Source organism: Acanthopagrus latus, chromosome 15 (assembly GCF_904848185.1).
Source record: "Acanthopagrus latus isolate v.2019 chromosome 15, fAcaLat1.1, whole genome shotgun sequence".
NCBI lineage: Eukaryota > Metazoa > Chordata > Actinopteri > Spariformes > Sparidae > Acanthopagrus > Acanthopagrus latus.
This window is the reverse complement of record NC_051053.1, coordinates 22,824,695-23,401,410: the sequence shown is the minus strand read 5'-3', so window position 1 is coordinate 23,401,410 and position 576,716 is coordinate 22,824,695. Positions and strand designations below refer to the sequence as shown.

Here is a 576,716-nt window from a genome sequence, read left to right as displayed (position 1 = left end):
ACAATGTGTTTTCAGTTACACCAGCTGATTAAACCTATTCTTAGGACTGTCTCCGAACACACTGTGCAGACTGTGATTGACAACCGCCTGAGTTATTTTTTGTTCACACATTAGAACAGGACACGAAACATCTCTACGATCCTTTGAAGTACACAGTGTTTGATAACCTCAACTAATCTGAAGCACAGCTCAGGATGAATCTGTTTGATTTGTGTACATTACATTTATCATGCGAGGCCCAACGGAAGAAATGGAAGTCTCCATTAAGAAAACTCTTTAAGCTTTTTGATGAATTAAAACTGCAGCTTCAACATTTGACAATGTGAAGACCGAACTGCTGAAACTTCACCAACATGTTGGTGTCAAAATCTAATCTTCTATGGCTTGAGTTGCGTATCATCCAAAGGGAAACAGTAACCAGATTCAGACAAAAATAAATGAACTGCAGCTCAAAATGACACCAGTGTTCTCCTTTAATTTGCATACTAACACCACACTTCCCAACTGTCCACTGACTCATCCTCATCAATGGGAAGATTTACAAACCACAGGAATATCAAGGTCTCAAATCAAAGCCAGGAATGTGAAAACGGAGAAGGGAACAGCACATTACCATGACACCGCCATCTCCCATGTGGACATACGGGAGAAGGGTGACACTACAGGGGGCTCTGGGTCTTGTCGTTAGCCAGGAACGAGCTGCTCTCTCTGGGTTATCAGCCTTCTCCTGTGACCCCCCAGTGGAGCAGCAGGGCTGTTCTGTTGTTTCATTATCACAGAGGTTCACGTAGCATGGAGAGGCGCCATCATTATCCATCAGGCTTAATGAGACTATCTCGCTGCCGTAAAAGGTCAGGCAATTACTGCTGGTGCAGTTTTCAGCCTGGAGACGCGAGGTGGTTGGAGAGGGATGGAGGCGAAATAGATAGTACACACAGCACACCCACACACATACACACAAACAAACACACACAAGTCTGATGATTTTCATGTTCAGTATCTGGGTTCCATCACTGGTATCTCAAAAATATCAGCTGAGGAAATTTCCTTTTTTAAAATTTGAAATTTTATTTATCTTTTGTTTATTATGTCATCAATAATTTCTCTGGAGGATTTTTTATTTTATTTTTTACCAACCTCTCTGTCTTCTGTGAATGTTTTTTAGTTTTGCATCTAATACAGCTGCTGATTGGTGGATGTCTCCGCAGAAGAGCAACTCTCTGTAGAATAGCAGGTGACTTTTTCCGTCATCTGGATCATGTGCACTATATGACAAGCCTGTAATTGGATCAGGCATTGCCACTTTGACCTGTGGCATATGACATCACCTCGAAGCTGTGCACGTGTGTCTCACACAGCTTTAAGCATAAGAAGCCATAGCTTCAAACAACAAGGTCTCAAAATATACACGAGTGTACCGATAGAAACCTTCCTACATTTAAAACCAATGGAATCTGTTAAACAGACTATTGAGTAAAAACATTCTAAGATCCAACATTTCCTATGGTGGACATTTCTGTTGATTTCCATCAAACCAATTAGATATTTTTCCACATTATCAAAATAATCTTAACTCATGATCCATTTACTGTTAGAACAGCATCACAGTCTTGAGCAGCAGGAGTTTTCTCCGTTGACAAATCCTTCAGGTGGTCCTCGAGGGCGATCATAACCTCCTGTTGCTGTTCAAGGATGGTTATTGACCTTTGACCTGACGGGCCAATTCTAGACGTGGTTGAAATTTTGGCAAAAGTTAGTATGTGGACCATGAGCTGAACCAGCCCGTCCTCATCAGAAGAATGACCATATAGGCTGACTGTTGACTCGTTTTTTCGATCTATATTTACGTTTCTTGTTGGGCAGCAACCTCGAGTGGCCGTAGTATTTATCATGACAGCAAAGGAGAAAGTCAGGAGATTTAGTATGAAGAGCAACACTGTCCACATAGGGAGGACGGGGATGGACGCTGTTTGTGTCCAGTGTGACACCAAAAGACAATGGTGAATAACCATGACATATCTTAAGTTCAGTAAGTTACATATTTATTATAACTCAAACCACCATGTTTTCCTATACCTAACCAAGGACTGGTACGCCTGTCACTGCTGCGGTACTCTACAACAATAATGTTGTTATTTTGAGAACAGTGATGTATGTTTTGGGAGTCACTGGCAATCAGCTTATTCAGTAAAAGGTTGCGTTTAGTTAAACGGAAAGAAAATCTGAAATAATGTGTTTAACACAACATCTTTGCTGTTGGTTAGAAGCTGAACAACTATCACAGTGGATTTGTTTACACTGCTGAGGTGGAGAACTGCTCATTGTGTTTTCATGTATTTTGTGATTAAAAAAAAAACAAAAAAAAAACAGCCAGCTATACATTATCCCACACTCAATATGCAACGTGCATGCATAACCTTTATCCCGTCCTCCCAGATAGGCAATGAGGAATGATGATAACTCCTCAAGTGCCGAGACAACAGCAGAACTGTAGAAATGATCCCCCTCTATATTGCCTCTATTTCAACTTACAATAATTTAACTCCAACTTGAGTCTCTGCAATGACAAGATACCTGCAGAAAAATGTTTAAGAAAAATAGCACCCCTCCTTCCTCTATCATGGCGCTATCCTGCCTCCAGAGCCACAGGCGATCCTGGGACAGCTTTATGCTCCTCTCGCAGAGAGTTTGAGCCACTGGTTACAGTGTTTTAACGGCTGGATTAATGGGGTGGCAAGAGGGGCCATAAATTGATAATATAACCGCTGAACATACTTGCCAAGACAATTAAGATAATACAACTGGAAATAGAGGCCCCATGAATCGCCATGGTAAAGAGCAATGGCTGCCTTACGATGATGCGCGCCCTTGAGGCCTTAAGCTGGAAAGTGACGTCTCTGTTCTTCTACGTGTGAGCAGCGATAAACGCCTGACAATCACACCTGATGGTGAGTAAAAAAAAGGTCTCATATACGGGTAACTATTGGAGAGCCTTTCACTGTTTTTAGTGTAAAATGTGTGATAATGTCATCCTCAGGTGTTAGAGGACTTATGTGTCAAAAGAATCTAAAAAGCTTCAAAGGAAATGTCTTTTTTACATTCCTTGGAGTAATTTGTCCTGTCAAAACACCATCCAGAAGCACAGCCATAGTTTATTACACGGGGGCTTGACATTTCAAATGCTATTACAGTGAGTAGAGTGTCCAAAGGTCAATGTTCTTGTCTGTCATTAACTATGTGGCTGCGTTGTGGAGATGGAGAGCTCATATGCTGAATGATCTGAACACAATTTGCTTAATACCACTCTCATCTCCATCTGGCTCTTTCTCTTTTTTTTAGCCTGGAAATACACAATAGTTTTTGTCAATCCGTGCGAAGCAGACTAAAGAGCCGAGTATGCATTCGCTGCCCCCTTCTGAATAAAACAATGTGCAGCTTCAATGGCATTGGTAAAAAAAGATGACTCTGTTGCACCTTTAATCACAGAAAGTGACACTCCTCGTGAAGATTAGCGGACTGATCCGGGAGCGTCCTTCCATGATCGTTATTCAGCATCTGTGAAAAGGTGGCCGCATTTTGTCTCCTGCCCCCACCGCCGTCGACCACCATCCCGGTGCCTAACGAGCATGCGGCGACAAGCGGGTAACAAAAACAAAGGCGTAATAAGAGAGTGAAAAATGATGCGGAGCGCTTGTAATGAAGATGAAAAGACTTGCTCTGATGCCTAATGAAGATACATGCCCGTATTTCTCTGACACAGTACTAATTACAAGCCGGGTTTCCATTAATAGCTCATGAAATATTAAGTTCCATTAGCTAATAAAAGCAGACTGCAAAAACTAATGCAGGCTCACTGGAGCATTCTGAGGCAGGTAAAAGAGATACAGTATGAGGTCTGGGTTTTATCGCTGGGAGCAGAAACGATGAAATGTTCCTCTTCATTATTATAACTCAACACTTATCAAGACCGAGGTGGAATTGCTCTTTTCCCTGGTTATTGCAAAAACATAAATTTGTCAAATATATGTTTATGGTTTCACAGTAAGGTCTAGTACGCTACTTGCTGAAGCAGGGATGTTTTCTAGAGATATTTTACATTTATCTTCCTAAACTCCATCCTTTTCTCCTCTGTTTGCTGCTCACTTACAATGGGAAATTGAACACATTACACAAAATAACACCAGTAGCTTGGAAATATAGAAATGCAGCTACTTCTTTCCTCTTCAGCCGTTACCCATGTTTATCTAATAAATGGCGTGTAATATGTGAAAACAATTAGAAATCATAGCATTTAACAATTAGCTTAATGTACATAGCCACACATAAAGCATGGCAATCCCTTCTGCCCAAACAACGTCTTTATTAATTCAGCACATTTAACCAAAAATAACTCAGACACATCCTCTTTTCCTGCTTCTCTGAACCCGAATCCATGAAGAAATTCAGGGAGAATAAAAGGATTTAATCATTCATGGTTGGCCAGTAATGATCGTGGGACTTGGCGTTATTGGTAAATTACAATGAATGATCAGAAAGCCAGGCCACCTCTCGGGTCCCTTCAGCTCCAAGGCCCCAACAAATGAGAACGGAAAAGACCCGTAGTCGGTGAGTATGGGCAGCCCTGCCAAGCACCCGATTGATTTTCTTATTTTCGTGCCGGCAGCCTGGCTCTGAGGAATGAGTTTTAATTCTGGCAGTGCATGATTAAGTCTGCTTGTGCTTAACGGCAGCCTGCTCAACTGGAAAAGTGGACGCGGTAGAAAGAGGCGGAAAGAGAGTGAGGGTTGTGAGAGTGAGGAATGTGTGAAGGTTTGCTTTAGTGAGGCTTTATGTTTGTGTCTTAATGGGTGTCTGTGTGTGTGTGTGTGTGTGTGTGTGTGTGTGTGTGTGTGTGTGTGTGTGTGGGTGGTGGGAGCTGCGGTTGTTCAGAGGGCCTGAATGGCACCTGTCAGGCTCTTGATTAACGAGGCCCTCTGCCCTTCAATTCCCCGGCCTGTCACTCAGAGAGGATGCATTAATCTTCATCGCCCGCTTGTCAGGTCAGGGCCGGTCCAAGACACCCACCAGTGTGTGTCTGTATGTTTGTGCGTTTAATGTGTGTCTGTGCGTGTTCGGACACTGGTTGAAATGCATTTCAGGTGTGTAAGTGCATGTAGTGTTCGTGTCCTTGCGCGCGTGTGTGTGAGATTAAACGCGTTTGAATGCATTCTTGAGATTGCTCGGGTGAAGCAGGAGGGGGGAGGTGTTTGAAATGGGAGAGTTCAGTCGAGTAGCATCAGGCTGGACAAAAGTACAATGTCACAATGGCAAGGGCAAAGTGTCAGCAATCATAAAAATGTTTATAATTAATATTTGGCCCATCAACATAATTTATTAAGATTCACAGGAGCATGTGCACTCTGTAACACTCACATCATTCCCTTGTGTGAGAGGTGAGAAGAAAGGCTGGGATGATAGGGGGGGGGGCTCATCGCTAGCAAGAGTGTATGTTTGTGTCAGTGTGTGTGTGTGTGTGTGTGTGTGTGTGTGTGTGTGAGGAGACAGATGGAGAGCAGGGCCGCCACTCCTGCCAGCCGCCACTCGCACTCAGCCAACCAGCACCCCACCCCTGAACCCTCGACACGATCCGTCCAACCAATCAGACGAGCCCATCCGCAAGAGCACCGGCCAATCGAAGAGCCGGCAGTTCAATTAGAGCATAATAAAGGGACATTCATCATTCAATTAGGCATCTGTCACCGCGCCACAAAAGGGGAAAAAAACAAAAAAAACTTGGAGATGCAGAGAGACAGAGCGAGAAGGAAAGGGTGAAAGAAGAAAGAGGAAAGGAGAGGGGGAGAAACAGGGAGAGAGGATGAAGATAAAGAGACACAGGCGATAAACAAACAGACGTCCTAAGAAAAGGATGGATAGAAAGAGAGATAACGCTAACTGAGAGCTGGGACGAGAAAAAGAGAAAGTGAAAAATGCAAGACGTGCAGAGAAAGAAAAACAAAGCAGAGATGCAAAATATTCATAATGTTAATTACAGTGCCATCGCAGTGACACTGTTATGACTAACAGCCAGCTCTGGTGTAATGAGGAGCAGAAAAAAACATTGCATCAGGACATCAGAGACATATCGGGGAGATTATCTGATGCTGAGCGTATTATCATGAAAACTTTTGCCATCAACAACTGCAGAAAAGTTCTTCTGTAATCAGCCTCTGAAGACTTGTTCTATTCTAATCATTCCCAGTAAAAATGTAGAAATACAGAAATACATGCCGCTTACAATTTGGGCATTGAAGTACGCCATGACGATTACATACAGTAAGTTTAAAGACATATCCTGCATGTGGATCATCATGTAACACAAACAGATAAGACCATTAATCAGGACGACTGGATGCATTTATACCACACCAGTGGTTTTGTTTATGTTTTTCATAATTAAAACCTTTCCTGCTTGAAAGGAGGACGTCTCCACTCGTTGGGGTTGTGGTTGTGTCTGTTTGTTTTTCTTTAATCATACAGATGACACTGAAAGACACACAGAGCCGCTCAGCTCTGTTTATTGCTGAAGATTATACCTGATTCTGTAATAAAGTCAAACATAAATTGCAGTGGAAAGGCCTGTTTCTGCTACAATCTTGGCTGTTTTTGGTCATTAAACTGATTTAAAAATGAAATGTGGTACTATATTATTCATACTAATGCATTAATATCAGACTTTTTGCTTTTGCTAGCGTCTCCTTCTTTTTAAATGTTTGTCTGGTCTAAAATAATTGTATTGAATGTCTCAGAGTAAGAATTCTGACAATTGGTTCCAGCTTCTTACAAGGTGTGTGAGCCAATAGTAGCCTGTCACGCTGTTGTTGTCCTGACATTAACTAGCTAGCTCTATCAACGTTAACGGTTGTTGGCTTGCATATGCAATGTTTATGTCTGCTAGCTAGCACAAACTGTGGTGGTGAAAGGGGAGAGAGATGGAAGGCAACATTTAGCAGCTGAATGTTATCAAGCAACAAACATCAAACACTTTTAAAAGTTAATAATCATCAGTCAAAGCATGTTGAAATGGCCGGTCAAATTCTCTTATCTACGTCTCTTGTCATACATACTCCAGATGACATATGCTCCATATATTGATTAGCTGTTGGCCAAGTTAGGTCGATGACTAGTTAATTGATGGTTAGAGCTAGGAACAAGAAGACTGGCTCTATTATCACACATGTTTCATCACTTACTATTCCTGCAAAACAAAGTCTTAGTATGTTGTTTAATATGTAAGAAGAAATAATGTGATTAGCCAATAAAACAGTTAATCAAATGTGTAGAAACTGCAGACAAAGAAACAGCGAGTTCACTTCTTCATGTGTGGAGTGCTGGCTTGCTCCTTTGAATATGATCTTATAATTTTTTTTACGAAAACCATGAAATAAATTTGAGCAAATGGCCTGAATGAGGGATGTGCTGCTGTAGCAACACTCTGTAATTCAGGCTGATATTTCATTATAAAATCCGGCCTGGTGAAGCCTTAAATAAATACTTGTCTTTAAAAAACTCATCTTATCAACCACGCTCATCACATTGTCTCTTTCTCCTCTTCCATCTCTCCTTCTCCTTGTCTCTTTCCATCCCTCTCTGCCTCTCCCGTGCCAGCTGTCTCCAAACCCCTGTGGTCCTCCCTCCTCCTCCTCCTCCTCTCATTCCTCCTCCCCTCCGTCTCTCTCACCCCAGTCCCCAACCAAGAAGGAAAATGATCCCTAGTAAATAATATATCAAGATAAATGATAATTGCTCCGATTTTTTTGTGCGTTCCCCGTCACTTAATGAGCGCCATAAATTAGCAATGAATGCTGCTGACAGCGTTTGTCAGAACACAGTCAATGCAAATGCGCCTTGGCATCCGGATGGTTAAAACTTCTTCTCCGCGTTTCTCTCGGAGATGCATCCTTCAATGTGAATTATACAACAGATCAAAGTTCATGTGAGAGTTAAGAGCAAAGTTCACTTACTTCTTGTGTTCTGCAGGAGAAATGAATCCACTGCTGTCACGTTTACAGGCAGGGACGATCTGTGAGAGTCAACAAGGCAAACTTAGAATTAAGAAGGTCAGAATGAGAGGGAAACTGTATCTTTCATGATTGTGATTTGGCCTAAAATTCACTCCACTGCATATACAAACCATTTAGTGTGTTACAGTTCATTATTCCTCATTACTTTTATAAATAACTGAAAATATCCTGTAATATTATGTCATGGTAAAAAAGAAAAAAAACCTTAATAACACTAAAGCACACATATGCATGCTCACATCCTGTACAGTAATTGTAGATTGGCTGTGGGTGAGCACTCGCTCTTAAGCCCTGTCCCTCCGTCCCTGTCAGACATCAAACGGGGGGCCTTGGCCACAGATCGCACACGCGGGCGTCCCCAGAGACCGCCTGATTGAAACCTGGCAACAGGACCAAACAGCTGCTTCAAACAAAAGACATCTGCATATTTCAGATTTGTTTTTCATAAATTAAAACCGCAACCTGCCAAAAATCTGGGCGAGGGAGTCTATCGACTTGTGTATAATTAGATAAAGTTTACAAGCTTTGAAAGTTGGAAATTAGCATGAGGTAAAGGGGTGCTCACCAGGGAGAGAGGGGGGACCCAGCTTACAGGCATGTTTCTGCCTTCTTTTGTAATGACGGCGAGGGTGGCGGGGGGTTGCTAGCTGTTCCAGCTAAGGGAAAACATACAAACACAACTCCTCCGGTGTCTGTTGGAGCCACAACAGTAGCTCAGTTCTGTTGTTCTTGTCTGAGAGCAGCGAGCTGTCAGTAGGTGATGCTGCTGGCTGCAGCCAATTAAAAACTGTCTGGCTTTTTTGGGCTCTGCCTTTGACCCAATGACACCTACTGTGCATTTGTGTGCAAATGCATGTGCGTATCTCTGTTAAGCTCTGATGCGGCCCCGTGTGGTGCCTTTATGGGGTCAGATAGCGAGCTGTTTCACTTGTAAAAACCCCTTCAATTATTCAGTGAAGTCAAGTCTCCCCTTTATCTCCCGCTTGTCTCCTGGAGTGTTTGGGGACAGCAGGGAGAGCGAGGGCGAGAAGGAGAGGGAGGGATACATGGATGGATGGATGGATGGATGGATGGGAAGGCGCGGATGTCTCCTCAAAAGCATTGCTGCCTAATTACTAGCTCATTTAGATCAGCAACCACAGTTATAAATAACCCAACAGCTGGCGCGATGGAACCAGACAACACCAAACACGGAAACGAAGCACAATATCACAGTCAGCTGAAATAAGCGCTGGAATGATAATGGTGTCTGTGGTGCGCGGAGAGAGTCCGATGTGTCTCAACATGGTTGTGCTGTTTACAATCCAAAAAACCCTCAAATGGGCCCGGGGTAAGGGTGAGGTTACGATATAAGAATAGATGTTATTCTGGAGTTTCATTCCAAAACGTCTTCAACTTATCAAAAGCAGATATATTCTCCTTATAATGTCTCATTTTATAACTAAATCTTGTGATATATAAGAGTTGTTGGTCATGTTTACTGAATATTTTATTTCAGTTAGCAGGAAACTTTCAAACCTAACTTAGGAGTTGAAATGAAGGTAAACATCCTGAAAACTGTTCTTCCTATTCCTGCATGAAATCCTTTGTTTGTTGTCAACAAAAGCATTTTCATGGTGTTTGTCACAAACTACCTCAGCCGGTTGAATGAAAGGTGTCCAAACAACAGCTTATATATATTCCTTTGAATTTCAAATATTGTCATCTGCGTATCCCCTGTGCTAAAGAGAAGCGCTTTTTTAAAACATTTCTCGGTTTGTGTTAAAGCTCCAACGAATGTGGCGCTGCTTCTTCTGTTAAGTGATTATACAGACAACTTGGGAGTGATATAATTACCTCAAACATGGCAACCCTAGTGGTGGAGCTTGTGGAGGTGATAATATATGGTAATTACCAGTTTCTAGGGCTGAACAATCTGGAAAGAATGTATTTAAGATAAAAGCATGAAAACAACCCCGGCAGCGTTTTTACATGTACAGCGTGGTGTTTGCACTGTAAAGGAAGACAATGGCTGTAAACATTTAAGAAATGGTAATGAGATAAATGCTATATCCCTTCCGGAGTACACATGTATTTTTGTTCATAGACATACAGCGTAACAGCCCTCACAAGGAAAAAGGATTAAACAATGCAAAGATTAAAATCTTTATACCCAGAAACCAAGTAAATAAAATGAGCGTCTAGACAGCTCTAATTAGGTCTTGATTGAAATTAAAAGTTTATTGTTATTTCACCAAGTCATTCTGTTCACTTGAGGGGGATCAAGAGTCATTCGTATCTATTTATCTCAGCCAAAAAATACTATTAAGTGTCTGCAGCATTTTTAACTTCTTTAAGCGTCTCCAAATGAATGAGACAGTTCCCTGACATCAATTAATGAATGAAAGGATTTTCTCCCAATTAAGCCCTGAAATTTCATTAACTGCTTAATGGCGAATGGTGACTGTCAAATCTTTGCCACAAACCTCGACCGGGGAAACACAACTCTCAGACTGAACCCTCGGCGAGCATCAGGGGAATGTCGGTTTTCAAAAGGTATTCATTCAGTCGGAGCTCTTTGAGGGAAAAAAAAAAAAGCCTGTGATACAGTGGATCTGCTTTGGTCGTTGTCTCTTGACGGACATTTTGGCAGCAGATGACGGCTCCTCAGTTTGAGACGAGGAGACTAAAACACTGCGGCTCTCTGTTAGCAAACAATGGGCAGGTTTCTGTTTCAGCAAAGTGAAAGACCAGAGCGGGAAAGGTGATCTTCATGTCCCAGAATGTACTTGCAGAAATGAAAAATCTGATCCAGTTTTCCATCCTAATATTAAAGATATATAATATTACAATATGTAATATTTAAAGTGATGTGTCATATGGTGGTTCACTTTGACAACCGCCTACAGAGAACCTGGTTCAGGATAAAAAGAGAGCAGGTAGGTGAGATTAAGATATCAATTTACCGCATTTATCTTTATGCCGCTCATTTTTCAGGTTCGCTAACGCTCGACTGTTTAAAGGCCCTTCGAGTCTATCAAATAAAAACTTTGCCTTGTAAGCAATCGCTGTCATTGCTACACCACTGTAGCTAATTTCCGACATCTCTAAACCCAGAGTGGTGGAAGGACTCGGGGAATAGATGTTAAGAGTGGGCGGTCCCCCCTGTTGTAGGAAACTCCGGTGAGGGGTGTTCGCCATATGCTCGCCGGGTTCCGAGGGAAAAGGGCTCAGAGGATAAAAGTGAGCGCGGCAGCGACGGCCCTCCATCAGTGTGTTCAAAGCCTCCATATGAAAATGACTGTGTACAAGACTTCTACTGAGGCCAAATTTAGATCAAAGGCAAACCCGGGCAGGAGGGGAACGGAGGGAGGGGGAACAGGGCTGGTTTGGGGCAGACGGGGAGTTGTGCATGAAATGGAAGTTTGTGCAATGTGATGAGCAAATCTGTGTGTGCATGGGAATGTTAATAATAATAAGTGGAGAAATTTGTCAATTTATTTTTCCCCTTTACACTGAGGATGTCAATACCAAATTGGAGCTGTTAACTTGTGATGTGACTTCCAGCTGGGTGAAATGAAGTTGTGTCTTTTCCAGGTCACCGAACTGGCAGTTTTGTACTGTACGGACTCTGTACAGGATTGAATTTAGAGGATGTGACATGTGGCAGGAGATGCAAATTAGCTTTTGATGTTCTAAGTTACAGCATATTTGTTTCCTAAGTTTCTCTCTTGCACTGCATGAAAAAAGCACGGTACCCATCGATGTTAGCTGACTATTTAAAAGGCATTATAACGGTTTTTGATCGTTTTTTTTTTCCATAACATCTACTGTACATAACACTGTACCGTAATTTAATCAACCATTTAATGTATTTTCAAAGTCACTCTTAAACTCCAGTATTTTAAAAACCTTCACAGAGAACAATGTGGATGACTCTAAAACGTTTAAGATAGATTGGTGGTGTGCTATACTTTTCTTGCCGATTATAACTCCTATAACAAGTCCAAAACAACGACATTTGATCTCTGATATAATTTCTGACTGAATATATGTTTTTAGCAGAGTCTATATAGTAACAGCTTGGCATTGTTGTTTTTACATCCATCAAGGAGGTTAAGTATTCACTGTGTCCTTTCATCTTTTGGTTGGTTTCGCAGCAAAAACAAAAACTACTAAATGGATTTCCAAGAAATTTGAATGGAGGATGGGCCTAGGTCCAGAACCCCATTAACTTTTGGTACAGAGCCAGGAATTCTCCTGTCTTTCTCTGACATTGAGAGTTTTTCAAAATGTTTTAATTCATTTTATTTCTCACAGAATGGTGCATGGATCTTGATAAAAAAACAACAACATGCATATTAAAGTGGCTGGTGTCTTTGAGTGAGAACAATTTGATGCAGATCCTGATAAAATCTGTTATTACCTCCACAACAAAATGGAGATTATGATTCAGACTTTTTGGTCTTGTAGTGGCTTTCCCATATTTTATGAGCTTATTTGTGGTAATGGGTGGTTTAAAATTTAGAGTGACACAAGACAATGGAGTTTGATGTGAAGGTATACACTCTACTGAGGGCCATACTGGTTTTGTAAATGTTACTCAAACTAGTCTAAACAGTTCATTTGTCGCACTCCATTTTCAGTTGTGGATTAATACGTATTGAATGTAACGGTGTACGACAGATTCAAAATAACCAAAGTGTGCGTGGGATTTTTTTTAATAGTTTTTGGATACACTATAAATAAAGATGTGCTGGACGTTGGCTACACATGTAAAATGTGTTCATAGGGTCGATTTATTGTTGGGTTTTATCTTTTCATGGGACGTGTTGACAAAAAGAAAATCACAAGCCTTATATTATAACCCTTTGTCAGTGTAAACGCTTTCAAGAACTGGCTACGAGCTGAATCACTGGGTTTTATCATTCAGAGCAGAAGCAGAACAGCGCAAATTTATTTATATAAAAATGTTATTGACTTGCAATACATATTACTATAAATCGCAATCTTAAAGCTCCTGATCTTACTGATGGAGCGAACGCTAACACTGATATATGAGAGGCTCAGTCGGCGCCACTCCTCTCATCTTTCTTCCATCTCTTCACCTCCTTCCCTTAATCTCACTCCCCCCACCCCAGCCTCCTCCGCTTCGCTCCTCCCTCCTCTCCTCCTCTCTTCCTGCCTCTCAAGAGAGGAGGTCACATGCTGCAGACCTGCTCTGTGCCATCTGGCTGACTTCCTGTCATCCTTACCCCAGGAGAGAGTGGCTCTGCAGGGTATACCACGGGAGGACTCCCCCTCCTCCTCCTCCTCCTCCTCTTCCTCCTCCTCCGACAGGCCCCCGCACACCTGAGCAGAAAGGGTGAGAAAAACACACAGCGAGAAAAACAGAGAGAGAGAAGAAAGACAAAGAATACAGTAGGGAAAGGAAGAAAGGATGGTGAATAGAGGAGGAGAAAGGAAAATTAGAAAAACGTGCAAGCATAAAAAAAAAAACTAAAACTTTTAAAACTGATTAATCAAGACAAATTTCAAACCATGTGGTTTTGGAAGAGAAAATAGTTCTGATGGCATGATAATGACAAATCAAATTTCACCACCATCAGAATGCTGAGGGGCAGTTTTTATGTTATTATACGTTTCATAATCAAAACGAGGGGAAGGAACAAGCCTCCACTTTCCCTTTAATCAGAGACGATCATGAACATCAAGTTTACATTTTTTTTTTTCCTAAGTTGACATTAACCAGGAAAATTCAAAAACATCATTAGAGAAACTGTGGTTGAGTTTCCGTTGAGGTCTTTTATGAAAGCGTAGCCCACTTTGTTTGACGCCTTCTCACCTTCCTCTCACACGTCTCCCTCTGACACAGGAACATAAGAATTGGTTAAAAGCGCATACATGCCAGATTAATCTTAATGTCCCACCCATGGTCTTGCATATTCATATAAATATAACATGACTGCCGCTCACATCTGAATTTATTGGTTTTCCTCCTCCGCAAATTAGGGGGCCTCCAATTGATGAATATTTTAGCACATGTGCACTCTGCGGGACATTTATCATCGGCTTTGCTATTATAAACAGAATAAATGAGCAGTCGAAGTAGGCTGCTGCTACAGTGTGCTGCACGCGGGCACACCGCCCCTCTGCGCTCTCCTGCTTCAGCCTTTCCTCCACGACTGCGTTGTCTCAATTCTGCAAAATGGCTTCCTCCTCCTCCGTCTCCTCTACATGTACACCGTGTCACCCGGCACATATGGATAAGGGTTTACCGTATATTTGCAGGTAGGCCCCGTAAATGGTGATTGTGGAGATCATGGCAGAGAGGTCTTGCACCTAAACTGTAACACCTAAAGCAGAGCTGCAGTCAAGACAACCTTAGTTGAATCTATGTTAAGTGAAGCCCTAAGGGGGTCGAGACAGAGGTTAATTGGATATACTAAAATTATGTTATTTCATTACAGACATTAAGTTTTGGAGGTTAGCCTAATAAAAAGGATGAAAATTTTTAAAATAAAGGTATTGCTCAACTCTGAGATTGTTTTTTTTTCTCCCCCTCATCCTTGTTGCTACGATGATCACACTTTCTGCACGCCGCTCTCTAGAGATCATCCGTCAGTCATATAGTTTGCATGGTACTGCTGATGTCTTTTCATCGGATTTCTGTTGATGAAGTTTTCCACGGGAGTTTTCTCTGCTCAGAACAGGAAATATTAAGGAATATCTGATATCAACATAATCCTAATGAGACAAATTATGCTCTTATTTCATTATTTTGACACCCTGCTCACTGAAAAATGTTCTACAGTGTTACCCGATCCCTTGCTGGTACATCCAAAACAACTGGGAAAAGGAAAGCGTGTCAGTAAATGTTTGACTTGTTCAGAATCCTGAAATCAAACCAGTCATGTTGGCCTGCAAAATAACAGAACACAAAGCCAAATCGAAATGAGTCCTGCTTTGATGTCCTCCTCTCATCGTCCTCCTCTTCATCTCAACCATCCACTGCTTGGTGAGAGTGCAGTTGGACGCCCTTTAGCACTTCCTTTTAGCCCCATGTGACCAAAAGGGGCTGCTGGGATTTCTTGCAGAAGGACGCCAAACCACCTTAGGCTGCATCTAACCACTGCTGAAGCCCACTGATCTGACACTGCAGAACCAGGCATTGTATCAAATGCTTTCATTCACAGTCCCAGCCATTGGCAAACACTGTGAAATGGGTGAAATCCCAGCCTGGTGAAGCTGGCACAGAAACCCAGCTTCCTGGAACCCTTCCACTTCAGAGAGCTCTGCCACATGCTAACTGTCATCCACGAGGCACTGCTAGCCCAAAGGGGGGGTCTGGCAGAATGGGTTTTGGGGGAGTAAATGGGGGGGAGTGGTATAAACACTGGGATATACCCTTCACATACAAACATGGAAGTCAACACGGACTCCTTGGAGGTACAGCACCAGAGGCCATGAGAGGTGGTTATTATTTATGCAGACACAATTCTGAGTTGAGCCTCATATTCTCCAGCTCGTCTCACTCACCTGGCATCGGCCCAGTGAGAACAATCCCTGGGATGTACAGCAATGATGATCCCCCCCCACCTCACACACACACACACACTCACACACCTCCTTGTCCTCATTGCTGTCTACGCCTGGTAGATCCCCTGGCATGTTCGCTCCTCCTTCATAAACACTAGCAGCTGCTTGGGCAATTAGCCATTAGCTCTTTACTTTTTACTATAATACCCGGTCCTCAGAAATCTCCACAATTAGCTCCTTAATTGCTTCTAAACAACCCAGGCGTAACCAGTAAATGGAAGAAGGCAGTAGGTAGTTAGGTGAAGAGACAGGCTTCTGGGAGAGAACTGAGCTAGCTTGGAGATTTCAGGCTAAACCGCTCTTCCTCTCTCCTCCCTGTGCAGCCGTTGGCAATTTTTTTTCTGCCGTGACATGGCTTGGAAAGGCTCGTAGAGGAGGAGGACAGACAAAGTAGGTAAAAACACAAGGCAGCGGAGGGCTGATCCCTCATATTCAAATTGAAACTGACACATCCATGCCCTTTATTCTGTGGTCTAACTATCACTTTTGAGAAATGCTAACATTCAGTGTGACAGGAGGTGTTACGGTGACTTTTAGACGGGCAGGAGACTGCACCCCCCGGGCGTGGATTTGTGTGGCAGCGTGGTATGACACAGCTCGCTTGACAGAGCAATGGGGATACCCCCAAGATTAGCTGAATGCATTAAAGAGAGGCATGAAACGTAGCTAACTGTTGATTAAATCGCTGTTATATCCACACTGGCAGTTCCAGTTAACCTGTTTAACAATGACAGTTGCTATGCCACTAACATGACAACAGCCTATTGGCCTAAATATGCTGTGACATCACAACAGAGATCTTTGGACAGGAATGGATCAAAAGAAATTACTTTTTTTTTTTTTTTAAAAGATGTGAGTGCTTGTATGATTATTTGTTAATTAATTAGTCAAAAGACAAGAAAGTGTTCAAGTCATTCCTTAAGCTAAAATGCAAAAAGGTCACTGATTCTGGCTCCTCAATTGTGAGGAATTTGCATTTTCTGCTTCATAGCTCCTTTAATTTCAATACCTTTGAGAAGATATCAGGAGTAATACATAAGATGTGACATTATTATATTTTTAGATATTTAACAGATGACGAAAAAGCATTTTTTTTTTATCACTGAGTTTTGTCCGCCTAATATTCTGCTGGTTGTTTGGCTGTATGTTGAATGTCTGACATGTGGTCTCTCTCTTTAATGCTGACCACTAAAATATTTATACCAACAGAGTGTTTTACTTGCTTCTGATTCACAATATAAGAGCTTGCCCGGAAAAGGTGACACATGTTGTAGTTGCCCTTGAATCCCATGCATTTATCGTTAGCGGTGGCTAAATATCTGCTGATGTTTTGATGAAAGAACAATTAGGTTTTAACCAGGGAAGTGGAGGCTCCGGCTACAGGTCGTCTGCTTCTAACGGTTTCTGGCGCTCAATCAAAGAAACACAGTTGATTGGCTTCCCCAATTGATAAACTGCTTCCAAATGAAAACAATCAAAGCAGAATCGAGTATAATCAAGCATAGTAATTCACTGCCGCTTGTGTGTGTGTTTGTGTGTGTGTTTTGAATATTACAAAATACTATTTCAGCAGCACCTCAGTAAAACATTTTTTTTGCACATATCTCTCTGAATCCAGTTCACACTCACACTGTATCTCTTTCTCTCTGTCTTTCACACACACACACACACACACACACACACACACACACACACACACACACACACACACACACACACACACACACAGAGAGTACCGAAGGAGGTATACAAGCACCATCTAGTGCTTTATTCTGGAAATTGCTCTGCAGGATGTCAGAAATGTGTGGAAGTCTCCAGGTCTTTTGAATTTAGAATATTTGTTGTAGCCGATTTGATGTCAACATCAACAGTGCAGAACGATGGAACATTTATATTGCATCATGTATTGAGAAGGAGATAAAATCAAGACTATACCACAAATGACACTGGGCAAATCTCTGTAATACACAATAACCAAACTATTTGATTTTTAAATCTCCTCCTAACTAAGATGAACTGTTTTACAAGGAAAGACAAAATGAACATTTAGCTAACAAATGACTTAAATATCATAAAATCTTCACAAATCTCTGGTCCAATGTTTGGTTCCCTCCCAGGAATAAGTGGCTAAAGTTTCTTATTTTTTTAAAACCAAATTTTCATTCTTGATCAAATGACTCATAGTGTTTTCAGTGGAAACTCTGAATACGATGTGTGTGTGTGAATAACAGCGACATTCATCATGTACCTCCTTCCTCAGCGTTCTCAGATAAGAGGATGATGATGGTGGAAACATGGAGCAGTTTCAACAACACAAGGACTTATCTGGAATCATCAACTCACATGTCAGTAACCCGTTTCCACCGAGGCAATCGCTCATTTGACTGACTTGAAGATGTTCTGGCTGCATGCCAAAAGTGTTTATTCAGCAAAATGTCAAACACGTTTTCAAGGATTGGTCTTATTAAGATTCAGCTGAGCACCACACAGACTCCGAGACCTGATTCCTTTGATTCTGACTCATGACCAAAATAGGCAACAGCTAAGAGTTCTCTTTTCCGAACCAACATTTCTCAGGTAAAGATGAATATCTGTCTCCACCAGCTCTGAATGCACAACTATTTAATATTCAACTCCTTAAAACAAAAAAAGTGATTCCTTATACTTTCTGAAGAGAAAAATAAAAAGAAAGAGGGACTGAATGAAGAAAACATATGATTTCAAACTACACTAGAATTGGACGTCACCTTTGACAAGTGTAATTTAATAGGAGGTGTAAATCTGGATGTGACTTAGATTTTGTTTGCTCTCTAAACACACTGAAAACGAGACATAAACTAAGTGACCCATCAGCCACCTTGGCTCTAATGCCTTGCCGTCACACTAACACTCCTGCTTTATATGAATAGTTTCTTTGACTTGGAAAGCAGCTATCACTTTTGAATGGTTGACACAAACATCCTCGCCTTTATGTATCTCAGTGAGCTGCATTCAAGACTCTGACATGTGACTGTTAGCACTGACAGGGTATCTTGTGACCGAGGTTTGAAGTCCCACTCCACTGAAAAATGTGTTCTGCATGTATTCACTTCACTTAGATATTTGACCTTCACTGTGCAGAATGATGAATGTGCAGAGTTTGACACCTCAAGGCAGTTTACAGGGGAAGAGTCGCGGAGTGCTCACCTTAAGTCTTAACGAGGACAAGTACGTACAAGTATCGTTTTGGGACGTCACAAAATTTCGGAAGCTAGTTTGGAGGCCAGTAAAGGACCGGTATGAAAGTTAAATACATGTGATAAGGAAGCTTAAAGCATTTACCACATGTACACTGAGATCAGACTTTTCAGTGAAGGAGGAGACATCTTGTGTTCAGCTGTAAACCTTCAGAGATTAAAAATATCTGCATGTTTTCTGGATATGAGGAGACATAATTTTAAGGTTTTTTAAAAGGTATCTGGACAGTTTTGTAGAAAATAATTCAGAACAAATTATTATTCCAAGCTGAGCTGTTTTTTTGAAAATTACTTTTAAAAAATGCCAGTAGATATCATGTGCCAGTATTCTGCATATCTAAGTGATTGAGAACAAAATGGGACACTTAATCGAATTAAAACTAATTCAGATGAAACTTTGAAGCAGATGAGGCCAGTTTCATCCAAGATTTTCCAGTCCAACTTCCTTTTTCTTTTTCTTTTTCTTTTTTTTTGGTCCGTTGACAAAATAAAATTCCAATATATTTACAACACTACAACACGTCTGGAACAGGATGTACGAGTTGTGGAATTAAATCCATCACTGTTCATGGTATTTGTATACGGACATAATGTATCAAGGTGGAGACAGACTACATAAAGACCTATATTGTACAGTACTTAGTAAACTCATATCCTCACATTCACTCTATTATAAGCTGCCCTGCTGTTATCTGATCATAACTGAAAGGACAACACTAGTTTTTGACAAAGACAAAGTAAAGGCTGATATTCAAAAACACAATTGTGGTCTGAGCACCATGTCAAACTCAACAGACGGTTGTTGCGTGTTCAGTGCCAAACACCATGTAATATGAATTTTGCGTACAAATTTGTTTGATTTACACGATAAACATTTGTGAGAAGTGTGACTGATTTATTTGACAACATCCGTGCAGTCCACACAAACAACAGCCTTCAAAATAAGTCTCATACGAACAAACAAGCTTCAAGCCCAATGAAGCTCACAGCCGAACATATGGGTATACCTACTTGGTACCAGTGCAGTCTAGCATAATATTTACTGTACTGCTTGCAACCAGCCAACAATAATACAAGCTCAGATTTAACGCCTGTATTTCATGAAGATCCCAGATAAAGTACAGAGTCTGGGAGCATAAATGTGTTTTGCTGCCTCCATTTCGTCGAAAACTTACTTCTACCTGGAACAAGTGAAGTGATAATTGTTTTTTCAGAGCAATGACTATGTTGCCAGAAACTGACAAGATGATGATGCACATTTTGTTTTTATATTTACTGAAGCTCTGCACTCTGAAGCATCGGTACACAAGTCTGGGAGTCCAAGCATGATCACTTTTATTTCTACTCCAAGGTAAACATCACACTGACATGATGTGTGAGGACTACAGGCTACAGCGGTGTTTCGCTTTGAAGCAATATGGTGGTAGGAAAATTGACAGACTGTGTACATGTGTTTATCTATGGTATAGAATTCTACAGTATTTGTTTTAATAAAATACATCACAACATCAAGTTTCATGTCTGTCAGGATAAAATACACAACTAAAATTAGTTTGGGATATTGGAATATGGGTGAATAGTCGAAGTGAAAAAGTCGAAAGAAATGTGTCACATCATTTTTTGGAGCAAAAATATTCACAAATTACAAAATGAAAATTCAGATAATTCGCAGAATAAACCAGCAAGTGAACCAGTAAAATACAGGAGTGTATTTTGTACACAGTGTGTACTGTGAAACCAGGATGTTTTCTGAGACGGTTATCATTCCATGAAAATCACACACTGCTACAAGTCTAGTGAGGATGTCTACTGTATTGTTTTCCCACCAAATACTCTGTCATATATTATTTATTCATAGCTTTTCTCAGCAGCAGTAGGCTGTTGTGGAGGCTAAATGGGCTCTGTCAGTGTTAAATTGCTATTTATAATTATGATGCCTTGAAATTAAAGTGATATTTCTATAGCACTGTTAGCTGCAATAAAGCTAAAACAATTTTATACTGATTTACTTTGTTTATATGTGGCGGTCCCTTCCACCATCTAAAAGAGTATTCTGGGGACCTAATTTTCCTCCAAGAACAGCTTGTTTATTCAGTCCTTGAAAAAAAAAAAAGTTCTGAGTTTTATATATATATATATATATATATATATATATATATATATATATATATATATATATATATATACCTAATTAATATTGTAAATATTAGAGTTCTTGTATTTCATTATTTTTTCTCCAAAACCACAGAGTGCCCCTTCAAGGTATCTGCTATCAAAATGACTGAAATATCAAAAGTTAATTTTCTCACAATAAATGTAATTAAGTATCGGAAAACAAGTCAGGGTAAATTAAAGATACATTTCTGAATATAATGGGTCAATTTTATCAACCTGATCGATCATTGGATTCAGCATTTTTCTGTGTTTCTATGGAATAAATTAATCAGTTTGGCTGTGAAAGTAACTAGAGTTATCAAACCAAAGTAGTGGAGTAGAACGTACAGCATTTGTCTCAAACATGTCAAATTTAGTCAAGTAAACAACAAGAACCTAAAAAGTATAGTACTTGAGTAAATGTACTTATTTACATTCCAATACTGCCACTGAGTAGCTTCAAAATAAACACAGTGGAGTTAAAAGTAGACTTATTTCTCACTGAAATGTGGTTAGCAAGAAGTATTTGCACAGTTTAGTGCGGGCTAATGTTAATTAACGTTAGCTAACGGTTGTTAGTTTGAACCACTGCTAACGTTTTCTCGTCTGTTCTCTTGCTGAATAAATCTATGTGGCTTTCCTGAATCAGCTTATAGTCACATTTTAACTGTGGGATATCATTATTTTCTTCGACAGGTATTACTTAAGTTAAATACTAACACTTATATTTTCTAACGTACCTTCCAGACCTCGCAGTTCAACCTGCCTGCTGTGGCCGCCGTCGAACGGGCAGCGACAAAAAGTAAACCCTGCCCGGCATCCGTAGTTTGATGACGTCGCGGCCAAAGATGGCGGCTCGCAGCGGGTGAATGAACTAAAGGCGAAAACACAACAAAGGTGTTCGCGAAAACATGCACGAAGTTTGAATAGAACGTATCATCCGTGTTGTTTTAATCTCTTCGAAGCCGTCAATACGATAATGCTCATCAGAAGCTGCTTCGTTCCTGCTGTTTTATTGGACCATGTCCGAGTCTGCTGGCAACCCTGAGTTCACTGAGCTGTGGACGAGTGTGTCCAAACTTTGTGACAGCAAAACACAAGACAAGAATACAGGACAGCAGATGCCTGGCACAGCGACGTCAGCCATGCGTAAAGGTGAGGCTGCAGATCGATTGAATGCAGGCACCGATCTGTTGCTTAGCATGTGTTGTCGAATAACGGTATAAATCTGATGGCATGAAAACATCTGACGCTGAAAGTGTACATGGAGGAGTGGCAGCGGCCATCAGGCGATCAAACCTAACGTGTGATAGAAACAACATGTTGTCTGAACTTTGTCATTAATATCACAGTGCACACAAATAGCCCAATGTTGTTTTTGTTCCACGTAAAGTTGTGAGTTGGATAATATTAGAATGGATAGTGTTTGAATGTATAGCTAATCCTTACATTTGTTGATGTGAATTTAAATGGCTGTTATAGCTGTAACACTGTTAAGTTAAAAGCACTAAAATATAGTAGATATACTGTTGATGATCTTACGCGTGCTTTTATGATATAATATTTGATTTGTGATTGACACACAGATCTGCAGAGTCCTAAGGGCCGAGGCTACAGCAGATACCCCGGCTTGAATAATGGGGATTCTCCAGGTGACGTCGAACCATCGCAAGACATTATCTGGGATTCCACGTCGCCCACTCAGGCTAATACTGGTAAACAACACAGAAATCACATCTGAATGGCAGGTGGCAAGATGCACACCGTCTGAGAATGTTCTTTGTTATTTTACTTCATGACCATCAGATATGTGGAAGAGAAATAAACAACCATGCATGTGAAATAAAAAATAGTAATGATGTTACAATTATGCCATATTTAAGTATTTGTTTGTATCTGTCTCCTGAATCAGGGCTCAGGAAACACAGAGTTGTGGAAATATCTGACATTGTCAACCGAATCGCTCCAAAGGTCAGTTGTTTCACCTCCCCTTTCTTTTAACACCAACACCGTCAAGTTCTGTGTGCTGTACTCATGCGTTTAGAGTTCATTTTACATTTGGAAGAAGATTTGTTAACTTTTTGTTTGTGTTTTAAACAGGATGTGAAACGGAAAGGGACTGACTCTCCTCTGCTGCAGTGGATAGGTGACAGCGCCATCCCGTGCACACCGGACATTCCAAGGCCACGACTCAGGAAGAAGTCGTCTCGGTGTGTAATCAATTTAATGACCTGTGGCTTTATTCCTGACATAAACACCAAATGCAAGCATTCTAAGTCAATTTTACTGCTAGCGCTATATTATTTTTTGCAATTTTTTTGTCTTTTCCTCATCAATCGTTCCACCTCTACAGGCAGAGCAGCGTGGACGACCTCTTGAAGCTGGCCAGGCAGTTTGATGAGAACATGCAACAAGACAGGGAGAGCTCAGCAGAGCTTAACGCTGTCAACAACAACCTCAATGAATGTGGGAACACTTCCAAAACAGAACTGACAGAGACTTCGTACCCTAGAAATGTGAAGGATCTGAAGTGTCCATCGTCATCGGATCAGGTGGAGGCAGAGCTGCACGCTCTGTTTGACTGCTCCACTCAGAAAGTCAGCGGCCGGCTGAGTCAGGGCTCCTCAGCGTCAGCCTGCTCACAGGAAGTAAAAGGTCAACCAGCGACTTCAACTTCAGCTGAACCCCGACAATCGGTACTCAAGCCGGCTGACAAAAAGGGATCTTGTGGTCTTAGTGCGAACAATTGTGATGACTTTGATGACGACTGGGAGAATGACGACCTACTTAATGACTCTTTTGTGCTGGAGATGACCCAGAATCCCATCCAGCAACCTGACACTGACACTAAAACCACCTTGCAGTCCAACACTAAGACGAACATCTCTGCGTGCAAACCTACTGCAAACACAAACTCTGCACATCAGCCTTCAAATTTGCACTGCAAGCCAAGCCACAGTGCACTCCAGGAACTTTGTCCTAAACCAAAGACTACCAACCGAAGCACTTTCAAGTTAGAGCCCAGTGCTCACTTCCAGTCCAAGATGGCTGCCAAGGAGGCCTCCAAGTCCAGTTTCACTGTCATACATCCTAAACCACAGATGTCAGAGCAAAAATCTACTACCACAAAGACACCATCTACTCCACAACCTGACAAGATCACGACTGATCAGAAGGAAATTTGTGTAGCTGCAGACTCTGTTAAAGACATTACAGACAGCTTATGGGGTGATGATGACGACGAGCTGCTCTATCAGGTATGTGACAGCGTGGAGAGGATCTCCAACAGCCAGCCACAGCAAGTGAGCCCCAATAACTGCCAAGAAAAACAAGATCCTGCTGAAGACAGACAGCGAAAAACCACCACGCCTCTGCCAATCGACTCGGCCTGGTCTACGAATCGCGCCAGCGCTAAAAGACAGTCGCCATGTGCTTTTGTTCGTTCTAACTCATTACCGGGGACTAGCTGTGAAGCCGTGAACTACAGAGGATGGAACGTTCCCATGAAAGGTGCCAACAACCAATCACGGATGTCTCAGAGCCTCCCAGGAAGCCACATGAGTCTGGGTGCGTTCAGCCAGCGTCGAGATTCATCTGGAACTTTCCAGGCTGGAAACGCTAACGTGGACATGGAGCCACGTACAGTGACAGCCGGGGCACCGCAGAAGTTCAAGTCGCAAAACACAGCCTTCAAGAGAAATGTCTCTGACTCAGCAGTTATAGGCAACAAAGGTAAGCTGTCCGAATGTCAGTTATTTTCAGAGCTTCCCACAGAGTAGCCCTGTATCGGTGGCAGGGCGTCAGTGTTAATAACCAGGAAGAAAGACTCAGAAAATAACTCACAGAATCATTTATTCATCTACATTGTGTTGCTGTAATTATCCACATTAATAGACGAACGCTGGCTTTGCCTCGCTTCCATTTCTCTCTCACTGTATGCATCTGTTGACTTCATCAGCAGAGTGTTCTCGTCTACATTGCGCGGCTCTAATTCTTCTTCTTTTCCATCTTCTTTAGTGTTTCTCTGTGGATCACAAATCGACTTTGAAAGGCTGTGCTTGTTAAATCAATGAAAACAATTTGGCTTTGTATTTATTGGCTCTAATTTTTGCTGACGCTGATAAATAGCTGACAGTATGAAATTGCCATTATTAGGCCAATCATTTATCAGTCTGATGCATCACTAGCCATCAGTACAATTTATGAACACTTACTTGTCTTCCAAACAGAATAGATTAGTGTCTAAACTTCAAGAAAATGCATTTGACAATCAACATTCAGCACATCATGTAACAACTGAAGGCCTGTCCATTAAGACAAAGTTCAGTCAGAGCTGAAACTCTTCTTGTTAGATCGTTATTTTGTCTACTTGATGCATCTTTGCAGCTCTTTTTCATCTAGTATCCTCAGCAGTCTCTAAGACTGGGTACTGAAGTAAAAACTCACAAGTTAAACAGATGTCACATGTTGTTCTTATAATCATTGACAGTTCAGTGCATGTGCACATGAACAATTCTCCCCCGAAGCCAGTAAACACTGTGCTATGGATTTAATTTGTGATGCTGTCAGGAGTCCAAACCTCAGGAAGTTTCAGTGCCAATGAATTGCAGACCGAGTTTTTTTCTGGACATTGTAGAATGATTTTTATTGTACTTTCAAATGAGCTTCACTACGGTACCCACTGATCTAAGATATGGTAGCAACGATTTCATGTTAACAGGTTCTGATGTAGGGCCGACTTCCCGTTTTCTCCTCAGGTCTCTGCAAGTTTTTTAATTCTCAGAATTTCCCGGCAAACCATATTCAGTGTTTCCAGTCACTTTTTCTCACTTTCCTCTCTCCTTTCCAGTTTTTGTCACAAGCCAGATGACGGGGAAGTGCTCCGCAGCCGAGATCGAGAGGAAGAAACAGGAAGCCTTGGCCAGGAGGCGACTGCGAATGCACAATGTCCCAAAACCATAGATGAGCTCTGAACAAGCCTTTACAAAACTCTACATTCCACAGATGTTTAACAGAATATAATCTCAGATATCATCCATGATGGAGGTAAAAGATCAGTGGTAGATCACTAGGTTTGGATGCCTAGCTTGATTTAAAGACATTTATTTAAAGAATGACTGTTAGAGCTGCTGGATGTTTTTGCTGCTACTGTAAAAACATTTTTACCAGAAGGGAGTTTGATACTTAGTGTCAGATCTACGTCAGTCTACGTTTACAGTAAAAAAAAGATTATTCTGAGCATTTTCAACCTTTGACTGAAAAATGGTTTACATCCACTGAGTTTAAAAAGAATTCCAAATGCTTGTTTTCCTTGTTTTCCGCTGCTGTCTGCCGATGACTTCCAGTGAACACATGAGACATTTGCTGTATTCTCTGCAGTGTGTTTGATAAGACAGATTATTTGCCTGCATCCTCAGTGTCTCTGTCAGTTTTTATGACTTTGTAATCAGAGGAACATTTCTTTAGTTGAAGTAAATTAAGACAGTATTTTAACACAATCTTTTTCTTTTCTCTGTCTGTGTACTTGAAAACAAGCGTGCCATGATTCAGCGGATTTTGTTTTGTTAATGTTTCTCTTGTTCTGTTTTTACTGTATTTTGTTTGTTCATGTGCACGTTCGTCATCATTTCAATTTTGCACAGTCAGAATCAAGTGTTAATGCTGTAAGACAGTGGCATGGCCTTCCTCTGTAGGCACAGTTTGATATGTTATGCACCTTTCCGAAATCCAGTGGCAGTAAAAACCACAACCATGGAACGGAATGTTTTTATTCCCTCTGGATGAGACTGAAGTGAGGAGGATGGCTGCAGTGTTGATCTGCTGTACGCGGTGTGTGTAGGCAGGTGAGACAACAATCTGATACAGATGTTGGTGAGCTGTTTGTTTCCAAATTAGTGCCTTAATACATGATGACGTATCTGATCCCAGCAACATGAAGGACGTCTCCTTATCTATCTGTAATGATGTTTAAGCCTTCTGTTTACTAAACACACTTCATTGCTTGTAACTGTTTCATTTTACTGTTGTTTCAGTTGTCTGACTCTTTTCCACATTTTCAGGTTGTTACTATTATCTGTTTTTTTGGTCTCACCTACCAAACCCCAAGCAAAGAAATAAACATTTGTCACTTTGAATAAACCTCCACAATCTTAACTGATATGGATTCATTTTTGTAAAGTTCTTAAAATGCACATTAAACACCTGAACAGACGCAACACTTGTGTTTGTCTGGTAGCTGCACGCTGAACCTGAGACTTGGAGAGAAACAAAGATATAAATATGGAGCTAAAGATGTTGACAATATCTGTTCCAAGTGCAGTTTTATATCTCAGCCATGACAACCACTTAAGCCCACGCGTGTAAATGAATACTCCACTGACACTGGCCTGCCAGAGATATCAGTGATCATCAGTGCAAGAGCCAGATTGTTGATTGTTCAGGTGAGTATTCAGGTGTCATGGTCCCCATAAATTCAACGTGAAGCGACCAGCGATCCGGCAGAAAGTCAACCTGATTCTTGGATTAGTTGGGGACAACCAACTCTGTGCTAAAATCTCCTTTAATCAGTGTTTGTCGGGCTTTAAAGTTCTGATCCAGTGAGCTGGTAAAATGTTTAAAATCGACGCAGTAGAGGTCGAGATAGCCAGACTTACACAGGCTTTAAAGGGCAAGTCCACCACTTTTATACATTTGCATGTGTTTACAGGTCTTGAGAAGTACAGCTGCATATGAGGCTCCCGAGGAAGCTGCATGTAGTCTGCTAAAGTGTTATTCTGTGGCTAAGTTGCATTGTGGGTAAGTTTTAAAAGGAAAGAATAAAGCTTGGATTAATAAAAGGCGATATCTCTGGTTCTGCCTACATTACCCACAATGCAGCATAGCTCCTAACATCACTGAAGGGAATTTATCAGATTACATGGTGTTACTGTTTAAATCTCAAACCTAAATCAAGATAACACTGATGACATCATCAGGGCTGTCTGTTTTTTTTTAAGTCCCTTAAGAGCCACAGAGGTCGATGGACAGCTGTTTTCACAGGCTGAGCAGCGCTCCTGACTGGACCTTGTCAAAAATTGGCCTCGTTCTTCATAGACGTCTTTTTTGCTGCATCATTGGCTCTCACTTTTGTATCACACAGCTGGTCAGGACTGAGTGTACCTCCATCACTAACCGCTGTGTATTTCAGGGCTGTTGACAGCTTGAGCAGATATGATGCCTATTTTTTTTTGCAAACACTCAAATCTGTTTTCAACAAGTTGCTGCCAGAAAAAGGAAGACCATTGTGGACGCGCAATAGCCTCAGTGTGGAGCGTATCATTGTTATTAGTCATGAGGGATTATTTTAATATGGGGGCTAATTTGTCCTCTGGCCTCTTATCACTCTCCTCACCTGCTGCAGTGTGTGAGAGTAACACAATGATCCTCTTTGTAATCCCGAGAGAATTCTTCAGTGTTCCTCCCTCAAGCCCATCCCGGGTCTTTACATGCCTGTGAGTTCCCAGGTGTGCGTGTGTGTGTGTGACGGGTGGTCTGCAGGTGTGTGTACCGGAGTATTTATCCCATTCCAAGCACGTAATAGGCTCCATCCTCCTCCTCCTCCTGCCCTATCTGTCTCCCCCCCTCTCCACCCAGTTCGACTGTAAATCAGATGGCAGGGCAATTTGGCAACAGCATAAAGGCCCCTGGTTTTTATGACTATGATTATGGTTATGATGATGACTAGTATTTATTTCAACTATCTGATGAAACCCTTGGCTAAAGCTAACAGGTGTCGAGCAGGTACAATATCGTGGTCGCTGAAGGATCCCTGTAATGTCGCCATAGAGAGCGAAATATCGCCCGCCAAACAGAAGAATGGGCTGTTTCAGCGCCCACTCGTCATGCCGTACATGGGGCAATTTCTGATTATTGGATGGGAGTGGAGCGCCACAACGTCCTCTTTGTAGAGAGAGAATGATTTATGGCTGTTAGTCAGGCATAAGGCAGTAATTGCCGCAGTGACGATTATGTTACCATGGCACCTGTTTAAACTGTCCATTCTTATGTGAATGTTTTCATTTTTGGTAGACGGGGATTTGCAGCTTGAAACTGATGTGCGGAGATGTTAATTGAAGTTTGGGAAAGGGTCTGGGGTGGTGTGCTAGCAATTTAGGGGCATAAGAAGAGAACATGACGGATGGATTAGTGTTGTGATATCTGATATATGAGGGAAAGTTTGTTAGAAAACCAAAACAACCTGGAATATTTTCTCAAACATGCGATCCAAGAGTCTGTTAAGCAAATCTGATAAATAAACTCAAATGTGTTCTGATGATATTGTTAAAAAAGACTTCTGCATGTTGCTTTAAAAACAACATACTGCAAAATAGTAGCTGGCGCTTCATGACACACTTCAGCCCATGAATGTGACTCTTCATGTGCACAATTAGCACCCAGTAATGATGATAAGCACCCTGAAGGCAGAGCAGCTCGGAGGTGGTTGTTCTCTGACCTCTGACCTCACCTGTGTGGGTGCTGAAGTGAAAAGAGGATTTCTCCTTCATCAGTCGGAAGAATATCTTTGTTTAAACCATGCTGTGTCGCTGTTCCAGGACTCTTATAAAGGATACGGCAGGAAACAAATCTCTTGGATGAGTCCTGAACGTGTTCTTTCTCCCTGATAAACTGCTGTGAAGGTGTCATTAGGAAAGACAACACACCTCCAGGTACGTGTCGGCAGGTAAACCTACATAAAGCCCGGTCTTTTGATCTGTGGAATAGATATGACCTATCATTACTGGAACTATATATAAGAGGTCAAGTTGTAGTGTAAGTCATGCCGGTTAATAGAAAACATTCGTTTTTATGAATGGAAGTTTCTCTTTAAATATTCAAGTCTATCTTGGAGGTTATTTGCTATCTGACGTTCACTGATGAGCGACTGTAGCTTTCCCACATTTTATAAATCACAAACGACTTCATACAGAATAAAGCTTAAAAAAGTCAGAAAATAAATAAAACCTGACACAATAAGAAATGATCTCAATGACAAAAGAGCAGGAATGACATGAGGTGTGGGTTGTGAATTACTTTATGAAACTGATGTTTCCAAATATGTGTTGAATTTCGTGGTGTTTTATTTATTCATTTTTTAAACATTTTTACAGATATAATGATGTGTTTAGTGTTTAGTCTGCAGTTTTTATCTCTCCGCTGGGGGGGTCAAAGGTCAGGGTGAGCAATAGAGCAGCATAACTGGAATCAGAGGCTCGATGCAGCTCATCACCAGAGCAAAATGTTTTCATTTCTGCAAACCATGTACACATTCATGTGTATACATCAACAACATGTTTACGTTACATGTGTATGATAATACATTGTGGGGATGTTGGGGTGGTGTAGGATGGTGGTGGTGAAACAGCCAGGAGTGAAGGTTGCCAAGCCACAGACCGCTGTCCAACATGGCGTTTCAACATCTGTAGGCATGAAACCACTGGATAGTTTGAATCTTTTTCATATTCCATGTCCCACTGGTCTCTGGGCCTAAACCTAACGAAACCAGCAGTGTTGTCACGAAATAAAAAGAAAATTGAACCTGAAGGGACGTCAAGTTTCAACAGATCCGTGGTCTGCAGAAATTGCCAACATTAATTCTAGCCATTGGGTTGCTTGATCTCATTCCTCACCCCGTGCACTCTTCCCCTGTTTGTTCATTTCAATGGGAGGTTGACTGTGCCAAGCTAAGCAAAGAGCTAAAAGGGAAAAATGGACCATAAAACCCTCTGGCAGTGAGAGTGCTCCAGTGCCGACTTGTGTTAATCCGCTACTCACAAATCCAGAAGAAAAAATAATATTAGATCCCATCTTTCTTGCATTCTGTATCGCAAATGTCATCTGGTTGAATGACTTCAAACATCCAGGGGAGTCAAGTTTAATTTCACAGTGTTAGCGTGACGTCCTGTTGCCTTATGGGTGCAGTTACCTCACTTCCAGCCTCTCCAGAAGGAAAATGCTGTTTCGCTAAACTGCTGAAAGCACGAATAAGCACTGTCAAAAACTTCCATTTTTCTAGAGATCCGAGGCGATACTGTTTCAGGAACCAGAGCTGGAAGAGTAGCGTTTATTCCCCTTTTGTTACCTCTCCTCGCCGTCTGTCTACACTCATCCCAGCGTGAGGCTGAAGTGGCGGAAGTGAGTAATGGGACCTGGAGGCGTACTAGTGCGCTGGATTACCGATGCATTTGCAGTAGATTAATATGAGCCAAAATTTTTCCAAGGGCATCCAAACAGACTCCAAGAACAGCAAACATAAATTAAGCGTCTTTTAGAAATACGACCTGAGGTAGCTATCGCCTCCTCAAGCCGAGTGCAGCAAAGCCATTGGAGATAGCATCTCTAATCACTTTCCCATGCTGCGAGGCCGCGCCGCGGAGAGCCTGAACGCCGCTTTTATCACTCGCAGATTACCTCCCAGTGTATGACTAACACATATCACACATACATCAGCTTCTTTTTTTTTTCCTTCCATCCCCTTCTTTACTCTCAAACTTTGGCTATCTCTGTCTCGCATCTGTTTGTATATCTGTGTCCCTCACCAGGTCCGTCTCACACACACACACACACACACACACACACACACACACACACTGAGAGGAGGCGGCGTTCAGCACTGTGGCAGCCTGTCAGCAGCGTAAATGACCTGTGAAGAGTTTCACGGTGCGTGTCATTAGGCAGCTTTAGATTTGTTTCAACAGCGCTTTACCTGAGGGCTCCATTCATGGGCCCCCAGGTATGACGGCCATCCCCGCTGGGGGGGAGGAAGTCGAGGGGGGGGGGGGACTTGCCAAATTCCCCCCACTCCCTCCATGGAGGACAGTGATGGAAAGCCCATGAGCATGATTGGGCAATGCTTAAGTCTGGAGTTCAAGCTGTTCAGGGAGTCGAGCGCTGCAAGAAAAACATATTTTAGATCTTTGTCTCGACACATTTTGTGTTGTGTCTCCGGAGCTGATTTACTCATATTGATTATCTGTTGGTTAACATGTTTTGCTCTCATGAAACTGAATCTATCAGGATGAAAAAAGTGAATAACTGGATTGTAATCAGATCTGGAGGAATATTTAGGCGAATGCATTCCCAAAAACATACAGTCTGTTGTTAGATCCCTTAAGAACCCATTAGAATCCTAATATACTTTTTGAAAGGTTTGTAAAAATATAAATATTGACAGTCAGCGCCAACACTCCTCTCATCGTCCTGCACACTGCTAGCTGCACACTCAACTGAGCTTACTAGCTAACGGCAGCTAGCTGTGTTAGCAGCAGTTAGCATCAATGTTTGGAGTTGTTTAGAGTGAAAACTTGACAGGTGGCCAGTTCTTATATACTGCACCTTTACATCTGAACAGGTGAAAGCTTGAGATTTTTTAGGTTTCAGCACTTTCCAAAAAAACATTTTCTTTGTTGTAATGTTGAATTCTCTGGTCATGTACAGCATTAATATTGGAATCCTGATATATTGCTTTAAATGTGCAATATGTTGAAGTTTTTTTTTAAAACATTTAGAAATTAAAATGAGGCACAATATGAAGAAACAAAGACAGACGACCAGTTCTTTAATATTCCACCATTAAGTGTGAAAAAAAACATGTTCCGAATTTTGGTGATTTCGACAGTCGTAAAGAGTTTTCTATCTACTTGAGTCAAACCTTTTAGTTTAAAGCAATTTACAACCAGTTAATCAGTGGAATATACATTTTCTGAGAAAATAAGTCATTTAAAGGTCAGACTCACCCAGACATAAGAGCGATAAGGACTAAGGAGTTGTCTACCAAAGTCTTGTTTTTACAGTCTAAATCATTTCTTTGGAATGGAAGGAGTACGAGAAAATATACTTCTTGTGAAGGATTTATTAGCCCACTGAAAGCTCTGCCATCAACGTTACTTTCTAAAATACCTTGTCTTGTTCACTGTTCACAACTGAATTATCACTTTTTAAAAAAATCTTCCCAATCCAAACCAAACCCGTACTGATATCCCGGCATCGCCACGCTTTATTAAGCGTGCTGATAAGGGAGTGCAGACTTAACCGTGTTTTCAGAAACAAGACTCTCCTGCACACAGCCAACAAATATCCCTGTTGCCACATTCCTCCGGCCTATATCTGCCAACACCTTTGCGCTACAATGGCTTTGGCCCTTTTTCTCCCCAGCCCGTAATAGTCAGCGTGGGCTGTAATGGTCTGTTGACAGGTTTAGGCTGAGGTAATTTTGTTGCTGGGCTTTACAGTGAGGTGCCAAATCTTCCCCTGAGGGAAAAAAGGGAGCAGCAGATGCAGGAAAGCTAGCTATTAGCTTCCTAATACTCTCTTTGTTATAGAACAACTGTTTTCACAAAACTTGGGTGAGAAGAAGCCTGCAAATCATTTTTTATATCCAAGGCTTTCACACAATATGAGCTCTTCTGTAATGCCTTGGAAGATAATTGCAGGATTAGTTGTTTGCTTCCTCGTACAGTACGACACTCAGTACGTTAGCCGGGTGCTAAAATCTTAAGTGGTGCTAGCTTCTGTGAATTGCGTGCTCTTGAGTTAAAATGGCTCCCGCTGTGCAGAGACACAGTTCATTATTTGAAGCAGGACTGCATAAAGAGAGGCCAGCTGAGTGGAACTCCAGCTGCCGGACACACACACACACATACACACACACACACAGATGCAATGCAGAAACACCAAGGAAAATGCAAGGGAAAGCAAAACTGGTGAGGCCAAGAGGTTCCCTTTGCAATGTGCAAAGTAGATCAACCAGGCACGCACACACACACACACACACACACGCACACAACATCCACAAGCACCTGCCAGCTGACCATCTCCTGTGGGACGGAGGCCCCAGGGTAACCCACACTTTGGCCGTTCTGACCTTCTGGGGTCGTGCTGGGTCCTGCCTGCGCCTGCATGCTGATGGTGAGCAGCTAATGATGGCCGGTCTTTGTCCCGATCATCATCTGGCTCTCATTTAAGGCGGGTGGAATAAGGAATGAGGCCGCGTTACACAGTGTTCTGACCCTGGATGTGTTTGTAAAGGTTTTGTAGCCAAAACGGTTGGAATGCTACACACTAGCTTGTGAATATAACAACATCTGTTGTAAAATGTCGACCTGTCGAAGTGTCACTGTTTCGGTCTTTGGATTTTTCTATATATGGTTTGAGTTTTACAGCTCAGGCCAAACATGGACGTACGATGAGAACTGGACACAGCATCAGACATGGAGCCCCGTGTGTGAAACAATAAAGTTTGACTTTGGACTCCTCATCCATCGTCCATCCAAGATTCCTAGATTAATCTTTTACCTTCACTCAAGCTGTATTCATACATTTATACATCGGGTTCATGATGAAACCCTTAGAATATAGCAGGGTTCTCTGGAAAACGGCTTTGGCAGGTTTCAGGTTCTGTCAAACCTCTTATAGGGGGTTCTCAGTAGAACCTTCTAGAAGTTTTCCAGGTTTAATCTTTACTAAAGAGTCCGGGGTGCACGATCAACTGTGGATGGCTGAGACTGCTATGTTGAGTTCTAGTCCCCTTCTGACTTGAAGAAGGAAAACAATATGTAATCCTGTGATTTCCAGACTTTCTAATTGTTATCGGACTGAACGGATTGTATCATGATGGGGAAATGAGTCATTTTGTGGCTGTTGTGATGCTCAAATAAAAAAAAAATGTATCCACCATGTTCCAGCTGCTTCTTTAATTAAGTGAACTAGTGCATCAAGTGACCTTGGATTTCAAAACAAAATGCTGTTGTTGTCACGCTCATCCTTTCCTGTGTGCCGGGAGACAATAAACGCTACCAGGCACTCCGTGATTCAAACAGCTATTGTGAAAGTCTCCATGACCTGAATACTGAGGCACTGTTGTCGAGGAGAAGACTACCTGCCGCGCCTCCCGGTGGTCGGACCGTGTAAAGACCCTGCGTCAAACACCCCTAACATTCACTCTTTTCGTCCTCATCATAATTCCAATCTTGACCCTGACAATTACATCCGACCTTAACAAAGCTCCCTTAAACATGTGAGGACTGGCAGGATTCTTAACTTGGAGATATATTGATTATCTTTCTTTCCTTGTGAGTCATTTTCTAACTGTAGAACTACAAGAACACACAGACACAAACACATGCTGCCGCCGCTGCCGCTCAGAGCCCGATGTTGGTCCAGGTCCAGCGCTCAGTGTTGCCGGCTCATTGTCACTAATCCATTTCCTGACTCTGATAAAGTATGACAGATAGAAGAGGTGTAAAGAGGCACACACGGACAGAGGATCAACACCCTCTCACACAGTTATAAGACGATAATTCTTTGTTATGTTCACTAATGTGCGCCCTTCTCCTATCTCCCGCTCACAAACACAATGTATGCCAAGCAGAAAAGTGAAGAAAAGGGATGCCAGCTCAAAGCGAAGCAGTGTTTGCAGCACAGTCTTCTCCTCAAAGGCAAATTGGGAGTCCCCAGTCAAATTACTCGAGCTGTTTCCAAATGCAAATATGTGTTATCAAATCAACAAAGCAACTAAAGATGCAAATCGAGAGATCCGTGCTGCTCGTTTAGCATCTGTTGGGAGGAAAAAGAAATGAAACATTTCCATCAAGGCTTTGCCCTGTGTTTTCTCCGCCGAGAGCACGGAGAACAGATTTGTATGTTTTTGTTTGAAGACTCGGTTTTTTGAAAGTCTTCACAAGGAGCCGGGGCCCTCCTGGCAGCGTGGGAATTCAGCCTGCGTTTAGTCTATGAAACAGTCACGTTTTGTTTTTTTTTGTTGGGTTAGCGAGTCGCCAAGTTTGCAGAGAGGTTGGGAGCAGGGGAGACATCTGAGCCAAGATGGAGGGGTTCATCCCTGAAGCTAATATACGCTCTGCTCCAGAATGGAGGCTGGTATTAGATGTCCAGGGTGAGTTAGCCTCACACTTTGTATTTGGCAGGAGTTGAAGGAATTCATCGTTCCCTTGCTGACACACTCTCCTTCTTTGCACGTGTGATCTGTTTCCCTTCATGCATCGGGAGTGGTGTTTGAGTTTTACTTAACTAGGAGGCATGCAACAATACAAATATGGTAAAAAGGCTGATAACCTACTAAATGTCAGAAGTGAGTGCAGTGGGTAGGTATTCTGGAGCTCTTCAGTGTTATGACAATGAGACGTCACCCTGCTGTCTGGGTTGTGTTTTAAGGTATTTCTTCTCCAACGGGCTGCACGTTGTGGGGGTTGATGGGGAAGACAGAAGAGCGCACAACACATCCAACGAGGTCATATATCAGTCGCGGCCCTACAGCATCGCAGACGCACGAGGAGAGCATTTTCTGACAGGTCAAGGTTATTTATAGAGCGCTGTCAAAGTTATAATCCACGTGATTTGTGTTTGCTTTTTGTTTTGGCCACATCTTCGCTGCTAATCATCACGGCTGTGCTGGAAATCTTCTTCCCGTTGTGGAGTCTAACCTCCCACTTCTGTTGTCTGCTGCCGTCAGCAGCATCAAGGACATTACGCTGTGTACCGGAGACGTTTCCTGAAGTGTCCGAAATATATTCTGCTTGCATTTTACATAATGTACATAACCCACCGATTGTCTGCATGAATAAGGGGTGTCAGGATGTGCCAGTATTGATGATAACTGTTCCATTAAAAAAAAATAATGTTGTCAAGTCACTCACAGAGATATGACGATACTGCATGCTAGATTATTAAGTGTAATTTTTCTTTTTGTATGCGTTTGTACAGTTATTGATTCAGACTCTCTGCCCACCTCCATCATTCGTACTTTGGGAGTAAAGGGCTGTCCACGCCGAGAGCGATCATCTTAACGACGACGATAACAATAACCATGTGAGCGTCCACGCTGATGAGCTATAATGTTCTGTAAACAGAGTTGCTAAGCATGCACTGCTGCCCCAGCTGTGTCGGCAGCGTAGGACAATGGATATTAATGACCTGTTACTGCTAGAAGTTGAATGGAGGAACAACAAAAAGAAAATCCTCAGAAGGAAATGGTTTTTACGAAACATGAGGAGTCAGAGGATCAAACACTGTAGCTGTCGTCTTTTGAAGACACAATTTAGAGTCGACATTAATTATCCTGGTTCATTAAAAGGACATAAAGAAAAACTTTAGAGACACATCAGCGTCGAGGAGCGTTTATCAGTATGTATCAAGTAAAATCGTATTATTTGGAGCCTTATATTACATTATATAAGCATTTAACAGATTGTATAGATATCTGAAGCTAAATTATGAGAGTCTCCTTAATGCCATCAATTTGTTAACACAAAAGAGGTCGGCTACAGCTGGAAACCAACATTATACAGTAATTGCTCCCACGACATTATTTTGTTGGTAAATGTCCCCAAAAATCAAGCTGATTGATGGCCCAGGAAATGTGTGTGTACACTGATCGGCTGTCAATCACTTGAGTAAGAAAGATTTTTAAAACAATCAGTTTATTGTTATTGTTATAAATACTGTTCTTGGTGTAACTCATTTGTCAAAAAAGGAGCTAAATCGAACAATAAACCCAGTTAAAGATGAATTTGACTATCAGCGTTTTTTCTCTTTTTCTGTAGATGTTGTGATACTATCACTGTAAATCTGTTTGGCCACTAAGACGTCGTAGTGTCGCTGTGATTTCATGACAGCTGTATATAGACTCGTCGCTCTGTATTTGCATGGTCATTTTAATTTACCGCATGCGCACCAACTTTCCTTTCACATCCCATTGCACTGAAAAGTCATTTCCCATTTCCCATTCTACATTCTCTTCCATTCTTTTACTTCTATTGTCCTTCTCTCTGGCCGTGCGTCTATTTCTGTGAGAGCAATTTTAAAAACCGGAGTCAAATTCCTTTGGTTATACACACGTAGCCTACTTGGCCAGTAAAGCCAGTTCTGAAAGACCACAGACTATTCAAAAGCAAAAAAAAAAAAAAAGCTTTATATACTTTACATGCTGTATTGTATTACTTCAGCAGACCAGTGCTTTGCTTAAAAAGGCGGTTGGTGAATTAAAGCAAGAGTATGAATGAGGGCAGCGACAAATCAGTCCGAAAAGTGATCTTGTGTGTGTTTTTGAGATCAGCCAGCAGAGAAACACATGTGACCACCTCACCCCCACGTTGGTTTGTCTATCAGCGGTGTCGAAACATGCCCGTCCCGTGTCACACATGCCACCTTGACATATAAGGCCTGTTTACATGCTGCTAACCCTCCCCACACACACACACACATACACACACACATACACACACACACATACACCGCCCACACACACCGCCCACACTAAAGGTTACCATGCTGGGATTTTAATCTACATGTGAAATGTGCTCTCCTACGCTTCTTCTTCTGTCTTGTCAGCAATCTGGCTATTGCCCCCGTGATTCAGAGAGCCTCGCTTTATTGATTGAATGGGTTTTAGTCTGGAACACACACACACGCACACACGCGGAAACATACATCCATCCACGTACACACACACTGGTGACTTTGTTGCAAATGGAGGGAGGGAGAGGGATGAGTGTCAGGCCTCGCGTGATGGGCGAACATCAATCATTGCCTGTCAGCCTCGCCTTTTTTTTTTTTTTTTTTCTCTCCGCCCCAACCCCCCGCCTCTCCACCTCCTCTCACTTTTCTTCTGCCTCACTGATCAGCCTTTGTTTTGAGTGGTGGTGTGTGTGTGTGTGTGTGTGCGTGTGTGTGCGGAGAATGCAGTCGGACCACATGGACAAGACGCCGTTCTGTTTCGCAGGTGTTACCGTTCTCAGCCCGCCAATTAAGTCTTGTGTCGTTTGCTCTCGTACCTCCGGGTCATGACAAACCCGATGCATTTTAATACGTTTTACATGTGAGAGGCATTAGGGACCTGTTCTGCCACAACAGAGGGAAAATGCCGGAGCAACGTACCCGGCCGAAAATGTAGTTTCAATCTGTATTTGTTTTTCTGACATCTGTTATACAGTATTAAAACATATAATGCCAGAGAAATGTGGCCTATAATTTATGTGAAAGTTGTTTTTTTTCTTTTAAAACGTGGAGTGACGATCCTACAAAATAGACCTGAAACACTATCTCAGTTCTCTCGTTGGCCTCCTGCATTCTTGCCATGTATTTCTGCCCAGGATGCAGTTACTGCCACTCGAGACATCTTAGAGGGGTAACTCACGTGGAAGCTAGCTGGGGAAATAGCCACAGTTAGCTTCAGCTAAAACTAAACCTACTTTCCCTGAATTGTGATTTGTGGAGTAAATAAGAAATATCCATTCAGATGTTCAGGTCATGACCTCTGACTGTGACCTTTAGTCTCTGAAACAGTCGCATGTTTTTTCTGTTGGGTTAGCGAGTCGCCAAGTTTGCAGAGAGGTTGGGAGCAGGGGAAACATCTGAGCCAAGATGCTGACACACTCTCCTTCTTTGTACCTGTGATCTGTGTCCTTTCACACTGTTCATATCTTACCTGTTATTTAAACACATTATGCCAGAGGAATGAGGCCTTTGTGCACTTCTGTAATTGCCTCCTGCAAATGAAAGCTAACTTGGGAAATAGTCACAGTTAGCCTCAGCTAAAACCAACGCTTCATTCCCTGAGAAGTTTTTGCAGAGTAGATAAAAAAAAAAAAAACATCCATCCTGATGAACCATCTTGTGAGTCATCATGTCAACATGTTGAGGTCATGCGTGGATTACCACATTATGACATGCAGACACACCCATCTTCCATCTTGACCTTCATTTGTGTCTCACCTACACACCTGTCAAGTGTCGTATTGTGTCTTGCACAGTGTTGACGCTATTGTGCTGACAAATGTGTCCACAGGCAGGCAGACAGACATATAAACACCTGGCAGGATACTTTAAAACCATTTCCGTATTAGTCACTTCCACAAAAGTTGTCTCCAGGAACACAATCTGTCAAAGTGAAAACATTACCAGCGGATGCTGTTGCGACTAGTAATTAGGCAGCTTAATTAATTCATGACGGACAACAAAGAAAAACAGCAAGACTCCTGCTAGCAGCTAGCCTAGCATGAAGACATGTAGCTTAGCAGATCTCTCTATAATTCTCAAACTCTCTGAATTTCTACTGTGTGGATTTCGTGGCAGTGATGTCGTGGGTAAAAAACTAAGTCTGTTTGACTGTTTACCATCAAAACTTTGCTGCAAGTGTTTCTGCTCAGAGGCTCTTTTGTTCTTCTCTTCTGTGGTGAAGGTGTTGGCACACTGTGGGCTCCACTGGGACCTGTTAGAGTCTGAACTGCCTCATGTGATGTCATGTGAGTCAGCGTAGGTTGGAGATGATGACTTCTTTTTTTTTTCTTTCTTTTAAATGCAGGTGTGTGAAGTTTATCAGACCTCAGTGACCTGCTGCTCACCTCTGTAGCTAGTACACATGGTTACATTAGCCGCTAGCATCATACATGCAAATCTCTGATAACATTGTCAATGGGTGAGTTGCATTATGGGTAACAGTTTTTGACAAGAAGTAGAAGGTCTGGAATAAAAAAGACTGCAATGATTTAATTTGTTTTTTTAAACAACTTTCCATTGTGACGCCTGTTGATAGTCTTGCTCCAGCCCAGGACAAGATGACCTCCAAAGACTCGTATGACCCAGAACACTGACCTGGTCCGGCCTTCCCCGAGTCTGACCAATCCATCGAAGAGCAAGGTTGAACTGGTGGGAACTATTTTAATTGTCCTTTATTGATAATTAGTTTTTCATCAAATAAGAAACATATTGATTTCATTGCAATAATACTTTTAAGATGCATTACTTTTTTAAAAAAGGAGCCTTTTGCAGCACGTCAATATAAATTTATATTTATCTGTGGCTGTTTCTTTCCATTTGCCTGTCTCTGTGTCCATCTGATCGTCTGTGTGCTTCATGGTTAAGATTTCAGAGAAACCGGAGGATAAGAGCACATCCGGAACTAATAGACTTTCCAAAGACTCCAGCTCAGAATATGACGATTTATGAATCGGCCCGGGACAAGTGCTGCGTCTGTTTGTCAGGGAAACATATATTTCTTCTTTTCCCTTTTTGGAAATATGGATTTGGCCGTCCACCAGTCACTGGGAGCGCGTTCTCTTCATGTTGTGCCAAAAACTACAGCATGCTTCTCGTTCTCTGTTGGTCGTTCTGACTCTATTTGTTATTATGCTTTGTTTTGTGTGGAGAAAGCCCCAGTGTGTCTTATTTGTAATGGGTGCCAGGGGCCGGGGGAGATGTGTTTTCAATTACCACTTGGTAGAATGACTGATGGTAAGACAATCAAGTACAGAACTGCAGCTCAGTGTGTGTGTGTGTGTGTGTGTGTGTGTGTGTGTGTGTGTGTGTGTGTGTGTTTTCATCCATGTGTGACTTTGTTTGTATGTGTGGGAGCCTGCATGTGCAAACTGCTTTGTGCATGTTTGTGTGTGCATGCTTGCATCTTTGTTTTTTTTATGCGATTGGTGCTTTTCCCATATTCTGCTTTCATTCAACATTGTTGGGTCAGCAGTGCCACCACTGCAACAGACATAAACGGAATACAACAGAACTAATTCAGGGATTGTTCTAGCCCCAACACAGAAAAGCAGAAAAAGAAAAGACCAATGCTTAGAATTATCACTTTTATCTATTAAATTCCCAAATGATCCTTCAGGGATCCCCCAGCAAATCAACTGTGGTCCGATGTTAGACCAAAACCTGGTGACGGATATGGAACCAGAACCCACAACAAATCCTCATCACATGGAAACACTGTTAGTCTAATACGGAGGGATTGTCCTCACAAAACCTGACCTGGATTGACACAACATCCCACAGCTTGCCTTGATGATCTGAGTTTTACAGAACAGCATAAAACAACAGCTATGGTGGAACCCGGAATTATATCGGCTCAACCGTTACAATCCGGACAAGTTCAAAGTCTTTACTTGTCAGAATTGTTCTGGAGATCTTTTCCGTCTGTATCCATGTGAATGTGATACAGTAACAATGTGAGTATTTCTACTCTTTGCGTCCATCCTCCACATCCCCTATTTATGGAGATGAAGAGTGTTTCCCTCGGTCCCTGTGTCCCGCTGTATTACAGAGCCCTGGAGTCTGCTGTTGACTGAAATGTCCAGGACACAGATGGAGCCTATGAATGATTAATCACAGGTGATGTAGTTCACAGCCACCCAGTCACAACTCCGAGGTGTGTACAGTTAGATGTGAATGATGATTTATCTTTATGTGTGTGATATATTTAACAACATGTTAGAGTTACCGTTTTCCTGCTGGTCGACAGATTGCATCACTTCCCTGCCTTTTTTTGTTTGTTTGTTTGTTTAATTATAATTACCCCAGCATGGCTGAATGCATCATATGAGCATTTTTGACTTGAAAACCAAGCACACACACGCACACACACACACACACACACACCCATAAACACACAATGCGACAGAGACAGGACATATTAGAGCGACGTATTGTATATTTATGAGCCACGTAATGCATCACATTTGCTCCATATTCATTTGAAATATTAAAGACCTTCCTCTTTCCCTCTCTGGAGAGAAATGACACAATGCAAGAGCTCTGCAAGTTTTTTTTTTGGGGGGGGAGAAAAATAAGATTGCAGTGCATGTTGAAGAACAATGTTAGAAGAAAAGAAGAAAGAAGAAAGAAGAAAAACGTATTTGTTTGACAGAGTTCAGTGGAAAGTAGCATCTGATGGCAGGTTTACTCAGAAGTAAGTGAGTGCTAATTAAAAGTCACATGACATGCATACAAAGTATTTGATATACATGTGACATACGGACAAATATTAGGTGACATCAGGATTTTAATGAATTGAAACCATTTAGCAGGAAAACCTTGATTTATGGTTCCTCCATTCAGCGCTCCCTGTCTTTCCTCTGGCACTACAACAGTGACCTCTAGTGTGGCTGTTTCCCTCAAGACCTGGAGGCAGGATTGATTGTGCAGCAGCAGCTGCAGCAGACCGCAGTACAGTGAGGATTACAGCAAAGTGAGTCACCTCAGTGACAGAAAAATGAATTTCACTTTGACTCTTTTGTGTTATTCTGCTCCGTTGGGTTTCCACACCAGTGATGGCGACGTGTCTCGACCTGCAGCCTTTCATTTCGCAGTAGCTGCAGGTGATTTGCTCGCAGCTTCGCATGAGTCAGAACGAGATTTCAAAATAACGTCCCGTGTTTGTTTTACACTGCTTGCAAAAACCAGATGGACGGAGTTCAACCCAGGCAACAAACGCCAGGAAGTTTAGACGAACCTCTGGAAGGCGTCTCAAAACAATGCAGCACACTCGCTGAGTGAAAAACACAGAAACCACAATAATATTATATTGAAATACTTGTGTATGATGGGCAGTGTTCTGTGCAAGGCGCGAAAACTGAATTACATTCAAGGTGATAAATGGCGTCACACTAAACCATGAATCTTCTGGCCTGGTTTTTATACACATGCGTACGTACACACTGCAGGCAGCTGCACACGACGCCAACAACACCCGTGTGACAACAAACTCCCCACCACTACAAATGTCAACCGACCCCAAATCACTGCAAACTCCTATTTCTCTCTCTGTCACGCTCTCACACGCACACACACACACACACACACACACACACACACACACACACACACACAAACTTGTTCTCCACCAGCTAGGCCCTTTAGCCTGAGGCTCTCCACAATGAAATTTTCATGCAGCCATATGGAGGAGTATTGGTGATAGAGATTTACTGTCAGGGCTGCACGTCCCGCTGGAGAAAACAAGGAAGCCAGAACATATTGGCTTCTGTAAATCAGAGGAGGAGAGGAGACTGATGCCTCTGTTGACGATGGAAATCTTAGCAAGAACAAGAAGTATCTATATATATATGAGTGTGTGTGTGTGTGTGTGTGTGTGTGTGTGTCTATGTTTGTGTTGTGCATGCTTGTGCGATATTCGTGTCAAAGTTCAGGCTGAGCAGGTACAGTAGCAAAACAGGGCAAGTGTTGACCCCTATTCTTTGTCGTGGTATTATGAAGGAAATGGAGGAAACGGAGCTCAGAGGCTTTAAATTGACCGTGAACTTTAGAAAAAACAACCCCCCCCGTGAGAGGAAAGGTCAGTGTTGTTGGAGGACAAAGAACGCTGACTGATACCGTGTTTGCAGTGATGCAACACCTCCTCTTCGGCGTTGTCCGTGACTGTGTGTATTCATTTACGTTCCGCAGCGAGCTTAACCGCTTCTGTGCATTAAGCAACAGGAGCAACAGACGGGAGGACACAGAATGTGCGTATATTCACTCTCATGCCAAGAATTAACAGTATTAAATTTGTTGTGTATTGAGATCAAACATAGATGTTTTTAGCTTATCTCAGCATGAAGACTGAGAACAGGGGGAAACAGCTAGTCGGCTCTCTTCAAAGTTAGAAAATGGGTCGACCAGCACTTCTAAGGCTCCTTAATTAACATGCATCTTTTGTTTAAAGGTGTAATACCCAAGATTTGGCCACCTGTTGAATTTACACGCCAAACAAATAGGGGGCAGAAGTGTATAATGTAACGCAAACTGCTGTAATGTAGCTGCTGTCAGAGAGTTAGCTCACTAAGTCGTGCAGCTAGCGGCTCAGAGCACCAGGCTGGGACAAGCCAGTTAGCATGCTAACTTGAGTAGATATCTCTGCAACACATTACACAGATAAACAATGTCAAAACTGTTATTTCCTCACAGTCTGTTGATCGTTTTAGTTTTCAGATAGAATTTTACATAATGCACCTTTTTGTATTTGTACACAAACATAAATGTACGAATAGCAATTTTGTGTTTCATGGGAAGCCAGTGATGCCAGTAGATTCTTTCTTGGTGAACTTCAATTTATAAATAGTCAAACAAAAACAAAAAATACTATATTACCAAGACAGTGCCAAGACGTGGCAGTACAGAAGGTGAGTAGAAGGAAAACAGTACGAGAGAGGTGATAGCTAAATCTTTTAAAATGACATACTATATTTTATCTGGGCGATGATTTAGTCCTCAACCTTCAGCTGAAGCACACCGAAAAAGGAGTTTGATAAATAATTTCTTTAGTCAAACAGTGTTTTCATTGGTAAGATTCACCACAAAATACCAACTTTGCTTTCGGAAAGTGTTGCTTTGATCTCAGAACCCCCTCCTCCCTCTCCGTGTTCCAACCCAAACGCTCCGAGACAGATCAGCGAGCAGCGCAAATGTGAACCAGATTCCCAGCGTACAGGAGCGGGAATGCTGAGGGGGATTATGGCACATGGCAGTCCTTCCTGATAGCCTTGTTAGCATGCATACATGCTAATGACTGGCTTTAGGATGCATGGATGATTAGGCAAAGACAAGTTGGCGGAGTGTTGACGCTGTAATGAATGTGTGGGCTGAGAAAGGAGACTTAGAGATTGGAAGTTGTTTGAAAGGAGGCAGAAGAAGCCTATAGGCTTAGAAGATTCATTACAAAGCAACACCTGCTGCCATCATGAAAGTTACAGAAGGCTAATAAAGCTCGGCCTCGGCACAAATGGCCTCACTTTGGATTGTATTAAGCAATGTAGCACTTTGTCTTGACTTTATTGGCTGTTGAATATTTGTTAAATAGAAATACTTTCCATTATTAACTGTCCTGTGAGCTAATATTGTTGGAGAGAGATATCAGATAAGGTCACGTAGTTCAATTGAAAGTGATTTGTCTTGTCGTATTTATTTGTAGTTGTGTCGCCAGCAGCCCGTTAGCTTAGCTTAGCTCAAAGACAAGAAACAGGGAAGCAGCTAGTGTGCTAACTGCTGGCTGTAGGTTCATATTTAACATGCAGAATGAGAATGGTCAAGCTAAAGACCTTTTTGACGGGACATTATCATACCAACAGTACAAGAGTGGTTCAAGAAGTGTGAGATGGCTGCTGGGGACAGCGCTTTAGCATTTGTTGGCATGAAACCACTGGATATTTTTAGCAGCACATTGGGACTTTTCCCAGCTGTATTAGAGGCAACAAAATGTGATATTTCTGACGAGATGTTGGGACATTTTCCCGCTGTGAGTGACAGCAAGTCCAACTATTTTTGATGAGTTGTTGGAACAATTTTCACTGATCAGACGGTATTTCTAACAAGACTTTGGGGCATTTTCCGGCCTTGTTTGTGCTGAAAAGTCCCAGGTAAGCCAAAACATTTTCATTCCAAACTCCTAAACCTAACCAGACCGTAAGCACTGAGTTGTCACAACATGACATTGAAGACTGAACATAAAGAAACGTAAACACATTTCAAATGTAAAGTTTCAAAATATCTGTCAGTTGTCTATGAGATTGATTAATGTCATTCCTTCCATGTCAAATCTTCTGCTCTTTGTATCCAGCATAAACAGGGAAGTGTCCCCCCACCTCCCTTCTGTCTCTCTCTGTCTCTTTCTTCTTCTCTCTGAACTGAACCTGAATCAGTGCCAGCGTCAGGAGAACAGTGTAAACATCCAGGTCTCAGCTCAGGGCCGGCCGGTCCAGACCGCACAAGGCCCCCAGCCTCAACCTCAGCCAGCACATTCCCCCCGCGTCACTCAAAGAGCACAACAATCACGTCTTTGTCGGCCGGTGATTGATGACACACAGGAATTTCATTCACGGCCGCCCCGTGTTTTTGGGTTACCGTGACGACCAGGTGAAAACAGAGCACATCGAGGGTATTGAGTTTCCCGACCTTGATCACAGGGGAAGAGGTAAGAGAGGGGGGGAAAAAAAGGAGAAGCAACAACGAAGAGGTCACTGTAGAAGTTAAACATACAGCCATAGCTGTTATCTTAGAAGATAAGCGCTGGGAATTGTCTTGTTGATCGTTCACAGGTCTGAGCTCACCGTGCGACGCGCCACACGGGTGACGTGAAATGGAAGATTTCCGCCTCAGGGTTTCCTTTCTTTCTTTCTTTTTTTTCCCCCTCTCTCGTAAGTCATTCAGATTTTTTTTTAAGATAATTTGTTTAGGGTTTAACAACTTGCCAGGGATTATTTTTGGACAGTTTGCATCAGTTTTAACACAAAGAAAGTACTCAGGCTCAGGGAAAAGCCGAGCACACATCACTTATCCACGTAAATAAGGGCTCCGTCTTTCCCCGCGCGCACACACACACACACACACACACACACACAGCTCTCATGCACACACACACGCACATTCATTCACATTAAGCACACTCGTTTAATGGAAATAGCTAGTTGGTAAAGTGCACCATTAAGAGAGACGAGAGCCTGAGCATAACAAAGCTCTGATGCAATATTCATGCCTTCTCATTCTGGGCTAATGCTGTTTTCCTCCATTCCAAAGCAATGGATTTGCACATAACATGTCTCTGTAAAGAGTCTTAAAGCGTACGTGGAGGAGTTTTTCCCTCGGAGCACTCGATCACCTCGGTCCACAGAGGGTCATTAGGAATTTGTTTGTTCACATACTCATCTGATAGACGTGGACACATTAAACGGGAGAGGTCAGAGCCGCGGAGAGCAAGTTAAGTGTTCGGTCGGCTTTCCCAAGGGCAATTTACCAGAGACGGACACGATGGGCATCAAACTTAAAAGTTTGTCTTAAGTGCTCGGTATGGATTTATTTAGGTCAGGCAGTCAAAGCTACTTTCTCAATATAATGACCCAATCAGAAAGCTATGAAGTTGACTGGCTGTGGACAGCAGGCACACCTAATAGCTATTTTGTGTCTTTCATTCAAATGTAATTTACGTGTCAAGCTCATCGGTGCGCTCAAAGACCTTTTAGTGCCAATGCCGTCGGCGTTACCTGGAGGCAAAACAAAAGCAGAAACTATAGGGGAACACAAATCATCTCAGAGTAGTTGGCTACAAACACACTGAAAGCGTCATCTCTTTGTTTTGAAGGGTGCAGGAATCGAAAGTGTACAGGTAAGCTACTTCTCCTGACATGCAAGTGCAGATCACTTTCAAGATACATAAATATGGCTCATCCGGCATAATCCAAGTCCGTGGAAGCCCCGAGATCCCAAATTGATTTGAAAATAAGTTATTCACACCCTCATCATGAAGACAAGCTTGTGAACCCCTCACGCTTTTAGCTCTAGGGTTATGCTGGACGAGTCATTTTATAGTTTATTTCATTTGCACTTTTTCTATTATAAGAGAAGTTCAAATCTAATTGAACTGTTGATAATGTAGATAATGAATAGATTAAAATGTTTGGGTGAGGCAACTGTTGGCATCCCACACTTATACATATTCAGAGGGACTCCTATTGGCTAGCTGCCATGTTCCAAGGAATTGTTTTGCCTGCACCTAAGCTCCGCCCACAAGAAGACGTCATTGTGTTTGCTGACAGAAAATGTGTCTGTACTAGTTTTGGTGTTGGTGAACTCATACAGAGAAAAGAAAACCCACATCCATAGCATTAGAGTGGTGTTTTGCACAAATGTCTCTGCAAACAACTCAAAACATTTTCATAGCTCACACAAAGGCACAATTTGACCCTATGACGCACTATTACTGGCTAAAGCACTGGATGTGTTTCTCCAGAAAACTAGAAAACTCAGATTCTCTGGAAGATCACACATCATTTTCTTTATGTTTCATCATTCCCAGCACAACAAAGTGATGCTGGGTATAAGTCAAATCAATGCCAGATGTACAAATAAAGAGCTTTTGTTCATTCTTTTAAACAGAGGAACAGAAAAAGGAGCTGACATGATAAGGTAATAATAAAGACTGACCTTGGCGTTCACACCTGATCAAAATAAAGTGACTCTGGCTCCGATCCAGAGATTCAAACCCAGAGAAAAATATCAGTAACCTGCCAAACTCTCCTGTAACCTGGCGGAAACAAAGGCCTTTTAGTGACATAGATTTGCTGCTAATAAAGCACTCTGGCATATTTTAGCCTTCATCTGCCGTGCAATAAATTAATATATTAAAAAAGGTTGGATATCCTCATCTGAGCTCCCATCCAGATATGAATTATTCACCTCAGCACGGCTACTCCATTATGTGGCTACATTAGGCCGCTCTCTCTCTCTCTCTCTCTCTCTCTCTCTCTCTCTCTAGCACACACACACACACACACACACACACACAGAGTTACATACTGTGCATGTGAACACACACAGACGTTCATCCACATGCACGTAATAAACTTTATTTATATTTATATTGCACATAAATACAAATATGCCATATAAATGCAGTAAACACATGCATGCACACAAGACATCCGAGCACGCCGAGTGATACGGTCGATCAATAAAAATCTTACCATGAGTGTGGAGACACTTCTCTCTCTCTCATGGGCACACACACACACACACACACAGAAAGCAAACAGTGTCCTCTTTATCTCCAGACTTGTAATCAGTGCCATGTTGACATCATCTCTACTCCCAACCGTGTACACACCGTAACCTGTCATTCTAGAAAGTGTCATTATCGACTTCCCTCTCGGTTTGAAACACCACTCCTTTATCTGGAGTTAGTTGTTATCAGTTTGTTTGTTTTGCACACAAACCGCAGGCAGAGTACAGAGGGAGACGCGAGGAAGCGACCTCTGGCAAGCCCCGGACGGATGATGACAGCTTTACGGCCCCTGATTGGAATACAACCATCAATTATGGCGCGCTGCACGTAAAAGTAGACTGTATCAGACTCGCTCGGTATCTGATCACGCTGCCAAAACAGCCACACTGACAAACGGCTGAACAAAATAGCTTGTGAGTCATTTCCGCTTTCATCCACACGGACATCTCCGAGATATAACGTCGGATCAATTGTAGATATTAGAAAGAAATGAACAGTTATATGATTATAGCAAGCAGTCGAGTCCATACCAGATTAAAATCTTCAATCATTCTCACTTCCAACACATCAAATATAGCAGCACGATCAGCGGCCTTAAGATTCAAACTATGACGCTGTTTTGGACGTGAACTGCATTCGAGCTAGAAATAACATATGTGCAACATGCAGTTGGAATTTCAAAATAAAGCTTGATGACAAACATTTTACATATTAGGGCTCAACATGAAATGGTTGCAGTTGTTTAGCTTTAGGTATCAAAACTATTTAGGTAGGTTTAGGCATGAAAATATCGGTTAGGTTTGGGATCAAACACTACGTGGTTAGCTTTCAGAAGTCTAACCTTTTGGTTAGGTTTAAACACAAACTATACTGCTTTGGGTCTCTTCTCTCTCTCTCCAGCAAACCACCGCTTCCTCCCCCATCTCTGACTCTGAATCTCACTCTTTATACTACTGAGCTGGAAGGGCGCTTCAAGAGAAGTAACCACAGGTCCTGCTGTATTTGACACGTTGGGAGTGACAACATGCTGTTACGTTAAATGCGTCATCCTTCAAACGCTGCAAATACAAAAATGCAGACTGATTGCTTCATCCATTAAAAAAAAAAAAAACTTTCCCTCCACAGAAAACAAAGCTGAAGTTTTTCCCCTCCATTTTCTAAGAGGACATAAACTTTTGAGAATAGCCCTTAAGTCAGTGATTAACTTTCTCCCCGTCTGCTGCAAGCCCAGCATGCCTGAAGTTCCAGTAGCACCGGCAGTGTGATGCATTACACGACGTTCTTATTATGGCCACCTAGGGTTTTCCAACAGCTTGTACGGTCCGCGGTGAGCCTGCTCTCCCGTAGCGCTCAGAGGTTTGGGCACTGCTGCTAGCTAGCACCAGGTGTGAGGAGAAAGTGGAGCTCCCTTTCCCTCTCTTCCTCTCTTCCTGCACCGCCACATGGATCGCAGAGCCAGAATTTATTTTCGTCAGGTACGAATGCACGATGAGCTAAACTGGGCTTCTTTACCTGCACCTGCGAGAGAACAAGAACTTCTCTGGCCTCAATCCCTGTCCCTGCTTCTAAAACTCTGTTGCACACGGCCTTTTTATGCAGTGTTGATAAGAGAGAAGTGAGATAGATTGTCAGCAGTGAATGTTAAAGACGTAATATGTAACACCTCCGCATTCCTTAAGTTTTTTATTTCCTGCACGTTTTTTTTCGTACGGCGCAATCACAGCAGCTTTGACTAAATGAGAAAAAAAAAGAGGTGGACTGGAGAGGAGACTGTAGATTCGGGTGAGAGTGGAGCTGTAGTCTCAATCCACAGCATCACCCCATGAAACATGCATGCAATCAACAAGGTCATAGCTCCACCGACAGTTTCCAGCCAAACTCATCCATCACGGCGAAACTGGATCCGCGGGGGCCTCCATTCTGGCTCTGCACTGACCAACCCACCCGCACAGAACGGTCCATCAGCAGCATGCTAACACTAACAGGACTACAGAGCGGCAATACGATACATGATAAGCTTTCTCCTAACAGCTCTTGGACCGGTTCCAATTCTTTTTCTTTGTTTTCATTTGGGTTTTTTTTTTTCTTTCTCCTGCACCCCCTGGTTCAAAAACCAAAAGGCATTACCTCAGCCTGGATGAGGTGATGACTGAAATGTCAGTGGCTGGAACATTAACGTGACATGGCGTAAAAATTTCTAAATGAAAACCAAGGAATGGCACTCCGCGGGCTGCAGTGTTTCAACATGAAACCCGGCTCCCCTTAATGTGGTCGGCGTTTTGAAGCGAACAGAGCGGCTCATTTGATGTCCGGCTCACTCGCTCGTTTGCTTTAAATGGGTGGAAATCAATTTGGAGCAGTAACGCAGACAAGTTGGTTTAGCTTTGGATGTTTTTTTTTTGTTTTTAATTCTCTCCAGTTCCATGTGGTGGAAGTCACAGCAAACAGTGAGGTCACTGATGATGGACTTCAACAGTATAATAATGAGCAGGGCTTTTTGAATTGTAGGGTTATCTATCTATCTATCTATCTATCTATCTATCTATCTATCTATCTATCTAAGAAATTCCTACACTCTTCCACTTTAATTACACTCTCTTCCCTGATGCAGTGTTCGTATCAATCTCTTCCTTCCCTCTCTGTCACTTTCCCTTCGACAGCTTTATTTGCCTTGTCGACGACCACATATAATAAATTCGTGCCATCTACGGTTAATGTTTATTCTTTGTAAGAGAGCTCCCCGAGACGAACCAATAAAAAAAGCCAGATTTACTGCTCGCTGAAAGCCACGTGGAGGGTTATCACGAAATTCCAGCACCCCTTCCTTTTGCCTATCCATATGCAATGGAAGCACACGTTGATGCCGCGCGCACACACACACACACACACACACACACACACACACACACAGGCTCTCTCGCTCGGCTAAGGTAATACATTTCAATACGTCAGTTAATCCTCTTTTCCCCCGGCATGGGAAATGGCCAACCCCTTAAATCAGCCACAACACCGGACTCGGTGCGGCAGGAAGAGGAGCTGCTGTATCCAATGCCCCTGGCTGACCCTCTTTAAATAGGATGTCTGGATGTGTTATGGGGGCTATTGTTTCCTATAAACATCTAGCACCGGGGCAATAACAATCGCATCAGGCCAAATGAAGTTATCTGAGAATGGAATTAAACTCGGTGTGACCCCGCTGTCTGCTCGGCTCACAGGCCCTCCATTAATAATGCCTAATCTAATCAAGGAGCTAAGATGGATGGATGGGAGGCCTGTGTGTGTGTGATAGTGTGTGCGTGTGTGTATGTGTGACAGTGTGTGTGAATGAAAGTGTGCAGGGAGGTTTGACGTCTGCACATACGCCTGCGTCTGTACTTACATGCATGCTTGTGTTTCTCAGTGTTTGTTTTTCTTCCGTATGAACATGCTGGCGCGTCCTCAGCTTTTTTGTGTGAAGTGTGTGGGTGCGTGCCTATATCTATCCATATGTGTGTGTTCCTGTGTGCGCGTGTGTGTGTTGCAGAGGACCAGGGCCAATGCCAGGCTCAATGCCAGACCAGAGTTCTTCTGTTCAGGCCCCGACCAGACCCATGCCTGCTGCACCGGGCTAATGAACACAAACAGAAGACGGAGGAGAAAAAAAGGGGAGAATATATGAATGTGTGTGTTTGTGTGTGTGTGCGTGTCCTCGCGGGGGGGGGGGGTACAGAGGAAAAGGGGGGCTGATAAGGAAGGAGAATGGACAAAGGAGAGTGGAAGACAGACGGAGAGAGAGAAAGAGGACCACCACATGGTTTCATCCTCTGTTATCTCACTCTTGGCAAAGACATGCCCTTGTAACTGATAGACAAATAACCCTACTGTGACTGATAAAGCCTGGTTACAGATGGAGAGAGGGAAGGAGGGAGGGAGGGAGGGGTAAAGAAAGAGGGAGAGCAAAGAGGAAATGAGGAAGGAAGGAAGGGAGGGAGACAGGGAGGGTAAAGGAGAGACGAGGGGAGGAGACGAGGAGGGGCGGAGGGAGGGATGAGAGATCGTGGGAGTGTGGAGGGCAGGAAGTAAGAGATGGGGAGGAGGAAGGAGGGAGAGAAGGATGGAAGTGCACACAGACAGAAGTGTACAGAGACATCAGTCATTCAGTGAGACGGTTACTGGCAGAAGACGACCTCCTCTGTCCAAGAACTGTTTGTGCTGATGAGACCAAGCTCAGTAAATGTGACAGATCAACATTTAACAGGAAACGTTTGAAAACACGATCACGTGGATCTGCAGTGAGACAGTTTTATAATCTGCCTACATGGTCGAAAGTATCTGGACAACAACATACTGCAGAAAATAAGTTGGTTCCAACTTCTTCCCTGGTTTTGAAATGATACGTTCAACAATCAGTAATGTTTGGGTGTCCAGAGTCTCGTATTGAGCCGTGTAGTGTACACACTGGTTTCCTGTACGTCCATGTTTAACTTTCGGAGGACCACATTTTCTCATATTTATTGTCCTAAGCTGTGTTTCTACCACAAGAAATCTCCGCAGGGACCTTAGAGCACCGCTGGGATCAGGCTCTAAATTAAGCTCCAGGGGCTTTATTTTAAATCCCTTCAGGTCCGTGCTCGAGGGGATCGTTCGTTCAGTGGTCAGGCTTACAGTGCCGAACATTTCTGATTGGCAGAAGACTCACAGTATTTTATTTCAGCTTTCATTTAAAAAACAAAAAAAAACCTGCAGCAGCAAACCTGTTTGTTTCGCTCATGTTGCTTTAAAACATCAATGCAGAATCAACGAGCACAGATAATGATGCCTGTTTGATTGATCTTGATCTTCAGATAACAAAAGAAACAGTCAACAATGGGCCGAAAGAACTTTTTAGTTACTTGAGAATATAGTTCCTGAGACTAAAACTTTCAGGTGATTTGGGTGGAAAAAAAAGACATTTAAAACTGTGTCAAGACATAACATCAGAGGATGTGTAAGTAAAAGGTGAAAGAAAAATTGTGTTTCGATCTTGTGATGACCGACCAGCTTGTTTTAAGTGAAATCTTTTTATCCTGTTAGACATTTGTGCAGAATTTTGTTATAATTTTCAGAAGAACTGTTGAATAATCGCCCACAATGTGTCCTGTCTTCTTGACCTTTGACCACCAGAATCTAATCAGTTCATCCTGGAGTCAAAGTGGATATTTGTGCCATATTTGAAGAAAGTCCCTTCAGGTGTTCTTGAGATATTGCGTTCACAAGAAGGAGACGGACAACCCCAAAAAATAAAAAAAATGCCTTTGGCCACAGCGATCGCTGGTACAGAGGCACAAGAAGGAGGACGGGTGTGAGTGCAGGATGTCAACGTGTTGAGTAAAAAAGGATAAATAAGATGGATTTTAAGGAACAGTGAGGACAATATAAACAGGAAGTCTGCAGGAGGACAGAGAAAGTGCAGTAAAGTCAGACAGTGAGAGAAAGAAAACAAAAACGAAGAGAGAAGCAGCGTCGGGTTCAATAGCTCTCGGAAAAATGATTGCTACAATAATAATCTGCTTCCTGCTCTGTTGATGGAGAGAAATATGATGTTTCCCAACATCTGAGGGATCGAGACGTTTCTAAATGAGAGCCAGACCGGCTTCAAATAGTATTATCAAGCACTATTGATGGTTTGTTTAAACTCACTGAGAGCGCCAGATGGTGAGATTTACCACAAAAGACAATGAAGAAAGTCTCAACCTAGAAATAAGAAAACAACATATCTGATGCCTCATGTGTTTCTGGACAAATGAGAAGGTTTAAACTGAAGTCAGCGGGCTCGTGTGATGAGTGCACAGATAAATATAACTGTCTACTCTACGTTAACTACACATTTCTCAACATGAGGTTCTTCTTTTATGTCACTGTGTTCCATCTCTCCCTCCTCCCTGCATGCTGCTGGTGCCTTACATGCATTATGTTTGCTCCTGGTATGTATGATGTCACTGAGCTCTGGTCGTTGAGAGCCGACTGCCTCTGAAGATGGTCGCCGGCACATTCGTCCAAATGGGTTCAGTGCGGGCGCAGGTGGATCAGCAGTTCCACATGTTCATATGTTTTTATAAATGAAGCATCATGAGTGTGTGGTCACGCTGCATGTGGGTTGAATATTGTTTGAGGATGTGACGGGATAAATACAGTATCTGTGTTTTGGAGAGGGAAACAAAGTCATGTGTCGCTGTTTATGTTGAGATGCCAGGTGTAAATAAAAACCCACCTACAGGAACATCAGAACCAGACACGATCTGGAGACATGCTTCATGTTCACTTCAGGTGGAGAGGAAGTCTTCGGTCTGTGAGCCTCCTCAGCCCGTCACGTCTCTCTCTCTTCTCTCATGCCCTCATTATCAGCCCTGTTTACATTCATGAGGCCGTATCTTTATATCATCGCTCATCTTTTTTATTACACGCTGTTTCAACTCTGAACCGTGTTGGGAGTCGCTGAGCGTTCCTCTTTTTCATGGGAACGTAGCTTCTATTGACTGAATAAAACTCACAACCTGTAGGCAAAAGTAAACTTATCACGTGTGTCTTTGTGTTCATGTGAGTCTGTACTTAAACACTTCAATATGCTGATTATTAGGAAACTAAATGTGCTGCCTTCATTACAAAGGGGTCATTTTGTTTCTAGATCTCAGCACTTACTGTGGTGACTACAGTGTTATCATGGTTACTAGATGTTTTTACCAGATGTTGAGAATATTTATGGTTGTGGAGATACAACTGGTCTCAACACTTTATTCCAAATCAGGATGATAAAAATGAACTCCCATGCCTCCTCAGAAGATACAGCAGGTTGGAGATGTGCATGTTGAAGATGATTTGATGAAGAGTTCACTCAGTAGTGCTGCAGGGATGACGTACTGTTATAGGCTGGCCCTGGAGGTTAGCATCACCCTGGTTCCCTTGACAAAAAAGCCAGTTGGCGTTTTGGATTTTGGAGTATTGCAGAAGACAAGTTGTGCATGACAGTCTTCGCAAAGAAACTCCACTTTTATGAATTTTAAGGCGGAAATCCAGTCATCAGAAGCAAAACGCGAATGCAGGGTAATGAACTTACGTCAGCACCAAAGCGTTAACTTTACTACACTTTATTTTAATTTCTTCCAGCTGTAAGTTGTAAAGTCATAGTTAGAATTGTTTGCAACTGGAATCAGCCCATAAAAACAAACCAGTGAGTAGACGAGTCTCAGTGTTCATTGTGATGATGTTTAACAACCTCTGTAGTCTCATTCAGACACCCAGCAACACTTGATGCTTTAGGTGGAGGGTATCTGACGACATATCTGATAGAAAAAACATAATAAAAGAATCTTTCGAGCTCAAGTTAACCACAATACCCATTCAAAAAAAAACATTGACTTTGAGACAATTAAACCAGAGGTGCAAAGTGAAATATATTTCCAGGACTCATTCCTGCAGCACTGTTTTTATTTGTTGTTTGTTTCTTTTTTTTTTTTTAAAGAAACTCCTTTTCTCGCTCCTCTAAGGCACATATGCTCGTTCACTCCTGATTTTATTACCGCATGGAAGTCTCTCTCTGACAAAGAGGGTTTTGACGTGCTAAATGAAATGAGCCGGGATAAGAAAGTGCACGCCGCACTACTTACAGTATAAAAGATGGCCTGTGCTGCTGGAAAAAGCATTCCAGCGAGGCTAACTACTCGGGGCACGTATTGGTCATGACATAAAGAATCAGATAAGCTCGCCGGCCAGCTTACCTTGCTGTTCCTTGTTCGGCACTCAGCCTCTTCCGCCCCTCGCCTCCTTCCCCTGTCTGACATAAACAACTCTCTAATTTACGACCAATAATATCCTGATTCAATCACCTGATTGATTTTGGACTTGTGTCCCACTAATAAATCTCAGCTCTTCTTCTCTTATTGAGTCCTCCATCGGATCTCCACACTCCCCCACCCAAACACACACACACACACACACACACACGCATACAGTATATATATAGTCTAATGGTATTAGAAAATCAAAGTCTCTCATTTTGTCCCAGTATATCTGCAGGGCCTGGTAATAGATCTGGCTCTGTACTTATCCGGAGAAGGGAGGAGGAGGAGGAGGAGGAGGAGGAGGAGGAGGAGGAGGAGGAGGAGGAGGACTACAAGCAGGGGAAGGAGTGGAATTAAGGGGAAGAAGATGAAGAGGATATAAAGAGAAGTAAAATGGAGAGCATAAGAGCAGCAGATATAGAAAGTTAATCAGGGTGTGTAGGGGTTCAGCGCGTGTGGACTGAGGCTGAATTTACTGAATTAGGACATCTTTATCTGGTCGGCAGCAGAGAGACAGGAATAGTAAACCACAGCAGGCCGTGGTCGTAAAATCCTCGGCTCTAAAACAGGCTTTACTCTGCTGTGACTCAAATCACTGCAGAGAGAAGCATCATCCAAATATCTCAAACAGGACGGAAAATGAACGGCGAATTGTGTGGTCTGGTCAAAAAATGTCTGTTTTCTCTCTGTGTTTGATTACTTCTTTTTTCAATATATGCTTCTTTTTATCATTTAGTATCACAAATTATCATTAATTCCTCCAATTAAATTTAATAGCAAGCCACAGGAGGCCACGTGATGATTTTAAAGGTCCCATCAAACGATTAGCTGAAGGCTGTTTGCTTCGGCATGATTAGATACTTCCTGTAAAAACAGGCCACTAAGGAGGAACTTTGTGGTGGATATTGATCGCAGTCGCCAATAGCCCTGAGTGTGACTAAACCTGCCATTCAACGGCAAAAGAGAAAATTAACAAATCAGAGAAGACATAGACCAGTTTCAGGACAGGGAATTCAGTACCCAGGTGGTTTTCTTGCCGGGTTTGGCTCCTGGTAAGGAAAAACGACAGCTAACTAGCAAACAGCAGCTACAAGAAGCAGCAGCTAGCGATCAGTTTCACAACAAAGAACAACAAAGTCCATCAGTAAACTCCACAAATCACATCAGAAAACACTGAGATCCTGTTTCACCCAAATCAGTGAATGAAGTTTGAAAGTTATGATGTTGTAGAAGTTATAAAGTTTTTAATTCTTGAGGCCTGGTCTCTAGAAACACGCCTCTCTTTTTATACATCCATGGCAGAGTTATAAAAAGAGAGCGCTTATTAGATGCAACATTTTAATTTGCCCCTGAGAGCAGGATGATTCATCAACATTATATATCATTTCCAGGAAACTCTAAAATAACTACTGATACTAAGGCATAGGAAAGAAACACACCAAGATATATGTGATTAAAACATTTAAACTTAACAGCAGACATGACCCTCAGTGGGTTACCATTTCCATCTGAACTAAATTCAGACATTTACCTGCAGTATTTAGAAAATTTTGCACAGTAACATGAAGATATATAAATGTAAATTGTGTTAAAATGCAACAACACAACAGTAATTGTGTTTTAAAATCAATGATACAGACACAAACTTACATAAAACCTATTTTTAACAACATTAAAATAGTAGTGTTATATTTTAGGCTGATAAAAGTCGTATTTAACAATCCCTTAAAGCCGATACGCTGACAGTCACATAGCACAGCTTGACATCAGTCTCTGCTGATGTTGTGCGCACATTCATACATACATTCACGGCTACACACATGCACGAGCCCCAACCACATTTGAGTTCCTGTCCATGCACACGTCAGCCAGTCCTCTTGCTGTGCACCTTGTGGCCTCCCCCCACGCCCATTAATGTAATTAAATTCCACTACAAACTTTCCCTTTGAAACAAATTAATTAAGATGCTATTATTTAGCCATTGAGAGGTTAATGACCACCATTAGCAACAAAGGCTACATCCACCATCATCAGCTAAACTTGGTTATTTGGTCCATTTTGGTTATTTACTGAGCCGGAGATTGATGGCTCCCGATACTGCTCGTGACGCTAATTAGCTTTTAAAACATAACACACTCCATCACTGCTCAGGACTCACACAGCAACTAGAGAACAATCTCATCATCCATTGCTCCTGTCTTAACATGGAGGACAGTGAAGGAAATGGCATTTAAAAAAGGACATTTTCTCGTCTTTTTTAAGTGGGTATGTAAACGTTTAATTCCTACACATGATGCTTCACGACTACACAATTATTATGTAGCGCCTGGAAAACATTTAAAAATCTTTATGAAGGCTTTAGATGAGATAAAGTTCTCTGTTTTGTTGGCAGTAATATTTGTTAGAAATGTTTTCTAATCATGACAACAGGTATCAAATTAAAGAAAAAGATGTGTTTCAATTTGGGGGATTTGTTCAAGGAAGAAGACACACGGTGGTCATCTTTTCAGGTTTTTTATTAAAGGACAAGTTCACCCCAAAATGAAAGGTCATTATCTACTCACCCTCATGCCGATGGAAAGTCAGATGATGTTTTGTAGTCCACAGAGTTTCACAACAAATTAGCACTGCAGCATTCTCCTAAACGCCCGAAGTAGATGGGGACTTGTTTAAATAAAAACAGCTGAAGTTCCTAAATTGATTTAACATTAACAAACATTGTGAATGCAGGCAAGATCATGCACCTGCTTCAGACGGTGTGCATGCTAATGGAGGTGTTTAGGAGAATGCTGCAACTCTGTTTTGACATGAAGCTCCAGAAATGTTTTGTGGAGGATAAAACTTCTCCTGACTTTCCATCGGCACGAGGGTGAGAATAAATTGACTACATTTTCATTTTTGAGGGAAAGAGACAAATAAAAGAGTGGCTCCTTTTTGAACTGCTGAGCTTCTTCACGGTCTGACGCAGAGAATATCGTGTGCAGATCTTGTGTCACACCAAGTGAAGCAGCTAATCCACAGTGGTGACAACAATAATCCCTGTTCCACAAACACACAAACGATCCCACCCATAACACTGACATATTTAAGAGACGATAACATTTTCCTTCCCCTTTGTTTCACACTTCACAAAGTTAAATTAACGGCCAGGCGTCATGATGTCATTGAGCCGGGGTCCGCTGGATGTTACGCCCGGCCCCATCGGGCCGCCCGATTGGAGCACACCGGCGCGGCGGCCAATGGGAGCGCTGGTTGGAGTCACAGAGGGGGACGGATGAGTAATGGCCTCACCAGTAAAGGGCACTCAGATGACATTGTGGGGATAACAGAAGTTATTGTCAAGCGTTTACACTGCGGGCGATTTACGGTCGCTCCATAAATGTTTATTAGCTTTTCCTCTATTTATAACTTTTGAACATCATGATGGGCCCGACTACGCCCTTGTGTCTCTGCACTTTTATGATCTGGGTGAACGAACCCCGACGAGCAGCACTGTGGGATCTGTGTGTGCACGCTGTGTGTGTGTGTGTGTGTGTGTGTGTCTGTTTGTGTTTATGCAATTAATGGCACCTACAGTGTATCTGTGTGCATGTATGTATTTTCACAAGGCTTGTATCTGTCACACCCACGCACACACACCCGTGGCCTCTCTCTCTCTCTCTCACACACAGCTGTTCTGCAGAGGCATGTGATTTAAGATGGATGGTTATGACAGGTTGTTATCTGCGAGCGTGTAAATCAGCACAACTTTACATCAGGAGGAAGTCAGAGCGCCACAGGGGCTCGGATTCGTTTAAATAAGGAAGAAGAGGAGGAAATACTTTCACTGGAGGACGGTTAATGTTTCCAATTAATTATTTCTGCTCAGTATCGTGACTTTTAAACACTCTGTCAGGGAAATCACATCGTCATTTGCTCAACTTAATTTTCACATTTCTGAGATAATGTTTTTTTGTCCATATTATATTACAAAAGTGATTTTAATATATAGGTAGAACTCCATAATACACCCCTCAATTTATAGTGTAATTTCCCAGTATTTACCATGTAATTTGTTTTACAGTTTACTGAGTAATTTCACTTACAGGTTCTTACTGCTACTTAAGTTTAAGTACAGGGGAACAAGGCAGCAGCACTTGGAAATTCAAGAAAGAAGAAAGAATAAATTATAAGATAAGAATCTTTGTAAGCACTGGGTAACTACAGGGTACTTTTGAGAAAAGATGAATGTATTTTCTAAGTACTACACTTCTGGTTATACTGGATAACATAGCCAAGAAGTAAACAACAACATTCTGATGTACCATAAGTAACAGTCCAATGTGACAGAGTGACTAGTTGTTGAATCAGTTGTTATAATGACAAACTGTTGACTGACAACTGTTATTGTGAATTCAAGGTTAACACAAACTCTGGTCAGATGCAGAACTGTGATCATATCTTAAAGTAAAGCACATCATGCAACCTCACAACCTTCAGCTTGAGTCTACAGAGCCACCAGTGATTCATCGTCGGGGCTTCGACCTCGGGGCACGGCTCATTTTTCCTGCACTGCAGGTTGCTCGCTGGTGGAATTATTCAATTTGAAGAAGCTGCAATTATAATAAGACGAATATAGTTTCAGGTGATTATTTTTAACACAACCTCCCGCAGTGATGTCATCCTCACAGTCATCCATTACAGAAGCAGGACACCATAAAAAAAAAAGAAAAGAGAGAGAGAGAGAGAGAGAGAGAGAGAGAGAGAGAGAGATGCCCCCACGGTGTCTAAGTTTAACTACAGTATGAGTTTGTGCCACCACTTGTGTTACCACTGTAACACGAGCGCGCGGCAAAAAGTTTTGACACTCCTGTTGACTGATACACATGTTTGCTGAAGGCATGAATAATGGAAAGAGGAGAGAAAAAACAATATTATATGAATAGTCAACACGGTAAGTATACTTTTTCAGACAAACCCAACAGAACAATGCTCTTCTTGACTGTCCGAATGCTCAAAAACATTTATCCACAGATTTACAGACCCTTCTATCACGATGTGAGCTTCACCTGACGATGTAATGACATGGAAACAACACTACCACCCCCAGAAAACTCAGCCCCACGTCTGCACGGATAACTGAGCTAACTAGCATGTAATTGCTGTTGGTGATACGCTGCCTGCTATTTGTTTGGAGTATGAATTCAACAGGTGGCCAATTCTTACACGCTCCCTCCATTAAATACATAGAGCGGCTGATTTCTGCTCATGTTCAAGAATAAAAACCTTCAAATTTGAGCATCAGATGTTTAAATCTCGTAGAAATCCTTCCCAAGAAGCGTGTCTCCGTGTGAGGGACTGATAATTAACTGATTGGCATTAGCAGAGCAGGGCAAAATGTTCCTGCATGCGATGCCCTCAGTCCCCCCTCCATCTACTTGTCATGCCGAAGGTACTTCTACAAATTGAGGTAGCTGTGCCGTTCTCCCTGGCCGCCTGCCTGCGAACGTTAATCATTGGCTCGGGCTTTTAAGTGCGGGCCAACTGTGGTCATCTGTGACAGCAGAGGTGTAACTTTATGAAATAATTACTTCACAGGCCTTCGGAGTATGTTGAGGGCTGAAAATAAACAGCACTAGGGGAGATGTGGGGGGAGGGAAGAGGGGGAGAATGGAGAGAAGGCCAGCGAATGAAATGCAAACGCTAGCTGCTCTCCCTCCCCGGGACGGAGATTTATAGGAGATGTACATGACATGGCAGCAGCTCGGAAGAAACCTCTCTCTCTCTCCTCATCTCTCAGCTCTCTCTCTTTATCTCCCCCTCCCTCCCTCGATCCCATCGCAGCTGTTCCGGTCCTGGCCCACTTGCTGCACCTGCCCAGAAAGGCCCTCGATCAAGGCTAGCACAAGCAGATCTAACAGCTCTTAAAGGGACACTGCCGCTCTTTAAAGCACAAACTCACTCCCTCCTGACTTTCGCCAACCGAGCCGGGGAGATTCCCTAAAATTTACAGCATCATCCTTTACCCCTGAGTCACATGATTTTTCCGAGCTGGCGCTGTACGGACAGAGGTTGTCTAGCCCCAGTCCCGGTGTCTGGGCTTCCCGGTTGATTTATATGACCGAGAGGCCGGTGAAAATCATCACCGACTCCTCGTCCCAGACAGGAAATCAAAGCGAGGGAGACAGCATAATCAGTGGAGCAGCCTGACCTGGATTCAGAGCACTCACAGCCTTCACGGCAGACGGGCCTGGCTGGACTTTGACATCAAAATTTACGGATGTGAAATACAAGAACATGTTTGTGAAATTATTCCAAAAGGTTAAGGGCGATAAAGTCTGCGCACACAACGCACAGCAGACGATTAAATGTCCAGTGCAAAGGATTTAGAGCGATCTCCAGGCAGAAATGGAATATAATATTCATAATTCTGTTTTTTATTGGTGTATAATGACCTTTAAAAAAAAGAACTGTTGGGTCTATGTTACCTCGGGAAGGTGAAATGAAACATTCGTCTTTGGTTGGAATCTGCAATCTGGACCGATTCTGGAGTGGGTCCAGAACGCAGTCCTCCCGCCTCCAAGTGGGCTGCGATGTCGTCGAAAACCCTACATTTCCTGATGTTGCTGCTTCAAAATTAAAGCTTATAAATGGCTAAAAAAGTGAGGACTTTTATTGTGGAAAATTTATCGGAAATGAAACATGTTGAACGTTGATTTAGCAAAGCTTTGTTAGCGGCTAGTCTTCAATAATACTGCAGGAAGGAGGAGTGTTTACTGCCCTTCTGTAATAGAAATGTAAATCCCTGCCACGCTGGGCTGACGTACCGAGTGGAATCGACTCAGGCTGAGCCAGCACATGTGTGGAAAAGCCCCACTTGCTGATTTATATCGTACAGAAAAGACTGTAAATGAATGGCTGCCTGAAATACTCAACAAAAATGTACACAAACTATTACGTGCAAAGGAAAAATGGTACGGTCTTTCTAAATTTTTAAATTATGACCGTCTTTTTCACTCGTCTAGATGCTCTTACGTTGGCAAAAGTGCTTATTATTCAGAAAAGGTTTCCTTGTAATTGATATTCAGTAACTCGTGAAGAAACTGATAATCAGATACGTGAATATATTCTGCTGAAAGATGAAGCTAGCGGTGATTGTGAGGCCGTCTCCACCATGGTCGCGTCAGATCCGAGTTATAACTGTCTGTCTCATGAGCGTGTCAGTGTTTATGTATGTGTTTGTACGTCTGTTGAGTCCACACAGAAAAATGCTCAATACGTGTGTTGGTGCATGCAAATGTGCACGTGTGCTCATGTATCTCGCTGAAGAATGTGCCTCTTATTCTCGTTAGAGCTCTAATGTAGCCGCGAGCTGACAGACTGCCTCAGCCGACCGCCGTGTGCATTAAAGTGACTGAGGGAAGATAAACGCACAGTACCCAGATTAAAGTGACAAATAGACTCTGCATGCAAAGTGGCAAAGGTAAATTGTGTTGCTAAATGCGAGTGGAGACAGTTTCTGTGACTCCAGCGCCCAGACTGTCTGTGATAAACGACGGATAAGTGCTAAAGCACCCGAGCCGGAGCCACTAAATTTCACGCTGCCCTCTGACCACTTATTTCCCTCCGAAAACATCAGAGGCAACGCGCGGCGTAAATCAAGTAAATGCACTGATATGCAAAAATGCATTGCGTTTTAAATGAACTTCTCATTTCTTTTTTTTTTTTTTTCCTTAGCTGAGTAAGAGCGGATCTGTCGGGCAGAATATTTCAGGGTAAAGATTCAAATGTGAAGATGGAAGTCAGGCAGCATTTGCTTCAACTCGCGACATTTTCAACACCTCAAAGGCTTCAGAACTATGTTATCATCAATACCAGCTTTATGCTAATTACAAATATTAATAACAAATCATTGATTTGATCAATCTGGGCTCTATCTTAAATTATTTTTGATCCTCTTGCTGTGTCGAAGGCTTTAATGTTGCTGCATCACCGACACGTCTACTGCTACTCAGGAAATAGCATGCGGTCCACACACATGCTTCCCCTACAGTTGTCTCCGTATCGACACATTAACGTATGACAGGTATGTTGTAGCCGACATGATCACAGCGAGGCCGGTCACCCAAATCATGTCTGCATGTTTCCTCCCTCTCACACGACGGGTCACGAAGCGACCCACCAACGCGAACACGGCGTCTGACACTCGAGCTGTAGTTGTTGTAACAGGAGCGGATCAGTAGCGGCTTTGACGGTTGTGAAATGAGTCTGAGCTGTCACCAAAGAAGACGGGCCGGGTGGCTGTTGTCACACGGCTTCGGCAGTTAATAGTTAATATTAGAGGTGAGAGCGGTAGCCAACAAGAGCTCACTGAAGGTCGGCTGGTGAGCTATTATCATGCTGCAATAAACTGACTGAGCTGCCACAGGAAAACATTCTTATACACGCTAATCGCTGGCTGCAGGATTTTGCATTTGATTCTTCCAACAATCTTGAAAAACAGAAGTGAAGCGAGAGGAATATCTTCAGTGTTTCCAAAAATGCAGGATCCTACACTTCCCACAATGCAACTTAATGATGTCCCACTTCAGGTTTCAAGTTTAGTTAGGTCAGTTTGTATGGATATATCTCAAAATCACAAATCACAGTGCCTCAGTGGGCTTTACAGTGTGTACAGTGTGCAACATCCTCTGTCCTTAGACGCTCAATGTAAAGTAAGGGAAAAGAAAAACTTTTTAGCAGGGAAAAAAAAGGAAGAAACCTCAAGAAGAGACACAGAGGAGGAATCTTTCTCTCCATAAACAGAGCAACAAAATCCCAGAAAATACAGATACAGAGGTGATGTTAGGCAGCTATAACCACGTGATTAAAGTTTAGGGAAAAACCAGTTGTCATTAAATAAAGTGTCTTCTAGAAAGAGCCCAGACACACAGCTGGGACGGTGATGCAGGTGAACACACACACACCTGAACAGCTTTAGTCACTGCAGCAGAAGTTCAGGTATCATCAACAACAGCACAGGTGTCATTATTGCTTCTAACAGCAGCGCAAAAGTTCAAAAACAACGACAGGTGGCTGATCGCAGATAAGGCCGCGGCAGGAAATGTCGATTTACTGCCTCATTTGCATCTTTGAAACAGAACTACCTGTGGCTCACCACATCACACCGTCCTCTCCGACTGCACCTGCGCCTCGCTAATTCAAACACACGAAGAGGGAGAGACGTGCCAGAACTATTCTGGCAAGAAAAAAAAAAATGCATACCAAGTTTTGCATATGAGGTAAGAGGAGCATGTGCCGGTGTGTTACACGGAGCAGGAGGAATTATTGATGATGAATTGTCTGGCAACAGCGTCCAACGTCAACAGAAGACGCGGTTAGGCACAATTAGAGAGACATGAGATTAACGTTTGGAATTCATGTCGAGGGTTTGAACAGAGTGTCAAGTCGGAGAGACGCAGAAATGAACACGAGCGGGTAGAAACAGCAGATTTAAATGTTCAGTATTGCCTTTAAATCAAAAAAAGATGATGGATTAATATTTCTATTTATCTTTGCGCATCTGAATCTTTGACATATTAATTTGTGGGGATGGACTTCTGTTTCCGCTGCGGCTCTTTTGTGTGAGCGGCCCTAAAGCAGCCAGACTAAACTTCACTTATAACGCATTTATTTCCTTCACCCACATTTCGCTCAGTGAGAAGAGGCTGTCATGGACGAGGCTGACAATGTGGAGTAAGACTAAATAGAGGCACAGCGCGGCGGGGACATGAAGCCATCAGCGCAGTTGTTTGCACAGATTCAGTGATGTTATTCTCGCCTGGGAACGCTCTGACAGACCCGTAAACACGCTCATCCACGTATTACTCAGCCTTCCTAAATTAGAGGCTAACTCTGATGACATGACCCGCACCTCACTTTATCCTCGTGGTCAGTCCGCTTCAACATGGATATATATATGTGTGTGTGTGTGTGTGTGTTTGAAGATGTGCTGCTCCTCCATGTTGTGCGTCGGCATGCGAGTGTTTATATGTTTCGACACAGACCTGCCACTTTGGCCTTCGGGGCTGAAACATGAACCAGCGGAGCAGAGTTGACGTCAGGACCCAGCAATCACCAGGAGCCGGCCTCCCAGCAGACTCGCCTCTGACCGCATCAGTGTGGCCTTCGGAACATAAACACAGTTGATTTAAGCGCTGATACAGACATATTAAAAGGTGGATGAACTACATTTTACATTTGGCCTTTAGACATGTAGCTGGCAATCTCGTCCGCAGTGACATTTGTTTTGAGTTTTCTCTTAGCGATCACCGGAAGGCGGAAAAAAAAGAAGCCGTCGTGTTTCGAGACGTTTTGCTTTAATTTTGAAACGAAGCCACTTTGTTCTTTGATGAACGGCAGCAGGAAATAACTGAACAGTTGTGTGTTTAAAGATCATTTATTACTTAATCATAACATGTGATGATGATGTGAACTGGGCCGCGCTCAGATCTAAATTTAGTGGTTTTAAGCGTCTTGTGGGAAATGATCCTCCTGCTTTCTGTGGAGACGTTGTAGACTACAGGTAAATAAGATATAAATTATAACAAGCAGATGTCAGGATGAGACAATTTGTGTTTTAGAAGTTTTCAGAAATGTTGTTTAAATATCCAAATGAGGCAATATCTAATTAAAAATGTGCAAATTTACTTAATATTCCTGAACAGAAATCCAAAGCCTCTTGTTTTATCTTAATGAGTAATTTTACTTTTGCTGCTTTTAGTATATTTTAACGTTAATACCTTTGTACTATCACATAAGTAAACATTTAAAAGCATGACTTTTACTTCTGCAAAGTGGTTTTGCCACCACAAGATCTTTTCCACCTCTCTAAAATGTCACGTATAATCTTAACCCTTGACAAGTTGTAGAAATCGTCTCCTATTAAACTGAAATTTAAGCCTTAGCAGACTTTATCTTTTAAAAATACATTGAATTAATGAAATAAGGAATAAATAATAAATAAATCCGTCTAATGTTTCCCTTTCATTTTAAGCTGAAACTAAAAGAAAGGTCTGATCTTTCCCCCTCTTGTCATATTCCCTCGCTTCCTCTCGAGAATTTTATTATTCCCACTCGCGCTCTGAATCACTGAGTTTAACACAGAATCGCAGTATTGATTTAACCCTGAGAGAGTGGAGGGAAACTTTTCCCGACACTTTTCCACTTCAGATGTGGTATAACTTAGCGCGTGACTTCAACAAAGGAGACATTTTGTTTGAGTTAAAGAAATTACAATGGAACAATTAAAATAAATCTCGACTTGAACTTCCATTAACCTCGGCTCGGTTTGGGTTTCAGCTCTCCGGGCTCCGAGGACGGAGGCCCTTCATTTGATTTATATCGTCCTCCTCCTCTGCCTGAACTGGGAGTCAGGGAAAAATTACATAGTTTCACTAAAAATGACTGCAGATTAAGTCCCCTCCCCTTTTTCTGATGGGGGGAAATCTGTCCTCCCTTCTTCAAAACTTCCATTAGTTTGTGCTGTAAATCTCCCAACAACAGATTAGATCAGCAGCGGCTGGACGGATCGTTGTTTTGGTCGCTTTTTGCTCTTTCAAATGTCGGAGCCCAAAATCTGAAGATTCCACAGAAAGACTCCTTCACACACTGTTAAAGATCCTGAAATGTCTTTTCTGCTCCAGTGGAATTTACTGTTGTTGTGGATCTGCGTTTGTTTCTGCTTATACGTCACCTCAAGTCTCAAAAGTCTGAGGCTGCATCTAAAAGCTTTATTTTGATTAAAAATCTAAAAATAATGTATCATAATTCATTTGTTGATTACATTTTGTGTTATTAAAGTGAATTTGCAAAGTTGCTTGTGACTAAAGTTGTCAAATGAATGTAGCCGAGCGAGATTTGCCTCTGAATTGTTGTCAGAAAATGGAAATTTAAAAGTCCACGCACAAATTGTACTTCAATGCAGTACTTGAGTTAATGTAATTAGTTACTTTCCACAGCTCAGACGTACACACTCATATCCACGTAGGTAAACTTTAGTGTGCACTGCCTCCCAGTGGGACTCTTGTATCAGGGCCGGTCTCACTTCCTTCATTAGACGACAAGGAAATTAATTACCCAGCAGAGTTCGGCGAGCTAACAATAGGAGCCGCACATCAAAGGGATAGTCTGAACATAACCATTAGACAGGTGCAACATTCTCAAGCACACAATGAAGGCGAACTCTTGGCCTTGATCAGCGAGTCGGCGTCTGTCCTTGATCGCTGCCAGGGAACTTAAAGTGCGGTTCTGCATGAATCAGTCCAGGAAGACGCCACGTGAAGCATGACAACCGCACCAGCCAGCGCCGGTATGGACTGTTTGCAAACAGGAACGAGCCGGTAGTCTGTTTCTCCCTCCACTCCCGCGGCCCCAGCTGTGCAAGCGCCTATTTTAGACATCCAAACTGCATGCTGGGAGACACTGACAGCCCATGAGCAGCGATCAGCATGTGTCGCCATAGAGGAGTGTCTGTGTGTGTGTGTGTGTGTGTGTGTGTGTGTGTGTGTATCAGGGGTGTGAGCTGACGATATTATTACTAATTATTAAAATAACTTCCTGCCACCTGTCTTTCTGTTGCCTCGTGCCAAAAAAACAACACATAGTGATGAAACTGTTGAAGGTACTTCAACAAACGCTGACAGCTGATGTGGTGAACGACTATATTTAAAATGATTGCATGATAACAGTTTTATATTTAGCCGCTATTCATTTCAGTGAGTGCTGTGGAACAATGGAGATTCACTTTAGGTATAGTGAGGCTGGAAGCGCTGCTGTAGCCAGTTTCCGGTGAGCCTTAATGAGAAATCCTCTGACGCAGCCGACACAGCTGATGTCCGGTAGCACCACCTGAGCTCCTGGTAGCTTTTATGTAGAGAAGTAGCGCCACCTACAGAAACTTAACCTCTTGTTAAGCATCTAACATGCAAGATACATGTAAGGGAGCAAAAAAATAAGTGTGTTGGTCATTTTAACTTTGAGTTTAGAGGCTCGCCTTCGAACACTCAACACTAAATTGCTTGCAATGACCCACAGCACGAAGATGCTAACACAACAAGAAGCTAAGAGTCCTGTCATAGCATCTGATGCTGAAGCTAACGTTACCTGCCCAACAGCACAAACCTTGTGCTGTTCTAATGAAATTACTTCCTGTCAATGACTTCACTGTTGAAAGGAATCCTGGTAGTCTGTCCCGAGACAGGAACTGCACCAGAAGTGGTTTTGAGTCCTTCGCCAGGTGTCTGTCAGCGCGATAGTGTCACAACAATAAACAATCCGGTCTAGAAACATCACAGGTGTGTAGTTTCGATCACAATAAAGTCTGAGTATGAAGAAGGGCGAGGTCTTACTGATGAACACTGCGCTCATATCAAGATGTTGACAGGCGGTGTGACTGCTGAGATCTGATTACAAGATGGTCAATGTTTTTCAATGGAAGTACAGAAACATCTGTGTTGTTACTGTAACTGTTCACTTTTCTAACTAGTGAACTATATTGTCGTACTGGTGAATTCATGCAGATCAACATACGTCTCCAGCAGACATCCTACCAACAGTTTTTCAGAAATTCTTACGCGTCTTCTCTAAGCATGATTTCAGTCAGCTGTACCTTTTGTCTCTGGGATGCTGCGTTACACAGAATAAATCTTCACAGGAGAAATATTCAGTGTGCTGTGATGAAATGACATATTGTGACACTTAGAAATATGAGAACTCATTTGTACTTATTCCTATAAAAGGGAAAAGGCAAAGTTGTTGTTAGCGTTAAGTCTTCTTCCTGAAAGCTGTTGGAGTCCTGAACCAACACCTGAAGGATGAACATAAACTATTTTCTCTCACAAATCCATCTTGAGTCATCACCCTCTTGCCCCGGATCATTCCGCTCCTACTTACATCCAAATCCTCAGCCGCACTAAGTACCAGAGCTCATGTAACTCACGCCGGCACAGATCTGCCTCGCCTCTTTAACACCTCCTCTGACCGGTCAAAGTGCTGAGCCAGCGGGTCTACGCTGAAATGAAACCACTTTTAATGTTGCAGAGTTTTAATCCGTCAAATTGTGCGGGCGGGTTGATGAGTCACGGCCCTACGGACTTTTTATTAAATATCATATGAACCACAGTCTCTGGATCCTTCCTCACCACAGCTTGTCTTCAATGTATACAGCATTTACACATTTATGTTCACACGTGTTGTATTTATTGAAAGATTTATGGAGGTTATCCCAAAAGAAATTTAAATGTATGACTGTCTTGAGAGGAATATGTAGAATTTGAATTTCCCCTTCAAAATCCAACTCGTGATGGTTGCTGGTCTTTCTCAGCTCACCACTGATGGTCCTCATCAGAAAAACGAACACATAGGTTGACTGTGAAAGCAGCTTAAAATCACATATAGTTTCTTGTTAGGTGGCGACCTCTAGTGGCCATAATATTTATTAATGGTAAAGGAGGAAATCAGGTCAAGTAGTTAAACGTCCAAATAGACAGGAGGTCAAAGACAGATGGTTCGGGGTAACGAGCACACGACTTTCACCTGGAGGCTGCTGTTTGTGTCCAGTATGGACACTTAGGTGAAAACATGATGTTTTCCCAAACGTAACCAGGTAGTTTTAGTGCCTAAAACTCAGCAAACATCCGGTGCAGGACGAGTGTCCGGTGCTTCTGCTGCAGCGGTCATGTCAAAGTTTAATCTGCCAGTCATGTAAAATGTTTATCGACCGGCCTGTGCTTGTGTCACGTGGTGCAGCTCATCATAAATGCTTAATTAGCTGAGCACTAGCTTGTGTTGTGTGGTCTACCAGCATAATTTATGGTCTGACTTCAGATCATCAAAATCACCGTTTTTCTTCTGTTCAGCCCCGTTCGGACCTCAGTAACAGCACAATGCATGATTAATGTGAGATTTGTGACACACAGATGACGACTATTCTCGTTGTTCCCCTCTCATGTTTTAGATATGCGCTCTGTAAAGTTTTATTGAAGATATTATTATTATCACCCATCACTCCTTCCATCCATCTCCCCAGCTGTGGTGCTGACCCTGCAGACCCGCTGTGACTATCTGTCAAAATGTCACCTTTACAGCTCCATGGGCTGGAAGACAAATGGGTGTAAGTGTCCCTGCTACTCTCCCTGGCACGACAGGGACACAGTGCCAGGCATACCCACTTGGGCCACAACTAGACCGCCTCTCGCCAAAGTACAAGACGGCGGTGTTTAAACCCACTGCTATCTGTGAGCAGAGACTGAGACGCTGATATTTCACACTGTCTTGATTTCCTCCCAGGTTATTCGATGCCGGGGCTGGCAGCCATGTTGGAGCTGTAACTGCAGAGGGAGATAAGTGTCGTGACTCTGAGGTTTCATTACCGCCTGCACAGTTTAGCACTGGATAGCATTAGCTGTTAATGGCCCTTCTAACTAAAAGGGGTGATTCAGACAGACAGCATTCAGCCCATAAAGCCACCACGGAAAGCATCTCGACTAAATAAGGATACGCTCTTAAAACGCAAAGGTGTCGTTTTCAACCCTCCGTGTGTCGCCTTTCAGACAGCACGCATTTGTGTCACTTTTCAAGAGTATTACATGTGTAACGACACACACTGATACAACAAGTTATTAATGGTTTGTTGAAAAGTAGCACATCCAAGTTAAGTCTCGAATTAGACAGATGGACGCATGAATATGCTGACAGACCGACTTATGAAGCCTCTGACACACTCATGATGGACATTACTGAGCTCTAACAAGACAATATGTCCTAACTGAAAGACTTGTAAATATTTTATCTGTTTCGATGATTAAACATCTGTATAATCTCATCAAAATGTTGTCATTTTACATCTTATTTCAAGTGCTTTTCGCGTCATCAAACCCACAGCTTTGTTTGTGGTCCTATGGCCGGATGGAAGTCATCAAGACGAACAAACTATATTAACTTTAAGAGTTGCCTTGACGGTCGTGAGATGAAAGCTGTACCTCGGCTCATCTACGAGCACGTAACAAAGTTAGAAAAGATCTGATTACGAGAATCTAAATTTAGCTGAGCAACTTATCAAATCAAATAAAAAGAAAAAAACGGATGTACAATCAGAGTTCGGGGCTGCTAAGATCTATTATTTAATAAGAGAGCCCCGACGTAATCTAAAGTGTATCCAAGAAATTTGCTGCTGTGCACTGATGTTCTTGAAAATTAGATCTGTCTTATTTGCTTTTTATTCATATGCCTAACATGCATGTGTGTGAATTAATATATGACATAATTTCATTGTTCTGCTTGACTCTGCTCAATTTGTGCCTGTAAAATGAAATGAAGATTGTGCGTGTGCTCGACTGTGTGCGAGTGTAATAGAGTATCAGCAGGGAATATGACCAGTTCCACGGCGCTAATCCCCCTTTTTCCATTCGCTTTAACCACATACAGTATGTCAGCGTTTAAATATGTAGCTGTGCATTCCAGAGAGGAAGGAAGTAGACATTTAATATCCTCTTAGTACCAGTATTTCTGACTGTTATGGTTGTATTGTAAACAACATACTTTGGTGTACTGTTAAACTGTTCAATGAAAATATTTAACTTTTTTCTCTAAGTGCTCATGTTTCAAGGATGCTGTATAAAAGAATCGACCGCCTGTCAAATTCACACACCAAACAAATGGAGCATATCACTAGAGTAACCGCTAACTGCTGCTAGTTGAGCTAACTAGCTGCTATGAGCTAGTTAGCTCAGTTAGCTGTGCAGCTAGTGGTTCTATTAGCTGACAGACTGGGAGCTCGGAGGACCAGCGTAACGTTGTGTTGATAAAACCACTAGCATTGGAGCTGTGAGCCACTGAGAGGAGGATGTTCTCAGGGTCCTGCAGAGAATCCTGATGAAGGATAGGACCAGAACTGGAGCCGAGCGGGTGGGCAACAGAAACAGGCTCAGTAGCTTCTTACAGAACCGGTTTAGCGACTGGGTGGTGCTGAGGTGATTTAGGCTACAGTGGATAAAGTGGCATGACACAGAACGCTTCAGGGCAAGCTAGGTAGCACGCTAACTTCGGTAGATATTTTTTGCAACGCAATACTTGACAATGTCTTCAAAGTAACATTAAAAATTGTTATTGTTTCTAATTTATTTATTATTTATTATTAGTTTTATGTTACAATTCTTACATGTACCACCTTCAAACCATTTTCCAAGTGCAACACTGAAAAGAAAAGAAAAGAAAAGAAAAGAAAATTATCCATCCAGAGCAGGAGGTTTTCTCTAGACCGTGCAGACAGTTCAGTGAAGTCTCTGGCAGCATGACACCTTTTTACACCGGCTCTCTTAAAAGACCCAAATCTTAAATTGAGATGTTAAACGGGGCCCCAGATTGGCCTTTGACAGGGCAAACATTTACTGTATGCCAAGTTATGGGCTACTGTGTACTGCCTGCGTATGAGCCGTACAGTGAGGTTTTCCATGCTGTAAACTCCAGTGTAAAAAGGTCAAGGGCCGCTTGGACGTGTCGAGTGCATTTGGCAGCACATAACAGGCATCGTGTCTCTCTGATAGATAATAAAAGCTAACAAATTAAAAAGCCCTGTGCAGCTCCCAACACTGCTGACATTTACACGCTGATCACCCTGTTTATGGCCACGGTGTTTGCCAAACCCCGGCTGTTGCCTCGACATGTGTCAATGACCCATTTTCCTCCCAAATATAGTCAGTTATGTTGCCGTCTTTGCACTTGTGAGAGGGCCTACATCAGGAAAGGTCAGACGTGCACTTAAAGTAATCTCTATAGATATACACTGAGGTACGGGCTGCTCACATCCAGAATCAGTTTATTACGATCAGAAACTTCACCCTGCTGACCATGAAGAGTTATTAAACAGATGTTCAAAACATGATTTCTTAAAAAACTCAAAACAATAGCGGTCCAGTGGCGCTCTGAGCCCGTTAACCATTAAAACTAGCAGATGCTGATGTGCCACCAGCTTCATACGCCCTCTTAAGTGACTCTGACAAGGCCCGATATCACCTAATGCCATTCCGAGCCTCTTTGATACGGTGATATATGGCGTACGCACGGTGCAGGACCATAATGTCAAAACATAGCACGTTGTCGGCAGGGGATACAGGCTCAAAGACTGTTTGCGCGGGTTCACAATGTTCTGCGGCCTTATCATTCCAAGACTAATCCTGCTTGTTCGTCCCTGGACTGGCTCACAAACAGCAGAGTCGGGTTTCTGGCCGTCCTCGGTCTACTCTGGGACTGTGATGACAGGGGACAATCCTGTAATAGAGTTCAGCTCTTATTATCGACATGCTGTAAAAGTGTATGAAGCTGATTTTCATGGACTAACGCGGAATGTCGGCCCGTTTATCACGTCGGATCTTCGGATTGATCCGACTCATGGTGCATATACTGCTGTTTTGCCGTGTGCTTTGCTCACTACAGACATTTTCTAGATGTTAAAGCTGTAAATCAAAAGCTGGAGAGTATAATCAGCAGTCTTTTTAATTGATTTCAATTAATAAGAGTTAGTTGACCTTTCTTGTCATTTGCTGGTCTCAAGCAAGTATCACGAGCTGTGATATCTTGCTTTTATCACACAGATTGAATTATTTTTAAGATTTTTTAAATCAGTAAATTCCTCCAAATTCTTCATCAGAGCCTCCTGGAATATGATTAGGATCATCAGCTTCTGCCTCCCTGCAGGGTTCTTCTGCACTGACGTCTTAATCAAAGCTGGTAGAAAAAACAAGACGCGGAAATAAAAAATAAAAAAAAACTTTGTGCCATGTGCACGCACCCTAAAATAGGTGGCCACCCTCATAAAACACCACCCTACCAACCCATCCTGCATGGTCTCTTGCTGCCCTCTAGAGTACCACTACACCTCCCTCTCTCTCTCTCTCTCTCTCTCTCTGTCTCACACACACACACACACACACACACACACACACACACTCACATCAACACACACGCACACACATATTCACAGTCACAGCAGGGTTCCAGACCACTTCCACTGATCCAAAGAAGTCATGACTTGCAATCTGTCACAGACGTGCAGCACTTCAACATTTAGTGCTTAGAGTTTATTTCATCAGGCAGGATGTCGGGAGTGACATGTTTAAGTGTCTTTACTAGTAGAAGTATGAGTAGAAACAGTAGTAGAAGTATTACAGCTACTCGTAGTCCATGAGTGCCTCCGCGGTGCGTTGTTGTAATAGTTAAAACAACTCGACGGCGCCTGCGGTCCAGGGATTCATCTCTCCCTTTGCATAGCTATGTGGTGATGTCTTCATCAGCGAGGCGTGTAGCGAGCTGCTTCCGTGATCCGTTTAGTGTCAGCAGAAGTCCTGCACGTCCCCCCAGGTAAGCCTCTGTCAGACTCCAGACAGATAAAGCAGTATGAAGAATAACAAAGCGGACGACGTATCCCAGAGTTCCTCCTCGAGGCGACCGGGCAGTTTGTTTTTGCCCAAGACCTGTCAAACTCTGAAGAACGGCTTAAAGAGGGAATAACCCCCGAGAGATGAGCGAGCGGCGGATGACGGAAAGCAGACTTTTTTTTTAAGCCGTGAATGTGCACAATGTGTTCTAGCCTGAAGCCCTGACAAGTGTTAATCATATCAGAGATGTTTACAGGACTGAAATATAAGAAATCTATCTGTCAGTCTCTCCACAAACGGATTTTATCAGATGGGAACTTTTGCATTCATAATGACCTTGTTTCAAGTGGGATGGTGTTGACAGGGACACTGTGGAGTGGCCTGTTTTTTTGGGAGGGGTGTGTGTGTGTGTGAAGCTACTGAGTGGCCATCCAGTGCAGGCAAGGTGTCAGACGGCCTCTCGGGCCCTCAGGCCATCTGTTAGGGGTCCTACTTTAGCAGGGGAGATGTGTGGCCGTTTTCTGCTTAATTAGGTCCAGTAAACAGGCACTCATCAAAAAGCAGCTGCTAACGTCCCCATTAAGGCACACACACACACACACACACACACACACACACACACACACACACACACGAGGACACACAAACAGACGTGCTGGAGAGATAAAAATCACACAAACACATCAGTAATAGCTGTGGTGATGATTAAGGTCAGTCCGGGGGGTGAACTCCCTCACCTTCAACACTTGACCCACCCACACACTCACACACACACACACACACACACACACACACACACACGAGAAAGAGAGAGCCTCCCACTGCTCACACGTCTTATTACAAAGTTGAGACGTGATGAGATGTTTGTCGGCGCTGTGTGTTGGACGTGTGTTGCACATGTGTGTGTAAAGACGGAATAGTTGCCACATTATCACCTCAGAAAAAAAAAGAAAAAAGAAATTGCAGGGAGCTCGAGAGTGCAAACAATCAAACGCTTAATAGCACAATTATGGAGCCTGCACAGTAAAACAAAACAAGCCAACAGGAGAAGCATTTCCACATCTCACACCCCGACCTCCTTGTTTGTGATTTCACACAACAAAGTTGTAAACTGGAGGGAAATATACTTAACCACACTGGACGCTTGCCAAATTTCCATAGGGCATTAGCAACCAACTGGTGCAGGCTCATTAAAGAGCAGAGAAACCTATAACCATTAAAAGACCATTAGGCAGCATGTAATTTTGTGGAACTAAATGGCGGAGAGTAATCAAAAGCACATGAAGCCCAGCTGGGCGACTGGGCAAACTGTTTCGATTAGGGAGGAATCCATCATCGACAATGGCAGCTTTTTGGGGGGTCAATTTTCCCGTGCACTCTCTTCTTCCCTTCTGTCACTTTCACTCGCTCTCGCGCTCTCCGTTTGCGGGTTTTCATGCTCGTTGTCGAGGAGCATTGTTACAGTTACAGTTAAAGCTGCAATACACATCGTGCACGTGTACAAATACACCTAGATCTTAACACTTAATCACAAAATGAGGCTGAATTTCATCCATCCCGAGAGGAGTAACACGGAACATTAGCAGTATTAGTCCAAATTAAGATCACCAGCGATAGTCGGGATTCGAGAGCTAAGTGAAAACTTGATTTTCACAGAGTGCAAACGGTTTCTTAAATGACTAACACTCACCAGCATTACGCTGTCTCATCGTCCTAATGTGTTATTTGATATAAAAGCAATCACAGGCGATTAGCGTCATGTGACCTTACATGTATTTTCAGTGTTAAAGTATCTGGGATGTAACTACTGGGTGGCCTGTGGTGGCCACGACAGAATCTGCAGATCTTACAGTGACAGATTTCAGAATGAAAGACTGATCTCTCCGTAGCTTAACTTAACCAAAAGGAGCAACACATGAGGACTGACCTCTCGTCAAAAACTCCCTGAATGCTGCGTCTACAATTCAGGAAACAGCATTGTATCAATAACCTTCTTCATCAGCCATCAGCTGCACATAAAAACTGACAATTCACATGCATAAAGGTTTAGTCACCAAGTATAATCGTCTGATTTTTTCACCCGGGGCAACAGCACTTTAGAGAAAGGCAGCCACCCCGAGTCTTGTAAAAGTCGTGTCAAATTCTCCGCCCGGCTCCCTGTAGTGGTAAACGGCGTCCAGGACTAAGTTTATTACGTGTAAAATGTCATTAGGCCAGTCAAGGCACATATTTCTCAGGCCGCTCTGGCTTTCGGAGGCCGACGTGACAGGCCAGACTCTGATTAGTCAAATTAGGGGAGAATTTGAACTGACACGCCTTTCAGGGGTTAAATCAAGTGCATGCCACCTTGTTTCAATCAAACGGCGTTCACACTCGCAGCAGAACATTGGGAACATTCATCCTCAGGTCGTAAGTATGCTTTTGGCCTGTGCAGAGAGGGCCGCTGAGAAAAAGCAGGTTTACTGAGCACATCCAGAAATTCTTCACAGGAGCCAAAAAAAAAAAAAGAAAGAAAAGAAAAGAAAGAAAAAGAGTCAACTGATGACAATATTCTGACAAGTAAAAGACATTTTGATGGAGCAGACAGTTGACCTTCCACATTATGAGAAAAGGGAATTAACTGTTCACCAATACACGTAAAAGTGACCTTTATTTCTCTTAACAATCCTATAAAAGCAATGTGTCTTCATTAATCTTTAACCAGACTTTGGCTCTAGTGGTTTGTCTGTTGGTAAAATGTGTGTCAGGACTTTAAACCAAATCTACTTACTGGTAACCTGAATCTTAACAGACTTATTACAAATGCCACAGTGGAATAAACGCACATTTTGGATTGAATGACAGCGATGCTAGGTAAAAAAAAAAAAAAAAATCATTCTTCACCAAGAAAGCAGGAAACTTGGCCAACATGTGGCCAATAAAGCTCGTCTGCCCAGAAATGTCCACAGAGGCTCAACGTCTCACAGTCGCCATCGACAGGCAATCGTGTTTCCATGCTTCCCTCCCCTCGTTCCTCTAATGATGTGATTCTGTTTAATGAAAAACATTTGCACTTAGCAACTTCTGAATGAATGAGGCGTTTAATCCAGCCATTCATAGCCATCCAGCTCTTTTTTTTTAAAAAAAAAAAGGCTCCAGGAATAATACAGCTAAAGCCAAGCCAGAGACCACAGTTCAAGACTGTGTTTCAACATTTTGTAAGTGTGAAACCACTGGATGTTTTTTAAGGAGACTTCTGGACAGTTTTCAGCCGTGTTTGTGGCGATAAGACAGGTATTTAGAGCCAAAACATGAGCTTTTCCTCACCCCGACCCAATCGCCGTAATGAATGTTAGCCAAGTGCGTGGCAAGTTCAAACTGAACGTTTCTTTATGTTGCAGCTTCACGTTTGTTTAGAATGAATTTTCCATTTTACTTTCGTCACAACACTGTGCTTATGCTCCGGTTACATTAAGGCACATAAAACACTCGGTTCTGGTTCAGAAAAAACATCATGGTTTGGCATCAAATACCTGTTTTTGTCATCACAATCACAGATGGAGATACTCTGACTTCCCCTGAAAATTAACCAGTGTCGGCAGCAGGAAAATATCCGCGGGTGTCTTTAACAATTTCCAGTGTTGTAACTCTAACTCTTGGTGGACGTTTGGCAGCCTTGTTGTCTGTAATAACGCCACGACTGCCCCCTCCACCTCCTGATGTCCAAGTCAGCTAATAAGCTTAAAATATTTATGTAAGATGTCACTTTTGCTACAAATGTCAAGCTCGGACGTATCTGTGGTTTGCAGAAAGGTTAACTGCTGAGATTATAGCCCGGCGACTGGCTGCTCCAACAGTTTGTGGCGACGGATGCTGGTATTATAAGACAAAACATGATCTCTTCCTAATGGCGACCAAGTGGTTTTTGAGCCTTAACCTAACCAGACAGAGCAAACATACAGCAAAGATATGCAAAGTTTCAAAATACTGGTCGCGTGCAGAAAAGTACACTGCAGATATTCACCCTCAAACGCATTGACCGAGTTGTTTCGAGTGTCTTCTGGCAACGAGAGCGAAGCAGAAAAAGGTATTTAAGATCGAGCATGACAGCGAGATCATCAAGTGTAAGAATTGGAGGAGGAGAACGAAGGAGGATCTAATATGTCAGTGGTGGAGAGCAGGGGAGGAAAGCGGGACATTAAGGGTTTCTTCTTTCAACAGCTCATTTACTTCAGCCACACAGCTGTCTGTTTAACTAGTCGCTGCACATCGGAAACATCAGGGCTTCACACACTCGCCATTCTTCACAATAAAACTGTATGGAGGCCATGGTGGTGGGAGGGGAATACCAAACCTGAGCTCACACTCGCTGGCCTGCGGATGTTCCCCTGTAACACTCACCTTCACTGTGAATACGACCATTTGCTGGCTAAAAATGTAAATGCATGTGTTCAGGTACCTTGAGTTTATCACTTTTAATTTGAAGGAGTGCGCAGGACAATTTGAAGAAATGCAAATTTACCCCGACAGAGTATTTTATTTGCTCGTTTTTGTAGAGGACAGATGTTGCAAATCCAACTCAATTTGCTTGATTTCATTTATTTTACAGAGTCGCTGACATCCAGCCAAGACTTTAACGTGCAGGGCCAGTTAATCTGCGAAATGAAGGGGAGAAAGTGAGTGTTCGCCTCGTAAAGGTGCAAAAGAAAGTAAAGTTGGAAAACACAATTCATTACCGTCCAGTTTACAGCCTCTCAGAGTTCCTGACAAAGCTCTCGGTTTGAGGCCGACGCTCTCTTAAATGTTGTTTTTATGTTCAGTACGTGCTGCAGCAGAGACGCCACTTCATTTCCAGCACGAGTTGCTTATTTTCTGCCTCCAGATCTGCATGAACAGGGCATCTACATAAAAATGATGAAGATTACTGGTTTCCAAAGTAGTTTTATTAAGTTGTGTTAACCAAGGTCTGATTATGCTGATCTAAACAGCTCATCAACATTCAGAGTTTTAATCCTTCATGTTCTTCAGGGTGTAAATGACACTATTTTGTATGTTTCATAATTTATCTAGTTTTCATTGATGACTCAGAAAGAACAATAAAAACTGTGTAATTAAAAGTGTAATTAAAGGAGATAACACAGTACAGTACACAGAAGCCCTGAAAGGCAACTGACAAATGATTAAATCTAGTGACGCTTTTTAACGATGTAAACAAAATTGTTTTCCTGTTTTATTGCTTAAAGAGAGACACTTTTCCAGGATAAACCTTCTAAATTCCCTCAGCTGTCATGACTTCCATAGAACTGTGATCCCAAGTTTACAAAGTGTCACTTTGCCTGCCGTGCTCAGATTAGGTAAATTGTTAATATTTATATTCATATTGCGATTGTCCCTCGATGGAAACATCTGGAGGGCCAAATAAACAGTGCAGCTCTGAGATAAAGAGATTAACAATTCAAGTAATGTTTTCAAATTACAGGACATCTGGTTTATTTAGCAGCACTTTGTTTTTTCAGCATCATTCAATCTTAATTTCCGAGCATCAACAGTTCCTCTCCTGCGGTGAATGGACCTGAGAGTGATGGCGGATTCTGGTCAACTTTCTTTTTTCTCTTGTGTTCGTATCATTTTTCATGTTGTATTTTTAGCAGTATAGATTAGATGATTTTGCAGCAATATTACCTTTGTGCCTTTCATATTATATGACCTCCTAAAGGCTCTGGTGTTACATGCACAATTGTAAAGAACATAAAATGAAAAAAAAGGGATGTAAATGTTAAATTGAAGCGCTCAATAGAAGATAATTGGAGTAACAATTCCTCTCCTGCAGAAAATGTTATATTAATTTATTTAGAGTTCCTGTTAGTGAGATAATAATGCTGTTGCTCTGACCCATGACTCCTCAGTATTGATATTACATGAGACACAGCCATGCTGTTCATTTTGATCTCATCTACACACCCGCACGGCTGCTGCATCATGGAATTAAATGCAATATTACCACGTGTAGCTTGTCACAGCGATGCTCTTATAATACAAATGATACTGTGCTGTATTATGTAATGACAGCTATTACTCATACAGTATGTCCTTATCATCTTTAAAGAGTGGCGGAGGTTTAGCTGCAGGGTGCAATCATGTGATGCAACTCCTCTCACCTCTCTGATGAAAAAGACCAGAGAGAGTCAGCTAATTATTTCACATGTTCCACAGGTAATAAATTGTGGGGAGTCAGGTGAAAAACGACAACTCTGAGCTCGTTAAGGACTCGGCGCTACACAGATTTTGGCACTTCAGAAGGTTTCTGTCCATTTGAAGTCGGGGAAGGAACGTGGTGAGTTTCATTAATTCCAGGCAGGAGAACAGACACTCTTTATAAAGGTGGATGAGACAGAAGCAAACTGGTGTTGAAACCGAGCATGACTCCTCACACGGGCGGCCAATTAAAAGCTGAGCATGTTCGCTGCAGGACGGGTGTTGAGCTGCTGTAATCAACGAGAACATGAGCTCGGTTGCAAGTACAGATAGTTATAAAACTGTCTGGTGGATTCCAGCTCTGAGTATTTAAGAAAGTGTAATGGACATCGTTATAGTCATATACTCACAATTACACTTCATCATTATATTAAAAATACTGTGAGAAAATCGCTGATGGATCTGTCTTTGGCACAGTTTTGGTGACCCGAACATCATTCTGTCCTCTCGCTGTCTGAAGAGAAAATAGTTTAAAAATCATTACACTGACGAAGAGTTTGGATCCGGGTCCAAAGTTATAACTCTCAAGCTTAAGTTAGCTGATATCTGTGTCACACCGACCGAGTACAGCGCCTGCAGCACATTAATAATGATATTAAAGTCATCAGTTTGGCTTTCTCTTTACCTTTAAAATATATACGGGGCTGACAGATAGAAACTCCTCTGCTGTTTATAAATGTGAGCTGTAGAGCTGCCAAAAGGTCTGTGCTTCAAACCCAGACCTCCTTTCAACGGCTGAATTATACATTCTGCTCGGCAGCGGGTTGATGTCTGACTTAGAAAGACTGTAATAAAATTGTGCTTAAACATAGTTCCTGGCTGACTTCACTCCCATAATATATATACACATTTAGAGGATGTCAAATCTTAATGGAAAGTTAAAATGTATTCATCTGCAATTAAATGCAGTTTTAGAAAAAAGCTGGAAAGGGTGAAAAGCTCAGTGGATAGTCACTGTCACAACGGCATCTTACACGACACTCAGAACAAATCTTTTTCATGTGTGCTGGACAAATTTTACCTACAACCGAAATATAAGAAATGGAGAAAAACAGTGTCAGGATTTAATGGATGACCAAACCGTCCGACAAGCAGCCAAAAAAAGGTAATTCATTCATTTTTTTAATTCAAGTTTTGCACAACTGTTGGCTCCATATTTCCAGCAACAGTGGAGGCTTTGACTAAGAGCTGGGACAATCATTATAATCCCATTATGTTCTTATGCAATGTATATGTTGTTTGCTGCTCCAGTAAATAGGCTGGACCTTACTGTGGATAAGAACCGCTCTGCTCAGCTATTAGCCAGAACCTAATGTGATGCTAGCAAGATTCAGAGTCAACAACATCGCGGACGGTTGACAGTAAATATAATTGATGGTGTGTCTAACAGCAAGACTTAGCAGCTAGCCACCCATCTCCCACTGTCCACAAATCAATATCAAGACTTTCACAAAAAAAACAGTCCCTGTCTACAGTCCACTGCAGCTTTAGCAGTAAAAACACCTTCCTGTGGTGTAAAGAGCGTTACGACTGAATAAAAGACTGGCTGCTTCCATTTTTCCACCAAGTCAGTGGGAGGTAATGTTCCTATTTGTTAAAAAGACAAGCATGATTATGTGTTTATGAGAAAGTGTATATGGCCAATGAGTAGTAGAGCAAAAGGTGTCTATTTATAACAGATGGAAGACTTAATGAAAGATTGTTTTTAATGTCTGTGGTCACATACAGGCAACTAGAAGCACACTCAGACTACACACACACACTCACACACACACCGTACTTTGGCATTAATGTTGCACATCAAATTGCCTCCAATTTCCTTCTTTCTCGAGAGCAAGTGGGCAAACAACCAAACAGTATTTTATCCAGTGTAACTGTATCGCCTACCGCTGAAGTACAAAGGAAGTTGACTGTGAGCGATCGTGTCGCAGCAGAGCTCTTGTTCAGACGTCCTGACAGCTGCTGTGATCAAACATGTCATCGTTCAGACACATGATGGTTCTCTGTGCACCCCGTCATCTGCAAACACATGCACTCACTCAGCTTTAGCTTAAGCTCTGAGTCACATATAATTACCAGGTACACATTATAAAACCATATATAACAATTCAAAACATTACATCCTTTGTAAAATAAACTCCAAACAAAGATGAACATCAGTCAGTTTAACACTGAATCAGTTGCAGTCTTGGCCGACTGTCTAAGATTACAGGATGCTGACATTTTAAAGACATTTAAGCAAAAATAATTCAGTGGTAATATTGAAATTGAGACTTTTCAGTCTTGCAGTGCAGATCAGAGCAGCCTCACTGTGGCTATTTTACGCAATGGAACAACTCCATCTGCGCTCCTCCCTCCCTCCACCTCCTCAACAGTGTCTGACGGGTGTGTCCCTTGGCTGCGTCAGGCACTTAAGCCCCTGACTATTCTGATTTACAGGGATGAAAAAAGGGGAGTTAAGACGTTAGTCGATGAACTACAGCTACGCTAGCTTTCAGCGCTGTCCTCACTTCACCATAATAGTATTTTACCGCCGCCCGACAAAATTTACCACTGCTTCTAGCTTTGGGCTCGACATGTGCGGGAGCTCCAGCCAAAGATGGAAAAAAGACGGCCAACAAAGTGTTTCTGTCCCAGACGACCACAGACAGCCGCTGCAGACACGACTAACAGCACGCAGACAAAGCAAATAATGAGGATCTGACATGACAAAGAGTCTGATGTCAGTTATATCGCAGTCATGGAAGATCTCCAGGACTAATTTCATATTATGGACGCAGTAACCATTTATTTTTTTTAATATGGTGCTTCAGGGAAATAAACAAATGACACAGTAGGTAATGATGACCTTTCAGCCTTAGTATAAGTGATACTTGTGTCTTTCTATTTAAAGGTTATGTACACAAAACAGATAAATAGGATCATTGCTTGAATCTCCCTCCTGAGTCCTTCCAGCATCAACCTCTCACCACAGATTCATCCCACATTTCCACATTTGACTTCAGCCCGTGATGAATATGGAGCACACTGAAAGGCGCCACTATGCACCCGTACTCACACTCACTACATCATATCTGGAGTAAAGAACACAGTAATCTAATATCTGGAGTTTCCCCTCGGTCCGCTGGAGTTCCCACCCACCCCGAGGTCCACCCTTGGCTTCAGGCCCCATGATTCACTGAGGACAGGAAAGGCTGAGTGGAGACATGTAATCCATTACTGGAGGAGACGGAGGAGGGTGACGGGGAGGATGAGGAGGCAGGAGTGGAGATGTTGGGTGATATGTGGGACGGAGGACTGGAGGAAGGGGATTTTGCTGGTCTCTGACAGTCCATAACACGACTGCCACAGACAAAGTGGGGATGCTGCGGCATGGTTTTGGTGGAGCAGAGTAAAACATGTCTTCATTTATTTGAAGGGAACATTTCTCAGCACAAAATATGTGTATTACTCATGCAGTTAATTGAAATCAAAAGTGCGTCCTCTTCCTTGTTCTGCAATAAAAGAAACTAACAAAGAAGGAACCAATAAATGAATGAATACAAAGGAAACAACATCTGGCACCACGATGGAGACTGAGAGGAGAAATTTGCAAATGATGGCTAAACAGACTGAAACTACAGAGTTAGAAAAGGAATTCATCATCCAATCACCAGAATAAATATTAGCAACGTAAGTTTCTGCACAGATATGTTGTAATTTTACGTTGCTTTAGGCTCAGTTTTCAATTTCATGTTGTGACGATGGTGCACTTATGGTCTGGTTAGCTTTTGGCACTAAACCCACTTGGTTATAGTCTTAAGAAAAGATCTCATTTTGGCTTGAATTACCTGCTTTTGTTGCCACAAACACAGCTGGAAAATGTCCTGACATCTACCAAAGACATCCAGTGCTTTCATGTCTACAAATGTTGACATGCCATCTCAAACAGTCGTCTCTTGTGCCACAAACACAGGTGGAAAATGTCCTGATATTTCCTTTAAAATATCCAGTGGTTTCAAGCGTATAAATGTTGAGGCGGCGTCTCAAGCTGAGGTTTCTCACTTGGCTGCGGTTGCGCCCGGCTGTCGCCACAAACACAGCTGGAAAATCTCCTGACGTCTCTTTAAAACATCGAGTGCTATCATGCTTACGAATGTTGAGTTACCGTCTCCAGCAGTGGTCTCTTTCTTGGCTGCTCTGTCATCCCGCTGTTGCCAAAACTGGAATTGCAAACCATGGTCTCTTGCTTGGCTGTTGCAACAAACAGGTCTGTACATTTCCTGATGTTTTGTTAAAAGCATCCAGTTTCTTTAGGAAAATGTCCTGACATCTCCTTTAAAGGGGCAATATGTAAAAATTCGAGTTTTAGTTGCAGAGATATCTAGTTGACACACTAACCTGCTAGTCCCGATCTGTCCCGTCGCATAATATCACTCCATGCTTGGCTAACTCAATGCTAATGGCACCTACATGAGAAGTTAGCAGTCACTTTGCTCTACTACTGCTACTATTGCACCTTTAAAAATATCCAGCGGTTTCATGCATTTAAATGTTGAAACACTGTCTGTGTTGAGCAGTGGTCTCTCACTTGTCTTGCCAAGCTGTAACACCACCAACATCCCATCACTCCCTGACATGACAGACACATGTAAAATGAATATGATTTGACATATAGTAGTTTCAGTATGGTGCATATGATCCTTGAGGTTTTTAATGTGTCTGTGGGTTGCTGATTTGCAAAATGCCAACTTTGAATCTGCCGACTGGGCTGGAAATTCAGTATTTTTATGACATAAAGAGACACAACAAACAAGTCCTGAAAGACAGATTTGTAGCTGTGTTTTGTCCAAAACACGCATCAGGATTTTGGGTTCTTCATCCCTCAAATACAAGTATAGCATTCGATATTGCCATGTTGAACAGAATCCTGCTCAACTGTCTGTTTATTCATGGTTTAGTCATTCCACCTTCCTGGAGATCTCTGCCCTCCATGTTTAAGATGTTTCTCTGCCTCAGCACGCCTGATTCAAATGAACGGCTCGTTGTCAGGCTTCAGTAGAGCTTGATAACGAGCTGATCATGTGAATCAGGTGTGTTGGAGTGAAGCAGGAGGCCTCCAGGAAGAGGACTGAGAGACACCAGTGTAGTGCATTCCTGCCTTGACCGTAACAGGCCTCGTCTTTCACCAAACTCTCCCACTCTCCTCGGCACACTCAGCACAAAGTGTTGCCAAATACCTGTCAGGATGTCTCCTGCATTGTCTCGTCTCAAGCTGCAGACGTCTTCATGTACGACCTCGACTCTTCCCGCTCAGTATCTGTCGCTCCTCACCTGCCCAGCGACTGTCTCCTCTGAAGAAAACACCTGTTGACCCAGCTGCTCCTAATCAGCAATCAGTCTGAGTATTTATAGAGGGCAGCTAACAATATGGCTACCTTTGTGTTGCCTGTGAGTCATGTGTAGCTATTCGTGTCTGCCCGGAATCGGTTTTGATTACCTGTTGCCAGTTTTCCTCCTGCCAGGTTTTTTTGACCTGCCAACTATAAGCCAATAAACCAGTAAAGAGCCGTTTAAACTACCTGCCAATGGCGTGCCTGTTGTTTCTGCTTTGGGGAACCAACAATTCAACAGCTGTAGCTTTACCAGCCACAAGACTTCATCACATGTGAGAGCTGTCGTATTTAACGTTCAATTTAAATTCTGATTTCAGGATGTGGAAAAAGTTAATTAAGGAAGTACTGTAGCGTTTGACGCAGAGATTTCCGGCTATTAAAGTTTTGATTTGGACATTTTTGTGTCTTATCTCCAGTCGACAGTCAGTTCGTTCCCTCTAATCATGAGCATAGGTATTTCCAAATCTGTGCCAAATATTTCAGCTGCCTAACCTCGGTCATATTCTAAAAGACAATGAGCTAACAAATAACCTGTGATGGTTGACTTGCTCAGCCAAAATGTTTTAATTCTTGAGCAGCACACGTGTGAAATGTGTCAATCTCGGACCCGACCCCACCTCTGTCACCCAAGATTTGACTCCTTTGCTCCAGAGGATTCCTGCTGCTCCGTGGTGAGTTGTCTGTTTTTATTTATATCGACAGGGAGGAGAGGTGGAGAAAGCTGAGATGATGAGAAGGAAGGATACCGACACACCCACCCGACACATACTAGGACACGGCACTCCAGAGACGTCCTGCACCTGCTGTGGCCCCTGGCACGCAAGGCTCATCTCCACAAACACCTCATATATTATAGACACACACAGCTACACACACACACTCACATATGCCAACTGTGTTTCATCTCTGTCTATGTTCGTTTCTTTGCTTTCTCTCTTTGCGTCTTGTTTTGCCATCCTCATCTTGCCTGTGCGCCGTCCATATATTCATAAGCTGGTTGAAAAGACGGAAAAGTTTATTTTCAAGAGAGAAAAACTGGAACCGTCAAGTTCACCTGTCAAATTCAGGAGCTTGTTCAGCGGCCTTAAGCTTCAAAATATGAAGCTCTATTCACCTCTTGAGCGTCAGTTTTGGACATGAGGCTTTGCAACAAAACATTACATATTCTGCCTGGTTAGACTTTCAAAATAAAGCTTGCAGAGCAACAGTTGACAAATGGTTGTGGTTTAGTTTTAGGTTTAGGGCCCGAAAATACTTGGTTAGGTTTAGGAAAATACTTTAACTTGCTTAAGTAACACAACTTAAAGACCAACCACCGAGCCCTCCACACCTCCACACTGCGCTTCAAGAAGTGACGCTAGAGGAGGATCTACAACAGCAGCACATTGACGGACTGACACACGTACAGACAAATCAAAGCGGTGCATTGTTTATGCTTTTATTTTGGGTTAAGTAAAGATCATAATAGAGCAATTAACAAGATAAATACTGGAATTTTTCAATTATTGTGGAGAAAACTGGGATAATGAAGTGTTTTACAGATATTTCTAAGGATCTATCTATCCATCTGCTTGAAACAGGGGAAAACACAGAAAACCTGGACATCTGGTCACCATAAGAAGAAGAAGTCTGATGCACAAAAGCAGAATCACTTCAGCAGTCAGAGAACAACAGATCCTACAGAAGCAGTAAACGTACTTCAGTGTGAGTTATGCTGTCGTCAAAGTGAATATTCTGCTCTGAGACAATGATGGTGATGATCATTTTGACGTGCGGTATGATGAGCACCTTGATCCGCCCCGTGCATCAAGTTTCATCAAGCATTTTACAAAGTGACAACACTGGATCCAGAGGGTACACCAGACACTCTGACTGCCATCACCGCTGCAATGCTGACAGCTTAATCCTAAATATCTGATTCAAACGATGCCACATCCCATTTTAGATCCACTCCCGTCGTTACATCAGTGAACTGCTGCCCACATTACAAATAAAAACCAAATGGACTGATCCAAATCTACGTCCATGTGCTGGATTTAGTTACATGGGCAAACCGGAAATTTGCTACTTCACGTTTTTCTTTTTCTTTCCTTGGTATGTGGTCATTTATACAGTTGTGGTATGTTTTTAAAAAATGGCTGTTGGGGCAAAAGGTAATTACCTGTCTGGAAAGCTCCAGTCCTGTGTGGAGTTGGGCCAGTTCAGTGGATGGAGGATGGTGAGCGAGGAGGGGTTTGTTTATTTGTCAGACGGGGTTATTACCTCTGTCAGGCCCCCCTTTGAAATCCCAGGGTTTTGAACCACTGATGGCGACGTTAAAGCAAAAGTGTTTTCTTTTTCAACTCCAGCCTCAGAAATCTCAAACAATAAACAGCTCTGCTCTGAAAGCTAATATTTTTCGAATCAGATATTTATTTAAGAGGCACCGCTGGACGAGCTGCAGATTATTTGTGTGATCAAAAAGCACTTTTGCGCTGTTCTGGCCCGCAAAGCTTTCAAGTGGAGCCCGCGTTCAAATAAATATGGAAAACGGCCTGTAGTTTAAAATCACACACAGATGATGGGGGGGTGGGCTGATGTGTGGAGTCACACGCCGTGGGAGCTCGTGTGCTCACTGCAGGAATATAAATGGAGTTTTTAATTGTTTCTGACTCAGGTCTGTGGGCCGGGTCTGGGTAAAGCCAATTAGGAGACTGGAGGAAACAGTGAAGGATTGTCTGCGGAAAAGGGGCTACGGCGTTCTGGTAGGCAGGCAGACAGTCGACGTGGCTGTGTGTTGCCGTGCACGCATGCTGAGACTACTGGAGCACACTTTGTGTCTGTATCCGTCCGTGTGCATGTGAGTGCTTTTCTGTCTGTGTGAGAGACCGAGTGCCCTTTGAGTTCAGGGGAAGAAAATGTCATATGGCATATCTGATTACATGTCGCAATGTTTTTTTGTACAGTATTTAGCTTTTTTTTTCTTCCCCCCAACCCCCTGAAACTGAAAGCCCATGGCCACTACAGAAGTATCTGGAGATGGAAATCAGACACAGAACTCTGGACAGACTTGGAAGCGAAACAGAGGGAAAAAGCAATGCCGAGAAACCAGCTCTCCAGTTTTATGTGACTTTTGTGGTGCTTGAATTTCACCCATTGTTTTGCATAGTCAAAACACTGTTTCAGGATGAAGGGAGAAGCGGTTAGTAAAATGTACTCTTGCAAGAAACTTCAGACAGTTTGTGAGGTTGATTCTTCTTGTATGTGTGTCACTTCTGTGTCACTGAGACCAGACTTCTGTATTTTTATTATATTTGGCATTTTTAGTTACTCTGAAACTGAAGGACAAGATTTGTGAGACAGACACAAAGAAGCAGAACAACAGGAGCGCCTCCATGTGACACATGTGTCATGTGTGCTTTTTTGTAGAACTCATGTTGTGAATTAAGTTCCCTCTCTTCTCTACTCCCACTATTTAGTCTATGATTTCTTTTTGTACTATACTGCACATGAATGTTGTTGCAGAATGGTGCTTTTTAATAAAAAAAAAAACCTGACATCATCATTGAAAAAAGTTGTGCCAAAATATAGGGGATCTGTGTAGCCGACAACTTTGCTAGCTGTCCTCCGCTGTAGCTAGCCACCATTATCTTATGAGCTCATAAATCAATTACTCATAGACCCAGTAGCCATAGCGTTTGCCTGGATGTCGGGAAGTTACTACAGGCAACATTGCTCACTTCAACCTCATTTTAGGACAGAGAACTGGTACTGAACACGGCCTCTTTGACTGATGGAGGTCAGTTTGAAGACGGGGGTCCAGGATGGAGGCGATTTACAGCAGTTCTGACCAGGAATATGAAAGTAGATGCAGGATTATTTCCTTTCCCGACATGCTGTAAGTTTATTATATTAGACTAGACTGAAAGCTAAGAAAGCTTGTGAAACATAGCGACTGCCCCTGGGAAATATTTTCAAGCTGAAACTCGCTTCTTGTAGTTTAGTGGTATTAGGAGACATACAGGCCGGGGCTAGCTGGTTAGCATGCTAACTTAAGTGTTCTTTGACATGACATAAACACTGTTGTTTCTTTTCATTCTGTTTCTAATGTTTGTTCAGTTTTGAAATGTTTAAAACTATAACTCTGACCATATCTTACAAATTGCCGCTCGTTTATGAGGCTGCTTAGTTAGCTTTGTGTAGCTTTTGCCCATAAACCACAAGAAGGGAAAAAAATCTTAACAAAAAAAAAAAAAATTGCCCCTTGAGATTTGAAAAACAGATCTTTTTTAAAGTCTTTCTTACAGTTAAACAATGCATTCTTCTTTTAACCCTCCTCCGATATGATTTGAAGTCACTCTCAATAATCACATTCGTGATGAAAAATGTCAAAATGCTTCTCCACCGAAAGCTGCAGAGCTGCTTGTTCTACTGAATTATATTTTCAGTGCGAGGTTGGCGAAACTAAACAAGAAGTCTCTATTTATACCTCGTGTATTCACAATGCCGCGTTATTATAAATAATGAGGTCCCTGAGGTTTGCATTCTGACAGTGTGGTAGTTGTTACTAGCAGCCATTTAGCCACACTGAGCTCCCTGGTGGCCTTAAGACTCCAAGAAAGAGAGCACCAGTGCTGCACTCACTGCAGCTTAAAAGTATGTTAACCTTCTGTGAGAGTATGTACTGTATGTCCACACAGGTGTAGTGAAGTATGAGTGAAGGTATGTGCCCTGCATATCTGAATGTGCTGCGTATATATGAGAGTGGTGGTATACAGTGTGTGCTCTGGTTATGTATGTGTGCCTGAGGGTGTGAGTCAGTGTGTGTATGCTTTTGCAGTGCATAGATTTAAATCAGAGTGTGTGTGTGTGTGTGTGTGTGTGTGTGTGTGTGTGTGTGTATGCAGAGGCAGATGACCTGATTGGTGGCGGGGTGGCCAGCTGGTGAGGGTTAGTGTTTCCTCTGGCATGAAAACTCTTTGCTTGGATCATCACGGTAACCACGGAGGGGGGATGTGTGTTTGTGTGTGTTTATGTGCAGCGAGAGGACACAGACACTATTTTTGTGTGTGTGTTAACATATAAAAGCGCATAATCGACCATTAGTGCTTCAATTTATGGTGTTGATTGCTTTTTCGTTACCTTAAATCAAAACAATCGTAAATAACTTACATGAGAGATTTTCTTTACCCCCAACCAAGTTGGACGCCCCCAGATCTCTGAGGCATTCAAGTAATTTTGCTGATGCTTTCATTCAGAGCAGAAAAGTTCTGCGTGCAGCTTCAATTCCAGGACTAACATCATTATAATCAGTCCAGGGTCTGAGCCACGATGTCGGAGAATTATGTGTTTTCATACTATACATTATTGCTGCTCCACACGTGTATGCTGTGCAGACAGTATTTCAGACGGTGGGTCTGAATATTTTAGGATGCAGTAAGCTTTCTGTCGACTGGCACTTTCCTCTCCAGTTTTAATCCTTCTGGATCCCTCTGTAAAAAGGACCTATTTGTAAGAAAGCTGATTTTTGAATCTCATTCCCAACTGTTAGATGGGCTGGCCGCCATCCCAAAGCATCAGTTTTTGACGAATTGGGACAATCAAATTTTAAAGGATATAAATCTTGTTTTTTCGCTCTTCAAAAGCACTGGCACTGCTCTGACTGAGGTGACCAATGATGGCCTTTACTGTGATGTTGATACAGTTAACCACAATGTCATAATCAGACTGAAAAACCATGTTGAGATGTTGGTTGATGGGTTCATCCATTATGCAACAGGTTGTTCTTTTTAAATGCCTGCATTTGTAAAGCTCCCTTTTTTGGAGTTCCTCAGGGATCTATTCCGGGTCCCATTTTATTACATTTTTACTAATAATTACATTTTTACTGTTACTAATTACGTGCTACCTGTGGGACAAATCATACATAGACATAATATTATCATTGCTACGTAGATGATACGCAACTATAACCCAATAAAACCTGGTAGCCCTGATGTACCTCCATGAATTCTTGTACCTGTGATCTGCCAACTCCCTGTGAGCCTGCTATCACTACTTTAGATCCTATTGCACATCCCTTAAGGTTAATAATACTGAAGAGAGTATTCTCCAGTTTGATGACAAACTTGCTGAATTAGCCGGGGATTTGCAGATGGTCATTTTTTTAGCTTATGGAAATGTTATGGAGCGTAAGTAAATATCCTGAGGGCCTCAGGGCCACAGTGGGAACTCTGGGTTTATAATTTGTACATTTATGTTATATGATAGAGAAACATAGACACACACATATGCAAATGCACAATTTAGTTAGCTGACTGGGTAAATGCATATTCTTCTGTGTTGTTTTAATTATTTTATTGACTGATTCTGACTGTTTGTTATTGTCATGAGAGGCTCACTGTAGTTCCCATCACATAATTATTCTCTCCTACACAGATAAATCTCTCACAACACTGTGAGCATTTTTTCCACTCTTGCCAGTAAAGTGTTTTTAGACACACCTACCAGTATGTCCTGTATGTCATGTGCTGCCAAATTGAAAGTTTGTTCTTGGCCTAAACACACCTACGACACACTAGACTTCAGCTTTGGGGTGGAAGAGCAGCCGCCCATCAATCGGACGGTCAGTGGCTCAATCCCTGCAGTCTGGTGGCACTTCCATTGGTGTACGACTGAGTATGAATGGTTATTACTCCTAATCAGCAGGTGCATGATGTGTGTGTGAAAGGGTGAATGTTGTTGTAAAGTGCTTTGAGTGGATCGTACGACTAGAAAAGCACTTTATAAATTCAGTCCTTTTACTACAGGAGCACAGCTACTCTTTTCTCAGATTCACTTTCTCCTCTCTGTCTCATCTCGCATATTCAGGCCGGGGACCACCCCTCCCTTTGTTTCCGCTCTGTGTGCATCTGGCCGTGGGCTCGCTCTGGTCTGACTCTGGGCAAGGCAGGTCTGCCTGAGGCTCTTACTGCTCACCTGCTACTGTCCTGCAGGATAGTAGCAGGTAGAAGACATAGAGATACAGAGAACAACCTTCCCTCTGATGTAAACTCTACAACCCATTAGTATCAACTATTTAAATCAAAAAGGGCCATAATAAGATTAGCACGAACATGTCTCAAATACACTTGATCAGACAAGTAATGAGATTTTCTTGAACATCAGTGTTAAAAGTAATAAACGGGGACAGGAAGACATCAAAGTTACACCACATATCACAGGGCTGTGAAATTGTGTGGTTAACATGTTGGCATAAAAAAGTGTCTGCTTTCACATCCAGCAAAGACCTCGCTTTGATTTGGTGTCAACTCCTCAGAAAAATATCTGGGTCTTTGGCTACGTCTGCTCAACCATGTTCACCAGCCAGATGTTGACTCTGCCCATCTGTCATTCGGTACCTGGCAGGTAGTCTACGGTATATCACCGCTTTTTTTGGAAGAAGTGTCTGCCTGAAGGGAGTTTTATGTGAATCGCTTCGACTCTGTCATACAATAAATGTCTGGTAAAAACCAAAACATGGAGTAAAACAGGACGGAGACAAAGTACCATTACACACCTTCCTATTATTTGGCAGAAAAATATCGAAATGTCAGACAAAGTATCAGACAAAGTTCAAGTTAAAATAACTAGTATTTTATTCATTTTTTTATGAATGAAAATACAAATTGTTGTGGTCATTTCTTTGGGCCACAAGTTGGTAGTAAAAGAAAGTTAGAAGGACAGACCAAGCAAGTGAAATAATGGCGAGAGAATATAAAAAGCATTAAGTGCTGGGGGGGTGAAGGTGTGAAAGACTCAGAAAGAGAATGCGATAACATAATAAAGTAGATGAACTGTGCGCACCCACCCTGAAACCACAGCACTGTTGATTTTTACGACAAAATGGAAACTCCACTTTTGCTCTGATTTATCACCTACAAGTGAAACAGTCTCTCTCTCTCTTTCACTCACTTTCCCAGTTTTAATTTAATTTGTAGTGGTCAAGTCGCCGCCCATAAACAAAGCACGCACCAATGATTGATGATGCAAAGACACACCCTCTCTGCCTATTGTGTGAGTGTTTTTGGAAAAGCCATGAATTGTCAGTGGATTACATGCTGCACACATGTGACAATGCTGCTGTGGTGAGATTTTTTTTTTTTTTTTTTCCCAAGCTGGGTTTTTGTTCTGTGTTTCACGGAGGGCAGTGGGAACTGATGAAAAGTCCTTGGGAGGTGTTTGATGATGTGATGGCAAAAGGTAAATGTCAATGCATTCATAGGACGCACAAACACATTCTGTACACTCTCTTTCTTTCTCTCTCTCTCTCTCTCTCACACACACACACACACACACACATTCGCTAACACCAGAACTGCATAGAGCCACCAGCAAACAAGCACACAGAAACCAAAAACACACAATATATACTTTTCACTATTTTGTCCCTGACACACCTAATTCTGTGGTAGACCAACTTGAATGACAACACAGCACACACAAGGGAGAACTGACTGACCTTCACCACCACAGACACAAACATCACTTCATCAGCCACCTCGACTCCGCCGCAGGCCGGGCGGCGTTTTGTCAGAAGGAGGCTGCAGACGGACAGACAGACGGAGAGGAAGCAGGCCGGCACAGTGATACTGCTAATGTACAGTATGATCAGAGAAAAACCTTCTGCAAACCTTAAAAAATAAACGGTACAAATCAAGTTTTGGTAACAACATTATTAAGTACTGAATGTATGTGTTTTCTGTACAGTCTACATTTGTGGCATTGACTCTGTAGGAGGTACAGTTAAGGTTGGATATCGAACACTAGCAAAGCCAAACCTTGGTTTGGTTGGCGAAAGTATCTAGTACGAACGCTCCATGGACCCCACAACACGGAAGATCCGGGTCATCTTATAGCTGGGAAGACGAGTTCTTTGGGTTTCATGAATGACTGAGCAGCTTTTATAGATATAAATGGGGCTCTGCATCCAAAGCTGTATCCAGGTTTGAGTGAAATTAGTTTAGCTGTTCTGAAACTCTGGCTCTCGGTGTAAATTTGCACTCAACTGGAGGCTCACCTGGACCGTTTCTGGAGGCAACATCTTACACAGACATCCAACAAAGTTAATGTATGAAATCAATCACAGAAAATGTAAAAAGACCAGCCCGCTAACTTGAAATTAACTAGAGAGCATTGCAGCCATAACCAATTTGTATAATTGGTGCGACTCTCCTGATTTCCAGACTTTGAAATCCATCATCCGTCCATCCTCCTTCAACAAGACAATCAGTGTTCAGGAGCCGTAAGAAACAACGAATGAATAGTGAACAAAACCATGATGTTTTCCTAAAACCTAACCAAGTCAGTCTGGTGCCTTTTCTTTTGAAAGCGTGACCGGATGCTGTTCATTTGTTACAGCTAATCCAACCACAGAATGACACGGTGTTGTTTTCACAGTCAGACGAGGCCAAACGCAACAGTAACACAGTGGAGAGGCCGGTCGGTTATAGTCTGGCCTGAGAGCAGGGCTGGTTCTTTAATGTTAAGAATCCAACTGGTATCAGTCTAAACTCTAATGTATCAGCTGACCTTTTTATATCCCCTGCAGCTGCATCCACACACACACACACACACACACACAAACACATGAACACATAGTGCGGTTGGACTCTCTGGTTCTCCGGGGGGCAGTTAAGATGGTCACGCCTTTCCCTCTGTGCCACTGAGGCCATGCCACTGTCTGTTTCAAATTTAACATGCCCCCTCCTACACACACACACACACACGCACACACACACACACACACACACGCACACACACACACAAACATATTGAGAAACACACATGTAAATGCTTTACACTGACATTGCCTGTTTCACATTACAAACACATACATTCATCTGACACTAACTAACTGACAAGCACGCAGAAATACAGAAACACACGTACAAATGCGCCCGCACACACACACACACACACACACACACACACACACACACACACACACACACACACACACACACACACACACACACACACAATGGCTGTGTCCCTGTCTGTTTGACATTAAAGCTGAGTCCCTCTGCACCAGAAGGCAGTTGTTTATGTAGATATAAACTATTGCTCTAATTACCCCATATGTAGTCCTCCAAAAACAATGACGCTCTCTGATGAATATTTAACGACTGAGCTCTCTCTCTCTCTCTCTCTCACACACACTCACACACACACACACACACACACACACACGAATGCATAATAATGATATGTGTGCACACTTTCTAACACCACCTGATGAGAATTTATCACAGACAAACAGTGAAAACAGCTCATCCTCTCGTCTCCTCTGAGGGCTCTGATATCTGAAAACGTCCCTGGTGTCAGACTCCCCTGCAGGAACTCACTCACACCTTTGCCACCAGATTAGCTCTGGTTATGAGCTGGTCTCATTCAAGAAAGTTACCTACCTCGGTGGTATTTTGTAAATCAGCTTGTGTTTCCATCAGTTTTGAGTTGAACCATTGTAACTAACGGTTGCTCAACTAACAGCGACCTGTAGAAGGGGACACGCCGACTTTGGTTCTCACTCTTCAAGTCAAGGATAAACTGGTATTTGTTGGTTGCAGCTGGGAACCAACTCTACAGGTGCTGAACTCATTTACTTTACTCAAAACACTTATGGTTGTGTGTGTGTATAACCAACATTCACGCGACCACCTGAGCGATACGTGAGAACTGGACCCGCAGCATGTTGTGCTTGCTAACTTTGCAGAAACGAGTGTAACACGGTGAACCTTACAGAGAGTGAAACCAGAGGCGTGGAGAGTGATATTTGTGAGGGGCTATCAAGATTTTCTCCGTCCGTAATTAGTCAGCATCAAAGAGGCAGATGACAGCTTCCTGTGAAGAGGCCGGAGAGGGGAGAAGATAGATTTCAGTCAGACGTGGTTAAGTACGTTAAATACTTCCAAGATTTGCTCCCGGGCGTGCAGGCACGCACACTCAGATGCTTCTCGCAGAAGTGTCACATGTATCATCAGGCTATTAACAGATTATCCAGAAGTCAAGACAGCTTGGAAGCAACAATACAGTGTTCAGGGTGCAGGATGGTTATAAAGATGGGATGGGCATCCCATGAAATTCAGATGATCAGTCTGTAGTTGCTTCTCAGAGAGACATACCGAGAATGGACAAAGCTTGAGAGCAGAGTGATTTGGTTGATCTTCATAAATCTTGATGTGGTATCATGTTTTTGGGTGCTGTTACTTAGTAGATTATTGCTCTGTGCATAATGTCCATCTTAGTGGAAAAAATCCTGATAAAGCCAGTCCTTGAAGATGAATATCTCGAGCGAGCACACCGACTCTACCTTCTCCTCACTCCTCTCAGACTCTTTACCGGTATTGTTTTAGTGTATAAGCCTCGCTCGGCTCCAGCAGACAAATTTAGGGTCCTTCCTCTTATTGAATTTCATCCAGAAGCGATATCATAACCACAGAAGACTGACTGCTACCTGGAGGGCTCGGATGAACTCATTCAGCTGTGATTCAATGACTCACACATCTCCCCTCTCTCCCCGTGTTTGCTTTAACTTCTCATCTCTCTTCCCACCTTTTTCTTTGTGGCTGTCTCTCTCTGGATGTCAGCCGTCTGCTCCCTTGGTCCTATTCAGCGATGATGGTTTATTTAAAGTTATTAGTGTGGTTTGTTTTGCTCCACTCTCTCTCTTCCTATCGCATATTCTCTTCTTTCAAGTCTCACTGCTCATTCTCATCCATCATTTCCTCCCATTACTATAAAAATATTTTAACCAGGAGAAACACACGTCGCCTGCAACTGATACCAATGTGCTTTATAAATAAAATACACAGATAATTGTACTGATTAAAGCTGCAAGATCCTACCTTTTTAAGTTTTAATGTTTTTGTTATAACTTTGTTTCAATGATAGACAAACTAAATACAAACATAAACCATTTTAAACATTGCACATCTGTACATAAACAGCTGTATGGCAGAATAATACTCTTACACCAAGCAACAAATGAAGTATAGACAGATTGAGGACAGTCAGTTTTGATATTTTAGATAAATACAGACCCTGTTGGTAGCTTCTGTTTCCTGTAAACTCTTCTGATTTCTTCTGACAACTGTTTGGATATTGGATTAATATTTGCTCAGCATCCATTCATGACATCATCTCTCTTTGCCTCACAAGAACAAGTACATTTGTCGCAGTGTTTCCAGTTTGATTTTAGGATAAGTAATTATATTATGCACATTTTTTTTTTGCTTTAAGTTTACATTTTTTTGTTGTTGTCATGTGTGGTTATGTGTTTGTTTTCAAAGTTGTGGCCATTTGTGTGTGTAACAATATGTTTGAAAGCTGTTTGTATATGTATATATAGCATGTATATACATGTATGTGCTGTGAGTGTGCTTGTGTATTTTTCCACAAACTAAAAGTGATTAATCTCAACACAGTTAAAAGGTTTAAAGCACGGTTTATCTTGACCTCCTCTCTTTCACTCATCATATATAAGAGGGAGTTTATTTTCTCTTCTCTGCGCTCCGATTTGTCCGAGTTGAGGAGAGATTGCGGCCGTGTTGAGGAGTGTAATATTTCGGGCCACTTTGACCTCTAACTGAATTCCAGCGTGCGCCGGTGGATCGTGTGTCCTGATGGTCAGAATGGCAGCTGGAAAATCCAAGAAAACATGGTTGACCAACACCATGGGCTTGTTTATGAATGTTGGTTTTGTAGGTATGCCTTGAAATATGAGTGTTTGTGCGGGAATGAGTGGGTTGATATTTGCGAGGTTATGGGTTCGCTCATTGTGAGTGTTCTGTCACAACGTTGTAAAACTTCTACTCGGCAGATTTTCCTCATCAAAGCTCGTGAACAATATGTTTTACATTTAACAATTTGGTTTTCAGTGTTGACTTTTTGGGGTTTTGTGCAACAGAATCCACCACCAGTTACAACATTAAAGACAGAGAACGAGTTGAAGGTGACTTAACTGTTCATGTCAGGGTTCACTGATGTCCTTCCATATCGATTACGTGACAGGTACTATTTCTGCATGTTTGAACACCAAATTGCCGTATCCTGATATATTTACTAAATACCAAATTTCAATCAATTTCCAACTTCGTCTTGTGACAACCCTGTGCCTGTGATTTAATTAGGTTTAGGCAAAAATCCACTTGGTACGGGTTCGGAAAATGTCATGATTTTGGCTTGAAATACCTGATTTTGTCTAGACTTCTTGTCAAAACTATCTTTACATCATCACCAGAAGCACTGCTGGAAACTGTCCTGAGGTATCCTTAAAGATATCTAGTGTCCAACTGTGGTCACTGGCTTGGCTGCCTTCTCACCTGTAACTCTACCACCGTTCGCTTCATTTCCTGATATGAAAATCAGGTCATAAACATAATGTGAACATGATATGACACATTTTGAAATTGAAATGTCAATCTGATAAGCGACACATATAAACATGACTGAATATCAGTGCTTTGTCAACATTCTACCCTGGTGACTGGGCTGGCGTTGTCGAACGAAGGAGAGAAGCGTTCAAAATTTAACAAAGATATAAATGTGTGGTTTTAGGGTCAAATGGCAGAAAGCAAGAGAGAGAAAGTGATCTTACTGTCATGCAAGTTGAGATCTTAGGTGCAGTTGGTAAAGAAATACTCAAAGTCGCACAAAGACGCCCGTCCCTGCCAATAAAGAACAATCACACAGAAGCCACTGATATCGTAAAGCGATAGCGAGGCAGTGAAACCCTCAGAGGGATGAACTCAAAAGCTAAACAAACCCCACAGCGCCAGAACCTTTTGCTCCGATCCGTCACCTTGTAACCCAGATCCGACAACGCTACGGAGCGCCGCCTGGTGTGCCACCTCAGGCGAAGAGGCCTGGGCGGGTTTGTAAGAGAGGAGAAGACATGCTGTATAGAGTGAAGTCTGGCCCAGAGGGAACGACAGGCCTGCCCTTCCCTGCACCTCCACCTCCCCACTGACCTTTCAAAATACAGAATACAATACCGGCAGATACCAGAGCTCCTATCTCACCGGGCTCTTAAAGAGGATCAAAGAGGACCTGGACCTGGAACACACACACACACACACACACACACACAGCAAGAGTGTGTAGGGATACACACAGGTACAGTAGATGGAGTGCTTACAAATAACATTAAAGAGCAATTATACTTTAATAAACACAAAAAAACTAAAAGGTGAAAATTACAGCAACTAAACACAGACAAATTTATAATAAAAGTGGCCACCCACACACACACACACACACACACACACACACACACACACACACACACACACACAGGTAACATATGCTCCCTCACACACCTGCAAAGACACAAAATCACTCCAATTACATGTGTCTTCTTTCTTTACCGCTCTCTCCCTCAATGCAGTCCTGAGGGACAGAAGATGGGAGCGATAGAGGAGGAGAGGATAAGAGGATGAGAAGGGTGCCCGGAGCCAAAAACGAGTTGGTTTTCAAGAAGAGAGTCATCTAAGCTGCCAGTCTGCTGTCTTTCTCTTTTGGAAACAGTTAATCCCCGGCCATCTCCCAGCAGATATGATCCCTCGTCTGCAGGAAACTACCTGCATGAATAGAAGCAGGTGAACTGTCTGGGGATTCTATCACTGCAGGAGCGATTGGATTCCACAAATACAGAGATGAGCTTTTTTTTTTTTTTGTGTCATGGGCCAGCGGAGATATCTCTTCCAAAGCAGGTCCAGTGATCACAAACGTACCTCTGGTTGTACCTCTGAAAATGTGTGTGCCAGGCTGAAATGTGAGCACATCTGTGTGTATGCTTGGTTGTTACAGGCTTACAGATTACAAGCCTATTCAAGCACGCTCGCTGATTCTCTGCTATGGTAAGTAGGCTGCAGGAGTGAGCCGGGTTCTACTTTTACAAGTATTCAGAATGGATAACAGACGGCCTGAGCCAGACAAACACTTTGATGATACCGACCCGGTGGGCCTGAGCTGAGAGTTAAATGCTCAGTGCAGGGACAAGAGTCAAGACAGTGAGACTTTGTGATACTCATAAGGAAAGGCGAGTATTACTGTCATTATTCTTGATATAACCACATGTTCACCTGCATGTGTGGAGTGAGTGGAGACAGAGTTGGTCTTTGTACTTTTGTTTTAATTGCAGTCATCTGTTTAATTTTAGGTTTTTGCACTTAATAATAAGTTGACTGTTTTCACTGTTAGAAGTTATTTCTACATATTTTTTTCAGATGGTTGTTGTGAGTGAGACAAGGCAGATTAGGCCCGATCCTGGCCATGTTTAACAAGTCATTAAAGACTTCATGTCGCTTGCAAAACACCCTAATCTTTACTGATTTGTGACATTCATTTGGCCCCTTTCACAGCAGACATCATGACATGTATCAGTGGGAAAAGGTGTGATTACTAACAATAAATGATTCCATGGCCGTATAATGTCCACGCTGCTCATCGGCATTCCTTAAATGGAAACAGAAACGATTGCAAGATGTACTTTTTATCATACTGTTGTCTCGTATTGTCATGTGCATATATGCCGGTGCATTACAGGCTACTCAACACAGTCGCCACGATAAAATTTTGGCAGTTGACGTTTCTGCAAATCAACTACAAGCACCGGATGTTTCAGAGGAGACAATTCCTTGCAATGTTTGGTGCAACAAAAACTTTTTTTTTTGATGACGTCAGTACATCTACAGCTGAGTTTGTTGGTGTTTTAAGCCAAAACATGCTCTTTTCCTTCCAACTGTGTTTTTTGTGCCTTGGCTTCGTGGCACATGTCAGTTGAGCAGTCAGTATTGGTCATACCTGTGTACTGTAGTGTTCTGTCACAACTGTGTCGCTGGGGACAAAACTTACTGCTTCAACTGTTTCTGCTGCATGTCGATAAGCACAGGTGCGCATTTCGTCCGTGTGTGTGCATATTTCAACACGTATAGGGGTGTGTGTGTGTGTGTGTGTGTGTGTGTGTGTGTGTTTGGGTGCGTGTTCCCCCATGTGATCGTGGTTAAGCGATCATGGTTAAGCAGCTGTGAGGGGGCCCCCAAGTCTTTGGGTGGTCTCGGCCCTCATGCATAAATTATTACCTCAGTCTCCTGCTGCTGGTCTTGGACTGTTTCGGGGTCACACTTTTTGAGAGCGTCCGCCTCCTGTAACTCGTACCAAACTACCATGAATATAAGAAACATGGCACATCAGATTGGATAAGTTTTGGATTTTCTTAGATCAGATTTTATTCCTATCTGGGCTCAAAATATTTGACAAATTTAAAAAAAAAAAAATGCCAAAAATAAAAACTTTATCTGAGAAAATGAAATTCTGTTTGGTTAAAATGATTATATTCTATAAAAAGATATAAGTACTGAAGGTCTAGATTTTATTTTTAAGGATAAATTGAATTTATAAGAATTGTTTGTACATTCATAGCATAATCCTGTCTATAAATCTTGTTCTTTCAGTACTCTTATAATTCCACAATTCCACATTATAATACATTACGTTTCTTTTGTGAGGACAGTTTTATGACCAACATGACAGCCCCTATAGTCATTGAGAAAAGAGTCAAATGTTGTGTTTTATCCCATTTAAAAACAGACAAAAACACGACACATTCACAGACCTCTTATCTTAAATCAAGCTATTTGTGAATGTACTTTGCTTTACTGTATCTGACCTTCTGTGAATAACATTTTATTACGGATCAGTTTGCTTGTTTGGCGAAAAGTGGTGAAATAAATTTGGAGCTAAATCACCTTGAACAGCCGTGCAAACTTGCCCGATAAAGTTTGATGTAATGAGAGAAACGATGCATTCTGCGTCGTTATGCGCTCATAATTAGCCAAAGTTTATCTAAAACGACTTTCATTCGTCCATAAAACTGAGAGCGACCGGCCAACTCTGAGTCTTTGACTGACACTTGAGACGATAAAGAAAACACATGCTCGGATAAAGCACACAAACAAAGCGCCACATGCTTCTAAAAACATCGCTCGCTGCATATTTCGCCGGCGTTTAATCATTCCCATAAGTATAAAAATTGCTGTTATTATCTTTGGCTATTATATCTAATTGTTGCCATAGCTGATACAATCAGAGATATACTGGGCCGGAATGTGCATGTTTCAAAGTGTTCGCGTGGGTGTGGATGAAAGTGTGTGTTGTCAAAGTCTGTGTGTGTGTGTGTGTGTGTGTGTGTGTGTGTGTGTGTGTGTGTGTGTGTGTGTGACTTAAACAAACAGAGCATGTTTGGGAGGAATGTGGTGTGTCTGGAGATTGCAGGTCTCTGAGAACGCAGCACACTGGTGCACTTAACATAGTTGTTCATCAGCAGCAGTGTGATAGGAGTCTGTCTCTCTCCAACACGCACAGGTGACACAATGCACACACACATACACAACACAACACATCACAACACACACACAACCGAGCAGTTCCCGCATACTTTCCATGAAGACGCACAGTGAGGAGTCAGCACTACCACGTCTCCCATTTTAAAGGATAACTTCCCCCAAAAATGAAAATTCCGTCACATTCTTATCACAATTATGCCGATAATGTTTTGTAGTCCACAAAACATTTCCCAAGCGTCACAGCAAAACAGTGTTTCAGCATCCCTCCAAACAACTGAAGTAGATGGGAACTTGTTTTAAAGCATAAAAAAACAACCAATAACGATGTAAAATGGATTAATACAGTTTGTCTAGCATAATGCAAAACTATCGAAGCCCTGAGACCCCAAATTGATTTGAAAGGACAATATTTTCCCCCTTAACGTGCAGCTACAGTCAAGATTTCAGCTTTAAAAGGGTGTAAATAATGTCTTTAAAAACAATTTGGGCTTTGGGCTTCCAGACACTTGGATTATGTTGGACACGCTGTATGGAGCCGATTTACCTTCTTTTTCAGTTGTTTTTTGAACATTTTAAAACAATCACTTCAGAGCTGTTTATCAATGAAGCAAAACAGTGAGGAATCTTCCATCAGCATTACATTGTGCGTACATTACGACTGAATACCATTTCAGGGTGAACTTATCCTTTAAAAACCTTCTGTCATCATCAATCACTGTCAAGTCTAGCCAGGTCGGGTTAAATTCCTCTAAAAGTGCTTTTAGCCAAAGTTGGCCTCAGAAACACAGAGACAGATAAAAACAAGAGCTGCACAGTAAAAACAAGAGAGAACAGACAACTTACAAACTCCACCGAAACTAATTCCACCATCCCCGGCTCACCGCATGCTAACTCAAGTAAGCCCGGTCACATAATAAAAACAATGATTCTTTGAGCAGCTATTACCACCATTTCTCATGAGCTGACATCAATTGTTTTGACTCCATCAGAAATCAAATGGAACCATGCTCTTGGCGTCTCACCGAGGTTAATGCTGCAGCTTCGGCGCCAATTCAAAACATGGCTCTCCACCAAGGCATCCACTGCGCTGCTGAGTATTATCGAATTCCCAGCGACACTTCCCTCACCGCTTAAAATGCAGAGTGAGATTGGAAGTAATGCGCTCAGCTGTGTAGGACAGAGATCAGTCTGATACTGTGAAAAGATTGCAAAGGCACAGGGGACGCGCAAAAAAAGAAGATTGAAGATTGTATGACTTAATCATTCATGAAAGAAGGCAGTAGAGAAACATTCAGGACCTATTCAAAAACACTGAGGGGTTTTATTCAGCCCTGGCTTCTCTGTCCAAGTTCTGAGCCTCATTGGGAGTGATAGCATTGTGATGAAGCCAAGTTTTTATGAGCTCTGGCCCTTCGTGTTGACGATGGGATCCCTTTATAGCAGAACGACTGTTTTTTTGCTAATGACCTCTGGTTACTTTAGCGTTAGCATGCTGACGTAGCAAAGGGAAACAGAACACCCACAAAATATTTGGACTCCGCTTTGCTGTTTGAAAACGACTGAATAATGAAACAGAAAAAAAAACTCTAATAACTATTGTCTGTCATCAGACACCATTGAATCGCAATAAAAGAAATAAAAATGAAAGAAGACGAAGAAAGAGAGGATCATTCTTTGTGCTTGTTTTCAAACCCCGTCACAGGGAACAGATGTTGTTCATTCTGCTTGGCTGTGCTGAGGAAGAGCACCAAATCGTGCTGTTTTCAGCCCAAATAGCTCACGCACAATTACTCTGCCGGGGATCTGTGTGCGTTGGCACGTCGCTGCAGTTCCCCCTTTGTTTTCTTAATAATTAGCTTGTGTTTTCACAGGGGGTTTATATGTGTGTGGGGAAGCCAGCCTTTTCAAGGCTACTTATAATCTACTCCCTGGTCTCCCCACCTCCCTCCCTCTGTCTTACCATTCCTTAATCTCCTCCACAGCTTACCTCACCCATCCTACCTGCTTTTCTGTGTCTCTTTCCCAGTGCCCAGAGCCAGCATGATGGATGAGGGAGGGTTCAGGTGTTCTTGCTGCAGCTCATTTGAGGAGTGAAATAAAATGATGAAAAGTGGCACCGTGTTTGCATCATTAGCTTCTTCTTTCCTGGAAGGTTTGTGAACTCTGGAGAGGATCAGAGCAGTGGTCATGGAGAGTGCTGGGTGACTTAATAACAAGGCATATGGCCGCTCACACTGTGTTAATATTGAATCTAACAGGGCATGGCTTGAGCAAAGAGTACATATAAGAAGATGTTTAATAGACAGATAAGTCATATTAAACATCTTTATTATTTAACAGTATCTTTCAAGCATTCACCTGCCTATTTCTGTTAATCCTATGTTCAGTGGTTGTCTGGTGATGATTAGCTGTTCTTGTGTTTTTCTCGGAATTGGTTTGTAAATCGAGCAGCCGGTGGCAGAGCTGATCCAACAGACACCAGTGTCTCTGGAGGATGAATGACCCCGAGAGGAGCAGCAGGACATCAAGACAGCGGTTGAAGAGGTCGATGTGTTGAAAAGATGAAGAGCGGGATAGTGACGAAGAGGCTGGTCTGTTTACCTGCAAAACTATGGCTGAGAAATGGCCGTATCAGAACACAACATCAACAGAGATAACAGCTCCAGTCAAGAATATAGAACGCAAGCACTGAAGCCAACAAATCACAGGCAGAGTAGGTCAGGTCTAACATTAAGTCCAGTGGAATCGTCCATTTAAAGAAGGGGGCCATAAAATAGTTAGTTCTCACTGCAGTTGACAACTCTCATATTAATGTTCATTAGTTTAAAATGGACATGTTCAGTTCACTGTTAAACAAAAACCTGAGCACGTTCATGCACTACTGTTGCACACATTTTTACAGTGTAAAATGTTTTCTGATTTCGGGATTATCGGGAACTTAAAACAACAGAAAGTATACAAAGGTGTGCTTTTTTAAACTTTGGTATCATCACTTCTCTGCACCTAATGTGTGTTCAGCATATGAACACAACTGTTAAACACACTTCCGCTGTCAGTCAATAGTGGCTGTGTTTGACCAGTGGTCGATATGCTCTGTGTGAGCCAATCTCATTGATTTTCCACCTGCTCTGCCGCCTCGATCACCTTGACCCCAGTGGGGTCTGTTCACATGGCCTCTGTTAATTAAACTGAACCAAGGACATGCGTTTGATAAAAACTCACATACGCAGATAAAGACACAGTCACTTAGACACTCTTGGGAGTGCAGCTGTAGTCAGCTGGCTCACTCACACACACACATACACAAACACACACACTCACACAGAGACATTTTAGATGTTACAGAAGAAGCTCTGTGACTGGAGGGTCACCGGTTCAATCCTTGAACCATCTGGGAAAATGTGGGTAGGGAAGGTGAATGAGTAACTGCCGTTAACAGCTGCTGCAGGAGTTCCCTCAAGAAAATCATTTCCAGGGCAAATGTTGGGATAAAGACTTGTCTGTTTTAGTTGGTTGAAGATGAAGTATAAATATAAAGTGAAGAGAATGCAAGACATGATTAACAGTGACTTTGGGCTGAATGATGGCCGTCATGCCTGGATCATATTTTTATCCGACGTCTGTGAAAGCCAGGTGGCTGGAAACCAACTGCTGCTGTGGAGCTGCTTGGCGTCTGACAGTACAAGACTGTGCAGAGCTGCTCCCAGGTGTGAAAGCATAGAGCTGTGTGAATGTGGTGTTGATGTTTGGTGAAGAGACAGTGTACGCTTAGTTGACTCTCAATAAATTGTTAAGCATGCACATTCTCTCACTCTTTGTGTCTCTCTGAAGTTGTTTCTGTGTCGTGTTGTGAGAACTTCAGCCGAGTCTGAACCTTCGCTGAAAGGCTGCAGCGGCTGGAAACTGAGTAACTGCCGTTTAAAAAATTAGCCATCAGGATACCCACTTCTGAATGGTAATGTTCCTGTTTCCAATTGAGGCATCCGTACCGAAATGCATCTACCCATGTCACTGTGGGACATTGAATTAAAAGGTCTCCCAAAAGGGAAATGCACAGAGGAATCTGTGGAAACTGAGGTCGCTGGCGATGACTCGGCTGTCCCGCCCTCTTTTCCCCAGCTTGGCATTGAAATCGACCAAACCCTCAACGCAAACTGACGTCAAACACATTCGACAGTTGCTGAGAATCCAAAACCCACACAAATATCATATGGAGCAGTTCTTCTATTGGCATTAGTTTCATGAGCTCTTTCACAATCTTTTCAGTGTAAACACTTTATTTCCCAAGAAGTTGTCAACTATCTTGCCTTTATGGGCACAGATGAAGGCGAGATAAATAACAATATTTGTGTATTAAAGTGTGATACTGTCTAGTAAAAGAGGGTTGTGGGCAAATCTTATGGACATGTTGCTATAACAGTGCTGAAATATCGTATTTTATGGCGACAATTTATGTCAATCAGCGTTAATTTAGCTCAGTTAGCTGTTCAGCTAGCCAGAGTGGTGGGTCAATTTTACATGCAAAACTTTGTTCTAACTTTAATCAAAGCTGTTTTAATTGCCAAAAGCTTTGCTAATACTTGTATGTTAATATGCATTTTCAACACAATCTCCATATTATTCATATTTGAAACAGATATACCTTAAATATCTGAATTCCAGAGGAATTGGAGTATACAGTATTGTTGCCGTTCTAAGTGAACTGGCCTGGCCCAGGCCGTGGATGAGGCTGTGGGAACAGGGTCACACCTGCAGTGGCTGGCAGCGGTGATAAACGATGTTGCTTTAAACTTTAGAGACCGTCATTTTTGGGAGCCGCTGTTTACCCTCCATTGAAGTATAATAGGGGCCTTTGAAGGCTCGAAACGCCGGGGACAGAGGCTGCCCTCTGTCTGATGTTTTGAAAGGAGGAGAAACTAGCCCTCGATTAGCTAATGACACATTCTGCTTCGATTTGCCATAATAGGACAGAGCAGCCCTCTGACATTTGGACTGGCATTTCCTACTCCGGCTGCTTTGGAAAGTTTTCTCACAGCTTTCAGCACTCGAGCTCGGATGAATCAGTTCGGGACAATTTTTGCAGAAATTTCACATTTTTTTTATGATGGAAATCAAGATGGACAGACATGTGTTTAAAAGATGGTCCTAAAAAAGTGTGAATGCTCAAAAAAAAAAAAAAAAAACACCTCTGTCTTTACTCTGTTACTCATACGCCGAAGCCGGACAGCTCGCGCTCTTCAGTCATCGCCTTCCCTTGAAAAACCCTTTAACAGTACTTGCTGTATCAGACACCGGAGCTGCCTTTTCATGCTAGTTTGGAGAAGTCATCAGTGGATCCTCTTACCACCTCTCTTATCAGATGAGGCTGCATATCTGGGTGCTCCTCCTCATTTGTCTTTTGGGCCCCGAAGCGATAAAGTGACGCGAGAATGACAGTCTAGACTGCAGCTGTCTCGGTATGAAGCATTCCAAGGCTTCAGTGAAAAGCACTGTAATCTCTCTGCTTCACACACACACACACACACACACACACACACACACACACACACGGACGTTCATTAAAACAAACACAGCCACAGCAGATACATTCACATGCACCGCACCGACAATTATATGGGTGTGTGCACGCAGCCTCATGCACAGAAAAAACAGCCAATTGATGTTAATCCAAGCATGCAGTGGCTGTGTATTAGATCATGATTAGCCCGCAACGCCTGCAGCAGGCGGAACGTAGAAGATCCAGATTTTTTTTTTCCTTCTTCTTCTTCTCCTTTTTTTTTGTTAGGGGATTTATGCGGTTAATAACACTGGCAACTTTTATTGAAAGTCTTATATCAACTGTCATTCAAGTTTTCAGTTTCTACTCAACGCATTCTGATTGTACTTGTCATGCAGATTAACAGCCATGAATAGACTTTTGTGGGTAGAGTGTCGTCAATGGATACAAAAGTCAACAAGCCTGTGGGCTGTAAACATGCGCTGGTCCACGTTTTGAACGATTAAAACATTAAAGTCTGCATATTGAGGACATTTTGGCTCACTTTGAAACACTTAATGTATGTTATTATAAGGAACTATCCACGTAAAAAGACAGAAAAGCACTAGAACACATGCTGTCGACTTTCACACACCTACATTTTCATCAATGAAAATGTTTTGTTTTTTTTTCATTCACAAGGAAACTTCTCCTCCCTGAAATCAAGTCACTTCCCCTCAGCTAAACAACCCCAGAGGAAAAAAAAAGAAGGTTGCAACCATAACAAATGGGTTTAAATAGCAACCATGCAGCGACAATCTCCTCACAGAGCGGTGCATTGTGGTTGTCATTCATCACGCCGCCGCAGCATAACGTGGGACTTCCACAACAATTACTTCTGTCATTAAACTCCCCGTATTGTTGTCGTTTTCTCATGTGATAAGGGTGATTACCGGCCAAGCGAGGGCTAATCTTCCCCAATCTGCTCTGCGGTAGGAGGAAAAGCAAACCTCAGCTTGCCACTCAAGCCTGACCAGGGGAGAAAAGCCTGCACTGCTGTGTTGGACTGCCCCCCTGTGGCTGCTGGGAGGGACTTTTAATCATACTGTAAACCTTCTCAGGCTGTTACACTTAAGGCTGGATGAAGAGCTCTGCCTGGGACTCCCCGAAGGCTTTAAAGGCAAGATTTGTGCATACATTGTGAAACAGAATTATACCATGAATATATACATGACGAGGGACACCTTTTAGATAGATAGATAGATAGATAGATAGATAGATAGATAGATAGATAGATAGATAGATAGATAGATAGATAGATAGATAGATAGATAGATAGATAGATAGATAGATAGATAGATAGATAGATAGATAGATAGATGTGAGGCTGAATTACATTTGATGTTTACTGAAACAAAGAAACATGTCACCCAAATGAAACATTGTGGGTCATTGCTGTGTGGAGCTCTGTGGCACAGAGGAAAATTGCAGCTTTGTTCCCATCAGATCGTAGCCTTAAAATGTTGATTTTTTGTTTCTTGTGAGTTATTTGAAGTGAAATCGTGTTTACTGAAGCATTAAAATAAATGGCTTAATTACTCTATAGCCTGATGGATGTGTTTTGCTGAATTTCTTATCATTGCCCCCCTTTTAAATCTGGCTAATTCACAATTTCAGCCCACAGTGTTCCTTCTGTGCATCATTTGGGATTATAGCATCTGCAAAAAGTCTTAAAGGGGATGTAAATATTTAGTAGCGGGGCACATAATCTCTCCACTTCCCCTGCAGTCCAGTCATGTACAGTATATGGACACGGAGCTGCTCTCACAAGCTCTTTTACTCTCTCAGGCTACATCATTCACATCATCGTAAAAGCGGAGGCCCTTCATCACTTTACAGTACCCAGCGCTACCGTTAGCCCCGGGCTCTCACATCAAGGCCTGCAGCCTTCCGCCCCACACTAGTTGTAAACCCGGGCTCTGAGTGTAAGAGGGAAGAGGGATGAGAGGGGGTTATTGATGTGCTATAAACCCCGCTTTTTATCGAGGGAAGGAGGAAACTAGGTGTGGGGCGAGCAGAGGAGGCACTCTAGCTGCCCATTTCCAGCAGGTGAGTCAAAAACAACTGAGGAGATGTTGCGCCTGGCTGGTTTTTGTTGTTTGTGCGCTCAGGAGCCCCGTAAACCACAACAAGCTCGGAATTCAATTTGCAATTTGGACAGGCGTGTGAATATTTCCCCACTGGTTGAAAATGATATTTGATTCAGACAGACCACTGAAGCTCTGTTCATGAGGATGATATGATATCACGAAACACGCCATGATATCCGTCCTGACAATTCAGAACTTCAGGCTGTTTGGGGGTGAATTGTTGGATTCATTATTATCCACCGAGTTTCATCTGCTACGCGTGTTAAACAGTTTTATCATAGATGTATCACAGTGTCGGCTGCCATGAGGTTTGATTCGGCCCACTTGAGGTTTCTAGCAAAAGAAATCTAAAAAATGTATCAAACATATCCCTGTTTCTTCTTTGTTGTGAAGTAAATGTTCATAACCTCAACATGCTGTGTAATGGTTTGGGCTTTTATGTTGATTTCTGTTTTATTTTGTAAATTATATCCATGTGCCTCGTGTTTAATCTTTCACTTCCTGTCTTTGTCTTTTTCCCGCCCTTTTTCTATGTTACACCTGTATTTCATCGGCCGATTGTTCCTGTGTGTTTAAGTCTGTGTTTTCCCATCGCTCTTTGTTGCTTCGCCCCGGTGCTTTTTCCCACTTTGTTCTCTGTGGCTTGTGGTTCGCCGTCAGTTTTGTATTTCTCTGTAGTTTTTTCCTTGGACTTTCCTTTGTCTGCCTTTTGTTGTGTGGGTCCGTCTTTGTGTAAACATACACGGTGGGCAGGGGGACAGATATTGGATCATGGGATCTTTCTGCCATTTTGCATCTTAACAATCCAGTTCAATATCTGTTTGCTTGTGGCCCAGAGTCAAGCATTAAGTTTCAGTTTGGGCCCTCAAAGGGAAAAAGTTGGGGAGGAAAACCCCCATGTAGTACTGCAGTATCTACAAATGAAGACATGTGATGCTAGATGACATGACTTTGCAAAACGATATCAGTTGACACAAGCTGCATGCAACCTCATCCATCCAAGATATTCCTATAAACCGGCACACTGTTGTAGGACAACATGACAACAGCGTTAGCTTCTGTGGAGAAAGAAATGTGAGATTCAGACTTTTTTTTTTTTCTTTTTTACGAGACCTGGATGTATGCCCTCATCTCCTTCTCCAGCTGTTGAGCTCCAAGTCTCACTCTTGTCCTGAACCTGTAACACACACACATACACACTCCTCTTCCTGCACAGGTATGCATACACACAGGTACACACACACACACACACACTTGTGCATGAGGGGAAAAAACAGAAAGAAAACACGTATTTGGTGACCTTGTACATTTCTGCATGAGAACGTCCTTTTCACACACAAACACACATGATGGCACACACACACGCACACACGCACACACGCACACACACACACACACACACACACACACACACACACACACACACACACACACACACACACACACACACACACACACACACACACACACACACACACACACACACACACACACACACACACAGTCCTTAGGGCGATCATTTGTCATCTGGAGAAGAATTTACAGTCATGCTCTTTATGCTGGAGGCTCGGACTTAAGGCATTCCTCTGGAAATTTATGTCCAAACAGCTGTGGTCTCATCCGCCTCTGTGCGGACCTTGAAGACAACGCTGTCCCAGGAATTATGAGGGGGATCCAATCCATTACACACCTCCAGTCAGCTCTTGAGTGTGCGTGTATGCACGTGTAAGCCATCTCCTCTGTGTGTCTCTGTGCGTCTGTCAGAGTGTTTTCCTACTTTCACAGTGTGCTCGCAGCTGCCTAACTCCCCGTGTATGTATGTATGTGTGCCTGTGTGTAAAGGATTCCGAGATGGTTTTTACGTTCAGCTCTTTGATGGCTGAATGGTTATCCTGTGGCTTTATGCATCGGAAGCCCACAGTTTAAAGGGGGAAAGCCCTGATTTCACATTGCGGCCATATGGGCTGTTATGTTTCCCTCTTAAAGCGAGGGCCGCAGCAGAGGTAAACACCAGGCCACAGTAATAGATGAGGTTTTCTAATGGCCACAGTGTGACCTCATCATATAAAGCTGGTGTGCACATGGGAGGAGGAAGATGAATAATCCATTTTTAATATGGATGTTTGATTTTCGGAATTCTATTTATTCATTCAAAGCAATTTCCACACATTCAACTACAGACAGGGAAAAAAAATACGCGACATTTACTCACAGATCTCCTCTCAGCTATTCCCTAGATTTGAACCTTCACTACCCCCCGAGCTTCATTCTCTAAAATAATTTTGTGTTTTCATTCCTAATGGCTCATTTAAGTCTGATAGATGTCAGGCCAACCCACACTCATTCTGTGTGTGTGTGTTTTCCTCTGCAGATTCAACACACTGGCAGCAGTAAGGTAATGTAAAGGCTGGAAACTCAATAAAGTGTGATGATGATGTGATGTGTTTAGCGAGGAGGGTTCAAGGCCTCGCTCTGTGCGTGTCTGCAGCATGCCGTCATATTCTCGTACTGCCAAACCCCCTCTGGGATGTACAGTAGTGGAGGGGGAGAGAAGGTGAGGGTAAAAGGGGAGAGAGTGGTGAATGGCGCATCAGAGATTCAGGATCTTTCTGATGATTTTGTCCAGCTCCCCCCTTTTCCTTTTTTTTTTTTTTACTAATCATTGATGACTTTGAAAAATCCCAGAGAAGTGAGAAGTGAATGAGACTCTCTGGAGCTGAACTGAGCGGTAACACACTGCAGAAAGTAGGTGGGTTAGAAAAACAGAAAAATGGGTCAACGCATTGTGTCAGATTCATCTTTCACTATCAACATGTTTTCAGTTTCTGGACAAGATCACTGAGATTAATAACTAACACAGAAGTGATGCTGACAGCAAATAAAGACAGTTTCATCAACGTAACAGTGACAACACGGGGGAAATGGGGGATAACAAAGATGCAGACAAGAAGGTATTCTAATTGTATGAATGTGAATCTAAAGAGCGAGACTCCTGTAAATGATTGTTGTCTTGTTATTATTGAACCATTTTATTTTTTCCGTGCATAAACACCCGTGACATGCAGTCTGTCTCATGCCGTATGTCTCCTGTGGAAATTAATAGTCATGGAATAAGCACTCAGATCTTGTACTTGAATAAAAGTAGCAATAGCAGTGTGGAAATAAATACATTCAATGAAAGAAACATATAAGCATCAGAACATGCTTAAATAATAAATAATCACACAACATATTTTTTTCCTGTTTTGTTTGTGACAAAGCAGCTAAAAACTTATGTAATCAAAGCAACCTAGTGAAGTTAAAACTACAATATATTGGAGCGGAACTATGAAGCAGCATATAACAAATACTTGAGCAGAATAAGAGTTCCTCACAATCACACTTGAATTGGCCTATAGTATGTGAGTAGATGTATTTAGTTACTTTCCGTCACTGGAAGTTCTCTGAGCTCCAGACAGTGGGTCGGTGTTTGTTTTTTAAGTGTTTTCTGTCTGTTATGGCATTTTTCTCCACCACTGTCACTCAATTCATCACATGAATATACAGCATCTTATTTATAGCAGGTAATCCTGTGTCCTGGTGTTTCATGATTTACAAACCTGAAGTGCATCAGCCATTACAAACTTTAAAAACATTTGATTGCAGCGTGCGCTGCAGGGAAAGATGAGGTATTATGTAGTCGCTGGAGCGAGCTTTGCTTTGAATAAGTGGGTGAAACTGAGAGTGAGCGAAGGACGGACGCTGCAGCTTTATTCTGTCTGACACACCAGGAATTCCATGCAGTCATTTGTGCCACTTTCGATCCACCTTGGCCTCACTGACAGAGCGGCTGATTAATCATGATAACAATGTTTTCCTTTTATTTAGCCCTCACCTCCCAGCGCTGGGACAAATTGCTTTCTTCGAGAGTCAGCAGGTGAGGCTGAAGCTCGGACCACCGGCGTGTCCAGCAAAGACTAGGGATAGATTTCTTTTTAACTCTTTCAACACAGTGTTGTGTTGCTGTTGCAAAAATCCAGAACTGTTCCATTTTACAAGTGGACTGAAAACCACCAAACGCGAGAGAAGAATATACAATTGTGCTTTATTTCTGTGACACAGTAAACTTATTGATAAATGCTTCCTTTCCCTTAAGAATCTATTACTGGCCCTTCCAGAAATTACGTCAGCTTAGCTGAAGTTGATTCACATGCTTACTGACAACTCAAATCTAAAGAAATGGCTAATGTGATTCAGCCAGATGTGTTGAAGCATTTGGAACAAGCAGGTTAAAGCTGTCTACTCTGGAGGAGTCTGAAGGAAGGCTGCCTCTGCCTTCGTGTTGCCTCAGGAGGTCATTTGGTCTGATGCCTTTTGCTCCACATAATATAAACTTCCTCACCACAAGCTGCTCACAAACAGCATAAATAAACAACCCCTGGACAAACCGGGCTTTGGAGCTTGTTAGGGTGCACGATTTCAACATGAGAGTTTGTTTGTTCAAATTTGCTCGCACAGTGACCCAACTCCTTTATACTGAGCACATGTGGGGAAGAGGGCACGGAGAGGCGAACATTTCAGAGGGGGAGGAAAAGTGGAAAAATCCATATTTTTCCAATATGCAGCCGGGGCCGTTCATCAGGCAAAGTTTGACACATGTCTTTTGAAAAAAGTTTGAAACAACAACTTGGTGGAAAAAGTCGGGTGGTTTGGCTAAACAAATGTCATCTCTGGAGAGCTGCTGCAGGGAGGATGGGAACAGCAAAGATGATGAAAAGAATGAAAAGATAGATACATTCCTGAGAATCTAACTCACTGCCGCGCTGTTTCCTGGGCTTGATTAGAGGGATGCAGTGACTTGCGGGTGCCTTAAGATTAAGATCTCAGCTGTCCAGAGGGGAATTACAAAAAGGAAGCAATATGAATGTCTTTATCAAAAGTGACATTGGTTTTTATAAGAGGAAGTCTCATTACGGCGCATGCTTATACTGTGCAGCCATGCAGCTACAGCACTGTTTATGATGGTAACAAAGGCCGTTTTGTAATCAGAAGGTCACAGGACTGACCGAAACGAGGGCCCGTCCAAATTACTACCGTGATTTAAATTCTGCTCGGCTCGATTCTTTTTTAGTAGAAAACAGTTTTAACCATTTCCTAAAAACTACTTTCCTTGGGTTTCTTGTCTTTCTCAGTATTAAGCCTCATCATTTGAGACAAAACAGCTCTGAAAGATTTCCTGCATGTAATGTCAACCATATGAACATGTGGTTATGAGGATTATGTAAAAAGTTAAAAATACCAATCTTGTTCACTGAAGACCGTCAAGAACAAATACTCCAGTGAACAGCTGACAGGATGTGTGTAGGATTTAGGGGAACCAATTTGAAGAAATTAAATAAAACCGTCATGCTTTTAAATCTAACTGTATGGGTCGGCTGAGATGAGGAGCGCTCACATCTTTGCAATATGCAATCTCACCTCTAGATGCCACTAAATCCCCTTTATGGAACCGACCAGGGTGCAACCAAGGCTTTAGGTTCATCACGCTTCTCTAATTTGTAACCCCCTCATCTGTTGTCTCCTCCTGCCTGTGACTCAGAAATTGATCTCAGTGCATCAAACTGAAGGATGTCCCAATTTCTAAAGTGCATCTCGGAGAGAGAGGAGCGAGAAGACTTGCTGGGGGAGCTGTGAATGAGGATGCACAGGTGGGACCCATTACAGAAAAAACACAGCTAGAATATATAAACCATTGTGGGGCCAGAAATCTACAGATGTTGCTGTGTCGTATCAGTTGTATCAGTTATCAAAATCATTGCAGTTCTACCTGCATTCCCTGATGACATTTCACCGTGATATTATCATTATTGTTGCATTTTGCCACATTGTCAAATCAAATATCACTGTAATGCTCATCTGAAGACTAAATACAGAGCTAGGCTATGACAAAGCAGTGGACAGACAATGAAGCTGTGCCACACCATCATATTCCACTGACCTAAGAAGCAAGGAGAGGAGGTGAGGAAAGGAATCAAGGATGTACAAACTGAGAAATATCAAGAAGGGTTTGTACAATCAAACTCTACTCGTCTGTACTCAGCATTCAGTGGGTGGTCATGTTAACGTATCAAGCTACTGCAATTGAATACGGCAATCAGACTGCTGGAGGACAAAAGAAAAGTTTCTTTTTCACAGCAGTTCCAGTTGTCTTAGCAGGAAACTCACAGGTGCAAATAATAACATAAACGACGGCTCCAGTATATTCAAGCCAAGCTGTGTAACCATGACAGTGTGAGTGAGCCCACATGAACAGTACCATGAATATGAAACTGATCAGCTTAATGGAATTCATCCATCATAGATTTGATTACTTACACACTTCCTTCTCCTACTGTGACATGTCAAAATGTGAAACAGGCCTACTGGAGAAAGTTGAAAGCTTACAGTGAACTGTTTTAAATAAGATCGGAATTAACATTTTTACCTCCAGGTGCAATATATTACATGGGGGGGCGGGGGTGAGATAGAAAGAGTAATTCAAGCATCATGTTTGGTGAGTATCTTTTTTTATACAGAAGTCAGTCCCAAAACCAATACAGCTCTACAACTGTTTGATCAATACAAAGTTTGACACATGGCACGGTGTGATAAAACACACAAGCTGCTTCAAAACAGAAAAATTAACAAAATTTTTTTTTAACATTTCTTGTTTATCTAAAAGAAGGATAATGGTAAATGACAGATTACAAACCCAAAACTATGTTTTTACTCACCTTTTTAAAATAAAACTGGATTTGTTTATGGTGCCCTGCAGATTTACACTCAAAAACTCAAAAATGAAGTAAAGCTACAAAAATAACACAGCACTAAATCATTAAATTCTGGTGCAGTGTCCATCATCAGTCTCCATAAAAATCTTCAGTAAAATCTTGGATGGCAGTTAGCCTTGACAGGCTGTTTGACTGGTGAGCAAACACCTTTGTGTAGTCTCATGTTGCCTTGTATGATTCCTCCATGAAACAACCTAAGAAGAGTGTTTGTTGTCCCCAAAAAAGTGGTCCAAAAATCTAGTGGGACCGTCTGTACAGCTGCACTGTCTTTTGCTTCAGCTCTGTTTTGAACGCTTTGACTGTGTGGTGTCAGGTGTTGTGTCTGCTGCTTTCTTGACCGCTGCTTTTTTTCTAGGATCTTTCTCGTTTGGTTCATAGAGAGCATTCCTGACAAAGCGTGCAGCCGCCCCCTTATCCAGACGGCCAGCTTTCCTCTTGTCTGTGATCTCTTTCACTTTGTTCATGTACGTCCTTATTCGCTCCTGAAGAACACAGAGTGTTACACAAGAATTACACAATGCGCACAAATTGAGAGGGTGAACATATCAAAAGGTAGTGCACAGATAACATACATACCAATTCCTGTTTGATTCCATGTTCTCTGGGATTTACTCCTTGTGTAACCAAGTACACTGTAAACAAAAACAAAAGTAAGACTACGTATCCTAATGATGTTAAACATTTTACTGAGACTCTGTAATTCTAAACCAGATACATAACATGGAAAATACACTGCCTGTATCTCACTGCTGCCATTTCCTGACAGTCTTTGCTGAACATGTACAGCCCACAGCCACTATTTAAACCTTTTAGCACATTTGCATTAATGTCTGATTATGTATGTGGACAACTAAATTATGGCAAAGTAACAGAGTGGTAGGAGTCCAAGATGAAATACATCTAATTTACTGTGTTTAAAAAATCCTTAGCATGGCATATAAATTAAACGAGATAGATTTGGTGCATGCAGACAAAAAAAATGAAAACACATCATGACAGAATATAAAAAAAAACTCAAATGCCACCTGTTTTGAATGTATAATTCTGCAAATTCACAAAATAACCAAAGTGAATCATAAATAACTTACTCCAGAATAATGAATTAAGGGTGTAGGCAGACATCAGATCCAACTTGGCTTGGTCCAGAGGGTCCAGCTGTCAATAAACCAATTTCAGAAAATGCAGGTAGCCTTTACAAAAATGCTATTAACTCTGAAGTAAAAGAAAAATGTTAGTATGCCCAAGACACTGGGTCGATCTGGCACGGGTAGATCTCAGCATCACATTTTATGAGATTATTGTATATGTTTATTGTGAAAAATGCGATTCTTCAAAGTAAATACCAACTTTTGATTATATCTGAGTTTTTGTCTTACTAAATGTGTGGTTATACTGAAATGCAAATGCAAGTTCACCTCTGTTTAATACACCCATACAGCGAATATGTTGGTATCACAAGTGACATTTTGGCTTTTATTATAAGGGAAAGAACAGAGACAACCAATAACACTAAGGATGGCTTTGTTGTTTAGTTGGATTATCAACCCATGACAGGATGTACATGTCATGTGTCTGCTTTCTTTAAATCTTCGCAAGCTTCCAGTGATTCACAGCATCCTACCTTTTGCAGCAGCTCATTTCTGGGCATCGACATCAACTTATCCAACATGGATTTGACAGAAGAAACTGAGGAGTCGAATCCAGTGAGCTGGTCGTCTATCTCATGGGGGTAGTCTTCAGTTCTGCTGTCCGCTGCCATTTTCCTGTGAAGTAGTGAAAATCATATAAAGCTATATACTCCCACAGTCACATAATTGTTTAATGTGGCTTTAAGAGACAGCAAAAAACTCCATTTCTACTCTGAAATGTTAGCTTGGCAGCTAGTAAGAGAGCTAGCACATGCTGCTAACAGGAAAACGGGCGAACATTTAGGTAGCATGAGCAGAAACAGAGACAATTATGAATTAGTATCTGTCAGGCAAGACTTGTTATCGGTTAAATGGTAGTACATGGAATATGAATTTGACGATATTCGATGTTAGCTCCCTCTGCTTTACCTTCAGCACGCAGCACGCTTCAGCCGACAGGAAGTGACGTTGAAAAACAACTTCTTCTTCTTCTTTTTCCTCTTCTTCTTCTTCTGCACTCTACCGCTGTCAGCCGTATGGAGGAGCGAAGCGTTAGCTAATAACACTTAGCTGATAGATATCCGTGGTTTTAGCAGAATTATTTAAAAACAAGACGGTTTTTGGTTTAAGTTAGTTTAGCGAGATATCAAAAGACATGCCAATGTTACTTTTTTCCTATTGAAAAGTCTTTTAAAATATTTTTTGCTAACTGATACAGCTAGCTAACTAGCATTAGTCAGTGGTGTTCACGTTACCATGGTAACCCGCGGTGACAGTGCAGCGGGAGAAGCTGAGTTTGCAGCTAGGATGACAGACAGCAACTTGCCAAGTTGGACCGTACACACAGTTTGCTGCTGAACCAGCCGTGAAAGAGACTTGAGACATGGACAACTGTGATTTGGAGAAACTCTCCGTCTCTGGTGCGAAGCTCCATCCAGCTTTCACACCAGATGTCACAGACTATAAAGTGACAGTGGAGAGCAGTGTCAACAAAGTGACCCTGGACCTGATGACCAGTGACTGTGGAGCTTCATACAGTATTGTGAGTCATGTCCTCAAGCTTTAATGTCGTTTTTATCTCCTCACATAAAATAGAACCTGTTTATTTATTTTTTTGTATTTCAGCTCTGCGGCGATGGTTCCAGCACCATTAAGCTGAATGATGGGTTAAACAGAGTAGAGATCGAGGTGGTAGCTGAGGATGGCACAATAAAGAAGTACTGTGTGGAAATCACCAGGCTGTCCGCAAAGATCGCAGAACTCAGTAATCTGGATTTGGAAGGAGATATTCAGCTTTATCCTGCATTTTGTTCCAAAATATATGAATACAGTTGTGAGTACAGGCTTCATATGAATAATGATAGTGAAAAACAAAATATACTACATATTTCCTTGTTGTTTCTGATCTTTGTCGCTGTCCATGTAAACTATTTTTCTGCAGGTATTGTTCCCTTTCATTGCAGTGCTGTCACCCTACTTCCCAAGGTGCTGGACAAAAACATAAAAGTTACAGTGAATGTGGAAGACAGCTCACAAGTCCCTCTGAATTTTGGAGACACTGTGGTGGAGATCTCGGTCTGTTCAGCAGATGGCAGCAATTCACAGGTAGGATGAGACATGAGAAGCTGACTGCTGATGTGATTCAAGGCTTTGTGTGTGTTTTATCACCTTTACCTACGCTTAATGCACACCTTTTGTTGCTCCAAGTTTCTTATAATGTTGTAGGGTTCATAATGCTGTGCTGTCCTCCCACAATGGTTCATTTCTTTACAGCTATACTAAACCTCAAGTCCCCCTTCTCTGTCAGGTGTACAAAGTGTTGGTGACGAGAGAGCTGATTCCCATGGCAGTGACCTTCACTGATGAGAAGCAGCAGCTGGACTATGAATGTCCAGTATCTCTGACTGCTTTATATAGACCTGTGTCTATCAACCACAGGTAAGATTTGAACAGGGAGACACTAATATGAGATCAGGACTTGAATCAACATTGACCACCTTTATCATAACCCTTTTACATCAATTTTTGAAACAAGTGCTTTACAGTTGATGCAATTGTAAATTAGAAAGAAACAATGTTCTACTCCACTTACTTTACTTAATGATAGCCACTGAAGTTTACAATTTGGGATTTTTTAATTCATATCCATTACAAGCTTGCAAATTTTCTGAGCACAGCGATAACAACTCTCAATAGGTATCAAACAAAGATACTAAACCTTCAGTCAACACATTACACATATTTACATACAAAATAAAAATACTAAATGTTGCATTATAGCCAGTGAAAAGTTAAAAAAAAATTACATATTTTCCAAATATTATAATTAATGAATAATGTTAAATGAAATTAATTTTATATATGTCTACAATTAACGTTTAAAAATGGATATTCAGTCATTATTTACACACCTCCATGCTGATGGCTTAGAATACACATACTACCTAATGTGCTGGTTCAACGGTAGTCAAGATCTGTCTGATTCTCTTGTTGATTCGCAGTGACCCAAAGCACATCTTCTCAAGGCCGTATATTGAGATGCTGGCACGAAGATCAAAAGTCGACCCACTTAGCGACTGTCCTCTGGGAGACGGCTGGAAGGTTGTTGAACTGGACCTCGACAGGAGGATGTCGGCTGCTCTGGTCAAGTGCTTCTTCACTTACAGAGGTGAATCCGGGAGTCTTTGCTCCTAAGAGAGATTTGTCTAAAGCACAGCTGTTGTGGTGGGAATACTCTTATTGGTTGTTTTAAATTCAGAAGAGTTATAGAACCATTATTATTTCTGAAGCTTTGTGTAAAAGCAAGTAGTATAGAGAGGATGAAGGTAATAGATTTCTAACCTCCTCCTCCCTAATAAGTTATTTTACATTTCTTTTAGAGTATCTCCCACCATTTATGTTCTTACACAGGTAACCTGCTCTCAGAGTAAAGAATCCTTTGACTCCACCATTAGATTTTCATGGAGCTCTGCCTCTAAGAGACACTTATATAACCACATTGTTGATATGCCAGGTGCACTCTGCCTCACCTCTCTGCAGTCCTGATTACACCACCTATGCTATCGTGTAACACCATGTTACTGTAGCCAACCATTATGTTGCTGTAAGGAGGGTGATATTATTACTTAACTAAGGTCTCATGTATCTAGCTGCTGTATTTTATATCCAGCTTTCTCCTGTTTAGTCAGACGAGTAATTGATTTCTATACAACCAAGGCTCCTGTCTAATGAGTTTAAACTTGAAGAGGTTACGTCTGGAGAATTATACAGTGCAGATAGTGGCACTTGTTTACTTTGATAATTAGAGACAGTTCTTCCATAACTCAAAATTGCATATTTATCCTCTCCACTGTAGTGCCATTTATCCATCAAGATTATTTTTGTGTGAGTCAGAGAGTTTGGGAGATATCATCCAAAGAGATGTCTACCTTCTCTCAATATCATAGAATTAGATGGTACCAAAGAAGTACATTAAAAAACAGCAATGATTCCTTCCAGAAATAATGAACCAATTACTTAAGTTGTGAGCAGTTCAACTATTTTCTTTCTACCACAATCCAGTCAGAAGGAAGCGTGCATCTACTCATGGATAGTTCATGCTTGTGACAAAGTTAGGTAACTCAGTTAGCCAACTTTTGTGAGAGGAACAAAATGTATTTTTGGCTGAACTGACACTTTGAAACTTGATTTCCTCAATTACTGAAAAATATTGAACTGACCCGAAATTTCTTCTGTAAAAAGGACATAATCACTTAATAAAACTAGTCACAAATGTTCATTTATATGGAATCAAGTCAATTTTTTTTTACAGAGCACAAAATCACTGATGACATTGTCTCAGTCAGCTTTACAGTCAGTATACTGAACAGCACCTTCCATCCTTCAACCCATGGTTCAAGCAAAGAAAACTCCCTACTGGAAAAAAAAACAATAAAAAACCTTAGAGCAGAGAGGAAAAAATGGAGAAAAAAACCCAAAGAGGAGCCACGGAGGAGAGATCCTGTCCTCTCCCAGAACGGACAGGCAAAATCACCGTATACAGAAATACAGACACAAGATAATAAACAAGAAGAAGTATTAGAATTAATACTGATGCTGATACAAAATAAATTAGACTGTTAGATAACACTTTTCAATAGCGGCATACAACACTACAGTTTACTTTAAGTGTGTGATTTATTGTGTCTTTGATTTTTTTTTTTTAACAAAGGATGTGACAGTGTGATGAAGCTGTCTGAGCTGGGGTCACACTCTCTGGACTGTCCACACAAGCCCACAGGGGAGCTTGATGCAAAGGTCAGTATGAATGATTAAACGGTTCTCTGCATCGCCCGAATCACTGCCACGCACCGACCTTCACTCTGCTCATCGTTTATTTACAAGTCAGCTCTCCCTTCACGGTGACTAAGTGCTGGATCACTCTCCACCGTAAAAGTATCTCGTGTTTGTGTGTGCGGTGGTAGAGTGGATAAAACTGTAATGTGAGTGTGTGCAGTGCATGTGAGTACCCATCCTTTTTATGTATGGGTGAAAGGTTGCATCAAGGTTGTGTCAGTGTTTGGACTTTAAATCATTATTATACCTTGACTAAGATTCACCTGGTCAATCCAGATGAAAGCGTTGATATTTTATTAATTAAATCTAGTAACAGCATCGTTTATTTTCAGGATGTCACAGAAACAAGTTGGTATAAGAAGCACTTTGCATCATCCAGCTGTTTGGAAATAGAGACTAAACACAATGTCGAGGTAAAACATCTACAGTATTACACTAAACCGCATTAGTTACACCACCTTAGACTCAATCGGTTAGATAACCAATGATTTATGCATTATTTGTCTAATTTGCCATTTGACACTGTTATACTGTATATCACATCTTCCATAATATCACATTGCAGAAGAAAAAGATCTTGTGTCTTCAGCTATTAATTAAATTAAAACAGTAGTCTAGGGTAGAAAAGATTTCTTTCCCATGAAAAACCACATTCGGATATAATTTAAGTAAGAGCAAAACCACATAATTATGATAACTTTCTTAGTTTCGTAAGTGGGAGAAAAGACTGCAAATGACAGCAGGAGAAGACAGTGTGGACAAACTGTGTGCCTTGGCCCAACATCAATTGAGACTGTATCGAAAACACCTGCCGAAACCAGGTATGTAGCACTTTCCAAACACCCCCTGACTCCTGTAACCCTCTCAGTTTCCATTTTTATACTTTTTCACAATACTTTATAAACGTTAAAAATGCTTTGTTATTTGCCTTTTTAAATTAGAAGAATAATTTCCGGCTGATCTGATGACAGAAAGAGACTGAAGGCCAGAAAGAAAGTCAATAACATGCATTCATCAAAATTGTTTTCAGTTCTCTCTCTCCCCATATCTAAATCACTATTCATTTTACCAGAGTGTTTCCATGTTTTGTGATTTTCATCCTCAGTTAAATAAAAAGTCTGGTGAACCCCTGGCCAGGTGACAGAGGAGTCATTTCCCCTCTCGCCTGCCTCTCACAGCAGCTCAGCTTCAGCCATTTAAAAATACATGAAAATTAGATATTTAGCAGTTGCCTCTTGAACTTCCTCCTCTATCTGATGTGCCAGGCACTCAAGTTACTGCTCATCCATTCTCAGCTACTCGTGCCTTGCTAATTGTTTGATGACTCAGAGACGTGACATCCAAGACTGATCCCAGGACTGAATGAAAGTCACTGGAACCGAACGGAGAGGTAATACAGGAGGCGGAGAGACAGAGAGTTGGTATTACACAGAAAGCATTAGAGACAGTTAATCTCCAGTTCACTGTCTGACTGGATCAAAGGAAGAAGATGACCGACAAGTGTTGCTCAGTGTTACTTCGTTTTGTTGCTGTAAAACACAAAGATCGTGTTTTATCACTTGTGTAGATCGTGTCAAGGACAAAATATGATATAAATGAAGTATGTTAAAGCTTGTTCATTATTAAGACACTATATACTGCTTATAGCACAGTATATTGTTATTAGTCGCATGCGTATGAGACAGGCCTGCTGAACATTTTTATTAGCTGAGAGGACTTTTTTCATCCAGTTACAGGATTTTGTAATTTGATCAGCGAAGAGTTTTAACACAGCAGCATTATGCAGAATAGGTTTGTTGGGTGTGTTATGCAGTTTTATCTGGAATATAAAAGCTGTGATGTTGGTGCAATCTGACAGATAAAGGGCGCTCTTTCCAAGGCGAGCTGCACTCTCTGAATATTTAATACAAAGGACGCATGCAATCATTCATAAGTGAAAGAGAGAAGGCGGCCAAATGGGAGATCCTGTGAATTGTTTGGGCTTAAGTAAAGCAGAAACTCTGTTCGAAACAATAATGGAACAGTTTAATTTCAGAGTGAGACTTTTTCATTAGAGTGTAACGCAGGAAAGAACCCAGTTTGTTGAAGTGGCTGTTTGTCCGTTCTGACCATCACTACATTCTGTTCTCAGTTCTAATCATGATTGGTTCATATTATCCACTGTTTTAAAAATACTGACAGTTAAAGTTATCCACTCATTAAAGCAACTTTTTCTTAGTTTCTTAGTTTTCTTAGTCAGAGGAATTGCTACAGTTGAGTTTTTGTATTTCTTATCCACATCATTCATCGGTTTCTGACACCTAATTCATTTGTGCCGAAGTTTATTACCTTGTTTTTTTTGTTCTTTTGGAATTAAATCTCTAAATTATGAATGACCCCGAGCTTTTAGTTTGATTTCTTCGTCACATAGTTTGATTTCTTTGTCTTCTTCAGGTGGAGTTATAAGACTTTAAATTTTGATAATGTGAAATAATCACTCAAGAAAAGGTTTCTCGCCAGATGCTGAGATTTCTGGCTTTCCAGCCTGTCGTTTCTGGAATGAATCCTCCCTGCCCAGCTGGCACTGCAGCTCCTCACTGATGGATGACAGTGCTGCGAGAAAGCAACCAACGTTCCAAAAAATTTGAAACTTAAAAAGCCTCATTCTCAAACCAATAAATAAAAAAGTAGTGAAATTGTTGCACTTGTTTGGACTCTAATATTAAATATTTCTTATATCAGTTAAATATGATAGCTCTCTAGAAATGCTGTTTTTCAGCTTTACATTGATGCAGATTCCCTCACAAATATATGCAAATACTCTCTGGTCTTATATGTAGATTATATACCACACTGTTTATCTCCACAGGAGACACGTTGCAGTATGAGGACGGCCAGTCTCCTCTCCATAGCTTGGAGCAGGCTGCTGTCCACTACGCCTCAGCTATCAGACTCAGCTCCAAAGACGCCAGACTCCACTTCCTGCTGGGTGTCGTTCTGGAGGAGCAGCACTACGCTACAGAGATGTTCGGCCTGCAGAGGAAGGTACAAGGTCTTTGGTGGTGTGTTGGGAAGTTCTGCGCAAAAGCCGAGCAACAGCAAAATGTCCATGACTAGAGAGTTTCTTTAAACGTCTGGCAGCGGCTCAGGACAAAACTGCCTTCAAGGAGCACGCCTGAGAGACTTGGTGACCTGGACATTTAACGCTTCATTTTTGAATGCTGATAGTGATCCGTATTTTTGTTGAAAATGGTCCCTAAATATGAGAATAGGTAAAGCAACCTCTCACCTTTGCGTTCCATCATCTCCAGGCTGACAAAGATGATTTCAGCGATGCCAAGTCAACGGCACGTCAGGATGACATCCTGGCTGTGTGCAAACTCCACGGTTACCTCGGCACACCAACCGTACAGAACCAGCTGCAGGCCTTGGATAAAGAGTATCAGCTGCTCAAAGAGCAGGGACAGTCCAGCAAAGCGGACTACGTCCAGACACTCTACGTCTGGCTCTCCAAGAAAACTGGCAAGGTAACTGGAAACAATAGAAACTGCCACGGGTTCCAAATGCAGTGATTACAAATCAACATATATGGTAGATGAAACTGAAACTTTTCCCCCTCTTGTTGAAGGATAACAGTGCAGCCATGCAGGATGAAGAGACCTCTGTCCACAGGGCCCTGATGAAATACCTGGATGCCTGGTCTTTGAGTCCTGACAGCTGGGAGTACAACCTCCATGTAGGAAGACTGCTGCTGCTGCAGGGCAGGAGCAGGGAGGCCCTGCAGCACCTCCAGAGCGGCCTGGCACTGCGCCCCCTTCATCCTGGTCTCAGGTCAGGTCATGGAAGTATGGCTGACAATAGAACAAGATGTCCTGTTGTCAGTAGCAGTGATAGTAGTAATAATAACCACAAGTAATTAAAAGCTATCCAATAAAGGATATAGGTGCTATAGGAGTTTTATCACGCAAAAAAAAAAAAACCAACCTCAACTGAAATATAACCTTCAGAGAGCAGTCTAATTAGAAGCAAAGCTGTGCTGTGCCTGACAACCAATTAATCTTGAAATTGATTCTCACAGCCAGCTGATGGAAAAATAAATATTTCAGCTCTTGTTAGAAACCCAAAAGCAGCCCTTTGTTCAGATTGGAGCTCAGGCGTTGACTTGTTGCTAAAGAGGTGAAAGCAGTCATATCCTTTTTCTGTGTAATCGAAACGCCAACTTCTCAACCTGCTGTTCAAATGTCCTCTTCTCCATAACCCCTGTATGATATCATATGATCATACAGGGGTTAGAAAGTGGAAAAAAAACTTGCAGGTCTGGCACTCTAACAGGGTAAACACAGTCTAGATTAGCATGTAAATGTACAGTCAGAGCTAGTCTTGTCTTCAACATCTCTCCTGTGTTGCCTTCATTTTGTCAGATACTTCACAGGCCTGGCTCTGAGGCCTCCGAGGACACAGAGAGGGAAGCTGCTCTGTTCTTACAGCAGGGACTGGAGCACTTTGTCAGCCAGCGCTGCAGCAAGAGGTTTGCATGTTTGTGTGTGTGTGTGTGTGTGTGTGTGTGTGTGTGTGTGTGTGTGTGCGGTGGAGGTGGAAGTGGATGCGTTCAGTGAGAGAGTGTAAGGGCACGACGGTGTCAGTAATGTAACAGGCTGTCTGTTAAAGCCTGCAGGAGAGAGAGTAGGATAGTGAAAACACTGTCATAGGCCACATAGATGATACATCCTCTGCAATGTCAGACATTCGAACATTTTATGATGCCTAGCTTCGGATTTTTGAGGCCCGGAAATCCAAATTCAGGCAAACGGAAAAAAGGGAGAGAAGATAGATAGAATAACACCTAGTACATTTTTTGTGATTAACAAGTTTTTTTAAGATCACAGAGCTGTTGTCGTTGCCTTGGTTTTTTCTCTGTTTTCATGGTTTTGTCTCCAGCTGGGTGGAGCAGGATCCATCAGACCCTCTGTCCAGCCTCAGCACACAGTTCCTGCGTGGCCTTCTCAGTCTGGGCCAGCTGCAGCAGAGGAACACACTGTCTGGGAAGGCCATGAGTGCAGAACAGGTCTATCACACGTATGTTACAAACCAAAAGTTCCTTTTGAGTAATAATTTGACTTTTATATTTACTTTTCTACTCAGTGTTTGTGTTGGATCTCAGCTCCAATTAGCTGTCTCACTCATCTCATCAAAAGTCTCAGCATTCACACCAGTGGGACCCAGTTTAAGAAGTGTTAAAGCTGTGTGTGTTTGTCTCTGTGCTGGAATGCTTCAGCGTAGCAGTGCTGACTGCCCAGAGTGTGAGTCAGTGTGTGTGTCGCGGCGAGGCGAGCGGGCAGCTGGAGTGGGTGCTCCTGGATGCTCAATTTGCCCTGCTCCAGAGGCTGATCCAGCAGGGCGAGCGCCAGGCCAAGGCTGGCACAGAGAGGCAGTCCCTGGTGGCAAAGAGATGCCAGGCCCTCACAGCTCTCATACGCCTCACCTCTATCGCCCCCTGTCAGGAGCTGCTGGACATGCAGGAGCGGGTAGGAGCACTGAATTAGGTTTTTAGATTGTTTTCTGTTTTGCAAAGTTGATCACACGACCAAACTCTTCCAGTGATTGGGGATGCTGTCCACTGAAGTACATTAGCTAGTCTTTACATTTAACGTTATGTCAGAGAGAAATCAGACATAATGTTCTCCCTGCTCCTTCTCCCTGCTCACTGCTGTCTACAGGCGTGCCAGCTCGCAGTAGTGACCACACCGCGGGACAGCCACGCCTTGTGTCTCTTGGGTCTGGCACAGCTGGCTCAATATGACAACAACCCAAATGCAGACAAGTCAAAGGAATTCATAACTGATGCCTGCCTCAGCTTCAAGGGCAGCATTGAGCTGGAGGACAAGACTCAGAGTGGAGAACCACCTGAACAGCTGAGCAGTGAGTCTGTGGACTGTATTTCCTATTTTGCAATAAATGTGTCCCTGCTGTTCACTTTACACTTTACATTAAACAGTTATGATTACATTTTGGAAATTAACTCCTCGCCCACATAAACCATTTCCTGTTTGCTCAGAACAAAAATGGTGGCGTGACCGGCAGCAGGCTGAAAACGAGAAAGCCGCGGCACAGTCCAGCACCCCACCAGCAGGAGTGAAGGGGCCTTCTGACACCAGTGTGGCCAAGAGAGGAGCCAAGCGAGGCAGGGTAGGACCTGGACAAGGGCGGTTGGCAGCAGCTGGAACCAGAGCTCCTGTTCCCTCGTCCTCAGCCCCCACCAGGGGAGGGAAAGCCGCCCGACCTCCAGCCAAAACCCCTGCAGCCAGGTGAGTCACACTGGGAGCTTAAGTCAAGCGTCTGGCAGACCTCTTCTGTGGTCGTGTGTGGTTGTTTGCTGGCATTTATTTATTCATGGATGATTTCCTGTGGATGCTTACTTTTCTCACTTCTTCCCTGCTCCATATTCATGTCACGTACAGACACAATCTTTTACTCAGAGTTTGTCAGTCTGGGTAGCTTCACTGGAACAAATCTGTTGTTTGTTTCCTAACAGAGGCTGTATGAAAAGTGATTTACCTTATTAAGGAGGAGGGCCACACTTGAATATATATGTTAGAGCACAAATTTAACTTTTTGATTAGTTTCAGAGTTTTGTCTTCTCTTTTCTTTCCTGTAGGGGGAGAGCTGGAGCAGCAACTAAGCCAGATAAATCCTTCAAACCTTCCAACAACGGTCCTAAACCCCAGCTCCCTGCCAGCAAGTCTAAACAGGACTGTTGCTCTGATACTGCTGATGCAGTAGAGGGTAAGGCATGGAAGTAGCATTGAGATTAACATACACAGCAGATGAAAGACCTTTCCCCAAAGTCTCTCATTTCTCATTTCTTTGTAAAATTGTGCATCTTTAAACGTCTTTTTCTTTATGGGTTCATCGAAAGAGGTATTTATACTCTGTGTGTTTTAATTGTTGTTTCAGAGCCTACTGTGGCAGAACAGAACGTGGTAGGTCCGGTGAACCGCAGGTCTCATACCTCACGGCTGGGTCTGGCTCGCGCCCTCTCCCGCTCTGCAGACACCCAGGACCAGGCGAAGCAGCTCTACCAGGAGGTCATCTCCATGGCACCGGGGGTCAGTTGTTATCCGTTACATTTAGATTTCAGGCATTTCCTCACTGCTTTTACAATGGCTATAAAGTTACTCCTGGTTAATGAATCAACTGACTGTTTAGGTCCACGATGCCTACAGTGAGCTAGTTCAGCTGCTGGAGCCATCAGACCCTCAGGCAGCAGTGGAGGTGTACTGCAGGTTCCCTCTGAAGCCTGCGGCCGAGCAGAGCTTCGACGATGCCTACATCTCAGGAGAGATCGTCCGCATACTGATGAGGCTGGAGCAGTACGACCATCCACAGCTGGGGCCCAGCCTTGTAGCATACGGCAAAGTCATGGGACTGAGTGAGTACTGTTAATATTATTATAAATACTTTAGACATAGTTATAGTTACATTAGTCTTGGAAGCAGCAGTAGTACTGTTACTAGCAAGGGATAAGTATCTGTACAGTTGTAAGTGGATGGATACTTCTACTGTTTAACATAAGACTGAATGATTAATATCTGATTTGTAATATTTGAGGCAGATGTGAACAGAACCAGGTAAACAGAGTGCACATTATGATCTGCAGCCACAGAAAATAGGAACTGACTCTCATTCTTTTTAGTAACTCTTAAAATGGGGGTCATCTTTACATCATTCTGTGACAAACTTAGCCCATATTGAATGCCAATCATGTGCACACTATTAATTGCAAACCTAACGTGTCTAAATGAAGTGTTGAAATCATGCAGCCAGGCCCATGTGACAGGCTATGAATAGAGAAGTATTACATTCAGCTGGTGGGATGGCAGATAGTTGACATGTTACATAGAGTGCATACATGCAGCATGATGGCAGATGAGTAAATAAGTAAGCAAGTCAGGTTAGGATCATTTAATTATCTTACCATTTGTGTGAATGGGTTCTTCTGATGTGGCTGTTTTTTAGGCTGCATAGAAAAATACATCGACATCTTAGACGGAAAGGCCATGAGCAAGCTGCTGAAGAGTGTCTACGCGAGGATCCACGACAGACAGGAGGACGATCAGGACCTGCAGGATTTCTTCAAGTTCAAATGCTGGATATGAGAACACTTGTGAACCTTTAACAAGTACCTATATTGATCTTTCTGAAGTTTACTGACTATACCAAAAGACACATATTTCTACTTGAGCTGATGATACTGACACTTTCTGTTCATAGATAAAGAAATCCTCTTGACTTTAAACATTTAAACTTGATGGCATAATGAAGCCATGCATATTGGATAGAGGACACTGAGAGAATGTCCATCTTTTTCTCCAAAGGCATATTTAATTTGAATTCTCAATAAAAATGATATATCAAAAGCGACAACGTTAACAGACAAAACTGGAATATTATAATGTTCAACGAAACAATAGTGCAACAACAACAACAGGTGTTTCAGTGGGTATCCTACAAAAATGGAAACCGATAAAAGACACAAAGTCTCCATCCTTAAAGTGTTATTCCACGCCAGCGGCTGTATGACTCAGAGGTGTTTCTCTGCTCTGCAGGGTGACACTGTCTGCAGGCTCAGCCAAACACATTTTTCAGGGATCACATTTAACAGAGACAAAACAAAATAACCTCAACAAAGGATTTCCCAGTTCAAAGTCTAAAGATTAGTATCAACTGTATAAAATCTAGATAGACCGCTACTATTACCAGCAGTAGGAAACTATTGTCTTCTGCCTCATAAAAAGAGCAGTAACTTCTCTTCATTTGGGTCGAGCTGCACAGAACTTCCTCATCTGCCTACTTTTTCACACTGCGTTGAGTTTGGTGACAATGAGCACGCGGACAGACTGGTCGAATCCTGAACACACACACAGGCCCTGCTTGTCGGGGCTCCAGTCCAGGCTGGCGATTGGTTGTGTGGACAGAGTGGCGTTCTGTAAGAGGTTGACGGAGCCAGCTACACCCACATCCACGCCATCAGAGTCCTTCTTGCTCCTGTGAGCTGGATACTCACTGGAAATGACAGAAATATTATATAGATTAGTTTATAGTAAAGCAGGAAATCTGATTTGTGATTAAACAACCTTCATGACAAAATACTGTTTTAAGGTCAGTTACTCACTATTTCCATAGATGTAAGTTTCCTGCCCCCCCTGCAGTCATGAAGATGTCCCTGTTTTGAGGTAAATGCCTCACCTGCCAGATGGTCGACTTATGAGCCTAAAATAAAGAACAGAGATTGTTTGCTTTCCAAAATAATTCACAGTGTGTTCACAAACATCTGCTGCTAACACTGGAAGGTATCGGAGCCCAAACATGTAATTTGCATTGCAGTGAACCACATTGAAACCTGACAGCGTGTTATCCAGTCTACCTGTTGTTGTGGCTTCTTGTTTCGTGGAGGAAACAAGTGGTGACCGAGGACACGAATACACACTGCTCAAAAATGTGGCCATACGTGGTCAAGAACACCTCTGAATATGGTGACTGGATGTCAAATGCACACTCGATGCATCTTGGGGACATTTGCACCTGTACTGAGCTGTCCACTTGTGATCAGATGGTGTGAATAGCAGCCTGTGATTCCTGATCTCTCTGAAGAACTGGACAAATATTTATGATCTCTAAGACCTCCGAACACTTGGTGAGCTGGTTTGTGCCCTAATGTCAACTTAAGTGTGTTTCTTTGAGCATTTTCCCACAAAAAGCTACACCTCTCTCTCCACACTAGCCTGTGTCATTTTTGGCCAGTGTCACGAAGCCACAAAGAATGTTAGACAAACACAACCTCAAACACTTCAGCTGTGAAAACGGTCAAAGCGACTTGTGCCCCTTTTTCCCCGTGAACCGTGTAATTGTAAAAGTAATACTAATAATAATAACCTTTTGACATTTTTCCCATACATGGGAGCCAAACGTCCGTCTGGCTGTCCCCACCCAGGTCAATTACCTTTTCAGAAACAGAGGCAAAGCCCTTGGTGAGGTGCTGGGTCCTCATGTCAAAGACGTGGAATTTTCCCTCTAGTGAGGTGGCCACCAGCTTGTTCATGTTGATGTCTTTCCTGTCAAACTCCACACTGCATACCTGAACATGATGTAAGAAAGAATAACAGTCACTCCCTCTATCACATGGCACGGCTCCACCACAAACCACTTTGTGCTGAAATGGACATAATGACCCCTGGCTGGTTCATCTACATTTAAGATGCGTTGAGTAAGAATGAAGACTGAATAATAAAAAGAGCGCTTTGTATATGGTGTGTGAAGGGAACATGCATTAACCTCAGACTTCCTCTGTGGTTTTATGTACAGTCTAAGTGTTGCTGGGAAGTCATTTTCAGTTCTGTCTGCACGTCTCGTCTGCGTTATGATTAAAGTGAAGGTTGCAGTGCAGGAGAAATAATGAATGTTTGGACAGTTTATATTAATGAAAACACCAGTTCTTAATATGAGGACTACTTTTTGTGTTTCAGAGCTGAGCTGACTGAGTCACTGTCGGTCTGAGTTCCCATTTTTTTCTCTAAATGTTTGTGATTTTTCCCTCTGTGGTGCCATACTGGCTACGTGACTAAAATTAAAGAGCTTAACGTAATTTTAACAGCTTAACAAAAAAATCACCTCACCCCATTTTTTATGTTGGTTTCCCACCGTAGAGACATATTCCGCAAGTCAAAGAGTTTGATGTCCCCGTTGTCATAGCCAGCACACACACAGCGGTCCTGATCGTTGAAGGCATGTCCTGCAGGGAGAACAGTTTTCAGTCACGATGGTAAAGGAACACTTAAAAAGCTGGTTGCGATTTTAAATCATCAGGAAATTATATGAACTACCTAGAATGGATCACAGAAAACAGACCAAGACTACAGGCTGCATTTTCACTGGATCATTGTGCTTTGCCTGTTAATTTGTTGTTCTTTTGTTCTGTGAACAGGACAGCGCCTGAGAGTGGGAGGATAATTGTTTTCCTTATGCACAACCAAGAGAAACTCCCCCATCTTTTGTGTATAATGATGTATCATTGTGTGCTTGTAAAGTAGCTGTCTGAAACAGGACCAGTTGCATGTCTAAATAAAAAAAGAAAAAAGAGTGTGGATGGAGTTCCTTTGAAAAGATGAAAATTTAGATTTTACACACCGAAAGCGACAGTCCAGCAGTCCCTCTTAGTTTCGCCTTCTATGGGCTCCATGTTGGCTACAGGTGAATCCTTCTGCCTCGGATCCCACACCTTTACTGTCCCTGTAACGCATGAGGACAATGTGATATTTTAGCTAGCTTCTTTTTGTCATTGCTTTGAAAAAGTTTTTTTACTGGGATGGTTGTTCTTACCATCTCTGCTTCCAGTGACTATCTCAGGTGCACCGTCGCCAATCCCGAGGCCGCCAACACCATCAATACTATTTACTATCTCTTTGTGGGCCTTTACAGTGTACACTGGCACTTCTGGCATCTCCAGATTCCTGTAGACAACAAGCTCAGTGTGAACCTTCAATTAGTTTTTTTTTAAATACTGAATACGTTTTTCAATTTAAGTCAACTACATTTGATATACTTAAAAAAGCTATGAATTTAGTCCTTTCAGTATTTCATGCCAGGCTATTGCTAGCAAGACATGGGTGGTGTGACGTCAAAAGATGTGGATTACATACCATATATTGAGATTTCCTTCAAAATCCCCAGTTGCTATGTGTCTCTGTTGAAGAGAGGTGGCCCCAAATGTGCCACACTTTATGGGTTTAGGTCTCTCTATCTGAAACATATGGGGAGGAGGAAAGAGACAATGCAAAAAGCAATGAAACAGCTGCAAAGTAGGAACACCATTCAATGTTGAGCAACTTGTTAAAGGCAAAGTTTAAAATCTAAAAGTGTGGGAAACTATAAGAGAAACAAGAAATGTTTCTGACAGTTGATGTAATTGAAAATGACCCAGATTTAACCAAACACTTGCCAACTAATCAAACCCAAACTTCTATACACTCTTTAAGGGCATTATATTGACTGTCATTCAGCTGAACGTTGGTGTCAAGCTACATATCATAGGAATATGTTGACTTAAGTTTAAGACGTGCACTGTATATTAGCAACAGTTCTGGCATACCAATATAAAAAGGAAAATGATTTTGTATATGGGATGGTCAAAAACTTTGGCTAATGCCTGTGGCGGTCTTCATGTTGGCTGTTGCTATGGAGACAATGACCCACCAAGACTTTTCTAGAAACCTAAGTTAAGCTAGCTAACTCTGAATTAAACCGTTTGCATGCTGTATTTTCGAGAGTAAAAAAAGGGGCAACGAGAGCAAACAAGAGTCGAATGTGAACGTGTTGTCTACCTCCTTGATAAGTTGAGCCTCTCCGTGCTGAACTTCATATATCTGCATTACTCCGGTTCCTCTGGGAAAGTTCCCCAGACAGACAAACTTGGCGCTGCAGGGAATCCATTTGCTGTCAAACACGGTGTAGTTCAAACTCTTCTGAATGTGCGCAATGATCTGAGGCTTTGACAGTGGCGATGACATCTCTGCTGTCTGGGGGATATTTAGTAAAAACGGTTGAATTTTCCTGATTAAAAAGTACCAAGAGAACCGTGGTGAGGTTCACTGCAGCTCGCTGCCAAAACAGATGACGTCGAGACGCTCCTTCGGCTGAGAGCGTGGCTGTCTAGTGATGTGCCTGATGAAATGTTCACCTCCCCGGTAAACTTTAACGTGTTTTAGATAAATATATAATATACCTGGATATTGTTCTCATTTAACTTAATTATATTACCACAATGGGGTATTTTTTGTCGATTCCAACACCAGCATTAATCATTTTCTCTCTCCAGGCGTCGACGCTGTGGCTGTTGGGGTCCTTTTCGTTGCACGAGGACAGTTTCATGCCTGTGTGGCCGTCGTCCTCCTCAGATTCGACTCTAAAATCTCACTTAAAACTATTTTAAGGATGGAGACTGTTGAAAACACAACCCCAGCCGCTGGAGCTGCCATGGAGACTAAGGATGACACAGACTCTTTCACAAAAGTAAAGTCTAAAAAGACTCAGAAACGAAAACGTGAACAAGATGGAGCGGGCATGGACACAGAGGAGCCCGTGGCCTGCAAGCGGCCGCAGTTTCCCCCGATTTCAGGCGACAAATTACGGGTGAGTACCATCCGTGTGTAAGTGTCTTGTGTCGGTCTTAACCAAAATGAGGAACACAAAGTTGTTGTCAATGTTACACATCTCCATAACCAAGTAGACAGGGGGTGGTTTGCGCTTGCGCAGTGAAGACTTGTGACAACATTAAATAAAGATACTGTATGTTGTTGTGGCAGCACAGTGGGGAAGCAAAACATAAACTGATTGTAACTTAGTTGTTTCTGCACTTTTCTTGCAAGATTGTGATACTTTGAATTGTATTTCTCCTGATATCACTACACAACACCCAACACTTCTCACATGCAACAGCTGCAGTTACTTCCTACTTTGCATGATATCTTTCTAAATGCAAAACATTGGATAAGCTTGTAAGTAACATCTATCCTGTGGGTTAGATAGGGAGGGTACATGGACTGCCAGACTCTTTATTATTTGGGTTTTCCCAGCTAGTCGTTGTAACAATGATTAACTAAAGGTGTAATTCAGATCAATCCTAATCAAGTGCCACAGATTACAGCTGTCAATGTTGTGTCCTTGGTGTTTAAGGGACCAGATGAGATGCGTAAGATCGCTGTCCCAGCTCACAGATACACCCCGCTGAAGGACAACTGGCTGAAGATTTTCACACCCATCGTAGAGAACCTGCAGCTTCAAGTTAGATTCAACCTCAAAACTAGGAATGTTGAAATCAAAGTAAGTTTCCCCAGCACATCCAAGCGGTTTCTGACAGTTGTTTGCCTTTTTGCCACTTGTACTGGATTTCTCAGGCTGCAACAGTTCTGTCTACAATGTGTCTAATATTCCTTTTTTCTTTCAGACATGCAAAGACACACAGGACATTGGGTCGCTCACAAAAGCAGCAGATTTTGTCAAGGCGTTTATTCTAGGATTCCAGGTTGAAGTAAGTACACGTTTGCTGAACTGTGCAAGTTTTCATTTTTGCAAGGTATAGCTATTCTTAACAGGTTTCTCAGTCGGTTTTTTTTTTTAAAGTATGTGCATTTGTTGAACAAACATAACGTTTGGAGCAAGTGGTGGCGATCTAGACTGAACTCTAACAATATTCGATTATAAACAAATATTTATTTGATTGTGGATGTTTTTGTGAATGTCCCTGAACCTCAATTGTTTCATGTGTTTTTTGGTTTGTGATGTAACACTCACGCTTTCTCTTTCCAGGATGCTCTGGCTCTCATCAGATTAGATGAACTCTTCCTAGAAAGCTTTGATGTCACGGACGGTAAGACGGCACCAACGTTGTGCTTCTGTCTGCTCTGAATTTGTATATTTTATATAACGCTTTTTTCTTTTCTTTTTTTTTTGCTGCTACTTCAAAATGAACTCGGTGTCCAATCTCTGTCTATTTAATTTAATTTAATTGTACCTCTGGTATTGTCTGTTTTACAGTGAAACCTTTGAAGGGAGACCACTTATCCAGAGCCATTGGAAGAATAGCAGGGAAGGGAGGAAAAACCAAATTCACCATTGAAAATGTCACAAAGACTCGCATTGTGCTTGCAGACACGTGAGTGCTCTTCACTTGTCCTGCCACACAACTGGAAAGAAATGTATTTATGTCTGTTAGTTTCGGAGCTCAACTACAGTAAACAGAAGTTTGAGCATTCCGTTTTTGTCATGCCATGTCCAGAAAATATCTACTTTGAACTAACACTTGTTTTCTTTTACATTTCAACACAGGAGACTCATTTACTTGTTCGAAAATGTTCTGATTCACAATTGTTTCTTTTACTTGAGTCACTGTTGACACAAAAACTAAAAACGGCATTGTGTTTAATGCAGGAACAACTGTGAATTGCAGCTCAATTTAGGACTATCATGCTGTTGTAAACCACAGATGAATGTTTAATTCATGAAGCATTTAACACTCCTTCATCTCTCTCAACAGAAAAGTTCACATATTAGGATCTTTCCAGAATATCAAGATGGCCCGGACGGCAATATGTAACCTGATCCTGGGTAAGAAACATTTTTTCTGTGTAACTGACAAACTGTACAACAAAGGTTGATGTCATTTGTGGAGTAAAACTTCATGAATCCACATGTGGTGCTGAGAATCGACCTTTAAAAACCCCTTTTTGCCCCAACAGGAAGTCCACCTTCGAAGGTTTACGGCAACATCAGAGTGGTGGCCAGCCGGACTGCTGAGAGATTCTGAAGTCTTACTAACAGCTGTGTGTATTTATCTTTCCTCCCGTCGGCTGGTGGAATTCCCACTTTGATCTGCGTCAATGAGTAAAGACTGTTGATTCCAGTTTGGACTGACACCTCAGGTTCTTCTGTTATGGCTTCATGGTGACACATTTTTGGATCCACTGACCCAAAACATGAGGCAAAATCATGATGTGGATAAACCAAGTGCATTTATCTGTAAATAAATAATTTCAATCCCTACAAACAAATTAGTTTAATTTTGTTACTAAAGTGTATGAGATGTAAGATTTTGGAGCAGAAATTAATTCATTAATACTTAAAGATACTGTATTGTATGCTGCCACTGTGGTTCCGGTCAGTAACATACTGAAGGGAAATGAACTTTAACAAAAAAATATATAGAAAATCCAATACTTTCAACATTTCAAAGTTTATTTAAATTTTTAATTTTCATACAGTATCAAGTTTCCAACAGTCCCACAGCATAAGATGCAGCATGCAGAGAAAGGAAAAAAAAAGGTTCTCAAACTTAAATCTTCTCAGTTTTCCCCACACAAACTAAAAAGAACCCAAGTCCCTCTGAGAAAAAGAAGCACTTACAAACTAAAGCGCGGTCTGAACTATACAGAGAACAGAGAGCCAGAACTGCATTTAACAAATACTTATATACAAAAGAAAGAAAAAAAAATCAAATTTTCCCCTTTTAAGCTGAGTACAGTGTGTGGCAGTTTGAGACAGGATCAGATATGCAACTTTTACTGGAATAGAAGCATCTCGCTGACCCGGGTAAAATACAAAAAGTTACATGTAGTTCAGTTCATTTGGATTACCTCTCATAATATGTGTACATTTACCAAAGTTTGGCAACATCCATATTGTATACCATTAAATTCTTAAATATATATTAACATCACCATCCATGTGTAAACAAGAGGATTATTTCAAAAATTGATCTACATGCACAACAAAAAATATATTTCCATGTCATGCAAGCACAGGGAGGCCCAAGCCGTGCAGAGCTTTGGGATGAGGGACAACAGAGCGCTCCAGATTCACATCTCTGACTGAAAACTCTGGTTCAAACCAGCAGTCGGCCTCCGAGGCAAAACGAAAAGCTATCCTGATGCTGTTTTACAGTAGGAAGCATTTTTCCCTTAGAAAGTCGAATTTGGTTGATCTTTTTAAAACGTTTTTTCTCCCTGTTTGTTTTAGTGGGTGGGAGGGGGAGAAAACGAGGTGTCTGTGACAGGACGGGAAAAAAAAAAGTGGGAGAAGAAGCCAACTTCTGAAATGTACACTTTCCAACCCCGCCCCCAAAAAACTACAATATACAGTCTATCCCCATTGCACATTGATCATGCCAACAACGTGTTAAGATGTTAAGTGTTCATGTTGCGATAAAGAAAACTAACCCGCCCTGCACTGTACTGAGGAAGTATTCAGGAGGGCTCATGAGAAGCAGAGGCTTCTCCTCTTGCTGTTAAAGAAGAAGATGAGCACACATTGATTACCTAATATACACATATTAGTTTAAAAAACGCTGCCTGCAGATAAGTCTCTTAAAATGCTATACACTCGCACAGTGTTCACGCTCAAAACTATCACCCTCTGTTCTCAGCCAAGCCTGTCAGTCTCTTTTCTTTACATTAAGTCTTGAAATTGTAATGAATTCAGTTCTTTTGTCAGTGAGTGTGGAGCTGTTTTCTTTGCATTGCAGACTGTCTCATGGATTCACGCTGTTAAATGCTTCATCGAGAGTAAACCGCGCGTCGGTCTGCAGCCACAAATTACTTTGGAAAAGACATTTTCTTGGCATTAATTAGTCTACCTATAACTATAAGACAGGAAATGAGGATGATCTGCAGCAATATAAACACATTCTTCAGGATGGATGGAACTAGTGACCTTAGCATAAAAAAAGAAATAACATTAATTGCTCTGCTGAGAGTGTCTGCAAGCGTTACACATCTAATCCAAACTGCTTGTATGTTAAGCTAAAAACCGGAGGACAAAAAATCGGAATTTTTAGTTTTGCACCTTGCAGATGGAAGTGTCACAAGAGCGACAGCGGTGATGATGGGTAATAACTTGGACTGGTTTCTGGATATGTTGTGGTTGGCACTTCATACCCTACTTTTCTAGTTGTACTGTAAGTCAAGTGTTAAAATACTATTCACTTCCCCTCACGAGACAACCGTAGATATACTTGTATTTTTTCTTCTTTATAAAAGACAAGAACAAAAAATAAATATCAAAAATAACAATTAACAAAAAAAAAAGAGAAAGGATGAAATATGAACAAGCCCACCAGCCTCTTCACTGCGCCCCCTTTCTCCCCCCTCATCCAAAAAAATCGGAGATGCTCTTGCAAACGACAAATAGCTGTCCTTCAGTCTCTTATAAAGTGCAACGACCGGGTTATTGAGAAGATTTATAGTTCAATAACACTTCAAAGTTGGCTTCATGAGGCCTGTGGTTTCTGAAAGAAAAAGTGGCTTCACAGAAAGAGAGAGAGAAAGAGAGAGATGAAGAGAAAGAGAAAGAGAGAATACTTCCATTGAGTTACACAGAGAGCGTTTTGCCAGACGTCTTGAGCAGATCTTAAGAGATGGTGGAGAAAGCGGCTGTCGAGGAGGAAGGGATGGGCAGGAGGGGGGAGGTCGGCCAGCGGAGGTGCGCTCACACGTCCACCACCATCTTTTTGTGTATATCGAGACCGCCGACCACCTGGAAGCAGACGGAGATACATCTGTTAATGAAGCGCTGTCACAGGGAGGAAAGTTGAGCTACTATTAAGGAAATAAAATCAAAATCGCACAAAATCACTGATGGCTGGTTTTTATTTAGCTCCCTCAGCTTCATGGTCCCGGCTCTGGATATACTCTTTTCATATCGGACATTTAAAATTCTCATCGCAGGAAAAAGTACAGGTGTTACTAATCACATTAAGCATTGCTCAGTTCCATTATGTGTCCTGCTGAGTCATGACAGGGAAGCAGAATTAACTGTAGCGGCTCCTCAGGACTGCTAATCTAATTTCTTGCTGTCACGGAAGATTTAAGTCAAGCTATTATTTCGACAAATCATCTCCCAGACCATAAACGACTGTCACCAGAGAGGACTTGAAATGTCTTGTTTTGTCCAACACCAAAATATATTAATATTTAATGAATGTAAAACAATAAACCATTACATTAAAACATTGCAAATTATACTATTAAAGAAAATCACCAGAGAAATATTTAACAAGGTGTGAGCAAAATCTAAGCAGCAGACAAGGTCAACTGTGCAGTAGGAGTCAAGCTCAAAGAACGAAAAACAAACTCAAATCTATATTATTGTGGATCCTGCTGCTTTTTTTGGCAAGACCTGACCTGCTCTGGAGCCACGATTCCTCAGTCAACTGATCTAAATGGAAGAAGTGTTCACAACCGCTGATGATGATTGATTTCCCTCCCACAGTCACCAAAATAAATATTGGGAGCCACATATCTTCGGAACATTCTGACACTTAAATTGCCTTTTTTTGTGTGGAAAATTTGCGATTGAATACTTTCCCACTGCTGGAAGACAAGTTACATCACAAATGCACCAGACAAACAGGGAACAGTAGGAGGCAGCAGATCATAGAACTTTTCAAACTACATCCAGAAGACGTGAAAACTAGTTTGAAAAAGGTAGCTCCAAAAACACAGTGGGCATCATATCCACTGCTGCTCTTTGCTAGCAACATCGGCTACCATTAGCTGATTAGCTAATGGCTCAGTTAGCCATGGAGCCAGTGGCCCCGGAGTCTCTCTGGACCAGGACCTCAAATCAAAAGGGGCTTAACTCAACTCAACTGGATTTGGCAGCCTTGAATGAAAGTGAACGCGGCTGAACAAAGTCTCCAAAACTGACTGTGGTCAGTCTGGGCAACAACGTCCACTGAGGAGACAGGAAGTGTAACCCACTTCATAACAAAGGCCCAGCTTGTAATGGGTCATCTTTGTTATACAGAATCTTTGACCCAACCAACCAAATCAATGAAGGCAACCAATCTGAGGCAGAGCGGGGAAGCTCTCGCCAAGAAATGTAGTTTGATCCTCAATAACACCACACCTACACGTCACAGTCTCCAGCCAAGCCGACAGTGGAAATCTGCTGCAGAGCAACAGAAGACATTATACAACACGCTGAGCAGTCCTCACTGTAACTTTGCCAAGGCTACTACTGCACACCATCCAGCCTCTTCTCAGTAATGACAAACTCAAGTTGGATCTTGACTGTGGAGACCCCCTTCCCTCGAGGAAAAGTCTGTCAGCGCTTCACGACAGTTCAGTTTTACCAAGAAGACGTTTTATTATCCTGCTGAAATCTCGCAGCCTCACTGGAGAGTTGAACACTCTTTTCATTATGCGAATAAAAGCCATTTACAGAAATGTATTTTTACACCCATTGTGATATTTTTACCCTCTTTGATTCAGTTTCTTTCACCCTACAGAGCTCAGATCAAAACCACTATAATCCAGACTGAAATCATGTCACACATTCTCCTCCCTGAACCTTCAAGTGTTTGAGCCGTCGCGCTTTGTTGGAGGAAAAAAAAAACGGAAAAAAAAGGGATCCAATATTCTCCTGCGCCGTCCTGGAAATACACTCCCCGCAAGAACGACAGCCTTTTTTAGTTCAAGGCTCCGGAGACGCAGCCATCAAATGTGGGCCTTGTGTCTGTCAGCCACGACTGGTGCCTTTCATTTCAGAATCAGTCTCAGATCCGCTGGGGTCCGACAGGGACGTGACACATGGATGATACTTTTCAACAAGAGAGAACTAATTGTGCAGAAGGAGGGCTCTGTTTGTCCTCTGATCTGAAATTCGATAATTAAATCATCCCATGTACCGTCTATCTATCCAGTGTTTTAATCAGTGTGAAAGCAGTGTGACGGCCATGCAGTCACAGATTAGTAAAATCTTGGATCTCAGTCTTAATTCTGTGGGTTTTGTGACTGTGACCAGAGCAGATTCACAGAGTAACCCCACTATAATACCGTCATCTCTCCAGGATGAACTCATTTCTGTGTTTCCGTGACCTGCATAACAGTAGCGGCATCTTAATTTGATCTACATCGAACTCCAGTAACTCCATCAGCCATCCATCCAAAAATATACACAGACTGTGTCGCTTCATTCCTTCAATCCTTTGACTGCCTCCCTCATCGGATCGCTCGACTCTTACTGAATCTTTACTTTGACTTTTAGAGACGTGAGATATTAAATCTTCACTCTCAGCCTGATGGATGTTTTCACTGGGCTTAAATAGTTGTAACGCACAGACGACAATCCACAAATACGAAACAAATCAGAAGAAAAAGTAACTTTTTTGAATGTGTCTTGGAGACCATATCATTTCACCGGTGCAGCATGTAAAGGATCATCTTTGTTATTGACAATCTTTGGCTTTATTGAATAAAGTCCTGAATGTGGAGTTCATTCAACAGAATACCATCTTGATTGTGAAGGTTAACACAACAGAGTCGCTGCCTGTTTGCCGTGCGTCTTTTCCGAGCTCGCCCTTTCTCACATGATCATCCCAGGATTTTGAGAATTACGTGAAATTCAACAAATTCAACAGAATTTCATCAAACACACTTCTGTTTCTTTCTCATTATGCATACAAGCTCATTTCACACATTGCAAATGTCGTTAGATAAGATTTGGCTGAAAGGAATCAATGTGAAATAAGTCTTTTATTTGTTGATTTTTATTTGGTTGCTGTGCTCCTGTAGTATAACACATCCAAAGTGCCAGCTCAGTAGTTTTAGTGTCCCATCATATGCTGCAAGAACTCAGCAGCCGATGTTTATAGCCCCTGACACCATGTTTCAAAAGGAGGCGTGAAACTGAAACCCCGTGTTGTCGAGCCAGAGCAAAAATCTGTTGAGTTTTTTTGCCCCTTTGACATTTGCCTTCATCGCAACAACCCGCATCAGCAGAAATGTCACCGCACCCAAAATACCCCGGGAGGGCTCGGACTTACTGCACAGAACTCTTCGAAGGATATCCTGCCGTCTCCGTCCTTGTCTGCGTTGATTATGGTTTTGTCCACGATCTGCTGGAGCTGCGTGTCCTTCAGGTTGTTGCCTACCATCATCTTCAGCACCTGGAAGAGCTCGCCGTTGGAGATGTAGCCGTCCTTGTCCATGTCGTAGATCCTGAAAGCGACTGTGGTGCAGGGCGTGGTGGGAGGAAGGGAGGGACAGAAGCAGGGGGGGACGGGAGGGACGATCAGTTACAACGCAACAGCTACAGATCACCAGATGCTACCACAACTTGTCTTGGCGACAGGAAACGTTTGAAAGACTTTACATTGAGTCTTTCGCCTTTACATGTTCCTAAACGTTGTCCCTGTCAGGGCTGAGGAATATATCAGCATTATATTGTTATCTTGATTTGATACTTTATGTTTATCATCTTAGATTTTGGATCTTGTTACATCCTCTTTTTTCTTTTTCCTGGCTGCATTAGAATAACATGTTGTAATGTGCTGATGTAACCAGGATGTTCTACTTGTTCTAATACTTGCCTTTACACACCGAGTCATTATATCCACATTACTGATGATTATTTATAAAAACTGTAGATGTTGTTGCTTTACTAGCCCTCAGCCGTTAAGCCAAAAACTGAATTTTAAACACCGCTCAACAATCAAGAGATTTTATCCCCAGTAGCTGTTTATAGCTGCAGCAGTGGGGGCAAGGTGAGGCAAACAGAACAGGGGAGGCACGGGGGACAGGACGAGCCGACACGTTCTGGGAATAAGAGACCGACCAAACGTGGTTTATTTTACTTACATCGAAGCTTCTGCTCCTTGTCCCCCTTGACGCTGAACTGCGAGACTCCCTCGATGAACTCTGGGGGAGAAGAGAACAACAATCAGAGCTGTGGGATTTACAGCTAATGTAACCTGTGAATATGTTCTTTATGATGGGCCTTATCATCGCCAGAGCTGATTAATCAAATCAACAAACGGCACAGAACATAAACTGAGAGTCAATCCACAGCTATAGAAGAATATAGCAGCGTATTATAACTCATTTCTCAGCTCTTATTCGATGATAGGACATTGTCAAGTTACTATTTTATGGACATCTAAGAATTCAGATTTGTGGAAATGAATTTTACAACATGGAAAGCGTGTTGTAACGTTCATCTTTAGTTCCCCGTCATGTATTCAGCTCAGAAAGTAGATTTTTCTCCACCATTCAAATGCAGAGTACTTCTGTGTCAACATGATCCTCTGCTAGTCATCATCTCTATTACAGTAAATGAGATTCGGATCACGCTAAATGCTAATGGACCTTGCTACAGCTGGAAAACATAAGCCCCTGCACTACAGTACATTAATGCAGTATTAACATGAACCCTTATGTTCGCTCATGCTGCCGTCGTACCTAAATGACGTGCAGTATTCTCAAAGGTCTTAATGGTGGATTAACTTCCTGTACTGGCCGTTCCTGCTAGTTATGTTTCAGTGGTTGCTGCTGACTAACATGGTCCAGTATGAATGAAAACTCATATCTTCTGCATATCTTCTTAGCTGTTGCTGTTCTTTGGGGGGTTTCTACTGACTCCAGGTCAGCAGAAGTTAATTCTTGTTTAGAGGCTTTAGGGGTGCACAGGATTGTTATCTTGCACACAGTCCAGTTCAGACTTTTCTCTGTGATTTTTACTGATATATACAGTAAGTAATACATAAATAGTCATTATCACATTTACTCAGCACACTTCACTTAACACCCTATTTATTCATGTGCATGTTGGTCACTTGCACAGAACCACAAACAAGTAAGTAAGAAAGTGAAAACCTGAATGGCTTCATTTCAATTATAGCGCTTCCGTCTGTCGATGTTCATCAACTGGTGGAACAAAGTCCAACCCTTAATTGAAGCCACTAAATGGCAGAAATGTACATGTTCTCATACCAGTGTTGTGTATTTTATTCATGATTTTGATCAACAGAGGGGTTTCTGGAACAAGATGGGAGGGAAAACAGTGTGAGGAGGTGGAGTTTGTTTTTATAACCAAGTTGTTCTCAAGCGTCAAGTTTTGACCTCCTTACATAGTTTTGATAAACAAACATTCATAATCTGTAACAAAATACTCTGATTTCAAGTGAATGCATTTTTAATCAGTTAAATTCTGACCAGCCATTAATTGATGAATGATGAACTAGTTTGTTGAGCTCCTGTTTCACAGACATGATGTTCTCATTCTGGTCAATTTTAAGCTCATGTCTCTGGCGCCTCTGTATCTGATACCACTGTTCTGTTTTGGGATGTGCTTGCTTCCCCTATGCTTGCAAGGAGTGGCGAGATTGGAGCCCAGATGCCAAATATCAACTCAGTGCACTCTGGATTTAAAAAGCAAACCCATTCCAAGTGTTGGCTGGCTGAATTTCACACTGTAGTTAAATATTACAGCCTAAACAGATGAGTTATAATGACTGTTATAGTCAGATTACTGAATGTATGTCTTCTTTAGTGCTCTGCTGAAGTCACATTAACATATAAACTGTGAAAACAGCAATCCAGAGTTCAAAACACTGAATTTAAAGTAAGACAACTTCAAGAAAAGCCCTTCTGAGTTATGATAAAGCTGTGATAAAGTTTGGCAGAGGGCCAGCTTGTTTTACGATATCAGCAGAGTTGTGTTATCTCTTAACAGTTCACAGACGAGCAAAGCTGTAAACTGAAGAACTGGGTAGTTCCTGCAGTGTTTATTGCATACCTTTAAAGTCCACCTCTCCGTTTCCATCCGTGTCGAATATGTCGATAACTCGCTGCACCAACGGGTTCTGTTGGAGCTCCGGCAGCGACATGAACTCTTCCACGCTGAGCGAGCCAGAGTTATCTAGGTCGAGTTTCTTAAACCTCTTGCCTAGCCGCTTAATCTCATCAGCATCGACTGCACAAAGACAAAAAGAACAAGAAAAAAAAAAAAAAAAGAGGGAGAAGATCAGGATGAGAAACTCACAGCTGATGTGTAAATATTCAGACGATGTTGTTAACCATCTCATAAATCATCCAAACTGTACGGAAACAAATCATGAAGTGGGTGTGGATCAGATGCACGGCGCCCTGATGGCCTAAGATGACTTCCCTTTATGGCTGCTCTTAGTTTAGGAGGCTGAGAAGAAGAAAATGGACGAGATAAAAGTCAAAGCGCCGGTGCACTGTCCACCTACAGCAGCCTTCTCCGAGGACAGATACAGAACCACATACGACACGCAGGTGGATGATCACGCAAAATATAAATACCTCTTTACAAAACACCTGCACGAACAGTCATCATACATTTTAGTAGCCATCACCACTTGCAACTAGGTCAAGGACACCACTTCCGGCCTGCACAGAGCCACAATAACCACAGTACATTATGTTCTGCTTCTTTCCACAGAGACCTGAAAAAGGTGCAATTATTGAGAAAGCTCCAACTGCTAGATGGCGAACATTACAAGAAGCCAACCCCGTTACTGCTCCGACACTGAAACGAACACTGCACAAAAAAAAGAAAAAGGTAGGAGCTAAAACACTGAGAGACAGACCGACAATACATAGATACACCTTTTGAAAACTTACATACTTTGTTGTCTCCTGGTGCTTTTTTAGCAGAAGGTGTCCGGATCTTTACCTCCCCTGCCATCTGAAGCAGCCCTAACTCCCTGACCGGCACACTGGACAATAGCAAGGAGTAATCCAGAAGCAATAACAAAGCCAGTTGTTAATTACTATATAAGCTCATTCACACACAGTCACGTGAGCCCATCAGCCAACCACAAACTACTACTTCGCCCGCTTTAATCTGGGGTCCTAAATGAGCATCGGGCTATCTATTAATCTTAACACCTTGCTCACAGAGCCAAGGAGCAGTGACAGATTTATGAGACACAGGATTCAGTTCGTTCCAGGTCCGATCTGGTTTAATGACCTCGGTGAGGACAGAGAGTTCCGGTAAACAACAGGCTCTATTTTAAATTCACCTCATAAAAAAAAAAAAAAAAAAAAAAGATGTGGTCATCCCATCTTTATCTCTCTTTGCATGATATAATAAAAAGAGCAGAGAGAGGGAGATGGGTGTGGGCTCTGTTTTGGGTCTCTGACATGCTGTGCTACATCAGCACGATGACTAATCAGACTGTGAGTGTGGTGGAGGAATGGAAGGGAGAAAGTTTGGACGAGCAGCAGCAGACGCGCTTGTAGGTAAGAAACCAGGCAGCACAGAGGAGAGTAACCTCTGCAGTCTGCTGAACTCTACATCGACGCTGCTGCACATTTATTGTCCTTGGCGCACCCAGTCGTGATGTAATGTTCCTCTACTGTCGCTAAAGCCAAATGGTAAAGCTCACAGGAAGTTACTTGATAACAAAGTGAGTTGTTATTTGCTTAAGGTGCCGTTAAATCACTGAAGGGCATCGCGTGCAAAAAAAAAAAAAATCAAACGGTGACGATATTATACGCAGTAAATGCCTGAACTTAGCACTCGTTTCAAGCAGTCGTAAGCAAACAGTGGAGGAGATTTTCTTAAAGCAAAAGTGGCAAAATTCACTTGTTCTAGCTTCTTAAACGTGAATATTTGCTGGAATATATTTGAACTGCTGGTCACTGTTAGTGGGGCGGCACTGAGACGAGGCACTCGAGAGCTCAGAAATCCACCATCTGGCAGCGTTTAACAACTTAAACAAATCGTCCACAGGCTTGTAAAGGAAAGTGAGCGAGGCGGAGAATGTCTCATTTTTCACGTCACGTTACAATCTGCTCACATATGTCCAATAAAAAAAGATTTATACCAGTTAATTGCTACAAATGGTAACACAGAGCCCCTTTAACTTGAGAGAAAAGAGAAAACCAAGACATTAAAAAAGGACTATTACCATTTGAAGATCTTATTGTTCCCCCTGTATGACTGATAGTTGGAGTAAGAACTTGAATTAATTCCTGTCCTATCGTTCCTCGATGGTAATGCCCTTCTTATTCATGTTCAGCATTAACATCAGTCACTGGTAAACTGTACCTGTGTTCCCTGTAAGCACCTGGTAAACTGAATTGGTGTTGCAAAAAAACGTTGCAGCCTTTCGATCAATACGCTTAAGCTAATAAGCTTCTTGTCCTGTACATCAGTAGGAAACACAGCCGCTCGGCACACAGTGAATGTTTGTTGTACTGTGTGGACCGGGTCAGTACTTTACCACTTTGTTTTCATGCTCCTGACTGCTCCTGATAAGTGATGAATACTCACACGAGTACAGAAAATCCGATTTACGCCACAGGGTTTCTGTCTCGACTCAGGTGTGAGTTATCAGAGCGGAGCACACGGCGGTCCTCTGACTCAAAACACTTCCTTATCAGCAGCCTCCTGTTTCCTGTTCACAGCTCATGACGCACAGCTTAGCTCATGGTGGTTTAGACCTGTGGGGGGGAATCAATGCCACAGATAATCACCATACTGGCTTTAGTGCCCCCTTAAGCCACGCTTATTAAATCAAGGTATCCTGTGGCACAGCTGGATGTGTCTTTTGTTGGTTTAAGTTACACATGTTCTTTTGTGATTTTCTTGTTCTTCTTTCTGACACATTTCCTGTAGTTACCACACAGACCAGCTGAGAGAACAGCTCTTCCTTTTGGTTCCCCAGTGACTTTATGGTTAAAAAGCACCAGGTGCTATTTTCAGCGTTGCCTCATGAGGAGAAAATGGACCACTCAGGTATTTCAGTATGAAGAGTTCAACTTCAACACCGCAAATGCCATTTTGTGAGGGGCTCTGAAGAGTCAATGACAACAACGAGTAAACATTTAAAGCTTCGATGGGACGCCAGAAAGACGTGAGCTGTGTTTCTCTGAAGAGCAGCGATTGGGCAGAGCCAAAGATTTAGAAGACGTCACTTTTGTCCTCACCTGAGTGAAATCCCGTCTGCTATGACTTTGACTGGGAACCTTCGTTTGCTTCCATATGAAAGGAGCATTGCAATCAAAAATATTATCCTACCTCATGTTCGTGCACTGGACCGCAAGATCACCAGTTCAAATCCCGGCTGTTGGTGAGGCAGTGTAAGGCTATTTCTGCATTTCTAGCAATGTACATCTTTGAGCAGGAAATCCATTTTCTAGTTATTAGCTGCGGCTCTAAAAATATGAAAACACTTGTCACTCTGTAAACTGCCTCCAGGAGAACTTCCCTCCACACAGCAGATGTAAAGCTTAATCTTCCAAACAGGCTCTCTGTCACAGTTTAGCTTCCTTTTGTTGCCACACAGGCAGGTCAGCGGGATAAGCTGAAAAAAATTGCTCTGACATTTACAATGCAGAGCAAACTTTCGGTGCTGCCGTCGCTGAGCGGGGAACATCTGAACGCCGTGCACAGATCCCTTCCTGCTGTCTGGAGCTGCCAAGTGAGTAGGTACATGGATTATTCACGGTAGCAGGGACAACAGCTTTCTCACAGTCTGAGTCTCGCTTCCAGGTCTCGAACCAACAAGTTCTGAGTCTGCCAGCATCACACACAGACGTGGCTCTCCGTTGAGCCAAATAAAACTTGTGATTAAGACTTCTGCTATAGGAGTTAATTCAGCAGACTTATAAAGCATATGGCTCGTACTGGAACCTGTTTTGGTAAGGTTCCTAAATCATACCATCGCTGGAGGTTTATGGCCACTGATGACAACCAATAAACTAATGACGTCCTCTGATTTACCTGTCATTATCTCAAGCTCTCATGCAAACTCTTTCCAGTGAGGGACAATTCCAAGATCACCAGCTTTACAAGCACTGACTGCCATCATCCTTCGCTGCAGCCAAAATCTCAAAATCTGGTGCGATGACAGGTACTAAGAACTGTCCATCAAGTAAACCCCTGTTGAGTGTTGGTCTGCTTACAAGAGGAATGAAATGAAAAATTAAAAACTGGAACAAAATGTCCCTGTGCTGACAGGACAGGTGATACAAACGTGCTCTGCTCAAATGAGATGCTTTTATTTTACAGCAAGGTTGAATTTTTAGCCAGCATGCACATTCTTTCAGCCGAACATCGATGAGACAGACGTCTGTTCCCTGGTTGCTCGTACTACGGCAATATTGGCTGTTCCGAGTGAGATGGTCTGTTTGTATGCTGACGCATCCTTTCTCCTAAAAAAACCCTCAAATATTCCCAAACTGCTGATTCACTCCTGAGAGGGAAGTAAACATCCTTATCATCCTTTAATGGCAGTAGCACTGTTTGAATGTTCAGGGCAGACAAAGCAAAACAGGATCATGATATGAATCCATGTTTTCATTTTCCAATGGACAGTTAAACACCAGTAGATTCCTTGCTGACCACCTCTTGCAGACAGATGTGTTTGTAACCCCCAGTGACAGTTCATCACCTGCATGTTTGCAGCAGGTACGGCTGCAGTAATGAGGGCGATACTGGAAACTGACATTCAAACACACACCTCTGTCCCTCGCTGCTAGTTAGAATATGGATGATGGTAAAGAAGAGCTGCAGATTTGACACAATGAAGTATATAAACAGTAAACTCTTTTTTTAATTAAACTTCACAGTAAGAGAAAGGGATTCGGCTTTCAACTAAGTGCCTTTCATTACTTTTATTTGGTATTTTAAAAATAACATAGCGGAATAATGTGGACAAGGATGCATTTATCATCAAATGGACCATTCAAGGTAAAACCGTGCAAAAACAAATTTCAGAGCGCTGCACAATCCTAGCAGCTCCTCACACTGCTATGCTAATGAGCGGCTCTGAGGGAGACCCAATGTAACTGTGAGATGATTATGATAATCTCATATACTCCACCGCAGAGCACAACACACACACACACACACACACACACACACACACACTTTCATAAGCACTGCATGCACTCTCAACTGTGTTACTAGGCAACTGGAACCTGTTAGCCCCCCAAAGTAACCCACACATACACACACACACACACACACACACACACACGTACAAATACACAATGAACATTCAAACAATGGTTCACGAGGTGTATGCATGAAAACACATGCATATGTATGTTATCAGCTCTTGGACAGACAGGAGGCTCACACTACGTCTCACACACAGAGAAGCATCAATTATGAAGACAAAACGCTGCAGTGGTTGGCCAGATGGTTCTTCTTCTGGTCCACAGCTAATTGCTCAATCGGGTCCATTAGAAATATCAATACTCAAGCTGCACAATCAATATTTTGCTCGATATTGCGTTTGTGATGTGATTCATGAGAAGTGGCAATGATCATTTTTGCATCGCAGTTTTAAATATCGCTAAAAAAACAACAACAAACTATTAATATAATAATTATGTGATATTTGTCAGGGTCTTAATCAATCATATGTGCTGAATTGGAGGGTGTTTACATTGTTATGTTTACTGCCGACTGAAACTAGAGGGGAAATGTGCATAACTTCATGATCGTAACAGTACAGAGAGCAGGGGGGGACCTGGAGCCTCTGGTGTGTGCTGTTTGCTTACTAACGTTAGCGCGAGGCTCATCTACTGTAAAGTAATCTGGCTGCTTGGGTGGATAAACGCTGCATGAATGACCCGAATTACCACAAATTATCACTTTGGTTGGTCAGTGGTGAATACACCACTGAACAACCACCACTGCTGAAGAGAATCAATCTGACATGAGGAGGTAATGTTTAAACGTTTTATTTGTGTTAAGTTTGGCCTTGGTTGCTGATATCCCCATCCCGGAAGCAAATAGTTTACCAAAGGAAACGGACCGTTACCTTGAGTAAACATGGATTTCCCTGAGTTTGAACATAATGTCAGTACACAACCAAACAACACTGAATTCCAAAATAGTTTTACATTTGGAGAACAAGATTTGTAGGCCATCACATCTCTGCAGCACTTCTTTATAATGCTTTAATTTTCTGTGTTTTGGATTTTACACTTGGCCAAACTGTGATTAACACCAGTATTTTTGTAAAACCCTTTGCTGCAAGCTGTCAACAACCTCATTTTTATGGGCGGCTACTCCGACTCCACACTAAACGCTCTGCGTCACCCTGCAAAATCACTGATGCCACAGTTTGACATGGCAGTTAGCTCGAGCTAACCATTACACTGCAGCACAGCTGTGTGAACAGAAAATCTGCTAAGTGCAACTGTCTTCTCCTCCCCATTTTTGTTTAATTATAAAACACAATGTTCCCAAATGCCATTAATGAATTTGTCCTCTTAAGCATGCTCAGCCCTCCAATGGTTCACCCTGCCTGCACATTAACAGAGACATGTGACTGCATTAACACGGCCAGCCTGAACTGAGACGAGCAGGGGAGGGAGTGATACACAGAGCGACATTCAGTCGGCATGTTACTGATAATTACAGCCTAGACCCGGCTGTATATAGCTCCCCAAACCCATGAGATAAGGTGCGAGGGTGGGTAAACATGAGAAGGTTACATGCACAGCTCAGTAATTACACAAGGTTGACACATGACACTGTGCCAATTAGCATAATGGGGTTGTACCAAGCCAACGAGAGTGGAGTGTCGGCAAGGGAACTTATATGATGAGTGACTGATACACACAGATACAGGCTGTTAAAAGAAATATATAAAAAAAAAAACACTTCGGATGTACTCCAGTTTCTTTAATCTGTGGCCCAACAAAAAAATTGGGTATGCAACCTAACATTGGTGAAAGTTTAGTTATTAATGAGCTCTGACAGCATCGAACATGCATTTTGGATGAAGTGAAAGTACACAGTTTGAAACAGGATCTTCAAAAAAGACACTTTTCTAGTCTTTTTTTTTTTTTTTAAATCAGTTAGCCACAGAACAGACTCTGGTTACCCCTGAATTAGGAAAACAGGTCATCTAAGTTACTAAAAAAAGATGCGCACACACACACACACACACACACACACACAAACACACATATCCCTTCTCTCTCTTGCTCCATCCCTCAGTCTGATCTCATGTAGGCCACTAATAAGACGAGGCCATACAGTCGAGTGTGTGGCGCACAGAGGACAGCTCCAGCCAACTCGTGCATTAGGCTGATTGCTGTAGGTGCTCTGATAATGTACGGCTCGCCTGCACAGACCAAACTGAGGACGAAGCAGGGAGGCGCACTGACGGTGTATATATTTATAGTCGTGCCGTCATCAGAAAAGCCCCGACTCTCCCCTCCAGCAGAGCCTCTGGCTCCCACCCTCAGGGAAACCCCTAGCAACAAGGAACTCCAGCGAGTGGCCCGCCGTTTATTTTGGGCGGCTGCAGACAGGCCTGCGATGGTTTCAGGCTTGTTGCTGCGCTTCTCTGTGAAAGTGTGATGGTGGTGGGTTTGGTGTGTGTGCGTGTGTGTGTGGGGTGAAGAGTGATGGAGCAGAGTGGGTGTGTGTGAGCACTTTAGCAGAGTGTCTACGGATGTGTGCGTGCATGTGTGGTTTGTGTGTCTCATTATGCACACTCCCACAAGTAGGCTGTTAATTTTGCCTGATCTGAGCACAGCTAAGCCAGCAGGGGTGAAACGCTGCACTGATGAGAAGATACAGGGGCGACCTCTTTCATAGACCAAGAGCCTTCCGTCACGATCCATCTTATCAAGACGATCTTAAGATACGAACTTCTCGTTGATCTTGCGGAGGTCAGACAGAGTTAAGATTTGTCTGACAGCAGGCACAGGTGAACGGGTGTGACACCTTTTGGGATCACGTCTCATTGAGGGGCAGTAAGGTGGAGGTGTAGCGCAGTGAATCTATCTGAGCAGCAGGCCAGAGCTAATATCTTCACAGCCAATACCGGCCTGTCCAAGCACTTGATGAGCTGAACAGCTGCTCTGTCGGTGGAGGGTGAGAGAGAGACAGAGGGAGAAAGCCAGAGAGAGAGAGAGAGAAAATGAAAGAAACAAGTGTTTGATAGAGGAAATCATAGTAGCAACTGTGAATATTTTGCAAAATTTCAGGAACTTTGTAAATCTCTGCCTGTAATTATGCATTCATTCAATATTCATCTTTACTAATTCTTCCCAAGTTTGTCTAGCGACCAATTTTTAAAAATATTTTTGGAAAAAGTCTGTCGCCTTCTACTTTTGCATTTCTCTAAACTACCAGGTTTTTTTTTATCCCAGCATGTTTTATTAAAAAGGAAAAAGGAAGCCAGACAGCAGCAAGACAGCAGCAAGACAGCAGCGAATAAGGACAGACAGCTCGAGGGTGAGAGACACAGACTGGCAGAGAAATAAAGAGACTCTGTAAATATCCCAGACTGAATGTGGAGTCCTTGATGGGTTCAGTTCAGGGTCATGCATCATCCAGATCCACCTCCCCTCACCATGGTGGCGTAATCCCAAGGCAGGAATGCCTGGAAGGCCTGGCAGGCCAAGGTCCCGTCCCTAAAGATGTTACAGTAGTACAATCTAAGTACGGACAGGCCGCAGTGTGTCTCTGCGCGCTCTAACGACGAGTGTCTTGTTGCTTGTGTTTATCTGCGTCTGGGCTGAGCTACATTGCAACACAAGGACAAAGGTTATCTTAAAATGAGACATTACAGCTGGGGTTAGTAAGACTGTAGAAACCAGTAAGAGCAAGCTGAATCTTGAAAGTGTTCAACTTCAACCTCTTCCGTCCAGAGCGTGCACTGCCTGACTACACCAACACAAACTTCTCCATCCTCCATATAGTTTCTGGTCTACAGCTCAGGGTCTGTGTGCTTTGTGCTACTCAGTTAGCTGCTGAACAACATCTCAGCTTCTGTGTACTGGGAGCGCAGAGCAACATCATCATCGCTAAACGTATCCAACTACCTGGTGTTTCTCTTACATGTGGGAAAGAACCAAACATATGAACATAAATATTGAACATGGCTGCTGTCGATGGCACTTTCTTTGCCATTCTTGTGCTACTAGCTCACTGTTAGCTTGAACAAAATATCCACCTAGCCTTGTGAAAGACTCCCGTCACGTGCAGTGAGGTGTATCGGTAGACAGACGGGTAGTCTATCCAATCTTTTGAGACAATCAGCTTATTAGAGGCCTTAATATCAAAACACCTCTTTAACAGCAGCATCTCTGATGTTAACACAGCAATTCACGTGTGACTCTGAGATATGATGAGGTCAATCTAAACAGCAACATAGTCCCTGAAGTGCACTACAGCAGGACGCGTCACCGTCTCAGCGCTCATTAACCACCAGCAGCAGCAGCAGCGGAGCCATTCTGGTCTGGTTCTTAATAACCTCACAGTGAAGAAGGTGCAATTTGCACCTAAGCGAGCAGCGAGAAATCTGCATCTCCTGGGAGTGTTCAACAACACACGGCTGTGTCATCATCATCATCATCATCATCATCATCAGGTAGGGAAGGTGAAGGAGGCAGACAAAGAAGAAATGTGAGTCACATCCTCAGCTCCCCTCCTCCTCCTGAGAGCAGAACATGTCTGGGCAGACATCTTATAAACTTGACCAAGAATGTGTTCAGAGCTCGATTCAGAGATTAAATCTTTAAAGACCCAGAGACACACCATTTGGCTCTCTTAACAAAAGGTATTGTGGGTAAAATCTCTTGTTACGTGAATGGTTACCAATGTTATAGTATTGTATCAAGTGAATGTGATGTCTTTCAATGTCAGTTTTTTTCTCAGAGAATGAGACCTTCAGGTTTTTCCAGAGCCCTCTACAGCTGCAGCAAGCAAACAGTGAAAGTACTTACAATGCGAGCACATCTCCAGGGGGTAACTGGCTTCATTTCCCTGAAGAAAGAGAGAAACAGAGGTGTCAGTTCATGTTTTAACTTCATGAATTACATGTGATATATCTGCTTTACATATATTACGTATGATAATACAGCTGACAGATATCACAATATTATTTGAATGGCATATCTCTCAGCCATATCTGAAACAACATCCTTTTTGCATTCCAATGCCTGGCAAAAGTGTACGTTTGGTCCGTATGCACACCCACAAACAACATGTCTAACTTTCTCAACAGAGTTTATTTTATTCCACAATGTGTTTTATATTTTATGCAATTCGCCTGCCAAATCATTTACAAGTCAAAACTGGGAAACACCAAGTTGGTTCTCATACTAAGAGCCTGACATTATAAAACTAGAATTGCTAAAGTAGAAACAAGCATCTTTTCCTACTGAGCTGACAGTCGTTTCCTTGTTTGTCAAATAAAACAATGGCACCTCTTAGGGGAGATAACCGAGCCCAGTGATCTGTGGTGAGTGAGCACTGGATTCATTTACATACCACAGATTTTCTCACAACATGAAAAATGCAAATAACAACGGTAACATCCAGCCGTGTTCTCTACTTCAACATTTAGAGATGCAATGATGTCTGCAGAAACCGGTTGTTGATGTTATGAAAACTCCTGAAACAAAAGGAGATGTTACATCGTGCCAATCGACAGAAACACGATCGGTAACACAGATGGATTGAAACTTCAGCCAGTATGTCGCGTACGATGTGTGCGGATGTTGAAATGTGGTATTGTGCATTCCTGCGAAGCCGTGGCCTTCTGCTCTTCCCTCCTGGCGTGTCGGGCATGTGCAAGGATGTGACAGCTTGGTATTAAAGAAACAAAACACTCGAGCTGAGTCATGCTGAGTCGAGGCTTTTGGAGAATGTGTGCGAGCACTTCAATCAAGATCAGAAGTCTTCCAGCGCGAGGCTTCCCTGCTCATCTTCACTGTCTCGAAGCTGCGAATGTTAGTGGGCAAACGTGTCCTTCAAGTGCTGCAGCAGATTACAACAGAGACATCAGATAATACCACAAGTCAGAGCTGGCAATACAGCTATTTTATATTTACAAATACTATCACTCTGTCTATTTTGCATTTTGCACTTACAACTTTTTCTATTTTTATAGGAAAAACCTTTGGATATTGGCGCTGTATATGAATATTTCGTATTTAATAGAAGTCAAATTATCAATATATTTATATACATACTTCATATATTGCAGAATAGGGGTCGACTGATATGGCTTTTTCAGGGCTGATACCAAAACTTATTACTAGAAATCAAGGAGGCTGAAAACTGATAGAAAGTACAATTTACTGAAGTAATCCAAGCACAATTTTGAGGTACATTACTTGAGTATTTCCATGTTCGGCTACTTCCTCTCCACTACATGTATTTGATAAATTAAGTTATGACAGATTAAGATTATTCAGTATTAGGATATTATTTGTGATCAATCAGATATCGGCTATTAATTAGTTTATTTTATAGGCAATCTGATCACCGATACCAATAATCAGAAAATGCTGAATATGACCACTAACGATCAGGGTCAATAATCTGTCAGCCTCTATTGCAGATATGAGATATTCTATAATCAACAAGATCGAGACATTAACCAACATTTTGAAAAACACCCTTTTGCACAATGTTAAAGAAGTGAGGAAAATAATCCTCAATCCCTCCTCTATCCGGATCCACACCGTAAATTAAAGAGGTTTATTCTGGGCCGAGACCCATCCGCCATCTCCAAACAACGACCCAACCCACAAACGGACTCAGGTGACAGTTACAGGTGCTGGTGTGAAGTCTCAGTGTGGACGAGGAGCAAATACAATCCACTTAAAACAGTTCAAGTGGACATTTCAAAATAATGTTTTGCTCAAACCCCCTTGAGGCTGTTTCTCATCTGTATGTGCAGCCTCCTTCATATCATACATCGTGCATTCCAAGTGAACCATGCTATCCAGAGTCACTGCATCGTGTGTCCGTGTATTTGCGTGTTTGATATTGGCTCATGCTCAGCAGCCACATCTGCATCCCACCCCATCCAACACTGCAGTGTCCACTGAGCCGGAGTCTGGCTGCTGGCAAAGGGAGGCTGAACACGCACATGAGGGCCAGTGAGGAGGAGTCCCTGTTGCAGAGAGGTGGTGGGGGGTGACAGGATGGGAATCCTTTGGCTGAGAAGGAAAGAATCCCCCGGCCAGCGAGAGCGAGCAATCGACCGGCATTGTGTCGCAGTTCCATCGAGGAATATGAAACTGCGCTTTGCAAATTGGACTACACACAGAGTCCAGGATGCCAGCTACTGACTGCAGCAACAAACACTTATTTGAATATTTGTGTCTTTTAAACGAAGTGAAAGACACACTATCTGCAGCGTCTCGTCTCTATGCTACAACTACAATCTAAAGTCTGAAATTCTGCAAATGGCACAAACAGAAGTAAAACATTTGAGCCGGAGGTCCAAAACCACAAAAGTCTGACTAAAGTCCCATTTTCCCCGGAAAGATTGGAGCTGAAACGCTGAAAGTTAAACAATGAATAAATAAAAGCCGGCCATTTGGGCTTTCATTGCACAAAATAACCACTTTCACACTGTAACCTAAAATAAATTACAGCAAACTGTAAAATGTTTGATTTTGAAGGTGATAAATTGATTTTTGCCTCAGACAGCATGAAGAATTAAAAGTTATGCTGCAGCCAGAAATGATTCTAATATCATAATATTTCTTTACAGATTCATAGAGATATAGTGCTAAAACGAGAGAAGGGACAACTTTCCTGCAGAACAAGAAAGAAAGAATATTTCTCATGCATCATGACAGAGAGAGAACAAGCGCTCCTCATGCTGACACACAAATACACTAAACACACTGACCTGGCTAGAAAAAGCACGTGGCAGTTGTGTCATCTGCTGGCTAATCTCTGTGCTGCCGTACAACAGCAGACTTACTTCAGAGAGGTTGTGGTATTTTAGGAGCAGCGAGGAGAAAGAGGTGACGCAGGATTAGCCGGGACAGCGACTTAGCATCTGACACCCTATCAGGAGAGCGGAGTCAGCCATCAGAGGTTGACATATGCGTGGTTTTCCTCCATGGAACGACAAGTTGGCTGTGGACGGGCACTGCCAGTGTGAGGGATTGAATTCCAGTGCAGCTCAGTGACACCAAAATTACTGAGGTTGGGTGTCTCATTGCCCGTGTGGCTCAGAGTGACAACGTGATACTTTATTGATCTCTGTTGGGAAAAGTCCTTTTGTTTGCTAGTATACACCGAGCTCACTCCGCTACAGAGCTACAGCGACTCACTAGAAGACACGCCAGGAATTTAGATACAAGGCCTTCAACCAGTGTCCAACCAGCAGTTTCAAGCAGAGGCTCTCTATCAGAGCTAGTATAGTACAGTCGGTGCTACATGTGTGGAAAACTGGAGCACATCTTTGCAGGTGGCCATGAAGAGGTCATGCTGCAACAGTAGGGCCAGAAACATGGTGAACACATGTACACAAACACACACGACATCGCGTGGCCCAGCTGGCACGAAAGCACATCCACCGAGAGAAAACTCAACGCTCACGAGGAGGTCGTGAACGTCAGTCGAGGGCCGATACACAGCTCATCTGAGCATTTCCAGGACCACATGGTTTTTAACACAGTGAAAAGTAAACAGACGAGGAGAAAAGAGAAGGTGACTCTCATAAAAATGCTGATACATGCAAACAAGTCCAGCTAAAGCTTCATCATGCTGGTATGAGCCATGGTTGCCATGCGGAGCCCAGGCAGAAGGGTCAGCCAGAAATCACTGGGTAGAACTGGGACTCTTGGTCTTGGTGTCTTTTTCAGAAGAGCTCAGAAAATGCAGAATTTGAATCAAATCATATCTGCATATGAAGCAAATAACCAATTTAGCAACTTACTGTGTTGAGTCAGAGTTTAAAGGTGCAATAACTGCTGCTTACTGGAGCGGTCATTAGCTAATAGCTCGGTTAGCTGTGCTGCCAATAAGCTGGACTGGGAGTTTGGGGAACTGGGAGAAAGTAGGTGTTAACATAACACCAGCAGCACAGGAGCTTTAGATCAGGACGGATCAGGGCTAGCTGCTTAGCATGCTGACTCCAGCACTTTGCAGCACAATACACACAACATGTCAGATCTGTTGTCCACACACTAAACAGAGGATGTATACATGTATTCTACAATTCACATTACGATAACAAAACCAATTCCTGCTGTTATTTGTTTTAAAGTGTATTCTCTGTATTGATGAATGGCTCATAAAAGGTGAACAAAAGAAATACCTTCACAGAATTATGGGTAAATGAGTGCTGTGTGACCAAACCCTTAACTAAATGTTGGTCGTTTATGTACAAGCTGTAGGGTCCCTGGAGGTGAAGAGACTTACAGCAAAGCAGATTTGCCATTGAGGATTACAGGTTTACTAAAGGCCCGCCTTAGGTCACTGGTGTGGCTAACGAGGGGTCAGGAATAACTCTCGTCATGTCTGCTGTAACAAACCACTTCACGCAGCCCTGGTTGAGCTTTAGCTGCCCCTTTACGTACCAATGGAGCGTGGCAGGTGTGGTGCTCATACGTATACAGAAGCAGAGGCAGTAAAAAAAAAGAAAAGACGCCTCGCACACACCGAGAGGAAGAGAGGCAGAAAGAGAAAGAGAGAGAGAGAGAGACTCGTGTTGGCTCATCAATAATGCATGCTTCATTCAGAATCAATTAGGCCTCAGCACACAAAACATGTTTTGCATAATGAAGAGTCTGGCAACGTCGCTGGTTCAGCAGCGACGCTACGGACGACCCAAAAACACGGCTAATTATAGACCCGCACCCAGTCATAACATAACAGACTGGGGACCAGTGTACGTTACGTGGAGCTGCTGCAGACTTGGATGACTTCTCTGAGGCATCTTTGGCAGCAGGACATGAGAACGTAATCTGCTAAATCGTCTGATAGCATTAATATTTGATTAGCAGCATGTGGCTGTTCCGTCATAACTTGCTATTCTCAAGTTGAGAAAAAGTTGTAATCCTCACCCTTTATTTGTTGCAAATAATTTCCAGGTAGTAAAAAAGAGCAAGAGACTTCACCAGAACTACTTCAAAACAACTACAAACAAAAACCTGATATTTCTTATCTGTCATTTATTCAAGGCCAGTGCGCTTTCTCAGTTACACCTGTCTCCTCTCTCACAGTCACACACACTCCTACACCTGGAGGCTGCCTTATCTGACACTTTTCGGGAGGTGGGGGGTTAGAACCACAGTCACGGGCACAGCTCTGGCATGAGGCAGCTGCGAGCGCTATTCATTCACGTTCCTTTCCAAATGTGCTGAGAGGCAAAGTCACGAGTATAAAGTGTTGGCTGGTAATGTTTCTGCAAACACGTTCATGTCTGGATTATATTAACATGTCTAAAAGTTGTTATATCACGCTCACATGATGGTGGAGGAGTTGGTGGTCGAGTTACAGGTGAGAAAGCTGCCAGGCTATTGACCGCAGCTCGAGACTGTGTTTCAACATTTCTAAGTTTGACATCAGACATTATTTTTAAAGGAGACCTTGGGACAATTTCCAGACGTGTTTATGGAGATCAAAACAGGTATCTTAAGCCAAAACATGATGTTTTTTCTAACCCTACCCATGAGCCTAAATCTAACTGGAGCAAAAGCGTCAACATAAAGACAATTTCACCATGCAGCAATGTACATCGCCAACATTTATTCCAGTGACTGCACCCGGTGCAGACATTAAATGACTGTGGTGCCTTCTGGTGCAGTCAGCGTAACCTAGAACATGCTGGAATGGAGCGATGACTTGCATAAATCCTAAAACTTAATACACACTGCTGGGTCTGCACCAGGCCAATCAGCACAGTGCAGAAAATACAGAGCAGAGAGGCATGCATCATTCCCTCACTCCCATCTATGGTGCCTGAGATATTAACACCACAACGACTGAAGTGACGGACATGTCAGACTGATCCTCGATCTGATCATGACAGCAAACATCAGACCTCAGTGTTTATGTGTGTATTTATGGTCTCATCAAAAACAGCATCCAACATCCTCTTCTCTTAGTTCTCGGCACGCTGGGATCTGCTATAAAACTGTTTCCAGTACATCTCTGTTATAATGCCAACAGGTCAGAAGTGTCTGTTTATCATATCCGTCTACTGAAAAATATGTGAATTCAGTGAACAACGTGCTGGACTAAATTCCAGAGGGTGTCAGAGGCAAGGTTGTTGTTTTATAAAAGTATGTAAGCCATCTCTCTCTAAACAACTGTGCATGTTACAGGCCTCCTCAATCAGCTGCTGACTTTATCAATACTCAGAACGGAGAGCAAGTTGTGCAGAAACCATCCAGATGTTTCTGGATCCTGCAGCTTTCTCTCACCTCAGTATCTGAAGACTGAAATCACAACAGCAGGAGTCTGCGATCAAATGACATTCAGTGCTCAACAAATCTCATCAATTATGACAGCAAACCTCAGAAAGTACAGTATGTACTGAAAACTACTTTAACAATCAACTGTTTGAGTCAATTTCAAGAGGAATACTAAACATTTCCAGCTTCTCTAATGTGAGAGTTTGCAGCTTTTCTTTTTTCAGTAGAGTGAATACTTTGTGTACTGGACTGTTGATTGGAAGAAAAAAAAAACATGCAGTTTGTGCCAACAACCACATATTTTTGAAATCGGGTCATCTCCAGCCATCTTTGAGAAAACCTGGTGTTTTAAAGCAGAGAAGCAGCCCCAGGACGTCTCCAGCCGTCTTTTTGGCAATCAAGACACGCATTTTATGCCAAAATGTGTTCTTTTCCTAATCCTAACTAAGTATTCTTTGTGTGTAAACCTAACCAGATCATTCAAAACATACACTTTAAAACTGAACCTAGTGAAACTTTCAACATATCTGTGGTTTTCAGAAACGTAAATTGCTAACATATTTAAATCTTTACAATTACATTTTTGTGTGTGTGGCTTGGCATGTTTTCCTCACAGTGCCTGTTATATTTTTGGTATGTAAAGTGTGTTGTGTGGGTCTTTCTTCCCTGCATCGCTCATCTTGATTGGGTCAGGGATCAGAACCCTCCCCTCAAGTATCAAGCTCGCCATATAGCCGGGCTTCATGACAAACACACTCAACCCTCTCGAGTCGCAGCAGAGAGTAAAGCTGAGCTGTGATTTCAGATTAGTCTTCTCCACTTTCATTTTTCAGCCCAACTTTATACAGCGAGCAAAACCCAAGCCAATAAACCAGCTGACGCGATGTCATTAATAACCTGATATGATATTACACGGAGCAGAAGCCTGAGAGGCTATGTGCAAGAAAAATTTTAATATGAGCTGCTGTAGGGTTACAGTCATCTTTCTTCCTGCACAGATACGCAGTTACCTCTCCCTGTAAATCTTGTTTTGTAATATCACCTCAGTAGGTTGCTTCTAGGTTGATGTGTGTGCATTTCTGTGTTTGTATGTGAGTCAAGGATCTGCGCCAGATTTAGGAGTCAAGTGCAAATATGAAAGTAATTACCAAAATCTTCGCTGCCTGAAAGAACTCTGGCAGAGCTAATCTTCTCAGCCATTTCTATCCCTGACTTTAGCTTACCTAGACAGGGTTTTCAAGGCCCCGTAATGCTGCGTAAACTAACAATGCTTAAATCGTCTTATGCATTAACCTAGTGGTTATAAATTTATACAGTATTTACCAAGTGCTCATTTCTATACCGGGGACACGCTGACTAATGCAGAGATACTGGGAGCTCCTGACAGCGAGAACACAATGATGACAGTGAGCACAGGTCAGAGAACAGTCAGTGGATTGTATATATATCATTTAAATACAACTAAGAGCCCAACAGGGACACTTAGCACTGAAAATCTTGTCGCCAATGTGCTCATTTTGTCAAGAATGCTCAACTGATCTGTTACTGGATGAATATTTTAAACAGGTTACATAATGAATTTATTGCCTGATCACTGAGAGCTTTCTACAGAAACCACCACAACAATACCATCTATGAGGGATGTGATGATGTTCAAATAGCTTCTTTTTTTTTTTTTCAGCTCAAGGCTGACCTGTAATACTTCAAAGCTTCTACTCTGCCTTCGTATTCGACATCCAAATCCGTGTTTGAACGCTTCCTTGGTTATCATGGCAAATCATTGGGTGCATTGAAAAAGAGCCAAAAGACTGACAAAGAGTGACAAATTGAGCTCCTCTAAGAAATTCAATTGGCCTCAAACCCACGCACGTAACTACGTGGGTGCACTGAACAGTATCCGTGAGTGGAAAAGCGTTCCCATGACAGAGCTTCTCTGTTCGGCAGTCACAAACATTTTCCCACGAGCAACAAGTACGATCTGTGACGAGAGCTCAGCGCTCGCTCTTCAGGTTGACTCTTCAGACTTGCGAGGCTGGGAGTGAATAAATAGTGGCTGATGTCTCACCTCATGTGCTCGTCACTACACAGACCAACAATTAGTTTAGAACCAAAATGATCTGGTTGGTTGGAGGTAATCCTCGTATTTCGCCGTATCAATACTCCCAATCTACGTGTGTTTTTGTTCGCCTCTCCAACAGCGAGTCTCACCTCTTCCTGAAGTAAATTAACTTAGATGCTGTTGCTCTTCACACACAGCACACAAGCCTTCCTTATATTCATCTTTTAATGAAATCTATAATTGTATGCCCTCAAAAGTATGTGGTAAAAAAAAGTTTCCCAGTGGCATTAAAATAACAATATCTTTCAAGGTATTATATCAAAGTTAGAAATTCAAGTACCGTTGCAGCACTGGTCTCAAGTGAACCGTATAATACTCAAATACAACAATAAAGGATCTCTGGCAATGTTATTCCCCCACGAGTAAACCCTCTTCCTAGACAGATCAATATAGGATCTCTGAAAAAGAACAATAAGCCCAACATCTCCAAAGCTTTCCCTTCAACTCTGCAACCAGCAATCGTCAAATGCATCGTGTGCTCCAGACTGCTGCAGGCAGAGGCTATCAGTAAACTAAGTGATAATTACATGCAGAACATTTGATGTCTTGAATGCTGATGAGGCAGAAACAGAAAGGCGATTATTAAGGTTGTTTTAATCAGCCAAAAAAAAAAAAAAAAAGTCAATCAGCCACAAACTCTGCTTCTCGCCAACAGGTTAATTTATCAAGTAGGTGTACGAGAGAAAACACTAGAGATCCATCTTACTGCGCACCTCTTCGCCTCCTCCTACATCAGTGTCAGTGTCTGGAATCAATTACACATATAAATCCATTCTGACCAACTTTTGCACTAACGATGAACAGTTAAACGTCCCCCTCAACAGCAAGTCAACCTCAGCAGGCCGTCTGAAATGTTACTTCAGACCCCATTCACTGTTAGTGAGAACAAAGACCGACACACCAGACACATATTCGATTGTTTGCTGACAGGAGTGTGGCCTGTGCCAGTGACTGCTGGCTCGAGTGCAGTCCGGCACTGCAGCGTCCAGCGGGGAGCATAAATCCAGATTGAGTGGGCTGGCTGGCTGGCTGGAGGTGCGGCGTGGATCACGCAGTGTTGATCATCGCTTCTGCCGGTGGTTTGCCGTGGCTTTTATCTCTTTTACATTAGCTACGGCTCGATCCGTATGTGGGTGGTGCTTGATTGCTAGGCAGCATATGGTCCCCTTAGCATCAGATCATTCCACTGCATGCTTAAGCAACCGTGTGTGTGTGTGTGTGTGTGTGTGTGTGTGTGTTGTTGTATGTTTGTGTGTACACCCTGCCACCAACTTCTCCCTGCAGCTGAGGAGAATACATTTTGACAGGCCATACGTCGGCACACTATCTGTACTCCGTGCGTGCCCTGAGTTTCTGGCCTCTGGCAGAGAGTTGAGACTGCTGCAGGGGAAATGTACCGAGGTGCTCCGAGCATTTCAGCGTACCTGTCTCTGAGTGTTTATTTTGAATGCTGTGTCACAGACAGAGGATGCTTCTTTAAATTCTTGGCGGTTGTGAGTGGTGGTGTATGAGTTTCAGGATGTAACCTCAGGGACTGTAACCTTGAATGGCAATGCTATGTTAGCTGGTATCCAACATGTGGTCTATTCCAAGAAGCGGGTGTACTTAGCGATGTGGTTTTGCAGGACCAATAACATCAGTCAGTGCTCCAGATTTGAGGTTTTACTCAGTAAATGTGTCCAAAATGAGTCAGTAAACCTGTTTCTGAGAAGAGGCTTCATGTGACTTCATACTTTGTGGGCTGTAAAAAAAAACAGATCTTTTAAGAGATTTTGTGAAAACACAGCCAGCTTTTTGTTGACAATGATGCTTTTTCAGGTGTCGCTTGACAAATGCTTGATTTGTTTTTAGGTCAATCAAATCATCCTACACCGACGCAGCACTTCTTACATACTGTGTGGAGGATGTCAGTCAAGTTGTTTTTTGGTTATACAGAGAATTTGGATCGAGATAAGCAGAACATTTCACTGACCAAAAATAAACTTGTCATCGGTTTCACACTTTCTAATGGCGACACAGGAATAGGCCATCTGACAGTTTAAGATTAGATAGTGATGGATCTTCAAGACATCCACACTCAACTTTTCAGACGAGAGATCCAGGTAGAACAGAACTATGTAGGCTTTACATGGCATTTCCTTGGGTAATATATTGGAAACAATTCAAGATAGGAATGGACCATCTTTAAAGGGACTCTGTGGAACTTTTGTGCTCCTTTTTGCTCCGAGACAAAGCACCCAAGAACTTGCATAAAGTTAAATCCGTTGGACTGACAAGGAAAATCTGATCCCAGTCCTTCAAAAGGAAATCTCCAGCAGCGTTAAACATCTTCATTAAATTGTCTACAGGTAACCGAGAGAGACAAAGAAGGTCTCATGTATCAGGACACCGTCAGGCCTGATAAATATCATACATCCCTTTATTTAAAACATCTAGGGTTGGGTGTCGTTAGAAGATCCTTCCATCAATTTTAACAGTAACACTACACATACAGCCGATCACCAGCACTATAATACCACTTTTCCACCAAAATGAACATTAACGCCTATTAATCCCATCCCCACAGTCGAGTCTATGGTTTGCATCTGAGGCGTTACGTTACTGATCACCGGTTCACGTCACAAATGCGCCGCAAACAGTTGTACAACAATACAGCCATTGTGAAAGAAGCGTCTGTGAAACGCTGGAGACATTACAACACCAGCAAAATGACTCATTTGACTGACATAATTTGGGCCATTCAGTCCGATAAAAGTTGGAAAGTCTAGAAGAGCAGCGGGATTAAATTATTTGATCCCCCTGCAAGTTGGGCGGCACGTTTCTTACACTCAGGTGTGCATAACCTACAGTTTAGCAATCTATTATTTAAATACACAAACGTTAGTTTCTATTATCTGCCATGAAAGTCAGTTAATTATCATTTATTGTATCAGCTGGAAGTCTTCAATCTATGGTTGGATAGAAGGGATTTGTGCAGATAAGAGGCCAGCAGAGGGGACCTACAGAAACCTTCAACACTTGAAAACGAAGCTGCTCTTCAGTCTGGTGGTACGGTAACAACGCTAAAACAAAGTTTACTTCTTTTCACCTTTGTCATCTTTTGTGCAGAAGCGTCGACAGAATCACCTAAAAACTGTAAAAATGGGCTGAATCAACAAGTGTAGAACAAGCCTGTGCAGCCAAACTCTATACAACCCACACAAATAAAGCTTCCTTTAGATCTTATAAAGCACAAATCATTACACCTCCAACAAACTGGTACATCTTGCAGACCTTCTACCAACACTGTGCCATCAGGAGCTCGATAACTGACCAGAGAATCGATCAGTCTTCAGTCTGCAGCTGCACTGAAGGGATGTGTGAGCATGAGAGCACCGAGGAGGGTATAAATAAACCTACAACTCCAAGCTACGCCCTTCCAATTGGTTTAGTGACAGATAAGTTGAATATAGATCCAGGCCTGGGCTCCCATTGGTCACTTATTGGACAGCTACCGGTTACCAGGCAACTCAGCCTCACATATACAGACATGTATGCGCTGCAGAGTCCAATTAATTAGGACAGCATGAGCCAGTGGAGTGGACCTGTAGTAGCAGCCTCCGGTAGTAACACAGATGAACATGTAGCCTCGGCCTTGTTCAAATTAAAACAATGTTGCTACTATCAACACAGCAGCGTGCTGCCCTGCGCACACACACACTCACACACACACACACACACACACACGGATACAGTGAAGTTAGAGAAGCTGCACAGACGTCTCCCAGCCCTGTGCGTAAAACTGTGCCACCAAAAAAAAAACTCCAAAACTAATTCACCACAGGGCCTCGGTGCCGATAAAGAGTGAAGGCTGTGCCGAGGAGGGATAAGAAAAATATCTGGGCCACAGGCTTCCAGGCTACTGTCAGCCCGGGGGCAGAGCCACAGAGAGAGAGAGAGACAGGGAGCCAAAAAGTGGTTGAGAAAGCGTTTCCTTCTCTACGTGCTCGACTGTAAAACTCACAGCAAAGCGACCAAACACCAGAAACAACAAAAAAACAACAACTTGACCGACACGTTGAGGCACAAGGGGCCTGGCCCCTCTCCTCCTCCTCCTGCTGCTGCTGCTGTGTGTGTTTACCAGTCGGCGGAAGAGGGTTGAAATTACGAGGGCGATTTCTCTTTTTTTTTGCCCGCTTACCATCTTTGCAGGTTCGGATGATGAAATCCAGGCGACGAGAAACGGAAAAGAGGTACAACAACACGGAGGGGAGGGGAGGGGGAGTCGGTAGGCCCGCCGAGTTGTGGCGAGAAGAAACGCGCAGAAATGTTGGTCTCGGTGCTCTCCGAGGTTTCTCGTCCCGGATTTTTAGACCCCACAGCTCCAGGCACTCTCTTCTCCGTCTCTCTCTCTCTCCGTAGCCGAGGCTTTCACCGCAGTGGCACAGGGAGGGAGACCCGCGGGGAGGGGACAGCGCGCGGAGGAGGAGGAGGCTCGGTTTGACAAGCAGGCGGTGGCGGAGGGGAGGAGACAGTTCAGTTGTACTGTACATCCGGGTGCTGCAACCTCTGTTTATTTATATTCGTGCCTTCTGAGGAGGTTTGTGCCAGTGCGCCCCCCGCCGGTGGTGTGGACGCGCTGCAGGGAGGCCTGCGGGGCATTAGCTGCTGCTGGCTTTTCACCCTGAACACAACTGGCAGATGGACTTCATTTCATGTAATCCCTGTGGCACTAAGTCTGCTCATCAATAGCGCAGACTTTGCCTCATAGCACAGCCGCTAAACCCATTCTGAGCATTGTAAACCACAGGGGAGAGCTGAGGTGGCTTTAAAAGGTGCAGGAGAGCCGGAGTGAAAGGAAAATCACAAGATTTATTCAAAGAGCACCTTTAAACAGAGTAAAAGGGCTTTGACAGAGCAAAGGAACATCACAAAGCAGCTTCTCCATGACACTCCCTGTGCAAGTTACATACTTTGCCTTAAATAAGACATATAATGCTCATTTTCAGGTTCATATTTGTATTTCTGGAATAGGTTTACATGTTTTAATGCTCAAAAAACGTATCAGATTTCTCAGCAGCACTGTATTTCTCTCCTGTCTGTTTTTATCTCCTGTCACTTTAAGGCCCCAGTTTCTTCTGATTGGTCAGCTCACACATGCCTGAGCAACAGAGCAGCTGTGCAGAAGTAGCATCTAGGTTTATATTACTAGGTGTGATTTAAAGAATTAAACCTGAGGCTACTCATGAGGCATTCAGGAGCTGTATTTTCTGTGGGATAGAGGAGCTTCTGTCGGCCTTTGTCCATTTTTTACTTTCAACATCTTTTACATGCACGAGAACATATGTAACGCTGAAAGAAATGAAAACAGGAGGTCATATGTTTTATGAGCTGTAGGAGGTACAGTGTGTGTGTTCGTAAGTGCTTACAGTTGCAGCAGAAGAAGGTGGTACATGTAGAATTATACGGGGTAAAACAGGATTTTCAACGTTTGAGACTGTTGGCCTCCCTATGTGTCCTAATCCTCCTCACTAATAATGCTGTTTTTGTGCAGATTTTGTGTATTTCCGGAGGCCTTTATTATTTTCTGACTCTTAATAACAGTAAAATTCCCCCAAACCAGATCACACACATTTAGTCTACTCAATGTGAGCTCCTTATGGCTAAAGTTATATTTTTTCACTTCCAGTTTGGAGCCCCACTGGGAAGGCCCTCCTCCTACTGTGGAGACCTCGAGTAGCCTATAAAAAAAAAAAAAAAAAAATAGTGACTCAGCAGTAGCAGAGGATGCACATCCATTACAGTATTGATTTAGAGATCTGCAGATTTAAAGCGCTGTCTGGATTAAACTGGACTTCTTGAAGGAGTTACAGCTTTTACACATCTCTCTCCCCAGCAGTGTTTTCCAGCTCCTCTTTGGGGATCCCGAGGCGATCCCAGTTCCCAAGAGATATATAATCCCTCCAGCAACCTCTGGGTTCGGCCCCGAGGTCTCCTCCCTGTTGGTTGGTCTTAGAAAATCTCTAAAGGGAGACGCCCAGGAGGCCTCCTAATAACAAGCCTGAACAGCCTCACTTTGAATGTGAGATCACTTCAGCTTTAATCAAAGCTGAACACCCTCCAGGTTGAATAGCAGATTTTGCAGGAAACATCCAACTCTCGCTTTCTGCAGGACCTCATATGTAGCCGTCAACTCAAAAGATTACTAACATTAGCTTTGCCAAAATATGTCATATTTAGGAGTATGTGATGATGTGATGGAGTCCTGATGAAGACCTGTTGGCATTTTTAATAATTGACCTTTTATTCATTCAGACACTGTGATAAAGGCTTTTAAAATATGTCTTTCCTGATTTGATTAATTTTCTTGTATTGCCCAAAGTGTCTCTGGATTATGAACGTCACATTTAGTCTTTTGTTGATGTGATGAATGTCTTGTAACGATCATGTTTGACCTGTTTGTTGATTCACTTGAAGTTGCATAATTCGTTACTTGAGTTGCCAATACTCTCTAAAATGCATCTCATGTAGCTCGTAGGTTTATACTGAGTTAAATGAACACATGCGCCACACAGAAAAGGTTTGTCTTTTTACTATTAATCACATCATAAACAAACGACACCTTCACATAAAAGGTCAGAGTGATATGTAACATCTCAACACTATATTGCACCGTTTCATTGTTGTCTTATACGTCTGAATTCTTGCATAGTTCAATTCAAAATGTCAACTTCTACCAAAAAATACACACACAAAATTATGAAAACATTTTCCAAAGGTTCACTGTACAAAAATACTATTTTTTTTGTTTGAAAATATTATGATTTACCACAATAAATAGAAAAAAAATATTATAAGATCCGTCATCAACAGGTTGTGTTACGTTCCAAATACATCGTTTTTGCCTTAATAAACACAAATATTCATGGCTAAGTCCTTTGGAAGAGGTAGAGAAAGAAAACAAACAGGAGCACAACTTCACCCCAAATACAAAAGTCCTACTTCTTACAGACACACAGCTACACAGAGAGTTCTCTCCAAAACACCACGGGCCCTTTTTTTTTTTATTTATCACGGTGGTGAAGCGATGGCAAGTTCACTTCAGCCACTTCACCCCCATCGCTTGTCTCTGTTCAGATCACACACGTTTCCTCCAAGATACAAGTTTTCAACACATAACATTGTTATGCAGTAATGAGTTTTGTTCCTGTTGATCCCGACTTAATCTTCATTTCTGGGTGAACTCATCCTGAAATTGCCAGCAACTGTTTTTGACATGACGTGAATTTCGTGACAATGTCTGATGGTCATTTTGGAGTGAAACTCCTCACACACAGACAAAGCTTTTAAAGTACACAACACAGATAAACACATCTGTACAAAGAAACACACTCACACGTATACAGTACTGTGCATTACGTAAGTCTGAACACACTTAATGGGTCACCAGATGCCACGAAGAAAACATTTACGTCATTAAATCCATAAAATAAAAACAGATTTTATGTCGACAGCAGGTTGTGGAGACGTGCCACATGTTCCACTTCACACCTGAGTATGATAAATTGATTTTGACGCATTTGTTTAATCAGAAACAAACAAAATCATCGAAACCTCTCTGCAATTTAAATATTCTGCCATAAATATATATTACTGTGATTTTCACTGGCAGTAAATCTGATGCATGTTTTCCTCCACAACCAGCTTTAGATTTTCTGATATCAGAGAACAAATAAATCCTTTTACCGACAAAAAGAAAAATGTCTTAATTTCACCTTGACAGACTGCGATTGGAAACGTCACCTTGTGTTTCTTTCTTTCTTTTTTTTTTTTTTGCAGAGTACACCTGAATATATCCAACGCCGCTCCTCCATCAGACAAACATCTCCTTGTTGATCCACATGAGCGTGCGCGTGTCGTTGGGTTTGCACTCGTACTCGATGCTGTTGAAGCTGTTCCCCCACTGGCAGTGGTCCCTCTTGTTGTAGTTGTAGTACTTCACCTGCCACACCGTCTCAAACAGCCCCACCTCTGTGAACTGAAGGAGAAACACGTGCACAGATGAGGGCATGCACGAACACAGACAGCAGACGGATGGAAACACAGTTAGAAAGCCACACTTATATCTCCATGTGTGGAACCACGTGAAGGTGAAATGAAGAGCGAGCCGGGACAGATGGATACGTGCACTGACAAACATGCAAACACACGTCGTATCATCCCAGAGGCCCGAGGCTGTGAACAGATGGACGTCAAACCAGATGAAATCATATTGGTAGGATTTTTATCTAATGTTGTGAACTTGTCTGTAGGTGCTCGTTCTCCTTGAGAGGTTAAAAAAAAAAAAGAATCGAAAACTGTAAAAATTCACTTAAACGTATTTGAATATTTACATCAGAACAGCTGCAGAATTAAATGTCGTCAGCGAACGTTTCAACAAACCGCTGACACATTCACATTTATATGTGTCATAGGCTGCCATGCTGACAATTCTAGACCACGTGTCATATCGCATTCAGACTACATGTTACATGACCTGACTTTCATATCAGGAGGTGGAGGGGATGGTGGTGGAGTAACTGGTGAGAAGTCCGCCAAGCCAGTGACCACAGTTCAAGACTGTGTTTCAACATTTTCAAATCTGACACCACTGGATCTTTTCAGCAAGTCGGAAGCCAACAACTGTAACATTATTTTTGTTTGGTTGTGAGAGTGAAGCAAAACTGGAAAACAAAAAGTGCTCGTCTGCTCGTTGCTGCCGCTGATAATAAAGCCAACGATAAAAAAATAAAACTTTCGCAAGAAAATGGTCAGATCAAATGAAGATCCGACCAAGATAAATTAGAACAGAGTGGAAAAAGAAAGAGGGTCCGCCTGCTTAGTTTCCCAGTATCAACAAACAAGGTCTTCATTCTGTGTTGTCGTATTATATCTAATATTCGTACCTGTATGCTGATTTGAACCGGTTGCCTCTCTCCACTCTTAGTGTGCGCCACCCCCTCGGTGTCGTACTGGCCCGTGTAGACCACCGACTGCGGGTCTTTAGACTGCTGCTCCAGGGGGAAGGTGACTCCGCCCACGGTCATCGACCTGCAGTCGAAACGCAACAGATTCATTAGTTTATCCTTAAAAATCCCCTCCAGCTGTGGAGAGGGTCGGGTGCAGATCCAGACCTTCTGGAGGAATAAACACTCAGAGTCACTTTGGATTTGTCTCAGATCTGGAGTCAGTTACTGACAGGAGGAAAGTTTAGGGATTATTAATTCAAGGCGAATAAACACACATGATTCTGCAGTCGAACCCACTTTCCTGGTTGCTGCTAAAACCTGATGTGCCTCAGGCATGAACAAGGTCACGTTTAAAAGTTTTATTCACGTTATCCTGGAAGTAGCAACAGGTGACCAAGTGAAACGCACCGTAAATTTGAGTGGAGTTGAGGGTTTCTGTATGTTTGAACCTTGGAGATAGTCAACAACATATATAACAGAAGGTCTGGTCATTTTTTATACATTTTAATGAAGAATCTGTACATATTACATCTTTGAATAAAAGCTCATGTGAGTCACCATTACAATAAATATAAATAAACAAGATGTATCTAAAAATGTGACTGATTTAAAGCATTAGAAAACAACAAATGCAATTTAAACGCATCGATTAATAGATTATAATCCCAATTAATACATGCAGGTATTTAAAAAAAACAAAGATTGCTACAGTGGATCATCTGAGAGCTTCACACACACACACACACACACACACACTGATGCCAGGATGTCATGGTGAACTGGGTCCACAGCTGCGTCCCAGCATGCCCCAAATTCACAACATCTCCCATGCATCATCACGTGTGACCTATTTTTTTTTTTTTTTTTTTTATAGCCCAGCCCAGACCGATGTTTAGACATCCAACACTAATCCTTATTTGGAGATGCATGTACAGCAATAGTCATTACATAATCATGATTGTAGGCAAATCACAGGAGGGCGGAGACACAAGAGCCCAAACGTGAAGTCCTAATCTGTGTTGGATTTAACGTGCAGCCAATTGGGGGTTTATGGTGCCTTCACGGACTCCTCGTAAACGCCTACACCCGAGCGCTACTCTTGGAAATACGACTTGTTGAGCGCCCAGTGCGGGGATTTTAGCAAAAATAAAATAAAATAATGACACAAAGCAATAAAACGATGCTTTTATCTGATGTTTTCTTTCCGTAGAATTAGAAAATTAACAACCTCTTAATTTTTCTCCCACTCCATGTGCGTAAAGATCGTTTATTTCCCACCGCGCGTCCATACAGTCTTGAAATCTGCATTTGGCTTCTCAGAAAAAGACAAGACGCTCTAAGGTCGCCACCAGTTCACCCAAGGACTGAACCTCAGCCTGTGTGTGATTATTTGTAGGTATTTTGGCGATGAAGCGGACAGAGACTCCGTTGTATCCACTGTACTTTCACTTTATAGAGGAAAGGCTTCCCACCACAGTGACTGCTCACATTTCAAAGGTTCTAGCAGATTAAAATGTCGCTATTATCGAGAACTATCGACATTATTCTGGAGGCTCGATAGTCACGCTGCCATACTCATTATTAAATTAGGTCCACTGGCTAAAGGTAACTGGAAATATTGGCCTGGTCCTGGTTCTTGTCTGAGGTGAAGACCACGTCGGGATTAAAGTCAGAAGACTACCTACGTGGCCTCGGCAGCTCCCGGTCTGATGACCACCTCGATCTTGTACTTGGAGCCGGTCAGCAGCTTGATGGTCCGGGTCTGTCCGAACCTGGCGCCGTCGGACTTGAAGTGCACCGCGCTGTTGTTGGGAAGCATCTTCATAGAGATCCCGATTTTGACGATCTGAGGGACGTCGGCCATGTTTCCATGCAGCAGCTGTGTCACCAGGGATCGGTGGGGTTTGCTCTGCGCGGGTGAAAGGTCGCAGGTGTCGGGTCAGTTGTCCATAGCAGGACGCGGCAGCGGCAGCAGCAGCACCGGAACTGCTGAACTACGCTGCGCTCTGTAATCCCGTCCAACCTGCAGCACGGACCTAATCCCAACCAATGCTCTCTCTCTCCCTCTCTCTCTGAAAATCTCTCTCCCTCTCTCCAACTGTCCCCCCTCCACCCTCTCTGGCTATATTCTCCCTTTCTTCCTCTCAGTTAGCGCAGCTTTCCTCGTCAAATGTCTGTCGATGTTTAAACGTGTCGTGCGTAAATCCGTCCAATTAAGGCTCTGTGGATTACGCGTTAATTGATCCTCGAAGGGCGGAGAGGGTACAGGCTGGTGGACTAACAGGAGGAACAGAGCTGTCACCACTTCAGCAACTCTTTATTTAGGCTGGTGGATGGTTCTTTGTAGGATTTAAAAGCTCTTTGTTCTTATTTGAATGTGATTTATGGCGCGTAAAATAAAGCAAACACGCTCCATTCATGGTTTCAGCTGGTTGACCTCTAGCTGAGATTATAAAGCAAGTTAAGGATTGTGTTAATGTAATATCATTTATAATTCATCTACTATTTTATCCTATGTTTAACGTTGTTTATATTTCTGTATTACTGTTATAAATATTACGTGTATTGTTATGCTCTAATGCCGTCGCTTGATGGCGCTGTTGCAGCAATAAACAATAAACTGGTTTCCATTCAGAGGGTCACCTAGGTCAAGTAGATGCAGAGTAAGTGTGCTCATCATCATCATCATCATCATCATCATCATCATCATCATCATCATCACCATCATCAATGCATCCATCATTAGCATGGCTGGAGCTGCCATTGAGGACACTGAGGTCATGTCCTCTTTCTGGGTCTTTGACATCTTGATATAAATATGTTTGGTAACGCTTTTTAATATCATTAAAATAATTATATATAATGGCAAAGTCATAGTTTATCAAACTTGCGTTGAGAGTTATTTGTGTCCTCCTGGCCAGTCTAACCCTGCAGAGTCTTGTAATAATATCCTGACACAACATTGTACGAGGCCTGTGTAGGAAGTCAAAAAAGATTAACACAGCTTCATGAATCCAGATGTTTAAAATCAACTTCTGACAGCTTCTTGTCAAGTATTTACCTCTGTGATATAATAATAATAATAATAATAATAATAATAATAATAATAATAATAATAATAATACTTACGATAACAAACTGAATTTACTGTATAGAGAACCTTTCAGAGCACAGTTACAAAGTACTTTAGAAAACCACATAAAACACAAAGCACATAAAACATATAAGAGAGTAAAACATGAAGGATTAATCACAGAAAGGCAGTTTTAAACAAGCAGGTTTTCAAAGTGATTTATAAGACGACACTGTGTTTGCAGCTCTCAGAGTCTTGGAGCCGTGTCTGCACAGAATCCATCATCTCTGTTGGTTAATCCACACTTTGATAAAACAAGAAAAGATTCACCTGAGGAGCTCAAGGTGCCACAAATAACATCAGGATCAGTCAGATGACTTCACTCAGGGCTTTGAAAGTAATGCCTACGTGTTGCCACTAGAGGTCAAACTTTGATCACAACAGGAAAAATCAGATTATCCAAGTTGAAAAAAACATCACAGACCATTTATAGCAGCTCCGTGATTCACGTGATGGCGACACATCTCTGACATCATGACGAGCTTTGGATGGACCAGAACAAAGTGGGGAAAGTTTAAATCCGAAAACCATTTTCAGAACAAATGGACATGATATCCATATTTTAAATTATTCCTTCAGATTCCTTCAGATCGTTAATTAGACTGAAGCTGTGCAGTGATGCCATGCTGTGACTTTACAAACAAACCAACGCTGATGGACGAGACCTTATTTATTTACAAGCAAATCAATGGTGGTGCATTTAGTTTGGTGTTTAAAAGAAAAAATGGCTTGGAAAGAAAAGAAAGAAGAGGAAGAAATCTTAAATAGTGCTTTTGTGGGTCACGTGGTCGGAGAGTGACGCAGCTGTGACCACATGAGGACGCGTGTGAGTTCGAGACCCGAGCAGTTTCTCTGTTTCTCTGATTATGAACTCATCTCAAGTGCTGCTCAGTCTTCAGCCAGTTCAGCGACAAAGTTTAAGTTTGGTGGTGGAAAGATTATCAGCCAGTGTTTTTTTCAGTTAAGGCAGAAACTTCGTGTCCAGCTGCTTCCTCAAGTGGGACTTCACACAAAAGACAAAGGGGAGAAGTGTTTAAAGCAAATTCCTGTATATTTGTGTGTGTGTGGTGTGTGTGTGTGTGTGGGGGGCCTTCATGTTCCCTGACCCGAACACTTAAATCAATCCATTCAACGTGAGTGCTGTAGGCACGGGACACTTTCCTCGAATGCGTAAAACTTGCGTCATCTGTCCACTGGTGTCTTTTGACGTTTTTTTCTTAAAGTCAAATGATAATAATAAAAAAATCACACAGCTGTCAGCGAACACCTGCTGATATCAGAAGTGGTTCTGCCGGTGCCGGTCGTGCTGCGTTCCCTCTCCGGCCGGTGCGTAAAAGAAGAACCACGCTGCTTTCAGGCTCCGCACGCCTCTGACAGAGAGGGACAACACGGTGAGTGAGAGTGTGTTGGGGGGAAGTAAAGAGTGTGGGAGAGCCCTCCCCCTGCCAAATGTCTCCATGGATCCACTCCTTCATAACCCAACTCTTCCCCAGCCTTGCGCAGATGGCCAAAGTGTCCAAACCGGACTGTGAACGCGCTCAGCTGGCCACTGGGTGACACGATGAGAGCAGATTAGACATTTAACTCTTCACCTACTGCTTTGTTTAACTCCGTGTGTACTGAAAGTCAAAGTAGCCCAACACCCTCTGGCGAAAGGAGCGCTTGGCTACATGTGAATGTCTGCCGGTCTCCCAGCGCGCTGCGCTGGTGATGCCATGCCGAGAAGACACACCGGCGACGAGAGCGACGGCACCGGGCTCTGGCTGAAGACCACAACGGGACGCCGGGTGCAGGAATACCCAATGAAAGATGTGGAGTCAGGGCGGAGGGCGATGAATAACGCGGCGCGGGTCGGGGACGGTCTCCTGTCTCCAACCGCTGCAGGTGCGGTGGCAGCGGAGAGGAAGCAGGGCGCCCGGCTCAGCCTGCTCGGGAAGCCGCTGACCTACAGCGCGCAGAGCGGCCGCAGGAACGCGCGCTACCGGCGGCTCCAGAATTACCTCTACAACGTGCTGGAGAGACCGAGGGAGTGGGCTTTCGTCTACCACGCGTTTGTGTGAGTACTTGGACTTTTAGTCATCAAACAACGTGTTTCATTGTTGATTCTCTTGAATTGTACAAAAGCTTCTGAATGACAAGAAGTGTTAAAATGAATGAATGTTTTTATTTGAGTAAATATGGGAGAAAACAAGCCACTGCTTTTTTCAGAAAAACAAGTTGAAATTGTCTCTTGTTCACCTGAGAATGACCAGCTGGGGTCATGGTGCACACACACATCATGGTGACACACTGATGGCAGTAATATGGGGCTTTCATTTCCTCAGATATGCAGCTCCATCAGCCTCCACCCCCTCATCCAAACATGAAAACACACATGAAACATGCAAAAATAGGAATCACACACACACACCTTTTCTCTGTTCCCCTCATTCCATGATGTGTGTGTTCAATATGTCGCGCCTGTGACCCGATGTCGTTCACCTGTGGGCTGAGTTATCCCTCCATCACTGTGTGTCAGTGCAGCATGACTTCTGAGTGTGATCACCTGTTGCAGCAGCCTCACTGTGCACAGAACGGTTAGCACCGAATGCCTTTTTAAAGATGGATTAAAGGCGTGTGTGTGTGTGTGTGTGTGTGTGTGTGTGTGTGTGTGTGTGTGTGTGTGTGCTGGTATGTGAAGGTATTTTTTTAAAAAATGTGTAACACACACACACGCTGCACATAAATCCAATAAATCAAAGTAATATAAGAGGCCCAAACTCTTCCTAATCCTTACGTAACACTGGGAGCTCCAACAGATTGAGAGAAGGTCAACGAGCTGTCAACTGGAAAGGGTGTCTGTAACATCATCTGCTGCTCCCGTGCAGATTTTTTAGCCTTTTTTTCGTTTGTGCTTTGGACGGAGAGTGTCTGGGAAGAAGTCCTTAAAAGCTGACATGTTTCATTTCCTAAACTCAAAACAGCCCTCGGCTTGACCACAGTTTGGGGTTCTCTGGTGTGAAATAGCTCCTTTCATGGCCAAAATGAATCCTGATTTTGATTCTCCTTCAGAAGAGAAACCAGCCCGTTTCCTCTTTTTCTTCTTCCTTTTCTTCTTTTTCTTCTTCGTCATGCAGTTTCAATTAACTAATTTATTGGATTATTACTGACATTCAGGCAGAGCTTCCCATGTTTGTGTTTGTCTTAACTGATAGGATTCCCAGGGGTGCTTGTCAACATGAGACACAGACTGTAAACTGTCTTAAACCAGTTGGAATCTCGGTTGTGCTCAGAGTCAGTGCGCTGAATCAGGTTTCTTTAAGTGGTGCTGCGGTGAACTCTTGTTTCATTCTGTTTATTTGAAACACCTGCCAACATCAAGGCATCATATCCTGTGTGGCTGAGGATATTCCAGAGGAAAAAGCTTTCCCACTCGAGAGTGTGTTTGGTTGTTTTTGCAGATTATCACACAGGGAGTTGGGGTTTCATGAGAGAGAGACGCAGCTCTGTGCGCTCACTCTCCCGTCTTTCCTCCCCGCTCTCTCTCTCTCCATCTGTGCATGTACAGTATACAGCGTATGCGCGAGTATCTCATTCACACACATACAACACAGCATGCACAGTCGGTGGGGGTGATGAAACGCCACATCCCCTCCCCTCCTCCGGCAGCCTCGCTGGCCCGAGGAGCGCTGTGAGAAGGAGGAAGTGGAGCTGTCAGAGGAGGGACCGTGAAGCCGGATGTTGACGTTTTATTTGCTCAGGCGGGACAGCTGAGGTCGCAGGGGTTAAGTTGTTACATCTGCTCGCGACCACAGCCTCAAACTAACTGTTTAAGTGAGATAAAGAAAACCTCAGAGAGATTAGGGGAATAATCTCCCTTTGAGGGTAAATTGATGGAAAAGTTTGTTTTTATGGGATTGGAGGCATAAAAGCTCTTTTTTTTTTTTTTTAGGATTCAGACAGAAATCATTAATGTTCATGCGTCTACTGTACACGCGGCAGTATTTCAGAGCACTTTAATAACAGTGATGCTTACACTGCAAATACCCAGACAGCGCCTGTGTGTACACACTTTATTAGCATTCAGATACTGAACGATCTTGACGTTATTGTAGCCGTGTCGCTCCCTGTTTACAAGTTAATCACTTAGATTGTGACATCCCAGATCCAGCGTCACTACTAATAAATGCAACACCAGACCAAGATTGATCTCCCGAGCAGCAGTGAGTGCCCGCCTCACCACAGCAGGACAATCAGTCATTTCAAACCGTACAAGCTTGTTTTCTTTCAGCAGGAGATCCTCTCAGAATTACCCCAAAAATGATTTGATGTAAGGACAGCAGGTGTAAAAACAAAGACAAAAAAATAGAGTCACCTTTAGAGTATTTTCAGTCATCGGAGTGAACGTACAGCATCATTTATACGAAGGTCGGGACACTTTGTTTTGTTGTGGTCTAGATTCAGATTTGGTGATTTACAGATAACTGAGTCATTCTTTTTACTATTTATGAGAACAAATTGCATCGCTGATCACAGAAAAGTATGTTGCACTCGCGTTTGCATACTTTCCAAGCAATTTCCCAATCGTTCTGGCACTCGTGGGCTCGGACGCTTCACATTCTGATGCGCGTTCCCTTGTAAAGACATACAATTCTGTTAAAGTCTTGATAGTCATTACGCCAAAAACAATACGCAGTAAGAAAAAAAAAAAAGACGGCAAACGCTATTTGGCTGGGTTCCTGTGTCAGTGTCTTAATGGATTGCTGTAATATGGTCTAAGCACTCTACATTAGTGATAATGTACATTTTTAGTTTGTACAAGGATCATTTACTTTGAACAAACAATGCGGGTCTGAGGTATTTTGTTTGGGGAGCAAAAGTTTCTTTGTGCGGAAATTTGTCAGATGGTTATGATGTTAAAAATAGCTCATGTTAAACAAAGTCTCATGATGGTTTATTGGGTGATTTTTTTTTGACCATTTACAGCAGGTGGAAAAAAACTATTTGTTGTACAAGCAACGATTTTTATCACCCTTTAAATTTAGAGGCAAAGCAACAGACATCTCGGAGAAATCTTCCAACCTGAAGGTCTCCTTTGCTTGACAGTCTCTCGTCACAAGTCATTCATTATTTTTTCTCTGGTCGCAGTTCACTTTTGACGCAAACATGAAATCTGTTTGTGTGAGGTCATGTGCCTGGAGAACATGCCAGTAGTTTATTTATGGATGGTTTTGAGAGCTGTTCAGATTCAACAGTAAGAACATTTGCACAATAACAGTCAAGCGCTGCAAAGAGTTGCATTCTCAGTGGGATCAATACTACAAAGAAACACTTCACGTTACAGGGTAACTTCGGTAGGTCTTTGATATTAACCCTATTTTTTTAATCCATGTGAATTGGTCAAGTATTGAGTTTAACTGCTGAAGTTGGCGATGGCAAAACCGACTGCAGTGTATTCCCTGCGGGCAATTAGGCACCATCAAAGTCTGTCCACTTAGTGCTTGTTTTTACCAATGACAGGCTTGGATTGTCAGTCGGATAAACCGTCTTGTTAAAGAACAAGATTCATTTTGTTTGAACAGAAACAGACGCCGTCACTCTCGCCAAAGCCACCGGACTACATTTGACAAAACAGCAATTTCATCATCAAAAACACACTTTGAACCACGGAAAGATGAAGCAAGATCATTCGGCGAGTTTTATTTCTGCCTTTCTGTCAAACGATCTGCAGCTCTGCTTTGGTAGAAATAAAACACATTAGATTAGATTACATCTCTACATGCTCTTCTCCCCCCGCTGTTATTTTTTGTTTCGACATGAATTGGTGATTGTTGGATTATTGAAAAGAGTTTTGGTTTCTGTGTTTTTGACATTTAAATGATTGTTTCTGCAAACTAGTCCGGTTAATTTGGTGGAAGTGATGGTGTTTCGGTTTAAGCTAATTTAGACCAAATTCGTCCTGTCAGCTTGTAGCCACAGGGTTTGTGCGGTGCTGTGGGAGCGTCATCCCATTGCTCCTTCGTGTGATGTCATGTTGTGATCTTCTGCCGATCAGTTTACCAAAAGGAGAAGCTGTTGCTCTGCCACTAACATGCTGGTCCTACAACTGATTGTTCGACCATATCGACAGAACCAAAAATAATACTAAATGACCAGGATATGAGGTTGATTTGGTCGGAGTGCAGCCTTAAACCCCGAGATCTTATTCTTAACAAAAAGGTATGTCCATGTAGGGATCCTTTCAATAATGTTGGGAGGGTCCATTGAAATTTGTCTGACATATTTTCATAGTGTGCAATCACCTGCTGCGTTTTGCAGGCTGTTTTTGCGGCTCCCAGCTGAAGTCCTCCTGTTCAATACTGGACCAGTTTAAAAAATTGTTGTCTCTATTAGCCACATATCATGTGCAGTGATGAAAAAAAAAACAAGTTACCCTTCATGACTGATTGATGAATGATTTGATTTGGAATGGAAATGAAAATTCTCACTTCACAGAGCTCTAATTTGTACTCATTTGGATTCTCTAAAAGACATTCATGTAGCGACCATCTGATATCTGCTGAGTCTTTGATTGCCACAATCATCTCTGCTGCCAATGAGCTCCGATCTTTTCTCATTTTTGGAGATTGCCCAAAGTCGTTAGCTTGTCACACCAAGAAACATTTGAAACATTTGATACGCTTTGGCAACTCTTATATGAAACTAAAGGCTGTAGTAAAAACCTGAAGTTTAGATTTAATTGGGAGACAGTCAAGTCACATCTCTTATGCCATAACTTTAACATGGACAGTTTTGATCTGTGCAGATTGCAAATGAAACTAGCCAGCGAGTACAGCAACTTCTCCACAGGGAATAAACCCTAAGATGCACTGTTATGTTTGGTTAATATACATGTTAGGGCTCTGGTGATCGTTCTACTGCAAACCTCATGTTCTGTATTGACTTAATGTTATTTCAGGGTGTCAGATGACATTTAAGTAAATGGATTTCTCCCCATTGGTCACTACTGTGTGTGTATTAATGCTAAGTGGCAGTGAGTGGTTAACACACATATACACACATGCTTGCAGATATACTGTATATGCAGAACTGAACACACAAACATGCAACAAGAAACAGAAACACTTTCTTTAGAGGAATGCATGTGTGGCAGATTTCCATACACACCCACGCTCGTATATCAACAAATACACACACGTGGTACACACAAACACATTCACACGTGGTCGCAGATGAACAAACAAAAGCAAGTACATGATTTATAAAAGAAAAGTTTCCTTTGATCGTTTAATTATGTTTAAACACATGCTGCCGTGTGTGTTTGTGCAAATCCAAGCTGTGCTTCAATGTCAGAAAACAGCTTGTGTGTGTGTGTGTGTGTGTGTGTGTGTGTGTGTGTGTGTGTGTGTGTGTGTGTGTGTGGACATATGTGAAATCTACTCTGAAGTATGCTCTCTATAGGAATCCTTGATGGGCTGCAGTATGCATTAAGACACTGATAAGCATCTGGGCGTGCTTCTTGCCAAATAGTGCTCTGAAACACTGCTTGGCATTAAGATTCAATCTCTTAATGAGATGGCGTGTGTTGGGCTAATCACATTTGCTGAAATGGGTTCCAGCCACAGTCTGCATTATGTGCTATACTCAGAAGATGATTCCTTCCTGTGCGCGTGTGTTTGTGTGTGTGTGTAATGAGAGTTATGTTTCATTATTATTTTGTTTTTGTTACATGTTGTGCGAGCGTGCAGGTGATCTATACCACCTGTCCATGCATCGATGTGTCCGTGTGTGTTTTTCAGCAGCTCAGTTTGTTATCGGCATGATTTCATGTATGCACCTGTCTGCTTTTGTGTCTGAGAATGAGTTACAGAAATGTGCGTGCATTGCGAGAGAGGGAGAGATTGATTCAGTCACACAGTTTGTGTGCGTCAGCCATTGATCCCAAGGCCGTTCTGGTCCATCGACAGGTAGCACATGAAGCCAGGCTGATGATTTGCCACGAGGCGGGTACACACTAATGATCAACCTCTGTCCAGTTTTATCCTTTTACTGCACAGATTTGTGCAGAATCTGTGATGCATTACACTGTCTGACTTTAAGGAGAAGGACACTGTAGTTCGATTTTTAACAGCCTTGTCACAGTCACACTGATGAGGATTAGGTATTAGAGGACAGACGGACCTCACCGAATGCTATAAATGTTTAGTTTCCTGACAAGTGTCCTCTTGTGGGTGTGTGAATATTAACTGTTTTCACTCAGTAGTAAAGGTGGAAGTGGTCTGATGATGCTGTGGCACGACAAACCTGTGTCATGTTGGGGTGAATGATTGAACGTACAACATTTTTGAGTTTGCATTATGTATTTTTTTTTTTTTTTTTTAACCCTATCTTTCCCTCATCATAACCATGACTAAATTAGAACCATTAACATAGAGGTGCATCACACATCTGGATGGCAGACTGCTCAGTGGCCCTATGCCTCTAAGAATGATGCTGTAGTTCCCCTTTCTAGTGTCACTTCATGAAGCACTCCTCTTGTGCAGTCGTCCAAATAGCAAGTAAAGTCGGGGGATGTGGTCATGGTTGTTGTATGGGTCATTCAGAAGACTCTGTGTTTGTGGTGTTGAGGGGGGAGTATCCTGGGTGAGAGTGACATCAGTGCAGGGATTGATGCATTCATATGCTAGTTTGACTGGTTATATTGTTCATCTTGGAACTGAAGGAGTGCATCTCTGTTGTCTTGTGAAAATGTACCTCTCAGCTTTGATTACCCTGATTGGGTTTCTGACCGTGAAACAGAGATGTTCTCAAACTGCAGGTGCACTGATAAAAAAAAAAAATAGAAAAAGTCAAATGCACCGAAGAACTTCAGAGGCATCCACAAGAGACTGCACTTTGTTTCCTGAGAACAGGACGACGTTTGAGACACCTGAGCACATAAAAGAGTCTCTGTGTTTAGGTTCCGAGTGGCTTCCAGGTAAGGGGGAGGATGTTGGCACATGCTCAATGGAAAATGCTGGAAAATGCTCAGGACCCATTAGATTGGATGAATAGAAAAAGTGATGCCTGTGTGTGTATGTGTATAAATACTGTCATGATATGTTCCGGTGTTTGCATGAATTGGTACAGAGAGGGTACCCTATTAAAGTGTGTGTGTGTGTGTGTGTGTGTGTGTGTGTGTGTGTGTGTGTGTGTTATGTCTTCACTGGAGAGTAACACAGCACAGACACAGTCTGGATTTGGGTGTCCAGGTCACTGGTTGGCATAATGTCGTCCAGGACAAACAAAAGGATGGATGGAGAGGAAGCAAGTAGGGCTGCAATAAATGGATTAATTAATCAACTGTCAGCTAATAAGTTAATCACCAACTATTTTGATAATAAGTTAATTACCTCCGTTAAGCAGGTTATATTTCACTGGTGTCCATTTGCCTGTTTGGATGGGTCTCTGCACAGAATAGACCCCATTAACTTCTGGTGCGGATAAAGGGACATAACAATTGGATGTATTTTGGTGGCTGGTATCAATGAATGAGTACAAAAGGAGACTATTGGGCCTTGACGTAAGTATGAGCTCTACTGAGGACCATTATAGTTGGTCTGAATCATTTTTTCAAGAAAATTTTAAATCAAGATTCCCCGATTCCAGCTTGGTAAATCTGAATATTTTCTGTTTATTTACTCTTCTATGACAGAAAATTAAATATCTTTAGGTTGTATACAAAACAAAACAAAACATTTGAGGACCTCATATTGGTCACTTGGTCGTTAGATTCAAACATTTTTTATCAAAGCACAATGAAGATATGTCATCATTACACTGGACACTCCAATGTTCAGTATTTCAGATTCAGCAACAACATAGCTAATAGTTAAATAAGTAATGGTGTCCTGATTTTTCTATACCATTTCTAAATCCCTAGATTCCCTCCCAGTTTTGAAGCTCAAAACATCATCAGTAAACTGGGAGAACATCATTAATTTATCATTCTAACTGATGATTAATACATGAATAAGTGCATCGCTCCAAAAGAACAGTAGATCATCAGAAAGCCGCCCTGCTCTTCCTGAAGTACTGAACCCACTGTTTCTGTCAACAGGAATGCTTTTGCAAAGATCACCATGAGTATTTTGGTGTCATTACACCCTCCACATGTTCTCCACAATCTTCAACTGCTAATGTGTCAAACAAAAAGGAGCTAATTATCCCGTGTCAGAGTGGAGAAACTTTGATCAGATCGGCGATGTCATTCAGAGCTCAATGGTGAGAAGGTGCTAGATCTGAGGGGACTGTCGTGACTGATATGTTGTGACATTCCAGCAGGTCACACAGGAAGTGTGTAGGCTGCAGGTGTGTGCGAGTGTCAAAGTGTTTGAGAGGGAGCAAGAAGGTTGAGCTAAAGATTAAGAACTTTTAGAGCTCGTACTGTGTATAAGCAAAAAAAATGGTATGCAAGTGGCTGTGAGAAGTGACAATTGTACAGTCAAACTTCCCATCAGTGTATGATGGTCTTAAGTATGCAGGGTTACATGGTGTATCTGTTTCTTCCCGCATGTGTACTGTATATACTTGAGTGTGTGTGTGTGTGTGTGTGTGTGTGTGTGTGTGTGTCAGTATCAGTGTGTGTCTGCTCGTTAGTCATCCGGCAGCCCTCTCGTACATCAGCCGAGGTGCCAGTTTGCTGAGCAGGCTCCGGCGCTGATGGATAGACGCAGGCTGAGCTCGTCTGTCCTGCTGCCCACACAAAGCTCACCGCTGCCTGGTGCGCGTCACACCAGCCTCCCCCTGCCCCGCCGTTACCCTGTCAGCTCTTGAAATAAGAATGTGCCTCAGAAGCACACACTCACGGCATCCCGTATACACACCCACACACATTAACACACACGAATACACAACTGCACACACACATTTCTGTACTAATGGGGTTGTCATTGTTTTCTTTTCCTCCTCAAGTGATGTCTAGATACACTGTTTTTCTTCCAGGTAGCTGTAACTTCTTTCAACATTTTCATGTTTTGATGTCGACCATGCCATCAGATTGTCTTACATGTCGTTTGAAGATTTTTTTTAAATAGCTGAAGGCAGTAGAACACGTGTGAATCTGTGTAACAAGGGAATCAAAACAAGAGTGACTGGTTGTTGGCAGGGTCTTGCTTTTGTTTGTCTGAGTCTGAACAACGCTTCATCCATCGCTCTGTTTCTTTTGTTCAGCGTCTCTGTTGGTTTCCATGGCACCCTCGCAATGACTCCTGGAAGTTGTGGCACCAAGACAAACTCCAAATAAGACCACAAGTAGTTCTGACTTAATTTCACGAGTATGGACTAAATAACCAAAGTGGACAAAGAGATATTTTGATTGAACAACATTTGATTTATCAATTGACCAACTATTAAATTAATTACCAACTATTTTAAGTAACAGTTATTATTATTATTATTATTATTATTATTATTATTATTATTATTATTTATTTATTTATTTTTCAAATTTACCTTACATACTTAAATGTGAATAGTTTCTGGTTTCTTTCCTTGTCTTTGGCAGTAAATTGCATATCTTTGGGTTGTGGAAAAAACAAGACATTTGAGGATGTCTTCTTGGGCTTTTGGAAACACTGATTCTTTCTCTTACACTGATTCTTTGTCTTATTGAGACCAACTCTCTTATTTTATAAACTGAACAACTGATTGATTAATGAAGATTAGACAATGAAATCATTGTTGGTTGCAACCTTACTTCTTGGAGGGAGGGGGGGCATAATACAAGCACAATGTTTAATATAAGTATTGAGTAGCACCATTTGATTAAGGGTTTATTTATCTTACTGTTTGTTTTGTACCCTTGAGTAAGGCAGGTCCCCACAATCATAGTGTGTAAACAAATGTCCCCATAACGTCAGTAATTCATGTCCAAGTACACACACACACAGCTTTCCATGTATTTTTCTGAATGTCTCTGGCTCTTACGCCCCTGAGAAATCCTCACATATACAGATATAGCAAGAATTATGAGCTGTTGGTGGTATAGCTTCACCACCTGGGGAGAGAGAGTGTGAATATTTTAGTAGGTTTTTCTGTGTGTAGGTGTGTCAGAAAGCTTAGTCTGCTTGCTGCAATCTTAATGAGAACACCCATAGACATTTTGTAGTGAAAAAAATGTACACACCTGCTCAGCCCAACACATATTGTGAATAATTTATCTTGGTTAGTCATACACATGTTTCCCTGGTGACACTGATTCAGGCAGAAGTAAACACCAGCTCACCCACCTGTCTGACAAAGTTGTCAGACAGAGTGAGACAGAATTCTGTATGAACAGGTGTTTGCATCATCGCACATTTTTTGTTTTGTCAAAGGATTGGGGAACGCTGTTTGTCATGTCAGTGGAATAATTTGAAATTCTGCTGAGCGATGCAAGAGATGGAGGCTTTGAGAGGAGGCGAGGAAGAGGAGGTGAAAAGAGGGACAGCTAAATGAGAATATAGACTGTGCTCACCAGGTAGTGGCATTACTCTGTGAGGCTGTAAGATACCCGACAGCCTGTCGTCTTCTTTAATTGCCTTTCAGTCACTCTCCCTAATAAACTCACACAGAGACACACACATCAGTACATTCATTAGTTCAAGTCCCAAATTGAGAATTTGTAGTTTTATTTTTTTTTTTTTTATTGTAATTCCATCAAACAAAACAAAGAATTTGAAGATGTCACCATTTGGCTCTGACAACTTGTCATGGGCTTTATTATGGTGATATTTCTAGACTAAGGTTATTTAACTTAGTAAATAATTGATGAATTGATAGTGGTGAACTGGTAGTTGGAAGAGCATAACAGGGACAAATCATAATATGTGAGTGGTTAAATGACTTCCATTGTGGTGATTTTTGTATTATTGCCTTAAAGTTTCAAAAGACACAATTTCTGCTTTTACTGTGCTTTTCGTTCAGCCAATGGGCTGGATTTTTCTTGTAAAAATGCAGGTTGAATTATGGCACAAAGGTCGCATCTACTATTGTGCCGCCACACCAGGAAGAGGCATTGTATATCCTGGTCGCTATCCAGATAACAGTGGAAGAACTGGAAGAATTTTGGAAACTCTACAATGCAAAACAAAAATAAAAAATAAAAAAACAAAAAAAAACAAAAAAAGTGTATGTATGTGTATATATATATATGCAACAATTGATGATTTCTCAGTTTAATTTTGATGTTTCAATCATTAAAACACTTTGCATGAGACCTCTGCATGACTATTTTGCAGAGGACAAAATAACAGCATAGACCTGTGACCTGGTCCCAAATGAGCCTGAAGCAAAATGTTTCCCAAATTTGCAAGGACACCAGTTTTGCTCTCAATTTTCCCTCTGAAGAAAACTGAACACAATGGGGATTTGATAAAATGTGTCTACATCAAAGTTTTGACTACCGTGTGCAGCAGTAATTTCAGTGGCATTTGGACAGAAAATTGAATGACATTTCCCAGCTGTGAACAAGAAAGCTTTTTAATATTCATGACATTAAATCTCAGAAAATCGAAGGAGTACAGCCTTGACAATACCCCGGGCAACAAAACAGACTCGAGGGCTTTTATGCAAATTACACCAATTTAGTGTGTTTCTGTCCTGTGGTACCTGGACGATAAAGCAACCAGCTCAGCATCATTATCCAACCAACCTGACACAGCTGAGAAGTGGAGAGGAGGGAAGGAAGAGGGTTGAGAAGAAAGGAAGCATTCAACAAAAGTAAAACTATGTTCATCCATTATGTTTCTTATTGTTCCATTTTATTTCATTTCTGCCTTGCAGCAAATGTGGGCAGGCACACGAGTTGGCTTTGCTGATGGTGTGAACTTTTTGCAGTTCCTCTAATAGAGATAGAAACAACAGAAGCTTCCCTCTGAACAGTCTGTTAGTAGTTTTCTCATACAGACTGTCTGCGATGAACTTGTTTATTTTGGTGTTGCATTGTACATTCGACAGAAGATGCTTTAAAGCAGTAATTACACAAACAGAGTAGACTGACAGTGTTCCCGTTTCATCATTTTGGCTTCATTTTGATTTAAAGATTAAAATTGTACTCTCTCCCTCTTCTTCTCTCTGTGTTTTGCTGAATCTGTTGTGAATCAAAGTTCCTTTATTGCCCTTTAAAAATGGCTGTTTTGTTGTGGAGGCGTCAGACAATGGATGCAATTTGAAGTGCTCTGAGTGAACAATCTTGGGCATATTTGCATGAGTTAAATGAAACCGACTGAGGCAAGATAAGCTTCTTTTTTTTTAATTAAAAAGCTATCACAAGCCTGAACATGTCTTTCTTTGAAAGTGTTTCCCTGAGGAGTACAAGGGCTGTCCACCATCTATTTCTCTTTGTTTACTGAGTGAGTAATCTTTATTATCCCCCGCTATGAGATCAGGGGTCTCTGAGATGTGTGTGGACGGTCGGGCCTTGATTAAACTTGAGAGATGATGCACTTGAGCATCCTGACACCCAACGACCACACAACAGGTGCTGCGACGTAGTTCGATGTTGTTTACTTTTGCATTGTTTCTAAAGGCAATACATGTTATTATATGGTACCAGAAGCACAAAGTGATCATTATATATACGTGTATATATATAATGATACTAATAAAACACCCCTCTATTGTTTCAAACTTCAGTTATCATGTGATTATGTTCCAGCCTCTTTCTATATGCAGCTTCTGGGGGGTTGATATAGATTAATGTTGACATTCAACACAGCCCACGCTTCTGCAGGCCTGCATTATTGCATGGTCGACATGTGTATGATAGCTCTTTTGGCTGACAGATGTGGAACTGATGATTAAAAATACAGAATATGTCAAGAGTTTTGGCAATTTCCACCTTGATTCACACATACACACTGGCGTGCCTCACCGTGCTGTTACTCTCTTGTTGTATGTGACTGCTGTGGATCAGTTTTATATTTTATCTTTTATCTTTTATGTTTTTTATATGGTCGCCCAGACACACACCATAGATTTTTTTTTGCTCCTGATTCCATTTTTACTCCGGCAGGTGAGCTGCATGTGAAGGTAGCTTGTAGTTAATTATCCACGCTATTGAAAACAATGTGGAATGGCATAAGTGAACCTACATCAAACAGGAAAGGTTGCATTACAATCAATGTGTTTTCAGGAAGGATGTGATACCAGAGAACATCTCTTTCTGTATGTGTTTCTCTGGAGAGCAATTGTAGACGTCAGGAAAGAGTAGGAAAGCGAGGGCAGATTGTCCCCTATTTAATTGAAGGAAAGAAAAATGAAAGTGAAAAAATGTACACATATACTTGGGCAGCCGTTCATATGCCTTGGATGTCCCGTCCAAGTAAAGTCTATGTGTGGGAAACACCAAAAAGATGTACTGAATAAGCAGGTGCCTAGAGCGAACCAGCAGAGCAGGGTGGCACACATCGAGATTGAAAGGCAAAACTTATGTGATTGTTGTTGCAGCTCCTGCCCCGCACCAGTAGAGGTTGATTGCGGCCGCAAAGTGATCTGTTTACCGTCACATGACTTCATCAGATCTAGTCTTATAGAAGAAATGTGATGAGTCAATGATGTAACTGAGAATGCAGGAAGATTAGGTGACGAGGGCGGGGAATGATGGTGACTTTTAGGAAGAAGATGATGAGCAGATTTTAAGTGTGTGTGTGTGTGCGTGTGTGTGTGTGTGTGCGCCAAGTTGGTCTCTGTAACAACATGACTGATCAAATGTCCCTCCTATTTATGACTTCCTCTGCAAATATTCAATAATTTATAGAAACGGTTCAGCTTTCCAGCTCCGGAACTTGTCTATATATGTGTGACATCTCGACCATGACTCAACAGTATATTCTGTTTCCCGTTAAAGTACAGTATATGTTGCCTCTGGTAACCAGAGCTTGGAAAGGATTCGAGCGGCTCAAATTACACTGTATAATAAGTCATCCATATTTGCATGTGTGTGTTATTTATGTGTGCATAGAAGTGTGTGTGTGTGCATGGGTGTGAGAGGGAAATGAGGCAAGAGGAGAGAGAGTGTCCCTGTGAAAGACTGTGTGTGTGTGTGTGTGTGTGTGTGTGTGTGTGTGTGTGTGTGTGTGTGTATGCAGGCGTTGGGCCCAGTCCATTGACGGGAGTCAGTCTAATGTAGAGTGAGTCTCTGTTTTCTCTAAGTAAGCCTTCTCCCAGGCCTGCAGCCAACAGAGCCACCAGCCTGACACAACAAGACAGCTGGCTGTTTGGATAACATCACACCTTGTGTGTGTGTGTGTGTGTGTGTGTGTGTAAGAGAGAGAAAGAGAGAAAAAGAAGCAGATGAACCAGGTTTTTAATCAAGTTTTATGTTCAGCATTTTTTTCAGTAGCATTGTTTAGTTTCCTCTTTATACAGTGGTTTTCATTGTGGCGGAGTCTGCCATTCCTAGTCTAGATCTCAAAATGTCCTCACATGCAGGAGAGATGCCACAGAAGTGTGTGTGTGTAACACACCGTTACTGTTATCTCTTGGCTGTTAGTGCTGCTGTTTACTATTCATCGTCCCACAGGTATGTCTGAGATGTATTACGTTACTGTTAACGCAAAACCCACATTTCCTACCTCTGCTACTGAACGTTTTAAGTTTTTTATTGTGAAGCAGGCACAGGAAACACAATACAATACATTTGTCACCTTTCAAAATGTTCAAAAGCAGCATATTTTTTTGTGGATCAGATGTAAACAGTTTTAAATCCTGCGAGGCATGACAGAAGAAGAAGGAGCAGCCGAAGTGAAGTGTCAAGGCCCAGACACACCAAACCAAGAACTAGTAGTGATGAAGGTTGATGCAGTGTTAGTCTGTCATGGCCTCAAAGCTGGACTGATGGGAGTCGACGGTAAACCAGCAAAGCCACTTCTAACTCAGAATTTGTCAGATAAAAAGTTGTAAATGCTGTGTTGTCAGCCCTTGGTCTTTTGGTTGTTGGTTCTTTTCTGTTTCTTCTCCCTTCGCACTGATTTTCTTAGCTGAGCAGCCAATCAGAGTGACTCACTGATTGCCAGTTGACTGAAAAACCAACAACTAGCCGACAACTAGTGCTAACGGGCTCTAGAACCGCTAGAACCGCAGATGCTCGAGGATGGCTCGACTGTCAGGTGTGTCGGGACTCTCTGATGAAGAGATGCAGGCACCTCCAACTCCTCACCTTCACTTGATGTGCCCTGCTGTTGTCTGGAAAACATCTGAACTGTGTCCAGCCTGAAATGAGGCTGCAGTTGCTCATGGCTTGATGGAAAAAAAAAAGCCTTGTTATTGACTGACTTGTTTATTAAATCAGCGTGGGTTTGTTTGGCCATGCTGTAAACCGCTGCAGCAGCAGCTCTTCTGTTGTATTTCTGACAAAGTAGCTGTTCGGGGACTGTTTGCTGTCGTATTAAACTGTACTCACTGCTGACACCAACAGATCAACCAGCATTTTTAATCTATTTGTGATGGGGAAAGGTAGATGGATAGAAAAAGACAGGTTTCGGACAAAATGGCAACATTTTTTTTCAGTAAGGAAATATTAAAACATGTTCACTACACTCACTCTGGAGAGCGAGGATGAGATTGCGAGAGCGGGGGAGTGTGAGAGCAGAGATGGGTAGTATTTGTGAGGCTGTGTAGTGCACTTGCTAAATGTCAACTCCATCCAATTCTGCATGAGGCCGTTTATAAGGAGACCAAAGGCTAAAGATGATACCCTTCACTTCCCAGCACCAATACTCTGTATGTAAATCTTGCTCCCTCTCCCTCCGTCTCTGTTTCCATCACTCGCTCGCACAACGGACTATTTTGGATTGTTCAGAAACGCAACTCCATATAAATCACCATCACGTTGCACAACACCGCCAGCCCTGCTCGATGCGACTGGAAATTAAAAAGACATTACAGCTGAGACCATTTCCGACAGCACTGTGAGCTTTAACGCCACAGAACCGACACACGGGTTAGAAACTAATGGATTTATAAATGCAGCCGCCAGTATTTAGGCTTGCGGGAAATGTAGATGTATTACCTCGTCAGCCTGTGCAGGTTAGGAGGCAAATACCATCATTAGGAAAAAAGGCCAGCGATTATCCTGCATTTGTCTGTGCAGGTGTCATTTACCATAAGCTCTGCTAACATGCAGCATATCAGCTGTTGAGTCTGATTAATTTTTTGAGGAATCATTGCTGGAGCCGTGACGCTCAGAAGAACCGCAATCATGGTAAAAGCTGAACGACAGTGCTTTGACATCTATTAGTCACCCAGTAGTAATTTCAACCAAATTTCTCACTTACTACTGATGATATCAGACCAAAATACACTGATTATTTTGGTTTTACTCCACAGGGCTTTAAGATCTCTGTGTCTCCCACTTGCTTTGGATAATCCGCTGCCTGTGAACAGTTTGTATTGGACTGTTCTAAAAGGAAATTATCTCTATGAGTGTGTTTACTGCGCGACAGGATCCTGGTTATGATCATCGACTTATATGGTTGTTTTTCTGAAGAGGATGAGCTGGACTTTCATTGTATCAAACCCAATTTGGATTCTATTTATAGCCGGCAATTATTTTGTCACAGCGATTACATATTTTTACGCTGATTCGTTTAACTCTCTGTGCAGCAGGATGCGTTGTTGTTGCTCATAGACAAGGGATTCGCAGGAAAAGAACACACGTATTGGATGAAGGCCAGAAGACAGAAGAGCGGTCCGCAGATCGTATGCAAAGACATAATCTCACACGGCGGAACAGCCCGTACCAGGCGCTCTGAAGCAGAAACTGATCTTTGTTTCGGTGAATTTACAGCTAAGCGAGTTACACGCTAAATCAGCCGCAGCAGAAGTCTTAAGGATTATACCTTCTGAGCTGTTGTGCAGTGTTGTCAGTTGGGGATATTTTGAGGCCTTTCACTTGTCGTGTGTTTTGGGTGAGAAAGGTTCAAGCTTTTTGCATGAATAACGACATGGATCCTGAAACAACAGGACACACCACAAACAATACAGAAAAAAAATATGAAATGAACAGTGGGGGGGTGGAGGATGGGTGGCTCGACGACAGTTTAAGAAAAATGGCTCCAACCCCTTCTGTGAGGCCTGCCGCCAGTTTCCGACTGTGGGAAAAAAGTCAAAACATATTTGGTGGTACAAATCTAGTGTTTATTTTCCAATCACAATAGCAAAGTATTATTTCAAATAAGATTTCCAGAAAAGGCCCAGAAGATCAAAGAGCGGGGAGGGGGGAAGAAAAGTGCCCTCTGGAAAAAAAGAAATATAATTTCTAAGCCTAGCATTAAATAAAAATAATCTTGGATCCACAACAGTTAGGAACATTTAACCAAAACCAATAGATTCCCTTGACTCCCATTGCTGCATAACCAAATAACAGCAAGCATCAGCAGAGGGACAGAGCTGTGGAAACTGGGCTAATGTACTCTGATAATTTATGTTGTTTGGGCTCCGAGTTACTGTTCCTGGCACTTCACTGCAGATGTAAAAACCCTCCATTGTCAGGCCTTCTCTACAGAACGGAGGCATCTATTATGGTGCAATTCTGAATGTTAAGTTCATTCAGAAAACCCTTAACCGGGTAGAAGATTCTCATATTTAATGCAGTAAGGCCATCTTCGACCCCGGCCTGCAGGGATGTTTGTTACGTGAAGGTGCTTTTATGACGCAAAGAGCTCATTCACCTTGCAGCTCCACCATGATCTAATACATAAAATACGCATGAGAGCAAAAGAGCAAGAGAGCAACAGTGATTTTTAACACGCACTGACTCTGGTTCAAAACTGCATACTCACACAGCAGTAGATGCTAAGATGATGACACAAAAGGAGCTCATCTTTAGCTCCCGACCACAACAGATTTTCCACGCTCCCTAACACAGAAACACACCCGAACACAAATACATGTGAACTGTGTCAGAGGCTGCAGCTTCTCCACCACCATAGCCAAGTGACAAACATCGCTTCTCCCCTCTGTCTCCTGACCTTGTTAAGTAAAGAAATGAGGAGTGGAGGAGGGGAAGACGGCATGTTTCAGAGAGGCCGATGGATGAATTACACCCGGGGTTTCTGGAGTAAATGGTGCAACTCATGAGCATTAAAGATATTAGGACAGACCTGCTCCAGACCTGGCTCAACTCCAGACAGAGTAGATACAGATGGTACAAATCATCACCTCTGGAGCTTCATTTATCAAAGCATGCGTAGAAAATCTTCTAAATGTGTGTGGGAACTGTCTGTACAACCAAGATAACTGGGGTTTGATTGAAATTGTAAAACTTAATCTTTAGTGTCATAAACTTACAATATTTTGTTTCTCCGCTCTGATTCTGTCACCTTGTCAGATAACCTCACTTCTTTTTTTTTAAAATTCTTTTTAAATCTGCATTAATTTGGATGAGACAACAGCATTAGATATTTCTTAATCTAATGCTATCAAATTCATTCTTCTCAATCAACCAAGGAGTTTAAGAAGCACAATGTGCCAAAGTTTGTGTGTTATAAACATGCATCTCCAAAACAAAGTCAAGCCTAAAGCACACATAGAGGAAGCTTGAGGGTATGTAAGATACGGCCAAACAGTTTAGTTTAACATAGTTGTACATAACTATGACTGAATAATTCAGAAATGTTTTATCAAGTTGGCTTGTGTAGCCATTTACAGAAGCTTTCCAGCTAATCCATCCATTGATCCCTAGTGTTTTTCGGGAACTTCGTCCAATAAATCTTTAAAGATAAATCTGATACTGAAAGTCATCTTTGTATACTTTAACCCCTTTTTGTGGATGAAAAAACATTAGCATGAATGCTCTCAGGCCATAATTGAATTCCCCTGATACTTTGGGAGAGTCTTTCGACCAATCAGAGGTCTCTATTTGACTTGTCCACCAGTGGGATTCTGGGTTATGCCAGCTTGTATTCGGACCACAATCTTTTCCTAAAACTGACCAAGCAGTTTTTCAAACTAAACCTGGAAAAACTGTGACTGTTGCACAACATTAACCACATTTATTTTTTCTGTGATGACATGAAATGTCACAATACTATGGATCTGCTTTCCTCATAAGTTATAAGGAAGGGTTGGAATATCACCAGCACATGGAACTGGACTTTGGCATATGCACCAATTTGAAAATGTTATTTGTCCTCAGAAACAACTCTTGGTAGTATGATGGAGCTGTGGAGCAACACGGCAGCATTCACACAACGTGGAATACATGATTTGAAGTACTTTTTAAATTAGTTTAATGAGCACATCTACTTTGAACCTGACCAAGTTCAGTGCTCCAACACATAAGAAAGTAAAAAGTGTGGTGTAGGGGTCAGGATCGGGGACAGATCTGGTTTACTGCTTCACTGTTTGTAATAAAGTTTAATATTTCAGCTCAAGTTCCAGCTTAAACAACCGAGACAACTTGGTTAACCTCAATCAAAGTTCCTTTAGTTGTTTAAACAAAGCAAACCGTTGCTATACATGATGAGCAGAAAGTCCATTTCATGGATGGAGGAACACAGTGTTCACATAATTCATACTGTACTGACAACATGCAATCTGCATTTTTGCTCATTTTATTCATGCGAGCTTATTGGAAAAATATGGAAGAGGATTGAAGTCTCACCATAACTGTTACCACAACAGTGACACAGATGTTCCCCTATGCAATGACAAGGCTCAGCGCAGTCTTCAGACAAACTGTGTGTGTGCGTGTGTTTGTGACTCAGTGGGAGGTGGTGTTCTTGTGTGTCTTTTTCATAATGGGTTTTCTCAGCGTACTCGTGCCACAGAGGGCTGAAGTGCCGAACAATGACAAAAGTGTTGGGAAGCATTAACAGGAAAAAAAGAAAAACATTTTTATTCCATCAATCTTGAAATAATTGCTGAAAAACAACATTTGCCGGCCAAGAAATGTCCTTTTAACTCCGCGTCTCTGGCAGCCACTGTGTGTGTGATTGAGTCAGTCTCTATCTGCGTGTGAAGTTGTAATGCTTTTTTCCATTATGAATCACTTTTATTATTCATAATTAAGAAAAGCAGTGAGCCTAATACAACAAAGCAAGCAAAAAACACCCCGTTCAGTAATACAGCTGGCCCATAATCCTATTCTCTAATTGGAAGTAGATGAGTGGCGGAGATCAAAACATCCATATTGATGGGGGGAGGGGGTGCAAGCTAATTTGCATCAGAAAATGTGTTTTGCAGGGAAACATAATGCTGTCCAGATAATATTGTATTAACATAATGAGGAAACTTTTTATATTAAATGTATCTGCAACATATCAGTGTATGTATTTAATTTGTTTCATTCAGTATCTGTTCCTGGCAGATTTAGTATGAATCGCAGTTTATGTCTATGTTCGGGCGACTCAAAGCGCCTGGTTAAAGTCAGAGAAATGCGATGGTCTTGGCTTCATATCTACAGCGTCAACGCTAACTTGCAGCATGAGGCTTAAGGCATTAACGTTTTCAATATTTAACCAAAGCCATGGCTTCTGTAGGACATGTGAAGCTCACTCTCCAGAGTCAAAGTCCTGTGCTGTGCATGATGAACTTGACAGTGGGTGTAATTCAGGCAGCATGTGTGAGGAAATGTGACTGGCAAAGTAATTCAGTGGTTTTCTAACATCTAGTTTGAAGGAGAAATGGTTGTACATGTCAGTACTGTAATTATAAAATCTGATAATGAAACAAACGGATAGATATCCCAATTTCCGAACTGACATGACCGTTGCATTGTACCAGCAACAGGCGAACTAGATTGGTCATTGCAAGGTTGCAGTTTGGTTAGGTTCCGGAAATCATTGTAGTTTGTGTTGAAATATGAAATATAAATATAATAAAATAATTATGTTACTTAGATGACGTTAAACTCAACTATGTTTGGAAGTTAGAATGACTCCAAGTTGACTTTCACACTGGAGATTGATCTCCCGTGTGAACGTCTGTTTAATCCTGACTTCATATGAACTTGCATACAGCTCTATATCAAGGACATGTGATAAAAACTGGATACAGCACCAGATGCTCTGCCCCATTTCTTCTTATGACGGGTGTTTTGGCTCATGATGCCCAAAAGGTTCAACTTCTGGGTATACAGTAACCCGGATCTTCTGCTTGGTGGGGCCGAGTTGATTCACTTGAATAGGGATCAAATTATTTCATGGTACAGCTCTTCTAGACTTTCAAAATTTTAACATACCTAATTATGAAAGTGAAACAAGCCATTTTACAGTAGTTATCTTTTGTGTTCTCTCACACTGTAAGCTTATGGAAAAAAGTCCATGTGCATCTTGTGATGAGGCTGCTATCTAAGATAAGCTTCTAAGCCTGATGCTCATCCAGTGGTTCTTTATACTACTTTGCCTGACTTTCTACTTTGCTGAGATAATAATAAGTACAACCACTAGAGGTTGAACCAAATAGAAATGACATATGAGTTGTGATAAGCTGCTTGTTGACCTGTACAGATGTTTTTCAGATGAGGTGCCGCAGTTGGAAAAAAAACAAAACAAAACAGGACGACAGGAATTGCCTCAGGGATAATGTGTTCATACTATTTGTTTGCAGTATACTTTGCATGATTTATCACCCCATTTGACAGATTTATTCATTTGCCTTCTGACAAAGAGTTGTCTCGCTCAAGGAACCTCTGTTCAGTAGATCTGATTCAAAGCAATCACAAACACTGTAACAGGCTTGCTGTCTGCTTCCCTGGATGTTTTCATGCAGTTGTCAGCATCGTGATCACACTGAGAGGTCCTCCAAAATGATTGCTCCTGTAGCTAATTACACCAGCAGTGCGGCGTTCGCTAATGCCTAATGCTCTCCTCAGATGCTGTCGAAATGAACAGGTTTATTATAAATTAACCCCTCAGGTGTCTGCTGCCGTCATTACTTCCATCGCTCTGCTCAAACATGAACAATGCCCACTTCTATCGCTCTGACTCACAATGCGAAGCGACCATGACCCCTTTGCCTTGGCCGTCTCTATAAAAGCCCTCTTCTTGATTCAAGATGGAGAGCCCAATTGATTACCACTCGGCTTGCGTTGTACTGTTGTGTGCTTTAAAAACGGAGCAAATAAACCAGTAGTTTAATGCACAAGCCAAAAGGAATTAAAAGCTTGTCTGTGTCATTAAAGTAGTAAGTTTAAAGTAAACTGCACGATCGCAGTGAACCAAAACTCATGAAATCAGTTCTTCACTACGTGGTACTTCAGCCATTCGTTACGGTAATTTCTAATAATAAATTATTAATTAATAATAAATTCTGATACAAGTCTCTTCGAGATGTTGTTGTCTCCTATAACTATGCTGTGGCAACTGCTTTGCATTTAACAATTATTCATTTTAAAAACTAATGTAAGAACATTTCTAGGACCAGCATCAACTACAGCTGGTTTGTCGTTAATATTTCCAGTGTGGTAGGCGGTCTGAAGCGCCAAGTGTTTAGACAGTCAATCAGCATTTACAAATGTATAACATCCTGAAAAAATGAAAGGCTCCGACTTGCCTGAAATGCTGATGACACCAGCAAATCCGTCTTTATTTTTCTCTTTCCTTCTTCACTTTTAATGCCCATCACTTTTTGCTCAGTAAGCCAATATGGGTGGCCACCAGTTCAGAGCTGCCAAGTCAATAAAAGCAATTAGATATGAAATCACTTCAGAGAGCTGATGATTTCTTACTGGAAATCTGCTGATCTGTGCCCCAGCTGAGCTGCCTGGTCAAATACAACCACAGGCCGTGAACAGCGTGATTGATGGGAGGAAGCAGGGGCGAGACAAAAGCAATTCTGTGCCGTACTCGAGGAGAAGCTGGCTTCTTAACAGGGGAAATGCTTTACATCAAAAGGTTATAGTTCATTTGGCTCTATTTGATGAGATCAACTGCATCTTTTGGCTTATTTACTGTAGTTAAAACTTGTTCCTCCTTAACGCTGTGTTTTCAGGTCAGTGATGGGTCACCTGCTTTTACCTTTTTTCATGTATTGTACAAATACTTGCACCGGCTTGTAATTGTGCTGAAGGAGGCTTTTTGCACCCTCTAAAACAGTCAGAGTGACACAGTACCGAGACCTGTTGGCATAAACATTCTGAGAATTAGCATTTTGTTACATAATTTAACAATGCTAAGGGATGACAGCCACGCTAGCAGCTCTGTGAGGCTCACAGTCACAATGCTAACAAGCTGATGTTTGGCAGATATGATTTCCATTGTAGGGTGTATGTGCATGCAAACATTTGCTCATTAGCATTAAAGTTTTGACCCGATAATGGTTCTACAGCAGTCACAGGGTCACCACTGTTTATTACAGTTTATCCTGAGGGGTGTTATGATCTTGTGGGCAACATTTCATGATGATTACTCCAAAGGTTTTTTTTTTTGGATATTTCACTAGAAAACCAAAATAAAAACGTCATGGTGGCATTAAAAGGAAACTGTAGTTTGACTTGCTGTTGGCACCAGACGAAAAGGCAGAGGGTCATCAAAGTCTTCAGGATTCATCCTCTGGGGATTGTGAATATGTGACCCAAAATTCATTGCAGTCAATCAAATAATTGTTGAGATTTTTCAGCCTGGATCAAAGAAGTAAACCGACCAATTGACTGACTGATATTGCCACCTATGGATCATGTGGCTAGCATTCATTCAAATCACTTGTTACCGGTCCAACAGAGAACTCAAGAGGTTATCTTCGAAGGGCAACATTTTTTTATCTCTCTGCTAGTGGTCACCATTTATTCCTATTATTTTGTGTATGTGTTTGAATAATGATACGCTCATAATTATAACTGTAGGTCCAAGACATGTCTACATGCAGCCAGTCAGCGCTTAACACGTATCTACTCTTCTTCTTCTATAATAAACTCAATAAAACAACTTAAAATACAGCAGATACTTTTAGTCTGTATCTATTTTGAATACATACTAAACATATTTAATAGATAAGTGTTCATTCTTCAAAATATTTCTTTGTCAGAGCTCATAAATCATTCACAGGGGCCTTTAAATGAATGAAGAAGTAAAATAGAAAAGCAGATGCCACTGACGGTTCATGTTGCTGTAGCTCAACATATAAATCCCTGTATATTGGAAGAGGGATTTAGCCCGGGGCAATAAATTTTCCGTAGTTTGATCCGTGCAGCTCTGGCTTGACAATACTGTAAATACCATAATGACTTAACCTCCTGTCAGTCAGAACAGCATCTCAGCCCCGTCGTGCTTCAGTACAGCCACTTTTTTTTATTTTCTCTATTAAGCATTATTTAAGTTAAAATGAGCACTTCTTGGGTTTTGCATAACATGCAAATGCAACTTTGATAAGGTCTAGGGAGTTTTGTCATCATGGTTACAGTAATAAGCAGAAAAATAGCAGCAGCTGTTGTTTGTTCAAACTGCTCTTTTCATGACCAGATTTGTTTGGTTTTCTAGAGAAATGTGATAGTTCAGCTGTTGTTCTTAGTTGCTCTGTTGGCCTAATTTGTATTTTATTATGTGGACTTCTTGGTCTGATTATGGAGGATTACAGGAAAAACAGTTCTTGTTGGACCTGAGGTTTGTGTTGGTGTGTTTGTGTGCGCGCACTGATGTGCGGACAGAGCAAACCACTGAGGTGTGCTGGTAATTTCTCAGTTCATAACACTGCATTTCCTCTTCTGAGCTCTCAGTTGGAAGAAAAACTGTTACATGGAGACCTTGATCTCTGCTCCTTTTCACTATGTGACTCATTTAGGTTAAGTCCCGCACACCGTTTCTATATACTGTAGTTTCTATCGCTCTCTGGGGGGTGGAAAGAAAAACTTACATCATAATAAAGTTAATCTCAAAATTTCCAATACAGAGGAAAACTGATGAAAACACTTCCTCAAACACAGCAGCTTTGGTCAGTGGCCATAAGTCTTTCAAAATAAAGCAACATTTCATGGTATATGTTGACTACAACTAACATATTTGAAATAACCCTTAAAAAAACCCACAATAATCGCCTGAAAATGTATTGAAAATTACCCACAGATATTCAATAATAACCTTTATCCCAACAGACAATATCTGGAAAACTCTTTTATACATTTCCAGGAAACTTTCAAGTTCTGTTAGCTTCTGCTGATCATGCCATTTTAATTCTACAAAACTTAAAAATAATTTTAAAAAAATGCATGTTTTTTCACATTCATAAGTTTTCAATTGTGGTCTCAAAATGAGTATTTTGAGTTCTAAGTGAAACATCTGTCAATATTTGATGTTATCTAAGTTTTTAGATTCTACAAAGATGCATTCTTACAACACAAATCTGTCTTTAAGCTCTTTCGATCTTCCAGGATTGCAGCAAATATAGAACTGACGATCGTGCAGACGTAATAACAGGTCTGACTGCGTGTTACACCGAAGTCATTTGTTCCCTCTAACTGCTCTGCTTATTGGGTTACACTTCCTGCCCTCCAGCTGCTTTAATAAATGCATTGTAATGCTCTTCTTCCTTTTGTCTGTCCCTGTCTTACTGTATATACTGTGTGTGGAAAGTAGAGAGAGACAGACACGAAACATTTGAGACTATAATGAGGCCATTAAGGCATAAATGGCACATAATCTGTAGCTAAATGAGAACTTAGTGTCTCTCTGTTGAATGGGGTAATAGAGAGTTTCTGAAGATTTGACTCATACTTGCTGTCACTTTTTTGTGGTTTTATTCTCTGCCCTTTTATTTTAGTGAAAGTTGTATAAGGTGAGGCATGAAAATGAAATCCTGTCCTCACCCGTACAGTGGGCCTGCATCATATCCAGTTTTTATTAAAAAGTTCACACCGATCCAACCTCAGCCTGTGTGAGGCTCTATCTTATCCCTGAGAAAGGGTAAAGTTGCAATGGTTACTCTGTTGTTGGCGTTCAGCTCTTATAAATTGATGTTTTCTGCTGTCATGTTATCACAATTCACCTGTGAGTCACACAGTGAGACGTACGAGGAAGTCTGAACTGTGTCCTCAGATCTTCTACTGATACAGTTTTAGTTCCTCCGGCTGTAATTCTTTACAAACAGGTTCAAGTGTATCATTTATTAATTTGTTTTGGTGAATGGATATAATGACACTGTGTTAACCTTGAACATACTAGCTGATTAACTAGTTTAAACATAAAAGTACTAATGAGTTTTTAACTGGTTGTGAAGAGTCTCAATTTTCATGAGAAGACTGCTTCTTTCTCTATAGTTTTTAGAGGTATTCCTCATGCCTTATTCTTCACTCCGATTTATCTGGGTTGGATGAGTCATCAAATTAAAATTATTTTTGAGTGCCAATGAAGAAATGAGGGGTTTCACAGCCTGCAGCGAGGAGCAGCTCTATAGTCCCGGGGAACGGTGTGGCACTGAGAGAAAAAAGTTAATTTGGCTGAGTGTGAAATCTGAATTGCAGGAGCTGCAGTTTTTGTTTTTGTGAAGGTAAAATGTGTCTCAACAGACATAATGGAAAATGTCCAACCCAGAATAAATGTTAGCTAAGTAAGTTTCTGTAAAACCACTGATTGATAAGTTTAAATTGGACTTTACTTCTGGATTTTCTATTTCTCTCTTGTCTCAAGTTTTGCTTATGCACTGTTTAAGTTTATGCACAAAAACCACTTGGTTGGATTTATGAGAACATTGTGGTTTGGTCACCACAAAAACAGCTGGAAATATCAGCAGATGACCTGAGAGATATCCAGCTGTGTGGCTCAAACGGCCGGTCGGCAGCCTTGTTAGCTTATAATAAAGCCACCATCATCCCCTCTACCTCCTGATGGTAAAGGTAGCTAATGCACATAAAATATGAACGTGATATTCCAAGTTCGGCACAACCTTGGATGTATCTGTGTTTTGCAGAAACCTCAATTGCTAAACTTGTATCCGGGTGATGGGGCTTTTATATTTGAGGTTGGGTGGTTTGGGGAGCTGATGGTCTGAAGAGGTTAAGATCATGATTAGTGCAGGAAAGATTGGGGACGACACTTACGAGACAAAGAACGAGTTGGTAGAAGGTCCTCACAAGTTCGGTTTGACAAACGTGCGTGAGTGAGCTCATATGCCTCAGCAATCTCCTGTCAGTCATTAAACAGAGTCCAGACTCATCATCTGCCGCTGAGTTTCTCTCTGACCTTCATCGTCCCTTGTTTAAATGTTAATTATGTATTTCACATCTGCTACACTGTTCTGCCGGGTAGCCTCACAGCCTGCGCAGAATTAACTACAGTTACATTTCCAAGGTATTACAGACTGGCTTCGAGCTTCCTGTCTTTGTGATTGTAGGACACTGGCACACAAACAGAACAGGTTTGGGAAAATCAGTCTCAAATACATGCAGAGACAATCTCTGTTTCTCGCTATGTGGCAGTAATGACACAACAGGAGATGTGGAAATAAAAACGACATGGATCTCTATGTGCGTAATTGGTCCTGCGTCACATAGTCAACTGTGACTTTGAAGCAAGCAAGATTCAAGTTTGAGATGTGTTACTGGTACATCACTGCTAAATTAAGCTTTTGTCACCCTTGCTGGGGCACAATAGCTCCAACTCTTACTCTAATCACAACTTTTAATTGGATATCTCCAGTACAAACTGTATTTGTGCTGCTTTACAACTTGCTGTAAACATGCAGACGTGACTGCACTATTGCGGTGGTCGTGAACAGCTGCTGGATCCTCACAACATCTGCCATTACTTTTGCCTCAAAAGTGGACAAACCATGATGGTGTTTACATGACCAGATTCGTTACATCCAGCTGTGAGTCAGTCCTGAAGTCACAACCATGGCGTGATTAAAAAAAGTCAGATGTTATTACCTGTAGTCCGGCGAATCTGCATCAAAATCCAATCAAAGACTACACCATCTAGTCACAGTACTGATGCAGCAGGCGTATAAAGCCGACCTCGCCACTATCTGGTCTGGTCATTTGTTTTTAATTTAGTGTCCTCATATGCAGTTTATCTGCCTGACATTACAGCTGACCAGCACTGGCTGTGCTTTTACAAATGTCAATGCAGCCTGCACTCTGTCACTGTGACAGTTTGTGTTCCTGCAAAGAAACTCATGGCCTGTCATGTCCGCTGCTGGCCGGGCTGTTTGTGGCTGCAGGAACGTGGTGGAAAAGGGCACAATTCTATCATGATCTCAAACATATTGCCACAACAAATGTTGGCAAAGTATATTTCGGCAAAACCACAGATAAGTTAAAGTTCAATTCTCAGTTTTTCTCTTTTCAAAACACTGTGCTTATTCTATGGTTAGGTACCAGCACAAAAAAAAACACACTTGGTTAGGGTTAGGAAAACATCATGTTTTGTCTTAAAAACACGTTTTGGTGACCGCAAATAGGGCTAGAGAGGCCTGAGGCCTTTTTGACAACATCCATGTTTATTGCCACACACACGACTGGAAATTGTTAGGAGGTCTGGTCAAAAACAACCAGTTTTGTTCTCCCTAACATTGCTGTTGGGGTCCTACCATCTCATTAAATACCTCTGGTTGTTCTAGTAAGGTTGGAGATGTCCCAAGGTCTGGTTAAAACACCCAGTTTTACTGCCACAAACAGGGCTAGAGATTGCCAGACTACTTCTTAAAACACCCTCTTTTTTTGTCGCAACAAATAAAGCTGGAAGTAGTCCTGAGTTTTCCGTAAAAATATCCAGAAGTTTCACACTTACAAGCGTGCTACGTCTCGAACTTGTCGTTCGTACTGTATGGCTAATATTAGAATTTAAAGACACGTTAATGTTACTCTATAAGTCTGTCATGCTCCACACCTCTCCACAACATTACTTACACATCAGTACATACAAGCCAGGTGAATACAGAGAGAGCTCCAGTCTTGCCTTGTTGGGCCCTCAGTGCTTTTTAAGCTTGTTACATGATCTTAGATCTTTGCTCGGACTTTAGTTTTCATGTTCTACTTTCATCTGAATAACAGCCTTGCTATCCTCTGATGGCTTTTTCTACTGCCATAGTTTAGCCCCAGCTAATTGCTTATTAAGTTACAGCTAATGTAGACCAAGCATTACCTGCTTTCTGTCAGAAAACCATCAGGAGGCTTTTATGTTATGCAGCTATCACAAATGCATACAAGAACAGTGGCCTGTTTGTGGCTATTGCAACAATAAAAACTGGTGTATGTCATGGTGAACTTTAGTTATGGCCTTATTTGCTGCTTTTTTCTTAGCAGAGCACTTCAGTTTTTTGCAAGGGTGGATTGATACAGGAAGAAACAGATACACAAACATCAAGGTAGTCAATGCTTTTAACTGCTATCTTGTCCCATTAAAAAAAATGAAACCTGCTGTGCACACGTCATGAGTTTTCTCTCTGGTGTTGTTACCCTGCAAAGATGAAATAAACTAAAAGCTTCCCTGGTTTTTGCATAATAAGAGACAATAAGTTGGAGCTCCTCTCCCTCTCCTTCCTCCTGTGGACTTGTTGGTCACTGCTAATGATGCTTTACATATTTCATGCCACTGGTTGCCGGCGTCCCTTCATATTGCAGTCGCCAGGGAGAGAGAGCAGACTGAGATTGCATCCAGAAATAGTCGCCCTGTCTCCATGGGTTTCTTCTCCCACAGCCTTTTACATCTGCACTATATGAAGCTGCAGGCTATTGATCGACACGCTGCTGGCTCAGTGTGTGCGTGCATTTTTATGCACCACGACTCATTCATGTGCAGCAGCCTCGTACCTCTAAATATCATCGGATCCTGCATAGTGGCAGTGAAAACACAGTGTAATTCGGCTCCTCTGTCACTTTTTTTCCCAGCAGACAGCGGGCGCTCCAGGCAGCAACCCTTGAGATCTCATTTACGTGCCGCTGCTTTCGTCTGTTATGACGCTTTTCATACATTTTATTCTCTCCCATCTTTCTTTCTTTCGGGTCATGTTTTCTTTCCTTTTCTTCCCTCGCTGACTGTACGAGCGTGACGCATGTGGCCATGTGTGTGTTCACGTGCTGCTTGTGCGTTGGTATAAGCGTGTCTTTGCGTCATTCCCCTCTGCTCGAGCTTTGCACTGTACACTATTTCTCCTCGTCTTTTATTAAATTTGACATTTTTGTACTTCTCCTGTTCTCTTTTTTTTTTAAAAATCTTTTCATTTCAGACACTCATGAATCACTCACAGAATTATTAGTCTTTAATTGAAATCATTAACTCACTTTTTATTAAATTTGACTCTGTTCCCATTCGTGTCTCCCTTTATCTCTCCTCTTTTCTTCTTTTCTCTTTTTAAGAGTGGAAACTATATCTGGTCTGAAGTGTGTAAAAATTCTCTGAGCCTTGTAAATTTATTTTACTGGAGTTTTACAGCTCTTCAAACTAACTGCCAAACTGACTGATTCCTGCTGAGTTTGAAATGTGTTGCATGATGGGAGAAGCTGAGCTTATACAAATGTGCTGTTGAGATTGAAGATGGCAGTGAGGATCTTTTCAATATGGTGCAACAACACTAATGTTTTCCCAGTGTTTAAGTTAGCCAGCTGACCTACGCGTTTATCTTCGACTACAGCAGTAATGCACACAGAACAGCAGGTACAAATGGGTAACTGAAATGAAAATGAACTTTTGTTTGAAAGTTAAAATAAGTGAAAAGGAAACATGAAGCAAACTACAGACACAGAGAAATATGAAGGGACCAGGAAGCGGTGGAGTTGTGCAGTGTTCCTGTTTAAAACTGAACTATAATAAACTGCCAGCTAATGTTACAAGACTCAAGTCTACAGCCACTAACATCAGCATGCTAACATGCTCACAGTGCTAACATGCTGATCTTTACAATGGTCAGTTTCCTTGTTGAAACTTCGACTTATGTGACCAAAAACTTGGCTGAAAAAAAATGCAGCCTCTTTACATTGTGAATGAAATAGAGGAATAAAAACACATGAGGTAACAGACACCATCCTTCATTGGATATCATGTTTCTTTTACACTTGGAAACATGTCTTATTATGTCAAACACTGGTCTAACATGAATACTGTAGTAGTTCTGACATCAAGAGGCATCAGTTCTGAGTTGTTTGGGATGGACGAATACCAATTTTGACCAGATGAAAGCTCAAGACGAAGGTCCAGCTATTCACACAATTTGTCACATACTGGGTTGGTGGGTCAAACCAGCCACCGACCATGAGCATCAGTGTTTAACAAGTTGGGCTCGAGACTCAACAATCAGCCACCTTTCAAATATGACCTTTTATAACGGATGACCTATTACAATTCATCCCAAGGGAAACCTGATTCCATGTGCGAAATCCCATGCCAGTCCGTCTAGTAGATGTTGGGACGTTTCATTCAAAACCACACATGTCAACTTCATGATGGCACAAAAGTCACCAAAGCTTAAAGGATACATCTGCTGGAAACCATGAATGTCAGTACCAATATACAGTATGTATATTGTATGTGCCGACCCAGTTAAGCAGAGACCCCTAGAGCTGCATCGATACTATAGTTGAAAAAAGACATTTTTTATCCATTATTTGTAGTCTAGAACTCTGTATATCTTAATTAATGTTGGATGTGGGAAGTATTGCCATCATTATTTTCTGGTGTGAGAGAAAAATAGTCAGACGTCTTGACACAGAAAACTTCTACCTATCTTTAAACCTATATCGCCCCTCTCCTGGAAATCACTGTCATCCCTTTTATCACTTTTCTCCACACACTTATACACATATCACATGGACAGACAGACACACACACACACACACACACACACACACACACACACACACACACACACTCAGAGAAGGTCTCACGGACAGGATTAGCGTGTGTGAATGGGGCTGGCTTTAGCGGTCTGTGTGGTGTGGTCACAGGCTTGTGATAGCAGAGGGATGAGAAGAGAGCTAATCCTTTAGTAGCCTCAGGACGTTAACTGTCACATATCATCACACACACATTTATACCAGACGAGCACGACCCAGTGAAGGGTAGAGATAAAAGTCTGAGGTGGTTCATATCTCGAAAGAAACACGCACACAGTGACCTGGCTGATGCCCACAATAAAGCAAAGTTTAGAACAAAATAGTTTGAGGGCCATGCTTGTGGTTTCAGGCAGTATATCCAATAATTACATCCACTAATTTCTTGATTTCAATTATGTAAATGAAGTTCTGAGTAAATTCATTATAATCAAAATCTGAATAAATGGGAAAATAGTTGGACGTCCGTCTCTTGACTGTTTGTCATCTTGGCCTGACTCATTGGCAATAAAGTTAAAAGAAAGTCAAACCTCTGCAGTCTTTTATAAAACCAACCAAGACTGATTTCACAGGAATGATTTCACTCAGACTCTCATTTTACTTCTTTCCTAACAGGTTCCTGTACCTTTTGACATTTGTCAAAGTTTACCACCTTCTCTCTCTGATGACAGCAATGTCAACGTGTATCCATATTTTACTAATTTCCCTTGAGGTGCTAATATCCTCATCACTTCATCTTTGTCATTTGGCAAAATGAATCATTGATGAATCATTCAGCTAATAATTTCATGCAGAGCAAGTTTATGAGGTCCTAGAAATGAAAGCGAGTGATATTGTATTGGATGGATGGATGGATGGATGGATGGATGGATAGATGGATGGACTGCAGACTTTCCCTGCTGGGTTCTGGCTGAGAATCAAACCACTGAAGCTCACAGTGATGGTGAATCGCCACAATGAGTGGATTAGCTGGTGGAGGAGATCCAAGCAAACCTTTCAACTTCGGTGATCTTTGATAGACAAGTTTGCATCACTGGCCAGCAGCAAGCCATCTCAGACAGGGCTGAACTTTGAGGAAACGGAGAGCTGAAGAGTCCAAAATGGAGGGAGCTATTGTAGTTTAGTAGCTTTGTTGCAAAATCTGAAGGAATGGTTTGCCAGCCAATCTTCACTAGTAGTCATTATGACAGGAGCAAGCACGGAAGTCACAAGACGTATTATAAGAGTGACTAAGTTTGCACAGGAGGAGGATTGGGCTTCTGGAGTTTAACTTGCCGCAGCTGCTTCACATGGAGCAGGAAGTTTGTCCGATGGTCCTGACGCAGGGCATTTTTTGTATCAGAGAAGGAATCAGAACACAAACTTTTATTAAACATTTTGACTTATGAAAAATGCAACTGTTTAGCAACGAGAACCACATGATGTTGAATGGTTCAACTGTCGCTGGTACTCTCCATCAGTCATATAATGTATGCCATTTTGAGTTATTGGAAATTAACCTATTCAGTCAGTTGGGTATGAGGATTCTGCACATTTTAATTAACTTGAGTGAGTAAGTGTGTTGTCCCCTCAGAGACTAGAATATCACTATCCAGCTGTAGTGGTTTGCCAACAGGCACCTCAAGCTACTAGAACTAGATTTTGCAAACAAACACAAATGACTTCTCACTCTGACGTTAGTAGGACCAAGCCTCAAAGGTGGATCATCATAGTTATTGCTATGTGTAATAATGCGTCCTGATGATTTACATTATATCTGTTGGGACTCCATCTGAAGCTCTGGGCTTCATTGTCTTTCTCTTTGGCAGGTCATATTACAAGAATAATGTTTGGACTTAAAATGATCATTCTATTCATAAGGCTTTCCTGTTTGTGGAACTTCGTAACACTTTGAGATTTAAAAAAAAAAAATAAAAAATCTTTCTCTTTTCCATCTTTGTTACAGCAGCAACACTTGAGACCTAAAAGTTTTACACAAGGAGTCTGTGAATGTTGAGGACGAGATATTTTTGCACGGCAAACAATATGTCAAACAAAAGGAACCATGTCTCTGATTTAAACTATGTAGAAGTGTTTTTCAGGCATTTTGAGTTTCCATCTTTGGCCCCGAGTTTCTGCACTCAAGGGTGAAGAGAGCGACAGAGCAAAGTGGAGAGATGGATGGTGGGCGATGAGGGGAGAGAAGCGAGGGATACAGTCTCACAGAGTGGAGGTTGATGTCTCTGTTCTGCCTCGCTAAGCCTCTCCTAATCCCGCCAGGATTATGGATGTTTAGAGATGTTTCAGACATGAACAAGCGATGTCAGAGTTCAGCCGTGACCTTTGACTGATGTCATTTAGTTGTGCTTGGGCCCGCACTGTGAGCTGGCACTTCATCAATTTTGATCCAGCAGTGAAAAGGTGGTTCATCTGTCCGCTGGTAAAATACGTGCACGAGTCTGTTTATATACATGCTTATATTTTTGTCTGGCTGAATGTCTTTTTAAGTCGTTGCTATGGGTGGTTGTGTACGTGTGGCATTCCTCAGGGTTGGTGGGTGACCTCAACGACCGCGGTGACACTTGGACTAAGAATACCAAACCCAATCGCCTGAATAAATATTACCCTTGTATGTTTTTTCCAACCACAGATTGGATATGTTGCAACTTTATTTTTCTTTATGTTCAGTTTTCATTTTTATCTTGTGGCGACGCTGTTTTTATGCTCTGGTTAGGTTTAGGTAGAAAAAAACTACTATACTATACTTTTTCCTGTTTTGCTGCCACACACTCTGCTGGAAATATCCTGACTTCCAATAAAAAAAAATGTCCTGAGGTTCCCTTGAAAAAATATCACATTTACAAATGTCGAAAAGAGTTTTAATGTTGTGAAATGGACAAAATGCAGTTCAAATCACTCCACTCATGCTTTGGGGGTGCACATGAAGTTAAGAATTTTAATTAACCTTATAAGTTAGAGAATATTTTCATGAATGAAAGCCTAATTGATTGATTAATACATTACTTTAGAATCAGTTTTTTTTTTTAAAGGATTTCATGAACAACAAGAAACAGCCTGGAGGCGAGGGTCATGAGCAGGGGACCTTTCAGCTCAAGTTGGAAAGCTTAGTCCAAAAGCATGTCAATCCACATGTATGAAGGAGCCTGCCGCCGCGTAACCCGATCAGATCCATTATGACTGTCACGTCCAGATTTCAGCTCTGACAGGAGACCCAGACGGGCTATAAATACATCCAGGAGGGAAAATCTTTCTGCAGCGTGGAGGGTGGAGGGAAAGACGGAGGGAATAGAGGGGAGTCAGGGAATAGGAAAAGGAAGAATTACTAGGAAAAAAGCATGACAACAGCAAAAATGTCATTCCTGAAAAACGATTTAGATCCCCTCTGAAGCCATGTCGTGTTTTTATTGAAATCCATTTTCCTCAATTTCCCTCAGTTTCTTTCCTTTCTGTGTATGTTCTGGAAGAACTCAGCTTTAACAAAGCCATCCTGCTAACAAAATATTGGAAAGCATCAACGAGGTATTGCCATGATAACAATATTCAGTTTTTGTTCTTGCATCGTGATGAAATTTGTTTCTAATATTCTTCGTCATCTTTGTTGTGCAAAAAGATTAGGACCACCTCTGTTGGTGTTGTGCCGGCTCGTGTCTAAATGTGATTCCCGGGAGAACGAGCTCGTTCATTTCATGGAGCAGCTGTCAGAGAAAAGGGTTACAGGTTATTATCCATATCGATTTACAGAGCATGTGTTTCCACATGCAATTTTGCCTCTATTTGCCTTAAGCATGTACATTCAAAGTCACATGTTATCTATCCCCCCCCCCCATGTGCATTAGGTCGTCTCGCGTGTGTCTCGATGTAGGTGTGGACCTGCTTACCTTTGGTGTGTTTCCTTTCTGTGTGTGTGTGTGTGTGTGTGTTTGTGTATGTGTGTGTTGAGAGCTGAAGCCTCAGAACAGCTGCTGCCATGAATCCTTCGCCATGACTCCAGCCACTAGAGAGCTGCTCATTGAAGACATAGTTTGCTCACAGAGCATGCGGGTTATTGCCCACCTTTGCTGCTGGACGGAACTTATTATGTACAGGAAATTAGTTTGTGGCTGAGGTTTGATAGCAATTCCATATGATAATGTTTCTGCACCGCCCGGTTTGAAACAGAACAAAGTGAACTCGCCATAAATCCTTCAGATGAGAAGAATGAGAGGAATAGTAAAGTTGATATGGTTCTGACTACATTATATCAGACACAACGAGAGATTTCAATTGATTTTTTTTTTTGGGTTGTGTAGTTGTAAATACACTCACGCTGAATGAGGATGGAGTTTGATGCACTGAGTCATAAAACTGCTGCTGTGATTTTCTTCAGTTAACTAGAAATAGTTTGGGACTCACGCACAGCAAAAGACTTCTTGCCAAATAGTAAGTGTATTTGTTTTCTCTAATTACACTTTAAATAATTATGTGTGACTACAGAGCAAGATATTTGATTAAGCATCTCACTGTGCAGATTTCTATCATCCATCTCCTATGTGTTTATTTTTGAGAGTTAGACTGGGGTCACTCGAGTTCACCGATGACATCAGGTTAGCCGCAGGCAGAGAACACATGACCACCTGTAGGGTCGTCATGCACTGCTGGAGTTGTTGTTATGGTCCAGAAAGATTTTACACTCTATGGTGAAATTAACATTTTCTCAGCTTAAATCAGTGTCCAATTGAGTTAAAAGACCAAAAAGAATAAACATGAAACTTTTCAATATGAATCTAACTGGAAAATAGGAATGTTTGGCATTTCTTCAGTGTCCTGACCCCTTGAGAAAACACAACCCTCATTTGTGGCTGTGAACACAAACCAGATTTTTGTAAGGAGAGGTGACCTGAAAAGGTCAAGAACCATTGTAATCATTTATCAGAGGCAGCAAACGTACACACAATCAAATAGAAGTACAGATCTTTAAATAAAAAAGGCTTTTAAATTTAAAAAGTATCTTTATGAAGGACAGTTCTGTGCAAACATGAACATTAAGATAATGTTAATAATATAATTCAAAGACTATTCATTCATTTGTAAATGCACCAGGAAGATATCTGATTGTTGAGCCTCATTCCCAGGATGTTGAACAGTGACACATGCTGTTTCTCCACATTAATCTCTCTTGTTTCATCTTTTACATAGTTTCATCTCACCACGTCTGCTGTGTGTGATATGCATGGATAGCTGAAGTCTTGAGAAGCTGGGACTTTGGTGTGTAATGATGCAAAATAAACAATAACTGTGAATTCCCCTCAAAAGCTTTAAAACTAAAGAGACAAGTCTGTTTTGAAAATGTAAGAAAATAAAGTACAGATATGTGTGTTAAAATGTAGAGAGTAAAGAAATATCTACTTAAGTAACAAAGTGTTTGTCCCACCTCTGTAAATTATGTGTGGTTGTTTCAGCAGTGATCTGAGCTCTCTGCAACTTGTGCTGAGCTAAATCCGCTGGTGGTTTCAGCTGCAACACCTAGTATGTGTTGACAGATGGTGAAACTGCTAGAACTGCAGTTGTCACACATGCTGAGGGAGAAAATGAGCTGAAATATAATGTTCAAAAACCTTCTATAAAGATCCGGAAAAACAGCTTGATATTTAATCCTGCTGTATCAATTCATGTATTACCTGAATTAAATATTACCTAGGTTGTTAATAAATCACTACTCTAAATATATGATATACTTCAAATAAAAGGTGATTTAAACAGCAGTTATTAACACCATGCTGCGTCAACACGTAGGCAGACATTACACTCTGAATAGATACAGTAATTCATACCAGCAGCTTAGAGTGTTTCTATGTTGAGCAACAAACTTCCAGTCGAACTGTACAGGCTCACTGATAACATTAAATAGTCACCTCCCTGTGCGGATACTCCTACATGACAAAATAGCACTTTCCCATTTTCGGCTTAACACGAAACCGGCTGAGTAATCTTTATCGTTGTACTCACTCTGGGGATTTCCTCAGCCGGCACCGTTTTGATAAGCTGTGGCACCGCAGAGCACTTATAACTGAGGCTTTTCCTGCGCTGGAAAACCAGCTCCAGCATCTGCCTTCAGAGAAACATGTGATATTTGTAGCGTCATAAAATGAGTCACACTTTCATTTTGGCCTATGACTCATCTTCCTGCGTGGACTTCTTCGGGAAAAAAACAGTCGGAAATCCAGTAGCCAGCTTCCTGGCCGTGATAATAATTGAATACTGATCTAATATCCTGTCTTCACCGAGCAAAGCTCATTGAGTTTTGATGATCAAATGCCACAGTGTCTATGTCACACACCTGTCCAAGAAAACACTAGAGATTTGTTAACAGTGTTCTGTTTAAATCGTGACCTATTGTACAGGTATTTCGGACATCATTCAACTCTCTCTTCCAGCAGAGCAGTGTGACCTCAGAGATGACGATATTATCTGTTGTTGAGATGTTTCAGTCTTGACCAAAGTGGTTGACTGACTGAACAACTATTAGATTTATTGCCAGATATGTCTCAAAATCTACTAGATGGATTGACATTAAACCTTTTACAGACAGCGTTTTCTAGACGATGTGTCCTACTGACTTTGGAGACTTTTCCTCTTGCCCCAGCGTGCTCATATTTGTGGTTTTGAGTACAATTTCTCAACTCCTGTTGATTTGGTTGCTATAACATTTGGCATGGACATTGATGTCTCACTGTAGATGAATAACTCTGGTAATCTTTTGACTTTTACACAAGTATCAGGTCAAGTACTTTGGTTGGTGAGCAAACACTTCCCATTCCCATCAGCCTCAGCTGTACATGAATCTGGTAAACATGACACCCACTAAACCTTAGCATTTTATTATTGTCACGGTGAGTGTGTTAGCATGCCAGTGTTAGTATTTACAGCCTCACAGGTCCGGCTGTAGACTCTTGTTTCATTCTCTTGTTGACATGAAATTTAAACCTAATGTAGGTAGGTGCTACTGTAGAATCAAGGTCAAAAGTTAAATTTAAATCCACCACCAATCGTGTCCTTGTTTTTTAACAACTGGATAGAACTATGCATTGTGCTACTGACTTACCAAACAAAGCATTTCACGTCTCTTGTAATTGACTAATGAGGACAAAGAACCACTTCAACATGTTTATCTACAAACACTAGTGTTAAATGACACACTGCGTCACGTTGTGTCATCCCTAGTTATTGCTTTTTTGTACAAAAGTACAACCCGTCTGAGTTCTCAGTCTTCCTAAATCATTTATCAAAGAACTTTCAGCACATACAGTACGAGACGCAAAGGTCAGAGCAGTGGGTAACAGAGTGTAAGGACGGCACTTCTGTCAGCTCAGTTGCTTGCAAACAACTGAATGCAGCGCAGTTTGCAGACACGACCCAGCTTCTTCCCTCTGCCCTTCACTGGCAGACTCCCCCATTCCTCTCACTGCTGGCGTTAAAGTTTAATGAGCCCAATCTGCAGAAACTGTCCAAACAAACAGCCTTGTTGACAAGACAAAGCTTTGCATTTAGCTCTCCGCTTGCCGGAGGGGTTATCTCAAGTTCAGCGGAGACCACTGCTAGAAATGGAGTCAGTAAAAGATGGAAATAGACCCACACCAAACCTCGGCGCTGTGTCGTTGATATACAGGTTGTTTGGAAACAGGTCAGCAGCAATTTAACTGAAGCAGCGTAACCTCAGCGAGGTCTGGTTGGCTGTTGCAAAAAAACCACAGTTACACCCTGAGGCTTTGGAGACAACCTGCATGTATAAATTTAGTTTCCAAATACACATTGATTCTCCATCCATCTCTGCCCAGCCATTCATCTAACTTACTTGAGTAAAATTTTACAGAAATAACACTTAACTCTTGGTCACAAACATCACGCAAACCCTGTTCTCCAGAGATCGAGTCCAGCATATGAACCCATCCAACCTCCCCAACAGTCCCCCAACTCTGACTGTTCTTACTTTTTATTCAACACTGTATAGGGCGCTAACGAGGCTGCTGGATTTGATAAGTTGCAAGTAAGAATGGGCTGGTGTCTGAGTTAGTTGGACGTATGAAGGTACTTAAAATTAGTTTTGTTAAAACATGATTAAATTTGTGTCAAACATGGTATTTTTTGTCCAAATTCCTTAAAATAAACCACCCAATATGACTGTATTCATAGTGGTTTATTATGTAATACAATACTTCGTAAGGCCTGGCGTATTTTATTTACCTGTCATTACCTCATGGCAGCTTCCATTTAGCTAATGCAATCCAACATGACTGCTGTTGGCTGCTCATAAAGGTTTAGAGGGACACTTGGACTGAACTTTCTAGTCAACTAGTCAGTTTATTACCACTTTCTAGTTAATAAGTACAGCTCATCCAACCAATTGCCACTTTAATCTCTAATAAATACCTGAACCTTGGCCGCATGCCATATAAATACTGATTAACTTGGTTAATTAGTACGTTTATAGCACCTTTCTAGTGATAATACAGCCTGTCGCGCTAATGTCTGGTCTTTAATACAAGTCTGAACCTTGGCACAGAGCCTTATAGATACTGCTTATCCTCATCTGAGATGAACTGTGATAAAATGACAAATATATGTAGTTCAGCTGGTGTCAAACTTGATGAAACGTTTCTTTGCGACACCCCAAATGGTTGTAGTTATGAATTGATAAGCAGAAGTAACAAGAGTAATGTGTGATGTGTAGTTGCAGTTGTAAAAAAAAAAAAAAAAAGGGTGAATCGTAAAAGTAAAAGAGAGATTGAAAATAGCTGCAGTGAAAGTATGATTGACTGTAAATGTAAAATAGTAGTACTCCACTGAACCCACAGTGGAAAATTCCTGTCCTGCTGAAACCCTCCAAGAGGTAAAACACACTCTAAAAATGAGTCAAGAGGACACAGAGACAGATTGAGCAACATGATGAAACTTACAGTAAGCAGCACTAACTTTAATTATGTGCAGTATTACTAAACTCTGACACTTGCTGTTTAACTAAACACTCTGATTAATAGCCACTGTGTCAACTCTCCAGCATGTTCCAGTATGTTGTGCCCCCTTTGCTCTTTTTAATTTTCCCATGGCAACCATCACAGAGGACTTATGATGTTTACACAACATCTTAAGTGCCTTAAAAGTGTTTCACTGCGTTCTAACAAGTATTTCGACATGACTACAAACAAGCCTTGTGGCTTTTCTGGGGGCATTTAGATCCACAGTATCTCCATTTGCTTGTAGGCATTTATGCGGCACAGTCTGAGCTCTTCTTCTGTACTGGTTGGTGGAATGATGGTGGGTAATCCCAAACAAAACAATCAGAAGAGCAGATAAATAAAATGTGACACAAGCATTTACTGCCTCATTGACAAACCAACTTTGCATCAGACTTTGGGAAAAGACGGAGCACAGTGACCGGATTCTAACCTGGCACCCCCAAAGCTCCTTCGTGTCGTATTTCTCCCAGGCCTAATGCCCTCCACCCCCCTTCGCCCTCTCTAGCTATTAAGGCTGGTAAATAGGGCCACGACCCTGGCTAGCGAGCCTGTTAATGGGTGCGTCTGTGGGGGCACGGCTCGGCCGGCTGCGCCCCCGAGCGGGGGCCTCTCTTCCAGGGGCTCTTAAATGCGTAGAGCTGGGGGCCGGCAGCTCCATAGATGTCCATGCATCCTGCCGGTGATGGCTGTACCATAAACGGTGGTGAAGTGGGAATACGTTCCAGATGCTGCGGGGGAAACAAGCATGCACATACCTATGGACATTCAACCATATAGGAAAAAAGAAGCACACACACACCTCGACAACCTGAAGCCTCCACCAGTGTGGGCCCCAGGGAAGAGGTGCTCCGAGCCTACATGGAGATGAAGGTTCAGGGGTCAAAGACCACATGAGATCGTCTGGTCATTACTCATATACAGACAGAATTGTTTGTGTGTGTGTGTACGGAGGGAATGTAGGGCAGTTAAAAAGGGAAGGTGTATCCTTTACACTACCACACCCTGTGTGTTACATACACTGAGCGGGAAGAGACTGATACCACCGAAGCAGCTGCTGAGATGCTGCGGTAGAGGCGAGTTAGTCTGGGGACAGCAGGAAGTTATACAAGCAGGTGATTATGAGATTTTCATAACAGGGAACTCAAGGCTGAAGGCACACAAGGCTGCTGGCTCTGTTTGTAAATGTATGTTGAGACACTTGTGTCATCTCTCTTTGCCATTTTCCCGTGCGGATGGACGGACGGACAGATAAACAGGCGAACTCACCCACTTAATGTGCAGTCTTTACCCTCTCTGTCCGACACACATACACATATAATGACTTGCTGTGATCGCTGTGGAATTCACAGCTGACCTGGATTCACACCACAGCTGCTAGACACTGGTTCTGACTGGAAATTCTGTTTGTCGTCCTGTGGTAATTAACTTTCACTATCAATAGACCTGACTAACAGCATCTGTCTGTCTCCAACTCACAAGTTCTTTTAATCATACATATGGCCCTCAGTTGCTTCGCTTACCTCAGCATGGTAAAAATGAAATTGGCAAGAGCAGTGGAAATAGTCACGGAGACATCTGCAACATTTACTGTATATGATGACTGCAGATGCTAAAAAAAGGCATCTAAGGAGGTAAATTAAGGATAGTTTTGCCCCAAAATGTAACCTGAGAGAACTAAAAACATATGTATCACCTTACAAGGTCCCAACCGTAGCAAAACACCAAAGCATGTAGGGAAAAAAAGATCCCTACACACTCTAAGTGGGCTTGATACGCTGCAGTTTAGGTGCTGAGAAATTTGAGTACACTTGAATGTGCAGACCTTATTTTGTCTCACAAACACACACACACACATACTTATTTACTTCTTTAGTTGAAATCACTGACATAATGGATTCTGGGATTCTTACCCTGACCTTAATCATCACAATGATATGTCTAAATATCTTAACTTTAAAACAGACCGGCCAAAATGTCCTCATGTTGCAAAAATGTCCTCACATTATGATTTAAAACCTCTAGTCCTCACTATGTAGCAAGAACATGTACACGCACACACATGCACATAATACAGTATGAAGGGGGAGGAGAGGATTTTCCAAAAATATGTGAAAAAGAAGTAATAGAACAGCCTGCAGCATCAACTGTGCACCAAAACACATACTACACTGACAAAAATAAAACATATAACCCAATGTAACCATAGACTTTAATGACAAATTGTGCAGCCCTACAATTTCATCATGCTGAAAAAATGTGCCAAATCCAACCCGAGCCCAATTTCTTTATTAGAAAAATGACACGAACGAGCCAATTTTTGCAACAGGACCACGTCCTGTCTGGCTCTGTTCGGAGCCCAGAGATCCACAGGAGAACTGCTTTAGCTTTCATCACATTTATAGGACCAAAGATGTGTTTGCAAGGTCATTTGTGCTCACATTTCATGTTTTAAGACAAGCTAAGAAAGACACATTTAACATATTGTCAACTGTGATGTTGTGAGCCAGAGAGCTTGCAGGTATTTGTTGTTACAGTGCTGGAAATGAACTAGAGTACATTTATTTGTTAATATCTGTCTGTTTCACATTTCTTTGACAGTTTTTGTTGTTGTTATTTTTGTTAATCTTAGCATATAGATAAAGCTCCGTGGGTTTGAATTCTGATTGGGTGCATAGTTTGTAACAGTGCATCAGGGAGGACACAGATACCTGCTGCGATTTCAATTTAACTTTAATTGAAACTCTGCAGTCACTTAAAAATATTCCACTTGCACGTCAGCAGAAGTTGCATCTGTCTGTTGTTGTTTATTGTTACTTTTGTTTAATTCTGTTGATTTTCCAGGGGGTTTTCGAATTTAACAGATTTTACGGATCGTAAAAAAAAAACCCTCTGAAGCAAATTTTTGATTTGTCATTTTGGGCTATAAATGAGTCTTTACTCGCAACTGTGAGGCTGTAAAATACACTTGTGCTCTGTTACACGGCCGCAGTCTCCTCTTGGTGTCGGTGTGTGTGTGTGTGTGTGTGTGTGTGTGTTTGTGTGTCTTTGAAGACAAGTGTAAATTGTATGTAACCCAGACACCGCAGTGTTGACCACAGCCTGTGATGCTGTCCAGACCACAGGCAGCTCGCAGACACCACTACTGTGTGTGTGTGTGTGTGTGTGTGTGTGTGTGTGTGTGTGTGTGTTCCAACGAGAGATGAAACACAGCTTCAGTAGTAAGCCAGACACGAGACCCACTAATATTCCATTACGTAGTGCTCTTTTCCGCAACACGGCTGCTGGCTGCTCACAGTCACATCATACAGCCATGATTAAACATTTACTCTGTGGATTAGTCGCCTCCAGGGAGACTGGTGATTACATTTACTTTACTTTTGAGGAATTTTGCTGACATTCTTTTCCAGAAACTTACAACGACTCTATCAATAAAATAAGCTCTAAATTTGTATGTTTACTCTCTGAGACACGGAGCCGAGTCCAGAACAGAAGTTCACACAGAGCAGACTCATTTATTCAGACTGGGGAGCGTGTGCTCACTTAATATTTGTTTAGTTTGGAAAATCACAACAACTTCTGAGTTAAGTGGCACAGAATAATCAGAGGAGCCCCAAAATGTTGCAGCCATTTTTACATTTCATGAAAATGCAAGGGGCTTATGGGTAACAGGAGACTCCAGGTACCCAAACATAACAACGTGAGTTTGTTTATAAGCTGTAGGTCATTTTTATGTTTGTGATCAGTTCAGTCGAGCTCTCTGAGTAATCTGGCTTTAGTAAACCTTGACGTTGGTGGATAACAAAGTTTCACAATGCTGGTTATAAAGTAGCTCAGTGTTGCCAGATTTCGCAAGAGAAACAAGCAACCAGTTCTGTAGAAAAAAACGGAATAGTACTTGCCACAATGTGAGAGACGATTTCCTTTAAACTTTAAAGAAGTTGAACAGAAAACTATCAAAAGTTGAGAAATGAATGAATGAAAATGAAACTAAAGAAGTTGCATTTCACACCATTTTACTCTGACTGTAGCATTGTCAGCATGTTGAACAATATCTGAATGATGTGCATGTTTTTTAAACTTCCACTGCCTTTGAATCAGCCCCTAGTTGAGGTCAAATCCACTCACACAGTTGTAATTGACTCTTTCCTCCACAATAAGTTGAATCTTTTATGTATTCTGCTTGCTTTATCCCTGAAACTTGTAGAAAAACCAGCCCAAAGTTGCTTCCAATAAAGGCTTGACAACTTTTACATGGATGTGTGAACAGTGGGCTTTCTAATTGAACTATGAAACAAGAAAAACATGAAGTCTGAATCACTATTAGACCACAGAACAGCCATTAGAAGAGATGCAAAACTGGGAAATGAGTAGTAAAAATCCTATAAACTGATATTACAGAAGAAAAGAACCAATATAGGAAAAAAGGATGTTGCTGCTCCAATGATGAGCTCACAGTTACAATGACAATATAAAGCATGAGACATGCAGATAACTGTGGAAAACTATAACACAACAACAGTTGAGACACACATCCGAGCGGCGTGTGTTGTCCCAAAACACACCTGTAAATGATCTGTGGACAATTATATCGTCAAAGTTTCACCATGATGAGTTGAACTATTAGAAACTCTTACACTTCCACATTTGTTGTGAGGCGTGTATTTGATGTTTCAAAGCGAAAGAACATGACAACAAGTGCATCATCAGCTTCAGTTAGTGGCCAAATAGAAACATCTGAGTAGCTCTGAATTTCATTAATGGAGCTCATGATGCAAGAGCTAACTGTGAGTGACAGGACAGAGACAGTTACATATTTTCCGTCTGTGAATGGTTTGCTGATGGTTATAATTGGTGGTGTGAGGCAGAAGAAAAACAGCCCCGGAGGAGGTTTTGTTTTATCATATGGAAACGAATTAAACCTACACCAGCGGTGCATGGGCAGCAGTTCAGACCCTAAAACTGACTTATATTACCTGTCAGAAACAGTGAATTGGGTTCAGAAATCACTTTTAAGATGCCCTTGAGCAAGGCACTGGACCTGTGTAAACATACTACTGCTACAGCAGAGACATAAATTTGATTGCTGTTTTGTTTTACTAATTCCTTTTTCTCTTGTGTTTCCTTTTTCTCTCTGTTCCTGTTTGTTCTCCATGTTGGTTTCCTGCTGCGCGATGAGCAGGTGAGTAACTTTCACACAAACACACACGTACAAAATGTGAAACACCATGTGAAAGATTACATGATTAGTGTATTTACTAAGTTGGGTTATAAGTCGTTGGATCTCAGAGTGACTTTCCTTACGCCATCACAAGTGTGTGTGTGTGTGTGTGTGTGTGTGCGTGTGTGTGTCTGGGAGCGCGGCCACCCTAATGGATGGAAAATCTCTTTACACACTCCAACACAAAATCAAACCATACCGTACTCACACTCACACTCGCATACACAAACACACTCGCACAAACACACTCGCACACACACACACACAGTAAATCTGCACACGTGCATATAAACGTACATCCTGCATTGACACACACACACACACACACACACACATGCACGCACACAATGTAGTGCTCTTGCTCTTTTCTCTCTTATTCTTCTCACTCCTTGTGCTCAGTAAACTCAGTTCACTTTTAGTTAATTTTGTCTATCACTTGCACACACACACACACACACACACACACACACACACACACACACACACAAATGCAATCTCTTTCCTTCTCAGTCTCTTGCTTCTTTTGGCAATCTCAGAGAACACTGTCATGGTCCAAGTCCTGCTATTAATAAAGTTATATCAGCCAAAAGAGCCTCACTCAGTGATGGTTTTGTTTTTCTCTCAGAGTGTCTGGCGTGGCGCTTTTGTCGAGGAAGATTAGTTTTTAAATTGCTGAAAATAGAGAAAGTGCTAAAATCGTTGAGATTAGTTTATGTCAAGGAAACACGCAGCGCTGATGTCTGATATTCTCCGCTACCTTCAAATATCATCTGCCGGATCAGCGAAATTCTAGTTTATGTGTTTTCTTTACAGAAATTATATAGAAAAACAATGTAGTTTAACTCTTTGAGAAGCTATAAAGAAACTATGCAACCCTCCACACTGTAATCTCATTGATCCAGATGTGTCCCCAATCAAGTTTTGCAAAATGTTATGTCAATTCAGTATTCAGTAGTATGTAGATCCACTGTTCTCAAAATGTGGTATGAAGAGGACTCCCAGAAATATCTTTTTTTGGGTGTTCATGTTGGCGATGCTGCCACAAAGACATTGTTAGGAATATGGTCAGAGCTAGTAGTGTGGCTACTATCTGAGATAACAAAGAACCATAGGAATCACAGTTTGATCTGCAAACCCTGATCTTAGTGCTATGGAAAGGAAGAGTTAAACAACTGGTTGTAATAATAAGTAGGCAGGTTTGTTACCTTCTGATTTTGTAGAAATAATGCAATTTTTTAATCATTTTGAGTCCTGATGATAAGGGGAAACAAGTGAATCAGCGTGGTTCTTTTTCTGATGCCGTGTAGTTTTCACAGTTATTCCAGTTGTTCAGCCATTACCCAGGTATAACAGCCGGAGAAAACAATTCATCTTCCTGTTTTGGTTGTGCAATGGCAGATCGGTTCCTTTATCTTTGCAACCTGTCCATCATTTGATGCAGGAAAAGTCCAGCCAGGTAGCAGGCTGACTGGCAAAGTGAAAGCAGGATTTATAGGAAACCAATCTATAAGCAGATAGTGTCAGTTTTCTGCAGCCACTGTACTGTGTCAGTGTTTGAAGTTAAAGCAGAGAAGTTGTCTAATGCCGGTTTAAACTTTAATGTAAATGCACATGCATCATCCACGGTCAGTTAGGAGTTAAACACAAACTGCAATAAAAGATTACGTTTTTAAAAACACTTCAAACTTGGCTCCAAATGGTAACTATCAGGACGAGGAGTGCAGAACAGGGTTCAACCAAGCATGAGTGCTTGTGAGCATTCAAGCAGGTGCTGCTGAAGCATCAACAGCACCTGCTCACTTACAGTACGATGATTAGTGCAGGCCGACACTTCTGTATAACATCGGTCATGAAGGTCGTACGTGGAGAGCCTGGAGAGGTTTGAAAAATTACAGCTGCAGGTCATTGATTCTGTCAGTTGCAATCTAAAAGGGCCAACAGCACATTTAGCTTCTCTACCCAAACTTCACACTTGGACAAAACCTCTACAGAGAACTGTAGCGATACTGTATGTAAGTACATTTGACTTTAATGGAAGACAATGGATGCCTGCAAGATGGAAAATCAATCGAAACACTCTTAAGACTTCAGTATCACTCTTTAAAGCTTTCATAGCTCTTTATGTCAATAGATGATTAGATGTGATTAAATTGAATTTCCGTGGTGTTGCTCCCATTATGCTGCATCACTTGTGAGATAATATCAATTGGGTAATTCGGAAATGGAAACAGGCAAGTCTTTATATGTCTGTGCGTATGCAGTGTCTGAGAAGTGTAACTGTAGCTGACACAAATGCACATTAGAGCAGCACATAATCCCTTATTGTCCCAAAACAGACGCACGCAGACACACACAGCACGCGGTGAAGCATTAAGGTCCGCCGCCACACAGGAGTCGCCATTTAAATGTCTCCTCCATTATATGGAAGTGCAAAGAAAAACAGCTGCACTCCCTACACAACAGACAGCTCAGGAAATAGCTAGCAGTCCTGGACACACACACACACACACACACACACACACACACACACACACACACACACACACACTGCTGGCTGTAGTCTTGTCAATGTGCAACAGCTGGGCACAGCTTAAGTCTTTCATGGAAGTTTAAAGGTATGTGGCCACAAGGCTTCTGTGTGCTCGTGTGTGTTTGTGCAGACCACCAGAAACATTACGGTGAGATCATAATGTCAGAACCGTCACCTCAGAGTCCAGAGTCCGGTCCGTGTAACCCCCCCAAAACTTCAGTGTTGTGACCCTCATTAAATTAATTTCATTTTTTGCATTTTATTGCTCTATCAATTGTTTTTGTTTGGTTGTTATTTATAGACTTCATTTCTCCTTTCACTAAGTTCATAACTCAGTCACAAGGAACCGAACCAAGTGAGGTCATTTTTGTTTGATTAATTACCAGCTGTGTGTGTGTGTGTTTGTATGTGTGTGTGTTCAGAGAGAGTTTAAAGATGATGGTAGTCCAACCCATGAACACTGAATACTTCTCCACCATTCTTCTTGGTTCTGTGACAGTGGTCAGTGGTTGTGTCATCCTTTTTTTGGACGAGGCTGTGTCTGTTTCGTTTAAAGTCAAGGTGCGAGAGATTAAAAAAGGATCAATAGAAAGATTTAAAATACCAGATCAAAGGAAGCAGCAGGGCCAGGGAATGATGGGAAAAGACACATATTGAAGACATTGCAGTGGGCGGTGGTTATTGTTAATCAGGGTGGAGAAGAGCCTCGCAGGCTGTTCTTGATAGGAATTGGCATGTAATCAGCTGGAATAATGTTTGAACTGCGACGGAGCCCTCTGGGATGAAGTGGGAGGTGTGTGCATGTCTGTGTGAGTGTGTGTGTGTGTGTGTGTGTGTGGCAGGAGATTGTGGGGCTAGACACCAGCCAACGTGAAGCAGCACACTCAGCAGCCCTCAGAGAGGGTTTAACCGAGGCCCTCTCGCTTCTGTTCCGCCCCGTTCTCCTTCTTTTATACTCGACTATATTCAAGTGTCGGTTCCCTGACCGTCGACATCAGAGCGTCACGAGGAGCAACGAGTGAGCGCCACCGCGTCCCAGCAGCGATGTGAGGTATTTCATTAAAATGACAGCAGGCAGAAATATTGTCACGCTGGTATTCCCCGCAGTTTTTATTAAATGTCAGCATCAAACACTGATCCCAGGCTTCATTCAGTGTGTGTTTTCTTTTATTTGTTGAAATGTCCCAGCAGTCAGTTAGTGAGGTCATCCAGTCTGATAGACACACACACACACACACACACACACACACACACACACACACACACACACACACACACACACACCAGACTTGCACTCATCATATTACACCTGCAACAATTAATCTATGACTATAACATTAATTGTTGATTATTTTAATAATCGATTAAGCAGTTTGAGTATTGTTTAAAGAAAATAAGTCAAAATCCAGATCTTAAATGTTAATCTTCTTGGGGTTTTTTTCTCCTCCATGACAGTAAACTGTTTATCTTTTCATTGTGGACAAAGCAAGATATTTGAGGACGTCATCTGGGGGGATTTTATAGACCAAACAACTGAGAAAACAAGTGTTTGTTGCAGCCCTAGCTTCTGTATATATGAATGTCAAAGTATATGCGCTGAATCACTCGTTTGCAGCCTCCCTGTTATGTTCTGCCTCCGCGTCGAAGCAGAATCCTCTACATCCACATCACGATGTATCCAAGAGCGGAGACCTATCTACAGTATGTTTTGAAGGAGAGTGCTACAGAGACATCTGCCAGTATGGAAAAAGTCAGGACCTGGTCCATCGGGGCAACTGTGGGTGTCGAAACAGGGCTCTGCATCTTATCTTTTTTGCGAGTGTCAACAGTCAGAAAACCTCTCCCTGACGCCAGAACGTGGCATTTACTGCGATATGGTCGAATGTGGACGATGAATTGAGAAGTTTCTCAGGCTGTGAGACTCCTCTATTCAACCTCCACACTCCTCCGTGAAAAACAGCTTGTTTTTCTCTCATGTTACTTGAAGTTCTCGATTTCGTGCTACAACCCTGGTGACCTGAAATGACTAACAAATGAACCATTAACATTTAACACTGGAACTTCTCTGCTGTCAAATCTGCAAGAAATGCTTCAGCGTGACAGTTTCTGTCCTCAGAAATATGAGAGCGCGAGGAATGTTAAAAGACTCAAACCCACTGATCTTGTAAACAGCTTGGTATTAAGTGATTGTAGTATATCTGAGTGATACCAAAGGAGTTCTGTACGCCCAGATGTAGCGTCTCTACCACACAGGGAGACGGGATGGAACCAGATGCAGCCTGTTATGCAGCGCACTGCACATGCGTCACACACATGCCCACATTGTGCACATCTCATTGATACCCGCCTTCAATCATAAACAAGTATGTTGCAGGCATTACACACAAACAGACGCGCACATGAGATTGCCCACAATTTCCCCTCCAATCAGACATCAAACAGCCGGCTGAGGGGTTCCCGATCGCAGCTTTTTGATCTGCTTTAAATGGGTGTCATTGGGGCACACGTTTCTCCCATCTCCCCCCATCAGCACGCAGCCATTTGTCGCTATCGCTGATTATCCATCTTATCTGGAGGCCATCAGTTTGGCTGATTGGGACATTCCCAGAATTCCATCTTTTCCTCGCTGTCGGAATGTCTGCGTCTCTGCTGCTTGTTAAAAAGTTGGCCCTGAATTCAGATTTTCCCCCTTTTCTTTTTGTCGTTGATTGTATTTTATACGATTTGACATCGGCAATGATTAGTGAATTCTGCGACGCACACAGATTTGGTGCAAATTCAATCAATAACACTGCGACTAACACGTGAAAGTGCTCAGAATGTTTTGGGGGGACTTTGACTGTTTTGTTTTTATTTTTTCTTGTGCTTGAATCATTAAATTTCTGAGCACCTTATCGAGCTTCGATCAGTGTGAACTCACCACGAAACATTGAATCCATTCGCGTGACTGTGTGTGGCTCTGCACATGCTTTCTCCGCCGCTCTGTATCGTTACAGTGAGTGTCCAGTTAAGTGGTGTATTTTACCCAATATCGCTAACAGCAATCATTCTGTCCGGAGCAGAGTCGTGCAGTCAGCATGACCTGCCAGCCCGTGTTTCACCTCCCAGCCAACAGCAACAAAGATATATGGAGCCTATAGAGCGTCCAGCGAGCACACTCAGGATACAGAGTGCTGTATTTTCCTCCAATTACACTTCATCCCTCTTTTGTCTGCCACTCATGGCACTAATGGCCAGTAAGGCCATGTTTCCTTCCCCTCCACTTTCCTCCACTTCACTTCACTTTTAGTTTGAACGGATTTCTGTCAGTCAGACGCAGAACAGCCAGAAAAACTTGTCCTCTGGTCATGTACTTAAATGTTACAGTTCCTTATCTTTAGTAGTGTAATTACATGAATGTTAATTTTCTAGTCAAGTTAACTATTTCAGTGCTCTTATTTAAAGCTTCTACAAGGAGTTTTCAACTGGTTATAACACAGTCTCAGTTTAATACCTACACTCTATATGACCGACTGAAGTAAAAGAGACCATCAGCGAGAAAATTGATATTTCTATTTAGTTTTTCTTAATTGGGAGAAGGTCTGTTTACATTTTCCCAGGCAAAGTTCCAATGAGAAATAAGTTAGCCAGCCAGGAGATTTTTTTTGTGGAAATATATTTTGTGGTTTTAATGTTGGAAACTCTATCACTAAAATCACTAATTGGTTTTAATGATTTTTGGCACAGATACCGATATTGGGGAGCAAAATATTTGGACAGATACATCAGCTGATGCACACTTTTTTTCCCAAAGTGCCGTCAAATGTAGTTATGAAACTCAAAACTCATCAAAAATGTCAACATAAACACAGTCGAGCTCTTTTTTTTTTTCTTGGTAATTAAAAAAAAAAGGCAGGAAGGCAATAATATGAATCATTTGTTCTGATATTCATTGTCTTCATTCCATTCATGTGCTGTGAGTTGTTGGAACAGTGCTATGGGCTGAAATGTACAGCACTTCTGGGCCAAGTAATCCATTAAACCAGTTGTGTCTGCTGTCCGGTCTGCTGCTGGGTTTTTATCTGAACTGTATGTCTTGTATGAATCCAAGACAGACGCAGGATGGTTGGGAGAGGAAACAGAGGAGTGTTGATTCAATTCTGCATGTTGTAAATCCAAGAAATGTGACGAACAGAACTAAAAATAAAAGCGTTATTTTGACCTCATACATCAAGATATTAAAAACAATAATTTAGACGCAGTCGCAGATGGCTGTGAAGTAAAAGGTTTGCTTTCCTCCCGGGGGGGCAGAAGTAATTGCAAAGTGTATATTGTTCCTGTGGCTCTCTCAAACACATTCAGCTCTCATGGTGTATTTTTGTTTGTTCAGGAGAAAGAGGGGAAGAGGGGGAGACAATAACAGAAGGTCCAGCTGATTTCTTTCTTGCCTGCAGGCCGACTGCATCCTATTTTCACCAGACTGGAAATGGAGGAAAATCTCCTTCTTCCTGTTCGTCTCTCTTTTTTTTTCTGTCTTGCTTTCATTCCTGCTGAGAATCTCTTCTTCCCTTTTCTCACTTTTATTCCTTATTTAGCTCTCTCTCATCTGTTTCCGTATTTTAAAGCAGCATAAATTTGCCTGCACAATAGCTCGTCCCTCTAAGTCGTCTGTTAAGCGTTGCCACCTTGTGTCACCTCGAGTTAAAGCTCACTGTCATCGTTTTAGAATAACAGTCATTAAGGAGACGTTGCGATGCCGTTCCTATCATTTCTCTGGGTGTTTTTAAATTGTTTAGCGCTCCTGAGAGCTTCTAATTAAAACTGAATGAAGTGAAAACCTCATTGAGACATTCACGCGGTGTGCTGTCAGCAGCAGGTAATTGGGAACGAATTCATTGCCAAATGAATTGAAGAAAAGCAAGAAGACGTCACTCCGCAGGTCACACTTGTCAGCCAACAAGTGTAGTGCAGAAGCACAGTTATGTACAGTACTGATAGTGACCGAAGCCAGTGCACCCTCTGATTCTGCTAGTTTTCTTCTTATAGATCAAAAAGCTGTTTTATTTGCATGCATGTGTGACAGCTGACATGGGTTCATTCACCAGGGTGTCAGTAACACACAGACACCTCAACATTCCTCGGACTTTCACATGTTCTGGAACCAAAAATAAGACAGAAAGACACAAAATCAGAAACACAGATTACAATTTTAAGTGGGGATTATTTGACTAATTCATTAAATGTTGCTACCCTCACTAGTATCACTATTATTAATGATGTATTGGTCTGCCGATATTATTGGCTGATATTGGCATATTACAGATGTATTAGTGTCTGTTTATATGTTGTCAGATGTAGGAGATTTTTAATTAAAAAGAGTTTGATAACCACATTCGAGGGAGCCTTGGAAAAATGTGATGTATCTATCAAAATATTTTGCTCCGTAATCAGTTTCCGTGCCAAAAGTCATCGAAACCAATATTGGGGACTATAAAATTGATCGATATATTGGCCAATATACATAAATCTTTTTGCAACAAATAGTTTACAGTTTAGCAATAAACTGTAATTGCTGTTGTTGCTGTCTAAACATTTAACTTCACTGGGAATTCAAGAATCATAAATTACACCAAACATCTATATCTGCATAATTACCTCTAATTTTGTGAAAGTGCTTCAGTCTGCTGACCGCTCAGAGCACTTTACAACCCCTGTCACGTTCATCCATTCACCCACACATTCATACACTGATGGCAGATGAGTGTCACGCAGGGTGCCAGCTGCTCATCGGGAGCAATTCGTGGTTCAGTGTCTTGCTCAAGGACACTTTGACATGCAGTTGGGGAACCAGAAACAGGAACCAGCGATCTTCCGATTACTAGACGACCTGCTGTCCCTCCTGAGCTGCAGCCGCCCCCTGTTACTGTTATCAGGATGTGAGACTACATATCAACTTCAATTTCATTCTGTTATGATGTTCTTTTCCTGGTGTTAAAGGCCGCATTACAGTAAAGTGATGTCATTTTCTGAATTTACCGGTGAGTTCTTCTTGTTCTAATACTCGCCTTTACCCACTGAGTCATCGCATCCCCAATTTTAAACCTTAAAGTGTGCATCCACTTCTGTGCCTCGGTTCTAAAACTGGTCCCCCAGCCAGTCAGAGGGCAGCAGGCAGCAGCACAGATGGAGCTGCGTGGGCAGGCGTTAATGCATTTGATTGCGGCTCGGACTGAATGTACAATAACAGCGAATCTGCATATTTATGCGCACACGGAAACACTCCAGATGCCATAAGCAGCACGCGTATAGACCCCTATACGTACAGTTGATTGCCATAAGCAGCGCTGAGTCAGCCTCTCTCAAGTGAAGATGCCCTGTCTCTGTGCTGAGGGAACCAGTCAGCCATCTGTTGGCCTAATGAGCTGACTCTACTCCACCAAAGCGACTCAACAGCACAGCTTCACCCCTCTTGTTCCCTCATTCACAGCTCCACAGTATGTTTGAGCCTCTCATCTTCTCCCGCTGTGTTCAGCATGCAGCGTCACACACGGCCCCCGATATGGTTTTTTTTTTGTTTTGTTTTGTTTTTTCGTTGACTTGTTTAGCGTTTCATTTTCTCCTCGTGCAGAGAAAAGTCGGTCATGTCAGACTGTCCAATTAGCCAGTTATCTCGCCGTTAAAAGAGGTTTATGAAATTAATTAGAGGAACACAGTGTCCTGGAGTTCAAATCGACGCTCTGTGCACGAAAAGTGACAGAGTGAAGCGGGAGAGACGAGCGAGCCTGAGGGGAGAAGCTCTGAATGAATTTGTAGCTTTTGGATAATAAATGGACTAATTAAGACGCAGACGATGGGGTGCTTCTGTGACCGGCAGCAACCATTAACAGCAACAACCTGGGTTCAAATTTTCATTTCCTCCCATCTCTCTACTGTCAGTGTTTAGAAAAGAAAGTCGTAACATTCCTCTGTAAACCCTTGTTTACTCAAACATGGCTGCGTCTCATGGCTTATTCAGGCAACCCAATTGCCAGAATGTACATCAGCTAAGTTAAAGATTTATGTTTCTCTATGTTGCAACCCACTTCTGTTTGGGCTGTGCTTATGAGGTTTAGACACAAACAACACTTGGTTTTGGTTAGTAAAACATCATGGTTTGACTTAAAAATACCTGTTTTGGTCACCACAAACACAACTGGGAATGTCCTGAGGTCTCCCTAAAGAAACCCAGTTTTGTCGCCACAATCGTGGCTGGAAATGGTCCGACTTCCCGCTGAATAATATTTGGTATCGGTGGCTACGAACACGGCTGGAGATGTTTTGGTCGCCACAATATCCATTGATGTCAAACTTATAAAAGTTAAAATGCTGCAGTCCCTCTTTAGAAATATCCGATGGTTTCACACTTACACACTTTCAAAGGCAGACTTGAACTGCTGTCGACTGTTTTGTTGCCTCTTGGCTTCCACCTCCAGACGTGAAAGTCAGGTAATGAACATGTTATATGAACGTTTTGTACAAATGCCAATATGGTACATAGCCTGTAGTTTGCAGGAAGTTTAACCGCTATTACTATAACCTGGTGACTGGACTGTCTCACATCGCTTGAGCCAGTTCATCAGAACACATTTTCAGGAACACTCCCAACGACCTGTGAACATAAACTGTAAAGTCAGTGGAATTCTTCTTTAATTGCCCCAGCGTGAAAAAAACGTAGTCCATCGTCTGTATATTTTCACAAGGATCAGACAATTGCCAGAGAAGCATTTTGCTTAAGAAAAAACAACTGTGAAACGACATAAGCAGGAGGAAGATCCTGGTAACAAGTGAATCTCATCAAATCCTTTGACTCATCATGAGCAATAGACACATGCTGGACGGATTAAAAAAAGAATTGCAAAAATGTAGCAGATGTCGTCTTGGATTTAGTGTTGCTAAAAGTGACTCATCTTTAAAACCACAAATCTCAAGTGTGTGAAATAAAAATCCACTTTTCTGCTTTGTGCATTTCAGAGTCTATCCAATATCATAACTGACTGAAATCTCCCACACAAGTTTCACGAGTGAAATAAAAGCCTGTGACGAGTTCTAGGAGAGATCCTTCACCTTCAGAGCCTGTACTGACAGATACAGCAAAATGATGCTTACAAATCCTCAAATTGTACATTTTTGATTAAACTGCCTCCCGACAAACTAAACTGAATGCACCCTATAGATTTTTATGGATTACAGGTTTGTAAACTTTAGTTTCAAAGCAGTCCTGGCTTTCTAAAATACAGACAAAAAGCAAAAAAACAACCCCTCTCAAACAATGTCCTGGTATCGGCTCTGCTGAGCTCAATTAGCTGCACAAGCGTTGGACTCGTTCAATCGCAGCTCTCTCCGGATTGTACTAGCGAGCTCTGAGTAATGAGCCTTCGCGCACATGCTTCTAGCTCGTAGTTAAGTGGCATTAATCAAGTCAGCCCGCTAAGCCCAGTGGATTTCCTAAGACACAAAAGGTGTTATGCCCTCTGTCATAACAAGCACAATTTTGCTGGCTAAGCTAAGTGGAAAATGGCACTGTTTAGACCACAGTAAGAAGAAGGAGGACGAGTGTGTATCTGCTACATCTACAGAGACGGCAGAGCACACTGTAAAACTTCAGATCTTCAAGTGTCCGGTGTTCAGGATTTTGTGGCGCTTGCTGGTGAGCTCAGCCCTCGACTCCCCCTCCCCCACAGTGGCTGCTACAAGCACAAATTCACTAAATGAAGCCAGTGGCGGCTGAGGATCAGGAAGTAGAGCATCATCCACCAGTCGGAGGGTCAGTGGTTTGATCCCCAACCCCAGCAGTTCACATGTTGATGTGTCCTTGGGCACAATTCTGAATCCCAATTTGTACATATGAATGGTTATCGCTCCTGATGAGCATGTGGAACTGGGTGAATGCTGACTAGACAAAAAGGGCACCATAAGGGTTAGAACTACCATACTCGTGCTTGTTTTGTCCACTCTGGGCCACCGTAGAAACATGGCAGGGTCAGGTGGAAAAGGGCAGGCTTGTATGCTGTGACGCGGTTTGGAAATCATCATGATTTATCTTCAGATACCCACACAAGCACAGCTTGAAAAATGTCCCATGTTCGCCACAAAAATATCCAGCCATCCATCCATCCATGTTGAAACATAGACTTAAAACTGATTTCACTGACTTGGCAGCCACCACCATCATCTCTCCACCTCCATGTAAGTCCGGGATCAAACCCGTAATGTGAATGCAATATGACTTTATGTTGTACATACTCTAGTTTCTGACACGTTAAAATGTGAAGTTATCAGTGGTTTACAGTCAAGTGCAAGCGTTTTATTCAGGCGACTGAGCTGGATAATGATAAAATAAAATACTGTGATAAAATACAAATGCATATTAAATTCAAAATATATTTTGGTCACATCCTCTTTCTCTCTCTCTCTCTCTCTCTCTCTCTCTCTCTCTCTCTCTCCGTCTGTCTCTCTGACATCTGCTGAACAGCCACTCTGAACAGGAGTCCCGGAGTGGTATTAGGGCTGAGATTGGTGCTGATAGGAATCTGATATATGGTGTGTGCGTGTGTGTGTGTGTGTGTGTGTGCGCGCGTTTGCATGTGTGCCGGTAAGCCACTGTTTTTATGAACCCTGTTAGCTGTTGGCGTTCTTCAGCTGTATGTCAGTCTGCGTCTAGTTAGTGAGAACGCACACACACACACACACACACACACACACACACGAACACACACACACACACACACACACACACTAAAAGCTTTCCGACTCGTCACGCACCCGTCACCGTCCTCGGTGCATCCCACATCATGGAAAATTGGCTCCTGTCCGGCTCTTTCTTTTCTTCACTCTGTATCCTCCTCCCAAACTTTACTATCTGTCTCTCTGTGTGTGTCTGTGTGTGTCTGTGTGTCTCTGTGTGTCTGTGTGTGTCTCCGTGGTCACATGGCTCCGATGTGGAATAAGAAAACAAACAGCTGCTGCTTCAGCTGGTATATTCCTGAGGAGTCGTGCTCACACATGTCATCAGCTCTTGGTGTTGGAGCGTTTGAGTCCCTCTCTGCTCGTCTGTGTAGTTGTGTTTTACACTCTGTGGTGATTTGATTCTGCTCAACTTTGTTCAGTTATTTTGCTTAATTTTTATTATGATTTAATTGTTATTATCAGGATTAGATTAAAAGCTTATGGAGCCACGAAGAAAAATAATTATCCCTCTCTAAACTCACACACGCCTCACTCACGCCCTCCATACTTTTCATGAACCAGTAACCATTAACCTTAAAACCACTTAAGTTACACAACCCATTTCAAGATTAAAAATGGAGCATGTGGGTGTTTTAGTGGTGTATCAAACTCCAACAAAAGCTGTATTTTCTCATTCCCAAATTTCAAGTAGATCCATTTCAGTAACATAGCTGGTCGAAAACACAGTATTATTTTTTATTTAATGCTTAGATGGTGACAAAATAGCAATGAAAAGCGATCACAGATGCTTTTTAATGCTTTTATCTCTCAAAAAACTCCAGTATTTGAAAGCAAAACACCATGAAACTATGATACAGAGTTGCTCTCGAACTCTAACTCATTAATTGCACCTTATTTGATCAGTTGTGTGGCAGGGATCGCTTGAGAGTGTGACTTTAATTTATGACGCACTTGTCTGGCCATTAATACTCTTCTTCCCTGCAGTATTATCGAGCAATCACAGCTAATAAAGCTCTGCTAGTAGTTGAATTACCTTAATTTAATTGCCTATGAATTCCTCATATTGAAAGAACCCTGTTAATTATTATTTAAAGGCAGCAAAATCAGGAAATGTTGGGTTTTCACTAGCACTGACATAATATGACTATATCACTATAAAACAGCGAAATAAATTATATATCTCAAAGTGCCCGTTCACAAGGTGATCTTTGTCCTTCCTCCGACGATCATTTGCCTAAAAGTGCCTGTGGAAAACCCCCTAAAAATGAAATGTAGAACATGTCGTCGAATCTGATTGTTGCAGAGCTGCAACTAATTGTGTGACTGTGTCTTACAATGACCATGTCAGGAAGAAGAACTGAAGGAATGCACTCACATCAAGGTAAAAAATTCCTTTCTGTATCTTCAGTGGAAGTAGGTCAGCATTATGAATAAAGCTGTAACCCCTCAGCCCCTCTTGCATTAGCACAGATATCCCCTCCTGAAGCTTCCTTAAGAAAGACATTAAATTCCTTCCACCAACCCGGCTCTTTAATGACTATCATTGTAGTTCAACTTTTCTTTTGATGCAGACAAAAAAAAAAAACCTTTGAGAAGTGAGCAGAGAGAGCTGGCCCGTGCAGCGCTGTGTCCTTGGCCCGGCTCTGTTTGGTCAAGTAGTTGCTTAGAAATAAAACCGTATGTTTTATCGCTGCCATCATCAGGTAAGATACTGCACTCGACTGGATAAACACAAGGATTAACTAATAGACCGTTGGCAAGGAGTCGGTCCTGGCTCCCTCTCCCACTTTCTCCCTCCGCGCCTCCTCCTCCCCCCCTCCTTTCCTCTCATCTCGCCTTTTTCTCGTCTCTCCCTGTCATCTCTTTATCTACCAGCGTGTGCTTTCATTCAGCCTCGCGTCTTGCATCATATCAGTCTGAAAATCAAGATGTTGCAGACGTAGCGCACACACACACACACACACACACACACACCACCATGTACGGTAAGAACAGGTATTGATTAGAGTAAAAACATGATCAATACCATGATGGTTAACCTAGTGAGAATCTGGAGAGAGAGCAGCAAAGAAGCTAGAGACCGACTGCGCTCTGGTCTGTTTACTCAGCTTGTCTTCTTCTTCTTCTTCTTCTTCTTCTTCTTCTTCTTCTTCTTCTCATTATTTTTTTGATGTACCAATCTCCCGCGTCTTTCCTAGAAGGAGAAATGTTATTTATAGTGAAGCTCAGTCTTTATCTTCCCATCACAACCTCTGCTCAGCTGAAATCACTCCTCCGACACAGAGTCTGTTTCGGTATGTTTACCCAGGTACTTCACTTTAAAGGGTAGCTCCATAACTTTAATGAGTTTTACACATTAAAGTCTGTTTTAAAGGTCCTGGGGAGTTCTACTGCATATGTGGGGAAAAAAAATAGTATAAAGCCTTTTGTGGCTCCAGAGGAAGCTGCAGGTAATCTGATAAATTGCCTCCAGTGATGTGACTCAGTGGCAAAATGGCATTGTGGGAAATGTAGGAGAAGTGTAGAAGATATTCCTGAGTAAAAATGAAGATATTGTTTAAAATATTACTCTGTACTTCAAGTTAATGTGAAATTAAACATGCAATATGTATGTATAGGAAATAGGAAATATTGTACTTTTTACTTCTCTGCCCACCAAGAACTTTTACTTCAATACTTTAAGTTCATGTTGCTTTAATCTTGTGCTCGTACTTCAATGTACAGTTTCTCTGTATGTGGACGTCTCTGCTGCTCTCGTTCTATCTCCCTTCTTTTGCGTCTTCCATTCCCTCTTTTTGTTTCTAAAGCCATCACATTACGAAGCGTTTACTCGTCGGCTCATCCCGACCAAACCTGCCTCGCCGGCTCTCTCGGTTTCTCCTTTTTTCTCTTTCAGTCTTTTCGCTCTCTGTTTCCGTTCTCTCCCGCTGTCTTGATTGAAAGGGTATGCACGGCTGGCACAGAAAGAAAGAAGGAAATAGATAATGATACCAGACCGTATTGTGTGGAAAACCCTGACCTCTCACGTACCAAATCCGTCACACACGCACATAAACCGCACACGCTCACTCCGTCTCGCTCTCAGATCCTTATTTCATATAAACAAGTGGAGGAGAACACGTGCACCCTTTCCTTTTTCATATCATAAGCATACTTGTTCTCATTTACATGTTGATGCGACACATGCTTTCACGACATACAGATCAATTTATGAGCCTCATGATACCGTGCAAAACGGTAGATTTACACACACAGTGACACACACACACACACACACACACATACACACACACTCTGCTGAAAGAAGGTTTGATGATTTTAAATCTTCTTCCACTCAGACGTGTCTACTGAGAGAAAATGTATTATCCACATGAAAAAGTCAGGTTCAAGTATTTCTCCCTCTTAAGTGTGTGTATGGTGTCTGCTGTGCTGTGCTGTGTGTTTGTGTGTCTACTAATTTAGAAAATACACACAGTATCATTGTAAAGAAAGTTATTCATCTCTTTGTTGTCAGCGTTTATTGTTAATTTTACAGTATTTCCTACAACGTCAGCATCTTCTGTTGCACAACACGACTTTCTTTCCTTCCAAAGTTTTCTTTCCAATTTAGTAGAAAAAAAAAAAGAAAGTTTGAACTAACGCTAATGTTTCCATCCTCTACTGTTATGTAAATATTAGCTGAGCACTTCAAGATAAGTACCTGATGGCACTAATTATCCAGCCTTTCACACAGTGTGAAGACATAATTAAGTGAGCGGCAGTCAAACCTCAAACAGTGTGAAACGGTGTTATGTGTTAATTTGAGGAAGGTTGCAGTCGTCTTTATTACTCCACACAGATCTGATGTTCTCGGCTCCTGTTGCTCCAGGAGACATTTAAGTCTCAAGCTTGAAGTGTGATTTATTCATAAAAACTAATTTCATATATTTTTTTTCCATTTCCACTAGATGTGTTTATACCTCTGTCAAGGAGGTTATGTTTTGTCCGTTTGTCTGTTGGTTGGTTGGTTTGTCAGCAAGATTACACAAAAACTACTGAACAGATTCTCATGAATCTTGGATGGAGGAAGTGTATCAGCCGAGGATGGACTCTGTTAACTTTTGGTGCGGATGCAGGAAATTTCTCCAACTGAGAAAGAGCATTTTCTGACATTTCCATTAATTTCTCAGAGAATTATGGATCTTGACTTATATAAAATATTGTGTATTTAGGTGGCTGGTATCTGCAAGTGAGAACAATTTGATGTGGATTCGAATTAAAAGTGCAGATTTAAATGTGTTTTATTTGATACTGGATTAGGCTTGATTGAATTGAAGAGGACTGTTGGGCCTTGGCGGAGGTATGCACTCTACTGTGAGCGCCATCCTAGTTTGTTTAATGTTTTCATCCTCTATTCACAGAGCGTCTGCCTTAGATGGCAAACATTAGGATGTGCGTGACTACCACTCATTGTTTCCATCATATCTTATCGCATTTTGCATTATATTTATTATATGATGTTGTTATTATTCTTCAGATTTATGAAGTTTCAACCTAACTTACTAACGAGCAACACAAGCGCTGACATTCAGGTGAGATTTGGAGTGGACACTGTCACCTTCAAAAATCAACAACAATCAATCAACAAACATTTTGACACATCTTGATGATTTGTTAAATGACAACCTGGAGGATGAAGCCGTTGAAGCAGGTAGATTTGTTTGGTTGTTCTTCAAGAAGCACCATTTGAACTGATGTGAAATGGAAACATGTTTTTTAACCTGTTTCTAGTCAAATTCCTTGTATGGAAAACCTGCTCTGTAATAAATTAGATTCTAATTCTGACTGTATGTGTCTCATCCCTGCTGTTTGCAGCTTAAGACATCATCCTCGTACTAAAACCATCTTGTGAGCCCGGGCTACAAATCTCCAGACACCTGATTACGCAAACACACGCAACCATCTCTTCTCCTCCAGCATTTTCAGACGTCTTCGTCGGCTCGTGGAGGAGTGGAGCAGCTTTTTGGCTGTATATGGTTTTGTCTCTGGGTCCTCGGGTCATTCATCAGCATTAAGTCAGAGGCAGTTTGTCTCTGCCATATGCACCAAAGCGGGCACTCTCTTACACCTGCATCTCGTCCAGGGTCCGCGGAGGACGTCAAGCACCAATAATAGCAGATGGTGGTTCGACAGCCTGACGACAGAGCGGGCCAACACTCCGCTGAGATATTTAATAAAGGGAATTAACTGGCATTTAAAAGTGGAGCGTCCAAGGCAAATGTTCTCAATGGAGTGAACGCACATCCTCAGTGCCAGCGTGGAAGAATGACTGCTGTTTACAGGTAGTAAACATCTGGAAACGGCTTATAAGCATATTATTAATGACTGCTCAGTATCAAGAAGCAGGCGGACGGTCATTTTTACAACTTAATGCACTTAAGAACACCTAAAAAAATCACAGATATTACATGTCTGCTCCAAAAAGTACCTTCCGGGGAAATGTTAGTCACCTTGATTCTGATCCGCACAACAAAGGCAAACGTGTCTGCACATTTATCTTCGTCTGACATATAATAAATAATAATATACATATATAATTCATGTAGGGGACTAATCAATGTGACAGTGTTATTGATCACATGTGTCGTCGCTACTCATCTGTCTGTGTGCACCCACTGAATCACTTCATCACCATGATTGATTTAAGTGATATTGATAACATGACGATTTAATGTATGAAAATGTGTACATCTGAAAAACTGTCTGCGTGTTATGAAATCAGTAATATCTGATGACGGAGATTCGATGACTGCATGCTGTGTGGTCGCCATCAAAGAAACATGATGCCCGTGTTCTCTTAATCCAACTTGCAGACGCCATTCAAGCCAGACATTCATATTCCAAATGATGGACCTGTTTTTCCAGAGGCGCTGAGGTCAAGGTCTGTGAGCGCAGGATTAATGCTCTGTTCTTTTTATTGTCCGTATTCAGGTGTGGAGTATTCACACTGGCTTGTGTTTGTTCAGTTTTTTATTTTTTATTTGTTGACTCAAGACCTTGAAGTTCGGCGGAGTGAATAGAGAGGTTTCATAAAGGTAGACTTTTTGTTTTCAGTCTCAGACCTTCATCAGAATGAGCCTGACCTCACAGCTTCACTGTCGATACAGTTCAACTGTACACATCTGTAAGGAAGTCATTTGAAAAGTCAGGAAAATTCAGCTTTCTATTAAATGTTGTGTCAGAAAGATGGACATAAAAGTTCATCAGTGCATCTCTTTATGTTTTAATGGTTAGAAATACATGAACATCACTTGCAGGATGAGGCTTGACTGTGGACATTTCCCAAAATGCACTGCCTGTCTCCAAGTACACCGCACTGACAACAGCTGTTATCTGTACAATCCATGAACTCTGCTTCATTCTTGAGAAGTTAAAGCCTTTATTTCCATGGCAGGAAATAGTTTGAACTGCAAACCCTGAACATAACTAGACTCAAAGATCAGCTATGGCACTATGATCCAATCTTACAGGAGCATGGTCACTTCCCAGGAAGCCGGCACGTTCATTCACTCTGGTCGGACAGGAAACAAGTGGTCCGACCACATCAGAAGCCAGAAGAGTTGATACCTGATCTGATCTGCATGGACACACTCGGAGCTGAGCTGACAAGTCGGCAACCTTTATATTGTTCTAAAAAATGAGGAAAGCAGCACAGACAGAACGGGTCTACGAGCAGCTCTGATGAAGTGTAGTGACGCCTTTAACAAGAAAATGTGAGAGAGAAAACAGATGGTTGAGCAGCGACAAAGATACAGCCGCAAGTTGAAACTGTATTTCCTTTTTCTTTTTTTTTTTTTCCTGTAAGGGTAGTGCAGGTTGTTCGTTCTCATTTCTGGACCACATTAATGGTCACGCTTTCTTCTGTTGCACTCGTGGCTTCCCTGCACTTAGGTGAGCCATGAGTGCTTACCTAAGTGCAGGTACGTTGTCCTCCATTTATATCTCGAAATGAATATGTGCACAGACTGAGGCAGCTATAGTTCCATAAGTCAAGGGAGAGAGGGGTCAATAGGACTTACTCAGACGGATGAACCCGGACCGTACTGTTGCTAAAGAGAGTATTCTCTTTCAATGTTTACTTCAAGGAAAACCGAACACAAGTTGAGCTTGATGGATCATTCTTGACGTTGTAAACAGCAGCGGGCAAAAAGGTCTCAACACAAGGTCCAATTACTAGATTGCTCCAGATATAAGGAAAGAGTTGAGGCCGTTCGTAAGGAGAGCCAGTGGTTACACACACACAAACCTCACAAACCTCAAATCTGTCTGTCCGTCTGTCTGTAGATGTGGGCCAGACATTAGGGACCATCAGCCCTCCACTATTCACACAAACATGCACACACACTTTTCTTTCCATTTTCTTTGTGGATCCCACGGAATATAAATGGCCGCATCAATCACAGAGGAGAGCCCGGAGACAAAAGGTGATGGTGAAGGAGTCCAGAAAGAGAGAGAGAGGTGAACTGGAGCAGAGAGGGAAGAGGGCTGGGTGAAGGGGAAGGTAGAGCGAGAAACAAAAAGCAGAAAAGATTAAAGCGAAAAAGTAAATCAGAGAGGGGTCTGAGGAGGAGACGGGAACATATTCTGCACACAGACAACACTCAGAGATCTGAAGAGACGAGAAAACTGTAAATATCAGAAAGACAGATGGCACTTTTAGAAAAAAAAAATGTTCGAGAGAGAAGAGCAGGCTGAGGCTGCTAGCCAGTGCATATGTTGCCTGGAAGCTGCCTTATGAATTTTAATTTGTATTTGCTCATTAACCAAGTTAGCATATGACTTGCGAGAGACAGGGTGGTTTCCTTGAAGGCAGCGGATGAGGGTATTTTGGGTCATTCAGGCAATTAGGACGGCTGCAATTGAACCTGGCAACATAAAGAGCGATGCAGATGTTTTTATCGCGTCGTCGCAGCTCTAAATGTCCACTTTGATCCCAACAAGAGCTTCAGTATTACGAAAAGTGACACGCCTCGCAACCGCAAATTTGTGTTAATGATGAATTTGGCAGATTGATGTTTCAGCCTGAGTGGTGCTCGTTGAAAGTAATAGTTTTGGTTGAGCGTTTCCAGCTTTTAGGATATTGACTCTGACACATTTTCATCCGGATAATGCCGGGTTTTTTTTGTTTGTTGGACCCGGAGCTGTGAAAAATTAGAGTAAAGCTAATGAGTTTTTTCCTCATTTCCTCAGCAGAAAGAAGTTCGAGCGAAAAATGTTAATGACAGAAACATTTTTCCCAGAAATGCACGTCGCTCTTGTTTTTTTTTTTAAATCTAACTTTTCAAAGATGTGAGCACAAAAACTGATATATGAGACTTTTATGCAGTTGCAGCTCGGGTGGTATTTACTGTCCAGTTGCTGTTTGTATCTTTTGCCAACCGACTGTATGCAAAGTGAGAAAATTCACAGGGAGAAGATGCCAAAAACATCACAACAATGTGCACAGTGCTGCCGAAGAACCCTGCAGACGGCCACTTTAAAGGAATTATTCTCCTCTCCTTTGGTTTTAAGTGAATAATTGGACTACAGAAGAACTCAAACACACACACACACACACACACGCTCATACAAACAAACCACCACCATAACCTGCAGCTCCGTCTCAGCTCCCCGTCCAGGTAGTGATACTGTAACATAATAAAGCATTAAACAATGCTCAGCCTGGTCCGAATGACACTCGGAGCAGTTTAAATCCTGGTTTATGTTGCCTGACGTCGCAGAGATAATCACATCATGTAGCTCACTCAGGTTCTCTTCCAGCAATTTTCTCCTTTTGTGTGTTTGAAAACTAATGAGACGAAACCCGTTATTCCGCAATCAGTTTTTATGTATAATGCTGATTACCTGGCGTGTGTGTGTGTGTGTGTGTTTGTGTTGTTTCCACAGGTTCATCCTGGTGTTCGGATGTTTGGTTCTCTCTGTGTTTTCCACCATCCCCGCTCACCAGGAGTTCTCTTCGCACTGCCTGCTCATCCTGGTAGGACTCACACACACACACACACACACACACACACACACACACACACACACACACACACACACACACACACACACACACACACAAGCCTGTTCAATCAGGAGGTGTCTCCCAGGGAGAGCTTATCGAATTCGTATTATTCTACACTGATGAATTATGGGGATGCCGCATGGTTAAATTAACATTTTTGAGTGTGTGTGTGTGTGTGTGTGTGTGTGTGTGTGTGTGTAAATGATGCTCTTGTCCGTGTTAGAAATGCTGATCGTGCGTTCTCAGCTCTCTGGTGAACTGTAATGAACGGTCCCTGGTTACTCACGATCAGAAACACGGTAACAATTCAATTTAAGTTAACAATCTGCGCCTCAGAGGTAATTAAGCGGAAAGTCGTCCGTCAGAGCAGGTTGGGGGAGAAAACGGTGCGGCACAAACAACAAACTGGAAGCAGGTGTGGAACAAGACACATCCTGCTCAAGTAGAATCACCGTTCATGTGCAGTGAAGAGTGGAGACAACATGGGGTCGGGGCAGGGTGAGGAAAAGGTCGTGTTGTGGGTTAAAATACCTGTTTCTGGTCGCCACGAACACGTCCTGAAGGTGTCATGAGGTCTAGTCAAAATCAGGTCTGTCGCCACAAACACTGCTGCCAATCACAAACGTCTTGCACATATGTGGTGAGACAAAAGCAAACAATGCACATTGTCTTCCTTTGTTCAGATTTAAAATCAATTTTCTTATCTTAAACTGGTATTTGTCATGAAAAAACAAATTTAACCCTTAATAAATCATTCTTTGAAAGTCACCCCCAGAGCCAAGGCAGGAAACAGACCAGTGCCTTTACAGAAAACTCAGAGTTTCAGCGATGAAGCAAATAACCAAAACCCATCAGTCCATCAGTTCAAAGACGGAAAATAACCATACAGGAAATATCAGAAGTGGAGAGAACAACTCGTACAGTTAGAAAAAAGGAGACAGAGCACAGAAGACGTTGGGTTAAGTGGTTGAGATACGAGGCCATGGACTGGTTTTATGAAAGAAAGAAAACGTTTTTGTATTCAATCTCACACCTAAAAACAAAAAAAGGGCAGATCTTGATGAAGTTTATATTAATATTCAGTGTACATATTTAGAGGAGACAAACAGAAACACGTTTAATTATTTACACACACATTTTTCATTGGTATGTATAGTTGCCTTGAAAACTTTTAATTAACAGGGTTCTTAGTTAATCCATACAAAGACATGAATGAAAACAAGTAACACCTACAGAGACAAGCAGAATCACGCATAACTGTGTGGCCTTGTACAGATACTTAAGGTTTTTGATTAGTTTTTGTTATTGTTGTTTTTAAGCTCGATCTTGTTCATTTTTCCTTCTTGTGTCACTGGCTGTATGAAATATGAACAAGAAGAAACAATACATGTAAACACAAAATATATCTTATGGCTGTGCTGAAATATGAACTGTAAAGATACATAACATTTCACATTTGTAGAAATGTCAATTCGGGACATTCTCTTGCTATGAATCACAAAGAAACTCACGCTTTGAATTAAGATTAAAGTTTACAATAAGTACTTATAAAGTAGTGACTCTGTTTAGACGGCCTGCGTGTTTAAGAAAGACATTGTTTTTTTGGCCCGAGTGTATCGGAAAATCCATCTTTTGTCCAGGTTTTTAGATATCAGTCTCTGAATTTTCTTGATTAAAAATTTTAAGTAGTGGATGAGGCCGTTGATCTGATCTCGATCTGGCAAAAGTTGGAAAGGAAGCGATGACACACAGGATTGATGAGCTGCTGTAATCAATGCCCTCTGGACAGCAGCACACTACTCTCCGCTCTGACGTGTGCAGAGGTGTGTGTTGTTATTTTGCAGCAGCTTGGTATCATCTGCACATGATTTATTCGAGGCGAGCTGCGTGGACCGGCCGTGCGTCGTGGCACCGCTCCAATCAGGGGCTGCAGATTTATCAACATATCCATCCTGCTGCCTTCCGATGGCTGCAGAAATTTAACAAGCTGAGGGGGGGAAAGCTTTGATTCAGTACAAAGCAGCTGCGGACGACAGATACTGCAAGAATCACCCATAAAATAGCAGCAAATTGGGCGTCCCGGTAGCTCACCCGTTCCATCACTGCAACACTGCGAGACATCTTCTCCCATGGCTCGTCGTAGCGTCCAGGCTCGCTGTTTCTCACTGGCTGCCGGCTGCAGCTTCATAATTAACAGACGGACATTCATCAACCTCCTCACGTAGCCTAACTCCTGGCAATAACTTCATTAAGCGATTGAGCCCAAAATCTTGAACTATTCCTCCAAAGGAAAGTTTCATTATTCTAAAACTTATTGTGATTAATGTACCTGGGGTTAGCTCAGGTTAGCCTTTATCACCAGAGACTTCTTGAGCCGTCCCAGCAGGAAGAGCACAAGTGTAACTAATAACAGTAACGGTGGCTCTGTTCCACTGAAGTGTCACCGTGAGCCAGCCTGCATAATAAGAGGGGCCTGGAACTGGCACACCTAAATGGAATACAGCCATTATTAAGGTTATTAAACACACCTGTGCTCATAAAAGACGTATTAGTGCTGAAAACACAGACAAAAAGATGAAGTGATGATAGCACACATGTGCTGTAACTTCCTTGACCTTTGTTGCTTGTGTAGCTGCATTTGTCACATTTTAAAGGTTAACGTTTGTGTGTTTTCCACGTGTGTCTGTGTATCTGTGTGTGTCTGTGCAGGAGTTTGTGATGATTGTTGTGTTTGGTCTGGAGTACATCATCAGGATATGGAGCGCCGGCTGCTGCTGCCGCTACCGAGGCTGGCAGGGACGCCTCCGCTTCGCCAGGAAACCGTTCTGTGTCATAGGTAGGTCTGCGTTTGTGTGTCAGTGTGTGTGTGTGTGTGTGTGTGTATGTGTGTGTGTGTGTCAGACTATCAGACAAAACTCATGAAGCCTGGTATCTATTAAATAAGATGTCTCTCCGTGTCATTCATGCGTCATCGCACCGAGATTGGATGTCTGGCCCAAAAATGACATTTTGAGAAAGTCAAAAGGAAAACTCAAAATCTTACCGAAGTATTTTTCTTTGACTTCTTGTCAGAATATCTCAATAAAAAGCACGAGCACCTAGAAAGTACTTGATGTTTCCCAGGCAACATCATGTCACACGACAGTCAACAAAACTACAGATTCTCTTTCCTGCAGTATCGACAGAAACACACATTTCTGTTCGATACTCAGAATATCATCATGTTAAAGTTCAGTACACTGTAACCTGAGCCGACGATTCTTCTACATCTCAAAAGTTTTTTTTAAAATCTTCTCTTCGGCATCCGGTCGATGTAACCAGCAACAAATAAGCATGAAAACTATTTTAAGAAGAGAGTGGCTCTCTGTCTTCCTCTACTCCAGATTAAAGGAAGACAGTCTGCTGGGAAATACAAGGGGGAGAAAAAGTGGAGTAATTCATGATAGTAGACAGAATGACAGACGACTTATGGAGACAGAGAAGGAAACAAACAGCTTGTAGTGAATCAATAGCTGTTTTAAAGGTGATGGATGGATGAGTGGTTGGACCTAAAGGAAAGTGAGTCAACAGCCGTTCCCGTTATTAATATTGTGGAACCTGTGTGACCTTTCATTTCCCCCCTTTAACTCCCCAGACATCATTGTACTCATCGCCTCGGTGGCAGTGGTTTCAGCCGGTAGCCAAGGAAACATCTTCGCCACGTCTGCTCTGCGAAGCCTTCGCTTCCTTCAGATCCTGCGCATGGTGCGCATGGACCGCAGGGGAGGGACCTGGAAGCTGCTGGGATCTGTAGTCTATGCACACAGTAAGGTAGGTCCTTCAGGATGTATGTGCCCGATGCTTCAGATGTTCAAAGTAACGATCAGACAGCGCTGTTGTGTGTTCTGCCCTTCACCTAATATTGATCACCTGTCAATCAATCACTATCAGTGCGGAGTCTTTTAACATTACCTTGGTGGTGGTTTGTTCAGTCATGCTTACTGTCAGTTCTTCTGTTGTGTATTGTATTGTGTTGTTGTTTTTTTCATTTTATTTTGTGAAAATGTCAGTGTTGAAGAGGCTTGAGCGATCAATGATAATAATACCTCGTCAAAATGTGATATCACGATGTCGTCCTGCACAAATACAAGACACAAGATATCGTCGTCGCTGTTGGTTGAGGGCTCAGGTTTGTTTGTGCTTTGTGTCCGTTAGTAGTCTGAACAAATAAATGACTAACAGGTTTGTAGCAGCACATACAACACTTTAAAATAACAAAATAATATCATAAAGGAACTTTCAGATCAGATATAAAGTTAGTGTGATGGTATGATATATTAAGAGCAGCTAGTCTGTCACTGGTTCCCTTCACTCTAAACTCTAGATGAATAAAATTTTGAAATTAATATAAATACAATCAGGTGAAAAATCAGAGAGCTAATACGCAATATTTTGTATTTGAGAAAAGTATTGCTAAAGACAGAGAAACTCGTGATCTATTTAGATAATAATCTGTTATTCCACATGTAGCAACAGTTTTATCTTTGGTATCTATTTTATTCTTCAGCAATTATTTTATTCTATATAATCGTCTATATTCTGCAGAACACAACGTCGAGATGCTTTTTAGTTGTTCTGCACAATAACAATGAACGCTTGAATCTGTACATAAAACAAAAGTAAGAATAAGAAACATCAGCTTTATGGTTGAAAAAATCATTTGTTACAGCAGGAAACAGGAGAAAAATACAGCAAAGATAAAGAGAATTAAAACATGATAACAGGGTAATGCTGTTTATGCCTATAAACCACATCAACAGCGGGTTTAATATGTAATATTGTAATTGTCATGTTCAAATATAAATCATAAAAAAATTGTTGCAGGCAGATGTTTGGAATGTGGTGACTCAATGAGCAAATATGGATATAATGAAGTATGTGCGACATGAAATGTCATTAGACGTGCAGTGGTACACTCCTGCATCCCTGCGCTCTAACTATGTGGCCATTATTTGCTCCATGTGCCTCTCGATTGTGCTAGCTATGTTATACGGTGGCCATTTGTCTTTCCTGTATATTGAGTGATTTTGTGCTGAATACTCGAGGCGAAGAAAATGATCCATTAGGCCCCATGTGTCACATTTACGTCGCTGTAAATAATGACGTTCTTTTCTCCGTTACTGTAACGTTAGTGAGAAAGAAACTAATTGTTCCTTGAAAGGGAGCGTTCAATACATGAGCTTTTTTTTTTTTGGTTTTCCAAGTGCACATTTGTATTAATGAAATATAATCATTTTTTTATGTGTGTGTGTGTTTTAGGAGCTGGTGACTGCGTGGTATATCGGCTTCCTGGTGCTGATCTTCTCCTCCTTCCTGGTCTATCTGGTGGAGAAAGAATTCAACAAGGACTTCGCCACCTACGCCGACGCTCTGTGGTGGGGCACGGTGAGCACGGATACACCTGCGCACACTTACAGTAACACCTTCAGCACTTTTTAACAACCTTTAAAATATCACACTGTGCTGTACGGTGTTTAGAAAGTCAGACTTTGTCACAGAGGTTAAAGATTTCACGCGATTTATTGTTAATTATTCTGACTTGTTCGTGCCAAAATCATAAAATATGCTTTAGATTAGTTTTTGCTCTTTTAATCCAACACCACCAGCAGCAGCAGCAGCAGCAGCAGCAGCAGCAGCAAACCCATAGTTACAGGCTGTATTTATGGTGATGGATTTCCATTTATAGTCTCCGTGTGACCTAGATTACATCCACAATACAAAGACCAACAGGAAAGGTCTTTAGTGTCACACTTGGCTGGATGTGCTGCACTGTTTCCTCCTACATCTAAAACCCATTATACCTTGAGAACGTGGAGACACACAACGCACAAACGAGAAATGGGCAAATCAATAAATTCAATTTTCTCCTGCTGCCAGGTGAGACCGGTCTGTCAGGGTTGTGTGAATGACGCTCAGAGACAGAGTCTGTTAACACTCTGCGCCGTGGCCTCGGAACTTGGAGGCTGTTTTGTGATATTTAAAAGACAAAAACTTTTTTCCAAGATGTTTCAGGCATCACAAAAGCTCAGTGTGTTTGTCCTAGCTGCATTTGTACATCACTGTTTTTACCTAGATATAAACACTATAGCGTCCTTAAACCAACAGCAACACAAAACTTCTCCTCATGTATTTAAACCGCGTTCACCAAAAGCCTCTATATGCTTTGAAACATCGGAGTAAAAGCTTGTTAAGTGCAGCACAAGCGAGAAACATCGGACCCATTCATCACGGCCGTGGCATCCACGAGGTCGCCGAGCTAGTTATCCAGTTTTTGTTTCAGCGCGAACTTGGAGATCGATCAAGGATAACAAACTAATTAAAAAATCCATTGTGGCTTAATGGAATGTTTTAGTTAATGAAAAGAAACATCAGACTTCACCGGTGTAGTGGCTCGCTCCTTTTGTTAGTACCGTACTCTTTTCCCACTCGAGTCAAGCAATTTGTGTGGGGGAAAAAAAAAAAATCTCTTTTCTGAATGCAGCCTGAGGCCACGGACAGCTGCGAGATATTCATGCAGCTCGTGTCAAAGAGCTCTGAAGCTTTGCAGAAAGTAGAAATGAAAAAACAAGACCCAGGACGAGTATATAAAAGAGGCAGCATGCTTATATCCCTCCATTAGCACTAGCTGAGTGATTTAAACCATGAACTGTCATTGACTTGTGTCTTGAACGACTCCCTGTTTTCTAACAAGCCCACAGTATTAACAGCAGCGTCCTTCATTTTATTTGAGGATCTTTTAGCAATGCAGCATATTTCACTGATGTGAAATTGACAGTCGTGCAACACCACAGCTGTCAGTGAAAATTAGAGTCTATTGTGAAGAACCACACCATCACAATGTTTGCTTACTCTAACTTTCACGTAGTAAACTCCTGCATCACACAGCTGGAATATATTTTAATGTCCTTTTTTTGATATTTCAAAGCATCTTATTCATCTAAAATGAACGTTTGACACCAATATTTTCACCCATCGTTAGGCTGGACACCCTTTTTTGACTGTTTGGGTCAAAAAAGAAATGTCAGCTTGAGTTTTTCTTGCTTTTGAGTAGATTTGATGTGTCAAGGCAAAACAGTACTAGAAAAAAAAAAAAAAAAAGGTCAGACCAGTGATGGAAGTGTGATTGACATGTGACTTGAACATCCTGTAACGTCTACAGACTCGTGTCTGCGCAGAAGACAGGCTGGACAGACCATGACCCGACCCAAACAAGCTTGTTTTTCTCAATTCTCACTTCTCCTGTTCATTCTCATTTCCTCAGTATCTGTCTCCAAATGCACTTCGTCATTTTTTGTCTCTGGACAGATTATACCCTCACCCTGTGAGAAACACCCTACACACACACACACACACACACACACACACACACACACACACATACACACACACACACACACACTTCTTTGGCACATGCTTGCACTCTCTGAAGGGATGTGATCCCTTTGCAACGGCTTTAGTAAAATACTCAGATAACTTGTTTCACAATATTTATTACAGATTTCCACAACAGACGACCTGAAATGTTAGTCACGACTCGAAATGACAGCAGATCTAAAAAGGCAGATTTAACCAAAGCAAATCGAGTTTTGGAGCTGGAGTGGTGGACTCTGTGTTTGAGTACCAAGTATCAAGGACATAAACACAGACGCAGTTGAAAGACAGAGTTGTGTGAAGTTGCTCACCGTATTACCGTCACCATCATGTTACTGCTGTTTACGTCCACCCAGACGCACACTCTCATTTCTTCTACCTAGTAGTAACTGTAGTTGTTCACTGCCACAGTGATCTGGTCAGTAAGGTGGGGTAGAGGATGAGTGAGCGAGGGCCAGATGTCAGACAAAGCTCTGATTCCTGATCGTTGATCTCCTCAGATCACCCTCACGACCATCGGCTACGGTGACAAGACCCCGCAGACGTGGACCGGACGGTTATTATCGGCCGGTTTTGCTCTGCTGGGGATCTCCTTCTTCGCCCTGCCAGCTGTAAGTCAAATATGTCTCAGACTGCCTTTATGTCCACACAGTGTCTCAAAGCTAAGGTTCATGTCTTTGAGGGGGATTTTATAACTCAGTGTTTCTGCCTGCAGGGTATTCTGGGGTCAGGCTTTGCCCTGAAGGTGCAGGAGCAGCATCGACAGAAGCACTTTGAGAAGAGGAGGAACCCAGCTGCCAGCCTCATCCAGGTACAGACGCACACACACACAATTCAGTGACCAATAACACCCTTACTTTTTTTTTTTGGCAGCAGCCGAGGATGAGTGTGAAGACAGAAACTTTCTTTCCTTTTATGTGCAACTTTTCACATGTGTGTGTCTGTGTGTGCGCTTCATGTCTGTGTTTACTGTCTCTAAGCTGTTCATTGTGTGACTCTGTCGGAATAAAAGTGTGTGTTTTGTCTCCGGGGAATATGTTGAAATGTGCGTAAGGGTGATGTACCTCTCCTCCTATCAGGGTGAAGGTGTTTCATTAAGTATTTAATATGAGCATGTATGTGGTGTGTGTGTGTGTGTGTGTGTGTGTGTATCTCCCTCTCTGGGCTGTCAGGGTGTGTAGCTGATGATGACTAACGGTGTGTGAGGCGCGCTGTCGTCTCTCAGGTCCAACAGCAACACACACTGCTGGGATTTATGAGCCGTTTCCATGGCGATCATTCCCTGGGCAGACGCTCCTCCAAACCGTCAGTCATTGTAATAGACAGGACCAGCTGCATTACTTTGTAATGAGCAATAAATATCTGCTGTGGACTTTGTGTGTGTGTGTGTGTGTGTGTGTGTGTGTGTGCGTGCGCGTGTGTGTGTGTGTACCCTAAACTGTCTATGATTATATGTGGTGTTATTATATGTTTGCACGTGTGTGTATGTGTGTGTGTGTTCTGTCTACCTTCCTCTATGCTAGCTATCCTGCTAATGCTAGTTAGCATGGTTTTCTGTCTCTGGCAGTGTCACAAAAGTTAGGAGAGCCCTGATTGGATGAAAAATCAATATACGCCCCCAAGTGCAGGATGAGTCATCATCATTTTTATTTATTTATTTTTTTGCCTTTTCTGGGAATATGCAAACTCTGAACTAAACTGAAATTCAGTAAAACACTTAAACATCGATTCTGACGTCATTGGAGTTTAAATCCTAAATGTGAGGATGTAGGATCCGTTTGTGAGGACGCTTTGGGACGAACAACACAAGAAATCCATCCAAAATTAAGTCCCAAACTTTTAAATTAAAAAACTGTCTGTGAAATACTACATTTGTGTCTTAATGAAGAGTTTCTAGATTGAATAGATTGAATCCCTGCCTCTCAGAAACACCTTTAAAAGAAGCCAAGAATTGTCACATCTACCTTGCTCAATTTTCACCTACAAACCTATAAATAGTGTTGGACATGTATAAGATGAGGTTTTATTACAGAAGACAAAATGCATGTGTCCACTTTTGCTTCACTTTCACGAGTGGTTTAGTGAATCCTGGTTAAATATGGATTTGTGCATCCAGTATCTCAGCATAAAACCTGGGGGGATATTTGAATTATTTAGGTGGGTAATTAATAATTTTAAATCTCGCTGTGTCCGTCCTCCCTCTTACCAATATTTTTTTTATGCCTGACAAAGACCAGTTGGAGCTCAATAGATCCTAAATAACCCACTAAGGGAGCAATTAATCCTGCGTGTGTTGATCTTGTTTCTGTTTCATTGGCTTTGTGTCAAGCACCTGGTCACTGTCTGTTGTCCGCCAAGCTCATAACATTTTCCTCAACAGGTAAAAGGAAACTTGGACGCAGCTTTGATGTGTTAAATTTGTGGATGACATAACTACACTGTCTGTCACTTCACTCCCCCACCTCTGCACCAGCTCTCCCTGCTTCAAACCGCTGTGTGTTTGTGTGCGTCTCCCTCTGTGTGCAGGACGGGATGTTACCGCCGTCCTCGAGCCTCAGCAGCTGGTCAAATTCTAAATTTCACCTGCTGCTGTAACTATTTAGTTTGAGTTGTTTTTTTTTTTTTGCCAAGATTTTAATCTTCCAGATGACTTTAAAACAGACCCAGGAGAAGCAGAACAATCAACAGCCAGAACTGACCAGCGTTTAGCATGTGGCCGGTGTTAATTTCCCGTCCTGACTGTGTAAAGTGTTATTATAAAGGCTTTTTCCAGTCATGTCGCAAATCTCGTAACCACGCTTGGTGCCATTGAGGAGGTTCAATCGGCAGCAAAGTAAATACTGATTTTTAGATGTAAAGAAAACAACCTGTGAAATTGATTGTAATGGATGTGGGTGGTTTCTGCTGAACAGCTGATGCATCAGTTTCCAAATGAGGTTCACTGTTGAACACAAATTATACATTCTGCATCTGTGTGACATAGAGCCCAAAATGTACGACTGTGCAGGCTGTAAAAGCGAAACGCACTGATAAATGTGTGAAAACTCAATAAACAGAACAGTGTGACTATTTCTGGGCTGTAACCAGCCAGATTTTTAGCTCCAGTAGAGTCGGAACACACTGAAGCCGCTCTCAGCTCAACTTCAAATGCTGTTAGATAACTGGATCCAGCGAGCAACGAAAAACGAGCATGAAAATAAGCTCACAAATGTTGTGTTTGCTAAATCTGATGTTCATCGCTGCCGTTATTTAACTTGCAGAAATGTCACTGAATTTTCGACTGGTTTGGTTTTAAAATGTTGCCTGTGTTTGGTGCACATTTGGATATATTTCCTAATAGCAGGAAGGCCTTCAAGCGTTAAGTCGAAATAAGTTGTGATTGCCTTTCAAATCAAGCCAAAGTGTTTTTCTGATATGATGCCTGCATCTCATCAGGATCCCAGTCGCATCAGCCTTCCCAAACCAGCCACGGCAGTGAAAAGATTTTTTAAAAAATACAAAATGGTTTCAGTCTGCCACCACCAAGCTGTTTCTGTAGAAACCCCTCATGGCCTCACCGAGGACCCCCAACATGGCTGCCAGCTGGTTACATGCCCCTAAAACGTGCCCTGTGTATGTGACATATTCACACATATCTCAATCCCCTTTCTCCTCACCACGTTTGTGCCATTGCCCTCTTGTGTCCCGTTTGTGTGTCTGTTTGTTTGTTTACTTGTGGACGTATGTGTGTCCTGTCCGTCTCTGCTCCCTCCCCCACCCAGGCGGCTTGGCGTCTGTACTCCACCGACGGTGCTCGTCCCTACCTCAGAGCCACCTGGCACCACTATCAAAGCGCCCTCCCCCCCTTCAGGCATGTATCCCCACCACCTCCACCACCACCACCACCACCACCTCCGTCAGTGCCCCCCCACCTCCCTCCGACAGTCCCCAAACACGATGCATCGACACTACCCAAAAAAAAACTAATCAGCTTTTTCTTTTTTCTCCCTCCTCACCTTCCTTTTTCTTACTTCCTACCCAACTTATACGTTCCTCCCTCATCCGTTATTTCCTCCCACACTTTACTTTGTTAATTGTTTCATTTACCATTATTTTATTTTATCCTGTCGACTCTGCACGTAGTGTGTCTGGCGTAGTTATGCTGCTGATGAACACTCGGTTTCCATTGCTACCTGGAAGCCTCATTTGAAGGCGTTGCATACCTGCAGCCCCGCCAAGTAGGTAACAACTTACAGACTTACAAACATGGCCGCTGCTGCTCAGCCCCTTCTCCTCATCACTTCCCCCCTCAGCTGATGTCTGCCCGTCTCCATCGGTGCTGCTTCAACTTTTTTTTTTTCCACTGACTCATTGTTATGCAGCATTGCAACCACTCATTCATAAGCGTAACTCTTCTTTTCCTCCCCGATCTGGGATGGTGTGTTAAGCATGCATGATCTGTAACACCCTTCAGACAGTTAAATGGCACATTTGGAAGTTTCTGAGGTATTCTCTTCATTCAGTTTCATAAATGTTTATTGAGGAATATCGATAATCCTAAATGTCTTAGACTCATATGGCATGCTGGGAGCAATTTGCAAGATAGTGGGTTGTTGAGTTTCTCTCCCAGGTCGTCAAATACTGATGCTTTGGGTCGGTGGTCGGCGTGGAGGGAGGAACCAGAGGTGCTGGTGGTGCTGACGGTGCTGCAGCGCCGCTATAAAACGCATCAATCGAAAAGAGTGGTGAAGAATCGCCGCAGAGATAGAGGGAGAGACAAAGAGGGAGCGTGAGGATATGAACAGGAAAGTCCACAGGATATAAAAACTTGATTTGATCGTGAAGCCTGAAGCTGCTCTACAGCTCTGTGGTTTGTAAATCAGGTGTTTGAACTTTGCAGACTGGAGCTTCTGCTAACAGGAAGATCCACGTTTTATCCGCCCCTCTCCTTTTATGAAACATCTGCATCCTTGTCGAGCTGCATTATCATATATGAGGCTGTTAATTCCAGCGTTAATGTGCGTCCTCGGTGATCCGATCACAAGGGGACAGCTCATCACTTCACACCTGGCATCAGGCGTCTCAGCGTGAGTGACCAGCTGTGATCGGATTTCACTTCCCCATTCTGTGTGAATAAACATGTACATTACTGGAACAAATGGACGATGTCTCTTGTACATGAAGAGGGGAAAAAAAAAAAACATTACATATGATGAAGATAATATGATACATATTCCAAATTAAGTAGAAGGCCCAAATTGTCATTTAAAAAAAAGTTTTAAAGTTTCTTCAAACTCAACAACTCACAAAATTGAGTGATTTGGTGATGGAGTCTGGGGAGTTTCTCCCTGACTTCATCTGTCTCTCTCTCCCTCCTCATCAAAACCTTTTTTGTGAAATATTTTGGGCTGTCAAATTAGTATAAAAAACATTAACATTTACAGTGATGTCAGTGATGTCACCGGCCCTCTCGACACCCCCTGATGTAACTGACAGCACCCCTGCTGGCCCGGCCCGACCCACCACCACGTCAAAAGCCTCAGTTATCTGACGACAAGAATGAGACTCAACTATCACATATCTTTCTCCAGAAATTGCTTTTTGTACCTTGAATCCTTGAAGATTTGTATCTTGTATCTGACTTTATTAAAATGAGTTCAGTGGTTCACTCACACTTAACAATGACGCAGGATCTTAAACACACACATTCACACTCGAGTTTGACTTTTTCCGAGCTGAACACTTAACCCCGACTGTGCACGTTCATACTGTAGCTTGCATGCGCTTGTAAATGATTAACCCCCTTGAACTCTTCCATTTTGTTTCCTTTTGGCTTGATGCCTCCCATATCCATTAGCCTAAACATCTGTATAAAGCTATTTTTAACCTACTGGAATACTGATTTCTCTCCCTTTGTCTCCTCCTCTTTATCCCACTAACCCCTGAAGGAAAGAGCAGGGCGAGACTACCTACAGGTTTGTATGACTCTCAGCTGAAGACACGAACACATGCACTCCACATATGATCCAGTTAATGACACGCCTCATTTTACACTGTTCTCATCTTGTGTATATTATTCTTATTTGTTCCGTCTTTTTGTTTAATTCACCGTTTGATGACAGATTTACATATCGTGTCCAAAGAATAATTCATCCCCTCCTTAGTTATTTGCGTCTTGACATTTAACGAGGTAATAGCCAATGGTTTGTGAATCGACTGATGATTGCGAGGGGTTGAACTTATAATTAGCATGTTTTGTTTTGTTGCTGTGGTTTATTGACTGCAGATGTGGGGGGAGAAATGAGCAATATTGGTTCTCTTCAGCGTTATGATATAAATTACAGTTAGTGCACTAATGTGTTCTGATAAAAGGAGAAAGATTTATTTGCCATTTGAGTTGCACAGGAAATAACGGGCGGCTGATACATCCTCTCAAGTGCTCTGCTGAAGTACAGTTATTGATCAGGTAAACTAAGAGTATCCGGCGATAAAGCAGAACGAGAGCTGCGTTTAAATGATCTCTCGCCAAGTACAGCGCGGTGGCTTTCTTTCTCGCTTGCTCCAACTTGTATCTTCACTTCTCCATCTCTGATTGTGTCTCCTTTCACTTCTGGTTCCCTCTCTGCACTTGACTCTCAGGCAGAGAAGGGTGATGGGCTTTTTTTCTGTCTTTGTTCCGTGTGTGTGTGCGTTAACACACACACGCCTTCAAGACAGGAGTCTGTACCATGTCTGTACCATGACGCACTTTTTCCATTGGGATGGTATTTATATAACTCATCAAACAGAAGTCTCGGAGAGACGGAGCGAAGTTGCAAAAAGGGGGGGACGGGGGAGGGGAGATAGGGAGAGGGGAGGAAGACAGAGTGAGATTTGTGAGTTTAATTATGCTAGTATAGTTTTTACAGTGCAGAGCTTCTTTGGAAACATTCGGGGGCCGTATGTCGAGCCAGCAGCTTCTGAGCCATTTAAACAGAAGACAGCCACACACACACACACACACACACACACACACACACACACACACATACACACTTATAAAGAATAAGTTTATTCTCTGAGTCAAACACACAAACAAACACGCTCCTCATCCTTAAACAAAACAACATTTAATTAGGCTTTGTCGCATCCATGACAACACTCGTCCCCCAGAAGTCCCTCTGATTAAAGGCCTGCGTTTAATTAGGCTTTCCTTTCTTAGAAACTTTTGCTACACAAAGTCCAATTTGCACTCGTGAAATCCTAATTATGCGCTCTTTTATGACGCCGTCTCTTCTCTGCGTGCTCTCCTCCAACCAAGAGAACACACAGCCCTGTGTGTTATTAGCGGTTTTACAGGCTGCTTGGCGGCGGTAGGTGCCGTGGTAAACGGGTGGTGGTTTTCGCTTAAGCAGACTTGTAAACACCAGCAGTAGTAAACATTAGGCGCACCACAAACTGCTACAGCGGACATCATGCTGAGCGTAAGTGCGCTGGATATTGGAAGTGAGAGGCAGCGTGAAATAAAAAGATGATGGGGGTTAACGTGGAGTTTGTGCGTGGGCAGGTGTGTGAGTGGTACCTCCATGTTCGGTTTTAATGCAGCTCCAGGAAATTATTAACCTGCGGTAATATAAGCTGAATATGAGCAAAGATGAAAACATGATTCCTTCTGGTTCTCTTGCGTCTTTAAACCTGGACGCTTCTTCTCATATTTTAAGGGTTTCTTCACATTTTCAGTATGAAAGAAAACTGACTCAAGCTTTAGTTTGATGACACTATCACACGAGTTCAGGTTGGTTTTACCTTCGGCGACACATCCCTGTTCACTCATCCCTTCTGAAATGTGTCCCCTGCCTTTCTCTGTGTGTTCACTCATCAGCACTGACGACCGGAGATTTCTCCTCTCCTTCCTCTTTTAATCTCCTTCCTCCTTTTATCTCTGTCCTCTCCATTCCCTCCTACGTCCGTCTCTCTCTCCTCCGCTCTAGTAAGGGTCTAAGTAATGGGAGGCTCTTCAGAAGGTATACTCGGAAATATAGGAGGTACCTGCAGTCCTACCCAGCATCCTCTCTGCCCTGCCCTTAGCCCAATAACCTGTGGGAATGACTGACTAATAGCATGGAGGAAAACAAGTACAAATAAAAACTTTACTTCCTTTTTGCCTCCCTCCTCAATCGCTTTCACCCCCTGAAGGACGACTTCTGCTGCCTGCTGCCTGTCGAATGCAAAGACTTTGTTATCGTGTTGCAAATTAAAGGGAAATTTCATCTAAATTGATATATTTTTTTCTTGAATTAGACATAGATATATCATTCAGAGTCTCATTCAGTAAATAGCATGTTGAGCCCCTGTTAAATGGAAAGGCATCATGCATGTTGCTCGCCATTTTCATGATTTAAAATTCCTAAGAGAAAGTCAAGTTTTGGAGAATTATCTACTACAAGATCCAAATTCCCCTTCGTTTTCTAAGTTTTTAATCCTCATGTGCCGACTTCAATTGTCCCAGTCCAACTCATGAACAGTCAAGAGTCCAGTTACATGAGTATCTTTTTGTTTAATTCATATTCTTCACAAAAAAGCATAGATTTCTAGACTCTTTAGGCAACAAGTTGGTTCATTTAAAGGATATAAAATACTCCAATGAAAATTCAGTTAATAGGAATCAAAATAAAGTGAGTAATTTGTGCCGGTTTACCTCAAATTATGGTCGTGCACATGTCACTTTACAGTTTTAGGTATTAAAAGTGCTCTGTGGACGTTAGCTACTGTTGCACTCCAGATCATCTCATCCTTACCTGGACTGTCGTGGAAGATCTGATGTGAGTCCTTCACAAAGAAATGCACAGTCCAGCAGCATTAAACAACTAAAATAAATTGTCCGCAGGCTTGTAGACGCGTCTGAGACAGTCTCATTAACATGCAGTCGATAAAAAGGTGATTAATACTTGTAAATTGCTACAAATGGTTACATAGAGCCCCTTTAGGCTGCTTCTGCTTTTACTGCATGCTCTGTGCTCTACTGCTTCACATCCTTTTTCAGCCATGTAATCTATTGGAGGTGCAAAGAAAGGTCATGAAGGTATAATTGAAGAAATAATATGTGTTTGTTTCAGGTTTGAGATCAGAAAACAGCTACCACTGCATTACACACTGATCGCATTTAGTTCTTCCCACCAGCATTGGTAAAAATGGATTGTCATGTCCTGTGAAGGCAGTTGTTCTGTTTCAAGTCGTGATCCCTCTGAAAAATCAGGTTGGTGTTCACGACCCCCCAGGAGCTGAGACTTTTACCTCACAACTTCCTGAAAGTGTCAATAAGAAAAAATATTTTTTGTTAGTGTGTGTGTGTATCAAAAATCAGACACACTTTATATCACCTGCACAGGACAGTGTCATGTAGAAACTATTCCTTTGGTCGAAAATTTGTTGAGAACCAGTGACACGATATTCTTATCAGTTTGGTAAAGTAAGGAAAATATTGCACAGGTCTAGATTTGTGTAAGAAAATATATTTAAACTTCCCAAAGGTTCTGTAATGTGCAAACTTCTGTTACAGTGATTAAAATACTGAAATTATAGTTGCAGTCTGGATATAAATGTGAATCATGGCATGGAAACCCTGCATCTCTCTCTCCCTCCCTCTCTCATTGGTCTGCTGCATTGCATGCTGGTCTATTCGCCTCAGCAACGTAATCGTTCACTGCAGCGAGGGAGAACTTTCTGCACCCCAACCAACATCAGGTGGATAGATGAGGTTTAGTTTTGTGTTCTTCTCCTTTGTGTATAATGAGGCTGCTGTTATGGGTTATTTAATCATTGACATGGACAAAAATCAAATGATAGAGGAAGACAAAGATTAATAATACAACTATTTTGTGAGGTAAATAAGTAAACATCAAAATATCATACGGTGTCACTACAGTGAACGATCGAGACCAGAACTGTGGTTTCTTCTTTATTCGGATTAGATAACAAACATTAACGAGCTGTAAGTGATTCACTGTCACAGTCTCTGGGGGATTTTGCTCTTTATGCTCAGAAGTCAGCGTGTAAAGAACTTTGACATTTACCCAAAAGACTCTAACCGTGGAAAACACTGTGCTGAGTCTGTTCTTCTTCTCTCAATAACGGGCTCGTTTGTTTAAGGTAGTCTCAGAATGAATGTGGTGATGATGTATTAATGATACCCGGCATCACATATCACCTTTAGAAATCTCATTAACTCTGTTTTGAAAAGCGAGTACACGGACAGATTATCAGGCGATCGGGTGAGGACTGCAGCACTTGAGGGGTTTGTTTTGGTGGCTCGGTGGTTCGGTCTGGCTTTGTTCTGGTGTTCTGGGCATGTCAGTTGGATGGATGATGTTTGGGCTGAAGGAAAAGACAGAACGCTGCCCTGTGTCTGCGCCCTGAACTCTTCTCACTCTCTGAGGGGAAATATGTGTTGACAGCGTCCCTTTTTTTCTCTCCTTCCTTGTGTCTGTGTGTCTCTTTATCACCCCCGACCTCTGCCACTCACTCTCTTTCTCTATCGACTCGACCTCTAACTCACTCTCCCTGGGTTATCACCTCCATCACTCTTGCTCCCCGGTCCTAAATCTTTCTCCCCTCCATCCTCCTCCTATCTGCCTCCTTCTCCTCCCTCCCTGCAGTCAGAAGTTGAGTTTTAAGGAGAGGGTCCGGATGGCGAGTCCTCGCGGTCAGAGCATGAAGAGCAGGCAGACGTCCATCAACGACCGCCAACGCTGTTCCCCTGGCAACGAGGTGGTGGGAGGCTCCGAGCTGATGGGCGGGAGCCCCGCCAAAGTGCAGAAGAGCTGGAGCTTCAACGATCGCACCCGCTTCAGGCCGTCGCTGAGGCTGAAGAGTCAGCCTCGTACTGCTGTCCCAGATGGTGAGCCGCACAGTGTCCATCTCACTGTAGATGACATCTGTCAAATTACCCTCCTCAGCACAGTGCGGCATTTTACACGGTATATTTAGCAGCTTTATTTAATCTCTTCGACCTCAGTGAGCTGCCACCGGGCCAGACAGCACAAACACATAATGTGCAGACAATCTATGTTCAAATGCACAGAAATGAAGGTTGTGTTGTACTAGAGATGCTACAGTTTCCAAAGAGATGATGTGCCAAATATTTTATCATTACAGTAACTGTACAGCCCATTGAAAAAGGAACAGAAAAGTGAATCTAACAATATCACAACAATCATCCAAAGTCAGACAACCAATAACTGAGAAACAGCAAGAATTCCTAAAAACATTTAGAGGAAATGCAAAGATCTAAAGCTGCTGACAACCTGGTTTCAAATCTCGACTGTTTTGCTTTGGCCATAAATAAATCATGTTTTGGATTAAAATAAAAAGGTTTTTTTCGCCACAAACATTACTGGAAATTGTCCAGGTCTCCTTTAAAATATAAGATATCCAGTATGTATTGTTTAAACACTTCTGTACTTTAAATCTCAATCCAACTTTCTGCACAAAGAACAATTCATTTATTGATATAATCTGCAGTTATACATAAAGTTGTGCGTCAGCATTTTATCTCACATTTCCTTCATTACAGTAATACACAAAATTACTGTTTCAATCGCACCTCTGCTTCTCCTCTTATTCCCCTGTATCATTTATTTGAACTGAGATAATAACCTCTTATGTGCTTTACATTATCGTTAACTCTCTTTATATATTTTTTTCCCTACACTTCTCTCTTCTTTTAACTCTTAAATCTGCGTCTGTGTTTCTGTGTGTGTCTCCCACTCTCATGATTATTGGCACTATTTAGAAAATATATATACCCTCTTCTTTCACCTTACATAGCTGAGCTGGCAAAACGCTGCCCATTCCTACGGCTCCCATCCAAGCCAGGGCATAAATTTACACCTCCTCAAAGCCAAAATAGTATCAGTTTGAAAAAAGAAATGGAAAAAACTCCTGTCAGGACCCGCTATGCAGAGAGTGTTTTACGAGTTTTAAGACTGGGAATGATTTTGCACGGCGCTACACTGATTGATGAAACGGCGCTCTGTCTCTCTTAGTGGACGCGGGCATGACCACAGAGGATTCCTTCGATGAGAGAGGCTGCCACTGCGACGTTACAGTGGAGGATCTGTCAGCCGCCCTCAAGGCCGTCATCAGAGCTGTCAGGTGAGATCCTGCTGCTGCCACACCTCACGTCATCATCTACCTGTTGGCTCTGAAACGCTGCGAGGTTCTCTGCTGGTTTGTTGTAATCCAAAAATCTGTTTTCTGTCCGGTCAGCAGCGCCACTGAAGCCTTCCTGCTTCTCCTGATTGATTGTGTTATTCATTTACAAATAGAAGTAGGGCTTCTTATTGATCAGCCACATTATTTAAACTCCTCCCTGAGGGCTTATTTTCTCACCCTTGTGTTCATTGATTCCACAGTGAAAGCTCACTGAACTTAAGAACGATCAGTCGTGGTGATCGGTGATTGACCTGCCTCCTCCTCTTTTGATTGGTGCGCTTGTGATCGTAACCATAGCAGAGTCTTTGCTGTGGCCGAGCTCATGTCGAAGTCAGATCACGGTTCCTTTGCTCTATCGATCGACCGGCCGCCCCTGTCGTTCTTTACAGGCTGTTTATGATCTGTGTGCATTGATTGGAAAGTTCATAAATGATTTATGTCCTGGTGAAAAAAAAAGACACACAATAACCTGCCGTATACCTGTAGTTACATTATGTCTGCTGAATACATAAACATCCTCCCTCTCCCCTCACAGCGCTCCGGTCTCTTGGGAGGGAACTGAATCCATAATATAACACATATAACATCACAAACCCCCGTCTTTTTACCCTCCACTGTACATGTAAATCTAGATGTGGAAAACATACATGCACCCCTGAGTGCAGGGGTTCACAGATGTTTGGTTCCCTCAGGCAAAGCTTTTTTTTTTTTAATGTTTCTGTTTTCTTTCTTCTGTTTTTGCTGCTGCTGCTGCTGCTGCTGCTGGGTTTGAGGGTCTCTCTGAAGTGTGTGTGTGTGTGTGTGTGTGTGTGTGTGTGTGTGTGTGTGTGTGTGTGTGTGTGTGTGTGTGTGTGTGTGTTTCAGCGGACCCTGCTCTCTTACACTGGCACCGGCCCCCTATGAGTGCATGTTTATCCAACCGGCGCCAACTGATTCTCTCCCTCCATCGCTTCTTCTCAGTCTCTTCCAACGTTAAAATGGACATTTTCCCTCCTTAAAGCAGGTTTTATATAGAATATTAGCGGTTGGTCAGATAATTGAACAAAGTGTTTGGTTGCTATAATTGTCCGAAGGATGAAGAAGGTTCTAGTGGTCAGATAGAAGTTCTTGTTGTCATGAAGGATATTCTAGTGCTCACTGAAAAGGTTCTAGTGGTCATGGAGGAGATTATAGTTATTGTTGAAGTTGAGTTATCAGATTGGCGGCTCTAGATGTCACTGAGGAAGTTCTAGTGGTCACTGAAAAGGTTCTAGTCATCATTAAGAGGATAGTAGCTGTTGTTAAGGAGGTTCTAGTGGTCAGACAGAAGGTTCTTGTGGTCATGGAGGAGTTTGGTCATTAAGAAGATTCTAGTGATCATTTATGATTTTCTTATAGTCACAGGGAGAGGTTCTGGTGGTCATGAAGAGGTTCTGGTGGTCATGAAGAGGTTCTGGTGGTCATGAAGAGGTTCTAGTGGTCATGAAGAGGTTCTAGTGGTCATGAAGAGGTTCTAGTGGTTGCTGAGGAGAATATAGTAATCACTGAAGTTGTTCCAGTGATCGGATCGGAGGTTTTAGAGTTCACCGAAGAGGTTCTAGTAGTCATTAAGAAGATTGTAGTTGTTGTTAAGGAGGTTCAAGTGGTCGTTAAGGAACTTCTAGTGGTCACTTAAGAGGTTCTGTTGTTAATTAAGAAGTTTCTAGTTGTCATGTGGGAGCTATTTGTCAAACCAACAGCCCCAAACCCAAATACTCTGCATTTACTACAAGAAATAACAGAGAGAAGCAGCCAATCCTCACGTTTAAAAAGCTGGAATCAGATAATGTTTGACATTTTTGCTTAAAATAAATGAGGGACATGATTAATCAATCAAGCACTAATCACTGCAGCTCTTATTTTCTTGTAAGATTCAGACAGATATCTGATGTTTTGCTTGATTCTTCAGGGTGACAGGACAAGTTAAAGGTCTGAAACTGTAGCATAAGATGAAAGCTAAGGTCATTATGATTCGCCCACTGATGCTCCTTCATTAATGTCATTAACTCCAGAGTCTGCTGCAGAAGAAAGTCTATACTTTACATCTCGCCAATTATGTAAAATGTTTCCTGCTCCGATCAAACTGCTTCATGTTTCCTGCAAATCATTTAATCATACAGATATTTATCCAACCAAGAGTTTGAACACATCAGCATAGACTGTTAAAAAGTTTAAAAGAAAAAGTTCAGCCAAAAGTGAAAAAAACAGAGATGCAACAGTCTCCTAAACAACTGACGTGGACATTAAACGTACAAATTATACGGAAAACGAAAATATAAAATTGGTGTAATGTAACTCTGCTGAAGCCCGAGATCCCAGAATTGATTTGAAATGATGTCGTTGGCACCATTTTCTAAGTTGAAATGGACATCTTTTTAAATTCATCTGGGACCTCAAGCTTCTGGACACTTGGATTTCTTTCTCTTTACCTTTTTTAGATACTTTTAATACATTTTTAAAGTATTTTTATGGCCTTTTTTTATGGCTTTAGTTGATGGGACAGCATGAGATATGACAGGAAACGGGATGAGAGAGGGGGGGGAGGGTGACGTGCAGCACAGGGCCCCGGGTCAGACTGGAGCCCTGGGCCTCTGCAGCGAGGACGCTGAACGTCTACAAACTGAGCTACTGTGGCGGCTCTTTGTTGGTGTTTTCTTAACATTTTATGAATGCTGTGAAGCTCCGGAAATGTTTGGTGGACCGCAAAACATTTCCTTTTAATATATGAGTGAAAAAAAAACTATGCAGATTAGATTTTTGATGATATTCTCACATGCTGCGATGTACATTTATACATTTGCTACCAAGATATATATTATTTTTCACAAATATGTTACCTAACACTAGTTGTATTAGTATAATAGTTGCAAAATTTCCTATAATCGCATCTCTACTGGCACCACCTGACTCCTGCCTGTACCTGTGTGGGAGTCATGTGTGGCACATCCAGCTTCGTCCAAATATGTAGTTTTTTATCCTTGTAACACAGTTAGAGAGCAAGTTATGTAAGAGTTTCCAGCGGAGTCTTTTTAGACGCACATCGGATCCAAGCATTTTCCACAATGTGTCCTTCTAAATCGCAGTTTAGTAAGAACATCAAGTCGCTCATCGCGTGCATCATTTCTGCAGAGACTATAACCTCCTCTGTTTTCATGAGAACTGAGCCGTTGTCAGTCAAAGCCCCAGACACAGACACACAATGATCACCGCTACCACTCAACACTGGTCAGCCTGCCCACCCAGCAGGCCTTCTCCATGGGCAGCCAGGGCCCAGGGCTTTCCCAGGGTGTCAGGTTGAGGGTTGGAGACCCCCCACCCCTGTCAGGACTGTTATTACAGAGGGTCATCTGTCCCCATTGTTTCCATTTAGACAGTGAGGAAAAACAGGCAACTGGAGAAAGGCAGAAGCCACCAGGGAATCCAGATGTAGCCAGTACCTAGATCTCTTTACCTGTATCAATATTATTCACTCAGCAGCGGCTCTTTTCACCAAATAGAAGGAGACAGAGGATTACACTCGAGTTTCGAACCCATTTGTTATGATTGTCATAGATTTGACAAGAGAACCTGGAAAACTTTGGTTTCCCATTAGATACTCCTGGAGTAATTTGAGATTTTAATAATGTTTTCTTTATCACACTCCCAAAAAAAGATCAACAAGTGAAACCTGACAAGGCTCACAGTGTGGATTTCACAAAGTTGCTGCTACCATCTAGTGGTTGTTTGCTGTAATTACACCTTTATTTTCCCAAGCACCTTTTGGCTGAATCACTTCAGTATCTCTCTCCCTCTCGGTCTCTCTCGTTTTTACTCCTTGTGTGCAGGATCATGAAGTTCCATGTGGCAAAGAAGAAGTTCAAGGAGACGTTGCGTCCGTACGATGTGAAGGACGTCATAGAGCAGTACTCTGCAGGACACCTGGACATGCTCTGTCGCATCAAAAGCCTTCAGACTAGGTCAGGACACACTGGACACACATGCATTTGATTTACAAAATCATTCTCCTTACATTTGGACAAACGTGTTTGCCATTTTTAAGTTAGTTATGACCTCATCTTCATTTTCACTGATATAATTGTTCTTTTTGAGAGTTTTTGTTCTTCAGCATGGACTTGCAGAGGTGGATGCTGCAGCAAATGTTGCTCATCACTTGGCTATAACACTCTAGATAATCCTTTTTGAATTGAAATCAACCAATGTTTACCTTGATCTCACCTCTAACTGTCTTTTTAACCCACAGTTTGTGTATCTGCTGTGTATGTACATGCGTCACTTGTCTTTCCCCAGATTAGACACAGTGGTGGGTCCCCCTCCGAGGCCTATCAGCAGCCGCCACAAGACCTTTTCTTCTCCCTCCCTGCATTTATATTACAGCCAGGCCCGGAGGAAACAGTCTGCATCGGGGTTAGACCTGCCCCGCCGTGATCTGCTTGCCAACTGCTTAATCAGAACATAACGATGTCACACCTGGGTTAAGCAGCGCACTTTCATATTTTCATTTATGAGAAAATTCTCTGCGTCTTTAGACATGAGTGGCCCATGAAAATAAAAAGAAGCAGGGAAACTGATATTATCATGTCAGAGCACTTGCCTTCAATTTTTTGACAAAATTCCAGGTGTTTAACTGCCAAGTTAAAAAAGAAAGTATCAAATTAACTGTTTGACCCAGGTTTGACTGTAGAGGTCATCAAGGAGCTCAAGCAATGGATTAACAACAGTTTTAGAAGAAACAAAATATAAAGTCTTTGACTGAGATTAAACATTGTGGGTCGAAGATAATTGTGGCAGCCTCAGTGATGTATATAAAGACTAAGTGGCAAATACTTATATATATATTTTTTTTATATTTTTGTATGTGCATCTCAACTAAAAGTTATCCTTTACAAAACCTTTTTTATATTGTGAAAATGATATAAACCATGTGACAGTCCTGATTTGGGCACCTTGAGGACCTCATCAACTAAAACATTGTGAGCTGTAGATGATTGTAGACATTTTACTCAGTGATACTTAGAGAAGCAGGGTATCAATTTTGGACAAATGTAAAAGCCCCAATCCAGAATTTATTTGAAGTATTAAGTCAGTTTACCACTTTAGATGCGTGGAAAATCATTTGTTCATCATCATTCAGCCGGTTGCTTCAGTTCCTGTTTCCTTTAGTAGCATTAAGCCACATACACACTAGAGGCTTTCAGTTTCAAATGTCTAATCTCTTAATTTATGAAGAAGATGGGAATTTTGTCTCAGCAGGGGGCGCTGTGGTGCAGTTATGGATTGGGACTTTCACATCGATAATGGGAGGAAGTTTGTTTTTGGCTCTTGGTAGTGACGGTCATCTGGTGTTTCCTTGCTGTAGGCGTTGACAGCAGTTCTCTAGGGGAATAGCACAGCGCTTGACTTGTCTTTCTGAGTGCTGGCATGAAGTGAGTCAAAGGCTGTAGATACACACAGACCACAGAGTGCTGCTGTACACAGTTCATGTATCTTGAAATTGTCATTAGACTTCCAGTATTTCGGAACACAATATTTTCATAAGTTTGCTCTCTGAGGATGACAGAAGTAGCTGGTTGTGTCAGTATCATGTCAAGCAAACACATAAGCAAAACTGCTGCTTTTATTTTGAACAATTCCATTAAATGAGGCACATTAGATATCATCTGTGTTATCATATCGTCCACATCTGAACGTCCCCACTCATTAAAAACTCTTATAAATGTAGACAAAAAAGCACTACCTTCTGTGTTTATATACAGTACATGCCTGTGCGTGTGTGTGTGTGCGAGTGAGTGATGTGTATCTGACCCGGTGTTTCTCCTGTCTCCAGACTGGCCAGTGCAGCGGGCTCTGGTCCCAGCCTGAGTAGCCGACCCAGGAACATGTCCTCTCCTGCCCTGCACTATTATTACAGCAACAACAGGCGGAAGCTTCCTGGCGCAGGGTCACTTTTATTTCACTTAACTTCAGTTTTACCTGCAGTAGAATCTGATTAGTCGCCCCTTTGGTGACCAGTAGGTGAAACCTCACATGCAAACAGTCACGCTTGTAGGATCTGCAGCTTTTTTCGTAACTTCTATGATACCAGATGGCTGGAGTTTGCGACCAACATTAGAACACAGATTATTCTAATGTTTTTAACTCCACCCATGTGGCGATCTTTGGATTAACCAAGTCTTACAGGCACAAACATTTGCATCATCATGCAAATGTATCCTAACATGTATAAATGCCCTTATATCTCATCCCTTTTGCTACATTAGATCCAACTGGTAGTTCCATCCTGAGGTGTTGCTAACGTGTGTGCAGCTGTTTGGAAACGTCTTCCAATTAATTCTTGTGATTTGACGTAGATAAGGGAAAAAAAAAAATGTGTATGGTGTGTCCTGGGTGTTTCTGGGTGTCTCTCTGATAGACGCATGATAGAAATATTTAAACTTCATTAACATCACTAATTCAACAGTAGTACGCTGTCAAAGAACTTGTGTGAATTGACAATATTCAGAAATGTGGCTACAGATTGATTGATGATTTGAATGCAGCATTTAGCTTGGTTTTTAAATGCCTTAAGAATATGTATGTATGTATGTGTTCCCTATTCTTGCAATGGAAAGTGAGATAAAAGGGCATGAATGGCAGGTGATGGACTTTTACACACCTCAACATTGTTGTGCTGTAAAAAACGCATTTTGGAGCTTGATGTAACATGTTTTTAGCAAAAAATACCATCTTTACTTTGAATGTATTGAATTTCTAAACCTGATTTTGACATGTGGTGTTCATAAATTGTGCTCCGTTGTGTGTTTTACTAACCCTAATCTTAACATCCTACTGTTGCTTTAGGTTTGTTGCCTGACTTGGGATAAAACCTGAAATGAAACCTTGGGTGCCTACAGTACTTATGTTACAACATTGTTTTCTAACATGTTAACTCCTGTGTGTGTGTGTGTTTGTGTGTATCAGGGTGGATCAGATTCTGGGAAAAGGCCAGATACCTGTGGATAAGAAAGTGAGGGACAAATTGAACCCAGATGGAGAATCTCTGGAGGGCATGAGCATGCTAGGACGGGTGTGTAAGGTGGAGAGACAGGTGAGTTTAGAAAAAATAACAGAGGGGGAAGAAGGGAAAAACTTTCAAAACTCACATTCTGTTTTTCTGAAACAACCACCAGAGATCTGTTTATTGATTGTTTAAAGTTAGACGTCAATTCAAGTCTCTTTGCCTCCCTCTTCATTCTTTTATTCTCTTCTCTTGGCTCCAGGTAACTTCGATTGAATCAAAGTTGGACTCTCTGTTGGACGTTTATCGCCAAGTTCTACAAAAAGGCTCCTCAGCACTCACCCTCTCTTCCCTGCCCCTGTTCGAGCTGGACAACCACCAGCAACGCTCGGACTTCCAGACCTCCGTCATCGGCAGGGATCTCCCCTCTCCCCAGGAAGGTGATCCGGGTAGATGTGGAGGAGATAACAACATGGGGATACGCCGTTCTCTTAACAACAACCCGAGAGGCCTGCGCCTAATCCTGGCACCGGCCGATGATGACGGCCCCCCTGACTCAGCACCTCCATCCTACCCGCCATCCACAGCCTCGCTCTCCCCATCTCCGCTGCTGCCTCCTGATAGCCCCTACCCAACCTTGGTTACCCCCAATGGTACCTCCAAAAGAGCACATTTCCCAGACCTGCCACCCCCACCTCCTTCAACAGGGGGTTTCACCCTCCAGCTGCCCCCCATGTTGCACCCCTCTCACCATCGATGCCCCCCTGACCCCATCCCAGATGATATGACAGGCAGGGTTGTGGTGGATGAGGGGAGCCTGGGCCCCTCTGTTGTAGTGGGATCCGGTGAGGATGTTGCCCAGGAAGGGGACAGTGAGGCAGGAGGGGTGCAGCTGCGGGAGACGCCTGGCTTGAAACCTGAGGGGTCCTGGACGAGGCACATGAGCCTGGAGGTCAACCCCCTGCTGCTCCTCTCGTCCAGCCCAGACGAGACGCCTTCAGACTGGGGGCGCAATCTCGGTAAATCCCTCTCTGTGCACAATCTCAGCCAGCCTTTGACCAACCGTGCCCCTGGCCCCTCCTCATCGCTTAACAACAGCAGCAGCAGCAACAGTAGCGAACGTGGCAATGCCCACGGTGTCCTAAGCAACTGGGACGGAGCAGAACTCTTTATTAGTGAGTGCAAACTAGAGCCAGAGGGAGAACATTTCAACTTCCTGTCCCAGGGATCTGCCGGCCCCTCAGACCTTTTACAGACTGTGGAGGAGGCTCCACCTCACCCCAAGGGAAACTCAGAGTTTCTTAATCAGTCACCACACATACAGCTGGCATAACCAAACATACACACTCACACACACACACCACATACAGTTGGGGAAACCACTTTTAAACTAATTTTAAAGGACACTATATGGATTATTATTTTACAATTTCCAATCAATGCCTTGTACATGGATATACAATATTTTACAATTTTGTCTTCAAGGTTATGTCCGCTGTCATACAGATTCGGTATGTTGTATTACCACATTTATTATAAAGGAATCAGAGAAAACATTGTTTGAAATATGTATGAAAGTGGGCAAAACTTCATGAAAGACAAATTATACAATTGTTATACAAATACAAATAACCTTCATTGGGGACAAATTGCTTTGGTCTTAACCCAAATGTATACAGAAATGCTACATTTTTTTAAAGGCACAATATTAAAGAATTAGAGACCTGTCAAATTCATACGTGATACAAAGAAGAGGCAGCGAATCACCAGCGTAAGCGCTAACTGCTGCTAACAGTAGCTGCCTTTGCTAGTTAGCTAATTAAAATCGATCTTGTTTAAATAAAATTTTGACAACAAGGAAGGAATATTAGCTGTGATGTTGGAGCCTGAAGTCTGACACCTGATCTAGACATCAGAGTGTAGAAAAAATTCAAATGATTTGGTTTTCTTTTTCAATTTTTTTTTCCGGCAGTTCTACATTTTAAGTCTGAACCTCAACCAAAACCAAAGAACATAGTTCAGACCCACCACTAAATCAAGCAGTATCTGTTTTCAGAGCAGAAATTGAAGGATATCTGCCTTGTGCCAACCTTCAGAAACAAGAGGAAAATACTGTATGCATCCTAAAAAAAAGTGAAGTTGAACCTCAAGCAAGCCACTGGAAACTATAGGTCAACCACTTCTTTCGTAACATGTGGTGAAACCATCTATGTACATGCACACACATACAACCACTCTGTCACACGCACAAAAACCACACCGACACAACCAAGCAACCGTCAACCACGACCACCGAGTACTCTCAGAGGAGCCAACTTGACAAAGAGCTGAGACTCACTGATGACTTAATTTTTTTCATACAAGTGCTTGTATTCAGAGACTTTCTTGGAAGAAGAGGAGACTCGCTCGCTCTTCTTATTCAATGTCTGTCTTATGGGCAATGTAAAACGTCATCTTTTACTTATGCTTTCATACATATCACTGCATGGACTGTTTTCAAAAACAAATGAATGAAAGGGGGAATAATGGGTGAGGCCGGGTGCGATGGGAATAGCTGAATTATAACAAGAGCTAAAGGTTGAACCCTTAGCATGAGCATCTTGTTCTATTCATTTTCTAAAACCACTGAAAATGTCAGTAAATGTTTGTATGGTTGCTTTCCGTCAGCAAGTTATCAGTGAATTTGGATGCAGCAAACCTATTGGGGGGGAAAAATGGCCTATCAGCAGTCACTTTAGACAATTTTGGACCGTGTCCCGCCTGATTTGGAGAGTTGCCTGGTGAATTAGGTGCTGATGGTCTGAATGCTGAATTGCAGGAGGCTTGTCAAATGGGCTTCTCCAGCCGAGCATGAGATGCTGCATGTCTAAGCTGTTGCGTTATACAAAGTCAAGAGCAGTTGCACACTCGCTGGTGGCCTGGATGTCCTTCTGCATGTTAAAGTAACATTTCCTCCAAACCTTTAACTCAAAAGGTACAAACAAAATCTACCTATATGAGCGTTATTATATTCTAATTTGAACTAATTTGAGATTAGTTGAAACATGTACTACCAGCTATATGGATAACCCACTTACAATTAAATTTTATGACAAATATAAGTAAAGTCATTTAAAATCTTTTTTTTTTTTTGGACAAGCCCAATCTTTGTACTGGGTGCTGTCTGCACCATGTGTATGAAGAATGACTGACGGCTGCTGGACTGACTTTATTCCCTCCTCGTGGCCTGGAGCGACACTAGGTGTACAGTGGACACTCCAGGCTGCATTTATATCATAGCAGCTTAGTTTGGATTCACCTGTGGAACCCATGATAACGAGATACTGTACGTGTTGTTTGCATGTTGTTACTTTATCCATGTGTCCATTCTGCTGCTGTCAAATATACATGTTGACATAAGAAAACAGTATATAGTGGAGAGATATAAGAAGAATATGCCCTCTAATGTCAATATCAATAAAAGCTCTAGGAGGATTTTAAGTCCAACATGTGAAAATCGAAAAGAAAACAGACTTCCCGTTAGGTTTAGGCACCATTAAAAAAAAAAAAGAAGCTTTTTTGCTAATCTATGTGTGATACACGTGTACCAAATTTCACACGTCTAGTGTGAACTAGCGAGCCAACAACCTTAAACACTTTTACCGCCAAAGTTTTGTGAGTTTTTTTTAGCACCTTTAGCCCCTAAAAAATGCAGTTTATTTAGGGGCAGAGGAGCTTAATTTACTTCTGTGACTTCAGCATTCAGCTGATGTGGAGCAACATACTAAAGGGAGATTCAGAATAAAAGTTAGATTTTTAAAAATATATTATATTACAATTTGTTATAGTTATAGTTTCTCCAGTTGCCCCCCAGAAATCATGTATAGTTTAACAGGATTTTGAATGTGCATGCACTCCCTCCTCGCCACGTCAACCATATACAATATGTCACTATTTAGGGTTATTGCAATATGCCTAAAGGGTACTCGAGTGAAAACGTTTGTATTTGGTCCATGTTCAGATTGAGAACGTTTTCATAGGCAGGCTGATGAAAAATGGTGTGTTGCAAGTGTCTTAAATGACATTGTCCTGATGCAACACTCAACATCAGTATTTTCATTTGCCGTCATGCTTGTAGATGGGTTGACTTCCCTTGAATTCGAATTATGCAAAATTATGTCAGCCATCTCAAGCATTTTTTTATTTGTTTTTGCATGTTTACATATTGAGGGGTATGCAGTCACAGCAGTCTTAAAAAAAAATATATATCTTAATGTGATAACAACAACCTTCATTCATCAGTTTTTTTCAAAAGTTATATTCCTTTTATTTTGGATGGTGAGTAAGAGCATCGCTTAGCAAATTAACATTCTGTAGTATAATATAACAGGTATTATCCTCTAACAATTGACAATTATAAACACTCGAAAATAGATTAGATCGATTTAGAAAAAATTCTACAGCCCATGCAGAAGTTGTTGTGGTATGGTGAATTATATTATCGGCATGAAAGCACAGTTGTTAATGGTGAGTTTGGGGAGCCTGAAAATGTGACATGGTAGTTTAATGATTAATATTGGAATAGATGTGTTGTAGTCATTGATTGATTTTTGCTACATATGAAAAGAGGCCAGCCAAAACTGTTTAATTACTGTGGAGCAAGATGCCGAACAAATACTGAACAATGAGGAAAGTCCATGGACAATGGGTGGATTTTTCCCCTCATAAAACATGCTCATGTTTGCAATCTGTAAATTGCTTCAGGGTGCCTTCTTGCATATATAAATATGTTTTTTTTTTTATTCACAGGGCTACAAAGGTCTTGTTTACCTACAGCCGTTAGCAAACTGTATAGATGAAGTCAAACTGCTCATTTTTTTGAGTTGGGCATCCAGTTCACTTAAGTCACGTAGCTTTAGCCACAGACTTTATATGGCTCGAATGGCTGATAAAACCATTTCTCTACAGCTTGAACAGTAATTTATTACACAACTGGCCTTAAAGCTTGATAATGTTAACATTATTATTTCTTTGAAATTAATTTATTATAGTGCACATTATGTTCTCTGGATGAGAAATGCAAAAATAATTTTATTATTCATTAATAAAGTACAAATTAACTAAACTGTTCTGACTTTTTGTGGTTTTTTGTTAAGCATTAAAAAAAATGTCTTAAAAGTCATGAGGTCACGATGCCTTTAAGTGAAGGTGGATTTATAAGTTTCAGGCTCACGTTAATGGATATAAAAGGTGTAGCATCTGATCAATGTTAGTATTTGTTAAATGTATCCACCTTTTTATGCTATGCTTAAAATGTATGCTTTTTATTCACGATATTATATATTTTTAATTATAAAATTAATGGTGGCAATCTATCAGAAAGTCGGAAATACGAGCTTACCGGGAGGACTTGAAGGCGACATACTGTTGATTGGCAGTTGGTTGAGTGGTGTCGCTGGCTAGCGGGCAGGTGGGGAGCCAAATTTAAAATGTCTGACTGGGAAGATGAGTACGACGAAGGCGGCGTTGCTATCCAGAGGCCTGCGACAAAACCAGCTCCGATTGAGTGGAACCAACCGTGTCGTGGCTTTCCCAGGGAAAATGTGTCTTTTGGTGTCAGGAACGGGACCCGGTTCGGAGCTCCAAGAGAGGGCAGAGGCGGTCGAGGCGGCGAGGTGTCCGAGGACAGAAGCTGGAGAGGTGAAGGCCGGTCGTTCACCCGCAGCGCCGGTGGACGCAACTTTGGCGATGAAAAGTCGGACTCTTCCACTCCTCTGACTCTCAGTGTGGAAAGTTCTTCAGTCGGGAGGGTAATAGGTGTGTTTTGTTCATCAGTTATTTCAGTTTCGGATGGTAATTGCCACTCACGTTGTAGCTAGCTAGCTTGATTTTGCTTAACTTCGCTGTTAGCTTCTTATGCTAAAACAACTTCTTAAGCTAGCTTGGTCCACATGTGTTCTCCATGCTGTCAAGTCCCATAAGCTGTAAGTTAGTGTGTGTGTGGTTATGTCTGTGTATTTTAACTTACTCCATGTTTGGATGTGCAGAGATTTTGGTTGTATACTGGGATGTTAATTGTTGGTCCTGTTAAAGGTCGAGGAGGGGTCAAAATTCGTGAACTTGAAGAGAGCTCCGGGGCGAGAATCAAGGTGAGTGGACACATGTTGTGAAACAGTCATTAATAGAACTGCAACAGGTAGCTGATTTAACGATTACTGAATTTAAAGATATTAATCGTAAGAGTATTCATCATTGTATTTAGTTTTTGGTCAGTTGTTTGTATTAAAACAAAAAAAGAAGGAATTTGAATTAAAGCCTGGCCAACACTTGATTTTTGAAGTCAATATTGAAAACTTTATACTGTATAAAATATTGAGATATCTACATATCGACCAATATACACATTTTTTTTTGTAGGGATTCCATAAATGTGGTTATGAAATACTTGTGATAAGTTGTGCAACAAGACTTTTTGATTTGATCATAAATGGACCTATTGATCAAGATGTTTCGCCCTATAGGTTCATAGATGATGTTAGTTTAATGCCCTGTGTATAATGCTGCTGTTCCTTCTGTAGATAAATAATGGGGACTATGAAGCTGAGGTGGTTATTTTCGGATCCTCTGCTGCCCAACAGAAGGCCAAGGAGATGATTGAAGACCTAGTTTCTGATTCCAGCTCACAGTTTTTTAATGGTATGAAGGCATTCTTCCAGAAAATCTTGATCTTGATCCTAAAAGGATACCTCGCAGTTGTGCATGCTGTGGTGCTTATGGTCCTGTTCATGCCTGTATCGATTATTAATTTGATTATTACAAAAATCTGAACATTTGGTTGTGTTATTTGATGCATGTCTGTACTGTAAACGAAAATGAATCTCCTGCAGCCTACTAACCAGTTTCTCAGGTCCTCGTAGAGGTGGATTTTTTGGCGGAGGAAGAGATGGAGGAGGCTACAGAGGAGGTGGTGGTGGTGGAGGAGGAGGAGGCTACAGAGGAAGAGGTGACGGAGGAGGCTACAGAGGTGGAGGAGGACGCTACAGAGGGGAGTGTGATGAAGGAGGACACAATGGCTGTGGTTCAGAATTGCAGACTGCAAGTGACGTACCGGCCCGTATACCCATCGACTGGAACCACATCCGGGAGAACAAGGACAAGTATGAGGAGCTGAAGTGGAAGGGTGAGGGCTGGTTTATTGTCACTTGTGTATGTATACAGTATTGATCTGGCCCTACTCCAGCACGATAGATAGATAGATAGATAGATAGATAGATAGATAGATAGATCAATGATTATGAGTCAAAAATGTGATGAGCTTTACCTTTTATAAAGGTATGTTTAGTTGGCATCACATGTAGCACTTTTTACCCTGGAAAGTTACACATATACAAAGGGTTATAGTTTTATACAGTTCATTAAATGTTCATGCACTTTAATTAAAGTAGAGACTCTTTATATTCAATTGACGATCATTGTTCAGTTGAAAATTCTGTCCTATCACATTTACCACTTTGAATTCCCTTCTTGTTTGCTTGTACTTGTTATTAGCTCATGTCTATTATTTTGTCCCAGTGACATGACATCAGAATTTAATTTGTGAGAATGGGTTTTGAATACTTCTATAATTTTTGTAACCTCGTATAGACCTCCCACCCTTGATGAAGAAGTTTTACGTTGAGGCGGAGTGTGTTGCCATGCAGACAGCCGAGGAAGTCAGTGAATGGAGGTAAATCTGCAAGTGATACCTTCTTATCACATCATCTTGTTCCCTGTGGGTGTGTTTTTTTAAAAAAAAAAAGAATATGTAAGTGTTCAAAATTTATTACACAATGCTAACTAATATTTCAAAAGCTTCAAAGCTCCAAATGTTGCTGAGAATTTCTCAAAACAATTTTCTTGCCGGTGATGTTTTCTGTTACAGCTTCAGACAAATAGGTGGCACCATTTTTCCACTTTCCACTTCTTTTAGAGTTTGTCAGTGTTTCCGGGCCTCACAGCAAGGGTGTGAGTAGTTGGCAACAAAGGCTTGACAGAGGTCCAAATCTCGTTGAGCAGGACAAAGTACCACAGTTACATGGAGCCCTGATCTGTAAACTCACAGTCCACTTTACAATTCCTGTTAGTTGCTGTCATTTTGCAGTGAAAATAGTTTGCATAATAATAAAATGTGTAAACAAAGCAGAACAACTCCAAACAAAACATAATACACTTGACATTCTTCTGGTGTTTGGTATACAAATAGTTTGGACCACGTGGTATATAAAACACGACAACCACATTCAGTCGTGCTCAGCATGGTAGTGTGGTTTGATATCAACCGCTGTACCAGTTCCACAAGTCACACATTGTTCTTATTTTATATTTATTCACAGGAAGGAGAACAACAATATCTTTGTGGATGACCTGAAGGAAGACGGGGAGAAGCGGCCCTTTCCCAACCCCTGTCGCACCTTTCTTCAGGCCTTTGAGCATTATCCAGAAATCATGGAAAATATTGAGCGAGTTGGATTTCTCAAACCAACCCCGATCCAGGTATGAGCCTGGTGCCTGGGCATCTGTACTTTATCCTGAATTATTATACTGTGAGTTATTACTGCAGAATTTAAAAACTCTTATTCTTCTCTTCATGGACAATTATAGGAGAGGTTTATATCGGTCCTATTTTGATGCTCATTGATTGAAACAACAAGTTACATTATTTGTTATATCACCAAAAGCCCAGTATTTTAGGTAATTATTATGTTAAGTTATTTACTTATTAACATTCACACTTTTCTCTCAAAGGTATAAAAGTTGTTCAGTTACTTTTTCCTAAAAACATAAAAAAAAGCACCGTAATTTTGAACAACAACTTCCATGTGTGTATAAACTGGTTGGGTAGATTTTGTAACATGAGATGCACCTGTAGTAACCTTTCCTATTCATTGCCTTTTGCTATGGGCAATCCCCATTGTTTCCAGAGATCAAAGATAGGAAATACCCTCATCAACTGCAGCCTTTATCGGAAATATTGAGCCGTTTCTTTTTTTTTCTTTTCTTTTTTTTTCAAAAAGAATGTTTTTTTTTGTTTTTTTCTTATGTGGTGTCTGTCTGACCAGAAAGCAGAAATGAAAGTCATCATCTTTTTATATAAACTAATTGAACTTAATTTTAGATAACTCACTATGTAGAGAACTGAGCCAAAATGCAAATATTATTCACACCTCTGTATGTAAATTGGTTCTATAATTTAGAAAAGTTGAATTTCAGCTTTTATTGTCTTTTGAAAGTAATGAGATCACTGTGGAAAATTTATTGGCACAACTGCCTGAGGAAATGATTTAATTATTCCGGTCTTTGCTGTGTTGCTCAATAAGAATGGCTTCTTACTCGCTGAAGTTGCTGTTTAGGCAAGCAGACGTTTGTAATCTGCTAACTTTTTTTTTTTTTAATCTTTTAACTCTATGAACCTTCTGGGCCTTCTATCTCAAGAAAACAAACATTTTTTACAATTATAATCCTCTTCTCCCTGTGGTAACTTCAGTATACATCCTTAACTTTGGTCACATAAATGTTTACATAGTTGTTCTCGGAGCCTAAAGAGGGCATTCTCCACAAAATGTGCTCTGATATGCACTTACTGTTTTCTTTTGTTCCTGTGAAAAACTTGGCTACGGACTTAGTCAGATACTCATGTTTTATGAATTTGAATTCCATAGATTATGTTTGTGTATCCTTATTTTTCCAGGATCTCTTAGACCGGATGTGTTGCATCATTCTCCCACCTTGATTTCACTTTCATTTCACTAAACGAGGCTTGCTCAGAGGAAATGTAAAATTACACACCTGTGGTTTGAAATACTGGAAGTCACTTCACTGCCCCACCCTTTAAGTTTGGTTGACATGACTAATACCTGCGGGTGTGAAGCTGTCACAGTGGTATCTGTGCTAACCTGTTTGGCGATCATTAAAATATGTTTGGTACACTGCTCAGTTCCTACAGTCTCAAAAGAAACTTGATTTGTCTTTTATTAAGAAATGGGTTTGACATGTGACCACCACTAAAGTCATGAATTATATACTTTATGTTTCTGTGTATAAAGAGTTAAGAAAAAAAAAAAACAAGATACATTGTGTAATTAGATATAAGACATGTTGAAGGTGTTGGTAGTTTGGATTTTTTACTTTGGAATGAGCCAGGTGTGGTTTCTCTCATTGACTCATGTCCCTCCAGCTCTCTGAGCCTTGAGGTTGGTCTTAATCTCACTCTAGGAAAGAGAGTGCATTTCCCAGAAATGTTGACCTTATGTAAATGCTGTTTTAAAAAGGGGGTGGGGGGGTTATAATGGGAGTTTACCTTTCTTAAGTTTAATTAAGCTAAACTTGTCTCAAATCTCATATGTGAAAGCCAACATCCATCTACACTTAGACTTAAATTTTGTAGGTTGAAAGTTTAAATTTTTTACTTTTTTATGTCCTCACATGGTCTCTATGTAGGGGGGAAAAAAAAATATTCTCAGAGCAAGAACATACTTTGTCTAACCGATTCTGGTTTGTGTTAATTTAAGGCCAGTTTAAACCTTTTGTATGTACAACTGTATGATTGCTTTTGCCTGTTTTCTCTCCAGTCTCAGGCGTGGCCAGTGTTGCTGAGCGGGGAGGACCTGATAGCCATCGCTCAGACAGGAACAGGGAAAACCTTGGCCTACCTGCTGCCGGGGTTCATCCACATGGATGGACAACCTGTGTGAGTCCAGGGCCTGTTCAGCCCGTCGGCACACTTAATCTTTCGTTGTAGCTGTTGTGAAGGCCGATGTGCTTTTGAAGCTACTGTATTCATTTCTTTCAGAGGTGTGCATACTCGATATTTGTACCTGTTTGTTGAACTGTTTCTGTATTTTGTCCCTTATTCCTTGATAGACCGAGAGCTGAGCGAGGTGGTCCAGGCATGTTGGTGCTCACTCCTACCAGAGAGCTGGCCCTGCAGATTGAAATGGAGTGCAAAAAGTACCGCTATAAGGGCTACACAAGGTGCGGCAATGTAATGTTTTCACAAGTCATTAATAATAAACTTAGTCTGTAATTGACTGATGTAGAGGCAACATGAAAATAACTGTTCCCTCTGGATCTTCTCAGTATCTGTATCTATGGCGGCGGGGACAGGAGAGGCCAGATCAACCTGGTGAAGAGCGGCGTGGACATAGTGATCGCCACGCCAGGCCGACTAAACGATCTGCAGATGAATGATCTCATCAATCTTCGCTCCATCACCTACTTGGTCAGCTGTTTGTTTGTGTGCGTGTTAGTTATTGTGTGAGAATGATTTAATCTTTGTTTTGTTCCACTTTACATAATGTGATCTTATTTTTATATTGTTACATTTTCTGTTTTGTCCGTCTCATTCTTGTGAAACTGATATTTTGGGGAGCGCCTTGAAGAAATTTCTTCAAATTTAGCACAGATGTCCACTTGGACTTGAGGATGAACTGATTTAGAGTTTGGTGGTCAAAGTTCACTGTGGACACATAAAACACGTTTTTGGTCATAACCCAGGAATATATACACTACTTACGATGAAGATACGTACAAATATCTAATGAATTAACAGCATTTTAGATTCCAAAGGTCAGCTTCTCAAACTTGAAGCATTGTTGTCTACATCAAGCTCATCGGGGCCACCAGCCCTCTGTACACATTTCAGCAAAAAAATCACATTACTGAGCAAATTTAATTAGTCTTGTTAGTGGAGGCAAACAACTGCGAGGCGGTTTTCTTAAAAATGTTATTTATAACTGCTCTGATCATTGCGAAAAGGTCCTGGATGAGGCCGATCGTATGCTAGATATGGGCTTTGAACCTCAGATTATGAAGATTCTCCTGGACATTCGGCCAGACCGACAGACTGTCATGACCAGGTATGAAATCAAGACGCATGACGCACTTTAAACAAATGGTTAAATAGCATTATACTCTCACAACTGAGTATAATTTACATGTTTACACATTTTCACAAAGGAAAGTAATTTTCATTTTTTAAGCAAATTCAATTGCTACAGTAATTTACTTTGTCACACTATACCTTGCAGATTTTTTTAAAAGTCTTCTATGATGCAAGTGATAGAAAATACGGCTTCGTCACTTGTAAATTCCTGTGTTTCAGTGCCACCTGGCCAACTGGTGTGAGACGTTTGTCCAAATCCTACCTAAAGAATCCCATAATGGTTTACGTGGGCACCCTGGACTTGGCGGTAGGTGAAATATTCTGTGTTCTGCTTTGTCCAACCTGAATACAGGAGTTGACTGTTACGCTGTTTCTCAGAAAGTCACTGTGAAATTCTGTGTACTCCCATCTGGAGTATCTGTTTAAATGCTTCCCATGTTTCTCGGGGTCTTAGGCCGTTAACACAGTGCAGCAAACAGTGCTCATCGTCCATGAAGAGGAGAAAAAGGACTACGTGTTTGACTTCATTAGAAACATGCTGCCACAGGATAAAGTGCTCATCTTTGTTGGCAAGAAGCTTATGTGAGTTGAGAGTCAGTCATCAACATATGGCTCGGAGGCAAGGGAGTGTAGTTAAATATGATTACCACCTACACTGACAATTTCCTGCTTGTGTCTCCTTTTGCATTACATCTCAGGGTTGACGATCTGTCCAGTGACATGTGTCTGCAGGGTCTGGCTGTGCAAAGTCTCCATGGTGACCGTGAGCAATGTGACCGTGAAGAAGCCCTCAAGGACTTTAAAGAGAGTACGTCACAGGAAGGATGTTTTTGTTTTTAATAAAAAAAAGCGCTCAAAATCTGAACAATCAAACTTGACCAAAGAATACTACCTTTTATGTGTTTCAAGGTCGTGTTCGGATCCTGGTCGCCACAGACTTGGCATCTCGAGGGTTGGATGTACACGACATAACTCATGTCTTTAATTACGACTTCCCACGTAACATAGAAGAGTACGTCCATCGCGTGGGCCGCACAGGCCGAGCAGGGTAAGGCTGACCTGCATTTTCCAGGCTTCATATTATTATCACAGCCAGAGTCTGACTTTCGCTGGCCTAGTTGGTGATATTGATGAATTCATGTTCCAGGCGCTCGGGGGAGGCTGTTACCCTGGTAACAAGAGAAAACTGGAGGATGGCACCTGAGCTGATTCACATCCTGGAGCGAGCAGGACAGGTCAGCAGGACAGGAAGATTATTTAATATATAAATATCTGGCATGCACAGTTTATTAATCTTAAAACTAAAAAAACAAAAAAAAAATGCACACAATCTTGGTGATTCCTGTTGCAGGATGTCCCAGAGGAACTGGTGATGATGGCAGAGAGATACGAGAAGCACAAGAAGGAGAAGGAGATGTATGACCCCAGGGGAGGATCGGGATATCGAGGAGGAGGAGGAGGCGGCGGATCAGGAGGAGGAGGATGGGGGCGGAGAGATGGTGGAGGTAGAGGAGGCAGGGATCGAAGCCAGAATTGGGGATTCTAATGCATGATTGTCCATGTAAGTCCACACTCACCACTTATAGAAACCTAAATGTCCACACTTTGACAGAAAATGATCTGGAAACACAAGATATTACTTGATTTAATTTATTCATCTGATGTTCACATGAATAATAATGTAGGACACAAGTTAATTTTCTTGTGCTTCTTTTCTCTCGACAGGGTTTCACAGGATCTTACACCACCTGTAGTGTAAATTATTTTTCTTGTATATTTTACTTTTTAATTTGATTTATTTTCTAGTATTGAAAATGTTTAGTTTTTTTGCCAGATCTTCATCCATTGTCGTTTAAAGGAAGCAACACCTCACTTTGCTGTGCTGTTCAAAAATGTTTAAAATGCATGACTGTTTTTTATGTCTAACTCACCAACCACAGCAGTGCTGAGTATCACTCTGTATATTGTGTTAATTGTAATATCTTTATTTTGGCAGAAAAAAATCTGTATAATAAATGTTCCTTTAAAAGAGACTTGATGCCCAGTGTATATTTTTATTGTCCTGGAAAAGTTCATATTCACCTGATGATCAAGTGATGATTAAATCTGCTTTGGACCGTTTCCAATACCTCCACAGACATGGTAACAATGGCCCGAGGGTAGGAGAGTCAACCCGGTTCACTGGGAAATCAAAAAGAAACCAGACTACGTTTGAATGCCATTTGTATTTAACATTACACAATCATCTTTTTTTCCTCTCTTCTGAGTCAGCACTCCCGAGAAGGAAGCTGTGTCAGTGACGCAAACATTAGAAAGACATAAGAGTTTATCAACGATTTATCCAAATACTGCTCACTAAGCATCATATTGTTTTAGACTTCATTGTGTGTCCTCTACCCTTTTTAGACAGCCAGTGATCTCCATTCACCACAATAATGTGGAAACCACTTGGAGGAAATCTAATACCAGTTATTTATTTATTCATGCAGCATAAAGAAGCAGATCAAAGACCAAATGTAATTGAAAAGTCATGCAGGTTTATTTGTTTATGTCCATATCGGACATGTTTAAAATACAATGATAAATTAAATACAGGCCGGAAAACAAGCAAAACAAACAAGATCATAGTTAACACAAAAAAAGTTTCACTAAAAGATTCAAATACATATAGCAATCCATGTTTGAAGAAAAGTAAGAAGAAGTGTAAAACTTATGAAAACCCAAATGTCAGAAGTTTCAAACATTAGCTTTGTGTGATTTTCATCAAATGTTGCACAAACTCACACTTGGACTGAAAGATGAACTGATTAGATTTTGGTCACTTTAACTCATGTTTTGGGAATGGGACATCTCAAGAATGCCTTACAGGAATTTGTACAGATTTGGTTTATAAGTCCATTCAGACTCGAGGATCAACTGATTACATTTTGGGGGTCAAAGGTCAAGTTCACTTTGAGGTCAATATTTTAAGAATGCATTGTGGGATTTCTTTCAAATTTAGCCCAAACCTCCACGTGGACTCGAGTGTGGACTGATATTACACACGACATATTGTGAGGTCGCAGTGACCTTGTTGTGACCATATTGTAGTTTCCATGGAGCTTTACCTTCTTTAAAGCTAGTTTTAGTTATTCTAACAACATTTCAAATGATATCACAAGTCAAACACCTGAAGTCTGTAGTGTTGTTTTCACTGGAATATAGGAAAACCCCTTTCACGTTCCTCCCTGATACGAGAAGCCAGCATATTACATTTCTTCGGGCCAGGACCAGAGAGCAGGTTCTGAGTTGGGATGAAGAAGTTGTTGAGTTCACCGCTTTCCAGGTGGGCCACAAAATCCTGCAGGAGCAGCTGAAAACAGTGGCTCAGACTTGAGGCGCTCCAATCAGTGTCTTTAGTTCTGGAGCAGCAGGCGTGTAAGAGCGTGGTCTTGACGTGGTACGAGGAGAACTTGTCAAATGAAGAGTCGCTCTCCTTCAGCTTACTGAGAAGGTGCTTTAGCAGCTTCAAACAGTCCTTCCTGTATGTTCAGAGAAAGAAACAGACTATTGTGGAGTCTTGCCAAACAGGACAATAATTCAATTACGTCCTTTAGATATGATGGAAAGAAAATCATCCAGTGAGATTCAGATCTAACCTGCAGCAGCGAGCTCCTCCTTTTTCGCAGCATGTTTTTTCCGATCCGTGATTCGTCAGTATGGCCTTCTCGATGTGGGAGAATGAAACCCGCCAAGAATCTGCGCGTCATGGAAGACAAAATAATCAATGAGCAGGGGAACTTGAAGCTTCCTCTTTTTTTCCTAGTTCTCATTCATGAAAATGCTGATGTGAAAGCCCCGTAACATCGTTCACGTGACATCAGATGTGAAATTGTCAAACACGGCAAAAATACTAGAAGTCTAGGCGTGAGCTTTATAATATGAGTGAAAATCTGATCATTGTTCACCAGTTGAGAGAAGACTTACCCTTTGCAAGGACCCCTTCATCCTCCCTGTTACCGTTGCCTTCATATTTTGGGACGAGATAATACCCACTTAGCTTGTATTCCTTCTTAACTTTGGTTCCCAGCCAGCCCTCTATTTTCAGGCCGTCGGTGGTGAAAGACGGCCAGCTTGATTTGACCATGAGACAGAGAACAATGTCCAGCGAAATGGTGATGGATTTGACTTGTGTGATGAGGGTCACTGCGGGGCAACCTCTTTTCTTTTTCGTCACCGCCCATTCTGAAAGAACAGACGAACAAACACAATGTAAATGTTTTCTCCATTCATCAAAATGTTCACAGCGTTAATACATCAGACATTTTCACCTTGAAACTCTTTTCTTTGGATCGTTTTCACTGAATATTGACATATTTCTTAGCCGCAACACAAACTTTATTAATGTCAGTTAGGATTAAAGGATAAGTTCACCCAACAATGTAAACTCAGTGACTAACCCCAACACAAGATTTTGGCTTAAAATGGGAGTAAATAACGTCTGTTTGAAATCAATCTGGCATCTCGAACATCCGGAGACTTGGATTACTCTGGATGAGCAGTGTGGAGCATTTTTATTTTCTTGTTTTTTAATTAAAACATTTTGAAACAAGCCCCCTTTCATGTTTAATGGTTGTGGACAATGAAACTTCACCAGTGTCTCCATGCATGGGGTGAAAAGATAGTTAAATTTCTCATTTTCGGGTGAACGTATACTTTAAAAAGGGCTATAAAGGTGTTGCAGCTGCCAGTTTGATCATAGATAAAGACATTTTCTCTTAGCGAGACACCCTGACTGGTTCCCATCGTGCATTTGACCGACTCCTCTCATATCTTAACAGTTAAAAAGTACTTGTTTTGACGCTCACCTGTAAATCCCTTGACACATTTCTTCACCTCGTCCCTGAACTCCTTGAGCATGTCGCTGGCAGATAAGGTGTTGTTCTCTTGAAATTTCTTCAGAGGGCTGTTGCCACGCTTTAGTCCCACACTGTAAAAGGCGCCATCCTTCCCGAATGGTTCAACATTCGCTCGATTGACAAGCATCGGCAGCATGACATCAAACTCATCAGGGTTAGAAATCTGTATACACAGAAATATGCGATGACATAATTCTTCAAGTAAGAAAACTTGCAGAGAAAAGATGTCTAACTTATGACAAGTTGAATTCTAAACTAATGTGACTTACCTTTAGTTTTTCATAGTAACTTCCACTACGTAGTGGGTTTCCTACTTCTTTAAAGCATTCACTTTTCTGTTTCATATGATTGATGATAGCATGTGTTATTTCATTGACAACTTCTGCTGCGTCTGATATTTCGTCCTTCTTAATCTTCAGTTTGTCCAGAGTTTTGGAGAGGACTGAGTCCACAGCAGCTTTTTCTGGGAGTTTTTCTGGTGATTTCTCTTTGTCAGCACATTTTTTTGCTTTTGCGATGGCCTTTGGTTTCTCTAGCGGTGTCTTTGCTGTCTCCTTCACAAATTTTGGAGGTGATTTGACCTTTCCAGCACAGGCTTTTGGCTTTGGGATCTGTACGCAAGCATCTAGGTTGTCCTTTGATGGCTCCTCTGCAAACTGTGCTCGTAATTCTGCCTTTCTACCACATGTTTTTGATTTGGCGGTCTGTGGAGAAGCCTTTGTGGCGCCCTTCGGCATCTCTGGACACATCTTCGTCACAGCCTCTGGAAATTTGTCTTGTAATTTCATATTCCCACCATCAGTTTTTGCTTTTGTGTGGTCTGTAGGTGTCCTTTTCTGCTCCTCTGTGCTGTGTTTTGTGGTCTCTTCCTTTCGGGTGCCCTGTGCAGATGGCTTCTCCTCAGTGTGTTTTTTCTTTTTCTGCTCCTTTGCTTTCTGTTCCATCGCGGTGCCACCCTGACTCTCTCCCCTATTTTCTTTCCCTGTACATCTAGGCAGAGATGCCGGTTTCATTTCCTCAGGTCTAGTTTTACCCTTGGCACACTTTTTGTCAGGACTCTTGGCCTTGCGTGGTCTCCCTCTGCCCGTCATGATGGTACTGTGAGAGGAATTAAACTGTTCCGCCAGAGTTAAACTTGCTGTAGTTCCGGTAAGGGAAGGAGAACACGCCCCTTAACTTCCTTTCCTTTCATACAGCTGTTGGGCTGTTTGAATCTATTCCTATTAAATTCTATTCTATTATTAAACCAACAGCTACATCTTGTGGACATGAGAGTGTATTATAAGAATTATCTGATGTTTATCACACTGGTCCCAAAGATTTTGAAAGTAATAGGCATCTGTTAATGCATCACTTCTTGCAGAGGTGGCAAAATTACTGATATTCTACACTCAAGCTGACTTACAGATACTCGTTTAAAAAAAGTAGAAGCCCCGATTAAAGCTCTTTACTCCTGTAAAAGTACAGGTTTTGAAATGTACTCAAATTATAAAGTAAAAAGTATCCCTCTGAAGGATACTTGTAATTCTGTGCAAAGACTATTAAACTTATTAAAGGTAGAATCAGTAGGACACATGTTGGGTTGGTAAAGTGGCCCGAGCACAGTCAAAAAAAAAGAGAGAAAATAAGAAAATCCAGGCATTAGAGTCTCCGTCTCTGTCTTTTCTCTCTTGTGTGCACTGAAAGGTTGGAATCAGTCTAATAATGTTTGGATGTTGTAGATGAAAATTGATCTTTTCTGTTAAACCATTTTTTAAGTCTGCTCTAAAATGTTTTCTCTCCTGTGTTTATGACTTTTTTTTTCCATTTATGAAAACAGGACTTTTAACATTTCTTTAACATGAACATGAGACAATTCAGAAAAACATTTTCTTCTCCTGATTTTTTTTTTTTCCTGAACCTTTTTTTGTCACATTTTCAAGATCTAAAAGGTTTTTTTTTTTTTGTTTCACAGATGGAAAATAAAATTAAGCAACAGGACAGAAATACATTTAGATTACAGTTAGCAGATGGATCGCCAGGGAAAAAAAAAAAAATCTTTACTTGCCTGTTGGGCTTCAGTAGGACCGCAAACTGCATTAAAACACAAGTAACAAGCCTGTTTTGGAAATGTAAGGAGTTGAAAGTACAGATATTTGTGTAAAAATATGTCAGAAGTATACTCAAGTATTCAAATAAAGTACAGATACCTGAGAAATATACTTAAATAAAGTATTGATTATAAAATGATCAAAGACCACAGCCAAACATTTTGGTTGAAACATGTTTAATGTTGCAAAGAGGCTCATGCCATCTTACAGTAAGGTGCAGTAGCTTATGCCAATTTAAGCTCTTCAAGTGCAAGTGCAAAGTTAGCAAAACGCCAATCAAAGTGCCTTCAGAATCAACAGCTGTCCTACTCTGAGTCCCTCGGCAAGGACACATTTCGACCGTTTGTTTTGCGAACTTTTTTTTTTTTTTTTAAAGCTGAAACACAACAAATCACTAAGTTCTACTAAACTACCACTCAGAAGAACATAGATTTAACTTCTTGCCATGGGCTCCTACAGAGCACCATGGAACAGCAAACAAACACTAAAAGCAGGACGACATGTACCATGTAAAGTGACCAGTACCTGCACTCCAGAGAGATAAAGAGGTGATAACATTTGTGGACCTCTAATTGTTCAATGTCTCAATATCAGTATCACAGAAAAGGTATTGCCATGAACCAAGTTGACAGTGTACATTTAAAACTACCTGTTTGATATAACATTGTACGTAATGGTAATCTAACCACGGAGATGGAGTCAGGAGTGCCGCCTCAAGGATCTAGATGTTTTTTCTTTCCTTCGAATGGTTTTGCGATGCATTGTGATGATTAACCAGTCTTTGATTATTACGTTGAAGTAGCCAATTGTCGGATGGAGTTGGATGACCGATGTCCTGCCCTGGGAGACCTTGGGGTCGGCAGAATAGCACAACATTCATTTGTTCCTCTGGGCCTTCTGGGCGGACTTGGTGACTTTACCGGTGGTGGAGACCTTCTTCTCCACGCCCTTGATTACACCAACAGCCACGGTCTGACGCATGTCGCGCACCGCGAAACGACCTGCAAAGGTAGATATTGTTTGTAATGCTTTCATCCGCTGTGTACGGAAGTCCTGAGGGGCGACTGAGGACATTTTCTCTGGTGATCAATTTTGTCAAGTCTGATCAGTGACAAATGGTTTTCTCTCCTGTGTTTATGACTTGAGAAGTTGTGGATGAAATAAGTTGTGCGAGGACAATCTTTCTCAGTTAATTCCTTTGTTCCTGTGTGTGAGGCTCATTGCGTTTGTTTTTGTAAAACTCATTTTGACCACAAGAGGCTGACATTTACCACTGCCTCATGATGTAAACAGGACTTAAGGCATTCACGTTTGCTTCCAGGGGAGTTTGGATTTCTCTATACACACTAAAAACAAGAAACATCTATTGTGTGTTAGCAGGTTCTGTAATATTACAGTCATGTCTTTGTTTTGGCGGGGAGTGGGTTATAATATAATAATGACTTGGATCACCAGATAAATGACAAAAAATAATCTTCACTTGCCCCTCAGGGCTTCTGCAGGTGTGACTCACAGTGGAGTCTAAAAAGTCTTTGATGGGAGAAGAAGTGTGTTCAGTAGCTGTTGAAATTTAGTCCTAGCTACACTTGAACTTACCGAGTGGAGGGTACTCAGAGAAGCTCTCAACACACATCGGCTTGCCAGGAATCATATCCACAATGGCGGCATCTCCAGACTTGAGGGATTTGGGGTTGTCCTCAAGCTTCTTGCCGGAGCGACGATCAATCTTCTCCTTGAGCTCTGCAAACTTGCAGGCGATGTGAGCCGTGTGGCAGTCGAGCACGGGAGCATAGCCGGCACTAATCTGGCCGGGGTGATTAAGGATGATCACCTACAAAGCAAAGAGACAAGGCAGATGGCATATTAATAGAAAGATTATGTCCTTCCTTTCCACAAAGACTGGACTGTTGGCTGTTTTGGTGATGATTGCTGGGATTGTCTTAATTCTGGGTGATGCCTTCAGCTCAACTGAGTCTCAAAGACAGCTTTTTGATAGGAAGCATAAAAATAGATTTTCAAACAAATATAAATCCAGACTATCAAGACTATCTGGCTCAAGAAAGGGCTGATTGTGTTGAATCACGCTGACGTTTTGTTTCTATAAATAGAACCCTTGCATTGTCTACCTGAGCAGTGAAGTTGGCAGCTTCCTGCGGTGGGTCGTTCTTGCTATCACCGGCCACATTGCCACGGCGAATGTCCTTGACCGACACGTTCTTGACGTTAAAGCCCACGTTGTCTCCAGGGAGGGCTTCAGTCAACGCCTCGTGGTGCATCTCCACAGACTTCACCTCGGTAGTCACATTGACCGGGGCAAAGGTCACGACCATGCCAGGCTTAAGTACGCCGGTCTCCACGCGGCCTACGGGCACTGTTCCAATACCTGAGAAGAGGTTCAGCACAGAGAGCATTTAGCGAAGGACATTTTGATGGTAGTCTGAATGTATATTGAAAAAAAAACTAAACTCTGACCAAGACCAAGAGGATCGAGAGCCCATTTCACAATAAGACCATCCACTATTCCCACGACACTTAATTTGATTAGTGTCTTCTAATCAGTTCAACACATGCCTCCGATCTTGTAGACATCCTGCAGGGGCAGACGCAGAGGTTTGTCTGTTGGACGGCTGGGCGGCTGGATGGCATCCAGAGCCTCCAGCAGTGTGGTCCCCGACGCATTGCCTTCTTTCCTGTTGATCTTCCATCCCTTAAACCAGGACATCTAGAGAGAAAAAGACAATGTACCATATCCAGTTCGGAGGATTTAAGGTTGGGATCACCGCAGAAAAAGAACAACTAATTGGATTGTTCTTTTTTTAGTTGCAGTAAATTTTTAGGTGAACTAATGTTGATACAAAGGACTCAGTTGGCTCATTTTTTGTGGTTTAGGCGAGATAAAAGTTTTGCAGTGGCCTCTGATGAGCCATAGCTGCACAGAGCTGGGGGGAAAAAAGGGTCCCTCAAACTCTTGACAGTCATAAGAACTGGTTAACCTTGGAGCTACAGCTTCCCATCCGTGACACCATCCATGCAAATGAATATTCAAATTCAAGCCTCCTGACATGCTCATCTTTCAAGCATTTGCATCACTCTTCTGTGTTCTCTACTTACATTGGGGCTGGGCTCCAGCATGTTGTCTCCATTCCAGCCCGAAATGGGCACAAAGGCAACGGTGTCCGGATTGTAGCCGATCTTCTTGATGTAGGTGCTCACTTCCTTCACGATTTCCTCGTAACGCTTCTGGCTGTAGTTGGGCTCGGTGGAGTCCATCTTGTTGATGCCCACAATGAGCTGCTTCACTCCCAGAGTGTAGGCCAGCAGGGCATGCTCGCGGGTCTGTCCATTCTTGGAGATACCTGCCTCGAACTCTCCCACACCAGCTGCCACAATCAGCACAGCACAGTCTGCCTGAAGATGCAAAGATCGATCATTAGTCCTGTTGGTGCACATCAGCTTTGACCATTCATTCATTTAAGGGCCAACGTTTATTGTCTAACTGTTGAAGAACAAAGCCATATTCGCATATTTTTTTACCTCGAAAAAATCTTTTCATCTGGTTTAATTTTTTCTCCTGAAAATTATTTTTCACTCAGTTTCAAATGACAAAAAATCTCTGGAACTTTTTTCTTTCCTCAACGTTTTCACCTCAAAAAAAATGAAGGAACTTTTTTCACCACCAGTTGTCATGTCATAAACATAAGACAGGAAACGGTTTAGATCAGACTTGAATCAACAGAGTTTACGATTTCTTCATTTTCCCCTCGTGGCCTCTGTGTGTTGTACTATAACTTGCAGGATAAACCGACTGCCACCTGTCTTTGTTTCTCAGAGACACAGGTGTACAAAGGACCTCACAACGTACAGCATGTAATGCACACAGAATGGCTGAGCATCCTCGTGTTACACACCTGTGAGGTCCCAGTGATCATGTTCTTGATGAAGTCCCTGTGACCCGGAGCATCGATGATCGTCACGTAGTACTTGCTGGTTTCAAACTTCCAGAGCGAGATGTCGATGGTGATGCCACGCTCCCTCTCTGCCTTCAGCTTGTCCAGAACCCAGGCGTACTTGAACGACCCCTTCCCCATCTGAGGAATAAGGAACAGTTAGATATTTATTCGTAGCTGATATGACTCTTATATCATCCTGATCTTAAAGAACAGACACAGGTAGATTCATTGGTGGCGTCTCCTCACCTCAGCGGCTTCCTTCTCAAACTTCTCGATGGTCCTCTTGTCAATGCCCCCACACTTGTAGATGAGGTGGCCGGTGGTGGTGGACTTGCCGGAGTCCACATGGCCGATCACGACGATGTTGATGTGGAGTTTCTCCTTTCCCATTGTGACTGGAGCAGACTGGAGTCAGGAAACCGTCTGCCTGCTAAAAACACAGTATTAAATTACAGTTAGAACGGGGTGCAGGTGGTTTGCAGGGTAGGAAACAAAAACCTTTCATGCTCCAGTTATTGCACGGGATTTTTGTGCGTCGTGGAGAAAAAGATGGTGGAAAAGACTCATTTGTAACCGTTTAAGAGACTGAAAAAGTTGGTAATTTAACACAGTTGAATTGAAAGGGCTTTACGAGATCACACAGATGAAGATTCACTGCAGCACCGGTGATAAACACACTAGTGGAGTGCTAATGACTCCCCAGGTGACTGGCGCAGAACAACGAAGACGTCTCTCCAGGGTCAGTCGGTGGTGTGTTTACAGGAGGTTACTCCTGACAGGCAGTGGATGTTTTCTCAAACGGTGCATCTCTGAAGATTAGGAGTCGGATCAATGGCCAGGGAACTGCGCCAAGCACAGAACCCTCCACCCCTCCTACTCTGCTCCTCCATCCATCCACACCCCTGCTCTCCTCTTTCACATCCAGCCTGCCCTCCTCTCCTCTCGTCTGCTGTCCCGACTCTGCTGTGCACCGACACATCAAAACAAGCCTCTCGTGTTTTCACCTCACCGTCCCCCCCTCCTCTTTTTTTTCTCTTTTGCTTTCACAGACTTTACTACAGCCTCAACCCGAGCCAGAATCCTCCATTTTGTCAGGTCCAATTCACTGATAGGGTAGCAGCCATTTCTCAGACACACACTGCAGTGCACTGACACAGGTTATGTGCAGAGGAGGGGGAAGAGTAAACACTGCTGTTAATCTGTTTTTGTGATAACCTTCAGTGGAACAATCTGCACAGGCACAACAAAGTCCCCTTTTTAGATCATCCAGGTGAGCGAGGATTCATTTGATCCGGGTCTGGTTTCCTCCAGGTGGAAAAGCCCTGTAGTTTAATCCAACTGTAACATGAATCCCCACTTGATCTTGGCCAGACTCGCTCAGGTGAACTCTGTGCCAGGACAGACAAACATCTACATGCGCGAATTTGTCTCATCCCCTCATCTGCTGTGGGTATAAGGTGACGACAGCTGCCGCAGTGCGCTCGAAAAGTGCGAAACCAGATGAAACTGCGCACAGTGAGGAGGAGAGACCCAAAAACAACAACTGCTTTACATCAAATGTTTGATGGATTTAAGTGAATGTCAACCCCTCCGCCATGATGCGCATTAACCACCCGCCGCCTGCATCACAACAATATTCCCAAAACGCAGCTCGGAGTCTGAGGCGCTCTGAGGACAAACTCAACTTATCCTCCTGAAAGCATCCAAAACAAGACCCACCTCGACGCAAAACCATGTTCAGTGTCGTACCTGAGGGCTGCCCGGGTGTCAGGTTAGGAGCAGGACCGGAGAGGAGAGACGCTGATCCGGTTTTAGCGCACAGGACAGGAGGAGTGAGAGGGAGGAGGGAGGGGGGTGTTACGTAATTGCGCGCCGCCGCTGCTGCTCAGCATCACAAGCAGGGACCAGGGGAAGTTACCCTGCTGCATCCATTATCGGACACGACCACGTTTTGTTTATTTACACGCAAAATCACAACAGACGGCCCCGCAGGCAGCGCAGTCAGCGTTTCTACCTGTTTTCTGTCGTTCCCGGCTGTTGTACATGCAGCAGTCGGCACTGTAGAAAAAGTATCAGAGGAGTAAAATCACAAAAAGCTGCAGGATTATGGTGTCATGATGTGAGCTGGGTGATGCAGAGACACTCTTCGCTGTCCCGGTTTACATCTGGTGCTGGTCGTGTGAGCTGCGCGCAGCAGGTGCAGCGCTCACCTTTCCAGACGCTCCCTAGCTGGATTAGAAGTAACCACGGTGCCCTCACCTGGTTTCTGCGCCCGTCTGCAGCCCGTCTGCTCATTATCACACGAAGAAGAAACAGCAGGAAGGCAAACAGGAGGAGAGAGTGATCCTGGTAACCTTCTGACATTGTGGACTTTTTTTTTAATCCTAGGGATATTTTTTATGAAAATAGGGCCACTGACGTTTAAAGCCACAGTGAAGTATGCAGACGTCATCATATATGTATCAATATTTTATTTTATCTGCATCAATTATAATCTTTTTGTTTTGTTTTGTGGACATGATTTGGTACAGGAACTGTCTGTGACAACTCGCATCTGTTTTGCTCCGGATCAACCAATATATTTTTTAAATTATTTATTTATTCATTCTTTGCATATCTGCCAATATCTTGGTTTTTTTTAGGCAGACTGATAACTGATATTTAAAACCAACAATTTGCAATAAAAATAAACATCTTCATGTCAGAATTAACAATAAGCAATAATGGAATGTAACCAACTACATTTTGGTCAGGTACGTACAATTTTGAGACTCTTTACTTGAGTATTTACATCTTCTGCTACTTTATACTTCATTTTGGGGAAAATGATTACAGATTATTCTGCATCACAGCTGAAGTAGCATGTTTTTGAATTACTCTACTGAAGAAAGAAAATAATGATGGGAAAATCAGAAAATGTTGACATTTGTAAATTTAGTGGCAGAGAACTACTTTTGTTAATTAAGTACATTTAATATCAGATCCTTTCAGACTCAAGTATTAGTATTGGTAACTTTCACTTCTGTCAAATTCATATTTTAACACAACATATTTACTTTTACTTAAGTATGACTTTTGATTACTTTTGACAATACTGCTAATTACTTTGCAGATTTTTGCTATTTCTTGTGACTGTAACAAAGTGTGGGTGAGATCAGAGTGGGGACTAAAGGAAAGACCAAAGTTGTACATGTTTCAGGAATCTGACACAAAAACACCAAAACTGATCATCAGAATATCGGCTCCTATAATCAACAAGGCAGATAAGGCTAGAGGCTAGTAGAGCTACTCTTGCACATGATGATATGGTATGAATAATGTTTAAAAGGTGATGCATCGACCAGGTTGACATCAAAATGTTGGTTAATTTGATATTCAGACTTTGATTAAAGACGTAAAACAGGACGCAAGTAAAGCTAATAGTTCCTGTAGTGAGCTGAAAGCTGTGAAGTGAAATAATAACGCAACACAATGTCACATTTGAGCATAGCTGTATATGAGGAAGTATTTACAATTCATGACAGTGATTTAAGACATTATCAGGAATGTTTCCAGGTTGGAAATGTACGATGATTACCCTCTAAGTACAGTTTGTATTTATTTACAAGAATCATATAAAAATCCCTTTTCTTCTGTTGACACTATTGTAACAGTGAGATGATACAAAGCAGTGACGGAATCAACTCTTTATGAAAAGAATCAATCTGCTACCCCGAACTGTCCTGAACCCTTTTACACTAATGTCATAAGGCACAAGTGCATCACATCTTAAGCTGTGATGATGGTGCTAATTGTTGACAGAAGTTACACCGAAGACAAAATGTTTTCCTTATGGCTTAAATTTGATTCAGTCGTGTTATACAAAGGGACAAGTTACATACAGCATCATATACCTGTGGACTAGTAGAGCGCAAACAGAATATATTTAAATCAGCTGGTCACATTGATGGAAAGCTAAGCCATGGCGACATTGTACATCTTGACTTGTTAAACGTGCAATTTCAAAAGCATTTCCGGTGCAAGACTTAAAAATTGAGGACACAGAACCTCAACGTGGTGGATCGATCAATCAAACTATAAAAAGTAAACAAACATCCTTTTTCAAATCCTTGTGAGACAAAAGATACCTGAGAATTAACACAAAAAGAACGAGGCTGCGTCCACCAGGAGCCGCCTTCTTCACCGTCATTAGAATGGGGCCAACAGCTAAGCATCTTCTTAGTGTTACAGATCGACAGTATCATGACCCGTACGTATTGTATTAAAGAGGGGCCTGGTGGACAGAACCAGAAAATATGACACCTATTTTTTTTACATTTAAAATCCCTTAATAGCATCAAATGACAAGTACACACATACATATATATATATATATATATATATATATATATATATATATATATATATATATATATATATATATATATATATATATATAAAAAAGGGTCAATCTGTCTCTTCACACCACATGAAGGACACAAAGCATTAAAATCATTTTAAGGACTATTCATTATAAGGCAGTTCCCAAACAAGTGTTTGTGCGTGAAGTGCAGTAGCAACGATCTCTCAAAAAAGACGTCATCAAATGTGTTTGTGTAGTTTGGAATGACGTGTTTGTTACAAACAGACTTAAAACACTGATTGACAATTGTGTTATGCCAAACTGTACATACACAAGTGAAAAAAGAAGAGTGTCCTTCTCATCTTTCTTAAGAGTGTAGACTTCACTACAGCAATCAAACTCCGGGGGGTTTACAGTGGAGATCTCGGGTAAAGATCTCTGATTGCTCTGGAGGCAGAAATACAGACTGAGCCCAGCAAGTCAGTGCCAATCCTGAACATTAAAGAAATTACATGGGCTGATTTATCTCCCATAGCTTATTTACCACAGACTCATAAGGCTTGACAGTCAGTCAGGTTTATATAGCTTGTAGCTATCTTAGCTAACTTAGCAGCTAGCTGTCCCTTCAGGTTTTAACAAACCACACTAGCTAGCCTGCAGGTATTTAACAAACTGGCTACATGACATCATCTGCTGATACTTCCAGGGGATGTTTACACTGCTTATTTGCTTTACTCAATAGTCTTTCTACCTCCAAGAAATATACACCTCACTAAAATGTAAATCTTCATTGCTGTGACTGCAGGTTTCTCTGTAAACAGACTTGAGTCCTGACAGTCACAGTAAAGAACATCGTTGATGGTATTATGGCTGTTACTGTTAGTGAGCCCTGCTTTGACAACTATCAAGCACAGCTGGTACATTTCTCTCTGGCACTACTCGTTAAATAAACCCACAATAGGGACGTGGAAATTTGATGATTCAGATTCGTCAGGTGGGTAAGATTGGTACTTTTTTCCGGTTTCAGTCTCCATGAGAGTAGGTCGACTGGACAGCCCAGGGCTGCACCGTGCCTCGGCCAAACACAGTATAGACCAATGCTCCGAACAAGTTGATGGCAGCAGCGATGTAGAAAACAGTCTGCCACTCTTCTATGGTGTTCTAGAAGACAGTCAGCACAGGTTGAAATGAGTACAATAACATGTACTTTGGCACGCTCGTGTATCTTGTGCATTCTGTCAAACATTCACATAATAAACTCCATGGTGCGCTGGTAGTCCTACAACTTCCTTTAGACAAAGGACATTTAAAGGTTTGGTTCACTCTGGGTATGACTGTGTTCATTTTAAACATCTATTGATGCCCCCTGGTGGCCAGATGTTAACATGCTAATCCTTTACTTACTAAACCACTTAATCAGGAAATGGTGCATCAAGCCAAAGTAAGTATACCATCTGTTTAGTGAGGGACACGTGGAGGTTAGGGCACTCACAGTGACCTCTGTTACTATGTAAGCAGCAGCATATTACATAGTGAAAACAATGAAAACATTTATCTGCTCACTGTGGCTGACATGAGTAATTATGAAATTTTGTCTGAAGTCTCGTTTGCTCTGTTCAGTTTTTAAGGAATTAACCAATCTGACTGGCTGAATGTAAAGTGTGATTGTTGTAAAAAGAGTTTCTTACATTACTGGTGAGTGCTCTTGCTATAACTGGTCCCACCATGCCAGGAATGGTGGCAAAGGTGTTGGTGATTCCCAGGAGAATACCGGCATACCTGCAAACACAAGCACATTGATTGTTAGAAGTTCAGTCATGACCTGCTAAACCCACAACAGTGGTGAGTGCTGCTACTTAACAGCTCACCACTTCACAGCTTTCACTCGGATTAACTTCATTGTTTGCTGTCAAAAAATATTGTTCCATCGGTGCATATTAATTCTAAATATTTGAGACAGTTTCAGAACTCATTTTCTGCAGTATTGATTCAGTGGTACCTGATGTGCTTTCTCACTCTCGCCTCTCTATTCTAAATTTAACGTTTCTAAAGAAAGTGTGATAATTCATGTTTACCGATTCTTCTCTGCTCCCAGTTAACAAAAGAAAAGTTGTATTCTCTCCTTGTTAAATGTATCTTTTAATAAAAATCGAAACTCAAACACTCTCAATGTTGCTTCAAATCGTCCCCTGTGGTTTAAAATAACTACCTTTCAAGGGATTATAACACAAATTTATATCTGTAGGAGGTCCTTCATCTCTGTAGAATAGTGTATCAGATAGCTCCCAGTACTGTCTGCATACATTCATACAGACAAACAAACATTGGAAGAAATTGGTAACTCTTACGATGGGGCGATGTCCAGATGGTTGATGTTGAAGCCAGACGCAGACACTCCGCCGAGAGAAGAGGAGATGGTGAGGAACGTCACAGCCAAGGTGTAGTTACAGCCTGTATAACCTACTGCCACCAGGAACACCGCCGGCCCGATCATACCTACAGAAACAACACAGTTAGGTTGAAAACATCCTCAGAAGTAGTCAACATTACTAGATGACCCAAGTCAAGATTCTAGTTGTTGTGTTGTGTGATATTGATACTTCTTACCAACGAGAGAGAAGGCCTTTCTGACATTCACAGTGGGGTAGAGGCAGGTTTCACGCAGGTAATCAGCGAGCTGGCCACTCCCCACAGCGACCACAGCGCAGCCCATGTAAGGAAGAGATGACAGCCACCCGTTCTAACGTGGACAGAAGAAAACAAAACATGATACATACTTTTCATACGCATATCATCTGAGAACAGAAATTATTTTTGACTTGACTCTGATGTAGTGTTGGTTTCCTGAATTGATTTGATTCTGAGATCCTGACTCAATTAAAGTCAACATCGATTTGGTTAGGCATATTTCAGTTACAATACGAATTTTGCTTTGATAGGAAAGAAATACATATACATAGATAAACTAATGCTGTAAATTCTAAGGACTCCCCTAACCTGGAACATTATTTAAAATATTAATGTTTCCATTAAGAATAAAATCATATAGCTTCAGGGATTTGTAGTTTAAATCTGCCTGTGGAACAAGTAAATGAAAATTTGCAGCGATTTTAATGACATTTTCCACTAACAACCTTTTAGGCCATTTGAATGTAGATAATGAGTTTATGAAATGCAAACGTAGATTTTAAATTTTAATGTTCTCACCTGCTGTATGCTGAATCCTAGCACGTCATTCATGTAGGTGGGCAGCAGGGTGAGGAGGGTGTAGAAGGTCCAGTTGTAGGAGAAATGAGCCACGACGATGGCCCACAGCGGTCTGGACGTCACTATGGCTCCCCAGGGAATGTGACCTGCTGAACTGGACAGCTGGGAAACACAAGAGATGTGAAAAACAGAGAATGGATTGATTAGGAAGTTCATGATTAAAAACTGGTAATCTTAAATACAGGATACACACTACAGGATGTTTTATTCTTCATGTCTTGCCAGTCGATACCAAGCTCTCCTCTGTGTCTAGTGTGTTAGTTTTTTCTCCCCCTGCTGGACAGATAAATTACAATTTCCTTTTTCTATTTCAAGTTCTTTTTTCTTCTTCCTGATTTAAAAACGTATGGTTGCTGTAGAGTGCACTAAATTCAAGGAAGGACAAAGATACCACTTTTCAGTTCCCAGTAGAGATGATGAATCATGTATTAAGAGATCACCGTTATATTAACACATACAATAGGCAGGTCAGCTTTCCTTCTAAATGTCAGAATAAACTGCAGTGTAATGGTGGTTGGTGTAGCCTAACAGCTGAGTGAGACAGATAAGAGAAAATGATTCTGCAATACACCAAACGGATGTAACATTGATATCTGATAACTGATACTTGAGCGGAAATTCCAGCAAACACTCTACTGCTACTGTCTTAGCAAGAAGGTAAAGAACAAGTAAATCATATAGTGTGTCAAGGTGATGATTAGGGACAGCGCGTGTCAATTACACTACATGCTATAAGACCTCTTTTTTATGTTATTCATTATCATATACTCACATTTCATACAATGACTCATCTGTATATTTTGTGTTATATTTAAGTGTTTCATATTTTTTAAGTTTTTAACTGGAGGAAACTGCACTGAAGATTTTTTCTGGAATTATTAATTGTGACTTATTCTCTGGTTACATATTCAGGACAGTTGTCAAGTCTAGATCTACTTTATTCAACCGAGTGGTGCCGGAGCAATCAAATAAACCCTTTCCATAAACGTATGAAACCTCTCTGTTGTGTTTTTATTCTACATGTAATCTGTTTTCTGGCATTACCTCGTTCTTTAGTGATGAAGTGATGTATAATCTTTCCCGCTCTGATATCCGAGGGTGAGTGTTTGGACTGTCGAAGACGAGAAATGTCCACAAGACGAACCACACCAGGCCAACAGCACCTGGACACACAAACAAGCAAGTGAGCTGTCATTTTATCACACATTAACAGCTGTGGCCTATGCTGTATCCAACATGACCTTTGTCACATTTAGGATCGTAAGCAGTCAGGAGATCTGTGTCTTTAGATGCATAGGTAATGAGGATGTCATTAAAACAAGGGTCAGTTTCCTGAAACTGAACTAGGTTTGCGGCAAATCATTATCTTTTTCCCTGTATCCACTGAGAATGAGAGCCAACAAGTAAATAAGTTAGACAGTCTGCAGTGGCTCCACGTGTAAGCACGTTTTCTTATTGAGAATGCAAAATCATCATTTCCACAGAGCAAAGAGGAACAAAGGAACAGACATTGGAAACAGCTTGTCTGACGCTTCAAACACAGAAAAATAACTCTGACTAATCAATGAGGCCACTTGAGGTCAGAGAGAAAAGCTTCTACAAGCGTAATTGGCAGTGACTTCATTATTAATAATGTTATGTGCATTAGACAAGATGAGACTTTATCTGTAATGTTGTATGGTTGATCTTTAAGCACAGGGTTCTATGATATGAAGTGTCCATAACTTGTTCATGATAAGAACACGTGGTAATGAATAAAAGTAACCACTTCCCAAACCCTCCACCAGTGACACTGCAGGTGTATTACCAAATACATAGAAGACGTAGGTCCAGTCCAGGTAGAAGCAGATTTCACCAGAAAGAGGCAGAGATATGACCGTCCCTAGCTGGGCTCCTAGGAGAGAAGAGAAAAGACAAACATTTACATCCTACAATGCACAGAATGTAAATACTGAATGATGAATACACAGAAAGACACAAGTCACCAACAATAATGTGATGGATTATTTATCAGTTTGTGGTTGATTGATTAATTAATGAACTGTTAAAATAGAAACTTAACTGACTCAAGGAAGTAATTCAAAAAGCTACAGTTTCCACTGTTTCCTTTGTGCTGACATTGAACCTCCTACGTCTTTGTGTCTTTGATAGAAATTGATAACATTTTATTGATACTAATACTACTATTATCAATTCTGCTTATTGGAACGATTCTTTATCTAATGCATTATTGATTCCTGATCAATTTTCCGTGTCAAAGAAGGCGGGCCTGCCCAGGCTTTCAGCATCAACAGAAATGTCTGAACAAACAATAGAAAAAAGGCAGCATGTGAAGCCCCACTGTGTACACTGTAATCAGTTTGTCTCCCATCCTCACCTAAGCTTGCCTGCAGGGCACCAAGTCAGAATATTTAACAGACACATTTTTTTTTCTAAAATGCATCTAATTTATGTCATTCCTGGAATTTAAGTCCATTGTGCATAGAAAGATGTGAAAGCATATCGCTGGTGTTTCTGTCCTTATTTAAAATGATCATTTTACAGACATTCCAGCTAGCACCTTTGCCATCTTTCTTCATGAAATAAAGCAATGCTTTGGAATGTTTCTTTCTCTCTGCCATGTATTCATGTTACATGGTTTTTGCAGCACAGACACAAGTCAGAAAACCATGCAAGCACTGATAAAAGCAACTGATAAGCTTGGAAGCATACAATTCCATTGGATCAGGCAATTTGTTCTACACTGGAACTGGTTCTTGATTCCCAACCCTGCTTACCAATGTAGGATATTGTGAGCAGGCGGCTCCTCTCCAGCGGTGGGGCCCATGCTGCCCACATGGCATACATTGCAGGGAATGTAACACCCTGAAGACAAACACAACAAAAACATCAACAGGAGTGTAGTTTGGCTGGCTGTCTCTATTTATTATTATTATCATTATTAATGAAAATGTTATACTTGGCTGCAGAGTGTAAATTATTTCAACTCCATCATGTCAGAATTTGTCAAACTGATCCTCTACCTCTCCTATTCCTTCCAGCACCCTGACAGCTATGAGGTAGGTTGCACCCAGGTCAGCAGCCACGGGGGTGAGCAGTGTGAAAATTACAGTGCCCAAGATTCCGAAGCCCAGCAGCCACTTGGGTCCATAGCGGCTGGCCAGGTAGCCCCCAGGAATCTGTGTCATGATGTAGCCATAAAAGAAGGAGCCCAAGATCCAACCCTGGGTCTCTGAGTTCCAGTCGTACACACTGGCCTGTGCAGGGGCGGATTGAGGACAATATCAGGAATCATACCAGATGAAATACATAGAATATTGTCTGTGTACCGATGCACCTGTGTACTTGGTTTCATTAGTCAGTCTGTCAGGCTATGATTTCTCTTTACCGTTATGTTCCTCCTTATACAATTTTCTTTACTTGAAAGATCTTAAATCCACCTCTTTCATGAAGTGTAGAGGCATAACCAAAGTTACCACACACATACAGGAGGTACACACCTAAGAGAAGTGAGTACAGCAAAGATGTAGGTTGTGGATTATGTTTTCGTCATCGCTCACCGTGTGGTTGTGTTTGGGCCGCTGAGGGTTGGCATGAGCTGGACACACTGAGCTGCTGTGGTTGGTGCTGGCCTGGTGGGTGGTGTTAAGCATGTCCACCATCGCCACACTGAGGTTCACTCGCAGGGAGTAGACCACAAAGAAGCCAAAGGATGAAAGGACTGCCAGGCCATAGCGTGATGAACAGCATGCTGGAGCTACAGGGTGAAGGAGAGAGAAGAAAAAGCAATTAGATGAGTGTGTGTGCCTTATTTTCATAACTAAACATGGGTGTGTTTTGTGTAATCAGTCTCTGGATTTTGCATAAGGTCCAACTACTTGCAGTTATAACTGTCACTGTGTAGACCATGGCTCCTGTACTAAAAATTGTGTAGAACAATCTTGCTTAACCTTTACATAAAACACAGTGGCAATAAACTCCAGTGTTCTTATCTGGCAGGTTACCATGCGTACATAAAAAACAATCATTTGAGGCTTGTATAAGTCATGTTTAAACAAGGCTAAATTGCCCTGCTGGATCCTGCAGCACAACTTCACACAAATAGACACTCTTTCCTCGAGTTGCAACTTTCATGTACAGACTACAGATTCATTTTAAACTGGTATTTTCATCGATCTGACTCCAGGTATGTCAGCGTGACATGATGGACAGCCCTGTCTTATGAGCTCAGGGTCCATAAACTTGTTATCCAGGCTTATAAATACTGGACTGGTATAGAAAAAAACAGTTAAAAGCCTTTCTGGTCTGATTTAATTTGGGTGACAGAATCCCGAACCCCTCAAAGCAGAGCCATCTGTAAATGTAGCTGATTCGATCACTGTCAGGATCAACTTGAGTTGTAAGTATTGGCAGATGCAAAGTAGTTGGACACAATAATGTGAACACCTAGAAAGAATACCGTGACCCAATAAAACCTCTCCAAGTTCATTAAAGCAATATTAGCGCAATCAAGCTAACTTAAAGGGGAACTATGTGGTTTTGGAGAAGAAATCCAGACGCAGAATTTTTTTTTCCCATAAGTGAATAAGTAAGCTGTTCTCAGAGGGAAAAAAACAGGATGAAATTGTGTTTTCCTTAAAAGTCAATGTGTTTACTTAGGCATTTAAAAAAAATCTGTCAATGAAAATGTTTCTCTTCTGCTTACGATCTCTTCCCCCAAACTACAAATTACACCTTGAATGCTAAATGTAAATCACCCTCGCTGATGATTTCCTCGCTGAGTAAACGAAATACTGTCAACCTTTTAAAAAAGAAAACAGAAGTAAGAGGATGTTGTTTTCTCGTTTCTAGCCAATAAAACAGCGAAACACACCGCAGCTCTGAGACATAATGGACACGTTACCTGACATGAACCCCTCGTACAGACCCCGTTATTGTTAGCGAGCTAACTGTTAAGCTAGCTGCAGGTATGTTTCTTTCACCTCTCTGGGGTTTGTCTTCGTGTCCTCGGTGAAGGAGCGGCGTCTCCTGCTCGTCCCCGTCCGTGTCCGACCCGTACCGCTCCATTTTCAGTCAGTGGTTGACTACTGCATCACGGACTAAACCAAACAAGGCGACGACAACAACAACAACAACAACAGCAGCTGAGGCAGCAGCTACATGAACAGCAGACACTTGACGGACTGGCCCTTCCGTTCAGCTGAGCTCAGCGTCACGCCACACAAGCTAACGGCCGTCACGTGACGAGTAGCACCGGACCGGAAGTAAGGAAACACAACGTAAGCTAACAGCCGTGAATTTATTTATTTCTGATTATTTAAGTATGCTGCTTGTAAATATTATGAGGTGTGTTCAACAATGATTAATTATTTTTTGTTTTTAAAAAAGCTTTCCTTTTTTAACTGCCTGAACCGGAAGTAAGGAGCGCTGAAGTCCCACCCCTTCCGGTCGTTGTTTCCTTGATGTAAACAACATTTGCTCTCAATGTGATTGGGATGGGAAAACATGTTTCTACCGTTGTTTCCATAGTACTGTCTTTTGCTCTTATTACAGCAATACCTTGGAAATGCTTGGAAAAGATGCCACTCTAGCAAAGATTGATGTTTTTTAAATCCAACGTCTCCCCAGATGAAATTAATCTAATTATTATTTTAGCAAAATACAACATTCACAAAATGAAATGGCTTGAAAAATTGCCTTTCTGTCACACATTTAAAGTTACTGATTTGAAATTAGATATGACTAACAATAATAATAATAATAATAAAAACTCTTGTAAAGGCAACTAGAAATCACTGATTTCTAATTATGTTTTGTCCACCTTCTTCATACAGGAGCAAGAGAGCATTTCTCTGAAACGCTGTGTACAGCTGTGAACAACTAAGGAAAGAGTTCTGACCTTTTTTCTTTCCCAGCATGATCCTCGTAGTTCTTGTTTCCATCTAATCATATTAGATTCAGATGAAGAACCATAGACACAACAACGTGCTCATTATGTTCCTGTTTTCTGCTGTAACTCCTGTGGTAGGAAAACACATGTAGCACAAAAGGGCAACTTAACTCAAGACAAGGCCGGAGGAACAGCAAATCATGAGGGGTATGCTTACGTTTTTACAGCTTTAATCTACTCTGAAATACAGAGGCCATATACTCCAATGAGCCAGAGGTTTCTTGTTGGTCTGGTACTATCAGAGTCCTGTGTAGAAAAAGGGCATGGAGTACTGATCCCTTACAATCAAGATCATGTTAATTAAACCTATCTGGTTGCCATGATAACAGTATGTAATGGATAATGCCTGACAAGGTGTCCAGTATTAGGAATCAATGGACAACGTTTAAAGCTTTAATACGCGTTTAGAACCTTGATAGTTACTTGAAATTGAAAATAACTTTATTATCAGAACCCAATAAAGAAATCACACACATTTTGTACTTGTACAGGGATGAATGGACAGTACACCCTCCCTGCACACACTCAGATGTAACCACAGAATCAGCTGATTATGTGGAAATGATTTATTTTTTTGGTGAAGTTAGGAGCTGCTCAGCTGTTTGTCTCTGGGCTTTATTTTCTTGACCACAGACAAAGGGGAAGCCAAAACAGAGATCCTCCTACTGTGGATGAAAGTACAGAGACAGACAGAACAGATACAGGGAGGTAATGATGTGGACAGAGAGACAGACAGATACAGCGAGGTAAAGAGGTGGACACAGAGACAAACATGTTTCTGTCAGCCATGATGCAAGAGGTCACCACACTGACGATCAGGATAAGATATGAAGGCACACGTGGGCGACGTCACTATTTCCGAGACAATATCCCATGATCTGAAGTTTAGAATTGATTTACAGTGGTTAAGAATAGTATTACACAACAATCCTGAGTGAACTATGACAACCTGCACATTTTATGTCTTTTCTGTTCTCTGCTGTAACTCCTGTGGTAACGGCAAGTCAACACAAGACAAGGCCGGAGGACCAGCAAATCGTGAGGGGTAAACTTGACTTTTACAGCTTTTTTCTCCTGTATCTGAAATACAGAGGCAGTATAGTCCATTGATACTCCTTTTTATATCTTTCTAAAAGCAATTTGGCATGTTTGTTTGGGAAAAGCTTAGCAAAGTGTCTTCTATGGCTGACCTTGACCTCAGATGTTATTTTTCATTTGGGTTAAAGAGAAAATGAAAAAAATATTACAGGGTATTACCCGGGGATATGTCTACACACCTTAAATAACGACATTGAAATCTAAAATGTGCAATCAAAGCTACAGATCACTGTGAAGAAGTTGATTTTGTGCCCCCAGCCTTTAAACTCCACACGCGCATATTTTGTCAGCTTGAAACTTGAAGTCTTCAGCCCCAAACTGATGCTTACATCACATGAAAACATTTATCTGTTTTTGTTTTTGCTCCCGCTGGAGCTTTATAATTTTTTCAAATAGTCAGTAGTCTTCAAGACCTGTAAACAGACATTGAGCTATAAAATCTGTGAAGTTGTCCTTTAAATCTTCAGGTATTTGATACTAAAGGAAGGATTTTCTATCACTTGAAAACTTCTCTGATCTCTCTGCTTATACCAGCAAAGGTCCAGATAAGTCTGTGTAGGATGAAAGTGGTTGCTTGTAGTAATGAACCCACAGTGAATAATCACTTCCTCTCAGCTCTATAGATCCTTACATGGTCTTTCAGCTCATACACACTTTACTATTTCAGTTCACTTCTCTCATCATTTCCAGCCCCAGCAACTAGTATCTACATGGTAAACAGTGGATCATCAAGCAGCCAAAGATATTCTTCTCAGGATTTGGAGCTAAAAAAATAATAACAGTACTAGAGTTACTATAATCATGTCGCTGTAAAGACAACTCCAAATCGATTAATAACATTGATTTATGTCTGCTGGATACATGAGTAAGTCCACTAACTTGTTATACACTGTAACATTATGAAGTCATAATATCTTTGAGTTGTGTCTACAGCTTGTTGCGTCGCTCACAAGAATCGGGTAAAGGAGTGGAATCGATTTTAAAAAATGAACAAACAAAGAAAAAATAACACAAGAGATGCATCATAAATATTGGACTACTCCGGCCTGAAATTGGAAAAGTCATCGAATATGTATAAGTACTGGTGAAATTCAAGATGATAAATAGAGCTGATTATACTGTCATTTAGCAGATGCTTTTGTCCAAAGCGACTTACAGTAATTCACACACACATTCACACACTGATGGCAGTGGCTGCCATGCAAGGTGCCGACCATCACATCAGGAGCAGTTTGGGGTTCAGTATCTTGCCAAAAGGCACTTCGACATGCAGACCAGGGGAATCAAACCAGGCAACCTTCTGATGACAAGAAGCTGGCTCTGCCCCTGTGCCATAACCGCCTACTTACACTTAAAAAACGTAGCGTCTACAGATACAGCAGATGGTGGTACACAACTTTAAATTTGGTTTGTGATCTGGAAAAAAAAGAAGAAAAATAAGATTTAATTCAAGTTATAACTTATTTTTAGAATACAAAATGTGAAACTCTTAGTTAATGTATCAATATCGGAAAAAAAAAATCCATACCATGCACCCTTAGAATAAACACATGAATATCAACACACACTCTTGAACCTATCTAGACTTGATTCAGCAGCAACAAAAAGTATTTCTCCACTTCATTGGAACTGACCTACTGGTAAATCCACTTCAGAAAACCACAATTTGCCAGTTGCACATTCACCCACAGCCTTAACTGGCTTCTGCATATCCAGCTTACACTGACCAGTGCTGTTGTGTAAATCATCCTGTTTAACAGCCAGTCACGCCTCTTTAAATCTAATGAGTTAGCTACGGCGAGTGACTGTACCATGAACAAATGTCTCCCTCTCTCCTCCTTATCTGTCCCTTCAGTCCTTTTCGCTCTCTGAAAACAAGGACCTCGTTGTGCCAAAGCGAAATCATAGGACTCACATGCTTTGGAGCAGAGAGAGTGAGAGATCACAGTGAAGGATAGGGTTGGTCAGAAGCAAAGAACAAGACAGGGGAGCCGACTGAAGTCATCTCGAGCTGGATAAGGACTTCAGAAGTGGACTAGACTGGACCAGACTGGAAAGGATACCTGAACATGGAGAATGGCAAAACGGAGAGAGAGGAACAGACGGAAGGAGTGCCAGAAGGTAAAACATGTGTCAAAAGACTTGAGCTGCAACTTTTTGACCTCTTGGAGGAAAAGGTTCTGGTTTGTACTACAGTACAGTTGTGATAATTGTGTAATTGGATCTGTTTGTTAATTGTGTCTTTCAGTAATCAATGAAATGCAGAGCTGCTGATTGTTCAGTTTGTCCAAGATGTTTAATTTACAACAATACAAAAAAAGAGAAAAATTTGCAAATCTTCACAATGACTGAGGTTCAAATTCGCTTTTCCCAGAAGAAGAGTCAAACTTGTGTTTAACATAAATGTACCACATACGCTGCAGTGATCCTATGAAAAATGATTTAGTAGGTTTTCTTGAATGGCTGGAGGTGATTTGAAATGTACATGTGACAGGTTTTGACCAACAAAGGTTAATTGGTTTGAATGATGTTGAGCAGAGGATCATCTTTGATCTCCCTCCTGTAGTTCTTTCTTGGTGCTGTTTTTTTGTCAAAGCTTGAGGTCACTCTGGGACAGTAAAACTTAATAAAAACTCCTTGACAACAACTTTTTCTGGCCTGTAACAACTGAGGCCAGCTGCATAAAGCCAAGCTGTCAGAGCAAATCTGTCCTGCAGACAGACAGCCTGTTGTTGGACACTGCATTTTCCTTCTTTTGCACTTTTCACAGTTAAAAAGTTTTACGCAGCACAGATGTAGCTCATTGTGCTCGCAGGTCAATTATGCAAAGTGATACATGTACGTATTTCAGATGACCCTCAGCGGTGTTGACAGCAGAGTTGAGCTGTGGCATTTCCACAAACAAACAGAAGCATTGTGCTTTTGTACAGCCAGTTATCTGTCTCCATTAAATGGAAAAGTCCATCATGAATCTGAATTTCTTTCTGCAGCACTTTTCTCCAGCAGTCATTTTGTAAACATGAAAAACAGTCCTTCAAAACTCTCAGTAGAAATGAATATGTGATTCCATCGGGACTCTCTTATGGGAGCTGCTCCATTTTTTTAAAGAATAATAATTACATACATACAGTCACATGAAAACTGACATATACAGATTTAAAGGACAAAAAAAAATAATAATCTCGCCCACTTGAATACCAAGTCTCCTCTGATTGGTCAGCTCACACACGCAGGAGTCAGCACCGCTAACAACAACAGAGCAGCTGTGCTAAATCAATTATTTTGTACGAGACTAGCCCCAAGGCATAAATCACACAAATGTGCGACATGGTGACGTATAGAGTGATGTCATGAAGTCAAGGAATTAAAGACGAGACTACTCACGAGGTTTTTCAGGAGTTTCCAGTGGGAGACAGGAGCCTCTGTTGGTGTGAACAAGATGTTTTACATGCACAGGAACATCTAACAAACACTCAAGGAAAAGGAAAACATGTCTCATCTGACACAGACACAGCCTCCGTCACAAAGACGCATCACTCGAGTAACAGTCAGTCAATGTCTTATACTCTAATATCGATCATATTCACATGGCGGCCATTTTCCTCACATCGTGCTCGGGGCGGGCAGCTTCTATGTAGACGTAAGTCCTCTTAATGTAGGTAAACTGACACAGTGTTGTAATTTTTACCGTTTCCTGATTGAAATGAAACAAAATTGATGGTGAAAATTCAGAGGGACATCTTTTTGTATTTCAAAGTAAAACAAAGTGTTAGCTCTGGTTAGACAACAGCTAACGTGAAACACAGTGGATGTAGTCAAACGGTGATATTAGCTAGGAACTGTTTGAATGCTAACATTAGCTAATGGGTTCATCAGATATGTTCCTCCAGATTTCACTGTCCATCATCTTTTGAAATTAAATGATAACAGTTTGTTAGTTACGATTTTAAGACTTGGCCTCTATGTGAATTTCGCACTCCAGAGAGAAAAGTTTCATGTAATTGTTAATATGATTCGCAGTGTTTTAGGTGTATGATCCTTGAAATGAGACCAAGAGTCTGTGAAAGATGCTCCTGCGTACATCCTTCAGAGTGCATAGCATCAACTCCACATTGTTTAATATGAGAAATAGATGAGCAAGCGAATACATGGAAGATTGATAATGACAGAAAGGGGTTTTCTTGTGACAACAGTGAGCCTCATTGTTCTTATGACATCCAAGGAATATTGAATTACATTTTCTCCGGTTTAATCTTTAAACATGTTATCCAAGGCCATCATTCCACGCCTGTTTATGAACATATTAACAACTACAACTAACGGATCCTAACTGGGTTTTTCTTTTTTTAGACAGAGAAGAAAATGTGGAGGAGGCTAATCTAGAGATTGCTCAGGTAATCAAGTTTTCTTCTTTTCCACACAACTAAGTAACCTTTTTGACTTCATATGGGGTCAAGTTTAAACTTAAATTTGCTGATGTCATTATTTTGGACGCTGATATTTCCTCTCTCATCATTCAAGCTTTCCCTCCATCGGTTGGGTTACTGTGCTCTCACGCTGCTATTAACCTCCTGCTAGCCAACATTTACTTTTCAATTTTTCACGGGAAACTCTTCACCTCATGATATGAGAATGTTCTTTTTAGGATCCCAAGCAAACATTAGGGTCATAAGTCACAGACAGGTCAAGAGTCAATCTAGTCCTGTGAGGGTGTCTAATTCTCCTTAGACGTTTTTTGACAGAAGAGTAGAAACGCTATACTGTAGTTCAACATCCGACTTCTTTGTTAGGCTACAGACTCATTGCAGCATCAGGCTTTTCAACATGTACGATGCTTGCAACACAGCAGATTTAACTGTGACAGAGGATACAGTGATGTGTCTGACCAAATGTTAATACATAGCAATTTGGGAGTAGAGTAATTATAATATGAGCAACAATAATTGGCAATTACATCAATGAGTATTTACAACTGTGTTTAAAGCTCTGACTGTTTTTCATTTTTATTTTTCTTGTTTAAGATTAAGTGTTGGTTTCTTTTCCTCAGATTGACAATTTTCTATTTGTTAAAAACAGAGTTGTGCATCAGTTCCTGTGAAGTAAAGGACAGGAAAAGTTCTCGCTTAGCTTGAGAGCAACATAGCAGAAAGAACACAGTGTCCAAGCTCCTCTAATCACAGTACATGTGGTGTGAAAACGTAGTGTGTGGAGAATCGTTTCATGTCACTCGGGCTTAAACTCTCATTAAGTCTCATGACATTTGATGGGCGTACGGCACGACTAAATGTGCACTCACAAGAAAACAAAGCTTGGATGTAGATGTTTGCAGAAGGGTGTGTGTGTGTGTGTGTGTTCATAATATTGGGTTTTCTTGACTGTCGATTTTGGAGTTTAAACATTAATAATTGCTCACAAAAGCTGCCAGAATTGAAATATAACTGCTTTCAACGTGAGCCTTAAGTTGTCTTTACTGAGGCCACTAAACACAACTATTAATCCCATGTACATTTTTCATGAATTTATGAACATTTTATTGTTTAAATTACGCTCTGATCTTTTGATCTGCATGTGTTCAGGGACATCGGAAGCCTCTGATAGCATCAGAGAGGAAGAAGAGGCGAAGGCAAACAGGACAGACGAGCTATTTAGTCGGCTGCCTGATGCTTTTCACATGACTGAGAGAGAGAGAGAGAGAGAGAGAGAGAGAGAGAGAGAGAGAGAGAGAGAGAGAGAGAGAGAGCATGACAGATGGAGAGATTGGGCGAGGGAGCTGCTTCAACCCATGTTATGTTCCCATGAGCTGATTCAGTTATCCCCGCTGAATAAATTCAATCAGCTATGAATGAAAACTAAGACTAACTGCAGAGGGAAAGGATGGAGGAGGATTCCCCTACTTACAGTGTATTATAAAGAAAAAGGAGGAAAAATGTTCATTTTTTTTCTTTTGATGGTCAAATCAACCAATCAGATCAAGAAATGTAAGGAATTTAAATGAACTCAAATATATACGGCAACTCAAATAGCAAGCAAAAGAAACCCAGCAACTAAAAGAACTCATGAAAAATAAAGAATTAACAACATTTGAAGCAGTCATCACCCCAGAAATATGCTACTAATAAACATTATGCCTCTTGTGGTGCAGCTGCAGGGCCTGGTGGCTGAGCTGCGCGAGGGGCTCCACGCCGCCCTGACGGAGCTGTGCGAGCTGCGCCACAGGGACCACGGTCTGGAGGAGAAACTCCAGGCACATCAGACCGATGTGGATGACAAGATAATGGGCCTCAAGAACTCCCTCAACACTTTCAAGGTGCCGGAGACGCTACACAGTGAAAACACACGCAGGCACACACAGTCTATTCTCGGTGAGGCGGAGAGGCCTCCGTAACGTAATTTAGAGCATCTGACTGAAACTGTAAACTAATTTCATTTATTAGATAGGAAGGCAGCTCCTTCAGACACTCACACTGCTATTCAACAGCAGAAGAAACACTAACAGGCATGTATATCTTCTACGTAAGAGCTGCGAGCTTTCTACCTTAGCATATGTTATAGTCTTTATGAGGTTAAATGTGGAGCTGAAGTGGAGGTTTGTGACATGCACATGTCAGCACTAAAACAAACGTGTGTGTGTGTGTGTGTGTGTGAGTCTCATTCAAAGTGATTATCGCACCACCGCTGCTGCACACAACTGGCTAACTCTATGTGATAGCAGCAATTTTCTGTTTAAGTGACATTTTGAATACGTTTCCCGTAATTCCCACCATTGTGTTGCAGCTTTATGTGTCTTCAGGTTCAATTTGTGTCTTGTGTCATGCTGTGCTTGTGCTTTTGATTGATAATGGTCAGGGAAAGATCATGTTTTGGCTTAAAATGCCTCCACTGGTCGCCACAAAAATGCTGGAGATTTAAATTGTCCCGAGGTCACGTTAAAATTACTTGGTTGTGTCATCACGTAGCCCACGACACGTACAGATTGTATCAGTAGAAACATCCAACATTTCATCCAGTCGACGGGGCAGCTGACAAATCCACCAGAGCCAAAGTTGCTCTCGAGGAAAAACACGTTTCTTGATTTTTGCCTCGAAGCAGTCCAGAAAATTTCCCTCCAAATCCAACCTGGTGGCCCACAGTGTGAAATCCAGCACAGACACTTTCAGTCTTATCTGTCACACAGATGTGGTTCCTTGGTTTAATCTGTTTTCAGGAGGAGCTGAATGTGGCTTTGTTCCACATAAAGGATGTTTCCAGCAGACAGAGAGAGGTGCAGAGGAGGTTAGAAGTGCTGCAGTCAGAAAACACCAGAGACATCATCTCCGTTCCACACAGGTAGGATGTAGTGTAGATACAGTTTCATTCACAGAGATACATTTGATCGATATTCGCACTCCTCTCATTTAAATGCTGTTTAATCACCTCGTGAATGACGTCAGAGTGTCACTGAGCAAGTCACAGATGTAATATTGTTCCCCCTACACAAATACTTACTGTGTTGTGTAACTTACATTCTATTTTACTGTTGATTGTTCCAAAAGTAGAAAGAGCTCAAAGGCAGATCTTCTGACAGCATCAGGGGATGAACACATCTGTGTGCCGAGCCCAGCGGAGCTCAGTGTTATTCAACAGTTCTTCTCCAGCCTGCCACACAGCGGCTCGCCACAGAGGAGCAACACATCCACACACAGTGAGTCTGCTGGCTGTCTGTCTGTCTTTCTATACATCTACAGGACACATTTACTCACATGTGTGTGTGTGTGTGTTGCAGCCTCGACCTCTGAGCAGGAGGCTCAGCAGCAGCAGCAGCAGAGAGGTTGCCCGTCCAAATCTCCAGCGTGGGTCGACAGGAAGAACAGCAGAGATGATTCAGAGACAACAGCCAACAGCCCCACTGAAAACAGTAAGAGGCGACATATGCGTTACCTGGAAACAGACAAATATTGCTACAAAGTCAATATTGACTGAACGAGAGATTAAGGACACCATCAGGGTTTAAAGTGGTTCCCTATAAACCTATATTGCACAAAGGTCCAAGTATTCAGTCCGGCCACCGCCTGCGGAGGCGTCTCCCATCTTGACCAGGGGGCTTCCAGCTCAAACTCAGCACAGATGTTCCTGTACACGATGTGGCCTTCCAAGTACATCCCACCCGCCTGCAACTTACCACCTGCTGTGATGTGCTGGATTGCCTCAGGTGTATCTTCGGCCTGTTGTGGTGGATCCTGTCCTCAGTGGATCTTGTGCTGAGCTCTGGTTCCTGTGCTGCCATAATCAGTGTCTCTGTTTCTGTCTCTGTGGCACATACCAAGCAGTGGTTTGACCTTCCACGATGTTTCCTCGTGCTCCTCCTTCTCCTCCTCACTGCTGCCTGAGTTATTCACTTAGCAGGCCATCACTTGGAGCGATCTTCCTGATGTACTCAGCCCGCTTCCTTCAGCCTAGTGTACAACTGTTGGACTTTCCTTGCATCTTGATATCAGTGGCCTTTGTCTCCTCTTCTGGCCAGTTTATTAGGCTGCCCCACCTGGACAGCCACATCCTGACCAGGTTTCAGTGACTTACTGGTAACTCAGCATATTTTGATCTAAATTGTATTTGTGTGTGTGCAGATACGAGGCAGAGGGTGGCTCTGGAGCTGCTGGAGTCAGAGAGAGTTTATGTTTCTCACCTGTCTCTGCTACTGAAGGCCAACATCTCCTTTAATGGATCAGAGGCTCTGACTCCCAAAGACAAACGGTAAGTCAGCAAGTCTCACCTGGACATCGACAACAATAAAAGACATGGTTGAGTTATTTAGACATTTAAGTAGCTACACACACAACCTATGAAAACAAAGACCGACCCAGTCAACTTTATCTGGTCCGTCTGATATGTTATAAACTCAATTATATCACAGACTTACAATCATCCGTAAACACAGCGACAAACTCATCAGCCCTCAGACTTTATTCCAGGAGCGGCTACTGATCTAATTTGAGCGCTCACGGTGAGGGGAGAACAGGAAATAAACTAATCAAATAAAAGCAGCTCATAAACACCAGTGAGACGGAGAGGACACGCTTTAAAAAAAAAGACTCTGCACAGCTCGCTAATGTAATCACCGCTGAGCTTCAGCACACGTGTTCCCAATGACCGAGATGACCAGTGAGAAGGTGCAAACACTGAGCGAACGCTGAGCGAACGCTGAGCAAACGCTGAGCACGGCTCAGCAGTTTGTAAATGATTGCATTTGTTTTGACTCTCTTTATATTGTTTGTCCTCCAATATTCTGGAATTCAAGTGTCGTTCATCATTTGATTCAGGAGGACTTTAGATTTTACTTTTACTTATGGAATAATTAGCAAGGATGTACTAAAAACGTGGTGTTTTTATTACTGTGAATGCAGACAGAAGGTCAGGGAGTGTTGTCTTTTTATTTAAAGCAGTGTATCATGAACCTGTGTCTAAATGTCTCCAAAACCATGACGACATATAAGAGAACGTATTTTAATCTTATTTTCCATCGTTATTTGTTCCATATTTATACAACAAAGTAAAATAATCTCTATTATCGATCACTTTCTTCACCTTCCTCTGTGTCTTCAGTCCGTTTCCCAGCTCTCTGAGGTTTCTGATCCAGCAGCACCTTGAGCTCCTTCATACTCTTCAGGAACGTGTGCTCAAGTGCCAGTGGCAAGGCATCATGGGAGATGTGTTTATGAGGCTCACCAGCAAAGAGGTAAAGCACAAAGTGACTTGTGTGAAACGTTGTGGATTTTCTTGTATGTCTTTCAAAAGTTTTGGTGTAATTTGTAAAGATCAAATTGTCATTTAGTCGTTGACATGAAGTCCAATGAAACTGTTGTTGCTGACACTGGATTCATTCCTTTGCACTTTCTTTTTTTTTTTGTACTACTTTGGCCAACTGACAAAATACTTCAAGTCATATTTTGGCGTGTTACGATTCAATAAACCACCGTCACCACAAACCACAGCCAAAATCACCGTAGAGCATTTTGTTGATCGTGAGATCTCTAGAGATGTGGTGAAATTCTGATGTTTCTGTGGGTGTTTTTAACAACCATATTAGCAAAAAAGATGTTTGCTTCCCGTGTAAATCAAGATTTTGGCATTCACAGCGCACCGCGCTGTTCCAGACTCGTTAATGCGGCGGGGTCAAAAGGTTCGGTCTTGTGACCGCCCGTTTATAATGAATCTGAATCCATTTGGCAACCATGGCGGAAATTAAACAAAATGTCAAATTCCAGCAGACCCACGATGAGAGCCGGAGTGCAGACGGCATTCAAAGACAACAGAGATGATTGTTATCACTGAACAGAAGTGAACATTAAAAGAGGATATTAGACCTGAGCTGACTAAATTAAAACTCTCTGAAAGACATGTATCCCATAAACACAGAACAGTGGTGCATGTAATGATTTTTATGTGTATACTTAGTGTTAAAGGTTACACTTGAGAGGATTTAGGAGGTAAATTTGCAACAACAAATGTGAAAAAACAAAATGGCTTTTTTGTTGCTGCTGAAAGTCAAAAGCAGACACAATACGCTGAAGGTAATGAGTCTATACCATTACATCCAATATGTGGCCAATTGGGTCTGAGTGAATGGGAGGAAATGCAGTAATTGGTTGGAACACCTACCTATTTAGGAAAAAATGAAATTAGGTCCACGACTGTGGGTCCTTCTAGGAGCGATGGTCTGAGAGCTTGTGAAAAGGAGAGAGGCCTGAAAATGATAGATTTTGCTGCTGAGACCATCTTCTCGCCCTCATGTTGTTGGAAAGTCAGGTTATGTTTTGTAAAGCAAAAAGATTTCTACTTGAGCTTCACAGTAAAACAGTGTTGCAGCATTCTCCTAAACAACTGAGTAGATGGAGAGAAAAGAAATGTGTCACATTAAGACATAAAAACAACAGAAAAAGAAGCTCATCCTGTATAATCCAAGCCTCCAGAAGATCCAAGATCCACCCACTTAACTCTCCCTTACTGTAGCTTCTAAGTTAAAAACGTTAGCATGCACCCTGCCTTCGCGTTAAGCCTCTAGATAAAATCTTTCCACGCTGTATCTCTCTCTGTCTCCCTATAGAGTGATTTCTTGGACTTCTATGTGTCTTACCTGAAGGAGCTTCCAGACTGTCTCTCAGTCGTCAGCATGCTCGCCTCCAGCTCCATGAAATCTTCTGCCTTCCTGGAGGTAACGCAATGACTATGACAGGGAGTGAGAGGATAATGTAATAAATATAGGTTTGTGCTATAGCATTAGAGAATGAGAGTTCAGGCAGGATGTGATATTGAGTCAAAAAAAGATGACGCTGACATCATGAGACTTGACTCGACATTAGAAAGAACATTTCTAAAAGCATGACACACACGACAGTACGGTGAATTACAGTTGGTTGAAACTCAAGTTTACAACATTAGGTCATTTAGCTGACAAAAGACATGTTGCTTCTACCTGCTCTACTAACTGGTTCTCTCCTTTCAACCTGATTGGTTGACCTATGTTGCCCTTTTGCTCTGATTGGCTGCAGAGTGATATAATGGGCGATGAATCCAAACCTTCCCTCTACACGCTGCTCCTTCAGCCGGTTCAGAGGATCCCCGAGTACCTGCTGCTGCTGCAGGTTAGACTAACAGATGCACGTCCAGCTACAGGTCATGCATAAGGCTTTAGCAGAGAATAAACGAATTAAGAAAAACACAATAAAACAAATTGAAACTTGAAAACTGTGTGGCCATGACTGTGTTTGTGCAGGGGCTGCTGAAGCAGACAGAGGCAGAGCATCCAGACTACTACCTGCTGCTGGTCTGCATCCAGCAGTTCAGGTCCTTCACGGCTCAGTACCACCACCTCCTCCAGCACAACCAGGAGCTTCTCCTGCACAACCGCAAGGAGGTGAAAAGGTCAGGATTACCAGACAACAGAAAAATAACATTACACACAAGCTTGAGAGGTCAAACAAGACATATTGTGACTGTTCGGACCTGATAAGGTAAATCAGGGTTCGGTGTGTCCTGCAGGTCGACCATGAAACAGCTGCTGAAGACAGTGGAAAGTGGAATTCAAACTAACAACATTGGCTCACCGTACCCTTGCTCTAGTGCCATGCTGTGAGTATTTTCATATCTTTCTGAACTTGCTCTGTTACTTCTTTGTAAGGCAGCCGGTATACGCCACGTTTAATCAGAGCGTATTGCTGTTAACAGTGTTGATGAATCTGCTAATATGAGTCATTTATCCCTCACAGAGAACATGCTAACCAGGTGAAGCGGAGCAAGCAGCGTCTCCTGGAGCAGATCCAGTCACATCGCTTCCAAGAGTGGGATCAGGAACAGCATCCAGAAAGTCCTTGTTACGACGCAGAGTGGCCGTCCCAGCTCCCGTTCTTCAGCTCCGACCTGGACGCACGGAACCACAAACCAACAGGTCTGCAGTCACAGAAGCTTCTGATTCTATCTTTCTGTGGTTTGAAATTTATCAAACATGATGCCATTGATTGTAGCTGGTTGATCTTTCTTTGGTTTAAGTATGCTTCTCAGGAAGTGTTCGTCTAAATGTTGAACAACATCACAAATTGATTTTTGCAAGTGCCTGAAGCTCACAATGTGATCAGCACGGTCACCTTAAGCTTAGTTTCTGCTTGAGCAACTAGGCTTTGCAAGTTGTCATGCTGCATAGTCATGCATTTCTCTATTTTAGAGACTAGGCACTCACTGAGTGAAGAGAATGAATGAGAATGAATGAATTCACAATGAATGAGTTGGAAGACAACCTGAAGAGACTTATGCGTCTATACAAACGCCTGTATGTTCCTTGTTCAGAGACCTCAGGGACGGTCAAATGGCCTCCGCCATGTTTGAACTATGATACTCTTTGAAAACATTGACTTATTGCTTGTCAGAGAATATTGTTTGCACACCTCATTGCTTTTCTGATGGTGCACACAAGCATGCACCATCTGTGGAGGCGTTGTCTTATGCGTGTGATTGGTCAGGTGTCTAGAGGCAAGAGAGTCCGAGGTTCTTTCAAGATCTCACCTTTCATTCTCTACACAGTGTGTTCAATTAGTACGAGATAGTCCAAAAGCAGTACACAATTAGTTCAGACAGTTTTGCTTTTCAAACAACAATGATCAGCAGCTCTTGTACGAGGATGCAACAGGGTGACTGTTTGCCAAAACACAGGTCAAGCCTGGTAAAGGAAGGTCTGCATGCTGTAACATGTTGGTGCAAAGGGAGAAAGAAATAGGATAGTTTTAATTTAGTCTGATGCCAAAGTCTAAACCTCAGCAAAAACATAGAGAATCCGTTAAGTCTGGGGCAGAGGACTCATTGTCTTGGGGCATGAACACTGAGTACTCTCAGCATCTTGGCACATAGGTACAGTACTTGTCCCGTGTCAAACTTTTAGACTTTGTAGCCTTGATTTCAATAATTTTCTTTAGTTTTTTCATGATGTCACTTTGTGTATCCCATGTAGGGATTCTACAGAAACAGATGTACAACCCATGTCACTTAAATGCTTTTGGGATGATTGCCCCATCAGTCAACCAGTCAACCAACCTTTGGCTTTCAGGTCTTGGCAGCATCCCAGAGAGCGTGGCATCTGAGAGGTCCATCTCCTGCCAACACAATCTGCCCTCCAGACCTGCAGACTTCCATCAAGTCCAGCCGGGCTCTGCGCTGGCCGACGCCCTCGGAGAGTTCCTCCTCCCTCCAGATCCTCCAGGCATGGAGAGGCTCTATGAAGAGGAGAGAGGCTCCTTCCATGATGTCTCCATGTTCGACCACTGCTCCTCGGGCTCATCAGATTCCTCCATCGACATTGCCTTTGTGAAGTGCTCCAAAGCGCCCTCAGCTTCCCATCATGCAATGGCAGCGAATGTCTCAACAACTCGTGATGTCTTTGGCAACGGTAGAAGCCAAGGTAATGGTTACAGCAAGCTGCCCAACCGAGGGTGTGCGTCTCCGGATGAAGCTGTGATGATGCGCCGCAATCAACACCGCCCCCTCCAGGCCAGCCAGCGTAAGAGCAAGGTGAGCTTATTTGTATGTGTTCTCAATGGTCCTCTAATAATTATATCATTATATATATAAAAAAAAATCTGTAACATGAAAATCTTCTCTTCTTTCAAGTCACTGAATGGCCTCCAGATGGTCTCCACAGTGAGTGGTCTGGATGGTGCTCCTCTGTCAGACCACCTCCACAGGGTGGGACTGGGCAGCCATGCCAAGTTGGAGCGGCAGGGCAGTAAGGGCAGCAAGGGGTGCCCTACCCCCTCCCATAAGGTCCATACCCCGCTGGGGAACAGAGTCGATACCGACAAACAGAGCGAAGATCTTCACGGGCTGCTCAGCATTGTGGGTTTCAGCAAAGATGTGAACAAATTGATGATGTGCCTTTAAATGGACTTGATAAACTTGTTTTTAAAAATATCTGATAATTAAAAAAACCTTGGGCAGTCAATTAGCAGAGGGTTTTGCAAAGGACACAAATGGGTATTTTGGTTTTGTCCTTAAACTCTGCCCAGGTTCCAGTTCCTGGCTCGGGTTCAACAACTCCTGCAGAAAGACTTCTCCATCCACAACAAATTTGCAGAGTACTTCTCGCCCCGTGCTGGTGTAATCTTCTGGCAGCACGAGATTGTTATATCATGTTAGTGTTAGAAACTGAGCACTTTGGTGGACGTCTGTTTGTTCATATGACAGAATCTGTCTCACTCTGACACTGAAATGTATCGTGCAAAACTTCTGTTATAAGCACTGTAGCATTATTAATATTGTAATAGTGTAATTTTCTAAATTAATAAACTTTGCTTTTAAAGCACCTATCATAGTTTATAATGAAACCAATTGGAAGTATCTTGTGTTCAACCCCACCAGGACTCCGGGTTCCAATCATGGGGGGACGAGGCAAAGTGGAGGAGCGGGACAGAGGAGAATAACAACACGCCCTTCAGCGAGAGGAGTCGGAAGCAGGACAAAGGAGGCTTCAGGAGCTCGTTCAAGAAACTCTTCAAAAAGAAGTAAGACCCATGATGCTCTCAACAATGTTAGTCTAAAGGTGATTCAGAAATACTTCCGCTCTGACTTTGGAGAATCAACTTTTCTCCTGATCTTTTCTTCCTCACAGGAGCGGTGATGAGAAGAAAGAGAAGGGAGGTGAGAAAACACCAGAGAAGCAAAACAACGGTGACGCTTCAGGGAAAAATCCCGCCTTGGTACATCTGGAGATGAACCGTGGCACAGCTGTATGAACACCACTTTATCACGCACACACACACACACACACAGACAAAATAAGTCCATTACAGTTGTTTTTCTATATATACATCTGCTATATAAATGCTGTTATGTAAACAGGTATAAGTCTTGTAAGCTAAGCAACTTCTCCTCGAATCATTTCCAAGTGTAAATGTGATTTTTTTAGACGAGAGACAGAAGTCCTTCCCCGTGTCTTTATCCTGAGGGAAAGCACCTGACGTGGCTGAAATAAACAGCACAGACGGTTGAATTCTTGCTCATGTTTTGTGTTGTTTTGACAGTCTCGGTAACAGTATTAGTCGCCAAAATGAAAATGTTGTTTTGAGCCCACGTAGATTAAATTATGACAGAAGTAGGTTAAATTAAAGACTAAATGAAGCTTGTTGTGGTTACAAACTCGACCACTAGAGGGCAAAGTGAGAGACTATCCACCCCCGAACTTTGTGTAAATAGCTCTGCTCTACATTTAGTTTCCAGTTTATAATAACTTGCTCCTTTCTTTTCCTCTTGTGTAAATTTCGGTATCGACAGATGTTCCCCACTTCCTCTTTCATCAGGGGAAATGGCAGATGTTCTGAATATGAGGAGTGTTCCTAATTTAACAGGTTCTGACACTCATTTTAATGTGTTTATCTGAGAAAGCCTGCTTTGTATTTTAAGCTATAATCAGACATTATTATATTGTGCATTTACTCAGGAGAATAAACTGTTATTTGTGTGTACGCGCTTCTCCTGGTGACAATAATTTCTACGCATTTATCAGATTTGTTTTATCAAGAGGTGAATGTTACAATCAAGAGACGTTAATGAAGATCCACACTGAAGACGTGATGTTCTCAGCTGGTCGCTTCATCATGAATCACCGGTTATTAATATAAACAAGAATAAAAGGATCCCTTTTTGTAGATGATGGATGTTTCTGAGACGCATTTGTGATTTTGGCCTGTATAAATTTCACCGGACTTGACTTTGATCATAATCTTGAAGAGGTCATACACCAAAAAAAGGTTGGAAACTACTGATCCAGGAAAACAAAACATGTTACAGTTAAAAGTCATTAAGTGACCTGTTTCAAAAAGGTTAAATATGAAACAAGAAGTGGACATTTAAAACCACATTGGCCTGTAGATGGTGCAAGTTGGACTGGAAATGCAGCTGGATTCAGGTTTGGATCAATATTTTTGTGTCATTACTCTCTTTCAGAATCAGTGACTAGTAATCACAGTTGTTACTTATATTAGTAACCAACATAAACATAAACTTTTGTTTTTTCCTCACAGTTGTTTCAGAAATAACAAACACGAGACACCGGATGCTTGAGTTCCTTCTTTTTAATGTGTTAACCTGTCATCTCATAAATCTGTTACACTTCTGAACCAAAATATAGGCAATTATACAGTATGTAAAACAAACCCATTTTTATTTTACACTATATACATTTCATAACGTGTGCATTGCATTATGAAAACAAAAGACAAAGGTGATGTAATAGCGACAGAACAGAGGAGACTTGCTGCGTTTTTTTTAGTTTTCATATTGGGAGGAGACCTGGGATCAAACAATAACTCAGCGTCGATTACTTTAATCTGATTGGAGCACCAGATAAGACACATGAAAACTAGAGGAAAAATCCCAGTAAAATCATCTTGATGCCAATTTAGTATCCACAAATTTGGTGCCCACGATATCTTAAAGGAATCCCCTGTGAGTTATTTTCACACATGATCTGACCCAGGGAGTAGCTGACAATTTTAAAACACAAAACAGACTTTTTAAAAACATTTTTTCAGCATAAAACCCACAATGGAAGGCCGTGTTGGCACCTGCTTTACACTTTTATAGATTAAACATCGGATCTATGACAGCAGAAATGATCAACGCACATTCAGTCCCACAGAAACTTGCCATTGTTCGTCTGCAAAGAGGGACAGTTTCTCCAAAATCAAAACCCACGAACCAGACGAGAAAGAAAAAAAATAGTACAGCTTTTTGAGAGTGCTTGTAGAGACGGTTTCAACTAAACTGAGACATATTTCTCGCATGAATTTAGATGTGCAGCTACGATACAGGATGAGTTTTTTTCAGGCTTAAGAAACAAACAAACAAAAGAAATAAAATTTGTCAGTGGAATCTCATTCACTTTGTCTTCACATGATAGCTTTTAGTAATTCCTTTTTGTTTTGTTCATTAACACACGTCATCGGAGAGGACGAAGACATTTTAACGAGTCTCAGAGAACTTGTTTTGTTTAACTGTGAAACACTAAACTTATACGCTGTTTGTTGGCTGTCTTTTAGATCAGACATTGTTTTTTCTTTATCATCTACAACATTCCACGAGGTAGACCATCTAAATTTGGCCATACAATTTAAACACAGTTTGGCATTATATTAATTTCTTTTTAAATATATGTTCTTTGACATCGACCGGCCCCTGACGTTAGGGAATGTGTGAGACTTTTTATTTCTCTCTAAATATATGATCAACATCAGGGCTGCTGACATTCAATGATATTCTAACCAATCAATGGGCAAGGAACCAATGACGAACCAATGAAATCGAACTTAATGAGCCTAAATATGAAAAGACTTGATGATGATGTTGATATACTCAGTACAACTAAAATGTTTTGACAGGATTTGTGTTAGATAACCTGATTGCGTGAATAAAACCTGGCTGCAGCCCTGAAACTATGACACTTCTGTATTTATAGGTGTTGGCTAGAAGCACATTTATTAGCACGATCGTGGCGTAAAAATACTGCATCTGTAGATTGATTTTGACAGTTTCCTTGCCCCGCAAGTGGCTCAACTAAAGCTGTCACCAGTAGAGTTCAAATGATTTGACGTATATCTCTCCTACGGATGATTTGTAGTTAAATGACGACTATTAGAGTCCTATGAGAGCACCAAATGAAGGTGGTCATTACTACATGGCAATTAATTGTAGTGTCTTAGTGTCTTTGTGGGCATTTTATACAAGAAAAGTGTGCACGAGCGTTAAAAATTAGGTTTTTTCTATCCTCACAGTGGATTCAAGCTACTCTACACTTTACTGTTTTAAGCTACATCACAGCAACAGTGCAATAAAAGCATCAGGAGCTGGAATCAAGTGAGAGGATCTGTTTATCCACAAATAGTGACATGGCGTGTGGGGGACATGCTACCATGTTGGTAAAGTGACAAAAAAAAAAATAAAAAAGGTTGCAATTACGACATATCATATGGAAGGACATTTCCACGTACAAACCGGGGTGATAAGAATAAGAAGTCAAGGAGGAACAGAAATGTTACATTCTTTTCTTGAATCATCAAGATGGCGACATCTCCCTTTAACAACCATCTTCACAGCGACATGCAGAGCTGAAACGTTCCCATCTGTGAATAATTCTTCCCGACTTCTGGAAAGTGGTCGTCTTGAAAAATGAAGCTAAACGTTTAGCTCTGCGAGATTTCTGAGTGCAGTGACTGTATCTGCGTTTAAGCTCAGCGAAGCGAGTGCCCATGTCCTCTGAAGCAACCTCTAGTGTCACAGCTTGTAAAGACTGGTAGTGTACTGCCACATGTAGACGCTGCTACACACCACACGGTGCACATCTACATGCATGTAGTGTGATCTCGTGTACAGATGTTGGCCTTTAAGAAAAGTCACAGCAATGAAGGTTTGAAGGTAAAACTTGACTAAAATTAATAAAATATGTGGACTTACACAGAAATGTTCCCACCGCACATCTTCACACTTAGCTTCTCTTCAACTAGAGATACTAGTGATTCATTAATTGTCCCTTTTGTAGCTGAAACACACAATAAAGTTTATAATCTAAGATTAAGGGGTGTCTATTATTATACTAGACAATGAAGCACATTCAGCATTAAAACAGATCTCAAAAAAGTTATTTTGTTAGCATCGACTTAAAGGTACAATATGTAAAAGTTGTCTAGCTGTGAAAGTCATACTCCCAACAAACAGGGTGCAGCACCTCATCAGAGTGTCTGTAGATGCCATTAGCTAGTAAGCTCAGTTAGCTGTGCAGCTAGCGGTCCTGAGCTGACTCTGCTCAGACTGGAGGCCTCGAGCACAAGACGAGTGCTGGTGTTCAAGCAAAGGAGCTCTCGACCTCCAGAATCTACACTTCACTGTTATTACTTTTCATTCTATTGATAATTTGTTATTTTTTTATGTTTTTTAAAACTTAAATTTCTTACATACTGCCCCTTTAACAAGTGTTCAATGCAAACAAAACAACTTTTTTTTAAAATTTACATTGTGTTCATTGCATCCAGCACAATAGTGCACACTTATCAACCCAACAATCCTGTTTCAGCTTCTTATAAAAACCTCTATGAGAATGTCCTTTTTGTTTTGGAAGCTAGTGGAACAGAAGCTAGCTAAGAATGGGAGTTGGGACGTTAACAGTAAATACTTTTCATCCAGACTAAATGTGATTGTGTCCTTGCATCAAATGATTCTTAGTGTTTGTTCGGATCCTCTTTGAAGCACCACATGGGTGAGGTTTTCTGCCACGAGTTACTCAAATTGCTCCAGATCATTCATTAATTTCAAACCATTTTAACAGATTTATGTACTTACTTTAACAGACATTAAATATCATGCCAGAACTGCGTGTGTATAAATGGTTTCCTTCTGTGTAAATCCAGCTTCTATCTCATTTTTAAAACATCTGTTGGAGCTCTTCAAGTGACCGCAAGCAGAAAAAAAACAAACTGTCACCTGTTAAAGACCAGATCTGTACATGATGCACTTGCATGTGCATAATCTATGTCTACGCACACACACATACACACTGTGCATACACACAAGGTCATATAATATGACATCACATTTGTTTGTCAAATACCTTTTTCTCTGTGCAAATTTTAAACACCAGTGGTTCAATAAAAAAAAAGAAAAAATCAAAACAATAAAAAAAAAAGCTTTCTGATTAAAAACAGCATCAAAAAATGAAAAAGATGACGTGAAAACAGGAGAAACAAACTAAAACAAACAGAACTTGTAACGTCCGTTGTCCTGACGACTGTTGCTGTGGTGCAAAAAAAAAAAAAACGAGCAGGAAGTTCCGACGGTGGCACATGCAAAATGAAAAACTACCAATCAGTGCTGTCTCCTGTGTTTGCTCAGTCCAATCATGAGTGTTATTAGAGTAATATCCCATTACTAAAGCTGTCCACCTGAGGAGACTGCAGGGCTCGTTGCTTCCTGACGCTCGTCACATGATCAGGTAACCAGGAAGTCGATTTACCGTCCCGTCGCTCCTCCACGCCCGTCTGTCTCTCTGTTCGTCTCCACAGTTGTACAGAGCAACTATACACACGCCTATCTACACGACCAGTCTTTTTAGTGTTCGTCTCTGTCAAAAAAATACTACATTTATATTTACAACAATTAAATAGAGGTCAATTAAGCACTTGTGTGGTGTGGTGACGGGTATCGGAGTTCAATGCTAGCAGAGGTGGCGAAGCTTTTTAGTTTGTTTTCTCTCTTTTTTTTCTCCTTTTTTATAAAAAAACGGATAAAACAGGAAAGCCATCCTGGTTGTTAAAGTTACATCATGCCACAATAAATAAAGGTGTCATTAAAAAATAAAAAGTGTGGGGGGAGGAGGAGGAGGAGGAGGAGGAGGAGGAGGAGGAAAGGAAAGAGGAAAGGACGATGAAGGAGAGAAAGGTTTTCTGTGCAAGATGGCTCTTCTGTGAAGCTTTAGCGCAAGAAGCAGTCGCAGTAGTAGTAGTAGTAGTTGTATGTGTAGAACTAGTAGTAGAAGTAGTGTTGAAGTCAGACTTCTGTGCTGGATGTTTCCCAGTGTGCGGTATGTGCAGGGGCGGGGAGGTCGGATGGTATCAGGAAGGATTTCTGGGTTGCTCTTGAAGACCATTCCTCGACTATCTCAACCCGAGCTGGCCTCATGACCAGCACAACCGGGTCCACAACCCCCGGCTGCCTTACTACAACACGCTTAACTAACACTAACACTGCGGTGCATTTTAAATGTCTGCAACTGGGAATCCACATCTGCACCCACGAATACGGCTCATCTCCCATTTACACGGCCGACGGGAGGTTATGGTGGGGGTTAGCGGTGGGGTGGGGGGCTGAGAGTTTCTCCCGGTCGCTCGCTCCCTCTTTTTGCATTAGTGGTAGGCTGTTTTGTTTTTTTGTTTTTTTAAGAGGAGGTGTGTTTATGTGCATGTATGCTTGTGTGCGTGTGTCTCAGTAGCTGTTTTCATGGCCTGCCAGGATGTAGAGGTTGCTGTGGGCTGTAGGGTTGTCTGTAGGCCGGCTCTCCAGCACCACCACCCTGCAAACAAACACACACGACACGGCAAAAACACAACATCCGGTTTAGTTTCGAGGGAAGGTAAGAGAACATTCAGCAGTCATTATTTCGCCGTGAAATCCCAGATGAAAGAACAGCCCAGTCTGCTTCAGTGTGTTGTTAGTTTTCTGGACTGAAGTAAACACAACACTGAGGAGCATGAAGTGTGAAGAAACCCAGAATTTACTATCAAATTTTACAAAAACCCAGCAGCCCACACAGGATTTTGGTCCAAGCCTGTAAAAGCCCTGTTATTTGGCGAAAAAAGGCAGCAGAGGGAGATGACTTTGACACTGAGCGCTTCACAAAGTGCGCTCTGTTTACCCTGAGGAACACTGGGAGGCAGCTGTTAATACTGTAATACTGTAACGAGAATCCAAAGGCTCACACATTCACACATCACAACTCAAAAGGGACTCAGCTGCTCAGTGATGGGACACAGACACCAAAACGACCCGGTCCATACAACAGAAGCGCTTGGTAGCTCAAAATATTCATATTCTGTGCAGGATTTTTACCAATTCCTGACACATACTGTGACTCTTTTGGTATATTCAGTTAAAGATAATGTTTCTGTGCAGAATAAGACCAGACAGAGTTGATTTTGGTGTCTACGTCGCCATGACTTAACAGGTAAAAGTCCTCCCAAAATTTTGCTTGATTTCTCAGGCATTCATCTTCATTAGTGACATCTGATGTCAAAGTAGAACTCGAGATTCCCGAAAGAAAAGAGGCAGCAATTTAGGCTGCGAGCGGTGAGTGTACCTGCGCTGGGTGAGGCCTCTGTTCTCGGCCTCTGGATCTCTACCGTCAGCAGGTCTTCAGTGATGAGACATCAGAGAGGATGTTAACGCCTGGCTAGTGTGTGTGTGTGTGTGTGTGTGTGTGTGTGTGTGTGTGTATGAAGTGAAGAGGAGGTGTGTATGTGTTTTGGTGTGAGTGTGTCTGTGTGTTCTCACCTGTCTGATCCCAGTAGTCTGAAGATGCGTGTGCTGTCAGAGATCTCCTGGGTGATCTGATGAATAAATAATAAAGAGAGAGAAATGAAGGAGGAGACAGAAAGTCGAGGTCAGAACTCGCCAGGAGAAACCAGCTCAGACGTCCTCATGATCAAAATTATTCTAATATTCATAACAAAATTGTTGGATCATCAGTCTTCGAAAAAGATAAAGGAAATTAAGTGAATGTGACTGAAACTGTTTCTGAACCAGGTATGTTTCTCTGGCACATCCATGCCGCATCATACAGGCCATAATTACAAGCCGCCAAGTGGAATAAACGCTCATGTCGACCTCCATGATGTAATTATTTATCTGACAGCTATGACATCTCTCACTTGGCCCAGAATTCAACAGAAATGTCAACAAAATGGTGATAAAATGGCTGCAAAAAACACCATAACTGTCTATTACATCTGAATTAAGTCAAATCTTAACACTAATATTATTTATGCAGCTAATTTAAGACTTTGCTGTTATGTGTTTTCATTTGTTAATGAAGTGTTGATTCAAATATCATGGTTAAAATAGCTAATCAGGCTTTGTTCCCCCTTCGGTGAATCTAGGATTAACGCATGAATGTTTCCGAGTTGGAGTAATAGCAGGTTTTCCTGTTCTGACAACATGTCAGTGCAAGACCTGTACAGAAACTTTGAGAGAGGGGATTATCTCACTTTCAGGAAATACTGACTAAATAAGCAGATAAAAAAGGAGGGACACTGATTTCAAAGAAAATGTTATGGGTTATTTTGTTTTACAGTTATCAGAGAATCCGAATTTGAGAGGCAGCTTCTGAACAACTTTTCATCAAAAAAACAAAAGATGGTGGAACATAAGATGCAAAGAGTTTGGGGTTGACAAAAAGGTGATCTCTTATCAGGATGTTTCCCTGTTTCATGTGTTTTTTCAGGGTTAGGAAAATCTACCTTCAATATTAATCAAAAATCAGTTACAATTTAGGATTTAAGCTGAAATCACAATCCTCTTATAGTCCGAGATTAAATAACATCCTGCCATGATGCCTGAAAGTCAACCTCATTACAAATAGGTCAAAGGTAATCTTATCCTTAAATGGGCACAAACACACACATACACACACACACACACACACACACACACACACACACACACACTCAGCATCAATCTCACCTCATTGGTCTTAAAACTCCGTCCCTGCATGCCGTGCCTCCAGAAGGCCAGTACGCTGTCTTGGAGACAAACTACAAAGAAATAAAGACAAAAAGAATAACAAAGATGAACACTGAATTATCTCTCGATTCATGGGCCTAAATCGTGCTGTGTGGATCTTTTTTTCCTCCCCTGACCTGTGGCTTCGATCTGGAAGTTGAAGGTGAGCTCGGCTGACAACTTCCTGCTGGATTTCAACCTTCCCTGGAGGTTCACTATCTTTATACACCCTGTAAAGTCAGAGGGAGGAGAACAGATGCAGCTCAGTGAAATTCTGGTCATGTTATTCTGACCTCATGCAGTTAAATCTGCTCAGTCCAAATGCACAAATCTATAAAAATGCTACTCACTGTCGAGGCAGACCAGGATAGTGTCTCTCTCTAGCTGAGTGACGTGGATCACACACGTCTGCGGTGTGTCTAAAGATGAGTGTTAGTGTTAGTTTGGCATCACTGCTGAATACAAAACATCTCAAATCAAGTGCTGTAAGTTCAACACAACTGAACTCTTCTCACCCGCTTCTGTGAACCAGGAGGAGGTAGAGTTGGGGTTGACGGTGCCAAACCGGACCACCTGGTTGAGTTCGGTGCCTTTACTGACCGCCACACAGATCAGAGGGTAGGTCTGCTCCGGGACCACCAGCATCTCAAAGACCTCCAACGGACACGGCAACGGGAAGTCGATGTTCTGTCGAGGAGATGAGGAGACAAGAAGGTAAGAAAGGGAAGCTGACCCTGATATTGTTCATTATCTCAGAGGATACAGGACTACTGTTCTGCAAGTTCATCTGGATCTAAATTTCCCAAAGACCAGGTATTTAAGGATTAAGGGTATAAGGTTTTTCAATAACTAGAGCTTAAATTGAAACAAGTTCAGTCTTTTCAACCTTAGAAAACCTTGGATATTAGAGATAAACTTAAACTGTGCCTGTAGGATTAATGTTTATGTTCTTAACACTCTTGAACTAATTGTAAGAAACACAAATTAGAGGTGTTGAAGAGCAAAAACTGACCTTGATGAGCATGAACTTCTGCATGGACTCCACCCACTCCAGCAGCATGACACTAGACTGGAAGGCTCCGCACAGGTACTTATGGCCTGTGTACGGGTTACGGACTGCACGGAAACAAAGACGATAAAAAACAGCAAGCAAGATTTAAATAATGTACTAACTGTAATACGCTACATATGCTTATATGGGATAATGCACAAGTTAAAAGCCTCCTTCACTACAACTCACCTACGCAGCACTTTTGGCACCCTTTAGTGTCTGGAATTTTATTGGACACGGCAAACTTCCTACAGACAGACAGAATACAGGCTTTTAGTGTCGAGGACTAGATCACATTGCACACATCATTCAGGTTGTTCTAATGTTACTGAAGTTATCAATATTTTCAGCAAATAAAGACAGATACATGTAGGTGTAAGACAAGAGTCTTACCTGGGAATTATCTTATCAGGCAGCTTGTGTGTGGGAATGGCTACTGGTAGCTTCTGTAACTGTCTGGCCTGTTCGAACAGACCACTCAGACTATGGGAGTACAGCTGAGAGGCTTTTCCTGAGATGGAATAAAACAGAAGATGAGATAGGATAAAGAATCAATAGCGTAGACTTGAGATACGAGATGTATTGATCTGTTGTAAGAATAAAACAATTTACAGCTCACCAGATATGGAAAGAAGACAATTGTTCATGACATACAGCCAGGTACACCGCCGAGGAAAGAGCTGCACACAGACACAAGGCGGAGAGCAAATGAACACCATAAGAGAGCGAGCTTAACTCATTTATTACAGTTTCCCATGAGGGCATCAGTTTGTGTTCATTTTCAGAATACATGATCTCCAGTCTCACCTGTTCCATCGAGGTCTCATGCAGCTCATTGAGGTTTAACGTGTAGATTCCCTCTTCAGCACCGAATATCAAATACTGATCTAAAACACAAAAAAACAAACATTTCACCGCTTATTCAAGCAAAGCAGCAGCTCACAGTAGATAACACTGAAAATAAACTTAAAGCGTAAATCCGGTTTGGTCTTTTGGTTACCTCTGGTGTCAGGATTGATCCAGGAAGTGGCACAGTGGATCTTTAAAGGACAGCCGTTGAACACCTTGGAGAAACAAGCACCCATCTGCAAATGAGAGGAAGAGAAAACAACACCTCGTTTAGCAACATACTAAAAATTGCTTCCAGTGCACAGAAGAATACAATGTAACATAACAAAGATGTGAAGCAGGTGATAATAATGTTAACTTTCTCATTTAAAAGAGACTTTTACTTACATGGACTTTGGGTGTAGGGGGGAGGCCGTTACTGATCGGCTTCTAGGACAGACAGATAAACACACACACACACACACACACACACACACACACACACACACACACACACACACACACACACACACACACACACAGACATAAGAGTCAGCATGATCCTGGTAACACACTGTAGGTGAATGTTACACAGGGGATCAAAATCTGACGAGCAGAAGCAACTCACAGTATGATTCTAATTCAGAGGGCTCGTATGTGATCATAACATGATTAATGAAGCATCACAACTTTAGATTGTTACAACTGTAACTAGGTTTTAAAGCTCGTTAATGATCTGTAATCAAAATTAAATGATTAAATTACTATTTAATTCACTGTGATGTTTGCTCACGCTTGGTTGTCCTCACTAAAACTCAACATGTAACCTCTCTTAGAAAATAAATCTCCCGTTGACTTTTTTGCATCTAAGACCCTATTTTACTACTTTCTGCCTGAATTATTCATTTGCAGCACAAAATCATGTCTGTTAATAAAAAATCACTGGCTTCACTGAAGCTAATTTTGTGTAAACATCCACAGAGGAACTTCCTGGTGTGGAACAACTTACTGGAACGTCCTTCTTGTCTTTCCGTATGGGGACACTAGGGGGCATAGTGGACTGTCTGTCTGCTGGACCGTCCCTGTCTCCACTGTGTGGAGAGTTCAGCCCATTACCTACAACAACAGACACAACTCAACATGTGACAGAGACACTAAGAAAGAGAGAGTGTGGTGAAAATATGCAGCTGTGTGTCTGAGGAAGAAGGTGAGTGAAGAAACAGAAATAGAATCAGCTGCAAACTGACACTTGTATCGGCTTCAATGAGTGCAATCTAATCTGCAGGACTGCAGATATATAAGAGCTAAAAACAGTAACAAACAGACTAGTGGGAGCAGAGAGGGAGGGAAGGAGGGAGCAGGCTAGCAGGAAGAATACAGAGGATCAAATATAGTCATGAGGACAGGAAGGTGTTAATGCACCACGGACATCCTTCTAGATATCGGTCAATACCGGTCAAACTATGACAGGTGTGTTTGTCGACTCTACCACTCTCACACCCGGGCTAGTATCCAACAAATCTGTATGAACTGCTCTCTTATAAAAGGTTTCAGTTGGCTGTTAAGTGGTAAAAATAATTAGGCCTGTTTGATAGGAAGGATCTGGAGCTAAGAACAAAACTAAAACAACACTTAAGACACATATGCAGACACACAGTGCAGCTCCACCAAGGTGTGCCTGCTGGAGCCTTTGAGGATCATTTTAGCAGATATTTCTAATCAATATCTGATGAAAACAGTATTAGAATATGGGTAATATCCAAAATACTCCAATTGTGTTATACTTGTCTATTTGTTATTCTTATCAAGTTGGAATCAAAACTGATTTCTTTGTGCTTTGGTGTCTCTGTTCCTGTTCAGCTTCCAGCTCTCATGTGCTGTTTCCACTGAGGCAATGTGACAGTAATTATGGGCTGTATAAATAAAACTGACTTGATTTTGGGGGCCGACCGATATTCAGCATTTTTCTGATTATCTGCATCTGTGTTCTGATGCAGCAGAATCTCTGTCTGTAGTCATCAATGTCTGGTCTCACTCAATGTCCCGTCCACAACACTGTGTGATTGGTTACAAGTCACAAATAATGGCCAATTAACACCAAATAATCTGAATCTTCAATTGAAATTACCTCCAAATTGTACTTTAGTACAGTACATTTGTTGCTGTAACATGCTTTTAATGGTAATTCTCAAGTCCAATACTCAGAAATTCATTTTTCCTGCATATGTGTATCGGTTACTGATTATAAGCCTCATTGATAGCTAATAATCTGTATCAACACTGACAGAGAAAAACAACAAAAAATCCATATTGATCAACCCCCTAGAATATTTGCCTCGAATATGAAAGTCATTGTTTGTTGGACAAAACTCTTATCAAGCCAGTAATTCATTCAAACCTTCAAAGCTGCGGACAGGAACAGGAAATACCAAAGTGAATTAAAGTAAAACAAATCAAAAACATGGAAACAAAGTTCAATCAGTATTATTAAAGCCCTTTAAAAGAGTAACCGGGGCACAGAGATATGTGTCGACTAACATTCAAACTGACTTTTTGCCTCTTCCTTCTTCCTCCTATGAAGCGAGGGGGAGTGGTAGCGGACTACTAGCTTTGGATTGATTGGGTTAAACAACCAATCAGACTTCACAAAACAAAACAAAACAAAACAAAACGATACAAAAAAAGGACAAACACTTAAACTGAGCAGGAGCTGATGGACAAAAGGAACTACAAAACAAAAGATTCAATAAAGGACTGTTATTAATGGACTTATGGAACAAAGAAATCAGATTACGAGGACTGACTAATGGGAGACCACACAACCAATCGGAGGGGACGACAGGGTCTGCGGACACTACCCATCTATCAAGTGGGCTGCTCTTACTCTCTTCCTTTTCCTCCTCTTTTTCCTGCTCCTCTTTCACCTCCTTCAGCACCTCCCACGCCTCCTCCAGCTCCTCCTCTGTGTGAGGTGTGTGGAGCCACTCCCAGAAATGCCTAAAGCTCCCATCATCCTCTGGGGCAGAGTGTTCCACGTCCGTGCGTTTGGGGCTCTCGTTACCTAGGCTACTGCGGCGGTGGGGCGGCAGCTTCGGCGGCGGGGGTCGCGGAGGGACGTTGGAGGGCTTGGCAGGGCTCGCCGTCTCTGGGACCGGACAGCGTTTGATGGTGCCTCCACCTCCGCCGTCGTCCTCGCTGTGTGACTGGCTATCGTCATGTTTCTGTTGTTGCTGCTGTGGCGGTGTGGATGAGCAGATGGACTTGGGCTGAAGGAAAATACGCAGAGGGATAAAGAGTTAGCTCATTTCTCTTGCTCAGTGACACTAAACACAATCAAAGAAAACCACATTACAAAAGACTAAACTGAATGATTTTTCATTTAAATGTTCACTGTGGCTGTTCGTACCTTAGGAGGAAGGGGAGGCGGGACCTTTGGCCTCATGATAGTGCTCGATTTACTGAAGAATAAGAAGATGTGGATGCTTGATAAAACACTGATATTTATGACAAACAAGAATGGCACAGAAAAAAATATTCTTATCTGTCAATGTGTAACCACTGAGGCTGTGGTTTAACTTGTCATGTTAAGGACAGGTTTCTGAACATCACAGTTTAAATCAAAGACATGCAATCACATTGCTTTTAAACAGTTGTATAAATGTTGTAGAGATGTTGAGACCAGACCAGGTGGGTATTTCACAGGGTCATCAGGTGATAAAAGAAAGCCTGAAATGACAAGTTTAACCACAGCCTGACACTACTTGACACTGGAACAAACACAGGATCACTGCTTTAAAAGTTTAAACTTTTCATACAAGGTGAGATCATTCAGACAAACTACAGATGGAGCATGTGTAAAGTCTCTGAGAACAGGAGCGCTGATACTGAAACATTCTTTATAAGACTGTTTCTTTAATGGACTGCATACATGTTTTGATTGTTTGTTAGACAGATTAGTCTGATCAACAAAAGTATCAAATATTCAGTGTTTGACTTAAACTTGACTTCATGTTTGAGGCTTTTAAAAAGGCACAATATGTAAGAACTGGCCACTCAAAACAAACAAGGAGAAGCATATCAGCAGAGAAGGCTGTCATGATATCAGATTTTCACTACACGGTAATTTAGCCAAAAGAATTCAAGATATTCTCACCCTATCTTTAGGGATACAAAACTCTTTCAGAGAGTAGCCACATACTGTGCTTGTCGCTTGCTAGCTAAACTAAAAGTCTTACATATTGCACCTTTGAGTATCTCTGAATGCCAGATCAGCACTACAGTCGCAAAGACGTTATCCATTTTGCCTCATAGACTACAGATTTGTTAATGACTGACAGACAAAGAACCAATCAGAGCACAAAAATTGAAATGGACAGAGCCAATCACAGTGAACACAAGGACAAGATCACCAATAAAAATAAGACAGTGAATCAGCTGAGTGGTGGTTGACAGTTACATGGCCTCCACCATAATGTGAACTTTATCTTTAAGTTACCGACACAGTTTACATCTCTGAGCTTTTAAAGGGTGGAACAATAAAATTCAAGTTGTGGCGTGGTGGTGATGGGCACATGGCAAAGAACCTCATTGAGTAGAGAATTTAAGCAGCTTGTTGGCACAATAAAGGTCTAAATTGAAAGCAGGATGATCGGTAACACAGTCTGCTGATTCCAAGTCTACAACCAAAATTCCAAAAAAAGTTGTGACGCTGTGCAAAACACAAGTAAAATCAGTGATTTACTACCAATTTTACTTTACTACCAACTGTTTTAAGGAGGCGTTCCTTTGTTGCTTTCATCAAATTCAGAAAAATCACGTATTTACAAAAATCAATGAAGCTGATGAGGTCACATTTTAAATATTTTGCCTTTGCAGCGTCCCGACTGTTTTGGAATCTGTGTTGTAAAGGTAAGATGGTGAATGGAAAAGGAGCTTGTCCGTCATTATTTGGAGCTGGATCATACTTCTCACTTGGTTTTTAATCAAAAGGAAAGCACAATAAAGTTTGTGAAAGTGAGCTAAAGAATTAACTGAGTTTGGGTTTTCATCAGCAGATGCATGTAGCTAGCCCTAAAAGCTAAAAGTGTAGTTCCATATTCTGGAGGTTATGTTTGTGCATTTATTCTATATTTCTATTTTATTTTCTAACACACAACTGATTGTCACCACAAAAATGTAGCTTATCCAGCATGACTATAACCAGGAACCATTGATCTGACTTTTCACTAATGGTTACAGTAATTTTAAGAATTCAGGTTCTTTCTATTTTTTGCAATCAGTGCACTGTGGGCGTGTGCTCAGACTAACGCCTGTCTGACTGCAGTGGAAAATATATGTCTGGAAAGGACACCCTGGTCTACTGCGGACATTTGGCTTTTACACAATAAGGGATGGGGCTGGACGCCAAGTAAGCAGCACACACACTATCCCACACACACAGCGAGGAGGGCTCACAGATGGCGATGCAAGCGAAGAACAAAATAAGACAACAACAAAGATTTCAAGGTCATACTCAGACCTCATACATGAAGCATCAAATTATTGCTAAGAACCAGGGGAATTTAAATGATATGACGGCAGTATCTGATATGCAGCTGGGTTGATATTAAGCTACCTGATAATGGTTTAAGTTACTCCCTGTGTATAAATTCTAAAAATAACTAAAACAATGAACAATAAACCTTCTACATTAACAGCCTCCAGGTGAGTTTTTAGGGTTAGGGTTACTGTTAGTAGTTATAACACTCCACACAAGACAGCATAGAAAACACACCGGCTGTAAACACACAAACACACACAAACACAGGTGGCATATGTGGCATGATGGTGGGGTGTGAAGCATAGAGATGCGTGGATGAAACTGTGGCAAAGACAAGAAGCCTTCCTCCTCGTCTTACTCCTCATCCTCACTGAAACAAGGGAGGAGAGAGACGAGTGGGGAGAGGCTTTCAGTTCTAAGACTGGGAGGGAACTTACTGAGTGTGAGTTTCATCATCATCTGCACCATCATCATCCTCATCCTCATCATCCCCTAAGTGTGCCACATGGCCCCTGGGAGAGGAGGTGAAGATAGGAGGGGGTGGGGCAGAAAGGAGAGGGATGGGATGGGGAGAAGGGGAGGAAGGAAAGAGAAATAAAGGGTCGAGGTAGGGAGAGCATAAGATGGGGAGGTTAAGGGAGAAAATGGAGCAAGCAAAGGTGACAAGAGGAGGAAGAGGAGGAGGAGGAGGAGGAGGAGGAGGAGGAGGAGGAGGAGGGGGAGGGGAAAGGGGAGGGAGATCTGAGTGAAGCTCGGTCCATAAACTACCTCTAACCCTTAAACTCTGGGCGGATCTGAAAGGACTGAACAGATCCAAACAGTAAAAGAATCACCATCCTCCAACGAAATTCAATAATCGGTGGATGAGCTCTTTCAACCAACAGCCACAAACAGACACTTCTACACTCGACCTGCTGTTCAAACCTATTCAGTCCTTACAGATCTACAAACCCCACAACAGTGAACTAAGTGTCTAACTATAGACACTTCTACTACTAAAAGTCTAAACAATAATAGTTTCATTCTCCTTGAGAACACCAGAGGGGTTGGGTTAACCACATCAGAATAAATAAGGTGACTCTGACATTCTGCCAAGTGTTGTTACTGCACAGCAGCATTCACGTCAGAGGCACTCGGATACACAGATCTGTAGACTGACTGACTGACTGACTGTCCTACATCTAGGAACAGATGACACAACCTCAAAGACTGAAACAAGGTCACGGTTATCTACTGTACTACTACCAAAGGCTACTAGCTCCGTTCACCAAAGGAGACAGAAAAATCAATAGAAACTGGGAGCAACTCAAACTAAATAAACTTATTTAAGTGTGTTGCCAAAAATCTGTAGAAATTACTTTTATTTTACTAATTCTTATCATGACCATATATGTAAAATATCGATTCAGCAGACCTGGCTGGTACATTATTAGGACTTACAGGGAAACAAACAGTCAAATTTGGGTTTTAGTTTCTGAAAGGGAATGTTTAGAAGAAATCTTTGAACCCTGCAGTGTTACTACGCAGACCAAAGAATCAAGTGAAACACATGTTATATCAGATTGTCTCAAAGATAACAGCAAAGCACAATAATGGTGATCATCATTATTTCGGGGCAAGTAAGAAGAACGTCTCTATAGACGTGCCAGTAAAATTACTGAAGACATCTATGGCAGCTTTGCTAAAAAATCTGTATATGCGTGCATGTTTGTGAGTGTGTGTGTGTGTGTGTGTCTGAGAGTGTGAGTGCATGTGTGCGAGCCATGCCCTGCAGGAAGCCCCTATAATGCACAGCCTTTTTCCTGATGACATCAAAGCGTGAAGCAAGCTGCAGAGGGAAAATAAAAACCCACAAGAATCCAGGACGCCCAGCGCCCGACAGCCTGAAGTCATTACAACAGCGTTAGTTGCGTGTGATTGGCCGAGATTAGTCCTGCCGTTAACGATGATTGGCTGATGGGTGGGCGTGGTTAGAACACCAGCAGATCAAGATCGAGTTTGTGAACGTATCAGGAAGTGACTTACCTCTGCTGTAACTCCTCCTCCACAGATTTGAGAAGACTCCTGTTTGAGGAGAATTGCGTAAATGAGTAAAGATCATAAAGATCAACGAGAAAGAAAAATAAACACTGATTTCTATATGTAATCACAGAGACTGTAAATCTACACGTTTGAGAAAACTTTCAAGTCCTTGCCAGTCAGCGGAGGACAATCTGCTCCCCTGACGTGAACCTGAACTCGCTGCTTACAAAGAACACTTTCAAGCAGAAAGCTCACACAAGCACACAGCTTACAGAACATCCTCTATGAATAAATCATCAAACCTACTGCGCGAAAACTCTCCCTATCTCACAATCTGTTGGTCTAGCTGCAACTGCAGACTAAAGAACTGGAGAAAATGGAGCCATCAGAGAGATAAAGACACTAAGGTACAAAAAAAGAGACAGAAAAAGATGACAAGAGTGAGACAAAAGGGTTGTCTTACTTGTTTCCTCCCAGTAGACTTGGTGAATCGTGCCCGTACTCCAACTGCAGGTCCTACAAGACAAACACACTACATTACAACTGTGACAAAAGACTTCATAACTGGCTCATTTAAGTGACATGTACTTGATTCCTCCAATGACATAAACAGGGCTGAAGATGTTGGCTAAGTGCAAGATAAACCACATACACTGAAACTCTTGTTCAACTACCAAATTACTGAGGGCGCTGCAACTGTAGTGGCTGTGGTGACAGTTATAGCAGCCCACAAGAAATAGTACTACACCCAATAAAACAGCAGATTCACCACAGACATACACAGAAGTACACAGTGAGCGTACGGCTAACTTTGTGTGCAAAACTGACTCTTGCTGAGTTCACATTGTGGCCAAAGAATATATAATATTAACCACAACAGCAATCCCCTTGTTTTCATAGCTTTGATAAAGAAGATATTTCACAGTTAGATGTTTGCAAATACAGTAAAAACTGTACATAACTGAAATTTTCGGTGCATGAGAGGTTCTTGCATAATTTCTCCAAAACAAAACTGGTAGTGGTTAGATTTGTCTTTACTCTAAAAGAGTGATTTCTACTTCAACACCGCTAGATGAGGTAACAAGAATAGCAGGTTGTCACATGTAGATACCTGCAGTCACCCTGCTGATGTTTTCCTACAATATCTTCTTAGTTACTATGACACAGGCATTAGTTTCAAACCAGTTCTTCACAAACTTTTTGGCTCATGACGCACTAAAATGAAGAAACTTCTACATGTGAAGGTGTCATCGTGTCATTGCCTCTGTTTAAACATGAAGTCTCATTTTAGGTCTCAGTGCAGTGAAAGTGTCTGATATTTCACAAGAGAAAACAAGAGAAAGTATAGATGATATAGGAAATAAAGAATTTTGCCAGCTGAAATGTAAACTATAGCTAGCAGGTTTAATCAGCTTTAGTAAGCTAGCTAATTAAGCTTTGCTGAAGTCTGATGTGTAATGCTAACCAGTAGATGTGCTAGTTGTGAATAGGGATCTATTTAAACCTAGTTGATCAATGTGCTCATTTGTTTTGGAATTAACAGATAAAGGCATAGTTTCTATGATTAATTGATTTTAATAAAGCAATAAAAAAGACAGATATACCATCGTCAAGTGTGGCCGGGCAGCACTATGATTAGACATCAGCTGTTTGATGGACCCCTCGTATACATTTCTGGGACTCCTGGAGCAGGACTATAAAACTGCTTTTGTAAAAGGGCCTGATTTGAAGAACTGTCTGGCCTGTGATCCTTATCTGTGTTAAGCAATGCACTTTACATTGTTTTTCTCTATGTTAATGTATGCTGAAGAGCTACGATTCATCATTAGCTGTTTTAAAACCACAATAAGCAGCTCTGACTGAAATAAAGGAACGCTTGGTTTGTCATATATTGCATGAAGCCACAATGTGAATGCAGCATCGTCACCAAAACAGTTTCAGAGATAATCCCACAATGCAACAAACATGCAGAGGGAAACAGACAGACTGTAAACAAACACCAACACACAGACACGCCCAGACACACATGAAAAACGGCCTCATTGCTTTGGTCAACTACAGGAAGTAAGAGGTTAGAGGACACAGAAGCAGTAGAGTAAAGAAGAGAGACACACATTCCGCAGAGAGAAATATTAAGAGACAGGGCACGACAAATATCAAGTAGAGAAAGCATTAAGTGTGTGTTTATAATTTTCAATATGTTAAGTTTTGCGATGTGTTTAAGCGTGCATCAACACACTGCATCACTACAAACCTGAATCTGAGCTCCGACCTTCGTCTGAACATATTTATCACAAGTAAAATATATTCATAAAACTATCTTTATAACTTGATTTGATTGACTCATATGTGACGTGTGTGTGAATGTGTGTATTATATCCAAAAACAACAACAAAGAACATCAAGGACTAAAATCACCATGACAACTACAACACCAGTTAGTGAGGCGAAAGCCAAAGCTGGAAAAAGAAGAAGAAAATGAACAGAAACAGATGGACAGACTGAAATAGATGGAAAAAAAACTGTGAAAACGAACAGAAATACATGTTGGATTTGGAACGGCCAAAATAATCAGCACTCTGGAAAATAAAAAAAAATAAAAAAATGAAAAAAAAAAAAAATGAGAGCGACAGCAGCGAAAGGCCCAGAAAACAAGAGAGCCGAAGGAAGGACCAGGACCTGTCCTTCAGAAACAGATGAAGAATTAAAGGTAAATATGGCCGAACTAAGACGGAGGTATGAATAAATAAAGGAATGGATAAAGATAGAAGGTGGATGTAGTTGACCGAGGGAGAAGCCGAAAAGGAGAGAGAGAGAGAGAGAGAGAGAGAGACTGATAGAAAGAGTACTACCAGATTAGATCTCGCGGTATAGTAGAGCTCCTCAACACAGTCCAGATAGGGCTCAGATTCACACTGGTCAGCAAGACAGAGCGAGAGAGACCTCAGTTAATACATTAACCTGGACTGATGGAGGGAACGGGGGAGGATGCAAGAGAGGACGGGGGATGAAAAAAGGATTAAGGCCAAAATGGTCGCCGAAGTCCAAGAAGGAGGAGGGAGATACTGGAATATTAATCAGAAGAGGGGATGAATGGGCGTGGAGACTGAGGGAGGGAGGGATGAGTAAATTGGTGGAGGGTTTAAAAGCAGAACGGAGGAGGACAGACATTAATAAATTACATTAATAAATCATGCTGCTATTTAAAGCTTATACAATCTAAGACATAACTTTGTACGATGCTCTTTACTGGAAGAAGGCTGAGGCTACTAATTGTCTTGTTTGTTCACTTGTGCTCTTGGCTGTACTTCTTCAGAATTAAAACCACATGTTACCTTGATTCAGGTTCCAGTGTCGCTATGGGTGCGTTTATTTTTTGTTCAGTATTACACACGAGAAGTTAAACAGACTGACACTGACTCCAGAAAACATCTGCAAGTCCCTTTTGAGGTAAATGCCAAAAAATCCCGATGCTAATCCTCTTGGAAACAGTATAAAAGCTTTCAATAATATCTAACAATAATAATGTGGTGGTAAAATGCGACACATAGCGGCATGATCCCCAGAGAGCTATGAACCACATGGCTCAGCAAGACAAAAAGAACCCGGTGTTATTAAATTACTTTCAAAGAGAGGGCAGAAACTGAAGGACAAAGGGAAGGAATACAAATGAACGGTGCAGACCTACACTGGTGACTGTGTTTCATGGCATCAGTATAAATTGATGGATAAATACGTGTATGCAGAGAGGAGACAAGGAGGCATTTAGGATGGATTTCCTCGGTAGACTTGAAGGGAGGAGGAATACAAAAGGGAGTTTGTGGAAAGAGTGCAAGTGCAAAGGAATGAGAGAAAAAGTGAGAGTGAAGGAGTGAGGGAACGGAGGACTTTAACAAGACGCTGTGGTTGCGCACAAACCCTGCACCATCCCATTTGTCCACGAGTAAAACGTCTTTCAGCAGTTCTAAAAAGTTACAGGCACTAATAGGATCAGCTTTAGTTTCTAGAAAATCAAGTTAATAGGCTATTGCTTGGAAACCAATGCATGTGTTTGATGATAATTATTGTTTCATGGGAAAAAAACAGCGTAAATAAATTAATTTTATCATGCAAGTTCGTGCAAAACCTGATGACTCATCTTATCCCAGCATGATTTGATTTGTGTCCCTCGGAGCCTCTTGTGATGTTGCACAATGCTTGGCTTTCTAAGTCTTCATGTGCCTTATAAATGTTCAACAGGCTTGCGGTCAGGTACAGGACAGTCCATGACTGTCACGGCTTGTTGGTCTTATTTAGTAGTCAAGAAGTTCTTGCAAATATTTGAGTCCATTTTGAAATATTCACCTTTTCACTCAAACTCTAAAAATAGTAGTGTATTTATAACAGATGCAAAACAAGGAATTTTGAGTAGCGGCCTCAGACCTTTGGCCCTATTATATGTCAATCAATGCCTGTAAATAAGGAGAAAGCTAATAATTCTATTCACAGTTCATGCTGTGACCATGTTGACAGCTGAGGTCAGTCAATGTTACCAAAATGCCAAAGAACGAGGGAAGGGGCTTTGTGCTTTATGTGAATCCACTTTCTGCTGTTTGTACAGGTCTGAGTGTTGGTGGCAACAACAGGTTAACCCAGATAGGTGAGACACTGTTATATTCAGCTGTCATCCAGCATTGGCTAGGGGATCCTGTGGTATTCCAGGTCAGGATAACATTATCCCTCCAGCAAGTTCTGAGTCTATCCAAAGGTCTCCCCTGATTTGGACATGCGTGGGAGGCATCCGCATCAAACAACTGTTGCACCTAAAACTGAGCCTCATAAAGCTCCTCACCATCCCAAAAGGAGAGCTGAAACACTCAACTTCCTGTAAACTACTGTGGATGGGCTTCTTGTTTGGGGTCAACAAATACTGACCACGACAAGGACTGGTCAGGGTGCTTCCTGTGTTTAGGTGAGGATCAGCCATGCTGGTGCTTGTGAAGTGACAACCACACAAACATACCCTCTCTCTCTCTCTCTCTCAGACACTCTCGCAAACATACAGAACAACTAATAACTCACCGGCTCATGATGAGGTTCTGTCTCTTTTCTCAACGGAGGATCAAACTTCACTTGACCAACTGAGGAAGAGAAAGTAAGAGACAGACAAACAGGTGGACAGAGAGGGGAGGAGGGGGCACCACATGAGATCAGAGAAGTTCAAACAAGGAGTTCAGGAGTTAAAAACACTCTCAAGGTTTGGTCACTTCTTCATGTTGTGCTTGAACTCACAGTTGATCTCTGACAGCGTCTTTCCCTCCCTGGCGCTCCTGCTGGTGGAGCGAATACGATGAGGAACAGAGACCGGAGACTATCAGCAAAAAGAAAGACACGCGCAGTCAAATAGCTGTTCAAAGAACACGCACAGTTTAGAGGTTACAATAGGTTTTAAAACAACAATGCTTCCGCCATTTCCTGTTGGTGAGGTATGATGACACAGCAAAACAGCCCGTCGCACTCTGCAACCAGACAACCAAAACATAGCAACAAAGTGGACAAACCTTCCCTGGAAACAGTATCAACACGTCTGCTTAATGTTCAAACAGTCCTCAGGAGTTCCTGTAAGGTTGAAATAACTGCTGCATGTGTGATGCTAGTTTATTTTCTTGGAAGAGAGGTATTGTTACAGCACCTTTGTGTTTATAGTACGGGAGGTGATTTGCAAATTAAATCAAAAATTCAAGGTCTATGTGACGTCATGTCTCTGACACTCATTCTTCAGATGGGAACTAAAACACAGCAACCTCAAACCATGCTCGTAAAGCATTGGGAAAAAAATAAAGACAAACCAAGACTTTACAAAATGCATCAATGCCACATTTTTTTGCACAGATTCAGTCATAGATTTGTCAACATCAAACCACCTCTAATAGGTTTAATACAGCTAATTTTCATAACACTCATGGTTAATGACTGCGATGACACGATGAAGATGGCTTCCACGACTGACATATTTATCAAAATGCATCATGTGTTTTCAAAACATCAAATGATGAAGATTTTGGTCTTTTGATCAGAGCCACTGATGTTCACAAATTTTTTTTGACCTAAATGTTTATTAACATTAAGTCAGATTATTATATAATTTGAGAAACTGTCCCACTAAATAGCACAAAATAACAAACCACAAATTCAACCGGAGTTGACCTGAATGTGGTGTGTGGAGGTGTAACAGTTTGGTAGCCATCTTCATGAACTGAGACATTTCTTTACGGGCCAGCCGCTGCCACAGAACTAGAATGAACAGAACCGATCCTTATTATGACATTAAGTGGTCTGCTGTGGTTTAGCCAAGACAGCAGTAATGCTGTCATGAAAGTGAGCAAGACATTTCTTGTGTAAAGTGACCAGTGTGCACACTAACTAGTTGTGATATTTCATGACAGCTATGTAGAATTTAAAGGAATAATTCAACATATTAATTTGCTTTCTTGCCGAGCTGCATGAGAAGAATTACACCACTGACACGTGTGAATATATGAATATTTTTAAAGCGACTGCGCTTTTTGACAAACCTCTGTGTGACCGGCTGAAACACTGAAACTAGGTGTAATGCTTTAGTTATTGAGTGTCAGAGGTGCTGGTAGGCAGATTTTGCTTCCTGTGGACAGAGCCAGACTTGCTGTTTTCCTTAATTTTCAACCTAAGTTGTTGACTGCCCCTTTATGTTGACCACACAGACATGACAGTGGTATCAGTCATCTCATCTAACTCTAGGAAGTGTATTTCCCAAACTGTATACTAGTAAAAACAGAAAACGTTACAATAGCCATATTGAAACAAATGGCAATGTGTTCTTCAGGCCAAAAATGTATGCAGTGTTCAAAAATCACCAAAGTTCCTTGACCAGCTGATTTGCGTGTCAACAGATGAGCATGAAAGTTAAATACAATTGCTCTCTGGCATGTTAAACTATTCATGCAGCTGCCATTGTAATCCATCAACTGTCTGAAAGTCACATGCCAGTGCCAGTTTCCATGACAGCACCAGTAGACACTGAATTGAATCCAGTTTCTATTCATTCAGTTCTGTGGTCCTCCCCCAAGTCAAGACACAACTGACAGTATCGTTTGTGTTAGAATGACATCACTGCAGACACCGCAGCCCACATCGGTACCTTTTTACGGGCCGCAAAGCGGGGTGCACGTCGAGCACCGGGGCTTATGGGTAGGAAATGACCCCTGTACTTAAACTGAGGAGGAGGTAGAAGATGGGGGATGGAGACAAGAAGATGGGAGAAAAAAGGGAAGGGAGGAAGAATGAGAATAGAAAGGAAGAGAGAAAGGAGAAGTGCTACAAGGAGGAAGAGAGGAGGAAAGAGGAAGAAGTTGGGCAGAAGGAAAGAGAAGAAATGAGAAGAGATGAGTGAAATTCAAAGAGGGCAAAAAAGACAGGGCAGAAAAGAACAGAGGGAGAAGGGGAAGGACAAAGAGCAGAAAGATGAGTCACATGTGCCGGGGACAAGAGGGACTGAGGTTGAGGAGGGTGAACAGTGGCTGATGAAGAAGGATTCAATGAGCAAATGAGGAGAGAGAAGGGCACGATGTGAAGGGAAGGAAGCGAGATCCAGCAAGAACATGATCACCACTCTGTTGACCTGTCTGCAAGCTTAATGGTGTTTTGAAAACTAAAACCTGAGAGGGTCAAAGGTTACCTCTGGCTCAGGGTCATCATCATCAAAGTCATTGTAGGTGCTGTGGTCAGGGTTGTTGGCTTTGTCCAGCAGCTCGATCGCCAGCGTCCTGCTGAGAGGCTGCGACACAAACGGGTGCTGGAAAACAAACCAAGAGAGGGAGCCAGATAGAACGATGAGCTACACACAGTGACATTTATATCTTTTATGTATAATGGGCCACTGCAGCAAAGGATGCTTTTGTTTACATACATAATAATATACATAATGCAATAAACCACTGGCATAATAACCTTTAATGAGGAAATGGTCCAATCTGCAGTATCTATCTATATCTAGCTGGGATTGGTAACCCTAACCATCAAGCTTGTTTCAAAGAATTGTAAATATGTTGTTTTATTGCTTACCTGCAGCAGTTTCTCAGCTGTAGGCCTCTTCTTTGGGTTCTTTGTCAGAGCAAGTTTGACAAAATGGTGGAAGTTGTTTGTCCTGCAGTCCGACAGAGAGGGAAAGACGTTGAAATCAAGGGCCACGTTTGATGCAAATTGGTAATTCTATGTAGAGTTGCATCTACAGCAGGTGTGTCTCAGTGGCTAAACATATAGACAGGATTGTCTCTTACCACTTGAGTTTATCTTTCAATTTGGGAGGCTGGAAGTTACTCTTGGTCATTAAGAAGAGAGCCCTGTGGAAAAAAAGACAGAGATCAAAATTCAAGACTTCATATAACCTACTGCGAGGTGGAAAAAGTTGTTATATTTCTACATTTATCGAGGTATATCTGTCTTTCTCACATCAGAAAGCAGGGAAAGAACAGATGTAATAATTAACATTAATGATGGATTTGATGGTTCTTTATTTGGTAAATTATAAACGTAATCAAAGTGAAATGATACAACGTCTGTTGAGAATTTAATTCTAACATCATCACACACATGCACACACTCCTTTACCTCATGGGGTGCAGGTCAAACATGGGTGGCTGCAGTTCTGCCAGCTCTATTGCAGTGATGCCTACAGCCCAGATATCACACAGCTGGTTGTAACCTCCTTTTCGCTCTACTGCTGCTACCTCAGGAGCCATCCTATGGAGAGAGAGAGACAGACAGAGGGCGAAAGAGAGAGGGTGGGGAGAAGAATGTGAGCTCATTTTAACCAAGTAAACTGAATCAGGTCAATTCAGCAGTTAGCACATCTACAGATTCTGAATTTCCTGCAGTATTTCTGTCTGTGGCTGCAGACACTTCCAAACATCAGCATGTTTAACATCGTGTCTTTTCCATGATTCTGTTTCTGTTGGAGCCCTTTAAAGGATCCTAAAATACTCACTGATGGTTTCTTTCATTGTGGATCCATTTTTTATACATTCTGGTATATTCGTGGAGCAAGACCCATACCATGTTACCATTTGTTTTATCAACTTTCACTGTCACCTCTCAAAAAAACAAACTGGAATAAACTTCACTGCCTGACATCAGGGAATTTACCAAAGTCCCAAACTTTCTCCAACTGATTAATTGTCTCTTGCATGCAGCAGGAAGTTCACACACATTTGCTCTACCTGCATACATATCCATCTGCAGTACAAAGGGAACAGATGGTGGTAAACAATTACAAACTAACCAGTACGGAGTTCCAATGAACGACTTCCTCTTGGCCAGAGTTGCTGTGATCTGGGCTGAGACTCCAAAGTCAGCTATGGGGGGAAAAAGAAAGAATTAAGAAGTGAGAAAGAATGAAGGGAGGCAGAGGATGAATAAATAAGTGTGAGTGTCAGAGTAGAAATGATTATATGCAGAGGGGGAGAGAGACATTCAGTAAACAAAGCTGTTCAGAATCAGTCTTTTGAAGCAGAAGGTAATCACAGAAGCCTTGCGTGTTCCTCTCACCTAGTTTAACGTAGCCGTTGTCTGTCAGAAGGATGTTGGCTCCCTGTCAGAGACAAACACGCCATGTATCAGCACCCAACGCACGGAAATCACATTCCAGCTCAATTCAAATGAACTTGAGAGCGGTTTCAGCAGCACAGGTTTGTTGCAAAGTGGTTTGTCATTGATTAACGCAGCCTGCAGCTATTAATCAGCTATCATAATTTCCCACATCACCAACACCATCGGCACCAATAATGTGGGGATCAATTTTCATTTTCAACATCACTACATGCATGTGCTCGTACATTCTGATGAGTTCTCATGATTTTGTCATTATTTTAGTCATTATTGATGATAATTAACAGAACTGCCTTTGTAATACTTTAACACTTGTGGTGGTTTGTGAGGCTGTAGTCTCTGTTGCCCTCATACTGAATTACAAGATACTGAAAAGCAATGTTTTTTTCCCCCAAATAGGGGGTCAAATTGTCAGTTGGCGACTTAAAAGAATATGTCATACAGTTTTCTCCAGACTCACCTTGATGTCTCTGTGCATTTTGCCTTTATTGTGTAGGTAGTATAAACCCTGCAAAGAGAATCACACAGCAGCTGGTGTTATTGGCACATGCAGAATGAAAAAGAAACAGTTATGATCAAAATTACAGCAGGGCACTGAAAAACAGATTGGAGAATAGATTTTTTTTTTTTTGGTTAAATCAAAATCAAAATATTTGGGAGATTGGGTTCAATTTACAGTTGGCAGCACAGACACATAATCTGTGCAAGATGTTTGGCTCAAATGTAGGACTCTGACACGTCTTCTGTTCCAGTTAAGCAGAGGAATAATCTCCCAAAATATGCCTATTTGTTTACTCTCTTAGTCAAAAATATAACTGCACCGACATTATTCACAGTGCATACGGTACCTGCAGGGTCTCCCGTGACATGTAGGCTATCTGTGACTCTGACAAAGGACCGGTTACTGGAGGAGTGAAACAAGAAAGAGAGAGAAAAATCAGAGAGATGGATGGACAATGGGGAGTGAGAAAAAAAGGTGCAAACAAAAAACAGCAGGGTTAAGATTAAAATGTGTGTGTGTGTGTGTGTGTGTGTGTGTGTGTGTGTGTGTGTGTGTGTGTGTGTGTGTTTGGGTGCATGCTGTTCTAACCGTGATAGATATCCTGCAGAGAACCTCCTCCACAGTACTCCATACTGATCCATAACTTATCTCTCCTGCACAAAGAACACTGTGTCACTACGTCTTCACACAAAATCCAATTTCCTCTCACACACTTCTTACACTCTGTTCTTACATACACCGGCTCACCGCTCCTTCGTCTCTCTCCGGTAAAATGCTTGACAATCAAGCACTCTGATAGCAATCATAACTAATTCATTGCACTGACATACACAAACACACTTACCGGAGATAACTGCCAAAATAGGCTACGATATTGGAGTGTTTACAGTCCTTCATCATTATAATCTCCTGCTGGACGACAGCAAAGTCTTCACCTGGAGAGAACACATATGCGGACACAATGATGCTTGTTTTAATTCTTGACAGGGCTATTATTTACAGAGCAACAGAAACCAGGGGAAGTGAGTTTGTCCATGGATTTGTGTGTGTTAGTGACTCATAAAAGCCAGTACAAAGCAGCAGAGCAGGTTTCCACATATTTTCATATTTTGAATTCCACATCTAATTGTTTAGCAACAATATAATCACACACTTCCACACTTCCTTCTGAAGTTGTTTCTGTATGAATCCCTTTGTCAAGCGGAGGACAGGAGGATGGAAACCAGAAGAAGGTAAGAGAAACAGGGTAAATAATACATGAAGGAGAAAGACAGGGTTAAAGGACAGTGACAAGGGGAAAGTATCTGAGCTGTAGGGTGAGAAGGGGAGAGAACAGCTGAGATTGTGGAAAAGATGGTTTGTGAAAAATGATGGTCGGAGGACTGCAGGGACAAACACAGAAGAACGGAGGATAACGAATCGATTTAGAGAAAGGCTGATAAAGGGATAAAGACAAAGATATGGCAACGAAAAGGGAGATAAAGGAACAAAAAGAAAGATGAGATAACTCACCCGGTTCCAGTTTGATGACTTTGATAGCAGCCAGCTCTCCTGTGTTTACATTACGAGCCTAAACGGAGGAAAGGCAGAGAAACATGAGTAATTGGAGGCGCTGGAAGACACAGTGACACAAACGATTTAGCACTGCTGTCCATGCAACTTTAAGGTAGATTTGAGGTCCAGTTGACTCAACTGGGAAAAGGTACAAAAAAGTAAAATGGACGAGTATGTGAAAACCCGTCATATGTACACATGACAAAGAAAAACTTAAACTATCTGGCTGGGGAAATCAGGTTCTCCTAAACTTTTACCCAGAAACCAATCTGAATCCTTAACATGACGTTTCTGAAATTGGAAAACTGGGCAAAAAAGGTGAACCTGGTATAACGCACTGTGGTGATTACTCAGAAGCACTCAAGCACATATTTCTGTTCGATTATCTTTTTACAAGAACAGCATACTTTTGTTTATTTTGCATGACTATCACCGAGGATGAAATGACAACAGCTATGATAAATTTTAAGAATAATAAATTAGTTTGAACCAGTAGTATAAACTAGGATTCAGATTTTGGATGAGCCTTCACAGTCAGGGATCTATTACTCAAACTCTTCCTCTTGGATCATATACCTGGAGCGACATCACCCACCAATGCAGCCCTTTCGAGTAAAGGTGACTTAACTACGATGGAGATATGACGTGCACCGGACCAACAGCAGGTATGATGAGAAAGGTGTAACTAATAGTTATTATTCAAACATCAGAAACACACAATCCCTCATCATCTATCTCATCAAATAATGCATTTCTTTAGCTTTTAAATGCTAAATATCTGTAAAGTCATGTTCCTAATGCAAATGGAATGAACACCTATCACTCAGTATGTTGTTTGCAGCTACATTCGCATTTTCAAATTACCACTAAATTAATTCCTAACTCCTTTAAGATACAAACTCAGTTGAGGCGGGTTGACAGAGGAATGCACAAACTTCAACAGGAAATCAAGTCAGTATTTCCCATATTCCTTGAAGACGTTTTGTCAAAAAGCAGGGGGTTTCTGCAGGATACTGAGGCTTATTTTCTATAAATAGCCAGCTGTGTTTACGTTTAGCAGCAGTGCTGGTGAGGCGCAAGAGGAACTCTATATGAAATATACATGCATAAAAAGATCTTTCAGAGGGGACATGAATTGCTTCCTTCTCTCGGGCCAAGAATGTGCATTTATGGCTGCGTGGGACATCGCAGAAATATGTGTGAGAGAATGAGAGCGAAAGTGTCTGAAAGAGACGTTTCACATTATCTGATAAGACCTGGACTTTCATCATGAGAGACAAAACAGTAGCTTTGACACCACAAACAGCCTGGAAGCAATGTGTCATGTTTCTCACATAACAGCTCTCGCTATGTTGTCTAATTCTATGGTTTGACTATTTCTAGTTTCAGTGGGGTGACATCCAGAAACACCCCCTATCTACCCTGATCCTGGCTGTAGCCTCACAGGCATATTTATCCAACATTAGAGAGAAAAAAAACATGCTGGTCTGTTCACTTGATTGGGAAGTTGTCACAGAAAGAAGGAGGGTCAACTTTCTCATCTAAATGCCTTTGGTGCTGCAGTCAGGAATGAGCGATACGCAAAAACAATCAGATTGCGATTATCTTTGACAGATATTGAGATTTCAGTGAGTCATTTAAAAGGGAATGGTAATCATTGCACTGTACTTTCACTGAAGGAAACAGCATAAATGATAATAATGATTAAAATAATTGGATGGCTGCACCACATTGCTTCATTTCTAATGGTAAATTGTGAAATATTTTATTCTCATCTGTAAAACTACATCTCCTGCAATTTGAATATTACCCCTGGCTATATTACAACAATATTTTAACTGTTCAGTCTTAATTGGTGTCATATCCTCTTTAATATTATCACATGAGGACAGAGATTCTCTCCCAAAGCAAAAAATATTTCATATCCTATCTACAAATCACAGTTGCAATACAGTAAAAATGAAATCTCTGTCGTCTTGATGTAGAGCATCAATTTTCATTTTTGTACAATACTACCCGAGTTAATCTCCATAAAGATAAAAATGAAAACATAATCTAGTCTTCAGTATATTTCATGTGCCTCATCATTTTTCTTGTCGTTAACAGTGCCACGGTGTTGTCAAAATTTATTTCTGCATATGCATTTCAAATGTTACTGTGTATCTTTTGCATTCATAAACATATTAAAGTCAGCTCCCATGATGATTATTCCCCTTGCCTCTGTAACCAGGAAAGACAACATAAAGCAGGGACTGAGAAAAATTATAATGACTGCATTTATATAGAAGTGTTAGGAGTTCCTGTCCCAGTGGTTTAGGGTTTTTTAAGACGCTCAGTATGCGTGTGCAATGTCTCGGATTTGAGTCCAGCCGCAGATCTTTATTGCATGTCTTTCCTCATCAGCCGCTCCCCTCATTTCTTATGAGGTCATTTCTGTCTAATAAATCAGAAAAGCCTGAAAGACACCATTACAAACATTGAAAGAGCCTGAAAGTCTTCAAAGCGTATTTTAGTTTTCTGTGATAGAGTGACGCATAATGTGCAAACTAACAGAACTGCTGAGTAGCAATGGCCATCATGGTTTATGGTAAAAAGGAAAGGCAGCACTAATGTGAACTCAATCCACACCTACAAGGCATCAGAGTACTGCCAACAAAAGAAGACATACAGAAAAACAACAGTGAGCAGAAGACAAAATAAATGGAAGAACTCAAGGATAACCACAGGAAAAACAGCTGCACTATCAATAAAACATCAGAAATATTAAAGGCAAAAACAGATTTTTTCTTTTGTCTAAAAAGGAAGGCAAAAACTGTATCCTCCATTCAGGAGGAACGGAGTGGAGAAGAAAAACAGAGGCCGACCCACACCAAAACAAAGCTGTGGTGGGAGGGAGGAGATACAAAGAGACGCAAAGAGAAAAGAAGAAGAGCAAAGCGGAGACAGAGTGTCTTCAGTCAGCAGACGGACCAGAGATGACTCATAGCGTTCAGTGCCACTGTTAGCGGCAACAACATTCAGAGTGGCTGGCTGTTGTGACTGACTGAGGGTGAAGCATCCCGCCTGGTGGAGCCCAAGGGGTTGGAGGGTGGACCACCGGTGACCTAAAAGGTCTGCGGTGCTGAAGTGTCCGACAACAACCGCCTGGATTCCTCTGAAAACCGACGTCTCGGCAGCCAAAAACCACACAAGCAAAAATAAAATCACGCTGTGCTCGTCTGGGCTGTTCAGAAAACAACTACAAAACATTTTCACAAACTTTCAATCAAACTCAACTTTTGCACCATCAACATCAAATCTGATTAGTTTTCTAGCTTGAAGCAATGGACAAACAAATGAATGATGACCTTTTAGGGCCTCACAGTGTAATATTGAAAATGCCACAACACAGCAGTCCAATCCATCATTCCCTGACATTGCTGAAATATCCATTCAGAGATCGGAGCAACGACTGAACAAACAATGATCTGACACAAAGAAAACCACATCACATTTAATGGTTGGACAAACAAAAGCCAAACTGTCTGCTCATATCGAAGTTATTTTGGGCGATACTCCAAACTTAACACCTCAAATGTCACATAAATGAATGAGTGAATTCACCACCACTGTATCAACACAGCCTTGGTGCCTCACTGTTACATGACGAGATGACTGGATGCTTGCCGACTGTGAAACAGGGGAACAGGAAAAGTGATTAAGGTGTCATGAATGTACTGAGGAGAACAAGGCTGGGCATACTTGTGTATGGCCACCTCATGTTTTGTGTATTTTTTCCTATAATTGGGGGAATATCAACATTGTTTTTCATATCACAGAAGTTGCCAAAGTAGCCAAATAGTCAGCATAGACAGTTTTACAGGAAATAATAATAATAAAAAGGTTTAAATAACTGAGAGGTACTAAAGAAAAGTGTCAAATGAGCAGACATATAACAAAAAAACTGACATCTTACAGTATTTAAATTTAACTTAATCAGGATAAACTTAAAAAAAAGAGGGCTGATTTCCCTGAAAGCCGAGGCATGAATCTTGATTGACAGAGTTACTTTCCATGCCCTGTACTGCCAGATCAGCAGTGGATTGATGTGGGTTTCTACAAAACAGTAACAGAGAAATTTAGCTCACATCCATCATTAACACCTCCATCAGGCCGCATGCGTGTGTGTCATACACTCAGCATATGGCCAGCTCAGTGGAGGATCAGTGTGGCATTTCACTCTCTCCCCTCTCTGACCAGGAAACACAAACAAAGGGCGACAACCTAAGCGGTAGCAGCTCACCATGCTAATCATCGCACTCCGCTTGAGCTGCAGTCCTGCAAAAAAAAAACCCAAAACAACCTGGGTGCATCAAGTTGACTTAAATCCAAGGTGTTGGAGTATTAGTCTAGTTTAGACAAAATGTAAACCGCTCACTACAGCTCTGGAAAACACCGTACTAATTAAAGTTAACCATGCATGGTGGTAATCTAATCTCCTACTTACGCCTCATTCAGACCAAATCAGGTGTTGTGGTGATTAGCTGCATGTTTGTGTGGCGGTGTAGGAGTGTCAGTAAACACAGGAGCTTTAACTTCGACCCACAAGGTGACAAGTGGCTGCTATGTTGCTCTGCTGTTTATTATTAATATTACCGTTTAATGTGGCTTTTTAATAACAAACATAACCTCTTTCTAATTTGTAATTATGTATTTTCTTGCCGTTCTTGGTGTCTTGTAAAAGCAATTTCTACAATCGCTGACAACTTACTTGCTGACACTCGCTAGGTTTAATTTTCTTTTATATTTAAAACTAAAAACTCAATTTTAAATGTTCTAATGTCTTAACTAGGTGGAACAAACAGTTGAAAATTAATGAAAAGTGACCTAGCCTTGTGCATTTGACATTTTTTGTCACTTTTTTTCATCTAGTACCCAACTCGTATCTTGTTCTTCTTCTTTTTGACTTCTGTTTACAGTTACATCCCAACATTAATCTATTTCTTTTTTTTATGCTTCAAAAAGCACATTAGTGGCTCTCTCAACCACTTCCTCTCCTCTCACACTCACTCATTATCTCACCATCAGGCAGTCCCTTGACATTTTCAAACCCTTGAACAGACAAGTGTACTAATAGCTGTTTTTTCCTAACAAAGGCCTGAGGGAAGGGGGGGATGCTGCCACTGAACAGCTCCACTGCAACAAGTCGGGGGTTAAGACTTGCCTGGGGCCATAACTGCAGCACTGGCTGGTAATTCAGTTGCTCTCACAGAATTTTTCCAAGAGATTTGAGGTTTGGAAACAGGTGACCTTCTGATCACAACCACACTTCTCTGACCTTTGAGATAACCAGCGCATTAGGCCATGCGGGCTTGGCCCTTTTCCTTGTTTCTTGTCACTTATTGACATACACTAGAATGCAGTTCCAAATTTCAAATTTAATTTCAATGCTTATTTTCTAAAGTGTAAGTAAACTAAAACAAAACATTTTATTCTACCAAAGAAAAGTTCATCTGTATGTTTTTAATCCACTCCCTCCAAGAAACGAAGGAGTCGACAGTTCATGGTTGTCAATGGATGTGAGCAAAAACTGAGAATTGCATTTAACTTTTGGAGTTTTGTTGTCAAAATGGTAAAGGCACGACTCTGCAGTTTGTTTGCTGAGTGAGCGCAGTTTTAACAGCTTCCACAGCTCAGCCATTACACACTCATGGCCCCAGGAGAGGAACAGGTGAAGCGAAAAGCTGTGCGCAATGGAGTATGTTTAATTAGAACACTTCTCTTCTAACAAAATACTCGCTCACTTAAGAAAAACACGCACCCACAAAGACGAGAATCCTTCCACAACCTCTCAGGTCCACTTCAGTTTAGCAAAGTTACTTTTTCTTTTAAACAGTTAAAGCCGTCTTCTAAATATTGCAAGGTCATCACCTCAGAGGAGTCATTAAATCAAGTATTTAGTATTGAAATCCTTCTTTTTTTAAAGCAAGTAATGGATCTGCCAATAGCAATATAATGCCATTTGTTTACACTTAACTGGGCTGAAACAAAATTACTCCACATAAAATTGGGAAGTCAATGCCAGAGGCACAAATCACTGGGCTGCTACCGAATTAAGTTGCTTAAGTAAGAAAACTCATATTGAAAAACTTAACTCACCACAACACTTGTAGGAGAACATTTTCAAAACAGACCCAAAAATCTCTATCTTCTACATAAATTACTGATTGTCACTCTGTAATGATGGCATTCACATTTAGTGTTGGCCTGTGAAGTCACATACCACACGCTTCACGCACTCTTGCTACACTGACCCACCCGAACATTATGTATGAGTATGAATGCAGTCCAGAGAAAACATTTATCACATCATAACCAACAACGGTCCAGACAACAAACACTCCTGCCAGCATTACATTTTTGCTGTTTCTCAAGATGCATTCAGCTGGTCCCGTCTCAACCACATGCGCACACAGTCTAAAAATAGGATTTGACACTTGTGGCTAACGTTGTGCCAAGATTAACAGAACCAGTCCAGAGTCATACCAACCCTGGTAGAGGTATGAATACCAAGGTGCTCTAAACAAGCCTTATTCTCCTCCTGGTAACTTAGTAATGAGTACTTAGTACATTTTGAAGTGATGCATAAGTAAAGGTTGATGGAAATAGTCAAATTTGTCAATTGCACCAAACATTATACTGCTTGCTTGAGGTGTTTTTTGCCCTTCTCATAGAGGAGTTAGAGCATGTAATGAGAGATTGGGGGGATCTTTTTTTTTTTTTTTGTTTGTTTTTTTCTTTTCTCAACTGGAGAATCGGTACCACTTGCCTCCAAATAATCCCAAAATGGTAGTGAATGGAAACAATCATTTATATGCCTGTTCCTTTGGCAATACTCTTGAAATTCAGTCACAACTTGTGATAAATTTGGATGGAAACCTAGCAACTGTCTTCAATATATTTGGCCACCAAAACAGATCCACATCCAAGAGGATTTATTTTTATTTTTGCATTGATAAATAATATGTTAGTGAAGAAAAAGGGCTGAAAATGGAGAGCTTCAGATGGGCTCTGAACTGAAACAGCTCAAAAACTCAACATCTCAAAGTTCAGTAGCTTCTAAACCTAAATATGTTGGCAAAAATAATGTAGATATTACCTGTCAAGCCATCAGAAAGACAGCCAACTGTTATCAAAACCCCTGGGCAAAAATAGTTTAAAGCCATCTAGTTGTCATGTGGTAACATGCTTTATGTTATCTCCTGTTTGTCACGGCATTAATAAGTGGCTTGACTTTTTTCACAGGGGATGTTAATACAAGCTGGAACGTAGTCCGATTAAAAGAGGAATTCCCTTGTTAGACTGAATGAATCAGAGCCTGGTGACTGACAGTAGCAGCTCATCTAATTCAGAAGAATAAAACCTGCTGAGTGGAGGTTTTTCAGTTCAAATACTGCAACTCAAGCGCTGTAAACAAGACTGTCATCGGGGAAAGGCCCTCTGACACCTGTCGCACCACTATTTCTTTTGTGTGTTGACCCACCCTGCAGAGACATGTCATACCATTCACTGCCTGCACTGCAGACCAACAACTTCCCCCTGCAGACATTTTGTAAATCATTTAATACAGGAGCAAACACAACCTGCAGGATATTTTGTTAAACTTAATTACTGTACTCTAAATAGCTAGTCCAAGTTAATGGGAACCACAATGTCCTGGTCACTTGTTTACAAAGTCAACATACAGTAAGTGCTTTGAGGGAGACGTAAGACAGGTCTAATGTGACAGTCAGTGCAGAGGAATGGTTATAAACTTTCACATTTGGCTGTGAATGCATCTACACATTGAAATTTTAGACAAAACATAACAATTCTGCACTTCCTAAAATCAATGGCAACTTTTTATTTACAATGAAAATCAAGACTTAAAAGTAGGTCTACACTGAACATCTCAGATAGTTACTGGGATCAATATTTTGTTTAGATTAAGTATAAAAAAAACTTAATAACACACTGCCTGAATGTAAAATGACTCATAAAGACTATTTTTACTGGCACATCTGGTTCTGTCCCATGTCACCAGACCATGTCATTAACACACTGTAACTATGCAAGTTACAAATATTTCAATGCGCACACGGCAGAGAGATAAAATCCTGTTAAGCACATAACTGTACTTGGCAAACAGAAAACTAGAATGCCAGGATACGGAGCTAAATTTACCATCTGGATCTGAAGCCAAAGAGGATTTCTGGTTGGGCTGGCTGTGTGTGTACAAAAAGTATGATCATGATCATTTTCTGAAATCGTCTGAAAAGTATCCTGATAATGACTTAGTTCTGAAGACACGGAGGCTTCATCAGTTCAACTTTAGAATATTGTTTATTACATAAAACCATTCCTCCACCAAAGCCAGAGAGTCCTCTTTAACACAATCAAGCCTAATCCAACATACAAAAGAAATCAAACATATTAAAATCCTTAAGCTCTTTATTCAGATCCACATCACATAAGACTCACTCAGATACAAGCCACCTAAACACACATCCATCATTACCTGGGAAATTCAAGAATATGTTGAAATTGGATTGTTTAATATGATGAGAAGATTCTGACTGCATCCATCTTTTTAAGCAGATCGGCACCAAAGGCTGATGTGGTCTATTCTCTATTCTATGCTCCACCCAAGTAGTTTTTGTAGGATCTTGCAAGTTGACTTTCAGGGTTGCTGTTGTGTGCTTTAGTTCCAATCATTTTTGTGTCCTTTTCCAGTGAACATCCACCTCTATACCTACTTTCTTAACTGGTAGCTCAAACAATGCTCCGCAATAGGAAATGGGTGTGTGCAAACCCACATTTACAGACAGTCTGGCTGTTGTCACGTTTACTTCTGCTGTGTGGAAAGCTGTTAGATCTATTAGTGTTCAGTTATACATGTCAAAGTTTATCATAATCAACACACACTTTTAATATCAAGATTGCTTTATCAACCAACCCTAATTTCAGCAACGTGGCTTTGCCTCAGAGCTTTTGTGAATGCAGGCTAGTGTCTGTGTGTTCACCTCAGAGAGCAAAACAAGAGGAGGAACAGTGAGAAAAACAGGATGGTTGTGGGGCAGCCGCTGTAATTGTGACTCTGCGGCCATCTGTGCATGCGTCTCTATGCATGAGACGATACAATCATCTGGTTTTCTGTGTGTATGTACAACTAGCATGGAACAATAGGACATGAACTCACACACACACACACACACACACACTGAGGAAGTGAAGATTCCTGCATTCCTGGACCACAGCTGCCCAGCTGTGCCACACACACACAAAGTTCTGACCAAAGGAAATAGTTACCGTCACGACATTTACAACCATTAAGTAAACGAACCTTGGCCTGTATTAAATGTAGACATTAGACATGCGTGAATACTTAAAATAATTTCCCTGTCTGGGATCATTAAAGTAATTCTATCTATCTATACATGTTAAGCCAGCTAGAGCTGCTGTAATAAAAGAAACATGGAAGTCTGATCATTTTAATGATAATGATGATAAATGATGATGATTTAATGATGAGATTTCAATTCAACTATGGGGGAAGTGAACAGGAGGTTCTGCCCGCAATATGATCAAATGTATTGTTTCGTCTTGCCATTTTTATGTATATTGATCAAATAACCACGTCAGCTTTTGGTTATGTGGCTGGTTTTGCTAGTAAAAACTTCAAAAAAGTGAGGGCATACAGAAAGCCTGGTAGCATTGCTTGGCCCTTACATAAATTCCAAAAATACCCTGAGGGCTGTGATGTTTCTAGAGCGCACACACCACTGCTGAAATTGATTTGTCATTAACAGATCTCTATCCCAACCGAAGGCCGTCGCCTGCTTCCACTTCCTCAATCCGAAGCCACAAGCACAGTCACCTTGAGAAACACAGCCAGTCATCCTCTTTAAACATACAGTTACGTCAGATCCTGTGTATTGGTAAATACTTGGCCTTGAGTGTGGGCTGCTATTACACCAGAACCCCTGGAGCAGCTTTTCATGGCTATAGAGCACCATATTAGGCTGATACTGGCATTCTCACTTCTCCACTCTGCCCACATTAAGTGACAAATCAATATTAAATTGTATCATTAACGTCGGCATGTGACTTTGCCTTTGGCAGAGAAATAGGCTCGTCAACATCTGATATGTCCCTTCTCAAGTCTGTTTGGTTTCCTTTAGTCTAAAGTATCTGATGGCAGTCCAATAGGTAAACATAAGCGTACAGTTTACTGTCATCATGTTGCAGGAATTCTTCCGTTTAACAAACCAGTGTCTTCCACTGACCAAAAACAGGGAGAAGCAGCCAAACGCAGGTTAGAAAATGTGATGTGGTGGTCGCATTCTTCAAACATCTACAAGTTCAGTCGGTATTGTCCAATATTTTAGTTTCACAAATTTTCTGGGAAAAATCTGTATTTTCCTTTTTTTTTGTTTTACTAGCGAACTTAAAGAGTGACTGTAAAAGCCAATACTGTCCCAACACCCTTCCTTCAGGAAAGAACAGAGATTTAAATTAATCTGATTTTGGGGGGGGTCTCGATACAAATGAAACATGCTGTGAATGTATTTGTTGGCTTATACAACTATTGTTATTCAAACATCAAAGACCAGTTTGTAACCTATCAGCTCTTTCTTTGGAGGAATCGAAGGTGTGATCTCTTGGTCAAGAAGCCTCCTTCAGCTTCTAAATGATACAGACAAAGAGGCAGGGCTACAAACACAGGAGAAAACAAGCTTCACACGAGCTTTCCCGCTAACACATTCCTATGCAAGCCACAGATTTTCACACAGCGGTAGAACCAAATATAGGCAACAATGTGGTTTACCAAGTGCCCTGGTGCTTAGAAGCACATCCTTTAATCCAGAGGTTTCAGGTTTGAGCCCCCAGTCCTTCAGCAAAGCCCCTGTTGTTTATGAACCACAGCATCAGCTACATTATAATTGTCTACAGCACATTGGCTTTAGGAGAGGATGCGTCAACTGTCAGCAAAATAAGGAGATCTTGACAATAACCCTGTTATTATTATGTAAAATTAAATCAATATTTTGCTCCGTACAATTGTTTTGACATTAGTTCACATGAATCAGCTGTTTACTGTTTGTGAGCGGTCCAGCACTCTGTTCCGAGCTGCTGGCCTGCTGAAGAGAACCTGTCAGATCTACTGTATGTGTGTGCAACAAGGCAAGATACCAAACCCAAATTAGAAGCAAACTAGATTAGCTGCAGCAGGGAGGGATACAATACGTAAAACACAAAACAGGGAACAAATAATGACAGACAGTGTTTTTTGGATGCACTTATTTTTGGAATTAATGGCCATTATGTATACATTCACAAAGTCTGGAAATCTGTCCCGTCTCCAGTTTAGAGGATACATTTATATTCCTGTAATTACCACAAAGAGTCTGGAGGTTAACCAAACATCATCTACTCCTATTAAAGCGTTTAATGAATTTCCAGACTGCCAAAAGCCTCTCCCTCACACAGCGGTGAAATTGAATTCCTGCAGTTGTTTGTGACGGCAGAACAAACAACTATAGAGCGTGGATGTTTACTGTGCTTAACCGGACTGATACACTACGAGAGCTGATGTGCAAATGAACCAGGGGAGGCTCATACAACATATAAATCTATGTCGAATAATCTAATGTAGAATAACTATGTTTATTCTAGCTGAAAATGAGCATAACATGTCCATGCCCTGGGCTCCAAATCCTGTTCCTCACATGTAAGAAAACATGTTTGTTCGTTTGTTACAGACCCCATAAAATATCACATCATCATGCTTTTAATAGTTTTCCTCAGTTAAAATCTGAATAGTGATGCAAAAATTATAATTTGCAATCATTAATCAAATCACAGTCATACTCAGGCCCCATATTCTCCCATATTTTTCCAGATTTATGATCTGTCCCTGATTTGGGACACTGGACAACATGAAGTCGACTGTTTTGTTGCCTCAGTGAGTGACAGACGGACTGGGAAATGTAGACAAGAAAGAATATTTAAACACATTTCAAATGCCCTGGACAGATACGATTCCTGTCACTCATGTAAAGTTTTAAAAGGAAAGGGGCTGTAAAATCTGCCGCGTGGATTATTCTGTCAATCATGGGGGTCGCACGAACACAGGGCAGTGGCATGCACTGATTTTATGGGGCTGGGGCAAAACTGAATGAATGAATGGATTAAAAGAATAACTGCTGGTTCTGTGTAAATAAATTAATCAAAGAGTATAGTCGAGACCTGCTCACATTGGAAAGTGTCATTAGATAACTGCTGATGTGAATTGACGCTATATAGATAAAGATTTATTGGCTGAGTGATTGATTTAAAAGACATACTGTTTGCGAGAGTGAATTATTCTGCATTTTTTTTCTGAGAATTAAAAGGAAAATTATAATTACTTGCTGCATTGTAGTCAACATTGTTAACTTGACAGTCCTAACCCTACCGTAATGTAACATTTTTCAGGGGTCTGACACACAGATCCCCTGCTTTGGTTTCAAAATCTGCCCTTTTTGTGAGGTCTTGTGGTTTTGCAAGTATGATCACAATGTGTAAAATAATCACATAATGATATTTTTTGTGCAGCCTCAGATTCATCCTGCATGCTGCCACTTGTTCTTATGTTCAGCATCAATACTTTACTGTTTTCAGCGATAGTATACATTTTGCATGACATGACGCAGTTCCTATATTGTACTCTAATAAACCGTGTTATACGATGATGACTGTACAGTGTAATAAACACGGTCACAGCCACAGTGACTGTGGTGGAGTTGGATTGTAATTCACGAACTTCATTTCCTTCAGGGATGCAGGCGGTCTGCTCCCAGCACAGGCCCTCAGTGAAGTGTACGACACAAGATAACACTTAAAAACGCCACATAAATCACACAGTCTGCATAGAAATTAACATCCAGGTTCTTTATTAACTCTTACTAGTTCTTACTGGTGTTAAAACATTAATTTCAGCAGTAAGAGGTGTTGAAGTTGTGCTTGTTGCTGTAGCTTGCTCAGCCCTGAGCGCTTTTAGCCAAACTGGATTTCCAGCTGTCAGTCCCTGTCACGGCCAACGGAGACAGATTTAATGAATGTAACGAAAGCTGGGAGATATTTCGATTAATGGTGAACCCACTGGACTGTCTCTGGTTCCGTGTGTGTCCCAGTATGCGGAACAAGCCGCTGCTTGTTGTCATTTTGTGACAATATTCCCACGAAACTGCCAAGAGCCTGGTTAGCTTCGAGATGCTATCGGGATAACTGCGTCCGTTCTCGGACAGCTAGCGGCTAAACGTCTATTATCGGACACGTCTCGGTTAACCACTCCTCTTTTATATCAACGGTAGATTATCGGCACTATATTTAGTTAGACGATGCTAACAAACATGTCGTCTTTCTAACGACCCACACGTATAGCGTACAAAATCAATATGATTTGTGTTCAACAAAATCAGATTTGTGAGCCCGTCTCGTCTCGTATTCAGTCAACGTTAACGTTAGCATATTGTTATTTATGATTTCTCGGCACTCTAGCTCTGTAACTTACTGTACAGTACAGTGTTTCATTGCTAATCCTGATTTCCACAATGTCGCCCAACAGTCGGGGGGGTAAGGCCAAAACAATCACAGCCAACAACAACAACAACAACAACAAAAAAACACCCTTGGCTGTTTGTCCGACAATGGAATTGAGTGCAAGAGTAGCCGTTTAAATGCTGTATCAGTAAACATCAACATGAAGAGAGACACCCAGCTCAGAAAACAAGCTAACTGTAGCTATATAATTTGTTTCCTGCTGTTATGTCAACCCCGATGAGCTACAAAGGAATGCTATTAATGCCTAACCAATGCGTGTCCGACAATGGAACTCCGCAAGTGCTTCACTGACTGCAGTTTTACCTTGTACACATCTCCGTATGTGCCGCTTCCTATCCTCTGGATCAGCTCGAAATCCTCCTGCGGATTCCGCCGGGACAGGTCGACACTGGAGTTCATCATATCCACGGCCTGTTACGGCGCCGGTCGCGCACGGTTGACGAACCCCAACAATATGTGAAAACAGATATTTTAAGAAAAACATACGGCGTCAGAAAATCCTAGCCCGAATCCAATGTAGCTCCAACATGGCTTCCACTGCGCATTGAGCATGCGCAATGGACATCATGGCGTAGCCTCTCCATGGAGTCTGGTGAGGGGAGATGGAGCAGCTGAATGTGAGACTGAGAGACTGGCCTCATGTGATAAATGTGGTGATTAAATAAACTGGAAACACACACACACACACACACAAAAACAACAAAATCGTCACTTGTTAATTTGTTTGCGCATGCATTAGCTGCGTTAAAAACACCAGTTTTTAATGCATATTGATTTAACTTGGTCAATTCCAGCACTATAGGATCAATACAATGTGAAGCCATGTTACAGGCAGCAAAACCACAGTTTATAGCTACTGAGTAAATGAATGTTAACACTAAGCCCTGTGTAGCCTTGACCGGCCCCACTGTATAAAACTGGGCTAAGCAGGGCTAAACACTGGCAGATGGCAACATTGTGATTGAGCCTATCGGGGTCTATATTACAGGCCGTATAAAAACCTCATTATAGTCTCATTATAAAAAAAACTTTATAGTTGCCATTTCAGTCCAATCATAGGATAAACTAGTGTCATTCTACAGCTTCTTTACTGTTAACAATAGATCAAAAAAGACTACTTGATCCTAGTGCTTACTGTCTTTGTAGCAAATAGCACCCTCCTTGTTTATATTGTCTTACCACACTACAAGGAATAATCAGGCCAGAATTAAAAAAAGCAAATGCAAACTGATGTATCTTCTTTAAGCACTGTAAAGTTTATCATTTACACAACTGAGGTTATCACTAGCTCTTGCTGTGCTGTGATTTTCATGAAGGAAAACATTTTTTGCACCTTAATTCCTCTTTACAATCATTTATATGATGTGTTTGGAAATTTAATTAAAATGTATTCTTAGGTGCACCTAAATGAAGTCAGGCACACTGGTGCAACTATTATAACAGTTTAGGGGGAGTTCGTGGGAGTTTTGAGAATTACAAAGATCATAATGACTTAATGAGAAGCAGTCCAGGTTAATCGTTTACAAGTACAATCCAAGGCCTACGCCTTATGTAAGGTTTTTTCAACTGCAGTTAAGATGATTTCAGTGTTGATTAAATGTAGTATAGGAGGATTTACATCTGGACAGGCAACATTTCCAATCCACAGCTTAAAGAGCTTCAAAACTCACACAACTTAAAATTCCATGTTTCAAAAAATATATTTATTCATATCATTTACAATAGAAAACAGCAGGGAAACAGAAAATATAGTTCAACATATTTCCTTGTAAGTAACAATGAAAAGTTCCTAATTAATTTGAAATGTAAAGTCCACCACCACTGATCAAGTGTCTGTCTTGACATATTTATGGATAAGTCCATCTATCAGGCCTAAGCTGACTCTCAGAGTTGTCTGATGCTTCAGGCAGGAGAGAGGAGGAGGCAGACTGTGTTGTAGCCCAGACTGACAGCCTGTTTTCTGGGTAGGCTTGGAATTGATCGCCTGGTCGATTTGTAAAGTCTGCTGCCTTGTCCGAGATAGTGAAGGAGTTGGGCAGTTGTGTGTCCCAGTTTGAGTCGTTGTTTCCTGGTTAGATGTTGTGTCTTGCTGTGGCAGGAGTTTCTTCAGCTGACAGGATAACTGAGGGCTCAGAAGGAGAACCAAAGTACCACCAGTACAAAGGACCCTGGACACAAAAATGGAAATTATTGAATTACGTATAGTTGGTACTAATTGTTTAGATAGATTTTTTTAATACCTAATTTGTTTTTTAAAAATATAAAAATTGTACAAATAATACAAATATTGCTATTGACAAATTAAAATAAGATTTACTTAGGAATAACACAATGTAATCTACATTTGACACAGTTTAAGGTCTTTGCCGAAGAACAACTTGACTCATGGGATAAGAATTCTGCACGATGCACGAACACGCACAGAAAAACGAGCGACATTTTCTGATTCACTGAACATTTCTAACGGAAACAATGGAAGCAGACACACAGAGGCACAAACCTCTCCATCTCGGTGACGATGAGTGGCAGGTTGGCAGCCATGTTTGTTTTGGTGCCAAACTTCCTTCCAAATGGCAGGTCACAGACTACAGCATCTACACTGGCACTGGGGAGAGGCAGCGCTGCACACACAGAGGAGGACAGATGAGCCAAGAGGTAATTTGATACATGACAGCAAAGCAGGCTCCACACTCACCACCCAGTCACTGATCACAGCGGAAACATGGCTGAGTAACTGAAAAATGTGTTTCAAAAGTGTACATTATGGCATTCTGTGTATATAAGTGTGTGTACAAACGTTACTGAAACATTAAAAAAAATATGCAAGCAGGTGTCTGTCTCTCTGGAAATGAATCTTCAAGCCAAAATTTAAAGGTTCACTGACACATTTAATATGTTTTAGTGATCATTTCACCCATTGATGAAGCTTTCAGCAGGTGTATTCTGTTTCCAAGCTTGGCAAACTCTACATTCTCATTGGCCTTCTGCAGCTGTCCATCATCAATGTCCACACCCAGGAAACGGGCAGTCTGGAGAACAGATAGAGAGTGCTAGCACAGGTTATTATAGAGGTATAAAGTAGACACAAAACATTAAAAACACACACTTTTAAATGTTTTATAGATTTTGTGTAATTGCAAAGCTTTCTAAAGTTTACTTTTCAGGTGTCTGTAAGCTTGACAGACATACAGGAGCTTTGTGTAGATGTCCTGACCTTGTGTTCCTGTGCTGCTTCTATTAAGATGGTTCCCACTCCACACATCGGGTCGACCACACAGAAGCCTGGCTGGGAAGCAGGAGATAACATACAGCAAGGACAGTATCATATCATATTCTGACTGATGGCCATGCAAATGGTTTGGCACACAGACTGTCAAGTTACAGACAACAAACATTATGCTAAACATCTGAAAATGAGGACAGCTTTAAGGCTCAGTGGCCACATTTAATGAGTTGACGCTGTCCTGTCTATTAAGGGGAGTGGTTGAAAAAACAAATAAAGGGCCTCGCTTGAACGCCATCTGATTTGCATGCATAAAAGCCTTCACATAATATGTTTCTTCATAGACAAACAATGCAACAGCAGGGACACACTGCACCTGTGTGTGTTGTTACCTGTATCTGAGCCAATGAGGTCATAGCCCAGGCTACAGTAGACCTCAGTCCTGTGGTTTTAATGTAGCTCCGGTTAGCCAGAGGTAACCTGAAGGAAGCAGAGAGAAGATCTATAAATTATGACTATTTATAAAATTAATTTGTTCTGGTTGAAATGAAATGCCAAGAGGACAGCATGCAGTCATTAGTTATATGCGCTGAATTGAGAGAGTGTTTCTGTCAGTAACCTGGTTAGTGGAATCCCCATCAGGCAGTGGTCATCACTCAAATAAATATTCACCTGCAGAAAAGAGCAGTCAGCTCATGATGTAACACTTGAAAAGACAGACAACAATATCATCCAAAGAACGAGTATTTACTTATCATAGCAACAGATCAATACAACCAGGAAGATTTTTAACACAGTGAACAACTTTACCTCCAGCTGTGGATTCTTCAGATCAATCTTCCAGCCCAGCTGTCTGCTCAGACCAACACCAATCACTTTGCTCGCCTCCTATATTAGATACACCATGCAAACATACAATATTTCACTGAACTAAGCAATGTGAGGTGTTGTGAGACATCAGTTTGTCATTACTGAAGCTTTGAATGACACAAATTGTCCACTGTGCCTGTGAGCTGAAGCAGCGGGACAGAGATCCAGTACACTTGCAGCTGATCCTAAAAGACACCGGGTCTGAACAAGGCTCTGCTTTGATCCCACTGGGCTGCAGTTGAGTCTTATCTCCTCTTCCAGTCGTCTTCTCTTTATCCAGATGAAGGAAAACACAAGAAGGAAATGAAGAGGTGACAAAAACGAGGAATGACAAGTTGATAATCTTAAAAGTTGATGTTATAAAAGTTTAAATAAAAGCTGGAAAAGGTTTTACCATTTTTAACACTGTTTACAGCAAAGTCTTTCACTGTGCCATCCACAGTTCTGCTGCTACTTTCCACACTGAGTCCTGGTGTCCTTTCTTTCTCAGATATCTTCTCTTTCTCCACTTTCTTCTCACTACTAGATTTTCGAGCTGTACCCTTCCTTTCCTCCTCCTCCTCTTCTTCTTCTCCTCCTCCATCATCCCTCTTTCTCTTCTTTTCCAGCATCTGTGCTCCATTTTGTTCCCCACTTCTCTGCCTCCCATTCGCACTCTCTTCCCTCTCTCCTCCTGCACTTTTTCTAGACTCCTCATCGCACTTATCCTCCTTCTCACTCCTTCTCCCCTCCTCTCTGTTCATCCTCACTTCCACAACAGTTCTTGGAGCGTTGGCAAGAGTCCTTCTGTCTGCCAGCTCCCCCTGCAGGCGGCTCCAGGTCATTACAGCACAGGTCCACTGATTCTTGTCACCCAGCAGTCTGGACTGCAGCACAGAGGCTGCCTTAGCTATAGAGAAAACAACACAAAAGTCAGTACAAGTCAAAAATAGATGAATTCCAGGGTGGTTTTGTTTCTCTTTGGGATCTATCTTTTAGAGGTATGGAATTATTACGTATAAAACATCATCCAAGGTTATGCACTGTGCACTGATCTAATGAAATCAATTAAAATAGATATGAATTAGACCTCTAAGGCACACAAGAACTGAAAGCATTTCAAGTAAGTTACAACCTGTCAAGATGTGCATCTGTGTATTTGATGTCTGAGGCTGGTACCTGGGCTGGTGTGGGCAGACAGGCACACAGGTGAGTCTTGTTTCAGCAGGAGGAAGAGTCTCTCTGCTGCTTTCAGCTCACTGACTCTGATGATCCCCGCAGAGGAGCTGAACAACACTTTACCTGGCATCTGACAAACCTGGACACACACACACAGCAATAAAAGAAAGAGGTTTAAAGTCTGTGTTCACAGACTGTAGCATAAGGGGGAATAAATCAATCTGATATTTAACAAAAATGTCCTGAATAAATCAAAAAGAAACCTTGAAATCTGTAAGACACACTTCTATCTTATATGGATATTTTGAATTTTAGTTGTATGTGTTTCTTCCTCACAATCCTGCAGCCAAAAAACAAACATACCCATATTGTGCTTCACAAAAATGTAAAAACATGTTGATCAGTTTGCTACAACCACTTTGCTATTCAGGTCTGTCCTATGTGGCCTGTGAAGTGATAACAAATAATAGTGATACAACTAGGTATAATATAAAATAGAAGAAGCAGTAAAATGTGATTAAAATAGATGTGTTTTATTTGCCTTATTTCGTAATACAATTCGGCATTGGTTTGGTGTCACTGGTTCACATGACATGGAAACTACTGAAAAGAAACGCTGAATTAACATAAATATTCATATAAAATAGAAGAAGCAGTATTATCCATTAAAAGGAGTTGTATTCTATGTAACCTGTGTAGTATTATAATTCGGCATTGGTTTGGAGTCACTGGGTAACGTGACATGGAAGCTATTAAAAAATAACTGATGAATTTTGATTAAAAAAAAATATATACATATACAATAGCAGAAACGGTAAAATCCAAACAAAAGACGCGTGTCTTATATGTTCCGTTTATTAACACAATTCGGAATTGGTTTGGAGTCACTGGGTCACATCACATGAACGCCACTGTAATAGCTAAAGCAAATACATAAAAAGTTAACAATCAAAATAACTTTTTACAGCGATGCCGCTACAAATCGACACGTTTAACAAGGAAAGAAACATCTTAATGTATTGTAATTCATGCCGAATTTACAAGAATCCACCGATGATTAATAATTTGCTGGGGGCGTTTCAGGAAGTTTGTTAAGCGTCTCCTCATGCTACAACTCTTAAAATCAGTCGAATTTTAAGGGAGTCTGGTATACTGCCGTCACCATCCACAGGAAACACTCACATCCTCGGCTGCCAGCTTCTTCTTCACTTCGTCCATTAAGAACCGCTCCATGCCGTTACCTGCGGTGCAGTAGTATCGAACTAAACTCCCCTCACTGCTCGGTTCAGTCATTGTGTAGTTAAATGTGGTCAATGTGTATAAACGCTCTTATCTGCTCGTAAAAGTTTCCTCGATTTGACACAGAAAGTCGCCATATTGGCTTGTTTGTTTACACCGGAAACGGAAATACGTCCTCACGCTCCGGTGACCAGTCGTGGCCGGCAGGGGTCTCTGTTGTACAGTGAAAACAGCTACTGATGTGACAAACTGGAAACGTGACTTGACAGTAAACTACGTGCGTAGTAATGACAACATTAATTAAAGTGTCAAAGTACAAATGTACTCCGACTTGTTCATATCAATCTTCTTTGTGATAATGAGATCTGATGTGATAAAAGCAACGACAACAAGCCTCCATGTTGTGATTAATTTAAGGAATGTATTCAAGAGGGATCAGACAGACACACATATACTGTCATACCACCCAAATGCCTGTGTGCACACATTAAATATTCAGACACACACACACACACACTTTCAGCAACAAACTGTATAAATGTTCATGTGCACGCACATGTAATACACATTCATTGGGACAGGTACACCTCTGCTGCAGTGTAATACCTGGAGGCGGCTCTGAACAGGTGTTTCTCCAAACCTGAGAAAAGAATTCCAATAATAACCCTGCAGCAGAAAAGTGCACTTTCACACAATTCTCACTTTCTTTTCTCCCTCTTGGAATCAATCAGAGAGATGCTCCTTTTGTCTGTGTTCGAACACTTCGCTCTCTAAATCCCTTTCTTATCTCTCTGTCTCTCTCTCTCTCTCTCTCTCTCTCTCTCTCGTTCTGCCCTGTCACAATCTCCTTGTGACACTTTTTAATCTCCCTCTTCTCTCTCTGTGACATTTTAATGACCGCAAACATATTTAATCCCCTTACTTTATTCGATGAACAGTGTTCTGCTTGTTGCCTTGTGCCATAAACCCCTCAGGCGCCGACAGGCCGGTGCTACCCGACAGTGTAGTGCATGCTCGTAACAATGTGAAGAATTATAGTAAGTGACTGTGTTTATATAACAGCAAATGTGAATATTGCTCTAGATTGATGGTATATTGCCACAGTGGGATTTGGAGCAGATTGGATTCCTACCAAATCAATAAATGTAATTTTCTACATTTTCCTCCAATTTTTTTTCAAACAATAATCATATATACATGAAAATCCATCCATCCATCCATCCATCAATCATCTGTAACCACTTATCCTTTACAGGGTCGCAGGGGGGCTGGAGCCGAGCCCAGCTGACACTGAGCGAGCAGCGGGGTACACCCTGGACAAGCCTCCAGTTCGGGGGACAAAAATGCAATTTAAAAATGATTAATTGAGATTTAACAGCTGAGTACCTTAACCCTGTACATTCTGTTAGACAAAGCAATCCAAGCTTTACATCCACCATTAATCAGAATTTGTCAAGAAGATTTATGTGAAATGCAACGAGAGATTTATTAGCTTGAATTCCTGAGCAAATAAAAGGTGAAATACAGTAACAGTATGTGCTCAACTCACTCTCTCCATATAAATATGATGTCTCATAAACCCCCCGGGAAATACAAATATTATTTTATTGCCTTCGCATTTGAGTTGTGCTCCATTAATTTGGATGAATGTCGCAGAAGGTCTTGACCCCAGAAGTTCATCTCCCATCCAATCACTATTGCACAGTCATGCAGTTCATGAAAAGCAGCAAGCTATGATTGGAGTCAATGTGTTGTCATGTCTCTCGACAAAGTCAGACAGTGATGTGGCGCCATTCTCACCCAATCTGACACAATCACACACTCTAAAGTCTCATCTAGTGAAGCAGAGCATATTAACATTTTATTTTTTGGCCTTTATTGACACGACAGTTCAGAGAGGTGACTTGAGCCCTGGGATGCTGCAGCGAGAGCAATGACTGTACCATATTATGAGTTTTATTTATTTATTTATTACCGGAATTAACATTTTTCCAATAAATTCAACATGCAGTTCAGCAAATAGCCAGTCTTCAAATTTGAGTGCTTGTTCACTTCAGTTCTGGGCTATTCGGTGGTTCATACAGACAGTTGCCATTTTTGCAAGTTTTGTAGAAATTCAATGGCTAGCTGTAAAGACAATACAAAAAAACACAATTGTTAAAGGGGCTCTGTGAAACTTCTGTGTTGTGCTGGAAGCCGGTTGTTAGTTTATGTTAGCGGATTCCATTTTTAAACTAACGTTAGCTACTGTTGCTCTGTGTTAGTCACATCCTTTGGACTATTGCTGAAAATCTGTCCTGAGACCTTCACAAAGAAATTCACAGTCCAGCTGCTTAAAACAACTTCAACAAATCATCTTCAGACTTGTAGTCGACCGAAAGAGACAAGGAAGGTCTCATTTTTCCCATCATGTTACAAACTGCTCCCATCTGTTCAGTGACTACAAATTGTTACTTAGAGCCCCTTAAACACAGGTCCTCAAACACCCAGATCCTTATAATTCATCATCTGGGAACCATGCATGCAACCATAGCCTACAGTAATGTGTGCCAATCCCTCATGTAACAGCTGTTATATAAAAACAACAACAACAACAACAAAAACTATGACCTGCTGGTGACACAAAATTTAAATTCACAGGAAAACAAAGTCACTACAATGAGTGACAGTGGAAGATGCTGCGATATTACAATCTGCAGAAAAGTGCTGGAGGCCTCAAAAGTTCTCTCAGGTCTTTAGATGTCAGTGATTTTTGGCTTTTTGTTCAGAGTGAGTGGGTGATATTTCATTACTGTATCGTCAGAATCCGCTCGGAAATGTATCTGGTGCGTAACATTTATTTGAAATATGCTTCTCTCCATCATTTGGCACGTAATGTTTCTGTCTATAAAAATGAATAACAACTAAAGAGAATGTTTCATGAAAATCTTTATCAGGCTGCACGATAGATGGTGATTACTGCACATTTAAATGGTGACATCTTGAAATTAAGATGAATACAGTTGGGTTTACAGGGCTTTTACCCCAAATGACACAATTCGGTTCCCCCTCTTCTTTGTCCTTCTCGTTCTCGTTCAGCTTTATCTTGTGACTACTTTCATCAGCCCATAATATTGGACGTATCCATGTAGAAAGGAAACATTAATACTCCCTTCAACAGCTGCCATTTGCAATAATTAGCTCCACTGCTGCTAAGCGAACACAACAGCTCCACAAAATGGATGCCTGGCATGCCAGCCATGGCGTGATGTATGACTGTACATTAAACTTGTTTTTATTCTCTTCCACACCCCATAAATGATGGGAGGGAGAGAGGGGGATGAAGCAGACAGAAAATGGAGGATGGAAGAGGAGAAATGATGATGAAGGGGAAAGAGGCACAGAACGTAGAAAACGAAACAGAGGGGAAGGATAAACACGTGAGCTGTGGGCACGGAGGGGCCAAACACAACAGCAGCTTTGTTTGACAACTTCATCATGATGGACTAATTAGTGCAGCCTTTGGTTTTTTTGAAGAGCTGACGGCTGATGAATTACGAAAGAGACAATCATGCAAACAGTGTCGATAAAGTTTCAGACATTGCAGGACGAAAGTGCAGATTTAGGTCTGTTTAGATAATGGTACACACAAAAAGCAGACTGACAACAGACGAGCACGATTTGGCAGCTTGCAACAATTAATGTAATTATACACTGTCGACAGTTTAGCTCTGTAGCTCTGGAGGTAACAAAGCAAACATCCATTAAAAATCACTTTTACGGTACCCTGCAGGTATACAGTACTTACAGTACAATCATTCACTTACTGCTTTTTGTTACTCCCTTGTTCTGCTGTACATGCATACCTCAGTATTTCATAAGTAGTGATTAATTTGTCGAAATAACAGCATAAATTCAAGAGGAGCTAAATTTCAAGATATTATGCTTCCATGGGTAGAATGAAACTCTGTAAAAAACAAACAACAACAAAAACAAACAAACAAACAAATGGTATGGCCAGAAATGTATTTTGTATAGGTCACAACTAATGGTCATCACAGAGTCCTGTTACTCTTCTTTTATTTAATAAATGTCCCAAGAGACATGACTGACAGCTTCATAAAAGACCAAGAAAATGCAAATGTTTTTTATATATTCCATCTTTCCAAAGAGAAAACATGTTGCTGTAAAAATGCAGCTTATCTGCCAAATTCCAGTAATGTAAAAACACATTACTTTGATGAGATGGCACATATATATTTATTCCATTTTCTGCCAACAGACACTCCTAAATCCCCCCAAATCACACACGCCGGACCTTTAAGGGCAACCGATGAAGTTTGGGGACGTCGATCCTGAATACATCACAACGACTCAACGACAAAACGGTTTCTGACATGGACATAAGGACACACATGCTGTAACCCCCCCCCCCCAACACACACATGCAAATATCAGAGGTTCACTACCTCAGTCATCTATTTTCTAACAGAAAATTAAAAACTTGAGTTTCAAGTGACATTATCACGAGAAATTACACATTCAGTGAGTGATGATTAATATTCAGTGGGCTTTTCAAGAGGGCTGTCATTTAAAAGGCCATACAGTGTGTGTGTGTGTGTGTGTGTGTGTGTGTGTGTGTGTGTGAGGTAGGATTCCATCTAATTTCTCTCTTCCATCAGCCTCTATCACCTTTACTTTATCCTTTTTAATCCTTTTCTTTTGCTCACCTTCTCCCCTCTTTCCTTCCTCTTCCCTCTCACTCCTCATCACCTCTTTCCTGCCCTCCTCTCTACTTACTTTCCTTTCATCTCCACTTCAGTCCCAGATGGAAATGAGACCTTTACAAAGAGAGAGAGAGAGAGAGAGAGAGAGAGAGAGAGAGAGGGGGCGCGTGAACATGTGTGCATCCATGCCTGTTTCTGAGTGCTGATGTGTGTGTGTGAGTCTCCATGGATGCTTGGCCCTGTTGACACACTTCACACTCCTCTGAGAGCAGTAAATATTTAAATGTGCTTACGTCACACACACACACAAACACACACACACACACACACACACACACACACTCCCGGCGGCAGAGCTCAGCTGGTGAACACAGCATCAAACTGACAGCAGCCATTAAAATCAACAAGAACAGGAGAAATAAGGAAGAGCAGGAGGAGGATGGCGAGCAGACTGGAGGGAGAGGCGGATGTGGCCTCGCTGCTCAGAAAGATCGTTGTGTTTGTGTGCAAACATGGCTGAATGAATCCACTAAAGTTCGCTGAGTGTTTCTGTGCCGTCACCTCGCCTGGTTTGCGTCTGTCGTGGAAGTCCTGAAGCATTTCGTTCTTCGGTGGTTGAGCAAGTGAGCCGTCGAGCTGTATTTAACGTCATGTGGTCTTTGGAGAAACATCTGCACAAAACCTCACTTGTTTCAGTTTCAAATATGCAAGATGAATTCTACTTATTCCACCTAAAATCTCACTGACGTATCGATCAAAGAAAGCAAGAACTACATAACTTCTATCTCTTCACCGAAGCAACATATTTCACATCTCAGTGTACTTTTGAAAACCATTTAAGTGTTTTAGTAAGTTAAATGTACCCAACAAACAATATATATACCTGCTGTGAGTCATAAGAGCACAATGTCCCATCATCAGCCCATGTATGCAGGCTGCTGTAGACCTCAAACAGGAGAAACCAGAACCAGTGGAGACACAATGAAATCTGAGCTCGAGATTGTCTGGGCCCCAGTTGGGAAGCCCATTTGGGCCCCATATCAGCCCGGCTGTAAGCCATTCGGGCCCCATATGGGTGTGCTGCCTACAGGCCAGCTTCTGACTTCTCAACTCTTCCTCCACAATCAATGATATTAAAAAAAGGACTGTCTCCTTGTATTTAGAAGCAGAGGTCTTTGTTTTCACAGGGTTTTGGATTGTGTCTGCAATTACTGATATTCATCCTTCATATTCAGAGAAAGGAATTGCATTTATCTAGTAATTTAATCTAATTTTACTTCATAGGGTCGATGCAGTTTAATATAAGGTTTGATATCCACCTTAACCTGAGCTCCAGCCAACATCCCGGTGTGGGCCGTCTCACTCAGCTGCACACAGAGACAGAACTCAGAACCTTGTCCCAGTTAACAAAGAACTTCTCTGAACGACATAAAATCCCAAATCCCCTTGCCCCATATTTTACCAAGTAAAAAAAAAAAAAAGACAACATCGCACCACCGCCAAGGCCACTGTTCCATTTAGCTAAATAAAAAGCTGAACGCCCTTGGCCCATTTCCTCAGTGCTTAACACAGCCATAAAGAGTTTGTAGCTATTACTTTGATTCCCAAGGACCTCTGGCTTCTTCCAGAGTCCCCCAGCACAGGGAGGATTACTTTAATTTCACTATCAGAGAGAGAGAGTGCAAGATTGTAACAGAATACAGGCAACAAAAACCCTTTCAGATGGAGATTACTTGGACGTAAACCCTAACAGGCGCGTGTCCTTGGCCTCGAAGACATGACAAACCCTCCCCAGAGTTTTTACAGCTGATGCATTTCCTGTCGGGTGCAGCTAGGGGGAGGTGTAGCTTTACGGCTGAGCTGCTTTCCGAGGCTGTGTTGTCTTGGTTAATCTCTTCACTGCAGCAGGCGGCGGGGAGGAAGGAGGAAGAGGGGAGAGGCCGGCTGACCAAAACACCACTGGGCTCAGTGACAGAGAGATTAGATGTGACTGAAAGGCTGCTGGAATGTTGTTGTGAAACGTTAGGGTGCCATTTTGGGGAAATTTGGAAAATGTTACATCCTGCTGGTATGATGATTTAAATATATATATTTTACATGTGTCATGAGCTGTTTAGAGTCTACAGACACACATGTATGGAAGCCCTTAAGGTCATAGTTTATTATATAATGTTTATCATAATGTAAAATAGAAAATAAGAAAGTACAGGCTGCACTTACACTGAGCATGTTGTTCAGTATTCGCACCAGTTATTCAATGCTGAAGATTTGTTTTTGTGCTGTGTTACCTGCAATTTAGTAATTTGTCTCTTCCCTGTTCTTCCTCAGGCGCTGCCATCAATTAGGAGTATTGACCGGTTCATGCTAGTGTCACTATGGGCCAGCTGTTCTCATCAGAAGAAGAGCTCTCTCAAGTGAAGGATGCAATTGGTTCCTTCCTCTACGACGCCATGTTGGAAGGCGGCGCCGTGCCCGACCTCCGTGTCGTTCACCCTCTCCTCCTCGCCACCAGTCAGGGTGGGAGCTTTGACTCCCGGGCCGGCCTCCAGGAGCAACTGCAACAGGTTAATGAGATTTAAAGGAGATATATTATCCTCATTTTTGGGTTGATAGTTTTACTTTAGGTTACTTCTAGAATAGTTTTACATGCTCCAGTTGTTTATTTAAACAAACAAAAACATCTACAGAGCTTACAGAAGAATATAACTGTCTCCTCTCCTTAAAAAAATGACCATGATTGAGAATTAATGATTTAAAAATGTTTGTCGGGCCAAAATGATTATTTTGTTCATCTGTGTAAGAGTTCTGACGGTTGGTTCCAGCTTCTAGCATGGTTTGTAAACTAATAGTATTATGTCGTTGGTATCACCTGGTATCTGTGTGTCATCAGTGATTAACAGTCTTGGTAGCGGCCATTTTGTGGAAAAAAACTGAGTTGTACGGGATGCACCAAGCATACTGAAACACTCTGTTTTGGCTCCTGTCTCTTTAAGGCCTCCCCTCTTGAATACCCAGTCTCCTTCTGATTGGTCAGCTCCCATGCCTGAGCCGTAACTGCTAATGACAATAGAGCAGCTCCGTTAAATGACAGTAATTCGTACATGTCAAAACTACTTGTTAGGCATAAATTATGCAGATGCACGACATGCTGATGTCACAGGAGTCACAGAATTAAAGGCAAGACTGCTGATGAGGCGTTTCAGGACCTGTGTTTTCTGTTTGTGTGGATTTTTTAACTTTCAAGACCTTTTCACAGGCACAAGAACAGGAGAGGGAAAAAGCATTGTAAATCTCCTTTAAAAGAAGGTGTAACAGTATGTGTGAGTGATGCTGATGCTGCATACAAGCAAAACACTTGAAGAGGTGATGTGTTCCGTCTCAAATAGACTGAGCCACTGGACTGCTTATTGATTTACCTTCTAAATTCAGTGGAGAAGAAGATGAACATGAGGGGAGGAGAACAGTGTTTTTACCCTGAGACAAAATGAAGCACCACTCAGTGTTAGAAATGTGGTCCTGCTGGGGATTTTAAAGAGGTTACAAATCAATACAGCGGCCAACGAGGAAGCAATATGATGATGACAAAATGCTCCTCACAGTTGTTCTTACAAAGAATGGAGACAAATCTATTCACCGAGCATTTTTATTTTATGGAGACAGATGGTGAGAATGAGTAAGCATTCATCTCTCCTCACTCAGCTGCAGGGCGACATCGGGAACAAGGCGCCCACCTACCTGAGGGATCTAATTGGCCGACTGTCGACCTTCTCGGATGAGCCCCGTGTGGCCGGCCTGGTGGGATTAGTGGTAACAATGGTGATGGATATGGCCTATACATCATCACGACATTCAGCAGGTGTGAAGGGGAAGTCAGCAGGATCTTCATCAAGCCAGGTAAGTGGAAAAGAATGAAGAAGAAGTGCTTGCTTAAATAATAAAATATGATATATTTATTTGATTATGAAGTTATGAAATGATACAAAGAGACTCCCTAAAATTGAAAGATTGTTAGAAAAAAGACCATATGCATGAATGTCTGCCTCCAGCAGAGAGTCTTGGAGCTCCAGGAGGTGATGGAGGAGTACCTGAAGCGCTTCAGGATCCACCTGACCGACAAAAGCAAGCTGATCCAGGACTCCATCAGACTTGAGGCCCAGCTCAGCCTCATCCTCACTCAGCTGAAAACATGTCTGCTCGGGGGAGACTGTGACTCCAGGTGAGAGAATACATCATTGTGAAGTGGGATGCAGTAGTTTGTTTGGTTCTTACTCTGTCTGGTCCTCCAGGTCTCTGAGGCACTGGGCCAGCGGTGCAGCATTTAACGCCCAGATGTTGGTTCACCTGGCTGCCCTCGAGGGTAAAGCTGAGCCCTTTCCTGCCAGGGCAGCACTGCAGCAATACAAGGAGGACCTCGCACAGATCATACCTGTCTACAGGTAATACAGCATCAAACATAATGGAGGCTGTCATCATTTTAGCAGCAATAGCTTCCCAGCAAATAAAATGAGAATGTGAGAAATAACAGTTTCCACATTATGACATAATGTATTGTGTTGCAGAGATATCCACTGAAGTTAGCATGCTAACCAATTAGCCCTGTCCCACACCAACTTGGCTGTGTTATGACTGCTAGATGCACGGCTAACTGACCTAAACTGCTAATGGTAGCAACAGTTAGCAGCAGTTAGTGGTTATTTTTGTGATTTGTTATCCTCTATTATGTTTAAGTATGCAATGCCAGTTCTTACATTTTACACATTCAAGTAATGATTTGAGATAATTTTCTCATTTCCATATTAAAGGTATTTTATACTTTTTTATACCTGTAATCTGGTATTTTCACAGTGTGGTACTGGTTCTTTGATTTGAACACTAACTCCACCACTGCTTGTTTGTGAGAAAAGCTAGAGGAGTCATCTCTCTGACTCCAGTGTTTTCTTGTCGCGTATTGCAGTGGCTGGGGTTGAAAAATGCTCGTCGCTGACTCCTGAAACAAATAGAGTTACGCGAGCCACTCACAGGGCCGCAGAGTCTACTTTTTCCTGATGATGTTTTGTTGCAGCTGGAGACCGTGGGTGGACAACCTACTGCAGGAAGTGCACTGCACAGCACACAGTCCAACTACAAACAATGAGGATTTTTTTTGAGGCGAGGTTGTCAGACAGCCAACACATTGCACTTCAGCGGAAGCAGGAGCCTAATAAAGCACACTGACAGTGGAAACCACAGCCACACAGGGCCAGGCTGTCTGCTGGGAGACAAGCTTTCCAACCTGCTCCAGATCTGACAGCAAAAACACTAAAAAGCTATCACGACTGTCAGGAAAGTCTGGCCCTAAACCTTCAGCTTACATTTAGGCTCAGAGAATTAGGTGTGACAGGTGATAGCTGCGATCGTGGCACAGTCAGCAGCAGGAGAAAACATTAAAGCCAAAGTTTTCTCAAAGGTGCACCATGTATTATGGGGGGAAGAAATAAGGAAATAAAAGAGAAAGAAAAACACAACTATCACACTGTTAAACTGAATAAATAAACTGACCTTAAAGGATGACAACATTTCACACTGTTTTACTTTGTTTATATGTGGCGGACCCTGCCACCTTTCTAGCATCAAACAGTGTTCTGGGACCATATTATCCTCTGAGACCAGCTGTTTTATTCAGTTATGGAAGAATATATATTTCTGAGTTATTATGACCTCATTAATAATGTAAATATTCAAATTGTGAATTTGAATTTCTTCTCGGGAACTACGTAGTGCCCCTTTTAATGGACATTTAAACTCAGTGACCATCAGAGCTACCCTGTAAAATTGCAATCATGAATCAAGGTGTCTATATTAAATATGCATTTTAAAAGCACTTAATCTGAAAGAAGATAAGCATGAAAGTGTTTCATAATAACACATGCACAATTTAATGAGTCAGTTTTGGATAAAACGTGATAAAAATGATAATGAAATGATAACATTTTCTATTCTTTCCTTGCCTCCCTGTCACCCTCCAATCTATCTCTTCATTACAGGCGTTATAAGTCTAATACAGTGTGTGTCATGAAATGTCGAGGGAGTCTTCTGGCATCGTGTGACCCCTCCGGGGAGGCGCCAGACGACGGATCCATGACGGGACTCACAGTGACTGACAGAGAGACAGGAAAGAGTGTGACCATCCCTCTGTCCATCATCGAGACAGAGACAGGTAATTCTCTGAATTAACCAATAAAACTGCTTTTCTCAGTCGATCTGCATTTAACTGAACCAAGCTGATCTCAACAGGTAAAAGACTCTCAGGGCCTGATTCCACCGCTGCACCAGTGTCCTCTTCCATTAACCTGGACCTGATCACCTCAGATCAGTACGCCCAGGCTTACCTGGACCACTTGTTCTCTGATAAGGGACCTGTGGCAAAGCTGGAGAACTACTTCATCATGGCTGGTGAAAATCTGGGAACGCTAAGGACTGAATGTAAAAACAAGACAGGGGAGAGAAATGGGACAGAAGAAAGTGATGGAGAACAACGAGTGGACATGGTGAAAGATGATAAACAGGTTAAGACTGAAAGGAGAGATGGACGAGAAGAAGCGGAGGAACACGAGCGGAGAGACGAACATTTGAAACTGAGTATTGTGGAGACGCAGCCGGACGAGAGCCTCGATCAGAATCTCAACAGTGCAACAAGCACATAACAGCCATGACCGGACAGCAGCAGGCTCAACATGTCAGACATTAATTGAAGATAAACCTTCAGCTAACCTCAGAAACATGAAGTTTTTGTTTTTGTTATTTATTCAGAGAGCTTATAAAAAAAGATTATTACTGGATGAAAGCTTAATAAAAGTCTGAATCGTCTTTTTTTGTTGCTGTGTATCTCACACTTTGTTTGAATAAATAAATAAATGCCATATAATAAAAACAGTGGCATCAGCCTTGGCTCAGAAAAATATTAAAACTGTGACACATGTCAGTCAGTGACATGTTCACAAGTGTTTAGTTGTCTAATAATCTAAGTACTCAAAACTGTGTCACATACATAGCTTATAATATCATATACACTATATAGATACACTGACCAAATTTCTGTATCTTATTATAAAAGTTATTCCTGCAAATGTATATTTTATAACATAGTAATATTTCATACACACAAACACATGCATACATCTATCAAAACACCTAGCAATTTTTCAAATGGCGTTAGACACACAAACGCAGGAAGTGTAAAATAAAACAATGCACATGGGGATGAAACCTACAAAATAAAATAGGAAATAACAACTAAAAACCCCAAACCTCGATGACAATAAGAAAACAGATACAATTTCAGACAGAATTAAGCATCAAAAATGATTTCTTGGCACCAAAATGTACTCAAAAATTCAGATTATACATAGAACTACACACATGTATACACAGTAAACTACACGGAAAGCAAATGTAAGAGTCCAATCACACTCATGTCGAAACATCCTGTGCACCACCTGCACAGAACCACTTCACCTGTGTGCATGAAAGCAGGACATTTTGAGTGACGTTCACCGACACATGGCACTTTTCATGTTTCTCACTCAGGGAGGTTGAAAAGACACATTTCCCTCTCAGTATTAATGATGCGCAATTTCAGCAGGTGGGCGAGAGGCACAGGAAGGAGCTCTTATGTGGCAGCGCGGTGTGAATCTTAACCTGGGAAGGAGTGTGTGTGTGTCTGCATGTGTGTGTGTTGGCAAAAATGTGAGCGATGGAGTGTGTGTGTGTGTGTGTGTGTGTGTGTGTGTGTGGAGGCATGTGTAAAATATATTGTGTGTCTGTGTGTAAATCAAAAATGAAAGAGTGCACAGAGAGGAAGGTGTGTGAGTGACTTAGACAATAAGGGATAATTGTGCTGGCAGTTATGTGTAGAAAGAGGGAGAGTGGTACAAGTGGTTGATGGTTTTTGTGTGCGTGTGTGTGTGTTTCAGGTCTTGCTGACTGTCGATGAGTCATGCTTCACAGCTCCAATTACTGGTCCCTGCTCTGCTAATGCTGTCTGATTGGTGTTATTACTCTCTCTTGCTTCTTTTATTCTGTCCTCCACTCTCTATCATTTTTTTCCCCCTCTTTCTCCCACCAACTATTAGACGAGTGTGACTTTATTATTCAGCGGAATGATGATCACGCACGCTAATGAAAAGCCGGACACGTCATTCATAAACACCACAGAGCAGCAGAGCAAGACGTAGACAAAGAATTTGCACAATGCTCTTCTTCTCTCCTCGTGTTAAAGTTTACTCTGTACTTTCTGTATTTTTCCTTTCTCCTGTTCAACTTTTTCTGTTTGTTTTTTTTCAGTTCTCTGCCTCTATTTTTCAGCATTGATCTTAGAAACTGCTCCTCCTGCAGCTAATTGTCCATTCACTTCAAATGGCTTTCTCTGGAATCTCCTTGTCCTTTAAGTTTACGTATTTTTTTTTCCAGTCCAGCTCAATATTGTCTCAAGAGACCTGGGAACTGTCACTCAGGCGTTCACCACATCCTGTTTAGTCTACGGTAAGTCACTCTTGCCTGTTATCATTCCTGGAAATCTATGTGAAATTCAAATTCAAAGCTGTTGCTGAACTTTTTGGTTACATGCATGGTTTTGGGCTCTTTTGAAAGGTTACAGTCTGACTCCCCCCGCCAAACACACAGCAGCTTGGTAAGAGCATATAATATAGTCAAAATCAAGTGATAAGGTGGAAAAAATTATGCAAGGTTTAGACAAAATGGCACAATTTCCAAGCTAAGGGCTTTAAAACCCATTTAAATTTAGCAGTGGGCGGTAAGAGCAAACACAACCTTTCCAGACTTCATTTAATTCAAAATGCTGTTAAGGTTGGCACAACGCGGTGTTGGTCTCCTGTGAGCTTGTGGTCTGAGGGGCTTCCCAGAAATGACGCGACAACATCACAACTGTAGGGACACTGACCAGGCTGATGTATTTGGGCACACTGGGAGTTGTCTTGTTTTTCTCACCTCCCCTTGTCCTATGTCTCTCTTCTTTTCCTAGCTCTTGTGGGACATGCATGGACAAAAGGTCAAACACTGAGTCCTGCACCTAAAATAAAAGCTGAGAGGGTCAGAGCGCCCTCATTAAAGTAGGGTGACTACATCATGGCCTGTGTTTATCTGGGAGTATATACATGTGAGGTTATGTCTGATCTGTGTTTGTGATGTCGGCATGTTGCTGTTCCTGTCTCAACTCTCCAGTAAGTATGCGATTGTGTGTGTCTGTCTGTCACGTGTGCAACGGTTGGTTGTCGTGAAAGCGTTGCCGCAGCAACAGAAAATCGCCACAGTAACTCGACATCATCCTGCCGCCCACTGCCTCTCAGCAGAGAACAGTCGCTGACACGGAGTAACCTACTGAGCAGCGTGTGTGTGTGTGTGTATGTGTTTGATTGTGTGTTAACTGTTGTGTTTTTAATAATGTGTGCATGTGTCAGTTGGTGTGTTCTCGTGTGGGTGTGTGCATGTCAAAGAGACAACTTCTGGTAAGAGACATGGTGGAAGACGAGCAAGTGAGACAAGAAACAGGCTGATAGAGGAGTAAAGGGAAGGAGACGAGAGGAAGGAGAGTGAGGAGGTGACAGACTGAGGGAGAGACGAAGAATCTGATGTAAAGACAGAAACAAAAGGGATGGAAATTTAAAGACCCTGAAAACTTGTCTTTAAACTGAAGTATTTCTGCATAATTTTCATAGTCATCACACGAGAGTTTATTACTCAAAGAGACTTCTTTTGTAATCTGCTTCTTCAGGAATGTGTGCGTAGTTTGATTAGATTTGACTGATAGTAACCAAACAACCGGCTGCCTCCAGATTCTGATTCAAATGTGCATTTTGTGCACAGTGCATGTAAGTATGTGACAACTGCTTGTCCCATATGCAACTTAATCTCCAGAGTAAATGTTGGCTAAGTAAGTTTCTGCAAAAACACAGAGAAATTAAGCATTTGTTTTGGTTAAACGTTCAATGTCTGTCTCATCGCGATGCTGTGCTAATGTTTAATGCATATGGTTATGTTTAGGCCTGGAAACCACTTCATGGAAAATTATGATTTGGCTTAAAATGCCACAACTTGGTCGCCACGAGCTTCAAATTCTCCCATGTTAAACATTTATTAATTGAAAATAATAATCCAAAAGAAACCCTCTGTGGAGACGAAGGGGAAAAGTTTTGAATCTCTGCGGTTTCGAAACTCTGAACATCATCAGTCACATTCCTGTACATACAGTCATCCCATCCATCATCGTTATAAAAAAGTATTGATTAGTGCAGCCTCATGAGCTGAATAAGACTAAAGTGTTAAAGCACCTTAGTAGTGGTTTTGCATGTTTTAGCCCATTAACTCCAAATTGCATCCACTTCACATTTTATTGCAGATATTTATAGGCTCTTAGATTGATTTCTACCTTTGAGACAGCCTTTGGATTCAAGTCATTTCACAAAGGGAAAATTAACCTCCACTGACTTGGAACTTGCTTGAAATTGATCATCCATCACGGTGAACAAATGTATTTATCAGAGGTCTCTTATTGGCAGCTGGGAGTGCAGGAACTGTTGGTGTGTTCATGGATGCTTCTATATCTGTCACTGAAGATGCCAAAATCCCACTATCACGTTTTGAGCATCAATGTTTGTTTTGTCTTTTGGCTCTGACTTTACTCTGCAGACTGGATTGCTTTTTGGCATCCGGCTCTTACATGTTAAGTGTGCCATCAAGGAAACAAAAATGGTCCCTCCTTTCGACTAATATCACAAAGTGTTTCTCAGCCCATATAGACAGTTTTATTCATGATGGAGTTACAGTATGTTGTCACAGTAGCAAAATGGTTTTAACCAAAATGCAGACACACAAAGGCAGGCAGGCATCGAAATCACAGCTGATGTCCAAAATAAAAAAATCCCAAATCTGAAACTTCAAACAAAAAATGCAGGCATGAAAACTGGCAATGGAAAAAAATGTAGTATCACAAAAACTAAGGACAGACAAGAGAACTAGAACAAATCAGGAACAATCAAGAGTGAGTGAACAACACAGGCTTAAATACAAACTGAATTAAGAAGGGGAGAGAAGACTCACAGTCAGCCGCGATTATATTTGAAATGGAGGCAGTTACAAACGATGAGTGTTTTCTGAACACACACACACACACACACAGACACACACAGACACACACATGCGCCGGATCTGGGGTAGAGTTCATGCTCTGGTATTTGCCTGACATTTAATTTCAATCCGTTCCATGTGTGTAAAACACCTGCTCTAACATGGCTATGACACACACACACACACACACACACACACACACACACACACACACACACACACACACAGTACGTGATGTGGAAGTAAAGCCTGTTGATCGAGCCAGCCAAGCAGCTTGTACTTTGCATGTTCAGTATCGGTGCCTGATAGGCTTTTACAAATGTGTGTGTGTGTTCTACTTGGACCTTCGGTTATGGGATGGAGAAGTGACAGCCTCATTACTAAAAATTAACCCCCTGGCCTGCACAGACATCCAGACAGCCCCCTTTCCTCTCTCTTTTTCAACAAGCTTGACATTATTACCACATAAATGCCACTTGATCTGCAGGGCTGGAGAGAGAAAAACACACGTACTTGCAGGAGAGGATAATCAGGGAGATATCTCCAACACAGACACAACAGGGAAATAATCACTTCAGGAAAATGCCAATGACCAAAACTATGCGCTTTAATTTTGTTTTGTTTTTTTCAATCTTTGCACTGATTTTAATGGGGGCAGTTAAACAATTGAGAATAAACGTGATTTTTTCATAAAGGGTTTATTATCTTGCACTCACATGTTCTATTGTTCATCGCATCTGCCAGCCTGGCTCTACTTGGTTTGACTCGGCACATCAGCCCAGTGTGGCAGGGATTTGCATTTTCATTTTGACTACGTGCTTGAATGTGTGTCTTTAACTGATAGCGTGCTTGTGTTGACGTCAAAGGAGCGGCTCTAAAAACTCTTTCTTCCTGCAGCACTATCAGAAAAATCTGCTGACAAAATCCACTAATTCTGCGGCAGACACGGTTAATTTCCCTTAAATTCTTCCAAATAAAACTCCTCCATTATTTAGTTATATATATGCTTATATCATGACGTGGCAAAATCAGGAAATGCAAGCCCTAGCATGGGCACGGTTCGGCTCAACTTGGTGCAGTAAAGCGGCTCAGTTTGAGTTTCTGCTGATGTAAAATAATGAAAACATAAAATTGTGAACATTATGTTCCATTTCTGACCCTTAATACTACACACATACGAATGTGTCAAATCTGTTTTAGGTTTATAGATCTGTTTGCCAAACACACATAAATTTTTTTTAAAAAAAAAGCGATTAGAACCTTGTCACCACCACAAATTAAAATGAAATGTGATTCAGATACCTTCTGGATGTTTGGCAGCATATTCCTATTAAGAAATCCGAGCACAAGTCTGGCAGTTATTGTTATTCCACTGCTGTCCAAGCTGTCATCCTGGACCTCTGAGACAGGCAGAATAATGTCTGACTCAGAGACAGAAAGAAGGCATGAAGAATGATAGAAATGTACAGAGGGTGGTATAAAGAACAAATTAATGTCTAGACAGTGAAACAATGTTAGATTGACATATTGAAACACATCGAGTCAGTGTGAATTTCCCCCTGCTGTACTGTAGATGTAACCCAGACAGCTAACCCACTTAAAGCTCTCTAAAGAAAAGGCTTTACACCAGGAAGGCACCGGAGGAGAGGGGATGCAAAAACATCCAGCAGCATATAGAAAAATAAACAGACACACATGAAGACAAATACATCACTAACCCACACAGTGAAGCACTTTTCATCATGATGTTACATCACCATGTTTCCAGGCTTTGTGCTCAGCAAGGCTAAACACATCCTGGACCATCTCTCAGCCGAACACATAGAGATGAAATTGATGTTAATCCTCTTATCTCACTCCAACCAAGACAGCATTCCCAAAATACTCCAGTGTTCCTTTCAAGGCTCTGCACACCCACACAGGTCTTAATCAATGACTCTGAGGATATCAAGGATAAGATCTACTCACCTTTGAGCAGACTGGGGAAGTTTCATAGTCCACAAACCTTTTCGATTTCTTTTGTTTTAAAATACATAAAAAAGGATCTATACAGCTTGTCTGGCATAACACAAATAACCCCCTTTTAAAGCCAATATCTTCACTATAGCTGTGTGAAGTTGGTGCCTAACCTCAACCGCATGTCAAGAGTGTAAATGATGTCTTCTCCAATTAATCTGGGACATCAGGCTTCCAAAGAAGCCCAATCGCCAGAATAAATGTTTGCCAATTATGTTTCTGCAAAACATTGTGGTTTGGCTAAAAATACCAGCTGTGGTCACGAATAAAACAGCTGGAGATGATCTGACTTCCTGTAAAAAGATAACTGGTTTGGTTGCGACTAAAAAAGCTGGAGATGGTCCAACTTCCTGTGATATACACCCAGTTTTGATCCAGAGACTTGGAAATACCAATCATCTAAATGCATGTATTTAGATTTTTAGCCTTATATTTGCAATACTCAACAATGTTTATCAGTGCTTTTGAATAGAAACATAAAGTGAAATGTATATGAAAAGTTTGTCGAAAAACTACTATAGACCATCACTGTATTTAATGTAAAGACTGAGCACTGACATCTTAAACAATGAAGTGTGAGCAGAGGAGAGAAAATCAAGGCTGGCTTGTCTCTTACGAAGCGCTTGTGTATATTTGACAGCCAACAAAGACTTTCTGACAGTTTTGGCATTATTCATAGTTCAGGAGGCAACCATGCATACACATACAGTTATAAACCCACACTTTTTTGTGCTATCCTGCAAGCAGATGCTTTCCAATAACCTGTACAGAAATCAAATGTGACAGCATAATGAGATTTTAGATGCAGCAATGGGCAGCTAGTGACGAGACTCAAGGCAAACACCTGTACACAAGAAATAGCACCATTTGCTGACTTACTCATACATGCATCCTCTGTAAGCAGTAAAAAAAACACATAAAATAACAAAATTCTCTTGCACTCTAAATGCAGAAACTTATTCATCACAGAATAAAAACACTTCCCCAAACAGGAAGACGATTTAACTGAAATCTTTACAATCCATCACTCTGCACGGAGAGAACAGGCACAATCCATCGCAGTGGCAGCATGGGAGGAGCCCAACACAGCTCTTCCATCAGTCACATGTAACGGGGCGGTAAGGGCTTTCTACTGGAGAGCTGCGTAACTTTCTGTCCATCTGCACAACGTTGACGTGTTGTTTAAAAGCTCTGTAGGTTGTAATTTTCACAGCTGAACTCCACTTTGACCCTCCACTTCAACAAGAAGATTGGCTTTTCACAGCAAAGGCTTGCAAAGGTCAGCAACGAGTTTTATATTTGAAACTGTCCAGCTAGTCAACGAAGTGCAGAATATAACAGTGATTTTACAGGTAATTTGCTTCTACATGTGCCTGACTTCAGTTTTAGCCCATTTCAATATTTATGTGAAGGAACTGACCTTTCAAAGCAATTAGTTGGCCAATTTGATTTGAGAGTCTAATGAGTGTACTGAGGATTTTACTGAAGAACTAATCCCACTTTGAATCAGCCCGTCTTCGGAAATGCAACCTTAAGTCAACTGTGCAAACAGCTTATCATAAACCATAAATTGTGACCTCTAGTGGCCGTATTAATTATTACTGCAGCAGAGGAGGAAGTCAGGTGACGCTGTCATGTAATGTCATGAACTTGGCATCCTAATATTTTGCATCTTAAAGATACAATACAATACAACACAATACAATAGGTGTTTTATTGGCCCATGGCCTGCCAATAAATTTCATTTTTGGCCATCAAAGGATGGTTTGGACATCTCAGGTCTACACTCAACCAATTTGCAACCATATTTCGAAGGTCCAGTATGCTTCTTGTTGGTATACTTCAAGGGAAAAGCAGTTTTGGGAACCATATTTGATCGACCTGTTCAGCTATTTAGGTTTGAGTTTGTATTGCTTTAAATCAAATGAATATAGCACATAAAATGAAGGTTAGAGTGGTGGAGTGACATTATCAGCAAAGTAACTGAGAAGTGTCAAATTTGATTGGATGTTACTAGTCAGCTGGTTACCACCCAGCTGTGAGTAAGCCACTGATTGTGCAGCATGAACGAACCAGGTTTCAGCAATCAGCTGATCCAAGTGTGGGTTCAGTGATCTGCATGAACTCATCTGAAATAGATACTGAATGTAATTCAACATATTAACATTTTTCTCCCCAATTCTTCACAGTGTCATGTCTAGCTTGAAATGAGCTACTGTCATGACCATTTTTACTTAAGATATTTGGGCCCAAGTTTGGATCCACTTTTGAGATTAAGGTAAGGGCCTAACGTATAAATCAGTATATTAAATCCATCAGTTCCATCTCTTGAAGGACTCATTACATGGGTGAAATATAATCTTGATTAAAAATATAAAAGTCAGGTTTCCTCCAAAAGCATTCCATCCACACATGGCAAAGTCAATAAAAATGAGCAACGCACTGTGGCCAACATAGGTCTTCGTCAGTGGTAGCTTACACACCTAGATTGTATTGCACGAGTTTAGCGGGATGGTGGCAACCTGTCAATGTGCAAGCCTACTGGTCAAAAACAAGGAAGTGAGGTGGGGAGAGAGAATGAGGAGGGAAGAGAGATATCCCTCTGCTCCAATGTGAAAAAAAGGCATTTCAATTTTGCACAAATACTGAAATATATACTACTCACGTTTCCAAAGAGCACCTGTATGTGATCACTAGAAAGACCCAGCAGCACTTCCACTCACTTGTCTTCATAACTGGTTAGCACTATCAGCACGGTGGCCCTGAGGGTCAAAATAAAACGACATTTCACAAAGAATTCTATTATATTTTGTTTTTACTGTTGAGAAACATTATTGTTTTATCTGAACTTTTTTTTGTTGCTTGTTTTGACCCCCAGAGTCACCATACACGTTATTCTTTAGTGAAAGTATCTGATATTCACTTAACCTAAGCTTAGAAGTAATCTTCAGGCAATAACTGTTATAAAGTAAATGGCTAAGAGTAAAAGTAAATCATACACGTATTTGAATCTATGCATGATGCAGCATGCAATCTGCAAAGTAACTAGTAACTAAAGTTATCAGATAAATGCGTGGATTGAAAAGTACAATTTTATATTGGAATATAAAGTAGCAGAAAATACTCAAGTAAAGTACAATTACCTCAAGATTGTATTTAAGTAGTTGAGTAAAAGTACTTTACATTCCATCATGGCTGGTTATTAAGTCAGTATTAAATTCAACATTTTTTTTTTAGTGTAATGCATCCTGATATTTTGTCTTTGACGTATTGAAACTCATCATCTGCTGTGTTTCTGTCCCACACACACGCGTAACAAAAAATAACAAAGACCGCAGGTCGTTAGGTCCCTTTCCCCTACTGTTTTAAAACAAAATATGGAGAGTAAAATTGCAAACACACTATAAATTGGACCGACAAGTCCTTCACGCTTTAACACTACAAATAAGTGATTAGTTAACAAAAACAGAAAAGTTGCTGCTCAAACTTAAAACTATACCGTGTGCTGAAGACCAGAACTTCATTGGACTCCGTTGACTTTCTATAAATCTGCTCTGATACAGACTGCAGATTTAATTAGTCCATTATTCAAACATTTAATTCTTTCTAATGTTCTATCCTTTGGAAGGTTAAAAGGAGCTTTTGTTTTAAAACATTAATAATTTATTGCTTTAATTTCCTCGGACAAAGAAAGATTAGCAGATGTATGCTTAAAAAAGCAGCAGGAGTGTAAATGGTGACAATGCACATTCATTAGTATTTTCAAGAACAACATAATCAGTGTTGATGCAGCTGTCATTTTTTTTTTTTTTTTATCTCTAACACAATGACAGAATCAGTCAGATGACAGTTAATGAGGTGTCATCCATTCAAGGAAATGTCATTTCATCATCGACGGTCTGAACATGTAACAGAAATTGATGTTTTTGTTAGAGCTGGGTTGCAATCACATTTAATTGCACTAACATTTAAACTACAATGCAAATTTGCATAATAATTAAACTCATTTATAAAATCCTCAATTTTCATTCCAGACTGAATATAACAAACACACACAAATACATGTCTTTATTGCTTTGTAAGGACCACGTTTCCTCGGTTGCTTGTGGGGGCCCCGACTTTTTTTTTTTAAATAAAAAAATATATATTTTTATCAGTCACATATTACATGCAAACACACCCCAAGTTCTCTGACCCATCACTATCTACACACACACACATACATATATATATATATATATATATATATATATATATATATATATATATATATATATATATATACATATATATATATATATATATATATGTATATATATACATATACATATATATACATATACATATATATACATATACATATATATACATATATATATACACACACACATATATAATATATATAATAATATATATTAAGTATACATAAATACACACTGTGACAGCATATGGGGGTTCAGTGCTTTGCTCAAGGGCACCTCAGCAGCAGTCAAGGAAGTGAACTGGCACCTCTTCAGCTACCAGTCCACTTTCATATTGTGTCCGTAGCTGGACTTGAACCGGCCACCCTCCAGTGCCCAAGCCAAGTCTCTACCAACTGCGCTACTGCCACTACTGATGGTGCAAACATTAAATTTGTCACTAGATGGGAATAGACAGTGGCAATGTCACTTCAAAGTTAAAGACACTCAAAGTACACACACACACACACACACACACACACACACACACACACACACATACACACTAGAAAGGCAGTGGACTCGCAGGGGTCTCTGAAACAGGGTATCCCAAACTTTATTTTATTGGTTTTTATCAGAAGTACCATGGAGAGCAGTCACAGTTAGTGGCAACACACATACAACATCTTTCCTCCTATCAGTTGGTGTTCAACAAAAATTAATAGAAAACAAATGAAAATTAACACTCGCACGCACACACTGAGGACAGCGGCAAAAAGAACAAAAAAAAGAAAAAATAGATAAACTGAAAACAGAGAGAGAAAAAATTATCTTCGTTATTACCAACATCATATCTGTTGCGGTTATTATTCCATTTAAAAAAATAAAACACACCAAATCAAAATTTGACAAACATGAAATTCCCAACTACACCCTGTGAGAGTGAAGAGAAGAACAGAGAAAGTGGAAGGAAGCATGGAGGTGAAAAAAGAAGACAGATTAAAGGAAAGAAACATGAAAAGAGAGGGATTTAGCAAACCACGAAGAATATCAGATGGATTTGAGTCAGACAGATGGTGAAAAATGTTTACGGAGACGTCAGCTGATTACAGACGGAGACGTCGGCTGATATATTGTACTTAAATATAGATGGATATACATGTACTGCAAGGAGACTGGTAGAAGAAGAGCAGATATGGAGATACTGTTGAGTCAGTGGGATGAGCAGACAGACATACACCAGAAAGACTAAAGTGACACTGTCTGAGTAAGATTTAACAGTGAAAGACTGACAAAAAGCCCATCTGAAACACCCCTTGAGTAGAAAATTAAACGAGACAGAAAGATATGGGAGGGAAAAAGAGATGGGTCAAATAAACCAGCAATAGAAGAGAAGAGGATGAGCGTGAAAAGCGAGAGAGCGAGCCAGAGATAGAGAAATAAGCTTGAAGCAAACTACAACTTCTCCAAAAAAGGCAATATATGTCATTCTTGAGTGTAGTGAGTGTTTCCTTTAAATAAATATGTAGAATTAATTCTCTACGGTTAGCGGGATGGCCATACAGTCCACCTCACTTATAACACTGTACAGTATATACACGATATTATTATTATTATCATTATTATTATTATTATTATTGTTATTATTTCTTTAATGACAAAATAACCTTTAGATGTACACACAGTATTCCTCGCCGTCTGTCAGAGAATACAGTCATGGTATTAGAAGTAGCAAGCAGTGTCTTTTTAAAAATTTTTGTACAAATAACCCATGCAACTCCCGTATAGATTATTTATTTAAGATACATGACTCCTTTAAGATCTCATCTTTCATTCAATAACAGCAGATATTGCCTTTTTAACCAAAAAAACCCCTTATAAATCATGTGCAATTACTCCAAAGAACAAGACATTGTCGCCTTTGTTTAAATTAAAAACATACTGTTTTTTTAAGCTCTACGTACATTAAAAAAAAAAAATGTAACTGAACAGAGTAAAAGATGAACAGAAAACCTGAATCTGTACAACATTCAAACCATTATTTTGTCAACACCAGGGGAATGGGATACGATTCTCTATAACTATATACAGACATGTTATCATTCATGCACAGTGTCAACAAGTAGCACATTGACATTCCAAAATATGGAAAACATGGCATAGGGGGACGGAGGGTAAAAAGGGTCATTTGGGAAAAAAAGGGTAGGAAAAAGAGAGAACAAAAGGTTTTGCTGCCTGTTCCGGTTGCTTTGGCAGCAGAAAGAAAGAACGGTGGGGAAGAGACACACAGGGGACAGATAGACACCATAACAATACACATGCTGGGCAGGAGAAGTCCATTTCAACCTCACTGACCCAGAAATCAAGGTATGGCTGTAACTTCATGTTTTTTTTTTTCTTTTAATGTTCATCTTCTTTCTCCTCCGCCTCCTTCCTCTCTTAAACATCATCCTCCTACATCATTAAATGTTACTTTAAGGGTAAAGAATAGCTCTGGTAATGTTTTTTTTCCTCCAGCAGTACATTAATCACTGTAGCAACATCTCAGCGTGAATTTGCTCGGCTTGTACCAGCAGGGGTGTCCTTTCCTTTTACGTTGGTTTGCTTGTCAGTCTGTTTGGTGTCGCATTCCTTTTATTCTTCGGTCTGTCAGACAGACAATCAGTCGAGAAGTGAACGAGGCAACGAAAAAACGCATCATCAATCTTTACATCAGAAGCAACATCGTTAACGGTTCACAACTGATTCGACATAATTTTTTTTTACCACATCAGGTACAACGTTATCATTGTGTACATCAGAGTCCAAAAAACAAAATCCGTTGGTTTTGTTTACATCAGAAGCAATGTAGTAGGCGTTTCACATAAGCGACAAAAACCAGTGCAATGCTTTTCCTTCACTTAAAACCACTTCTTGAAACCCCAACGGAAGAGTAAAAAGAAAATCTACTGCAGTCTATAGCTCATTTTTCTATGTCTTGCTTGCTCTTAGTGTTGTATTTACAGCGGTGGCCTGGCTAACCTTTGACCCTTCAAACTTCAGAAGTCCAACCAAAGCAGGAAGCTAAATTCAAGTGCTATTATTCCTATTCCGTGCCCGGAGAAGTTGGTTTAGTTTCCCACCTTGGTCCGAACCCTGTGCGGCTGTGTGCAGTGATCGTTCTCTTCACATCAGACTAGCTTTTAAGTCAAGGTAGATACACTGAAGAGAGGCGATGCAATAAAGTCGGTGTAGCAAAAAGAGCTAGCTTCCAATCAATGAAATGTATTAGCTTCTGGCAGCAAACTAATTTGAGGCAAACAACTATATTACTGCAAGCTTTAAGCCACATTTTAAGTAAATCCAACACGATTTAGTGATCTCTATGATATTTTATACCCTGTTGAAGTTACCCAAAAAGCGATGCAAACAGCTCCAACAACGTTATTTCTTTTGCGCAAGCTCGCGTTTAACTTTTTACAGTGTATAAACCTTTAGCTCCTTGCCAGTGAAGAGACAAATGCATACAAATTTAAATAGAAAGACTCTGGTTAGGTTAAAACAATATCAAGGCATTTTTTGTCTCTTTACAGAGTGTTAATGAAACATGAATAATATTTGGTGTTTTAAGAAAGATCCATTGGTTAGAAAACCCTTTACAGGTCGAAGTGTAAGTATTAAGTTTTTGATAGAAAGATTTCCCTTTGGCAAAACAGGGGTAAACTGCCACTCCAAGGCCTTCACAAGAGAATCGCTACTCTAATGGAGAGCCTCACATGGGGCAGAGTTTGGCAAAAACAAGAAAAATTTCATGTTCATTTTGACTGTGAAAAGGTAACTGAATGGATCCAAAATTTTCGGTCATGCTGCAGTGGTTTTCCAGAATCAGTTATATATATCCCAAAAATAAAACAACCTGGAACCTTTATATAGATTATTTTTAAAATACTGTGGATTTGCCAAACTCATCCAATCCAGGGCTCTGCTCAGCTCTACTCTCTCACAGGGGTTGAAAGCTGTCTGTGACAAGACTTTTGCCAAGTTTTAAATGGATTACATCTAGCCCAGACTACTTACTTTACAGATGACGTTTAAGATACTACTTATTATATTATACATCAAGTAAAAAAAAAAAACACAACATCAGCAGGAAAGTTCTGGCCAATTCAGATGCATATAGTATAGTGCCATTCAACAAACTATGGACTTTTAGAATGCCTACATATACAGTAAGTTTTGTGAATGTCGAGATCTCTGTGTTGTCTGCTGAACGAGTAAAAGAGTTAACAGTCTCAAGTGTAAAGTTCGGCTTGAAGATCGTGTTCTATGCACATTTCAGGACTGGCTTTTGGGCTAATTTAGGACAAAAATACACATGGAAATGTTTTCACAATGTATTTCTTGTCTGTGACACAAGAGAAGATTCCCAGCCAGTTAGTGTCTGATAAGGTCAGTTTGTCAGTCGTTGCTTTTGCAGTTTTATGCGGCTCTCATTGAACATTTAGTGTTCTGAAATCTGTTAAATACTGTCAAGCCCAGGTCTTGCAGGGTAACAGCACACCTCACCTCGTTTTTCCAAAAACTCAAGTTAAGCCATCGGCACAAATCCTCTAGATAAAAAAGCTAATCCAGCCAGACTCATATCCTATCACTCAAAGAGACTCCTGCTGAAAGTCAACCTCAAATTGAGTTCGCTGTGGGCTTGGACAATGTGTGTCATACTAAAAAATCCAATAAAACTACACCACAGGTAACTTCATTGCAGGTCCCTCTTTTTGCCAGTATCATGAAGTGAGATTACATGTTTAGATCAGAAGAATTTCTTCTTTTATTACGATGAGAGAGTAAGGAATCATCAACTCGTCTTTAACATCTGTCTTTTTGATTAAACTTGAATTACTGCCTTGTGGTTTCTATGCCTGCGCGCTCCAGTCAAGTTGCTTTTCCTGAGCTATGGTTTTGAATAATGGGAAGAACATTTTAAGCAGGATATCATGATGTCACAGTGCATTTAACCTCTGAGATTTTGGATATCATATATTATAACTTCATCATTTCATCCTGTTCGATATTTGTATAAAATTGTATGGCCAAAAATGGGATTTGTGAGGTCACAGTGTCAATAACTCTGAGCTTTGGCTTCCAAAATTTTGTCAGCTCATTCTTGAGTCATGGTGAAAATTTGTTCCAAATTTAAAGACATTCCCTCAAGGCTTTTCTTGAGATATCGCGAATGGGATGGATGTACGATGTACTGTAAGTAGTATAATTTAGATTTCCTTTGCAGCTCTCCACTAAATCCTTTCACTGCCTAATCCTGTATCGATTCTAAATCAATTAATTAAACTTATATTAGAATAAATAAACAGACCCGCTTTGCTAATATAGACTGCTTATTCAGAATCACCAGTTTAACCCAAAGAGATCCTGAATAAGCTGAACTCACTTTGTGATACATGGCTCAACACTTGTCTCCAAACCTCCATGAGCTTGTTAAACAAAGTCTGGCTGATTCTGAGATTAGATTTACTCTATGCTTTGTGTCCCTACAGGGCTACCATAAATCAGATGTTCACTGCTTACTTAAGGTTAAGGCCATCATGATCCACATGCCTGAAGGGTTGTATATTTAAGACGCATATTAATGAGTGGTGGTGGCAGGGGGAATTACTGGTTCAATTTGGAATAAGGCCGACTACAGTTCATTGGCTGCTTTTGTAATCAACTGGGAAAAACTACAGAAGAGTTTAAGTTTCCGCCGACTGACTTTTCCAATATTTAGTTAATTCTGGATACTTGGGTTGGCAACGACTGCACTTAATGAAAGTGTAATGGTGTCTTATTTTGTCACACTGCAGCAACTGAATTTAAGGAACACAAACTGATGTTAACAAGCCCCCTAAATGCCAACCATGTGAAGAATTATAAATCCAGGTTCAGGGTTAAGGATTAGTGGTTGTTTCTTACAAAGCCCTTGAGGATTTTGATTGGTCCACTGACCAGCCAAGGGGAGATACTAAAGACACACCGGGATAATGACAGGAGCTGTTGAGTGAACCATTGGGAAAGCGGCTTCAAAGTGAGTGAAACGATTACAGTGGGGCGGTTAAGAAACAGGCAGACTATGAGGTTTCACAGAGGGCGGTACCTAACTTTTTCAAAGTCTGTAGCATTGTTATGATGGATGCATGATCGTGGCAATCTCATTGGTGGAAAACCAGGTAACAGAATTCCACAGTTGAAAAAAAAACAAAAAAACAAAAAACAAAACACACGTAAGATTAACCTAAATATTTCTGCAATGATAATAGTTTCTCTAACAGTTTTAAACGGTAGAGTGGCCATTTTGTCTTCTCAGACGTGGCCTTATTAAAGGTAAAAGCAACACTAACCCCTTCTTGATTCAAATTAGACCTTAAATCATTTACATCTACAGTATAAAGCAACAGAGAGAGAGGGCCCGATCAGGAGCGCATGGCGTAACCGAGACATTCAGAAGGAAAAGAGTGGAGCTGTAATGTACGTTCAGCTCTTTGTATTTACATCTCTAACCTCAGTGACGTTCAAAACATTTTTGCTTCACTGAACGTACCCTCCGACAAAAAGAGTCAGCTTTTCTACAGGCTGGGAGAGTGTGAGTCAAAAAGACCTCGAATACGAAAGCATATTCCAGCAACACGAGAGGCGTTTGTTTTTTTTCACAGTACTTGACCATCTTCCCACAACACACAAGCACAGAAACACACAGTCACACACCAGCACACGCACAGTTTGTTGTCGTTAAATGTTTGTGGCAATATATCTGGTTTCTTCTGATTGTGTTTTCAGTATCTTCTGGCCATGCATCTACATATCGATACAGTTATTATGTCTTTTAACTATCTCACTCATGCCTGTTAGTGTAGTCGTTCGCCAGCTTTTGTTGAAGCCACATGTCCTAGGAGCCATGATGGTGTGGTGTCCTCCTCTTGTTAAAACTCATTTTGATTGCTGTATGGTTGAACCAGCTGGGACAAATATGGGGATTAGTTTGATGATTTCAAAATGGGAATGGGTTTAAGACAACTTGATTGGTTTGGATTATAGATCGAGACAAAAAAAAATGTATTCCATAGTTTATTCCTTTCTCCATCTCCCGAGCTCTCTTTCCTGCTCCTATGATTTTCCTGTAAGTCGTTGTCCTTCCATGCATCTGTACCTTCCATTCTGTTTTAGATGCTTCAATGTGTCCTTCATTACTTCATCTGTACATCCATCCATTCAATCGTCATTCAATCTATTGCGTAAAGGGAGGGGGTGATAGATCAATGAGACAGCCTTAATTTCCAAATCCATCCATTCATCCACCTCCCCTTGGTTTCTTCCTTCCATGTTCACCTTCACCCTTCATCATCTTCCGTTATCTTAGAAGCCCTGGATGTGGCAGTAGGCCTCCAGTGAGGAGAAGAGGATGTAGAGGAGCCACAGGCTGACGAACAGCATGGTGGTCAGGACCTTTGCAGTCCGGGGCCCACCCAACTCTCCACCGATCTCTGGTCGCCGTCGGTACATCAGCACGGCGACGCAGATAAAGGCAAAGATGGTGAAGAGTGTGACGGAGAAGGCCAGTGGACCTGGATCAACCGTGAACTCCTCCCCTTTGCTGTTGTGGTAGATGGCGGCAATTGACCACGCCACCTGTCAGACGTCAGCAGAATCAAACTGAATAACATGACTCGTAGTAACTCATAAAATAACATTTCAATTATTAAAATTGTAACATGACAAGAGCCACTGCATAAACACCAGCTGTGAATCAGTTAATTAATCTTTAAATGAGCTGAACTCACCCCGATGCCCAGGAAAACATTGACAGCATTGGAGCCTGTGACATTACCAATGGATGCGTCTGCATACTGATCCTGGATAGCAGCCACCTTACTGGCAAAGGTATCTGGGCAGAGAGAGAAAAGGAGAAAGGCAGATCAAATTAGAACTTTTGTGTCAAAACATGCGGCTTACTGGAAGGTCATGAGAAGTGCCTTTTTATACCGCAAGTGGGGTTGAAACCAAACTCAACGTTGCCGACTTTCTCTGGTAAGATATTATTAGTCTTCACAAGCCTCTGAATTCAATTTCAATTGCCTTCTGTACCTTTGAGTTTGAAGAATTTGGGATATTTTGAAAACCAACATCTACGTTGGCATGCAATTCAGTAGACGATTAAGCCTCTGATCTTCTGTGACCCTTTCTCTAGTGCCACCATCATGCCAGGTTTTAACTGTTCACGTCCTCGCCACTTAGTTGAAAGTAGGAAGAAGAAAACATTATCCTGAACCCAGTTTCCTCTTCAGCCACTATAATTAAATCAATACAGTATAGACTTAAAAAAGTCAATGTCACTGACTGAATGTTCTGCTCTGTACAAACAGATTTATATTTGGAGTTTAACTCGACCTCAACATGCAGTCATTCAGGAGTTACACAAGGACATATTGACAGAGAAGGACGCTCTTGATAAACGCCTAACACTTATAGTTATTAATACAGAACACAGTGCAAATCCTTTTTTCTTCATTTCGACAAGGAACCTTAAATTAGAAACCAAATCTTTAATCCTGTTACAGCCTTTTGTCGCTGGCAGCCAGAACAGGCCGGATTTGGTCCAAGATCAATAATTCACAAGGCTGAATCTCAGTTTGCAGGGGCAAACAAATCTTGGCCTGACAACTAATCAGCGTTGCGCTGCTTAGTCCCAAAATTTCCCCCTAGTTTCATGCTTGCCAAACTACAGCAGCCCCAGAGGTACAATCTTCCTCGCCAAACTGAAAGGAGCGGTGAGGACCTTGCCAAATCTCAACAATAGGCTCTTCCCTGAGAGCACAAAGACTGTGCAAAAAGCCAAATGGTCAGTTAGTACTCCTTTCTCTTGCTAATTTTCTGGACATCTTCTCTTCGTTGTCGATCCATGTCCTTTTTCTTTAATCTGTCAGATACATGGAGAGGGGATTAAAATTGGAGTGAAAAAGCAACAAAGTAAAACAGGAACGGGGAAAAAGAGGAGCAAGGGCTTTCTGGAAGTTATAGCCAAACTGACGAAGGACAAGAGGATGATGACCGGACCAGAAGAGGCAACGGGCCAAAGAAAGAGTCCAGCAAAGATAAATCTCCCCTCACACCTTAAAGCTTCAAGGACAGACCTGCTGGGCTTAAATGTGTGTGTGTACTGAGGCTATTTATGTGTGCCCGTCTGCCTGCATGTGTGTTCATGTAAACTGTCTGTGTGTGTTATTGAACGACGCCACCTGGGTCCAATCTGTTGCCATGCTTCCACCAGCTGGGTGGGTTGTGTACTATATGCGTGTGTGCATCAATTGGTCTTTGAGTGCTTGTGTGCCTGATTGAGTGGGTGAGTGCGTGGGTGTTTGCATGTTCGGTAGCGGCATGTATGTGTGTCTCAGGTTGAACCCTGCAGCTCCTTCTGTGAGAGTAGGCCTCCCTGGAGAGTTTTCTGCCCTTTCCTTCTGACTCTCTGTCAATCAACCAGTGTCTCCATCTCTGTTACGTCTTTCTACCTTATGCATCCTCTCAATATCCTCTCGCTCCAACTCTCCATCCTCGCTTCTCTGCTCCCTTTTTTTTCCTTCTTTCCTCTCAAAATGGAAGGACTCATAAGGGAACATTGATGTGCCCTAGGCAGTTTTTCTGCATGAGAAGATAATTTCAGGCTGGTAGCAAGCGAGGAAAGATCAGGGATCCATCCTCTTGGGACCAAGAGTATCCACAGGGAAGTTCAAGGAAAACAGGTCCTTAGTTCTTGTGATACCTTGTCATGTATCAAATTGTTGGTTGGTATAATCTGAGCAGAAAGTGACAACACTGTTTGACAAAGGGATTAAAGGAATAGCTACAAACCGTCTTCTTGTGAGACTAGTATAGAGTGTGCTAGCCCCTCAGAGCAGAGTTGAAATCTCCCTCTGTGACACATCACAACCCCTCAAGCCCCTTATTTGTCATCAGGTATATTACAGCTGGACATTTTCCAACATGGCTTCTTTAGATAATGTGATTTCTCTTGCGTTACTTTGGCAATCCTGGTCGTATCACAATGCCATTTGTCATTTATCTGGTGGACACAGAACAGCATAGAGGCTCATAATTCATTCACAACTTCACATTGTCTTTCTAGCCATCAAATGAAAAACCTTCATTACCTGGCCACTAGCTGTGCTTTATAGGCTGACGATAGCAACCCATTGTCTTTCCCTGCAGTGATATTAGAAGAGTGGTACCAAGCACACCAAATGCGGAAATGATTCTAGTTGGCGTTGCAACTGAAGTGAAATAAGTGAAATAAAAGAACCATCAAAATCTCCAGTTTTCTCTTGTGGCATTTTTCCTTTATAAATAGCTCTGAACAATTCAAATTTGCTGTCAATTAGCCTTCTGTGAAATTACTAATCAGTCTTCATATAGAAGATTTAGTATTGGATCTTGTTGAAACAGAGCAATAAATGCTCTTCAGGTGCTGTATTGCAGAGCCCTTATATTAATTGCACAGTTTTATAGACTTCCTGAGGCCAATATTAAAAATGAGCTGCAGTATTCTTTAAATATACTTGAGAGTCTTATATCGATGAGGCTCTGAGGTTTTACCCAAACAAATATGTTTCTCTCTTTAAGCAGCAACATTCCTGCTAGTTCCTTCCTATCTCCCTGTGTGTGTGTGTGTGTGTATGTGTGTGTGTGTGTGTGTGTGTGTGTGTGTGTGTGTGTGTGTGTGTGTGTGTTAGCCTGGCTAACTGTGATAAACGAGGTTAATCATCATGGAACTACAGCACAGGATGGGTTTTATTAACTGTAATAGCCACAAAACCTGAGGTCTGTTTCTTTGTAAGTGTGTGTGTGTGTGTGTGTGTGTGTGTGTGTGTGTGTGCGCGCGAATTTATGTGTGAATTTATCTTTGTGAGTGTGTAGGTGTGCGTGTCTTTGTGAGTGTGTGTGTTGGCCGGGTAGGTTGTTAATAAGGCTGAGAGCCCCAGAAAGGCTGAACCACTTTGTTTCCATTCTGCAGCTCTTCACATTGTGTGTGTGTGTTTTTGTTTCAAGCCGCTGTTTGTGTGCTTGTACATACACTGAACAGTTAGTTAGGATGCTTTTTTGTTTTGTCATATTTTCTGTATGTCTACAGATATGTTTGTACTTTTGTGTGCTTGTACATATCTGTGTGCGTGTGTGAAACAGTATATAATACATCACTTTTATCCCCGAGTTCCCTAAATTGGATGACAGAGACCATCTGAGCCTGACATGACAAATAGCCCTATGCTAATAACACATCCCTGTGCAGGTGTGTGTGTGTGTGTGTGTGTGTGTGTGTGTGTGTGTGTGTGTGTGTGTGAAGTGTGCAAAACAATTTAAAGTTTTCATATGTTTGATATTAGTAGGATGTATGAGTCTGTTCCTCAAAGTAATTACAGTTGTATGGTTGTTAATGTGTTTGCATGTTATACATCTGTGTCCTCTGTCTGTGTGTGTGTGTGTGTGTGTGTGTGTGTATGTGTGTGCATGGAGAAGCAGGAGTCTGAAGCCAAGGTTAAAACATATTTAGCCAGCCGTTGCAGTCGTCGGTCATACCTCACATTTAGCAGATGATCTATGCTGCTGTCTGCAGACTGCACTGTTTTCTCTAATGGACTCCAGCATATAAAGACACACTGGAGAGACTGGGAGCTCGAGGGTCAGTGATGGCAAATACTCCCTCAACATGACAGCCGGGTAAAAAACCCGAGCTGCGCCGTTTCATTTTATCGTTTCTCATATTTGGATGTTTAACCACTGCACATAAAAATGAAACAAATTAATCTGCAAAACTGGAATGATTTAATTTGTAACTGTTCCTGCATATATAGCTGTCATGCAGCAAACCTCTTTAAAATTGAGTGCTCATTAAAGATCACAGCAAGGCTCTGAATATTATCATGATGCCGAAAGTATTGCTCTCATTTTCCAGTAATGAATAACTGTAAGTTGAAGCAATACAAAGAAAACAAATGATTACTCTTTGTGGTCTAGCAAACTAAAGATTTCAAAAGTTTGTTCTGTACTAAACTATCTTCAAATTTCTGCATTTCAAAAATGTTACATTTTTAGATTGCTCCCATTGATTTGATTTACATGATTTATGTTTGAAATGAGATAACTTTAACGATACCTTTATAAAACAGTCACTGATGCTGGCATGTGCTTTACAGAAGTCTTTCTTTCTCTGCAGTAAACACAGAGGAGAATAAAACTCCCAGAAATAAAAAATGTTGAGGTACACTCCCTGAAGGAGCTCATTGATGAATGCAAATATATTCCTAAAATTAAGACCTTGAGGTGTTTTATGCTCACAGAGGTGTAATGAAGCTCCAAATGTGTAGAGAGAAAGGTCTTTCATAAAGCTGGTTAATAAAAAAAGGCCGGGAGCAGAGCAATCAAGTTAATTAAAATAGCCTCACTGTTAAATCAACATACAGTACAGTATCTGATCATATAGCAAAACAAACTCACCTGGCACAGAAGTTCCCAATGCAACAAATACTACAGCTGTGACTGAATCTTTCAGGCCCACTGTGCAGCCAAAATGAGAGGCCAGGTCCCCTGTAATAATAAAAACAGAAGAAACATTATACAAATATAGTTCTTAATACTTTGTTTATTAAAGTCTGATTTGTAAGTATTTATTAGATGCTAAATATTCTTTACATACAGGTCCAACATCTGTAAACATCTTTTCTGTTACTCTAACAATAGTGTTAACCAAAGAGTCATGTTAGAGTCAAGCTAAGTTGTAAAAGTTAGAGCAAATCTTCAACTACTATTTTTACCTTTTGATATACATTTTTATTAACAAAGTGACAATTTTGCAAATAATGTCTTTGAATGAATGGAATGTATTATGAAAATCACAACAGAGATAATCAATTACAATATGTGTGAGTATTCCTTAAATCTACAGAAAAACGTGGGACAATGTGCTCCTGTAAAAGTACATTTACATGTAAAATTACGGTATTTAAATGTAAAATGCTGCAGGAATTCCAGCACTATACAGTAGTTTAGCAATAGAATATTGTAGTTTTACAGTAATATTGCAGTTTGTTTATTGTGAAAACACAGTAAATTATTGTAATATTGCTTGTTGTTTACAATTACCTCTTTTTCAGAGTACAATTGTGTCTGGTTGCGGAGTATGTTATTGTAATTTTCATGTATCTAACTGGAAAATTAGTACTGAATACTACTGTACTTTTAGAGTGTATAAATTCAAGTCATTAAACACCCTGTTGTTGTCTTGTCTCTTTACAAATGTGATGATTTTCTAGTAAAAAATACTGAATACTTATATTCCAGTATAATTAATCAAATTGGCTCAGAATCATTTATGTTAGAACTGATTCTATCAGCTGACGTCGTACCAATAACGGCGGTGAGCAGTCCGATCATACAGATGGAAACGACAAAGCAGGCCCAGCCGTTCCAGTACTCTGTGGGCGGGACGAAGGCGAACAGAACCTTCCAGAAGACAGTGAGGAAGTGCATGACGTAGTCGAAACAAGACGGCAGCTTCTCCTCCCCGCACTCCTCGTCGTCGTCATCCTCACCTGTCAAGAAGAGAAAGGGAAGTTAAAGACGAGATTGGCCTGGTTTGATTCCCTCGTAGTTCTCACCTGAAAAGATCCTTATTCAATAGCTGAAACATTACATTTCAATAAGTCTTCTCACATGACACACATACAGGGACAGAAACAGACTAGCAGTCTACACTCTCCTCTGTGCAGTTGGCTGCTGTTCTGGTCCATTTATAAATGAGTCAAAATAATGAATAAACGAGACAGCCTGCTGTTTCCATGAAACACAATGACTGGGTACATCTCAGCGAAAGCCTTGATCTGTTATTGATTTCACATGTCATTAGCTGGCTTCATACTATTAACCCTCTGAGAGGTAGTGATGCATTCAAATGCTCAAAACAAACAAACAACAAACCGTCTGCACCCTAAACTAAGCTGTGTTTGGAGACCATGGCATCTATTTTCCCTGCCAAGGTGTAAGAGAGGGCTAACTTACAGATCATCTGAATGTGTGCTTGTTTCTTGAATTATCTCACAATTTATACTATCAGAGGTGGTTTTAGTGCTTCAATGCAGGAAAGAATACTTTGCTTTAATTGTTTTTTGAAGTAAACATTTAGATGCAATTTTAACTGATTGTATGTGGGTCGTCAAGAGAAATGCGTTGAGAAAAATGTGGAAAAACAGACGGCCAGAAATGCCAAAACGAGACACGCTCTCTCTCATGCACCCTTCTATTTCTGTGATGGATAAATTACCTTCTTCTGAAATATGTCATTTGCAATTGAATGCATGAAAGCATCAGCCTTGGCAAAACTGTCATAACAGATAATAAAACAGCAAATCGTCTGTGAAAAAAGGAAACTCAACACATGTTCTTAGCTCGAAAATTTCAATGTGACATGAGTGGTTACCACAGATTTTGTGCTGCTGTTGACACTCTTGAGTCCTGACCTTCTGCTGTAAGCATAATATTACAAGACAGCCTGATATTTAAGTCATTAAGCACAAGTCACGAACCACATCCAGGCTGTGTGCAGTGCAATTACTATACATTAGCATGGGTTAACATGAAGATTAATATACTCTGATAGGGTTGGTAGTTTCCTCAGGGGTCAGGTACCTTTGTTTAATGTAATTCAAAATAAATGCTTCATTTTCAGGGTGAGCACTTTGAACAAATCAAATCCTCTATAAATGAACAGTTGAAGGTCAGCGCAGAGAGCAATGGCCTCATCCACTATTATGGTTTGGCACACACACACACACACTTGGTAATGAATTATAAAACAAGACTCTCTACCTGAGTTATATCACTTTTTACTTTCAGCAGCTCTCCTTCCCTCCCACACAGTCTGTTATGGCTGACTGGAGACATCTTTTCTTCTTTCTGTGCTTGTTTATTGCGGTCTTGGGTCTCTGTCTTTGGACTTTTCCCTTTAATTTTATGTTCCTAAATGTGTGGGCATGATATCCTACATTCAACTTTAGTAGAATCATGTGACAGTGACTCTATCAGTGTTTTTGAGTCATACCGTGATAAAAAAATGCCTCATCTTGCATCACTTTGTGAGTTGACCATTTGACATTTAGCAGTAGCTATTTGGTCATTTTAAACTGAACATCTCAGCCCTGCATGAGAAACGCAACTGCTGCCTGATTATGATAGCTGGGAACTTTTTTGAGTATAGAAAGTGTGCATGTGCATCTCACTATTCGTAAAGAAGTGGTGGGTCGGGATCGTTGGCCTGCAACATTCAAGACATTGACACCAGAGTGGCTTTTAATCCTCAGTCTTATGTGCGGTTAGGCAACAAAAACACATAAAAGTCACGGTGTTGTTAAATGTTAATTACATAAACTAGTTCTGTGTCCACGCTTCAAGTCACTGTTGACTTTTTTATATTTTATTTATATTTACCCAGACTGCGAGCTTTCCCTGACATTAAGCTGGTGCTTTGGGGGCCGAAACAGAACTTGAAAGAGTTCTGTCATGCTTTAGTAGCTACTAATGGAAATATGATCAGAATGATGTTGTAATTGCTCAGAAACACCAATCCAGTAATCCTTTTTAAATCACCTGACATATTTTATCTGGAATGTGTAAAAGGGACTACAGTAGAGCCACACAAACATGGCCGACTGTGAGCCAGGGAGGAAGTATAACTGTGACCAATTACTCATTTGAGTGTTTTTAGAGTAAAAAATCAACTGTTTCAATATTTTTTGTGCATCTTTGTCAGGCTGCTGTTTAGAATTGTAGAATAGAATGGTTTTAAACAGCAACCAGAACCTTTGAAAAACTGAAAAAAAAAACAAACAAACAAAAAAAAAAACATAGGTAGAAGATACGGTATACCTACCATTGCAGTATCAATCAAACATGCTCTATGATGTAATATTGCCTTTTATTTCTACATCCCTTCACCCTTCCTCTCTACATTATCCATGCCTGACTTGAACACTCTCTTCCCTTCTCGTCTCTCTATTTCCATGCTCAGTTGGGCATTTCACAGATAACGTGGTCATCCAATAGTAACACTGTCATTTTCACCCCTTCTTGCTCTCATGCGCTCTTTACATCCTTGGTCACATTTTGCTGATATAGCTTAAGCATAATTGAATATTCTCCATCACTCTCTTGCTTCATCCCTCTAAATCTCCCCTCATCCCTCTACAACCTTCTGCCACTCTGTAAATGCCACCGACAGCCTCCTCACTCAATAATGTGTGTGCTTGTGTAAGGTCGGCGATGCTTTCTTTTCTTATTGGGAGCTCAGCCAAAAACAAAGTGAAAAAGAGAGAAAGAAAAAATGCCTAGATAAAACATCTATTTGAGTTAGTATATCATGCTAATCTGGTAGCTGCTCTCTCAAATTTTTCTATTGAGAGGCACTCATGTCAAGAAATACCTAATCTGACACACACACACATGCACACACACAAATATCAATACTCTCTCGTGCCCTGCAGAGGAGTTCGATGTGTGTTATCTCCTGCTGCTCACTGAGCGTGCACAGATGCTGCCTCCTCATAGGCCAGAGCATGTGGACTGCAGCTCATCTCTCCACGCTGCTAGCCAAGCGAGGTGTGTGAACATGATTGTGTATGGGTGCCAAAAGTGATACAGTTGGTGCTCGGAGTACTTGGAAGAGTCATTCATGCCACTGCTCATTTACACAAACACACACACACACACACACACACACACACACACACACACTAGGTTTTGAAATTAATGTGGCCAAACAGGCTTTCATCCGGAAAAACTCAAGAGGATACTCCAATCATTTTTCATGACAGAAGTAGTGAGAAAGACTGGATATTTTATGTTCCGGCTTCATAGGGGTAGCCACACACAAACACACACACACACACAAACTGAGATCAACAGAAGAAAGCCTACACACGGTCTTGAAAACAGGACAGCATCCATGCAAGCACAGATTCTGGCTTGGTCACAAAGAGACACAAACACACTCATATTCAATACGTGCACTGACTCTGAATACTAAACTGAAGCAAGAACATCACACACCCAGTGCACTGTGGGAAATATCCCACACACAGTAAAGAAAGACAGCCTGTCATTCATCTTTGCAACCTCAAACGTTGGCACAGCTTGTGCCTCTCGTGGTTACGATTGAGTCACAGAAGTAAGACGCTATAGTTGTCAAAACTATAAAGAAGGCACATTTTGAAGTGCCCAGCAGTTGTTTTTTAACAAACGTCCCTACATTTATGAGGACATATCCATGACCCTCAAAGCTTTGTCTGTCCTGATGGGATGGGAAAAAATAAATTAAATGATTTTGCTTTGCAGTCAATTTGAATTTTCACCAGTTTCTAAAGATGCGTCATGACAAAACAAACAGGCATTGTCTTTTCAGAGTGACTGACTGTGTGCGTGAATGTCTGTCAGAACTCACTCATTCATTTTCATAATACGCTGACAAAATGCATTCCTAAGTCTAAACCTTAATCACAAGGCATAAACTTTTTATAATAAACACTAATTGCAAGCATAACCCTAAAACCAACCTCACTTCAACCGTTTAAAAAATTGAGGACCAGACAAAATGTCCTAATTTTCCAAAAGTGTCCTCGTTCTGTAGGTTAACTTTATGGGTCCTCACTTTGTAGCATGTACAAGAACACACAATCCTTTAGAGTGTTAATGAGCCATTTTGTCCTGAAAGACTGAGACTCACGTAACATTATCAAAAAATAAATAAATAAAAAATCCATCTGAATGTGCTTTATCTCTGCTCCGTCAGGCGTTTCATAAGAGCAGTTCATCACAGCCGGGCCATCTGTGAATCAGCCAGTCAGTCTGTCTTTTGACACGCCAGTCAGTCAACAAATCAATTAAATAACCAGCCACTGAGTGAGTCAGCCATTCATTGTCACTCACTGTCTAAAGGATGCAAATTATAGATCGTGCCCAGCTAGGACAGACAGGTGCTGAGGTGAACTGCAGTGTAATGAGGCTAACTGAAAAAGTGTATTTTCACATTTGGTCAAAAAGAGGATGTTGGTTTCTCTGGTGTAAATCAAAGACACACAATCCAATCAAAACGTTAAATGAAGCTTTGGTATAAGTTCATTAGCAATTAACAATAGCCCAGCTAATATCACACCCTGTGTTGCTCATAGCTGCAGGTGGTCAGTCCACAAGGTGGTGGTGGCTTGCTCTACTGCGCTTTGACAGACCGGGCCCCATGGGTCAAAGCCTGGCCATCAGACGAGTTTCTGTTCCAGGTCTGGCTTCAGGAGGGGGTCGAAACAGGGTAAGAAGCTAAAACACCTGCAGAGATCTCAGAGCAGAACCACTGCTTCTTTTTTTATCAAAGGAAAAGAGCTGAAGTGGTTCACACATCTGATACCCCAGGATCCCTCCTGGGCGTCTTCCTTTGGATGCTTTCTGGGCATGTCCAACTGGCAGGAAACCCAGGGTTAGACCTAGAACATGCTGGAGAGATAATATATCTCATCTTGGTTTGTAACATGTCTGGAGGTGCAGGAAACAGTTAGTGGAGAGAGGGATGTCTGTATTTTCTTGGTAAGCCTGCTGCCATAATAAGCAGATAATGGATGTAGGAAGGAATAATGCCAACCTTATTATCCCATTAAAAACTGGATATTTGTTCACAGAACACACAGTAAGAATGACCACAACATGTGGTCGGACTGCATATGTCTTCTCTTTCATCTCATGCCTCTCCCGTAAGCTGAAATCCTCCAGTGAACACAACTCATGTCAGTAAAGCTCTTTGTCTATATTTAACTCCTTTCACTGCTTTCTCTTGAATGCCAATACCTGCATACAGTTCCCTCGGGTGGGGACATGCTAACAGACATGAGTCCATAAATAACATAACACACAGAGCAGCAGGTGACGAATAACGCAGTATGGACTTAGTAATTAGGAAGCAGTGGAGTGTGGAGTGGTTGAACATCAATCTCTTTCTTTCACTTCTCTCCCTCTCTCTCTCACCTGATTTCCTTTTCATTGATTTTTTTTCTCCCCACCATCTTGTCCTGTTGTTTGTGGCTGTGCTCTCATCCACACAGCGAAGTTCAACCAGACTTCAAGTCACACATGTTTTGAGCATCTCGCCAACCAACTTGGTTATGATTTGGTGACTCATACTGCTTGGTTAAGATAAGGAAAGACTGTTTTTGCCTTGCTATAACCAGGATCAGATCATTGGGCCAAATTAATGGACCAATTCCATCGGGTGTCCAGAACAAATCCCAGGGGAAGACAACTGACACAACATCTGTGACGCTTCACGCCGTCCCGACAAATAGATGTGCATGATTTGTTTTTGCCTTCCACTGCCTGGTCTTCTGTGACGTGGACTCAGGGAAGAACAGATCATATTTTCATGCACAATGGCAAAAAGCCACAATGTTTTATTCAATTTCACTCAGCCTTTAATAATTTACCCTCCGGTCAGGAGCTCTGCATCAAAGGAATCACACCTGAACAGTTGGCCCACACTCTCGCCTTCTTTCTACCAACTGGGGAGTTACTATGCAGAGCCCGCTGTCACGATTGAGAAACAATGAGAGGTTTCAGGTTTATTTTCATTCATAACAAGCTGGTAGTAAACATTTGTCGGTGCTGCGATGTGAAGAAGTCGGCCCTGGGACCTGCTTCCTGTTCACCTGTGTACATCAGTCATGAAAGACACCGAGCGATGAATGGTTTGATGTCTGACAAATCTCTCCGCTAAGAATTTATGACTCTATGATCGCCTAATGTGATGCTGTGAAAATCTCGGAGGACAAACACAGTGGTGCTATAACTGCTGCCACTTTCATCTTTGCTGAAAACCTGTCAACAGCCAATAATCAGATGACTCACTTGAGTGAGACTAGCCTGAATTTAACCTTATCATACATTTCTTGCACAGCACAAAACAGTTTTCTCTCCTGTGACTTACAGTGTGGATAATAGAGGTTAAATCATTTTTATTTTAACTGACATGAAGACGAACAGTGTAAGTAACTGCTTCGTTACAAGAGCAAAGTCCTCTCTGAGGCCTTTGATTAAAAAACAATGTGCATAAAAGAAACTGCATCCCATATATTGTAGACACACAGTAAACCATTGTTTGCAATTTGACTTGTCCACCTGTAAAAGCAAAATATGGAACATGCATTTCATTTGAATAACTAATATTTGTGGAGGTCAAATGTTTGTGGCAGTGTCTTCATTGTTCTAATTTAGTAATTGAAAGCTAATCCAACAATTGATGAGATTAAATTTAGTCTTAAAATTGTAATTTGTATTCAGAAATGTTTTTAAGTAATCTCACTCGACCCTGTCAACACATGCCGCCTTATCTTTACAAGACATATTGTGGGGAATAACAATGGAAACAGAAGCCTCCTGGTACCTTCAGGAATGGATTGTAAACGATAACACATGCATCAAGGATTCAAACCTTTCAAGCCGCCAAATGGCATCTTGGCAGGCTCGTCACGTTTGGTATGTGCACAACAAACACGCACACACAACCTCTCACTGTGTATTTGTGTTAGCTTATCTGGGTAAGATTCTCAATTAGCCAGATCAGTGTACACACACACACACACACACACACTCTCAAGATGAAGCACCTGCAGGCTGACATTTCAGAGAGCTTTAATGGAAAGCTAAATGCAGGTTTCTTGCTTTGAGATGAATGTCGTGTTCTTGGCGCCATTATGTGTGCATAAGTGTGTACATACTGCATGTGTGCACGCCAGTTCCACGTTGCCGTTATGCTGCGGTGACCTGGAGGTTAAATCTGGGTTGATTTTTAAATGCTGCTTCATGGCTGCCATTTTAGCAGTAAAGCTGTTGGAAATCTTCAATCCTGCCCCTTAATTAAACCGATAAACTGATAAGAAAAGATACGTTTTTTGCCTTATATGAGGTCAAAATAACTTCTGGAGGATTTCAGAGCTTTGAGACCTTGATCTCGTTGGGCTGATAGAGACAATGACAAATTCTAAATGTCTTCGGTCAAGAAGAAGAAGAAGAAGAAGAAGGAGGAGGAATATTTGAAGTGATTTTAATCTTGATTTTAATCTAATACGTTTGAGAGGAGATAAGAGAGGGATTGGCCGGATGATGGATGGAGGGAGGGAGGGAGGGAGCGGGGAGGCAGTCTGAGAGCCAGAATGAGAGAGGGGGAGATGAGATTAGACAAAGCTAGCTTATCAGTGTGTATTAAATCCACCGCAGCATCAGTGACAGACGCTCTGGACTTGTTCAAACCCTTGAACCAGCGGGGTGTGTTTGAAGGGATGAGCTGCCAAGTTACAGCGTGTCTCAATTTAGGCTTATTTTGTAAATGTGTGTGTGTGTGTGTGTGTGTGTGTGTGCGTGTCAAGATGTGCGCTCAGTTTGTAAAGAAAGTGTGTCAAGTCCACATGTTGCGTCCATTGCAGCAGCACATGAGCTCCTCGAACAGATGTTTAAGATCCTAAGTAGCTTTTGGTTCAAGTTTGTCGAGAGGTTAATTGTCCTTCATCCTGATCTTTTCTTCCTTCCTCGCTTGAAACTCTTTTTTTTTTTTAACCCACCTTCCAGGCAGTAATGGATGTAATTGGGGACATTTTAGCTAATTTCCCCTATGTGTCGTTGCAAGGTTGAAAGTCATTCTTTAATAAGGTATAATCTTTTATAACAGATGTTTCCATACTCTTTTTTCCCCTTCATTTTGATTTTCTTTCTCTGTTTCAGCACCAAGTTTATTTAATGTTTTGTTCTCACATCAGAAAATTAAGTCAGTGCTCTGGTCTTTTTCTCCTCTACCTCCCTTTTATCTTATCTCCTGTATCTACCTTCCCATCCATCCATCCATCCATCCATCCATGAGGAGGAAACAACAGGATCCAAGCTCAGAGGAGTTGACCCCGACCCGGCCCCCTCATTTCCTCCTCACACCTCACTCACGGGCTGAACACATTTGTATTCCACAGGAGAAATCATTAATCTTTGATCTGCCTCCTCTGTTTGGTAATGAGGTGAAAGAGGCAAGGAAGGAGAGCGAGGGGGACGAGGAAAGAGGGGAGAGAAGGAAGTGAGAAGGAATGTTTTTGTGTTGGAACTAGTGAAGGATGAACTAAAGCCACTTAATGCGCCCTTATCTTTGCTAATCAATCAGACGTGAGGAGTTATTGTACTGTATATTGAACAAGGCTTAGTCTGCAATCTGACCACGATCCCTACTTAAACTAGGTGTAATTGGACTGTCATCTCAGCTCTTTGTTGGTGCACAATACCAGCAACAAGACATGAACACACATCTTAAAAGGATAAGTTCAACCTCATATAGAAAAATTCATGCTGATGGAAATGTGGATGCAGTTTTGGAGTCTACAAAAACATTCCTGGAGCATTGCAGCACTTTCCTAAACAACTGATATAGATGGGGACAATTGAAAGAAGCCTCCGTCCAGCACAATCCAAGTGTCCCGCAGCTCGGCGACCCACATTAGATTTGAAAAGACGTTATTTCAAGTCTCGATGCACAATCGAGCTTGTGCGCCCACTTCAGACTGGTTGTGCTTTTAGCCACACAGCGACAGTGAAGATTTCAGCTTTAAAACTGGTGTAAATAAAGTATTTTCCACATCAGTTTCCGATCCCGCGATTCTGGAGACTTGAATTAGGGTTAGTCCCCATTTTATTTTTTTTTTTTAGCCACGAAGCTCCAGAAATGTTCATTTTTGAGTGAATTTTAGTCTTTAATGTGAGCATCAAATGTTCACACGCTTGCTCTAAGTGTGTTTTTAATGAGAAACAAAGACACATTTCTCTTGAGCCAGGAGAGAAAAAACACTCTGGGGCTCAAATAAACACTTTACAAACAGGCTGGGTGTGAATGAGTCCAATGGGAGCTGCTGGTAATGATCACAGATGTAATAGATTTCAGAGTCGTTCCAGCTCCCCGTACCTCTGAACAAACTTCTATCTCGACATGTTGTTGTGAAGTAATTATATTCTGCATATTCATATTAAACTCTGCTGTGTAAACACTCTCCATCTGTGTTATCAGCACGCACCTGATCTTTACCATCTATTCTTCATCATCTCACTGCGCTCCCTCACTTCTCTTTCTATGCTGTCGTTCACATTCTCAGGAAAGGCAGCGAGCAGAGAAAAGTCTTTCTGCTCTAATCAGTTGTTTCGCAGCTGGATGTCTGTCACACCAATAAGCTGCCGGTTCGATCTGTAAACATCCAATCAACTCTCAAGCACTTTGAACTCCCCAAATCCAATCAGCATTTAAAGGCCCCGACCAAAAATGGATCACCCTCCGGTTTGATCTGGTTTTGTGTCTGATTCTGCTCGTCACCCCTGTGTGTGTGTGTGTGTGTCACAGCTGAGGGGTTTGCAGGCATATCATGGTGTAAACCTGCGTTAATCAATCATTGTGTAAACACTATCTAATGGAGCTGTATATGTGTGTGTGTGTGTGTTTGTGTCCTGTTCTTAAGTGAAAACGGCACTCTCTGCCTTTTTACAGCATTTTATGTAACACACGCATGCACATGGTATCCTGTTCCGTGCCCGTAAACACACACACACACACACACACACACACACACACACACACACACACGCACACACACACACACACACACACACACACACAGCACTCTGTCAGCCTAGACAAGCTAATCCCAGATAAGAGAGCGAAAACAGGCCTTTTCATTAATGGCATCAGCTCACCAACAAAGGCTGGCTGACAGGCTGGCTAACTAAAGCACAAACACGACTCAACACACACACACGCACACACACACACACACACAAACAAACAAACAGGATGAAGTTATTTGAAGAAACCACAGTGATTGAGCTGGCCTTAGACGAACAATGCTCTAATAGAAACATGGTTCCAAAGACAGCAGCGGCGGCAAATTGGGTGCTCGCTTTGTCCCCGCTGTGCATTCACGGTGATAATCTGCAATATTTTCATTTAAAATAAACACCAAAACAAGAGTGAAATAAACATTATGCTCCCAATTTAACTAAATTTGCTATTCTACCTCTCTGCAGTGACCTTATTTTCTTGATGTACTTAGTCGGAGAAGTGGGAGAATAAGCAGGCTGGAGTTTTTTTCTTAAATAAACTTTGATCAGAGCCAACACACACACACACACACACACACACACACACACACACACACACACACACACACACACACACACACTCTTGGGGTTCAGAACAGAATGTCACACTAAAAACTGTCCCATGTGCAACTGCATCAGACAGGAACCAAATTTACCCAGAGGAAATGGGTTGTGAACTGGGCCACGCGCCTTTAGTATTCGTTTTGATAATGAAATAATCAAACAGCTTCTCTAAATTCTGCATCCGTCTGTATTGAGACACTTTTCCAGCTGAGTGTATATAATGTATCATGAAGCTCATTACCAACAATACAATGTATGAGATGATGACATATCTGTCTTTCATATATATCCGGTGAATGTATGGCTACAACTATTTGACAGTTAATTTAGCTCAGCACAACATCAACAGCTATCTTTATCCAGCAATGGAAACAAAGCCCACCTACCAGCAGCTCTGAAGGCTCGCTGATTAACACGTATTGTTGAATCTGTACAGACACCTACATGTAAAAAACAATAAATTGCAGCTGCCTGGCAAACTGAAGCCGAGAACGACACTTCAGGAAGTAAATCAGCAAACAGAGACAGAGCCAGACTAGCTGTGTTCACAAGTTCCCAGGCTTTACAATATGCTAAACTAACCAGCTGTTTGCTGCAGAGTTGTTATTGTACAGTTATGAGAGTGGAATTAATCTTCTTATCTAACTCATGGCAAGAAAGAGATTGTGCTTTAACAAAACATTTAACAATTATGGAGCTACACCTTCAGGTTACAACCGATTTCTACGTAAGTAAATGTTACAAAAGCTTTAATCTGCTGCTCTAAATACTTGGATTCAAGCTCTTTTGCAGGTAAAATCCACAGAGGATGAGCAGAAAATCCACAATACGTCCAGACAGAGAGACTGAAAGACATCCGGATCATCACTGTGGGATCGACTGGTGAATCTGAGGCAGAAAGTATGGTGTCTTTTTCCATTAATGAGCTGCAGTGATGCTATCCTGCCTCCAGAGGGCAAGTTCCCACTACTAACCAGTGAACTGTGCAGATTCTGCAGTGAGACAGAAAAAAAAATGCTGCCTCTTTTTTCTCTTCTCTATTTTCTGTTCATTCAACCTGTTTTCTCTCTCGTCCCTGTTATCAGTTTCACTTTACCTGTTGCATGAATCCTCTAACTCTCTCGTTCCCTCTTTAATAGCTCCCTACTTTATCTCACACGCATTACATTTCTCTTTTTCCTATCTTCCCACTGAGCATGTTTGCCGCTTTTCATTGTCACTCTCTGCATAATACATGGTCTCTCTCTCTCACAGCAGGTCCACCTTATCTCCCACATGTATGCTCTCTTTATCCCTCTTCATGGGAAATTAACATCACCATGTGGCTTGGAGCAGATCTTGACAGTGACATGATATTAGCATTGAATTTTCCCCTTCTCTTTCCCACATAAACACGCGTCCACGTTCTTACTTTTCTGTCATCGTGGGGGCTTCAAAACACACAATCTCTTTTCCATGATTGCTCTCAACAGTAATCTCCCATCTGGTCAGTGTTTGTCCGTCCAAAATCATCAAACAGGGAGACTACATTTTCCAGGAGCCATAACGAATACACGCACACATTCACACTCTTGACTCCACGGGACCATGAAATCAGCCCTCTTCATTTTATTGACAGTCCGCCGTTATTCGATGCAACCGGCATCATGAAGTAGAAAACCACACATGCACACATGAGATTTTCTGATGGGTTTGGTCGTATTGGTTGCACACAGAGCTCATCAGTGAAACGCCAGCTGTTCATATGAAAAACACACACATCTGCCTCTTCACAAGTCGATGCATAGCACATCTCTGCTCCGGCCTTACCTGCGCTCACAGTGATGGCCTCTATGAACTGGTCCCTCCAGCTGTTGGTCCCCACCAGCAGAGCCAAGTTGGTCTTCTTTATCAGCTTGTCCACTGTGTTCTGCCAGAGGACACAGAAATAATGAGGGTTAGATGAGAGTCACCAGCCTGTTCACTGTGCATCACAATCCCGAAATGATTCATTTTCGCAAGAATTTGCCATTTGACATTCCGTCGGCGCGAGAAATCTGTCGCTTTTGTTGCCGATTGCTTTATTCCACGAAACAGGAGACTGGCACCGTCTTGTCAGAGCAGACACAAATGTTTTCAGAGTTTCTGGCGGCAGAAGATGGTGAAAGGAGTGACAGACTAATGGAGCAGTCAGTGACAACAGTTCTTTCAATGGGGCCATGATGGACAGGAAATAAAGGGGTTTATTAGGAGCGTAATGTCACACTGTTGTCTCTGCCGCCATCATCCACCACTTACAACATCACAGCTGCTGCTTCACGCTGTTTATCTCTGGGAATATCTTATCTATCATTACATCTATACATATTATACATACTATATTGTATTATAGCATATACAGAAGCAAAAAAATCATTCAGCATTTTTTTCAGTGAACCCCAGTTTGTCGCCACTCAAGCATGTGTTTGGTGGTTGGAGTTATTAGTGTGACACACAACATCAAAAGCCCCGACTGACAGGCCCCCAGGACGAGCGCCAGACTCTGAAGCCAGTTTTCGTAGTGGCCAAACTGTGTCATAACATCGCTGCATCATGAGCAGCTTTTGAAGAAATGAATGGGCCTTCGCCTCCGTGGCTGCGTCCACGAATAATTAGAACGTCCTTGCTGATTGACTGCAGTGTAAAGGAGAATAACCAAGAGGGAAACGGATCCTGTGCAGGGCAGTTCACCTCATTTTTAAGTTTACGACCTGCCCTGACATGAGACGTCAACAGTCAGCTTTCATCAGCTGCTTGCTCTCTGATGTTGGATTGGTGTGTTCGGGCCTTCAGGGTGAAAGAAATCATCTTCTTCCTCTCAGGGTTCACAAATATACTGTGTACCAACTGGGTCAGACGTGCATCTAACTCAATAATGACAAGAATATTATAATAACATGATAATGAAACAAAGATAATGGGTGAAATATTCAAACATGTTCATTCAAATAGAAATATTGTAGATAGCACGTCACACAAACAGTCATGCACACACACATCACACACTAATTAGCACAGCGGTGGGGATTGCTCTCTCTTTTCTCTCCACTTCAGAAAGAATCTGGGATGTTATTTGTGTTGAATGAAGCTTCGGGGTGTAAATAGTGCCTCTGTGCTGCTGTGCGCACACACATGCACACACACAACCAGCTTTACTCCGCCTGTTGTATGTGGAGTGTTTACTTAACCGCACTCGGCGAAGGGTTTTGTAACACCGTCTTTGTCATTCTGCTGGTGCTAGTTTCCCTCGTTCAGTCGCTGACCTGAAATGCATACATGTGTGCACACATGTGAAACTGTCATGAGTATGTTGGGCTATAAACCTCAGTGGTGACCCAGCTGAGGGCAACAAATGACCATAAACCTGATGCTGACCCATAATACATTGCATTGTCTTGTTTTTCTCTCTCCCCCCAATCCAGCTTATCTTTCTTTCTCATGCATATTATTGACATTTTTGTCATTTTGGTCTGAAAATAACTTTTTTAGAGCATATTGATGAGGAGGAGGAATGGATTTATACATTTGTTGATTAATAATTGCAGCATTTTGGGGTGTAGATAAAAAATTTTCAATTTTAAGATACTTGCACGGTGGCAAAAAATATTTCTTTAAAGTCACATAGAAGGAAACCAACTTCTTTTCCTTTCTGCCTGGACTCACTGCTCTCTTATGTGCCACTGTCTGCCAGAACTTGAGTTTCTGGAGAAAAGGTGCACTCAGACTGAATGCGAAGTGAATTTTAGAGACAGTGGTTGACGCAAATTCGCCCTGAGCCCGATCAACTGAGGTTAAGACGCGACACTGTGCTCCTTTCCTTTACAGCTCCACTTCAAACAGCAGAGAAAACCAGAGTTCGTGGTGAGATTTGAAATAAGTCAGAAAACACACTCCACAAATCACGCTCGATCTCTTTTGTTAGCTGCAGCTGTACGCTCGGCATGATCGGCTTTAGCCTTCAAACATGAGCGACTAACGCCTTGTTTGGTTTCAACACTTAAAAAAAAATGTCTGTGGATTTACTGTGTGAATAAAACTGACTTTCAACTTCTAAGTAAACTTTCTGATAATGCAGCTTCTCTCTCTGAGCTGTTATGTCAGACACTCTCTCGCTGTTGTACTCCACTACCTAACACTACCTGCAGTACTTCAGATAACTATAGGATCCACAAACACACACACACACACACACACACACACACACACACATTAATGTACACTTGACAAAGTATAGCAACCTGTCAAGTGGTGAGCTATTACTGGGTGTTATTAGTCGTCCGTCTAGAGAGCGCGTGTAGGTGGAGCGGCATGCATTAGTATGCACACACACACACACACACACACACACACACACACACACACACAGACAGACAGACATGGCAATTACATCCACTCTTGTCTTAAGTGTCTGTGTGGGTGAAGGAAAGCAAGGAAAGGACGAACACACAATGAGTACACAATTTCCAGTACGTAATGGAAATGTTTGTGAAACTGTGATGGAGGTTATTGTTTGTGTGTGTGTGTACGTGTGTGTGTTTGTGTCTTTGGTATCATAAATATTGTAGTTCCCCCTGCAATCAAAATAAAAATGCATGATATTTCAGTAATGATCGTAAGTCTGCTGATTTGATGAAGGGGACGAGGCTGCCGCAGGGGCGACCGCATTGCGAGTATCTGTTGTGGCATTTCTAAGCATGACACCACCGGCTATTTTAAAAGATAGCTGTGGACATTTCTAGTCATGTTTGCGGCGATGAAAAACTGATATTTTTCATGAGAAGTCGGGCATCTGCAGTCACTCGTGGCGACAGAAGCGGGTGTTTTGAATGAGACCTCGGGACATTTTCCAGCCATGCTTGTGGCGACCAAAAGAGGTATTTTAAGCCAAACCATGATGCTTTCTGAACCTCACAGAGAATGTAAAGTTGCAAAACAAAGAAATGTACATTGTAAACTTATCTTTGGTTCTGAAGAAAAACTGTCTTAGCTTGCATTTATTTAGGGGAATCTGATTGGATTCTTGAGTGTTTTGGAATGAGCGTAAATTAAAGTGACTGTTTCATAAACACTTAAAAGTTCCTCGTAGTCACCTTTAATACTCACATTCGGAAATTAAAAATTAAAGCCCGAGCTCTATCATTTCTCCCTCTGTCTTACCTTGAACTCATACGACTCCTCTATGATGACCTCCAGTTTGACGTGGTCTCCCAGCATGGGGCGGCCCATCTCGGCGATGCGCCGTTCCTCGTCGTCTTTCCCCGCCAGCGGCTCCTCTTCCTCCACCTCTTCTTTCAGCTGTTCCTCTGGAAACACCACAAGACAACAACCAACAGTGGTGTTAGAACAGGACACACTGATATTTTATTCTGCTTCGTATCTAACACTGCTTTTCCAAAAAATAACAAGACAGTTAAAGAAATTGGAGCAGGCCAGTCAAGTTTTGGTAATCTTGTAGGTGAGGGGAAAAGTTTTATTTCCAGCTGTTACTTCCTAAACACAGTTAATTTAAAACTTAAGCATCAACCTTTGTGTTCAGTTAATATCTGGATGTTTGCGTGCTTTCATCCTATATAATTACTTTCACACTGTTCACTAGTTACAGTGGCATAACTGAATGAAAATATACATCCAGCTCCTCTATCGTCTCATTATCCATGTCTCTCTCTCTTCGTTCCCTTTTTTCTTCTTTTATCCCTTTTCTTTACGGCGTGTGTCAGTGATTGAGATTCACTGTCGAGCCTCAACTCACTGCTGGGATCAAAGAGAGAGAGAGAGAAAGAACAAGAAAGGCTGTGATCAAATTTTCCACGGGGGAAACAGTTCGGTTATTCATGCTATTTGCCTTCCATTATAGTGCAGTGCATTGTGGGTCCACATCGGTTCATTGGTCATTTGTTCCCCTCTCTTGAGTTACAGCACGGGGCTTATAGCTCAGTCACACACACACACACACACACACACACACACACACACACACACACACACACACACACACACACAAGCATGCAAATTTATGCCACGAGGACTTTCATCAAACTTTGTAGTTGAAGCCGCAGAGATGAAGGCAAGACGAGCAACAACCAAACACAAGTCCAACTGAAATGAAATCACAGGTTTATTCTGCTATAAATCATATTTTGGGTGATGAAGTTGTTTCTCCGTCCACGTCGACGGATTAATTGCTTCCATACAGTCGATAAAATTGCTTCATTTTAAGCCGTTTTAGCATAAACCAGCTAAATGACTGTCAAATCATACAAACATTAACCTCATTAGTCCTCCTGCTGATGTTTTCTTCTATCTTTTCTTTCTGCTTGATTTTAAAGTGGTGTCCATTAACACATCAGCAATAAATCCATCCTTATGGTTTAAATTCACCCCAACAGGTTGGTCCTTTGATTTTCTGTCTAAATCTTTGTATTATATCAGAGGGGAAAATGAATCTTGAAAGCTGAAAATCTTCCTGTCAGATACCGTTAACCCCGAGTTTAATATGAAAGGAAGCTCTCTAAGGCCATCACAACAGGTACGTCCTGTGATTTTCAGTCAAGCTATGGCAAGATTTGTCCATTTTAACAGATACTGTGCAGCCCAGCCGCCAGGATATTAAGTTAGCAGTTAACATTGCTGCAAACCACAGATACGTCCAAGGCTGACATGTACCAAACGTGGCAGTTCACATAATATGTTTATTAGCCGCCTGTCGCAGCAGCAGAAGGTAAAGTGGAAGGTTTGTGGCATTATTAGCCAACAAGGACGCCCAAACAAACGCTTAGAGTTCGATTCACAGCACTGGATTTTTAGAGGCCACCCGGATGCATTTTCTAGCCATTTCACTGCAGTGAAAAGCAAGTGTTTTTATATTATCTCGAACTAGTACGAACAACATCATCAGTGGGAGATAGGACGGCAATTCAAGCCTCCTTATCTGGCTCCTTATCCCTGCTCCAGGTTAGGTACCGGCTGAAATGTTGTTTGCAGACACTAAAAGAGCAGTACAACAGAGGATTTCTTCACAATTCTGACCGGTCATTGTGTTTGACCAGTGTTGTTTGAGATAATCTGTTTCGTAAGTCGTTTTCCATTTACCAGCGGATGTTTCCAGCGTTTTTTTTGTAGCGATCAAAGCCGGCTATGTTTCACGGGAAGTCAGACAATCTCCTTCCATGAACATTTTTGAGTCAAACCATGTTTTTCTAACCCTAACCAAATGGTTTTTACACCTTAAACTTAACAGCAGACTAAACCAGTTTGAACTTATCTGTGTTTTTGCACAAACATACTTCCTAACATTATTCTGGTGATTAGGGTCGTTGATAACCACATTCAGATCACGACTGAAGATTGATTTTCTCATCAATTTCTTTGGCATTACTCAGACTACCGCTGATCTGTGTCATAGCCTCTAATGATTGATCTTATCTTTTAATGATATTTATTAAAAAACACATTGAGGCAGAGACTACAGCGTGAGGGATTGATCGACTGATTTGACAGCGAGTAATCAGCTGTAAGATTAAAGACAGGAAGTAATCACGCTACTAACTAGGCCTATTAAAACAATCAAACGCTCTTCAGTAGCCTGTTTATTGTACCTGTTTCACATATTAAAAACAGATTAATTATGAAAGTTTAAAGTTCCTCAGAAGTGTTAGGTTGTTATTCACACACACACACACACACACACACACACACACACTCCACGACACACTGTGTATTAGTGTGTTAATGAACTCAATTAACAACCTACACTCAGCCTCTTGTGGGATGAACATGACCGGGCAAATATCCTTGTTCGCTACACTCCCTCTACGTGTGTGTCTTTGTGTGTGTGTCTTTGTGTGTGTGTGTGTGTGTGGACCCCTGACAGAGGTTGAATGTTGCACGGTAAGACGCTGCTTCCTGTCAAAGCCGCCCTCTGTACCATTTATCATTTTAATCCCCTCATCTCACGTCCTCCTCTCTGCTCCTTTTCGCGGCTCAATTCAATTACACACGACTGTGCTTTACATTTAGGGCACATACACAGAATTACAGCTGGAATTGTGAATTCAGCATCGGAGGATAATTAAATCTGTTTTTCAAATTGGGTCCAGTTGCAATCTGTCCATTTTTTTTTTAATGCGGAGACTAGAGAATTCATTATTTCCTCAGAAACTAAGTAATTGGTTTTCTTCATCTTCAGCACACATGTTCTACTTGTCCTCCTCATTTGTGCGCATACTGTATCTTTAAACAGGCGAACAAATGATATGAGAAGGACATAATCTACCTCCACCCTGTCCCAAAATATCTGTCTTTGTTACGTAACTGTTTCTAGCTCCGTCTCGTCCTTTCTTAATCTTTATTTTCCTTTTGATCTACCTTCTGTCGTCTCATCCTCTTTGTCACCGCCTCGCAGTATTAAAACCTCCAATTTGTATTCCTCCTTTCTCTCCCTAATTCCTCCTTCTCTCCCTCTTCCCTGATATAGTTTCAATTCAAACGGGCCTCGGCGAGCTGCCAGAGCAAGGGCCGACAAAGAGCACATTACTTATTCAGTTAGCAGCCATGACAACGTAGCTGTCAAATTACAACTGCCTCGGTATTTTCTCTGGGAACAGATGAGCTCATGTGGGAGCACAGCATACAAACACAGCATCTCTCTATTATAATGACAGAGCCTTTTAGATTTAAGAGCACTTCTTAGAATCTAATTTGCCAGCCGACACCCCCCTTAATAAAAGAGGATTATTTTCATTAGTTTTCAAGTCCTTTCCTCCTTAATGAGCACCTTTAGTAGTTTGGTTAGGCATCCTAGTATCCTGGTCCTCATTTAATAAGCACAAATCTTAACTTCAAATCTCTAAATCATCAGTGATTTCTTTGTAACTCTTGTTTGTGTTTCTCCTCTCTGAATGGGGGATATGATAACTAACACACTTTTTATTACTGGTATAAATAAGAATTACATGTCGGGGTTTAGAAACATAAATTATCAGGGTGTTAAAAAACGTTGCTCACTTCAACAATACGTGAGTTCTGATAGCGTAGCTGTGATTCATTTGGGTTTAACTTTTCAGACGAGGCTTTCAGTCCTTCCACTATGAGGACATGACGGAGACTTGTTAAATGTCTAAGATGAGTCATGCGATGGTCTTGACATCAAATTAACTAAAAGGCACAGCGACAGCCACTGAAATGTGTCATATCAGATATGCTGATCTGAAATCAGCTGCTTGCAGCAATTAGATTAGAGTCAATGAGGGAATTCAGGGAATTGTTATCACCAGTTAGCAGCTCTAAGTGCGTCAGTTAACGCCCGGCATAAACATGCGTCTCGACATGCGTCTCAAGTGACCACTTGTGATTGGAGCTTGGTTGTGCATATCTTTATATGCTGAATTAACAAGGAGGCCAGAATAGTTAAGACTTTGTTGGCTGCAGCATTTCACAAAGTTTATTTAGTTTCTCCTGTCACAACATCTCTTAAATTGAGCATTTTTTTAAGGGAGTCTGGGGACTTTTTTCATAGCTGACAAAGGAGTTGCATGTATTGGTTGTTATGTACTGTATGTGTAAAATCTGGCATGTTTACCATCAATAAAATGTAAGGTTCTGATACACAATTTTAAAGTAAATGATCAAATGAGTTAAAACAGTTTCTTCTCATTCAAATGTCCAATTTATAAGAAAGTTGATTTTTCAGTCTCATTCCCAACTTGCCAAATACCAGAGATGCTTTGGGATTATAAGTTAAGTCAGTCACTATCCTACAATATCAAAGCATCAGTATTTTAAGAGTTGGTTATGAGACTCAAAAAACAACTTTCATACAATTCGGACCATAAACAACTCCTGTAATGTTTAAGGTAGTCTGGGGATATTGCGGTAACTCATTCAGTGGTGAGTTGAAACAGTGTGTTCACAAACGTCAGCTGCAAACACTGGCAGGTGAAGAGAGCCCGAGAACTGCGTACGGGACGGCTGAACGGCTTTGAAAGCCTCCTGCCTCCACACCTGTCTGACGTTAGAATCGGGGAGCTGTCACCGACTATTTCTTTTACTTTCCAAAACAACCCAACATGCGTCTGCTTCACGCAGTGATTGTCAAGCTGTGCAGAGGTGAGAAAGCAGCCTGTGTTTGATCTTCTCTTTGAACCCTCTTTTTCTTCCATCATTACTCGACTATTTGTGGCTCTTTTCGTGCGAACAACCCGTCAAAGGCCTTCCATGAGAGACCCTGAAAAAGGCTGGAAAAAGTGCGCCATGTTTGGACGAGATTTTTTCTTTGATGCTGTTCAATCTTTACAACATGGTCTGGTTATAATCTTTTAATGATATATTGAGTTTTCTTTCTGTGTCTGTGAATCTGTCTGGATGAAACACGGGTCCATATGTGCTGACAAGAGGCGGTGTGTGCAGAGTGCATGCAGGCTTTCACACCTTGTCATGCTTTGAGTCCCAAGGTCCACGAAAGTGATGGAGGACGACAGGGAGACAGGGAGAGGAGGAGAGAGGGATGGAGGAGTGGGGGAGCGACTCCATAGGTGGAGGGAAAGGGTGAAAAGAGGAGAGGAGAGGATTTTTACACCCTGTCATGTTTGATTGGGCTCCGTCAGAGGAGGCAGTGGAAGACGAGGGGAAGAGTAAGAGGGGGGAGGGGAAAGTGTCACCATGTGAAGATAAGAGGAGGAACAGAGGGGAGAAACTTCTGCACTGTGTCAAGGAGGAGATGGGCAGATGGAAGGAGGAAGAAGACAAGAGGGGGAGACAGAGAAGAAGATGTCTTTGACGGGATTAAATAGTACAGCAGGAGGAGGAGGAGGAGGAGCAGGAGCAGGAGGAGGAGGAGGAGAGGTTACATTGTCACACTTTTGGAGAGTCCCATAGGAGGTGACAGAAGAGCAGCTGAAGGAGAAAACATGTGTGTCCACGGCAGGGTAGAGGACAGGACGAGAAATAGGAAGAGAGGATGGAATGAGTAGCAAGGACGTAAGGAGGTGAGGAAGATGATAAACAGTGAAAGAGAGGAGGGAGGAGAAGAGAGGAGAGGTCAAACAGGTGTGAGCAGAGGACGGGGGAAGGATTATGTAATAGGAACAACAAACAGGAGGGAGGTGAGAAGGACGAGGGGGGGAATGAAAGAGGAGGAACAAGAAAAAAGGGGAAACGAGAAGGAAGGATAGAAGTAGCACGAGTAAGAGATGTGTGAGAACGAGGAAAATACAAGTTAAATGAGATACATGCTGCCAAACTGCATCAGCACACAGGTCAGACAGAAACTTAATGCAGCCCGGAATGTATTTTTATTTATCAGTGTCACGAGGAAACATTATCTGCTAAGTTGCGAAATGTTAATGCTGAAGGCATCTACGCAACATTCACTGCGCGCCCTATAACCAGTATTATATATCAGGAAACAGGGTAACAATGTGAGGTGTCTCTGGTGAAAGTTATCGCCTCAATCTGAGGCTCCCTTCAGCTTTATGGAGCTTTTTCAGCAGAGTTTTAGCTCTTTATGTCATCGAACAGCCATTTTCGGCGGCATCAGGCAGCTGTTTTAAGTGAAAAAGCTGTAAAAAGAACCACTTTGCACGACCTGCCCAGCACCGAGCAGCAGCAGGTGAACATAGTGGAGCATTTAGAAGCTAAAGAGCCAGATATTTCCCTTCGGAGTTGTTAGAGAGCAAGTAGAGTGAATATATTTTCTCCATGTGTCCAGTAAGAGAACTCTAAATGACTGATAATGTTGCATAAATGGATGAGCACTTTAACTAAAGGTGATGATGTTAATTTTAACTTAGAAGTTTTTCAGTGGTTAAAGCTGCGTCAAATGCTTAAAAAAACAACCGTTAAAAACATAAATCATGCATAAGTCATTGAGGTCGATGAGCAGAAAGAGCGCCTGGAAGTCCCTGATTGAGATTATAAACCTGCAGTCTAATAAATATTATCTTCTGTGCCATCATCTGCCTGTTTATTTATACTATATTTACAATAATGAAATGAAACTGATGAATTGAAAGCTGTTCTTATTCTCGGAAATGTATGTAAAATTATCATAAACTCTGTAATCTAAACATGAAGGGTCCACATTATATAATCTCAAATGGCCTTTAAAGTTCAAATTAGATAACAATGTCTCTGAAAATCGACAGTTAACTCGTGTTTATCTAAGGAAATATTCAGGCGTCTGGCAAAAAAATGCCATGTTGTGACCTCAAAATACCCCTGACTGAGAGTAACAAGGGCAGAAACTCATTATAGATCCTTATTTCCTTATTTATATTAACTTTGTGCTTATTAAATATTCAGAAAGAAGTGCTTAGGCAGAAAAAAAACTGTGTTCAAAAAGCAAATGCGTAAATCTACATAAACTTGCATAAGTAGTTTAATAGTTTAAGGCTTGGAAAATTTATATTAACTATATAGTGCTGGATTTGAATTAGCATTGGCCACATGATGCATCAATCGTCTGGAGGCTGTTGTGTATGTTTCTCAGCAGAGAGAAGAAAGAAGAGAGAGTGGGCAACTCATCTACATGCTCACCCGTTGGCTGTTGTCGGCTGTAGGGCGGGCATACAGTCAAATATCTGCTCATTTACATCGATTTTCAGATCATCAGTCACTGCCAATGTTAACGTTACGTATATATGCACATTACTGTTATAAAGATGCAAATGTATTCACTTACATTGTTTGGTGATTTGTAATACTTAATGACGGACTTAACGATGCCGTTTAAACACCTCGTTAAAATGTATAACTGATGCTGTTTACTACTGTAGACGTAACAACAGAGGGTTCAGCGAGTTGGCTGTAATGTATATTGTGGTAATTAAACTAAATACAGGGAGACCTTGGCGAAGACAAACACACGCATGCAGACACTGACTGGCATAATAAACAGATTATCGAGTCCCAAATGATTTACTGTTGTTTGGCTCATGTACAGCCCGGGTAAATAATTATTTTTATCTACCATTGCGTAACTTAACACACACAAGTAGAAGGAGGATGAGAGGAGAGGACATTGCTGTCACATATTTATTCACACATAGGCACATGTATGAATGTATGTGACTCTACCAGGGTATATTGTGTGTGTCCATGCATGTTTGGTACTGTGTGTGAGTGTGAGTTAGGACATGAGGTCATCACCCTCTGCAGGGTGCATGTGTTTTCAGCTGGTTTCCCTCTCAGCACTGTTCCTTCCTCGCGCTGCGCTGTCTCCCACCCTGATGACTGACGGAGGTTCATGCGCTGCAGTGAACTCTCCTCTGCCACCCGCTGTCCCGAGGCTCCTCTGGAGCAAATCAAAAAACCTGCAATATCACAGGGTCATCCGGAGACTTCTAAAGCCTCCAGCGAATCCAGCTTTTTTCCTCCAGAAAAAAAAATATAATCTCCAGCACGAGAGATGTAATCGAGAGAGTCGAGTCCAGTCGAGTCGAGCATTTACAGAAGGAAATTCTGCCCTTTGAATCCTCAACAACACTGTTGGACTGTATTTCTGTTTCAAAGTGCAAACATATCTAACACCATCTGCACAAAACAAACAAAAGCTGGATACAAGTTCGCGCCTGCTCTCTGCGGGCTGTCGAAAAGGTGTTGAAAAGGCAGAAATAGAGGAGGTTGTAATAGGTTAATGGGAAAGTAAACCACACGTTTTCTCATTTCTCTCCTGAACAAATGAGAAGTTGCAGCTCTATGAGATGAGAGGGTTTGTGATGAAAATGATAAAAATGTACTTTACAAGGATACAATTAATTCAGACTGCTTTCCCTGGTGGAAGTGGAATAAATGTTGGTGAATATAGTCCAAAACAAATCCCTGTTTGGAGCTGATTTTTGTGTCTTTGTTATACACAAGATGACCGCGTTTGAAATGTTGGCATTCTAATAGACTTAGACACTAAAACAGCCTTTTATCGGCTCAAAAATAAGCAAGAATAAAGGATCTGGTGTGCCAGAATACCCGAGAGACACTTCATGCTTAATGCTTTTAATTCTAGTAGGATGAACTACAGTAATGGTAACTGAACAAGTCATTCTAAAAACACCATTAAACAGCAGCAGCTCATCCAGAATGCTGACGCTGGAGTTTTACTCTTGCTCTTAAAGTCGTTACACTGACTTCCATTTAGTTCAAGAATAGGTTTTAAAGTGCTGCTCACGTCCAAAATAAGTGTGGTGAAGCAGCGTTTAGCTGTAACGCTGCACGCGAGCGGAACAAACTGCCTGAAGATGTTGGTCGTACCCCAAATGTAGCAAATTTAAATCATGGTTAAAAACATTTATTTTTCCATGTGCCTCCGACTGAGCTCTGAAACTAACAAATAAACCTCGCACTCATCTCAAACCCGTGATACGTCGCAGAAATTATGAGCTCAACATCCTGTTTTTAAATGGTAACAGGATGATGATCCTTGTTCTTGGTACAGTGTATCATTCATTAATGAAGATCTATGTTAGCAACTTTGCTCAGTGAATATTAACACTTATCATTGCTTGGCCAATTAAGATAACGCTTCTGAGGCCAGTAATCATTATTTATTTACACCAACTTCACCGAACAACCAAAGTTTCAGTTTCAGTTTTCTCCACATCATCCCCTTGCTCACAGGTGGAAGTGGCTCATTTACTGACACTAACTACCTCTTGTAATATTCACTGTGATGTTAGCATCCTGTCTGTCTTTGTTTTTCTGAACTGACTGAAAAGAGAGGTGACTATTTGGGTCTTAAGCTCTCAGCAGCTTCCCCATTTTATTCTCCTCTTTTATTCTGGCATCCTGGTTTATGTTCATGTTGGGCGAATCCAAGGATGCTCACTCAAACATTGGCTACTTAGGTCGTATTTCAAGCTGCCTGCAGTGGATTTTGATGATTTGACCACCAAAAAACTTTTAATTCATAAATGAAAAATGCTTATTCTTGTTGTTTTATAAGAAATGGTGAGTCGATTTATACAAAATAGGAATTATTTATCATTGAACATGATTCATTCCAGCCTCCATGGGCCCCAAAAAGCTTTTCCCCTTGTCCCTCTCTAACATGTAGCCCTTATGTAAAGCACACTGAACTGCAGAGTACTTTACAAAAATTGCTCAGAGGCACTGAACTTTCCTCCTGTTTTCTCAGCAGAAGTCATTCTGCATAATGGACATGGACATTCAGCGCTGCATGATATCACATAAACAGACGCAGCCCTCGACTGTTCATTTAGCGCATCTACAGTAGCAGTAAAAGCCTTGTTACTCATTCGCACCTTTCCGGCTCTCAGCGACAAGACGAGTGACTGAACTACATTGTTTCCCTCCCCGCCCGACTCCTCGTATCAATATGGTAAATGTAAGATCTGCTGCTTGTTTAGTCGGTACTTTAATCCTGTCAACCTTCGCTGCTTCCAGCGAGAAAAAGAAGCGTGGAAAATGAAACAGAAAATGGGAAATAACATCAGGCTTTCATCTCTGGCTCAGAGGTACTTCACTAAAACATGACGCGCCGGTTTGATAGAAGATGAAACAGGACCTCACAGTATCCCAAATAATAAAAGCCGGCTGTGTTTTCTAACTGTACTCCCTGAATGTTTAAGCGGTTTTTTGGAATTGATATCTGAGGGCAGAATTCACACATTAATCAGCATTAGCGGGCGAACATGCCTCTTCTGGTCGGGTTTCAGCTGCAGTCTCTGGGGCACGATGTTTAAAAGCCCATTTGAAATATTGTGGGCTTGTTCCAAAATGTATTGAGAAAATCAATGCCACGTTCCAGACCCTCTCTGCTGCGCTCTCCGTGTGAGAGGAATTAATTTACCGAGAGCACAGCCTCTGTAAACACTAACACAGAGCTGGGGATAGAAAAACATGGAGTCTCAGCTGGACCACTGACTCAGATCAGTGTTTCTGTAATTAATACGACTTCTTCAGCAGTGTGCCTTTACTTTTAATTATCAACTGAGATCAGTCAGCAGTGTGAGTGTTTTTTGTAGTGCGTAACTGATTCTGTGACTGCCCGAAGACAATCTTGGTACCCAAGTGGTGTACAGCTTCCCTGGAAATATGAATAAAGGCAGTATTTCCCTTTTTCTAGTGTCGGGGTCACTTTAGGAAAAGTCATAAAAAAACAACAATTCAGGGGTTTTCTCTGCTGTTAAACACAGTTCAGGGTCATTTTTGACCCAAAGACAACCGGAGAGTTAATGGTGACAAGATATATGTGAAATGGTTCTGAAAACAAAAACTCAGGAGTTTAAGTTTGTTGAATTTGAAATAAATTAATTTCTTCAAATTCCTGAATGATTCTGCTATAGCATTTAGGTTACATTATTGTCGAAGCTTAATCACGTAATGAACTTTTAAAATATTTTCAGCTGAAATGTTAAGATCATTAAGCTTTGACCAGAGAGCCATATCATGAAGCACACACAGAACAGGAACAAATGTGGCTACATAAGAGCGTACATGATGGTAAGTGCGTGTACGTACGGATAAACACGTACAGAACCTCCACGACTACACGCTCACGTTATTGGACGAAGGCTATAAAGATCTCTGCAGGGTTAATTTAGCATAGATCATCAGTTCTTTTCACACACAAACCTGCTGCAGCTCCTGAGCTCTGTGTGTGTGTGTGTGTGTGCGTGCGTGCGTGTGTGTGTGTGTGTGTGTGTGCGTGTGTGCGTGTGTGTGTGTGCCTCTACGTATCCTGGAGGTGTGTTTGATCTCCTGACTGTGATAATGTGATACCCAGCCCTTGTCTTTGATCCCCTCATCACTATAAACACTGCTGATGCCTGGTAAACACACACTGCCATTACCGCACTGATAACACTGCCCTGTCGTGCATCTGTGTGTGTGTGTGTGTGTGTGTGTGTGTGTGTCAGAAAGCGAGGCAGAGATAGAGCTACCTTTAATCACCTTACACGGTTGAGGTAAAGTGAGTTTAAGGGCATAAAAGCCTCTTTAGATAAACACCTGAACACACAGGTGGTGGACTGGTTCACCTCAAACTCAACCAGACCGACATGAACATGCGTTTGGGTTTGTTGTGGGTCACTTCAGTTAAAACGCAAATGATTTCTACCTCAACACAAGCAGCCATCCGCCTCATTGTTGTGCGTCTGTGTGTGTATTTGGAAAACCAATAAATAACAGATTTTTTTTTTCTCCACCTGTGTTGCTGTGTTTGCGCAACTCTGTATTACATTAGGTTGTAGGAACAGAGGAGGACGAGGTGCTCTGGTGAGATAATGGACTGAAACATTGGAAAACAGATGCACGGATGAGACATGAGGACACACACACACACACACACACACACACACACACACGCACACGCTCATAATACACATCTGAAACCATACACACTCAAGAGAAAACTCTTTAGCAGCATTAAAGATGATTACCACGTCGCTCCAAGTGCATCTTTGCGTTTAGACGTTAATACACAATGTATTACATGAATATTCATAATATACTGTAAAGAAAGGGGGCGATGACGACTGTCATAGTTTAACCGTCTTCACTGTCTTAATTGCACCAATTTGTAAAATGTAGTTGACAGTGATGTTTTACATAACAGCCTAACACAACAGTTGGCTCTACAGACGAGTAGATTGAATGATCTCCCTGATGAGGAAAGGATTTGTTTGTGATACGATTCAGATGACGCTGAAGTAAATGTGCATTTTATGCTTTAAACTTTGTTTATATTGTGATCTCAGCTATGTTTTGTATTTAAATTAAACTGTCCTGTGAGAACAATGAATCTCCACAACATGAATGTTTCGTGAGCTGAGAACAAACCTGCTGTCAGCTTCGCGGTCGGCAGAATAAAATGTTGTCAGATAACGTATCTGTGAACGATATTGACATTTGTACGATGTGTCATATCATGTTCCCATTACATTACATGACTGCACTTTGTATCGGGGGGGGAGGTGGGGAGTTACAGGTGTGTTTCAACATTTGTAGGCGTCACACTGACTTTTAAGGAGACCTCGGGACAATTTCAAGCCATTTGCAGCAACAAAAAATCGATTTTTTTTGATGGGACGTCGGAACATCTCCAGCCGTGTTTGTGGAAATCAAAACAGCTATTTTGAAAACAGAACATCTTTTTCTAACCCTGACTAAGTGGTTTTCATGCCTAAACCTCACCAGAAGCTCACATTGTCACAGGATAAACTTGAACACTTAACATAAAGAAACGTAGTTTAACATATCTTCGGTTTGCAGAAATGTACATTCCCAACATGAATTCTGTGACAATGTATTTTTCATATAACATAAAGGCTTTTTAAACGGATTATTTAGCTCAGAGATGCTTGATTCAGTTTTGTGGATGCCATCTTGACTCTTTGTATTCTTTCTGTGTTGGTAAAGAAAACATTACACACAAATGCAGCAGCTAATAATATTGATTTAAACCCATAATACCTATTAAACCCTGGGTAATAGTATTAGTTTTTAATATGATGTCATGATATGGCATTTACCCAAAACTCCATCGTGCTGTGCCCAGTGCTGAGTGTTAATTACTTCCCCTTTTGAGCCATGGGACAAATGAAGCTTCGACTTAAGGGCCGTTCTTTGAAGCTCATAGTCATACCCACAGTGAAATCACCATCCTGGGTATTGCCTCTATATGGCTTTCCTCTGTACCGCCATGAGATTATTCTGAAGTGAGCTGTGACATTTTCAAACCCCAGCAGAGAGAAAAGATCTCAACGCATGAAAAAGCTCTCGGCTGGATTGGAAACGGGAGAACAGGCCAGAGGGAAAAAGGAAAAGGAGAAGAAAGGAGAGGACAGGTGTGATTCCCACTGAGCTTTCTGTAAAGACCTCTGAGGAAAAGCAGAGAAAGAAAAGCAGAAAATAAAAGGAAAGTACAGACGGGAGCAGTAGAATCTCTCCGGTGTGTGTTCAACCTGAATCCCAAATCAACAGGCCTGTTAAAACACGAGCGATCAGGGAGCAGCACTACATTTTTGTCACGTTAGAAAATATGATAGAAGAGCGACTGATGCTTTGATTTTATTTCTCGCAGCGCTGCCAGCTGTAAAGTGCCCTTTTCTTTGCCAACTTTAAAGTGCTCTTGTCTGGGTGATCGTATTAGGCTTTGCATAAAATACACATGATTGAAATTGCCAATAAGATGAATATCACACCTACTCTGAGAAGTTCTCTGGCCTGTAATATTGTAATTGTATCGTCTATATTTGCATTTGTGGCATTCAGTGCTGCGCTCCTCAAAGATCACCTGTCAATCAAACTGTACAATCTTTCTGTTCAAGTTTTGGCTTCTGGAGTTGATACTCTTAAGTCTGTCCCAATTCCAAACCACATACTCATGAGTGTTTTTGCAGTCAGTATACAATAAATAGACCCAGTTTTTTGTCAGGGATGTAGATCATTGGTATGAGCCAGCCATTGGGCTCTTATTTCTGGTGACACTCTCCTCCACTATCTGAATGGTATCATTTCAAAACTCCCTTTAGCTACAGAGAAACAACAACATCCTCCAAGCTAGCAAGTTACACACTGAATACAGCCCTAACCTGGTCACTAACGCTACAAGCACTGACAAGCTAGCAGATGTTGCTTTTTCTTTTTCGAGGATCAAGCCATTTAAATTTCAGGGCTCATCTCACCACATCTGTCGCAAGGGTCAGTGGGACCATAGCAAGACAGCTGTGATTGGTTTAAAGAAATACAAACAAGCTGGAGAGCAGCCTGAACGCTTTCCAGGAAATTATACAGTACTCGCACTGTAGAACATCAGTTGAACTTCAAATTTAGAATAGAAATAAATTAACTTAACTGACTGACATTTTTTATCTAGCTGTGAGAAGCCTCTCCATTTCCATTTAGTGCAATTTCTTCTGGCTGTATAGTGACAATAAACACTCCAAATCAGGGTTTTTGTGAACATTTTGTGTCACATCATCAAAACCTGCTTGGAATTATGGAATTGGGACACACGTCTTTTCTTATAAGTGTTATTCTGATAACAACACCACCACATAATGCTAACTGCATTAGCAGTTCTTTCACTACCTGACTATGGCCAAAATTAACCCTTCCATTCATGGTGTCCACTGGGTTTTGACATAAAACCCCTTAAAATGAAACATATTGGAAAAAAAAGCAAAAAATTGTTGACATGAATATTAAAAAAAATATATTAGGTTGGGATGTTTGCATGAAATGGTTAATATGTGCTGCCAGATGATTCTGCTATTGGCCTGTTGATTCAGGATTCTCTAAAACCTCATGAGGTGCATCATTCTCAGTGCTGATTGGCTGTCACACCTGTCCGTTCCTTCCCGCTGCGTCTCCATTGGGGCGTATCGAGCAGGAGGTAGAAGGAGGACTGCTTATTGTACTCCTCCCGGTCTAAGATCCTAATGGTTATGCTCTTCCTGTATGGGACACACACGTACACACACGTACACATAGAGGGAGGTGGTGAATGCATGCATGGTAAACAAACACCATGGTAACGTATGTGCACACACACATAAAAAACAACAACAACACACACACACACATATTTATATATGACGTGGCGTGGCGGATGTGGTGGGATGAGATGATCCACAACCTGCTGCATGTTCTTGGTCAGAGTAAAGACACATCAGGAGGTGAATAAAGATTCAGAATCTCCTTCATGTGTCGAGAACATGCAGCGTCTGCGGACGCGGCGGCGGACTCTCTGGGGTGACGGGGGGTCACCAGGCTCACCACCTTCCTGACCTTTGGTGTCGTTGCTCTCCATCAGGCGAGGCTCCCCGATCTCTATGTAGAAGGTTTTGTTCTTCTCGTACTCCTCGTCGTCGATAACCCTCACCTTGATGGTTTTACTGGAGAGGAGCAGGAGGAGGAGGAGGAGGAGGAGGAAAGGAAAAGACGAAAAAGAGAGAAAAGAAGGCAGAAAAAGTCAGGAAAGGACAGGCTGGAAACTGGAAATTCAAGAGGAAACAGAAAAGAGCTGCGTTTTTGGTTTCCCACATGCACCTGACTTAGAAAACCTCCAACATCGTCTTGTAGATAAAAGAAAAACAGCTTACTAGATTGTTTCTCTGATAAAATCTTGCACTTTTCCACCTCATCTAACCACAAAATCTGATGTCAGGTAATCTTTGGTGTTATCGGAGCAGCTCACATCGGTCTGACAAGATTGATCTGATAAGCTTCTTCGCTCTCCCAGCCTGCCTTCCCGATCAAGGCTCAATTCAGTCTTCTTCTCCAGCCTGATTTTTCTTTATTTCTCTCATTAAAAACATTGTCACTTGGACGCTACAGATTAAACGGAGCCCGGAAGTGGTTGCAGAGTTTATCACTAGTAATTTCAGCATTTGAATAGGCATAAAGAAACCTTCATGATCCCGCAGGAGGTTTGCAATTTTGGTATTGTTGAACATTATTCATTCCACTTTCCGAGACTATTTGACAATATAATGTAGTCCAATTCAGTGGCAATTGTTGAAGTCCAAACAAAAGAGGATTTTCTCTTGGTGCTTGTGGGAAACCAGGTCAATTCACCCTCAATCCAGCCAGTAAAAGACCTCAATTTTCATAAAAAAAAATCTGCAGTAAAAGGCTGTATTTAAAAGTTATAAACTCCAGCCATTATGAGCACTTCAGCAAAATGACTTAGGGGTTCTTTTCATACATTTGGCTGAATTCAAAGTGAACTGACAGTCTTTGAAGTTGAATCAGCATTTAGACAAGTTTGAGACATTAGAAGAATAAGAAATCACTGGAGACCAGATGTAATAAAAGGAGAAACAAGAGCAGGAAAATAACAATGAAGAGAGGAGGGAATATTTTAAACAGAAAGAAAAGTCTGCTGCTGCTGTAACACCTTCGACAAGACACAGCAAAGACCCCAGTCCATCCAACTCTGGGTTTGGATTTATGCAAAGAGAAACTGGTCAGAAATCAGCTCAATGAGAACAATGAACATGCAGATAAGCCACAACTGAAACAGCAAACGAGCGACAGCATAGCTCATCTTTCAACAGCTTCCATACAGACAAACTTCAACCTTTCAATGTCGGATTTATCCAACAGCGATAAACCAGCCTGCAAACTGTAACATCATTCTGTCGATGAGCGGACCAATGATTTTACCGAGTTGTCACCAACACTTAAAACTGCCAAGTGAAGCTCCTATTATTGACCAACCAAACGCTCCAGTGGACGGAGAGTGTGTGTGAGCGACTGTGTGTGTTTATCGTGGTGCTTGGCTTCGGTCATATTTGGCAGGAAAGCTACTGTAATATCTGAGGTCGCAGGGCTATGGAGCAGGACGGTGTGTGTGTGTGTGTGTGTGTGTGTGTGTGTGTGTGTGTGTGTGTGTGTGTGTGTGTGTGTGTGTCTATACAGTATTAGTGAGTGCCTGTGGATGTTATGTGTGAACGTGTGCGTGTTTATCTGTGTTTCCAGTCTGGAACAAAAGCCATAGTCTCCAAAAATCCACTGCAGGCAACAACAAAGACATCTGAGAGAATACTCATAATCTTGCCTATAGGGTGGAGAATGGACACACACACACACACACACACACACACACACACACACACACACACAGTAGCTTATATAAGCCAATAGGCCTACAACCTGTTTTGAATCGTCAGCAGGCATCATGTTAGCAGCACTGAATTCGAATCCACGCTCGCATGCAAACAAACAGTCTGCAGTGGTGACGAATATCTACAAGTTTTGTGCAAGTAAAAGTAACAAAACATGATAATATCTTGTGAATAATCCAGTGAAGATGTTTGGCCGTGTGCATCTTTTGTTTATGAGTTCATCTAGTTGCCTTTTCGCTGGTAACTGAATGTAACTGTTCACTCTGTACACAAACAAAAGTTTCAAAGTAAACACAGTACGTTACCCGCAGTGCGTTATGGTTGTTACCAGTCCTTTTTTTCTGTTTCCTCTGGTCAGCTAGCACCAATTTTCAATAACATCTGCATATTTCAATTGCATGGACAGCCTAGTGTTATGCGAGAGCTGTTTTTCCAGTGGTTAAATACTTCTTTAAGTGCAGTACATGAATACATCTATATTAGTGATTCCTCCCACTGACAGCCTTGGCATCGGCAGCAAACCCCTCTGATGACAGGAGACATAAGCAGCCTACTAATCATCTAATTACACACAGGAATGTCACAGGTTAATCTATCAGCTGCACAATGCACAGCTGATGGTGAACCATTAAAGCACCACCAACACACACATTCAGGTGTTGGGGGGGTTAACTCGTTACAGTGGAGGCATCCGCCCATTTATCACTGTCCATAAATAGCAGATGGAGATCAGTTTTCTTCTTCTGGCCTTGACCAAGAGCCTGTTAACACTCAAGAGCTGGAAAACCCTCCCCTGCCTCAAGGTGGAGCCCTTGAGCAAGGCATTTAACCTCCCCCAAAAGATGACTGGAGGGGCTCAGGGAGCGGTAGTGTTTACGTTGCCACTGAGAATATAATTACTGCTGCCTTGACTTCAATTAATATGAGGTCTATTATCACTCGAGTACATGGAGGATACAGTTTGTGCTTTGTACTGTGACTATGTTTCATTTTTCCTACGAGGTAAAACAAAGTCTGTGTTTCCCTCAGATGTAGCAACTTCTTGATTGGCTCCCCGAGCAGCTTCATGCACCTCGCTGTTCTGCACCCACACAGCTTATCAAAGCTCTCATCAACAGTCCACAGCAACCTCAATGGTGACTCGCAAATCCAGGCTTGTTCAAAAACACAACGCCGAATTGATGATTCATGAGACCAATGTTTTTAAGATTTTTTTTTTTTTTTCCACGAATGACAAACATGAAAAATTTGCACAGCGTTGAGAAAACAGATGTCCTCCAAAAGTAACACAAATCACATTACTCCCATGGGAATATGATTACGGGATGTATTTAAACTTTTCAATGAAATCAGCCACAAAACAAATGCTTTTGTGTTGTAATGTCATCAAAGTCTCCATTAAAGATCTTTGCCAGCAATCGTTTCTTTTCTGACTTGAAATCGGAGGAAACTTAAATGACTCTCTGCGCGGAAAGAGAAATAAAAAATGTGATTTAACTCTCCATAAATGTGTCGACAGTGAATCACGTTGCGGAGACAGACTGGTGGACTTTTTTTTTTTTTTTTTTTCCTCCACAGTTTTTGGGAATTACTCCTCTGTTGAAGCTGGCAAACCTCACAGATGACCAATTCGCTGGAAAAACACACCCGCATGCCGACACTCATATTCTCACACAGCTCATCCAGCCGGAGCGCCGATGCAGATATTTACATCAAACTGGAGTTATCGTCTTTTATCTGCGTCATTTTTATCTCTCGTTTCACATGCAATCAAATAGATGAACACACACACACACGTACACACACGTGCACTTCCCTCCACATGACAAACACGCTGCCTGAGCTGTACGCTGTCCCGTTGCCACAGCAACGCAATGTTTGGGTAACCAACAGGGGTGGAGAAGATTGTTTCCAGACCGATGATGTGTGTGTGTGTGTGTGTACTGACAAGTGAGTGTGTTTTAGAGAGAGAGAGAGGTCAACTACTGTACAAAACGACACTGAGCTGTATTTGTCAGTGTATATACGAGTGTGTGTGTATAATAAAGTGTGTGAGAGAGACTCTGATATTACACAGTGGCTTACGTTGTTTGCAGTGAGCAGTGCCTCCTTGTGCGTCTGTATCCCATCAATCACATGTTACTCTACAAAACACATACACGGTGCAGCGAGAGCAGTGTGAACAGATGCTTCTCTGAGTGTGTATGTGTGTGTGAATGCCATGCGACTGTTCAGAAAGGATAATGGAGTATGACTTTTGTAGAGAAACACGCGACGGTGGCACGCTGAACGTGGAATCTGCATTCTTACACACATGCAGGTTTGCATTTAGATACTTGTGAGGCCCTCGTTGATGTAGAGCAGCCCTCAGTCTCCTGCTGTGACCTTAAACTGAATCTCACTGCAAACATTAACCCTTAAACCGACCCTCAAACATACAATATGTAACTTCTGACGCCAGGGGACTCTCAAGACAGACCATTTGCAGATCGTTGTGAGCTGGATGTAGAGAGCCAGACACTATGGAGGAATTAACACCCAAATCTCCACCCTCTGGACTTTTGGACTGAGCCCTCGTGGACTTCAGTCATCACGTAAAGTCTGCTAGTGTGGCAAGAGGCGTGTTAGCTGTTTGGGACAAATAAAACTGAATTCTTACATATTATACTTTAAGTAGCTTTTTGAGAGTTTAAACTGTCCTCACTTTCCAAACATGCTCTCACCCTCATGGGTTTGCAGTCGAAGTGGCCCTCATAAACAAATACCTTAACACACACACACACACACACACACACACACACACACACACACACACATACACGAGAGGTGGTATCACACTTGCATGGCAGCATTCACAAATGTATCACACTTGTATGCTTTGACACCCACACCTGAACATACTCAAGGAATTTCAGCTGCAGGAATCCAAAAGTGCACACACACACGACTAGACACAAACAACCAGACACACACAACCAGACACACACATTACTTCAGGGACCACAGAGTACATCTGGGTTCCCACAGAGATGTCCTCCGTCTGACTTTGCTAAAAAGCATCAAAAACAAGCGAACCTCTGGGCAGCTGTGACAGATCCCTCCTCCATCACACTCGGTCGCTTCTTCGCCCTCCGATTCATCCGCTGTTGTGTTTCATAAACAAGATTCCTGCAACACTTTTAGCACTTGGCCTCTGTCAGGGTTTATAAAACATTTCACTGAGAGAAAACCTCTGTAGAATTAGCCATGAGAGTAGGAGATAATGGAACAAACGGGGAATGGATGATTAAAAGACAGCTCGACTGAGTCATGCTAAAGTAGCGGATAGGTTCATAAACTATAAACATACACGGTTGCCAGTCGGTGATTTGAATGTGCCAAGATAAAGTTTCATTGTGTCTGTTCACGATGGTGACATTCACTTTTCCTTTTTGCTGATCAAGTTTGTTCATGTTTGGGTTTCGGATTTTCCGCCGGCGTCTCCACACAAAACAAATGATTCTGCAGGTTCTTGGCCCTGGCGCTCCTGCAATTTGGACCTTGAATATTTGCCATGATGCCTTGAAAACAGCGACAGTCGGAGCTCTTTTAAAAAAAGAGTAGATCGCATGATTTGGCAACTAAAGATTATCCAAACGTCCCAATTATAACCATCAATACACTATTTATTTCCAAAGAGAGGAAACAGGGGAAGGTACGTGGTGATGTCTGGCAGTTTTGCAACGGGAGTCTGTTTAAAGCTAAACTCTGTTACAAACAGCCAATTTGCAATCAGTGTTTTCATGTGATATCTTCAATTTCCCATGTAATTAACAATTTTGCAGTGCTGCACAGAGAACAATCTACTGCTCAGTGTCAACAGAACCAAAGAGCTGATTGTTGATTGAAGAAAAAGGGAGGCAAAGATTCACAACCTTATCTATGAGGTGGAGCAGGTAAACAGTTACAGGTTCTTGGGAATCAATATGACAGAGACCCTGTAATGGTCATCACCCAGCGGCTAAATAAAAGTACCAAATGACAGGAAAAACCACCAAGAACATCACTGGTACCCAAAAGGATACTAAAGTCTTGTTTCCACCATGCAAGCTTGTCCAATTCAGTTCATTTCACACTGGAGACGTGTTTCCATTGCAAAAGACGTCCGTAACATGTGCTGCCACGGGTTACGTAGTGGTTCAAAGGGCACTATACCAAAAGTACTTTGGTGAAAATGCAGCTGGGAAGACAACACCGGACCTGCTGCCATCTGGCTGGAGATACAGAAGCATCTGCTGCCGTACCGACAGACTACGGAGCAGATCCTTTCTTCAAGCCCTCCACCATGAAGAGTGTTGTTTGTGGGCCCCTTTGGATAAAGTTCAGCCAGGAGCAGAGAAATACATATGTATATTTTTGGCGTTTATGTTTTCATGACCTCCATATGACTCAGCTGTGTTGCTTCCTCTGCCACTGTGATCGGGGACCTTCAGAGCTATATCCTGTCTTTGAGCTGTATTTTCCATTTGCGTTTTAAACGTGTCCTTTTAAGTTCCCCGTACTGTATCTTGTATCTAGCTGGGAAAACAAAGCCGCCAGTGTGTCGTTACCCGAAGGGCCTCTCTGTTTCACGGCACATATCTGACGCTAACAAAGCACTTTCCTCCGCTTGGCACACACAAACACAAATACACAGGAAGTTGTAAAGCACAACGGGCAGCAGCAGCAGTGCCGGTCAGCCCCCCTCTCCTCGGCAACCTGCCTTAGCGACGTATTTGGATCGGAAAATTTTGGGTTTGGGAACCAGCGCTTTATTTTAGTTTTGAGGAAAAAAAATGCTGCCGCTCAGCTGGTTACTGTGTGTGTGTGTGGATGGATGGATGGATGGATGGAAGTGACGGAACAAGTCTGTTGGTTTATCTTTGCATGTGTGTGTGATTATAATCCTAACATTTGAGGTAACTTATTTCAACATGCGCAACACATGCGCACGTGTGCGTGTGTGTGTGTGTGTGTGTGTGTGTGTGTAAAACTGGCTTTTCAGACTGTGTACTGGTTTGTTTGTGTGGAACAGATTGCTGGTGGGTGGACTTTGGTCGCAGACTAAACAAAAGAATTGTGTGTGTGTGTGTGCGAGTGTGTGTTCATGTTGGTGGATTAAATGAGTGTCAGCATGGGTGCCTGTTTGTTTGTGCACATGTGCTGCTGTGTGTTTGTGTGTCATGTCAGCTGATATTTTAAGAGTCGCTGTTGAATATAGAGAGAAAACTGAGTGTGTGCTCGTTTAAATGTGAATCCGACGGTGAAAACAGAGTGATTTTATTTGCTGGAGTGTGTTTATGCTTGTGTGTGGCAGCTTAACACAGAGAGCACTACAGTGACTGTGTGTGTGTGTGTGTGTGTGTGTGTGTGTGTGCCTGTGTGTGTGGGTGTGCGTCTGTTTACATGCAGTGGTTTTATAAGACAAAGCTGATAATGATGTTGGCCGCAGTGGGAAACCACAACAATAGGGCCGACAGCGCTCTGCCAGGCCTCCTCTAATAAGCTCCAGTCTGCTCACTAATACACATAATCCTGACTTTATGGAGGCTAATGGAAACACAAAAAAGGTTGCACACACACTCACACACACACCTGCTGCAGGGCTGCTATCAGTCCCACATGGATGACACATTTCACATTGTATCCCTGAGTGTCTCTTTGTCCCTCTTACTACCATTATGTGCTATTTATGTATGAAAAATGTATACAATGTCTTTATATTTACACACATTTTCTGTATTATTATCTATACTGTGAACATTTGCACATTACATCCCCTTTATTCTGCACACATTGCAGCTCTTTTTATTGCACAAAATGACTTTTTTCTGACTTTGACTTTTCATTGTAAATTTATCTATTTTCTATTATGTTTCTTGTTTTAGTTTTACATCTTTTTGTCTGATTTTTAAGCACCAACTTAAAACTTACTTGGCAATAAACCTGATACTTGGCAATAAACCTGATTCGGACAGTGAAGGAAAACTGTTGACATTTTGTATAACTTGCTTATAAGACTTTGATTTAACATTTAGCATATGTAGTTAAAAGTTTTGAACATTTCATCCATTTTTCTAAACCTACACAACGTTACCTGGACTAAACTTCTACTTTAAAAACATTATTAACCGATTGCGTATAAATACAAATAGATGGATTCAAAATATATACCTCACTGAATCTAATAATGTATTATGTAACGCATTTTGTTCAAAATATGCAGGTGGGAGGCCTGAAATATAAAGTCTGCCCAGTGGAATCTATCCATCATGTTTACTTTGCTCATTGCTCACAACTTCAATATGTTGTAACAGCGAGATAAATTACATAACAATCGAAAAGTGAATAAAAAATACTGGCTGTTATACATAATGTATTGAAAAAGCTTCGAGTCTCTGCAAGTTCATAACAGTTAAAAACTGTCGGGCGCCTGAGGGAGAGAAAATAAATCCTAAACTTGTGGTTTTTAAGAATTTGGAGGTATGAATGAGAAATATGGTTGTGTTCAAACTCTCAGATGCCCCGGAGGGAAAAGTAAATCAAGAAAGGCTTCCAGGAGTCAGCTGTTTAAAGTTGGACCGTGAATGCATTTATTCAACAGAAAAAGTTTGGTGTAATTACTTGTTTGCTCACTCACGTCGAGAGACTTTTTAACAGCCTCTCTCGCTGGAGCCAGGAGGTTGTGAGGAACTGCAGTGACAGCCATTTTGCTTGTTTTCTCAGCTCATAGCTCCTGTATCAGTCTGATACTGAGCAGGGCCGTAAAAACAATGTTTATGCTAATGGTCATTTTTATTGGACAGCACTATGCAAAACAGTTGGGTGAAGCCATAAACCGCAGTCAGTCTCTATTTTTGTCTACCTGCTGTGTGTGTGTGTGTGTGTGTGTGTGTGTGTGTGCGTCAGACCCTCCTCAGTGTAATTCAAACTATTTTCTATCATCACAGGGAGTTTCCCTATCTTCCCCCCCCCCCCCCACCTCTCTCTCGCTCTGCCTTCATTCCTATCTGCAGTATATCTTGTTAACCTAATAAGGAGCTTGGAAAATCCTGGGGACTCCCTCAAACACACACACACACACACACAAATACAAGCAACGATACACACATACACACACACATAGCTTCACACAGGAAACATCTACGAAGAGCTTGTAAATCTGATCGAATATAACACCAACTCCCCAGGAACTGATGGAAGCTGTTTCTAAGTGACATCCTTTTTTGGTAGCTTAACACTTGTGGGCGCGTTGGTCTTTTGTATCAGTGTGTGTGTGTGTGTGTGTGTGTGTGTGTGTGTGTGTGTGTGTGTGTGGGAACAAGGAACAACACCTTCTTGGGATTGTTATCAACGTCTTGCAGTTATTTCTAGTTCAGAACATCATTCAAGTTTTAATTAAGGATGTAAACTGAAGCATAAACACACACGTCAAAAAATCTAAATGTGCTGCTTCAATCCAAAAGTGTATCCCTGTGTGTAGAGAGAAGACAATTAGCACACCTTACAAAACAGTTGAATATATCGGCGTGAAATGGGTTCGAAGCTTTGTGACTAGCCACCGGCTGACTGCTGGGAACATGCTGTCGCTAATCAGTCACAAGTTTCTCACCCCCCCGTCTGTATTAGGATGCCACTTCCCCCTCCGGCTTTGTGTTTCTCAGGATTCAACGTCACTTCAGTCAATAGAGTTATTGAGGAGGGTGGAAAAGCTCTCCAAGCTAGCAAGTGCGCTAACATCAGTTTCCATGTCTGTCACATCTGAACTGATTTGTATTTGCCGGCATTAATGTGACACAGTTCATGGAAAAGATCTGTTTTATAACTGCGAGCAAATGATTCTTGTGTTTGTGGAGCAGTTTATTCTCAGTAACAGGAGATACAGCTGATCAGCAACTTTCTCCACTTCAGACTCTCTGGCTCTGTTCCCTTAAAAGTCACCACCATCAGGACACCGTGCTATTGGTCAGTGGTGCAAATTAGCGTGTCACTGTTCACAAAAGTTGACATCTACATGCAAGATTTGCACAGATTTACTTCGGACCAATGAGGACAGTGAAGTTAACTACTGTATGTCCCTAATGTTGCCATGTTGAACGCCTTCAGTCCACCGCTACACTTCTTTCTCGTGGCTGAATATTGTAAAAACCAAGCATGGACATTTACAAACTGGAGGGAAAAGACAAAGATAGAGAGACTAATTACTGGTGTTTTTAGTAATTCCGGTCAGGATTAAATGAGAGATAGCTGAGCTCAACAATTTACAGGACGAACACAGTTGCTTACATATGCACACACACAGAGCCAGGCTTCTACTTGCAATTAAGAGCAAGAGAAAAGAGGTGCTGTCTAAATATAGTTCACATATTGTATTCTATACATTGAACCAACATAATGAGGTTGCCGAGAAAGTCTGTATGTGTGTGTGTGTGAGAGAGAGGAGCAGCTAAAGAGGAAGACGAGCTGTGAATGCTAATCAGTCGCCGCCAAACAAGATGCAGCGCTCCGTCATTTCCAGGCCCATTTATGAGCTCTTAGCTGAACGATGGGACCTGATGGAGAGTGACACGCCGTCAAGTGGACTGAAGAGCGGCTGGAGCCACGAGCCTCCACTGTGGAAGTGAAAACACCTTTTTCTATCGACTGCTCCCTCGTAAGAAGATTGTTCCCCCACTGCAAGAAATAAAGATGCAAATGACCAAACATACCAACGTTTTAAGCTCAGAGATTGCTGCTTGTATGCGAGTATCTTTCTTGTAGCTTTATGCCTCTAGTAAGAAGATCTTTTCTTTCTTTTAAATCATAGATCACTTAGACATTTTCTGTATTCTGATGTGTTGTCATGCTCGGTCAGATGTCAAAGAAAATAACTTGGAGAAAGTAACAGGATATCTTCTCTGACACGTCGAACTGAGCTCGGTGGCAAAAGACGGATAAAAAAACACCCCCAGGTGATTAAAAAAGCTTTTACTGTGTACACACAAATGTTTTAGTATCTTCCTCAGGGAGTGACATATTTTTTTGATACTCGGCTTGCGGATACTTTCCAAAACCAGCAGCAAAACGACTCTCCGGGGAGGTTCAGTGAGAAAAGACATTTAACTTCAGGTTTTATATTTTGGCACATCGGACGTGAACACTTTCAGCCTTCCCTTCATTGAAATAACAGCCCTCCACCTGTGTGTGTGTGTGTGTGTGTGTGTGGGTTCTGATTCCTTATACAATCTCCCCAAACAAACGAGACGTCGGTGTCAAAAAGTAGGGCACGCGATTTCATGGAGACAGCCTTTAAGTTTGCATCCTAACATTAAATGCAGAGGCTGAATCTGTCTGTGTTTTCTGAACGTTCATGTCTGACTTTCTCTTTATGTCTCCTGCTGCCGGCTTCCTCGTCTGACTCCCTACCTTTATTTTTTTGCCCCCGACAGCAGGAGAACAATAGAAATAAAAACATATCATAATGTCACAAGCACATATCCAGGTTGCTGAGGTCTGTGGTCACCTTATAGATCAAACCAGAGCTTATGATTGCACTGTTTACTGTCGATGCAGATACTTATTGAACCGGACTCTGTCCTTTACTGTTGCACTTCTCTAAGACGGCTTCATCCTCCGCTTTGAAGAATCAGACACAGCTGCACTGATGCTGATCGTCATCTTGAAAGAAGCGCAAACGCACCAGAGAAACGAGACATCAAGTCGATGACGGTGTCACACTGGATCGAATCAATACAATATCTATCAAATCTTCTCTAAAATGTCCCCAATTTGGTATAATAAAGCTTTTTCTAAACGTGACATATGTAATGCTGTTCCATTGCTACCTGATCCTGCCGAAGAGTCACCATGAAGGTTGTCAGAGATGAAAAGGTGAAGCTAATTCCATTGTTGCTGAATAGGCAGAAGGAGATCAGTCTATTACACCTGCGAACGCTCCTCTCTCTTATTGCTTTTCTTGATTTACTCTCCTGATCTCTGCCTCTCCTCCCTTCAGGAATACGGACACACTTAAACAGCAAGAAACCATTTTACTTTTCAATCTTTGGATTTTTTTCCCCCCCTCTGTATCTCACCGCCATGTTTGTGTGTGTGTGTGTTTGATGTGCTTGTCTGTGTGTGTTTGTGTGTTTGTGTGTTTCCCACCCTCCCTCTTTTTTTCTCTCACCCTTTCTTTGATTACACGCTCAATCAGCCACTTTGTGTGTGTCTGGGAGTCGGTGTCAGGGTGTTCATGTGTGCCAGGAAGGAAAGGCGGGTCAGTGCAGACTGTTAGAGAGGGCAGCGCTAACAACAAACAGATTACTTTGATATGAATCACGACAGGTATATAAACTAGATTCTCTTGACTGGAAAATAACCACTTTTAACTGCATATATTTACTGACTGCTGAGGCGTTTCAGTTTGGATTCGTCTTTACTGCTTAAGGACGTCCTGCTGCGCTGTTTCTGTATTGCCGCTTGTCAATCAAAACTGACCTTGTTTTTTGCTTTTAAATGCAAACATCACTGTTTATTAGAGACTTATTCCTCTTAACTTCACATGAACATCTAAGCTAGGCTTGTCGTGCAATAGACTGAGTGAAAATAACCCACATTTTATCTTGGGTAAGAACAATAACATACCGCACATATAAAAACTGGGTCAAAAACAACCCATTTATATAAAGTTGACACAGTATTATGGCTGTGCTGTATTGACCCACACATCTGATTTTAGTGTGATGTATCAGGACAATTCCCAGACATCTTTTCATGATATTTTTGATGAGAAGTCTGCAGCAGTATTTTTGGTGACATAACAGGTATTTAAAGCCAAAACATCTTTTCTGAACCCTAACCAAGTGGGTTTTGTGCCTGTACCTAACCAGATCATGAGCACAGCACTGTCACAACATAAAATTCAACCTAAAGATAGTCATGTTAAGTTTCAACATATTTGTTTTTTGTAGAAATGTACAATACCAACATACGTTTTGGTGAGTGAGACCACACTCAGCAATGTGAGATGTTAAACCACTGGAGGTCAGTAAAAACAATCTTTTAACGTGTCCTCCGTTGCTCTTTAAGGAACAAGCTATCTACTCAAAACATAAACATCGTCAGAAAGAAGCTACTGTTGCATGTGTAGATAATGTAGCGCCCGCTGCTACAAACTGAAACCATAGAAGATCATGCATCTTGCCACCGAACATAATCAGCAATCACACGTCATTTAAGAAGCCGAACATTAGGAACAGGGTGACCTTTGACGTCTACTTAATAATACAAGATGTAATGTCTGAAATGAATGCACAAAAACAAATAAATAACACACACTTTTTTTTAAAACAACAGAATGACTTCACTTGCAAATCTGAGCTGAGAATCCAACAGAGAGGAACTCGTTAATCAGTCGGCAGCACAGAGAAACAATGATTTACACAACAATGTCGCTGATTTTTTTTTTTAAAACACGACTGTGAACATGTGTGACCTGATCTAATTTTGGATCAGGAAACAGAACTTACTGTAACCGGTCACTGGTGCTGTGTCTGAGTGCACAAAAGACACCAGGGGGGAAAAAAAGAAAAAGAAAATGGCAGAGCTATTCACAGGGCTGGAAACCATACAATAAACCTCACTGTGTTTCTGTCGACCGCTTGCTCTTTGCCATTTTCCTTTACAAACTTTGAAGGGGAAAAAAAAAAAAAACGCTCTTTCTACTCTCTCTCTTTCCCCCCGTTGACATTTCCTCTCAATCTACAGATTCACTGGCTAACTCCACCCCCACCTCCTTTACAAACTCTCCCTCCTCCTCTTCCTTCTTGCCCTCCTCTTCCTCCTCTTGTTGGCAGATTACGTTGAGCAGTGGCACACTATTCCACTTGGCAACGCCGGCCTCCCTTTTTCTGCCACTTTACTTTCACACAAACTGCAAACCTCCTTCATTTCCCCTCCAATTTTCAAATGAATTTCACTGGCACGGACTGAAGAAGCCCATTCACCTCCCTCTTCACCATCTCTCTGTGTTTCTGTTTTCAGTTTTCCTTCAGAGAGCTTTATTGGCACCATTCAATGACAGTAACTCTTTTGCTCTCTCTCTCTCTCTCTCTCTCACTCGTCGCTTTGTCTCTCGCCCTGTATTGTCAATTCAAACAGCCTCTTTGGCACAGCGCTTACAAGCGCTTTAATACCGGCTGACCCGAGTGTGTAAACCCCAATAAACCAGGTTGATTAAAATGTATTGCCATTATGAAAATGTTCTTTTGTACTTTGTACTTCCTTGACCTCCGTCCCTTTCTTCTATTTAAATCATCCCTCCATCTATTCTCCTTCGTATTTCCTCGCCTCTTTCTCTTATTTTATCTGTTTTTGTGCTCTTTTCTCCATTAGTCTGTCCTCACTCTCTCAGGATCCACTTTTCATCATTAGCACAAATGTGAATCCATCCGTTGGTTATAGTGCTGCCAGTTCACTTTGCACTGTAGTGAGAATGAGAAGAGAAACGTTCCAAGATGTTCTCAGGGCGGCTCTGTGGATCCGAAGGAAAGACCGACATAGAGAGGCAGCGAGGGGAAGGTGACAACAGGAGGGGAGCAGGAAACACAGATTTCCTCCTCTTTTCTATTATGTTTTTCCAGAGTTACAGGTCGGGTCCCTGCTCCTCAGAATCAAGTGGACCCGTGACGACCTCTAGTCATAAAGCAGGAATTAATTTCCTAATCAGCTGACTGACAGTTTTATGAGTTTGGGTTGGATCAACACGCTGATATGAGCTTTTTAATAAAAATCATAGTGGCTCAACAGTGCGAGTAATGTCGTGTTGTTAATTATTTATATTGTGGATTTGATTAATCTTGCACTTACTGCCTCGGGGATAACCTTAACCCTTATATTTTCTGGCAGTGAATTGTTAAAAATAAACAGCCTTGTTTTGCAAAAAAATGTACTGAAGTATTGCAGGGCAGTCCAACATACTGTAAAGTAAAAGGACATTTTTCAAAGCCCATACATGGTCAATGCATTCACACAAGTGACCTGTTGATCTCTCTCCATATAAGGTTGTGTATACAACGATGAACGTATACACCCGTCAGCATGACAACACGAGGGCACCCGGACAGTCAGGGAAGATAAACAGTCATATCTGCCGGTTTTTCCATCCTCCTCCATCATTTTCTGTTTCTTTCGTTTTCAGCCACATATGTTTGTATGCAATGCAGATTTTAGTCTGAATGAGTTGATACGGAAAGTTAAAATGACACTCCAAGGCCCAACCTAATCCAATATCAAATGAAATAGGTTTAAATCTGCTAGATCTGGATTTTCACTTGGGCCTGCATCAAGTTGTACTCCCTCATAGATACCAGCCATCTTAATACACCTGATGTTTTATCAAGATTCTTTTATTATTTCCAGAGAAATTGACAAAAAATGTCTCTACACCAAAAGTTGATGTAGTCCATCCTCTGTCCAAGTTTCATGGAAGTGTATTTGGTAGTTTTTGTGGAATCTTGCAGACGGTCCAACAAACCAAACAACCACAAATACACAAACAAATGGATATAACCTCATAAAATAACATAACCTCCTTGGAAGAAGAGCAAAATGAGTTTTTTCTGGCCTTGATTCCCCTGATTGATTTATCTAAATGCATTTGAGCTAATGGGACAATAAGGGGTTTAGAAGGCCAGTAACATTTTGTTTTCATGGAAAGTAAAAAATAGCAAAGAGTTTCCAGCCACAAATGATATGCATTTGTCGTTTCATTTAGTGTGTTGTGTCTTGTCAGCATGACAAATCTTCAGAAGATCTGTTTAGATCATCACGAGGCCCATTAATCTGTCCTGGAACCAGGCAGGCATCCTGATTTGGGGATTCCTAACTCAGTGTGACGTAAGAGCCATCACGAGTTTAAATTAACTGCAGAGTGAGACTGATGCGGTTTCACAGATTGCTAATAAGCAGCTGTAGTCAGAGAGAGAGTCATCTGCTGCTAAACAATGAATAATAGAAGGACAAGAACTGCTCTCTAACCCCGACCTTTTGGTTTTAATGCATGTCCATCTTTTTCCAGCTTATCCATCGCTCCATCTCTCCTTCCTTCTCCTTCTTCTTAGTCTGTACTTGGAACAGATAGTTCTGAGGTCAGGGATTTGTTAAGCGTGTCACAGAAATGTTGTCTGAAAGTTTTCGGCCCCTTTGATGCCGTCAGGCGAAGTGAAATGTATCTCTTCCGCTGTGGAAGCATAGCTGACCGGCCACGGCTGTCTCACACACGCACACACACAAACACACACACACACACACACACAACAAGGACAGACACACACTCTAACATTGGGTGAGCCTTCATGTGTGTTTGGGATCTAAGGTTTGTAAAGATCTGCTGTTGTGTGGTTTGAACCCTCTCGGCCTCTTTCGTTCACACAGGATAACACACACACACACACACACACACAGGCAGATGGACACAGACACACACACACAGGCATTTTATTATCTGGAAAACAGAAATGAAATCTGACACAAATGGCATGCCAGGCACTTGGCAGCGGGCACTCATAAATGCACACACACACATTACTTCTTTGACCTACACACACTCTTTAAAAAGCACGTCTGATCCTCTGCAGCTCACACACACACCTTTATAAATCATCACGGGTCGTCTCGCCACAGCTGACACGAGAGAGAAGAGGTAAACAAGACAATATCCAAAAAAAAAAAACAAATGAGGAGAAACAGAAAACGACGGGCAAATTTATCCCATTTCCATGACAGAGGCATCATATTGTAATTCGTTGCGCTTCACCGGTCTGATTGATATCTGCTGGAAGTCAAAGCTGCGGTACAAAACATATTTTCAGGTGGAGAGAAATAAAACAATCAGGTGACAATTAGAAATAAAGCAACAGAAAGAGGAGCGACAGTGGGCGAGGTGAACCGAGGTTAGCATGCTAAAAACGTCCCTGAGGGAGCCACCTGACTGGCTAAGGGTCAGGAGGAGGTCAACCAATTACAGGCGGGCATTTTGACATGTCTAAAAACAACCGGTGTTTGTGTCTGTATAATCTGCAGGAAATCAACCACAATATCAAGTGAATTTTTTTTACAGCTTTGTGAAATATGATTCAAAACTGTCAAACACCAGAAACGCATTTATTCCCTCTAACTTAATCGCGATCGTTCACTCTGTAAGCAAACTCATTTTAAATCTGAAGACAAGTTTCCGTCCTCGAGTGTCTGGTCGAGAAGAAGAAGCCAATTAAACCTTCAAACGATAAAGCTCTTTGCATGACGAGGAGGCGAAAATGAATTTGAGATTTCATAATAAGTCTTTCCTCGGGGACCTGTGTGACTGAATCAATATGTTGAAATGTGATTAACGCTCTGCCAAAGCTGGCATGCAAAACACCAAAAGCTTTATCTGTCACTGGGAGGAATCCGAGAGTCAGGGAGATGGAGGGAGATGAGACGAGACATTTAGCAATTTACCAGGTCTGAAGTAATCATCTGCTCTGCTCTCTGGGCCCAACACTTCACTTGGAAAACAGCTGTCGGGAGGGAACGTACGTACGGTTGATAGCAGGTCTGTCAGTGTGGAGGAGAATACTCTCTTTTTCTCATTTTAGCTCATTTTGGCAAAGTTGTGTCCTTCTGCTGGAGTCTTTCTGAGCTACTGAGCTAAAGGAAGCTTACATAGATCACAACCCCTTTTAGATTCACACCTCAGATAGGCGGCCGCGCTCGGCCTGCTGCTTGCCATTTAGGATTTCAGAGACTTAGTTATCAGTCTGAGGCAACAGGACTGACCTGTCGCCTCCAGCTGCTTGAAATACTTTGCAGAGCAGAACATAAAGTTATAAAGGTTGTTGCTTAAACCCTCTATTCATGCTGCGATATCAACTGAAGATGGAGCAAGTGCTAGGAAAAAAACCCAAAAACCTTTGAAACCATTTTCTTAATCTTATCGTCGGCGAATGGAGCTTCAGTTTGCATCAATTCAAATCAAACCGGACCTGCTGGCTAGAAAATGTCCCACCTCTCAGCTCTGAATCCTCATTGTGCTGATAATCACAGTGAATGTAACACTGACAGCTCATACAGAGAGAATAACAAACACATCTGTAAGCATGACGCAGATCACAATCACCTCTGGTTAAAACACACCGGCTCATCTAATTATCTGCTTTTTCCTCGGGCTAAATACGATGAGGGCTGAGAACCGACTGGTCCTATCATTATATTCAGATGGATGGATATATTAGAGAGGAGAGCTCCGGGACTTTGATTTTTTTCAAATTGCTACATTATATCTAGTCCAACACTAACCTGTGAATTTAAGAGAAAAAAACAAAACAAAAGAAAAAAGAAAAAAAACAGCCTCTCGCTGCAGCTTTACAGAGCAGAGAGCCATCAATCAGCCGGCACATGTGCAGTAATCTAAAGTCAGGCAGAGAGAATTTATGGACCTCTACCTCGCACCACAATGAATACCATCGTCATAGCAACCAGACACAATGAGCCAAAAAAGCTCAGAGAGGAAGCGAAGGAAGAGAGAGAAAACCTCACAGCTTAAAAAGATATCTGCCACAAAAAAAGACGGTATTATTTTTTTTCAAACACACAAAGAGACTTAAAGCTGAATCAAACTGAGTCAACCCGACCCAAATGTTTCCAAAGTTCACTGTCCTTTGGTTTAAACCCGTCACAGGAACACTCATGGTTGTGTTTCCATCACTTCGAGGACACCGAGCACAAACCCTACCTTCATATACTCGCCTAACCATAACCTTAACCCGAGCTTGCAACCCGACTTGCATTTTGTCCCCAAAGGGAAAGCGAGTCCCCACAATAAAGATTTGTGTCCCCACATCACAAGTAATACATGTCCACACACACACAGACAGTTGACCCCACTCTGCTCCCACCGTTGTTTCCCCCGAGACACGATCTGACCGTTGCACGGCCCGAGGCAACAGATGGCCTCTGCAGCTAGTGTGACACAGATGGTTCAGAAAACAACATCAAGGCAGCTGAACGTTAATAAAATAAAATAAAATAGTCTGACGGACATCCCAAAAAACAAACTGTGAGACGTCCTGCTGCTGCATATTATGGATACAAATCACCGTCCAGAATCACCCTGTTGGACATGTAAACCCCTTTAATACCTTTTACAAATGCATAAAATTCACACGTGAGAAACTGTGCCTTTGATTACATGAAAAAAAAACAACAAAAAAAACAACAAAACAGAAATACGATTTGATTGAGGCTAAATTTGCATCGATTCGGTGCTTTTGTAACATGATTTGGAAACATAATTTGATTGAAGACCATGAATTGATCGATTGAATACATCTTGAGGCTCTCAATGACGGACATTAACACCTCTCCAGGCTGTGAGCGTGGGTTAAAAGTTCACTGGGTCGGTGATGAGACAATGATTGAATGCTGCCTTTTGACCTGTCTCACCTGCTCATTAGGGACAGGACAAAGGTCAATGTGTGTGTGTGTGTGTGTGTGTGTGTGTGTGTGTGTGTGTGTGTGTGTGTGTGTGTGGGAGGGGGGGGAATTATAAGCCTCAAGTGTATTTTCATGCATATTTGAGTATGTCTGACTCATTCAGAGCATGAACTATATGTATGAGCCAGATGTTAAATGTGTGTATATGTGTGTGTGTGTGTGTGTGTGTGTGTGTGTGTGTTTGTGTCATCACTCTCATACATCACTGTCTCTTCAGAGTGCCTGCTCAGCATATGAACCTCAACAAAGCTAGTCAATAAAAAAAAAGAAAAAAAAAGTGAATTCCAGCTCAGAGCTCGGCTTTATTCTCCTCACTAAATGTCAGTCCTGACAGGCAGTTCATTCCTGCAGCAGCCCGGGCTAATAGATTAGCTTTTGTATTGATCAGGAAAAGTCTTTTCTCATTCAGTTGATTAGTCCGGCTGGGCTACCCCGCTCACGTCAACCTTCCCAATTACATGAATAATATTGCATTACTGGTGGATTCACCCAGTCTTGTTTCATTGTTGAAGTTCTAGATTTTTTTTTTTTTACATCCAATAAACAGAATGAAAGTGTGGAGCTGCAACTGTTAAAGGGTTATTCCGGCGTAAGTTTAATCCACGGTCTACCGTGACACCAACTGCTAGCTTACGTAGTTTTAGCAACCTGAGAAAAGACCGCACGATAACAATACACTGCAGTATACGCCTCCAACAAAGAAACCGCCATCAAAAAGCCACTCAAAGCCCCAAATAATGCTCAGAACAGTAACAAACTTCTGCAACAGTACAAATAGGGTCCCAGCACATAGTTCGAGGCATCAAACATCTGCTAGCTTAGCTGGATTTCAGTTGAAAAGAGAAAACAGCCCGCCACCCTCTTGCAGCAGCTTGCTCATTGTGGGGAAGCCCTGACGAGTCGATTATCCCTTTAAGTGTGCATGGATACAAGGGGCCTTGCTGAGAGGGACATTTCAGCTGTGACTCACTATGAAGCCTTCGTCTGACCATAGCTGAACCCTTATTCCAAATTTAGATACTAACTACTTTTTTTTTTAGTTTTCTTGATGAGTGAAAGCTCAGGAATCTCTAAAGTGGATGTAGTTTGTATTTGCTCCACTCAAAACACTGTTCTGCCGCTCGTCAGCCATCGAGACAACCTGCCTCAGGGCAGATCTTTGGGGCCTACAAGACCTGGCCTGGTCAAATCAGATAACAAAAATGCTTAAAACAAAAATGCTGTTTTCTGCAGGTTACACTTAGTACACATAGTTTCACGACACTAACTTAATTTATGGCTCAGTCCAGAGTGTCATGGTGTTGTGCTGTCAGGGCAAATTTAATTTTCAACATTTGAAGAACGTCACCTATCTTGGTGAGCCGATGCATTAGGGTTATATCTACAGATATAATCCATGAACCTCTAAACTGTGCAACAGTGCAATTATACCACTGGCTGTGATAAAGCAGACGATGGTTTATGTGGGATGAGGCGGGATATGTTTCATACAACCGACATCTCTGGCTGTTACTCACACTGCTGTGTCACTGGAAACCAATAAAGCACACTGGCACGTTAGAGCCACTTGATAGTCGGTGTAATGTTCAGATTAAAGTGCCAAAATGAAGCAAGGCAATTTTAAATTCTTTAAAATGGGGAAAGACTTTTCACCACAATCATTGTTTTCTTTGTCCAATATCTGACTGTAGTCATCGTCCTACAACAATATCTGACATTCTGTTATCAGCCTCCTTGGTCACTGATAACTAGTGTGGGTCGACCGAACCTTTAAAGGATAAATCGTGGATTTTATATCTTTTTAACGTCCGGTTGAAATGTACAGTTCTTGCACCTCATCAGGTTATATAATAAGCTGACAGTAAGTGTCAGCTGTATCTGCTGTATCCCTCTGGCCCGGTGTCGTCTACCTTCACAGGAGTTTCCTCCGCGTTTCTCAGTACTGAAGTTCTGACCTCAGGGGACATTTTCAGAACATAACAAAGAGGAAACTTGTCTGAATAACCACACACACACACACACACACACACACACACACACACACACACACACACATTTTGCATGTCTCACACTTAGAAGAGGCAAACATCATCATTATGCGACAGTGACAGATGCACGTTGTGACAAACAGCTCGCTTCCACCCTGATCCCAGCGGACACCTGTCAATCACTCGACACCACCTACCTGGAGAAGAGGTCACACTCTCCCACACAAACTAACACACACTGCTCGTTACCAGGGCCGACTGTCTCACACTATAACTGGAGCTGTGTCAAGTCAATTTTAATGCAGAACACGCTACTTACATGTGAGCTGACACTTGCAGATCAGCACTTCTCCTATACGTCCACTCTTAGGGTTTGCGGAGTTGACAGGAAGGAAGCTGGTTACACCACCAAACATCAAGTTACAAAAGTGAACACTTGATCACTTGTCACTCTAAGACGTTAAATCTGAGCGGCTGAATCAAAGAAATTGTTGTGGATTTGATTTCATCAATTTCAAATGTGTGTTAAGTATAACAAGCATGATATTTCCGCTCCGTAATGTCAGCATACTTCAACTGTTTCCTGAGATTTACTTTTGGATCAATTTGCGTTGACATGAGATTATGAAAGTTTAAATATCACATCGAGTCAAACACTAATATCTATGACGCTGCTCGGAGCAGCATGAGTGAAGAGATCACGACTCTCTGATTATGTGTAGGATGTACAGTATGTACACTGTAATTATGTAATATGTGTGTGTTAGTGTTTGAGTTTTTGTGCAAGACAGAGACCGAGGCACAGATATAAAGATTCAGAGACTATGACCTCGCCTGGAAGGTAAACAACTCGTGACTTGGCAACCTCTTCTTCCACAAAGATACATGCATACACCTCCTACTGCCGTTCTTGTTTTATTGCCTGTTTCGCTGAGAAACATGCATGCTGGGAGATGACAGAACTTACATCACGTCCACACTCAGGAGGATAAACTTGAAAACACAGCTAAGAGAGAAGACAGACATCTCTTCCTCTAAAGATGAGGACATCGTCTTTAATGTCTGGAGAGAGACAGTCTGGCTCCTCTGGAGGCTTTCACTGAGCTACAACTTCAGCTGTTGATACTTTTCTTGCTTTTTTGTTTCCTTTTATTTCCTTCCAGATAACAATGAGAAGAAAGCGGTAAATGCGGTACCACCTCACTGACGCCGTGAATCAAATCATAATTTTATGCTCACAGTGGGACAGCAGAGATATCTATCGTGATTATTAAAACAACTTTTTTAGTGCGTTTGGCTGTTATGGCACATTAAAACATAATAAAGCTAAACAATATTGGGAAATACTGATGTGAAAAAAATGCAGAAAATTTCACCAGATGAGTTTTATAATAATATAAACATTGTGTTTACAAAAAATGCACTAAAACAAAACAAATATGCATATACGGATACATTTCCAGCTGTGCTCAGCTTCCACTGACCTCTTTCAATGATTAGAAACAGCAGCACAAGAAACACTCGACATTAATAAAGTCTGTTTGGCTTTATCGAGTTTTTACTGCTGGACTGCAGGCGCTGAGAGCTTCACAACTGCAGCTGTGAACATCGTGTTGCATGTCTGTTTGTGTGTGGCAGCAACTAATCTGTTTATGTGTATACAATATAACCAAGGGACAAACATGCACTGTATGGTACGGAGCCACATCTGTGTGACACTAGACACAGTCAAACCGATGCATGTGTGCACTGCGTATCTGTGTGTGGTATTTTACATGTGCGTACATGAGTGAGTGTGTGTGTGTGTGTGTGTGTGTGTGTGTGTGTGTGTGTGTGTGTGTGTGTGCTCGCGCAGCCAACTGAGAAATTGTTTCCTCTTTGGTCTGTTTCATTAGCGACTCCGTAATTATCACCCCATCTGCTCCTGGAGTTCAACTCTTCTCTCCCGCTTTCCTTCCCATGTCACTCGTTAAATAAAAAAAGATTCCTAAACACAGCCGGGAGGATTTCTCAGTGACATGCAAATTAACACTAAACCGCTGCCAGACAGTCACAGTCTCCATGTTGATATAAATGTTGTAAAAAAAAAAACAAAAACACACATCCTCTGTTTAATGCTCTTAAGTTGTCCGCCTGAGGTCTCATTAGAGTGAATCTATCTTCTTTGGTCTGCGGGTGACTTGCTGACTTATGGGTAGCAGGTAAATTAGTGCACTTATTATCAAACTGGCAGAGAACAAATGGCAGCGCAGGGGTTCAATTTGTGGTAAACATCAGGGGTTTTTGTTTATCCTTTTTTAACCCCCTCCCGAACTGTGCTGCTCTAATAAAAACACACTAACAGTGAGCAAACCTCCAAGAAATTTCTGAGCGAATCTGGCCCGTTTGACTCATAGTAACTGAACTGAACTGACAGAAAGTTGTCATTGTCAATATGACAATGTGATGGTTTCATATGAGTTAAATTGGAATAAAAGTGTGACATAAAAAGAGAGGCTTGTGTAGAAATAAAGTTTTCACCTTCGAGGCTGAAGCCAACGCAGGAGCGTCAATAACTGCAACTCCTCTCGGCTGCCCCCGAGCATGAGTCTATGTTAAAATGCCCAATCTTATAGCATAAATAAATACATTTTTATATATAACTCACTCATTTAAATATAAGTTATATTAAAGGTGCAATATGTATGAATTTCATTTAAGATTTTTAGAAATTAACCAAAATCATCAACAGCATGTTGAGAATTAAACATTTTGATGTTCCGTCAAAGACATCTTTGCAGAGATATCGACTGGTCAGCATGCTAACCAGCTAACTCCAGGCAGACCTGAAAGCCTCTGTCTCCCAACAGAAATACTGGGAGACAGCCAATTCTGACACATCACACCTTTAGCTGCGAGCCGTCACTCAAAGCATCCACGGCCTTCACTATTCAAACCAAAACATAAAGCCTTTAAGGTGTAATATATAAGAAGCATATCACCAAAGCTATAACAAAGTTAATGACTAGCAGGGGAGCACAGAAAGACATTTAGCTCCAGATTACTCCCTCAGGAGTTTTTGAAGACCTAACCGAAACTAGAAAAAGAGTGAATATTGGATTTACATTAATCAGGTAGATACATATGTGACTCTGAATGAGCTCTCCATGTGTTCTGGAAATGTAAATATTACACTGTTTGCGAACACATTAGCCAAAACATTGTATGGCGGTAAAGAGGCCAAACAAAGAAATGTTGCTGCTTTGGAAGAAGTGGAGATTTAAATATCCAACCTCTCGAGCTTTCAGGATAAAGACAAAGATACAGTATATGTATTTTTATTACTGTTAAATTGAATCTGAATAATCATCATTTGCCGTCTTTATTCACCAGAGAAATCGGAGCTGAACTCAATTATAATCAAGCAGCAGAGACTCGGATGGAGAGACGGAGGAGAGCCGAGCATGCTGCTTTGGTTTGGTGTGTTGGTTGAAATGGACAGGTGGATCCCCAGTGGGGAGAGATCCCAGCATCCACGTCGATCCTCAGACCAGTCAGACACTGATGGGGCCTGAAAATTAACAATGCAATGATGCCGCTAATTGGCCAGAAAATTACATTCGGAGCAAAGTGTCAAACCTGCTGCGCAGAGAGCGAGTGCATGTGTGAAGAGTGCAAGTGTGTGGTCTGTAGGTGCGTATATGCACGGGTATGAAGACCGCCTTTGTGTACATGAGTGTGAAAGTGGCGCTGTTTATAGTATGGGTATCTTTGTGCATGTGTGATTACAGACACATTTTCACTCTTTCTACATTTACAGTTTATAGAGTTCTTGGCAGGCAGAGACTTGAACATGTTAGTGGATCATCACAAACATTACAGTCATAAATGATTAAGTCTCTTTCTTTGCCTTACTTATTTTGGGGATCAAATTGTGAAGAGACTAATGTTACAGCCTCACACCTGCTCACTGACAGACCGTATAATGGCATTGTTTTCCAGGCAGCAAGGCACCGATGGCATCAAACATCTCAGAATAGAACTGCTGAGGTTTCAGAGGTGAAACCCGAGGAGTGTTCGGTGCAGAGTAATGGACCTGTGTGGCTCCGAATCTCCACAGACGAAGGGCTTCATTACAAAGAGCCCACAGACACCCTCGAAATCTTGCATGAAATTAAACCATATGGCGCCCTCTCGAAGTTATGAGTCATCTTAACAACAATTCTGTGAAGATACTGTAAAAAGATGCCTAAAGGTGCAACATATGTGAGCTTAACTGCCTAAAAATGAGCATGTTTCGGCACACTGCAGCCCTGCTTTAAGTACAGAATGCCTGTGCTAGTCCATATTCATTCCCGCTCTAATGCAACAGAGCATTATTCCATGTTAAATATCACTATCCCTCAAGATAATCCATATAGTTTTCACGAGTAAGCTCCGAGATCTGAGCGCTGGTGGTCAACTCAGGCCAGCTGCAGGCTAAAAACCAGATTATCTGTCGACAATCGATGCCGTATTATATGACCCTGGCTACTGAGGCTTTATGGAGGACGGATCAATGACCTCCAGTCTGGACTTAATGGATCATACAGGGCCTATGGGATTTACACGAGCACACACACACACACACACACACACACACGTCTTTGTTTCTAGAGGGTCTATTGGATTTTCCAGTCTCTTGCAGCAACTGTCATTATGAGCCAAGATGGCCGACTGCCTCTCCCTCAGGACCCGGGGGGGGGGGGGGGGGGGGGGGGGGTACTGCAGGCGATCACAGGCTGGCACACACACACACACACACACACACACACAGTGTATATAGAGTACATTGTGTTAATGTTGGCGAGATGCAAATGAGAAACTGTTTCTTTTTTATCTGCTTTGTTCACTCAACATGCTGGTGACATTTTCCAGTTTGCCTCCACATGACAGAAGCCATTAAACTTCATAATAATAATCTGACTCTGGCGTGATTCTCAATGCAACTCCTGCCTGTGTGTCTTGAACTTGTCAGGTTTGAACGTTGAGTTCTGGATAAACTGCAGGTGCTGTACAAACAGCGAGGTCTACCTTTTTTCCACTGTGACCCCAGCTGGGTGTGACCTTTGATAAACAGCAGCCAGTATTTACACCACTCCAAGACGGATGGCCTCTGCTCCCTCTGACATTTAAAGATCTGGGTTTTAGGTTGCCTCGGGCGAGAGAGACAAAAAGAAAGAGGAGGGAAAACAAGCGTTGCACAGGAACAAATGTGTTCTCTACTTTAAACCTGAATTCACATGGATTTATTGTTTATGTTGAACGACTGCAGGTGATGCAAGATACTCCGACTGTGAGTAAGGTATGTCACAGTACATGGCTGGATGACTTCTAACAGGTGGTTATGTTGCTTACCTGCTTTAATGTCGCCTTTTCTAACAGAACAAAGCCTTCATGCAATCAACACAGCTAGATATAAAGTCTTCAATAATAATTAGCATTAAAAACAAGGACAATTTCAAAGGGATATTAGCAATGAGGAGGAAAGCTATTACCGTCCTGTTGATGACTAACAACAATACATTTTCTCGTCATGCTCCTGATGCTGTCCCAATATATACATTGTATTAACTTTTTATATATTTTATTATGTTCAATGCATCTAAAGATAAAGTCTGTGTGCTTGCTTTGTTCCCTCTGGGCTGCAAAATCTAATGTTTCAACAACAATATTGCCGTGTGGGCATGTGCCACGGTCACGTCGCAGGAAGTGCAATGTCAAAGTAAGGGTGTCTTTATAATACACAACATAGTTAAGGCATTTTTGACAAGCTGCTAGGCTAAAAACAAGACTCAACTAGACTGCTGTAGGCCATATTTTGGGCATTAACTCCATATCTGATGTGTGATCCATGAAAGTTAGACACAATTTCAAATTGAGATGAATAAAACCCTCGTTCATGTCTGGCAGGAACAAGGAGGGTAATTGGGAGACATTGAAGTGAGTCACAAACATTTTGATCGGTCACTAAACCTCAATGTTCACACTGCCGCGGAGCTGCTGATTGTGGGAATACACACACTCAAAGGGAAAATGTCCACAAATTACCACAATGTCAGTATTTTCCAGCATCGAGCAGCTCACCCGTCTGGCTGAACGTCACAGTTCAGTCCTTCATGTTTGACATGAATAGACGTCTAGTGTTGGCTGCAGCCTTAACGACACTCTGTGCTTCAGTTCATTGGACTTCAAACCTGCTCATTTGTCACCGGTTTGTTTCAGGTTACAGCTTGCACGGGTGTCAAAACCCAGTTAGGGGACCGACCCCTTCAATTATCATTCCACTCAGCCACTCTGTCAATACCTATCAGGACTTTTGATCTGTCCAGATGCTCATTAATAAATATCCATATTCAGTCTTTGAAGTGTGAAAAGTTCGAAAGGCAAAAGGACAGATCTGACCACGCGTGACATTCCAATTGCTTTCATTTTTTTGCTGCAGTGACAGCAGTGAAAAATTTCATGAGCTTCTGTATTGATTAAGGCAGCAGAGTGTAAAAATGGAGTTCGGGTCCCTTCAGGAGCCCTGGAGGGGGGTCCAGGCTGTCAACAAGTTAAATGACAAACCTTGATTTCACTACAAACGGCTTTGCTAGAAATAAGCCGGTCTGAGCACTTTTTGTTAATGTTGACTGAAGTCCCGGATCACAGTATCAGCACGACCACCTTCAAACAGTATCAGCAATTTAACTCAAACTGTGAATCAGCAGCAGACAAAGTCTAATTAAATGTTCTGTTAGGGGGCTTTGAATGATGCAGGATTATTAGAGATATTTTGTTATTTGCCAGTCATCTTGTTCTGCATGTTCTGTACGTTTTTTTTGTTTTTTTTTATAATAATTATTTTTTTTTATAAAACTGCTATTTCACCTCAGTGATCACAACACACGCCTACACACCTGCAGACACACGAACGCACAGATGGATGGAAGAGAGACGGCAGACTGCGTGAAAGAGACGGAGAAGTGAGGAGACCAGAGAGTGTGGAAAGAGAGAGGACACACCGAGAGGAATGAAGATAACCCGTGTGATGGATGGATTAATGAAATCGTTCGCCTGTTTATTGATTCTCTGACTGGTTGCTAACTGGTCGTGTTGGTGGCTGACTGATTAACTGACATACATGAGTCAGTTTGTCTCACAGCACTTTCTGACTGCTACACAAGCACTAATTCATACTGAAGAGCATTAAAATGGGTCAAAATCATATAGTTAGAGGGTTGGTTATTTTCTAAAAAAACAGCTTGGAATTGGAGATTTTGGCAAATGTTACTCAGATAAGAGACCCGTTTTGTGCTATGTTGCCAATTTCCAGCCAACACGTTCTCAACTCCAAGTCATCACATCTGACCGTGTCCTCATCAAACTATGAAGCTCACCTCAGTTTTGGATGTGAAGAGCTCTTAAGTAAAGTTTGGAATCAAATATGTTATATGGAACATCTGGTTAGACTTTCAAAATAAAGGATCTGCAGCCAATTTAGCAACATGTATATGTGTATATGTAATATATAAAGTACGATAAGACTTTCAAAATAAAGGCCCTGGGGTCCAGTTTGCCATAATATGTGACATACAACATCTGGTTAGACTTTCAAAATAAAAGGCGGTTCACATAGCATGTACAGTTTACGACAATTTGGTTACATTTAGGCAGCAAGACTATTTGGTTGAGTTTAGGCGATAATGGTTTGGGTTATATTCCAACATGTAATGTAACTTAGTGTATGTAGGACTGACTTAACAAGAACCACAAGGCTTTTTATTCATTAAAATGTTCGCCAGTGCAACAGCGGTGCTCATTAATGTGTCTGAACAGCTTCTGTACAATAATGGAGCTCTGTGGCAGAGGTATAAGTTATATAGTGCTTAAGCTACACAGGTATTACTTAGTAGGATCAATTTAATGTTGATTTCAGTGTTTTCACAGTTATAATTCACAATAAGAATAATATAAACTGCTGTAGTTCTGCTCCTGCAGCAGAAGAAATACTGAGCCATAAATGCTTTTTTTTCCAATGTCTATATCCAAGAGCAAGAGAAAAGAAACCCATTTCATTTCTTTTCTCTAAACATTTCACTGCATCACAGCGAGGAGGAAGATGAAGAGACGTCACAAAAATGAAAGTGAGATGCTGAAAATGTTTTCAAAATGTTTCTCATTTTTCCTTCCAGCAGTGAAAAAGAAAATCCAATTTTTAAAGATCCCTGACACTAACTTCTTACTTCAGATGTGTAATTTATTTTTGCAATATATCTGTACAAAGTCTTTGTTTTCATAAAACAATGTGAGTTTTTTTTTTTTTTCTTTTTCAGGACCTGCAAAATAACTCACAACTGAAAATCCCCCCTGAGGCCTTTACAAGATTCAATTTCATTTTTTTTTTCTTTTAGGTGCAGGGACCTGCTGATTAAAGCTGAAGAGCTGGAAGGAGTCTTAAGAAGCTGCTGGATTTTGGGGGGGACAGATGGTCAAAGCAAAGCAAAGTCTGCGGTTTAATCTATCAGGGAAAATGAGGCAGGGTGAAACGGGCAGAAAGAGTAGAGAGGGAGATAATTTGGTAAGAGAGGGAGAAGTAGTTTAAAGACGGAGCAAGTGGTTAGAGATGGAAAAAAAAAACATAGCGGTATAATCTTTAATGATGATTAAAGCATCTGTGGAGGTTGAGACTGAAGATCCTTGTGTGCTATTTCCCCCTCTGTGACGTGCAAACTTAATTTTTTTGTTTTGTTTAAAGCTCCACATCCGATTGGTCTGGATGTCTGGTATTACAGTTATTGCTAAATAAACCAATTTGAGTTACTTCTTTTGTCTTAAATTTGCAATTGGACAGCTGCACAGTGGTTATCGGGAATGTGTTGCTAAGGCTCCGTTGCAGAAGCTGTCGGGTGTAATATGCACTTCCACTCGGGCACAGTGTTTTTTAATTCACAAGGATAAGAACAAAAAAACAACAACAACATTATAAAACCATACCTCTGGCTGTTGTGGGGATCATTTGGCTCTCAAATTTAAGACTCCTTGGTGTGTGTTTTGTCCATTTTTGTGTCGCTTGCTTGGGAAGTAATCCTTGAAAATATTAGACCATAATATCCTCTTATTGTCACTGTAATTATGCTAACAGGAGCTCTGCCTGAGAGTGCATTTAAATATTTGTACACTCCCGTATGTGTGTGGTTTCATAACAAACTCTGGTCACGTCTATTCTTATTGCAGTGTTTCAGCGTTTTTTTTTCTTTTGTTCCCGAGCATCCTAAAGGAAAGTTTTAACCCAAATCTGTCACGGCAGATGCGACGCAGGTCTTCCATGGAGAACAGCTTCTGAAGCTTTCCTCTGTATACAGCTGAAGCCGGCTTACTACAAGATGTTTGATGTATCTATTATCAGCTTATCATCGAGAGACTTTGGGCAACATTTTCCATGTCTGTCATCATGTTTACTGTATGAGAAACATCCTTTAATGCAATATAATTGTGTTATTATTCCCCTATCTATAGGTTTTTGTGATAACTGTAACAAATATCCAACGTGATGCCTTTTAGGTTCATGGACAACCGCAAAAAATCAGTCAGGCTAAAGAGAAAAAGAGACACCGTTGGCTCAAAGTTATGACAAATACAAAATGCTGTGCTCACAGTCAATGAAGTGAGCCCTCTATTGAACATCAGCTCAACAAGCAACAAATCAAATCAGTCCCCTTCAGTATATCTGCTGCGCGGGCAAAATACCCACATTTCCAGAAACCGAGTAAACACAGTCATTTCTGGCCTGACAGCGAGCAGCTTTTGACTTTATCAAACTCGCTTTTTTAAAGGATTTTTTTTTATAAACCAAAGGAAGCAATCTGTCAACTTCAGTTTGAACCTTCAAATCCCCAACACATGGAGTCTTCCACATCTGGCTGAAACAGTGATGGACTGGAGTGAGAACAGCCATCAGAAAATTTACCACCGTCGAGAAAATCCTCTGTGTAAATGTGTGTCCTTACACATTTTCCATCTATAAATGACTGTGTGTGTCCTTTTACACTTTCTGTTCACAAAGTCATAAAAAAGGATAAAAATAGTGCTGTGTGCGTGTGTGTGTGTGTGTGTGCAAGAACACAGTAGGCTTTAGTTACAGTAACAGTCAACATCTGTCATGTTAAAGCTCACTTAGCCTAAACATGGAAACTTTTCACTCCTCCATGTCAGTGTGTGTGTGTGTGTGTGTGTGTGTGTGTGTGTGTGTGTGTGTGTGTGTGTGTCTCATATGGAAGCACTTACTATATTACAGGCACTGTCCTACACACACACACAGAAAGAGGGAGAGGAAGACGACTAAGTTTCATATGTGGTTTATTTTATTTAGCGAGGGATTCCCCCATTTCAACGTCTCTCTCTCTCTCCCTGTCTGCATGTCTCTCTATCTTACTCCCTCCTTCAGTCCCCCTTTATGTCTTCCTCTAGTATTTCCTCATGTCATTTAATTCACTTCATAACAGGGAAAGTAGTGGAAAACTTCCATTTCTTTCTGACTCGAGGTGTAGAAGTCTTTCCGACTCCCAACGCGTCAAATGCAGTAGAAATACGTTACATAAGTAAGTTTAAGTTGTGTCATCTAAGACTTCTAGGTGAAGAGATTAAATGATTAACTAAAGGTATCAACAGAATGTGAAGAAAACCGTTTCTATGATGTCTTTGTTGTGTGTTAACATGCTACCCAGTTGGCTAATATAAACACCAGCACTCCCTGTCCGGATTGGCTAGCTGCACAGCTAACGGAGCTCACTAGGTAACAGCAGCTACAGTTAGCATCAGTTAGCAGTTACTCTGCTGATATGCTGCCCTCTATTTCTTGAATATGAATTCAAATGACAGCCAAATTCTTACGTATTGCACCTTTAAAGCGGGCAAATTACGATATTCACTAAATGTGAATGAAGTTACAAGACTGAATATAGTTATTTCAGTAGTTTAACCCTGACCATTTGTGGATATTAATAACTGTCTAAAAGTCATAATATGTGAACTTTTTGTTGGCAAGCCTTATTTTGAAAGTGAAACCAGAAGTTATGTATCATTATTATCTATCCGTCCATCTTCCTTCTAACGTTTTAGTCCAATTACCTCAAACCAAAATCTGCCTCTGGTATTACTGATACACTGGAGGCTTTCACTGTAAACAGGAAGGTAATGCAATAGGAAATTACACCCTAACCCTAAACACACACAGACACGCAGAGAGCTCAGGTTTGTGGTTGATATCAGAGAGCAGGCTGTGAGTTGGGTGCAGCCAAAATTTACACACAAACAAAGCCAGTATGACACACACACACACACACACACACACACACACACAGTAGCCAGATACCTTTAGAATAAAAACTACTTTCCTATCATTATGGCTCTGACCTGAACTTTAACAGTATGCAGTGAGAAGACGTGTGAAGTGGGGACAGACTGCCGCAGTGAAGCAATGCAGCAGACTGAGCATGCAGCATGTGCGATAACGAGTGGAGTCGGTGTGTGCGTGTGTGTGTAAATGCATCTGCCCATAGGCGTGTATTAGTGTGTGAGCGCGGTGATATAATATTAATGCTCCCTGATGGAGTGTTGCACCAGTTCCACATCAAAGCAGAGCAGAGCGGAGAAACAGCCAGATACAAGCTTCTTAAACAGTGCAACAAAACAGTGGAGGGCTGTGTGTGTGTGTGTGTGTGTGTGTGTGTGTGTGTGTGTGTGTGTGTGTGTTATTCAAGCCTGTAATGGCAATGAATGTGATTGTGTTGTATTTAAGTCAGTCTTACCTGTAAACACTGAATTCACTGCAAAAACCCATGTAAAATGATTAAAACACACATTCTGTAATCGACAATATTTTCATTATCGATCAGTCTCCAGATCATTCTCATTATTAATAAGTTCATTCATCTCACTATTTCTCAGAGCACAAAATCAGGTCTTCAAGTGTTTTCTTTTGTACAACTAACAGCCCAAAACACAAATACTCTTCATTTCACCACCTTATTAAGACCCATACTAGCAGTTCTGGTTTGACAGTGACCTCTAGTGGTCATAGTAATCATTACAGCAGTAAAGGAGGAAGTCAGGAAAAGTAGTATTAAAAAGCCGTATCAAGAGGTGGTAAGAACAGTACTTAAACTTAGGCGACCGGTGTTCGTGTGAGGTATTTTGAAGCTCCTATGGGTAAGATGGTTGATTTTTGAGTCTCTATTCAACTCATCAAATTCTTACACTTTGGGATTTCATTTCAGTATTCAGTATTTGACGAGTGTGGAGTGAGAATATCGTACAAACAGGAGCTTTAACTCACATCCACTCATTCACTGCACTCTGTCTATTAGGTATTTATTTATTCATTCAGTCCCTGCACTTTGACCGTTTACTTATTCATTCATTCACTGCATAACAACTGTTTTTTTGGGTCTGTCTCCTGGCTAGAGGCTTTTCCTCTATGGAGTTATTTTTACTTTTCTAGATATTATAATGCTGCTGAATGCTGCAAACACATTTGCATTGTGTTTCTTTACTCAGTGACATTTGTGTCTATTCTATTCTTACTAAGTAAAATGACCTCATGAACATAGGGTAGCTGCAGTGATGTATGTAAGGATGGTAAGCTAACCTAGTGATTTTAACCCAAACCACAACGACGACTTAAACCAAACCAAGTTGTTTTTGTTTCTAAACTTCAACCAAACTGCGTGCAGAATTTCAGTCTTCTTCATTATTTTCAGATATCGTCATTATTGCTTTTGTGTTTTCCCCATATTTCACATTCCTGGAACTTCCAGCATCTTCCATATTATTTACAAGCTCTCTGGTCAGACTGTGCTCACCAGAGTAAAAAAGTGCCCGGCTCCAATATACAAGAACTGTCTGGCGTAATCTACCTACTATTATTTCCTCTGACCTCATTCAGTATCTGTGAAATTAAACATGGAGCGTTTCCCAAAAGCTGTGAAAGTACTAAACCTCCAGTTTGTAATATCGCACCAAGGGGACAACGTGCTCCATTTACACTGATGGTGTGTCTGTATACTGTACGCATCAGGACCAGTCTGTGATTTAACTATAATGATTTGCTCCATTTACTGTGACTCTCTGTTTGGGCATGTGCACATACACTTATCAGCGTGTGTGTAGACGAGGGAGGCAGGTTGTTCTGCAGTAAGAGCCTGAAGTCATGGAAAATATGCAGCCAGTTTACACTGCTACTCCAAACAATGAGAAACTGACAGAAAGTGAGTGAGACATGCATACATGGGGAGTGTGTGTGTGTGTGTGTGTGTGTGTGTGTGTGTGTGTGTGTGTGTGGGAGAGGGAGGTTGAAAAAAGCGAGCGAGTGTGTGTGAAGTGGTGAAGGAAAGAGAATGAAAAAACTGTGAGTCAGAGGAAGAGAAGGAGAAAGGAGAGTGATGAAGAGGAAAACATCTTTTTATCGGCTCCGTCTGCCCTTCCTTGGCTGGAAAATCACGTTTCCGTTTGTGAGTGTGTGTGTGTGTGTGTGTGTGTGTGAGTGTGTGTGTGGCCTGTGTTAGTCAGCAGAAAGTCTATGAAAAGAGCACAAACTCGTGATTTTTAACATTTGCACACGCGCAACAGTCCATGTAAGACTCGGTAAAGCAAACATCTCGGCGGCTCACCACTGCAAAGGTCATTTTCAACACTTCCTCGGAGTGCGTCAGTGTTGGTTTGACTACCCAACATCTGTTACGGCTGAAACATACAACTGTCACAACAAGGAACGCGGCGGCAATAATGATACCGAGCAAGGAGTTGGTGTAAACTTTCCAAAAAAAATGCATAATTAGAAACAAGCAGAGAGCTGAATCACACTGATTCTGACATGAATAAAAGAGAAGAACGAGTGAAGGAGAGACAGAAGATGATGAGAGCAAGCACGCCGGCTCAGCTGGAGGCCGAGCAGAGCCATCAATCAACTCTTTAAACACCCACACGCACACACACACACACACACACACACACATACATACACACACAGGTAGTTATATAAAATAAACAACAAAGTGTGTTTAAATGCACTCTGGTTATGATCCATTTTTTGAGTATGTTAACATCATATCCTGGGTTTCAGAAACCTGGTTATAATACCTGGAGTACCACAATAGAACACCAGGAAAGAGGAGTGCGTGAAAAACTTAATATTAACACTGTTGGTCTTGAACAAAGGGAGTGAAGTGGTGAGAAACCAAGACACAGCTGCAGGCAGGTAACCAGAAACCTAGATACTGTTGTGATCATGTGTACAGGGAGATGGATGAGCAGGTTTGTCATGTTCCATCTTAACAGCACGTCCCAGATATGACTGAAAACAGGCTATGACTCAAGTTGTTTCAGAGATGTGTGGTTACAATCTGCCTTTGGAGAGATAAATGCATTTTTGTTACGATTTTAGTATTTACTGACTAAAAAATGCTGCAGTCCGAGGACAAGATGACAGATGTCGACCGGTGTAATAAAATGGCAACTACATTTGAGTTTAGTTTTCTAAAAAAGTGGAAGATGTATATAGTTCTATGTAAAGAAATGATACTGGAAAATTCATGGGATGATTGATTTGAATCTAGAAAATCAATTTTCAGACCCAGCTCCACAAACTAGGTGGAACCACATGAATCATATGTGGTTTGTTCATACCCTCTAGAATGAGAGTTTGCTGATCTTGTTTATACCTTCCAACAGTGTTACAAATCACTGTTGGAAGAATAAATCAATTTTATGATATGACAATGATATGGTTGAGGTTTGGTTAAGATTTAGGTTTGCAAACACTTGCTTACTTGGTTCGGGTTAGAGTTACAACTTTGTAAATGTTAGGGGACACTTATTGTGATGGTTAACCACTTTGGTTAGGCTGGGAACACTCGTGGTAAAAGGGAACTGTGCCTCGGTAAAGTTTGATGCTTTGTTGTTTCGATCGTCATCCCGACCTCCTCTGGAGCTCTAAACTGACACAATACTCTTTACTTTGCTCCCGATAGAACTGAATTATAATTCTCATGGCGGCTTGAGAGCTTTGTCACTTGACCGTAAACATGTCGTTTTTTGGAAGAGGATTTGCATAAATGACTGATGCTGTTGTTTTGAGTCTCATATCGAATACACACCTGAGACGCACAAACCAAGCAGCAAACTGCTCATCCACTCCACCAGAAGCTTTCATTTCTCTAAAATTGATTCAAGCGCTCAAAGCTGGAAGCAGAGAGCATAAATCCTTCTCCTCGCTCTTCTGAAGGACCCATCTGGGGCCGTCCAATCCTGCTGCCCGTCTGCATGAACAGCCCTCACTGACAACAGCTGACAATCATCCTACCAGGCCATTGGCCAATTAGGACAGGGTTGCCATGGTTGCCGGCACACACTTGCGCTCTTCGCTTCTCACCTCCAACAGTGTCCGCCTACTCACGGCATGGAGAGAGATATGGAAGGAATGATGGGAAGATGAAAAGAGAGATGTAAAGATGAAATAAAAATGCCGAACAAACCTGCAGACGACACCAGAATCAGATCTGATTCCTGCACTCAAAAATAAATACAGGCACGGAAATGCATTCGAGTACACTGGATTAAAGAGGTGCAAAACAGAGAAAGAGAAGGAATTACTAACTGCACTTGTTGTTTTTATTTATTAGACAATTTTATCTAGTACATGTTCCAGCAGGCTCATATCATAATCATAAATAGTTTTTCTTGGAACTGTCATGGAGAAGAGGAACAGATACTGTCACTGCTGTCTCCAATTTGGCCAAGTTTGGGCAAGTTTTATTTAGGATGTATCCCACGAGGCACTGTGTGCTCAGAGTCAAGACCGTGCCAAAGTCCATAGAGAAAAGGGCTGTTTTTTTGTAGCTTTTTTCTAAATATGAATTTCTCTCAACAACATCAAATATCCTGAATGGTGGGTAAAATAACAAACAGAGTTATAGTTGGAGCCTCTGAATGATGGAGAACAGATCTAGAAAATTGGAAAAACAGAATTATCTTAAATCCTCATCGTCTAATCGTGTTATTGTATTGCATGACGACCCCTGATGGATAAATGTAACATAAGTCGTACAAGCAGAGGAAAAAGCTCCTGCATATTATACTGATTTAACATAAATAGGCGCGCACACACACACACACACACACACAAAGGCTGGGTACATAATCCTGCAGCAGCAGCAGTGTTTGATTGTACATGCAAGTGTTCGAACACACACACTCATATTCCCTTCCCACATAGAGATGCTGCCTCGAAGGAACAATCAATAAAATGCTTCTTGAATTCCTCAGCTTCTCAACGATGGAGAGCGAGCGAGAGAGCGAGAGAGAGAGAGATAGAGAGGGAGACCTGTCTGACAGTTATTCCCATTCCTCGTTCGTCTAATCTCTGCCCAGCAAGGAGAAGAAGGAGGAGGAGGAGGAGGAGGAGGGATGAGAGATATTAGAGGCAGAGAGGAGCGAGATGGGAAGAGGGAGCGACGAGGAGAAAACAGAAAACTGCAGGAGGTATTGATGTGAGAGGAGAGAAAAAAAGTGAGAGCAGAATCAACATTTATCTGGGGTGTCGGGAAAGAAAAGGAGGGAAGGAATGCAGAGAGATAGAAAAGTTCAGACCGAGCTGAACTGGTCGTAAAGATGGAAGGGCAAGTTTATGGTGAGAGAAGGGTGGGGAAGATGAGAGAGAGACAGAAATCTTGTTATCCGAGACCAAAAAGGATCGAGGGACAGGAGAGAAGGGAGGAGGTGGGAAAGTTGTTTAAGGGACTGGAGGAATTCTGGAGGAAATGCACGAGGAAATAGGCAGTAAATGAGGCGTAAATGAGAGGAAGGGAGGGAAGTGAAGAGGAAGAGGAAATGATCAAATAATAGAAACAATGAGAAAAAGTCATAAAAATGAGTTATAAAAGGGGTATAAGGAAGAATTAAGGACAGAGAGACCACCGAAAAAACTCAGGATGAAAGTGAAATAAAAGAGCAAAAGACAAACAAGGACCAACAGAGGTGTCATGGGAAAGAGGGAAGGGGAAGAATGAGAAACTGAAAAAGCAAGATGGATGCAAGGAGGGAAAAAATGAAAAGATAGAGGAAAAAAGAGAAGAAGACATTATTATGGATACATCATTTGAAGCCCAGGGGCTAAAAGAAGGAAGGTAGCAATGGGATACAGGAAATTAAAAGGGTAAAAGGGAGATGAGGGAAAGAGATAAGACCTGAAACATCCAAGATGACGAGGAAAGAGGGAGGGAAGGAGGGAGAGGCGGAGAGGGAAGCATGCAGGGATCAATAGTGATTAAGTTGTGGGGAGAAAAAAGGAGGAATCCACAGAGGATACAGGCTGAGAGTACATGAGCGGAATATACCATCTCAAACAATGCCGTGAGGGTGTCACACAATGCTTCTAAGCGTATTTCAGAAATGCTACTCCGTGAAGACGTGCAATGAATTCTGATCAGTAGCTAAAGACCTGAACCATAAGCTAATGCAAATCTAAAAATATCCAATCATCGTAGCTTGTCTCGTCTTTCTATATTTACACTTATATACTTCAACAAATCAATAAAAAAAAAAAAAAGAAAAAAAAAAGACACACACAACTTACATCCCCTAACCGCTATTTTTAAAATCCATCACTCTATAAGTAAGATACTGAGTCTCAGAAGAGGGGATGGTAGTCTGTCATGCTGCTATGCTTTCCTGTTCCAACCCAGAATTGCTTGATTACCAGCTGGGCAAAGCAGAAACTTGCCTCAGGGCTCCAAACTCTCAGGGCCCCTGAGAGCCAATGGGTCACTGCACATAAGTAGATTTTGACAATTTAATTAATAGCAAATTCATCAGGGATAACGGAACTGGATGCTGGACCAGATCGTGTGGCCCTGTGGCTAATTATTTTTTTCTAATATATTAATTTCCATTGTGTTCACATGATTCATATTGCTAAAATAAAACATGACTTTTTTTTAACAAACTCGAAGCAAATTCTGGTCTGAAATATTACAGAGGAGAGAAGTTCCACAGGCTTATTAGATATCATGGAGATTTTCATAGGAATTGATGGACTGCCAGTTGACCTTCCTCAATTCACAAACCTATGTGGAAACAAGGTTTGGGTAATGATGCAACTTTTCTATTTGATGGTTTTAAGTCATGAACAAATTGTGAGTCACATAAATGGCATTGTAATAATACAGGAAATCAATGCAGCTGAAGAAGAATATTGATAATGTGTGGTCACGTCTGCTTACATAAATGCCATCAATGACGACTGATGATGTATGAGGGTGTTGAAGGGCTGTCCATTGCATGTGGGGGGGGGATTTTGACAACTCTGTTCTGAATTTTGGGTGTTGGGTGGAAAAATTGGAAATGGGATTGAGCCCTCAAACCTCTTCTGTAGTAATCTGTGGTTGACATTTTTGTTATTTGCACTCTTAAAAAATACAAGAAAAGGCAGTATGAGCATCACTCCAGACTTCAGTCATCTTTCTGTTTCACCACGCTTTTTGAGTCTGACAACCAGCCGGTTATCAGATCTGTCTCATTCTATCTGTATGATTCCACTTGCAGATACATCACCGCAAACTGTCAGCATACTATCTCTAAATGTAAAAAGTAGTGATGTGAGCCATGTCTTAAACTATATTCTTCCATGGTGCACAGCAACCCAGCAGTCAAACCTTGTTAACATCTTCTCCAACTTCATTCAACTTCATACTACAAATGTAGCTGAGCTCCAAAGTGCACATACAGCACCTGAAGTCTCATCGTCTTCATAACCATAAATGTGAAACACCTCATAAAACTTGACCAACTGACCAAAGAGAGCTTCTAGTATTTTGTACGCTAATCCCCCCCCCCCAGTATTATGTGTGTTATTGCCGCAGAAGGGTCGGCTCTCGTTCGTCAGGGCATTTTCTACGTCTGACTGTCTTTGAGATTGAGGCCAGACACCACATGCAATATTCAGCGGGGGCGCACTGGGATTACAATCTATATCGTAGAGATGAAAGATGGCAAGAGAGACAGAATAAGGAGGTAATGATAAATGATTTGATTCTGAAGATGATTCCATACCCCTTGAAAATGCTCACACACACTCACACATATATACGCTGTATACATCAGTTCAGGAATACACCTTCTGAAACATTCATTACACCCACTACAGATCCCCCAGATCTGTCGGGGCCGTCCATCATTTAAACCAGGAACCAGTGGCACATTTTGAAGATGGATGTGTCAATTCCAGCAACAGATACAGATAAGGATGCAACAATGTTCTGCTTTTCCACTTCACAAAGACACAGATTTATTTATTTATCTATTTATTTTTTTTAAAAAGTAAAAGGAAGAAGAAAAGAAAAGACGTCTTCCCTCACGTCTTTTTGAAAACATGATTACCCCCATTACAGCCTCCAGTTGAATGAAGGTTAATCAAACACACTGCTCGTATTTCTGTCATACTGGTTTAAAATAGAAGCTGTGACACACCAATCATGGCCCTAATTGGACATGGCGTGTTTCTCTCTCTCTCTCTCACGAACACACACACACACACACACACACACACACACACACACACACACACACACACACTCTCATACACATACACTAAAAAATGATCCAGCAATCAAGAAGTTGTAACCATTTATCCAAGTGCTCTGCTTTCCAAAAGTAGCTTTTAACCTCATTTAACACACACACACACACACACACACACACACACACACACACACACACTTGTGTGCTAGTTTTGTAGCTAATTGGTTCTCCATCAATTGCTCTGATTGGTCACTAAATTAAACCAGTGATTAGTGCAGCTGCATGGCCATTCGTCACGCTCCAAACACATACGCACACTTACTTGCACAGACTCACATACACATATATAGTGCTAACAGGGGACTACGTGTCTACACTACTAAAAGGGGACCTCTTTGTGGTTTCTGTCAATTTTGAAAAAAAAAAAAAGGACTTCTACCATAATACTACTCCAAATGTGTTCTTAAAGACACAGTGTGTCTCACACAGTCACCACGTGACCTCAACAGCACATTTACCCACAGTGCTTTGTGGCTGTGGGACTGGTGTGACAAGTCAGATGTGCAGCGGAGGCTGGAGACAGATTCACAAACACCCCCTGATGGAACCTACGCTCTTTTTACACCACACGCACATTCAGGTGAAAAAAACCCTGTAGCCTCCAAATCTCTCCCTGCATCAACACACACTCACACACAGACATTCACAGACTACTGTGGACATGAAATATGAATCTTCAAGAGTAGCAGATGAATAAAAGATAACAGCGTAGGGGATGTGGAGGGACCTGCACTGTCATGCGTAAGTAAAATCAAACCTTTGCTGGGATTCCCTCTTTCTCTCCTTGTTTAAGGGGAAGTGTCAGAGTGCAGCCAGGCAAGTTTCCTCTGAGGTCCTTCAGTCTATCGTTAGCCAGACTGACCAGAGCAGAGGGCCGGAGTCTGTCAGGTAGGCATGCTGCATGTCCAGCTGATCGGAACAAACTCAAAAAGCCTGAGGGCTGGTTGTAACAACACTTTTTTCACAATTGGAAGACTTCTGTTGTCAGTATAACTATTTGATCAGTCTCATCCACTGCGGGAAAGCTGTTGACTTTGATTCATTTTTGTCACTGCTTAATTTTCTGTTCAATACGAAGCTGGGGAAAACAGCAACTTTGCCCACTAATTAACACATTAAATCTTCTCTGTTTTAAAGTGTAGAATATGAAAGTTGCGATTTACGGTGGTTATGTGGTCCAGGTTAATTAGTGCATTTTAGAGGTGCCAGTGGGAGAATTGTGTTGCTTTAGAACAAAGCCAAAATAGTTATTGGTAAAACAATACAGGTGACAATTTGATTAGATTTTTTATTTAAAGGTCCTTTTTTTTTTTTTTTTTTTTCTTCAGCACTGTTGGCTGATGCTATTGTAAGATTTTCATCTGGATTTGTAAAGATCAATCAGGTCAGTTTGTTTTGTGCATATATTTTACAAGAACACCTTGAAATTATGCAAAAACAAATATTGCAGGGGTTCACTGAAAAAACAATACTTTGTACTTGTGGTTTTGTGCTCTTGGATCGCTCCCGTTTTGTTGCTGTTTGGATTTATGGACTCCAGCTATCAATTAAGCTAGCTGCCTGTGTTTTTGGGTACTCACCTTTGAGTCAACAATAACAATTTCTTGCTCTTTTTATATGAAATAAGAAAATGTTAAAATAAAATAATACAAATGAGAAAGAAGACATGAAACATGGTTAGAAAGAAAGGTTAAAAGAATACACATTTTTTTTTAGTGTAAAGTAGACATTACATATTTTTAACCAGATTGATAGAGCATTGCCAATATTGTGAAACAACCTGTCAAAGATTAGTTTTTTGGAACATATCCACTGTATCAGAATCATTTGGTCAATGCAGCATTTCAGCGGAGTCAAGAGTAACACAGTAGATCTTGAGCTTATAGTATTATTGTTCCAAGCAATGTCAGATCACAGTGTAATCCTGCACAGCTCTGCCTAAACCTCACACACTCTATTACGTCAGTTAAAAAAAAAAAAAAAAAAATTCACATGTTGACAAAAAAAGATTCTTTATTCCTGCTGTTTGTCAATGCAGGAGAAGATTAAGAGAATTCACATCTGTCAGAGATGAAGGGGAAAGGTGAAGGATAAATGATTGCATGAGCTGTAGACAAAGGAAATTAGTATTCAAACAAAATATGGTGGATTTTTTAAAAGCCTTCTCAACAGTTGGTTACACTAATATTATTTTGAGTCATACCAGTGTAGCCTCTGTCGATAACAAGACAGAAGAAGGAGAGAGAGATAGAGAGAGAGAGGGAAACAGATGAACCAACAGCGTGACAGGATGAATAATATTTGAGGTAGATGCTGAGAGAGGATCAGGTTGACCGACAGTCTTAGTGTTTTTATGTATGTGAGATTCAGTCTGCTGGACCCATCTGGACCTCAGAGAAAAGCTCAAGGCTTTAATGATGAACCACAGGACATGCTGACCCTCAATACATTTTTCCCAGTGCTTAAAGTTCAAGTCAGTCCAACGAATATAACCCTGCAGGCCAAAGGTTATTTTTAATGCACCGCTTTGTGTTCCGATCTTTTTCCACAGACTGAATTATGTATTCTGTCTACAGGCATATTAGTGGGGGTTGCTCATTCGTACTCACGGTATATTCAACCTTTATAGTGGCTAGCGCTTCAATGGGTTCAAAGAGCACATTAATGACTGTACTAATGTACATTTATTATGCAGAGACAATTAAGCGATCATAACTCAGTGAATAAATGAATTCATTTGGATGGATAAATGGCTTAATGTGTGAGAAAATGAATAGATGGAGCGAGTGTAGGAAAGTGAATGGATACATGAGAAGAGAAATACAATAAAGTGAATAATTATTGAAGAGAATTATTGTAAAGTCACAAAAAATAGACATGACAAACAAATAAATAAACTGCTAGTTACTAGGACAACATCAGAATGGATGAACATCACTGAGTCGCATCTCCCAGGGTTGAATGATTTTTTGTGTGTGTGTGGAAGCGGATTCAGTGGAGTCTGACACACAAAAAACACAAACATCTGGCTGAACATCTGCTTTTGAACAAGACAAGAGAGACAAAAATAACACAGAGGTTACAACTCATACCCTAACTGTGAAATAATCTGAAAATATGTATTTTTTTTAAACAACTCATAATAATAAACAACTGAGGTGTTTAGTTGGCAGCCTCATTATATTTCCATATTGTCATGACAATAATTTGTCATGCAGAGAGACACACTGTCACAGACTGACAACTGGTACATGGTTTATATGCTATTCATATGCTAACTATGAATGTAAAGAAAAAGTGAAAGTGATTGCCCAATAAATGCATGTTCTGGTGTTAATATCTCCAATAACTGAATAAAATAGCATGTAATTGTCATTTGTAGAAAAAGTATGGCCAAGGGAAGGATTCATCCAAACATCTATAAGTAACAAATGTCAATTTGCCCAGACAAATGAAAATGAGCCTATAATGACTCTGGGTTAACTAAACCGTATGTTACAATGGTTATCTGATAAAATATCCAATTCAAATTGGGATTTCCTGCTTCAAATATGTCCCGTTAACAAATGAAGGAACTATCACACATTCATTTGTTAATTTCACATTATCATTTTTGCATTTCTTAGCTTTGGGTTTCTGTTGGTGGGGACGTTTTCTTTTTATGCTCAGGTAGGTGGGCTAGCACTGCTTATTCCACAAACAAATCAGGAACATACTGTACATCTCTGTAATTACATTATTTCTTTTGCAGCGTAGGATTACTAAAATACGAACCACCAAACTGTACAAGTCAATAGACTTATCATAAATTTTATATCTTGAAATGTCACAGCAAAAAATGTAGGCATAGCTGATATCATTAAATGGCTGCATGTCATTATGTTAGCCCTTGTGTTGTGCACACTGACTCCTGTTCATGGCTTACTGGAACGCTTAACTTCATTAGTTACTCTTGTGTCTCTGCTGCTACCACAAGTCACAATGTCTGTTGTGATAATTGGTGCATTGATCTCGGAAGACAGAAACGAGAGCTTGGAATGATGTCATATGGAAAATCAGTTCTAGCCAGGTTAGCTATTGTTAGCCATAGGTAGCATTACCAGTTGCTAACAATGTGTGCATACAACATGTCGACAGATAGAAGTTGGACAGTAAAACACAGAAGGGCGCGAAAACAGTATATTCTACAGCTTTCACAGCTCTTGATGTGCAGAAAAGCACAAAAAGCATCTTGGAATTTGAGGTTAGGGCTGATAAGGTGCGTCTGACTTTCCTACTCCCTGGTTCAAATGAAACAAATCTAATGGTCTTTCATGAACAGATATGGTCTAGGTCACTCTTACATTGTGATAGTCCCACCTCTGTATATATGTAATTCAAAAGGAAGTGGGGGCAGAACCACAGACAGAGGGTCTTTCTTTGGGTACAGGGCCGTGACAAGCTGCAGTCTCATGAGAGGAAAGTCAGACGTTTCAATGGTGAGGGCAGCTAAAGCCCAGCTGGAACACGTGTCTAACAAGGGTGACGGGCCAGCCCCTTCTCAAAGTGTGAGGTTTAAAATGGGTATAGCATACACACATGTAAACACACACACACATACAATCACACAGCTCCTGGTAACTTGCTGTTGAGATCCAGACCCTGCTTTGCTTTGCTGCACAAGCAAGCCTGTTTGCACCAATCACATCTCGGGTCTTATTTTTATTTCTGGCCATCCTTTATACTGATAATAAATCCATGTTCCTTTTAAGGGTCAGCGCACCTTTAAGAGGCTATATGCATATCATAATAAGGTATCAAACGACAATGTGAAAACAGTTTGGAGAATTTTATAGCTCCACTCTGCTTGTCTGAGCTTCATAATGAGTTTCAGTTCTTTGTTTAGATTCCCAGCAACTCTTATCACTTATCATCAAGAAGCTCTGAGAAACAACTGCACAGTACCTGCTCAGCATCAAAGGACAGACAGACACAGCTGAAATCGGCCACGATACATGATAATGTTTCTCCGTCACTGTTAGATGTGTGCACAAGCAACATATCGCTAAAAAGCTATATCAACCCTATCAACTTAAAAGGTGATGTCAGCTTTGTGTTTGCAACATTTTTCCACTGCTCCCAAGTAGCTGAAAAAAAAAAAAAAAGAAATCTAACTTCTGTCGTTAAAAGTTAATTGCCTGCACGGAAAGAAAGGAAGTGAGTGAGTTTATATTCCTGTGTTCTGGTGTGCGAGTGTGAGGAGCCACAAATCTACAGAATGGAAACTGCGGGCCCCTTGTGTCACTGTATGTGTGTGTGTGTCTCTGTGCGAATGTGAATGTGTGTGTTTAGCTTGCACTGCAGCCCACACAAACATGTTCACTCGTCCAGACTAGGGATTATTTATGTCCACACACACACACACACACACACACACACACACACACACATACACACACACACACATGTACTGGGGATCTGTAGTTTTTCAAGCTATTCAATTACAGAAATTGCTTTGCTTCAGCTACGGTCCGTTAACTTTTCCTACAGGGAAATGACATATGTTTGCAAACATGCCAAGCACTGTACACACACACACACACACACACACACACACACACAAAGGAACAGAAGACAGCTGGTCCACTGACCTGTGTTATGTCATGACCTCACATAACAAACACTCATACACACTTCTAAACACTTACTCTTGGTTACATTCCAACACACATAAAGACAAAGTGAGCGGACCACATTACCGTTCTACGTGGTTTTCCTTCATGGCTGTGGTGATATCACTCTTCACTACAGGTCTTGGTATAGCCTGGTTCCCACTGCAGGGCCAAACAGACCCAAATAATGCTTTCCCATCACCCAGATCATCGATATCCAAGCAACTACAGCAGGAGGGATCTTATCCCTGCTCCTGCAACGGGGCCACAGAGATCTAATCAAACTTTATTGTTCCTTAACGAAGCCAATAGGGGGTTTTCAGCACTTACTCTCACTTTAACTTGGATTCTACAGCTAAACAGACCTCATTAAGCCTTTTTAAGGCATGGCTCTCTGCAGGAACAAAGAGGACCAGCCGGAGAGGGCGAATGCTTATTTATTGGCCTGGTTTTTACTGTAACGCCACAGAGCGGAGCTTGTTAGTGGCTTACTGTTGCTAGGTTTCCCTACACAGCTAGCCAGTGCTAACTTATTGTCTTTAATCTCCTGATTTTGGGTCTTTCATCTCTTTCCTTGTCACCATATGGGCGAATAACAACTCTTGTGCAATACCACACACACACACAAAGTTGTTGCAATGCGCTCCCTGACTGTCTGATGAGGATGTCTTGTGATATGTGGGAAGAGAGAGACGCTGAGGGAAGAACAACAAGAGGAGAAACAGCACACTAATCACTATCGTTGTGGGGTAAGGACACACACACACACACACACACACACACACACACACACACACACACACACACACACAGCACCCCGCTCTTCTCCGTCTGCTACAGTTCAAAGGTGAGTTGATATCCTGTGGAAACCTGTGTGTGTGTGTGTGTGTAGATGTGTGTAGACGTGTGTATCTATGATTCTGTATATACCATAAATCCATAAAAGAATGAGAAGCTGAACCCAAAGATGGCATCAGTTCAATCCAAAGAGAAGGTGTCTAGATCCAGGATTTCAATGTTGCAATGTACTCCTGTGCATTTTGATATGTTGAAACCTTTTATTTCTTCATGTTTAATCTTTATGCTTCTTAAGGTACAATTTAAGATTTTATGTTACATGGTGGTCTACTTAGGTTTAGGCAAAAAAAAAAAAAAGAAAAAAGAAAAACGCCTGGTTTTGGAAACAACCCCTTAAAACTGCCCAGTGGTTTGACCCTTGCAGAGGTTAAAACACAGGCTTAAACTCCCGTCACCGGCTTGGCAGAGCCTGATAGTGTTGTTACAATCCTGCTAATGTTGCTGTAACAGAGAGAAAAAGTTTTTTCTGAGGAAGAGATGGAAGATGGAAGAAGGGAGAGTGAGGCAGACTCACAGAAATGTCAAAGAGATTAGTAGAACCACGTCTGCTGGTGCTGATTCAACCAAAAGCTATAAAGTTTGTGAGTTTAAAGAGGGACGCAGTGCTGCAGAAGTGGAGGGTGCAAGAGAGAGAAAAGAGCAGCAAAGAGATGGATGAAAGAGGTGAACAAAGGCTAAAGAAGGAGGGAGAAAAACTACTTTTTTTATGAGCCCACTGCATTGGAAAATGTGACATACCCAAAAAATGAAAATGGTTACTGTATTTGAACCTTTTAACTCGTTGGAGTTTGGCGCTACTGTATATGGAAAAGTCTGTATATGTGTGTTACTGAATGATTTTGCTGCTCTGTTTTATATCCACTCCTGTTACAAAATAAGTAAATGTTTTGCCGGGGGTATCAGGATCTTTGAGTTGTTTACACAGATGGTACAGTGAGGCTTTGCGCTTAATCTTTAGTTTGTAAAGTTTGAGCGAGGATTCAACAGGACGCCAACCCAAACACTGGAACACTCCTCTCTGTCTTGATTCAGGCTGCAAATGAGACATTATATGACAAAGAGACAGAAAAAGAGATATATGCTTGTTTGGTAGACGACTCAATTTTTTAAAGTCAGCTGTTTTGGGCAATAGCCAAAGAATGAATGCTGCATTGATAGCTGAGCTCACTGGAACCACAACTGAGACACCCTTTTGGCAAAAGCCGGATGAATAATTGAAGCAAACACAAATTGAAAAAGGTCATCGCATCCCATTTTCACTCCCTCCACATCTTCCTTCTACCTCTCTCTATCTCTCTCTCTCTCTATGTAAGCAAATATTATCCATTTGTTCCGCAACAGATTAAATTAGCTTTCCGGTTTGGAAGTTATCTGTTCCATTTGAGTGGCCTGCAAGTGCATTAGCAGATATGGTCAATTTGTCTACCTATCTGGGTGTATGGGAATATGCTCCAGATATCTGGATAATTAAATCGTACAACCTTGCCTGATGTCATTCGTCAAAGCATTCAGATTGCTTTTCAAGTGCATCTTGTATTTAGTGCTGCTTGGTACTTTGTGCCTTTTATAGCTGAGTCTGTACATAGCACAGGTAGTAGCTAATTAGCTTTTGTCACATGAAAGAAGAACCTAGAAATTATTCAGAATGGCTACTACCAATGCCTTCATGTGATGGTATCATCAATTGTAGAATTAAAATGTAAAAACATGTAAAAGGATGGGATTAGAGACATCTTTTTAAGCGAGCCATTTCCACCACAAAAGATGGCTTCATGGCTATCACAGATGTTCTGAGGCGAGCATCACAGAAAATGCATCAGACTTTCCAACAAATTGCAGACTGAGTGAGTATTGAGCTTTTTGTTTGCCGTCTCTTCTTGGAGTGCTCTTCTTCCTCCTTAGCAAACCTGAAAAGAGGCTGAGCTGCAGCAGGTAGTGCATTATGTAAGATGCTGGTGGGGGATGATTAGCAATGATAATGTTGAGCTGGCACAGAGAGAGAAAAACTATGGCCAGAGGAGAGAAAAACGACGGACAGAGAGCTATATGTGAGAGGAAATAGGGTTTGGATGTTGTACCACTGAGGCCAAAACAATGACCGAAGCATCCAGACAGTAACAAAAAAAAACTCAATTTGCTGCAGTGGACCTCAATAAACAGGCCAAAATAAAGTCACATCAGCTAAACGACATCCTGATCAGGGCTGTAATCGAAAACAGCAGAGAGGAGAGTCCAACCTAAGTTCTGAATTCTTGGTCTGTTAAAGTCACGAAAAAAAACATTACACTATTTGGTTTGTGGAGGTTTATTCATGCTTAATATTACGGAACAAGGAAGCAGTAAGGTAGTCATGGGGTGCAGCGTAGCAGCGTCACCAATAGTACTAGCAAGACCCAACCCGAGAAGAAGACGGTTTCAAAATGCTGGAACTGTTTGCGAAGCAGTTACACAAGTTGGTGAGACATTCTTAACATTTTCATGACGTTACTTCACTCTGGCACAGAGACAGACAGTTACTACAGAACAGCTGGAAAAAAATTGAGTTGGATGGTGGGGGAGGAAAGATGGAGGTCGGAGTGAGACCGATTTGACTGTGCGGTGCCCTCCAGTGACTTAACATTCATGCTCACGTGAGGTACGCCTGTAAATATGTGGTCAGTGACACATCTTTGAAACGGAAATATCCATTTTCTCACATAAAAGGAGTCTTATTTGAGCCATAACTCTGTGAATCTCAGCTAATTTAAATTAACTGAGCAGCACAGGTAGACACGTGAAACTGTTTAATGCATAGAAAAACTGACACACCAAAGACACAAATATTAAACATTCTGCAGCCACCTGAGACCGTTTACATCTATCAGAGCCCTGCCAAGTAGGTCAGACGTTGTGTTGTTTAATGAACTTCCCTGTAATCATCTTTCAGTTTTCACCTTAGGGCCTATCTTTATCTTTTGATGAGATGTATGGGACACACACACACGCACGATTTGGACATCATCTTTATGCTGAGCACTGTCACTTTTCCTCATTAAGATCTTCTAGTAGCTTTGCAGTTGTGTCTACTTGCATGAATTTGCAGTTGTGCACATGAACGTGTGTGTGTGTTTGTGTGTGTTTGTGCATCTTGTAAACACCCACTGTGCCCTGAGAATTAGCATATTAGAGGTCAAATCCATAATACACTAAGGAGGCTGGAGGGTGTGTGTGTGTGTGTGTGTGTGTGTGTGTGTGTGTGTGTGTGTGTGTGTGCATTTCTGACCACTCCTGTGATTCTGACTGCGCTCTCAAGATTCAAGCCTGCAGGAAAAATGTGTGTGTGTGTGTGTGTGTGCGTGTGTGTGAACACGATGCTTGCTCCCTTGTTGATGATACGCCTATTGCATCAGACATACACACATTCTGCACGCAAATACAAAATTCATTCATGCCAACACACATGCACACACACACACACAAAGACACACACACACACATGCGCAGTGTGAACCTCAGACATAGAGACTCTTTCCCAGAGGAATTCCGACCAGCTGTTGTGGAAAACATTGTTTTAAAGTGACGACATGTTGCTTTAGTCGGCTATTAGGTGGTTAGCTTGTGGCTAGCAGTAACCAGTGGTGTCTCTGAGGAATGCTAGCAATGCTGCAGTGCTGAGCTGGTTTTTACATTCATCAGACATCAAATATGAAGAGAGGATCGACAGGATTGTGACAACATTTAAAAGACAAACAATGCCACGGAGAAAATATGTGTTAGAGAAACATCTAATTGAATGTTGAAATGCAAAACATTGGCAGTTGAAAAAAGGAACAGGTGGTCTAATGGTGAGAATCATGAGCATGAATGAACTGGAGCTAAAACCACCTTTTTCCATGCAGAGGGATGACCTCACTTATTGGGAAGGATGCTAGACGTTTGGTAATTGCTGAATAATGTGATATAGACTAGAAGAAGCTTTTCTTATAACATCTGAAATGTGATTGTTTTTTTGGGATTTCTGGTGACTGCGAGGCCTCGTGATCACTTATTACCTGAATGACATTCAACGTACCACTGCAAAGAAACTGATGATCCATTTCTGTTTGGCTTTTATTGGGATGCGACATTAAATTTTGAAAACAATAAGGCCTGATAAACAATTCAACGTCCAACTACCATTTCCTGTCTCACACCCCACCTTCATCCAAAAATGCCCTCGCCGATCCAGACACACACCCACACCCACGTACACACACACACACGCTCAGACAGCGCCGTAGGTAGATGCTATTAATACGTGGCTGAACCAGGACAGTGGAAGTGGGGAACGGAAGCAGGCCGGTATCCGCTGGGAAACAGATCGCTGTCCCCGTTTTAACCAGAATGCTGCTGGGAATAGCAGCAGGAATGACCAGCGGGAATAACGGACGGGAAGACCGCTCACTCCCTGAGAAAATCTGTGACCCAGACATACCAGACAAGGTTTCCACTCTCGTCACTGCTGTGATCTCTTAGACGGATCGCCAGTTCCTTACACAAAGGAAACAACTGCGGGTCATGAATCAGAAAGAACAACCTGCGAATGATCGCTGGATATTCTGCTTTTACTCACAAGACCAAACGCTCAGGTGAAGGTGAAGGACTGCAGAGGAACAGTTGCATAACACAGAAGGAAATGTTCCAAAATAAAATCAAGCAACAAATGAACAGAGAAAGCTGCATGGAACGTGAACATAATAAAGGTGAGGAAAAGGGGGAAAAGAGAAGGATGCAGAAAGACACTGCACGGTTGGAAGAGGCTTAAAAGATGTGTGTTGAGAGGAGGATGGACTTCATTAACTGTGGTGGAAAACACACCTGTTGCCGAGCTCTTTCTGTCTCCTCGTGTTCGTACTAGTGTGTGTGTTATGACAGATGTCGTACCACGCTGCTGCCCAGCGGAGGACGGGCTGAAAGTTCATTAAGAACGTCTCCTGACATTCAGCCTCTGATATAGGACACTTCTAAAACACTGAGGAGTGCTGGGAGAATAATAAATACGAACCCGATAGCTGTGTTCATAACCTCTGATTGACTGCGGAGCATTAAAAGCCACCTTAAAGGACCCGATGAGGAGACGACTTGTGCTCATTTTCATGTTTGAATGTCATGCCAGGGGAAATAACAGGACTGTTGACATCTTCTTACTGCTTGGAAGTGGTCAAAGACTTCATTAGGGGCTTAGATGATCAGTAGACTGGCATTCAAAGCCTCTTTTAAACTCTTTGTTCACAACTTATGAACAAATTTATCAGGCGTGCTATGAGTTCAAATGAGTCCGGCGAGACAGAGCAGGAGTCGGAGTCAGACACACAGAGCTGTGTGTATTTAATGTCAGCCTATGAACTCCATCGTATCTAACAGGAGCCCGAGTGTAATTCATTCTGTAACCACCTGAGAGCCCAGGCAGGACCTTCCGACTCTGCATTATAATGAAGCGAAACTCATAGTCCATTCACTCTTAAGTCAATGCAGACATGAGTGGTGCGGCCTGGCGTCCTGGGACCTGAACTCATTAAGTCTACTGAGCAGTAAAACCCTCTGTTGTCTTAAGAAAGTCTATAGGTGTCAATCTAGAACCTCATACTGTCTCCATATGGTCTGCTCCTCATAATAACCCCCGTCTGGCTCCACATTTTGACATTTGAGGAGTCTACTGAACAGACTACAGTCCAGATGCTGGTAGCGAGGAGTAAGAACTTCAGATATAAATGGACTACACTGGCAAATATTCTTTATATGCATGGTAAATAAGCAGAACATATGCATGACACACATTTTTGTATGGATTCCTCAAACGTGGCTGTTAGTATCATCACAATTTTGATTTTAAGTTGAAAATGGAACAAAACAAGCCTTTGGATTAATCAATAATGTTTGTTTTCTCGCCGACCTCAAAGGAAAGATGAATAACAACAAAGATTGCAGCCTGCTGCTGCACCTCCAGACTCGTTTCCTGTGTGAATGAAGACAGTAAATTGACTGGAATCGGAGATAACAAAGACGGCATCTGAGATACGCGGATTACTTTCTTCGTCAGATATCCTTTATTGATTTGTTTGGGAGGAGGGTTTACTCCTGGGGGGAAAAACTAAACAGAGGAGAGCTGATAACACTGTCAGAGATCCTTCAGTGTTTGTTTGGGAGGCGGGTTTACTTAATACTTGAGGAACAGAACTTAATAAGAAACTGAATCTCTTTCTTTTGTTGTTTGTTGATTCCCAGAAGGATGCTTGTTTTTGTTGTTGCTGTGCTTGAGATGAAGAAGTCTCTAAGATGACAGTTGAAAACGTCTTCAAGAAACAAAAGCAAGTCCTGCTGACCCCTCAAAGCCCTTATAGACTTTTGTCTCGCCATAACTCAATTACACGATGAATAATTTCTTTACAAATCCAGGTTTGATGACAGTCATTGCTGAGAAAATGAACTGTTTTACTCAAAAATTGTCCAATCAATTGGTTGGGCTCTGGTCCAGAGATTAAAAAAAGACTTTTTTTTTTCTATTCTCCTGCTTGTTGGAAAAACTGAACATGGAAAAACAACTCAATATGCTTTGTACAAGTCCAATTCTGACAATTATCAAACGTTTATTATATTCTTTTGAACTGTTTCTATCCATCATTGCCTCTATTCAATCATTCCCTTTTGTTCATCCTTACATTGTATCTAGTTCAGTTTACCTCCGCTTGGTTTATTGTCCACTGTGTTGGGTTCCATTTAGTTCTCTGGTGAATGAACAATAGCGCGCTGTGTGTGTTGCCGCTCTTCATCTGACAGTCAGTGGAGACGAGTGGAGGAGAGAGAGCTGCGGCCCTTCATTGATTTCCACTTTCGATCCGCTTCATACATCCAGGAGCGATGAAGAGGCGAACGAGGAGTCTGACTGACACCGGGAACGAGCAGGAAGACACTACAGGGATAGTTTTGACAGAGTCCCGTAGCTGTGGATACTGTATCTCAAATTAACTCTTGTCACACAACAAGTTTGAGTCATAGTTTGCGTGTTTTGACGTGGAACTGTGTGAGGCACTTATCCCTCGTCAGTGTGTTAGGCTTACCTGCAGCAGATGATCGTCAGCTCTCCGCCTGTGTAGAAAGTGCCGGCAGGAAGCAGCTACCTAAAATAAGTCCCATCTAAAACATATATACACTACGGTTTATACTATGTTCTGAGTACTCTTCTGTCCAACAGCCTTTTTCCTTTGGCACTACATTGTGCTTGTGCGTAGGAATACAGATGTTATACAGTTGAGTGAATACAGCGCCAAAGAAAAAGGCAGTTTGATAGGAATGCACCGAAAATATTCAAGACGTAGCGTACACTTAAACGGATATACATGTATTTTTGATGGGACTATTCTATGTGGCTAAAATACGCCTTGCTGCTGGTCCTGTTCACAGAAGTACAAATCCCTCCGCTCTGCCTCATCACACGGGCGGAGAGCTGACGGTGATCTACTGCAGGTTACACGCCGACTAAAGACAAGCACCTCATACAATCCCACATCATGTGAGAAGAAGGTGTGAAAAATGTCTCGTCCTGCAGTATGCTGTTGTGGGAACGTGTTCCATATACCTTTTTTTTCTTATATGAAGTGCTGTTAAGGTATATATCTCAGATTGGACATGGATAAGCCCGGATGACCTGGGAGGATGAGACCTCCGTTAGATTTGTCAGTCCTGTGACTTTCATCACATTTGACGTGTCTCCCTGGGAGCGGTGGGAGACCTGGAAGGACACGAGGATGGTACATTTTGGACTAAGAGGATGATGGATGAGGCTGGAATGGTTTAAAACAACCTGCACAGCTCAATATGCAATCCACACACTTCCAATCGCGTGGCTACACAAAGTCCTGCTTTTATTGTGTTTTTGATTTGAATACATTATCCGCTATTAAAGAAAAAAAAAATGGGGGGATGGAGGGAGAGCTAGTGTGTGTGTTTCTGTGTGTGTGTGTGTAGACAGTGAGTAATGTGTAGCAGTGTGCTGAGCATGCTGCCGTCTTCGATAACCAATGATGGAGGAGAGACCTGATCGATAACAGCACACACACACACACACACACACACACAACTCGTTTCCCTCTTGTGTTCTGTCTTGAAATATGCAGCCAGACAAACACACCAAAATCACATAAACATGCACAAACATACACACTGACCCCTGCAACTTAGTCTTTTTTTGAATGCTTGGGAATGGAAACATTCCTGTGAGATGGTCCCCAGAGGGCGAGAGAGGCATGGAGGCACAGAGAGAGAGAGGAACAGAAGGCTATAGGGGTCTGACTTTGCTCATAGGCACTCCAGTAGAGCCACATGATCTACCTCTTCCTGCGTTCCAGATCCAGTTGCCTCGTTTTTCTCACCTTCTGTTTTTTTTTTTTCCCTCCTGTCATTTAACATCATTAAATTCTGTTCCTTACTTTTTTTTTTTTTTCCTTTTCATGTCAGCACCAGTCTTAAAATAGATCTGTGCTGGTCTGGAAACTACTAGCATGCTAACACTGCAAAACAGACGCACACACACACACACACCCACACACACACACACACACACACACTGGGAGAAAGAGCCAGTGGAAATGAACAGCGAAGCACTCAGGCCTTTTAGTGTTTTCTGTGGCATGCTAAAGCAATAATCATAAGTCTTACTAATTGAATACCTGCGTGAGCTTGTGGTGTGTGGTCGTCTGAATATATATGTGGTTGTGTGTGTAAGTGTGTGTGTGTGTAAGTGTGTGTGTGTGGGGTAGTATGGACATATTTTACGAGCGTCTTTTGTCAGTGAAGGCATTGAAGGGAGTGAAAGGTGTAGCCCCCTTTTCTGCTGTTTAGGGAGACGTAAATCTGCAACAGCCGCTACTAAAACACAACGAGGGTGTTTGAATGCATCGACAGGCGAGAGGATGGAGGGAGGAAGAGGAGGAGAGAGAGATTAAAGGATGAAGCGGGAGGAGAAAGGGCAATGAAAGGAAGAAAGAACAGTGTAACTTCAGCAGCCCGTAGTGGGAAAAATGGGAAATCATTCATTCCTTCATTCATTCATTCATTCATTCATTTACCATTATGGAAATGACTGAATGGAACTGAAGATCACAGTCCTGGTCACCACTGGCTTAGTGAGTCAAAAGCTATGTTGCACCTACATGTAGTCACTGCAAAGTAAAGGCATACAGAAAGTAGAATGGCACTCAGTAGAGTGCATACCTCCGGCGACTTGATCTGCTTCAAATTGCACCCCCTCACAGATACAAGCCCTCGAAATAAACACAAGTTTTTTTCAGTAGTTTTTGTGTAATCCTGCTGACAAATGGGCGAAAAAAAAACCCTCCATGACAGTGGTAATGATGATGATGATTTGTCGGGGGGGAGGGGAAGTTATAACCTCGTTAGCTAGCTCTTCCCATTTGCATCCTCGGTTGCCGCGAAACCTAATTCATTACTGTTGTCATATTTGCGGTTGAGTGTCTCCACCGTCCTCTCTGTCTGTCGGCCTTTGAGCCACATCTAATGTCGTATTTAAACTTATAAGTGTATAAAATCAGTTTCATGAACATTTAAATGTCAAATGGAAATAACTTGCCTTGTGATATGTAAGGTAAACGTTGGCCTTTCCAGGAAAATAAATAACAAAACACAATGCTGCAGCTTGTATATGGCAACTACATCAGCCCCTTACGTCCTGTTGGGTTACGATTTTCTACATATCCTTTTTTGGCATTTTACAAAAAGATTATCTAGGATTTGTGTCTGAATAACACTTGCCCAAGTTATGACTCATCGTCAACTCAACTGAACCGACTTGAACTGAGCAGGACACATTATGACCCACAGGGACCGATCTAGCTGTCCAGTGGCTGGTCCTGAATCAGTGCAGTCAACTGTAAGGTGTCTAACAAGGGCTCGCCTCACATCAGCAGTTATCACTGACCCCCTTTCTCTTCCTCGCTCTCTCCCCGAGGGTCAGGGATTTCTATTGATCCGCTATAAATTCTCGCACACTGGAGCTCGCCGAGGAGACCTTAACGACGGTGGATAATCCACACAGAAGACAACGCTGCTGAAATCGTAATGCATCAGCAGAAACACACGCATGCTGCTAATCAGAGCTGGGAACTTGAACGTACGATAGAAACAGTAAAGGTAATTACTGTATGTACACACACACACACACACACACACAGAAACGACTGATGTCATTTAGAGTTTCCAGAGATGCACCAGAAGCCAAGTCCAACACAGCCTACTGGGAGAAATGATTTCAGACCCTGGTAATCACAGCTTTAATTACATATTCTGCTCCCTCTCTCTTTTCCTCCCCCTCTCCCTCTTTCTCTCTCACTCTCTCACTCTTCCTCCCTTCCCTCCCTTTAGATCCGTCTCCTCTTGGCTTCGGTTTATGGCCAGACGTTTGTCACTCTGCCATCCTCCTTATGGCTTCCTCTCTCCCTCACTCTGCGTGAAGCAATGGAAACGGGATTTTTCTGCTCGCGCTTTCTTTCCACTTCTTTTCATTTGCTCAGCCCTCCTCTCTCTCTCCCTCTCTCTCTCTCTCTCTTCTCCTCCCTTTTCTCCATCCTCGTTAACCTCCTCCCGTAACTCTTCACTAATTCAGGCTCTGGCTGTGTGTGTACAGTATGTTTGTGTGTGTGTGTGTGCAGGCAGCTGTGTACTGTACAAAACTGCATCATAATGACAAGTGCAGCTGCAAATGGCACAATGGGGACAAGCATACAGTATGTAGTTCACTTTATTTGTGAGCAGATGCTTTTTTAGTTGGCAACGTAAGTATATGAATGTGCGTATAGCCTCCAAGGATAAAACGCGGTTCAATTATTAAAATGCTGCAGAGCCTGATCACAGCCTCACCACACACACGGATGCAGTGTGGGGGCTCAAATTATGGCGAAAGAAAACTGCACACAGTGCAAATGCAGAGGATATTATAACAGGATATGAAATGAATGTAAGTGTTTATTTCAGAGCCAAAACTACAGATGCCAAATGATACTGTAGCTGTATGCACAGATCAGAGGAGATATTTTAAGCACAAAAGTCATGTTCACCCTGCAACACTGAAGATTGATGCTGTTTTTTTTCCTTTACAAAGTGACAAACGTCTGATGTGTTAAGTGCAGCATGAACAGAAATAAAACAAAAACCAACGCTGATATTTTCCTGTCTGATCTGGAAGAAATTCTACGGAAGCCCAGAGGAGCAAGTGAGGATGTTTTTTTTTTTTTTTTTCCTGCTGATCCATTTTCAACATTTTCAAAATGTTTCACTCTTCTATGTTTACGACTTGAAAACCAGGGACTTTTTTCTTTCTTTTCTGAAACTGAGTGAAAAAAAGAATTACAGGAGAAAACATGTGTTTGTGTTTTTTTTTCCCCCACGAAAATACATTTCACCAGAATTTTATTACTGTCTGGTTTCATATTATGATTTTGTTTTTTGTCAGTTGAAAAACAAAAAAAAAAGAAAAGACTTAGAAAGACTATCCTGGCATTGAGTCATAAACACAGGCCAGAAAATGGATCACCAGAAAAACAAAGCATGAAGAGAAAAGTCATGTCTTTCTGTCAGACCGGGAACAAATTCTATGGAAGCCCTGAGGGACAAGTGAGGATTTTTTTCTTTTTCTGATGATCCATTTTCTTCAGCCTGTATTTTTTTTTTCATCTGTGTTTATAAGTTGAGAACTGGCAAAAGAAAACAAAAAAAAGAAAAGAAAGAAAAGGTCAAAAACTCATGAATCACCACACAAAAGAAATGTTCTCACTTTGCCCCTCAGGGCTCCCGTAGCAACTCTTTTCTTATCAAGTTTTTTCTCTCTTTTTTTTTCTTCCTTTTTTTAACATCTGTGAATTTTTTTCTTGTGTTTCTTTTTTCTACTGGAAGAAAATCACACAAGTTCACACATGAAAAGAAAAATCCTCTTTTTAAAGATTATCCTGGCATGAAATCCCAGACACAGGAGAGAAATCTATAGCAATCAGCAACCAGAGAAACACAAGCGGCTTCCATGAGACTCACATGCAGTCTGCAGGTACTTCAGCTGCACACATCTGATCAGTGAAGTGGAATTCCTTCTTTATCAAGCGAATGACTCGAGCTGCTAGTGGAGAGATTTGCATGCTCTTTGGGCAGATGTGTCCGTTTAAGGAAAACAAGAGCAACCAAATTATATTATACGGCAGAACTGCGTGAGTATTTTCATCCACGATTATTAAATACAGTCCACTACAACAGCAGACTGGTCAGAGATTGTTTTTTCCATCAATATGTGACTCAATCTAAAGTACCGCAGCCCGAGATCATTGGAAAACAGACAAGCAGAGGGAGGCTGGCAGTGTGTGTGTGTGTGTGTGTGTGTGTGTGTGTGTGTGTGTGTGTGTGTGTGTGTGGGCTGGCTATGAAAAGTTTGGTTTTTACTGTATACTGGAAGCAGAGGAGGCAGGAACAGAGTGTGTAATGGAGGATTTTTTAACAGCATGGGAGTGACACAAAATGACACACAAACACACTCTCGGGCCTTTACTGTAAATGTGTTGGATTAACACACACACACACACACACACACACACACACACACACACAGAGCAGATAGACGCTCTCAAATACTGTTAATCAGACCTGCCAAACAGCAGGGGATGTTGCGCACACACAAACACAGACCTGTGTCCAAACAGCGGGGTATGGCTAGTGTCAGCCTGCCCCTGTTTGTTCTCTGTGTGACGTACCGCAGACAGAAGGGCAACTGTCGGCCAATCAGTGTGTTTACGTGCGTATGTGTGTGTGTGTGTGCAAACCATTCACAGCTTTGCAATGTTACCTGCTGTCTGGCTATCACTTGTATATCCAGGCGATTATAAACAGAGCGAGTAAGAGAGAAGGAGATCGAAGCTTTAAAAAATGGGCTGCAGTTAACCAGCCGATGGGTCAAACGTTATGAGTGGACTGAAGTTTCCTTTTCCTCAAGGTATTTTTTTGCCATTTAGTTTAAAACAGTCAATTTGCATGTCGACCATGAAACACAAGACCAGTATCGCTATTTTCCATTTCCATTTATTCCATCGCCGGACTCCAAAGCACGACTTCTTCTCTCCTCCTCTTCATTCACTTTTTTAACACTGTGTTGGTTGTTTTATCTTCTGTTGATGCAGTGGTTTGTATTGATTGTCATTTACTCCCACTTGCTCGCAGAGTGGTGCCAACAATTCGAACAGTTTCAGGCTTGATTTTGAATCAAAAAACCGAAGAGGGATTCTATGCCAGAACACGAAAACATCAACATGTCAGAGACTCCCACGAACCACCAACACTGATCCGTGGGGGACAGTAGTCCAGCTGACGCACGAATATTTGATGAAAATAAAATGTTCGAGGCTGAAAAATGTAAAGTGTGCTCTTGATTATCGAGGCTGTTTTTGCCCACTCAGTTCTATTTTCAGAGGCATTTCTTTGACTTATTTAAATCCTTGCTAACGTCCCCTGATGCTCACTAATTGATACATTAAGTAGCTCAAGCTGCCTTCAATGAGTTCAAGTTAAATGATGTGACCGACAATGTAGTGATCGACCGATATGGCTTTTTCGGGGTCGATACCGAAATCAAGGAGACTGGAAACTGATATCTAGGACCGATATCGGTACAATTTTGACCTACTGATGATTGAATAAGAAAGTACTTGCGTAAAATCTTCTTGGGTTTAAGTACAGTTTTCAGGTAGTTTATCTGAGTATTTCAATTTTCTGCTGCTTCATAATTTGCAGGCTCAGATTATTCACTGTTTATAGACTATTAATTGTGACAGATATTGCTGTGGGCCAGACATTGTGTGAGAAGATGGTGCATCTAGAAACGTCACAGATATCTGGAAAAATGTTTAATATTGACCTCAATAGTCGGCCTCGGACAATCTGCAGGGTAACTATAAGTGTCCTTTGAAAATCACTCAAGTTCATGAATGAGGTCTGCGTGTGTCAGTCAACGAATGGGGACAATCATCCCAAAGATTCAGTCGGAGAGAGCCAAAAACATTCAAAACATCCATTGTGTTGAAGTCCTCATTGAGCCTTACAGTGCAGAACGAGAGCCGGGATATGAGAGGAGCAAGAGGAAGTTCAAAGAGATCACATGAAAAGAGCTGTGAGTGATGAAAGACTTAAACTATCCCTGAGAGAAAGTTAAAATGAGGGTGAAAGTGTGATAGAGAGAGAGAGAGAGAAAGAACAAGAAGGAGGGAGAGCCTGAGGCCTTTCTCTCTCTCTCTCTTGCTCGTCCTCTGCAGCATCATGGGAGTCAGTGTGCTACATTAGAAACAGGATCAGCTGATAGCCTACATCCACAGCTGGCCTGACTACATTACAATACTACCGCTCAGCACTGTGTTTCTGAAGAAGAATCAAACAACCCGATACACATTATTGAAGCTTTAGTATTCACAGTTCGATCAAATCTTCTCAGTTCATTTAATCTTATCGTATAACAAAAACTGTGCCAATAGAGCAAGGATGCTGCGATACGAAAGCTTAGACATTCACATAGCTCAGATACTTCTTAAGTCCTGAAAACTCAACAGACGTTATAGTTCATGTTGCTAGGCGTAACATCACATCCGCAACTTCTCTCCCTTCTGTGGCGAGAATTGAACTGTTTTTTTCTGGCAAAGTTTTTGGCAAACAACAAAGTAAGTCTTCTACCAGCGTGTCATTGGACGTAATGCATCACTGTAACTGCTGGTTCCATGCTGGCCATCAGCTCTCCTCCAACTTTTTAGATGTAATAGCTTCTGTGTGAAAAAAAAAAAAAAAACATCTTTCCCATTCTGCTCTCTCTGTCACAACCAGCAGCATCCACGTCTGCTCCAGTCGAGTCATGATGTTGTAAATGTCTGGGAAATGTTGGGAGATGGGGATCATTACAGACAGCCAAAAGACAGACAACATATGGCCACAAAGTAATGCTCCATAGCTGGATGTCAAGTCATTTGCATCAGAATTTGAATGAGGTTTTCTTGCTTCTGGAGCAGGACCCAGAACTCAAAAGAACAAGCACCAGGCAGCTGTTCTCAGCTCTGATAAACCAAGTGTTCACCAGCAGTCCAAGGCAAAAATGGCCGACAGACACAGTTCGTGACTGGCTGGTGAACAACAAGCTAGTTATTTCCCTCAAGAGCTAGTTCAGACACAGACGGAGCTAAAAAGCCAGACGATATTGCTCTTAATTTCATCAGGTGGCCAGAACCAAAGCTCCAAATGAGTATTAATCCATGGCTGCAAAAGGGATATTGTATATACCACTTCATCTTAACGTATGTGTGCACCACTGGATATTTTTAAGGAGAACTCAGGACAATTTAAAGTTGTTTTGTGGCGACCAACACCACATATTCTTCACAGGAAGTTGGGCCATCTCCAGTCGTGTTGGTGGTGACAGAAAGTGATACTTTTGATGAGACCTTGGGATATATCCAGCAATTTTTGTGTTGACCAAAGCAGCTATTTTAAGCCAAGACAAGAAACTGTAACCCTCACCAAGACCACAAGAACAAAGTTGTTGCAACATAACATTTAATATATCCACGATTTGCAGAAACGTACACTGTTAACATTTATTCTGGTGATTGGTTGAGGCAAAAGTTTTCTCCAGCTGGTGTGTATGGAGAATAACTGCAGCATTTCTGACATTTCAGTCTTTTGTCTTCCTTAAACTGTGCATAAATCATGTTGGTGATATTTTAGAATGAACAAACAGATAACTAAAGGTTACTTCACTTGGTCTTGCTTTAAGGTCTATCGTACAGTAAGGCAACACACGGTCCTCACAAGTGACAAAATCATATATGTGTGTGGGACCACATGAAGTATGAAGCAGGCATGACGGCGTTCCTCACTGTCAGCATGCAAAGTCATAGATCTTTAAACAAGCACACACACACACACACACACACACACACACACACACACACACACACACACACACACACACACACACACACAGTGTCCTAGGGGACTTCTCCTCCCTGACAGTCCGTTCATCCAATCATGGCTCGCCTGGGAGATGCTTGTCACCACGGAGACAGGCAGCAGGGCCACCAGGGCATTGTGGGATATCTTAGTCCTCCAACATATAGACAAACTGCCATTCCTGATAGATGTGAGAGTGGATTTATGTGCCTCTCTCTCTCTCTCTCTCTCTACACTAGACTCTCTCTTTCCTTTTCACTCAACGTGTTCTGCCTTCTGCTTCCATCTTTCTTTCTTTTTCTTTGTTTCGGCCTGGCTGGTTTGCTCTAATATAAACTTTATATATCAAATTACTGACATTGGTCTCGTATTAAATACTCTGTCGCTGGCATTTTAAGCATATGAAGATGTATGGTTTGTCTTTAATGTGCAATCTTGCTCCAAAGGCGGTCAATTATCTGAGAGTTTTCCTTGATTATATAATAGGTGTGGTGGGTCTCTCTGCCTTAAGTGCTGCTAACGTTAAAAGAATTTCATTAGCCTGCATTTCCATGGAGAGTTTTTGGTTATGATCTAATTGCCATGTTGAGGGTTTTCCACCCTGATGAGAAGAAAAGAGAGAGATTCTGTAATTTGTTTTGTATGAAAAAAGGTGACTTTTTAAAATGACTGAATGTTGGAGCATAACATTCAATGTCAAAAGCTCTTCTCATTAATCCATCTATTATCGGTAACCTCATGATAACCTCAAAGAAAGGAAAAAGATCATTCCTCTTAATCAGGTGTGCTGCCCCCGGCTGACCCCGGCGTCTGGGCTGCATTAGCTCCCATTCATCTTGTTAAAAGACCTGCAATTAGCCTTAACGAACTTAACGAACACCCCCACGTTCCTGTCCATACGGGAAGCAGGGGGAGGGGAATATGAGATAAAAGGAAACATCATGGATACACAGACAGAAATCAATTAAGCTAAAGGTCTGTGAGTGTTTAGATATTAAAAACAAAATCACATATTTAATACTATTTGAGTCAAAACCAAAAACTGTGTGCGGAGAAATTAAGTAAACATTTGTTTGTAGTGGTTCATTTGTCAAGAAACACTATTTGGATTTAGCCCCAAAAAAAGAGCCACAAGTTATTTCGTTCTCCAGAGATACTGAGTCCAATTTTTGGCAGCCTTGAGTCATAACAGAAACAGTGTATGGATACACGTCTCTGGAGAATCATTCTTTAGTGTTTAGTATCTCCAGAGAAAGTCCCAGATTGTATATCATTTAATTTTACTGGTGAGTCTAGACAGAAGGCGCTTTAAGAAGTCATCCTCAGTGTGCAAGTAAATCTTTTAATGCCCTTGAGCTTAATGTTGAATTGCAGGTAAGAGATCATTATAAAATGCTCATTAACATTAACAAGACTGTGGGAAAATGGCATCAAAATACACATTCATTGTAAAATAATAATATATGTGAACTATAACTACAAGCACTTAAAAAACTTGTAAGCTGTTGCTGCTGTAAGTCACATATACAATCAGACATCTCCATAAAGGGACGGTCCTCTCTGCTGATTATTTTCCTTCACAATTTTATTTTTCACTGTTAAGTTCAAATTATGATAATGTTGTTGGGGTTTGAACTAAATAAACATGTTTTCTTAGACCTGGAGAACAATATTTGTAGGCCAGAGCATTATTAGCTTATCATAATGACGTTTAATTGCAATGCTGCAATGTTTTTTTTTTTATTCTTGGGTTCAATTCCTATGATAACCACACAACCCAATATACAAGGAGCTCACACACGTGCACGCACTAAATCCCTCTTCGCTGAGTCTCTACTATGATATTCCAGGTCGGGAGAAGCCGAAAGTCAATTCCCAGCTGGAATTCCCAAATTATCCCTGGGATCGCGGGAGAACTCAGTGGGGTTGGATCCCACAGGACCCCAACTGACGTTAACGAATTATGTATAATTTATTTGTTGCACATTATGAACGCATACCTTCTTATACGTACAAAAACTCACTGTAGGCACACATTCAAGCACACAGGCTCATATTATGCATATTTATCATGCATGCACAGTCATGCTACATCTAAGTCCCTCTCTCACACACATCAGTGTTAAAGCTTCTTGTGTTGTTAATTTGATTTAACAGGTTCCCACTTTTACTCTCTGCAAGATGCATTATCTATATGTGGGGATGTTTGCTGCCAGTGAACATCAGCTAGAAGCACGTTCATGACAGAAAGCTAAACATAGCTTCAGCCAGTGTGTTGGACATACATGCACACAGAATTTGTCTACAGGCTTTTGTACACTTTGCGGTTACCAGCTTGAGGCCAATAGCAATGTCAGAGAAAAGCTGTCAGTGCCACATCAGAACACACAGCTGTGACACAGGACTCTGTGGCCAAAAGGTCTCAAAGTGCCACATTGGCTGTAATCATTTCTCTGTCGAATGTGTTCGAATGCTCTCTTTATTGTCTGGATTTTCATGATCAAACAAACATCTCAAAACACGACTGAAAATGTTGTATTGTTCACACAGTTGAAACAGCACAGTTGCTGGAAAATGACCGTTAAAAACACTAATTACAGTTTGAAATGGCATTTTAACATTTGGAACCACTTTAAGGAGACCTTGGGATCATTTCATGTCATGTTCGTGGCGACAAAGGTGGGTAAATTAAGACAAAACATAACTTTTCCTTTACATAACCAAGTGTTTTTGTGCCAAGATTTAACCATGACAAATGGTTGAATATTGAGCCCAAAGAAACATAAAGTTGCAACAATGAGAATTGTAACATTGCAGTAATATACATTGGCAACATTAACCTAACGGTGGTTAATTAACATTAACGATGGTGTTGGGTTACAGTCTGAACATGACAGTGAAATCAATCCTCCAACCTTTTGCAAGATAGCAAATATGTGTATTTTCCAAAATGTTGATCTTTAAGATCCCACAGTTTTTACATCATTTCATGGTTGGTTTTGGCTTAAGGCTGTTTCTGGGGTTAAAACCAGGTGTTTTAACAGGGGCTGATCTCTTTCTGGGACTTCATTCATCTGGTAATGTAGGACGCACGATGTTTACATGTGGCTGATGGCCTTTATTACGTTGCCTTTTTTGCAATTCAAGCTTTTGTCAAAGTCACTGATGTGCTATCTGTCGGCTTCAAGCCAAACGGAAGCCAGATTGGCAGGAAGCAGCCATCCAGTGGCAGCCTTATCACAGCACATCTGTTGAGTCAGAGTGTGAGGTCACCAGACGTATTGTTACAAATCCAACGGTTTCTTTGGAAGCCATTTCTTTTGGATGGCTCCTTTGACTCTCACTCACCCTCAAACACACACTCGCATCATCACAATGAGCATCTTATAATATTTTCATGGGAACAGTTTATAAGATTGGAAACTGCAGTCTTACGGAAAGTTTGTTTTCCAGATAATCATGACATTTTAATGTTTCTGAATAAAGCCATAGGTAGCTTGCCGCCTGCAGCGGCCAGATTGTGTTGTTGTGTGCAGTGGGAGAGAGAGAGACCGGAGAGAGACCGGAATCTGAGTCATGCATGGCTGCTGGTAATTTGGAAAAAAAGACGCTTTTGCACACCTACATGCCTTTGAAACGTGTAGAAGAAGAAAAAGAAAACATGCAGGTTTAAAGAACGAGCCTGCCCATATTCCTTCACAGGGTTTAATCTCTTTGATCAACAGTTAAAACTCGACAAAAAAAAAAAAAAACCCTGAGACTTCACAGCCTGAGACGTTCACAAGTGACTGCAAAAGTTGTGAAAAAGGACACATAAGAGACAAAAAAGGACACAGTGACTGATCTGTGTATCCTACCAGCTGTCGAAGCCAGTGACTAAGCATCAAATCCAGACACCGTCCCCTGCAAGCCGGGACATCATGTCATCATAGATTACATGGAAAATTCATCTAGAGGCAGGACAAGGCCTTTCCACCGTCGAAGGATATTGCTTCTTAAAACTGCAATCTGCGATTGATATACAGCACCCCTTCTTCCAGACCGCCAGGGTTTTTTCCTCAAATGCAGATCCTCCCACAGCAAATGAAAATAGCGCTGTGCACCGCTTGCGACCTGGGGTTGTAAATCATAAAAGGTAACACAACGACACAATCACAGATTTTGGTTTCTCACAGCTTTTAAAAAAAAATATCTAAGCCGCCTCCTCCCCTTCAGCTAAATCCCCCATTCATGACGTGAAAGTGGATTTAATAGGTGAAATCAATCAAAGATCAGAGCCTGGATTCTCCTGATCAGCCTGCTTCATTGTAGGAGCGAGTGGATGTAATATATTTGCAGCTTTGAACACTACAGAGAGACAGAGGGAGAGAAAGAGATGAAAAAGAGAGACAGATGAATCGGTATCAGATCTCTGTAAGCCAGGGATTCTGCACGCTGGAGCTCGTACAGATTAGCTTACACTGCAGCTGCTGCAGCAAGAGTGTGTGTGTGTGTGTGTGTGTGTGTGTGTGTGTGTGTGTGTGTGTGTGTTCTTCACTGTCCAACAGGGAGTGTGGCACTTGTTCAATCTCTCCATGCAGTAAGCAATGCAGCAATCAGAAGTGCGGGGACTCTGGTGTGTGAGTGTGTATTTGTGTGTGTGTGTGTGTGTGTGTCTCTATCCCCCAGTGTGACTGCCATCACATACATCCTCAGCAAAGCTCCAGGCAGGACTCACTCTCTTGCATCAAATCCATTGCAGTGAATCAGGCCACTAAGCACCACAAATCAGTTTAACTTCCACTTGGTTATCGCAGCTCTCGGCTCACCTCGCAGTTCGTCCCCCACCGTCGTACTTCACTCTGCTACCTTTGCTTTGTTCGCCTGTTTGTCAAGATGCGTCCGCAAAAACATGTCACAGTTTCTACAAAACGTGTCATATCATGTTCACATCACATGTTTCTGACACGACTTTCATATCAGGTGATGGAAACAATAGTGGTGGAGTAAAGTCTTAGCATTGCCAAGCCAATGACCACAGTTCAAGACTGTGTTTCAATATCTGTAAAAATTAAAGTACTTGATATCTTTTAATAAGCGACCATGGAATTTTAACAGTTTTTATAGTGCGAGGTCATATTTTTGATGGGTTGACTTGACATCAGACAGGTTTGTGGATGTTTTCAGCCCATTTTCATTCCCGATGCATCAAAAACAGCAGGACAGTCGATCCCTTGGCTTCAAAGCGTGACACTGTAGTTCCCCCTCTAAGACACGTCTTGAAGATGGTGACATCACCTCACTTACAACACTTACGTAAGTCACATTAGTTATTTTAAACTAGAGAATGATCTTTTCCTAACCAACCAAGGATTTTTTTACCTAACCCTAACCAAGTAGCATCCACAACCATTTGAGATGTGAAGCATCGAGCTCGCTTTATTTTGAAAGTGTAACCAGAAGTTGTATGTGCCATATTAGTGCTAATTTGACCACGGAGCCCTTCACATCCAAAACTGACAAAATGTTGGGTGGAGATCCAACGTTTGAAGCTTAAGGCCACTGAGAACGTGTTGGTTTGTAACGAGCCCTCGGGACATCTGTGTTTGTGGCGACCAATATAGGTAACATGATCTTTTCCGAACCCTAACCAAATGGTTTATGTGCCTAAAACCAACCAGACCATTAGCACATCATTGTCATTGTCAAGTTCCATCTCTGGTATCTGTGGTGCGCAGAAACAAACTTTGCCAACATTTATTTTGGCCAGTGAGTTGCCAAATTACTGCTTACAAATCAAACACATGCACAAACATTAGCTGCTGATAAAATACACATTCAGATTCTCTGCTAAACACGATAACGAGATATCATCTACTTGAGCAGAATGTTGATGGCTAGCAAAACAATAAGAGGTCCAACTTAATTATTTAATAAACAAATAAAAATAAAAGTTCCATGTCGCCGTGTTGAGACTGTGAGTATGACTAATGGCTCCATATACAATGTTGTCTCGAGTGTGGAGACTTTTTTTTTGCCTCACTTTCCACAAGCCTGTGGCTCATTAGCATTGCTGTGCATTTCTCTGCTGCTCTCATTAACAGAATATTCCCTCAGCAGTCTGAGTGAAATCAGAAACAAAGAGGCTTGGTTCAACATGAGCAATGGGAGAAAAGCTGAAATGTGAAGTATTTAATTCATAACGTAATGTTTGAGAAAAGAAAACAATATAAACACAAACTAAACATACCTGAGGATTCTCTAAACAGATTTCCTTTACCACATGTATTCAAGTACACGTAGGACACGGCTGCTCTCCCAGCGCACCAATCTGTTTTACATTTTTGCAAATTCACATGTGGAGCCTCCCGAGACACCTGCAGGCCTCTGCTGCTGGACACATGGGAGATTAATTACTAAAAGGGCACCACATCGATAGATGTTGACAACTCACCCACCCACATTGTCACATTGCTCATTTGGGGATTTGACCTGGCAATCTACCACATACAAAGCCATTTGTATCCGAACATTTAGGCCAGTGGCAACACATTTTATCACGGTGTTATCATTTACCTTCCCGACCAGGCCTTTTCACATGCCCTCAGGGGTGAGAGTTTAAACACTTACTTTTCCTACAAGACAAGGATTGTTTAGAGTAGTCCGATATATGCCAGATTAGAGATTTGAAAAAGTAGTAACAGGAAGTGGTTCACTTTTACGTAAGAGTGCTCAGAGTGTTTAAATACAACATCAAGAAGGACAGACTCAATCCCTACAATTAAAATACCTTATTATATACTTTGAATTTTGGAGAATATTAGCAGGCAATTGATTTTTCTTTTAATCTGTTGATGCAATTTTCTTTCAACTCATCTTACAAGGATACTGAATACATAACAGTCGTTCTACATAAGCACTAACACAGTAATTCTTTTATCCTCCCAGTGCAAAAACCCCTCTACTGTATCACATCTGCTGCCAAACACTTGACTTCTTACATCATCTACCACATCTGTACCAGCACCGAACACAAGTGGCCGAACACGGTCTCATCCTTTTTTGGATATAGTTCCCCATTTGGCTGACCGACTCAAACTATCCTGGTAACATGCTGTAAACACGAGGTGAATGAAGGAAAAAATAAAAGGAGAAACAGTCAGAGTTGGATGAGAAATTCTTCTATATCCCCTATGATACAAAGACAGACAGAGCAGAATCCCAGGTGAGAGGTCCAATCCATCAGCTATTATGTGTGATTACATTGTGGCAGACTGATTTGTGCGGCTGGATTTCGCTGCAAGCCGATGACTGTGTTTGCCACAGTGAAGGAAAAGGATGGAGTGAGAGGTGAAGAAGGAGATAGAGTGAAAAGAGAGAAACAGTAGCTTATTAAAGTACAAAGCAGAGTTGTTCAGTCACTGTCTTTCCTGTGACACACGGGAAAAGGACAGAAGAGGATGGAAATTGTGCATCATACAAAGTAAATAAGCAAACCAGGCAAGAATTGGGACCATCTGAGAGGAATGACAATCACAGCATGCTGATATTGAGCAGGAGATAATATTTACCAACCTAGCATCGAGATTTAGCGTGTTAGCATGCTACTGTTTGCTGATTAGCAAATGCCATTAGGTTTGCAGGTATTTAATCCAAACCTTGGTAATGGACAAGTAGTCATTGTCTTTCAAATACAGCCTCTGGTGTCGATCCAAATACAGGAACATGGGAACAAGTATATCAATATATTTGAATGAATTCAATAATTACTGTTTATATACATAGATGCTGAAGATGAACAGATAGGGATGGGACTGCATTGGGAGAAGAGGGAGTGAGGATGAGGAGTGTCAAGCGACGGGGATTTGATCTAAAATAACCCAGGAACGTATACTGTGGCTCTGTGGCTCTCTTCATCTTTATTTCTCTATGTCCCTCGCTAGTCTCCTTCGCCTTTCTCCACCTCTCTCTCTTCCATTCATAGCTCTGTAGTCTTTCCTTTATCAGTCCACTTTTTCTTTACATTCATTGATTTCTCTCTCTCTCCCTCTCTCTCTCCTCTTCACTCTGTCGGTGCGGTACAAAAAGCAGCAGTGAGAAAGAGAGAGATAGAAAGAGGGGGCCAGCAGAGCGTGAAATGGTCTGAGCTTTTACTACAACTGGCAGCGTTTGACCGCATACTGCACCAGCCATTGCCGCGGTTACCCGCAGCAACACTGCACTAATAGAAGGGCATGCCGAGAAGAGAGCAAGAGGAGGGGAAAAGAACAAGTAAAGCCGGTGTGTGCTGCATGCGGAACAGGTGTTAATGAGCAAATTGAAAACATGCGCTAACACACAGACACACTAGAGTTTGCTGAAGAGGATGTCGTTTTAGTTTCTCACTCAAATATAGTTCAGGGAACTCAGTAAGAGTCTGAACTGGCATAAAACTGAGACGTGAAGCCAGCATTCGTCAACATTTTCAGGTCCTGACCCGACTGAGATTTGACCCACTGTAATATTTTAGGTGAAGAGATGGATATGTGCTTACTTTGGGCACACAGGCAGTTTGTTCCCATGAAACTTGTTGTCTTTTCTTTACATGTTAAATAGAATAATTTTACCTTTTCCTCTAAATTGGCCAGATAAACATGTCCTGTAAACCCTGTTTCTTGGTGAGGCTTGAAAGCTAATTGGCCACACGAGGTCATGTTGTTCCCACAAGTAGCCTTCCCAGGATGACTGGGGATTTCTGGGAAGGAATCTCTTCATCAAGCTTTTGTTTCAAGGCTAAAAAAGAAGGGTGGATCATTACTGTGGTGTCAGCTGTATTGAATTCTATGGGAGATACACGGAGAAGCACACTTAAACCAAAACCAACTTCTTCGTTTAACCTCTGATGAAGAAATGTATCCAGAAATTGAAAGAAAACTCAGAAAGTAGGTTAGAACAACTCTCTGAAGTTTGTTCCTCATTTTTTGGTGGTGTTTCTTCATCAGAAGTCATATCATCACATCATCCACGTAGATATGTTGGGTTTTAGTGTTTTCCTCCATGCACCTACCATCGTCTTCAATACGGCTGTCACAACAGCCTGGCCAGGGTTTTCAGGTTTCTTGATATCCTTCACTGACCATTGTATCACCAAGCTAACACACAAGCTACGCTCCTGCCTGCCTGCCGCTCATTGTGTCCTAGTTGAAACACATGACACATAACCCCAAAATAACCACACGTGAACACGACCTGACCTGTGTCTTCAGCAAAGTCTCGGGTTTCAGGTAGCAGAACTCTTAACATAAGACAATTAACACATGCAATTGAAATGATCCAGGGCAGAAGCAACAACGGTACATCTGTTTCACTTGACCTGCCAATTTCATAGTCACACACGCACACACAGACACATATTTGGCTGTCTTCCTGCCTCTGCGGTGTCTGTGTGACTACCGCTGAGGATAAATAACCCAGTGAGATTCAGTTCCAATATCACAGGCCCCGCTCGCCAAAAAATTAACATCAGCATAATAGTATTAGCCTGCTCATAGTCATCCATTAAAACTACTTAGGGCAGACAGGCAGGCAGGCCGGGGAATACGCCAGCACTGTTATTAAAGCGCTTCCCTTGTAGCACCAGGAAAAGAGCCGCGCTGTACGTATGGAGACGCCACAGGTTTGAATCAAGACAATAATAATAATTTCAAAAAAAAGTTTCTAAAAGTTGTTTTAGTTCTTGGTAATAAGACATTTCAAAATCTGGACAATTAGTCTCATGATCAGATTTAGATCTTTGTGAATGAACACACAGTTGTACAATTTCTGCCTGTTGATAACTGTTTTTCATACCTGCCTTTCACCTGACCTCCTACTTTGCTGTTGGTACAGTTGATACCTACGTATATAGATGTTTTTTTTATAATGAAGACGGGCTGTTTATTCACCTCATTTAGTCTCGTTTGACTTCTTCCGTCCACATTCTCTGACTCTCTCCTTGAAGCTACAGGAAACCAAATGAACCTTGAACAAAATCATGATTTCTTTCATGATTACAGTTGGAAATATTTAGTATAATGTAAGTACACAGCTCATCAAAATATGTAACAAATGACTAGTCAGTCAACAATTTAATGGAGGGGAGGTGGAGGCATCATTAGAAGCCAACGAGGGTCAACACTGGGTCACACCATTGGATCATTTTAAGGACACCTGGGGACATTTCCAGCAGTTTTTGTAGCGACCAAACCCGACTATTTTTCACATCTCTATCTTGTTTGTGGGCACCAAAATGGTAAAAAGGTATTTCAAGCCAAACCATGACGTTTTCTAAACCCCAACCAAGTGATTTGTGTGCGTAGATCTAAGCTCAGCACTGTGACAAGAGAGAAGTAAGAAATTCAGCAGAAACAAACAAAGTTGCAACATAAAGACACGTTCAGCTTTAAGTCATCTGTGGTTTTGCGTAAAATGTACTAACATTTACTTTGGCGATTGGGAAACCAAAGCATCAAGACAAGTGATCATTGAATTGCTGATTCTGGTCCCGTAAAATGAATCAAAGCAGAGTCAGTCCTTGAAGTCTGTTCGTCACGGCAACAGCCAACTTCCCGTGTTGTCTCAGAGAATAATCCTATAAGTCAAACATATTCTGGTATGAGATAAAGCTTTATCTTTTCGCTTTTCACAATAAAGCCTTGACAAACAGCACTGACACTCAGTGTGTTTGTTTGAGCGCATGCAGACCTTTCAGCCTTTTGTTCTCCCTCTGAGATTTACACACATAGCTTTGTTATCCGGCAGTCCCACCTTCCTCTCTGAAAGCCTTTAGTGAGCAGGACCCACAGCTCCCAGCTACAAAGTCAGATGTCAAAGACAAAAAGAAAAAATCAGCCCTCAGCTTGTTCAACCGCTTGTACTGGTTTTCAGGGGGATGAATTCCCAAGCTGTGCAGAGGAACCTGTGGAACCTGAGCCGTCACTGAGAAATGGGTGTGGCTGTATAATGGGATAACCCTGAATGGGAGCGAAAGCAGTGAATGGGACGGCAAACAAGTTGGAAGTTTTCACTCTGCATTTCCCGAGACATCACCTGAAAATCACCACCTGCGTGGGAGGAACTTCCTCTCCTTTGAATTTTGACAAATTGCCATATGCTGCTACTTTAACAGTGCGTCAAGAAGAGATAAGCAGCGCTAAGCGTTCTCACGCATTATTGCAAAATGACTTGTGCCCTCTTGCCCCCACTGATAGATCAAAATCAGTAACTAGGAACCATTTACATGATCAGAGGACACATCTGGCTGCAAGACGAACAACTAACCAGCAGATACAGTTTCCCATCTGGTCCCTCTGTCTATATATCCCTCTCCTCCTCTCCATCCCTCTGCACCAGACCACCCTCTCTCACACTCTGATGCCTTTCATCACTCGTTCTCTCTGCATCTCTTCTCCGGCTGTTTCTCATTCTCTCTCTTTTGCCCTCTCGTCGCTCTCTCTTTCTCCTGCCATCCCAGCGGTTGTCAAGGCGATGGTGTTTTGTGGAGGCAGCTGGTTAGGCCTCATTTGTCAAGCTGCTGACCTGCCCTCCCTTCTTTTCTCCTCTTCCTCTCTCTCCCTCGCTCTCCTCCCCTTTTATCCTGTTATCCGCTGGAGTAAAGAAGAACGAATAGGCTAATTTTCACACAACTGAAAACGGCACAACGCAGTCTCGTCCATTTAAAATGAAGATTAAATCAATGTTCTGTTTGAGCAATGGGGGCTGGCACTAATTTAGTGTATTATACAGAGAAATAACTCAACAAAAGTAATAAAACAAACAATTACTTAATGATCCTGACGGGGGATTGCGAAACATTGATTGCACTCTACTTCATGAGTAAAGCCTCGGCAGGCTGCCCTGGAATGAAAGCTGCGTGAGAAAATCCCAAGACGTGATGTTGGTCTCTACTCTCTCATGCTTCTTCACTGTCTCTTTAGTTCTTTCATCCTATTGTGGCTCTCATTGTCATTATCAGTTGATTTATTGATCTTTTAAATCAATTAAAGATTGGATTGTGGACCGTGATAAAAAGCATTCAAACTAAGTTGATCGTCATAATTTTATCAAGATAATCATTAATATCCTCTCACAAGTGACATGAAACATGTGCAGTAAAAGTGATTTCAGTATGTTTTAGAGCTGTTTTGAGGGTTTTAGGCATAACATGATGATTATCTGGATAATACCGTCCCTATCGTCAAGTTTCCATCTTTTGTGGACTATGAAACTTCACCTAACTTTAAATCTGCATGGGGGTGAGAAGATAATGACTGAATTCTCATTGTCAGATGAACTGTTCCTTTAATTTCTAGTCTGTAAAGACACAGTGAAACGTGTTCCTGCAAAAACGTACACGCAGTAGCATGTGGGTCTCCAAAAGATGTTGTAACCATGTAACACAACCTTTGCTCCTCATCTGTGTGTTTGTGTTGGTCTGTTAATTGAAGGTAAATGCGGGGAGAGAGAAAGCTCCGAGCGGATATTAGTTCACGTTTGCTTCATTGTGCGGCGCCACAGAAGAATTTATTGAAACAAATGCAAATCAATGCAAAACACGTACAAACACAGACCCACTCACACAGTTTTAATCATCTGTCCATTATAAATGTTGCTCTCCCACAACACTTGTTATCTTCCCCTGCTAATTAATTCAGTGTTTTTCTGCTAATGATACTGCTGTCACAGAAGGATGGAGTGTGTATGTGTGCGCACTCATGACCTGCAACCTCATCAACACTCATTACCATCTAATGCCTAACTGATATGAGTGTGCAAAGGAGTATTTGAGTGTGTTCAATACGTGTTTTGGCTGAAATTATTATTTTTTTGTTTCTGTTTGTATACACACAATTGTATCAAAACATATTAGATTTTTTTTCCCGATTGTAGCCCACAGATGTTACGTGTAGAATGTTTTTAGCATAAGCGTGGGTCTGAGATTGACATTTAAGATGTGCTTCAGTCATCAATGTGTAAACTGTTGGATGGTTGAAAACAGTTTCCTCCAGACCTTTATGACGTCACACTTGGGTCGACTGCATCCAGCGATCACAGCCACAAAACATCACGATTTGTCAGCTGTGCGGAGGTGAGAAAATGAGCTGGTTACTCTTTGTTTTCTGTTTTTTTCCATTCTTCTCACTTCTTTATCAGTGTTTGCAACAAGCTGAATACTTTCCAGGAGAGAGAGAGACACCGCCGCCTCTCTGAGATCAGCCATTAACCCTGAGGACAAAACTGAATCTGTATAGAGACACATTATCCAGATAATAAACGATCCAATCTTGCCTTTTTGCGCTTGCATGTGGTATGATGAATGTGTTCTTCTTATCTTCATTGAGATCAGATCTCGGTCCTCCAGAGCTGGCAGCAAATCAGCCCCATCTTTTGGCACTTTCATGGCACATAAGATAGATGTATTACCAGTAAGTTAATTAGAGGCCTGTCTCTTTTAGCCGTCTTGCTCGTTCACTTTGAATTTTATGTTTGCAAAAACAGTGTTTTGTTTTATACAGATGTCAGCACATTGCAGGATTGCGTTTATGACCTCGGTATATAGTCAGCCAGATTTGCTCATGTCCGACGATAACACATTTACACCTTGCATTAACATGTTTTTTCTGGAAAATGTGTCTAAACAAAGATCCCATTCTACCACGTGTAAATGGGGTGAAAGACGTGTTTGTTGGCTGCAGTCACAGCTGGAAATCAGTTAACCTGAGACTGGCTCTATTCAAAAAAGCACTGCTGATCAATTTTTAAAGACAGAAAAATGAATAAATTCAACTTGTATAATTCAATGCCTAACAAAAAAAACACTTTCAAACTCTGGCAGCTCTTAACAGTCAGTTCTCCGCGACAGAAATAAAAGCTTGTTTAAAATAAGCAAAGGTGGACAAGAAGTGATTGGTATAAAGAAAAAGAAAACCACCAATAGAAACTCATATGTTACCACTCAGATTTGGGAAAGAGAAATTGTGCATATTCATGTAATCAACAGTCATAAATTGGTCAGGCTGACCTATTAAAAATGGAGTTTGAATACTTTTACAAAGCACTCAACCAAAGGAACAATGAGCCCTACTGGGAAACTTAAGCAGTGAAGCCTGATTACAGAGAACAAAGTGTCATTTCGGTTCTAAAATAAAAGAAAATCAAGTTCTAGCAGCATGATGGCTGCACTTTCTAAAAAGCATGCACGCTCATATGCAAAAATATGTATGATTGCAAGTACACACAACCCACATTCCTATGGCTCTGAAGCATGCATCTCAAAAGGCCAATCTGTGCTGGTTATTGGAGTGTGAAGTTCCAGTCTGCTCTGTGTGTGTTTAAGGGTGTGTGTGTGTGTGTTTGAGTGTGTTCAGTGTAGGAGGGAGCCTAATTTGATTCTCGACTCTACCATGATTCTCCACTGGCTGCCTGTTTATGGAAATTGCATAATTGGCTCTGTGTTTGTGTGTATTTGTGTGTGTGTGTGTGTGTGTGTGTGTGTGTGTGTGTGTGTGTGTGTGTGTGTGTGGAATCCATTTATTTACAACCTAAGGAGGTCAAAAAGTTACAGCGTAAAAGTCAAAACCAAGTTATAGCGAGACAAAAAAAAAAAAAAAAAAAAGGTGCAGGTGTGTTCTGGTTTGTGCATGTTGTGTGCAAGTACCTGTATCAGTTTGCACATGTGTGTACATATGCGTCTGTTTGTGTGCACCCACCTGCATACTCTGCTGTGACCTTGATGTTCCTGCATGTGTGAAACAAGGGCTCGCTGCCCTGGAAACTCTGCCTCATTGATAACTAATGAACCCTACAGCGTGAGGTGATTGTACATTTTGCTAACCGACATGACACTGGACTTATTAAACCTGGCTGTCCTTCTCTCTGTCTAAAAATACAGTTTTTAATGCAACAGCTACGGAAAAAAAAGAACTTGAATTGCTGACCTATTTTTTATTAAGTGGTCTGGTAATTCCATCAGGACTATCTATAATAAAAGTAGAGCCACTCAGGGTGCTGGAAGGTGCTCTGGATAAAACTGATCATCGTGTGACAGATATGATGATGCTAGTTTGTAGCACTATAATGGAGAAGGGTTTGGTTTTTTAGTCTAATGTGGAGATCAAAACCTTCTGTTTTTATGAAAGGACATAAAATCATTTAGTTGTCATTTGAGATAAATGTTTTTACTTTCATATAATGAAAAATAAGGGAAAGATACTTGATTCTAACTTCATAAAGTTTGGGGATTTTGGATCAGGTGCCTGAAATAAGGTCAGTGCTTAAGACTGACTGACATTTTGTTCTACATCATTAAAACATGTCGGAAAATACACAACTTGTGAATTTTAAAGCAAATTTACTTCTCCTCTAAAACAAGTGTCTAAATAAGACTACAGAAGTTGCCAGGGGGAACTCATCTACTCACTAATCTGTCTTTTCAGGTGGACTTTAGTTAGACTTTGAGGTCATGCAACTACGATTTAGTAATGGCCTAATGTTGAGATAATGATAGTTGAAGAGGTGTTCATTTGTGTAGTTGATGAACTTTGTGCTTGCCACGGAGCTTATTTTCTGCAGTTCTCCAGTATCCAATTAAAAACTTGTATCTTTTTGTCAAGGGAACCACAGTGATGCTAACTTCAGGGTTAGCCTATCAAACTACCTAATTCCTACAGCAACCTAAAGACATTTCCTTTGGACAGTCATCATTTCAAGAAGGCTAACGCACATGCAACATTAAATCAAGTCATGTTGACTACATAACTTACCATGACATCAATTTATGCAATGCTTAGACAGTTTAGGAGCATTTGTTCTAACAGTATCAGGTAATAATAACACAAAATAGCAGCCTCATATTTGAAGACAGTTGTTTAATATGCCTGTCAAAAGCTGCTGTCCGTATCGGTGAATTACACCACAAGGCGGATGGTAGAGTACACCCACACACACACACCCACGCACACTCATAGACTCAACCATGTAGGACTGAGCTGGTATTTTCTGTGACACACCGCATCGAAGACAGAAACCAAGATAATTTGACACTGCTGAGTGCTGTTGAGTTGTCGGTGTGTTCTCCCTATTTCTCTCACTCTCTTCATCTCCCTCTCCCACACACACACACCTTTCGATCTCTCAAAGAAAGAACCGCAGAGACCTCGAAAACTATTCCGGAGACAAATTGCACAGGGCCCCTTATGGGCGAAGAGAAAGAGAAACGTAAGGGGATATGGGAGGAGGAGGTGAAATGGGAAGGGGAAAAAAGCAGAGACAGTAAATAAGAAAAAACTTTTAAGCGGTCTAAACTTTTCTCTCCTTCTCTCCCCTCTCTATCCACTTCATGACTCTCTGCTGTCCCTCCTCCCATCACTGCCTCCATTCACACTCATTTATCTATAAGTGTACCCTCCATGTCGCCCTCACTCTCTCTCTCTCTCTCTCTCTGAGAAACAGAATCAGGGTAGATTTAGCCCGGAGCCAGTCCTATTTAGATCAGCTATTTTGTGATTCCTTTCTCTGCAGTAAAAATGTCCTCTGCTTTTCCCTGTAGGGACACACTCAGGGCCCTGGTGGCACATTGATGACACACACTGTGTATTTCTATGGGAATTCATATTTTCTATCCTATCTTGGGACAAGTGACGCTAATTAGTTTAGGCTATAAATGCAATGCCATGTGGCATTTTACTTAGCAAATACTCTTAACTGTATATTTGTACTAGTTATATGTTTGTTTACTGTGCCTGCAGTATAGTATGTCAACAGTACAAACGTCTTCTTGTAGTATAAAACTTTACCCCAGGAGACAATGCAAAAGCCAGCTCTTTCTTGTATTATAATCTTGTATTATAATCTTGTATTATAATTTATATACATTATATATCAGTGCCTTACTGCATACCACTAAAGGATGGCCACCAGTGTTATCTTACAGATTACAAGATAAATATTAAACATATAAAAAAGTATGTCTTTCAAATCTAGAAGGAAACTTGCTATCGCCCACAGTGAGCAGAGCCTAGCTATAATGTGAACTCCTTTTTTTCTGAGTTTTAAAGAAAATCTAAAAAAAATAAAAATAAAAATAGTTTTAGTTTCAGTGTTTAAGGTGACTTTGGAAGGTGGTCAGCAGTAATGCATCCATGATTTGTAGGTTAAAACACCCAACAATATCACCATTGTCTATTTATATCAATATAATTAGGCTACCATTTAAGAAATGTCTACCATTTTGAACTATTTAAGATCACGTAAAACATTCAACAGAGATGATTTAGAGTTGAAATTAGACATTAAGTGGTCGAAGGATGGTCTAGTTTTTTGGTCAGAATGTCCCCCTTTCCTACATTCATGTAGGCATAGCTGAAATACTTTTCATTACAACCACTACTATTTTATAGCCACAGTGCTCCACCTCTGGGTCTTTTCCCTAGGAAACACACACGCACACACACACACACACACACACACACACACACACACACACACACACACACACACACACACACACACACACACGCACACGCATGAGAATACACACACAGTAACCATGATAGCCGGAAGGACAGTCCATCATTTGATTTGGACAAAGTGTTATTAAAACCCACTTAGTCCTGGCTGTAAGAGCTATATGCTATGGAAACTATGTAGTGTGCGACAGACTGAAAGAGCCAGCCCTGCAGACATCTGCTTCAAATCTGACCAAAAACAGAAGAAAGGGAGTGAGTTTTAGACTACTGTTACTAGGACAGCATCACTCCCATTCATTCATAATGACAGCACGCTTTGTTTCGTGTCATTACAACCCTTCTTCCTCGCAAACAATCTGAACATTTTCAAACAAGCACTGTAAGCAAACTTGGTTTCCAAGGCAATCTATGGCAGTTAACAACTGATACGTTCCAGCATCTCTACATCTCCCCACAGCATATCTAAACCAGGTTAAGACTTTATTTATAATCCTTCATATTACATTCAATATATCTGCCTTTAAAGGGCCACAGTGGCAGCAGCAGTTTCCAACCTGGCTCAAGCTTTCCAAGAAAACTAAGAAAAATTTCCCTCCCAGAGATCTTCTGACAAATCGACAAAATTGGTAAAAGATGGATCGCCTCTCCATTGACCGTTATGGGTGCAAATTAACCAATGGTGGAAAGTGAGCAAGTATAAAAAATATCCAATATCAAATTTGAGAGGCTTGTAACACTCTAAATTTACCACCCATAGCTGCTTAACCATAATTTAATCTCAAAGATCCAGGACCCACATCAATTTTTACTCATATACTGTCACCTACATATGCCTTTTCAACAAGATCCCTGCATCATTCTCTGAGAAGTTAACGTTGACAACAATTGTCAATCTCGCATTTAAAAAAAAATTTGAAAATGATTCCAGGGCCAAGACCCGCACTTATCAAAGTGTCATGGAAATTCAATGGTTCATGTTTAATCCTCCTGCCAACTAACCAACAAACAAAGAAATGGACATGGGTGAAACATAACCTCCTTTGCATGGATAATAATCTCAAAACTAATGTAGAAAATTTGATATTAAGTAGCTCAAGAAAGTGGTCTGGTCCATCAGTAAAGAATACAAGTGATTCAAGCAGCCATGGTGAGACAGGATGGCTAAGAAGGTCAATGGGTTGGTACTGTGAGAGACTTGAGTTTGAGAGAAATATTCATGTAACCAATATTCTATGAAATTAAGTTGGTCCAAATGGCCCAATGTATTCTCCAAGCCCGCTTACAACTCCCAAAAACCAGCACATGGCCCAAACAGTAAAAAGACCAACTGCTAAAGCTGTGATGTTTATTATAGTCTCAATAAAGCTACGAGCCCAACAGGCCTACAGGCCACCATGGGAAGGCTTTACTGCAAACAGTAATTTGTGTTGACATTGTGAACTCACCCACCCTGCCATGTGTGAGAGGGAAAAAGGAATGGGCGAGTCAACATTAGCCCACCTTGAGCTTCAAAGAAAAGAATCATTATGCTCACTAAGTTGAAGTCTTTTTGATGAAAAAACACAAATAACATAAATGTCACCTCTCATTATCAGAACATCAGATTGTGCATCTAATTAGCTCTACGTGTGTGCGTATACCCGTGTGTGTGTTTGTTTGTCGAAGCAGGTTAAAAAAAAACATTTCAGCTTCACAGAAAAAAAGCAACATTGAAAGCAGCATTTGAAAAGTTGCATGGTAATAACACACAACCAAACACATCAACACAGGAATCCATGATGGTGGTCATTACAACACTGGATCAACAGCAGCCACAACAGCTGCAACACAATGGTACTGTGAGCTTGATGTCTACAAGCATAAATTTACCATTAACAATCTTAAGACATTTTAGCGTACAAGAAAGTATTCTAATTATCAACATTTAACGGATGCTGTTCTGTAATTCTCTATCAAGTCTACAATACTGTCAACGTCTGAGTCAACTTCTGAGTCAACATTTGAGTCAGTCTACCTTATTAGCAGCTACAGTTGAATAATGACCAAGTAAACAAACAGAGGCACACAAGTAGGCCTATGTATTCACAGCAATAGTTGTCACAATTAAAGAGTCAAAGAACAAAAGAGGACTTTGACATTAGGTTTGGTACCAGGCCAGAGTGCACAGCATTGTACAAACATTTGGCTGGTAGCTGGAGTTAATTCCCCACGGTGCGAGTGGGTCAGGATGAAAGTACAGCAGCTGGCTGTGAGCGAGATCACCACTGTGGTAAAAGGCCTCCTGAAACTTGGTCAAACAGCAATCACGGACCTCACCATGAGTCACCATCAGATAATAAGGCCTCTTCATTTAGCTAAGAGCAGCCTTGAACTCAAGCTGCGGCATTTTGCAGCAGGGATCCTTAAATGGAGTATTAAGGTCTTTTCACACAGGAATGACAACAGAAAAGCCTCTAGCTGGCTGAGTGAGTGGTTGCTCTGGGATGTTCTCAAACAGTATAAAGCCACCTAAAAGGGCAACTGGCATTTTCTTTAAAAGCCATTGTGTATCGAAATTAAGTTGACTAGATGGATGCTCCTTCATAGCATGCCCCTGATTCCCTGCTGCTAATTTAATTAATGTCCTGTTTCCAGCAACCAGCACCTCCTGGTTTTCCATGAAATGCCTTGCTTAAGGACACCTCATCACTTCTCATTCAATCTCCACAGCCTGACATTCCGTCTACTTATAATTCAAACCGTTTACCATCCAACAAACAGCCCAGTTTCACAGCTTCCTGTCTCAAGAGACTTACAGCTAAACCTACTGTGCTGACTCTACAGTAATACAGATTATAGGAATCAATAAAAACCCATAAAAGACAGCAGCAGAATCCAGAGTAAAGAGGAGGGAACAGACTGATGAAGACAAAAGAAGAGATTCACTGTGTCAAAGTAGAGGATACAAGGTATCGAGGGGTGGGGGAATTGTTGATTTTGTCGAGTCCCCCAATGAGCAGTCCGCCTCGCCGCTCATCGTGACCACCACATCACACTCACACCCGCACTTTCTCACATCCTCAGCAATAATATTTGAACATCACACTGACAAAGAGCGTGAAAAATAATCAAGAAAAACATGCAGAAAATGACAGTGAAGCTGATAAATATCAGCATAAATACATTTAACAGTAATCAGCATGAATCTGTTTTCAAGTTACTCACAAGATTTCGTCGTTCTGAAATTCCAGCACACCATGACTGTCTTCGAAGTCCTCTCCGCCGCCTCGTGCTGTTCCCTCCACCGTCTTGTAGGGCAGCATTACCACGCCGCGAGCCCCGGACGTTCTCAGCACCTTGACCTCCATGGTGCCAACACTCTCGCTCACATGGCATACAGGCTCCTCAAATGTAAAGATACCGGCGTGGTCGTCATCAAAGATGGTGACGGTCGCTGTGGAGGGTATGCCGAGACACGCCACTGAGTCGACGTGATTAGCTGACTCGCCTTCCTCGGGCTCCTCGCCTTCTGATGTCAACACCTTGACATTGGAAAGGTGAATCAGGAAGTTTTCATCCTCTTCAAAGATGTCATCGTCAATGATGCCCACACGGATCTCCTTCAGTGTCTCACCAGGCTTGAAGACCACCACGCCTTCAGTGAACTCGTAGTCCGAGCCAGCATTGGCCGTGCCGTCCTCCGTCCGATACTCCACAGAAACCGTTTTGCCCAAATCGCCACCACGTCGCAACACGTTCACCGCCACTGTGCCGCAATTCTCAAGGCACTGGTAGGAACCGGGCTCAAAGAGGATCTTCGAGATGGGGTCGTTATCACCAGCATCGGATCGAACCTCGTGCATGCTGACGGCCTTTCGTGCCTGATCAGCTGCGTGTTTCTTCAGGATATTGCCAGCACCTGTCATCAGCCGGGTGGCCTGGCATCGATAGAAAGCACGGCTCTTCTGCTGCTGGCTCAGGACTTGGTAGTTGGCAAGCTCAATGAGTTGTTCCACCTGGTAACAGAAAAACATGAAGGTACATAAAAACAGGGTAAAATGTTTTCTTCAGCATGGTTAGTGGACATAGCTGTTCCATCATAAATCTAGGCACCCAGAAAACTGATTTAATATCTTCTATCGTGGGAAAGACTGTCTACTCTGTCAGTTTTTTCTGCATATATAAGGGAACATTGTTAAAAAAACAGCTTGTCTGGCTGAATCATTAGAGTTCATGTAGCTTGTCTGAATAAATGTGTTTTGACGGTGTATCATGTGGCTGAATCCAACATTAGAATCAGCCGAAGATAAAAAACTCTGTCAGTTTTTTCTGCATATATAAGGGAACATTGTTAAAAAAACAGCTTGTCTGGCTGAATCATTAGAGTTCATGTAGCTTGTCTGAATAAATGTGTTTTGATGGTGTATCATGTGGCTGAATCCAACATTAGAATCAGCCGAAGATAAAAAAAAAAAATATTACAATGAGTCATACAGAAAAACAGCAGTGAAATTTCCATCAACATCTTCTGTAATTGAGTTATACTGAGAAATAATAAACTGATTATTGAAGTATTTGTGAGGTCTGACACAGCAGTACATGGTATGTCCAATGAAACATGAACAGCTTGGTAATTTCACAAGTAGAGACGCCTTCCTTCAATGAGAGGATCCAGGTCCAAGCTCACATGACAGCACTTATCAATCCTACTTGGATATCCTTGAGAACTGCTATGAATTCCTGGGTCGATCCCAAGTTTTTTTTTTGTTTTTTTTCCACTGTTCCTTCTTTTTTATTTTTTCCTTGCCCCACAAGTATCCCTCTCTTATCAGCAAATTATTGAAGGAGATCAGTGAAGTACTGCTACAACTGAGTGAGCAAATTAATGCCTCTCTGGGTGGAACTGAAGTTGGTGATGTTAAGGATCCTAAACATAGTTAATTTTCAATTTTTAACCCTAACCTTTTAATCTCTTATCTAAATAAATACTCTGATGTATTACATAAACAGAATGTGACCACTGGATAGACAAATCAACCAGACAATAGGTAAAAGCCTGGCAAAGCTTGGTATTTAACATTTACATGGAGCTTCTTTCAGATTAATCGAGACAGTAGTAACATTTTAATTCAACACTTTTTATTAAGCTTGGCAACCTAGTCACCATGATAAAAAGTTGGCATTTAGAATTTCTGCAAACCACTGAAATGTTCACATATGTATATTTCACAGAGTGTCATACTGTATTCACATAATATGTAAATGATATATATGTGAATTTTAAATGCTCCTAGAAACACAACGCATTTTCCATGAAGAGTCCCCAAGATCAGTTTCACTCATCTCCCTCACTGTGTGGTCAGCCAACAAAATGGTGGCACCAGAATCCATTTCAGGATCCAAAGCAAAATCAAGATGCAGAGGGGAAAGAAATACCACTTTCTGAGCTTTTGTATCCACAACAGCTATTACTTTAGTAGCCCTGTCGACAGCACGAGATCGTGTAAGACCAGCAATGTCAAAGCATTTGATGTTAAAGTATTGCTGCTGCTTGTTTTGGACGACAGGTTAATCAGCCTCATTGTTAATTCATATACAGATAAGGGCAAAAGCGTAAAAACCCATCTTAGGAGGCTGTCATGCACATAAAAGAGTTGCCATTTCAGCAGCTTGTCTTTATCCTTGCAGCTTCCATTGGGCTCTTTAGTGTTAAACATGGTCCAAGGGATAAGATGAGCACTAAGCAAATAGCCTCAAGTCGTATTTGACTACAACAAAATATCTTTGTTTTTTGCTAAATCAGAGGACTGTAAAGATAGATAAAGTGGCTCAAAAACAAAATGACTATGAGGAAATGTTTCTTTTAGCTAAAAAAATGGATTTTAGCTGAGTTCCGCTGTTATCTTCATGTGAAACAATTATACTTTGAGGAACTTCCCCTAATCTGCTTACATTCATCAATCTGCTTGAGTACACAGATGTAATATCTCATAACTGTGCTTTATTATATTATGAGATAAGAAGATACAATAAGATTTTCCAGATAGACAGCCAGCCAGATTGCCAATGTCAGGATTTGAGTATTTGTGTTAATTTTTTTTATTTACATGTAGAGCTCATGGGTGTTTTCACTTTCCTTTGCAATTTCTTATTTTAGATGTACCACTATCAAATTAATCTGAGAGGTTGTAATGATACCTTGTGCTGCATTCATCACCGTAATCACTATAATAATGGGGGCAAATAGAAAAGTGCGTCATCTGCTGCTGCTGCTTATTCTGTCATTTCCTATGAAAGTAAACAACACTGAGAAAAACAACTCCAGCAGAAGCAGCAATGGTGTGATGGTGTTTTAATGACTTTGTTACCCACCTCTTTGTCAGGGTGTTTCTGTTTGAGCTCCTTCAGGATCTTGGCCATGTCTCTGCGAGTCTCCTCCTCATCCAGATCCTTCTCATCTATATCCAAACCCAGTGGACCATCCAGGAAGTCAACACCATGGGAGTTCAGCATCTTTCCATCCATCTCAATGTCCACCTTTTAACGGAAAAGAACACAGGTTAATCAGTACCATGGATCTGAAGCTTTGGAACAAATTGGAAATTATGGTTACATGTTTTTTGGTGTTGTCATGGAGGTTGATTTTAGAACTGGGTCTGTAGCAAGAATGGTCGAACAACCATGCAAACAAAAAACAGACATGTATAGTTTCTTGGTGAAGTCCTATCCAAAGTTACAGGTCAAACAATCAATCTTTATTTGTATAGCACCTATTCATCACAAAAGTCATCTCAAAAGACAACAAAAGACATTTTCCAAAGACTAATGAGAAATAACTGATTTTAACAGGCAGAAACCTCAAGCAGAACCGGACTCAATGGTGCATTCCTTGGTTTTGTTCAAGCATAAAGCACCCCTTGCCTTCAACATCTTTTCCTACTATTAAGGTTTGAAAGATCTAATTTGTAATGTTGTTGATTTCCAGTTCATCAAATACTGATGCTTTGGGTGGATTGCCAGTCTGGCCTACCAGCCCCAAGCAGCAACCATCAATATTTGATGAGTTGGGAAAGACACTCAACAATCAACAGTTTTACAAATTCAACATTTAAAGTTTTAATTTGTGATCAGTTTCAAGATTAGAACAAATATACTGTCCAAGACTATCTCTTCAGTGCTCTGGTCATTATTTGCAGTCCAGCTGGTAACTTGAAATGTAAGAATGAGGTTGGAGTTGAAAGACATCTACGACAACATTGTTTCAGAAGTAACCAATTCATACTCAGTTAAAAAGAGTAATAAAAAGCTAACATAGCAGTCAGGTTTTGAGATTGCCCTCCAGCCATTGTATTTTGCTGAGCTGCACTGACTACAAAGGGATAACACAACACTTCTAATTATAAAATCCTGTCTCTTGCCTACAGATTCTACATTAATTCAAATATTTGGTGGTAGAGATTCATCTTGGGAGGATTCAGCTCAGCTGAGGTCATAAGTTGACTCTTTTTGAGAGATCATTTGTTTTTCATAACAACCCACATTATTGTGATTACATGAAGATGCTGAGTTCCTCTCAGAATGAAGAGATCATTCTGTTGTTCACTGACAGTTTTTCTTTCAGTAAAGTTTTATTGATGAAATGTACTTCAGCTCTTCAAGACAGATGGCAATTTAAATCTAAAATATGAGGCTTCCCCCTTAGGGACACTGTTGGGTTTGATTCAACAATTTCTTTTAGCCCAAACTTGAAATGCTCTTCAAGTACTAATGGAGCACAGAGTCTCAATGACGTCATCACAACTGAGATAAATGAAAGTTAGAGATAGCGTGAGACTAAATTAAATGAGTGATAAATAAATGTACCCAACGCCGTAAAACTCAGAATGAAATTAGATTTGTGCAATGCGTTGCATGTTACATCACACGGAGTAGTCAAATTAAAAGTGACAGTACTTTTGTTGTGGTGTGTGCGTTTGGTGTGTGCGTTTTGCAGTAATATGCACACGATGAGGTCACCTTGGCAGAATTCCATTTAATAATATAGATAATTGTTTCAGATATACACTACTCATGAACCCATTTCCGCCTACATAGAGCGCCTTATCTGCTCCTTTGTTTTTCCTACCCTGTGTTTGGATGAAGACAACTTAATTAATTTCTACTTGGCTGCTCTCTAACTGATATGCCTCTGGAGAAGAGAGAGTTCTTGACATGTCTGTTAAATTATTTCTAAAACACTAATGAAGAAATTTTATCTTCAGAAAATTCAAACCTTTAGAATTGGTCCATAAAGACTATGATCATAATTTTAATTACCTCAGCCGAAGAGGTTAAGTTTTCATCTATGTCTGTTGGTTTGTTGGTTGGTTTGTCATCAGGATTAAAATACATGGATGACAGATGGATCACAGAATAAACACAAATATCTTTTTGATAGATCCAGGACATTGTCAGACTTTTTTCTGGAAATTTCTCAAGGAATAATGTATGCATCTAGATGAAAAAAAGGCCTATTTAGGTGGCTGATGTAAGCAAATTCAAAAAGGGACTGCTGGACCTTGGCAGAGGTATACGCTCCACTGAGTGCAATGTTACCCTGGGTGAATATTATCATCGACATCCAAACCTACAAAAATATTACCCAAGTTGAAATGAACCGACATTTGTAGTGTTAAATCATACCTTGGAAGGAAGTGGACGATCTCCCTCTGTTTCGATAATCATGCCACGCTGCTTGCCAGTGCGGTAGCGCTTGTACACATACTTGTAGAACAGCAGGCGGCGGTCGGCCACCCAGGCGAACAACACACAGATGGGGAAGAAGAAGAATGTGAGCAGCCCCTCCCACACCTGCACAACGCCTGGCGAGATCACGGACAGGATCAGGTAGAGCCAAATGTAAGCGAAGATACTCCAGGTGGCTGTGACGAAGAAGACGCGGAGGTGCTTGACCTTCCTCGTCTCGCCATCGGGCACGACGTACACACAAATCCCGATGATGACAAACATGTTGAACGCAGCAGAACCCACGATAGTAGAGGGGCCCAGCGAGCCAGCATGGAACCCATGACCTATGACTTCAATGACAGACAGCAGGATTTCAGGAGCTGAAGAGCCCAGAGCCATGAGAGTGAGATTGGAGACAGTCTCGTTCCAGATCCGAACAGTAGTGGTGGTGGTTTCGCCATTGGGTTTCTTGATGGTGATCTCCTTTTCCTGTGATGTGATGACCTCTATTGAAGCCATGAAACGATCTGCAATAATCGACACACCCAGGAACATGTAGACCAAAGCCACAAAGTAAACTGTCGCCCGGGCCACCTTGTCACCAAATGATGGGTTTTGGGGCTCCCAAATAGGTAGGATCACCCCCTTTTGACATGGTTCAGGCTTGCTGCATTCACTTTTATTCGTGGCCACCGCTGAAACGGAGCCACCCAAGCTATGGTCAGGAGGAGCGCCAGCCAATGAGGGATGAAGCTTGAGGAGGAGAATCACTGTGACAACTGCTAGCCTCAGGCCAGGGGACAGGCGAGAGGAGTCATCCCAGCGGCCCATTTTGACGTCCGGTCCACCAGTACTGTGGAGCGACGATTAATGAAGATGTTAAACCTGAAGAGAGAATAGAGGAGGAGAAGGAAGAATTCATATTAGACGTCACAGACATGATGAATGTGGTGCATGATTTCCTAGGTAACAACTCTGGTTTATATATTTGTTTAACCACCAGTAAACATCGAAGCAGTGAAAGGTCAAATCTGCATCTGTTGGAAAAAACACCGCCGACACATTAACGTCACCTTTGCAGACTTGAGCAGCCTGCCTGCTCTCTGAACAACACTCACTGTTTCACAGAAAATGCAAAAATAAACAGCCGAGTTTACTTTGAGGCACGAAAGAACCTTTTGAACACAACACCGCAAAAATAAAAACATGTTTCAGATAAGATGTTTTGCTTGGCTGTTTGGGGGCAGTGAGTTCAAATAGCCACACCAAAGGTAAACTTTAGCTCCAGAGCTCAGCAGTATAGATTTCCAAGGAGCAGCCTCTGAAATCTCTAAACCACTATACCCTGCTGATCCCCTTGCCAGGAATGGCTTTCTCTGATAACAGTCCGGTTGACTTATTTCAGTCAAACAGCTTTCATCTGAACGTTGTCCTCCAAATTGTACTTCTAAAATCGGCTGATAGGATAACGACAGCTGCTAAAAAATTAGAAAAAAGCCTCTGAAATAACAACTTTTATCAATCTGTCACAGTTTTTGTACAGGTTGAAAACAGCCGTCTAGTGTCAGACTAAACTAAAAGAAATGCTTTGAGGATGCTTCAACTAAAATGGACCCTGGTGTGTTTTCCTGGTTAGTGTGGTTCATTAGGGCTGCTCTCAATCAAACCCTAATGAGAACAAACATCCAGATCAATGGGAAAATATTTTTGAAACCCTTGGCGGGACATTTGTCACCTATTTCTAACTTTAGACAACATGAAGCATTTTTTAATCTAAATCTCTGCACCAGATTATACATTTGACTGACAGTCTAACATTTAAATGATCAATTTAAAAAAGAAAAGGGTCAATATGATACTTCCTCATGTTGAGTTACGCAGGCCGGCCCCCTAGCTCCCTCACTCATTACCTCACTAAACTGTTTTGATGTACAATCAATTCATCTTCAAGTCACTTCTATTTAGCTTTTCAGTTTGTGATCTCAGATATTTGCCTTGTTGTTGGATGTAGACATTAAACCTCTGGATCTCCTTCAATGTTAACTGGTGGAATCACTGAAAAGCATGATGGTGTGTCAACAGCGAAATCAAACAACAAATACAAGAAGAAACGCAATCACTCTCACAACTATTGTGGCAAGTGCAGTGAGGAGGATTTTTGCCTTAAATAGGCCACTCTCAGATGAGAGACCACACAATCCCAACACTGAGACTTTAAATCAGTTGTTCATTCTCTATGTGATTGCTTCTCACACAAACATAAAAAAGAGGCCAAATTAAATGTTGAAAAAAAACAAAACATTAGCTTAGAATCAATTTCATTGAAGTGAACATGTCCCTGTAGCCCAACACATATTCATTTCACTTACCACACACAACTAGCTAATTGCACCATTGTTGGGTTTTTTTTCCACAGGGAGAATAATCCTTCTGTATATAATTTGTTTATGAGATTAAATTGTGCACAGAGTACTCACAAATTCTTTGCTTTGTGTATGGAGGTATGCTTTTAGGCAGAGCAATAATATAATACTAAATGTTACAATGTGATTTACAGAAAAAGGATGAAAAGCAGCAACATTTCCAGAAAACAGAAAAATTAATCGGTTTCTTTCAAATGTCTGCTGTTGCAAATTAGCAGTATGCAAACTGCTATGATACATTTCTGCCCTGTGATCCAGTGAGTCCTAGCTGGAGGTCCCAATCTTACAACCAGTGGCTGCATTATGGTTCACAGGAGATCGTCACATAACTGGGAGCCTGACTGCACAGTACTGTAACTTTACAGTTACTTAAGTAATCAGCAGGGATTTCAAAATCAATTCCCAGAGCACAGGGGGTCGGAGTGCATAGGTGGTCTTTAAAAGGAGAAAGGAAGCAGATGAAGGGAAATGGATGTGGGTGAGTCTGTATATAAGCAAAAACTTTCTCAGACAGACACACACGTGTGTACGCGTCCTCCCCCGAGGTTTTACAGAATAAAAAGAAAATTCAAATAGTCTTTTCAGTGCTGCCACACTTACAGAATAACAGAGCGTCAAGCGATAGATGTTGAAAGTCTTCGCCTGTGTATTCTCTGCTGAGGTGATACACCTACAAGCAAAGAGGAGAATGTATGTAGTTTTTTAAACTAGGTGGTCCAAGACACATTGTTCTGTGCAAGAAAAAGAACCATTAATAGAGAATATGTATGTACATGTTGGCAGGTTGAAGGAATATAAGGAATTTGCTAAAATATCTGCATTCTTAAGTATCAATATTGGCGTCTGACCTAAAAAACGAAGATTTATCGGCCAATACTTCAATTCTATCAACAACTGATTTTAAAGCAACACAAATTTACTTCCTGAAGTAAGATAATTGATTGTTGATCGGGTCAGACACCTTCTCAAAGCATAAGTATTTGAGTTCTTTCTCCAGGAAGTTACATTTTGTTGCCTTAAGTGGATTGTATCATGATATCAGTTACCAGGTCTATTTAATTTAGAGGGAACACGAATGTCTGTATCATATTTAATGGCCAAACGTACAGTAGTTGTTGAGATATTTTAACAGGAGGGAAAGCAGGGTCACCATAGTCAGGGGGGTTTATCTTCTGGCGTCCATGAATGTCTGAATGTCCATGAAGGTGATTTTTGAGTGTAATTTTTGAGTGTCATTCCCAACACAAGTTTTGATCCCTCGGACGACGCCTTGATTATCAAAACCAGAAGAAGGCCTTACTTATTTCATACACTGCTTCAGAAACTTGTCAACCCTAGAATTAACAAGCCCAAGCTAGTGTGGCCTGACACCAGTACTGTGTTTTGGTCTTCTAGGTGGCAGACAGCAAGTCCAGCAATTTAAGAGCATCAAAGAGATTGTCAGCATACACGTTTCTGACCAAATTATATTCCTACCTCAATTTCCCATCGGACAAACTACACAGAGTGACTTCATCTGGTCAACACACATCACGTTAGCTCTTTAAATCCGTACAGACATGTACCCAGGACCAAACTTTCACCAATTTGTTGAACTTTTAGTGAAAGCACTGCTGCACACACAGGAGTAGTAATCCCTTTAAGAGGGGATCAATAACAAGAACCAAGATCCCGAAACAAAGATCAGCTTAGAAGCCTCCTCAAACAAGCTTCTTCCACATCCCCACATGCCATCATCCATTTCCCGATAATTAACTGTTCACGCTCTTATATGCAGACGCAGCGCAAATTACCCCGACATCAATAGTTGCATCAGTACTTTCCTGCTTTCCTTCCTGCCACAATACTCATTATAGACGAAACTGTAAATCCTGTAACATTATGAATCACATTTTCTCTCTCATTACAAGCAGCGAGACGCGGGAGCCGTAGGGCCCTGACACTAAACGAACAACACAGAATCCATTTCCACGGTTGAATATAATCAATGCCTGAGTGTTCATTCATATATTGTACAAACTGTAGAAAGTATGCTTGCCTAATGTTGTTGACAGGTACTCACTGTATAAATCACTTTCTGTGTAATGCACAATCAGTCCACTACTGGTGAATTTAAATATTTGGGTTAAGTGTGACGTGTGTTCAGTTTGACTGCTGTGTTTATATGTACTCAGTTGGCTCAGCTGTGATGCCGAGAGACTTCACTTCAAATCAATTCCAAACAAAATTACACGTCTACTTAATTAAACTTCAATTCAGTAAGCACATAACCAAACATTTTCCTCCTGGCTAATGTGATCCAGAAGCTCTTTGCCTTGTATGGCCTTCTTGTGTGGCCACACAAGGCTTTGTGTGGCATTTCCAGGTGATCAATAATTCAGTGTGCTCTGGGATTTGGTTGATTTCACTTAAGGATGTTATTTTCCGAGCAGGCTAGTGCTAAAGAGGATGTTCTCCATGCCAGCTGTTCTCCAGACAATGAAATGTTTGTGTTTTTTTTTGCTGCTTCTCTTCAACAGCTGATGCTCAAGGTGAGGCGCAGGACATTTTAATATTCAAAGTTAATCATACAAAAATGTATTGAAATGTATAATTAAAAGCATAACTTAAATAAAAAGTCCTTCAAATTATCTGTCAGAGGTATAAAATTGAAAGAAGACTTTAATATGAAAAGAACATGGAGGTTGTGGACTTTCACACTGTGTACTTGTGTCAGCACAGACATTCTCAAAGCCATTCATGGTGTTGAATGTTGAATGAAATGAATGTCATGTAATTTCACCATAACCTTCAAGTTATTTCATACAGCACATATGCTGCATGACTATACACATATTTAATTTACTCAATTCTGAAGTAAATAAATAAATAAATAAATAAATAAATAAATAAATAAATAAATAGATAGATAGATAGATAAATGTCTTGAGGAAATGGTAGAAATTTGGGGAGAAATACACTGTAGAGAAGACTGACACCTCTTTTGTCTCTGCTTTAGGCTTGGCATATTTTTCACAATACTGTATTTTAAATGGCTGTTAATGGCATCTTCGGCTCGCAGCTGAGTGGTGTAGCGGCATGCACGTGACACTTTAACATACAGACATGGAGGACTTAGTTTCTGGGAAGAACGCCAGCAACAATATTCTGGGTTTAAAGGAGGTGAAAATGGAAAGCCAAGGGATTTAAATAAGGCTACATATCGCCTTTGACAAAACTTGATAATATCGTTGACTGTGATATTGGGGCGGAACAATATCCTGATAGAAAATTTGGGATATCACCCGAGCCAGATTTGCTCATTGAATATTGAGCTAAAGCCTCAAGCTTAGCTTTAGCCTAGCATAAGTACTGGAAACACTTAGCATGCATCCATCCAAAGGTGAAAATAATACTAACGACACATCTAAAGCTTACCAAGTAACATGTTATATGTTCAGTACACATTGCACATTATCATTAAATTATTACCTCCATCAGGGATGTTACGTTTTCACTCATGCCTGTCTGGTCTGGCTTCTAAATTACACAACAACTACACAACGGATTCCCATGAAACTTGGATGAAGGGGTCTTGGCCCAGGGTAGACAGATTCTAGTGTCTGGATAAAGGGATTGATCCAGAAACTGCTTCTCACTTTCTTTAACGTTGCGAGACTGGGTGTTTTTTTTTTCTTCCAATTTTCATTAATTTCTCATGGAATAATTCATGTATTTTGATAAAAAGATGATGACCACTGAGTACAAAAGGGAACTGCCAAGCCCTGGCGGATCTGAGCTCTTCTGGGTGGAATTGTAAATATTGATCTTTGGATACTGTGCAGGTAAACTCTCCTTCTCAAGAGCTGCATTAATGCTTGGCAGACCATGTCTTAATAACATGCTTTTTAATTACAACTCGGCCTTTATTGCTCATTATCCCCATTTTTCCTTGGTAACTATCTAAATGGACGATTGGATCAATGGTTGATTAATTTTCATTGTTGCTGCTTTGATGGGCCTTAATGTGAACAGGATGAATGAGAAAATAAATTGAATGGGCGAATGAGTATTTTGATATTATGGCAGCTTTCACAGTCCTCAAACAAACAAATGGAGGTTGAAGTACATTGCATAGAGCACCTGAGCACCAGTTGCCGGTGTATTTCTCTGTGCTGGGAATTAAAATCAGGAATCCATGAACTAGTTTCTGTCCCTCGCTTCGTTTCTTCTCACCGCCTTTACTTAAAATTCATCCTCATGAACGCCAATCCTTGATAAGCCTTGCTTACACAATCCTGATTGCTTCAGGAGATTACACTTCAGATAATTACCTGTTCTGTTTATAGATCTGTTCTGTTGTAGGATGGCAAAATACATCCTGCAGACATAACTGACTGCAGAATCATTACCTGCTATTTGATAAAGGAAAAATTGATACTCTGGTCAGTTTTCGACCCCAAACTCGAGGGTGTTTGTTTACCCACCTGCTGTTCACACCAGAGAGGCTTAGTCGCTGAACAGTGGCTGCTATTTTGGATTTGGTAATTGATATATCAGGTTTCAGAGTATCGCCGCCATGATTTTCCCTCGTGTGATGACCTCAAAAACTTGGCTCCATGTCAAGAGGAGCACAACATGAGTGCACACACACACACACACACACACAAACATAAAACAGGACCACGGAATCCTCCTTCCCACAGGCCAAAACAAAAGCATAATACATAAAGTTAAGAAAACCAAAAACATGTGCTGCACTGAGGCAAGATGTTCCCTCTCTGCCCTAATACTGTCATTCCCCGGGAGCCTCTGAAGGCAGCGCCCGAAGGTACAAAAGATGCAGCTGATTAGACCAAGAGGCAACAGTGAAAGGAGAACGACATAAACCACTAACGCTCATCAGAGATTAAATGATGAGAAAATATAGACGAGTAGAAAACTGACCATGAGCAACAAAAATAATCCTGCAGGAGAACACAAAGAAATGCCTCTGAGGAGAAGAAGCATTCGCCTCACTACAGGGCAAGAGGCAACGATTAAAAATTTAAAAAGTGTGAGTGAAGGAGAGACAAGGAAATACAGAAGAGTAAACAATATGGAGGAAGAGGGATCTATAGAGGGAAAAGACGTGAAACAGAGGAAGATGTCTCGAGGAAAAGAGAACGAGAGAGAGAGAAGAGAGAGGTCAGCGAACGTGCTCCCATCTCTCCTCGCGAAAGAAAACCGAAGGGCAATTTCACTGTGTGCGAATGTGTGTGTGAGAGCGAGAGCAACACACAGATACACACCAGCCCCTGCGAACAATTGAAGATTAATGATCTGCGTTTACTGTCATTAGGGCGGTGTTGAGCTCTTTTAGCCTGGATCTGCCTCGCAGCCGATCCTCCGGCCAAGATGCCTTGTCATATTATTACACTTGGAGTGGAGGGAATGATTACACGGGCACCCGCAATACGCAGGACTGTTTCCCGCTGTCTATCTTTCCATTGACATTTTTCTGCATGTCTGTCTGTCTGAGATGTCACGAGGGACCCGAGAGTGATGGCGAGCTCTGAAACTAACAGGAAAAAAAACACTGAAAAACATAAAAGTCAAATAAATCACTTCTCTTATCTGCAGTGCTCCTCTTATTCATCGGAAAAGAACTAGTCAAAGGCGCCAGCAGTCATCCTTAACCACATCCAAACCCTCCAGGGTTGGGTGGTGTGACCATTATATATGGCACATGGGCAGAGATGTCACCCTCTGTAACTCAGTGAGCATTTCTTTCATCAGTCCTTCTCATAAAACATGGAACTTTTCTTCTGCATTCAACAAAAACATGTTACATGCCACTGGTAAACTGTCAAAGCCTTTCAGAAGCGTCATGTTTTTTTTCTCTTGTCTTCTGGCCCTCAATCCCAAAATAACTGAGAAAACTAACTGTACCTGTGAGTGGGACAGCTCATAGCGACCGATCGACAAATAATTATATTACCTGGCATGTGTTCCAACAGTTCAACAGACTGTTTAAGCATCTTTGCACACGATCATTTTGGTTTTTTACGACTCGCAACCTTGCTGTTTTGGATCACTTGCTCTGCTGTCGTCAACCCTGAGGAGGCAGCTGTTATCAGCGGAAAATGTCCTGATAAACCCACTATATACATCAAACTGCTGACGGAGAGAGCTGGTAAACAGAGTAGAGCACACGACACCTGGAGAGTCAGATATTCCCAGCAAGGAGATGGTGGAGACCAAAACAGAGCAAGAAGACTTCATGTTTGAAGAAAAAGGGAGCTGTAACAGTTGCACGGACTGTAAATCACTCTGAGAGAAACCATTTTATATGCAAAACAAAGCTACTGATTTGACTTAAACACACGGTTTTCATCATGCTTTGTTATGCATGCTTGGTTTCATCTATATTTTATCACGGAGCATGTTAAATGTGGGGGGCTGTGCCTACAATGTACAATCTCTTAACCACTCTTCAGTCATTCATATGTTTAAAGTGGTACATGTTAGGGCTGCGCCTCATATTAATATTACATTGTTATTGTAGTATGAGACTATATATCGTCCTAGATATGTGGATATTGTGATGTGGTTTCCTGGTTTTAAAGGCTGCATTTCCATAAAGTGATATGGACTTTGCAGACTGTTCACTTGTTATAATATTTGACTTTACCTACTTAGCCATTATATCCTCATCACAAGTGATAGTTGATCGAAAAAAAATCGCATTTTTGTTAATATTTTGTGAAAGGATCAACAGTAATATCCAGAATATTGTCACAAGATCAAAGTATTTGGTCAAAAATGACATGATATTTGATTTTGTCGCCCAGTCTGAGCATTTACAAAGTGGTTTTGAGGAGATTTCAAAATATTAAGATACACAGTATTTTGTTTATTGCCATATATTCCCTAAAAAAAAAAAAAAAAAAATGCATTACAAGCTGTTGTATATCTTCTTTTTCCATCAATGGTGGAAACATCTGGTAGCAGCAGTTATACTTCAAGGATGATACAGAGGCTGAGTTCCAGAAATAGACAATTTTTCCAGTCATCACTGATCGTTTCTATGATTGAGTTAAATGGTTCTGTTTATCAGGAACAAACACATGACACTTACAGATCACAGATACGGAGTTTGGCTGTGTTGGCCCTGGCAGAACCGGGCCCGTCTGTTTTCCTGCTCTGAGGGTAAAACATCTCTGCACACCATCAAACACAGAGTACCGGCCAATAACAGGCTGCCAATCTAAGTGACTTATTTGTTTACAATGCTTTTACTAAGATTACCATGATAATGAATTATTTGTGTTAGCATGACTGAAGCTACACCTTCGACAGATTGTTCGATTGTTCCTCATGCGCTGTTTCAATTACAGAGAAGTCAATAAGATTTGCAGGAATCACGTTGTGTTATTGTATCATCAGGAATTAACCTGACAAGAGTCGACGTGCGTTGTAATGTAGCAGGACACAAACGTATTAACAGCTGGGTCGCACGTGTCATACGATTAACCCAGGACGGATGGTAAATTAGCAGACTACGCATCAATTTGCATATTGATTTCTAATAGCTGAACTCTTCATCAGGGTTCGACGCTGCTGGCCACCAATTAGCTTATTAGCTATTTAATTATATGCTGAGGAGATCACAGTATCAGCTTTTAGCATAATCTGCCTTGACTACATACAGTACAGTATTCAGAAGGTGATACACAAGGTTTATTCCAGCACTTTTAGTTGTTTTTAGGAATTCATGTGTTTTATCCGTGTTTTGTCGTATAAAAAGGTTCATTATGATTAGATTAAAAAAACAATAAGGCAAAAATGATCAAGACTGGGTTGTAAAAAGGCTTTTACTTCAAAGGACTGGTTGATTTTCAACATCTCTTTTGCATTTTCCATTGAAATTCTTCTCCTCGTTCTTATTTACATTAGCGGAAGCATTAGGTGTCCGTGGCAGGGAAGGATGTTTACTGTAAACTGTAGCACAGGTTCGCTTTTGCTGAAAGGACCGGTCGGTGTGTGGGGAGGTAACATTTGTTTTTTTCAGCCTTACAGTGAGGATACTACAGTGGAGTTTTCCTCTTACATCTGCAAAAATATTCATGCATCATTTCACATTAACAATTTAAACTAAAACGTTTTGGAGAAAACCCCCCCATGACCCCAGAACAACCCGGACCGGAAAAAAAAGAAAAAGAGAATCCAATGTTTCACTAAAAATGCCTGGCAGCAAACTCCATCCTATGATGGGAATAAGAGGTTTCCAGTAATGATACAAGAAAGAGAAGAAAGAGAAAGGAATGTGTAATTGGAGTTTTTGAAATAGGCCCCGACCTGTCACATCGCATACCGTACCGACAACCCTGGGCTATGCTAAATCTGCTTCTCTCAGCCACGAGCTCTGCCTCCTCAGCCTCCCAACCACTGACTTATTCACAATGTACTGACCCGGCATATAGCAGCTACATGTCTGCAGAAAGTTGTGTGTGCCTGTGCCTGTGTGCCTGTGTGTGTGTGTGTGTGTGTGTGTGTGTGTGTGTGTGTGTGTGCGTGTGGTAAAGCCTAACCACTGATTGATGCAGACCCACAGAGAGGCGGCCTGAATCTGGCGTCAAATATGGAAAAAGGTCAGTTTTTTGGTGGCAAATGCATCAAATCTGCAGATCTGAACCTCTTTTTTCATTGTGACGCCTGAGACGAAGCCTGGCCGCTGCATCATCAGGACATCTTCTGCTTCATCAATAACCAACTGCAGCACTGCTGGGGAGGCAAAGAAAATCAGTGAAAAGACATCTGGCTGCGTTTCAGTGCTTCATTGTCATAAATAAATATTTTATACCAGGAGCTTCAGTTCCTCTGTGTCATGCCCATAAAGCTCCGACTGAAGTCAGCTGGAAAAGATTGCCTGGAAAGCCTTGATGGTACCTGCCTGATGTGCCAAGCACTCTCCTCACAAGACGAAGCGTTTGTAGTGTCACATCAGGAGAATGAAAGGCTGCCTCATCTAATGTTATCTGTGCCAGGTTTACAGGAGCAGTTAGCTGCTGTGTGAAGCTCTGCCACGGTTTCATTTCGCTTTTTATAACATTTTACAAAACGCAGCAGGCCAGATGATGGAACAAGCTCTAGTCCACTGATTACCGTGTGGACTAAAAATCCACACTGAATTAAACACAACTAAACTCAACCACGGGGTCCGGACTCTGCCCCGATGTGCAAAAAGCACTCCATCAGCCCCGAATGCGCAGCACAGTTAGGCGCAAAGGATGGGGGGGACTGGAGGGGGGACGTGCGGAATTGCGCAAACGTGGATCTCAATGCGCTTTAGAGCCTCTGGATCATTCATCCTCTGCAAGGATTAGCATCTCTAAGGGGAAATTTAGCCAGGACTGCGCATGTTTGCCACCCAACTTCCACATTGAAAGCCTATAAAAAGGTGCGAGCCTGGTTATCTGAACGTGCTCTGCATCCGTAATTATTATTCCTCTAGAAATAAGCGAGGCAGGCGGTCGGACTTAAACATGGGAGGAAGGGAGAGGACAGCAGGGAACGAGGGTGGGAGTGAAGGGCATGAAAAAGCCCCTGGGGCGAAAAGAAATCAACCTCCCAGCTAATTAAAAAACAAGTGACAAACACCTTCCACCGCACCCATGATGCCAAAACCAGCGGTCCACCTCTCTGTACATCTGTGAGCCAAAGAGGAGGAAAGGCGCAGTGTGGAGAGCGTGGCGCGGGAGGATGCGAGGAGGAAACATCGTCTCCACATCGCATCCAAACCCTTCCGACGCATGGTGCTTTCGAGCTCCAATCTGGGGCTCCATGAGGCGACTGTCCCCCCCTTTGCGTCCCGTTCACTCCACCTCCCTCCCACCCCCCCCCAAAAAAAACTTCCCTTCCTTCAGACAATGCAGCCAAAGACCCCCAGCATTCATCCCTCGTATCAGCATTCCCGCAGAAAAACAAACAAAAAAAATGCACAATCTTACCTTCTTTATCCAGAGAGTGTCCAACAATCCGGAGATGTCAGTCAGTAGTAAAAGGCGGCACTGTAGCTCTACTTATAATAGTAGCGGTACAAGGAGTGAAAGGAGGAGGAGTAGTAGTAGAGGTAAGCCAGTAGTGGGGAATGGTAATGGAGACGCGGGGAGCTCTTATACGCCAGCCAAGGCGGCGTATCCAGCGAGCGAGACGCACAAAAGACGGGAAGGGGAGTCCGGATTCCCATGCACTGACAGCGTTTTATTTGTTGCTGTTGCTTTCTGTTGTTGCCGACTCCTCGTTTCCATACAGCGTGACCTGTGAGACCTGTATGATCGGGTGACCGGAGCGGCGCTTTATCAGCAAACCCGCATTTGTTGGGACGAGGCGCGCAGCACGGCGGACTTCTTCCTCATTCTTCCCTTCGCGTCCCCTCTCGCTGCGAGCGCAAGAGAAAAAGGGGAGAGAGAGAGAGAGGGGGTGAGTGCTCGTGTGTGTGAGTGTGTGTGTGTGTGTGTGTTTGAGAGAGTGAGAGAGAGAGAGAGTGTGTGTGTCTGTGTGTGAGCAGGTCTCTACTTCGTCTGTTCCTTCACACACCGACTGAGGATCAGCACGCCCTCCTCCTCTTCCTCCTCCTCCTCCTCCTCTCTCTGCTGTGTGTGTGTGTGTGCTTCTCTTTCACTTCTCTGTGTGTCTATACACATATATCTCGCCTGTCACTCTCTCTCTCACACACACACACTCATCCTCTTTCTCTCACTTAAATAGGCTGCTCGAGTTACCCATTTTTTCGGGTTAATATCAATTTATCACTGAAGATGAATGGTGTTCATGCTTGTTACATCCCTCTGTCTTTCTTTCTCTTGCTGCATGGTTTTTATTCAGCCTAATCAATGTCCAGGAAACAGCTCTGAGTCTGATTGGTGGGCCAGTGTCCATTAAAGTGTCCATCAAACTGAATCAGTTTAGACTGATTGTTAAATGTTTTATGGTCATATCATCCACAGAGAGTGTTTAACCCAGTGCTGACTTCAGTTCTGCTCGAGGTTTCTGCCTGTTAAAGGAAGTTATTCCTCGCCACACACATCAAATAATGGGGTATGGTCAAGACTTGCTCAATTTAGAAGTTATCATGCCACTACTTTTATTATCAATTGGTGCTATTCAAATAAAGATTGATTCACTGAGTTATTTTTCAGCTCAAACAAATAATTCTGCCTCCTCTACCAAGCTTGACACTAAAAGTCTGCAACAATAAGATTCTCTTCCTAAAGTGCTGCTCAAGTTTTTCATAATCAGCATTAAATGGAGGACACTGGAGTAAAACGTACGTCCTCATTCTCAGTTGCACCTACCAAACACAACCAAGACAGTCGGTCCTCCTCTGGAGTGACACTAAACCTGCCTGAACGTAACTGCACACATACGGATCGTTGCCTTTTATCTAAATGATACTTTTCATAATGTTCAGTGGTATAACAATCTTTTATGAGACAGCAGGTTCGCAGGTTTTGCTCGGATCATATCAACAGATCATTTTTCTTCATACATGAGAAACATCTTGCTCGTAATCTCCTGAAAATCACGATGTAACCTGTAACATGATAAGTCGGTCAGACCGAATTAGGTTTTTAACTCCTTTGGACCTTTTAAAAAAACAGGTCATCTGAAACAAAACTTAACAACTTGACACTGCTGAGCTCTTCCTCCAATATCTGGACTAAATACTAGAACATACTGAACAAAAAGACGAGCACAACATAAACTAACAACCGAAAGAGAAAGCTGCCACCCCTGTAAAAAAACAGAGCAGGGGTTTCTGGCACAACTACACCTGCTTCCAAAGTGCATGGAACAAGTAAAAAACAAGTCTGAAGAGGTCAAACAGCTCCAGCAACACTTGTAGTATATAAAACAACTGGTCCGATACAATTGCTCTTCATACTCCTGCAATAAACCTCATCAGGAGGAACTGGCTTTTCAAAATTGTGAGTTTAACAACAAGACTGAGCGCACTAGAACAATGTTAACAATATGGCCATCAGCATTACATCACAGACAGGGAGGGAGAAAGATTGAGAGAAATATACATAAAAAAAACCAAAAAAAAAACAACTTTTTAGATTTGTAAAAGGTAACTTAAAAGCTCTTTTATTGGAGACTTCCAGTTGCAAAAATGACAACCGCAACTTGAACACACAAAACTTTTTGGCCAAAAATATTTTGTCATAGCGTTAGATAAGATTAAGAAATCGTTGTGTAAGCCAAGTCCTTTTAGGCCAGCAGGGGGCAGGAAACACTATTTAAAATAGATCTGTGATATATGCAGTATTTATACACAAAACAGCACTTTACAGGTGTGTATAAATACTGCACATACTTCAGATCTAACATAACAATCGTGACTTTTAATCTCATACTTTTACGACTTACAACTTGGGTATATTTAAAACCTCTTAACATGTTTCCTTAACCTAACAAATTACTTTTCTTCCCTAAACTAAAGAGAAACAGACAAAAAAATAACTTAACTTTGTGTAAAAATAAGATGTCGTTTGCTCAGTTGTGACTTAATTTCATTACCACCTCATTAAAATCCGTTGTAAGACAAAGAAAACTACAGAAAAAATAACTAGCTGACGCGTGTAAGACAGTCAGAATCAGCAACGAGCGGTGAGCGTTCAGTCTCTGACAGGCAGTATGAAGTGTGTTTGATGCTTAAAAAAAGAGATCAAACTACACGATCAGTGAACCAATTTGTCTGAATCTGAACTTTCTCTGACCAGTTTTGCATGCATGTTTTAAGCGCTGACTATCTGACTCAGGTTTTCAGTGCTCATGCAGTCACATTTCAAGTTGCTGGTAACAGGAACGAAGAACCAAATGCAAACACTGAGGCCTACCTGGTAGAGAGCAAAGACAAGCAGGTTAAGTACTGATGGTCAAATAGAAACAGTGTCTGTGTGTTTACTGATTGTGTATGAGGAGCAGCTGTACAGGCAGGTGACCCAGTCAGGTGATCCCTGAAGGAGGGACATTCATTGAAGGCAACTATTGGCCAGAACAGACACTCTGGGAATGGGAGGAGAAAGAGTCTGAGAGTGAATATGGAAGAAAGACGCCTCACAATGTCCCTCCAAGCTGAATGACAGACCAGGGTTACACAAGCCAGCCATCTCTGAGTGGGAATATAGAGGCCAGTTCAGTAAAGGCTTCACCTGAGAGAGGCAATGTGCAAGGTTCCCCACGCTGACAATGGCAAAGGCCCTTCAACCTTTGTGAGTTCACACAAAGAGGCAGGTAGCAGATGGACAATCAGTTCCTCTGCCTCTGATTGTAACAAGCACAGGTGCAGCGAACGTGGTGGAGTATAAAAGGCTGCTCAGGAGTAGGTCCCCAGCTCCGCGGAGATGTCTTAGGATCATTGGATAAAGAGCCGGACCACGAGAGAATGAAACAGGCTGACCTCGGTCGGAGGGACTGAATGCTGGAGGACAGGGTTTGGAGGGGAGACCAAAGGGCGCAGGCTGATTATAAAACGACAGTGACTTGGGCAGAGGAAGAGCCGAAAGAAACACAGATTGAGCTGCAGACACAACCAGGAGCTGAAACGTGGGCTTACTTTTCTTAAGTTTTAGGCAAGAAGAACCGCTTAGTTAGGGTTAGGAAAAGACACGTAGTGTGAATGCACATTTTGTAGGCTGAGTTTAGAAAAGACAGGGTCAACAAAAAGAGGGTATCGAAGAGGATATTACTGGAGTAAACTCTAAATGATAGAAAGAAACAAGTTCGATGTCAGATAAAGGTTTAGGTAATGCCACAGGAGAAGAGACAACTAGAAGCTTCTGCAGGGAAACAAACAGACAGACAGAGATAGACATGAACAGAGGAGCAGAGGAAGGAAACTGGGAACTAATTCATAATGTGGCAGAAGGAAAAATAATAGATCGGGAGACAGACAGAAGGTTCCCCAGTTGAGAAGCAGAGGGCAAACTAGCTGTCAACAAGTAGAGAGCGGGGCAGCAGAGAATCAGATAAGGTAGCTGACTGAGGAAGTGAACAGCTGGTTAATAAGGTTAGAGAGGCCGATCTACCAAATGGGGAAACTGAAAGACCGCTGAGGAGGCGGAGGGCACTGCGGAAGACCTGACGAGGGCCCTTGAAACCATAAGTAACACTTGTGAGCCTACAGGGGCCATTAGTTGAAATCGCTGACAGATGACAAGCCAAGAAGCCACAAATTCTTTTGGCAAGTAAATGGTTTTTGAGGGTGATTTGCTGAAGGCCTGGCTGGGTGATGACACGGGATGTTGAAAACACCAGGAATCAGACACGCGAGGGAACCAGGGAACAGGAAGCGTAGTCGATAGAGACGCAGGAGAGAAGACGATCTTTTATTGAGTGTTCATTAGTCATTTTTATTTCTAATGTAAAACATCTTTTAAAGCTGTCCATGTATACAAGCCTCCCTTGATCAATGATGACCAGATGAAAGATAGCCGGGCCCAATGGAAACATGCTGGTCTTTGTTACATAAGAATGATTTGCTCTGTTTAATTGAAAAATCAGTATTGTGCTTCTACGATCTGAAATGATGAAAACCATCGTGAGGGGATTGTGATATCAGAGTCAAAACATGTATATTCACATGCACAGTCGAAGAAAATGTTTCTTTGCCTTCTGCTCTGAATGCCATTTAACAAAATTATGATGAATTGCAAGAATTTGTTTTAATAAATTAATCCCACACATTACAGATTACAAATAGTAACCTGTTGTTTGTGCCAGAACTGTTTTAATAATGGTATTTTTTCTTTTGAGGAATTTTGAGCTCTTTAAAGGGAAAACAGAAGATTCCTAGAAATTCAATTGTTGTGGCTGCATCCATCTTTTTTAGTAATAGGTCCAACAGTATTCAGAGTACTTGACCTTTTTTGTAAACAAATTGATTACATTTGAATTAAAATGCAAAGTTATTCACATTCAGTAACTGACTACCGGCTACAAGTAATCTGATCCAGGTGCAACTAAAAAAAAACTCATTCATTTTCAGGGTTTTTCCATCCATGCGATTCATTTTCTAATTAATATATCAAAGTAGGCAGAATCAGTAGAAGCAGATCATTTTGTTTCACTGAATGATAACATCAAGTTTTACGTCTGTCATGATGAGAAAGCATATTTCAGTGTAACTGAACTGAGAAAGAGGAAGCGGGCGAGAGGCAGAGAGAGAGGAAATGCCAGAGCCCTCTGCAGATGTGAAGTTGACACGGGGAGGTAAGAGCTTCAGCCCATTAATTCATAATTCAGAGGAGCTTCACCCCGGGGTGCCTTCTTAGAGCACAGCCATTCTCATAACTGTCACTCAAACGGCCATGCGAACACTATAGAAGCCTAGCGAGGGCTATGCAGTCGACATGAACTCAATATATTGTATGGTTAGAATGACATTTGGGTGCAGAGTGATGCAGCTTGAAACACAGGAAGTCAAACACCCTGTAAAGTGACTTTAAATTAAAAAGGAAGCCTCCTCTCCTGCATACATTTATCTCATGCGTTTTGTTGTGTCATGATTCATAGAATCATTTCCTGCACTACCCAACAAGAGTATTGGTAAGAGTCCTGTCCAGTCAGGAGATCACTTTATTGTTTTTGTTGATGTCATTGTTGGAATAAGACAAATCATTCGTGTTTCAGGGTGACTTTCTCTATGACTGGGTAACAGCGGTGCACAATCCTCTGTGAATTCAGGCTGAGGTGCGTGCTACATCTCAGCAGGGACGCATTTAATTCGACTTTGGCCATGATTATGATAATAGCAGACTGCTGTTTTGAAACAGGATCATTTACATTTTAGTATAATTTGGTTTTGGCAGTATAAAATATGGGAAAGACCTTCTGCTAAAGATGGCAATACATCATGCCGTTACAAAGAGAGCACACAAAGAATAGGATCGTCACATTCTTACACACATCCTCTAAAGTCTAACAAACACACTCCCACACACACCTGCGTGCACACAAGCACACACACATAATTTTAACATCACAATGGTGCACAATGATGCATAAACAGCCAGAGGGGGAAATATTCAGCAGTGTTAAGACATTGTCCTCCAGCAGCATCTTACAGCTCACATTAAAACTCAGCGTGGTAATTCCTCTGGACGCCTCAGCTGAGGTTAAAAAGCCACTAATGGGCTTTTTACTCAAACTACAGTCCCAAAGTAGGCGACTCCTACATAACATGTTACATAAAGTGTTTATAAGTGGACAGTTATGGTTGAATTATCATCAGAGCAAAGGCACAGAGCTTTAATAATTTTATGTTTAAAGGGTGACGATACTTTTTGATTGTATTATCTTCATTTGATTTATTAAAAAGGCTCTGTGGAACTTCTGTGTTGTGCTGGAAGCCGGTCGTTATTTTACATCAGCGGACTCGATTTCTAAAGTAACTATAGCGACTGTTGCTCCCTGTCAGCAGCATTTTTCACATTACATTACAATCCGCTCACACGTGGCCAATAAAAGAGCGATAAATACATGTGAAATGCTACAAATTGTTACGAAGAACCCCTTAAAAGTATTGATCGACCAAATGTTGATATGATCATGTACAGTTTATTTACAGTAATGTGCAGCAGCCCGTTGAAGTCCGTTGATTTCTTCTATTGTCATCTGTGAAACTCCAAGAACTCTGGCCGTTGGTTTCAATTTGATCCAAATTTTGTTCACATTCGCAGTTGGTGCTGCAATCTGACAGCAAACACAGATGCAGGTGACAAAGTGAGAGGGAAGCTTTGCCACTAACACTTCGAGCCCATTCTTTGTTCAACACCAGCCGCATCACCAATTACTGTGGAAAGTCAGCATGACTTTATACCGGTTATATCAAGGTAGCTTTACCATTTCACCTTGCAAACCTGAGCTTCCCTATATATCGGTAATGTACTGTTCCGGATGTAATAAATTATTTTTCCACATTTCATTCCATTCCACTCACCTTCTGCACAAAATGTAATCGTGACAATATCTGTCTTGTTACTGTCCTTCATTCTGACCCAGGTCAGTCCGATCCAAGGGCTCTGATGAAAACACTTTTTTAAAATGGTCTTACAGACAATCTGGTGGGAGACGCAGTACGAGGTCAAAGCAGATAATTACAACTGGAACAATTTTGCACAACAGTCCGTCAATAGGGCATAGAGTTCAAATTACAAAAATACTCTTTTAATATTAGAGAAAGAGCTCACGAAGTCATTTGTCAGCATCAACCTATCATGTTATTCAAGAATCCCAGAAAAGTCGTCTTTAAAAAGTGACAGGGGTAAAGTCAGCCATTTTAAAAAGTGGTGGTGATTTGTCCCAAGCATCACTCGTTTAAATGTTCCCATCTATTGCTCTCCTCTGGTTGTTTTATTGACTGTATTGTTTGTACTGAGTTTGTCTAGAATCTTGTTAGACATGCAAATCGACACTACCGATGTATAAGCTTGTCAAATTAGTCAGATGCAAATTAAAATTTAATGATATTTTCACAATACTGACAAATGAAGGAACATTAGGTAACAAAACATTAAACCATTATCCAGTGTGGTACACTTTCTGCTGGTGGTGTTTACAGTTTATCTAAAGATTTGTCCTTGTCTTTGTCACTATTTGAAAAATGATGAATGAAGTACAGATGCAAAACACTCAAAGGCAGGCAGGCTGCAAAACAAAGAGCAAGATGCAAATACAAAAGGTGCCCAGCGAAAGGTTTAAAACAATAAGCAAGAAAAACAAAAGCAAGCAACTTTTATCTATGTAGCACCGTTCACAAACATCAGTCAAAGTGCTTCACAGTCAAACAAAGTAAAAATAAAATAAAAACAAACAAAAAGATTAAAATACAAGATAAAATACCACACACGATATAGATGGGGGACTGATAAAACAAATACCCTAATGCCTAAAAAAAGGAGGCTTTAACTGCTTTATAAAAGAGTCCACGCAATCCAGCGATCTTTCAGAGATTATTCCAAAGCTCAGGGGCAGCTGACTGAAAGGACCGATCGTCTTGAATCTTGAGATGTGCCCAAGGAAGAAGGAGGAGGACCTAAGGGCTCGACTTGTAGTGTCGGAGCACAGAAGTGTGGAGACATGTAGAGACTCTATGAGTGAGCACCAAGATTTTAACATGGATTCTAAAATCAACAGGTCAAGTTAAGATGATATGAAGCCTTTACGAAATTAGCACACGGGTCAAAACAGGGCCAACAACTGTGATTTTAAGCCACTTGATGATGAGATCTATGGGTCCTATTTTTTTGGTTGCTCCTCGGGTATTATGACAGACATTAGTTGCATAATCAACTTACACAGTCCTGATTAATCAGGTGCAAAACTGAAAGAAAGCTGCATTTTAAAGGTTTTCCTCAAAATACCTTTAAGTGGACACGACCTCAATGGAGCCTAATGTCTGTGAGTTGCTTCTTACGCCCAAAATAAACCGAGCCACTTGTCAGATGAGACTGGCCACAGAAAAGGAACCAAAAAAGTACAATTCAAGCATTAACTTCAAGCTCCATTTTGAGCGATGGGTTTCCCTATGTTATCCAATTTTGAGAACAGTAGTGAGACTGAGAAACATATTTGTGATTTGTTCAAATTCTAAAATGACCCAAGTTTACATGTTCAAACGTGGGAGTACGTAGAGTGATATTGTTATAGCTATGCTCAAACAGGTGTACCCTAAAGCAGAACCCAACTCAGGACGAAAGTTAAATGAAGTAGATTTATTAAACAAAGTCGAGTATGATAATGACGATTAAAGGGAGTCCAGACTGCAGCAGAGAATGGTGAGGCAGTGGGTGGCTGGAGCATGCTTGAGCTGAGAGGACTGGCAGTGTGAGCTGAGCAGAGTTGGAGGTAGAGATGATTGATCTGGCAGGCAGGCAGGCAGGTGGTGATCCCGGGACACAGCAGATACTTGATTAGATACTTGAAAAACAAAACAAAACAAATATCATTTGAACACACAATTCAGGGCGGCTGAGACGTTCACTGCCACAGAGGCCGGCAGCTTACAAGATAAGACAAAACATGGGAAACACAGAACACACAAGGACAGGAAAAACACAAGAAACACGAGGGAAAACTAATGGCATGATTGTAGCCATTGCAGTTAAAGGGTAACTTCACCAATTTTACACATTCTATGGGTTTACATGTCTTAGGGAGTACTACTTCTTATGTGAAAAGTAGTACAAAGCCTTGTGTGTGGGCATTCAATTAAAAAACTTTCATATGGCTCATATTTTGTTGTTTTGTTTGGAAAACTTGTGGCAAAAATGATTCAAAACCAGATCTGGTTATAATTAAACCTGCTATTATTGGTCACAGCAGTCAAGACAGTGTCAGGTGGGTAATTTAAAATAAGACCAGTGTTCCTTGTTGGTGATATGAACAAAAAAATGCCACATGGACTGCAAGCATGACTGTGGTTCGCTCCTTGTGTCGTGTCGATTGGGGCACCTGTTGTGAGTTGATTGTTTCAGAACAGGTGCAAAGACACGCCAAGACACTGACAGTGTGGTACTGGTGTCATGTTATCTAAGTTTAGCTGTGGTCAAGACAAAAATACTCCACTTGACAAAGTCTCACAAACCCCCCCCCCCCCAAAAAAAGCCCCGCAATTTAGATTGTGGAGTATAGTTTGAAGATTTCCTACCATACACAACTGACTAACATGATTCAGTGTTGTCGCAGTTTGATAAGCTCCAGTTGCATTAAAAACAAAAAAAAGAGAAGAGGAAAAGGAAGCATGTAAAAATAAAGGACCACGTCATTCATGAGTAATATAAAATGAGCAGATCTGCTGAAAGCTTGTCCTTGCTGAGTGGTGAAGTTTCTGCAGGGCAGCGATGATCAGTCTGCCGAACTGGATTAGTCTGAAATGTCAGGAGAGGAAAACGGTAACAGAGGTGAAATGTATGAGGGGAGAGTTTCAGACATCAGCTGTGAGGAGATACAAGCCTGCAGTCGGCTGTGTCACACACACACACACACACACACACACACACACACACACACACACACACACACCTTGCGTACATGTTTACAGTACACATCTTCCTTATCTCTTTTTCCCGCTGCCCACAAAAAATATCAGAGGAAAGCTGCTAAGTCATGCAGTTGGTCAGCGGACATCCGATGATTTATTTGAACCTTGGCTGCAAATCTGAAAAAGGCATCAGTTGGTCTGTGACTCTCCAGGACGAAGACTTCTTTCTTTGAACCGACGGTGCAGGAACCAGGTCATTTAAGGGAGCAACGAGGGTCGTTTCAGAGAACGTGAACCTTCACCTTTGATTAAAGTTTTAATGGGTACACAAGACCTCCGGGAGGAGACAACAGTTACATAACACACACACACACACACACACACACACACACACACACACACACACACACACACACACACACACACACACACACACACACACACACACACACACACACACACACTCAATCGCCCCACTTTTGCTGATGTCTACGCTGTGGAGTAACACGTGAAAACACTACCAAGCCAGTGACCTCAGTTCGTGGCTGTGTGTCAGTGGAGACCTCTGGGAAATTTCAAGCCACGTTCATGATGACAGAAAAAGGTATTCAGAGCCAAAACATGATCCTCTTCTAACCCTAACCGAGTGGTTTTTGCACCTAAACGTCACATGAGCGTAACATTTTGACATTTTGCAGAGAAGCAGATCGCCAATATTTATTCTGGTGATTGGGTCAAGTTTTATCCACTCTGAAGCAACACAGGTGTTTCTGCCCCACTCAGATATACAGTATGCATGTCTGTGTGAGGTTGTGTGTGTCGCCGTCAGCTGTTGCCAAATATCCCGTTTTCTGCAGGAGACTCTTGTTTTTGGGAGCCCTCTCCTGGTTTCCTCCTGGGTTCACAATTACTTCTCCTGATTTATGATCATTTTTCAACCTTTTTAGTCATCATAACCTGTTTCTGCCACTGTACAGGTTGTAGTTTGGTGTACTGTTGTCCACTTGCCGGGGAGTACCTCCAGAACTCCTCCCTCCTGCTGAGGTCTCAAGCTTTGCAAGTCTGCTACATAAAAAATAAACCCTCTTTACACACTTTTTAATGACGAGGGAGGGAGAGTAACATGCTTGTAGGAGCATAGTGATAGTGATAAACTGACAAAGATCAGATATCTGCAGGATGATTGGGCTGCTCTCACAGAGCTTTGGTGATAATCAAAAGGAGGTGGGTGTGAAACTTCTATGAATCTGTTATTTGTGTCCCTTTTAACAACATCCACAGTACTGACAGAAGAAAAAGAAATCCACTCTGCTACATAAATCAGCAGATGTTAGGGGAAATGTGATTTTCACTGAACAACCAGCACTTGTGACCCATTTCTCTCCGGTGTGAGGCCACCAATGATATCCAAGGTCTTATTTGTCCATGATGTCATAATTAGAATAAATCTAATTGTGATATGATTAGAAATTACACACTGAAAACATCCCATATATATTTGCATCACATGAGCTGCACAGGAACAATGTCTCCCTCTCTCTCTCACCTGGAGCCACTCCTCTGTTATTGGGGGCAGCCTAAAATAAGGGAACTATTTTTGGGTGGGCGGGGGAGCTGAGCTGAAAAAAAAAAAAAAAAAGAAAAAAAAATAGCCCTGGGCTTCTCTCTTTTCCCTCTTCTCCTCCCTCCGTTCTCCGCTCTTCTCCTTTCCAGTAGCCGAAGGCCTCAGTGAAAACAGAGCAGTACAAAATAAAATAGTACTCAGTGGGACGCGGATGACAGAGCAGAGCAGTGCACATACAGTACTGCGTAACAGCAAACTAAAGTTTAGCTGAGTACATTTTGAAACTCATGCATTACATTAGATTAGATGATAGTCTGCATGAACAGATGAGAGAGGGAGAGGACACAAATAGAGCAAGAGAGAGCTGAGCAGGAGTAGGTAAAGTAAAGGGCCATCAGGAAGATTTACAGAGCGCATCTTCATGCATTATCTTTATTGAAATAGTTGTAGTTTCCCCCGCTGGCTGCGAAAGATCTATGATGATATCCAAGACAGCTATTTTTAAGTACAACTTCCCTCCTGTTTTAAAAGCTTGCAGCTACATTATTAATGTAACATCTTAAAGCTGTGGTTTCCATTGTGATCACACTGTTCAGCTTCAAACTTCTAACAACCCCTCAAGTGTCAGTTTTGATCATGAAGGGCTCTCGACAACAATCGAGTTACGCTTTCAAAATAAAGGTTGCTGACAAACAGTTTCCATATTATGACATATTGGCACAAAAACTACTTGGTTAGGTAGAGGAAGTAGTTGATGAGTTGGGAGTGATAACAGGCTGCCAGGACTTTCATTGTCATGAATTCATCAAGGCGTCACCTCACAAACACCACCCTTCAAAAAGATGCATGTGCTTATTGTGTTATTTCCCGCTACAATAGGTGTCTCCAGGAGAATATTTTGCCATGATGACACACATACAGACTCCCAAGGTTAAAACAATACCAGCCCTGATGTCATGGCTCATAAAAAGGAAGAAGCCAGCAGTTTAGAAGGTGAGGATGTGCCTGGTGATGCTGTTAAAAAACACATAGCCTGCTATCCTGCAGCAGAAGCAGAACGGCTTCACGGACAGATGATACGAAAAAGGAAATGACAGAGCAGCTGCAGGGTCAGTTGTGATGGAGGAATCATTTGTAAGCTTCCCCTTCAATCAACATATGCATGAAGACTGAAAACGTCCTAATATTCAATTTACCATGTGTAAAGAAGTGGTGAATATAGGCTCACAGAGCATTATATAGACAATTCAGTGAATGTTGCAGTAGCTGTTCTGTTTTTAAACCACGAGCGCAGACAAATGATGCCTGCAGTGTTCCCAAAATCAAATCATCAAGATGGGCAAAAAAGAAATACAAACTTATAGATCAAGACTGACCTACAGTGTCTCTGTGTATTCCAATAAAACCAATCAGAACATAATAGGCAGTGAAAAAAAAAAAATAAATAAAAAGCCACCAGGGTGATGATGTGAAATGAGCAAAGTGGAGCTGCGCAGAGCAGAGAAGAAAAGATCAGATCGAAAGAGAGGAGAGGCAGAAAAGTGAGAAAGAGATTGATGCAGTGCAGGTGCAGTGCAGCCCAGTTAACAATAGAGCTGATACAGGAGGGCAGGAAGGAATGAAACATGCTTGAGCTACAAGAAAAGCGTGTGAGAACTTAGAATTACTTGGGTTATTTGCTGTTGATACAAAGGGGACAAAGAAAGAAAGAACGAAAGAACGAAATCATGAACGATGGTAAAGAAGAGGCAGGTGCAGGACAGCTGGAAGAAATTACAAATGACAAAAAAAACGCAAATAGATTTAGAAAGACTCGAAAGAAGGATGAAGGATGAAATGCACCGATGATTACACTGAACAAATGCAATGTGACAACAAAACAGAAACAAAGGAATAAAGGGCAGAACGAAATAAGAAAATAAGAAGAAGAAAAAAAATTACGGTGACAGAAATGAAAGACTGAATAAATGAGCAACAGCAGGAAGGAACACATGAATAATGGGAGAAAGAATGAAAGAAATGAAGAAAATATTGAAAAAGGGACCAAAATCTTCTCTGACCTCTTTTCAAGAAATAAATCTGACACCATAATATATAATCTATAATCACTTCCTGTGTTTTGTGCACACACAAAAACCAGAAACCCACACATGCTGTTGCTGCATATTTGAAGAAAATCAGTCACCTTTCCTGTATTTCTCTCCTCCTCCCTCCTTTTCCACCTTTTCCCTCATTTTCCTTTTACTATCCTCACCTCTCCTTCCTCCTCTTCGTCCCTCTCTCCTTCTGCTTCCTCCTCTCACTCGCCCTTCCTCTGCTACATTTTCCTCTGCTCTTATCTCACCAAACATTCATTCTTCGCTCAGCCCTCCCCTCCTACACTTAATATTTTCTCTCTTTGCCTCATCTCTCCGTGTCCACCTTTTCCACTCCTTTCTTTTTTTCTGTTTCCTCTCTTCCTCTTTCTCTTTATCCCTCTGTTTTTTTTTCTCTCAACCCCCTCTTAAGATCCAAAGCTTTGTTCATTACCTGCACTACAAACAAGGCTGACATTTACACAAGTGCTAATCACAGTGGACATGTCTCTGTGATGTTTCCGGTCATTCTGAACACACACACACACACACACACACACACACACACACACACACACACACACACACACACACACACACACACACACAGCCTGCAGCTCTCTCTGTGCTGTAAAGTAGATCTGTACAGCCTTGATCACACATGTGACTGTAGGTCATTGTATGGGAGCTATTTAAAGTTGTATTACCAAATACTTATAAATATTATATGTATTCCATTTCTGACTCTCCCCTCCATAAGTTCTACCATGCTGCAGAATCTTATGCAAAGCTAACACATAACAAAATAGATTGGTAAAAACAATCTATACCACCGGGTGTACGCCATTGCAGAGAAGCTCAAGCTCTCAACAGAGTCCTATTTCTTCTGCCATGTTGCCTCGTATAAGGAATACCAACTTATGATACCTGCATATGATTCTCATGATTGTCTGTTCAATGAAATGTGTCGGAAACTAATCCAACCAAGACATTCCCCCAAAGAGTTTGTTGCTGGAATGTATGGAACAATCCTCTGAGCACATTTATATCTATGAAATATTATTGTGATTATGAGTAGTGCAGCGCCCAGTCAAAATATGCTATTTAGTACAGACTGTGCACGAATGTCAGGGGGTTACAGATCCAGTCATAAGCCTCATCAGTATCACGTCCTGATAATATCAAATACGTTTGATATTTACTATTTAAGATCTGGATGATAAGATTGGGCCTCAAGGAACAATGAGATCTATGAGCAGCTGATGGTGCTACTAAACAGTGAACATCTTGGCCCGTGAGGCTAATGTTAGCTAGCATACTACAGTTGACATAAACTTAAAATCTCACCTCCAGTTCTAACTGGAGAATACAAAACCTGTGTTGATCATTGTCTTCCCACTCATCCTGCAAAATGCTGCGCCACATTAATCTCTGTGTTGTTTAGGTCTGCTTCCCCATGAGATCACGTGAGAGGGTCCGCTGCAACAAGACGAGCGATTCTCCTGATATACAAATAACATACACACATAAATACAGAAAGAGAGAGATTCCTTGCAATTAGTTTATCAGGTCCACTTGGTTGTGTCCGTCTCTTTGTAAGTATTTTTTCCACTGCTGTATGTATGCGGCTGACTAAATGTTCTGTGAGTCTTGGCTTTACTGCTGATGTAAACAATGTTTCCGATACACTAACATTTAGTTAATATTCATGAATTCAGTAATCTAGACTCTGTCCACTGTGATTACTGTGTTTGGATGCTGGACGCAGAGAGCCACTCAGTGATTGATTAGGAAACGGAAACACAAGATGATCTATATGAAAATGCAAGCTCACTGGTGCTGTAACAATCTTTACAGCAGCCTACACTTCCTGCTGTTCATGTGTGTCTAATGTAATTCTGTGTGTTGGTGTTGTTAATCCCTGTGTACCTGTTCATTACATCTTGAGACCTGTTGGACTAAGCTGTACGGCAGATTGCGGATTATTGTCTTGAGCTGGCAGCAGAATTTGTTGATCTTAAAAGAGGCATTAATGCTAGAACCGCATCATCTCATCTCATCACAAATGGCAAAAGTGTCACAATTTTTTTTTTTTTTCACACATACAAATGAAGGGATGGAGGATGTTTTTAGAGTTAGAGGCCAAAAAGGCTGCAAAGTCAGTAACCACAGCTCTAGACTGTGTGTCAACATTTGTTGAAGCATGACATCACTGGATATTTTTCCATCTGCAGCCCTGTTTATGTCCCCCAAACCTTTTGTTTTTAACAAGACCTGACATCTATGACCATGTTTGTGGCACCTAAAACTGGCATTTTAAGCCAAGACATGATGTTTTCCTAACCCTAACCAGGTGTTTTTTATGCCTAATCCTAACAGGACAAGAAAAACAGTGCAGTTACAACATAAAGTTGGGAATTGAACCTGTAAGTTGCAACATAAAGAGATATAAAAATTACACATTGCTTTGCTTACTTTGCAAATGAAGGTAGAGATTTGGTTTGAGATTCTTGATCAGTGTTTCCCAGCATCAGTCATTCTTGTAACTCAAGTCACAAGACATTAGGTAAAACTAAAGGTAAATTCCTTGTATCTGATGTATTTCAGAACAAACACTTCTTACAAAGGTTTCATTAAACTCACTTCCATCTTTCATTCATGATATAAAGACTTTTGGGCGTCAGTGTGACTGAAGCTCACATTCTCCTTTATCATTCTTGTTCAGTGATCTTTTTTTTTTTTTCTGGATATTGATCATTCCAGGCACTTATACCTCAGAAACTTCTCCGTTATCAGATTAAAAAGGACCCACAACTCTCACTGTGAAGTGCATTAATTGATTACGGACCTCCTAAGTAGTCTAACTTGGCATGCCTCTTTGAAGAGAAATCTCTTATGTGTGCATGAAATAGTAAAGAGTACTGTCTCTCTGATAAGTGCAGCGTGACCAAACCCTCCAGTGATCGGGACTCTTGATGGCCTCATTTAAACATTATCTAGTCTTAAACATAACACTGTAGCTAATTAATCATCATATTGATTATCAATTTTAATCAGCGCTTTGGCAGGAAAGATTGTGGAAGTGTTTTGTGACTCACAAGTCTGTCAACTTGTCAAGAAATTCATGAGGTTTGCATTTGGCAAAGATAGCTGTGCTTAACACATAAAAAATGTGAGAAATGCATTTTAGCATAAAACCAGATGAGATGGAGATAATCTTAAGTAGCTTGACATTTAAAAAGCAGAGTTGGGGAGTCTAACAGTATATTCCTCTAATGGGCTGTTGAATATGGTGTTGTGGATCATGCTGGTTATACTCACTACATCTCCAGGTGTGTTTGTTTAGAGGCATTCAAGAAGAATGAGGTCATGCTGGCAGCAGACACAAGTTACAAGTTTGTACTTTGAAGTAAACTGAATATACAGTCAATGCTGACGAGACATTACTGACCAGTACAGCAAACAGCATTATACATATTTTACGCCAAACTGTGTGGACTGCAGTGACTGATAAACCAATTGTTTTTCTCCAAAACACTGCAGTTTGCCTCTGAGAACATCCCTAATGAGACTTCTTATTTATAATGTACAGTATCTCCAGGTGTAGCTTCATCTCTAATAACCCTCTTCTCTAAGACTTTATTGATCCCAGGCTGCAAATGAGTCTGGAAACTTTTAAAAAGAATCTGCCCACTTAAAGTGTGAAGTTTATTTCATAAGCACAAAACATCTACCTTTGTACAGTAAAAGGTAGTAAACATGCTGTACCTCTACAGCAAACAGGATTGTGTGGACCCATTCCACTTAAGTTAAGTTGCCAAATTGATAATTGACAGTGAAGTGTTTTTCAGTAATATTGGGTAAATTTGAAAAATGTAAATGATGTGACTGAACATTATTTCCACACAAAATTGGGTGTTTTCCTAAACCTCACAAAGTAGTTTTCTTTGCCTAAACCTAACCAAACAGTGACCATTTGACACCATTAATAACAATGTGAAATGTTTGTCAGTAAACTTCATTTAGTCCAGCCAGATGTTGCATGTAGTTTTTTGTACCTTACTTGGAGGCTGTGGAGCTTTCACGTGCCACACTGTTACTAGAGAGGGAAGTAGAGCGACAGCTGATTACTGTTAAATGACACCCTTTCATTGATATTGGTTGAAGTTACTTACCCTTTTTAATCAGACTTGTTTCACCCAATAGCAAGTAAAAACCGTGCTGTTATATATTTACTGGCTGAATTCCCAAAGGCTATACGCTGTATCTACAAACAAGCACTCAACCCGTTTTATATAAGCTCATCTCAGTTTTGCGCTCCTCAATATTCTCCTCACCTGTCTGACAGACAAAGCTCCCCATTATTAAATCCAGGGGCCTCTTTCACTTTATTCAGTCCATTACTGCTCACAATGGAAATAATCTGATAAACAGCACAATATGGTGTGGGAGGCAGGGCGCTCACTTGGTATTTAGAAGTCTCAGAGCACAAGAAATAATTTAAGATTAGTTTTGCTTGAGGTGTTGGCAATCTAATGGCATTTGAAACTAGTTTAGCCCATCACAGTTCAAAATACCACGTGTTCTGCTTTTGTCTCCGGGGAACAAAAGGAATTAAAACGTATCCAGGGGTGGTTTACTGTGCAAGTCAGTCACATTCACCTAGTTCTTCTCACTCACACCTGCTAGCTGCTGAAGCGAACAGCAACCGCCTACTTTAGACCACTTAGCAGGTTCATTGGAGCAATCATAAACCTGCTTTATTTGCTCAGGCAGCCAAGTGTTGGGGTTTAGTTTCTTAAGAGGACTTAATAGTTACTTTTCTGGCTAGTTATGGACCTAAAAGAGTCATTGTCCATGAAAGATTGTAGTCTTTATGATATAAAAGACTCCTTACGTATATGATTTGAACACTTTAGAAAATGTAATGTGCTGATTGATCTAAACAGTCGGAGACTGAGACCTCAAGGCTCACTCAGTGAAGTAAAATGATATCTGTCTGAGCGTGATAGCTTTGTATTGACATATTTTCATTCTCCCCGACATTAGAAACTGTATAGGTGATAAAAGCAAAATGTCCTGCAGCTGCAAAGTGTTTCAAAAATATTTATGTTGTTTACAACGTGTCGTAGCAACAGTAGGAGTCATGACCACCACTTTGCAAAGCTGATGCTGAACACTGTGGGAATGAGAGCTCCGAGTCTGGGTCCTGTACTCTCAAGTATGTATATACATTCCTCCAAATTGATTTAATAGCAGGCAATTGGCTGAAAAGCCCTCATGCCATCACAACACATAAACTTGTACATTACAGAGAGGGAACAGGAGTGAATTTGAAAGTACTACTGGCGGACTGAAGAATAATAAGATATGATGACATTTTACATCTTGTGTAACTGTTGCAGTTCTTCCAAGGTGGCATTTTTAAACAGTTTGTTCTTGATTGAGATGCATAAGTGGGAGTAGTTCATAATTCTGTGAACCAGTTTTCTCTGAACCAAAGAGACTGTTAATTTGGATTTCCATAAACTGTATATTCAAGAAGATAATTTGGTTAATGTTAGTGAATGATCACCTCACAGCCCAGTCACTGGTATAAAATGTTGGACCATAAGCATAGTGATGACGTGAAAAAACTGAGCTTAAAGAAACGTAAAGGTGCAACAGATCAGAGGTCAGAGGTTGGGTTTAAAAAACGCCACTTTAAACTTTGATGTACATACTGTGTATCCCCATTGCTGTACTTAATATTGAGTGATTGTAATAAACCCCAACATGTGTTCAATGCACGGCAGTCAAACATCCTCCTCTTTCTTTTCACCTCCATACATCAAGGACACTCTACTCCCAACAGTGGCTCTTAAATTGTTGGAAGTAAATTGCATGGTGCAAACTCATCCAATATGGACGTAATTACACACTTAAAGCTTTGTTTAAACCACTTGTGTGTGTTCTGTATTGGCAACAATCACTTCTGCTGAGGACAGTCTCAATAACTTGTTAGACTTTAATTTGATGCAGTCCTCACAATATGATAATTAGGTGTATCTCTTGTTTTACAATTATGTTACAGTCCTCAATTATCAGCAGTCAAATGTGAGTTATCTTATTGAGGTGTGTGTTAATGCGCTTCATCTGGTTCTCACTGTTGTTGAGACCAAAGGAATCCATTTTAAAATGCTAACAAGAATATTTGTTGATAAGAAAAGACATTTGTGAACCTTTGATTTTGATCTTGTTTCTAGTAAGAGACACTGATGTACATGTGAAGATGAGGGTCTAGCATGTAAGAATAATTTGCACTTAATTACAGCAATGAAGAAACATGGACATCCTGCATGGCTTTATCTTTAACACCAGAGAGCCCACTCTATTCTTTATCTTTGTCAATATGGCTCCTTTCATTTCACCAGCCTTTTCAAAATACATCATGTCCATCCAAACATGAAGCAATGAGCCATAACACACTGTCATTTCCAGAGAAAGAGGCACTCAGAGGTGTTATTAGGCACAGTGGGAAAGGCTATTATGCAGTCACATCAAGGTGTTTACTGGGATCCTGCATGGTCTTAAATGAGACTCTCCCAATCAGAGCTGAAGACCAGAAGTGGCCATTTTATAATCCCCACCAGCATCACTTCGAGATTTTAACGCAGTGCCGTCCTCGCTGCTTCTCTGGCGCTGTGCCGACACATTTCTTTTGGACCTGAGAATTAGACTACACAAGGAGAAGAAAAAAATAAAAATCACAGAAGGCTATTTGTCTGCTGCTCTCTCCCTGTTTCAACTTGGGTCCTAAACTTTTTAGGGCCAAGGCACATTTGAACACAACAGCAGAATTGCAAAGCTCACTAAATTATAGAATAGTTTGCTTGAAAATGTCACACAAGGGCCTGATCACGTAAGACGGCCTGCCTACACACTGAGGAGGTGTACTGGTCACAGCCTGTTTATTTCTTTGCGATAAACCTTTACAGGAGAAATTCTTTATTACTCAATGTTCCCATTAAACAGAGACTAACATGTACCTGTATTCAAGAACCAAGCACACAACTCAGCCAAAGATTTGTTCAAACACTTGAAAGCATTTTTTACAGCGTGGCTGTGGAAAACTTTGAAATGAAGGTAATGTAAACTCTATGCTCCTATTGTAAATCTGACTTGGATGCATTACAGAAACATATTCCCAAACAAAGTTCGGTCCACATCTTACTGGTTCTAGAGACTCATAGGAATGCAGTTGTTACTGCCGAAGTAACGTTGTGCACAACACTTAAAGCAGCACAAGCTTTAGAAAAGAAAGAAGCTTTTCAGATTCAGTTTTTGAATATAAACCTCCATTGTTCAATGAATATTTCTGTCAGCTACATCTTTGCCTTTTCCTGGTGCAACCAACCATCAATGAATGTCAGTAAGTGAAAGGACATTGCTTGCATCTAGTAATAGGAGGTGTAGAGTTCTTTTAAGACACATCTGGTTACCAGATCATAAGTCAAATAGTGTAACCCTGTGCAAATAGAAGAACAAGTAACCAAATTACCTCCAAATGTGGCTTAAAATTCTGCTCCGCTAGCTTACGATTACATATTATGCAAAACAATTACTTAAGGTACTCTTTACCTGCAATAGCATAGCATGCTATCGATCTAAAGTTGTGTGCCTATACAGCCAAATGTGAAAGAGGTAGAAAACTGGCAATGCACTTATTTAATATGTTCTTTTAGTAACTTTCATGGCTTAAAACTGTGCCTCTGTATATCCTTAGACAGACGTAGTGAAAAGGTAACATGCAGTGAGATATAGATTTAAGACATGGAGAAAAATTAAACTTATTATTCAAAATTCAGTCCAAATGGTTCTGGTAAGTCCTGCACAAAGGAACACTGAGGTTGTCAGAAGGAAACTGTGAAAGGGGAATTTACAACAGGAGAAAGACCAGAGGCTGCTCTCTCTCTATCAGAGGTGGAAATGTTAACCAGACCTGCATTTGTCAAACCAACCACTGAATCTTCACCCTTCGTCAGGTTTGATGAAATAGTTCTTGAAAAAGCCAAAGATGCAACAAGCCATAGAAAGGTGAGAAGCATTTTGTTTTACCAAGACTAACTGCTTACTTTGGTGAATGTCTGTCCAGTAGCTGCAGGTTGGTTAAAGGGCAGTACTCTGCTGCTTCCATGAACCTTTCTGTGGTGAGTGGATTATGTGGCCCTGTGACCTAACCAGAAGCCAAGACACAATTTCCATTTTAATAGGGTGGCTTTGGCTCAGCAGGTAGAGAAGGTCGTCCATTCATCCCAGGGAGGGTTGATGCCTGGCTCCTCCCTGTCCACATGTCCAAGTGTCCTTGAGCCAGATACTGAACCCCAGACTGGTCCCTAATATTAGGCCAGTACCTAACAGGGCAGCTTGTTCACCATCTGTGTGTGAACTATAAAGCACTTTTAATAGGCATTATATAAATGCAGCTCTAAATAATAGGGTTTGTATGTCAACTTCACTGGTTGTTCATCAAGTCTACACAGCATCCTGCTGAAGCACCAGGGAACCAACAAACTGTGCACTGCTGCAGGCTGCAGGCTGCACTGCAGTGCTGTGCAAGTGTTCAAGTGTCCTCCGCAGCTTCATAAGAATTTTGCTGAGTGTATTGTGACTGACAAGACATCTCCCTGTAGGAAATAATTAAACAAGCTGTACAAGTGTGGGGTTAACGAGCATGCTAATTGGAAATGAGCCCACTGGATGGGGTTGACTCAGCTAGCCGTTTGTTTCCCTCCGTCTCTCCTTTGTTCCTCGCTCATCTGTTACTCTCTCATTCACTTTTTCCTTCCACTCTCCCTCCACGGCGCTCCTCTCCCTTCTCTGTTTTGCTGCATTTCTGTGGAGTTGCCCCACTTTTTAAAGCCAATGAAGAGGAGAAAAAAACAAAACAAAACAGAAAGCACAGCATAAAAAAAGTTAACTACTTTCCCCCTGCACCTGCTGCGCACAGGAGAGAGGGGGAGAGAGCAACACATATTGTTAAAGGGCATCTATTCATGTTTTTAAATCCCTACCTTTGATTCGAAAACTTTGTGTAATCAGAATTTCTAATAACTTCAGAACGTTTTTTCTTCTCTGCTGAATATCAGCAGGCTGCAGGTGTGCCTGCAAGATAAAGACAAGGTAGTAAAGGAAAAAAGAGAGTGTGTGTGTGTGTGTGTGTGTGTGTGTGTGTGTGTGTGTGTGTGTGTGTGTGTGTGTGTGTTTGATAATGAGGTAGGTATGGATTGGTTCAGATAGCAGGACAGAACAAACAGCCATCTTGGGCACGCAGGACTTCTTTTCACACCCGGCCACTAAATTTTTTATTTGGCTGCCGCACCTTTGCTTGCTCATGACACTTATGCTCTTGTCTCAATATTTTCTTTTACTTATTGTTTCTCTTCTCTCCCTCCCTTTCCTCTTCACTCGCATCCTTTACTTCCTCTCTGTTTCTCCAACACACACCCCACTTTGCACACAGAACACACACTCAACAGTCAGACCGGCGCGCCTCAGCGTGTTGCATCTGTGATGTTGCTGAGGATGCAGAAAGCAGCCGACTGCTGCATCAGTCCCGTGTTGTTGCATCCAGAGGCAACAGAAAACACTACAGAGCGAGCGAGCTGGCAAGATGAAGAGAGAGCGTTCCGCTTTTCCTCACACGCCTGTTTCTGCGAGCGAAAGAGGGACAATAAGACATCAGGAGAAAGAAAGACAGGGAGGGAAGAATGAGAACAAGAAGGAAGATGTGCAGAGACAGGAGATGAAGATGAAAAAGCATACATGAGAGAGAAGATGGAGAGAGGATGGGATTAGGAAAAAGGAAGTTGAAGCCTTGAATGTGAATCTGTGTAAATAAAAGAAAAAAAAACACGTGTTCAACAGCTTTGTAATTTCATCAGTCACTATGTTAATGGTGTTTAAAGGTCAGAAAGATAACGAACTACGTGTCTAGCATACGTAGATACAGCCACTGTGAGATAGGTCGCTACAGCTGTTGTTAATTATCATGCTGCGCTCGTATGCATGCAAACCAAATGTAATGACAAAACAAATGAAATGCAAATGGAGAATTTTACTCAGTTAGTGGTGTTGTGCAAACATTGTTGAAATTCCTTCCTTCTGCTCCCAGCGTTTTCATGTTCACATTTCATGATGTCATGCAATGTGACACTACCAGACAGAGTGGTCATCTGCTGGTTTCTGGGAAGACACTTTGAAGCCTTTCAAATTTACTGTTTGGAGAGGAGTTTTTGGATTAGTCAGTAGAGCCAGAAAATCTATATCTGAGCAGTGGTGAGGCCTGGGTAGAGCTGAGCTCTGAGCAGCTACCACATGAGTGTGATAGGCTGACACATCTGTCGACCCAAGCACTGATGTCTGTAAGTTAAAACATCATGAAGACATTTGTATGTTGTGTGCACCCCCAACAGTTTCTGAGTGCAACACATGTTGTTAGTACAAACCCCAGGTTTCTGTAACAATTTGTCAGATAGAATTACTTGCTGTCTCCAAACAAATCTTGCCACATCATACAATTGCTATGTTTCTAACAGGTAAGTATTGAAGTAAACATGCATGCTCAGACATTTTTGTAATGCAGAGGTGTCCACAATGCTGCTGCTGGGTTTCCCTGCCATTAGTCCTCTTGCTAGCCCAGTGACAGCAGAAGAGGTTGGTGTGTTTACTTGGGAAACTACAGCTCACAATCCGCTGCATAACCAAAATACCATACTAGCTATTTCTTGTCTTATTTGTGGGGTGATGAAACAGTAAATTCATGGTGGCCCACTGACCTCCACGTCTGCTTCTAGTGCCCAGCAGACCACCAGAGCACTCAGGGGTGTGTGGGGAGTATCGGCTTTGCATTTATAAAAATGCGTTCAAGATTTATCCAACAAATTATCATATTATAATCTGACATTAATAAAGTGGCACTTTAGTGTTTGTGTGTGTGTGTGTGTGTGGTTTGTGCAGTCACAGTTGTCTAGTCAGACTAGACTTGTTGAATGTCTGGAAGCTTTTCTTCTTCCTCTTCTCTTTTACTGGTTGTCATTCTCATTAAAGGAGTGTGGAAAGATTTGACCAGCAAACATTTGAGGATTAACAATCCAACAAAATGAATTATATGTTATGTGTGTCTCTGAGTTTTACCTGCAACATGACGTTTTTTTTGTGTGTGTGGAACCTTCTTCTCACCAGTGCTGGGGTGTATAAGAGCTGGATTTTAAAGACAGTCAGAGATTTGAGTTATGAAAGAGTTTCAGGCACAGAGAATTATAGACAGATACATTGCAATGCCTGTCTCTTCTCGTTATAAAAGACCAGCCAGTTTTTGGATATGAATCACCGCAGTGAGTGTGAAGTGGAATTTGTCTGCTGCAATAAAATGGCCAGCACTGGCTTAAATTGCATCCCGAGGCTTTCAAGAAGGCTGCTCTTGTAGAGTTTTAACCCTCGGCTTTCTAAACCAGCTGTCCTTGTTGATCCAAGAGGCATACTGTAATGAATGAGAGAAACATTTCAGATCTATTTGCCAGAGTGCAAATTAGACTTTAGAAATGTGCACGTTTATGTCCTATATCCTTAGAAGAGAAAGAACAATAGCAGCTGCGAGGATGAACATTTTTGATGAATGTTGTGCTTTTTCCTGTAAGCAGTCCTGTCATTTATCTACTGACTGTAATTTATATTTACCCTCCAGTTCCACCTCTGTAGCTTATAAAACAGCCAAGCTTGTCATTATGTAGGCTAAGGCTTTCCAGTGACTCTAGGCTACAGGAGTGCTGCTTATACTACATTAAACCCCTATGAATATGATTTTCTACTGTAAAAGCAATGAACACACAGCCTGCATCCACACACACATACAGGGACAATAGACCCACAGATACAAACACATGAATCAAAAATCGTGCATGTAAGCAGACAAATGCAGAGAACATCACGTTAGGCACTGAGCTGAATGTCAGAAAATGATATTGTTCATCTGACCGAAACGTAAAAACCCGCTTTACATTGGCTTTAAATGGCCATGAAAACAAGCGTTGTTCCGGTGAGCATCATAACCTCGGTCATCCATGCTTGAGCGTCCTTGCGTGTGTGTCTGTTCACAAAGAGCTTTAATGTTTGACTCCCTGCTTTTACCTCAGAATAATCATCTGCACATGCTTATGTTTCCACATATGCCAGAACTCTGTTGTGTTTGTGTTGGCAGGCACTTCCACGGTCGAGGCATACCTCCCACCTTCCTTCACCTACACTGTTTCTACATAATAACCTCTATGTTATGTCCACACAAACAAAAACACAATATTATTATTATTATATATATATTTTTAAAGCCACATCCAACGCTTTTACCTGCCTCTGATGAGCTAGCCCCTAACAAAAACAAAGACTTTTGTGCTGCTGTTTTCAGCAATTGAGAAGCAGTGATTTCAACACAGCAGAGAAAAGACACTGGATGACTCGGACTGCTGCAGGAGAGATTTGTGGGATCAACACTCCACTGTGCTAACAAGCTGTACATTTAATCAAGACAGTTGCATTTAATATTTCAGCTGTTTATTGTACTATCAGACAGTGCAGGAGCTGTAGTATTTTTCATCCTACACCAAGTATCTTTCTTTTAATGAAATGGAACCAATTGGTGTATGACCTCAGAAAAAAAAGCAATAGCAATAACAATCTTCTCATTTTTAATTGGCAAGTGTTGATATAACAACCTGGAGTCTTTGCCAGAAGAAATGTTGAAAATGTACAATTTTGCTAATCATGAATATGTTTAAAACTTTATATTTGTTTTGGTTCAATTTCCAATTTCATGTTGAAAAAAATGAAGTGCCAGGGTCTACCCTAACCCTACTCTATTTGGGCACAAAAACAACTACTTGGTTAGGAAAATATGTGAATAACCTGGATTTGTCATCTGGGAAAAATTCTTGACGTCAAAAATATTCAAGGTTATTTTACTTTACACATGTTGAAACAACGTCTGGCAGCTTTCACTCCAAAGTGTAATGCCACCACTTTCCCTTCTGCCTCTGGACATAGAAATCTGCTCATATATGTATATTGTAAATACAATAGGATGTATATTGTAGAAATGTAAATATGGTCTGTATGACATGAAGAAATTTGAACATATCAGACGTTTCAGAAACGTAAACCGTCCCGTTTTATTCTGGCGAATGAGCTGCGATTTTGCTGGGTGAAATAACTGTAGCTGGCAGCTGCAGGTAGCTAGCTTATGAATGTTAGCTGCATTAGTTGTTTGAAAACTGCCTCTTGCTTACATTTTAAATGGAAAACTAAACTGAGTCTTACATGCTTACATGCTTATAAGTTGCAGGTAAAAAGTCCGCATTCTCGCCAGTCGATTGCACATTTAGAAGGCATAGAAATAAAGAAGCCATATTGATTTGTTTTGCAGGGTGTAGTTAGCTCCGGTAGGACAATGTTGTGAGACAAAGCACACACAGATGAAAAGAGGTGAGTCATACCTTTAACTCTTGCTCATACTGTATACTTTTATTTAAAGAGGCACTAGAAAAGATGGCACCCACTTTTCCATGTGGAGAAATCCAATACTTTAAAGCCTCGTCTTGCCTCATAACAGCTGCAAATCGAAACGACAATCACTGTTTGGGGAGGAATTACGCAAACAGTAAATGTGGATACTGACAAAAAGTGTGAAGTCTTTCTGTATGCCAAACTTGGAGGCGAAGCACAAAAGCAAACATTTCACATTAGTTTGCCTGCATATTTCACCTTTCACTTCACTCAAACCAGCAGGGTGTACACCTTTTATGGTGTCAAAATACAAATAAAGCCATTCAAATGATATTTGGTTCCCACACACATACACACACCTACACTGAGATTTGAATCCGCACAACTTACAAGTATGCTTCGAGTCTTCGACTGGCAACATCAACAAACATGAAACAGTCAAGCCCACAGACAGAGCAGCGTTATGTAACCAGTGTTTGTTGTGCTCCTGAATGATAATATATGTGTAGGATTAAGCACTCAATAAAAAGAAAGAAACAAACAAGCATATTTTTCCTCTGTAAACACACAAACACACTCCTATACATAGGCCTGTTCAGAGAGTTAGGTCATTGTTAGAAGCAGTGTGTGTTAATGGCTGCACATGTCGGCATAAATACCCGGATGAGATGGTTCAAGTGAAGGCCTACAGGTATGTATAGCCACAACACAGCTGTCTGCCTCTGACAGTCTCAGGTCACGACCTTCTTGTGGGTGAGGTTAAAGCAACACTAAATGGTAGTAAATGGTATTCTGTGTGATCTAGCACCCCCACAGATTCTAAGTACAACACCGCTGTCACAACGTTTCTGGAGCAATACAATGAGATGTAATGTCACAATTAGACGCATTTAGCAGTTTCTTTAGCAACAAGTAAAGCTATCCGTCCATCCAGAAGCTTGATTTATCACATAGTTGTCAGAACAGAAGGGAGAGAAGGCCAGAAACACGTGGATCCAGTTCTAGAGAGATCCTACCAACCCGACCAAGTTACATAGTGTGAGTACAAGTGATCGGCACACAGAGTAGAAGAGCCAGAGACGCCATTCACCTTACTACAAGTGAGTGTGAGATCGAAATGAATTTCAAGCTTGTGTTTCAGTGTAAAATAGTTCCATGTTGTTGCTTTAACTGTTACAGAACTTCTAAGAACACTTGATCAACATAAAAAAGGTGTTTAAGTAGATAAATTGTACAGCAGGTCTGAACAATTTATGTTTTTGACAGCAAACTTTCCGTGTTTGGGATTTATTGTCAGCTTTTGTTGCTCTCACTAATCCGGATATTCAACACAAAAAGTTTAGAGAATATTCAACACATCCAGTTCAAAGAAAGTCTTAAAACATCCCTTTCTCCAGCAACAGAGGTGTCTTTAATCATCAGAAGCTATAACATGATTTATAACATTATTTATAAGAACTCATGA

General features: G+C 41.6%; 17 protein-coding genes and 2 long non-coding RNA genes across 35 annotated transcripts; 8 read left to right on the top strand and 11 right to left on the bottom strand.

Moving 5' to 3' along the window:
• The first annotated feature begins 21,794 nt into the window (after nt 1–21,794).
• si:dkey-78p8.1 (ewing's tumor-associated antigen 1) lies at nt 21,795–27,185 on the top strand. Its single transcript, XM_037124854.1, has 6 exons — nt 21,795–22,183; nt 22,615–22,743; nt 22,941–22,999; nt 23,129–23,238; nt 23,382–24,760; nt 25,878–27,185. Exons 1-6 carry the CDS (start codon nt 22,051–22,053, stop codon nt 25,988–25,990), a joined length of 1,923 nt encoding a protein of 640 aa, XP_036980749.1. The 5' UTR covers nt 21,795–22,050; the 3' UTR covers nt 25,991–27,185.
• Nucleotides 27,186–119,654: 92,469 nt separating this feature from the next.
• On the bottom strand, nt 119,655–122,132 carry c1d (C1D nuclear receptor corepressor). The gene is made up of 5 exons (XM_037122568.1): nt 121,998–122,132; nt 121,562–121,703; nt 121,029–121,095; nt 120,517–120,572; nt 119,655–120,422 (listed from the first exon to the last, which is right to left on the bottom strand). Exons 2-5 carry the CDS (start codon nt 121,697–121,699, stop codon nt 120,216–120,218), a joined length of 468 nt encoding a protein of 155 aa, XP_036978463.1. The 5' UTR covers nt 121,700–121,703; nt 121,998–122,132; the 3' UTR covers nt 119,655–120,215.
• Nucleotides 122,133–122,451: 319 nt separating this feature from the next.
• LOC119034059 lies at nt 122,452–134,303 on the top strand. Its single transcript, XM_037124761.1, has 17 exons — nt 122,452–122,610; nt 122,694–122,832; nt 123,010–123,173; nt 123,376–123,506; nt 124,070–124,236; nt 128,752–128,927; nt 129,194–129,409; nt 129,511–129,713; nt 130,315–130,410; nt 130,821–130,958; nt 131,158–131,407; nt 131,600–131,801; nt 131,938–132,187; nt 132,538–132,665; nt 132,837–132,988; nt 133,089–133,311; nt 133,899–134,303. Exons 1-17 carry the CDS (start codon nt 122,452–122,454, stop codon nt 134,036–134,038), a joined length of 2,934 nt encoding a protein of 977 aa, XP_036980656.1. The 3' UTR covers nt 134,039–134,303.
• Nucleotides 134,243–138,611, bottom strand: wdr92 (WD repeat domain 92). The gene is made up of 8 exons (XM_037122564.1): nt 138,260–138,611; nt 137,579–137,679; nt 137,259–137,389; nt 137,067–137,168; nt 136,556–136,671; nt 135,883–136,017; nt 135,055–135,152; nt 134,243–134,945 (listed from the first exon to the last, which is right to left on the bottom strand). The coding sequence occupies exons 1-8, from the start codon at nt 138,443–138,445 to the stop codon at nt 134,738–134,740; spliced, it is 1,077 nt and encodes a 358-aa protein (XP_036978459.1). The 5' UTR covers nt 138,446–138,611; the 3' UTR covers nt 134,243–134,737.
• A 142-nt stretch (nt 138,612–138,753) lies between these two features.
• On the top strand, nt 138,754–141,480 carry pno1 (partner of NOB1 homolog). The gene is made up of 7 exons (XM_037122565.1): nt 138,754–139,067; nt 139,611–139,757; nt 139,882–139,965; nt 140,244–140,304; nt 140,472–140,589; nt 140,971–141,041; nt 141,173–141,480. Exons 1-7 carry the CDS (start codon nt 138,870–138,872, stop codon nt 141,238–141,240), a joined length of 747 nt encoding a protein of 248 aa, XP_036978460.1. The 5' UTR covers nt 138,754–138,869; the 3' UTR covers nt 141,241–141,480.
• Nucleotides 141,481–141,647: 167 nt separating this feature from the next.
• On the bottom strand, nt 141,648–172,999 carry LOC119033000 (calcineurin subunit B type 1). 2 transcript variants are annotated; one of them, XM_037122567.1, is made up of 6 exons: nt 172,690–172,999; nt 159,944–159,983; nt 150,006–150,182; nt 148,070–148,129; nt 147,256–147,440; nt 141,648–143,963 (listed from the first exon to the last, which is right to left on the bottom strand). In XM_037122567.1, the coding sequence occupies exons 1-6, from the start codon at nt 172,690–172,692 to the stop codon at nt 143,916–143,918; spliced, it is 513 nt and encodes a 170-aa protein (XP_036978462.1). In that variant the 5' UTR covers nt 172,693–172,999; the 3' UTR covers nt 141,648–143,915. The 2 variants fall into 2 exon arrangements, with proteins under 2 accessions (XP_036978462.1, XP_036978461.1); XM_037122566.1 differs by lacking the exons at nt 159,944–159,983; nt 172,690–172,999 and adding an exon at nt 150,857–151,000.
• Nucleotides 173,000–175,084: 2,085 nt separating this feature from the next.
• On the bottom strand, nt 175,085–180,441 carry cnrip1b (cannabinoid receptor interacting protein 1b). The gene is made up of 3 exons (XM_037124114.1): nt 179,182–180,441; nt 177,434–177,578; nt 175,085–176,526 (listed from the first exon to the last, which is right to left on the bottom strand). The coding sequence occupies exons 1-3, from the start codon at nt 179,358–179,360 to the stop codon at nt 176,362–176,364; spliced, it is 489 nt and encodes a 162-aa protein (XP_036980009.1). The 5' UTR covers nt 179,361–180,441; the 3' UTR covers nt 175,085–176,361.
• Nucleotides 180,442–180,752: 311 nt separating this feature from the next.
• kcnq5a (potassium voltage-gated channel, KQT-like subfamily, member 5a) lies at nt 180,753–281,509 on the top strand. 3 transcript variants are annotated; one of them, XM_037124465.1, is made up of 14 exons: nt 180,753–182,685; nt 249,698–249,788; nt 252,528–252,654; nt 253,453–253,628; nt 255,117–255,242; nt 257,729–257,839; nt 257,944–258,039; nt 261,351–261,445; nt 263,156–263,182; nt 267,842–268,083; nt 269,231–269,339; nt 273,242–273,373; nt 273,705–273,821; nt 275,242–276,314. In XM_037124465.1, the coding sequence occupies exons 1-14, from the start codon at nt 182,306–182,308 to the stop codon at nt 275,405–275,407; spliced, it is 1,995 nt and encodes a 664-aa protein (XP_036980360.1). In that variant the 5' UTR covers nt 180,753–182,305; the 3' UTR covers nt 275,408–276,314. The 3 variants fall into 3 exon arrangements, with proteins under 3 accessions (XP_036980360.1, XP_036980361.1, XP_036980359.1); XM_037124464.1 differs by lacking the exons at nt 273,705–273,821; nt 275,242–276,314 and adding exons at nt 276,375–276,501; nt 276,674–281,509 and having other exon boundaries at nt 180,765–182,685; XM_037124466.1 differs by lacking the exons at nt 261,351–261,445; nt 263,156–263,182; nt 273,705–273,821; nt 275,242–276,314 and adding exons at nt 260,990–261,078; nt 276,375–276,501; nt 276,674–281,509 and having other exon boundaries at nt 180,760–182,685; nt 267,842–268,095; nt 269,252–269,339.
• Nucleotides 250,989–252,250, bottom strand: LOC119033887. The gene is made up of 3 exons (XR_005079415.1): nt 252,148–252,250; nt 251,910–252,000; nt 250,989–251,805 (listed from the first exon to the last, which is right to left on the bottom strand). It is a non-coding gene; the product is annotated as an uncharacterized LOC119033887 (long non-coding RNA).
• Nucleotides 281,510–281,818: 309 nt separating the features above from the next.
• ddx43 (DEAD (Asp-Glu-Ala-Asp) box polypeptide 43) lies at nt 281,819–290,343 on the top strand. The gene is made up of 17 exons (XM_037125011.1): nt 281,819–282,207; nt 282,484–282,539; nt 282,969–283,086; nt 283,298–283,570; nt 284,035–284,116; nt 284,763–284,922; nt 286,998–287,116; nt 287,290–287,400; nt 287,506–287,647; nt 288,184–288,284; nt 288,530–288,617; nt 288,765–288,892; nt 289,009–289,118; nt 289,220–289,358; nt 289,458–289,545; nt 289,662–289,871; nt 290,036–290,343. The coding sequence occupies exons 1-16, from the start codon at nt 281,880–281,882 to the stop codon at nt 289,854–289,856; spliced, it is 2,238 nt and encodes a 745-aa protein (XP_036980906.1). The 5' UTR covers nt 281,819–281,879; the 3' UTR covers nt 289,857–289,871; nt 290,036–290,343.
• Nucleotides 290,344–290,852: 509 nt separating this feature from the next.
• Nucleotides 290,853–294,299, bottom strand: cgas (cyclic GMP-AMP synthase). Its single transcript, XM_037124305.1, has 5 exons — nt 293,478–294,299; nt 293,158–293,371; nt 292,277–292,534; nt 291,949–292,048; nt 290,853–291,831 (listed from the first exon to the last, which is right to left on the bottom strand). Exons 1-5 carry the CDS (start codon nt 294,297–294,299, stop codon nt 291,501–291,503), a joined length of 1,725 nt encoding a protein of 574 aa, XP_036980200.1. The 3' UTR covers nt 290,853–291,500.
• Nucleotides 294,300–295,457: 1,158 nt separating this feature from the next.
• eef1a1a (eukaryotic translation elongation factor 1 alpha 1a) lies at nt 295,458–301,414 on the bottom strand. Of its 3 annotated transcripts, none has more exons than XM_037123472.1 (8): nt 301,263–301,414; nt 299,495–299,678; nt 299,207–299,386; nt 298,410–298,706; nt 297,870–298,020; nt 297,425–297,681; nt 296,895–297,129; nt 295,458–296,299 (listed from the first exon to the last, which is right to left on the bottom strand). In XM_037123472.1, exons 2-8 carry the CDS (start codon nt 299,636–299,638, stop codon nt 296,175–296,177), a joined length of 1,389 nt encoding a protein of 462 aa, XP_036979367.1. In that variant the 5' UTR covers nt 299,639–299,678; nt 301,263–301,414; the 3' UTR covers nt 295,458–296,174. The 3 variants fall into 3 exon arrangements, with proteins under 3 accessions (XP_036979367.1, XP_036979366.1, XP_036979369.1); XM_037123471.1 differs by lacking the exon at nt 301,263–301,414 and adding an exon at nt 300,998–301,138; XM_037123474.1 differs by lacking the exon at nt 301,263–301,414 and adding an exon at nt 300,998–301,112 and having other exon boundaries at nt 299,495–299,675.
• Nucleotides 301,415–304,482: 3,068 nt separating this feature from the next.
• Nucleotides 304,483–312,067, bottom strand: slc17a5 (solute carrier family 17 member 5). The gene is made up of 11 exons (XM_037123470.1): nt 311,840–312,067; nt 310,418–310,614; nt 309,881–310,114; nt 309,635–309,722; nt 308,665–308,751; nt 307,902–308,020; nt 306,798–306,959; nt 306,198–306,330; nt 305,939–306,086; nt 305,279–305,369; nt 304,483–304,751 (listed from the first exon to the last, which is right to left on the bottom strand). The coding sequence occupies exons 1-11, from the start codon at nt 311,922–311,924 to the stop codon at nt 304,614–304,616; spliced, it is 1,482 nt and encodes a 493-aa protein (XP_036979365.1). The 5' UTR covers nt 311,925–312,067; the 3' UTR covers nt 304,483–304,613.
• arhgef33 (Rho guanine nucleotide exchange factor (GEF) 33) lies at nt 312,016–329,885 on the top strand. The gene is made up of 18 exons (XM_037123469.1): nt 312,016–312,136; nt 315,761–316,026; nt 318,256–318,299; nt 320,048–320,212; nt 321,110–321,231; nt 321,438–321,586; nt 321,668–321,799; nt 322,509–322,635; nt 323,485–323,617; nt 324,986–325,093; nt 325,431–325,523; nt 325,655–325,803; nt 325,921–326,010; nt 326,148–326,326; nt 327,476–327,936; nt 328,036–328,260; nt 328,783–328,925; nt 329,033–329,885. Exons 2-18 carry the CDS (start codon nt 315,975–315,977, stop codon nt 329,154–329,156), a joined length of 2,496 nt encoding a protein of 831 aa, XP_036979364.1. The 5' UTR covers nt 312,016–312,136; nt 315,761–315,974; the 3' UTR covers nt 329,157–329,885.
• A 593-nt stretch (nt 329,886–330,478) lies between these two features.
• On the bottom strand, nt 330,479–372,997 carry LOC119033409 (mitogen-activated protein kinase kinase kinase kinase 3-like). 8 transcript variants are annotated; one of them, XM_037123442.1, is made up of 35 exons: nt 372,727–372,997; nt 358,759–358,816; nt 358,091–358,181; nt 357,835–357,899; nt 357,593–357,648; nt 357,205–357,252; nt 356,685–356,727; nt 356,419–356,491; nt 355,749–355,880; nt 355,418–355,480; nt 355,203–355,284; nt 354,817–354,933; nt 352,395–352,473; nt 352,185–352,243; nt 349,976–350,038; nt 347,587–347,639; nt 347,127–347,165; nt 345,539–345,613; nt 342,969–343,020; nt 342,447–342,828; nt 340,572–340,678; nt 339,971–340,012; nt 339,735–339,819; nt 339,542–339,621; nt 339,354–339,414; nt 339,128–339,245; nt 338,924–338,982; nt 338,696–338,799; nt 338,199–338,370; nt 338,034–338,102; nt 337,821–337,913; nt 337,645–337,715; nt 336,457–336,512; nt 336,263–336,316; nt 330,479–335,479 (listed from the first exon to the last, which is right to left on the bottom strand). In XM_037123442.1, the coding sequence occupies exons 1-35, from the start codon at nt 372,823–372,825 to the stop codon at nt 335,392–335,394; spliced, it is 2,988 nt and encodes a 995-aa protein (XP_036979337.1). In that variant the 5' UTR covers nt 372,826–372,997; the 3' UTR covers nt 330,479–335,391. The 8 variants fall into 8 exon arrangements, with proteins under 8 accessions (XP_036979337.1, XP_036979342.1, XP_036979340.1 ...); XM_037123447.1 differs by having other exon boundaries at nt 342,624–342,828; nt 372,727–372,996; XM_037123445.1 differs by lacking the exon at nt 345,539–345,613.
• On the top strand, nt 334,270–342,623 carry LOC119033410. The gene is made up of 4 exons (XR_005079239.1): nt 334,270–334,402; nt 338,216–338,397; nt 340,544–340,769; nt 342,496–342,623. It is a non-coding gene; the product is annotated as an uncharacterized LOC119033410 (long non-coding RNA).
• A 1,107-nt stretch (nt 372,998–374,104) lies between the features above and the next one.
• Nucleotides 374,105–385,985, bottom strand: thumpd2 (THUMP domain containing 2). Of its 2 annotated transcripts, none has more exons than XM_037124800.1 (11): nt 385,908–385,985; nt 377,675–377,813; nt 376,911–377,405; nt 376,653–376,786; nt 376,457–376,534; nt 376,266–376,318; nt 376,039–376,126; nt 375,638–375,709; nt 375,338–375,452; nt 374,924–375,044; nt 374,105–374,591 (listed from the first exon to the last, which is right to left on the bottom strand). In XM_037124800.1, exons 2-11 carry the CDS (start codon nt 377,802–377,804, stop codon nt 374,249–374,251), a joined length of 1,629 nt encoding a protein of 542 aa, XP_036980695.1. In that variant the 5' UTR covers nt 377,805–377,813; nt 385,908–385,985; the 3' UTR covers nt 374,105–374,248. The 2 variants fall into 2 exon arrangements, with proteins under 2 accessions (XP_036980695.1, XP_036980694.1); XM_037124799.1 differs by lacking the exon at nt 385,908–385,985 and adding an exon at nt 378,857–379,102.
• LOC119034087 lies at nt 385,518–390,465 on the top strand. Of its 2 annotated transcripts, none has more exons than XM_037124802.1 (7): nt 385,518–385,687; nt 385,948–386,183; nt 387,319–387,513; nt 387,669–387,835; nt 387,906–388,055; nt 389,643–389,815; nt 389,893–390,465. In XM_037124802.1, the coding sequence occupies exons 2-7, from the start codon at nt 385,995–385,997 to the stop codon at nt 390,300–390,302; spliced, it is 1,284 nt and encodes a 427-aa protein (XP_036980697.1). In that variant the 5' UTR covers nt 385,518–385,687; nt 385,948–385,994; the 3' UTR covers nt 390,303–390,465. The 2 variants fall into 2 exon arrangements, with proteins under 2 accessions (XP_036980697.1, XP_036980696.1); XM_037124801.1 differs by having other exon boundaries at nt 385,519–385,687; nt 387,666–387,835.
• Nucleotides 390,466–401,527: 11,062 nt separating this feature from the next.
• On the bottom strand, nt 401,528–550,952 carry slc8a1b (solute carrier family 8 member 1b). 3 transcript variants are annotated; one of them, XM_037124249.1, is made up of 11 exons: nt 550,932–550,952; nt 535,598–536,527; nt 533,288–533,452; nt 530,141–530,931; nt 445,536–445,645; nt 430,395–430,540; nt 427,029–427,128; nt 414,359–414,544; nt 413,451–413,540; nt 408,746–408,849; nt 401,528–408,593 (listed from the first exon to the last, which is right to left on the bottom strand). In XM_037124249.1, exons 2-11 carry the CDS (start codon nt 536,471–536,473, stop codon nt 408,321–408,323), a joined length of 2,841 nt encoding a protein of 946 aa, XP_036980144.1. In that variant the 5' UTR covers nt 536,474–536,527; nt 550,932–550,952; the 3' UTR covers nt 401,528–408,320. The 3 variants fall into 3 exon arrangements, with proteins under 3 accessions (XP_036980144.1, XP_036980143.1, XP_036980146.1); XM_037124248.1 differs by lacking the exon at nt 550,932–550,952 and adding an exon at nt 548,037–548,617; XM_037124251.1 differs by lacking the exons at nt 445,536–445,645; nt 550,932–550,952 and adding exons at nt 445,980–446,086; nt 548,037–548,616.
• Between the last annotated feature and the right edge of the window lie 25,764 nt (nt 550,953–576,716).

Bases quoted from the DNA above. Each gene is read 5' to 3' on its own strand.
- si:dkey-78p8.1 (XM_037124854.1), top strand. From the start codon at position 22,051: ATGTCCGAGTCTGCTGGCAACCCTGAGTTCACTGAGCTGTGGACGAGT. The intron at 23,239-23,381 runs GTGTGTAATCAA...CCACCTCTACAG, and splicing joins CTCAGGAAGAAGTCGTCTCG to GCAGAGCAGCGTGGACGACC. The intron at 24,761-25,877 runs GTAAGCTGTCCG...TCTCCTTTCCAG, and splicing joins AGCAGTTATAGGCAACAAAG to TTTTTGTCACAAGCCAGATG.
- c1d (XM_037122568.1), bottom strand. From the start codon at position 121,699: ATGGCAGCGGACAGCAGAACTGAAGACTACCCCCATGAGATAGACGAC. The intron at 121,096-121,561 runs GTAGGATGCTGT...GTTTATTGACAG, and splicing joins GAAATGAGCTGCTGCAAAAG to CTGGACCCTCTGGACCAAGC. The intron at 120,573-121,028 runs GTAAGTTATTTA...TTTTGTTTACAG, and splicing joins CCTTAATTCATTATTCTGGA to TGTACTTGGTTACACAAGGA.
- LOC119034059 (XM_037124761.1), top strand. From the start codon at position 122,452: ATGGACAACTGTGATTTGGAGAAACTCTCCGTCTCTGGTGCGAAGCTC. The intron at 123,507-124,069 runs GTAAGATTTGAA...GTTGATTCGCAG, and splicing joins CCTGTGTCTATCAACCACAG to TGACCCAAAGCACATCTTCT. The intron at 128,928-129,193 runs GTACAAGGTCTT...CATCATCTCCAG, and splicing joins TGTTCGGCCTGCAGAGGAAG to GCTGACAAAGATGATTTCAG.
- wdr92 (XM_037122564.1), bottom strand. From the start codon at position 138,445: ATGTCATCGCCACTGTCAAAGCCTCAGATCATTGCGCACATTCAGAAG. The intron at 137,390-137,578 runs GTATGTAATCCA...TGTTGTCTACAG, and splicing joins GAAGGAAATCTCAATATATG to GAATCTGGAGATGCCAGAAG. The intron at 136,018-136,555 runs GTGAGGTGATTT...CATCATGTTCAG, and splicing joins AAACCAACATAAAAAATGGG to GTATGCAGTGTGGAGTTTGA.
- pno1 (XM_037122565.1), top strand. From the start codon at position 138,870: ATGGAGACTGTTGAAAACACAACCCCAGCCGCTGGAGCTGCCATGGAG. The intron at 139,966-140,243 runs GTAAGTACACGT...TTCTCTTTCCAG, and splicing joins TTCTAGGATTCCAGGTTGAA to GATGCTCTGGCTCTCATCAG. The intron at 140,590-140,970 runs GTGAGTGCTCTT...CTCTCTCAACAG, and splicing joins CGCATTGTGCTTGCAGACAC to AAAAGTTCACATATTAGGAT.
- LOC119033000 (XM_037122566.1), bottom strand. From the start codon at position 150,920: ATGGCAGGGGAGGTAAAGATCCGGACACCTTCTGCTAAAAAAGCACCA. The intron at 150,183-150,856 runs GTAAGTTTTCAA...GTCTTTGTGCAG, and splicing joins ACCAGGAGACAACAAAGTAT to TCGATGCTGATGAGATTAAG. The intron at 147,441-148,069 runs GTAAGTAAAATA...CCTGCACCACAG, and splicing joins CAAGGAGCAGAAGCTTCGAT to TCGCTTTCAGGATCTACGAC.
- cnrip1b (XM_037124114.1), bottom strand. From the start codon at position 179,360: ATGGCCGACGTCCCTCAGATCGTCAAAATCGGGATCTCTATGAAGATG. The intron at 177,579-179,181 runs GTAGGTAGTCTT...TTTCGACTGCAG, and splicing joins CCGGGAGCTGCCGAGGCCAC to GTCGATGACCGTGGGCGGAG. The intron at 176,527-177,433 runs GTACGAATATTA...TTTCTCCTTCAG, and splicing joins CGGTTCAAATCAGCATACAG to TTCACAGAGGTGGGGCTGTT.
- kcnq5a (XM_037124464.1), top strand. From the start codon at position 182,306: ATGTCTGCCGGTCTCCCAGCGCGCTGCGCTGGTGATGCCATGCCGAGA. The intron at 263,183-267,841 runs GTTTGTATGACT...CCCTCCCTGCAG, and splicing joins CAGGGCGAGACTACCTACAG to TCAGAAGTTGAGTTTTAAGG. The intron at 269,340-273,241 runs GTGAGATCCTGC...CCTTGTGTGCAG, and splicing joins GCCGTCATCAGAGCTGTCAG to GATCATGAAGTTCCATGTGG.
- ddx43 (XM_037125011.1), top strand. From the start codon at position 281,880: ATGTCTGACTGGGAAGATGAGTACGACGAAGGCGGCGTTGCTATCCAG. The intron at 288,893-289,008 runs GTGAGTTGAGAG...ATTACATCTCAG, and splicing joins TTTGTTGGCAAGAAGCTTAT to GGTTGACGATCTGTCCAGTG. The intron at 289,359-289,457 runs GTAAGGCTGACC...TTCATGTTCCAG, and splicing joins GGCCGCACAGGCCGAGCAGG to GCGCTCGGGGGAGGCTGTTA.
- cgas (XM_037124305.1), bottom strand. From the start codon at position 294,299: ATGACGGGCAGAGGGAGACCACGCAAGGCCAAGAGTCCTGACAAAAAG. The intron at 293,372-293,477 runs GTAAGTCACATT...CTGTGTATACAG, and splicing joins GTTACTATGAAAAACTAAAG to ATTTCTAACCCTGATGAGTT. The intron at 292,535-293,157 runs GTGAGCGTCAAA...CTGTTCTTTCAG, and splicing joins ATGTGTCAAGGGATTTACAG to AATGGGCGGTGACGAAAAAG.
- eef1a1a (XM_037123472.1), bottom strand. From the start codon at position 299,638: ATGGGAAAGGAGAAACTCCACATCAACATCGTCGTGATCGGCCATGTG. The intron at 297,682-297,869 runs GCATGTGTTGAA...ACCTCTTCTCAG, and splicing joins GGATGTCTACAAGATCGGAG to GTATTGGAACAGTGCCCGTA. The intron at 296,300-296,894 runs GTAAGTTCAAGT...CTACCTTTGCAG, and splicing joins CTCTGAGTACCCTCCACTCG to GTCGTTTCGCGGTGCGCGAC.
- slc17a5 (XM_037123470.1), bottom strand. From the start codon at position 311,924: ATGGAGCGGTACGGGTCGGACACGGACGGGGACGAGCAGGAGACGCCG. The intron at 308,752-309,634 runs GTAAGCAGGGTT...CTTCTCTCCTAG, and splicing joins GCTCACAATATCCTACATTG to GAGCCCAGCTAGGGACGGTC. The intron at 304,752-305,278 runs GTAAGAAACTCT...ACTGTCTTCTAG, and splicing joins CAAGAGCACTCACCAGTAAT to AACACCATAGAAGAGTGGCA.
- arhgef33 (XM_037123469.1), top strand. From the start codon at position 315,975: ATGGAGAATGGCAAAACGGAGAGAGAGGAACAGACGGAAGGAGTGCCA. The intron at 323,618-324,985 runs GTAAAGCACAAA...GTCTCCCTATAG, and splicing joins TGAGGCTCACCAGCAAAGAG to AGTGATTTCTTGGACTTCTA. The intron at 326,327-327,475 runs GTCTGCAGTCAC...TTTGGCTTTCAG, and splicing joins ACGGAACCACAAACCAACAG to GTCTTGGCAGCATCCCAGAG.
- LOC119033409 (XM_037123442.1), bottom strand. From the start codon at position 372,825: ATGATGAACTCCAGTGTCGACCTGTCCCGGCGGAATCCGCAGGAGGAT. The intron at 340,013-340,571 runs GTAAGTTGTTCC...TGTCTGTCCTAG, and splicing joins AAGACAAGAAGGACGTTCCA to AAGCCGATCAGTAACGGCCT. The intron at 339,415-339,541 runs GTGAGACTGGAG...GTCTGTGTGCAG, and splicing joins ATGAGACCTCGATGGAACAG to CTCTTTCCTCGGCGGTGTAC.
- thumpd2 (XM_037124799.1), bottom strand. From the start codon at position 378,967: ATGACTGAACCGAGCAGTGAGGGGAGTTTAGTTCGATACTACTGCACC. The intron at 376,319-376,456 runs GTAAAGTTGTTC...TCTTTTCTGCAG, and splicing joins TGAAGAATCCACAGCTGGAG to GTGAATATTTATTTGAGTGA. The intron at 376,127-376,265 runs GTTACTGACAGA...TGCTTCCTTCAG, and splicing joins ATGGGGATTCCACTAACCAG to GTTACCTCTGGCTAACCGGA.
- LOC119034087 (XM_037124801.1), top strand. From the start codon at position 385,995: ATGGGCCAGCTGTTCTCATCAGAAGAAGAGCTCTCTCAAGTGAAGGAT. The intron at 387,836-387,905 runs GTGAGAGAATAC...CTGGTCCTCCAG, and splicing joins GGGGGAGACTGTGACTCCAG to GTCTCTGAGGCACTGGGCCA. The intron at 389,816-389,892 runs GTAATTCTCTGA...TGATCTCAACAG, and splicing joins CATCATCGAGACAGAGACAG to GTAAAAGACTCTCAGGGCCT.
- slc8a1b (XM_037124249.1), bottom strand. From the start codon at position 536,473: ATGGGCCGCTGGGATGACTCCTCTCGCCTGTCCCCTGGCCTGAGGCTA. The intron at 414,545-427,028 runs GTAAGGCCGGAG...TCTTCTTGACAG, and splicing joins GGCCATCACTGTGAGCGCAG to GTGAGGATGACGACGACGAG. The intron at 408,850-413,450 runs GTGAGTTTGTTT...CTCTCTGCCCAG, and splicing joins ATTGGGAACTTCTGTGCCAG to ATACCTTTGCCAGTAAGGTG.